The 555,293-nt window shown below is 40.4% G+C and overlaps 5 protein-coding genes across 10 annotated transcripts; 3 read left to right on the forward strand and 2 right to left on the reverse strand.

Annotated features, from left to right (window-relative positions):
• The first annotated feature begins 2,887 nt into the window (after positions 1–2,887).
• On the forward strand, positions 2,888–166,801 carry PIWIL1 (piwi like RNA-mediated gene silencing 1). 4 transcript variants are annotated; one of them, XM_067539750.1, is made up of 22 exons: positions 114,521–114,537; positions 115,912–116,001; positions 116,539–116,627; positions 117,681–117,822; positions 121,732–121,857; positions 124,827–125,041; positions 129,161–129,282; positions 130,051–130,131; positions 131,571–131,768; positions 132,868–132,979; positions 140,167–140,293; positions 142,345–142,462; positions 142,719–142,833; positions 150,636–150,823; positions 151,501–151,573; positions 152,003–152,203; positions 152,787–152,890; positions 155,162–155,232; positions 156,681–156,834; positions 159,137–159,262; positions 163,015–163,162; positions 165,213–166,801. In XM_067539750.1, the coding sequence occupies exons 3-22, from the start codon at positions 116,547–116,549 to the stop codon at positions 165,327–165,329; spliced, it is 2,619 nt and encodes an 872-aa protein (XP_067395851.1). In that variant the 5' UTR covers positions 114,521–114,537; positions 115,912–116,001; positions 116,539–116,546; the 3' UTR covers positions 165,330–166,801. The 4 variants fall into 4 exon arrangements, with proteins under 4 accessions (XP_067395852.1, XP_067395850.1, XP_067395853.1 ...); XM_067539751.1 differs by lacking the exons at positions 114,521–114,537; positions 115,912–116,001 and adding an exon at positions 2,888–2,928; XM_067539749.1 differs by lacking the exon at positions 115,912–116,001 and having other exon boundaries at positions 114,409–114,537.
• Positions 8,722–12,737, forward strand: FZD10 (frizzled class receptor 10). The gene has a single exon (XM_067539373.1). It carries the CDS (start codon positions 9,721–9,723, stop codon positions 11,476–11,478), a length of 1,758 nt encoding a protein of 585 aa, XP_067395474.1. The 5' UTR covers positions 8,722–9,720; the 3' UTR covers positions 11,479–12,737.
• Positions 166,802–167,531: 730 nt separating the features above from the next.
• On the reverse strand, positions 167,532–438,569 carry RIMBP2 (RIMS binding protein 2). 2 transcript variants are annotated; one of them, XM_067539754.1, is made up of 27 exons: positions 438,415–438,569; positions 434,971–435,105; positions 371,372–371,512; positions 278,577–278,666; positions 268,574–268,696; positions 250,206–250,310; positions 240,637–240,687; positions 238,063–238,083; positions 230,067–230,271; positions 222,726–222,877; positions 219,395–219,471; positions 214,622–214,731; positions 211,135–211,947; positions 200,281–200,432; positions 199,457–199,924; positions 196,178–196,327; positions 191,021–191,179; positions 187,607–188,332; positions 185,834–185,951; positions 182,049–182,201; positions 179,534–179,718; positions 177,420–177,588; positions 174,984–175,053; positions 173,554–173,653; positions 172,209–172,280; positions 171,374–171,508; positions 167,532–168,950 (listed from the first exon to the last, which is right to left on the reverse strand). In XM_067539754.1, the coding sequence occupies exons 1-27, from the start codon at positions 438,544–438,546 to the stop codon at positions 168,747–168,749; spliced, it is 5,016 nt and encodes a 1,671-aa protein (XP_067395855.1). In that variant the 5' UTR covers positions 438,547–438,569; the 3' UTR covers positions 167,532–168,746. The 2 variants fall into 2 exon arrangements, with proteins under 2 accessions (XP_067395855.1, XP_067395854.1); XM_067539753.1 differs by lacking the exon at positions 238,063–238,083.
• A 41,961-nt stretch (positions 438,570–480,530) lies between these two features.
• On the reverse strand, positions 480,531–516,216 carry STX2 (syntaxin 2). 2 transcript variants are annotated; one of them, XM_067539755.1, is made up of 11 exons: positions 516,029–516,216; positions 507,249–507,323; positions 503,690–503,789; positions 496,373–496,447; positions 495,286–495,359; positions 494,978–495,086; positions 492,828–492,901; positions 492,582–492,719; positions 490,766–490,876; positions 484,979–485,106; positions 480,531–483,090 (listed from the first exon to the last, which is right to left on the reverse strand). In XM_067539755.1, the coding sequence occupies exons 1-10, from the start codon at positions 516,056–516,058 to the stop codon at positions 485,023–485,025; spliced, it is 870 nt and encodes a 289-aa protein (XP_067395856.1). In that variant the 5' UTR covers positions 516,059–516,216; the 3' UTR covers positions 480,531–483,090; positions 484,979–485,022. The 2 variants fall into 2 exon arrangements, with proteins under 2 accessions (XP_067395856.1, XP_067395857.1); XM_067539756.1 differs by lacking the exon at positions 484,979–485,106.
• Positions 516,217–523,178: 6,962 nt separating this feature from the next.
• Positions 523,179–529,603, forward strand: RAN (RAN, member RAS oncogene family). The gene is made up of 7 exons (XM_067539757.1): positions 523,179–523,309; positions 524,091–524,133; positions 525,179–525,263; positions 525,350–525,475; positions 526,794–526,981; positions 527,745–527,915; positions 528,051–529,603. Exons 2-7 carry the CDS (start codon positions 524,098–524,100, stop codon positions 528,093–528,095), a joined length of 651 nt encoding a protein of 216 aa, XP_067395858.1. The 5' UTR covers positions 523,179–523,309; positions 524,091–524,097; the 3' UTR covers positions 528,096–529,603.
• The last annotated feature ends 25,690 nt before the right edge of the window (positions 529,604–555,293 follow it).

Below are 555,293 nucleotides of genomic sequence, written 5' to 3' on the forward strand. Positions count from 1 at the left end.
CATTAAATAAGTCATGATATGGCCTGAGTGTGAGCATTCACATCCAAAATGATCTGTGGATAGCCGAGTAGGCAAACGTTGAACTCCATAAGGGTCACAGCCATTGGCTTCTATTCCAAATAGGCAGGCTTCCCACCACTGGCAAGCCGTGACGTTTGAAAGCGCATTTCTCTTTGCAACGCTGTGCTTCACAATGACTGTATGTCAGCTGGTGTATTATGAAAACTCAGACACTAAATTAATGTGTGGTTACCTACCAAGATGTTCTCCCAGTTTTGACATCACCAATAGTGGATCCATTGTTGTAAGAACAGAGCAAGGTGGCCAATTCACACAGAGGCCATGCCCTACGTGCTGTCTGGACCTGCTTATGCAGGATTTACCTGAGCAGTATTGGTAAACATCTTCTGACAGAAAAAGTGAGTGTTATCTAGTGGGCAAAGCAGGAATGAAGGTAGGACTCCTGGATCCTGTTCCTGGCTCTGCCACTGAATCACTTTGTGACATGAGGCTAGTAAATTGTATCACAGTCTATCCTTGTTTATACTTGATGTAATGGAACTGCACTTACCTACAGTACCTCACAGGAGTGTGGTGAGCCTTAATTAATAAACGTTTGAAAGCACTAAATAACAAGTGTAAAGTATCCTGATCCGTTATCATGGGCACCTATTTAATTCACTTTAAAAAAGGTTTGTAAAAAGTGTACTGAACTTTATGAGAGAGGCAAAGTGGCAAATCATAACCAGAACCTTGTTTTCCATATGCTAAGAAGGCAAAAAAGCAACAAGAAGGTGTTTTTATATTAGTGGCCTATACCGCAGGGAAGAAAGAAGGTGTATTTGCCTAGTACAGATTTCTAAAGTGGTAGTGTTGGGGTTTTTTTTTGTTTTTTGTTTTTTTGTTTTTGTTTTTGTTTTTTTGTTATTGTTGTTGTTGGTTTTTTTTTTTTGAGGGATTTTTTTCATTGTGCCAGAGTTAAGACTTTCTGAAGATGCCATGTGAGAGACAAACAAAAACAATAAAACAGGTTGGTATTGGTGAAATAAACTTCTCTCACCAGTCCTCTGAGAAGCACATGGAAAACCTTTATTCAAAACTTTTGAAAAGGATGCTGCTGATGCTGCCACCTCTGCCTAAGCTGTGAAATACAATACAATATAACATATCTAATGTTTTTAAAAGTCTGTTGGTGGGGGGAAAACATCCAGATTCAGTACCTCAAAGATCTTCTATCTAGAACCCTTCCTTTCCTTAGTGAACATATAGGAATCCTGGCATCCACCACAGAAAGGCAAAGGAATTGGCCTAACCTTCCCTGGCTGGCATTGAGGGCTGTCAGAGGCATGACCAGGCCAAAGGGAGCATATCAGAATGCCACTGCACCTCAACTGTCATAACTTAGAGCACTCCTGAGGCTGCTTTAAGTTTCACTAGGGCTACACTGGTCCCAGAGTGGCCCCAGGCTACAAAGAGTGAAAAAGTTGTGTGTAAGCCATCTTCTATCCCCTTTCTTCCCACCTGAATGCTGTGTTGAGGATTTCAGCCTTGAAATTTGAGTATACAGATGAAAACTGGACCACGTAGGGTTTTTTTTGGGGGGGTGGCATGATAAAAGACTATATGACACGAATTATAAAATTATGCAAATAAAAAATGTCCTGGTTCCCAGTATATAGGCAGAGAAAAAGGTGGTAAGACAGTAGCATAAATCAGGGATGTTCAAAAGACTTTGGGGACCACATGGGAAGTTCTTGGCTTGACAGAAAAAGAATAAGAGAAAACTCTGGAAAAACAGCTTATGCACATTAATGAAATCACTACAGAAAATTACTCACTATGTGTATACTAGATAATATGTGAAAATTGAAAGGGATTTCTGATTAAATAGTTCCCGTGTGTGTGTGTGTGTGTGTGTGTGTGTGTCAAAACATAGCAGCAGAATAATACATATTCTTTGAAAAGACACGGCTGAGAAGAGTAGAACAGTCAGCGAGTTGCAGGAAGGCTTCTGCTGATGTAGTACACCATGAATGAAATTTGAACAGTTTATGAAATATGACAGAATCTCCTAATTGAGTTAGGGTTACAATTTCAAAGCACCTAAGTGACTTAAGATCCTAAGTTAGATTCGCAGAGACCTGGGGTTTTTTGGGGTTTTTTTGTGCCTTCCTCTGCAGCGTGGGGCACGGGTCACTTGCGGCTTTCAACTAGTGTAAACAGAGGATTCGCTGTAACTTGAAGTCTTTAAATCATGATTTGAGGACTTCAGTAACTCATCCAGTGGTGGGGGGTCTGTTACAGGTGTGGGTGGGTGAGGTGTCACGCTGGCTGGATAAGGGGCGATCAGGCTAGATGATCATGATGATCCCTTCTGTTCTTAAAGTCTATGAGTCTATGAAATAACTCCCTCTTCCTGGGCAATGATAACCCTAAGGCTATCCTACGGTTCAGAGGCCTTAAACCATGGGCTGGGTGCACAATCTGCATATGGCTGCTCCAACCTCTCTTAGCCAATTGGGGAGGGCCCCTTAAACACAGAGTGTATCGCTCATGGATTATTCTCACTACCATAACCAGAGTGACATTAAGGGGTCTTAGTTGAATGGAGAATGGACTCCCCAGGCTCCTGACTATGAGCCCTGTCCTTAGCAACACTGTTGTCCCTCCCCGCCTCGGAATACTGTGAGAAAGTCTGTCCATGCAGTATTTCTGGCTTGAGAAGAATAAGAAATCCTGGAAACCTCACAAGAAAGCCTCTCTCATGACATTTCCTTCTGAATTTTCATACACACAGGGCTTGGATAAGCTTCAGACGAACATCTGGACTTCTGTGTACTTATTCACCAGGACAAAAACCTCTCAGCCTTTGGGGGTGCACCCACCAGTAATACCTAGGAGTAATGGACTAGCCGTCACTGTCCTCTAGTAAGTATGATAGTATGGTGTAGCAGTAATAGTAATAATTGTATTTTGTATCATAACTCAGAACTTTATTTTGAAAAGTCCCTCCCTGCCCCAAAGATGCCAAGATGCTCAGGGCACTGGACAGGCAATTAAAAGTCAGTCAAAATACTAGAGAGAGAGCCAAAGAGAAAAACACAAGGCCAGCAGAAAGACTATGATGCTGCAAAATTCTATAACAGAGAGGGACAGGTTCCTCAAAGCCATTTTCTGGGTATGAAGGTCTCCAGCAAATCTAGAGGACCTAGAAGAGCCAAAATTTGAATTTTTCATGCTGTTGCAATCTCAGGTTAATGACATCTATGTTGTAGAGATATTAATACACATTTTGGCCTGCTAAAATCCTCTACCCCAGGTGTTCATAACCTAGGTCCTAATCCTGAAACATACAACTGTCATTGATTTCAGTGATGGCAGTAGTGCTCAGAAATGCTCAGGGTCCTGCCCTGAAGCTCAAAAGTAAAATTACTTTTAACAGCTCACCACGCACGAGATGTTTCTTACAAATATTCCAACCCCTTTTTTTTCTGCCATCTAGTCTGCTTCACAAATACAGTGTAAGAGGCAGTGAAGACTCCTTGCTACAGTACAGATGATTTTCTCAATCTCAGATAGTAAAATGGTAGTTAGTCTTGGGACAGATTCTCTGCCCCTTTCCTCTCCTTTTGCACTGCTCAGGTAACGCACAGGGAATGGAGATCACCCACAGACCCGTCTGGGGATGCTCCCCATGGAGGTATAGCTGCCTCCTATGCCTTCCTCCTTTCAATCCTTGGTGCAAGCAAAAAGAGTAGGCAGATCGTGGTGCACTTCAGTGATCCCCAGCCAGTAGATTGTTCCTTTGGGTATTTCTGACATCTGGCCCAGTGAGAGAGGGGTGTGTGTGTGTGAGCGAGAGAGAGAGAAGCCTTGAAGGCAGAGAATCAGGGAGTTGTAAACAGGTGCAGCAGAGAATCTAGCACCCTACGTGTAAAAATGATGGCTGAGGTATAGGGGGTGAGGGTTAGTGGAGGAGGGTAAAGGAGGGGAAATGGTTAGTCAATAAATAATTAGCCCTAACTACCAAAGGCAGTTCTTATTAGTTCTTTTTCCTTCACTACCATACATGTGACTGAGTCCATAAGTCACTATATAAAAAGTGCACACAAGAAGAAATGCAAATCAAATATCACTGCACCTGAGTTACAGTGATTTTTTTAAAAAATATGGTTCATGACAAACTAAATGGGACAGATTTGTGCTGCATGAAGAGTTTTGCCTTTTTATTTCATTACCATTTTTTTCTATGAATGAACTTTAAACACAGCTGAATATTGAAGAACCTAGTTTGTGTGTGTTTTACTGGGCCTGTCTCTGCTAGGCATAGATTTTGTTTGTGCTTTGGATAGGCATGTACTCATGTGGCCTATATTTTTAAACTGATAATATCCTTGTAATTTGAAAGTATTTGTATATAAAGATGGTATGTCCTTTTTCTGATTTGATTTGTTCCTAGGAGGCAGAGGAGAGGGGGTGGTAATACTGTATCTTTAAATTAGGAGTAGCTGAATAATGAATCTTGGGCAGTGAAAAGGCTAATGTGTTGTGGAAGAGAAGGAGTTTAATCTAATTTAGTTGGAGGGTGTCTGTCTGTGGTGTTGTTTTCTGGACTGTGGGAATAGAGGAGAGAAGCTGCCCCCGTGAATGGTTCCTCCTGAGCCAGAATCAGTGGGGAGTCCCTTAGATGCCACTGATCCGAAGCCAGGCCATGAAAAGGGGATTAAAGAAATGTTCTGATTTGCAATTCACACTAATGCACCCCGTCGAACCTTTGGTAATATTTCAAACCACATTTCAAGGGAAGTGCCCTTAAAATAGCTGGCTAAATTGTATTAGAGCAACACTATGCAACCCCTTCATCCATTTATGATGTGGGGTTTATTTTTTGTTTTTTAATCATTTAACTGGTGGATTGGTGGTGGTGGTGTTTTAATGTAATCAAAACTTTATTCTACATTTTCATGGATGCGTGTCCTACCAATAAGATATGTTTTGTTTATTTAAATATCATTTTAAAATAGCTAGAAAAAGTTTGGAATTAGGAAAAAAGAATAAATCAGTTTGGTTTGAAAAATAAACATGTGGTGCATTACATTTTATTTTCATATAATTCACCATTGTCATGATTAATATCTTGTGTTGAAATTAAATGGGGAAAATGGAATTGTAGTAATTATCAGCATTTCTTTTCGGTATGTGCTGTTTTTCTCTCAAAGCCACTATTTCCTTCAAGGATCACTTTTATTTTGTATTTGTTATAATTAGCTACCAGAATGAAAATGAGGGCAAATAACAGGCCTTCACTATGTATGGATACAGGATTTTAAAAAGTATCTTTCTTAATAGGAACATGGTTTGGGGAAGGGTTATTGGACAGGACTAATATTCAAACTGATCTTTATTTTAAAAAAAAAAAAGTCTCTCCTTAGTGCACAATTGACTAGAAATGTTTGATTAAACATGATTTACAGTTGTAACCACATAATTAAAGCAGTGCACTTTCTGTTATGACACACTATTGTTGTGATAGTAATTTAGAATGTTTTTCTAAAAATGTTTAATGTATTAATTAACTTGTAACTCTCCAACCCTATCATTTAATTTCTCTTTACTGTTGAAGTGACAGAGCATTTTATCTCAGAGGGATTATTTGGGTTTTCTTTAATCCCATTTAAGAAAACCTTGCCTAGCACTGTAATTTCCATTGACTATAACATGTATAGAACAGATGCAACTTTGATTTTTAACATTATCCGCATCAAAGTATTTTATTACACTTTCACTGCAATAAATTACACAGCATTAAACTTTGCCGTGCCAGTTTTTCTACCTTGTTTATGCTGTAGTACACCTACAAAATATTTAGTTATGGTTTAAATTATGACATGCTTCATTAAATATTGTTTTAAATTTTTTTGTGCATGGAATGGAACGGTAGCTAGACTTTGAAGTACATATGATTCTTCTGCATATTTTGGGGTCTGTGTAGATGATTATGGGGGAAATGCATCTTCCTTATGAGCTAGCACATTATTTAAAATCATGTTTAATTATAAAGTTTCATTAAAAACCTTTTGCTTAAAATTTTAGAAGCTTAATAAGATTTCCATTAATTTAAACATATCACTATTCCCACAACGGCCCAAATGCTTTCTTTTTCCTCTTTCATCCATGGTTAAATATGTAAATAAAATGTCTAAAGTCATTCTTCAAAGAAGACAAAAGAAAAAAGAGCTGAGGGAAAAGACAGCCATAAAATTCCTCCCAATTCTCCATAACATTTGCCAGAGGGGGGCCAACTCCTAGCCAGGGCCTAGCAGCAGGGGTGCCTGGCTGTTCCATAGAATCACACATCTCAAATCCCACACACAGGAGAAAAAAAAATAAAATAAAATATCTTTTCAGCTGGAGCCATCAAAAGCCTCTTTTCATTTATTAGTTACAGAGTTATCTTCCAGTTGCTGATTTCTCAGAGCCCTCATTTTTCTATAATAATGTTCTGTTTGTTAGTTTCTCTGACTCGGGCTGGTTGAATGGGGGCCACTTCTGGATAGCTTTCTTTCTTTTCTTTTTTTTTAAATATAAAAACAGAAATAAATGATCTGAAGAGAGTCGTATTAGCTAACATAATAGCTAGAAAAAACAAGCTGATTTAAAGTAGCACATAAAAGATCAATTAAGAGACATAACTCCTACAAAGGATGACTTTTTTTCTTTTTTACATTCCACATTTATATTTTCTTTTAGCCTCCAAGGAAATAAGAAAAGAAGTGGCTGTTATAAAGGGCTGTACAAAATAAGTAGACAAACTTTTTTTTGTTTTAATTTCTTTTTTCTGTATTATTTCAACATGGATTTTGATATACAATAAAGTACTTTGTAAAAAAAAAACCAAACCCACCCCCACAAAAAAAAAAAAAACCTAGTCAAGCTCAACAGAACAAACTGTATCAGAAATGTTCATCTCAAGTGTCATTTCAATTTCACTTTAGAAAAGGTAGCTTGTCCCTTCTGAATGCTTTCCCCTTCACTTCCCCACCACCCCCAACTGAGCTCTCCAGAAGAGGCTCTAGGGTGCATACAAATACTAAGAAAACAGCTTAGATTAATGAAGAATGGAAATGCTCCACCACACACACACACACACACTCAGAGCAAGAGCAATGTAACTAAATAAATAAGGCCCTTTTGTTTGTTTGACCGTAAAACTGCCTGCCTTCCCAACAATTCCCAAATGAATCTAGAAGTGACCAAAGGAAGGATCAACCTAAGATCAATAGTTTATCAGTCTGATCTCTTTCAGACAGAGATTCCTGGATCCACGGGAAAGCTATTAAAGGAAAATGGCCAATGATTTAAAATTCCTTGTTTATTATTATGTTATTTATTTATTTATTAAGGACCTTTTATTTCTAGGCAAACACTGTCAGCATCTTTAGGGGTTTCAGAAACAAACATTAGCCTTGGTTTGTTGCCCTTTCTTGGATCCATTACACCCTTATCACAATTGAGGAAGCCAACAGTTTCATTTCTAGAGGCTTGTGGGGTATTAACTCTGACCCTGCGGGATTTGTTAGTTTCCAGGAGAATCCGTGTTCATTCGATAAGAAGCAGGCACTAATGGAGAGAAACCCTGGATATGTGTGGGTGTGAATGAAGAGAGATTTTTTGTTCTTCATTAATATGTTTGGCTAAAATTGAGTTCAAAACAAAAATGTGAAGCTCATCTTTTAGGATTTGTTCATAATGGTCCCTTCTGGCCTTAAAAAAAAATCTGTGAATTATATCCTCTGATTCCACCTGTGTCTAGATCAGTTGAGAGGAGGAGAAGAGAGGCAAGGTTGAGGAGTATTATATGTATAAACTAACTAAGCTTTTTATTTTGGTGACTATTGTCTGTCTTCTTGTTTTACTGATGACATACTTTCGAGAAGATGGTTTATAAGAGCCCAATCCTTCAATTCTTATCCAAGGAAATCTACTAGAATCAATCTCAGTTTTGCCGGCATAAGCTCTGCAACTACTATTAGTATAAAATAACCAAAATGATCTAGCAGCTTTCATGTTAAAATAAAAGCAAACCAACAACTAAAAAAGCCCACTCATTTAAAAATTATCTGCCACCCTTTCTTCTCCAAAATCTCAGACTGTCTTGTCTGTATGGATTAAAATCACTTTTCCAAAGGTCTCTCTCTAGTCTTCTCTGATTTTCCTGTTTGGGGAATCTGCTAGTTTCACTTGATATGCATTCAGATACTGTGAGTTTAAAAAAAGAGACAGAATCTGCCTCTGTGTCAGCTGTCCTGACTCCGGTGTTCACTTTTAGGAATTCGACACAATCAAAGCAGAAATTTTGTAAACAGATGAGATTCCACTGCAATACAACCGGCTTTATGACTCTGTCAGCCAAGAGTTTATGGCACTTGCCATAAAATGCATCCTCCCCACATCCTCCCTTCTAAAGCATTCCCCCACCGCTCCTACCCCCCTTCACAAGAAAGAAAAAAAAGGCAAGGAGGCACCACCTCCAACCCCCTGTCTAGGGGAGGAGAAGTGTGAAGCATCTTTAAAACTCGGCTTCCCTGGCCTTTCTACCTGAGTTAGGACGGCGGGTTAGGTAGATGGTAGGGGTCTAAAGAGAGAGAGAAAAGATCTTGTTAAACTTTCAAGGGGGGGAGGGGAAGGGAGGAGAAGAAAGACAGAGAGTGAGAAACAAATGGGGCTTTTTTTTATCTGTGGTGATCAAGGAAAACCTGTAGGGGTCCTTAAGGAGGTTTCAAGGCGTTCCGAGTGATTGGAAAGTAATCACCGTGTCAGCTTCACCTTTCTCATGCAAAGTGGATGTCGTAGGCGAGGCGGATCCTGCATAGTTTTGTGGTTTTTTTAATCCTGGGACACAACCATCCCCTAAAAAACAGCTGCAACAGCCCCAGCGGCCCAGCCGGAGTGGCTGCTGCTGCTCTTGCAGGGAGAGAGACGAACCCGACCCCGTCCTGCCTCGCAAAGAAACAGCCCGTTGCAAAAACAGAAGCGGGGGGGGGGGGGGCAGGAAGGGTTTCAAATCCTCTCCGATGGCTTAGATATTTTCTCCTCCTTTCTCTTGCAATTGGATAACACCCCCTCCGCCCGCCACACACACACACACCCCTCTCGGGAGAGGAAGGTGTGGGACCCGTCCGAGGCAGCAGGACGAGCCCAGTGCCCAGAGCGACGGCCAGCCGCCGGCCCGGGCCATGGGGAAGCCGGAGTGAGCCGAGCGCTCGGAGTTAGCAACGCGCCCCGAGCCGGCGTCGCTCCGCCTGCGCCGGGGGAGAGAGACCGCGGAGCCCCCCGGGGAAAGAAAGTGTCCGGGACCCGCGCCGTAAGTTTGGTGCGTCGATGGCCGGCAGAGCTGGGCTCTTCCCTCCGCCTCCGCCACGGCGGCGTGTTCTCGGCCGGCGCCGCCGGGGCTGCAAAACGACCCGCCGGGACTTGTGCTGAGAGCCGCCGGGGGACGCCCGGGCTCAGGGCGATGGGCCCCGCCGACCTGCCTGCCGCCGCCGCGGGGGCCCGGCCCGCGCTGTGACAGCCCCTCGCCAAAGCCAGCCGGGGGCGATGCTCTGCGAGGAGGGCGCCGCGGGGCGGCTGAGTTGACTCCCCGCACCCCCGACGCGGTTCGGCCGCGGGTAGGACCGCCGCGCCCGGCGGCCGGGTGGGTGTCTCGTGGGGGCTGCGAACATGGGCCGAGCCGTCCGGAACTTGGCGGGAACTCTCCTGCTGCTCCTGCCTCTGATCTGCCTGTGCGCTGGGATCAGCTCCATAGACATCGAGCGCCCCGGCGACGGGAGGTGCCAGCCCATCGAGATCCCCATGTGCAAGGACATCGGCTACAACATGACCAGGATGCCCAACCTGATGGGGCACGAGAACCAGAGGGAAGCCGCCATCCAGCTGCACGAGTTTGCCCCCTTGGTGGAGTACGGCTGCCACAGCCACTTGAAATTCTTCCTCTGCTCCCTCTATGCCCCCATGTGCACGGAGCAGGTCTCCACCCCCATCCCGGCCTGCAGGGTTATGTGCGAGCAGGCCAGGCTGAAATGCTCTCCCATCATGGAACAATTCAATTTCAAGTGGCCGGACTCCTTAGACTGCAGCAAATTGCCCAACAAGAATGACCCTAATTACCTATGCATGGAAGTCCCTAACAACGGATCGGATGAGCCACCCAGAGGCTCCAGCATGTTGCCACCCATGTTTAGGCCACAGAGGCCGAGCAGCGCTCATGATTTGCAGCAGCACAAGGACAGCCTCAGTAGAGCCACCTGTGAAAATCCTGGCAAGTTCCACCATGTGGAAAAGAGTGCTTCCTGTGCCCCACTCTGCACGCCAGGGGTTGATGTTTACTGGAGCAAGGATGACAAACAGTTTGCTGTCATCTGGATTGCCATCTGGTCCATCTTGTGCTTCTTTTCCAGTGCTTTCACTGTCCTCACTTTTCTGATAGATCCTCAGCGTTTCAAATACCCTGAAAGGCCCATCATCTTCCTGTCGATGTGCTACTGTGTCTATTCGGTGGGGTATATTATTCGCCTCTTTTCAGGTGCTGAGAGCATTGCCTGTGACAGAGACAGTGGTCAACTTTACATTATCCAGGAAGGGTTGGAAAGCACTGGATGCACCATTGTGTTCCTGGTCCTGTATTATTTTGGTATGGCAAGCTCATTGTGGTGGGTAATTTTGACTTTAACTTGGTTTCTGGCTGCTGGGAAGAAATGGGGGCATGAAGCAATTGAAGCAAACAGCAGCTACTTTCATTTGGCAGCATGGGCCATTCCAGCTGTGAAGACCATAATGATCTTAGTTATGAGAAGGGTAGCTGGAGATGAGCTGACGGGATTGTGCTATGTTGGAAGCATGGATGTGAATGCCTTGACTGGGTTTGTACTCATTCCTTTAGCTTGTTATCTAATCATAGGCACTTCTTTTATTCTGTCTGGTTTTGTAGCTCTCTTCCATATCAGGAGGGTGATGAAAACAGGCGGAGAAAACACAGACAAGTTGGAGAAACTTATGGTCAGGATTGGTGTCTTCTCAGTCTTATATACAGTGCCTGCTACGTGTGTGATAGCTTGCTACTTTTATGAAAGACTTAACATGGATTACTGGAAAATTGTGGCAATGCAATATAAGTGCAAGATGAACAATCAGACTAAAAATTTGGACTGCATGATGAATAATTCCATTCCTGCAGTAGAAATTTTCATGGTGAAAATTTTTATGTTGTTGGTTGTGGGCATTACGAGTGGTATGTGGATTTGGACTTCAAAGACACTTCAGTCCTGGCAAAATGTTTGCAGTCGAAGATTAAAGAAGAGGAGTAGGAGAAAACCTGCAAGTGTTATTACAAACAGTGGAATCTACAAAAAAACTCAAAATCCACAGAAAATTCACCACGCAAAATATGAATCAGCATTACAGCCACCCACTTGTGTATGAAGAGGATGTATAGAAAACTGTATCTCAGTTTGTAGAGACTTATAAATGCTCACAGTAGCAGTCAGAAGTAAAAAATTTTAAAAGATGCTTTTTGTCAGAGAACAGTATAGCAGATCAAGGCAAAAATGTATGACACTGAAATTCAGGATCTGTTGATAAACTGAAGGTAAATGTACTTAGGGAAAGGTTTTCAGTGAAAGGAATATTGTCAGTTAAAGCAGCCTCTTTTGTTACTAATTTGTAGTAAGATATTTCATCCAGCCCTTTGATAAAAAAAAAATCCCCGATGTATAACCTTTATATGTAGCTGAGCTGGATTTCCTACAGATTTCTAAGTAACAAGGTATAATTAAGTTTTATGGAGCTATGATTTTTTTTTAAAGGAGCTTGACTGAAATTTGTCTTTTTGGGAAACTAACAATTCCATACAGGCCTACTCTCAGTAAGTGTACTATCTGTCAAAGCAAGTTCTGTACTAACTTAAGAAAAGAAAAATCCTTTATAATACTTCTTCAGCGTAGGGTCTGGAGTATCTAAAAATTGGTTCAACCTATAATGCTCACCAATATTCTTTCACTAAAAGAGAAACTTCCTGCATGAGACACAAACTTTGTGAATAAGAATAATGTGCAATACATTTTTTTCTTATCATGACATGAAAAGAGAAACAAGTATTTTGCTGTACATAAAGACAACAAAAGAAATCTCTTAACAAAAGAACTAAGGGGTCTAGTCCTCAGAAACCCTTTAGTGTTACATTTTGTGGCTTTTTAATGGAAATCAAGCCAATGTTATACACGTTTGGACTGATTTGTGGAGAAAAAAAAAAGTGTGTGTTGTGGGGGGGATCAATTCAAAGAGACCCAAAGGGCTTATTGACTCTTTCTATTGTTAAACAAATTCTCACCATGAATAGATCAAGAAGCACTAGATTCTGCAAAGGGAATCTTTGTATAGAGTGATGCTCTTTACTTGTGCTGGAGGGGCACAATTATTTGCTGTATATATTTGTAATATACAGTTATTTTTCATGCTCCACTATTTTACAAAAAATAAAATATGTACTTTAGTTTGATCATCTTGTTTGCTATAAACTTTCCATCATGTGCTTTGTAGTTAATACACTTTTTTTTTTCAATGATTTACTAAAGGCACATTTTGAATATAGCATAGGGTTTAATATGTTATACTTGACACGTAAGGACCGCAAGTATAATCAGATTGACCCGTAATGTGCAAAAGAAGATTTGCAAGTTGAAAATAAACACAGTTTTAAGTTGCATCTTTCTATGAATCTTTGCAGCTGAGAGAACTGAATGGGAAGAAGCTTTAAAATAGATATCCAGTGATGTAGTATAGTGCCATGTTTACTAAGCACAGAGATTACAATGGTCCTTGGTTAAAATCCCTTTAAAATCTGCATGTTAAAGAGAGCTGAATCACTTCAGCACTATTTCATATAATACAACCTGTACATTGCAAAGATTCTTTCCTGGTAATAGTGTGGAAAGGTAGTGCATTAATAACGCAAAGAGACTGGGAAAAGAACAGTAGGGGGAAACAGTTGGTGAACAATAAATACAGAGCTTATATAGCACTTTGGTGTAAACGGTGATGAAGTTACAGTTATAAATGCAAATACTAAAAGTATACAGTGGAGCTTGTGTGAACGTTAAGCCTTTTGTGGAGTTACCATCAGGCCACTACCTGGTGTGATATTAATTCAATGTACCTTCTTGTTGATGCTGCTACTGAGAGCTCTTTTATAAGGACATGTGTGTTATAAAGAAGAGGGAATATAATGGAGCATGGCAGAGCTGGGATCCCCACAATAGTTGCCCCATAATGGCTAGTAGCTTTATAACAAAGCTGTATAGTTAGCACTGTGACCCAGTTTTTAAGGATATATGTGAGGCTGCAGATAAGTTTTTCTAGTTTTTTTGTCTGTATAAAATGTTCCCAGCAAGGACTAGAAACTTGAGTTACAAAAATGATGTGTTGATTATTAAATATCTTAGTACCTAAAACGCACACAAAGCAGCTTGCAATATACAATCTCCCCATCTTTGTCAGTAAATATGCCTCCCCCCATCCCTTTGTGGTCTATGTGCCGCTGTTTGGAATGGAGCTTTGTAGATGTCTTGGAAGTTAATCCTGTCAGAGCACACCCTGGTGGAGCCAAACTAGGACATTACTCTAAACAAATTCTGTTCTGAAACTACTGAATTAATGCCTTCAGATCTGTGTGTATTCTAGTTACGATCTGTTACGTTAGATCCTTAGGGAGACAAGCTTCCTTAAATAAGAAGCTTCATAATGCAAATTAACATAAAAAGCCCACAAATACTAAGCATTGTGTAGATCACCTCTCCAGTACTGAATCTGCATTATAAAAATATTGTACCCTCTTTGGGATAAAGATTAGGAGTGGTTTTATAAGTGATAGACTCTAGAGAATGTTTTTAGACTGCAGTCTAAAGTACATGGGTGGCTAAGATCAACATCAAGCTTACTGGTTTTATGCAATATACGGCAAAGTTCACTGAGTGGTAACACTTAAAAAATAAATTGCTGCTAGTTTCTTTTCACAGTAAATTATAATTGTGGAACAGTAAACAGAATGACCTACCTTAAAAATGAAGAAGGAAGCAGGGATGGAATTCATAGATTCCAAAACGGAAGGGATCATTGTAATATCTAGTCTGACCTCCTGTATAACACAGGTCATAGAACTTCCCCAAAATAATTTCTAGAGCAGATCTTTTAGAAAAACACCCAATCTTGATTAAAAATTGAGTGATGGAGGATCCACCACTACCCTTAGTAAATTGTTCCAGTGGTTAATTACTCTCACGGTCAAAAATTTACACCTTATTTCCATTCAACTGCAAAAAAGAGTTTAATCAATTATCTTCAGTGTAGTTCCGTTAGTATTAACAAAGGTGGGACTACAAATTGTTCTTATAAAGATACCATATATGAATGCTTAGCTAGATGTGTCAATTGTATGCTTGCTAACACAGACAAGAAGTTGGGTATTAATCCCCAGCTTTACTGTTATTAAGTACGGATTTTTTTTTTTAAACTCTGGTATTGGTGAGCAAGCTGGATGTCTCAAACATATTGATGCTGATGGTATCTACTCAGACCTCAATGTTCTGCATATACCTGAACAGAATTATTGCCTTTTAGGGCATCTCAAGGATGAATTAGCTTCAACACTGCATCTTTCCCTGTCTTGCATCCACTAATAGTTCTATCAGGATAGTATTGACATTGCTACTAAAAGAAGGTGGAGAAGCCCATGTTAGACCTCTTATTGAAATGTGGGATAGCATTTATTAGAAAATGTTCACTTTTCAATAGGTTTCTGAACAATGCTAAGAATTGAATAGAGAATCCTTCTAGAAAGGATTTCATTTGCTACTAATTTTTAAGAGACATTTCTATTTAATCCTGTTAAATTTCTGTAAAAATCTTGGATTCATCCCGATTATAATCCATAGGATTTTTCCATAAGGAATTCCAGGTGTTTGCCCCACAGATGAATAATTTTTGTATTATAGTGCACTTCAACAAAATAAATATTCACCTCATTATAAACTCCAGGAGGAAGGGAAAAAAGTTCAGAACTTCCCCTCTGGAAAAGAGTTTTAATGTATTCCAGTCACATTTATTTTGGTAGTTTTTCTCAGACAAACATATCACAGAAGTCTTTACAACTGGCTAATCTATCCAGGCAATACAAATCAAGAACCAAATGTATCTCCCAAATACATGCATGCAAGTGCCATTGCCATCAATGGGAGTTGTGCATACACATCTGAAGGCAGAATCTGGCTCAAAGTATGTAGCTTATGGTACATCATTCAGGTAGTGTCTATATATGTGGTAGTACCAGGTGAAAGAAGGTCATATGGATCAAATTTAATTTAGCAAGGAGGGGAACCTGGGAGCCTGGTAGAGTAGGTTTTCATTGTTTTATTACAGAGAGAGTTAGGAGTTAGGGTGAAGGGTAAAAGATGAGATTTGGAAAGAATCATACCTTAAAACAACTCGGCCAAATTCCGCTTACACTGGTTTTGGTCTTACAACACACCACTACACCAGTGGTGTATCTGGAAACAGAATCCAGCCTAATAGATTCAAACTTCGGTTGAATATGTGGTACATTTGGACATATTCTAACTCCTAGAATACCAACCATCTCGACAACTGAAGAATACAACTAAGTTTAAATATAATGTTCAGAGCCCATATCAGATTTTTCCAGAAGTAGCATTTCAGCTGTATGTTATTATGAAGCCATTACTCACATAGGACTGTCATCCTATGTCTTCAAACTATATGAAAAGACCAGTATCAACAATGTCTGTAACACACACCCTTCATATCCTAAACTTAAAACCCATGGCTTCAAGGGTAGCACTGTAATGATGGGCTATTATGTGCTCAGGTGGTCTTTTGATGACAGGTGGTCTTCTATCACAGATGGTCTCACAGGGGGAACTTCAGTGCATTTTTGTTAAAAACATTTACATGTTTCTTGAAAAAAAAATCTGAAATGTTATCCTCGTACAATGTTTTTAAGTATTTTAGATAGAACGGCCAAGTTATTAACACTGACAGATGATAAATCAGGGGATGCTTTCCAAGGTGGGTGACGGTGATTATGTGGTCTTTGTGCTTGCTTTGATCAGAAGTGACAAGCCCGTAAGGTCTGTGGCACTCAGTCCCCCCTGAAGGGAGATCAGCACCTGTTTGCACTGGCTCTTCTACCTCCCACTGCCTTCCAGCACTATTTCATCTCTCTTAACACACTTGGAGGTGATTGGCTTTAAGGAAAGTCATTATTCATGTACAAAACACTGCTTTATTCAACTCACCCAAAACCATATTGCAGTGATGCTGTTTGTGCTGTTACAATTAAGGTGGTATCAACATTTCCATTGCAAAAGCTTTATTTTCCGCTTACTCCAGGCTAAAATGAGACCGGGTGCCAATCCAAGCGTGGCTTCATTTTTTTTCTCTACCTTGCGGTCCATTTGAAAAAAAAAAAAAAAAAAAGATACTGGCCTTCTGTAAAACCGGTTCATCTTTTTAGGAACTCTGTGTTCTTGGCTGTTTGTTAGTCTCTTATTTTACTAGTAGTTTTTAAGATGCAAATTTGGGCCTGCTTTTGAGTCCTAATGTATGTGTAGCTCCCACAGAAATGACTGTGAGCTTTATATCACAAACTGGAGGTTTAGGGCCCATTGCAGCAAAATACTTAAGCACAGACTTTATTTTAAGCATGTGTGCAAAAATCCTATTGGCTTCAAAAGGGTAACATATGTTTATTAAAGTTGAGCGTGTGCTTAAATGCTTTGCTGGTTCAAGGGCTTAAACCTTTTATACTATTTCAGAAAGGCTCAGTTGTCAGCTCCCATAAAAATATAGACAATTTACACACATGTTAACTATTAGGGAGAGATTTTCAAAAAGGCCCAATGAGTTTAGGGGTTACAAGTCACACTTTCATTGGGCTTGTGCTCCAATTGAAAATCTCCCCCCTATTGTTCTGTGGTGGCTGTTGAACTAAAATGAAATACTTGTGCTGTCCTAGGTCGCATTCTTTTCATGCATTCACTGTAGAGTGTGTTGTATACTTATGTAAAGGGCACTTGCTGCTGAGTTTGCAGACACAATTCCCAAGTGAATTAAACTCAACTGTTACTTTATGATAGTTAGAAGGTTACTTCTCGCAAGAAGCAAATGTTATTTAAACCCCATTATAATTAAGGAGGGCTAATCAGTTCAAATATAAAACAAAAAAAACCTGACCTGAACTTTTCCACATAACTCAAACTGAACTCAAGCTGACCATTTTATGAAGTTTATAAAACTTAGCATGACCTTTCCTTCATGTTATTTTACATCTTCATGTACCTCTGCTCCTCTGGAGTCCAGCAGAGTGGAACAGATGTGTCTACATATTGTACTGAAGCTAGCTTTGGCCCAATCAAAACCAAGAAGTTTCCAAGAAACGTTTGGGGCCTTATCTGAGGCAAACATCCAAACCTTTTGAACTTTACCCATCACTAATTATAACCCTCTTCTTTAACTCACAAACCATGATACTAAACAGGTTTTGGGGAGTGTTTTATAAAGAGGCAATCATAATCCTTGTAGTTCTTTGCCTTTTTAGACCATTGCAGAGAAACAAAAATACTCTGAGGAAATAAGTATAGATCAAATTTTGCTCTCCCCTCCTCTCCAGACCCATACACCTACTCACCTTGCACAAGGCCTGAAAAGCAGTGAACCTGCTGCAGTTCTACTGAATGAGGCGTAGGGGAAGAGAGGGAACATGGTGTTGCAAGTCATGCCAGAGACCTCATCGCCCTTTGCCTCTCCAGGGCAGAGCTTTGGGATAGCACTGCAGGTAGTGTAGAGGGTTGGGGGAGGGCATCTTTGCAGGTTCAAGTGAAACACTGCAAATGCTAGATTCCTCTGCGAGGTGCCAGGATCATGGGAGGAAAAAATGTAGGCATAGAAAGTGATGAAGATAAAGGTGCTCGGTGAACAAAATAGCAGGAAGGGAAGAAGAGAGGCATAGACAATCCTGAAGGAGCTGTCACTGCAAAGATCCAAGGACAAGATAGAGAATCACTAGTAAGGTTTTTTTTCTAGTGGAGTAGCAATATCTGGATCCCATGTCACTGCTCTGACCCGCCATAGAACCCAGTCTTCTACTGGTGCTGGAGATAAAACCCAAGAGTCTTGACTCCCTGCCCCCATTACTTTTACCATTGGATCCCATGCCTCTTCCAGAAATAACACTCAGGTCTCTAGGCCAAAGCTCCCACAAAATGACATTCTTTGTTTGTAAATAATACCTTTCTTCCTGAAGGATTCCAAAGTGTTTTCCAGATGTTACACAGCATAGCTGAAATGCAGCCACCTCAAGTGGAGGATGGTTATTTTACTTTATGCACCTTACACTGCATCTGTGGGGTGGTGAAATATTAGGCAGTCATGTTTGCTGTGTGCTGCTCTTTTTTTCTGGGGGTTCTTGAATCAAGATATGAGTTGAGGTCAGATGACTAAGATTAAAAACAAAGGTGTGTTTACAAAAACAACCCCTCAAACTCATGTATATTACCTTTGATGGCTCAGTCTAGCAGTAGCTTTGTTTTGTGGAAATAAGGAGCAAACATGTTGATGACACAAAGAGCATTATTCATTGCTTGATAAACTAAAATAGCCCACCTGCAATTTTGCAACAAATTACAATGTGACTGGGAGAGAAGATGGAAAATCAAGTTCAGAACTTCAGTTGTCACAAGGTTTTGTAATTTATTAACCATTCTGGGCAACAGGTTCTACTGAATGCTATAAATTAAACATACATGTTTTTTAGCCTGCATTGCTAGGACTTTGGATGTGTATTCCAAGCCCTCCGTTATTTTAAATTGCTGCTTGATCACAGTTTTGAAAACTGAAAATTACTCAGGGTTCTTGATCCAGTGGAACCGAAAATGGACTTTTCATGGCACTTATATAATATGCTCCATACTCCTTTCTGTAGCACCTAAGGTTGGTTCCATGTGGAATGCTGATACTTAATACCCTCCAAAGAAAGTATTTTTATGAGAAACATTTTGAGCCAAATCCTGCAATCTTTTTTTTTCAGACAGAACTTGTACTTAAGCTAATAAGGGACATATTCTGCCATCATTACTCATGTGGACTAGGATCACACTCTGCAAGTAGTCCTACTGAAAGCAGTGGGACTACTATACTCAAGGAGTAAGATACTTCTCTTGACTACTTGACTACAATGGGAGTCTGTGCCACTGTACCACTAGTAGATATAGGATTGGGTCTATTGTGGGCATGACTATCTTCTCTGGGAAGGAGGCATAGAAATCGTATCCAACAGTACTTTGGATTTCACTGACCAAAATGTTATGAGCATAAAATGTTGGAAAAGGATAAGCAAGTTTCTAAAAATCATTGTTAAAACTCAAGTTATTGTATTCATTGCAGAAACTCTACTGCTGTGCCTGTGCTGAGGGAAACTCTGGAGCAAATGGGTTGAGCATGGGCCGGAGGTCACACTTAGGCATGATTTCTCAGCCTGAGGTGGTTACAAATCCTAGGGAGGTCACAGACAGATTGGAGGATGGAGGGAGTCACAATAACTTTCCCTCTTTTATGAATAGATGGCAAGGGGAGTCCTGATATTTTTACTGTTGTAACATGAGGTCAGGGCATGGAAAAGGTTGAGAACCTCAGCCCTAGCAGATTCTGATGCAGGATCGGGACCTATGTGTGTAGCCTGGCTAAACCTTTCAACTTTCTCTTATATATGTTGTTTTTGTTGGTGGTAATGTACTTTTGTTTTGTTATACTGACACTGAAATAGCACATTTCATCTCTAGATCTCAAAACACTTTGCCAGGGTGGATAAGCTCATGTAGCACCATACAGTAACCTCATCTTACAGGTGACACAACTGAAGCATATTTACAATAAGTAGCAGAGTTAGGAACAGAATGCAGGTTTACAGACCTCCAGCCCTTTGCTTAGTCCAGTAGTTCCCTAATCCACAGTCAATGTCAATGTAAAGACTTCCATTGACTTCAGTGGGCGTTAGTTCAGGCCCCTAGACCACAGCTGACTTAATTAATGAAGGTGTGACTCTGTGATTTTATGTAGATTGCTAGGAATAAAGTTATCATCCCTCTTCTTGAATGAGGCAATCTCCATTGGACTGTATGTTTTTACCTCCTTCTTGTAGGTTAGTGTTAATGGCCACTCTTCAGCTGGGTGTTTACAATGTCAAAGAGCTTGTGTTTGAAATGCAGCCTTAATCAAAACTATCCATGTCTACAGCAGGACTCTGAATGCAGGAGACTTTAACATTCTGGTTCCTTGTTTGATGTTTTTGAGGGAACAGACAACTACAACTGCCATTTAAAAAAAAAAGTTAATTTAATTTACGTAACAAAAAGATCCTTGGACTTTGGAGCAAGGAGGTTCCTTTGAAATGCACACTTGTTTCTGTCACCTATAGGGAGAAAAAGGGTCATGCAGCTTGGAGATCAACCCCGCTCCGCAAAGGAAAAAAAACAAAATACATACACACATTCACAGGTACTTTAAAAAAAAATAGCTTCTGCAATTTCCTTACAAAACTATACTACTGTATTCTCTAATAAGGACCTGTTCCTGCAGCACTGAAATGAACAGGAGCTTTGCCATTAACTTAAATGGGTGTAGGATCAGGCCCTCATGGAACAGCAACTGTCTTTCTCAAAAGATGATGGGGTAAGTGCCAAAGCAGTTCAGGAACTATGTGTGGTGCTGCAACATCACAAGTGGCTAAAAACTCCAGTTCTCAAGCAACAGTCCTTGCCACAGAATCCAATAATGCAGGCGTAAAGGCATAAACTGCATCTTCGGAGCTTGCATTGTCAATGCTGAAAGTTTAAATCCTTCTTGGATCAGGCCCCAAATAATCCAAAAGGCTACAACTTGTAATAGGGTTAATAGGGTTAGGATAGGGATATGGTTAGGGTAGTAGCTAGAGTAACTACTATGAGTATTTGCCCCTAAATGGCAATTGGCTGACTGGCTGATTTTATCATGGTACCTGTTCAGATACATCTTATCAACAATGACTGTTTCGACCAAGGTGCATGGGAAAATATCCTCCTAACTCAACTTGTTAATAAGACTCTCAGTATGAAAATACCATAGGCAATAATTGTTAAGCCTACTGAGATAGTAAATGACAACGATTAAATCCTTGAAGTTCGTACTTTGTATGTGCAAATGATACATCTGGAAACTACCCAGTGGGATTTCACAGTAAGATTTTTCTTAGACACAGGATGCATCTCCTAAACTACCCCTTTCCTCACTCTGATTTTATGCAAAAGCACACTGAAAACAGCAAGAGCAAATTTTCAACTATTTGAGGGTTGTTTATGTTGGGGCCATGTGAAGAAGGGAATATTTTTACTACATAGCTGATTTTTATATTTCATATGGGATGAAAGACAATTATGTTCAATAGTGTGTCCCCAGTATATCTCAGACCTCACTGAGTTGCAGATGAAAATTAAATACAGTACTGGTGTACATTAATGGTGGGTAAAGATCAATCCCTTTAAAAATATTACAGTATTCTTCACTACAGAACACAACAATTTTACTTCTGGCTCAAATGTCCCTATACAGGGTCAGATTCTGTAAGGGGCTGAGGACCCACATTGGAGTTCAGTAGGTTTGAGTCTGTCTGTCTTAGATATCTATATGGCCCCTATTATCAGAGTATCTGAACACATCACAATCTTTAATGTATTTATCCTCACAACTCCCCTGTGAGTGCTATTAGCCCCATTTTACAAATGAGAAATTAAGGCATAGAGTGGCTCAGTGACTTGGCCAAGGTCACTGAGGAAATCTGTGGCACGTCTCCCAAGTCCTAGGCTAGTCTTTTCATCCACTAAACTCTACAATATTTATAGTCAGGCAAACCCTTGTTGACTTCACTGGAGTTTGAGCTAATTGAAGAATATATCATTTGGCCCATGGCATTTTGGGTCATTACTGTAGAACAGTGTAAGTTGTTCGTTCTCCTTTTAAAGAAGGCTTCTTTGGCCATGATCTTGGCAAAGTCTGTGGCTGCTATTGCATTGCATGCTAATGCCTTAGCATTGCATCCAGTGATTAGTGATGGAGTTGAGGAGTTGCGGTCATTGTGATGACAAAGCCAATCTTTCTGTCAATAGAGAATTTTGTCAGTGCAGAAAAAAGAAAAAAAAAAAAAGATGAGGGATGCCTTTATTTTTTTTCCTTTAAATAACTCCACCTATTAATTAAGCCACACGCCCTAAGTAAGAATCGTATGGACAAAAAAAGATTGGTCTCAATGATATAAAGAACTGCAAAAACCTGTATGTCTAATTATGCTCCAGCTCGGGTAGATAGCCTGTGAGGTGCACGCCCTCACCCTATGAAGAGGGAATCTAACGAGCTCTTTTGGACTCAGCTAGCACTAACCAGACATACTTGTAAGGCCTGCTCTGCCTGGAAGGAGGAAGTTTAATAAGGAAAAGCCTGACACAGGAAGGGGATATAACTAGAGGAAGACTGCTGTGCCTCAGAGACAGCTGGTTACAGGATTAGATCAGTAAAGAAAGAGACAGTTGCAGACCCTGACACTACCTGGACCAGATACAGAATGGGTGTTATGAGAAGTGGGGGTCTAAAAAGCCCACAGACAAGCCAGGCCTCAAAGGGTTGAGTGAGAGACTACCCAAGAGACTGAGTACCTTTCCCCCCCCACACACACACTTTTCTTTTCTTTACTTTGGCCTTCCCTGTCCTGGGGGAGAGGTAACAAACTGTTTTTGTTTGGAGAGACTGTAGCATACCCTGAGCAGGGAAAGGATTCTGTGGGTGTCAGAGAAAGGAAGCTCCCCAAACGTACCGATGGGGACTTCAGAAACCTGCTCACAGAAAAGAGCTCTCCTCAAGTTATCAGTGCCAGTGTTAGTCCAAGGGAAGAGTGTTCAAGGAATCTTGGACTCAGGCTGCAGTCTGATGGTGGTCCAAGCCTTCTTTGTAGGAGAAGACAACTCTAGAAGGTCGATTCACCTACAGTGTTTACATGGTGTGAAAACTTGTCCCAGCCAATGTTGACAATTGACTGTGAGGACACATACCAAGGTGATAATTGCAGCTCTAGCTGAGAAATTGGCCTACCCCATAATCATAGGCTGAGACTGGCCATTCTTTTGACAAGTCATTAAAGAACAGGCCTGCCAGCAAACAGGGACCCTGGTTGATAATTGCAGAATGACCCCCAGAGCCTGGTAAACCTCAGGGAATTGGAAGGCTCTGAGAGAACATCATAAGCAACATAATTGTCAGTCCCCACAGAGAAGGAAGAGAGGTAACCAAGCCAGACCTGGAAACTCTCCTACAGGGCAGGAGCTTTGTGTAAGAATAGGGGAGCAACCCAACACCAAGTCGTGCATATGACCAATTGGCCTCTGTAAATGGGGAAGTAATGCAGACTCAGTGGGTCAAACAGTATCCACACTTAGTGCTTGAGAAAGAGCACCTGTATGGAGTTGAAAGAGATCAACAAATCCGATAGTAAAAACACAGGTGCTGGTGCCATGCAAATATAGCCAGGCAGTATTAAAACTCATGGATGACATCCTGTGTGCTGGACACCTGGGAAGAGAAAAAACACTGTCACGCTTGCTAGCCTGATTCTGCCGGTCAGGCATGCATCAAGAGGTGTGAAAATACTGTTCCTCCTGCCTAGAGTGCCAGTTGTCCAACAGCAAAGGGACTCCCAAGGCCTCCGTGGTCCCTCTGCCCTTAATTGAGACACCCTTCAAACAGACATAGTCTGGCCCCTGGAAAGGACTGCATCTGGGCACAAGTACATCTTGTAATTGTCAGCTATGCAACCGGCTACCTGGAGACTGTTCTCCTTTGCTCAGTGACAGCTACAGATATAGCCCCAGAGCTCCTGATGCTCTTCTCACATGTGGGTTTTCCCCAGGAGATAGGAACAGTTTGAGGGACTAATTTTACCTCCCAGTTGATGTACAAGTTATGCACCCTCCTGAAGGTCAAGTCCCTGAAAACCCTGGTGTACCACCCACAAACGGCCTACTGGAACAAATTAATAAAACTCTGATGGGAATGTTGAGGACTTTGTTACTGTATTTTCCCCCTGCCCGGGGAGAACACAGTTAATCCAACACCACCTAGAGACTATCCTGGGCCAGCAGGTCAGCAAGAACGCCCAGCCCTTACTGTAGACGATATGGGACACAGCCCAAGAAGAAGTATGAACGTTGATGGAGATGGAGGTAATTAGGGAGTCCAAAAGTGAATGGAGAAGTCCCATAGTTCTTGTTCCCAAACCAGGTTCAGTTCTCAGAAAGGTAAACTCCATATCGAAATGTGAGGCCTATCTGACGCCAAGGATAGATGAGTTGTTAGAATGTCTGGGACTGGTGAAATAGCTGAAAACTATTGGTCTGACAAAGGGTTGCTGGCAAATCTTTTTATCCCTGTCATTGCAAGAGAAAAATGCTTTTTCAAGCCCCTTCAGGCATTTCCAATTTGAGACCATGCCATTTGGACTTCCTGGGACCGTGGTGACTTTCCAGAAATTTATGAATAAGAATCTCAATCCTCATCATCAGTATGCTACGCCATTCGTAGATGACATTGTTGTTTACAGCCCTATGTGGGGAGACCACTTGTAGTATGTAAGACCTGTGTTAAGGGCCCTTCAAGATGAAGGCCTCACAGCAATCCTGCAAAATGTAGACTAGCCACAACTGAAGTAACCTATTTGGGATACTGCATATGGGGTGGCCTTCTGAAACCAGTGATGGATAAGGTACAAGCCCTTATGTCACATGCCTAATTCCCCAGATGAAGAGGCAAATGAGGCATTTTCTAGGCCTGGCAGGATATTACCGGAGGTTTAGCCTCGGTTTCGCCTCAGTTGCATTCCCCCTTATAGACCTCATAAAAGGTAACAACTCAAAGAAGATCTGGTGGGATGGGAATTGCAAAGAAGCTTTTAACAATTATGCAGGACACTCGTGTTCTTCAGCCCCGATTTTTCCAGGGAATTTATATTACATACAAATAGCTCAGATGTCAGACTTGGGGCCATGCTCTCGCCGGACTTTGAGGGGAGGAACACCCGAACCTGTATTGGAGCAGGAAGCTATTCCTTGGAGAAAAGTGCCTCCTCATTTATTGAAAAGGATGCACTAGCTATTAAGTGGGCTGTGGATTCCCTCAGATATTAACCCTTCTCCCTATTCACAGATCATGCTCTTCTATGCTGGTTCCATATCACAAAAGACTCAAACCGTGTATAATGCGATGGTACCTCACACTACAGCCTGTATCTTCAGGGTGAAACATCAGGTGGGAAAGGATCATGCTAACGTTGATTTACTTTTTGTGAGAAGTCGGAGATGGTGGCAACCCACCCCAAGACCACCTTTTCAACTTGAGGGGTGGGGTATGTGAGGGAGTGCTCCCTCACCCTATTAAGGAGGCAGCTAACAAGCTCTTCAGCACTCAGCCTGCACTAACCAGACACACTTGTAAGGTCTGCTCTGCTTAGAGGGATGAATCTTAAAAACAGAAAGCCTCCCATAGGAAGGGGCAGTAACTACGGGAAGATTACTGTCCCTCAGAGACACCTGGTTACAGAGTTAAATCAGCAAAGAGGAAGAGAGTCATGGACTCTGCTGCCCCGGAGACTACCTGAACCAGGTTCGGAACAGGTGTTAGGAAAAGTGGAAGAATCTCAGGATGGGCTCTAACCCTGATCAGGACACTAAAAAGCCTACAGACAAGCCAGGCCCCAAAGGGGTGACTCAGAGACTGCCCAAGAGACTGAGTACCTTTTTTTCCCTTTTCTTTTCTTTACATTCATCCTCCCTGTCCTAGGGGAGAGGAAACAAATCTTTTTTTGTTTGGAGAGACTCTAGCATACCCTGAACAGGGAAAGGATTCTGTGAGTGTCAGAGAAGGGAAGCTCCCCAACCATTGTTCTGTTGGGGACTCAAGAGCCTCCCCCCGCTTCCCTCCTGCATCACATAGCGTAAGAAACATTCAAGGACACAGGAAGCATAGAATGGTGCCAATGGAATCCTAGGCATTAAAGTTAATTAAAAACAAACCATTTCTAATAACTGTACAGTGTTTGTCACCCTCGCCTGAAGCTGTGCCATCATCTCATTCCACACCCCACTCCTTTTCTTTCTGCTCCACCCAACCTTCCCTCCTCCTTCACTCACTCATGACTTTGTGCCATCTTTCCATGACGTCCAAAATAGCTTCCCACGTCATATGCCCTTTCCTCCCAAAAAACAACTGAAAATCAACCTATTTGGAGAGGTTTTTCAGAGAGGCCAGCTTCACAGTTGGTGTAAAACTCCATAGGTCCATCATGGAAACTACACTGACATATACAACAGTTCATAATGTCTGAATGCCATTTTGAGTCTCTTCCAGGTTCTTCTGAATCGTGCCTATAGTACTCGATTGTTTGGACTGTTAAGTTCTTCAGGATAGGGAGTCCTTGTATATTCTGCACTGTTCACCACTGGGTCTTTTATACATATAGCTCCAATAATGGACCAAAGTCTGCAGTCCTTAATCAAGCAATGATCCCACTGGAATCAGCAATTTAACAAGGACATTTTTAATTTATTAGCAGTTGCATTTTATGCATGAATGTGGAACCCATGCAGTAGTCTAGTCTGTGTGACACAGTGAAAGAAGCTTGATGAGCCAAAGGGAAAGCAACGGACACATATTACAGAATAGAGATGGATCTCAGCAGATTCCGATCCTGGTTTGGGTTCCAAATTCATCCTCCAAAGTGTGAAGAGATGGGGATCTGCATGTTGGGGTTTGTGCCTGTCTCAGCTGCAGAGGGTAGAATAGAGGTGTCTGGGTTATTAGAAGGGCATTCACAACTTCCTTGTATGAAGGCATGACTGGTTCATTTATCGTTTAGTCTTCCTGTATCTGTGCAATCAGCAGTTCTGCTCCAAAGTTCTACACATCTATCCTTTCCTCCCGCACTACATGGCATTGGGCTAGACTACTTCTTAGCCAATGAGCAGCTCAAGAGGAAGGAGACTGCCACAGAGAAAACAATGAGTTTCTGGTCACACTTTCTAATCAATGATGTATAACATCGAATGATCCTGCAGTCATTTGAGAGTTATTGGGCTAGATTTGCTCTCATTTACACCACTGTAAATCATGAGTAACTAAACAAACTGGAGGATTGGGCCAAAAGAAATCTAATGAGGTTCAACAAGGACAAGTGCAGAGTCCTCCACTTAGGAAGGAAGAATCCCATGCACAGCTTCAACCGAGTTATATAGATTTATTCCGATGCAGCTGAGGCTGGAAACTTTAAATGTACTGTCATGAACCGTTTCAGTGCTGGTTGGGATGATATTTTTTCCAGGGGTTGGACTAGATGACCTTTCCTTTTTCCTGGAAACTTTAAATGTACTGTCATGAACCGTTTCAGTGCTTTTTTTCCAATTTTTCTTGAAGTTCAGGTCAAATGCAGCCTCTCTTTTCCAGTGTCATCTTGCCTCTTACCCATCTGAGCAGGTGAGGTAAGAGAAGCAAATGGAGACAAGACATTTTCACCACTAAGGAAAAAAATGTTTTTCTCTAGGTTGAGAGCAAACAAGATTTAGTGGGTATAACCTGTCATTTTTAAAGGAGCAAAACTGAATGCTCTGGAAACACTAGTTGGTGATCCCCCTGGATCAGCTGACAAAAATTCACAGTTTTGCCACATGGTGGAATTCCTCTGATTTTTGCCTCAAAATTCACAAGTCCATCCCCTCTGAGATTTGCGAATATTCATGGCAGTATTTGTTTTTATGCATGACTAGTCCCAAGTGAAAATAGCTAGTTCAGCTCAATGTCCTAATAAGGAGACCATGTGACATGATAGTAAACTGATGACTCAACATACATTAGGATCCAGGAACCTCCAGGCTCCTTGTCCTTTGCTTTAATCGCTAGACTTCAATGCCTCTGCATGAAAATATAGGGCACAAATTTCAAAGAAGAATGCTACAGATGCTACCACAAAAATGAACATTTGGGTGCACAAATTAGCTAATTGCATGTGCAAGCAGGTAATGAAGCTGGTAATTGCCCCACTTACAAATCCAGATGCAAGGGTTTGTGGGTGCATCAGGAATGTTTGCATTTCTGTTCTCCTTTGAAAGTTTTGTACACAATGCACAGTTCCACTATCCTGAGTAGATTGTTGGACCCACTGAAAAATAGAGGGTCTTCTGTGAGATTTTTCTAGTTACTGCTGCATTTCTATAAGATCCCTTTTGACAAGGAATCATGCATTACAAAGCACATTTCCTTAATCTCCCAGCACCAGCACATACGGACATGACAGGGAATTCCACCTGACAGGGAATTTCTTTTCTTCATCTGTGTTAGTCCAAATAGTTCAGTGTGCCAAATTAATTTGTCCCAGACACTAAGAAGTTAAAAGTAAAGCCCCTTCCTTCCATCCTTCTTCATAATTAAAGCAAAGGGGGGAGAGGAGGAAACCCACTTGCTGCCTATCCCAAGAGTCCAAATAATTCACTGTTCTGCTGTTTATGATATTATTTAGAAAAAAAATGTCTTTGCAAGCAATTCATATTTTCTTGGGAGTTTTTTCACATAAAAACTCAGCTACAAAATAAATTCTAAACTAATGTAGAAAGTGTCCACATAAAGTTTGATGGTTTTCTTTCATAAAAATAAAGATGATACAGCTATAGCAAGAGGACAGATCTTCTGCAAGTGCAAATCAGCGCAACTGCATTGACTTCACTGGTTCTCTACCAATTGACACCGATCAAAGAGATGGCCCTAAACATTTAAATGAAGTTTAAAAGCAGGATACACACTAGTTCACTCGGAAAAGTGGCCCCCCTGCAAATGGCACAGTGGGTTTCCATATTTATTGGGTTTCTGTGATATCCGCAACAAATGTACTGTTCCGGCAACTAAAAGATTCTTTTGCTAACTGCCAACTGTCCAAACTCTACCTGAGCTGTAAGAATCCAGCTTCTTTCCAGCCTGTGCATCATCACCAATAATTAAAGCTCCGCAGGCCAGATTCTGCCCTCACTGACCACCTGTGGAGCCCCAGTGAGGTCAGTGGATTTGCACAGGTATAAACAATTCTGTTGATGATACAGAGAAGGAATGGAATACTGGTCTTATTCAGGCTTAACTATGGTGGCCAACAGAGATTGATAAACAAGGTATAAGAGAAATGTTTAGGGTGTTTTTTAAAACCTGGATTGATGATTTTTTTTTTTTTTTTTTGTGTTCTTGCAAAGGAAGCCTTCCTTCTGTACAAAGTAAAATCTCAGCCTGTCTTTCTGACATGTCAAGATGTCCAGACATCAACTTTAGCTGAATGTGGCCAGAACAGAGCTCCTTAATCTGTCCCCGCCAAACTTTGCTCCTCCCCTCCTTAGCCACCATGGACATCATCACCCTCCTCCCTAACATTCAGGCCTGTAATCTGGGCATTATCTTCCACTTAACCCTCTCTTTAAATCCTCACATCCAGGCCATGTCTAAATATTTCCACACCTTCTTGCATAACGTCTCTAAGATCCAGCCTTTCCCCTCTGTCCACACAGTTGAAACTCTTGTGCAGGCCCTCATCATCTCATGTTTCAAATCTCTTCCTCACCAGCCTTGATAAGTTCCATTTTATCCCATTCAAAATGTTGTTGCAAAGATCATTTTTCTGTTCCTCACTTTGACTATGTCACCCCTCTTTTTGTATCCATAGCCTCCCGCTTCTCCATCACATCAAACACAACCTACTTGCCCTCACTTGTGAGGTCTTTCACGGTCTATCCCTTCTCTATCATCTCTCATACACTCAGACTCCCAACTCTGTTCTACCAATGATGCCAGCCTTCATTACTCATTTGTTAAATTTTCAAACAAGCCCCTTCACATTTCCCTGCCGTGCCACTCTTTATGGGTTGAGCTGGCCATAAATATCTCCAAATCTACCCCATTGTCCTCCTTCAGATCACTCCATAAAACTTTCCTGTGCTGTGCTGTCTACAAATAATAGGCATTTGATAATGGTTAGGCATCGGATATGTTGTGACCACTGCCTACCATGCTGACCAGTTCCATCTCAGTGTTTCCATGTCCTCTGTCTCTCTGGTGTATCTTGCCTTATACTTCAATTGTAGGCTCTTGAGGGCAGGGGCCATTTCTTATGTATTTGTACAGTGCCTACCACAGTGGAGCCTCAGTGGAGCCCTGATCCATGACTGAGGCCTCTAGGCTTACTGCAATACAAATTATAAATAATTATAATTATTATGATAATTTTATGACAATTGTCATTGTGGTTGCTAAGCTGAATAAGCAAATCTCATGCTTCAGGACACCAGCTGATTGCCACATTAATTGAGAGAGAATTATTTCACTTGTGAGCAGCATTATACAACCAGCCAAGAGGATCCATTTTTTTTAACTTCCTCTGAAGCATTCAGAGTTTGTTTCGGAAACTAATCATGTTCCACCACAGTGGAAACAAGTCATCTGATGAAATTCACATTTAAGATGCAATTTTCAAAAGTGCATTCATTGGTCTAGCTGTGCTCTCATTGACGTCAATAGCAAAACAAAATTTAGAGCTGGGTGGAATTTTTCATACAAAACTTTTTCCAGCGAAAAATGCAGATTCGGCAACACCAACATGTTTCACAAATTCATGTTGTTTTTCCCAAATTGTTTTGACTAGGAAAAAAAGAAACTTTAAAAAAATCAAAGTACTGTTTTGACATTTTCAAAATGAAATGTTTTGATTTTTTGTCGAAACAACATTAATTTTTAAAAAATTAAAAACATTTAAAACTAGTTGAAACCAAAATGAAGCATTTTGATTGTCACAACAAAATAATTTGTTTGACCCCAATTTAATTTTTTTCAATGTTTACATTTATCAAAAATTTGAAAAATGTCATTTACAATTCAGTCTGAAATAATATAATATTTTTTTAACTTCCAGTGAACCAACAAATCTGTTATTTGCACAGCTCAACTCTCATTGACTTCAGTGGAAACAGAGTTAGACCAAAACTGAGGTTTATTGAAAATCCCACCCTCAATCACCCCTATTTTGTTCCCTTTGTGCCATACAGTGACAGTCCTACAGATAAGATTCCAATGTAAACTACTTAAATCTGAAAGATCCCATAGCCTGGCTTAAGTGTCTTGGCTTTTTGTTCCCTTTGTATTAAATGTTTGTTTTCTTTGCCTAACATTCATTAATTCCAAAGGAGGCTTTGATCTTTCTTTCACTAGGGTGTGGAGTTCGGCTCTTGTTAGCTACTACCAAAGTTGAACAGGTACCAAATTATTTTGATTACATGTTTTAATCTGTTTAACTGAAGCAAGACATCACTGTTTATTTATCTATATTTGTATTACTCTAGGCAGGTGCATCATACATTTGTGTGGAGAATACACAATGACTTAATGCACTTATTCAGAATTGGCTGTCTTTATGTGTTTTTCAAGCTATAAACTTCTTGCCAAGTACAGCGCATGCAGTTTCTTGAGGTGGGAGGTCAGATCTGCTGAGTAGAGAGTTTCATGATTAAGGGAGAACTATTACTTCATTACTGTGAGCATAAGGCAATTCTACAATATAATTAATGGGAGCTGAAAGGCAGGGATAGCTGTTTGCCAGAGGCTGGGAATGCCCAATGGGATGGATCACTTGATGATTACCTGTTCTATTCATTTCCTCTGAAACACCTGGCATTGGCCACTGTTGGAAGACAGGATACTGGGCTAGATGGACCATTGGTCTAACCCAGTATGGCCATTCTTATGTTCTTATTTCCTACATGAAGTCACATGTGGCCAGGGCTTGGTGCAAATTCTCTTAAAGAAGTCTGTTCTCACCTGCTCTAGAAAACATAAGTAATTGAGCCTTCCAATAAGCTCTTGAACTGATTTTTAGTTCACCTTGTTCCTTTGCACAGAGTTCATATGACTGATTCAACCAGGTGAGATTTATAGGTGACCTGCAAAGGAGAAATATGGCCTTCTGCTATTTTTTCCTGCTTTTGTGATGTGCAAAGAAAGTCTGGAAATGTTGTAAAGTGTTTATTTTTTTAGTGGGGGGGTTTTTTGGTTTTTTTTGGGGGGGGGGGTGTATTTTTATATTAGAAATGGAGGTCTTGTGGACATTTTATGGACAACCGAGAAACCAATAAGGTCATACAATTAGAAGTACTAAAGAAGTGAAAACTGAGCAACAGAGAGCGTTTTAAGTCAGACCGTTGTGTGTTTTTGTTAACATGTATTTAACAAACTTCTGGAAAATATTAGGGAGAAATGTTCTCTTTGTTAGTGATTTGATATTCCTTACCTGTTCATTGAAAGTCTTGAGAAAGCTCTCATTCCAGTTCTCTAGTCCTCTAAGCTATCCTCCAGAAAAGAAAGGAAAGGTAACATTTGAAAATTCTGATATTTCTAAAGTTAAAAAATAAATGGAATAAAAGTTGAGGGAAAAAGTACATCAAATCTTTCTGACCTCCTTTATGTATTACAAAGTGTGTAGAGGAGTGGATGATGCAAAAACCAATTTTTTTCCTTTGCAGGAAAAATTAATTAAACAGAACTACACTGATTTATAGCAATTGAGGATCTGGACCAACATTCTTTAACTATGTTGTAACCAGGCCAGAGGTAACCATGTTGTAATGCAGCCCTCTGATTCAGTTAAAGCTGTAGTGAAGACAGACTAAAACTAATGTCAGTTGGAGACTTGTGGTGCATTATGACATCCTATTACAGCAGGTTGACAAAATATCTAATAAAGGGTCATAGCCAGCAAGTAGATAAGGATTGCAGTTTTTGGGGCTGTGCAATCTTACCCCCATACCCAGTGTAAGAGCAACTTGTACTATTATTGCCCATGCTGTACCCGTTCCATGGGTAGAGGGAGGACTTCAGTCTCCTGGGCTATTGGGCTTGTAGGTTTCATAAGCACTAAACTGAAGTAAGGAAGGAGAATTTATTTGCAATAAGAGTCTCCCTCTCTTTATTCTCTCTGGGCCAGACTGTGATACTGTTACAATATGTAGTACCTTAGTCATTTATTTCAATGGGATACATCACGAAGTAAGGTACTACTCACCAGTGTGAGACTCTGGGGCATTGCAAAGGAAGTCTGAGGGCTAAATGGGTGTTATGCTATGTAGAGATCAAAAGAAGTGGCACACTAAAACAACTGACATCAGGATAGTGTGCTGGTAAGAGACAGTCCTCAATAAAAACCACGTTTGATCATTAGCATAGGCAACCTTTACTATTTCTCAACTAAACACTTTGTGTATCAAGGGGATGCTTTCCCTACTGTGATGCTGTGACATGATATATGGAAAAGGAACTTGATATGTTTGCCACTTTAGGAGGCCTAGACTTCATGCACTCGTTAGGAGGGGTTTTGTGTGCATATTTAGACACAGTAAAGGACCTCTTTGTACAGGAATAGCACCCATTTATTCTGTAACTTTTCTGTGCATGACTAGTAATGGCTTGAGAAATGTATTCAATCTGAACCACCACAGAAAAATACCTACGAGGCTATCACTCACATGACCCAGGATGAATTTAATCTAAGCCACAGGTTAGACCCTGCCAATGCTATGCATTCTAATTGTGTTTGTAACCTGGTCAGCCTTGTCTACCCTACAAAATATACCCATTGCTGAGAATGGCTGTCAGCTATGGGTGTAGCGGGTTGGGTGTAGCCAAGGGCAAACTGTGATCAGCGCCCCCAATTTTCAGCAACAGGTCTTTTTGTAATGCAGACAAAGCTTTAGGAAGACAGCTGGCTCTGAACATAGTATGTCCACACCCCACATGGTTAATACTGGGCTAGTAACTAACGTCAGTTAACAATGTACCGGTCCCTGCCAGAAGGCTGGCATCTCATTGTTTTCCAACGTTCAGCACATTGATTTCTGTTTTGTTTTGTTTTCTACTATGTGGACAGGGCACTGTAACCATGTCTGTGCAACTATTTGGCTGATCCTCCTTTCCCCAAGCTCTCTGAGCCACAGGACATCTTAGGGTGCATTGTCCCTCATGCTGCTCAAGCCATTCTGCATGCATGTTCTCCCGTGCTCTATCCCTTGCTGAGGCACTTTAGGATAACTGCCCAGACTTCCACACAAGGCACTGATGCAGATATGTTTATGAGGCAGCACGCTAGATATGAATGGACAAACATTTTGATAGCAGAAAATGGGACCATATAAATACCTAAGATAGACAGAAGAGCTGTTGTGTGGAAATAAACGGAACCATGCTACTTGTAATCAGGGCCAGATTTCCAGTTAGGCATAGTAGACATGTGCCTAGGGGCGCCAGCGTTCGAGGGGCACCCAAACAGTGGCAGATCACCGCACGGGCCAACAGGCCCATGCCCTGGGGTCCTGGCCAATTTGGGGGCACCACATGAGCACAGGAACTCTGGCTCCACCCCTTGCTCCTCCTCCTCTCTTATGGGGCTCCGTCATCCTGCTCCTCTTCTTCCCCCTAGCCAGCCAGGAAGCCAAAGCACAGTTCCTTCCACAGAACTGGCCCAGCAAGTCCCTTCGTGTCCCCTGTCATGCCCCTCCCCCCTGCAGGGAACAGCTGTAGGCCGGGGGTGGGGGGGGTGCTGAAGATGTTGTGCCTAGGGGCATGTAAAGTGCTAATTTGACCCTGCTTGCAATAGGTTACAAAATCATGGTTAAAGCTGGATAGGCCCATAAATTGAATACTAGCTCACTTTTTCTCATCCCTTTAGGGCTCAGGATGTGTGACACCCCTGGAGAAAAGTCAACACTAGATGAGGGGGAGTGGAATGATTATTTGTACCTAATAGACACTTTTCTTGAAATGTATTTTAGATCTACAACTAATTATTTTATTCCTTTAGCTGAATTCATGTGGTTTTTCACCCAAAAATGGTAATGGCAAAAATGGATTAATCTTTATATTTTTATGCTTCTTCTTTTTCTTTTCACTGTAGATACCCTTGGGAAAAAAGAAAAAGAAAAAAAAAAGATGTAAAGGATAATCCATTTTTTGCCTAATGTTATTTTAACTGCAGGAGCAAGAGAAAATTGAAAGAAAAAAAGGGGTGATAGTGTAATGTAAAGTCATTCCTATTTTTGTTGTATTTTATAGTATTCTGCAAATTCCAAGCTTTCCTTTAAACCAAGTATCTATTGCTGAAAAATACAGCTGCTACACTGTAAATATACCTACTGTCATGTTAATCTGGCCTTGTGGTAACTGCACCTCCAAGCAACGGAAGCAAAGCTGCAGAGATGGGAGCTCAGCTCTCCCCTAGCTCATTCACCTAAGTGAGATGTGAACTTCAAAGCCTCATTAGACCCATTTAAATGCTAACATGCTTAAGCATAGCCAATTTCTTCTGCTGCTTTTTTCCCCTATTATAAAAAGGGATATTAAATGCAAAAAACTGTTGATTCAACCGCAAGGCTGCACAGTTAAAATCACAAGTCAGAAAATCCTAGAGGTGAAGTAGGACAGAACCTGCAGTCTGTTAGGCTTTGTCTTCACCTAAAAAAAGTGTGTTTTTCTATTAAGATAGCTAAGGGTAAGTGCATGGCGAAACAGAGTGTTCTGGGCAGAACTGCCCATTTTGTGCAAGAAGAAAGTCAATAGGATTCATGCGCCTAACTTTTTTATTCTTTAGGTGCCTTTGAAAATCTTCCCCTTATAAGTGACTTGCCCAGAGTCACTTAGGAAGTCTGTGGCTGAGCCAGGAATTAAATCCAGGCCTCCTGAGTCCCAGTCCACAAGCAAGGGTTCTTTAGCCAGGAACTGGTGTATCATATTCTTGGATAATTTTTTGAAAATATCCCACAGCTGATGCAAGCTGCTCCATTCCAGAAGCAAGTGATGTGCTCTTCAGAGGTATTTTTATAGGCTCCAGGGGTAAAATGTGTCTGTACAGGATGATGCATATAGGGGTGACTCCACCAGAGATAAGCAGAGCATCCTGACCCTCCCTTGCATGGCAGGATTTTTACAAAGAGCCCCCAAGAGCCTTTGAAGCCATCCTGCAGCACCCAGCTCTTACGACACCAGAGATGATTAATAATTTGGTGTATTCATTGTTATGCAAGGGTGTTGTGTGTGCCACATAGAGACCTGCAGTGTCAGAGTTAGAATAAATGAAATCAGCCTGTATGGGATGATTAGCCTATACAATGCAAGTAACTCAAGAAGCTGAGATCATCTGTTCAAGACAGCCACTCTGTCTCATGCACAGTTACTTACACAGAGAAAAGGATCTTTAACTTAGCAAGTAACAAAGCTTATTATCACATCCTGCAATGCCTGTTCAGAATCCATAAGAACAGCCAAACTGGATCAACCGATGGTCTATCTAGCCCAGGATCCTGTCTTCCGACAGTGGCCAATGCTAGGTGCTTCAGAGGGAATGAACAGAACAGGCAATCATCAAGTGATCCATCACTTGTCATCCATTCCCAGTTTCTGTCAAACAGAGCAGGGGTTCTCAAACCTTTTTTGCTGGGAGCCCCTTTGAAAATATTTCATGCTGTGATGACCCCCTCCCCCTCCAAAATGATGACCCTTCCCACGCCATGCCACTCTTACCGGCATGCATGGGGAATCACAGTTTGTGACACCCTCCCATAACAAACTCACAACCCTCAGTTTGAGAACTCCTGCTTTAGAGCATGGTTTTGCATCTCTGGCCATCCTGGCTAATAGCATGGGCCTATCCTCCATGAATTTATCTAGTTGGTTTTTTAATTCTGTTGTAGTCTTGGCCTTCACAACATCCTCTGGCAAAGAGTTCCACAGGTTGACTGTGCATTGTGTGAAGAAATACTTCCTTTTGTTTGTTTTAAACCAGCTGCCTATTCATTTCATTTGGTGACCCCTAGTTCTTGTGTTATGAGAGGAGGATTGTATCTAAATATCTGAGACTTTAAGCTAGTTTGTTGGATGCTGTGGAAGCAGGATGAAAGAAGCCCTTTGATGATACAGCCATTTGATTGAGAAAGAAAGAAACAACAGCTCTTGATTCACTAGTAAGTTTACCAAAAAAGATTCCCTGTTCAGAGCCTGTACATACTGACTATTATTTTGCCATTCTCAGACCCTGCAGTGAATCCCTCCCCTTCACTCTAACTTGATGCATTGGGATGTTTAACTACAATGTTAAGTGATGTGTTAAAGAGTCACTGTACCATTGTTACTTTTTGCTACAGTGAGTAGCTGTGAACAATACAACAATAATTCAGAAGCAAGAGACTGAAGGAAATCAAGGGGTAGGGGAGGGGGTTGTGTAAGGGAAAGCATGGAAGGAACTGACCTTTGGAAGAACTAAAGAGGGAGTAGAGTCATTCTGACTCAAAACTGAAATGAATAAAAGGGCTCATAAACAGATTGGCATTCACCCAGGGATTAGAGGACAAAGCAGCCTTAAAAACGATGGCTTCACCCATCTCACCGTTGGTTGATATGGCCCATTTTTTATTAGTAGTATTATTTTAAATAATAATGTATTTATTTATTTGTATTGTGGTAATGCCTGGGAGCTCCAGTCAGGGCCCAGGCCCCATTGTGTTAGGCATTGTACAAACAGAACAAATAGACTGTCCCTCGCTTAAAGTGTTTGTCCTGACTAGTACAAAAGCACATAAACAAGAACCATTGTACTCCAAGAGACAGAGACAGCAGTAAGAGCAGGATAGGACAGGATCACTGCCACCTGAGATCTGCCTTCTGTAGCCCCACCCAAGAATCTAGTGAAACAGAGAATAGGGCTGCAGGGGAAAGAATGACTGGGAAAGACTTAGGGCATCACTGGAAATGCATCATTCTAAAATGTATCACATTTCTATGCCGGCAAAAGCCATAGTGTAGATACAGTTATACTGGCAAAAATGTCTCTCTGCTGGTATAGCTTAATTTGCTCAGGAAGTGGTAAAAATTATACTGGCAAAAGCACTTTCCCCTCTGGAATTATTTGTAAGTACTTCGCTATTTTTATCATACAGAATTTCTCTGGGGTTCACAAGCATTGGGAACTTTGGGATCCCAGCTAAACTTCCAGGTAGCACTCAAGGTTTTCCAGTCCTAACAAGTGGCCTGTAAGTATCTGGATGCTATCCCAGATAACCCTGAATATTGCATTTTAGCCTCAGCATTTTCTTGTGACAACTTCTCTGTGCAGAAGACAATCATGACAAGCATCAGTGCTGTAGTGCTCAGACTACCAGATATTCAGGCCCAGGTGGCTGCACTACTTCACAAGCTACACTAAGTATTCTTTGTATAGTGCAAATGGATGTAATGCAACTCTGCAAAATATAATGTTACTTCCTCTTACACTTTTCTGGCTTTACTTCCTCTATCTCCTTTCTAACTACTGCTTTATGTCCACTGTCATCTTCCTGTACAAATATTTTTCGTCACAAAACCAGTTGCACTATGCTTTGTATCCCACACAGGTGGCCTACACAGCACTAGCTGATCACATGATGCTGGCTCCTTGTTTCAATCTATATAGCTGCACTAAATGCAGTTAAAATCACATGAACTATTTATCTAATAATTAGGGGTGGGGAGGTGGTCCACACTATCATGAATGGGAAGACAGGACATGAAACAACTTCCTGTTAAAATGTAGTCCATGTAGGTTTGAAATCTCCTGGTACAGTTCCAGATCTCTCAAAACACTGGAAGGCCACTGCAGAGTTGCTAACACTGTTATTGTGCCAATTGCAAAAGGATGCCAATGAGAGTTATTTACTGTCACTTTCAATCCAAGCCAGCAGGCATAAGCTAATGAAGTAGCTCTGCTGAGATGACAGACTGCACAATAAAAGCCGTGGCTGAATCCAGCTTTTTGGTCTCCCATGTGTGCAAAGACAATGCTACGAACATAACATGGAATGCCCAGTTCATTCATTTGCTCACAATGCTTCTTCCTTCGGAGGTGAGGCACGGCTACTGCATGGATGTGGAGTTACTTATTCAGCTACAAAGAAAACTCTTTCTTCCTGTAGATTGTTCTCAAACTATTGTGGCTGCTACTGACACTGACCTACATATTGCTGGTTACTTGTCTTTCTAAGAGTGCTTGGAAAATGGGAAATCACAATCTGTTTTGTCAAGTCTATGAGATCTTACTGCTGCCATGCTTGTGCCTGTTGCATTTGCTAACCAAAACTAAGGAATATTATTTGGGGAGTGTAGATTAGAGAACTTAAAAAAACCCCTAAAAATATTTGCTCCAGTGGATGAATTCTGTATTACTAAATTTAATGATAAATACAAATTACCAAATTAAATGGGCCACAGGGAAAGTAAGGGTCAAACTGGGATTTCAACTACAATCTTGAAGAGTACAGTAGAAATATGGCATACCTTCTTTGACCCTTCCATGTCCAGGGTAGCCACCTGAAAATGCCAAGGTCAGGGCAGGCTGCAAAAGGAGAGCAGATTCTCCCAACACTGGTGGGTGACACTGAAGTCAGACTTCCCAACCAGCCACAAACTGTGCTTCTGATTCCACAAACTGGTTATCAAGAAGCCAGTACACAAATACCCACAGACCCCTTTACTACATTTCAGCCTCCGGCCCCCAATCAGCCACTAGGTCCAGTAAAGAGACCAGTTATTTAAACTCAATGCTCTTTACCAAAAAGGTTCCCTCTGACCCCAAAGGGTCAGCCACAGTACCAGATCAATATAAGTTTAGATCTTACCCAAAATACCATCCTGCCAGCCAGTCCTTTAGTAACTATAACTAAAGGTTTATTATAAAAAGAAAGGAACAAACAAAAGAGAAACATTAAAGGATTAAAGCAATCAGATACATGCAAATGATTTGAAAGTCTATATACATCAGGTTTCTAGGAGAATTGTGGAGTTAGCAGGCTTGTATAGTTCCTCTGGTATACATCCACTACCTGGATGGGTCTCAGTCCTTTGTTTCACAGCTTCAGGTGCAGATGACTTGATCCAGAGGTAGATAGGTGGCTGAAGCTGAACAGGATTGAAGACAAAATGGACCCTGAGCCCTTGCCTTTTATGTCCTCTGGCCCTTGCCATGCTGCTTGTGGGATTTCACAGGAACCAAAATGGAGTCCAGAGTCACATGAGTAAGTCCTGGTGACTCATCAGGTATATCCCTGGTTTCTTCCTCTGGGCCCCTTGCACCTGTGAATTTCTTAATGGGCCATTAAGCAGGCTTTTGTTCTGTAGCCATCCAGTCTGGGGTATGACCCAGACAGCACAATTTGAAATACAGATATCTCAAACATATCCATAACTTCCATTACACATATAACACCATAGGCGTGTGCATCACATTTCATTAGGATGTGCACCCTGGGAATTTTCCTTAGGGTGTGCACCCAGGGAATCTTTATCAGGGGTGTCAAACACAATTCCGCCGAGAAATGACGCGAGAGCGGAATCGCAGCTCCGTCCGCCGAAAGATCACGCGCACGCCACTCTTTCAGTGGCAGCTTTAAACACAGCGAGATGGCACTGTGGGCAACGTCAAAAAGGTTCGCAGGATGGATACAAAAGGTATGTATTATACCCCTACATTAGGGCACACCCCGTGCGCACGCCTATGTATAACACATGAACATAAATATTATCATTTTACTTAGCACATTATGGCCTTTCCATCAGTACCTGACATGGCATATCTCACATGAATCACTATGATTTTGACCTATTGATGTTAAATAATACAATAAATGCCCCCCTCCCTCCAATCCAGCCAGCGTGACACCTTCACTGAAGTCACTACGGATATACACTGGAATAACTGAGAGCAGATCGATCTTGGCCAAATAGCTATGACTTATGCTGAAGTCAGAGTTCTTCGTGTCCAGCTTGCTATGTCCCTCTTAAATCACAGAGTCCCAAATCCCATGATGTGCTTGATTCTTCTCTGACCCCCACTTTAAGTTTAGGTGCAAACTGGATTGGAAAACCTTTCAGGTTTTTATCTCTCTCATTCTGTCTCTTAGCCCTGATCCTGCAAACACTTAGGGACATGTTACATATTCAGCTTCTGAGTGATTTCCCCTCTGACTTCAAATGGGACTGTTTGCATATATAAAGTTAAGCTTGTGTGTATGCAGGACTGGAGCATTAGGCACTAAAATAAACCTTTCTTTCTATGCGCTAGGATTCTGTAATGGAAACTCTGGTAAGCTATCAGCTCGACTTGATCTGCTAAAACCAGTGGCAACATTTTTGCAGAGTCTTGGGTTTCAGCAGCAATTTCAGAGTGGCAAATAAGGGTCTCTTGTGTAGCAATATGGTACAAGAATTAGCTTGCCATATTATGGCAATTCTCTCCCTACCTGCTAGTTTGAATGTTTGCTTTGAGAGCAAATGAATCTTAATAAACAGTGACTTCTTTTAGTATATGCTGTTGAATGAATGAGGGGTGAAAATTCAGATGCAAAACATGGTGAAATATAAACTTTTCCCATTTTCATGTGCTGTTCTTCATGTTGTAAGTACAGGCTATATTCCCCCTTTATGTGCCATAATCAGTGGGCACATTGACACCATCTTTCCTCTCCGAATAATATGCATATGATAGCAGACCTAAAAAAAAATCCCCGCCGCCTCCAGATTCCCTTCTGTATTTCTAGCTGATGCAACACTCCAGAAAGATAATGAATTTAGCTCCTTGGGCCCTTCCTGATAATTTTTTAAAATGAGGTTACACCCAATGCGCGCTCTCTTCTGAGCAATTAACTTAACAGCAGGCGCAGTATTGCAAGTACCACCTACACCAGTTGCTGCAGGTTCTTGAATTTCAAAGGCTATATGACATGACTCTTCAACAACCAGCCTTGATCTTCAAGCTAAAACTCATTTTCCTTCTTGCAGTCTCCCACCAATCCTTTCTCAGGATCCTTTCTCAGCCCACTGGAGGTTTGTCCTTGGGTGCTGAAAATGTGCAAACACACCTGAAAGTAACCACTTTCCCCAGACCCTTTAGAAATAAATTCTTATAGATTCAAAGCAGGCAGGTGCCTTTTAAATTTTGTTCAGTTTCATTTTTTGTAAAGTTGCCCTTGATTTTGTGTGTCTGGTCCCAATTCCTCCCCAATTCCTGTTGTACCATCCCTGATTTTTATGTCAGTGCTGAATGAATCTGAGCATCAAAACATGGCAAAGTTGCTGGTTCAGCACACACAGCAGGGGAGGGGAGAAATGGGCTATGTCTAATCCTACCTTTGTAATTGCTGTCAGAATGCAACAATGCTGCCAGTTGGAACAATGGCAGATTTTGGTGCGGAAGATAATGACAGGTGCTCAGACTTTAAATGGGACAGTGTGTGTTTGAAAACAAACCCATTACCAAACCTGTTTAAGTTTTTTTTATTTAAATGTGCTTAGGACTCAATAACAACCTGCAAAGTATTGAGAACACTGTGAAAACTGGAGCAGAATCCAGAGCAATATCTGAGTATGAGATTGTGTTAAATGATATCTATATTCAGCTCTACTTAGAACAGAGTAGCTTTAAAGACCTCAGCTAGGTAGGTTGTTTTTTTTTTTTTTTTACTTCAGCCTAAGAAAATTTTGTGGGAGGAGTCACTTTGGAAAGGTGGGAAAGCCTTTACCCTCAGGTTGCCTCAGCAAGAAGCTCCTGCTGTGATACTTGAAAGCCCAATAGACATGTCTGAATTTATAATACACTCTTGAAGTATTCATTCATAATCCTGTAGGGATTTTGAAAGCCGCAAAGAGGATGTATTTCTTTTAACTGGCTACGGGGAAAATATGAGTTCCAGCTGTAATAAACAAATAGCCTATTTGAAGAGTTGGAAGAATTTGAGGAGTTGGAGCAAAGAACGGAGCACAGGGTACTTAGAAGAAGTGGCTCCCCTCGAATCACTTGTGTTTTCTGAAGTATCTGGTGCTGGCCACTGTCCAAAGACAGGATACTGGGCTAAATGGACAATTGGTCTGACCCAGTATGGACTTTCTTATGTTATGTTCTTACCAAACAGCTATTTCTCAGAACCTCCCTAACGGGGTCAAATCCTCAAATGGTATAAATTGGTGTTGCTCCATTCACTACACTCATTTACACCAACTGAGGATTTGGCCCAGATGGCTATAATACGTGACAAAGCAATGCTACAGCTTTAATAAACAAGGGCGGGGGAAAGGTAATTGTGATATTGGCTCTTGTTTGCACCTCCATCCTCGCTGAATAGTGCTGAGGGAAAGCAACCTTAGGAAAAGATTCATGGAGGAGAGAAGCAACCTTCCCTTTATGTAGCCACTTCCATCCTTTCTGCCACAAATCTTCATGGCTAGGTACAAGGAATATAGCTATGGCCAGGGAACAGAGTATAGGGAACAAGGCGATGGGAAGGAGACTTGGAACAGATGCTGTGAGCAGCATATTCCACCATTCATGTGGACAAAAGTCCACATAAAATTTTGGATAATTTAATGCTGCTGAAAACATAATTAACAACTCCTAATTGCTCTTGTCACAGTTAAGGGCAACTGTACCTGTATTTCCCCTCCATGGTCAACCAATGGCATCTATTCTAGACTCTCAGCTCCTCATTCGTCACCTTTCTTGGGTAGAGACCCCAGTGTCTCTCTCGTCCAGGGTTTTTCCAGGCTGCGCAGTTCCCTGCCTACACTGTGATATTCCCAGCAAGCCAGAGTGCCTCAAAAGGCCATCTGAGCTTTGCTTTCTCTCCAGAGGCTATGAGCAGTTGCAATTGCCAGAGGTCACAAGTTTTTGTTCAAGTATTGTCCATATGGGTGCTCCACTCTTGGTGTGCTTACACCCCTGCACCTTTGATTGGAGATTTCTCTGAGCAGTTTCTGTTTGGCCCACCCATGCATATTACTCAGTCTTGTTTTCCATGCTGTTGTTATACAGCATTGCATGAGCGAATCGCTCTTAGTTCCTTCTCAATCATGTTGGGCTGAGACAGAATATAGCTGTGGTCCACGTTGTTTTACCTCAACTGTGTCCTCATAGCTCTTTTAGTGGTTTGCTTATTATAATTGTTCTTAGTAGTAGTACTTAACACTTAGTAGTAGTTTTAGCTGTAGTAGTTAAAAAAAAATAATTTTTTTTTATTTTTTTGCTTTCTTATAGTACCATTTACGTAGTTTCTCCCCTCCTGGAGTTTTTACTTTATTGGGAGGGCATGTCATGTTCTCCCAGTTTCAAGCATTGCCTGTGGTTGATTCTCTACCACTGGCAATTTTTAAATCAAGATTGGAGGTTTTTCTAAAAGATCTGTTTTAGGAATTATTTCAGGGATGTTCTATGGCCTGTGTTATACAGGGGTCAGATTTGATGATCAAAATGGTCCCTTCTGGTCTTGGAATCTATGAATCCCGACCCACAATAATACATAAACTTTACATTTAGTACAATGGACTCTAAAGATACTTAATTCAAAAGGTTTTTCAAGGATATTGAAGGAAATTGCCATGTGTGTCACAGGTCTGTTAACTTCCCCTCCCATCCTGCTCTTCCTCTCCATCAAAGAGCTCATAGGTGAAATTAACCCTTCTGCAGCAAACTAGCAGAAATCCTGGCTTCAGTGAAAACAGGTCTACACTAGAAACACTACACTGGTGCAGCTGCATCAATGTAGCATGTCTGGTGAAGACGCTCTACGCCGACGGGAGAGCGCTCTCCCGTTGGCATAATTACTCCACCTCCACAAGAGGTGAAAGCTATGTCGGCAGGAGAGCATCTTCCCCAGACATAGCGCTGGTGTGGACAGCGCTTAGGTCGCTGTAACTTGCGTCACTCGGGGGGGGGGTGTCTTTTTCATACCCCTGAGCGATGTAAGTTAGATCATCTTAAGCGGTAGTGTAGACCTGCCCTGAGATTTAAATGGTGTGTAGGCCTTATTCTATCCCCTGTGCAGGCAGGTGAATGTCGCTGACAGAGCACAGGTGCTAGCCAGGAAATGCAGGCAGGATGACTGAAAGCTGGTTTTCCTGCCTATGCCGAAGTCTCCTCTATAACCCCTCCTTGTGGCTGGGAACCATGAATTCAGAATCAGGCTTTCCTATGGATGCCTGGCCTGTGTAGCTTTTTCTGGTCCCACTTTCTGCTCAGCCCACACTCCCACCAGTCCTGCAGTTGATGGAAGGGAAGGGGAATGAGAATGAAAACCCATCAGCTGTTCATCAAAACCTGTATTTCCCCCTTACTTCATTTACGAGGAGGGGACTATCTGACCCATTCATAGTTATTTGGATTTATGCCACATTTATACTATATTCAATAAATACAGGAGCCAGTCAAATATAAGTTCCTTCATATAGTCCCTCTTATTTACGTATCATAGATCACTTTGCTTACCACTGAATTGCATACACATCTTAGATGGAAAATAGCAGCTGTCTGACTATACACAACCACATTGTACAGCTGTTGAGGACAGAATGTGAAGGAAAATACTACATCTAATTGAAGCTGCAGGGAAATTTTAAGTAGGTACAATGTAATTATCCATTTTGGAATCTGACCAGGCCTCTGCTTTTATTAAAAGTGCCGTGGAATCCTTTAATGATCATAAGGAGTCAGGACTGAGTTGAACTTGCTGCATCACCAACTTCCTTGTAGCACTTGTGGTTCTCCCTAAAAGTCTGCCAATCCAGCATGGAGCCAGCTGAGATCTGTTCATCTTGTGAAATCACAGCCTGGGGTGGAATGGCTACAGATCAGACTATTTGCCCACACCAAAGGCCCTCTGCGAGATACACATCTAAAGTAAAATAATGGAGAGAGAATTAACCTATTTGTATTACCAATGGTTTTAATCTCCTGGAATTACCAATGGTTCCCCTGAAGAAGTGAACATCACTCAAGTGTCCCTGGGTGACTGTTTCCTTAATTATACATCAGCTGCAATCAGTGTGCTGGTAAAGACAAGATTCCCATTGCTGCATGGTAACTTTATATTTGATTAGCTTTAATGAATTATTTTGTATTGTAGAAACCAAATAAATTCTAGTCAGCAAAATAAATGTTACATTATGAACTGTGGGGAATCGGGGGTGGGGAATTGGTGAACTAAGCTAAGCAATAGGACTCATCAGCAGAGGACAAGGTTTGTTAATGTGAGGATAAATTAAAAACAAAACATCTCTTACCCCGCCCCCCCTTCTTCATCCCCAAACCCAGATACACAGCTGAACTGCATACTGCAGTGTGAGCACTTCAAATTCACCCAGGCAAATTCACTTTACCATCTGAACATCCCTCGCCCAGTCTTCTCTTACCTTATTTAGAAGCTAAGCAACAGCAGGATCTTATCTTAATAAATGGCTCTCCACTTCGTTGGGAAGCAGTACATTGGAAGCAGCATTTTCCATTGTAAACACATTAATTGGAGCCCATTCTCCTCACTTGCCATGTGCATAACTTATAATCCTAATGGGAGTTATGCAGGCATGTTAGGTTGCTGGAACCTTCCATTTTAGCCAGTGTGTGCTCAAATATGTACAAGGTACAGCTTTCATTTTAATCACATTTCAGTCTGCTCTGGGCAAATCTAGGGTTCTCTCACTGTTACTGTTTTAAGATAAGGGCCTGAATCAAAACCCTAGCTCTTGGGAAATTCAGGTCCAGATCCAAAACTTCACTGCTAGTTTCTACAATTATAACAGACTGAACAAAACCCTCAGAAGTTTGGTTGTGTGGATTTGCATCCCAACTTCACAGCTTATGAACATTCTTAATTACTTTCATATATTAAAATCAGAACTGTTGAATGAGAAGATTTAGGTTGTTATGAAATTATCTAAATGATAAAAAAAAATCATTCTTGCATATTTAAGATTCAAGCAGCCCTCTTTAGCCTGTGTCTTTCTGGGTCTGTATTTCGCATTTGGGTCTTTGGGAGTTTGAAAGGTAGGGGAGCATGAAAAATCAGGCCTGGAAAATACACTAGCACAAATTTTGCTCTCATTTACTTCCATTCAATCCCATTTGCTTCAGATTTTCCTCCCAAGTCCTACTGACGTACCTCCCTAGCCCTAGGCACCACTAATATTCTTTTTAAGCCCTATTTTCAGAATTTGGGTAAAGCATGGGCCTTTTTCAGGCTCTTTGCATATGATTTTCACTCTGAGAGCAGAATTTGACCCATTTTCTCAACTCCTTTGCAAATTAGTCCCTTCCCTGCCACTCCAGCCATTTAAACAACTCTCCTTGTCCCCAAAAGTCAGCAGTTAGCAATAAATATTTTCTGATCTGTGAATACCATCGATTTCTATGCATATTTCCTATAACACTCTCCAATCTCCAGGACGCCTGCATCCACATTCAGTTCCAGAAGCCTAAGTATGAAATCCTCCACAAAATGTATTGATTTGGCTGGTTTTTAGCAGAAGACTGTTCCTCCATACAGTGCCATAGATAAGTCAAAGGGTTTGTCTACATGAACATTTAGTTTATGGCAAGCTGGGGTGTGATTCTACACTGCGCTAGCCTGCCACGGACTAACTGTCATTGTTGACCCTGAAGACGTGCATTAACAGTTCATTAATGCTCTTTCATCTTATCCCATTTTGAAAGGGACCAATCCAAAGTGCGTTAATGAACTGTTAATGTGCATCAGCAGGTCTTCATGGATAGTTAGACATGCTAGGTAGATTCACACCCTCGCTTGCCATAAACTAATTTTGTAGACAAGCCCTAAGAAAGTTGCCTCAATCTTGACTTTTTGCCGGACTCCTGCCTCAGTCTGTATTGTTAAGGCTACTACTTGGGTCAATGCAATTGTGGCCTGGTCAGAAACCTGATTGTTCATTCGATAAAGCTTATGTCTGCAAATATTAAATTTGTTAGTCTTTAAAGTGCCACAGATCTCTTGTTGTTTTAGTGTAATCCTTGTCAGTAATGTTCTCTCCATGAGTTTATACAACATGCAAAGGAGTGATATATTCTCTGGTATGAGGAAGGATTACTGGTTGGCTTCCCAGGCTTGGCAGTGGCAATGACCATAGCTTTGCACCAATTCCTTGGGACAAGCCCTGAAGAATGGAGATTGGAGGACAGTCCTGCCAGCCATTTCCATCTATTGGCTTCAATGTTTTTAAGAAATTCTGGAAAGACATCATCAGGTTCTGCAGCTTTTCTGGCTTTCATGAATGAGAGAGCCTAATTTACCTCCTCAGCTGTGAAGGGCAGTGATGGTGGGGAGGTGGGTAGTGAGCAAACTACTGGTTGGAGATGGAGCTCTCTGCACACTTTGCACTTAGTAGACTTGTGCCGTGGTGCTTTTGAGTTCACGAGTAACATTCATTGTGATCACATCAGCTGAGACCTCAGGATTTTGACGTTTCACTGGGTTTGCAGCTCCAAGCTGATGTAACAATTGTCAAACTTTTGTGATTGGAGTGAATAAAGTCCAGAGCTTCACCGAGCTTAATCCATCTTTGATGGGGCACTAAATTCAGTGATTCTAGTAGGGATGTTGCAGTGCTTGGATTGCCAGAAATGTGGTAGTCCTTTAATAGCCTTTCTGTTTCTGGTTTCCAGCACAGGGTATATCTTTTTCAATAGCCACAAGAGATGTGGGAGGAGGGCTGCAGCTATTTTATTAAGCTGAGTGAAATAATTGATGTTTTTGGGCTTTGGTGAACTCACATCAATGGCAGCCTCAATTATTGAAGTGAATCCTGCCTAATTTGCCTTTTGAATGTTCCATCCCATCTTGACTGATGACGCGATTACTGGGAGTTCAGTTCCACTGTGGATTATCATCGATTAATGCTGATGGTGTGAGAAGTTGCCAAAAATAGTTCTGGAGGTGTTCTGATGGATTCCAAACTGGTCTTTGGTGAGGAAACAGCAAGCAGAAATAAGCATGAAGAGGTCAAAGAGCAGGACCGTAGTGGAAGAATGCTAAAGGAATTGGCAATTCAGTGTGATGGGCAGCAGAAAGGGGCAGAATTGCTGGGAATCAAGAGACCATGCCTGTTGTGCTTCTGTTGTAAGATAACTGTCACTTCTAATTAAGGAGAGTGGAATGTGGAGGCTTGGAATTCTATGTGAGGCAGTTAGAATTTGGCCGTTTAAATCGGACATTTATGGTTTTTTTGCTTAAACTCCTTTTGATTAAAGCAATGATTTTTGTTTAATATTTAATACATATTCAGAGACGCGATGCCCAGGCCAGGATTTTCCTAATACAGAAGCTTTCTGTGAAGCTGGTCTCAGAAAGTAGATTCTGGAAAGCTCATGCCCCAGCTGTATAACCTGACTGAGAGGACTAGCGAGTAGAGTGAGATGGGCCACTGATCATCAGAGAGGAACAGTCTGCTGACGAGGAAGATAGAGGGAAATATAGAATAGCTATAGCAGGAGTATGCTAAGGATGAAAACACATTATCTCCCTTTCACTCCTCTCTGCTACCTTGTTCCTTTCCCATCATCACCCAGGTCCACAAGCAAATTTCTAAAATGGCCACCACACAACATCTGTTTTCATCTGAAGTGGGGTTCATTTGGGGCTGGGAAGCCATGGCTCAATCGTCTCACAGAGTTTTGTGGTGGCCTTGTGTGGCAGTCGGAAGGCCTGCCAGCTGAGTTACAGTTCACTTTCCCCTGCTGTTCCTCAGTTCCCCCAGTTGGGCAGAGAAGGCAGGTGAAGGGTAGGAGAATCTGGGTCCACCCTCTCCACCAGGTCCCAGCCCAGGGCCCAAAGGAAAGGTGTGAGGAGAGTCTCAGATCCTCTACCTGGTACAACAGATCAACCTCCCCTGGGCCACTTCCTACCTCACCCTGTTCTCTCTTCAGTTTGTGGTGTGGTTGTGGTGCAGGGCTTCCTTCTTCAGCAGAGGATTTGTCCCACAGCCTCAATAATCCAAAAGTCAGTTGGGTCTTCCCACCTTGCTTTCCAGTGTCCAGTTGTTCCTCCTTATCAGGGAGAAAAAAGGTTAGGCCTTGGGCTTTTCAGTTGGGTCTTACCCCCAGTCCAGAGCCTTCCCCTTTAGATTCCTCTTTCCCAGAGGCTACAGCCTGACTTCCTGCCTGGAGCCAGTCTCTTTCACCTTTTCCACTTTCCTGTCTCCTTTTAAGCAGGCCCTCCATTTGGAGCAAGCTCTGCAGCTGCTGCAGGCCAGAGCTATCTCGGCCCAATACTGCTCCACAGCTCCGTTAGTCTTAGTGTGGGGTCTGTCAGCTCCATCACACCATCAGAAATGAATTTCGTTTTGTGTCAAAAGACTTTATTAAAAGGATGACCCCAGATTAATCTTCAAGTCTATCAATTACAACTTTCATAGTGTTTGTATTATAGAGGAAATTATTGAAGGCTGAAAATGAGTGACACAAAAAGGATGAGCATTTCAGTAGACAAAGATTTTCCTTTCTCTACTAAAATCCATGAGAGCTGGCATTGACTGATGAGAGTGCACTGATGCATAGATTCCAAGTCCAGAAGGGACATTGTGATCATCTAGTCTGACCACCTGTATAACAAAGGCATAGAACTTTCCCTGCAATGGCCACTCATGGCTACTCCAGGCCAGGGTGAGATTGGGCACTGGAACTGAGAGCTGGGAGTCTGTCTCTCCTGTGACTCTCAATGACTCCCCTGCTGGCACCCAGGCAACATGGAAGAGGAAGACACCTGACTCAAATACAGAGGGGACAAGAGCCAGACCTCGGACACTGAGGGATAGAGCATGGGCAGTAGACTGGGACAAAGAATCCAGAGGCAGAGGGACTGAGAGGTGGAGTCTGGGACTGGCTAGGTTCAGAGACTAGCTTTGGAAACTAATGGGGATTTTGACTGCACAAACAACTTTAATTCTGGCATTTCCTAACTTTTGAGTACTTGACTTTGCAACCTTACTAGTGTTTTTAATGCTTTTTTTTTTTTTTTTTTTGCATAGTGTATATATTAAAAAAATTAGAACTCAAATTACCACATCTCTGGACAGAGCTGTCCCTAGGGTAGGGCAAAATGGGGCAACCGCCCCAGGCCCCGTGCTTTGGGGGGCCCTCCACCGGAGCAGGAGAGAGGTGGGCAGCTGCAGCCCACCTCCAGGCTGTGAGCAGGGACCAAGCAGGAGCCGGGCGGGGTCCCACACAGTGTGATTTGCTCCGGACCCCGCACCCCCATAGGGACAGCCCTGTCTCTGGATAGTAGCATCCATGTAAGTGCCGTATAGAGAGGGCTCTGATGTTCATGGAAGCCCCCTGCTGGTGCAGTTACACTGTTGTTGAGGGCTGTTCTAATATGGGTAGATAATTTTTCTGTGTGGTTACACTCTAATGTGCGGGATTGTGGATGGAGTGTTGCTGGGTTCCTGTTGGACTGATTTTACATCTTGCATAGGCTATTGCCCAAGACTGGGATAGCCATAACAACAGCACACAACATTTTGTGTCCGCATTTCAGGGAAACTGTGTAACTGGTTTGAAATATGCTGATAATGGTCCTTGTTATGGGTTAGAAATCCACAGAAATTAGAAACTGAAAAGATCTCATAGGTCAACTAGTCTATCCCTTGGCTAGTACAGGATTCTTCTTTACAGAGTCTGGCAGCACTTAGGAAATGATGCAAAACCTTCTCTGATAAAGTTTTTCCTACTCTAACCAGAATGATGCTCCCAAAAACAATGACCCTGCCCTCCCTCAAATATAGAAATAAAATATTCCCCAAGCAGAGCTTTCTCTAGCTGGAAAAGGAAGAAGTGCCAGAGACTCCTGGAATTCCCCTAGGATAGGAGTTCTCAGTATTGAGGTCATGACCATGAAGGGTTGGGGGAGGCAAACAGATGTCAGGGGGCTATGACCACCCAGCCTTTTCCATACTGCTAAATGGGAAGGGGGTCCCAACTACATGGGAGAGAGGCCCAAGGGGGTTCATAGTACAGAACAGATTGAGAGCCCATTCACGAGGGACTTTGCTAATCTAATCAGCAAGGATGGTATACAGCTACTACGGAGCTGGGAGGCAGCACCAAACTTAAGACAGGCCGTGTGTTTTTCTACAGATTTTCCCAGTTCATTTTTGTCTTTGTGTTTATTTGGCAATGTCAGCTATTATTACAGCTTATCACCATTTCTAACATCTTTGAAAACCAGCCAAGACATCGCTGCTGCATGCCTTTTGACAGAGTTTTGGTTTGGGATTACTAGGTGCCTTGTTGCATTCTTAAAAAGAATAGCTTCTAAATTGTGTGTGTGTGTGTGACAGTCATAATGGGAATACATTGACAAAATGGGCATAGCACCTCAAGTGATGAAGTAGGTACAAGTGTAAATGTCTCTCTTTGCTGCTGTTTTACCAGCAGATTGGGATATACACTTTATGAGTAAAAGTCCATCATTATGGGGAACACAGTAGCAGGACTCATCTGGGATGAATGTAGTGAATCAGTGCACTGCTAAAGGCCTGTTTTGAAGATTTAAGTGAGACTTAAGTGTTGCAATAATGCTGTTATGGAAGGCCTATTTAGTGTCAGTTGGTCCTCAGCCTCTTCTGGTTTCCCCATGTTCTCTGTCAGATTAATGTTAGAGACAGGTTTCATGTAAAGACTTGTCTACTACCGTTTTTATACTGCTTTAACTGTATCAGTTTGAAACCAATAGTGGATGCAGTTATATCAGTATAAAGATGCTTCTATCAGTATAGTTTATTCCTATATGTAAAGATAAGCTATACCATTATAAGACAGCCTCATCCCAGTATAACTATGTCTATGCTAATGGATTGTATTGGTATAAATCTAGCAGTAAAAAAATCACATCCTATCCAAAATACATAAATCAGAACAAAAACTATGCGTAGATCTGGCTTTAGAGTTTTTCCAGGTGCTATAGTAATACAAACAAAATAATAATAGGCAGGAAAAGTGTGCCACAAAATGTTAATATCTCACTTGAGAAAAGGGCCGGACCACAGATGCTGACTGGTTTTGTGTCTTGACTCTTTCCTCCTCTCCCCCGCCATCTCATCCTGAACATGTAATTGGATAAAACTATGTACGTTCCCCACAGTAAGCTGTCAGGCACAACTAATGGGCCAGATTCTCAGCTGATGTAAATTGGCATAGTTCCACTGACTTTAATGGAAGTATGCTGATTTACAACAGCTGAGAATTGAGCGTGTTATATTTTATATTTTTGATTTATTCTCCTTCAGTAAAGGACTACATCTTTCCAATTTTACACAACTACTGTCTGGGCAATAAAGTAACCCTTGTTTATTGTGGCTGATTGAGTCCATCTGGGTTATTGTTCTATAGCATGAGGGGAAAAAAAAACATAAGAGAAGAAGATTTCTCCTTTGTTCAATGTTTTTCACTAAAGTCTTGTAGTAAAGTGAGAAGGTAATGTGCTTTATGGGCAGAACTCGTTGAAAAGGGGAGGATCCCTTTCTATGAAAATTTTCGAGGTTTTGAGAAAAAGTTTAATTCCGAAGAGGGACAAAACATCAAAACCCCCAAAATTTTCAGAGAAAGCCAAAAAGGAATTTCTCAGCTTCACATCAGTGAAACTGATAAAAGCATTTGCGTCTCCTCCGAACCCCAGCTCTTACAGCAGGAGAAGTGCTGCCTCTCCAGTGGAGCTGGGGAGGAGTCAGAATTCTACAAAAATTTCAGTGAATTTGCACTAGAGTCGACAAAACATTTAATTCTGCTGAATCAGTATTTTCAGAAGAAACTAAGTGTAGTTGGGAAATTTCTGATCAACTCTAATCATAGGCCATACCCACTGATAAAGGAGTGAACTATGGCTGTATATGCATAAATAGCTAGCTGATAGATAAGGTGCTAATAGGTGGTGCTCAAGAATATGTAACATAATTCCTGGGTTTTGTAGGAGCAAGAATACTAGGTTGTGCACGGCAAATGGCTTCCTTTGACAGCTCCTATGTCAGCTCTTAATAGCAGACTTTCAACCTGAGACTTAGGCTCTTTAGAAGGATTCCTCAGGCCCTCCAGGATGCTACCGGAATCTCAGCATGTCCTCAGCTATTCAGTGAGGGTAACTTTCACTGGAAAAAGAATCAAACCAACGATCCTATTCAGGCAGGCCTCAGAGAATGTGATTCTTGAATGTATGAGCTATGCCATTGTCTAAATTCATTTTAGATTAGGGGACAAGGGTCACATTATTCTCTCAGTTACACTGGTGCAAACTGCGAGTATCTCTGACAAAGTTGATGGTGTTACATAGGTGTGCATAGTAGCAGCAGAATTTGACTCTGTGTTTTGATTTGCCTAGTTCTTCCCCAACTATCTGCGAGGAACCTAGGTTTGGCTGCATATCAGCAGAGAGGAAAATCCCAGGTTGCAATTTCCTATTGCAGGCAGATATGTCCAGAGGGACAGCAATGCCTAATACTTATTCTTTTCACAGGTTGAATAACAGAATAATCTCTGCCTACGTGGGTGAGTTGCAAGACTTTTGCAGTTCCCTAGTGGTGATCAGGATTATTGTACCAGTCTTTCATTTTATCCATGCATTGGAGAAACAAAACCCAATTTCTGGTGAAGGGGAACCCAGGGCTTTGTTGAGGGGTGAATGGGAGTTTATAGCACTATTACTATTATCTGTGCAGGAGGATTTTAGCTACTGTAAGAGGATTGAGCCTGAGATACTCCTAGGTGTTTGGGGAAACGTACAGAAAGGTTTGCCCCATGCTAAGCGGGGACCTTTTATACTCTATGACTGTCAGATCTGAAGGAATGGAAACCACTGGATAGCTCTGTTGTAGCTAAGGTAATGATTCTTGTTGACTGTTTTCCTGTTGCTGGGGGAGATAGGAAGAGTCACACTGTGTCTGACATCTAAGGAGATTCCGCAAGTAATTTGCCTGAGTCAGCAGGCCCTTTGCTACTGCCTGCAGATAGAAGGAAGCAGCCAGAATTCTGCTATCTGCATCACGCCTCCAGAGGGGTGCCAGCATAATGTCTAGAAAGGGGAACGGGTTTTCATTCCATACTTTTATATATAAATAACCTATATATATTTGGCTTCTTTCTTTGGTGTTTTTCCTTCCTGATCTGTTCTTTACAACCCCCTCTTTCCTAACTGCAGGCTGTCACTTCTCTAAACTAATTTTCTCCCTAGCTGCTTTAAGTTAACACCTCTTTATTTCAGAAATTGGCTTTTTTAAAAAAGATTTATATTCCACTAATTGGCTTTTTCACACTCTGAACCTTTTTTGCTGCCTGTTGTATGCAACCCAAACCCTTTCACCACCTAATCCCCACTTTTCACACTCTGATTCCACTATTCTCTCCTTCCCTCCTTTTATTTCATCCCCAAATTAGTTTGTTCTGTTTTGCTACATCCCTGATGGCCTGATGCTAAAAATCACTTTCTCTGAGTTTCTATATCTGCCACTTGCAAAATAAGGCTCCAATCAGGTAAATATTGAGGCACATGCCTAGCTTTATGTCTGAAGTCACTGAGACTTGTAGCAGTATTGACAACTCTCACATTTTATGAGTCTCATGATATTTGGGTTTTTCTTAAAGCCCATCTCCTTGAGTCTATATGATAAGAGTTTCAGCTTTCACTTTAAAAAAAAATTTCAGTTTCTAGCCTTCGTGATTGTGGAACAGATGGAAAATATGAACTCAGGAATCCAGAGGCAAATAAAAACAACCCAACATTTATTATTTCTTAAAATCTCATTATTTTAAAGGCAATCTGATGAATTTATGGAGGCTGATTCATGAGTTCTGAAAAGTTGGGGCTGACAATAATGGTCTGAAAATTAAGCACATTTATAAATGTTTTCAGGAGCACAGGCTTAGTCATTATTCATTATTACTACTAAATTGCCCAAGGTTTTTGTTAACGCTAAACCTAAATGTCAGCAAGATGGGCTGCACGTAACTAACAGAACAATACTGCATGCAATGCATACCAAAGATTGAAAGGAAGAATAGCAGGGAGTCAAAGCTATGCTGCCCCAAAGATATTTTAGGAACATCTGATCCCTCCTGCAAGAAATATTTCTCTAAATATATGTATATAGAGTAAAATCTTTATATATATTCCAAAGCAAAACTTTAATGAACAGACTTTGATCTGCAAATGTAATTAGCATTAGAATTAGAGATGGAATGGAGATTTGTCTAAAAGCATTAATTCAAATCTCATGCCTGATTTTTCTTATCACCGCTGTAATTCTAACAGTGCCGGTGGCAGATTCAGAAATCAGAAGAAAGGGACAAGGAGAGTAGGTCTCCCACTGGCAAAAAATAAAAAATAAAAGAGGAGGTAAGGAGTGTGAAAAGGAATTAATCTATAATATCCCCGACCCAACTCTGTTTTTAAGGTATGAATTATTTATCTTTCAATCATCTCAAAATGCCAATAGAGCTGTATGCACCATTACTTTGATCTTACAGTGTTTCCTGGCATCAGAGTGTCTACAATAAGATTGCAGCTAAAACCTATAGGCTTCAGGTTTATTTAACTTTCAAAGCAGAGCGCATCTCAACTGCTGGTTGCAGTCCAGTAGTTTGGAGGTAGCCTACATTCCTATCACAGTGGACATGTGCACAGGGCCAAATTCCACTCTGAACAGTTATACCAGTCTAAGCTTTATTGAGTTACTCCAGATTTGCAGTGGCGTAACAGTGGGTAGAGTTTCGCCTGTGGTACACTGAACATGAACTGAAGCAGAAAGGTTAAAATGGTCGTCTTTGTAATGTGTGGTCCTTTGTATTAAGATAGCTAATCAGTGTTTGAAAGGATGTTTGAATTTAGGATTAACCTCTTTGCCTAGTCCCATGAGCATCAGAGCATACATCCATTCAGACAAAGCTTTTTGTTTAGTCAACAGTAATACCTTCTTGTGTCCTTTTCGAAGGGGAAGAGAAGGCAGCAACGTGCTTTAATTCACATATATCCATAGGTATATACACATAGGACCCTGAAGTCTATTCATGGACTCATTTTCCAAATGTGTTTGCTTCTCAGTAGTCACAGTAAAGCTGTAAAACCTTCCAAACTGGTCACTACATTCAATATAATAGTGTGTATTCGACTAAACTAAATGACTGTACTGTCTGCTGCCAGTCAAAGGTCAAAGCGGATATTCATAATTTATTATTCCAAACCCATTTCCAGCCTCTTCTCTTTCTAAACTGTCCATATACTCTCTTTAAAATAGATGTAAACACTTGATGTTTACCTACTCACTATGGGATATGTCCTTCCTTTGACCAGTGCATTAATAATTTTTTTTTTGGAGGGCGGGTTGAGGGGTGTTTGTTTTTTGTTGGTTTATTTTGCTTGATTGTATTACAGTTACAGCTTTCACCTTTTTTTTCATTTCCCAAGAAAGAAAATAACTTCAGTGGGAACAAAGGCTGAGAGGCTGAGCAAAAGGCAGCTGTAAGAGTCTTATCAAAGCCCCAACAGAGTGGGAATAATTATTCACACTCTGTTGGGGGTTCCAGCAAGACCATCTGAGGAAAAGGATCACTCAGTCTTTTCAACAAGAGAAATTAAAAGAAAACCACAAGAAATTCAGGGATTGAGGGGGGCTGAGGGAAAGATGTGAGAACTCCTCCCCCACTTTATACATTGTGTTTGCTGCCCACAACCTTCCTAAGAGCAGGTTGTGCCGGATAATAACAGCAATAGTCATGTCTTAACAGATTTCTAGTAATAACCTTCATGAAATAACAAATAAGAGAGTTGAAAACCTGACCTTTCCCATGAGTCAAACTGAACTGAGGTGTTCTGTTCCTCTCCCACTGCTGATCCAATTGCTCAGTCTGTGTATATGGGTAAAAACGTATCCAGAACTACATATGGGTTCAGCCTGGTCTTTCGATCCTCTGATTTAAACCGTGGTTAGTAATTGCCATCTAGAGAGCATTCAGCAGTGGCTCTTTAAAAAAAGCCAATTGATAACTAAATAAGTATTAGCAATTGTACATCCATAGCATTGCAGCAGCTAGGATACTTTCCATAGTAAATAAAAGGAGGTACAATCAATTTAAGGAACTCATATGGCCCCCTTTACCTTAATATTTGAAACCCTCACAATCTGTAATGTATTTGTTCTCAAAATCCCCCAGTGAGGTAGAGTAGTATTTTCTCCATCTATAGCTGGGTAACTGAGGCATAGAAAGACTAAGTCACTTGCCCAGAGTCACACAGGATGCCTGTGCCAGAGCAGGATTTGAATGCAGATCTGCCCAGTTTTTGGCTAGTGTCCTAATCACAGAACAATCTACCTTATTTATTTATCTTAGATAGAAACGCTTGAAAAATGTTCAAAATCTGACATGTTCCATGGAAATCTTGACCAAAGAAGAGAAAAATTTCGTGTTCTTTTTTGCAAATGTTTTGGTTTTTGACCAGCTGTAATCTGTGGTAGAACAAACACATTTATAAGAGCCTACTATGTGCTATCACCTGGATGCAAGCCTTGATGTATTGAAATGCTAGGCAAAGAATGTTTTGGCATTTCCCCTCCCAATTTACCTGTAATGCAGGTTCCCACTCCAAAGTGCAGTGTTGAAAAACCTACTGCTGAGATTCCACATTCCTTATCGGAGCTCCCTTAAATGTAGCATGGGAAGGGGTCACCTACACCCAAAGCTGGCTTCAGTTTAGCCGGTGTTGCTACAAAGACTGATTCAGAAATAGCAATCTCCAGGTTTGACTATTGAACTTGCACTCACTGGATGGAGCGTGCTGCCACATTTGTTCAAACAACTCACTATCACCTAGCTCAGCATATTATTCCATTCTATGCATGTTACGTTTAATAATTATTAATACAGAGTTTGTGAAGGTTGCTTTATCTTAGTGCATGATTTGTGTCAACATTGGCAGGTTTGAAATCTTCAGCTGGAGTGAAAGACCCTTGTTGGTCCCTGTTTGGGTGGGAATTGTTTTTACAAATATAGTTTTTCATTAGAGATAGGTCTGTATAATTGCTGAGATATCCTTAGCAAGTTCATTCACAGTTTCCTGTAAGGTTTTGAGGCTCACTCTTCAATTAGACCTGCCCATGAGGACCCTTCGAGGCCAGTGGGTCCAGCCATTAAATTGCTATATCCAAAGTTAAAGATGATCTTTCTGCTCTTTTGTATCTAAGCATTCTGCTTTATTAAAAAGCATCTTGCAAATCTCCAATAAGGCCACTATACATGTTTGCTGTGTATCGTGTTCTGTTGTATACTGGGCATTATTAAATTGACTGAGTGGATAAAGGCAAATACTAGGACATTATTTATTTAATATTAAATAAATAGTTAGAGTCCAATCCTGCAGCTTTCCAGGCTATGAAAGCCCCATGAGGGCACAGATAATGGCTATATTGTAGTCTGAGTTAGCTGGCCTATCCCAAGGGAAAGTTGGCCTGGCTCAGAAGGCCAAACAATAAAGGAAAGGTCTGCACGGGGTACTGAGAGAAATGAGAGTTCATGGACAAGACCTCTCTTCCTCCCACACTCGGTTATTTTCTATCCTGCCCCTGGCCTCCAACTCATCTCAGGACAATTCCTCCATCCATAGGGCTGGATGCCTTGTGATGCTCCAGATGAGCAGGCAGGAGACTCCAGATCGTGCCTCTCGTATGCGCAGGGATGAGTTGGAGCTTGTTTTTTCACCACCTTTCTCCAGAACACCAAGGGCAAGATTATCAGAGCCCTGAACTGTGCAAAGGAGAAGGGAGAGTAAGGCCCAACCTTACTTCCGGTTCAGGTTATGACTCTGGCTCTGAGGAGGAGAGCATGAGATATTTGTCTATATTCTCCACTGTGAGCAAGTAGGTGGAGAGGAGGAGGGAGGAGGAGCCTGTTCACCAGATGGAGTAGCTGGCCAGCTCTCTGACTCACCATTTTTTCTCTGATCAGATTCTGAAACAAGGCAGATTGTAAGGGTACAATATAGCCCTAAGAGACACAAGGGGCTGCATCTCCCCACTTCTGTTGTGGTATCCAGGGAGCTCTGTTCAACTAATTGCCCTTGAGGGACTGTGAGGGGTGAAATTCTCTGCTTTAGCTAACTTCAGAAACAGGAGGGTCCAGAATCTGTGGGCATGGTATCATTCCCATTAGAGTAACTGTCTCATATGGCATTGTGGGTAGGCAGTGCCTGTGACCCTACCCCAGGAATAAGAAATTGGGGTTTAGCTCCAGCATCCATAATCCAGCATTCTATGGCCACAGGAGATTGAGCATTCCTGTCTCTGACTAGGTGCAACCCTGACTACTGTAGAGACAGGGAAGGTCTGAGGAGGTAAATTTATTTGCCCAGATAGAGCACTAGCTCATGCTTATTTCAAATACAAATACAAAATGACCCCCACAGTCTGCGTATGAAGAAATGGCAACCAGACTACAAGGTGGCAAGTATACAGTAAGGAACAATTGTGAATTGGCTGAAGGGATGAATTCAATGATGCTAATAGGTCATCTACATCTCTACCATCTAAAGTCCCATGGACAAACCAGTAGTGTCTAGATGCCCCAGCAATGCTCGGGACCCCATTGTTCTAGGTTCTGTATAAATAAGGATAAGGGACAAGGAGAAGGACAGGAGGGGAAGCAGAGTCACGGAAAGAGGAAGCGAGTTGTTGGAAGTCAGTGGCTGAGTTGGAACTAGAACTGAGGTCCCTTGGGTCTGAAGTAGTGCCTTCTCCACTGGATGTGCTGAATCTGAGTGCTCAGTCTGGTTCGTCCATGTTAATAAAACAGTAAATCCCCAGCACAAAATTTCTTCAGCAAGGGTAACTGAACTATGTTATAAATGTGTTGGATAGCAAGGGAAAAGTTTTCTCTAGTGTCAGAACATTGTTGTTGTTGTTTAATAAAAAATACTTTCAAAAAGAAAAAGACAATTTTTTTTTCTTATTTTAAGGGGGAAAAAAGCAGCAGAGAGTTGCTATCCTAAGTCTATGGCCTTCAAAATCCAGCTCAGAGTACCCTATTCATTTATTTTCTTTCTTTCCCTGCATCAGTTTTTGAAAAATGCCCATCACAGTGCAGATCTATGGCTAAGTTATTCTTAGACCCACTTCAGAGGTGGAGAAATTACAAACAAATTTTTCCCCTTCTCCCCAGTAGCAGTGACTGGTGACCACATGGCAAAAGCCTGCTGATTTTTCCACCAAAGCGAACTAAAGCAGATAAGGTTTGTTTCTTTCTACTGACACAATGTAAGGATGTGCCACTGGTGGAACCCCTGTGCCACAGTTATTGTTAGCAGGTCAAAGCACTGAATATCAATAGACTAATTCCTTCACCCCTTGAACCCGATCTCTGACTGGAATGTAAACTTCTATTGCACAGCTTTCACCTTTGGCCCTCACCATCTTCATGGCTCTGCACTTCAAAGAATACTGTTCATGTAGAAAATGCCTTATTGAAGGAATGGTCATAGCTGCACAATTATTTCAAAAAACTCCCCATTGTATTTCAGCTGAGGACAGGAGAACTGGCTAAAGTCTGAATCACTTTCAAGATTCAGATCTAAATCCTAAGGTTTAGAAATATGAAAGTCAAAACTACAATAGTCCAAACTGATACAGCCTATTCTTTGCTCCTTGAAATACGGGAAATTAAAGAGCTGCTCTCAGTTTGACTACTCACCTTTCCATTTTTGAGGCACCCAACAAAGTTCTCTGTGCTAATGAATACATTTTTTGATTGTTGGATTACAGATTATTTTCTGTCATCTTCCAGTCCTTTAAACAATTGCTTCCTTTGAAATCCCTTATGCAAGAAACATATGACCTTACAACACTCTTATTTCTCTTTTGTATTTAACATCACAGTCCTCTATGTGGTTATATACAATATGGGGAGTGTTATAAGTCAGGGCTGTCAGGTGGTAGTTTAAAGCACAGGGTGCTCAATCATTGAAGTTATCACAAAAGACACAGGAGATACAAAAAGAGAGGAACAGGGGAAATGATTTAAAAGTAAACACTTTGTTTAAAGATCAGATATAATCAGAGGTAGTTTTAAAGGTCCATAAACAAGGAACATAGCTGAGTATATGGAGCATGAGGTATAAATTTGTGAGACCGCAGGTAATGAGATGGGTCATGGACTCAATCATTAAACCAATCTAAAATGAGAACTGATTTGGAGGGAAGCCAGTGTGTCCATATTTGGTTGGAATTTATGTTGACAACTATTCCCCGAGCTCTTCATGCTCCCCCAAATACTCTCTTGTTGGTCCCTTAATACTTTCCTGTCATGAATCTCCCAATACCCTCACTTGATCAGCCTGTCTTCTCCAGCATTCTGCTCTCCTCCTAAGTAGTATTCAGCTGCTTCTCTAGGAATTCAGGCCATGTCTACACTGACGGCGGCAAATTCGCCACCGCCAGATCGATCTTTCTGGATCGATTGAGCGGTCAGTGTAAATCTGCTCAATCGATCAGGAAGTCGACTGAGTAAAACCACCCCCTCAAGTAGCGTACTGCTGCGTCGACGGGAACACTGTTCCCGTCGGTGCAATGCAGTGTAGACAGCGTGCAGAAGGGAAGCAGAGCAGTCGAAGTGAGTTATGTAAGCTACCCTGCATAGTTTGTGTAACTCCCGTCGACTGCCGCCGAATCGCCAGGTGAGTGTGGACCAGACCAGGCACTTCCACTTTCAACTGTGCATGCATTCTGAAAGATGGTCTGAAGAGAGAAAATGGAGCCACTAATACTATTAAATACTTTACATTTCTGTAGCATCTTCAATCTGAGGATCACAAAGCACTTTACAAACACGAGTTAATTTGCCTTCCTAGCAACATGTGCAAAATGGGTAAGTATCACATGGGGGAAACTGAGGTACAGAGATATTCAATCCTCTGAGGTGTTGATAACCTGCTGCGACCTGCTGAATACTCTCAATTCCCAATGAAGGCACAGACCTGATTTACTACACTCAGTGGGGCATATCTTCACAGGTGGGAGTTTTGTGCAAGTCCTGGATGTAGGATTTTGCCTGATGCATGGAATTTAGGTTGGGATTTAAATACCCTGCTATCTGATTGCAAATCATGCATTGCTTGACAGAGCCCCATGGAAAAGCTTGCCCAACTCTGCCTGTTTCTAGCAGGTTTGTGCCAACATCTAGCTTCCACAAGTAAAAAATGCACAACAAATTCACCTAAAGAGAAAAACAAGGAGCACTTTGCAAAAACATTAGGGCACTCTGGGTAATGCCAGGTTTCCCAGGGAGGCACAAGAACCTTTAGCCATTCCCACAATACCCCAAAATTAGACATGCCCATCCCTGGGTACCAGGCAGCTCTGGATGCACCTGGCTCCATCCTTTGAAAATCATTTAGGAAACCAATTGAAAATTAGGCAGCAGATTAGGTGACAAAACTGCTTTGAAAATTCTGGCTGTAGCTTCTACAGCATTGCAAGGAAAAATATTTTGTTCCATTTAGTATTTGATCTTAAACAGACCTACAAGTTCATCTTAACTACTTACACATCCTGCAACACAAACAAGCAAACGACAAACTGTCCTTTTCTTTTCTTTTCTTTTCTTTTCTTTTCTTTTTTGGCACTGGTGAGCGTACTGAAGTACTGCTGCAGCTGGAGTACTGTGTCCAAGTCTGGGCATCACAATCTGATAACAGTCTTCCGATATGTTAAGGGCTGTTATGAAGAGGACAGTGATCAATTATTCTCCATATCCACCGACGGTAGGGCAAGAAGTAATGGACTTAATCTGCAGCAAGAAAGATTTAGCTTAGATATTAGGGGAAAAAATTTTAACTATGCAGGTAGTTAAAGTCTGGAATAGGCTTCCAAGGGAAGTCATAGAGTCCCCATCATTGGAAGCTTTTAAAAACAAGCTGGACAAACAGCTGTAAGGGATGGTCTAGGTTTACTTGGTCCTGCCACAGTGAAGGGGCTGGAATTGATGACTCCTTGAGGTCCCCTTCAACCCTATAGTTCTATGATTCTATGATAATTACAGAAGGACTTATCATAAAAAATGTGGAGTTAACTTTTGGGAAGTTCAGGTCCAGAACTGAACTTTTCAGATTAGACCCATCTCTGCTCATAATATATCCCCAATGCTACTGTGGTTCAGATCAGTCCACTGCACCTACGGGGGGGAGAAGAACTTCAGAATAAGTTATAATGGCTCAAGACATTTTCTTTCAGGTGTCATTTGAACAGTCTCCACCCTCATACACTGGGGAGTCAGTCCCCTTTACCTTACTGAGCTTTTTCAATTCCAATTCCTGTGCTGGCTGGGGTCAAATCTGCATTGTTTTTACATTTAGATATAAACCCTAATTTCACACTATTGCGTCAGTCACTGGTTTTTACTGTCACCTGAAGTGATTTCGTTTTTATTAACTTTGACAGTAGTTGTACTCCTGTTACTGGAATTGTTTCCTCACGCTTTATAGGTATTCAAGGTTTCATATCCCCATTACTCCTGCCTGCTGCTATAAACTGAGTTACAATAGCATCTTTCTGGAAAGTACTTGATACAGTCAGTTTTCTTTAAAGAATCATCAAAAATATTTTATTGACAGCTGTTAGAAAATTCAATAAAAACACTTTGATCATGATCCATTCACTGACTCCCCCCCAGACAAACTTTTATAAGGGATTTAGACTGGATTTGAAGCTTCTGTTTCAAAGCATAGCATCTTCTTCAAATTCCTACAGTGCGTATTGGCATCGGGATTGCTTTTGAGAGGGAGAATGTGGATGCACTGAAACTAAAGCTGAGCTCAAAGAGTTTGCCTGCCAGTAGAAAAACAGGAAAGTCCTTCATATCCTCTTCTGAATACACAAGCAGAACTTCCATTAATGCTATTTTGAAGTCAAGTATCAAGTGACTCACACAACATCACAGGACATAGAAAATGCAGATTTTGTCCTAGCAGGGCCAGACTTAAGCACAAACAAAACAAATGGTGACTTGCCGCCTCACTCTTTATCAGTCTCATTGTCACATCTCACAAGCTATGCCTGTTTCCTCTTGCAACTCTTGGACTACAACTCACCACCCCCAGCAGCCAGACTAGAAGGGAGACAAATGCAGAGCTTGATTTCCCCCTTTCAGAAGCTTGTGGCCCCACCCTCGCTGAATTCCCACAGAACGGGATGGGATAGGAGTGGATCCAAATTCACCTGTATGTTTTTATTCATAAATTGGGTGCAAATCAGAGAAGTACCTGTTTTTCTAGCTAAGGTTCAGGTGTTGTCAACGTCTCACAAGAACAGCTTGCCTCACAGGGATTGCACAGTACAGGATGGCAGAAATCTTACAAGATCAACAGTTGGCTAAAATCTCATGGAAACAGCTCAAGATAATTCAGGGCCGCCAGGGATGTGTGATGTTTTCAAAAGAGCAGTGGCACATGCTCAGCGTCCCAACCTGAGTCATCTTGACTTGCCATCTTAGGAGGATGGCTCGAGCCCCACACTCCCAGCACCTCTCTGCTCCATGATTCCCACTGATAGAGAGCCAGAGTTGGCGACACTTGCTCACAATAAGAAATACCTTATTCCTTTTTTCTGGTGGGAGTCCTTCTGCTGTTGGGTGTTACTCAACATGAGTAAGTGTGGCAGAATCTGAGTCTAAGAGCACTGTTCTTCTCCCCATAAACATTATAGAGATGAAAATATTTTCAGACTATCCTTCATCTCTTCCCAGTGCCACTATGACACTTCTTAGGGGTACCCAGGGCTCTGGGGCACCTTTCTACCACCTTAGTTCTTAGTAAGAGGAAGCCTTGTCTGTCCCTGCCATGGGTCAGGTCCCTGACTCCACCGGCCATGGGCAACACAAGTTCTCCCCTCTCATCCTACGCAGGTTCCACTGTCCCTCTGTAGGGTAGCAATAGGCACACTCCAACTCCTGCATGCTCTAAGTGTCCCCTTGGAGTGCCCAGCCCTAGTTCCACTGGACACTTGCCATATTCACAGATCCGCTGCTCCCAAAGAAGCAGTACTGCTCAGCTTGCCAGTTACACTCTGCTTAACACACAGCACTTAGATATGTTTATAGTGAAAACAAGCAAGAGTTTATTTAACAAAGAGATTCAAATGATAAATAGAAATATTGGGAAAAAATGGTTACATATCAAATAAAATCAAAAGACACATTCTAAAACCTAGACTGACTTAACTAAAGCTTATCCCATATCCTTCCAGTGTTTTTCATCCATGCCTGGCTGTGATCCTTTTTCCATGAGGCAAGACATGTTGTAAGATTGTCTCCCCAGTGAAGGTTGCAGGGGGGAATCTCTGACTCCCCAGATATACTATAAAAATCCGCTGTCTTTACTCATAAACAGGATCCCCTCCTGTTGTTTTATTTCTTCCGGTAAATTTCCTCTCTTGAAGATTTCACAATCTCTAGATTAGCATTTTGGCTCTGTATGCAAATAGACCTATATTGTGAAGCAGAACATATGCAATCACCAGACAAAAAGAGAAGTGTCTATTACCCCCTGCCTAGAAGGAACCAGTCTGAGGCATGTACCTGCCTTTACTCCAAGGCTGTGAGAACATAATTTCCAGTAGGGATACATAACTCCTTAAATATTATCTGTACATACATTTCAAAATGATTATGATGACCAGTGGGCTATTGGAGATCAGTAGAGACCTCATGTCACCTGTTGGTGAATTAATTATTATGCATATACCTGACCCAGGGGATCCCTGTAAAACTCTGTGCATCCTCAGTGCCCCCTGCCAATTGGCATCAACAAGTTCTGAGATCACATTCCCCCTCTTCTACTGATGCACTAGGTTGGCCACTAGCTAATCCGAATGCGTCAGCTTGGAACATTCTTGCCTGGACAGAGCATTTGCCACCACATTTTCTTTGCATTTAATATATAGTTTCCATAGCGTGCAGTCTGCATGCATAGCATTCTGGAGTTGGTACCTTTTGTTCCGTGTAGCCACACCAATGGAGAGTGATCAGCTAGGATCCAGAACTTCCTATTAAATAGGCAAGGCCTTAATTGCTTGACTGCTCACACAATTGCACAACATTCTCTTTCTACGACAGAGAAGTTCTGTTCAGTGGGGGTTAGTTTTTTTTTACTTAAGAAAGCAATAGGATGCTTTTTATTGCCTTTGCCTGCTTACATCAGTATTGCTCCCAGGCCTGTATCAGAAGCATCAGTGTACAGTTCATATCCCTTGTCAAAATCAGGACTGGCTAGAATAAGCTTTCCTAGGTCATGGCCATCTCCACTGTTCTCCTGAACTAACCCAGCTAAGCATTCTGTCCCATCAAGCTCACATTTGGCAGCCTGGGCAGGACCCACAGCATGAACACAAGGGACTGAATTCACCCCACCATAATTCCACTGGTTTTGTAACTCTTACCCCAATATCCCTTTGTAGGCAGATATTCTGCTTTATACTCCAATCTGAGAGGTCTCTCCCCTTTCAGTGGGGCCAGATTCTGCCCACTTTACTTACTGTGCAGTATCTCCCTCCTCTGGTTGATCCATTAAATCACCCCTTCATATTGTACCGGCCAACATAACTATGTGTCAAGTCTGGGACATAGGCAGGTGAGCCTTGTGATTAGCATGGGGGGCAGGATGGGACAGGTCTCCACACCAGCCAGGGTTCAGATCCTGAAGATCAGGAGCTGAAATCAGGAACCAAGAGTCAGATACCAGAGATCAGTGGAGGTTTGGAGTGTGATGACTCTACAGGAAACCTGTGGACCTGGGTTTGAGACCTGTGGATCATGACACTATGCCAGGGGAGATGAACTATGCCATGTATAGATGTGATGCAATGTACCTCTTCCCTCCATGCTCAGAAAAAGGGGGAAAATGGGAACTAGATTGTTGCAATCTGTCTAGTGTCCTTCTGTGATAGCACAACAATGCACGACCAATGGAAAAAGCCACAAGTGAGTCCATAATTAATTCTGTGGAAATATCTAGATACCAAGTGCACTGAACTAAATGCAAAGAATTTCCTCTAAACAGTTATTGGGTCAAATTCATCTCTGGTGTAATTAAATAGGCTTCAGGAAATGTCATTCAACTTGCTACGTAAGGGCAGATATAAGGCAAACAAAATGAAGCTTATATGCAATATTACATCCAATAAAACCACATTAAAAGAATATTAAGGTTGCAAAGTCAAGAAGAGTTAAGAAATTCCATAATTAAGGTTACCCTTCCTGGTGCTGCTAACACCCTGGGACTAACAGGGGCGTTATCTCCCCAGTGCCACCTATCCTGCTGCCTGGGGCTGGAGCACGCACAGTCATGCTGTAGTGATGATGTATGTGTGATCTAATCATATGTGAGATCTGTAAGTGATGAAGCTTGCTCAGTGCAGACAGAATCTTTGGAGAATTTAGCTGCCAAACTGAGCATGTGTGAACCAAGATTTTTTTGTTTTTTTTTGAGGATTATAAATTGGCCAAATTTGGCCAAATTTTCACTGGGATGGCAAAAGGCACATTCCTGACATGAGGTGCTCCCCTGCCAAATTTCAAGTCCTTGCTCCAAAGCTTGTAGCTTCTTAGGGAAATGGTTATAAGAATATTTTTAACATGGGGGGAAAACAATGTATTGTTTCTAACCTCATTGTTGGAAACGGCTGAACCATTTTAGCTGAAACTTTTAAAATATGTTGTGATTCTTCATCCCAGGGCTGAATCCATTACCACTCTTTGCAGCATGTGCATGGATAATAGACACAAACTGACACACAGCATGATCTCAAGGGTGCTTTGCCATCCCCACACATAGGAATGCAATGGTAACTTCCATTAGTGCCAAGCACAGTCACATGCATAATTCCCCCATTCACTGAGACAAGAAAATTACACAACCTGATATTCCCATTCAGCTGTTAAAGTTTTCCAGCTGTTAAACAATTCCCTGGATCCGAATCAAAGTCTATAGATGCTGTGGGGTAAAGACTCCAATGAACTAATAATGTAGTCAGGATGGAATTGCATTATTAAGAACATTCATGGTGGCTCCATGGATCTGCCTGGATGTGGGTCAGCTGACCTCAATGCAATCATATGCTCCATAGTTATGGCCTTATATCCTTAATAAGACTGTTTCTCCTAATGTTTTATTCTCTTTCTTTCTTTCATGCTTCATGATTTCCCCCATTAATTTATCATTAAAAACTAACCTTTTAAAGAGGTATTTCCATACTGATGTGCCTTGGAACATAGTCAGCTGTCCTGGCCCTCCCTGTGAATGTATATCTGTAAGGCAGCACCAAGCGTATGGCGAAATTATACAAGCAAAAAGATGTACTTGTTTTCATTTACATTTCCTTATGTAAATGTTTGTTGTGCATCTTTATCTGGAAGCCAAATGTCTGAATCTTTTACTAAGAAACTAGAAGAGTAATGTATTGCAGTTGTGTATTAAGATGTAATGGAAATAAGGTTTACAAAGAGGAATATGTGATTATCCCATTTTGGCTGATTCAGCAAAGCACTAAAGCATATGCTTAATTGTAGGCACATGCTAAATTCATTCCTATTAAAGTTAAGGACCTGGTTTAAGTCCTTTATTCAGTAGGGCAGATTGTGTGTATATAGGGTGAAATTCATCTCAGTGCAGAGTAGCCCAAAAGGCCACTAAGGTTTAAGTCCCAGATTTGTAAAGCTACTTAGGCATTGCTTCACTCAGCAGCACAACACCTAACTGATTTAAGAGTCTAAATCTGATTTTCAAAAAGGATGTAGGCACTTAGGAATCTAAATCCAATTTACAGATAGAATTTAGACACATAAGTGCCTAAAGCCCTTTTGAAAATGAAATTTAGATTCCTAAATCAGTTAGGCACAGAGATGTTGAGCACAGCAATGACTAAATAGCTTTACAAATCTGGGCCAAAGGGCTTAAATGGTGCGTCAGCCAGCTGCCATAGGGAAAATTTCACTGAGTGAAATTTCACCTGTAGAATGGGGATAGTAATGCTGATATACCTTCCATTGTGCCTGCAAGGAGGAATTGGGCCAGCTTCACTACTGGATCTTCAGTGGTGTAAAGTGGGATATGTCCTTGCACAGTACCACGGTGTCAGAAAGTCTGTTGGGGACAGGAGTCACAACAGTGCCAAATGGAGCCAACTTGTGATAGACTCAGGGAGGGAGCCAGCAAAAAGTGAGCATTGCTGGCTTGAAAGAGGCATTGTCATGATGGTAGGGAGATACAGCTATTCATTGCCTGCCCTAAACAGCCTCCCTGGCAGAGCTGTCATGGGGCTCTGTCATAGATTAAAGATGTCCCAATGCCTTCCCAACAGAAATCCAGAGGGTGGAATAACACTGCAATGGGGTGAATCCTCTATTGGAATTTGGGAAGAGAATGGAAGAGTCATTTACACCAAGACTGAATCAATCCAAATGTCTGAAAAGTGCTTTTACATAAAGTTTTTTCTTCAATCTTGGTATGTATTATTACAATCATTTTATGCAGAGGTTTTGTAGGATCAGCTACAGAAAATTCAGGCATCCCTAAATTCTGAGCAAGGTGGGAGAGAACAATATTTAGCACTTGCAGTAAGGCCTCCGATTGCATCCCCGTGCAAGATCTGTTGTACTATTGCCTAATTTAAAAATTCAAGTGATAGGAGCCACTTCCACTGCAGTCTCTTATCAGTGTTGCAGAAGCAATTGATTTCCCTCTATCAGTCCTTCCAGATGTTCATTCTGACAGAGGGGAACAACAATAACTGACATTTGGGCCATGGCTGCCTCAATAGTATCAGTCTTTTGTCAATATCTGTACATTCCAAATACCCTTACATTCTGCATAGGCTGCGGTAATAGTATACAGCACAGAGCTTGCTTAGGGCTCTGCAGGGTAATGGTACCTATTTCCAGAGGAATTTAGATCCGATTGATTGGTGTTTGTTTGTTTGGTACCTCAGATATTAAAAACAATGATATAGTGGAAAGAACATTTCTGAACTTTTAAACAGCAACTTTTAAAGGCAGAAGTCATGTGACGTCAACGGGAATTTTTTTCCTGCACTATTCTCTGGTTATTTAAATCTTTGTTTTTAAAGATTTACTCCTTTTAATATGGATTTAGCACAGGCAAAAGGTGACCGACTGACAGCCATGGCATCTGAGCTCCTTTATCCACGGAATAGTTACTGCTCAAGCATCAGCAGGACAAGATACCCCTGACTCTGTCCCAGCATTGTCCAACAGTCATGACCTAGATCTGTGGTTCTCAACCTTTTCTGGACTGGGACCTATGGGACACCCTCTCATGTAGCCAGGAACTAGCCAGGACCCGCCAAACACATTTCACAATTTGGGAAGGTCATGATGCCTTGATGCTCGTTTGTGACCCCCTGAGGGGTCATGACCCCCCGTTTGAGAACTTCTTACCTAGAGTAACCAGCTGTGATTCTACATCCCATTCCATTGAAACCTTAGCCTCTACTGAGACTAGCAACAAGGCTGCTATTGGTAACTGCAGGTTTTGTTATGTGGATACCTGTCCACAGTCAGCTGGACTGAAGCCACCGAAGACACCTCACATAGGCCACTTAAGAGCTGTCAGACAGTGATAACTTTGGTCACTATTAAAACCTGGTGAACAACTGACAGATTGTGACAGTTCCTGGAAATAAGGATAACGCTGCCCCCAAATGAAGACAATAATAAGCTCCTAAGAACAGGAATGGATTACAGGAGGAGGGGATGCTCTGCCTAGGGGAGTTGCCTGGTCTGGGCAGTTGAATGTTCACATATTTAACACATACAGACCATGCTCCTTGCCTATGTCATGCTCCCTTGTGTCCCTCTGCAGTGTAAATTGCAGAGGATCCATGGAGCAGCATGTCTTTGACTTTTCACAGGAGGTAGAACCCAGGTGGCCCATACGCAGCCTGCTCTGCCAGCCTTGAATGTGAGTTTGGCACCAGCACCAATGTGTAACATATATGGCCCTCTGTTGATTAAAACACTCTTTTTGAGTTTCTGTCTTTCTTGAATAATAATACATCTATTACATAACCTTCATTTATAACCTTAGATTGACGAAAAACAAACTAGCTTCTTTATTACATTTTTGCCTTATTAATATCTTCCTGGATACAATTTAACCCTGGCACCAGCCTGACTCTTTGTTTCTACCTTCTTTAATGAAAAGAGACGAGACAACAAAGACAACCAGATTAACACTTTAAAATAACATTTGTAACAATAACAGGGAAATATTCAGTCGCCAAGCCAAAAACATGGCAAGGTTGAATTCAGCACTCAGTGCTTTGTTACTAGTTAAAAAATATGATGAGCCTGATTCTTCTCTTATTTACATGGGGCTTGCACTACTGTCACTTCATTTGGGCATGATACTTACACAATAAATAAGTAACTTTACTGAGTTTAAAATGAATGTGAGAGCAGAATTGGAGTCACTGGACCAGATTGTTTCCCTGTGAACACAAAGCAGCTGAAATTTGGTGGACCTGGTGCCTGAGAGAACCCATGGGGGAACCCTCTGGTGGCCTAGACCTGTCAAAATTCCTTCTGTGGCACTTTGCCCCTGGTTTCCAAGATCATGGGGTGTGGCTGGGAGATAGGAGTCATGGCCAAGGGCATACCTACATACCAGTTACCAGAATGGCTCTTGGTGGCTGCTCTACTTTACACTTGGTCCTACGCGAGACCCAGAATTGAGAGGTGGGCATAAACATAGTTTAACATCACTCATGTCCACTTCCATCCTCGGAGGTGGCTGGATTTAACCCAAGATGAAGGGTTCTTGATTTAACTGGAGCTGCTCTTGATGTACAACAATGTAAGTAATACGAGAATCCTAATGAATACCTGAGCAAGATTACCGTGGCTAGTCCTGGTGATTCATAGCATGTGGCTACAAAAAATTCCCTCTGAACACCAGAATAGCAGGCCCTTGTCAAACCTGGACATAATCTAGAGGTCCTAGGTGAGATAAAGGCTAATGCTGAGCCCACCAATAGTATTCACACACTTGACTTCATAGGAAAGAATTTCATAATAAAATTAGATCCAGAAGAATTTGAGAGATTTTATTTAATATAAACAGCTCATCCATGTCTCAGATTATATGAATTTTCTTTACATTAAAAAAGAGGAATTTGACTAGACTTAATGTGTGTGTCATACACAGTCAAACAGGCTTTAATAATAAATGACAGATAGTTCACTCCTACCTGCACTTGATTCTGATTCAAGTAGCCCCCCTGCTGGTCCATGAAAAAATTGTTTTTATTTCTAAATTTTGCTGCTTTCCTTCAAACTGCAGTGTACAGTCTCCCCAAGACAGCATAATAGGACTAAATTGGAAACCTGCTATCAGTGAGGTGTAAATTGCACTGCTTTCGCCTGTACATTTGCTATTTTTTATTCTTTCTTTTTTAACGGCTTGTATAGGGTGGAAGCCTCTTATAAGAACACCAGCTGTATGAAGGGAGTGAGGCCACAAAAATAGCAGCGTGCATCATCCATGCACCCAAACAAAACAGATAGAGAAATATGCTGCAGTTTGCATATTAATTATCATTAAAAATAATCTACAATGCTGTTGCATCTTTCATCTGAAAATCAGAAAGTTCTTTATAAACATTAAATGACCCACACAACAGTCCACTGAGGTAAGAAAGGCATGCATGTGTCATGTCAACCACCTCCTTGGTGAAATCAGCAGCTGTTAAGGTCAGATCATGCAAGGTGCTCTGCACTTCATAGGACAGGACCGTAGGATAGGAAGTGAAGGAAAACATTGCATCTGGTTGAAAGTACCGGGGAAATTTAAGTGAGCAGAACCAATTCTTTTTGAGCTAGAATTTTGCGAGGTTACCAACACTAGCAACCTTATGGTATGGACCTTCATTTTGCATCTCATGCAGAAATCAGCAACCTAAACCATTGTAGAGCACTGGTTCAATGCTGATTTAGGAGGCATACTTCCTGAAGAACCTAGGTTGTCTTAAGGGTGTTCTTTGGTGGTCTTCCATCGAGGTAGTGACCTGACAGTGACCAGCTAGCAGGCTCACTACATAAAGTAGTAGGGCTGATTGGTTAATGCCCTTGTTGAAAGACAAGATATGGAAAATGGAGCAAGTGAGGTTTGTATTTTATTTTATTTTTGTATTTTGTCAGTTCACATTTTCCTACTGCAGTTTTGTGAATTTTGTGAATGAAATTTAAGGTTGTCTGTTTTGGTGTAAATTAAATGTGATGGGATCTTTAATGAAAAATTTTTATAGATTAGTGAAAATGGAAATTTTGTAATGGCTTACTGGCTATTTTTCTTGTGATATAGCAGTTTTATCTGGTTCTCCTCAAATGGGAGGAGTTTCTTTTTGTTTGAAAATGTATTAAATATAAACATTTTCTGTGCAATCAGAAGGTGGGAAAAAAAGCAAAGCATGAGCTGAAAATGAGAGCTTGAAAAGGGACTGTTCATCAGCTGTTCAAAAGCACCAGAGGAATAACCCCTCATTTGTATAGAGAAGCTATAAAGCAGCCAGGACTTGGCGCTGAAAAACACAACAGAGCTGAGGAACTGGAAGATTCTGGGCACAGAGAGGTAGGGACTGTAAACAGAATTGAAGAGACTCTTAAGAAGTTGGGAATTTGAAAAAACAAACCTTCATTCTGCATGAAATTGCTCCTGTATAGTCTCGGCTCAGGTAGGACTTTTTTTAAGGGTAAGGTTAATTGGACAAGCTGTTTTTGAATGCAGAGACTCTGATAAAATCTGATAAAATGCTCAATTCTTTAAAATGTTGTAATTTTTTTTCTTTTGTCTACTCACAATGCCAAAATGATGATGTACAAGCTCCAGATTTGCTTTCTACACTAATCTTCTGGGAGGACTAGCATGCAGAATTGGTTTTAGTAAATTGGAGTGTGGCAAGTGAAGGGAAGTTGAGCCCTTTATAATAATACTAGAACAAGGGAGCGTACAACGAGGAAAAAAGGCAAATTTAAAACTGATAAAATAAATACTTTTTCATACAATGATAAATACCCCATGGAACTCATTGCCACAAGGTATTATTGAGCCCAAGCTCTCAGGAAGATTTTAAAAGAATCAAATATGTATATGGATAATGAGAACATTCACAGCTACATTAGAGAAAATAAAATGAAAACTTTAAAAGGGATTTAAACCTCCTTGCTTCATGACATAAGCCAAATACTAATGGCCTGGGGTCAGAAAGAAACATCTTCTATGGGCAGTTTATTCCATAATTAGCCACTAGGTGGTTTCTTGTACCTTCTTCTGAAGCATCTGGTACTGACCTCTGTCAATGGCAGGTAAATGGACTAGATGGTCTGATGGCCCAATCCAGTATGGCAATTCTGATGTTCTTATATAAAATCTTGCAGTTCTTAGAGGATGAATCTCTAAGTGTGTTATAGCTTCCTTCAAAGGTCTGACAAATGCTGCAAGCTCTGCTCTAACTAATCTAAGCTATCATTTCAAAGAAAGTTTCTAGCCTTTTCACTGCAAAGATAGCTTTCATAATGAAAAACATCCACTAGACTTTTAAATTTGTCCTGGCGATTTTCTCTATATACCATTGTTTATTCAAGGTGACTTTTAGGGGAAAGGAAGGTTTCTTTTAAATAACATTAAAAAGCCACCCCCACCCCAATCTGTGTGTTAGTGTTGAGCTACATTTCAGATAAATAATCTGAATGAATCTGGCACTTTCGGATTTAGATTAGCATTTGCTAATAACAACAACACCTGGTTCTTATATAGCCCTTTCAGCAGTCGATCTCACAGTGCTTTACAAAGGAGGTCAGCATCATTATCCCTACTTCACAGATGAGGTAACAGAGAGGTGAAGTGATTCCCCAAAGGGCACCAGCAGGCCCATGGCCAAGCTGGGAATAGAAAGCAGGTCTCTGGAATTCCAATCCAGTACTCTATCCATGAGTGAGGCTATACTTCAAAACCATTGGGACCACTCCTTTGAGTGATTGCTTACCACTGCGAGTACCAGGTTCACAGCCTGGCCTCTAGGAAGCCTAAGATGGTGTAAATTAACCTCCTTCTGCTGCCCTCAGTGTATTCATTACATCACTGATTCCCTTAGACTTACTTCCCAGCATGAAGCTTACACCACCTTAAAGACTGCCTTTGAATTTAGCTCATTCTGTCAGTGGATGTGCTGGGAATAGATCTGGGTGGAAATCCTGGCCTCAGTGATGTCAATGGGAACTTTGCCATTGACTTCACTGGGGCAAGGATTTCACCCCACAAATCCCATATCCTAATACTCTATTCTACGTATGTCAGTATTTGTAGCGCGACTTCCACATATGGGCCAGATCCTCCACTGGTATAAGCCAGTGTATCTCCAATGGAACTAGACTGGTTTACACCAGCAGAGGATCTGTCCCATAATATTACACCTGAAAGTCATTTGGGTAGTGCAAAGTATTTTTACTTGCTTTTGTACTGTCAAAAAATTTTAAAACATCGCTAAAGCAGACAATGAAACGTCCTACATTGAAAAGCCTCATAATTTATTGCAGATCTATAGGAGAACATTTGTAGAACCCATTTAATTCATTTAATAGTAATGCAAACATTGATATAAATTAAGACTTCAGAATGCTCTCTCACATCTTCTCTCTCCCCATGAGAGGTGAATGAAAATGGTTTATTACTTGTGGATTATAATTGCTTAAAATAGGTTATGATGTAAAAAAAAATCTAATCCCTTCTACTAGGCAGGAGCTAAATTCTACAGACAGAGAAATTACATCAAACACTCGGGCGTTAAGGAAGAAACATGCTTCTTCTCCCTTTGGGAAAACTCTAAGAACGTCTTTTTAGAACCATCAAAATTCACAAGCTGTAATAAATTATTCTTTTTCATTACCCATTTATTAAGTAGGCTGTTTGGTATAACGGCAGAAAAATTCTGTTTAATTTTTACAGCATTACACTACTGTGATTTCTGATTTGACACAGACTAGAGTTATCAAGAGAAATGATGTTTTATTTTGTACATTGGGACCATCTTCTCACCAAATTCTGATGAAGACAACTTTTAAGCATGTTATATTGCCACTTGTCAGAATGGCTATTCATCATGGAAGCAGGCTGGCTCAATGCAATTGCTAACCTCAGGCTGGATCTTATGAAGAACTTTGATTACAAGTTTAGTTAACTTGTGCACACAGTATCAGTTGACACATTTCTGCAATCTGTTAACATAAACAGGGGGTGCTAAGCATTCTGATTTATATCACTCAACCTCCTATGGTCTTTACCTATTAGAGCACAGGTTGTGGAACATTTTATGATTAAAGGAATTCACCCCACTGCTTGCAGTAGTTTCAAAAAGGGACATAGTACATTCTGATATTATATTCACTCTTTTGTAATTACATGAAGAATGAAATAAATTAAAAGGATGACATAAAATGGGCTATTGTGTTGAACAGGAAAACAGAAGAAAATTCAACTGAAAAAGAAGTGAGTACAGCCACATCTTAAAAATATTGCTTCTTCAGCAGATCAGTTACAAGGGTCTCATTAACATTAAGTGGGTGTGAAAGATCAAATACAGCTTGTGAGACAGTGTATATTAGTGGATAAGGTCCCAGCCTGAGAATCAGAAGTGGAATCTATTCCTGGCTCAGACATCCACCTGCTGGGCGATCATGGATAAATCTATTATTTATGTTATGGCTTGCACCCAGAGGCGCCAGTCGGGATTGGGCTTCATTGCACTGGGTTCTGTACACAGAAGAAGATAGTCTCTACTATAAAGAGCTTAAAATGCAGGCCAAAATAAATCCACCTCTCTGCCTCAGTTTCCTTATGTGCAAAATGGGGATAAAAAGGATAACCCACCTTTGTGAAGAATTTTGTTTGAGATCTTCAGAAGAAAATACAATATAAGTTCTGAGTTTTGCATTTGGATGCTATGGGACTTGTGCTCCTAAGTTGCTTAGACACTTTTGAAAAATCCTACCCAGTGTTAATAAACCTGTTAATCTGTGACTTTGTACATGGGGGATTACAATGGATTTATTTACAGTGCTTCTGGGATGGGAGGAATCATCGTCCAGTCAGCATGGGCCATGTCTCATCCTGGCTTCCCATGCTCAGAAACCCAGCTCTGTTGAACATTTTTAAAAGTAAAGTTATTGGAATTCCATAAAGACACACTGAGCAGCCCCAGTAGAGACAACAGGCCAGATCCTCAGCTAATGTAATGGTGTTATGCCGATTTACAGTGGCTGATGATCCAACCCTGAGCCTCTCTGTGCACACCCTCTTCCTGTGTTTCACTGTCCCCTATACAGAGCTGTGTGTAAATCATCCACTGTAGCCCAAAAAAAATAACAGCAGAGGGAAAGAAAAATGACAAGCAGAGGCTGAAGCAAGACATGTTTTCAATGAGATTAAAAAAAAAGAAAAAAAGAGGAAGTTGGATAAGAAATAAAGCAGAAAGATAGAGGAAAAGCCACCTGGTCCACACACCCCCTGAACTGAAACAATAGGGTGACCAGATGTCCCGATTTTATAGGGACAGTCCCAATAGTCACAGCTTTTTCTTATATAGGCACCTATTACCACCCTCACCCAATCCTGATTTTTCACACTTGCAATCTGGTCATCCTATGCAACAACCATCCAGGAATCCCAGGTGCTTGTTAGCTTGGTCTGGGGGGAAGATGGTTATAAAACCCAGAGATACAATGCAGTCTTGCAACCCCTCCCCATGGGAACACTAACCCTAGCTCCAAGTCCCCTACCCATGAGAACCCTAACCCTAGAACAGGCACCCCATCCCCAGGTACATGCAGCCAGGAATCTCCCTCCAGGTCACTGGGGTAGACAGCAAGTGGGAGCCCCACAAGTCCCTCACTGTCAACCAGCATCAGGTCCAGAAACTCCTCAGGGCCATCAGCAGAGGGCAGCTCCTCCAGGTCCCAGGGGGGTCCTCTGGTACACCAGGCTCAGGCAGCTCCAGGGGGTCTCCAACATCAGGCAACTCCTCTAGGTCAGGGTCAGCCTCAGAGGGTCTGTCCCTCTCAATGGTCTCAGGTGGCTCTCCCCAGCTACTGGGGCTCAGCAGCCCTCTCCAGTCACCAGGGCTCAGCAACCCAGGCACACCTTGGAGGCTCCAAACAGCCACAGAGCCTGGATCAGGCCTAAGTCACCACCGCCACAAAAACACATCTACCTCCAGCAACACCTTCCCCTCAGTGAGCTGCTAGGCCAGCCTTTTGTATTTCCCTTTCCTTCCCTGGCTCTGCCCCGCTGCCTCCCGGGTATTTGGCCTGTAGGGCTTTGTTCTGCCTAGCAGGGGCATTGTGACTCTTCCTCGGGCCCAGAGTGCGCCGAAGGCCCCAGCACCTTCCCACAGGGAGCTCCCACTCTCCTGCGGGGACCAGACCCCCCTGCACCCTCCTCCTGCAGACGCTGCTGCGTGGGGCCCTTCTGGCCTGGGACCCTCCTGCCCTCCTGGAGCAAGTGGCTCCTTCACCATCTCTGCTGCAACCACCACCACCTGTGGCGGGGCCTTTCCTGGCCTGCTCCCACCGCAGCTGCTGCTGCTGTGAGTGCTCCTTTCCTGCTGCCGCCGCTGCCTCCCCCTTCACCCTAACTGCATGTGGGCACCCCGTCCTTTCCCTTCTCTGCCCCCCCTTCGCTGTAGCTGCCCCTGCCAACCGGCCCCCTCCTTCCCTTTGCTATCCCCCCTACCCCTCCTTGGTTTGTTTGTTTGTTTGTTTGCCTCGCCCTCCTTGCTTTGTCTTCCTGGTCAGTTTGTTTGCCCCACCCCAGCTCCTGTGTTAGTTTGTTCCCTGCCCTGTTCGGCCATGAAAGTTTGCCCCTGAGCCTTCCTACCCCGCTCCAGCCCCAAACCTACCCCCTCTTTCCCCTATCCCTTCCCTGATGCCCTGTCCCCCCCCCCTCCGGCCCCTGTGCTTCTTCCCCCCCGTCTTCATGGCCCCCCTTTAGTTGAAACCCCTCTTTTTAGTTGACCTCCCACCCACACACTACACCCCCCAACCCTAGCTCCAAGTCCCCTACCCATAGGATCCCTAACCCTAGCGTGAGAACCCCTACCCATAGCAACCCTAACCCCAGCTCCAAGTCCCCTGCCCATAGGAACCCTAACCCCAGCTCCGAGTCCCCTACCCTTAGGAATCCTAACCGAGGAGCTAGGGTAGGGTTCCCCGCCCTATGGTTAAGGTTCCTATGGGTAGGGGACTTTGAGCTAGGGTTATGGTTCCTATGGTTAGGGGTTCCTGTCCTTCGGTTAGTTTTCCTATAGGTAGGGGACTTGGAGCTAGGGCTAGGGTTCCTATCCGTACCCGCCCTGGGGTTAGGGCTCCTATGGGTAGGGGTCCCTGCCCTAGGGTTAGAGTTCTTATGGGTAGGGGACTCGGGGCTAGGGTTAGGGTTCCTATGGGTAGGGGACTCGGGGTTAGGGTTAGGGTTCCTATGGGTAGGATGCAAAGCTTCTTTCTTCAACTAGGAAGTGGATTACATTTTTTATAACTAATCCTCAGCTCTTTGACTGAAAAGATTTGAAACTCTCCCACTCCTCATTTTTTTTTCCTTTTGCTGTGTGCTTTAATAACATGATCCCACCTTCCCCCACCCACCTTACAGCACATGCCTGGATGCGTTTTTGAATTTACAATATGTAACTTCATTTGTGCCCTGTGTTGGTAGGATAGGATTCAAATTGGGGAAAAAAATACTGAGGACTTCACTGATCCATAAAATTGTTATAGGCAGCATTTCAGTTTCAACAAGTGCCAAAAAGTCTTTTTTTAGAAATATAAAAAATAAAACAGAAACAAGAATAACAAGGCTATTAATCTTTCATTAAGTTAAAGGGATGAAAAGGAATCGCTTCAAGTATCATTCTTTACTTGCACCACAAGATTGAATACCCCCTGCTAACTTCAAAGGCACTAAATGCAGTTGGTTAATATTATTGGCACAGAACCAGATTGTGGTTTACTTTAGTTTTTACATGTTTTTTTTAACAAAAGAAAATGTTAGGGGTTGCGCACTCATTGCTGAGTAACAGCTATTGAAAAGGGTGCCGTTTGTGCTGCTACCAGTAATATGTCCATTTTCAGACATGTAATAGCTGCTCAAAAATCACATCAGCCAATGCATGAAGGATAAAGTTTGTAATATTGCCCCTATTTGTTCTGTGGTTTCAAATCAGACATGAATCACTGGTTCTCTCTGTCTATCAGTGTGTCTGGACTTGCAATAGGCTTCAGTGAAATATGGACTGTATCCATCCCACAAGAAGTGATAGATACCCAGATAAGAAGTGCAGTCTCTCACCTGCTTCCCTGTGCAACTGCCATTACATTTCCACCCCCCTGCCAGCTCCTAGGTTTGCAATGTGTACATTGAAAACAAAGCTAATTGCTCCTGAGTGACATCATTTTGTGGTTATGGTTTTTTGTGCTGGGGTTTTAGTGCCAGCTGTTAAGCAGCTGATTGTGGTTGCTCCTGTCTAGGAAATGGTAGATAGCAAGAAGCAGGGAAAAAGAAGGCAGGAAGTGCACCTGACGGTTTGAGATGTGCTGATAGCGTGATATGTTTGATGGAGCTGAGTAGAGCAGGCCCACCTAAATCCATGTTATTTGGGTGTGTGAGGGGGGGAAAGTGTTTGATTGTTTTCAATGTGAGGGTGGGTCAAGTCTCCATTGCACACTCAGTCTTTGGCTTTCTGCTTAGCTCGACAACAAGGAAGTAAAGGCTTGATCCTGAGAGATGTTCAATACCTTTTGAGTGGTGATGAGCACTTAGACTCAATTGGCTGAATCGTGTGCAGGGGAGTAAGGAGACATGAGGAGTCCTTTTACTTCTCTATGCAGGCTACCTGCAGAGCAGCACCTAACAGACTACCACTCCCCTTCTTGTGCAGGTTAATGGGAGGGTGGAGATGGGGGCAGAACGTTGACTCCGCCCATCCATATGCCAGCTGGTATTGCTGAGCCAGTGTAGAGGGAAGCAAGAACAGAACTACTGCAGATTACTCCATGGAACAAGGGAGTAAGAAGGACTTTTGAATTACAATTCAGTCCCTGACCCTTATTCAGGACAGATTGCAAGGGGCCACCTTAGCCCACTGGGAGGTGAGAATGCTCAAGGCCTCTCAAGAGGTGTTAAGCACCTTGCAGGATAGGGCTCTTTTACTGCCAGTTGTGACACTGATTTTTATTATTTGGATGCCAGAATCTGGACTTCTGTTCAGCTGCACAAATATCTGGTTTATCTCCTGGGATGAGAAACAAAGCACTGGAGAACATGGAGTAGTGCATGACCGTTACATGGAAGTTTATTAACACACAGTATTTCTGAAAATGTGTCTGATGGTAAAGAGGGGAGTCTTAAAAATAGAAAAGGTATAAAGCAAGAGGACAGTTATCTCCCTCAAACTGGACTTTTTTTTTTTTTTTTAAATATCAGTCAAACCGAATCGGCTGTTTCCAAGACTGAAACTGGGGGGAAAATATGTTGTTTTGCCCATATTAAAATATTCTTGTAACCTTTTCTTTGAAAAGATCAAATGCCCCCATACTTGAGGGAAGTGACTTGAAATTTGGCACAGGGTGGCCTTTGTGTGAAGGGTGTTCTTTTTGCCATCCTTGCTACCCAAATTTGCCCACGTTAGCAGCGTCTGAATAATGGCAATTTGAATATGCTTAGTAGAGACTTCTTAAAAGTTAGCAACTAAAATTTCTGAAGACTCCATTCTGACTGAGCACCCTTGACCCTCTTGCAGCTCCTAATATGGACAAGACTGTGCACAGAACAACTGAGCATGCTCCATCCCCTCATCGTTCCTACGTGTGGCCTCACTGCACCTGTGTCATCTTCCAGGCTACAGCTACACTGACAAAGCCAGATACCCCTGTGATGCTTTGTCTGGGCTGGAGTGGAGCCACACACTGGAAATGAGAGCCAAGAGCCTGGCAATCCTGTGCTCTCAGGGACCACCCTGCTGGCACCCAGGAAGTGTGGAGGAGAAAACAACCTGACTCAAATTCAGAAGCTAGAGGAGTAGATTGAAACAAGGAGTCTAGTGAGACTGGGACAGGAGGGAGGAGAGAGAAAGTGGGACTGGGACTGACTGGACAAGGAGATTGGGGCAGGAAGCCAGGAGGAGGGAGGCTGGGACTGGTTGGGCAAGGAGACTGGAAACTTTTGAGGAAATGGGGGCTGGGACTGGCAGCCAGTTGGCTGAGATTGGACAAGGAGCAGGGGGGAATGGAGGTGACTGGGACTAGCTGGACAAGGACACTATGTCTAGGAACCAGTGCGACGGGAAATGAGGTGGGGGTGGGGAGACATATCTGACAGGAAGCTGGGCTGCAGTGGGGAACTTGAGACTGGGATTGGCTGGCCAAAGTGACTGGGACAAGGAGCCAATGAGGGGGTATGGAAGGATACTGAGTTCATATGAAGAGCCCAGGAAAGTAGATTAGGACTAGGAGCCAGGGCAGGGGAGAGACAGATAAGAGGAGGAGCCAGGAGAGAGGAATTTGACTGACTGGGCAAAGAGACTAGGACTGGCGGGGAGGGTAGAGGTGTTGCGGTGGAGATTGGGATTCAGACAATGAGTCTGGAGGGCAAGTCTAGGACTGGATGGGCAAAGAGACGGGGATTGGCATGAGAAACTTGAAGAATGGAGACTCTGACTGTGTAGGCAAGGAGTGGGACTGGGATGAGAAGTCAGGGGTGGGGAAGAAACAGGACTGGAACAGGTTGGAGGGGATGGGGCAGAAGGGGTCCAGGTTAGGGGTTAATGGGCAGAAATGTCTGTGCCTTCCAGAGCCTAGAATGGAGCCCAAGGTTCCTGAGTCTCACCATTCCTCCGTTGTCCAAATATCTGTGAAATCCACAGATAAAATGTGTGTCTCATGCCCCTCTAGTATTGGTCCACATAGAGCATAACCACCTACAAGTGCTGTCAGTCACTCCATTAGCTCAAGGGGCAGAGGTATGTGCAATGGATCTTAAGGTCCCAACCCTGCAGATGTACCAAATGATGCCACCTGTCCTGATGGAATTTCTGTTATTTTGGTTTGAACTTAGAAAATCTCACACACACACACAAAATTATTTGGGCTACAAAGTCAAGCACGCAAAAGTTAGGAAATACCAGACCTGAGGTTACCCGTGCAATCCTAACTTGGCCCTTTTGTGCATAGGCATTATGACCCAGTCTTTAATTACATGACCACAGACTATTTTTCCCACTGGCACTCTGGTTCATTCAGCGCACAACTCATTTACTAAAGAACTATTCAGTATCTTCATGGGCAATCTTAATTCTGGGCTTTCCTAATTTTTGAGTGCTTGACTTTGCAAAGCACTGAATAATAGTCTTTTAACATAATTTTTGTGTGTAATAAATAATATACAATAACAACAATAATCCAATCGGCAATTATTCCATGTAAACAGCTACAGTAATTGCACATCCTTGTATCAGCTCAGCCCTGGCACCACAAAAGGGATTCATTCCCAGGAAAGGGCAGTAGTATTTCTACCACAAATATCCCTCAGGGGTTTCACTGGGGGAGAACAGAGAGTAAAAATAGCAGTTAATATGTGGTGACATGGGTTTCATTAGGCGCTAGCAATGCAAGTACTTACCCAGGTTCCTAGTGGGCTTGTTCAAGTTCGCACCAAAGCTTGCGCCACTGTGTCTTCACAGCTACTTTTAGCCATGCTTGCTAGATTGAAGCTAGCCTGGGTATGTGTGCCCACGTTGCAGTTGCACTTCTGACATACCCTATATGGGCCTGACCCAAAGCCGTCTCAAGTCTTTCTTTTGAAATGGGCTTTGGATCAGGACCTTAGACATGAGTCACAGAGGTAAGCCTCAGGGAGGACCATATTTTACACCCCAATATAGTACAGTTTCATACTGCATCTTGCTGATTTGTTATTGTGTTTATGTTTCACTTTGTGAAATGTTTATCGTGAAGAGGAGATTTTTTTTAAGCTTGGCTAAGCAAAAAACCTTTTCAAGAGCGGGAACACATTTGAAACAGCTGTCTGTTAAATGTTACATTAATGATAAGAGGTTAAAAGACCTACTTAGGGGAGTGCAATCTTTTTCTTTTCACACTATCTTTGCTGGAGTTCCTTTTCCATTAGCAGTGAATGGGAGCTGTTTTCTTTTTCTTTCTTTTCTTCTTTTTTATCACTGACTTCAACTACAGGGTCAGCTTTGATTTGGATGAGTCAGAAACATATTTATCTCTGAAGTTCTCCCTCTGTGCCTGGGAATGATGTGTGTCTCTGTATCTCAGAAAAAAGAAACATGTTTTAAATAAAAATCAGTGCCAAAAAAAGAGTGGCAATAATAGCTTTTTGTTTGACCTGCTACATTATAACCCTGATTTATATGCCTACCAGTGCGGTATGATTTCAAGATACTGTTTTAATTCCTCCTTGACAATGTTTATACTTTGTTTATAGAAAGAGATCAGAAGTCCAGACTCTGGGATGAACTTTCCTAAACTCAAATGGTCGCTCCAGCAGGTAGACTTGACCTAGAGCTCACCCTGTGGAAGATCTGTTTTATTGTTGCAGGCATTCCATTAGTTGCAGGAAGCACTCAAGCCTTAATCTGGACCACTTGTCTGGTAATGAAAGGAAACAACCAATTCAGGGAGCAATCCTCTTGAGAAACCATACGCAGCCTTTATAAAGAGCTCAGCAGGCTTGCAAAGGCTGCAGGCTCTCTTGAAATCCTCAGTTTAGGATGGGCTCATGAGACTCAAGCTTCTGTTCTCAGTGTCCCAGAGGAAAAGCCAAGTGCCGTGCTCCCCACAAATGCCAGTGAGCATCAATACGTTTAGACATATGCTTTGCATGCCCAGGTCTGCACGTCCTTCACCTGTGTCCCTCTGCAAGGCAGGTGGACAGGGAGTTTTGGTTCTGAACTGTGTTTGGGATCATGGGATATTTTGGGTCTCACTCTATAACAGGCATCTGTGTTTCCAAGATCCCAAGTTATTTTGTTCCTTTGTAGCATGTGCCCCAGACCAGGAATACGTGCCACAGATTGAGATTCCATCAGTGCTGCAGTGTATCTGTGCTGAGGATAGTGTATGGTCTGTGCTTAGGAGCAACATCTGCTATTCTTGGCTGTAGTTCTTAGTGGGTAGCAGACATCCCGACAGGAGTCTTTGTAATATTCATGCTTCTCTGTCTCCCATTGCTGTGTCCAAGGTAACTGGATTGTATGTATACCTGATATTGCCTGTGCCAGGTGGTCTTACCTGGGGTCTTTCAAGGTGTATGGGGCAGCCTGACAAGGAACTAACAAAATACTGATTTTCACAGGAAGCTGTATGTGCCTCATCTTTCCCCAAGAACTAGGCTGCCCCATTTTTCTCAGCAGATAGATCAGATTATACCAGAAGTATATAGAATTAGATCTATTCATCTAATGCTGTAAAGATAGCTTCTTTTATACGACTAAACTGTCCTCCTAGAAAATGAATCTGTGGCGAGGTGTTAGGTTGCAGAAGGAAAAGGGACAAGTAACACATAAGTATGCAAACATGGATAGAAGCTATTTTAGATACAACCTTGGTTTTTTGCGCAAGTATAATGCTATGTAGCAGATCTTGCTTTACTAGATTGTCTATCTTAGGATAAAATGCACACTGCTTCTTGTGATAAACACTGAGTGTTTATTTAATACTTGTTACCTTGGAGATATGGATCTACTTTCTTCAATGATCGGATCTCATCTACCAGGAGGCTATATATTTGATTAGCAGTTTCATTTAAACCGACACTTCTTAATGATTCGGAGCCAAATTCAAAGCACATGAACACGTAATCCCAGAACTGAATTTCACCCAGTGTGTTAAATGTATTATACTACTACAATCTGTTTTATATAATCACCAAAAAGTTCTTGATGTGCTGTGGTGATCATTGAATTATTATTATTTCACCTAAAAAAAATGGAAAATATCTAGTAAAAAATATAAAAATATTACTAACAAACACTGATATTAAACTTCTAATCACAGTGCAATTTATGTCACAAAAGTTGTTCCTCTTGTTACCATTAAATGTTTCTTCAACTATTTTAATATGGATACTTATGCCTAACCTCTGAGGGCCTTAGCGGCATAAATTGTCAGCATTCCACTGAGTTCATTTGAGCTTTGACAGTTTACACTAGTCCAGGATCTGACTCAGAGGATCCAGTTCTGCCACCCTCACTCATTGAGAACTGTCTTACTAAAAAATAGTCCTATTATTGTCAGTGACTATTTGCAGACCCAGTCCTGCAATCCTGTCCCATGCAGGCAAACCCATGGGCTAATGAAGTCAATAGGGCTGAGTCAGTATAGGCATATACATCCTCCCATATAGAACAATTTGCGGGACTGGAACTTAAGGTGCTACTCTGCAGGAGTGAATGGGACAATGACAGCTCTTAGGTCCAAAAGCATTAACCATCCCCTGCATGGGTTAGTCCCACATAGTGACAGGAAACTACATAGCATGATAAAAAGGTTTTCAAAAGTAATGGTACTAATCTGATGCATATTTAACTTCACCCTGCGTTCACACTGCATGTTCAACTGCCTCCAATTCCACCTGTCTTTGGGCCTGGTTCTGCCACCCTTAGTGATTTCTCAAGCATAGAAAAAGCCATGGCATTTTGGCCTGACAGTTGCCACTACAATGTCCCAGTCAGTTGCAGAACCAGCAGTGATTTTGTCCTATGAAATCAATGTATCTCTGAGAAATGCAGTTCTTGAGGAACTCTGGCCGCAGTGTCATCCACTGTGCTACTTCACAGCACCCCTTTTCTCCTGGCTTTCTATGTTACCACACCTCCTGCAGGAACCCTATTGCCTTAGTGTGGCTGAGTGCTGATTTTCAAGCTAGCTATACTTGGGCGGGGTGAAGGGAAGCAAGGATTCTCTGAGCAGTGAGGGCACCAGCATAACAAAAAAAGATAGGTCAACATATTCTGGAAGTGTCTGTGGGACCTATGGGAGGGACAAGAACAGGGAAAGCCTCAGCCACTCCCTAGTCATGGAGCCTGAACCCCATAATGCATTCACAAAGGATTGTAGCTACAGAGCTGGTGTCCCCTTCATGTCACCCTCTCCTTGGATCTGTTTTTATTTGCATCCTCTCTAATTACAGGAGCAACTGGCCCTGAGCACAGATCATATGAATGTACAGTCTGAAGTTTCTTCACAGTTAGCTTTAGATGAGATTTAATGAATTAATGGGTTAAGGAAAGAGATGTAATGGAAATAATTTATCTTTTAATTCTGTCTTTAAAAAAGCCCCTCACACATCCTATTCTTATCAACCTGAAAAAACAAATGGAAAGTTAATGAAGCAAACCACTCAGTCTAACACAAAGATTACTAGACACCCTGGCAAAATGTCATACATAAATAAACAGGCTCTGTATTCCTCCTCTTGACAACGCTGCCCTCTCATGGCCCTGAGAACACACCCAGTGCAATGAATCATTCTTACTAACATTGAACGGAGTGAAAGTCTATGTGAAGAACTGAATGACAGAATTGTCAAATCATTTTTCTCTCATAACTTAGAGCACACACACCATGATGCATTCCTCAACTGTTATTAATTTAAAAGATTTAGGGCTGAAGAAAGGAGATGGTGGAAATCTCATGCTGGTCCATGTGGGTTAGCTTAGGTTGAGGGATCTGTCCTTTTATTCTGATTACAGTGATTCAAAGTATCTTGCTGGAGGACCCTCATTTGCTTTTTTCTCTCCAGTCTTTCTCTTTAATCTTAAACTGAAGAAGACCAAAATTTAATGTCCTGTGCAGTGGATTGTCAATAAAACATTAAAATAAAACTAACTCTGACCTTGAAATACAAATTTTCAGTAAAACATTAAAATAAATCTAATTCAGACCTCAAAACATAAATTAATTTTTTCATATACATGCAGGTAAATAATAAAATATTTTCTGCTTTGATATTCATACTAACCTATGTAAAAACAGGATCAATTGTATATCATGAATGTAGTCTTTGGAATAATGTTGAATTTCACAGAGAAGGGAGCATAAAGACTTTGGCTTTTTTCCATCTCAGAAATATATTTGTATTTGGCAAATTAAGAAGAGTTCCTTTGGGGCTCATTTTAGTAATGTGAGCCTCAGTTCTGCATTGTAATCCAGGCACCCACAAGAAGACCCATTGACTTCAAATTGTTAACATGTGTTCTGAAACTTGTTTTCAAGAATCAATGTGTTTTATTTGTGTTTTCTGTTTCCTGTTATTTCTTGGTCCTTTTGGGAGCTGTATAGTTCTTACTTAACATCTCTCTACTGGGAGAATATCCCACTGCTCAAAAAAAAGTCTACATTGAAAAGCTCTGTGTTCATTTAGGATCACAAGAAACACTAGACTGGATCAGACCAGTGGTACATATAGTATCTGTCTCTGAGTGACCAGTATCAGGTGCTTTAGATAAGGGTGAAAAGAATGTTACAATTGGAAATTATGGGATAATCTTCCCCCAGAAAAAGTTTCTTCCTAACCTTCATTAGTTAGACGTTGGCATATGCCTTCTAGAACTCTTGGAGGTTTTTTTAAATAGTTACTATTACATGTTCAGATATTCTTGTTATCCATATTAGTGTCTAATACTTTTTAGAATTCCACTAAGCTCTTGCTTTCAGTGATATATTGTAGCACTGAGTTCCACAGGCCCTCTGTGTGCTGTGTGAAATAGTTTTTTTCTTCTATCAGTTTTGAGTTTGCCACCATCCAATTTCATTACCAATGTTCAACATATTAAAAAGAGACATTTCCATTTAGACTAGGCAAAAAAAAAAAAAAAAAATCAAATATTTGCTCGTAACTTCTCACACAATAGAACATTACCTTTTTAAAACTTATTTTGGATTTTCATACTGATCAGAGATTGTTTAAACAACAACATCACTTATCTGATGTGGGGACAATATTTTAAAGATGCAATTTTCTGTGAAAGAAGCTAGTTAAACATGTAATTTTCTTCTGTCTTTGATGGATCACTTGCTCAGACATAATGAATTCCGCTGAATCTGATAACTTTATTTCTAATAAAGTAATCATAGTAAAGTAATGAGCTACTGTACCATGATTTTTGCTTTGTTTTACATTGCTCGCCTTATTCACATGAAAAAAGTCCTTGAGCTCTTGATTAGTCTTCCTGGCTTAAAGGACTTCTCTTTTTCCAGGTTGAAAGAAAAAAATTATTCAGATTCTTCACTTTTTATTCACCATTACTCAGAAATAATGAATACTGTCATTTCTTATAATGACCTGAAACATCAAAGTTAGGCCTCTAGTCACGATAAAAAGATATAGGTCCGGCTTTTTTATTGGGATAAAAACTTGTTAATAAATGTCAGCACAGTGGTTCAGGTACTTTAGCCTGTTAGACCTCCAACAGGAGATCCTTAGATTATAAGAAGAAGAGAAAGAAGAAAGAGAAACAGAGATTCATGGGAGAAAAGGGGGGGGGGGGAAATGTGATTTCAGATGCTGTGAAACAAAAGGAGAGGATGTTCCCATTTGTTCTCTCCCACCAAATTTGCCTCTGCCCAGTTCAAGGCTGGCACCACTGTTCAGATCAGACATTTATTAAAATGCAATAAAGTGGCAATGTTTCTGGAAGCCTCAGTGTTCATCTTGGGAAAGAAAGGAATGCTCTGAAGAATCATCACAAAGGGGCCTGATCCAAAGGCCTCTGAAGTCAATAGGAGTATTTCCACTGAATTCAAGAGACTTTTTATCAGGCCCTAATCGCATATTGTTGAAACAAATGCTGGAATAGCTTGTTGGCCAAGTGCAGGAGTGAAGGCCATCTACTATTGTTATTAACAGAATTTCATCATTAGTGGAACCAGAATATCTCACTGATGTGGTCGGGATAGCTCTCTGCCTGAAACCACCATACAATGAAAGACATTTCAAACTTGATACAGTTGAAAGATTTGGGATTGTTTTAAACTTAATCAAAAGGCTGACGCCCTTTGTATTAGCACTTTCAGAAAGATTTTTCTGCGGGACTGGTCTTTATTTCTGTTCATAAATATTTTAAAAGTATATGTGCTTTTCAAATGCTATTTCATGTCCCGTTCCTAGAGAATGACCTCTACTATTCTATGTTGGACTTGGATATTATTTTTACAAAAAAGAGATCTCTTTAATCAGCTTAAAAAACACTGCGAATGGAAACTGCTCTTATTTAAAAGTTTAACTTTACTTTCATCAATTTATAATCAGAGTCCTTCTGGTATGTTTGATTCCTGACAAACAAGGATAAAAGTCTTGTACCCCCATTGCTAATGAGATGATAAAACAGCAGGGATCAAGTTTTTAATTACTACAGGCTACACACTGGAGAGGTACCAATGATATTTTCTATTGCATGTCTAAGTTGTAACTTCAGGCTTATGACAGTCATGCTGTGTTCCTCTGCCTTTGATGATCACTCATCTTTGTCTCCTGAGAACATACAAAAATTTCTGAGCTCGGATCCTGGGGGGCTTGCAATTATTGCTGTAACCTGGCACAGGTTCCACTGTAGTACCATCATTGCTCCGTGAGGCTCCCATGTCTTAATGCCGCCCATTATACTGAAAGGAGAATAGGACATTCAAAACATCTATGAACTTTCCTACCCAGGCAATATGGGCTCTCAATCTAGCAGCATGGGATTTCCATTAATAATTAGATATTTAATTAAACTGAGAACCTTTTAGTATTAAATTTCCCATTTTCCCATTAGATACATAATCTATAATATACTTACATATAAAGAATGATGTCTGTGGACATGCAGACATATGCAGTTTTTGGCACTAAAAGATTCAGGACTTGAAAAGTTGACAATATGAGCATGTTGCGTTGAAAGGGTTGCTGTTCCCTGTACACATTTATATAGCTTGGGGAGAAGTATTTGTTTCTGTGAATAAAATGACGGTTGAAGTAAGAGATTGAAATTGGTTGTGCCAGTGATAAATATCTCTGTTATTAGGGACAGGTAGATTGAATAATTAACCCCATCGCCTCCTCACCCAAAATCACAAAACCACATTTGGCAAATTGAATATTTGTAGCCACTGTTCCTGCTATTTAAATATTTATTTGCCCTTTCACACACCATCCCAGGCTCTTACACAAGCGAGAAGATTTCTTTGGGACCCAGTGCAATACAGCTGATTGAAGCACCACCATCTGAGCTCACTAACACAGACAAGGCCTAAGTGAGGTGAGATTTCAATAAATGACATGGAAAGGTACCTGTGAGGTATCCAGGCAGCTGGGTCACTCTGTCTCCCACTATTAAAACTGTGTGAAGGGATGAAGGGGAAAGACTCTGTGGTGTTCCTACCAGTTTTCCATTTGGAGGCAGGGTTTGCCCCCCTGCTGGAGCAGGCTGTGAAGCCTGTGCACAAATCCTAAAGTCTCAAAAATCAGCAAGACGCGAGCGACATGAAGGCCCTTTGCCTCCGAATGCTGCTTTGTGACCCTGAAAGTCCTCCTTCAACCCAGGACACCACTGCCCGTAGTCCCCCATTCATGAGAAAAGTGATAAATCCCCAGACTGTTATTTTTTTCTGCTTAATCTCCACAGGGCCAGTGAGCGTGTGTGTATGCATACTCCATCCAAAATGGGACTGCCCATTCCTTGCCCCAGTCTACTCAGTACCTAGCTACTCTCTGCAGGTAGACCCTAACCCTGTAAAGATCCTTCTGTGAGGGAAAGGGATGATACCACAGAGATGGCTGATATGCCCTTTCCACATGAAAGAGATGAATCTGCATACCAGGGTCCTCTCTGTTTGTGGATCTGGAGGAGATGATCTGACTCTAAGAAAAGCTCTCTGTTTCCTTTGTCTGAACTTTAAGATGCACAATATTTTCTGATGGAGTGGTCCTAGCACAAAAAGCATTAACAAAGAAGGTGCCATTCAGAGAGATACAATCTCTCAATGTAGAGGCACAGTGAATGCTACATGAGAACAAACTTTAACTAATATATTCATTTCAGCAGGGTTTGTGTATTCTAATCTGACTTGGGTTCTCTAGAGATTTCATGGCAGATGAGCTCTAGAGAAATCAAGATACCAGCTGACCCACTTCTCTCAGCTTGAGGATAAAAAACAACTGCTTTAGTAGCCTCATCCAAATTGGCAGTAAATAATCATTCCTTAAAAAAAGAAAAAAAAATCAGGGGTAGTAACCCTAGATTCAAAAACTACTTCAAAAGTTTGGAAACTTCTGTTTAACAACCAAGCATGATTAATGCAGTTGGTTGTAGCATTTAATTACATTTTAAAAATAAATCATCATGGAAACTTCAAACTTGTTTTCTTTAACATTGATGTGACAGATCAAAAATGTGAAGATTACAACTACTGTATTAACTATAAACCTCATATAGTTTAAACACACCAATTTATTTTTACAAATGCAAAATGTCCAAGAAATAAACTATTACTCTATTGAGAATATCAATGCCACTTAAGAATTATATCACTTATATCAATTCATTCCAAGGCATAAACAGAATCAAAAGGCATTTAATATGCTACATAATAGAACATGAAATGAAATTGACCATAAAATGTGTAATCTAAACTGCAGAAATTATTCCAGTTTTAATGATCACTGAAATAATTTAAAAGATTTAGCAAAATATGCACATAGACAGAATAAATTATTCCAGGTATCAATTTATTATAGCATGAAAATACTGTATAGATTTGATAACATCAAGGACTGTAATAATTATAATTAGACTGTAACTAACATTTTTTAAATTTTTAATGTGTTGTCCTACCCACGGATTAACTAGTGCTGAGGCTGAAGAAGCCAAAAGAATCTGAAATTAAAAAGAATTCCAAAACCATTTTGAAATGCATGCAGAAAGAGCAAATTGTGCTGCAGTGTATTGGGCTTAGATCCAAATCCTGTTCCATTTACTCACTCAGTGAGAACACACATGGAAGTAAAGCAAACAAGATTGGGCCTTTATTACAGAATTGTTAAAGTTAACACTGTTAGCAAGCGCCCATGCAGTAGGAACTCAAGGCTATGCTTTATTAGAGAATTTTATATCAGTGTAACTACAATGATTTTATTTCATTATTGCAAACCTCTAACAGAGATACACTGCACCAATGTAAACTCCAGCATCTTACAGGGTTTGGTCACACTGATATAAATCCTACTTTGCGTTGGTTCAGCGCATCTACATCAGGTGTGTCAACCAATGTAATTACATTGCTATAGTTACACTGGTACAAATTTCTCTCATCTAGGCAGGGCCATAGATAAAATCTTAAGCCAAGCACAGATGATCATTTGGAGGACTCCTAGCACATTAGCAAACAAAGGACATGCATTCTCAATTATCGTGTCCAAATATATTGAAACATTGATAATTTATTAATTAAGGGATGGGTCCAATGCCAATTAAAGTTAATCACAGACCTTCCGTTGACATATCTGGGCATTGGATTGGCTCTCAGAGGAAACACATAACTCCAGTGGCCAGATTTTCAAAAGAGTTCAACATCCATCATGCACCTGTATGAAGTTTTACTCACTGGGAGCTGAACATCTTTGAAAATCTGGCCCTAACAGCAAAATTCTTACTTTTTTTATTTCTGTGACAGGACCGGTGCAGGAAAAATCCTTTGGCTGCAGTAAGACCAAATATAACCTAACCATCCCAGGCCGTGTACCTAGAGCCCAATCTTGCTTCCATTGAAGTCAATGGCAAAACTTCCACTGACTTCAGTCGGCCCCTTAAGGGCCCAATCCTGGAAGCCTGTACTCATACAAGCCCATGCGTATGCAGATAGTTCCATGGACTCATGAGGAAGAACTGCAAATCTAAGTAAGGGGTTGCAGGTACAGGCCATTTAGGATATGGTCTATTACCCACTGAAGGCACTGGGAGTTTCATTGATGAGGCTCTTGGGTAGTTAGCTCTTTGGGGCAGAGATCACATACTCTCTCACGTTTGATAAGTTTGTATGTTATTCAGATCACAATGTTATTCAAGTCACAGACAATGGAGATGAATGAGTGATATTTTAACTTGAAAGTGTCCCTTTTAAATTGAGGGGTTTGCTAGCATTTTGCAAAGGATGAATGTCTCACTTGCATGTGGTAATCTGCACAAAAAAAAAAAAAGTTGTGTTGCTTTCTTCCTGAGTGTTAGGAAGCCATAATATTTATGAGTCATGCACAGACAGATGACATCTGTCACAGCAGAGCCTCCTGCTGTGCCTGACTCCCTATAATAATTAGGTGTAGTTTTGTAGTTCTGTGGCAACAGACATGATTACGATTGTCAGCTGACATAACTAGTAATGAAAGGACCAGTCCTATATCCCTTGTATCTAGAAAACTTGCTCCAAAGTACATGAGGAATTTGCCTGCACAAGGACTGCAATATCAGGCTGAGTCTGTATGGGTCTGTGTAGAAATCTATAAAACTATGTTAATGCAACATTAAATGTACAAATTTCAACAGAAGAAAGTTCCGTTCATACAGAAGTTATGGGGGTCAGATCCTCCACCCTCATTTGGCTACCTTGCATTGTTCTGGTGGCACAAAGTATCCTTAAAACTAGCTTAATTGCCTATCTGTGAACTCCCCCCGCAAAGAGAATTCCCACTAGAGAATTATTTGAATAGGAAAATACCAGAGAGAAAGAAAGAAGGAAAACAAAACAATAACTACAAAAAGATATTTTCTGCTTTCTAAAAACTGGTTAATTATTTACCACTCATTTTGTTAAATAAAAAAGTTCTAGTGTTAGTTATATGCAAGGTACTTAACCCACTGAGACTGAGGTTTTTTAATTATTTGGGCCCAGGAGACAAATGTGTAACCATATGATTTTTTTCCCCCTGCTATGTTAAAAATGCATTTATATTTTTTCAAGCACACCCCGATTAAGGAGGGCACATCTGTTTTAAGTCCATTTTTATGAAAATTACTGAGCTTCCTCTGAAAGCTTATCTTTTAATTTCAAAATTCTTTGTAGCAATAACTTAGATAATAACCAACCATATTTCTGTCTTCTTAAAAAAAAAGAGAGAGAGAGAACCATTTTGAGCTTTGAACTCCCCCTCCCTCCCCTCTTCGCATCCCCTTTGAAAGAGCCCCCCTCATTTGCGTTTAAAATGGATGTTTCATACTGGTTGATTAGTGTTAGTATGGGATACCAGCCGCTCTGAGCCCAAGGCTCAGCTTGAGATCTGCAGATTATTCATCAACTTCCCCAGCAGGGGGGACCGTTTCTCACATTCACTGCACAGCAGCAAAGTGTTCAGCTTTGCTTTTTAAGATTTTTTTTCTCCCTTTTCACAAACTTTTTTTCCCTCTTCCCCTCAAATGGATTGTGTGAGTGTACATAACACTAGATCGCTTTTTAATACCAAGCCTCCCCCGCCCTGCAGCATTCTTGGTTTGAATAGCACATAATGGATGGGCCATATGCACTATATGTCTGCCTGGTTACAACTATTGTTTAAGGCTAAAGTTGTTTAGATACATAATCAGGATTTGGAGAGGCACTTGATTTTAACATTATATTATAATTATGTTACAGCATCTTCCTTTATTCTTAAAAAAACGCCACTCAGAGCTAAATATTACAAGTTAGAAAGATGTACAAGGTGAATCTTAGGCTGTCTGTACTAGGTTTATTTAGCTAATATCTCTGGCTGTTGCTACCACTGTTTTGAATACCATATATAACCCTGCTTGGAACAGGTCTATATGACACTGTGGTTAAAACACCACTGATCTTGTCTATATTAATATTTCCATCACTGATGGAGCTGAACCAGTGGTAGCAAGAATAAGAATGCAAGGCCCTTGGATACAGAGCTTCCAAGAACAATCTAAATAAACCCCTCTTTCGTACGTGTGTGTATATATATGAAAAATGTTACTTAATAAAAGTATTTTTTGTGCCCAATCTATCTGTACTTCTTTCAGTCAGAGCTCAGTCTGGAGGATCAGGCCTTTGTCATTATCGAACTATATATGTAAATATGTGTAATGTTCCATTATTATTTCCTTATGAGATTTACACATTTTCCTTGTTAGCATTTAATTCTCCTACACTTCCAGTTGCCAATAGAAATTCATTCTTCATTGTACATTATGACAAACCAAAACAAAATGACATCAAGAAAGCACATTGTGATCAAATGTGTTTATATAAGCAAAGGCAATGTTGAAAAAGGGTGCCTTACATTTGGATTGAAAGGTAGTAAACTTTGTAGTGGTTCTTAGAGCTTGCAGGTAATGTAATAACTTCTAGTAACCTAATTAAACTAGTAACAAAGGTGTTGGACTCCTGCAGTCAGGAGATGGGCATTTTCTGGCAGAAATGGAATATAAGGCAATGATGACAATGACTGGGGAGCTAGCAAGTCAAAGCATGCTGCCGGAAATGGCAAGAGATATTTGCAGATATTACTGCAGAGAGGGTCACAGATAAGACAGACTGCCTTGAAGGTTTCATGGAGGACCATAATATTCTACCAGGGTAATATCTGACTAATTTCTTATGGCCTCATCTTCGGTGTAAATTGGTGCAGCTCTATTTGCTTTCATGGAGTTATGCTGATTTACACCAACTGTGGATCTGGCCTGAATGGCCATACTACTACTGTTCTTTTGTAAGTAACTCTTCTAAAAGTTTCACCAGACATCTAGGTAAGACTCTGAATAACATGACTAATGGTTCAAATAGTTTATTTTCTCTGTTTCCTATGCTGCAGCTTAAAATAAGTATAACTTTTTTTTTAATCTAATCAAAATCAAATCAAATCTGATTTGAATGTTGAATCTCTGACTAGAGAAATTCTAACTTGTCACTGTTCTTGACATGTGTGTTACTTACCCACCCACAATTCCAGAAGTTAATAATGCAAAAAGGATTTTACAAGAGGGACTGCTGCTCAGGCAGAGAGGATGGTGGGTCTAAGAAAACCATCCCACACAGAAGTTGTCCTGGATCAGCCTAAAGGTACAATGAGGACATAGTCTAAGAAAGCATTTAGGTACAGCAAGTAATGGAAATTGTTGCTTCACTGTTTCATTAGGGAAGATTATAAGCTTCCGGGGGCAGGGACAGTGCTTTTGTTATGTGTTTGTACAGTGCCTAGCACAATGGAGACCTCGTCCATAAGTGGGGCTCCTAAGTGCTGCGATAGTATAAATAATAGTAAGTTTGGACTTCAAGATCTCTCTTGGTTTTCTCCCATCTGAATTATAGGTGTGCTCTTCTTTTCCCTTTATTTGACAGTTGCTTGCTCTGACACAAATAGCATGCATGATGCTTGGCTTTAGAAAGTCAATCCATTCTGATCCGTGGATTGTATGCCCTGTATTATATTGTGTGCGTTGTACAAAAGTACACTGAAGTAAGGCTGTTGGAGTGTTGTCTCCATAAGACTCTCAAAGTAAAGAGAGAGGTAATTTAGGAGGCTGTCACAGTGAGCAAAACTGCAAGTAGATAAATAAATACAAGCGTTTAAAAAGAAAAGGTCTTGGCAGGTTGGAAAATGGATGGAGAAACAGTCGGATGGAGGCTTTAATGGACATGCATTAATTCTAGAGATCTAGGCTGCAATCCCTGGGGCTAGTCAAGCTGTGCTCAGTTTTAACTGTACCTTCTCTTGATCCCAAGGACAGCCTGAGTCCAAACTAGCCTACAGTGTAAATTAGAGCAGCGTCAAGTCTACTCTAACTTTTATGTCAGCTTGTAACAGTCTATACTGGGGAAATCCTTAGCTATTCCATTAGGGCAGCTTTATAGCCCTTTTGCATTGTCAGACCAGTGCAATGAGTAATATCAGGACCAGAATCTGGTCCTACTGTTCCACAGTCTGTCTGAGTCAGATTTTGAACTCATGGACTTACTGCAAATTTGCACTGGTGTGACTGAGATCAAAACCTTTGCTACTGTGTTCCATCACTCCACTTGCCCATTCTGATCTTGTGGAAATGAAGCTATGAAGCAAGGGCATTTATAATATAATCTTTCAAACGATGATATTTTTCCCCTCCGCAGAGGCATAATAAATACTACTTTACCAAAACTGAATTCTTCAAAACAACTCTCTGTACATTTTCAAAAGAATTGGTGCAAAATGGTGATGAATTTGTTGAATATAGGTAATTCTATATTTTTAGCCTCATTTAAAGTAAAATGTGTGGGATTCATTTAAATTCAGCTGCAAAAATTTGTTTGAAAAAAGAATTAAAAGTACCACTTGGTCTCTACAGACTGCTCAAAATAAAGATAATAAATTAGCTGTTTATTGTTTTGCTTCAATTTACAACTGTGCTATAAATAGCTGACTAGAAAGACAAATAAGCTATTGTAACCCTTTGGGAGTTTATTAGGTCATTTGTGAGAGTGTTGAATAGAGTCATTTGTTGCCCTCAGGTGTCTGAGAGCCTCTTTACCCTTGGGAAAGGAATTTAACAAAGGAGTGTATTTCAAAGAAGGCACTCTGTGTTTTCCACCCTTTTTCTGAAGTGTTTTCAAACACGCTCCAAGATAAAAATTCTTAGAAGTGAGAAAAGGAGGTATATATCAGACAACCCCTGAAGCAGCTGACAATCCCAGGGAGCAGAAGATAGGGTCAAATTCTAGATGCTTGAATCCCAAATACATTTTCACCATAGGAGGCCCTGATTTATTTTTGCCCCACCCACTGGGTCCAAACTTTGAAATGCACAATACAAAAGCTTTGGACTAATGTCCTACTTGCATTTTTTATTCTGCTGAAATGTGATATGTTGTCTGCTTCCAAAAAACCAATGGGCAGGTTCTTTGTCGCAGAAGAATATTGCATCTGCCTTAATTTACATATCTTCTCATTTTAATTAAGGGTTAGCATTTGTTTAGGCTATAATAAACTGGGTTGTTAGGAGATATCAAGGCAGCTATTGTAAGGAATTTGTTAAACATAGATTTTTATTTTTGTTTAAAGCTAACTACAGCTGTAATTATATAGGCAGAGCTAAGAAACAACAATAGGCTACATCACTCCTCTGGCAGATAAAAGCATGAGAAGGGAGTGAAAAGGAGAAGGGGAGGGGACAAGAAAACATTGAAGTGATTCTTGCACTGTTCTGTCTTTCTTTTTTACTTGCCTGACAAAAAGGAGCAAATTTTAAGTAGGTCTCTATCTAAAATACATCAATTCATAGATTCCAAGGTGAGAAGGACCATTGTAATTGTATATCACAGGCCATAGAACTTCCCCAAAATAATACCTGCAGCAGGTCTTTTAGGGAAAATCATCCAATCTTTATTTCAAAATTGCCAGCGATGGAGAATCCAATACAAGTCTTGGTAAATTGTTCCACTGATGGCTTACCCTCGTTTTTTAAAAATGTATGCATTCTATTCAATTTGAATGTGGTGGTCTGAAGCTTAATTCATTAGTTCTGATTTATTAAGGTGCGTTGAGGTCCCATATGGAAGGAGCTGTGGAAGTTCAAAGTGTGGTGATGATGATGAAATAACAATGGAGCCAAATTGGTTAGAAAAGAATTGCAGCATGGTAGTCATAAATGTAACAGCAGTTGTTGGAGGCCTGCTGGTAAAACAAATATTTTACTCCTTGCTGACTATTGTCAACAGTTCCTGGAGAACTTTACTTACCCTAAGAAAAATCCTTACTTACCTTTCATCCTTTCTGATTTACATTTTGTTTAAAACATCTCTGATTTGCTGTGTCTATTGGTGAGCTTTCTCAGAAACAATAAAGATCACAGAGTAAGAGTAATGGAAAAACAACAATGTTGTGGGATGATGTCACAAGGACTGGCGTTATGACCAGTCTTGTTTACCATCTTCATTCTGGACAAGGAGGCAAACAGCATGTTAATGAGATTCACTGATTGTGGCTGGGAAGTTCTAGAGGACACAGAAATTAGAAACATGGGCAGAAAATAACAAGAGGAAATGAACCTTGCAAAAATGCATACTAATACAACTCAGTAAATATAATGCAAGACATAGATACTCAATGGGAGGGAGGAACCTGGAAACTAGTAACACCAGAAGGTTAATAGTTGAGAGTAAAATATTCAGCACAATGTGGCAGCAAAAGAGGTCCATTGAATTAGGACTGTTTGTACCTTCACATCATGGAACAGTTTGCAGATAGTCCCTGCCGTCTACTTACTTGGTGGATCTGTCCCTGAAATACTGCACTCATTTCTGGGAACCACATAACCAGGAAGATACAAACAAGCTGGACAGAATTCATTACAGGACAATACAAATAATTGCAAGGTAGGATGGATGGCTATTTTAGACCTGCAATATGTATATGAGTGTGAGAAAGAATGGTATGATGTGATACTATGGTTCACTCAGCATGAATACGTGTGGCCTCATTAATCATAAGTGGTAAAGTCATAAGTTAGTAATGTAGCTCATCCCAAATTAATTCTAATCCTTTGTGCTATACCACATCATTCGGCACAGTATATGTGCCACATATCATAAAGGAAAGTTATGCTAGAAAAGTTTTAGAGTGTTTGTATTAGGACTGTTTTTGTATCCCTTTATCTGTAAAGCCAGGTGGCTCAGTTACCATGAGTCCAGCTGTGCAGGGCTAACAAGAAACCATTAGAAACTTCTTAGAATGACCTAAAATACCTTTTCCATACCTAAATCATGTCACTTCTTTAAAAGTCTTTTAACTTGGGACCTTCCAGGACTGGGTACAAGTACTGGTTATCTCATTGGGAGTCTCAGAAATGTCTCCTTTTTGGTGACATAAAGCTCCTTTTCTTAGTCCAGAACTGCATATTGCCCAACACAGGCCTGGGACAAGTGTAATTTCTGTAAGGAGATTCCACATGCATAGGGAGGAAGCAATCTTGTAGTTGGTTCATTTAAAAAAATTCAGATGTTTGTGTTGTTGGAAGCAGCCTTGGGGTCAGGGGAGAAAGAATTAGTGGTCAGAGGCATGTGAGATGGCCAAAAGTGCATGATAAATTCATTGATCATGTGGCTCTGCAATTTTTCATGTGGACATCGACTCCACACATTTGATGTGTGTGAGCCTTCCTCACCTTGTGCTTCCTGAGTAAGGAGTGGACACAACTGCAGTCTCAGTGCTGACCTAGATGCAGAGCCTGCACCCTGCTAAGTGTCCCCAAAAGGGACAGAGCCTTGTCTCTACCTCGTACTTTCTGCTGGCCATCTGTGCACAAGAATATAGATTGCACCTACTTCAATGCCTCCCAGTGCTCCCCCTGGGGCATATGTGGCTCTGCTCCATCCCAGTGGAACCCCATGATCTGATGGGCAGGGAAGAGTTAACTGAATGTTTCAGGCTGGAAAAAAATCAATATAAAGTAAAACATTAAAAAAAACCCTCTTTCCATATTCTGGATGGGCTTTTGTTTTCCTAGAGAGAAGTCTGAATTAGAGGGCATTTTTGGCTTATATTTCTGGGAGATATTGCCTGTCTCTGTATATATAACACATAGGAAATAGCATAACACTGTCTGCGTTCTCACCATGTGCTAGCACGCAGGGATTTGTTCACTTCCCCCACCCTTCATAGCTTGCTCCAGAGATTCCCAAACAATCCCAGAACAATCCCAGTTACACTCACATACTTACCAATATGTTTACTGCATAATTGTTTCCTCATTAGAAAGTGATGCTGGAGGAAGTTTCTAGCTATGAGAGATATTAAAAGGGATATTGGGCTCCACATCTGAGGTTATATAAGCAGGAGGAGGTATTTAGCCTACTCCCCTATTGACCCTAGTGCACAATTGGCCAAACACCTGATGTAGGTGATTTACGTTATTATTTGTATTTGTAAAGGGCCAACAGGATCGTCAGAGTTTTACAGACACTCAGTTCCACACTAGAAGATACAGAAACAGACCATTTCCTGAGCCTGGTTACCAGATTAAATGGACTGTTTATGTATGGCAATTCCTATTGTCCTGTGCACCTACAGGGAATATCTACACTGCACTGGGGAGCAAGTCCCCAGCCAACGGGGTGAGAGTGGGAGTGGCTTGAGAGCCTGAGCAGCAACATCTGCAGAGCTATTTTTAGCACGCTAGAGGGAGCCTGTACCCAGGCTGAGAGGCTTGCTCCCAGATGCAGTGTAGACATACCTAGAGCCCTCTGTGGATACAAAATTTGTATCCCCATCTGATCCACAAAAATGATCCACGGATATCCACATTCGTGATATAAAGCAGGTATCTGTGGATTTGCAGAGCTCTAGATATACCCACAGCATATGTACTGTTGGTGGGTTAATCTGTCTTGGACTGGTCATGATGTCGTCAGTGAAATGAGTTTGGGGGTGAGCACCCACTTCTCATCAGAGAACAGATCACAGTTTCCCACTCTGTCCAGCTAATTGGCACCCTTGCTGATAATCCAAATAGAGAGATAAAAAACTGAGGAGACATGGAAATTGAACTAATGATGGTCCATCTAGGAAAGACTGGACATATGAAGTCACATCCTGAACTGAAATGGGCTCAGGATTTGGCCCATTGGTGTGGCAGTATAGTAAGTCTGCACTTTAGTTCCTCGTATTGTGGCCATTCTGTCTACAACTCTGTCAATCCAGCCTCTTTTAGAAATACTAAATTCACACAATGAACGATAAGATCTTTGTTAGAGATAAGAAAGAAGAACCATCCAGAAGTTAATTACATAGACACTTTAAACATTATGGTACTCATGTCCTTCTCTTTTCACTTACGGGCAAGTTAGACACAAATTTACTCTGGGTCTACACAAATAGTGTTCATGCACTTACAGTGTACATTATTTATATCAAAATGCAAAATCATGAACCTGAAGTTATGGAAAGTGTTATTCATGTTAAAGGAAAGAAACCCATATCATTTTTAGCATCTTGCCTTAATAACAATAATTGATATGGGATTGGTGGAACAAATGCACTAAAATGCAAACTAAGAGCCTGATCCTGCAAACACTTATGCACTTGAGTAGCTGCATCTGACCAGTCTCCATGAATTCAATGAGGGTAAGAATAAAGACTAAATCCTAGGGGTTAGATATTGAACTCAATGAGACAACTCAGATGAGTAGTGACTTACGTGCATGAGTGTTTGCAGGATCAGGCCTTAGGGGATAATCAGATTTCAGAATTACTTAAAAGAATCCTGAAAATTATTAATCATAGTTTTCAGACAATGTCAGTCATTCAGAGTTGCGACTGGTACTTTCAAAGTGCATCAACAACCAAATCAATGAAGTGGCACTTTTGTAAAATTCATCAAGCAAATCAGTGCTTGAGCCAACATAAGAAATGGTAAGATAATGAAGATATCCTAACCTCATAGCTCTTGTTCCCAGTCCTGTAATATTTTTGCTAAAGACACCCTTGCAACAGTGTACCTGAGGGTAAGATCTAGTGCTTAACATTTTATAATAAAACATTACAGAGATTTTTCTTACACTTATGTAACTCATGCACTGGCTGAATGTGTGGTGCACTTGTTTTTCATTAATTTTAAATGTAAGGAAAATATCTTGCCATGTTGACAAATGTTCCTTCTTTATATATAATATATAACACAAGAGATTGAGCTCTGTTAATTATACTATAATGTATTATATTATCATGATTGATTAATTTAAAACTAGAGATGTTAAAATAAGATTTATTATACACAAAAGATATAAAAGATTGAGTCTTGTGTATTTGGGTGTAAAAATAATTTAAATCATCAGCACAGTGCACAGGAGCAGTTAAAAAAAAAGTCTAACAGGATGCTAGATTATATTAGCGAAGGATGGAATACCAAATAAGAGATGATTAATTTAATCTGTAAGGCACTTGTTAGACTACATGAGGACTAATATGTGCAGTGCTAGTCAATACACCATCGAAAGAATCCTATCATGATGTGCAGTGAAGAGCAAAAAAACAATACTGGGTCTCCACAATCAAAAATAGGAGGGGAAAAAAAAGTCAAGAAAGCCTGGATTTATAAACAAAATGGATAAACACTGTCCAGGATCCTAAAATGTGGCTTAGTCATCACTGAAATACTACAGGATCCCTGTGGTTGGACCTTGATATCTGCATGGAATCCTATTGAGTTCAGTGGGGTTCTGTGCAGTCATAAGTGTCCACCCATGCAGATGCCTTTGAAAGATGGGGTCCATAGAATGTAAGTTCTTTGAAGCAGGGACTATAGATATAGGTTTGAACAGCACCTAGCACAGTATGGGCACCACTGTGCACATCAAATAATGAAAAAGACTAATGATAGGTTGAGGTTAGTTTAAGATAAATGTTAATTTAGTTTCTTTGAGAAACTGCTATAAATTCTTACCTAGTTACCTAATTAATTTTTATGACATTTTGAAGATTGTACAAGTACTGAAAAATATAGATGACATTTGCACTCCTGTGATTATCATAAATGAAAAAAACCCTTTTAAATATTGGGGAAAAAAGGAAAAACATTGCTGTATTTTTTGACAAGGTATTTGATTTTGTTTTGTTCTAACACTCATACTATCATTCTACTCTTGACTGTTCCCTTCTCTCCAGTATTTCTTCTACCCTATCAAAAAAATCCTTAAGGGTAAATGCAAATGATATCCTAATTCCTAATGCTTCTCAAACACAGTTAGGTTTCTTATTTGATAAGAGAATTCACAATCATTCAGTACTGCAAACTGTTGCCATTACTGGTAGACTGTTCCAAACTCTTTGTAACTGGGAGGTGAAAAGAGACATGTGATCTTGGTAATCGGGACTGGCTGGAGAACATAGAAGTAAGCCAGATCTGTGGAATTCTGATTTGGTCCTGGAAGAAAGAATTAATAATCATAATTTCATGTGGGACTCTTAAGCGAAGACAGCCTAAACTCCAAAACACTCAGAACAAGGCAGGAATTCATGTCCAATGATTAGAGCAGAAGACTGGATATGAAGACTCTTTTCTTGACTCTGCCATGAATTTGTTGTGTGACTGTGGGCTGGTCAGCCTTTTTTATAACTACCCCTAAAAGAAGTGTGACAAGCCTTAAATGATGTTTGTAAAACATATTGAGCTCCTTGTATGAAAGATGTTAAAGAAGTATATTTATAAAATAAGTAGTTTGAAACTAACAGGGACATCTTCTGTAATTTTACAGACAATATTATGTTTGTCTATATTTCTTATTGCTGCATTTTCTCCTTTGTTATGTAAAATATCATCAGTAAACACAAATCACCAAATGTGGCAATTAATCTTAATACCAGTTTAAAAAGAAACTATATAAGAAACTATATAAAAAGAAACTATATATAATTGTATGTTTCTTGGCTTACTTACATGGCTTATATGAAAAAGGCAAAAGAACTGTGGCTAAGTACTACCTTTTGTGGAAAGAGTGGTGCAAAATTTAAATGGCACCCACCTTGAGGAGGGCCACCAAATGCTGATTTTACATTTTTTCTGTTAACAGCCTGAAGAAAGCCATATTTATGCTACTTCATTTAGAAGAAATGAATTACTCAGGGAGTTGTGTGCAGCCATGACACGTCCACTGTATTTGTAGAAATGTGCAGCCTATGCACAGTTATGATCTTCCATTACTCCTTTTACAGCGGCCAGACCAGACCCTCTGTGTATTTTTAGAAAGCCAGAATAGCAGTGTCCTTCTATTTAATGTATCAGTTTATGACATCTGAGCTTGTATACTACATTTATCACCCCATTTCTTATATCTGAGCATGTTACATTCTACAACACTTGGTTTGTATGCTTGTTTTTTCCATTGACAGCATATACATAGGTAAACCAAAAGTTGACCCAACTTAATTCATTTGCTAGGGTAGCTTCACAGGTCCTGACTATGAGGCTGACAACTTCGATGGAAGTTCTGTGCACAGGGCAGTGGCAAGAGTGGGCCCCATATAAATATCTGTGACATCAATGCACAAATCCAGTACTTTGGTTACAAATAAATGCTGTACTGCAAGTCCACTCGTTCTCATGCATGACATTGATGGAGGTTTCAAAGAAAACATTTCAAAACCGATTTTGCATCTTAAGAAAACATACTTCAGCAATTACTATTTCCTTTACCATGTAACCAAATTCATTGTATAGTACAGCATTGAAGCTAAGATCTAAGGTTCAGATCAACTCTTTAATCCTGACTGTGGCTTTGGGTACTTCCTGATATTTATGAGAAATGCTCCAGGCTTGCAGCTGTGCTTTGAACAAAAAAACAATAACAACAAAAAAGAACTTACTTGACTGTGAGCAAAGTTTTGTAGTAATTTTTAAAAAGCTAAGCTAAGCTATGGCATTTTTAAATCCTGCACAGAATGGCATAACCCAATCTCTCTGTACAATGCAGGAATATTCAGGTCAATTGGAAGACTATTAGATGTAACCAAGTTGCCAAATGTGCAGCAATCAACCTTATCTAAACTCTAAAATACCAATTAGTTTCTCTCTTCTGAAATGCATCCAGTTTCTTCTTGGACTAATCTATTGTTTTCTGTGCCACATAGGTGCCAGAATAAAAAGACTGTTGAGATATAATTAGGGCTTTTGGTTTTTTGGGTTGATTAATTTCACTTTTCATGGTTTATTTTTAGCAATTTTGAGTTTCATGTTGACATCCAAAATGCAAGGTTTTTCAGGGCTTTCTCACTGTACATACTGTCATGAGTAATGCATATTTTATATATATATATATATTATATATATTACTCATTATAGCAGTACATTACATTACTGTAATGAGCAATCTCCTTGTAATGTTCACTTTCATGTTGTGCTGTTTCAAACAACACTATGTTAAATCGCACTAGAAATTTTTAGTGTGCACCAGCAGGGTCTACACAGACAATTAATGTGCAACATGCTAGTGCGCTTTAGAAATAACACTCCCATAGTCTACATTACTGCTCCATGTATACAAGCCCTTAGATACAAGTAACCATTTCTGGTGTTTACTGGATAAACACCAATTTTTTTTTTGTATGAGGGGTGTTTTATCTGTGTTTATCAGTTAAAACCAGAAATCAAAGGCCCTAGATATAACACATGCTGCTTTAAACACCCCAAAATTTTTGTTCTGTGTCTTTTTTCATTGCTAACAAAGATTGTGTAGATGAGAAAGGGCAAGAACACACTTTGGGGATTGCAAACCCATGCATATGCTGATTTTAAAATGTAACTGCACTACTAACTTCTGGAAGTTTTATTTCTGTCTTTTTAAAATGTGAGTGATTGAGGGAGAGCCTGTGTCAGTTCACTTTCCCCACTTCAGCCAGAATCAGGGCATAGGGAATAGGCCAACCAGTGCTGGTAGAAAGTTGGTTTGGGAATGGGCAAAAGTGATCAGAAAGGATTGGCAAGTAGTTATTGCATCAGAAGTGTAAGTGGAGATGTGGTGGTCCACACGTAGCATAGATCCCAGGTCATTATTTCAGAGGATCAGAGAGCACAGGGTCATTGTATTACAAGACTGGAGTGAGCAGTGATGATAGTGGGAAGGTGAGCTAGTAGACAGACAAAGTGCACCTGGAACACTAAAAGTGACCCAGTCCTGCTTCCACTGGAGTGATCCCAGAAAGAATTAGATATGTTTGACATTTAAGACTGTACAATTAAGAAGCAAGGCTGTTAATTCATGATTTATCTCAGACAATGAGAGTCATTTTTAAAGCCTGACCTTTCTCTTTTTCAAAAAGCTATAAAAGGAGGTGTAAAAACGCTGTAGGCCAGACTTTCAAAGGAACTCAGGACCAAATTTTCAAGCATGCAGCACCCACAACAGGAGCTGGAATTTCTAAAGTGTTCTCCATCCACCAGCTCCTTTTGTGACACTTACAGCCAGATTTTCCAAAGTGCTCAGGACCAACATGCCAAGCTCTTTTGAAAATCTGGCCCCGATTCTGGGTGGTGAGTTCTTTTGAAAATTGGGCCATATATATTTCTGCATCATTCCCAATGTACAATGCTTCTGACAAATGAGATTCCTTCTTTACTTGGATACATTGGGGTGTCTTCTTCTGGTGATAGAGTGCATGGCACCATTGAAGTTTGGACTTCAGAACTCTTGGTTGCCTTTAAAAAAATGTGAGGGTAAAATAGTCAGATTTTCACTCTTAGTTTCCAGTACACTTAAACAACATCATAAAGAGAGTGAAATGTGTGTTCATTGTATGCATTCATATCACATATTCATTTACCATTCTGTATCCCAAAGTGCTGCTACAACACAATTTAACAGCTGTCTGCTAGTGCAATTCCTGACTCCTGACTTCCCAGGCATCTTTTTCCTGTTTATACTTGTATATCAAATGGGCCTTTGGAAAATTCCCTGATTTTCTTTTGTTCTGTTTTCTTTGTTCTGTTTCCATGCAGTCTTTTCCCCTTTGGAGATGACATGTATGGGAAATGGCTTATTGTAGCAACAGGAGACAGAAGGCAAAAACAATTGCATCATGGAAAAAACAAACATCAAAGCAAAGTGCAAGCCAAGTAGCTGTGAAACAACTATTTCATATATGATATTTTGGTGTGCTTAAGTCCTGGAGTTGGACTTTTTGGCAACACACCAAAATTAGAATAGGAACCTCCCCAAAGCTGCCATTTTCAAAATGTCATTTTCCTCTTCATTTCTACTTAAAACCATACAGGACTGAACATTTGTAGCACGTGTTACAACTGGTACATTGCCATTCACACATTTCCTGTGACTGTTTTGTGGAAATTCAATATGTATACTTGTAGTTATAACTCCAGATGGACTTGAATCAGTAAAACATCAGCCATCTGAACAAGTCAGAAAGATTGTCAAAACCAAAGGTGCTAAGTCTTCCATGTCAATCTACTCAAGAGTAAGAAATAGGGAGGTGATTTGCTGATGCTTATTTATGTATTTATTTTAAAAGGACTGTGCTAGGAAAGCAACCCAATTGATTGAGTCAGCAACTTTTAACAATTTGCATCTAAAATTAATTAGGATCTGCAGTGAAATGTCGGGAATTTGGACTTTTTTAAAATTACAGTTAGTATGGCAAATCCTTCCTTTTATTTGTGCATTTTTAAAAATATATTTCCCCTCACTTGTTTGTTTACACTCAATTCATGTCACTGAAGTGTCTGTGAACAAATCTTTATTCTTTCTATTTATCTTTTAAACAGTGCTGATCTAAAATAATCTCCATGTCATGTTTCTGTAAATTTAACCCTCTGACTGTCTGGAGAGCTCTGCAGGTTGCTAAGTAATAAAATTTCCCACTGTGGGTAAAGAGCCTATGGCAAGCAGTAATCAATCAGTGCTCTTAAAAAGCAGTGAACATGCCTTGCATAAGTATATGTGCTGAGTTAAATATTTATCCAGATTTATATTTGATTAATAAAAACTACATGCTGACAGTATTAACTTTTTCTATGTAGTGATATTCCCTCTTAGCCTTGACATTTTAATTGCCTTCTTTTTTAATTTGTAAAAGAGAATTTGGTTTTCTAAATGGGCTGCTAATCTGTCTTCAATTATAAATATTCCAAAATTGAATTTGAGAAAAGTCACTGTCTAAACCAAGCAAATGGAGAAAATAATGAACATTATTTATGTCTTTGGTACAGTATGTATCCATTACAGTTTGGGATAAGAGATAGCAAAGGCCATTAGAAAAGGGGGCCCAACCCTGAAATCACTGAAGTCAACTGCAAAATTCTAAATGGGAGTAGAACCAGGGCCTTGCTCTGTTACAGTTTGAGGGATGATTTATTTAAGGCCTGATCCAATTGCCATCTGAGATTAGAGGAGATGTATAGGCCTCCAATTTCTATGCACAAGGAATAGAGAAAAGTTGCACACAATTATAGTTCCGCTGCAGGAGTGCTCAGATGTGCTGGAACTAGGGGTGCTGCTGCACTCCCTGGCTTGAAGTGGTTTCCAATATATGCAGGGTTTACAGTTTTGGTTCAATGATTCTAAGCACTCCCACTATACAAATTGTTCCAGGACCCTGGTGCTCACTTCCTAGTGATGAGATTTGTTCTTCTAATGGGTGCAATGTATCTACATCAGCGTGCATACTCTTGGGGTTTATGAGAGGCTGTGGATTGGCAACTGCATGGGGTTTGGTAAATAGAAAAGGGCGTTAACATGAATGAATTTCTGATCTACTAGAGATTGTATAGTATCTATATTAGTTCTTATTTAGAATTGTGTTAACATTTCATGAGGTTGTGGCCTGCTTTTCTTTCCAACAACTTCTGTATCTGTCCTCATTTGAGCATCCTTGTGGCAAGTAATATGAGTATACACAGTATTGTTAAGAGTGACTGACACGCTGTAGAAAAACAGAAGCTATTTACAAGCCAGGCAACCAGCTTAGCTTTTATACACAATGTTGCTATATTTATTTGGAACTCAGGATTAATGAAATGTTAATTTAAAGAGGATCTTATTTTCCAAGCTGTTAAAAGTCAAAAGCAATTTTCATGTAAGTATCAAATAGTTGTGATTTTAGGAAAACAACAATAGAAGAAGATGATGGTGAATGAGAGAATCACAATACAAATGCATGACTGTTTTTGAGGTATGATTATACAGTAACTGGACACTGGGAAGAGCACTTTCCAAGAAGACCATAGGAAATTGGATGTACAAATCCTGTTAACAATAATTCAAATTGTGTATCAAATTCCCTGCACACTGCTCTGAAAATACCACCCCCATTTCTGTAATGCCTACTTCTTGTTTATCTATATGCCTACTCTGCTCCCTCTTTACAGAATTAGTCATTCCAATAAGCGTCTGGATGATGTAAAATGAACATGAATTTGTGAGTATGTGTGTCCACCCTCACCAAATAAAGACATACTGGATTTCATACACTTGGTTTAGGAAATCTGTTTTCGTCTGATAATTACATGCCCACATTCATTCCTCAGAGCTACTATGTGGCATGTGGTAGCAAACAATTCTAGAGCAAAGAAGTTCAATCTGAATGTTCAAATTGGACTGTTTGATTAAATGAAATGTGCTCATTTACAGTCATGTTTAGATTTCGCTTTAGGGTAGTTATCCAGAGATTTATTTTTGTGATACAGATTGATGTACAATGCATATTAAGAGCCCTTTGGTCCTCTCATAGCTTGGATCTCTGACTCCCCATGCCAAAGGGATGGCGGGAGGGGATCAACCACCTCTTTGGCACTGTCTTCTACTTCCAATGGAGAGTTCTGTGCAGGGCTGGGATTATGTAAGTGCCGAAGGGTCACAGAGTGGGAGAAGGTGACACACATCATCTGTCCTAGGTTTGAAGATAAGGATGCCATTTCTTCAGCTCCTGTTACCTGAGCTTTGCTAGATGGCTTGAGATTGGGCCCATGCACAATCAGCCAGAATCTGTGCTACAGCTTTCATCTGTGTTTTTAAGGGCTTGCCTGCCTGGTGAAATTTACTGGTTTAATTATACCAGTATAATTCTTCTTTCAGATAATCGTATTGTGGAATAAAAGTGTCCACACAGGGAGTTATAATTACATAGGTATAATTATGCTAGTAAATTTCCCAGTGTAGACAATCTAAGCCACATCTGTGCCTCCCACATTTTCGGGCTGCTCTAATTTGTCAGCCTTGCCCAGCTCCTATGGTCTGCAGTGCACAGCCACCAAGAACACTGAGAGCACAGAGAACTCTGGCTACTCTCCCTTCCATGCCCAGCATGTCCCTTCACTGGGAATTGTAAGGTGTTCAGGGGCAGCTCCGGAGGGATTCCCCATACAGCTGTGCTAGCTTCTTGACTAGCAGCGTCTTCACTCCAGAATCTGCCTCAATGAGTGTAGAATATAATCCTAGTTTCAGTAGCATCTTTGTAGAGGTTAATGTTAATTATTAGATTTGAAGAATAGTTCTTTCACTGAAGTGGCCCCACAAGAGTTTATTTCTTGTTTCATTGCTCCACCTTCTGGTAGAATTATATAATGTTTATTTTCCAAAATACAGATGGCAGGGGCATCCATTCAACCCACAAACTCTCCTGTCTCTCACCTACATCCCTAAACCATAATATTTTACTTGGCTCTTCCATTGTTTATTGTGTCTGTCATTGTTTTTAGTATCATAGAAACCAATCCATTTATGAAGCCATACCATCTGTAAAATGAAAATGTAGGGAGGGAGAATAACCCAAACTATTTGTCTTTGTTTTCTTCTGAAAGATGTGCTCTCCGAGGAATTTTACCCTCTGATTTCAGCAAATGTCTTGCTACATTGCTCACAAAGATTAAACGTGTAGTTAAAAAGGCCACAGAACTGCTCAGTAGCATGCTTTTATGTTATGTTCATTTAGATGTTAAATGCCATCACCAATACCCAAATGTCACTTTCCACACAAGATAAAAGGCAGTGGAGAACAGGACCAGTGCATGTGTTAAGCTTTGATTTTAATGTGGGAAAATGGTGAAAAAGACGATACAACTCCACTGAAGTTTGCATTTATGCCTAGGGTAAATCTGGCCCAGTTAGTCCCCAGGCAGAAGAAATATCTGCCATGATGGCATTATTATTTGATATAATAGTAGCCATTCAATTAAGATTAATGCTGATTAATAATAAAGTGGATGATTTAATAATATCGAGTAAATAATTTGGTCAAATAATAACTCTGCATTGGGAGCTACACCCTACACAGGTCTTAAATCAACACGTGCTTCCTGCTCTTGGAGCCCAAGTCCAGCTCTTTCCCAGCTTCTATGAGCACCAGCCGAGCCGAACCGATGAGAAGCCTTCGGAACCCCTCGGGACTCTTCGCTCCCTCGCCAGCTCCATTCGGAAATCTTCGGCGACCCTCGAACTCTACCACTCCGTTTGGAAATTCTTCGGGCGCGTCCGCTAAGCCCGTTCGGAAATCTTCGGAAGCGCGGGGGACCCTTTCGGCTCTCCGGAGGGCGGGCACTCGCGGTGTCGCAGTCCAATCAGAGACGAGCCCGCCTTCCGCTCTCTTGCCGCCGGCCCAGCCACGCGCCGCACTGACTGTACGTACGAAGACGGGGTCGCCTCACGTTCTCTACGTGGTGTGCGCGTTCTCCCGGAAAACGAATCCCCAGGCTTCGCACCGTAGGGGTGCGTAGGGGCAGCGGAGGCGGATTCCGCTCGCCTTAAGGAAGCAGCGGGAGGCGGTGGCGCAGCCGGCGGAGTGATCCCTACCTGGCTTGCCCCAGTGAGGCGGCCTTGTTAACGGTTGGGTAGGGCCGTTGCTGCGTGAGAGCGGGAGTAGGCGAGGTGGTGAGCAGGTGCGAAGAGTCCTTCTCCCGTTGAGACCGAGGCGAGAGGGGTCCGGCGGGGGTTACCTGCCGCCTGCAGTCAACGGGTCTCCTCCCTGAGCCGGGGCTTACCTCCCTAGCACCGGAGGCGTGGAGGGTGGGGCTGGCTGGCTGAGGCCTCGGGCTGCGCCGCCCTCGGGGCGAGAAGAAGGTTGTAGGAAAGCGGGTCTGGCCGTGCCAGCAGCCGGGGGGGGGGCCGCGTTGTGGGGGTGGAGCACACAGGGAGGGAGCCTGGGGTAGGAAAGAGGGTCCTTAGAGCTGTGGGTGAGGGGAGGGAGAGCCCCTGGGACTGAGGAGGGGCAGTCCTGTGGGGAGGGACCTGTGAAGGCTGGGGAAGGTGGGCACTAGGGCTGGGGAGGGGGACTGGGGCTAGACCAGGGAACAGGCCCTGTGTGCTGCAGGGAAATGGGGGTGACAGGAAATGTCGATAAATTCTGTTCCGGGGGGGCGTTCTTCTGCAAGGTTGCATCTCCCCAGCTAATTCTGATATTTACCGGTTGGTGGGAGGCTGAGGGAGACTTCTAAGCTGAACAGACAGCTAATGTCTTGAAATATTAGTAGACTGTACTTAAAAAGTGCCTGCCTGCTGCCCTGAGAGAGACTCCTTAATACCCTGTGTTTTAATGTGGAGCATTGCAGCTGCACTTGCTCAGTTTAAAACGTGGATTTGTAGGCCATTTTTTATTGAGCCTGAAAATTATTTAAAAGTGATTTCTTAATAAGCAGTGACTTATAACTGAGTAAAGTATGTCTTTGGTGTCAAATACGCCACTACTTGTGTGAATTCTGGTACAGAGACTAAACACTTCTTAGTCTGCAGTTGCCACCAGACTAGTCCTTATTCTTGTCAACTGGAAATTTTCCTCTCCATCGCAGTTTACAAAACTGTAGCTCACATAAAGGGAACTAGGGTTGTTCAGTGTAACTTAGCGGTAGGTCACTCTTGATAATGAGCAGTTGGGTGTGTTTGAGAAACCGTTCAAAATTCTGTCCAATTTTCAGTCTATTCCTTATTGACCCTTGCCAACTTCAGTATTGCTCAAAAGTGCTTTGCTTAACATTTTTGCAAAGTTTTAAGACATTGTCTAACCACAGTTTTCATTATGTAGGGGGGGGAGTAGCTTTCAGAATCTGTCACCAGGGTTACCTATACCATAATTTTTTGCGCCCAAAAAAAATAAATTCCATTGCTACAGGCATGTGGATGACTGTCACTGTTTCAAGCCCCATGGTGCCTGTTTTCAGACACTTAAGCATGTGCATAACTTTACTCACAATTTAGTTGCAGTGACTTCAGTTTAACTAGTCATGTTACTAAAGTTACACATGTTTAAATGTTTCTAGGATTGCATCAGAATAGTACAATACAGTACTGAAATGCTGGCAGCTGCCATCACCTTAACTAAACTAGTGATCCTCTTGGTAGCAGCAGAGGTAAGAAATCTTAACCAAAAAAGTTGTGTAAACAGGACCCTAGAGTACAGTGGCAGGGCTAATCTACCTAGATCAGTGTTTCTCAATTAAATTTGGCCATGGAACCCTTTTGAACTCGATAAATAATTGCGGAACCCCCCAAACTCTTAACAGTATTTTTACAAATGGGGCCAAAAAAAAGTCGAAATAAGCAAATTATATACAAACAACTACGTCAGCGTTTCTCAATTAAATTTCCCCGCGGAACCCTTTAGGCTCCGCGGGGAAATTACACTCCTACTCGATACCCTCCGTCAAAAAATCCGGGACATCTTCCCTTTTTCAATGGCGCGGAGAACACCTGCTCTCGGCGGCGCGATGTCACTTTCTCATGGAACCCTAACAGTGTTCCGGTTCCGCAGAACACCAGTTGAGAAACACTGACCTAGATTAATCTTTCTATAATACTGAACAAGAGACAAAAAATCTCTGCTGAAAATTATACTGTGGTGAAAAAACAGATGATTGTGTCCTATAACTATAGCTGGTTTCTCTTAGAAAAGAAAATGACTGGAAGAGCTAGAGCCAGAGCCAGAGGAAGAGCCCGTGGTCAGCAAACTGCTATACCTCCTGGAGGAGCAGCTTCCGTGAGTGTCCATTTTTCAGGTCCAGCACAACTACACGCTGAAATACTAAAATTCAGGGTTGTCTACTTCCATGTAGTTGTATGTGTATCAAGGGCTTTGTTTCTTCAATCAGACCTCTTTTTGCCTCACATGACTGATAAGCAAATACACTGCCACAGTAAAGCTCGTGTATTCCTCTAAAGCTTTGTGAGTGTGGGTGTCATTAACTTGCTAATGATCTTTGTGCCTTCCTGAGAGATCAGCACTATATATAACACAGATACTGCCCCCTGAGGAGTTGCACTAAAATATATATACAGTGTTGTTTTAAAATTTGTTTGGTATAAGAAGCTTACTCTCTGTGAAGTCAGCCACCTTCTCCCCTGTAGTTTTCATGGTATTTTCTGCCTAGTATCTCGGGAGGACCCGAAGTTGCATTTCACGTTTCTCAGAATACAAAAATGGCAGGAGGAGCACTTTTGATTTGGTTTTTTTGTGTGTGTTTTTGTTTTTTGAGAGGATATGGTGGAGAGCAGCCTGAAACCAGCTTCAGTTAACTAGTGATAGTTAAATACAACAAATAGTCACACTGTTTTGGGTTTTTTTTCCAGTAGTGCTGGCTTCCAAACTAAACGAGTAATTTTACTGAATAACTTTGTGGCAATTTAGGTAATATGTCACTCTACATTCAGTTTTTTCTCTATTAAATAACTCATAGGAACTTTGACTGTGCAGCACTCCCTCTAATGACTTCATTTGGTAATTCATGTTTTTTGTAATATCAGTAAATGCTGTTCCTAAGGCTATGTTTTCACTACACTGCAGCTGTGCTGCTGTAAGGTCTCCCATGTAGCCACTCTGCTGACAGGAGAGCTCTCCCGCTGGCATAATTAAACAATACCCAACAAGCGGCAGTAGCTTTGTGAACGGGAGAGCATCTGCCTCGGACATAGTGCTGTTCACACCGGAAACTTACATGGGTGGTCGTCTTTCCCCCCCCTTCTACACCCCCCCCCCCCCAAAACCAACAAAAGTCCAAGTGTAGACAAAGCCTAAGTGTACTGGACTTTGCAGGGTCAGCAAACTTTCCAGGGTCAGCAGCCACCTAGTTATGTGCAACCTAGACCTCCGGAACCTCAACCACAGCCACCATCAGAAGGAGAATTTGTTGGCCGTGGACGACAAAGAGGAGCTCCTAGTGTTCCAAAATCACAAGGTGAGGCGGGGGGAAGTGAAACTTAATGCATACTACAACAAGTATTTAAAGACTTAATTATTTAACTAAGATCATTTAATATATATTGAAGATTGCATTTCTGATCTTTTTCTTCAAAGCCAGATTATTAACTAGTTAAATCTGAAGTACTGAAAATTTTTCTGATTCTGTCTCCTAATGGTAGATTATACCTCAAACAATCCAGCTTGAACTTTGATGAAGCCAGATAAAGAAAGCAAAGTTTACCATTGGCCCCTGCTTATTCTACAGCCAGGCTCTAGTTGTCCTTGCTTCCAGGGAATTAATGGAGTCCTGAGTGTATTTTTCACTTTTGGCAAATGGTGCAGATTGAAAGCTCTGTATAAGAAGCTATTTCTCAGAGGTTATAGTTTTCATTGACTTTGCCAGTTGAGGGTTGATGTTAAATGAACCATGAATGGAATTTCTTTTGATTAGGAAACTGGGAATTTATTTACATAACTTGTTTTACCTATTCAGTTTTTTTCTGTCCTGGATTATTAGTAAATACTTATATTAGGATAGTGCCAAGGGGTCCCGATGGGGTCCCATTGTGCTGGGTGCTGTAGAAACACAGAAAAGACAATATCTGCCCTAAAGATGGACACTTATCTAAGAATCCCTGCTCCTGAGATGCATGTGCTCACAGTGCTGCAAGTTCATAATCATCTGGAAAGCAGTGAGTATTGGGTCCACACATGGACCCCCTTATTGATTTGAACATTACGTGCAAGAGATCTAAAAAGCTAAAGTACCATGGATCTAGTGAAGTCTATATTGAGAGAAGCTATAGGCCTTGTCTCTGTTTTTGCACTGAAGTTTTTGGATTGTATCCAAATTGTGCTTCATTTCCCTCTTTTTCTTCCTCAGTAGTTCTTGTTTTTGGAGGTTGAGATAATCAGTATCTCCTGGTATTGGAGAAGTTGATTCCCCTTCAGTGAGAACTTCTCCATGAAGCCTCTTCAGCACCTTACTTTTCCTATAGGTCCACTGTTGGACTGAGGTTCACTTACTCAGCAGATTGGTCTAACAAATCTTTAAGGCATAACCTTCAGTAAGTAGTAATCAGTTACACTCAGTGGGAAACTCATCAGGATGAGCTCATCACAGTCACCTCCTGCGTTGGACAGTAGAGTTTCAGCTTCCCTTTATACACTTAGTTGTAACTTTTTATTATATTTTCTTATTAATATATGTTAGTCTCTCTTTTCCATGCAAACTTTCCTCCCTTATCAGTACAGGTTTATTGTTATTTCAAACCAGTGTCTTCTAGCTCTTGGCTACTTTCTTTTATTTTCTTCACCAGCATGATTGCTCTGCATCGTTGTAATACACATGCAGCACTAAATGTGATTAATTTGCAATTTCTTACAGGCGCAGTTCTACTTTTGCTTACGCTATTAAATGTTATCAGAATAGATTGTTAAAATGTATAGCTGGCTGCTTATTAGGCCTCAATATACCTTTGCTCCCAACATCCGTCTTATTCTTGTGAGCCCTGGGTAGTCTGGCACTAGTGGTCATTATGGTTTAGAGGAAGAGTCAGATATGTCTGGAGACTTTGCAAATTCTCATCACCAATAGACCTATTCATCTTCAGTGAGAGTGTTTTCTCTGCTTGTATACATTTGAAAGGTGATCTGATGAATCCTTTTGAAGAAGGGTGATTAAAAAAGAGAGCATACAGGAGGAAGCAGAAACTGCTCTCTTTTCTTCATTTGATAACTTCTTGGAAGCAAGATCGCTTGAGGTGTATTTCTAAATATATGAATAATGAGCTCTTTATTTAATCCCTCTGCCTATTCCATAATTTAGAAGCGGATCTAAAGAAGTATGTGGTCCTTTCCATTAATGAAGGCCTGATTCAATCAGCTTTTGATCTCAGATGTTTTCCTGCATTTATCTATCTTGGGTGGGCTCTACTGAACTCGTGGGCTTTACTGGGTTCTTCAGGATTAGGTATAAGTATTCTTTATACCAACCTTGCAAAGGCCTGCAAGAAGCTCTTTACTGATCAGGAAGAAAGTTATGCTTGTTAGCAGCATTACAGCTTAAATTTGTCATGTATCCAGCTGTACTGGTGAGATGACTTTCTTGTGTAAGGCTGGTTTATCATGTTAAATTATGAGAAGTCATACTGTGTGTCGGGGGAGGAGGGAAATGCAAAACTCACATTGTAAATCAGAGGTCCTCAAACTGTGGAGTGTGCCTCCCTGGGTGGGGCTTGGAGGAACGTTGGGGGGGATGCAGCAGGGCCCCAGCCAGCCCCTACAGGGGCGTGGGGAGGGAGTACCACCCAGCCCTGTTCTGCCCAGAGCTCTGATCCTGCATGTGCGCCGCCACTCCCCCCCCCCCCCCCCCCCCCCCCCCCCACCCCCGGGACCTCCTGGCCATGGCTCCTGATCTGCCCCAGATGCCCAGCTACGGCTGCTTGGCCCCCCACTGAAGCCCCAGGTCTGGCTCGGCGCTGGCCTCAGTCCACAGCCCTGGCCCTCCACCCGCAGCCTGGCCAGTCTGCAGCCCTGTGGCCACTGGGATTCTCCAGCAGCCCTGGTCCCTACCCCGCTCCCAGCCTCAGCCCCCGACTGCTCCCAGTCCCAGCTGGGGGGACCACGGACAGGACTAAGCGGGGTGCAATGTAAAAAGTTTGGGGACCACTGTTTTAAATCCAAATCAGTGTTATAGTAACTTAATTAAAATGTCTTAAAACAATTTCATAACTAATAACATAGATGTTTAAAACCAGATTATCCTCCTGTATTCTACTAGGCTAGGTATACATAGATCCAAATTAGTATTTTTTAAAAAAAGCATAGTATGTTTTCCATGCTTCGTAGCCTGTTCAGTAATAGGCTGGTTGGGATGAAAAAGACCATAATAGTTTGTAAATCCAATAATATTTTTATCACACAAATCATGGTGTTGACAAACATTTAGTCCTACAAGCCAGTTTGATACTACAAGCCGGTTTGATATCACTGCTCAAGAAGGTTGGTGCTCTTCAGGTTCCTTATATGCTCCTCCCCGGTAGATCTTAAGACATACTAGAACTACACAAAGCAGGCTTGTTTTGCTGCAACAGAAAGAAGAAAGTGACAATACATAACCTCCATAGAGATACTGCATATGGACCTGGAAGTATAGCCAATCTAATTGGATTAGAGCCTTGAGCCTTCAGGAAATTACTCTTATAGGAACTGCTTTCTCTTGTGGCATAGAATGGATTTACCTCAGTTCAGGGGGACCAAGACACCTGCAATAGAATCTGACTAGCAACTCTTAAATCTTGGAAAAGTAATAGTATAGTTCCAATCTACACTGCCATACTTCAGCTAAGGAGTTTTGAGTGTATAGTACATGAGTAGACCTGCAGACAACATAATTTGAAAACTCAAAGTTACAAGTAATTTTTTTCCTTAAGTATTTTGTTGAAATGCAATAGGTTAGAGGAAAAATGTCTGAAAACCTAGGTCCAAATTTTGCTTACTTCACAATTTAAGTTTAAATAAATAATACTAAATCCCAAAATGAAATAAGATGTTGAAAATTAGGATTTAAAGTTTATCTCCTTGATGCTGTTTAAACTCTCTCAGTTCAATAACTGTCTCAGTCTAACCCTTAGGCCCTGTAGCACTTTTAGAGTTGTAAAATATATCCCAAATACCTACAGATGTTTTTGTAATGACAGTCTTTTGAGAGTTGAAGCAGCCTTGAGGTGCCTTCAAATTGATTATGCTAGAGCAACTGTTTTGGCATCTTCTGTTAGGGTGTCCGTTCTTAGCATCATCAGCATTCCTTTGTTCGTATTTGACATTGTAATGGTTTAATAAATTAATACAAATCATGATAAAATTAACCCATTTCTCTTCCCCTCCCCCTCAAAAATTCTAGAACTTGAGATTTCAGTTGGTTTTAAGGAACTGTCATTAGGAGAGAGGGGTGGACGTCGCCGAGATTTCCATGACCTTGGGATAAATACTCGAGAGACCATAGAACATGTTAAAGACTCAAAAACAGGTAAATTACAATTTATATTATGGTTTCAAATATAAAATTTGCTCATAGAAATATAGTGTAACTATTTGCCATTGGTTTTATCTCCACAGTTGTTAAACTAGGATTATTTATATTTCAGTAGCACTTACAAGGCCAAATCAGGGACCTGGACTTCATTGTGTTAGGAACGCTGTAAAAGACAGGGGAGAGGTATAGTAGAAAAGACTAACCTTACTTAAATTTAAAACCCTTTGGAGCATTTCAGGAGGAATGTGACAATTTCATTAGAGGCTGCCTCTGTTGGTTCTATTACATATTTTGTTGCACATTTATTGAGGGTCTCTTTTAGCTAAAAACATGACAGCCATTTATTGAAATTAAATCACCCAGATTTGCTTGCTCAGTTTTTTTCTCTTGGTCCTCTACAATATGTAGTTTCAAAGGGGATATCTAAAATGTGCTTCTCTCCTATGGTAACTTCTACAAACTTCTCCAGATTATTAAACTTCAGTTCCATGCAAGGGGTCATTTTTAGCATTCCTAACTGCTACTAGTTAATGGGAAAATTTAGGTGCATGTTAACATGATATTTTAACAAATCTAATTGCCTAGACTTCATTCTAATATTCAGTTTTGTCTTATATGGACTGTAATGTTTAAATTTACAGTGCTCAAAAGAGGGCAGCTGACTCAATGCCAGAGCAGCTAGCTGTGGAGAGGGAGGGGGCAGTGGCTACCTTCCTCACAGTGCCTTGCCCATGAGGCCAGGTGAGGAGGCATGGGATGGGGGGGGGACGACAGACAGAGCGGGCACACAGGGCTGTTGGGAGGACTCATAGACTGGCATTCAGATGGGCTAGTCGGGGACAGACTCGGACAGGGGCACAGGAGCTAGTGGGGTGACAGCATTGAGCCAGGAGCTGAATGGGAATGGGGGTGCAGGGACAAATTGGGATGGGAAGGATGCAGGGCCATGTTAGGACGGGCGGCTGAGTGGAGGTGCAGGGCTGCATGGATGAGCGGGGCAGATGTGCGTGACTGAATGGGAGAGGCTAGCGGTCAGCCAGGGTTTGCATGGGGGAGGCTCCCCAACTCTCAGCACTCCCTCTCCTTCCCCAAAATACTGTTCCATACTCTCCCACCCACACCCAACAGTCTCCTAGATTCACTCCCAGGCTCCTTACCAGCAATTACTTCCCTCTCCCCCAGATCCTCCAATAACTCTGGCTTCCTCAAGCCTTTGCACTGCTTCTGAGGGGGTTGCAGGAAATGCATTTCTGTACTGTAGTTTAAATGAATTATTACTTAAAGTTCTATATTAGATTCTGTACCTAGCAAATTATTTGTCAAAAATCATCATGAATTTTTGTTGTTGTCTGTGTTACAGACATATTTGCTGACAGGTATTTTGAAATAAATTACTAAAAGAATTGAAACTGGTATGATTATGTTGTTTTGACAAAATACGCAGAATTTTGCAGCATTTTAAAATGTTGTGAGCAGAATTTTTATTTATTTTGGCACAGAATTCCCCCTACTCTAAATTTCTTCTGTAAGGAGGCTTAGACAGGCATCTCTCTACTTTGGTGTGTAGGTGATGACTTTTGTTGTAGCTTAAAAGGGTTGATAGGTGTTCATAGACCTCAAATCCTTTTACTTAAAAAAAATTCTTGACTGAAACCTCAGACTTTTGGAGCTTGACTATAGTACTCAAATTCATTTTTCATTTCTCTTCATGTTTCAGTTGACAGATTTTCACATAAAATGGTAACGGAAGAGTCCTATTTTCCCCCAGCCTGTAGACATTCTGTGTCCTTCATTGAATCCTCACAGAACACTGAAAACCTGGTTCTACACATTACAGTTTGTAAGAAATTCATGCTACAGATGTACACATTAAGAGCCCCGAACAAGTCACCAACATTCAGTGAAATATAGTCAAACACAAACTTAAATTGAAAACTCTTCTGATTGAAAACCGGAGTAGTCTGCTTTCTCCCTACAGAAGAGGAATTCTTTGTGAAAGAGCCATCAAAAACTGTTAATTGGGTGGCTTGAGAAGGGTAAATTGCCACAGTCATCGAAACCTTAGTTTCAAAGCATAATTTGGTTAGAGGATACACAACAGTTCTGTCCTAGCAAACAAAGCAGGCTGGATAGGAGAGAGAGTTTCTGTTAGCTATGTATTGCTTTTTGCTTGCCTCTCTTCTTTCATGGTAACATCAGGCACTTGCAGGCTGCACTTGTGGTCCAAATTTCCTCCTAAAAGCTGATTCTTAGAGAGGTTTACACTAGTGGCAGAAGCTTAACTGCTAATGGTGGTCTTGTCTTGAGTATGTTGCGGGTTTTCCTCTTAGGCACTAGAGGAGCATAAAATAAATGGTATAGAAGGTAAAATGGGCTTGCCTTTTTAATAAGTCTGAGGGGGAAACTCAGTGAAATTGAAATGCAGCAACTTTAACTGATGAAAGAAAATGTTCCTTAAAGTGCATAACTAATTTGTGGTACTTACTGCCATGTTGTATTGAGTCAGAGCTTCGTAAGTGCAAAAATAACTTGGCATCTTGAGGGGATGAAAATATGCACAGTTACACTAATAAACACTTGTGCTTTGTGGAATAAGCCAGTAACTTCTTGGGGTAAGGAAGAAATGTTCACTATGGATAAGCTATAATTGTTTACAGGGGTAACATCTTCCTCTGAAGCACCTACTGTCAGTGACAGAATACTTGACTGAATGCTGTTGTCATTTTATATGGCACTTCTCCACTAGGTGATGGGAGGATAGAATCTCTGAAAACTTGTCATTGGAATTCACCTGCTGGATGTATCTGAAAGAGGATTTGCATGACTTCCATAGATGGCAGTGTTGAAACAATTGCAGAAAAAGCTTGATCAATTTTGGGGTTCATAGTTCACTACTTAAAAGTTGTTGAAATGCTGTAAATTGGAAACATTTAGTTTTAAAACTAGCTTTTTTTTCATTTTAGGTACTTCAGGTACTATCATAAGATTAAGTACAAACCATTTTCGGTTGACATCTCGTCCACGATGGGCTTTATATCAATACCATATTGACTATAATCCTCAAATGGAAGCCCGGCGTCTTCGCTCAGCTTTACTCTTTCAGCATGAAGAACTAATTGGAAGGACTCATGCATTTGATGGAACAATATTATTCTTACCTAAAAAACTAGAGAATAAGGTGCGTGTATGAAATAGTGCTAGATTCTGCTTGAGTTTAATTCTTGTGTAGTACTTTCATTCTGTTTGCCGTGAAACTGGCTGAAGTATGAGTAGGATTGCTATAAAATATGCAGCTTTTAATTGGATTGAGTTTCCAAGAGTTATTGTTTGACTTGCAGTATGGGAACTTGATCATCTTATAAAACTCAAATCACAGTATCCCACACCCAAATTCTGTAGGCCCAAATAATCCTGTATTTCTGCATGGAGATATTGGAGTTGAGATAAAACTCTTCTACCAACCAGCAAAGCCTTTTAAAAGTTTGAAGTTATTGGACAAAAAGAGCATCTTGAAGTCTTATGACTGCTCTGGTGCCTGTCCAGCCTACAAGCTTCTGGTCGTGAGCAAAAACTTACCTACACTCAACACCAAGCTACCTTCTTTGAAGCCCTCTAAGTACTGCCACCTCTTGGGTCAGTGGTATGGCCATGATGACCACAATTCTGTCCAGTCTGGCAGAGAGAGTAATCTCAGCTTTACTGTCACTGACTGGCCTGATGCCCACAGAACTGGTACCAGCTGCCTTTGACTACTTGTTTGGCTTTGTCCCTGTCATTATTGATGTTTTCTCTGAGTACTGTCAATGCCACAGGCACTTATGGCAGTTAGACTTGACATCCTACCTCCCTGACTCTTAATGGCTTTTTTTTCAGTTTGGTGGATGGTAGTCAAGTGTACTGTTAGAGACTTTGATACATGAGCCACCCAGTATGGGAGAAATCTTCTGGTACCACCCTGCCTTCACCAGAAGACTATTCTTTTTCATCTTCTGAGTCTGCTAGGAGCAGGGAGGGATTTCCATTACCATCCTTGGGCTATAGACATTCATCTCCAATAACTCTTTCCAGGGTGGTGTTCTAAAACTGCAGGCGTAGATCTCATTCTACGGATACTCTTCCATGGAGTCCACCCTGCTGGGCTCCAGTGCCATATGCCTGCCTAACTACCCTTGACTTTATTGGGCACCCTTGGGCATTTCCTATCCTTCCAGAACAACCTCAGCAACGCAGTTGAGACCTTAATTGTCTGAATCTCAGCCTTCAAACCACTACTCAGCTACCTTCATAGCTTCCAGTTTCCAAGTGCAGCCTGAGGTGGAGCTAGAAGATGAAATGCAACTTCATTTATCATCCTCCTCATTGGATGAGGTAGTTGCTGCTGATCCTATTCCATCTCCATCTGAGGTCTACAAAGCATTCCAGGACTTAATGAGGACAGTAGCTACAACATTAGAGCTATCTCTGGTGGTCATTCAGGAGAACATTCTTAGAGTCCTAGACACCTTGCACTCTGCTGTCCCTGGTCAAGTAGTGCTCCCTATATATGAGGGGCTATTGGATCCCACCAGCGTGCTATGGCAAACCCTTCCTCTATAACACCCATCTAAACAAGGCTGACTGTTGTTATTAGGTTCTGACACAAGAATTCATATAGCTCTCTCTATGCTGGAGTCCCTGGTATTAATGGCATCCAGTAAGTGGACAAGACAAGGTGAGCAAAAATCTACTTCCAAGGATAAAGGACAAAAAACATGAACTTGCTTGGGAGAAAGTTACTTGACTGTGAGTTTGCATATGAAGATTACCAGTTATCAGGTGATTGTTGCCAAATATAATTTTATTAAGTGGAGCCCTCTCTCAATTTATTGAAACTCCCAGAGGAGCTAACAGAAGAACTCAAGTCTGTTGTGGCCAAGGGCCAGCTTGTCTACATAACATCTCTTCAATCAGCTTTTGATGGACTGGAAGGTAGCATGAAGGCAGAAGGTAGCATGGTCTGTGGTCGCAACTATTGTAACAAGAAGGTCCTTGTGGTTGAACACTTTGGGCAGCATCCCTAAGGAAGTGGAGACAACTGTTGAGGGACTTTCCTTTTGAGGGAGACAGCCTTCTTAGTGATAAGACAGGCCAGGCTTTTCATACCCTTAAGGAGTCTTCTGCAACACTACTGTGTTTGGGGGTGTATGTACTTTCACTCAAAAGGAGGCAGTATAGGCCTCAACTTTATTACCAGCCACCCTCTGATGCACCACAGCAGCCTGAACAGGAGAGGAAGGGGCATAAGTTCCCAAGGCGCATAGGTATTTATCTGTTACTGCCTCAGCAATCTGTCACCAACAGCTATCATCTAAACAGCAGATTTGACTGCTGGAGCAGAGTTCCAGATGTTCAAAACCTTCCCACTCAGTCTTCTCCTGTTTGGGAAGCAGTTGAACCATTTCTGTCTGAAATATCACCTCAGATAGCTCTGATCTAGACATGGAATTGGGATAGACCACCCAATTCCAATCTCTGCCCTTCCCAATCCCTATTCAGGGACCTCACTCACCAGATTAAATTATTTCAAGAAGTGCAGGCTCTTCTCGATCTTGGTGCTATACAGGCACCCCACCCAACACTAAGGAAAAGGGGTTTTAATCTTGCAACTTTCTTATCTTCAAAAAGTAAGGTTTAAAGCCCATCCTAGATCACAGAGACCTGAACTTCTTCATCAAAAAAGATAAAAGTTCAGGATGGTGTCTCTGGCCTGCATCATTCCTTCCCTCATCTTGAACGACAGGCACGCTGCTGTCGATCTGCAGGATGCTTCTTTTCATGTGGCCATTCTCTCTTGCCACAGAAAATTCCTTAGCTTCATAGTGGGTGAAATCATCATTATCTATATACACTTTTACCATTTGACCCATCATTAGCACCTCAAGTTTTCATAAAGTGCATGACAGTTACCAGCAGCTTATTTAAGGCGTGTGAGCATCCAGGAATTCCCTTATCTGGATGACTGGTTAATCCATGGCCGCTTCTGTCAGCAAATTACAAGGAACCCTTGTCAGATCCAGTGTCTTTTCAATCACTTGGATCTGAAAATAAAAAGGGTCAAATCCATATTGACACCAGTGCAGAGAATTGAATTCATTAGATCTTTTCTCAACTTGATAACTACAAGCACTTATTTTCCTCTGGAGAGATTTCATTTTTTCCTCTCTGTATGCTAGTCTCCAGTTTAATCTGTCAACAGTGAGAACTTCACCTTACTCAGTTACATGAGACATCCTATACAGATGTGACTCAGTGACTGACTATACCCACAGTGTATGCAGAGCTGGTTGAAGTTTATATATTGTCCAAATAGATGTTCACATACTGGCACAAGTCTTATCATTAAACTGGTGGATGAGTCTGGAAAATATCTGCAAATGGGAGGATACCCTTTTCACCACCTCTGTCTTTAAAGACATTTGTGGCAGACACTTCCAGCACAGGTTGGGGAGCACACCTAGGCTGAATGTGGACTTCTCAGTAACTTACTTGTTAGAGACCTCTGTAGAGCAGCAAACATGGTAATTTTTTCATACAATCATGAAACATTACACTATTATTCAAGTTTCTAGAGCAGATGCCAGATTCTATTCAAACCTTGTTCAAGTAACCTCAGAGTACCCACCTCCACTTGAACAGCTGCTTGGCAATTTAAAGTGGAATATGTGTGTTGCGCACATACATATTCCACAAGCTGCTTCTGTCCCCATTACTGAGAGTCCAGTTACATCAGGATTCTAGGGCTAAGGAATAGATATAGGGTTGGGGCATCCTTGCCCTTTTATGTCCTCAGTTGGAGGCATGAGGACATGAACGCCCCCAACAGTACTGGCTTGAGTGTGCACACATGAAAAGGAAATATATATGCGCAAAACACATCTCTTAGTACTGCAGTTACTGTACAAGTAAGTAACTGTTCACCTATAGCATCCTCTGAGTGAAGAGAAGAAAGTCCTACTTTAAGTCTGAAGCAAGATGTATGGGAAAGAGTAGAATCAGATGGGTGGAAGGAAGCATAACAGGATGGGTGTTCTGACATGTCAAGGTGTAGTCATGGCAGACTTACTACTCCTGGCTTTACTCTAAGGGTTTAGCGTTAGTCTGATGATTGTATTACTAGGTTGATATTTACAAAGCAGTCCTAGGGGATTAAGCATTAAAATTAATGAGATAGATCCAAATTTTTCTAGACTGCTTTGAAAAATTCAGTCATAGCTTAATGTTTACATAACTCAACTTTAATAAAAGCTCCCTTTCTCAGGTTACTGAAGTGTTCAGTGAGACCCGAAATGGAGAGAATGTGATGATTACTATCACATTGACCAATGAGCTGCCACCTACTTCACCTACATGCCTACAGTTTTACAACATAATTTTTAGAAGGTTAGATTTTTACTTTACAATTCTTATCTTTCTTACAGAAAGCTACTTGAAAAGTTTGGCTTTGATCTTTAGGAATAAGATGACTTAACTGCTAGTCTCATGGCAAATATATATATATATATATATATATATATATATATATATTTTTTTTTTTTTTTTTTTTTCCCCTAATCTATGGTGGCCGAAGGAAAATGCTCGCCAACTATCCAGTATGGATGCTAATCATAGCCAGCTACAGTTTGACAGCAATTAGATATGTTGAAATAGGCTGTTTCCTTATTCAAAAACAAGTAGCTTCAGATGTTAACAGAGTCCTGGGTGAGAACCTTGTAAACAGTCTCTGTTCTACTTGTGGCATTAGCTTATTTTTAAAAGCATGGGCGGCAGCGCAGGATCCCTGAAACTGGTCTGTTTCTGTTTGTGACATGGCCTTTCTGCTCATTTTGCTGCTTTGGACTTCTTACCATCATCTGAAGGGGGATTTGCTGAGGCCACTGTCAGGAGGCATGTGACTCCGTCCACGATAGGGGGACTTGTTCGTCATTGGTTTTAGTATAACTGAAAGATTAAGTAATACCCAAACAGATTCTAAGCATTTATTTAAAGTTCACGTTGAAACCAAACTACACCATCGTCTTCATTCTAGCTTAATATAGCAAAAGCAAGACATGTAGCCCTAAATGTAGGCCTACAGTATTTTGGATGTTTTGATAAATTAAATATTGTTACAATTTGCCGGTTACTCATTCTTTTCCAACTTCTTTTTAGGCTTTTGAAAATAATGAACTTGCAGCAAATTGGACGTAATTATTACAATCCAAATGACCCAATCAGCATCCCCAATCACAGGTTGGAAAATTGGACTTCAAGTCTTGCAAGGCAGAAATGACCTTTTGATGTGATTTCAGTGATCTAGCATGTATTAAAATGAATTTTACAGTTTATATAATTTGTGTTGCGGAATCTCGTGCTTAACTTTCAGTTCCTTCTAAATATGGGGTTACTGTAAAATCTGAGTTAATATCAATCCATCCTTGTGTGTACATCTTAAGCAGCTGAGTAAAACACAAAATCTCTTATCCATATGTTTCTAAGGCTTATTTTCAACTGAAATGGAGCCATTTTGAGTATTTTCTTAAATCTTTTGCTGCCTATATAGCAGATTGTAATGTTCTAAAATAAGCAAATAGTGTTTTGTATATCTATGTATAAAATGGTGATATTTAAAGCATTTATTTCAGGTTACTTTCATTAAGTGAGTTTGTAGTCTTATGTTAGATCTTGAGGTGTTCCTTTCAGCTCAGCTTTTATTGCTGCATCACCAAAGTAGTAATCTTGCATTTTAAATAGATCAAAGATATCTACATAAAAATACTCTCTAAAGATGAACAAGGTACTAAAAGACTAAGGAAACTGAAGTTTTTGTGGCTTCATGATTTTCCAGATGCTGGGGGAGACGTTAAAGAAGAATATTTAAATAAAGGATAGAGGTATTTTAGAGGACTACTTATGTTAAAGCTAGCCTTTATTAAATTCCTTAGTTGATCATTTAAAGTGAATTCTAAATCTCTCCACCATTTACTTTTCCACCAGAGAATGAATTAGCTTTGGTAGGTTTGTCTTGTAATATTACACTGCAATATTGAGTTGCAGATGCCATAGGGCAGTATTTAAATTAAAACAAATGGCTGTAGCAGGTTCGCACCAGTCCCCCTGCTGCTCAGGTCCTCTACCCTATAAACCACGTGCAGATCACAGCTTCATGCTCCCACTAGTGCTCTTTATTCACAGGCTTTTTCCCACTACCAACTATTTACAAATACAGTCCAGGCTCAGGGGCCACACAATCTCAGCCCCTCACTCAGGGCAGCTCCCCTCCAACTGAGGCTTCTCTCTCCCTCCTACGCTGACCACTCGCCCCTTTTTTCCTCCTAGTGTTGTGAGTCTCTGGTGAGCCCCCTGAGCTCCTTCCTGTGTGCCTTTATAGGGCCTTTCTAATGAGCCTCACAGCTGTTCCTTGTTAGCCCAGTCCCTGCAGGCTCACTCAGCTGGCTCCATTCCCCCTTTGATTAGGGCTCCAGTGGTGGAGGGCTGGCTTAACCTTCAGTTCTAAGCCAGCACCCTGTCACACAGGCTTTTTGAAATTTTTTAACTTTAATTTGAGGTTTTATAAAACTGTAATAAAGGTAAACTTGATTATCATGAAAATATATAGAACAAATTGGTGACACTCTTGGCTATATGAAAAGTAAATTTTTATTATAAAATATTCTGTTCTTTTCCAACAGGTTGATGGTTTGGCCAGGCTTCACTACTTCTATTCTACAGTATGAGACAAACATCATGTTGTGTACAGATGTGAGCCATAAAGTTCTCCGCAGTGAAACTGTGTTAGATTTTATGTGCAACCTGTATAAGCAGGTTGAAGAACAAAGATTTAAAGAAATCTGTGCTAAGGAACTGATAGGGCTAATTGTTCTTACAAAGTACGGTGATATTGATTATTTTTTAAAAATATATAGTACTAAACTGTGACCATTAATACTGTTTTGTAGCTGAAGTGTAGATTATTTTGAAGATCTTTAGGTGCCTAAAGATTCAGATAAATGCCTAGTGGAATTTTCAGGAACCCAACTTGCTTGTGTGCTTTTGAAATTCCTCTAGGCACTTTTCTGCATGTTTAGATGTCTAAATACCTGGTATTTTAGAAGTTGTTAGCTTGTGAAAACAGGAGGTCTTCTAATGAAAATCTCAAAATAATCTTAACTATCACAGGTGCAATGTGTGTCTATTTACAGTGGAAATCTTGCTATGGTCTTAGGGCCAGATGTTTCAAACAGCTCGGTTAACACTTCATATTTTAAGGATGTCTTTTCTCTTTGCAGTTAAAATAAATTGTAAGCATTTAGCAAAATTTCTAGGCTTACCCTTAGCATTGATTTTACTGATACTGCAAAAGATCTAATTCCATTAGTGTAGCTGATAGCTAGATAATGTTTTTACACGTAAAAATCATGTAATGTAAATACTCTTTAAATGTTCAACCCATCCATACCAACTTAAGCTGGTTTTAGGCCTTAGTGCCCAAGATGAGACCTGGTATCATCATGGTAGATGCAGCCTCCCAAAGGTTGAGCCTACTTTTCTTTCCTCGTCTTCTTTTCAGAGACTCTTCTGGGATGTTACGTATTTTTCAGGGAACAAGTGGCTATCAGAAGGGATGAAGCTAAAACGCTCTAGTTCCTTCCTCAAATTAATGGCTAAACCAAGTTGATAGTATATGCTGATAAACACAAAAATTGACTGGCTATAGACCAATCTGCTTCCATATATAATTAAAATCAATTTTCTATATATTCTAATATAACAAACTGCATTTGAAACTAACAGGTATCTATTGTAATCTGAACATGGAAGCAATAAAGTAACAAAATTTCTATTAATGTTTTAGATTATCTGATATTTTTCTGTAACTTTCTGCATTTCTCAGTCCTCCCTGGCCTGTTTGCATGCCTCCGTGAATAAGCTATTACCATCTACATGTAAGACAAGATCAAAAGAATTTTTAAAAATCCTTTTATTCAGGTATAACAACAAAACATACAGAGTTGATGATATTGACTGGGATGCCAATCCAAAATGCACCTTTAAGAAAGCAGATGGTTCTGAAATCAGCTTTGTAGACTACTACAAAATGGTATGAAATGCTAATTAAACATGTAATTTTCATTCTCCTTACTAGATTCTTTTGGACTTCAGAGCATCATCTGTGGATAGCTATAACTAATTCATTAGCTCTATCAGAAGGCTATGCATGGTATCTTTTATTACTTTCAGGTGTTAGTTGTTTACATAACCATACTTCAAAGTGATTTCTAGTCGTACATATTTTTAGTAATGTCTTGAGTCATATGCCTGGGATTGTCAACATATTTAGTGGATTTTTTTTAACCTTTCTCTAAGATTACTAAAGGGGACACATGAACTTGATTTTTTTAAGTAGTAATTTCAAAAAATTCTAGCTCACCTACATTTTAAATAGCATGTTGTGAAATGTTTTAAAAATCCTCTTAAAGGGGTTTAAAGGTTTTTTCCTGCTCCGTAGCTCATTAACGTCTTTTTTTTCAGCAAGACTAACTTGATGCTACACAGGAATAAAGTGAAACTGATCAGACATGCACAAAGTAAACCAACTTGAGTGGTGTTTGCTATAGTATAGTGTGTGTGTGTGTGTGTGTGTGTGTGTGTGTGTGTGTGTGTGTGTGTAATCAGAGGTAATATTTTCAACTAATGGATACAAAATTTTCAGATGAGATTTGGGGGGTTTTAAGTTAATTCTTCCCCTTTAAACAATATTAGTACATTCAAACAACCTAATTTCATGATTGTCCACATATATTCCACTCCTGATGCCCATGTGCATGAGATTGGATTTTTTTTTTTTTTTAATAGTAGTATCAGTATCTGTATATGCCCTGTTCCACCCAAGGGCAGAGCAGGCCCAGCTGTACCTCAGTTCCTTGTTAACACCTGTGGGAGCAAGACTAAACCTCTGCAGCATCTACTTCTCTGTACACTGTGCGAGGTCTAATTCTATCTAGTTGTTGTAGTTATTTTATGTCCATTAAGTAACCCTCCCCAATTTGTGCAAAGTTATTTCCACACCAGAGCTGCTCTGGGGTGGCAGAATTCAAGTCTCCAGGATTTATATTGTATCTCCTCCATTGAGGCAGCTTCGTCCTATCAGTGATGGACACTTCCTAAGTGCCTCTTACTCAGTGAAATACATACTCCAGATAAGTGATCAGTATGTTCCTTTAGACAAAGAACAGCATAAAGCAAAGGAATTTAGTCTTAAATTACTCTTAGAATGCTCCACAAGGGCCTCTTCTGAATCTGAGGAAAAGAAGACTGCCAGACTGGATCAGACTATTTCTGTGAGTTCTCTGATAAGCTGTGGGTTTACCCTGTGCTCCACAGTGCTCATTTCCTGAAGAAAGCTGCACGCTTTGACTACTGAGTCTGGGTAGAGGAGGATTCAGGAAGAATATCTATCTTCAAAGGAAAGTGGTAGGAAAGAGCACTGCTCTCAAGGTGACAGCAGACACAGATTTCCTTTTCCAGAGCTGGGTGAATCAAAGCAGAAATCCCACCATGTATCTTCTCCACCCCATGCTCCTTAGCCAGGAGACAGTTCAAGACAGATTGGATCCTGTTGATGCTTCTGCATCAGCTGGTCACTGAACAAGCATGGCACTGTCTGAGGAGCATATCTGTTCCTCTTTTAGTACTGACGCATTGGTATGTGGCATTCAAGCAGTGTAGTATCTGATGAAGTGGAGATTCTTCTGGCACCAAGCTTCTTGGTAGTGAAGAGATGTATGATCCCAAGAGACTTCTCTCCCTCTTAGATGCAGGCAGGAATGAGGCCAGAAGCTTCTTGTGTCCTTGGTACTGATGGGGGACATCTGAGAGCTTCCAAGAACAACTGAAAGAGTTGTTCCACCTGTGGAAGAGAGACTTTTCTTCATCTGAACAAAGCAGGGAAACTCACCATGCTGTTTGGCAGCGACTCCAGGGGACATGCCTCTAAATGAAGGAATTGGGAATCTTGAAGCAAACATCCTTACTAGTTCCCTCCTCCATGGTCTGCATCCCATATTCATGTAACATGCTATCATGGACATTTTGGGCTTCCTGTGATGTGCAGCTCTGCATAAAGACTTCTTCCATTGTTCCTGTCTCTAAAGTGAGATCTTTATCTTCTCTCAGATCATCTCAAGAGGGTCAGCTGGTGCAACACGTCTTACAGCAAAAGGAGCAAGACATTGAGCAGGAATGTCTGCAAAAAACCAGGATCAACCCAATAACAGTATCCTCCTCCTTTGCCTGATGAAGCTGTTGCTCCAATTCAACTATACTGCATTTTCCAAGAGCTATTGTGACAGTGGCCAGTACCCTGGAAATCCCAGTAGAGATTGACTTCCTGTACTAAATTTTAGACATTCTAAATTGCTCAATTCTGCATTCCTCTGTTAAAAGACCTTTGGTGCGTGCAGTGCTTTGAGAGGTCTAAGCAGCAGGGACCATCCAGAAGGTCACAGGGTAAGGACCTGAAGAAGCTTGACCTCTTTGGTTGAAAGGTGTGTTGTTTTAACAGCTTGCAGATGCATATATTGAACTACTTAGTGTTCCTGGGTAAATACGACTTTCTAAACTGGGAAAAGGCATCATAGTTTTTAGAAAAGTCATGAAGGAGTTCACATAGGAGCTAAATTTTTTAGAATAGTGGGACAACAAGTGACTCATACCTCCTTCAGACTGCCCTGGGATACCTTAGAGACAGCAGTGTGTTCCATGGCAACCTCAGTTGCAGTGCGCAGCCTTTGGGGATACTGAAAGAGGTCCAAATGACCGTTTATGACCTCCTCTTTGAAGGCTGGGTTTTGCTCAGCACCCACCTACTAAGCCCTGCCCCTGTTGAAAGACTTGAGCCACTAAAGTTCTTTAAGGATATATACTCCAATCCCGAAGAGAAGGCTCAAATGTTTTTAGGAAGCAGAAGCCTTCTGTGTCCAGCAAAGATCGTCAGAGTCTCCGAGGAAGAGACACCGGTTCCAGAGGAGGAGATCAACTGCCCCTCCTCTTCTGCCACACACTGTCAACCTCACTTTAGCAGGTTTAATGCCACAGTCAAGAGCTATCTAGAAGTGCTGGATCCTCCCCTGCATTTAGGACTAAATCAAGAAATGCCTCTCCCTGGGAGTCTCTCTAGGACTAGCTGCTGCAAGAAGCAGTTATTTATGGTGTCTAGAAATTTTATCTCTGCATCTCATCTTGAGGTTATATGTTCCCAGTTGACATGGGGATAGTTGAAGTCCCCCATTGTTGTTGGGTTTTCTGTTTTTGTAGCCTCTCAAATGTCGTGATTCATTTCATGTTCACCATTGCCATCCTGGTCATGTGGTCAGTAGTATATCCATACAAATTGGATGCAACTGTTTGATTCATTTCAGATTTTTAGCGTTTGACACTCTACTTTCTTTCACATATAGTGCCCCTCCCCCACCAGTGTGACTTACTGTCATTCCTATATGTTTTGTATGCTGGTATTACTGCGTCCTGTTGATTATCATCGTTCCAAGTTTCTGTGATGCCTGTTTTATCAATATCCTCATTTAATACCAGGCACTCAGGTTCACCCATCTTAGTATTTAGACTTCTAGCATTTCTGTACAAGTACTTATAAAATTTGTCATTATTTAGTTGTCTGCCTTCGAGAGATGTAATTGAATGGGACTTTTCCATTTGACTGTTTCTCTTCATTTCCTATCTGTACTTTATCAAATTCTGTTCTTTTGTCTTAACTAAGATATAGCGTATTCCCTCTAATAAATCCTCCCATTAGGGATGTGTCTATCAGAACCACATCTCTTTCCACACCTGTTGACTTTCCCTGAGCCCTTAGTTTAAAAACTTCTCTACAACCCTTTTAATTTTACATGCTAGCAATCTGGTTTGATTTAGGTGGAGCCTTCCCAAAATGTTCCCCATTTCCTAATAAACCTAAATCCCTCTTCCCGACACCATCGTCTCATCCATGCCTTGAGAACCTGCAGTTCTATCTAACTGGCCCTGAATGTGGAACTGGGTGCATTTCAGAGAATGCTGCCATGAAGGTCTTGCACTTTAATCTCTTATCCAGCTGCCTAAATTGGCTTCAAGGACATTTCTTCTACCTTTTCCTATGTCAAGAGTACCTACCTGTTCGATGAGCATTGGCTCCTCTCCAGCACTGCATGTAAGTCTGTCTAGGTGTCTCAAGAGGTCAATAGTCTTTGCACCCACAGGCAGTTCAGCATGTGATTCTCTTGGTCATTACAAACCCAACATCTGGATGTCTAATAATCTAATCACCCCTTACCATTACCCATCTCTTCCTAGTAAGAGGGTCCTCTCCCCCAGAGTGGTATCCTCAGTGCAAGAGAGGATACTATGACATCTGAAAGGAGGGTCCCAACTATGGGATCGTGTCTGTCTGCTCAGCTTCATGTTCTCCTTCCCTGAAACTTTCATCCTTCTCAAGCATAGAGGCTGTCAGATGGTGGGTGGGACCGCTCTACTGTGTCCTGGAAAGTCTAATCTATGTACCTCTCTCTCCCTTAGCTCCAGCCACTTTGGTCTCATGAGCCTGTACTCTGTCTCTGAGGGCCATGCAATGAATACACACATGCCACCTGCCCCCAAGACAGGTAATCATGCATGCTTCATTCAGTGAAATGGATAGCCCCCTCTCAGTTGCTGGATTTCTGCGTGCATATTTTTAGTTGCTGGGGTTTTTTGTTTATCAGTATTGAATTTCATCTGTGAAACCTACTCGGACCTCAATGACTGGCTAATTCAGGGACACTCATCTCAACAAATGAACAGTTCTATCCAAATAAATGCTGCGCTGGATTTCAAAGTATAGAGTTCATAGGAGCAGCATTAGATTTCACAGCAGTGAGAGTTTACCTACCACAGGACAGGTTCCACACTATAGTGAACCACATCATATCTAGGTTCCCCCCAAGACATCAGTCAGCATTCCTCAGGCTCCTGGGACACACAGCCTCGTGCACCTATATGACACATTTGGCCAGACTTAACTGCCCTTGCGTGGAAGATAGGGTGAACACCATGTAGAATTGGTCACTTCTCACCAGAAGCCCTCTTGTTTAAACTAATGGAAGGACTGTCTTCATGTATGCAGCGGAGTATATTTTTCAGCACCTCTGCCTGCCAAGAAGTTGATGACAGAAGCCTGTACTCTTGGATGGGGGAGCTTATTTCAACCAGCTTTGGAGACAAGGCTTCTAGTTCTTCCAGGAAGCACATTTTCACATAAATGTCCTGGAGTTCAGCCATTTGCCTAGCATGCATGATGTCCTATTTATAATTCAAGGATCCATAGTCCAGCTAATGACCAACGACACTATAGCAGTGTAACATAACTGATAGGGAAAGGCATGATTATCTCCACTCTGCCAGGAAGCAGTCAGTGTCTGGGACGAATGCCTTTACCATCACATCATGCCAGTGGATCTCTGTCTTTAAGGCTTGCAAAGCACCAGTGTATCAGCTCAGCAGACAATATTTGAACACTTGTGAGTGGTCTGGCAGGGAGTTAGTTCTGCGAAGCATCTTTTGCAAGTTGGGATGCCCAAAAATAGACCTCCTTGTCACAGATCAGAACAAGTGCCAGGTGTTCTGCTCTGGAGGGAGATCAAATCTAGGCTGTCTGTAAGACACCTTCCTCCTCCCGTGGACGCCAAGACACTCATACTTATCCACTTGTTCCACTAACAACAAGGATCCTGAAGAAATCCAGACAGCAATACAGCTTTAATGATTAGTCCCAGTGTGGCCTAAGCCATTCTAGTATTTGATTTGGATGAATATATCAGCACTGTCTCTGATCACACACTTCCAGTTCAGCCCACTGTGATTATTCAGAATAAGGGCCAGAGCCTACATCCAGACCCAGCTAATGATCACAGACAGAACATCCTCCACTGAAGTCCAGAAAACTTTTTTTTTTTTTAGCTAAAAGGACTTCATTAGAGTTACTTTTGCACCAAAATGGAAGAGGTTTTCTGTTTTGAGCAAAACCACTACTAAAATATTTACTTCCCTTAGAAAACTCCCTAGAGTAATATTGAGTGCTTGTTAGCCCTAAAACATTTTGGAATCTTCATCCGCTCCATAAGAACCCATTTAACAGCACTTTCTGATCATCACCCTTCTATTAAAGGCCACACAATTTTCTTACACCCAGCAGTTGCTAGGTTCCTCAGGGGCCTCATGCATATCTTTCCTCCAAACAGAGACTGTACCCTCCTAGGATCTGTCATATTAACAAGCTTGGTATAGGGCTCCTCTTCATACCTCTAGCAAATCTGCTTTCTTTCTATGAAGATTACCTTTCTAGTGGCTGTAACTTCTTCTCAACTAATAGGAAAGAGCCAAGCGCTCAGGGCAAGTCCACCACATTTTACCCTTCCGAAAGAGTTCCTGTCAGTCTGTTACCAGTAGTATTGATATTTGAGTAGAATGATACTTTTGCCTATTCTAGTGTGGGATGACTCTAGGGTTTTTAGGGTTCAAAATGCATTATGCAATTCAGTTAGCTTGTCTGTTACTCTGACGTTCTGCCTTTTTCCTGATATTGCTTTCTGATTTAAACAGACAGGTGGAGACATTTGATATTGAGGTAGCTTAAGACCAGTTTCTCCAGGAATACAAGAGGATTCAGGGAATAGAAAGGATGTTTGCTTACTGTAGAGATGAACAGCACTTGCAGAATGCAAAGAGAGGTCACAGAGTAACCTTGATCTTTATTGGGGCCTTTGGGTGCTGCCTCACCAGTAAGGCAGTATTGTTCTCCGGTCGTACAAGCTAGAGAAGGGAAGAATAGTGGTATGCTGGGGCTAATACATTAATATTATGTCAGCATGAACCTTAGTATGTTTTTGGTTATTGATGACTTTTATTTTACTGGGTACCCATCTTGAGCACAGACAGCTTCTTGCTGTCTTCATGGCTGCTTGAATGGGCACAGATCTGGGAAAGGTGCTCAGTCCATGCATTTGATACATAGTCAGTACACAGAGTAATGTGTTTCCAGATGTGGCTTGTGAATATGTGAATTACACAGTTGACTCTGTCGATAACTTTATGGAGAACGCTTTAGATAGACCTGAATATCTGGAGTGTTTTGAAATTTAAGATGCTGGTATTTCTGCTTGTTAATGGCTGAATATTTCACAAAAAGTGTTATGTTCATTAGTCTCTTACAAACAGTGGATGTCTATGACTAATGTGTACTATGTAATTTCTATGCAGCAATATAACCAAGAAATCACTGACTTGAACCAACCAGTTTTGGTCAGTCAGCCTAAGAGGAAGAGAGGGCCAGGAGGGGTCTTGCCAGGGCCTGCAGTACTCATTCCTGAGCTGTGCTACCTCACAGGTATTCTATTAATAGCTTCTTCATACAGAAGTGCCCACCATGTGAATTAAATTATATTGAATTTATTAAAATATATCTTTCTCCTGAGACCGTGATAGGATTGATGACCACTTTTTGACAAATTAACCAGGAATATTCACTGGTATAAACATAAATTTGGAAATGAAACCTGTAAATGTACTAACTAGAAGTTTATGTATATTAAAATTTAGTTATTTTCCATTGTTGAATGCAGTGTTGTTGCTGTGTCCTCGGCTATCGGAGAGACAGGGTGAATGAGGTAATATCTTTTATTGGGCCAACTTCTGTTGGTGAGAGACAAGCTTTGAAGCTTACACATATTGGCAGAAGAGCTCTGTAAGCTCAAAAGCTTCTCTGTCACTAGCAGAAGTTGACCCAATAAAAGATATTACCTCACTTACCTTGTCTCTCTAAAATTTAGCTAAACATTTACAATAGTGTCATTCCTTAACTCCACAAAATTTGAACATGCCCCTCTATAGTTGACTTTTCTCCTTTAAAAACATGTTCCCCTTCTTTCAGTAATTCTAGTCTTTCCAAGTGATAACTGGACAGAAGAGGAATACATTAAGCACAGTTATGATCATAAGTGACTCTGTAAACTAACATCACCTTGTTTGATAAATCTGGCTTGTGTATTCAAATCATGTTTGCTTTGTGTCACTACTGCTTTGTTTTTTACTTACCTCTTGTTCGCACTGCAGACATCTGTTATGTGTGATTTAAATACTATTCACACTTGCACATCAACATTATTTAAATTTCTGTTTTATATTCGTGATATTGAAGCCAGAAAGAACACCACTTCTTTCAGGTACCAATTTGAGTAGTGGCAGTTTAAAAGAAATATTGTTTACTTCTTAATTTCCTATGCAAGTAAATGAAGGTAGTGACTTCTCCAGTGCAATCTTACAAGAATAGGAATACAAGATTTCCTACATACATTAAAAAAAAGTTAGATTTGTGGTTTAGGTGACCTAGTGCAGGAGTTCTCAACCTTTTTCTTTCTGTGGCAACCCGACCCAACATGCTAGAAAAACTCCAGGGCCCAGCAGAGGGTGGGAGCTCTGGGCTTTTAGCCCTGAAGTGTGTGGGGCCCATAGGTATAGTTTGACTTCTCTTTTCGGGGGAACAGGGCCTGGCAGGGCTTGGGCCAGCTCTGCACAGCAGGGCCCAGGGAGGAAATGACTCAGCAGGCCACCCAGGGTTGGGAGGGGGGCCACAACCAAAAATTATGACTCCAAAGGGCGGGGGCTCAGCTCCAAAATTATGAAAACCACTCTGTATAGGAAAACGGCGGTATCTCAGGGCTGTGTGCAGAGCAAGCCCCCCCAACCCCATTGCTACCTTTCCCACTCACCCCATTGCTGCTCCCCAAGGGCTTTGCCTGCCCCAGTGCCAGGTCCTGGTGCCTGAGCAGCACTTACTGGCTGTGCGCTAAGGAGCAGCTTCAACCCCAAGCAGCAGGAGGAGGAGATGGAGGAGTGCCATGGCTGCCTGCTCCATGGCCCCAGCCAGAGCAGCAGCTGCCCCACACTGCCCAGCTCCAGCTTCGGCCTTTGACCTGGCCATGGGGTAGGGCCTCTGGGAGGTGGGGAAAGAGAGGAGTAGGTGGGGGATGTGGAGCTGGCACGCTCTGGTTAAGACAGTGCAGTTTGGAGGAACAACACCCCCGTGCCCACTCCAACCAAGGGCTCAGGGCTCATGGACCCCCTGAAACTGGCCTGCGGGGCTGCAGAGACCCATGGTTGAGAACTGCTTGCCTAGTGCAGTCTTTTATGTGTTGATGTGAACCTTGGCCTGAAACGTGTCTGGAGCCAAATGATGGTGACAGGTAACACTAAAAAATTAATATACTCGCCATGCTTTTTCATATGTGGTCGCCACTAAATGTACACCATATCTGCAGTCTTCACGAAGACTGAAGTAATAGCTGTTCCCTTGTTATGTATTCCATTGACTCTTCTGTGGCTATATGTTCAAAATAAACTCAAGACCAACCTTTAGTAAAAGGATTTTGCTAATTTTAGGGTTAACTGATAAGATGCGTAGTGATTTTAATGTGATGAAAGACTTGGCTGTTCATACAAGACTGACACCTGAGCAAAGACAGCGTGAAGTTGGAAGACTCATTGAGTACATTCACAGGTAAGTTACTTCAAAACCTCTGGTTCTTTGGGAAGAAGGGTTTTGTTTTGATTAAAGTTAATTTCTTTTTGGTAATAACTAGGTGGACTTTTTTAAAGCTCCTGTCAACTTTTACTGGAGAAAATTGTTACTTTAACTCTTTGCTGGAAAAACCTTTCCCTTTAGGTACAAAATACATCATGTTTTAGCCAGAAATCCTGACTCACTAGGTGCTAAGTGATTAATGGCTTTATAATTTGTTTTTAAATTTAAACAGGGATGACAATGTTCAGAAGGAACTTCGTGACTGGGGTTTGAGTTTTGATTCCAATTTACTATCCTTTACAGGAAGAGTTGTTCAAGCAGAAAAGATCCATCAAGCAGGAAAAGTGGTAAATAAGTAATTTTAATAAATTAAAGCATCTTTGAACAAAACAGATTCTTTTTAAAGGGGGTACATAATGTCAACTCAGTTTTTTTAAACAAACTTAAACAATTTCAGTTTTCTTAGTGAACAGCTTCTAAATAGTAGTGCCGGAATATTTTTAAGTTCTACTAAAAACTTCTTTAGGGTTTTTCTGCTCCCCAGTTATGTAAAAGAGTCTCGATAGCAAGGGAGAAGTTGACTAAAGTGTTTTCAAATGCACATCGTAAACAGGGAAAAATAACTTCTTTACTAATCATCTCATGTTAAAACTAATAGGAAAACTGTCAGTTCCCTGTTCTCTGGCTTCCCTGTTCCCTCTGTCTGGCTTGGTCAGCGATGTGCAGGCCCCATTCCAGCCAAGTCAATACCAAGGTCTGGGGGGAAGCCTTCAGGATCAGAATGCCTCTCTGGCAGGGTGAGGGGGCCACAGATGCCAGCAGAGGAGGAACTAACGGTGGTATTTCCAACATGCAGTTTTCTTCCCAATGCAGGTTTTTCCTTGTAGAATACTTCCAACTAAGGAAAGGGGGGAAAACCAAACACACAACCCTACCTGTCTGCTGGTGAACTCAGATGGGTAGCTTAGTCTCCCAGCTGCCTATGTTTCACCAGCTATCTTCATCTACTTCCGCAATCACACACTTCACCATTAGCACAGGCACTGTTAATACATTCAATAGAAAACTGTAGACTGTGTGTGTGCATAGATTGTCTTTGAAGAAGCATCTTTTTTAACACCTCAATTCTGTTAGCGGTTTGAGGACTAAGTATATGATAGTCCTGAGAGTTTTTAAACTAGAAAATAGACCAAAATGAGTATCTCAAGAAATCCATTTGAAGTTCTGTTTTTGGAACTCAAGTAGTTGAATCAGAATTCTGTTAATCAGTTTGCACACTGGGGTATCATTCCTTCATACCATCAGTGGAAACAAGAGCACTTGAGTTCTGTATTTATTGGGGTTATTCCCGTTAGTGCAGCAGTTGCATTTTGCACAAGAACAAAAATCATATCTGGGAAACACCCCTTTATGAGGACAGCTATGTCTTCTCTGTCCAGAGCTCCCAGGCAGTTACAGTTCTTCAAGTGCTTGCTCATGTCAATTCCATGATAGGTATGTGCATGCCCATATGCACAGCTACCAGAAATTTTTGCCTTAACAGTATCCATAGGAATGGCTCTAGCACCCTCTGGAACCATGCGCTCATGCTGGTATATGAGGCACCACTGGCCTTGTGCCCTCTGTTCCTTCTTCCTGCCCATGACGGTTACTGGAATGTCTTTTCTCTCTTGCAGTTGGAAGTGCTTCATAGTTGCTATCATAGTTGTTGTAAAATAGTTAATTTTTTCTTGTATATAGTTAGAAATTAGATGTTATTAGTCCAGCTAAGCATGTCTAATTCCCCGGGTTTCAAACCGTGTTCTACGTGCCACAATCCCTTCTCGCTCAATGGTGCCCATGATAGTTGTTTAAATGCTTAGGGGAGAAGCACAGAAGGGTTAAGTGCAGGATCTGGAAGGACTTTAGGCCACAAACCAAGAAGGACAGGGACATTTGTCTGAAAGCCCTGTTGATGGAGGTGGCACTGAAAGCAGCCTCAGAACCACCCCGCTCTGACTTGGTACTGAGTACGTTAGTATCTGTGCAGAGCACACCACCGGCACTGGGCCATTTTGCTCGCACTGAAGAAGTGGCAGAAGAAGCAGTGCTCAGACAGAGGCCATTCTGCCATATCCAAAACACATAAGAAGGAGGACCCCTGTTGGACCAGTTGCCAATGTCAGGGTGGGAGAAGCCAGTTTCTTTGCCTGGGCTCCGAGCCTGGTGATGAAACCACCTCCGACTCCTGGGAATGGAAGGGGGCCCCTGCAGATAGTTGTACCGTCAACGTTGGAGGTCTTTCAGACAGCCAGGGACCTTATGGCCCTGCTATTGCCTCCTATTCCTTGAGACCATCCCCTGGCATCATAATTGGCGAAGGCACTGACATTCAGGGGAAAACCTGCGATGGGACCACGAGAATGGACTCTTGACTGGTGCTGCTCCACAGAATCCCGGCGCTGATCTAAAACACTTCGGCCCTGGTCACCAGCTTGGAGAAGGACCCCACGTTTACAGCACTGGTCCCTGATACTCTCAGTCTCTAGTGCCAAGGCACTCATCTCCAACAGGGCACTTCCGATCCTGATTGCCCCGATACCAATCTTCATTCTCTCAGTACCAATCGCCAACAATGTGGTATTGAGCACAGTTCCCCTGGCACCGATCTCCAGCACCCTGTTCCCTAACACCATGCCATTCGCCGCACTATTGTCGCTCCCCACCAGAGCTGCACCGCTCCTGGAAAGTCTGGTGTCGATCTTCCCCGTTCAGCACCGCATTGCAGCCAGGTGAAAGCACCATAGGCTCCACCTTGGTCCCTGAGGGAAGATCCATCCTATTCGGAAGGGAAATCTAGTCCCCAGCCCTGTCAGCACCAACCCTCAGGACACAAGTTTTTGCTGCAGGTCCCACAATTGCAGGTTGGCCCCATGGTCAATGATTGGTCCAGTGGCCATACTGGAACCCCGTGGGAGATCCCCATGGCACCAGGCCTCTACTCGTACAGTCATCCAAGGAAGCAGTCCGTGGCACCAGTGGCCCCAGTGGAGGATCAAGACATGGCTTCTGACCCCAGCACCGAATCACAGGACCCAGCAGCAGTAGCAGCCCCCCGGTAAGAGGAGGAAATGATTCCCCTTCCCCTGGCACTAACATCCCAGGATGAGGTGGTCGCTGGCGTGGGCCCCCCAATCTTTTCGGATGACTTTCAGGCTCACCAGGGACTCCTTGAAAGCGTTGCCTTCAGTTTAGGAGCTCAAAGATAACCTCTTTGTGCTAGCTGCTGCACTGCTGGCTCGAGTTGCATTACCAGTGCACGAAGGGATGTTTAAAGTGGTCAAAGCTCTGTGGAAGGCTCCATCTTCCCTGCCATCAACATCAAAGAGGGCCGAAAAGAAATATTACATCCTGGCCAAGGGATTCAAGTACCTCCCCTCGCACCCACCCCTGGGATTCCTAGAGGTGGCAGCCATGAACGAGTGAGAGGCAGGTTAGGCAAGCTCGACCCCAAAGAATAAGAACTCGAAGAAGCTGGGTCTGTTTGGAAGAAAAATTTATTCCTCAGCCAGTCTTCAGTTTATAATCTCCATTCAGCAAGTGTTGCTAGGGAGATATAATTATAATATCTGGGTCTCTTTGACAAAGTTTAAGGATTTATTGCCACATGAATTCCAGACAGGAGGTTGCCTCTATCCTAGAGGAAGGCAAGGTGCAGACAGAGTTAGATGCAGCAGATCCGATGGCCTCTGCGGTGTCCATGTGCAGATGTTCCTGACTGCAATCTTCGGGGTTGTCCCAGGAGTTTCAGCAATTGATTCAAGACCTTCCTTTTGAGAATAGTTCCTTTTTTCAGAACAAACTGACGCTAGCCTCCAAGGCCTTAAAGATTCTAGGGCCACCTTGCACTCCCTAGGCCTATACCCGCCTCAGGCCTCTAGGTGACAACACATCTTCAAGAATAACAGTTAAAAAAGGCCAGTAGCAGTTTTATACTTGCATTAAACTATTTGATTTTTAGCCCATGTATTATTCTCCTATATAATTTCAGTAGCTATTGAGTTCCTTCCCATGCTAACCTTTTCTCTTTGATCCTGTTAAAGAAAAACATAGTGAGAAATTCAATGAAGCTGAAGAGCACTGGTTTGTGTTAATCATACATACCACTTTTCTGTACTCCCCCACTCAAAATTAAAAAATGCTTTTGACTGGCTTAAGTAAATTGCCTCAGTGTAGAAGAATTTGGAGATATGGTACATGTTGATAAACTGATCTATAACTTTAGCAGCTCTTCTTGGTATTCTTACATAATAAAGATCTTTTAAAGTATACCAGGAGACATTTTCTGATGATTTCTGATGTGGAACTTTAATTTCTTCTTTGAATGCTTGTGTGTGTACATATTTCACTTCAGGTGTATGCATGCCCAGTGCACTAAAGCCAGAGACTTTTGGTCAGTACCAGTTGAAGGCAAAAAGGCCAAGGCTGCCCTGACCCCTTTTCAGTTCCTTTTCCACTGCCCATGGCTCTGAGTTGGAACAGTCTGATGCCTGGAGCTCACTCTTTCTATTATGCATCAGCACCCTTCTTATGTAAACAGTTGACAGTATTAGCTTGTGTAATTAGTGTTTTTGCTCCCTGAAGGGACAATTCATATTTGTTTTGCTCCTTGGTTGGTACTCGATTACTGGCATATAATTATGCATATGTCCCCGGGTTTTAAAACTGGCCTTCCTATGAGGCAGTTATGCTCATCAGTGCTGGGCATATTAGCTGTGAAGAGCATGTAAGGGACAGATTCAGTATTTGCATGTCCTGTATCAGAAAGACAAAAAAATCGAAGGAGGCACATCTGAGACAGTTGACAGTTGAGCAAGGAGAATACTCCAGAAATGCTCTGACTGCTAAATCTTCATCTGAGTCCTTTCTCAGGAGAAGTAAACCCCTTAAAAAGCCTAGAGAGAAGACACCATTCTCCATCTCGGGGGCTTTCTTCTAAGGCAGCCAACACTTCCAGTATCTGGAGATGAGAGGGGCTCCAAGACACAAGAATGCTGTCTTCAAGCTTATACAGAGACTACAGCTGCCATATTGTGTCTGGAAAAGGCTCACATAAGCTGTCCTGTGCATCATCCTAAGGCAGAGAGCTCTGGAGCACTGCTCCCGGTACCGTTCTGAGTCAACACACTTAACACTGGTACCGAGCCCCTGAGTACCATCCAGGCCAGTTGTCTGCTCCATCTACTTTGGTGCTGATGGCCTCTGCACCGGTGCCATGACTTCATCTTGTGAAGTGCCATTGACATCAGGAGATTCTACCAGGAGACACCTGCTGGTACTGCACCACTGCCAGAGGATTATTCATTCTTCCCTAAGTCATGAAGCAGCAGTTAGGGCTTCTCCATCCAGGTCTCAGAGATTTAGATTTTTGGTGCCTCCTACTCCTGGATGGCATCCCTCAGTGGGACCTGTTCACCATTCTCACTGGTCCATGGCTCAGGACATATCTCCTTGAGTTCCCTTACACTGACCCCTGCTCTTTATGGTTGCCCTGCCCTCAGCCTTACTGGGACAGCCTTACATGGGACATTCTCGAGGCCACCAGATTGGTTCAGCCTCTCACTCCAGGCCCAGGTTTGACACCACTACTGTCCATGAAAGATATTTTAGATTCTTATCCTGTGACCAACCTGGGTCAATTGGATGAGACACACCCAAAAGGAGGTGCAATAAGGTGCCTCCATACTGTCATCTTCCTCACCAAATGAGATGGTGGTACCCATCTCGGATGATGAGGCCTTTCAAGACCTTGTGCAAGGGTCACTTCATCACTTGACATACCAGCAAAGGTGGTCTAAGAGAATCTCTACTGATATATTCTGGAGAAAGTTGTGCCTGGATGGATTCCTTTATCTACTAATGATGCTTTATTGGACCCTGCCAAAATCCTTTGACACTCTAGCTTTTTAACACTTACCTCAAAGAGTGGATCGCTGCTACCAGGCACACTCACAGTATTTTGAACAGTTCTTCTTTGATTCTCTGTGCCAGTTTTCCTGGTTGTGGCTGCAGCAAGCAGAGGTAGAGGCAGTATAGATCTACCCCTAAAGATCATTCATTTGCAGAATGAATGGGGGGAGAAATTTCTCTTCCCAAAGATTTTCTAAGTGGATTTTGGGATGTATCCTGTTAAAAGTTGACTGTTCTCCTCTGCTGTAAAGATATAAGAGCTCTCGCTGTTAGCACCCATGCTGCCTCTGTAGCCTTCTTCAAGGTGTTCTTCATAGAAATTTGTAAAACGGTTATATGGCTGCAGTCCATGCTCTTTACAAGCGGTCCATGCTCTTTACGAGACATTATTTCTTAGTTCAGGCTTCCACAGCTGATGCATCTTTTGGCACAGCAGTATTCCTATCAATAGTACTGAAGATGTGCTTGCACCCTCCTCTTCAGAGACTACTACTGCTTGTCAGTTACCTAGAGATCATCACTGGAAGAAGGAATGAAGTTACTCAACTTCTATAGTAAGTGGAGTCCTTCAGGATGTGTTGTCTCTACCTGCCCTGCTTCCCCTCTGCATTGGATCCTTCAAGTGTGATTTGTGGTAGAAAAGGAACTAGAGAGGCAGTTGGCCTGCTCTACCTTTTATACCCTCTGTGGGGAGCACAAGGTGGACAAAGGCGTAGGCACAGCCTAACAGTCACTGCTAGCAAAAATGTTTGAGTCTCAGGCACATAGAGCACATACACACACTCCACAGTGAAATAGAGAGAGTCATCACTCTAGGGACTGTACTTACTGTAAAAAGTAAATAACTTCCATTTCTTAGTTATGTCATGTGCACATATATTCCATGACCCACTGTCCTTTTTTCACTACTTCAGAGTCTATCACCATGATTCTGCCTCACTTTTTTGTTCTCTGGAGGCATAAGGACACTCACCATATGTGCCCCTGCAATGGGGTACTACTGACCAAAAGTCTGTGGCTCCAGTGCACTGGTGTGTGCACACCAAATAGATATCTGCACAACACATCTCAAAGAATCACAGTTGGTGTTACAGGTAGGTGATGTTTCTTTTTTAGTAAATTTATTGTTAAGCACAAAACAGAATTCTCTGAAATAATTGACTTTTACGACAGAATGCAATTATGTCCTTAACTGTAATCTAATGCTAAAGTTAATACCTCATAAACACTGGATCTAAGTCCTTCAACCAAAATATGTACCTTTCCAGAAATAAGAATCTTGCAGAAACTCAAGAATTTTTTGAAAAACAGAAGTATTGAAAGATGCATGCAATGACTAGATAAATGTAGTTTCTTTTTTAAGCTGAAGAAAATAACACGTATAAGCCAAAATCAATAAAATTCTTCAAATTAAGTTCTGTAGCTAAAGTTGGTACTGCAAGTAGAGCTGGTTGGAAAACTGTCAAAACCAATTTTTGTTGGGAAAAGTTTGACAAAACTGAACATTTATGTGCAATTGATATAATTTTGCCTAATATTCCCATGGAAAAACATTAAAAACAAGTTTTTTAGAAAATTTGGTACTGTTTTGAATTTTTGTTTTTCCATTATTCTTTTTTGATGTTATAAAAACATAAAGGGCCATATTGGTTCAGACAGACTGTGTTCATCTAGCCCAGTATCCTGTCTTTGGACAGGAGCCAGTGCCAGAAACTTCAAAGGGAATGAAGAGAATGGTAGTGCATGTTATCACTACTACTGACATGTCATAATGACATAGTAGTTGATTTTTTTTATTTCAGTTGTTACTAAATACTGATTGAAACACCTTTGAAACTCTTTGATCTAGAAAGGATGTTTCAATCAATACTAAGTATCAGCTGTCTCTAATGTTAAAAATAAAACAAATAGAATATTTTGTCACATTATGCCCTACTACTTACTGATGTAATGAATTTATATATACTAAAATGTAAAGTAAAATGAAATTCAAAACAAAATTTCAGAATTCCAAAATGAGAAATTTCTGAAACTGAATTTTACATTCTGTTTCAAAGGACATTTTTGTAAATTCTCAGGCTTGATCAGCTGGAGCTGCAAGGGCAGATGATGCTGTGTTCTGGAGTATATAAGGATGTAGATTTTTTGCAAGTTAATTATGCTCCAGCAGGAACTTAATTTAATCCTTTCTCATTTCCAGTTTGACTACAATCCTCAATTTGCAGACTGGTCGAAAGAAACTAGGGGAGCTCCCTTAATTAGTGCAAAGCCATTGGACAACTGGCTTTTAATATACACACGGCGCAATTATGATGCTGCCAATGCATTAATTCAAAATCTATTTAAAGTCACACCAGCCATGGGCATCCAAATGAATAAGGCAATCATGTAAGTACTGTAAAAATTGATAAATAATTTGCTCAGAAACAGTTCTTTGAATTTTTCAATAATTTGTTAAATGAGGAAGGAGTTGTAATGTAATTATATATTTCTATTAAGCTGTATTTTAATTTTATATATCTATTTATCCAAAGGGCTCTCAAAATTTCAGATGGTTAATTACTTAGTAAAAGGATTAGGTTTTGGAGCTAATGTTCCAGTCCAAGGAATATTTGACTAGGGATTAGAGAGGGTGCTGCTGATAGAAAGGGCTCTGCTGGATTTCAAAAGTTTATCTAGCATAAAGCATGGAGCTACTTTTAATGTAAACAAGAGTAGTAGTAGCACAGATTCTAGTGTATTGTTATCCTTTCCAGAGTCCATTTAAAAGTATGACCAAAAGTCTCTCTTAGTCAAGCTCTCATGACTATTTTTAAACTTGATTTTCCTTCATTCTTACTAGAAACTCTAGTTTGGGGATGTTTCCTTTTAATGTTTCTGAAGCGGTAGTGTGAAAACTTTAGTACAGTGTGAATAGAGTAACTTTTCTAACAACTGTAAATTTAAGCTACCTTGTACTTAATTTCTGTTGATGCATGGGTATCTTAGTTATTTCTGCTTCATCAGCCACTATAACTTTAGGTACAGCCACTTTTAGTTTCTTGTGTTTTTTTTCCCCTTTTTAGGATTGAAGTAGATGATAGAACAGAAGCTTATTTGAGGGTCTTGCAACAAAAGGTTACCTCTGACACACAGATAGTATGTATGCTGATTCCATAATTTCAAAGCATATTAATCTCTGCTTTTGGCTATGTATTGCATTAATATCCTAATAATGAAATTAGCTTTGTGGATTCACACTTACGGAGTTAAGTGCTTAAACTCTCTAGTGTCAAATGATACTTTGACCAGACATGTAGGAAATTCTGTATTTAGTCTAGCTTCAGTGCTTAAATATAGAATTGTTGAGCACTCACCATCCCTGAAAATCAGTTTTAGGCACCATACCTTAAGCACCCAAACTGTCTAAATACTTCACAGAAAACACTTCGGATTTTTTTGTTGTGATGGAAAGCTTGCTGGAAAGGGGACCAGAGCAATGTATTGTATAACAGATGTTTCAAACAAATAGTAAATTTGATTCTGCTGTAGTTTGGTTTTCTAAAACTTTTCATTTTAATTTTTCAGGTAGTTTGTGTTCTGTCCAGTAATCGTAAGGACAAGTATGATGCTATCAAGAAATACTTATGTACTGATTGTCCAACTCCAAGCCAGTGTGTGATAGCTCGCACCCTAAGCAAGCCACAAACAGTAATGGCTATAGCGACAAAAATTGCGTTACAAATGAACTGCAAGATGGGTGGAGAGCTCTGGAGTGTTGAAATCCCAGTAAGTAGCTGGTTTTGTTTCAATAACATTGTATCGCTTGAGTCTTTCTGATCACATTTTAAGAAATCATTAGAAGACTTTATCTTGTTTGGTACAACTTTTAAACATTAAAGAAATGTTCAGAAAGGCACTAGATGGCTGATTACTGCATCCAACTTTCAGTTGGTTACCAGCAGGGTATCCTATCCAAAATAACTTGCTTCCAAAAAGAAAATGCCAACATGGATCAGCTTACTTCATAGGATACCTGAAGAAATAAGTAGTTGATAACGTTATTCAGGAAAATAAAGTGTACAGATAATAGTGTTCTGAACTTTTGAGGAAGCAGTTGGAGATGGATAGTTCAGTCATAAAATGTAGGCTTCTGACTGTCGGCACAGGTACTTTCAGTTAGCATTCCATAAATTAAAGGTCAATTTTTAAAATAAACATTCGGTATCCTGGATAGTGAAAAAGCCATGATTATTTTTGAAGCTTTTGGTGTTTTCAGTCTATACTACTTTAGTACAAGTATGATAAACGTTGGTTTGCTTTTGGCATGTTTTTGCACTTCTTTAATATACTCTGCACTATTTTCTTTAAGTTGAAACAAGTTATGATTGTGGGAATTGACTGTTATCATGACACTACAGCTGGGCGCCGATCAATTGCAGGATTTGTTGCTAGCCTGAATCAGGGAATGACACGGTAAGACTTCTTGGCATTCAGTATAAAATGAAAGAACTTGACAGATCTATATTCTTAAAAAAGCCTAATGTAATGAGCATCCATTTAAAAAAATCCTTGTCTACATTGGTTTAACTTCATACTATACATGTTAGTGAACACTGTGTAGGCAAAAGCTCCTAATTAGCTGACTATTAAGTAGCTGTACATTATTTTCCAGACTTTTCAGGAATAAGATGATAAGCTGACTGACCAGTAGAAAGAGTTTCTTAATTCTCAGGTGCACTGCTTTGTAAATATTATTTTTAAAAAAGCATGCAACACTGCTTTGAGTTGAGGGACATATATGCTGTGTGCTAGATGCCTTACTGCATTTTATTCTAAGTTCAAATAACTTTTCTGTGGTAGAATTTACTATCTGATTTATTTGGTTGCATGATGGGTAAATTGACAAATCTTTGTTTGCATTCAACATAATGAGGATGAAAGATGACAACTTTTGTAGATGGGAAATGGAAAGACAGTCCTCCATTTGAGAATCTCTTCAGATTTCCACTTTTGTTGGGGTAAAATAAGGCTTAGGCGCTGGTGCTGTGAACTCCAGAAGCACTTAAAAGCAGTGTATGTTGGGCTTGCATGTATGTCTGTCCTCTTGTGAATCCTGATGTTCAATGCAAGGCTGTAAAAAGGTCTATCTGCCAATGCCATCTTATCTTAATGTCTGCCCTTATCCATTCTCATCAAAGCCAGGGTTCCATAAGGAATCCATAATTCGCTATATAAATTGGTCTGTGACTCAACCAAAGAAGTCCTTTTTTTTTTTATTCTGACGCATCTGGGTATCCTCTATGATCCAGTCAATCTGTGGTCTTCTTTGAGAGTCAGAAAGGTGAAGCCGGATAGCCCATTCATTCTCATATCTCTGACCTTAGTACAACAAACCAATAGACTACAGAATACTCTATTATTTTTCTCCAAGAGCTGGTAGCTTCTAATCAGTTTCCTCACAGTGGGGCTCTCCAGAGACTGTTCATGACATAGAAAGGAAGGCTTGTCTGTAACTGACAGTCTCAAATTGTTTTACTTCTGCAGATCTACAATTTACAGTTCTCTTTCCTGCTTCTCAGGTAGTTGTTAGCTATTTTGAATATCTAACTGAGGGAGACTGGGCTGTGGTCTCTTTTTATGTAGCCTCACACTCAGTTTGGATTTATAAGAGGAAGTGTAAGTTGGCCCAAGACACATGTCTGCTCCAACTGTCTTTTGTGGAGACAATGTACATGTATGGTATCAAACTCAAGTTGGTGGGATTATTCATTTTTTTCCTGATGACCAGAGATCCCAATTTTCTGTGATTAAAAAAACCCAAAGTTCTCCAATAAAAAAACCCCATCCAAATCCACATTTTCCCACAATTAAAATGCAACGCTGAACTTTAGTTTCCCTAGCCACAATATATATTGGTATCAGTTGAACACAGTGTTTTATTGATATATTTACAATTTTTAAGGTTCAAAGCCTATTAGTGCCATCAACATTATAATAAAATTAATATAATGATCCAGTCGAGGTGCTTTTTTTTTTTTTTAATGTTATCTATGGCCAAGCTGTTTCAGCCTCTTGTTTTCATTTCTTTTCATTGTTTGTTTAGCACATTCCTTGTGGTCTCTAATTGTCTTCCTTCAAATGTAATCTACAGACTTGCTGCATACAGTACAGAACAGCACATTGCCATCAATATGAAATTTGTCCTTGCCAAACTCAGTGACACAGTCTTTGGGGTGATTTTTAAAGTTTTCAGCATCTTTTCATAACTTAATTACTCACAACTGCAAGTTGAAGTGAAATTTGAGATGAATTAAAACACGAAGCCCCATGCACTGTTGGGTAACGGCTATATGTCGGAAGCTGTTTATTGGAGTATGTTTAGTTATGTACATTTAAAGCACATTCAAAAATCAAGCACGAGGGGGAGGGTTGTGCACGTTGGAAAAAGTGACACTGGTACTTTCAGTAAAATTTAGTTACTACTCAATGTTTTTATTTTTTCAAAAAGCTTTTAAAAAAAAAAAAAAAAAAGAAAAACCTAAAGGGAACCCCCTCATCCCCCTAAAAAATTCTGTGTTTTTTCCATGGCAAATGGATTTCTAGGATCCTTGCTGATGACTGTGACATATAGGACATATTTGCCAAAATTAACTGTTTGGACCTGTCAACCTTACTTGCTTTAGAAACTAATAGGTTACTTTGATGCTTTTCTTGATTTTCCCCCCCCCTCCTCCCCCCAAACAGCTGGTTCTCTCGCTGTGTCTTCCAAGATCGTGGACAAGAACTTGTGGATGGACTTAAGGTCTGTTTGCAAGGTAAAGTTTTCTTCCTTCAACAGATTAAGGCCTTTTGGGTTGCAGGTCCTTCTCAGAACAGGCTTCTGTGTTACATTGAGGAAAACATCAAATTACACTTGAGTAAAATTACATTAGAAGTTTAGATATGATTACCACTGACAATTACCAAGTTGTTTTTATATAGCTTCTTCTTTCACTAATTTGCATGGTCCTAATTGATACGTTAATTGTTGTATGCAGTATTGTAGTATGTTGGTCCCAGGATATCAGAAAGAGAGAAAATGGAGTATCTTTTATTGGACCAATTTCTGTTGATGAAGAGACAAGTTTATACACAGCTATTCTTCAGAGAAGAAGTTGATCCAATAAAACAAATTACCTCACCCACCTTACCTCAAATAAAATTAAACATATTTAAAATCAGGTTTATCAAAAACGTATTTTAAATATGTTTAATTTTATTTGAGGTAAACAGGTTTCTAATGCATTTTCCAAGCACATCACTGTTAAAGATATCTTGCAGTAAGATGACTCAGGGAAGGAGGGGGAGTAACATAAAGATAAGACACTTAACAAAAGATGATTTTTGGGAGTCTGATAATAGGCTGAGTTTGTTTGAATAATATTGCAAAATATCTTTTGTCCCCACAGTTTTTTTCAGATTGAGTATTACAAACGGCAAGGCCAACCACAATGGACTCTAGTTACTAAGAAGCTTTTCTGATATTTTACTGTGAATTTGACTGTGATTGGAATTTGAAGTGATTTGGGAGTTCAGGAATGAAAATTAACATAGTGTGATTTAATTATATAGAAATCTGGCTAATCAGTTAAGGATAGCTTGAATGTGTTTAATTCTGATAATTTCAATAAATTTAGTACTAATATGATCTTAGTCCACAGGTAAACAATGTTTTTGTGTGGGTGAGTGGGTGATTAACATCCATCCACTAGTCTGTTCATGCTTTTCAGACAATTGAAAAAACTTCCAGTTGCTGCCAACCTGGTCTGGAATCAACAGCAACTTAAAGTATATCTGTACTACAAGTGACACAAGGGCACATCTGTATTCTATTCTACAGCAGCATAGCTGCAGTGCACTTGCTAGAGCAACAGTAGGGGTTTTTCTGTTGTAGTAAATCCACCCCCTTAAGAGGCAGTAGCTAGGATGACGGAAGAATTCTTTCATCAACCAAATTGTCTACACTGGGGCTTATATCCGTTTACTTATGTTTCTCGGGGGAGTGAATTTTTCACATCCCTCAGCAACATAGCTAGGTTGACCTAAGTTTTAGGTGTAGACCAGGTCTTAGAAGTGAAAAGCTTCATAATTTATTGCCATAGACTCATAGACTATAAGGTCAGAAGGGACCATTATGATTGTGTAATATAGATCCATTCTGAATTTTAACTCCTGAAAGACCGTCCCATTATGGTTGCATAACTTGAATTTGCTTTTCTTAAAGCTGCTTTAAGAGCCTGGTTCAGCTGCAATAACCATATGCCTTCTCGCATTGTCGTGTATCGTGATGGTGTAGGAGATGGTCAGCTAAAAACCTTGGTTAAGTATGAAGTACCCCAGTTTTTGGATTGCTTGAAATCTGTTGGTAAAGACTACAAGTAAGTCTTTTACGGTGTATGCAGTGATGCCATGAAAGGCTGTAGTAATGTAAAAGTGTGCATTGTCATGCTTCAGAAAAGCAATAAGGTTGCTAAAAGATTGCATATGTCTCCTTTACACTAGTAGGCACTTGTATCAGAGAATCCAGTAAGTGACTTGCCCAAACAGCTTCATTCCTGCTTTTTCAGGGAAGATAAAGCTATTGCAAAGAAACTAAATTAATTCTTTGCATCAGTCTACTCTTTATGGCTGACGATATGAAGGAAATTCACAAACCATAGCCATTCTATTTAGGTGATGAATCTGAGGTGACATTAGAGGAGGTTTTGGAACAAATTTATAAACTAAACAGAATAAATCACTAGGACCAGATGGTATTCACTCAAATGGATGATATTCAATCACTGAAGGAACTCAAATATGAAAATGTAGAACTACTAACTGGTATATAACCATCATTTAAATAAGCTTCTGTACCAGATGACTGGAGAATAGCTAATATGACACTAGTTTTTAAAAAAGCTCCAGATGCAATTACAGGCCAATAAGCCTCCTTCAGTACCAGGCAAATTAGTTGAAACTATATTAAAGAACAGAATTATCAGACACGTAGATGAACGTGATTTGTTGGGGAAAAGTCCACATGATTTTTGTCTCACCAATCTACTAGAATTCTTTGAGGGGGGTCAACAAGCATATGGATAAGGGTGATCCAGTGGATATAGTGTACTTAGTTTTTCAGAAAGCCTTTGAAAGCCTTTCCCTCACCAAAGGCTCTTAAGGAAACTAAGCTGTCATGGGATAAGAGGGAAGGTCCTCTCCTGGATCAGTAACTAAGATAATTTATTCCTACCCTCTATTTCCTATCAGTTTTCAGAATGGAGAGAGGTAAATAGTAGTTCCCCCCAGGTGTCTGTACTGTTGAACATATTCATAAATGATCTGGAAAAAGGGATAAACCATGATGTGGCAAAATTTGCAGCTGATACGAAACTACTTAGGATAGTTAAGTCCAAAGTCCAACTCTTCCAACTGCGAAGAGTTACAAAGGATTCCCACAAAACTGGGTGACGGGGAACAAAATGGCAAATGAAATTCAATGTTAATAAATGCAGAGTAATGCACATTGGAAAATATCATCCCAACTATACATATAAAATGATGTGGTCTATATTAGCTGTTACCACTCAAGTAACTCTTGGGAGTCATTGTGGATAGTTCTCTGAAAACATCCACTCAATGTGCAGCAGCTGTCAAAAAAGCGAACAATGTTGGAAATCATTAGACAAGGAATAAATAATAAAATGGAAAATATCATATTGCCTCTTTATAAATCCATGGTATATCTACATCTTGAATACGGCATGTAGATCTGGTCGCCCCATCTCAAAAAAGATATATTGGAAATGGAAAAGGGGCAATAAAATTATTAGGGGTATGGAACAGCTTCTATATGAGGAGAGACTAATAAGACTGAGACATTTCAGCTTAGAAAAGAAACGACAGGGGGGGGGGGGAGAATATGATGGAGGTCTATATAATCATGACTGATGTGGAGAAAGTAAATAAGGAAGTGTTATTTACACTGTCTCATAATACAAGGACTAAGGATCACCAAATGAAATGAATGGACAGCAGGTTTAAAATGAACAAAAGGAAGTATTTCTTCGCACAACGCATAGTCAACCTGTGGAATTCTTTGCCAATGGGATGTTATGAAGGGGAAGACTGTAACAGGATTCAAAAAAGAACTAGATAAGGCATTGGCCACAGTCGCAAGACAGGATACTGGGCTAGATGGACCATTGGTCTGAGCCAGTATGATTGTTCTCATTGAGTTTTTATTATACTGGGTATTTTTTTTTTTTTTTACAGTGGTGATGGAAATACTTATTTTTCTCCCAATTTAGCATCTGGCAATATTTTTTTCTGCATATGTTTTTAGTGTATGCTAATAGATGTGTCCTATGTTGAGTACACCTAAAATAAGGGAGAGAAGAAACCTTATATAATATAAATATTGTTGTAGGGAAAACTTTCTACTATGGTCACAGGTGTTTGCGACTATGCAAGTGCAAAGGTTAATTATGTACAATGGCAGTGAGTTATGCTGAAATACCTGAATAGAAGTAATATATTAAGTGAAAATTGAAATACTAAAACCTGCATATTATAGTTTATTTAGAAGTCTGGTTTTTAATGGGTCAGTGATGATGTAGTTCCCAAAATGTACTTTAAAGAACTTAGGGGAAAATCCTCCAAACTGAAGTTTCAGAAAATTGCTCATATAATCTTTTCTAGCCCAAGACTTACAGTAATAGTGGTGAAGAAACGAGTGAATGCCAGGTTCTTTGCACAGGCTGGTGGAAGACTTCAGAATCCACCCCCTGGTACAGTTATTGATGTAGAGGTTACCCGACCAGAATGGTAAGTAATACTTTTAGGAATATAATAGCCCTTTGATGGTGGGAATCTCTCTTGTTTTGACTTGCATCCTGTTCCAGAAATGGAATCTGATGCTCATTCAAAAGAAATGAGTTGGCAAAATTGGATGTGCTTTTTACATACTTATGCTGTTGTCCCACTTCAAATTTGGTATCAAAATTATAAATTAGTAGGTGAAGGAAATGGAGAAGTTGTTGTCATTTAAATTTTAGCAAAAAACTTCCATAATGCAGTGCCTCATGAAATCCTCTGTGGGAGACAATTCCATTTGGCTTAGATTTGACCACTGCGAAATGTCTGGAATTGTTTCAAGGACTATAAACCAAGAATACTGATGAACTGTGGTTGATCAAGTTGGAGGTGCTGAAGGATTAGTCAGTTGTGCTATTAAGCAACATCTTCAATCTGGAATTGAGAGAGAAAAAGATGTAAATGAAGCTGGCTGCAAAAAACTGTGGAAGTGTTCAGAACACCAGTTAGCGCACAACTACCAAAGGCCCTATGGAAGTAAAAGGCAAATTGCCTAGACAAGTACAAGAATACAGTAGGAGAAAAATCATGACTTGACAGGAGGATAGAACTAGGTGATCTGATGTTTTTCATCTTGTAACTTCTATGACTAGTTGAAGTTAGCTTCATATAAACTTGCATTTTGCTAGAAAGTTTTACCATTTGCTTACCATGCTTTTCTTATATCATCTTAAAGATTGCAGCTACAATATGAGTAGTTTTCACATACTTTAGAACCTCTTTTGCTGTTTTATAGATTTTTGAGTGTATTCCACTTCATAAAATCATTAAGAAGCAGGTTTAGGCCATGAGAAACACCTCCTACTGCAGTAATAGGTGGATATTTATTAGGATGTCCCATGCTGCTTTCATGTTGTTGGCATTGTCAGTCAGAGCAAATTACTTCCCAACTTCCAAATTTCTCTAGTACGTCACATATTTCACTACTAATATACTCTTTGTGATAAGACAGATGCATCACTCCTTACTTTAAAGGACTCAAGTCACGTTGCGCTCACTAGGAATCTATACTCAACACAGAAAAGAAAATTCAATACAGCCATCCCATAAACCCCATTTGTCCCAGTTCCTTCCATCCCAGTGAATACTCTGAACCACAACATAAGAGACCAGGACCTAAAAACGAAGACAGTCCACCCCCCAACATCACAGCCCTCAGCCTCAAAACACCAGTTTTGATGCCTTGGTCGAGTCCTTGCGTGACCACTCCCTCCCAACAACAGCTGCAGCATACAGGCCTCATACATCCTTTTGGATGCTGCCTTGCTCTTTTCAAACAAAACTGGGAAAAAGTAACTTCAGACAGATGGGTCTTGGAGATCAATTCCAAGGCTGACTCTACTCCCTTCAACTCCCCCTCTCCCTAAGACCTTTCTCATGAGAGACTTATGTCAGGAAATAGATCACCTATTAAGCCTAAGGGCTATAGAATCAGTTCCTGATCAAATCAAGGGAAAGGAGGATGGAGACGCATTCTCTATTTAAGAGTACTGAACACACAAAAAAGTGCAAAAATTCAGGATGCTTATGTTGGCAGCAATTATTCCATCTGTAGACCAGGGAGATAGGCATCTTGTAAGTCAAGGGCTGAGAACACAATTTCCACAGGAGATTCCTCAGATTCACCTTTGGTCAGGACCATTACCAATACAGAGCGCTTCCATTTGGACTATGGTCTTCATCCAGAGTATTTCCCAAAGTTCTGTCTGTGGTAGCAGCTCATCTATGCAAATTGGAAATCATGATTTACCTGTATCTGCATGATTGCCTTATCAAGGCTTGTTCGTTTCACGATGCCCTTAGAGCCACTCAAAAGACTATGGAGGCATTCGAGTGGCTAGGCCTGCAACTGAATATCCAGAAATTGACCTTGATCTCAGTACAGCACTGGAATTTATAGGGGCTTATCTCGAGACGGTGAAAGCCAGAACCTTCCTCCCTCTACACAGATTCAACACCCTGACTGCCTTAATAGAAACCGCTCAGGTCAGCCCCCAAACGTCAACCAGAAATTACCTGCAACTGCTCAGGCACACAGTGGCATGTATGTTCATGATAACTTGCACAAGATTACACGTGTGCCTGCAAGTACGGCTCAGCTCTGTGTACATGTCTAACAGATAGTTTAAACAAGTCGTTCTCAGTGCTCTCCATGGTCAAAACCTCCCTCAAATGGTAGAAAGACCCATGGGATGCTTGTGCAGGTATTCCATTTACACAGCCTCCCCCAACATTGATACTGACAACAGATGCATCCCTAGTGGGCTGGGGGGCTCACCTGGGCAATCACAAGATTCAGGGCAAATGGTCTCTTCCAGGAGATTAATTTTGTAACTCAGGATAGTCAGGAATGAATGCTTGCATACATTTCCTACTGTTGATCAAAGACACACACATGCAACGACAGATAACATGGTGAGCATGTTTTACATAAACCACCAAGGGATTGTGGTAGCAATAAAATTATGGAATTGGTGCATTCACCACAACATTCACATATCAGTAGCTTACCTACCAGGAGCACAAGAATATAACAGCGGATTCTCTGTCGCACATTCTTCTGGATCATGAATGGGAAAAGAACCCAACAGTGCTCCACAACACCTTCTGTCACTGGGGAACCCCAACAGTAGATCTGTTTACTACTTACGGCAACAAGAAATGCATCCAATACTGTTCCAAAGCTGGGCTGAGGACACAGTCTTGGGGTGTGCTTTCCTCTTTCAATAGAGCACAGAGCTCCTATATGCCTTCCTTCCATTTCCACTCATGGCGAAGGTCCCTCTCAAAATAGAGAGCAAAAATCATATTGGTAGCTTCCACATGGCCAAGACAAATATGGTACCTGTACCTGACACAGCACAGTGCTCACCTCTTACTCTTCAGCCCCTTCGTCACCTTCTCTCTTAGGACAACAGGAGATCCATCATCCCAACTTACAGGTTCTCCAATTCAAGGTGTGGCTCCTCAATGGTTCCAACGCATAGAGAATTCCTGCTCTGAGAAGGTGAAAGCAGTACTATTACATAGAAAACCAATGACTCATCCCAGTTACACTCAGAGTAGCACTTATAACTTAGTCCTGGGCTGGAGTGTGCCCAGTATTTCTTCTGAGATTTCAGCTGTTAAACTTTGTCTCTGTCTCTATTCAGAAACTGCAATTTTTCAGACTTTGTCCAAATTTTGAGCATATTCTCCCATGGATGGCAAAAGGCATATCCTGACACAAAGGCCACCACCTGCCAAATTTCAAGTCCCTGCTCCAGAGCATGGGGTTGCTACAGTAGTACAAAGAAAAGGTCTCAAGAATTGAATATGGTCAAAACAACGTGTTTTTCCCTAAACCCATTCTTGGAAGCAGCTGACCCATTTTGGCTGAAATTTTTCAAATAGCATGAGGCATGTAAAACTTCAGCCTAGCAGTTGAAGTTTTACAAAGTTATAAGCAACTGAAAAGAGTCTTGTACTGGGAAGTGTTGGGCAACCGTAATAGACTGTCAGCCCAGCTTATAACGTATACAAAACTTGCCTTCTTTTTTTCACTTTCTTGTTGTGTTTATCATGATGTGGGTTCTACAAAGGCAAATTTAGTTTTTGTTTTTTAAAAAATGTGTGGTAAATTGATTTAAAGGCAAACTTTGTATTTTATGTGAAGGGCTTGGATTTGAATACAACTTTGGTTTGAATTTTTTCTTCAATTACAGGTATGATTTTTTTATTGTGAGTCAAGCTGTGAGAAGTGGTAGTGTTTCACCAACCCACTACAATGTAATCTATGACAGCAGTGCACTGAAACCAGATTATATGCAACGTTTAACTTACAAGCTCTGCCACATGTACTATAACTGGCCAGTAAGTACCTGCTTCTTCAGTGCATAAGTGTAAAACAAAAAAAATTGCTACTTTTTCCCCACTCAAGGGTGATATTCTGAGTATGTCATGTGAATAGCCCTCGTTGTGGGTTTAAGGATGCAAATCTTTTATTTGGAGGGGGAGCTATGAATAAAAACCTGTGTTCTGAATATGCATAGGAGTTTTTGCTTCCAGAGCAATGGCCTGGGCATCATTTAGCCTTAAGCTTAAAGAATTTATGCACCCATAAAGATTTAAAGTGATTTAAGTTACCTTGCTCAGCTGCTGCCTCTAGCCTAAATGTTCTAGTCCTTACATTCTGTACATGATCCTGTAGTGTCTCATTGGAAAATACCATTTAACTCTGTGTCCCAGAGAACGTAAGTAATACTGGATCATTCTTACTAATCTGTAGAATGTCAGACTCTGAGGAGAAGGGGTGCTGGGAAGGGGCAGTGGTTAGCACTCTTATCTCCTACTGGGATTGCCTTAGAACCTCTTCCCTTTTGCCTTGATGGAAGAAGGCCCACTCCAGAGAACTTATTAGACATGTCGGTATAGTATTAATAAATACTATACTTGATCTTCCATGACACATTCAGGCACTAGTGCAGGACTTACAAAATCATACCTGTTCCTCCAGCAGTGTGCATGTGTTTCCTTTTTCATAGAACAAGCTTTGAAACACAAAGGGAAACTAAGTGAAAGAAAAATCTAAGTAATTTAAGGCTGTACAGTTAAAACCAAATGGGATCTGCAGAAATTAAGGTTCCAATGATATGCAAACTCAGCCATAGTAGAATTAGTTTTCTTTTGTTAACTTGCACTTAACATGCATCAATTTATAATCGGAAATGTGACTCAGGGTTCTCCTCTGTTTTCGGACAGCTGATGGGTTTTTACTTCCCATCCTTAAACTTCCAAGCTTTCTTTTTTCAAAGCTCTCATTTTAGACATACTGCCCCTAAATGGGGGGCCTGTTTTCTCTGTTCCATAGTCTGAACTTTTAATAAAAAGTTTCACTGCATCTTTTTGCAGTTAAAATAGCATTCAGTTGCCATATCCCCAGCTTTTTGTTAACTAGGGAAATTTCCACAGCAACTCCTGAGTCTGACCTGGATGGAGCAGGATGTCCATTTCCAAGAAACTAAGGGTTTCTGGCTTACCATACTTCTTTCAGTTGGCTGAAGCCATGTACTACACTAACTTAATCACAGATGGGCAAGACTCCTCTCTACTGTGAAGTTCCACTTTACACTTTGGGTATTTCCACTATCTGAGCTGAGAAGGCTGAGGTCTTCACAGTAGAAATCTGAAAGGCAACTTACATGGACCTTGCTTAATTCTTTAGTCATCTGCTATCAGTGGCTATGGGTATCCTAGAAAAGCTGCTTATTTGATAAGTCTGCCATTTCTTATGGGTCTGCTCACTGCCTTCATTCTCTGGAAACTTAAGCAGGATGGGTGATGGAATGGCAAGGGGAAATTACATTCTGATAATTCAGCTTGTTGAAGTTTGTCCCCCTCTATCTTGCATCCTTCCTTCCTTCTTGTATTATGAGTGAGAGTTATTGGTTTTAAAGCAAACAAGGGCTGGTGGATTGGGGTCTTAAACAGGGTAGGAGGAGGACTCAACAAACAATCTACTGATGAGTAATTTTTCTTCCAGCTGTAACAGCACTTTACAGTGCATTATGTAACTAATTTAAAATACACAGAATGTACAAGAATCTAGGAACATTAAATGTATGCAGTTTCTGACTTTGACTTCACATGTACAACCTCAGTATTGAATTAATATTACTTGAATTTGTGTGTGTGGCAGGCAGTCTGAAACAAGCATTTGTGTGGATATTTTTACATATGCAAAATGTATTTAACACTATATGTGTACACAATTTTAAATGTCTTATACAATATATTTGACATAAAGGGAAAAACAAATGACATACAAATACACACTTTGAATTTCAAATTTTTGTTAGTGTTCAGCTTTTACTGAATGTGCTATTTGTTAAATGGCTTTCTTCTTCTTCTTCTTCTTCTTTAGGGTGTTATCAGAGTGCCTGCTCCTTGCCAGTATGCCCATAAACTGGCTTTTCTTGTAGGTCAGAGCATTCACAGAGAACCAAATCTGTCACTCTCAGACCGTTTATACTACCTCTGAGCTACAGAAGTGGATACAGTGAAGTTTGTGGGACTTTCTATGGTACCAGTTTTTCTTCTTCTTACAGAAGTTGTAGTTTACTGCAAATAACTTTTTTATGCAAAAATAGTAAATGTGCATGGGGTAATGCATAATTTTGCACAAGGATAGAATTTAGTTTTTTCTCCAGTGAAAACAGCAATTAATTACAGCATAAAAGGCAATTCTAAGCAAGTTCAACTACCTGTGAAACTGACACAGCTAAGTTAATAACTTTGTACAGCCTATTGCTGATTTAAAAGCATTTTTCATGTGTTGGTATTTTTTTAAAAAAGGAGTACTACGGACATCAGTTATTCTTGGGAGAATCTGTGCTATGCATGGTACTTCATGATTTGAACACTTATGTTTAAACAGACTTCTTTGGTGTCTGTACTAAATGTTGACTTCTTAAAGCTAGACATGGCTATCATCAACTAGTTTTACTGACTACACTGAAAAAGGGCAAGCTATTGAATTATTTTGCATGCCAGCTGTCTCCTAAAAAAGGATAGGTATCGTGCATAGTATTCTTAGTTAATCAACACTTCTTTGTGATGTTACTTCCAGAAACTGTAAGCATGATAAAATATCACTGTACTGGTCACTCTGATTTTCATCTTGCATATGCCAAAAAAGTTAAAAATATTTAAAAACTGCCCCATAGTAGTTTCATGCCAGTCTTAGCATGTGGAAAAGGTAGGCTTAACCAGTTACACACAGTCTTCAAACAGAAGTTCACCAATAGACAATGAAAATAATCAAGTCATTGTTTAGTCAGCCAGTAGAAGTTGGAAATGGAAAATACATATCTGAAATAGACAGGATGACCGCCGGGAGCAGAATTGTTTCCCATTTGTTGGTACAGTCTACTCTTAAGTTGCATTGGTGGGACTTCCACCAGTTCCTTTGCGGAGTCTATTCAGCAGCCTAATTCTACTTAATAATATCAATGTTTTCCATCGGCATAGAGACAAAATCTTCATGAAGATGTAGATGAGGGCCTTGAGTGTTCCGTGATATTCAGCCCAGTTATCCCTTTCTTAATTTAATCTCACTACTCTTGGTTACTCCTTTATGTGATCCCAAATAACTTCTAACTATTGCTAAAATAACTTCTGTATTAATTTCATTTTCTGGTGCTCATTGATTAGCACTCAGTGTTGTAATATTTGGGTTGCTGTACTATTACAATATGGAAATGTGTAAATTAAAGACATTTCAGGTATTTTCATCACTAGTTTAAAATTTAAACTAGGTTGTATAAATCCTGATGTGAAGTAAAGTACTGTAGCTTAGAAACACAATTATCGTCCGTATTTTCAGGATTCTTTCAGGTACTTCTGTGTACTTTTATATAAAAAAGCATCACCAAGTGAAATTATACTAGTTTACATAGATGTCTTTTGATTTAGACAGTTTTATTATAAAGGTACAGTTTGTTTAAATATAAGCTCATTGTAGTAATTAGAACTAAAGTTCTTGATAAATTTCAATAAAGTTCTATGTTTAAAACATTGCATTTGTTTGCTCATATATATACATATATATGAACTCACGGTAGATGATGCTACAGGGCAGTTTCTTCACACAGGAGTGCGCCTAATAGGTTGGCTTCTTGTACAGTTTAAACTATATAAACTCACCTCTCACTTAGCTGTTTTTTTTTTTTTTAATCACTTCATTTTTGGACAGGGAGTTAGGGATAACTTAAATAGCTTGGTTTTATTGTGGTTAGCACAGGGCAAAAAGCTGCTACATGCAGTTTGGCTGCACTTCATCTGATTATAGTGAATTATCTCCTGCTGGTTCCCCACTTCTCTAGGTGGTCACTCTGTAGGTTCTGCTTTCAATTTAGAATCTTGTAGGCTTAGGACCTCCTATCTGGAAGCAGCTAGTTAAAGAAGTTCTTTATCTGAAAATTATTCTCTGAAGCTGCATTGCTGTACACTTGTCTAATGCCTTCCTTATAATGTTGGAAGACAGCAGCAATCTTTCATTTCATGTTCTTTTAAAAAAAAAAAAAAAAAGGGGGGGGGGGAGGAGAAGGCTAGCACAATGACTATTAGAAGTAACAAACATACAGAACACACTGCATTCTACAAAATATCAAATTTATTTATATAAAATATATTACACATGAACTGTACACATGCACACGCCCACACAATACTTTACCACAAATTTAGGCCAGTAATTCTTTAATTTCATAAATCTAGCACACAGTAGTATCTTACAATAATTTACAGTTCTTTGACGACACAATGGGGAAAGCTTTGATCATTTATAAACCTTCCATAAATTACAAAAGAAAGGCAGTTTGAAAAGTATGTATAAACAGTAAAAACAATTTACAAATGGACAAGAATTACAAAATAGTAACTGCCAATGTCTGCCAGCAACTTGTAAGATTATTTTAATCAAGAAGCCAATTTTAGAATTAGTGTTTTGAAATGTTTGTACTCTGTTGGTAGAGCCTTTTAATTGGCTACAGCTTGTGGCTATAACATACCTCTTTCTTTTATTGCTGTGCCTAGTACATGCATTTCTGACAATAACATGAGAAATTATTTTTTAACTTAAAATTGTACTTCCACAAGAGAGAACAGTTGGGGAGCAAAGATGATTATTTTCTGGCCATTTAGAATATTGAAACTTTTACACTAGTGCCAGGAGCTATAAAACAAGATTTTGAATGATTAAACAGTGTGTGCATTCTCAGGATAGTTTAGGCGGTACCTCACGTTAGCATACTGAATGTTTGCTAAAGGAACTCATACAAATGTTTAAAAATGCATCCTGCGCAACATTTTCAGCCTCCCAAGAATTATATCAGCCATTAAATGGAGTCAGTAACACATTACTTGATCTTAAACTACCATGTCTCAGTGAGGTTGAAAAGACATTTGAATAAACAGTACACGCTGTATATTTAGACAGTACAAATCATTGTGCATTAATAAGGCAAAACATCAAGGCTGAGTAAACTAGGAGTTTCAAGACCATTTTTGTTTTAAGATAAGTTTGAGCACTTTTGAAGAGGGGTCAAATAAGATTTTCTGCTTCTTCCAAACAAAGTTAAAGGAGAAGAAATGCAGAGATTTATCCAATAGTTAGAGGTGTGGAGCTGCCTTCAAATAAAAAGATGATATCCTTCTATTCTTAATTCCCAAAAATCTTTTTTGAAGAAAAACAGATAGTGACAACACTGACCAACAAATCCACTTCTTTTTTGCTTGCTGTTTTGATCACATAAGTCACATGATCCTCTGATGTCAGAAAGGGTTAAAATGCAAAGGTTCTGTAAAGATGTACTTTATAGTCATGAAAGCCCTAGTTTGAAGTTTTTTTAAAAAAACATAAATTGGAAGCTTTACAAGTTGTCCAGAAGTAAATGAATCATTTCACTGCACCCAGTTTTTTCAGCAGTTTCTTGCCTTTGGAAAGCAGCCCCTTTTTCTTTTTCGAGGACATTTCCCTGCCTCTCCCGGGACTACCAGAACCCATAGATGACGTACCCATAGATGACGTAGGTGACCCAGAATGGAGATGGACTGTGGGGGATGGTGCTCTCCTTGATGTACCTGTATTCTCAGGAGGAACCTATTAGGTATATTATTATAGTTTATTGAATGTTTGAAAGCTCTCATCATCAAGAAAGTTGGCAACATAATTTTTGTCCCATTACCCACTTAAAAAAAAAAAAAAAAAAAAAAGGGCTGGCTCAATACTTCTCTCAATCGTTTTAAGTATGCCATAGGAAAATACAGAAAATACATAAATACAGTTTCCCACAGATAAAATTGTCTGCAAAGGTATAGACAGCAGAAAATACACACTTCAATGGATCCTCAAGTTGGTTACATTTTTTAACAGAGCTGGAGACACTTATTTTGCCATTGTTTTGGCAAAAATCACAAGTTTTGTACTTCAGCACTCAAAAGTGCACAAATGAAGAGTCATTTGTAGCTATGGAATTATATTTATAAACTTACAGTAAAATGGATTCAGTACTATAGATAAGTCTATATACATCAAACAGTTTCCAGAAGGAATTACTGTATGTGCAAACGGTATATGATTATCACTTAAAATTTTGGATGTTCTTTGAACACCTTTTCTTATAGCAGGGTAGCATACTGTATATACGTATTTGAAAAGATGGCACACTGGTTGAAAGAAAGAAAAAGGAAAAAAGCTAAAATGAACCTTAATTGCAATCAAAGAAAGCTTAAAGACCCTAATTGCTTGGTGTGTGCTGCAGCTACATGATTGCCAGGTGAAGATAAACACTTGTCCAATACTTAGAATCTAGTAGAATGACAGCATTCCTAATATTTTAAACAGCTATTTTAATCATCAAAAAGCACTTGAATGAAAATGCAACAACTATTTATACTCATCCTATTGCAACTACTGTGCCCTGCTGACAAAATATGGTATTGTATGTTGTAAGATGATACTGTGTAATATAAACCATGCCTCAGGGATCCCTATTATCTTTAATTCCAGTGAAGACAACATTAATACATTAGCAGTTTGCTGTCTTATTGTGCAACAGTGAATTAAGCAAAGGGACTTCAAGCCTACTTTGATTTTAAATCAAGGTCTAATTCTAATGAAAAACAACTTGGTAAAGCACCCCAACGTACACCTGAAGATACCATATATTTAGTCTAATGCATTCATTAGGTGAGCTGCATGTTTCATATTGACACTTTTTAATGCATTGGTAAACCAGACCTCTGCTAAAGTTTCATAAGCATTTGCTCTGACAGTCCTAGTAAACTGTAACATATGAGGGAGTGTGTGTGTTTGATTTCAGAATTACTGACTGGATATTGTCATAGGCAAACAGGTATAATTGATCATGGAAAACAGAATTTAAGGCAGAAAGTTTAAGCAGATATTTGTGGTTGAGTTTCAGAACCAAGTATATACCCTCGTAAACTTCTGTACTTATCTGTTTGCAATTCACTTGCTTATTTGTTTAGGGTGGGGTTTGTGCTATTTTTTCCTGTATGTAGGAGGTTTGAGTTTGTATATTTCAGGTTGGCTAACAATGCAGTATGCAGCTTTTGTCTGTAGCGCAATTAGACACTGAACACTTCTTTTGATGTAAACAGAAACATTTAGCTCATAGAGAAATATGTTCCAAATGCCTGACCTTCATAAAGTTTAACCCTAATTAGATGGGAGAAAAAACCCTTAATGGCCGGGTCAAAGGATTTCTTTGTCTCATGCAAACACTGACTTACAAGTACATACAGTTAATGTCTGTATCCTGTTACTTTTGGGCCAATGATTTTGGAGACATATTTCTTTTTTTTTCCACAGTTAAGTTTCATGACTGTTGCATTAGATATTGTCAGGTGGCTTTAATTGATATCTTTATTGGTATCTTCAGTTGTTCACTTACGTGAAGGCTACATTGCCTTATTAAGGTGTGAAATGAACACTCTTCTTCTGTTTCCAAGCAGATGAGCAAAAAAATAAAAATATATATAAAATATATAATATATAAAAATATTGCAGTGATGAAACAAAACAAAAATGAAGTACTCTAAACATGAATAATCTTTTATAAAATGGAAGGTTTGGGCAGTTAACTATTGTTAGTAGGACTAAAATATTAAAAGGGTTAAACATGTATTATTAATCAGCTATCTTTACGTTTTATATTTCAGGGAGTGGTTGTCCCACTCCTTCCCCATCCCCAGCTACTTGTCCTCTTCTAATCTAGGTAATGTGTATATGTATAATTTAAGTCTGAGAAAGTTAGAATTTTCACTAGAAAAGGCTGATAAAGTTAAACAATTTTATTTAATTCACTAGAATCTTTAAAATTTAGGTTCATAATTATAAATGCTCATGACACATTAGTGTGAAAGATCAGTGCAATCTTAAGCAGACTCTCAAAAATACCTAAAATGGGTAAGTGGATTTTAAAATGTCAGAAATAATATTCAAATTAAATGAGATGGAAAATTTGGGGAAAAAACCCTATTTTTAATGTAGTTGCTTACCCTTTTTGCTTTTGTACGCAGTGGTGTATCTTGAACATATCGTGATGGTGCATCAGAAAGATAGACTTCTACATCATCAGGCACTTCTTCAAGAAAGTTTGAAGGAACCAGTCCCTTCTGTCCATTAAGTTCACCCTGCAGTAGGGTAAACAATTGCCCTTACAATTATTTACAAATATGAATGACTGTAAACATGCAACATTCCTATGAGATAGGGAAATACTCTATTTCATTGTAGGAGAAACTGAGTGGCAAGGAGTAAATGACTTGCCTAAGATCACACAGAAACTGTGACAGAGCTGAGCACAGAATATAGATTTCCTGGATCCAGTCCTGTGATTTTGCTGCACAATTATCTATCATGCAAAAAAAAAAAAAAGCTAAAGGGAAGATAAGATCAGCACAAAGTGTTCTTTAATTTCAGCTGCAGTTTCAGCGTTACTTCAGCTGCAATAATTGCAATTTGGTTAGCTATTTGGGCATATATTCACATTGCCATGCTTCTTACATGCAGTTCAGAATACACATATTGCAGCTAAAGTCACTTGCCAGTAGGCAAATGTTCTTGTAACTTGTAGAAATGTTTGAACACAGCTACAGATGCAGGATGTACATTGTCACTTTTTGTACCAAAATATTAAGGTATAGCACTATTAGTGGCAAGATAAATAGACTCCCTGGTATAGTAAATATTCAACATGAAATAATAACCTGAATGAAATCCTCCCAGATCATATTTTAATAGCTCGTTCTGCTAACAACTTCTCCAATTAGTGTTTGAGAGACTGGGGAGCTGTTTGATGCAGTTTAAAAGACCAAATAAAAACAAACTTACATAGTAAAATCCATCTTCATCAATGTCACCGAAGACTGTGATAATGTCTCCTGTACAAAAGGTAAGTTCAGCCTGTAGAAGAAGGAAGGTGTCTGGTCACGTTTTGTTACTGTGCAACTGTTAACATTTTCTGCCATATGCTCCACACTAATGACACACCAGCTTCATAATATTTTCCAACCATATTAGTAGACAATTGGATGAATCTGCATGTTGAATTAGGGAGCAAAATATTCTTCAGAACAAACAGAACTTTATTTTTAATTATCACATGCTGGGCATTGGCTTGACACAGTTAACTTCAAATCCCTGGGCTCAGCTCCTCCTAATCTGTGTGGGAAGGAAGGGAATCCTGGGAGGAAATCATAGTAAGGGATTGCCTTATGGAGTCAAAGGGTGGGATATGACCTTCTCTGCTATTGTGATGGGCATACATGGTAGTGGGCCTGTGCTCACGGACAATAAACCTGTGCGAGCGCCTTCGCCACTGAACAGAGTGCAGTCTGGCTGGGTAGTAATATCAAGGTCTGCTGGGCCAGCTATCTGTGCAGAGCTGGTACAGCACATGGAGAAAACACAGACATGTCAATTACCATCATAAAAGTGACTGCATTGTCTGCTTTTTTTGTTGCTGATGGGAAAAATGTATGAGGGTAACAGGAGATCCATAATGAAGATTTGGGAAATGGTCCATAATTGCTTAAGATACCATTAAAAGGGCATGGTATAGACGGATTACATACACTTGGCTTCGTGGCCATGTATTATCACTAAGGGAGAAAATGGGATATTTTATGAATGCATCTGTGGGTTTTTTGTGTTATCACATTTCAAAATCAATTCCTATGCTTCAGGCTACCTGCTTATTAGTGAGAGGTGACATTTTTTTTAAATTAATCAAATTCTCTTAAGGAAAGATGTTAGGTGTGTTTGGGATTAAATATTCTTTCCCTTTTCACTTTGAAAAATGTTTATTCCTATAATTTCTAATAAAATTAAATAATTTACCATTTTTTTTTAGTAGGCCTTGATTTTACATCCATGATTTTAGTGTATCCGCAAGTCTATAATGCATTCAGCAGAGCAGTGCTGAATACTGAAAGATGCTCATGAGCTTGTGTTTGAACCAAACCCATGAATTCACTTCCACAGTATTCACAAACCTTTACTTGTCTGTTTGGAAAGAACATTTTACCACATTTTTGTAATCAACATTTTTTCTTGATGAAAGTACAGTATTGTCAAGTTAACACACCTATAGAATAGCTCCAACAATCCTGTTTTATTTGATATGTTATGGATATATAAATGACAAACAAAAATTGTATTTTGTTTAAATCAATACCTCTACATCAACGTTAGGAGAACTTTCTCGTGGATCATAATCGTATAGTGCCACCATCCTCCGTGTTGACACAGAATGCTGTCTGCCACTCCGTCTGTTCCTTTCTGGTCCAACCATAAGGAGAGAAAGGGGAGGAAAGCTATCAAAGTTATTTTGAAGAAAAAAAAATCCTCAGGGTGCAATTTTTTCCTCTTGTTAGTGTGTAGTAACCAACTCAGACTATTTCTCTAGCAAGCCAGCCAGCCAGAAGACCAAAGAGATATACCAACTATAGTCGTGGATTCCTGATGCAAGTTGGACATGGACAACTCTTTAATTCTTAACAGCTGGGTTGAGCATACTGTTTCTAAATAATCTCCACAATATGTATATTAAAAGCTATTTATGACTCTTAGAAGAATCATCAAGTGCTACTACCCAGACTTTTGGATGTTCAGGAGTCTATCCTGTTTCATTTTAGTCAGACTCACTTTTACTCTCGGGTCATTTTTTTCCTGTATAAAGCCACCAGTTTTGTGCCTGCTGTTACTCTTCCCCTTCTTGGCAGGGTAGTGGGACAAGAAATAGGAATGTTCTCAATTGCTCCAAGACAAGTGATTTATCAATTCTTTCAATGACTCTGAATGTTTCCATTAGCCTTGTGGTTACAGAAACATATTTTCAAGTATTCCATTAGTTTACAGCTTTCTTTAGCAGGAGACAGAAGGAAGGAGGTGAAACTTACAGCTTCCAGAAATTAGATGAAATGTTTATTGATTGACAATCATTTACAGGGAAGTCTGTGATGGGCTTAATTTTAAAAGTGAATGAGAGCAGCATGATTCTTGCAGATGATGCCACAGCAAGAGAAACATGTTTGTTAGTTTTACTTACAACAGGCGATGAGGGGAGTTCTGCTGAGCTAGTGAAGAGCATTATGAAGTGCAATAAAGGAAAACTCAGGTTAGGAGCAGCCTTAGGCCTCTAACTCTACTGTGCTAGGAACATTTGAGGCTGGGGGGGTTAGGTAGGAGGAGGAGACTGTCTTCAGTGGGGAAGTATGCAGCATGCACTTTGGCTTTCACACCATCTAATAGCTGAGAATGAAGCATTCAGTCAGAGGGGATTACAGCACCCACCCAGTCACTGGGAATGTGAGCAATCTTAGCTGCCGATGCAAGGGATTTGTAGAGAGTGCAAGAAGTCCAAAGTGAAGGGATGGATTATTACAGATTTGGAACCCAATTTCCCTGTGGCTTAGCCCAAATCATATCCTGAGTGACTGCCTTGAAGAAGTAATGGGTCACTTTGACATATGACTGCTGAGACAAGGGAACGCCAGTGCTAGGGGCCACTTTGCTTCTAAAGGATCAAAGGCATAAAAAGTAAATCTAGACAGCTCAAAGCAATTCAGCTAATTTACAGCTTGAATCAAGTTATTGTTGCTTAGCACAGACCTCTTAGACTTTCTGGATCTGCGGTGTACAGAGCGTGTGCTCTCTTTGAAACGGTCACAGTTGACTTCAGGAAAGGAATGCATACAAATAAAAGAAGAGGAAAAGATATGAAGCTGTTCAAAGTTCTTCATTTTTAAGGATTTAATGTGGGCAAAGGATTAAGCAAAATTAGTCATATCGGAACACAGGATGTTAAGTGCTTGATTTAACATTCAGACTAAAGCGCGTGTGATAACAGCATAAGACAGATGGGAGATTCAGGGCCTGATCCTGCTAGCAGGGCCACATGGGAACCTGTGTGACAGGAGCGGTCTGAAAACGTGGATTTGTTTGCACATTCAGGCACTTAATTTGTGTTTAATTGAAAATTAAGCCAAACACTCCGTATTCTCTGAACTGCAGAGTGCTATGTACATTCCCTTTAAAGTGGGGCTAGAAAATTGTATTCAGATTTAGAAGAGAAGCCACTTGCTTGTAAAGGTGAACTGTGGAGGGGGGTGGGGGTTACTAGCAGTTACACCTCTCCAGAAGATTCCAGACTCAGCAAAGTATGCGTACAAATAGAGTGGCATTTTAATACGAGTGCTTTCCCCCTCCTGGAAAAATCTGAGATGCAGACTTCGGCAGAGAAATGAAGTGGGTGGCATCACCAGTGTAACATGTAACAGAAAAAAGCCAGTGGTGTTTGCAGAAATAGCTCGCAGGATCAGATCCTTAGAATGGCCACAAGCTGGGGGCCTAAAGTTAGGCTCTTAAATTGTATTTAGACACCTAAATAAATAATCTCATCAAAGATTTTCAGCATTCACTACTCTCACTGACTTAGATAGGAGCTGAGAGCGCTCAGCACTTTTGAAAGTCAGGCCACTATGGATTTGGGGTAAGATTTCGGAAGTGACTCGGTGTGTGTCTGTACAACAAAGACAGCAAGGCTCAGAACCTGGATCAAGTGACACTCTGGCCTATTGATAGCAGTGTAAAATGTTCCCCTCAAGCTGGAGCCCATGCACCACCTTCATTGGGGTTTCAAAGGTCAGGATGCAGCCCAAGTGAGAACATCTAACCTGTTCTTTTTAGCTCCATAGCATGAGTCCAAGGCTCAGGCTCTGAGACTCGTTACTGCATTTGTGTTTTTTGGGTTTCGTTTTTTTTTGCAGTGTAAACAAACCCTAAGAAGCTAAGGGCTTGTCTATGCTTAAAACACGCAGCTGAAGTCCTGTAGCGCTTAAGCGAAGATACTGCTTACGCCAATGGCACGGCTTCCTCCCATCAGTGTAGGTACTCCACTTCCCGGCTAGGCAGTAGCTAGGTTGACACAAGAATTCTGTCAACCTAGTGCTGTCTACACTGGGGATTAGGTCGCTTTAACTGTGTCGCTCAAGGCTGTGGATTTATACACCCCTAAGTGACAGTTATACCAACCTAATTTTCTGGTATTTAGGAGCCTATGTCCCAGTCAATGACTCCTAATTCACTTGAGCACTTTTAAAAATTTCACGTAGGTACCTCTAGCCATTCCATGGTTCTGTCACTCCCTTTGCTTTGGCAGACAAATGGGGAACTACTGAGCTGACAATTCTCAGGATCTTAAAGAGCCTATAATTGTTTCACTTTATGAAAATTACTTTAAAAAAAAAAAACAACCAATGGTAAGACACTATTTTCACTTTGTAATCTTGCAAAACAATTTTGAAGTGGTTTTGTTTGTTTTTGTTTTAATGCAGCCACCTTTACAGTTCACTTTTAAACAAGATTGAACCAATGCTAGCAGTTTACGGGCTTTGTTTTATTGTTCCATTGACATATTTAAAATTTGTTGATGGCTTCCCCTCTCAAAATATATTTGTATACAGCTATATGTCTCTGTACAACATTGAACCACTGATTTAGGAGGTAACTGGTTCAAAACAGAGGAAAAGTTGGTTTGTGATATCAATATCTTTTAAACTTTTTTGAAGCTTCAGTGTTAACCTGAATAACATGACACATAACCCTTTGCCACCATCCCTTTAAATTTATGGTAAAGTAGGTTAAAGTAGAAGAGTAAAAAGAACAACATACAAGTGATTCTTTTTATGCTTTCCAGCTGTGAGCATAATAACATTTATCAAGCACCTCAGCACTGCATACTCCAAAGCCAAGGGATCTTGTTCTGTGTCTAGAAATCTTTCAGAAAATCAGTCTTTTTTTAAAAAAAATTGTGCACTACCGAAATGCAGGTCCTCATGTGTGGCATCAATAGTGAAATGCTTAAATATTTGGAATTAAAAAAAAAAAAACCAATCAAGATACTGACACAGAATGTATCCCATAGTGTAGTAGACTGCTGTAAAATTTAGATGCATGTGCCATATAATCAAAAAAAGCCAAAGCGAACACAGCCACGTTAATAGCACCAAATCACTATTTTGTGTACATGTGTTTTCCTACCTATTTTTTCTACAGGTGTATTCAAAGGAAGAAACCCTTGTTTCAGAAGCTGATCCATCATCTCTTCATCATCTGCTTGGATTTCAGAAACCATATTACATGGAATGAGGCCAAGTCTTGTACAAGTTTCCCCCCGGTAGAATCCATCAGCATCTTTATCACCATAAACCTGAATATTCAAGGCATAAAAAATTGATAAATCAATGCTGTTTAGGATTTATTACACATGCAGAATCGTCCCAGAAGGATTACAGGGCGTCTATGGATTTGAGTTTTTCAGCTACTCTGGTTTATTTTGGTTTTTGTTTTTTTATAAAGAGCACTAGGTTTTTTTAGATATGTCTGAATTGTGACACCAGACACCAATCAGCTGTTTTGTTAGCTATGACATAAACATAAGTGAAAAATACCATTAAAAGCTTTTCCCCTCCAAAATAGGATTTAAGCACATGCTTGAGCTGCTTCATAAAATGCCCTCTTGAAGATACTTATTAATCAAACCTTACAGTTTTATTTTAAACAGTTATTCTCCTATGCATTTAGTAAAACATGCATTTTATTTTCAAGAGTGTAATTCATGTGTTTTGTATCTGCTAAACAAACATATAGGGCCTGATCCACCCATTGTTACAGTGTTTACAATTAGGGTGTCAATTAGCTTCCATTAGAAGGTGAGTCAATGTCCTTCTTGTCAAGCAGTAGATATTGTGGGTGTGCAAGGAATGCAACATCACGCCTTAAGAGGGCCCCAGACCACTGGCAATCCAGGGCTCATATAGACTAGTGATGTGGTGAAGATACACATAAGCCAATCGAGGACAATGCTCACAAAAGTTGAGCTGAAAGAAAAGAAGAGGGTGACTTTCTGCGCATGTTCCCATGATATCCAGCTGAGTAAGCTGTTTGGGGATGAGTTAAACTAAATATCTTTTAAACAGTATGTTTAACCCGACACTAGCAGGAGACAGACTCCATCAGAGAACAAATATTTCCACCTTTGCTTTTTATGTTATGCATTTGTTTAGATAAATCACTTAGGCTAATACCTTGAACTTGATTCTTTTCAAAAGATTGGGGACATTCTTCAGAAGAGCCTAATGCCCAGCTCCTCAAAGGCGAGAGGGGTTCAGAGCTCGGCTGCAGCCTGAGCCCAAATGTCAGCACTGCTATTAAACAGCCCTGTGAGCCCATGTCCGCTGGCACAGGCCAGCTGTGGATGTCCAGTTGCAGCATAGACATGTCCTGAGACAAGTTTCTGCCAGTCAGCATTCACAAAGCCACCGGAGGCCTCCACTGAAGTTCCGAAGGCCCCAAATTGGGGTTCTCGAACTAGGGAGGTGAATGCCTACTTTCCCTGTGGGACCTGAGCTGGAGGCATGCTTTGAGCACCTGTTTCTCTCAGCCCCCCTCAGCAGGAGAGCAAGATGCAGGCTCCCAGTACCTGTGGGGGCACCACAGCACTTGAACAAAAGAAGCGGGGGGGCACAGGGAAACATAGGGCAAACATGAGGAGGAGGCACATTGTTTCAGCTGTTAGGGCACGGGCTACTTAGGCACTGACCTGGCTTCACCTTCTAACTCCAGGAGAGATCCCATGTGGAGAGAAGTGCCTGTCTCTTGCTCATCAGCCAGGCGTACCAGGTCAGCTGCTTTAGGTGCCTATGCCCCAACCCTCCTGGACATTTTGCTCTTGGCTAATACAGGTGGCTCCCCGGTCAGCTTGCTGGTTTCTGAGGATCCCTTTCTTAGGTGCCTAACGCTCCCGTGCACTATCGGGGAAGCCTAACTCAGAGCTGATTATTCCAGCTGGTAGGTATTGCAATGCTGAGCAGAGCACTGCCTAAGCATCTTTGATGACCTAGGTTTAAGTAATTTAGGCACCTGAATGCCATGAAAAATGTATAGGCTGTAGTCATAGAGGTGCTTTTGAAAACTTTACCCACTAGCTCCTTGTTTACGCCATCAGTACTAGACTCCACCCAGTGATATGTAAACACGCGTGGCTCTAAGTAAAAGGTCTTGGCATTGATTCTACAAACTGCTCTGTGTGAATGGATCCATGAGGACCAGTTGACAAGATCATGTCTTTGGTTTGCTTTGTTTTTAGATCCTACCTTAATGATCTGTCCTTCTTTAAATGGTAGCTCTTCTTCTGCAGCATCAGGGTTGGGGGACATTGTCAGTGGATCATAGTCAAAGAGGGCAACAAATATTCGAGTAGAAATATCTTCTGTGCCAGGATCGGTTTCTGATTCTTCATAAATGTCTGGAGAAAGGTGGTCCCGACTGCAGTATCCATCTGTGAAAAGGGAGCAAAAATTCAGCAATGCAAGTCAGAATAATTTTTCAACTTGTTCAATTTAGGTCTGAAATTTGTTCCTATATTGCTGTTTGTAATTGGACTAGGTAACCCTGCTCCAGCAGGGTCTACAGAGGCCAGTTAGCGCACAGCACATTAGTGTGCAGTAGATTTATACCCCTCTACTGTGGACTAGTGCACTGTGTAGACAAGGTTTGTGGTTGCACTGGTCAGAAGACCTGCACTAGGCACATTAGTGTTTAAACAAAGTTATTGCTAGTGTGGTACTAACCCTCCTGTGGATGGGACTAAGGTTAAACCAATACTACAAAAATAACAAGATAAAATATGTCTTTGAGCCAGCTTTGTGCTCAGTTTTTTTTCTTGCCTGCAATTGTGTTAAAAACCAATCTAGACTTGTTAGCTATGGTCGTAATCAAGACCTTAAAGAAGTGACAGTACCTTTGTCCACTGCATAATAAAAACCAGGTCCCTTCAAAATATGTCAAGTAGGGCAAACATGAACCACTTAAATCACAGTTGAAAATCTTGGCCCACCACACATTTAACTTTAAGCATGTACTTAAGTCCCATTGACTACAACAGGAGTCAACCTCTTGCCTAAATGTTTTACGGACTCAAGGCCATAGCTATAGCTCATGGTCTTTCAGATCTTTCACTATTATAAAACAAGTCTTTAGCAAGAATGTTGAGCTGTTAAATATATATATATATATATATATATATATATGTATGTATTCCCAATATTTCTGATTTAATAATAATCTTTATTATGACATAATAAAGATTAAATATTTATTGAAATAATTTAAATATTTTATTTAGGATTTAGTGTAGAATTTTTTTTAAAAGATGCCCCTCCCCTCTTTACTTCCTTCTAATGCCAGCTTGCTTCATTAAACAATGTTTTTGTATTTAAAAAAAAAGTCAGTTAAGTGTCAAAGCTTCAAGGAACGGCTACTGAAACTTGCGTCCAGAGCACTAGAAAGAGGGTAGATAAGGAAATGCAGGCCAGCCAAAGGGTGGGAAGAAAGCCCAGCCAGGAAGCTTTACACAGACACAAAGCACAGCAGAGCAGTGGGACAAGGACAGGACATGGGACAAAAGGCAATGGGGAGTTTCTCCCAGTTGCAATCATGTTTTATTCCCACTGTCACGTGTACTAAATGCAAAACAGGTTTTTTTTTTCAGTGTATTGAGCATTCTAGTTTTTAAAGTGAAATAGGTCAAATTATGCCCTCCCTGACTGACAGCCAACTCCAGCTGAAGTCACAAGCATGTTTGTTACAAGCATGAGCTGTGCACAGAATTCATCAAAACAGTTCTGAATTGGGATGGTAATGATTCAGGATGGTCACATCTGCATCAGGCAATCAGAATAGACATCTTGTTATCGGCCCAGTTATTTATATTCTGCTTAGAGGCACACACATGGAGTAAGTGCCTGCATCTACTTGAAGAACACTTTTTTATTATTGATTTGTTTAAACATTTTGGCTTCTTTTTTGCTTCATTTGAGAGAGAATCACAAAACAATGCTTTTCCCAGCTTCATACCTGGCCTAAGCCACTTTTATGTGGGAACTGTTAAGTATTTTAACTCACTATGTAATGAGCTATGAAAGGCTGAGAGTTGTGTGCAGTTATGCAATGGCTTCTTATGTTGATGAAGCAGCAAACACGATCAATAGTGAGTGGGAGACCATTACTACTTTACCTACTTCAATTAGAACTTGTAGTTATTATGGTGCTCATACTTTTAATTTTTTCCTTCACTGAGGGCCTGATCCAAAGCCCAGTGAAGTCAATGGAAAGGCACCCATTGACTTCAGATCACCCCTATGCCAAACCCATAAATTAGGAGTGATGCTTGAGTAGTGCTTCTTCCTTGGGAAGGTTTGGTGAGTCCATTTTGGCTCTGTCTAGTCCTATATTTATGAATCAAGTGAAAATATGGTCTTTTGATCGATGAGTGTTCAAAGGTGTATACATTAGATGTTAACTGATGTTAAACAGCCACAAAGAAGTAAAGGAGGACCTTCACAGAGGTTCATGCAATGCAGTGTGCTTTGACTTGTTTCAGTATGGAAAGCTGGTTGCATGACAGTTATCAGTGAATGACTAAGGGCTCTTCCTCCCTTACGGCTGAGCTAAGCTGCACAAACTTACCTGGAAGCAGGGCAGACAGGACGTAAGAGTTAGCGCCCCTTGCATTCTGCATTGCATGCAATGTTGTCATACAGAAATGGCACTCATTAACACCCAGCTCTAAATGCGTCTGTCAGAAAGGAGGAAGAAGGTTCGGCATACCGTATCTATAGTCAGAGGCCATGGTACGCTGCTGAGGCCATTTCTTGTGTCCACCAATGCTGCGATAATAAGCTTCTTCTTTTACAGGTGAAATATTTCCCTCACTACCTGACCGAGACCGACCGCCTTCACTGTTACTGTCCATTGTAATTTCTATGGAGAAAAAGGGAACCATCTATTAAACATACTTTATAGTCTTCTCTGTGGAGGCTCCTGAGGGCAGGCTTTGCCTACCTTGTTTTCTGACTCAGTTATAGCAGGATGGCTAACCACCTGCAGCACAATGTGAGTCAGTTTTACTGACTGATTCACTCTCCAGTGATTCTTCTACAGCAGAGGCACACAGAAAGGGGGTGTTTCCTTTTTAAAGGGTCTTGTCTTCTTGCTTTTTAAAACTCGCATGAATTTCTGGAGGGTAAACGCAGACTGTGAGCTCTGTGGGGCAGGAAACTATATTTTTGTTCTGTGTTTGTACAGCGCCTAGCACAATGGGCTCTTGGTTCACGACTGCGGCTCCTAGGCACTATGATAATACCAAAAATAAACAGCAACAATAAACTTTGCTATCCGATGTCCCACTTCTGCAAGGTCAAGGGAAAAATGTAAAATACATTTTATCTTTGGAAATAGATTATCTAAAAATAGAATTAAACTGAAATTTTTTTGTTTGCAGGGAGATATTAATGCAAATATATTTGTAGTCTAACAGAGAAACAATCTAAAATGAGTTTAAATTGGGGGGTGAGGGGTTTGGCTAAAGAGGTGTCCCAGGAAATATTTATCCTAGAAGTACCACAATTTTGGAGTTAATTTATCACTTTTATGGACTTCCTCTCAGTTTATATCATACAGGCAAATTACCTTGATATCTGGAAACTCCAGCTATCGCCATAATATTTTAACTGTGTTTGATTGACTTGAAGCTAATCTTCAAGGAGAGAACAACCTATGAACATCAAACCCTTATGAAAAAATATTGACCTAAGAATAACAGTAACATTTTAGTGATGCTGAGCAAATATGCAGTGCCCAATACATTTCTATAAGAGAATAAACCATGACTCTGTAAGTACACCCATATTGATAAATGTAGGAAGCCACATATTCTTTGGACTTTAATGGAACAAAGTCTCCACTAACTGCAGTTAGTGGGAGTTTTGCTCGAAGAAAAACGTTAGAATTTGGAGCAATTTTTTTTAAAAGAACCCTCTTTTTATGATGACAGAGCCATAATATGTGTTTTCTTCAGTCCTCACTCAGGTAAAACTCCCTTGAAAGTCACTAGGCGCTTTGCCTGAGTGAAGACAGGGTGATCAAGTCTGTACAATGATCCGTTACAGGATTTGATTGGACACATTGGTTTTATTCAATCTATTTATCTGCTCTGCTGATCTATGCCCCATCCTCTGGTTTTCTGTTGCAAGCCTTCAGATGATGACTCTTTTGTGGTTTTACCCAATATGTGTCTTGACTGACCTGCATTATTGATGTGGATAATTATTACACGTTTATCACCAATTACATATTTAATAACTAACTAATCGGTTATGTTGATTTTATTAAATGCCCTGCTGCAGGAAGAGAGCCATGTGTACTGCATGCTTGATTGATAACACTCAGCTTCACATTAGTTCTATTTCTATGAACACTATTGGAAACTGTTCTCTTTGTTTAAATACTGCAATACAATCAAAGAAGTCAGCAGTTCAGAATCCTTGACCATAATCACATTAGAAATGATATTTGATGGAGCCTATCATCAATTTCACAGAGGACCAGAGAGTAATTCTTTCATTAGATGCTGAAAATACTGCCACTGTGGGTATGTCTTATCAGTGTTAGGCAATATTGTAATTTAGTCCTAATGCGACTTCCCCAGAAAAGCATTCATAGAGCATACTTATTGCAAAACACACTAATGCATTCTTTAACTCACATTAAAGAAGTAGATTAGAGCCTTACATTTTATTCTCTGTTTAATTATCAATTTGAATGTGCAGTGATTATAAAAAAAAAATGAATTCCTTTTTATCTACTGCCTAAAATGCTGCTCTTTAGCTACTGAACAGTGAAGTCATTATTTTATAGTTCCTTGGGTTCAGCCTTGTTTAGAGAAAGCCAAGCCTGCTGCATTTGATCAGGTGCCCCCTCCATCCACATCTTTCCATTAAAATCAGAGTTAAAGAAAATCCAAAGGATTAATTTAACCAAATTTATTTCAAACCCCAACTCCAACTATTTATTGTTAAATTATTTTAACAGGTGATAAAAAAGAAAATCTTAGATGCACAACATATTTTAAGTATTCCATAATATCGCCCCTCCCCCCAAAAATATTTACTCTTGAAAAATAAAACTACTAAAAAGAAAAGGGCAACACTAATTTAACAAACACCAGCCTATACTGAGAATGTTTATCAGCTGAGAACTATCTGGGTCAACTAATAGTCACCGGTTGGTATTTGCATATGCACTCTCTGGGCCTGATTCTCCCTTTACATCTTTTTTTTTTAAACACCACTGTAATTCGATTGAGTGAAGTTGCTCCTGAGTTATGCCAGTGTAAGTGGGAGGAGAATCATACTCTCTAAATACATGCAGTGAAGGCACTAAGAATACTTCTATGTATTACAGTTGTATTATTTTTAAATCCACAGTTTTCATAAATCATTATTAAGTGTCCCTAAAATCCAATTGGTTTTCCCCCTGAGAACAAAAACTTGCTAACCTTATAAATCTGTAGATGGTGCTGTACACCACAGAAGGGTTTCTGTTTAAATTTCCTACATGGTTAGTTTGTTGTGTATCCATGGAAGGAATTGAGAGAAAACATTTCATGTTTAACAATTTAAAAAATCTTGTTGCATTATAGCAAGTATCACTATGAGGTTGCTCGCTGCGTGGCAAGTTTCTCATTCACAGATAAAGCTTCAGGACAGAACTGCTTAATGTTGCTTTAGGTTCTCTGGATTGCTGCGTACACTGTTCCTAAGGTATCATCTAATATAATAAACACATGAAGATTTTATTTATGTACACAGTCTACAGTTCTCTATTTGCACTCCTGTGTTTCTTGCATTTCTGTGTGACTGTTTCCTAGTTGTTTGTGTGGTGTGCAAGTTTTGGTGAAAGTGTTTTTCTGCTTGGTGTCTCGATTCCATTATCTTGTCTGCAGTACTTTTTGGAATTTCTTGCAGATGGCAATATATATATTTTAGGTCATGATTTAACCAGAACAGAGATGGCTTGGTGGCTTGGTTAGAAAAAGCAAGTCTAGTGGACATACTTCAGTCTGTCTTACTCATTTAATTTAATAACCTCAGTTTCTCTTGCTGAATTCCAAAAAGTAGTTAAGAGAATGGAAGGTGAAGGCAAGTTGATGGTAGGTGAATGGAATGATGGATGGATGGATAGATGAGTGGGTGAGTGCACTTATTTTAGGTATCATATTAATAGCATGTCCACACCTTAATTTGTTTTAAAGAATGAACTGTCTACTGTAGGTTTTAAATTGTACTTATCAACCAAAGCATACATCTTGATCCCAAGCCCATTGGAGTCAATGAAGAAACTCCCATTGACTTCAGTGGGTTTTGGTTCAGACCCTTAATGAATCTCCAATACACGCATACTTAACCTAAGACAGAGTTGGTTTTAATCTTAGTTCATCTTATCTAAAGGATTTAGAGTTATTGTGGTGGAAGGGTTTTGTTTTTTGTTTGTTTTATCAATCCCCCAGCTCTGCGGCTGTAACGAATAGAAATGCACCGATCAGGTCAACTAACCAATGGAAGGGACCAACATTGGTCGAGACCTTTGTGACACTGCACTGGCATGAGACAACCTTCGACCCGTGTGCTCCACCCTGTCAGGTCGTCCAGTGGATGATGGATTCCCTAAAAGCTAAAAAACAAAAACAAGAGGTTTGCAAATTACACAGCTGGGTTCATTAAAAGAGCATGTCAGTAATGTCAAGCACTTTCAGAAGCATAAGCTCTAAAGGCAACTAAACGTAGTTTTTAACTGAAAGGTTAGCTGAAAAGTTATACTGATGCCTCCTAAACCTGCAAAAGAAAAATGGTTCCCTGAAAAATGGCATACACGTCGTAAACAGCAGTCACACATTAGAACAAAAAAGAAAATAATTTTGGAAACATTCTTTTGCCTTTGTCGTTGCTGCTACCTTGGCTTAAAGCACTTTTTACTCTTCCTGAAGAGGACTCAGATCACTCACATTAAAGCTGTGAAGATAGTAGATGACTGGTCAAGTAAACACATTTAGGTTTTTTTGCTAGATTGTTTTGCACAGTTTGCAGCACATTAATTACCCAGTATATGTCCTTCTCCTCTTGGTGTCTTTGAGAACACTGTTCCTCTCAAAAGGCCTTTTGTGGTTACGGGCTTTTTAAAAGTCATTAAAACTTGCAGAAGAGATTCAGGCAAATTTCACCTCACGCCATAGCTGGCCCTCTTTCTGTTCGCTAATTTGCAATAAATGTTATTATTTTAATGCTTTCCAGGATATGTTTTTCAACAACTGAGATTAAATGCAGCCTTGGCACCAATTTTAATAGGAGAATTTTTAAATGATCAGCTCAGATAAACAGCTGGGCTAGATGTGCAGCAGCAGCAGCTATCTACTCTTACATAAGACATTAGATTGGAGACTTCTAGATATTGGACGGTTACAGATTGAGAGGGTAAAAAACTGGTTTGGCTCTCTTTGGGATGCAAGTTCATAGAGTCTCCCTTGTGGGCCAATGTACAGAAATGGAACTAGACAGGATCACAGAGGCACCCTTGTAGATTAAGATGTGGAATGTCATTGGCTTGTCCCTCCAGAATAAGCTGTTTGCCTGCAATCTCATTAGGAGATGCAGTCTGCAACTTCAAAGGCAAGAAGAGAGGGTCTAAAAAAGAGGGCAAAGAGGTGACAGTGCAGAAAGAAGGTGGAGAATGGAAACATGATGAATCCTGTGACTCCAAGAAGCTTCGTCACTGTCACTGCGGGAGATATTTGTTGGTACTTGCCCAGAGAGAAGGACTGAAGATGAAGAGCAATTCCCGAAAATCTGAGAGTGAGGAGAGCAAAAACAATATGAGCAAATGGAATCTTTAAAACTAGAAATGGTGAAATGCTTTCTCTTTTCCAGTTACAAATAAAACCTAGCTTTACTTTTTAAAGCAACATTCCGACAGGCACTTTAAAAATAAAAACAAACTTTTGAAAAATTACAGTTCAGCTAACCCTTAATCAAAATTTAGATTCAGTTGTCCTTTAACAAAAGCAGCCATTATTGTAATTTGTTCTGTGGGAAAATCATTGTTGTAAAGCAAATTAAACTGATTTCAGCATGATACAAAAGAAGCTCGTGAAGCAAAATGCAGATTACTAAATCAAAAATCATGGGGGGAAGGAAATAAAACAACCACCAGTAGATGTGTCCCAAAGATGGACTTTAAGAAAAAAATGAAAAGAAGTGGGATGAGGGAGAGAAAAGAAAGACAACAGACTGATTTGACAGGCAGATGTTAGAAGGAAGTTTTATTTCACACACCAGAGAGTCTTCTGCATCTCTGTGGGATGACTCTGCAAGTGGAACAGCTGCCCTAGAGTCATTCACTTGTAAGTTGATCTTCCAGATTCGCTGAATATCTTGGTTAGTCAAATGATCGGTTCTGTTACATTTTTGAGTCTCGCATTTTCTCTCACAACTGGGCTTGGCCTCCTCCCTTCTGGGCTCTATAAAGGAAGGACTAAGGTCGCCAAAGTCTTCTTCAATGCTGCTTTGCCTGATTAAAGTTTTCCTGCGAGCAAGCAACGGCCTGGCGCTTTTTCTGCATGAACTATATGTCTCTGCACAACAGCTAGGCGCAACATTGGCAGAAATCAAATCATAAGCATTTCTGAAATTAAAACGAGATTCTTCTTCCTCACTTCCACAGTCTAGTCCACTGTCGGGGCTTCTCACTAAGGATCTACTGTATTTGGATCCTTTGTCTTCTGAAGCAAAATCCTCCATGCCTGAAATTCTGTGCTTGCCTTGGTACCAGATGTGCTGTTTGTCTTGATTGTAGGAGCTAGGTGGTCTAGTGGGTCTAGCTACCATGGGTTTCATTTTATAGGACACACCTAACCCCTGCTTGTGCAATAGCTCAGAATATTCAACATCCTCTTCGGCTACTTCTGGGATACTGAAAAGCTTTTTACTGTGGTGTATCTGCTGTGAAAAGTCAGGTTGTTCCAAGAAAGCAGCTTCAGTGGTCCTATTCTTAGAGCATTCCTTAACAATATGTGATGTTAAAAAACAGGTGGGGAACAAACAGTGCGTGATAAAAATAAAATGGGAGGGAAAAGGGGGAGGAGGAAAGAAAAATAAAGACAGAATTAGTTTTAGAGCAATGGCAAACGTAAGGCATGCAGTTTATTCAGTGAGGGGAATGTCATGCTCTGAATAGAAATCTGTGAAAATAAAGATATGATTAAGAAGTTGCTTGGTGTCAGATATAACATGGGAGGTCAGTACAAACACAGCTGATATTGTGATGCTTTAACAAGAATAAACCCATGCATTCAAAACAAAGCAATAAAAGCTGCATACAAGTTCAGCCGTGGTGAGAGTGGAGGTGAAGTTAGAATATGACACTAGTGCTTAGTGTTCTTTGTGCTCTATGCCAAGCTGGGATTGGTTTCTTCTGCGGACCGTATCTCGGAAAGCTTTCTACAGCAGAGTTTTCTTTCTTGCTTTGCACCTGTTAAAGCATCCTAGGTGATTAACAAGAAACACCACAATGCCATCCTGCCTCAGGACAGCAAACTCAGGGCTGGTATGTAGTCATACATGGCTCCCTGAATATGTCGAAACAGGAGCTCTTGTGGTCTCTACAAACTCATACAAATTGCACCCTCTTTAAGCTTGGCTCCCACAAAAGACCCTGAGAACTGGGGGCTACTCGCAGCCATTGGGTCCACACTGAACCTGTCATCCTAAATCTGCTTAAAAAAATCCTTACCTGACAAGCAAGCAACCTGTTAGTTGACCCAAATAAAAGTCTCTGCACATACCAGATATAAGTAAGAACCACAATGGACTGGATAAAATCAGGTTGTGAACAGCTTCGATAAATGAGATAGACAAATGTTATATTAGACTTACAGAAACTGGAGAATAGTGTAATTGAAAGATTCTATGAAAATGCGTCTCTCTGGAACTATCCACATTAATGAGGCAATAGGTATTGGCTTTGGTCTATGGAGACCTTAGCTATTTGGGTCATGGAGACTAGCTTTCTCTGTGCTTTACCCCAGTGACGGCAATCAGCTGGGACTCCTGAGCAGACAGTGCCTGGATTCAGACATGTGGGTAGTGAGGGCAAGATCTTCTGAAGTGACTTTGGAATCCTCCTTCCCCTTTGGTCTAACAGAGCCTGAGTTTGCTGACATTCTGGGGACGCTACAAAGCCAGTTGCTCAGGCTGTCTCTGAACAGACAGATTTTGCTTTTATTTTTCTTCAAAGGTTAGGGAGTATTTAAAGAGTTCATTTTAGACACTATCTGTGTGAATTATTTTTGAATGCCTTTTTTGTCTATCGTGTTCCCAAAGCTTTTTTGAAAAGGTGCAATAAATATGGGGAAAAATATCAATAAATATGCATTTGGGTTAGTTCTGATCTGACTCCAAACATCCTCAAGTTTCACGGATGCTCAGAACTGAAATTCGAGTTTGGGTCTCCCTCTAGATTACACGTCAGCCTTTATTTTGGAGGGCAGCTGAAGGGAACAATAACCTCACAGTAAAGTGAGTCCTGTATATTCCCACTGACTCTAAGGGAGCTACGGTAATTTACCCCAACTGAGGATCTGGCCCCATGTTCAGAGTTGGGCTGACAGCATGGCTAATGCTGATGTAAAAAGTAGTAGTAAATATGCTTCTAATTCAGAAATGTCTAGGGATAATTGAGTGTTTGCCTAGTGGCTGGCAGAGCCATTTCATTTTGAAGCTTTTACAAGGATACGAAACAGAAGAATGAAAGATTTCTTTCTGAAAATGTACTTGACAGTATCTCTTTATAGGTGGCATAAAAATCACACTTCTGTGTTTAAAATATATCGAAGCAGTTATAGCAATGGTTACAACAGCCTTCCGTATTTACATGGCATAAGGGCATAGCATGTTCTTTAGTAACATGGCATTTTGGTTGTGGGAAGAACCACCTGTAGGTTTCTGTATAATTTCTGTCATATACCTTGTTAAGAAAAAAGCATTTTAACATGGTAATGGCATACACAGAAGAGGCAGTTCTATATGTCATATTACGGAAAATAGAAATTTGATGTTGAGAAAGTTTAATGTTTGCAGTGTGTATTCTAATTGGATGAATAACATCATCTTTTAGGATGACTCCTCCCATGCAGTGTTTAGGACATCATTCCTGACATATCTTCGCCATTGTCTCCTCTGCCACCAGAAGCTCTTTAATGATTGTAACACTAAGATTAATGAATACGGGCTTTATCCATGCTACTGGGAATACATATTGCACTGAATAGAACTCCCCAAATCCTTTATTAGCATGCACTAGAGGAATCTCCTGGGGGGTAGTTCCCAAAACCTGGTCAGTAATAGGGAGAGGATATTTAAATTCATACACGTGCACGCATCAGAAAACCTCTAGTGATCTGGGTGCACGTCCAATATACTGCAGCACCGCAGCAGGGAAAGGCCCCCAAGTGTGTAGCAAAACATAACTGCGAATAGCCTAAGGACAGTCTTGAGCTAATATAAGAGAACTGAGTACTAAGTGGACTTCACAGGGGGACTTTACATTATGAACCGCATTCATCCCAGTTCTAGTCTATAGGCCACTGAACTGTAGAGTCCATAGCACAATAACAAAACGATAACGCGTGGAGGGAAGAATTTGGCAGACCCTTCTCTGAAGTTTAAGCCCTCCTCTTCAGTCACTCTTACCTTGAGTGTGTTGTGTGATGTTACACTGACTCGTCTTCTTCCTCCATCCTCCAGCTGCATCTCTGAGTACAGCTCCTCCTCATCTTCCTCCATGATATCGGACAAGTCGGAGCCCCGACTGCTCTCCGTGTGGTATTCCTCACCGTGGCCGTAGTGCGTCTATTGGATGGGATAGAAAAGAAAGGCTGACAAGCTTGAAAATCTGAAGTCACAGTGCCGCCACAAATGGGGAGCAAGGCAGCTTGAATATTGCAATAATACCGTATGTAATCCACACTAACAGGGTGCAACTCTCTGTACCCCTCATGTGCCTAGATAATATAGAGAGGTTCATTAGCTCGTTCACACTACGTTCCAGAAATCCTGAATGCTGTCCCTACAGATGACCCAAGCAGGGGCATCATTACACTTGCACTTCCAGTGCACCACAAACCTCATGACACACCAATTAAAAAAGCCCCCTTGATTTACAGAGGCCCTACGTGTGTTAGGGGACTTGCTGACCAACTGGTGAAGGGTCTAAGTGAGATAGCTAAGTCCATTCACACATCAGCTACTCTTCGTTGCCGTATCTGACGGTTGTTATATCTAACAGTAAACCCGGCGTGACTCTTCAAGAGCACCTTTTAGTTCTCACATAATGCTTCTATATTATACATTTGCACTAGCTGATGAGGGTCAATGATTTCATTCTATTCAGGCACACAGGGAGCAGAACTGATAGAATTTTAACGTCTTTTTAGAGTTAGTTCCAATACATTAAGGTGTCTATGTTTTAAACTAGTTGGAATGGAAGGAAGATGTGAGCTATTTTATTGAATTGCTGGTTGTAAATTTAACTGTCTTTGGTAAATTCTTTTGTTTTGTTAGTGTCACGATTTATATCCACGGTACAGATAACAAACCAAATATTACTGTGATTATACATCTACAGGTGCATTCTTAAAATGAGGCATCTAGTTTTCCGTACAAAAATCACACTGGTGCTTCAAATCTGTAAGCAGTTTCATATGCCTGTGCAAACGATAAAGTCAAAAAATTATGGGCCCAAAAATCTGTCATGTGCACTGCATAAAAACTAAAAATCAGTGTAGCTGATAACACGTTTTCCTACTCTGTGGTGTAATCTTCCCGTTCTCAAAATAGGAACAGCAAAAAAGTACAGAGCTTTATATACTGTTTGAGTCTGAAGCATAGCAATTCAGGATAGGGATAGGCCCAAACAGAAATTCCAGGTCTGCATGTATTGGAAATTTGAAAAGTTTGGCTCCGGATCTGGATTTCACGGGCCAGATCGTCATTTGGTGTATTCCAGTGTACACGGATTTACAGGAGACAAGGATCTAGCACCGCATCTCTATCATGGGGCAGACCAGAGGCTAGGATCCAAACACCCTTTCCTCTAGATACGTTCAGATTCAAATGTAAACTACATAGCTCAGCCCCATCTTTAGTGTCAAGGAAGCAGCACTACGTGCTGTAGAGACAAATCCCAGGAGTAAACTTATTTGCAGCAGAAAATGAATTTTTGAAGAATAAGTCACTGAAATACTAGAATGTCAAGAAGCAGAAGTTACTCTATTTCCCCAGAAGAAATACTACAGAAGAAACAATTTTTGTAGACCAGAATCAGTTCCTATAGTTCCATAAAGTATTGACATCAATAAACTGCTCTAAACTTCCAGAAATGAAATGAAATGAAATATGTGCATTAAGCAATTACCCCGAAGTGAAAATGTGTTCACTCTCCAAATATTACAGCAGACTTCCACTCTCTTGATCTCTAGAAGATGGTTCTGGAGATCTCAGTAAGTATCTCTACAATGTACCTCAGCTGTATGAGATGTTCATTAATGCTAAGATCCTTCTTTCATTACTTATGGGAGCCGGCTTGGTCCAGCAGATCAGGCACTGGACGGGGAGGCAGAAGACCATGGTTCTGCTGCTGACTACTGTATGACTTTGGGCAAGTCATTTCCCCTCTCTGAGCCTCCATGTCCCCTATTGTAAAATGCAGATAATGATACTTACTTTCCATTGTAAAATACATAGAGGTCATTGTATTGTTATTATTATTGAGGATTGTGGGGGCTAGCCCTTTCTGAACATTTTGCTGCTATGAAAGGGAATGAAACCAAACCCACGAAAGTTTTCAATTTTCCGCAGATGCATTACATGAGGGGTGATTTTCAGAATAAAAGCCGTTGCAGAAATTAATGCCTTCCGTTAGTTTATGAAATGAGAGCGTCCCAGAATTTGTTCTGGTGCTCTCACTTTCCCCCATGCCGTTCCATTTCAGTGAGCCAAACCCTGTTCTCAGTTACACCCCAGACAATCGAAGTGGCCGCACTGGTGTTTGTGATATCTTGCAGATTATCAAAGGTTGTTATTGCCAGAGAAGAGCTGCACAGCTACATAGCAGGAACCTTTTAAATTATCTCCAGTGCTTATCTGCTGCGGATTTAAGAACAGAGATGTCTGTTAAATACCCAATTATTTAATGAAAACCTTCTAATTGAGGTGTTAGAATTTGTTAAGACATTTAATGCAATTAGCTCAAATTTATATAAGCAATAATTGTACAATTACATTCTGTGTTAGTAATAGATTAGTTCCTTACAAAGTATTGAAGCATCTAAGGGGCATGTAACAAGATATTGCAGATGAAACAATTTTCCCTCAACAGACTTTTTAAAAATCATTGTGTTTTGGGCCCCCATCCTGCAAACACATATGCGCATCCTTAACTTCAAGGCAGTGAGTAGTCTCAGTGAAGTCAAGGTTAAGCCTTAAATATTTTGATTTCAATGGTAGTTAGCCATTAAAAATCTCAACTGCCAAAGTCACATAGGAAGTCTGTGGTAGGTCCAGTGACTGTACTGATTTTGAAGGGATGTGATCTATATAATCACAAATGGAATTTTTTTAAATCCATATATTATGTTACACAATGACAGAAATATAGAATGCAGCAATCATCTCCATTAGTAGCATCGTCTAATGTCAACCGAACACCACTGCAGAACAACAGCCTTTTTACAGCTTTTGTATTTGTGGCCTGCTTTGATTTCTTTCTTTACATCTACTTCATGCAGGAGATACAGAGTGAAACTACGCCAAAAACTTTTAATTAGGCATAAATACACAGTGTGGCATCAACTTCAGAAAACCAATGGGCACGCACAGACTAAAGCCACAATATAATAAGCTAACAAACTATTGATTTCTTCGTAATGAAATAAACTATCAGATTCTTTCAAAACTGCATTTGAACACAATCACACCTAAAATATTTTTTAAAAAACACCTCCTATTTAACTTTCCAGTTAGGTCTGGATGTAGTAGAATTTTCACTAAGGAAGCAAAAAGGACAGTGATTTTTGCATTCATGAAGGGGGATCCCAGACATGTTGGCTGGAGGTGCTGAGAGACAGCTTTAGGTGACAGAAACTACTTTAGACTATTAGTCAGTTAAAGTTAAGTTTAGACTCTAGGAAACGTGTTATACTTTTTGTTTTATATGTAACCATTTCTGTTCCCATTGTTAACTCTACTCACTATCTCTAAAATCTTTGATAATAAACTTATGATTGTTTTCACTATAAATATATCTCAGTGCTGTGATGTTATATCACAGTTGAATCAAACAAGCTCGTGTGTGCACTGGTCTTTTGGGGACCGCTCACCTGGTAATTTCTTTGAGTGTCCAGTGGCTAAAGACGGGACACTGCAGGGGAATACTTCAAAGAGAACTGGTGTGCACCTATTGCTAACCCACAAGGCACATAAAAGCCTGAGGAGATTGTTTGGGTGATGTCAGGGTGCTGACACCCAGTTAAGCACAAACAAGTGTCTCTCTCTTGCTAAGGCAGGGGATTACAAGGAGATTCACAATCCTGGGTATCCTGAGAAAGTGTCACAGTGGGTTAATGCACTTGGAAAGTGTTCTGTCTCTAGAACACAGTAAAACAAGACAGGGGTTTCCAACTGGGCTCACAAAAATGGAGACACCCAAAATCTATCTTAGTTATCTATATGGCTCCTATTATTGTAGTATCTGACCACCTTACAATCTTTAATGTCGTCCCAACACCCTTGTGAGACAGGACAGTATCCCAATTTTACAGTTGGGGAAACCTAGGCAGAAATATCCTGAATGACATGCCCAAGATAACACAGGAAGTCTGTAGAGGGGCTGGGAACTGAACATAGCTTTCCTAAATGCCAGGTTAGCACCTAAACAATGGACCAGACTTCCTCATAAAATAGTAGCCGCTTTAGAAAATCTTGGCCTAGCTGTACACAACATGATTTTAAATTGTATTCGATCTATTGGTTTAACCAACCTGGTGCACCATTAAGCTGCACCTGAAACCCCTCATTTGCTGCACAAGCCTGGTAATTGCACATGCGAATCAGTGTGTTTTGAACACACAATTCCTGCGTCTGCAGACTCGGCTGCAGCTTGCACATGAGTCTGCAAAGAGTGTGAAAAGTCTGTAGGCACAACCTGAATGCAGGAATTCTACAAATCTGAACCACGTTTCTACACCTGGAACCAAAAACCCACGTCAAACATCTTTGAGGGTATTTGAAATTAAATTGTCCTGTAGTGTTTTCACTAGGTGAGGCTGAAGACTGGGTTTTGGAAATTCTTCAGACAGCATCTCTCTCTTCTCTGCAGCATGGTCATACAGTGCTAGTTCCTTGCTTGTAAGGATGGCATTTCACAGGTTTTAAATGACATAGAAAATGCCAAGCCTTTTGTCTTATAGCACATTAATATATGTAAAAATAAAGCATAATGCAGAGAAAGCCCAGAGCCAAAAATGTCTGCACTCACCTTATTTTTCAGTAAGAAAGGTTGTTGCTAGTTGTAACAATCATAGATTCAATTCATATATCAGCCTTTATAATGAGCAAAGGGCCAGACAGTTGAAAGGACTTTCAGCTTCTAGGAGGCAGTAAAATGAACAGTAGTAGAACAGCCTGTTCATCTAACTCCCTAGGAGTCTGGCTGCTTAGCCATATAGCTTATTAGTTTGACAGTCAGCAGAATGATAGTGCTGTGGTTAATATGCTGAGCATTATAAAGTATTTTCAATACATTGCAGACCTGCATCTTCCTTATTACCATAACAAGGCCATGTTAGTTACCTGCTTTCCAAGCTCTGAGCCTTTTAGGAAATCGTCGACTGACGCCCCTCTCCTTTTAATGCTGGGAGAATCGTAGCCGTCTTCCTCCTCATCGGAGTTTGCATAATGCGCCATGTTACTCCTTTCGCTAAACACACTCCTCCTTTCCATCTGGCAAAACATCAACATAGTAAAGAAAAGCAAGCACCCTCCTGCATCTCCACAGTTTCCAGTAAGGCAAGGAAGAGAGGCTAATGAGTCCAGGTCTGCTGCCTCTATGACTCATCAGAAACATAACATTTAAATATGCTCATGGCTTAAGCCAAAATGATAAATTTCCGGTTCCTTTAACTCATAGCCCTTTAGCAGGTATCACTCACGGGCAGCCACATGTGCCCCCTCGTGCTAGATTCCCATCCCGTTTCACAAGGTAAGTGAGCATACACTAGGTGGGTACTTGGATAAGTGACCTCTAAACAACATCTAGATGTCACAGGAAATGGGTTGGGGAATGTGGTAGGTAGAGCTCTTCCCGTGAGTCAATACTGAAAAAAATGTCTCAACATGATGCTGAAGGCAGCATGCTTTCCGAGAAGACATGAAAGCAGAGTCCCTCCCCAAAAGATGCTAAATTTAATTGTGACCATTACTAGTCAGTGGCTCGACTTGTGTGTGTTAGGATTAAGTGGAGAACAATCTCTCCTTTTGCATGCGTCTCTTTCCTGAGAAGCACAGAACTTTGTGCCCTTGAGCCATTCACCTTCAGGTGAGAACAGAGGATATTTTTTGTATTTTCCATTAAGTCCTTTCTTTCAGTGTCTCTCCCAGGGGATTCCACAGGTGTCACTTTGGCAGAAGCTGCCTAGGCAATGCACAGATGGTGAAATTCACCCCTATGCAGAGGGCCAGCACGTCTGTGCACCGCTGAAACCTCACTTAAGTTTTCTTACTGTGAAGGTGTAAGCACTTGTGCTGTTCCTGTGCACCAAGGTGAACATGAATCTAATTAAACATGTTTTGGAGTGGATAGCAGTGACTACAAAAAGAGAAAAACATTCCTCAGCCCCCTTCCCTTAAACTGCTGTCATTCTTGATTTTCTCAGCATGCTGTTCTCTTGCTAATTGCCTTTGCTTCCTCTATTACATTCATTCCACTAGCCATCAAAATAGGTCCACGTGTGCTCCCCTAATTCATATCTTTGTACCCAGGCTGTCAGACCCTTCTTGCTGCTTTGCCTTTTAGAGAAGGACCAGCTGTAATGCAGCTGGCAGCCAAACTTGCTTGTCCTTATATAACTAGGTTTGCTGGTTTTGTTTTCCTTTTTTCCCCCCTTTAAGAATTCAGATTTAGGACAGAATCTCATTCTCGTGAGCTGAGCTCAGCTGTCAATCAGATAAGGTTTGTGCATTTTTGTTTTGACAAGCAAACCAAGAAAAAGGAATCTAATCAACGTGTATTGGTGCAGGTGGCTTTTCTCACATTGCATTAATTTTATAGCATTTAAAGGTCTCTTTTGTTGCATGAGGTATCCAGAGAACATACCATCAAGGGGTTTTTGCAGTGATGTGTATAGCATGTCAAAGACGACAAATTAAAATATTTGGTGTTAATATGAACCAATGGGCCTCACGCCTCAATCCTGCAAACAAACGCTTAACTTTGCTCCATTGAAGTCAATAGAACTTTACTCTGGTGGGTAAAGTTATGCCCAAGCACAAGTATTTGCAGAATCAGAGCCTTAGTTTGCTAATAACTTACTTTAATCAGTTCACTGGGAATTTCAAGCAAGGATTTTAACAGTAAAATAAATTAATTAAATCAGAGTATCAGCTGACATTTTAAAAACTGTGATCTTGAGAAATCACCCCATGGAGGAAATACTTCGATGTTTTCAAGAATGTTTTTGGTGGGTTTATTTTTGAGACTGTCTAGTTCATCTGCATGGGGCAATGTACTGCGGCTTCCAGGCAGATTAATCCGAGGAGCCAGGTGAAAGCAACAGCTACCGGGTGCCAGCGTCATCTCACGCTGCAGGAGTTTGCTTGTTATGGTTCATTGGTCATTGAGATGAACACATTGATTCAGCCCTTTCTGGGGTTAGATGTCTACGTCAGAGATGCTACTGCATCAGGACCAAATCCTGCCCACAGAAGTAACAGCCGCCTCAGGAGATCCACATTAGAGGAGACAGGTCAGTGAAAGAAATCTGCTAGCCTTTGGGGTTACAGAGCTTCAGCTGGTATCTAATGCAATGACTCATCCCTTCACACTGACAGGAACACAGTGTTCTGCACTACCTATTCACCTCTGGTGTCGTTTGAAGCATCAGTGATGATGTAACAAACCCCACATGCGTGGGTGTTACACTTCTAGCAACGGAACGTGGGCTATGAGACATCACCGCTCTCTACTCACCCGCTGAGACGCTGCATTCAACCAGACTGCTCTTGATGTCTGCTCCTGGAGCTTAAGTCTTTGGAACTGATTTTCAGTTAGACTCAGGCCCACTGTAATTCCAGCCAGCACAATGATTTCAGTGAAGAAAGGGCCTGCACCTCTGCAACCTGCTTTCTCTGCGGAGTTGCTAGAACTCTGCATTAGAGAACTCCAGGGGCCTAGTGTATAATAGCTCTTTGTTTCGTCAAATTTTCGTTGATATTTTTCCTGTTACAGATCAGATGGCTCTGTTCCCAAACCTTGAGGCTAAAGGCTTAATATTTTGTTATTGACTGTTCTAGCTGAGCTAAGGCACCCAAGTGACAAGGTGCAGGGAGCCAGTACAAATGTTTAACCTAAATGGCCATGAATCAGATTTTTAAAAATATATTTCAATTTTTAAGAATCTTTGGGGTTATCAGCAAGAGATCAAAGGACAGCGTGTTACAATATCTCTGTGCTTTATGGTAAGAGTAACCCTTCAAACATCTGGGAGTAGATTCTGGTCCCACTTTATATTAGTGTTGAATTTACAAATGGTTTATAAAAGGTTTAATCAATCACGGAAGCTTTAGATTTCATAGATTTCATCCATATACGATTCCATGTACTCGCAGTTATAAGCACATCAGTAAAAAGTGTTACAGATGTTATAAGACAACCTACAGACCTGATGGACTCTATTACAATTGAATAACTACTTATTAAAACTCGTATTAATCCGTTATTAACCCTATATAAAGTATTTATAAATGGAACCTTCATATAAAGAGTGACCATTTTTAAAACCCTTTTTCCCCTCCCTAAATGATGTGCAACCATGCCACTAGACATGACAGTATGTAAGAAAGAGCTTGCCTTACCCTGCTGCTCTCTGCAACCCGCTGGGCAGCTTCTCGCGCCATGGCTTTAGCAACAGTATTCGGGATAGGTGTGCCTTGCGGCTGGGGGAGTATTCGATTCGGCGAGGGAGACCTCCTTCCATGAAGTGGGCTGGGAAAGTTGGGGGCAGGAGGCTCCAGTGTGTGTCCATGAATGGGGGATGCTGAACGAGTCTGCTCCCAGGACTCATCCATTTTTAAACGCGGACCTAAATGTTCATCTTTGGTATCTGGGGCCCCGGCACTTGCTAATGGCTTAGATTTGGGAGCAGTCCTAGGGTGAGGGATTGGAGGCACCAGTAGGTCAGGTGGAATGGCAGCAATGGAAGAGTCCACAGATTCCCCTTGTGCAGAAAGTGTTCTCACGGTAACTTCCTTAGCTTCTAAATTTCGTATTCTCATCAGCTCCACGCAGGTGTTCTCTGCTGTTGGAAAGATCACTTCTGCCACCTGAATACATAAACAAGCAACTTAAAAGTGTGAACAAACATGTCCTCCCACTGCCACCGTGAAAGGATTCAGAAGCTCTTGCAAAGTGTTTGTAAAAAAGTCTGCAATGATGAGCACTGCAGGTCTGTATCCATTAGCACCAATCAGCGGTAACACTTCAGCAAGGCTTGTCTGAACAGCTCTGTTTGCCTGATGAGGACCTCCATAGCCAATTTACAAACCAGGCAAATAAAGTGACAAAATAGCTGCAAAGAAACCCAGAAAAACGAGGCAAACCTTGAACTGGTGCCTTTACCTGTTAATCTAGGTGGCCATCTACAGCTGCCGATCACTGTAACAAGCAAAAGCAAGCTTACCCTTTGACCTTTTGCATAAACACCATAGCCTGTAACATTTGCTCCGTTGGAGGTCCCTGTTGATGTAAGAGTTGGTGGTTTCCAGGACACCTGTACAGTAGCTGGTGTGGACCCAGCCTGTACGGTAATATCTTGAGGTGGAGCTGGAGGCCCTAGGAGAACAAAAGGCTTCTTTACCATTCAATTCTTTTAGGGTTCAAGCTTTAAACTAGACAGACCACTGCAATGTCTGCTGTGATTCTTTAGGATTGTGAAGCTTTTATCACCTTGTCTGCATATGGGGCAGATACTGTTTCATACATAACAGGGCTAATTGTCGTCACACGCTGAACTGTGGGAAAAGTCAGATCCAGAGCTAAACTTTGCACTTGATTCACTTAGCCAGACATGCTTTTCTTGGTTCTTTTGATAATTGTTTGAAAAATACATGGATCAAATCCATCACTTTTCATTTGGATCTCTGGATCTCAAAGCACTTGACCAAAGGAGCCCCATTTTACAGAAGGGAAAACTGAAACACTGAGATGTGATGTGACTTCCCCAGACCCCAGTTATGGGGCCAAGAACTGAACCTAGGGGCTGCTGACTCTCAGCCTAGTGATCTAGCTACCAGACCCTGCCGCCTCTCACTCTAGGTTATTTTAATCACAAAATTGAAAGAGAAAGTCATTGTTTCGCATCCTATACTTACCTTAGCTTTTGTATAAGTGCTTCAATGCCTATGAATATGGGGAGAGGTGAATATAAAGTGCAGGGGGAGAATTGTCAAGGAGAGGCATGAGTGGGTATGAAAACCTGTTATGACTGGCTACAGACTACCTTGCCCCATGCCTCTGAGACACAACCACGTGCTGGGAGCTCATTTTGAAATTTCAAAGCACCAGCAGTAGAAGCTGCAATCAGCCACACTTGAGTAGGAGGAGGTAGTGTTAGAAAATGAACCAGCCTTTCTGCAGATCAGAATTTTCTTGAGATATTTGCTAAATACAATAAAATTACAGCTAAAAAGACCAACTTTTCAGCAGTGCTCTGAAACTATGGGGCTGATACAGCTGTTCTCTCAGCCCACCCCCACCTTACCCTTTGCAGTGTCAGCAGTAAACTGGTGTTAGTAATTTGCACTGGTGTTTGTGGTACATTGCAACATACCATGTGTTCTCTGTCAGATACATCTGGAAGGCTGCTGCAAGGAAGGGCTGGGTTAGTGCCTACATTAGACACCATTTTACTGCAAATATTACTGATTTCCTTTCAGCTTAGTGGGAGGGCTGTGAGGGAGGACAGGAAAATATTGCATAGAAGCACTATGTACCATAGCAGAGCGTTTCTTGCTGAGAAAATACATCATAGGGGTCGTTTACATGCAGAAATCCCTAGAGTAATACACATTACAGAAGACAGCTGCATTTTTAAAGTAGTATACATGCTACTTACTGTCATTTTTATTATGCAGAAAATAATTTTTAATAGTCCCCACAGTTTTGGACACAATCATGATTTTATCTGTAGAGAAAACTATAACAACGGCGAATGCAGAAGTCTAGAATAAAGCTTGTGTCAAGAGAGACACAGAATGCCATTCAAATCCATGGATATGGTGCTATGGCTTTCAATAGGACCACAGCTGGAGAGAGACTGTAGCTGCCCCTTGTGGAAGGCTGTGTATTGGAGAAGTCAGAGGGATGGGCAGAGGATGAAAGGGGCAGGCTCATTCCTGTTTGCTTTCCTTGAGTGCATGGGAAACACTCTCAGCACCCAAGAGGAGGTATTACTGGGTAGGGCATGGCCCCGACATCCACCATGCTGAGTAATAAATGTGGCATGATGCATACTGAGTCTTTTCTCCCTGTTTTTCGTTACTAAGGTGGTTTTGTGACTACAAGGGGCTTTCTTGCAGTGCTTCTAGAAGCAAAGTCAAGTGCAAGCCAACCTTCCCGTTAGCAGGAAACCACGGCTCACGAGAGGCGAGAGGAATTTTAAAGCTGAAAGGTACAGTGGCTGTTTCAGCTTCTGCAGTGTGAGTCAATTCCTTCCGGCTCAGACAGCAAGGCAAAGAGAACGGGCTAGTTTTCATGTCAGTCCATCACAACTCAAAGAACAGCTTGAGACTTGTACTCATTAATAGCAAAGTCTCTCTCTCCATGCAGGCATCAGCCAGTCACGAAACCTGAGTTTTAAATGACCACTTTGTAAAGGCCTTTGTCTTCCTTTTCATTAGCTAGTGTATATCAATTGTGAGTGTAATATACTAATTGCTGTGTTTGCCAAAGGCTGAGGAATATGTGGTCATTTATAATGACAATGTCATCTCAGCTAAGTATATTTACAGGCCCTGATACAAATGACACAGAATGTACACATCCAGGACCTGCTTTGAAGAGGTGCTGTCCATTTATAACTCACGAAGCATGTGCCTACGGCTGTGTCTACACTACGAAGTGTGCTAGTCTGACGTTCCATCAGCCTACAGAAGTCAGCAGCTGTATGTTGGCTGAGCCCGTGCACTCGGCTCCTTGCATTGCTGCTGCGCAGTACCTCACCACAACTGGTTGCGCCAGCAGATGTGGTGCATCACGGGTAGGTATCTTAGTCTGGCGCAATGCCTTGCAGGAGATTTTTTTGCAGTGCTTTGTAGGATACCAGCCATTCACCCAGGGATTTCTGGGAACTAGGGGTCAAGTTCCTGCAATGCCACTTTCTCCAGCCCATCATTTCTGTAAATTTCTCACAACTTCATGCACTGCCTTTTAAGACCAGCTAGCTCTCTGGCAGAAACCTGGACTCTGCACAGTTTAGTGCAATTCTCATGTCTGTTGCTAACACAGGAAACATGATTCCCCTATAGCTGCAGAACTTCAGTAACGACCACTACAATTGGTGGTCTGGTGATGAAGATGAGATGCCAGAGGACAGGGAATGGATGATGGAGACAGCGAATAAAAGAATCGTGTTGCTGGAGGCATTCACAGTCCAAATCCAGTTGGCGGACAGGTGTTTCTGGGCCCAAGAAATGAGCACTGAGTGATGGGCTCACATGGTAATGCAGATTTGGGATGATGAGCAGAGACTGCAGGACTTTCAGATACGAAAGGCCAAATTCCGGGAGCCTTGCGCTGTGCTTGCTCCAGCCCTCCAGCACAGGGACACCAGAAAGAGAGCTGCATTGACAGTGGAAAATCAAGTGGTGTTCATGCTGGATTGCTATTGGTCAATGGGAAATCAGTTTGAAAATCCACACTGGGAGCAGTTGTCATCCAAATGTGCAAGGCAAGTAAGCATCTTCTGGTGCACACAAGTGTGACGCTTGACAATCTGCAGGAAATAGCAAATGGGAATTTGAAGCAGTGGGGTTCCTGACTGTAGTGGGACGATAGCCAGGATGCATATCCCTATTTTTGCACCAACCCACCTTGCCAGCAAGTGCATAAACCAAAAGGGATATTTTTCCATGGTTATGCAAGTGCTAGTGGATCACCAGTGATGCTTCACTGATATTAATGTGAGTTGGTCAAGGGACATGCAGTAACTTGCTGAATAAGCATCTCGGTTTGTCTCTGATTTAAAACTATTGCATGATTCTTGCAGTTTTCTTTCATTACGGTATATGCTATAGGTTTACCTTCTTGTCAGAATAGAAAAAAATCAATTAAATCAATACTTATTCAAGGTCTTTGCAAAAGGAGAAGGTGAAAAGCACAGAAAACAAAATATCCTTCATTCCCATAGTGGATATTTCTCCCTACTTTAAGGTAGCAAGTGGCTGGCTTATGCTGCATCATGTGTGTTTATGTACAAATCCTCACTGTCCATATAAATGTATAATTCCTTTTAAAATCTAGCTAAGTCCTCGGTCTCAGTGTTAGCTTGTATCAGTGAGTTCCATCAAGCTTATTATGTGTTGTGTATAAAAAAAATAATAATCCGAAAGCAACACCATTTCCTTTCATTAGTTTTAAATAACCTTTCAGTTTCATGGGCTACCTCCTTGCCTAGTATTAAAAGAAAATGTTGATAGCAATGCCCAGTTTACCTCCTCCATATCAATCATTTTGGATACCTCTCTCATGTCACCTGTCTCCTCTCTAGATTAAACAGTCCCAATCCTTGCACTCTCTTCTCAAATGGACATCTTTCCAAATCTCCAAGTGTTTTTCACTGTCCATCTCTGGACATCTTCCGTTTCTGATACATCTTTAAGCTACATCATGGATATTTCCTTGGTCTCATCTCCCTCTCTCCCAGTCCCTCCAATCTTATTCAGAATTTTGTTCTTCCCTATTAACTAAATGGCAACTTTCTTTAGCTAGTAATTGAATTACACAATAATACCTGCTAAACGTGATGAAAATAGAGTGGGAAATTGTGTTATTTTTTAAAACCAATGAACTGGCTCCTGAAGTTTTGATCAAAAGTAAATGGAGAATCAAAGTAAAAAGGGTGACTGATTTAAGCACAAGATGATGTGTGCAACTTCTGCCTATCTGGGAGCTTGTCAATCCAAAACTGTTCAGGTAGTGTTCTGATAAAAACAATTGTTAATTAGGCTTCGCCTGTCACACAGTTATTAAAATAGATATACTGTGTTGTAATATCTTCAGAAGCTGGTTTCTTGGGTTTTTAAACTGTACCTAATTTTATGTGAATGACTTATTGCACTAATAACATATTCATTGCTAAAATTAAGGGAGGTTTTCCCTGGAAACATTTGTTATCGAGCAGTTCCATTATCAGCAGTCAAAGCACAGTGACAATTCATTTTAAGGGACAATGATGAACCTTCTAGGCCTTCTTCTATTTATTTTAATTTAACATCAGTACTTTCAAATAGCTGAATGCAGTAAAGAAAGGCACTAGGGTGTGAGAGGAGAAGATACAATGGAATGATATAAAAATACACAAATATTTGGGAGTGGGTATTTTCTGATCAGGACATACTAAGGGAAAGGTTAAAGCTGCAGATTGTAACTTTTTAAACTTAACACTGAGGAGGGGTGCTATCTGCAGTCTCATCTCCAACTCTCACAAACCAGGCACTGAAGTAGATCCAGAGCAGGAATTACAGGGCTCTAATCATATAACCCATAACTCTGGGTAGATTCTCCTGAGCCTATCCCAATGATTGAGGTTAATTTTCTGAATCTTCCCTCCCTTTGCCACACTAGGGGGACAGACGGTACCAAAGAGGGACCTTGGTCTGTGAAGATTTCAGGTCTCTTCTTCTCTCACAGGCCCATGGTCCATCGACAGAATTCCAGGTGTCTTTTAGTTCTGGGAACTGGCCTTTTGGCCTTTCAACCACACTGGACACTGGCTACAAATTGGGATGAACTAAACATTAATACAGATTACAAATTCCTAAATCCTACTCCAGTTTAACCTAACTGTACCCACTGGACGCTGAAAGATGAAAAAACCCACCAAACCTCTGCAATTTGGCTCCATGGGCAAAACTCCTTCTTGAACCCAAAATAGGTGATTGTCCAAGACCAGACATCCTAAAAACTACAATGACAGGGAGGGAAGGTGGGGCAGGCAGCTAAAATGGAGCAAGAGACTCCAAAAGATCCAGCAAAGGTTTAAATTAAAGAGCGGGGGGAGCAAGAGGCCAATCAGTGTTTAAATTTTAGCTCATGCTTAAGTGGACCAAGCACTAACGACCAACCAACCCAGCCATTGAAGACCATTTAAAAAGCTGTTGATCAGATAAAAAGTGTGTGTGTTTTCACGTATTAATCATGCAAAGCATCATATTCTGTGATTCAAATATAAGGACTTTTTGTGCTGTGACTAGAATCAACAAGGGGTAACCTCTCTTTGTCCTGTATTTCTAAGACAGCTGTCCTCTACTGCTCTGAAACATGGGTGGTCACCTTGTTCAACTTCCTAAGAATTCACAGGACATCCTTTTTTTCCCCCCCCTTTTTTAATACTAGTGGCTTTTCCTGGAGAGGGTACACACACCCGATCAGGGCAGGGGAGTATGAAGCTTTCCAACCTTCAAAGAAAGTAACCCCATCTGTTCACCAGTAGGCGTCTTTGAAGCCCTTTGGAAAATGCCAGCACGAAAGTTAACAGCTGCCTGTGGCCATTTATGCTGTGCTTCGCTCTGGACTGTTTACTAAAACTGACATTCGCTATGGCAACCACTGAACCACATGACACCTACTCACCCATATGCATCTCTCCTCAAAGCAGCACAATAACAATGTGGCTTTCAGACAAACTATCTTTATTACTTTCTCAGCATCTTTTAAAATAATCTTTGAAAAGTTTCTTAACACGATAGATCAGAAGGTTGTGGTTTAGATGGGAGAACAGTCCCGGGTCACAGAATAAATCAGTACATATAAAATGGTAAAAACAGCGCTGTTGAGACATCTGACTTTCTTTCCATCCATGTTCTTTTTCTCCTCCTTTTACTTGTGGTTTGGAAGCAGGACCCAGCTCACTGCTGGTAATACCTGAAGGAGAAAAACATGGAACATGCTATCATTTAAACTTCTATGTCTGCTCCTTATTTCATAGACATCTCCCCCTTTGTTTCAATAGCTGTAATGTTGAAATTCATGAACCAAACTATTAGCTGTTCATTGTGGACAATTTTACTTCCCCATAAAACAATCAGAAACTGACATGGATTTGCAACAATGCCCCTAGTTGGGTCATCTGCTGCAACTGACCCTGGGACATCTGAATCTCAAAGCATGAGTTTTTGCTGCCTGAAACCACTATCCATGATCTAGCCACTAGGGGGAGACAAAGAACCACACTGGCTTAGAGCAGGTACTATCATCCACACTGAGTGCAGTGAATATTTGGTGAGCATTTTCACCAGAGTCGGCTCCCAGGTGCGGAAGGGTTGGTAAATACTGATGAGGCCTCCTAGTCGCTAACTGCCCTTATCCTGTTCCCATTAAATGACTTTAACTGACACCAAGCAGGATCAGGCCCAGTGAGCTAAAAGCCATAAAATTTCAGAGTCTTTGGGGGCTTTTTAAAGCAAAACTGGACTTTGCAATGAAATGTGCAAACCTTCCATTCTGACGTTTTCCAGTTTAGCTGCACATTCCTCACAGCCACACACATTTTCCACACAGCCCTAAGTGTCACAGGCCGAATTTCTTCCCCTCGCTGCTCTCCTTGGTTGTTGAAAATACCATCGTCATAGGCACCATAACAGCATGCTCCCTTGGCTAGCTTTGTATAACGTGGGACTGGGAAGTTCTCTCGAAGCGGGTTGGTGGGTCTCTTCAATGTACACAGTCCTCCTTCTGGCTGTGTTTTGTGGGTGACAAACGCGCTGCTGCAGCGCTTCCGTGTAGGCAGAACGGGCGGGGTTCTCCTGTCGCTGTGGTTAATCCACTTCTCCTAGAGTCGGTAGCTAGCTCAACAGAAGAATTCTTCTGTCAACCTAGCACTGTCTACAGCCGGGATTAGGTCAGTATAGCTACATCTCTCCGAGATGCGGGTTTTTCACACCCCGGGGAGCTGTTGCTATGCTGATGTATGTTTCCAGTGTAGATCAGACCTCAGGCAAATTCCTACACTTCAACAGAAATTTGCCTTCGTAAGATAGAGTAAAATCCAAGGAAGGTCCTCAGGATTTGGACCTATACTATTAAGGAACACTTTCTGCTGTCTACGTTTAACATATTAAATACAGATAATGCTGAGGGAGTGACTTGAACTCACAGAGCAAAACAATTCAGAGTTGAACCTGAAACTATTTCTCCACTCATAGGGCTTACAGTGCACCACATACAGAAGTAGTATTTTCCCCTTGGGAGTGTATGTCTGTGTTATTCCCAGTATTGTCAATGGAATTTATGCACATGTTCAGAGAAGGGTCAGATGATGCCACGCACTTAACATCTCTGTGTGAAAACACACACACACCGAGTACATATCTCAGTGTGTGAGTGTGAGTGTGCGCGTGCCAGGGCTGAAGCTGCTTAGGGAAGAGAATCACAGAGCCATACCTGTCTCCCTGATGGACTGTGTCCCTCTCCTGTGCCAAGCTTCCTCCCTCTCCCATGCAAGAGAGAATCTGGCCTATATTTGAAACTCTGATCCTGAAGGCCTCGCCCATATTCTAGTCAACCAGAATGGGGCCAAGGCACCCAGATGTGCTGATCCAGAGCATCGCCTGGGCAGCCTCTGCTGGCTCCTGCAGAGCAGAAGTTCCCCAGCTTTTTTTGCTGCAACCTCCTTTTCCATGGCGGAGTCACATAATAAACCCACCTGGGGCACAAAGTGACTCAACAAGGAGAGCTGACAGCGCACACGCAGGGCGGTGGCAGGACCCAGCTACCTCCACCCCTGGAGAAGCCCATGGCAGAGCGGCATGGAACGGCCTGGGACTGGACACTGCACCCTCTGTTCCCCCTGCCCAAAGCCATTCATTCCCACAGGCTCTGGAGGGTTTAAATTACACAGGGCTGCAGCCGGGCGGGTGTCTGGGCCAGGGTAGGGCTGCAGCAGAGAGAGCCAGTAGGGAGTCCCCAGTGATCAGGAAAGGAAAGAGGTAAAGAGCAGCTGGGCAAGACTGAGTTGTCTCCCCCACTGAGCACTGGGGACTCTGTTCACATTCTCTGCTGCCCTGCCCTGCCCTGCCAGAATAGCCCCTGGGGACTCTCTGCACCGAAGGGTCAGAGATGAATCAAGCCCAGTGTTTGCTTTTAGAAGAGTGACCAAAGAGTCCAAACTACCTTTTATTTCACTCTTTATGGCTACCAAAATGATTTAAAGCTGCATTTCTTACAACAAAATTCATGCCTGGGCTGAGAACATTTTTGCAAAGTTATAAACCAATGCACTTTCAAAACAGTTGAGTCACAATCCTATTAGTTCACTACCAGGCACTGCTATTATCAGGCATGTCTCTAATACATAAACTGCCCGAACGAGGGCAGAGACCAGAACCGACTCCAGTTACTTTGCTGAAATCGTATCACAACAGGCAGCAAATCAAGTCATAGCACAGTACACACCACAGGATTGAAATTTTACTCACCATGAGCCACATGTCGGCCATCTCTCCTATGAACTGCATCTAACGCTGTCAGTCCTCTGAAAGTCTGAGTCTCTCCTTGTCCTTGGGTAAAGTGGGTCCTTCTAGTAGGTAGATGAATGAAGGAAAAGTATCTGCACTGCAGTGCAGATGGATTGTTGCCATACATCCTTTTCAGTGGTTTTCCTCACAAGGGAGGTGTTTGAACTCTTCAGACATTGTTGACGATGATCTCTGGATCATGCCGCTGCTCACATCACACATACCATAAATGCTGTGACCGTCCTTTTTGTGATACACAATTTCAGCTTCATTTTTGAAACATTTCTTGGTCTATTTTAATTGCTGGGGCAAATTTGATAACATCGGCCAAACACTGGAAATCAAACGCAACATGGACTAAAACAACCAATTACACCTGGCTTTTTAAAGTATGCCAGATGGATTATCTTTCAAAATACAAGTTGTGGAGTCAGGAGAGTTGGGTTCTACTCCTTGTGCTTCTGCTGACTAGCTGCATGATCTTGGAAAACAGTCTCTCAGTGTTTATATGCTTCAGTTTTCCCAATCAGAAAATGGGAATAAAGACACTGACCCACCTTTGCAAAGTACTTTCAGGTCTACGGCTGAAAAACACTACAGGAATATGAAGTGTATAACAAAGAAAATTGAAAGAAAGGTAACTAGTCACATTTCTATAAGTAGATCAATTAGAAACTGAGGGATAAAGCTCTGAACATGCAGCAGCATACGGGAACACAGTACTTATGGGTTCAATGATGATGATGATGATAAGCGTGTCTGTTTCTAATTTATGATCTGGCAAGGGCATCTTCTCTAGACAGAGGAGCGGACAATGCTGTAATAGCTGGATAGGGATGAACTATAGATGCCCTAAAAGGATTTTTCCATCTCTAATTTTTAGGCTTCTATAAAATAAAACATTGTCTATTACATTTTAATACTGTGGGCCCTTAGACCTTAATTATTGGGACCACTAACTTGAGCAAGTGTTACTTCATATAAGGGTTGCAGAATCAGGCCTTGGGGTTAGGAAAATGTTGATGGAAAAGACTCCTGTAATTCTAATATCACAAGTATTTTTCAATTACAAAGAGATCTGTACCAATCTGAAACACAGCTGTAGGTGCAAGAAACAGTTCAAATGCTATTATCCATTTTTTAAAAATGATGATCTCTTTATTATCAGTTAGTATTTACTTCTCCAATTTCTCACAGAAGACACGGCACAAATAACTGCAGGATTATGCAACTTGGCATACTCCAATTATGCTAATTTACCACCCTTGGCAGCAAAGTATTTTTAGTACCACAAAAGAAATCTCATTAGAAAGGTGATTATCACACTGTGAGACGCCAAGGTTCAGGGACTTTGTTGCAAGCCACTCAGCTCTTGTATGTTACTTAACATGTGCAAAATGTATTTACTTAATAATGTCTGGGTTCCATTTTCTAAAATCAAATATTAGTTAAAACCTATTAAAGTCAATGGTGTCTGACCAACTTTAGATCATTATTTACAGAAATCTCGACTTTCCAGTGGGTTGAGATTGAGAAATACGTGATGGTACAGTGTTCTAAAAACGAGGGCAAACTATGGCCTTATTGCTGCAACTGAATCTACACGTGCAGCTCCAGAGGCAGGATCCTACACTTGTAATTACACAACATTGAGAAGGAATGCTTAACGTTACTATTTTTGTGCATGATGCTGATTCAAAACTTAGACACTACAGGAGTTTTATTTTGCCTAGTCTTGGTGCACAAAGCATTTCTAGAGCATTTGTATTGCAAAGTTAAGGGACAGGAAAAAAATATCAAACCTGCTGGCAATGTAGAAAATTCCACAAAGGCTTCCTTTTTTTCCCGCTGCTCCAGAGGAAGCTGCCAGGGCATCTGATGGGGCTTTGCCATGACCTTCACCTTGTAGGCCATGTTGGGCTTCAAATTAAAAAACTGGTACTTGTAGCTAGCAGCCTTGACAATGTCGAACTCTTCTTCATTCAGAAAGATCACGTGACTGTAGTTACTATTGGTAGGAAGCCAGGACAGCTCAGCGGAAATCTGGGTTATGTTGTCCACCTTCAGATGAGAGGGGGCTACAATTACATCCTTCCCAACCAACAAAGTGCACAGCAGCTCATCTGAGTTACCCCTGCTTGTAATGCTCTGAATTGATATTCTGTATGTACAAGTAGCAATGTTAAGTTTTTCTATAAGAGCTTTAGTTCTGCTTCCCAAGGACAAATTCATCCGTATTTCTTTGTCAACCAGGACATTGTAGCTGTTAATGGTTCCCCATCCAGGTGGCACTACTGGTGGCTCCCAGCCCACAATAACACTTTTGGCTAGTTGTTTAATAAGGGTGATTTTTCTAGGATAAGGCACAATGTCTTCTCCAATTTCATCAATGTTCACATCAAGAGTCCCCGTGCCATTGTTGATTACACCGGACTCTATGTGACTCGGTGGATTGATCTCCAGAAGACTATCTCCTTCCAAAGCAAGACCCGAATGGTTGATAAAATTCTGATCCTGCTCACTGCCTACGGTGCTCGACAAACGGGATTCATTATCTTGAACGAAATCCACAAAATTTGAGGGGACCAGTCCTCTTTGTCCATCTAGAAGTTCACCTGGTGAGAAAGAACAACTCAAATATCATTTACAAAAGAAGACTCCTCTCACACTCCACTCCAGCTGAGCTGTTTTCTAAATGACTCTTTCCTCTGCTAGTGTGGGGTTGAAGAATTACATTAAATAATATGAAATAGATCAGTTCCATTAGGTGAAGATGAATTAAATCAAACTTATGCTAGATTAAAATCCTATTTAAAGTATAATAAGCCATATTTTGCATTGATGTCATTGTAAAAGGTTTCAAGGGACTGAGAGGTCCCTGGTGAACAACGGGTTAACTGTAGCTCAGATGTCCTCCTCCCCTGGCAGAGGGGCTCGGAAAAAGCATCTTAAGAGGCTCCTTGGGAAAGTCTGCTTCCTCAGATAGAGATCAAAGGATTAGGTTGAACTCCAAAGTTGGGGAGTTTGCTATTTATGCTTTTGTTTAATGCTTTGCTCATTTACTTTGCTCTCTTGTTACAGACATTTTTCTTTAAGGAAAAGATCTGTAACTGTTTTGTTGTGCTGAGTTAGTGATACAGTTGACAGATCCAAGTTGTTATAAAACTCTACAGAACACTGCTAATATCCACTCACCAAATACACACAGCCTGGAATCTGTACAGGAAAGCAGGAAGCCTCTCTCCACCTCTCAGCAAAGATTCAATAGCAGTGTCCTTCATATTACAAAGGCTCCATTACTGTTACACAATTAAACCATATGCTAATCACTTCCACTGAAGTTCATGAGAATCTCAGGCATACAACACAAGCCAGGATTCAAGCAACACAAACAGAATTATTTTCTCTCATATTGTGAATTTGCTTTGAATTTATTATTATGTGTATTTCAGTAGCACTGTGAGGTCTCAGCTGAAATCAGGGCCATGGGGCTCTAGGCATTGTAGAATTACACAATAAGAGATGGTCCTTGGCAAAAGAACCAACTGTCCAAATAGACAAGACAGACTAGGGAGGTATTATTATCATCCCTATTTTACAGGTGAGTAACTATGGCACGGAGAGACTAAGTGACATGCCTTGAGTTACTCAGGGAGTCTGTGGCAAAGCCAGAAATTGAGTCTTGAGTCCTAGTCCAGTGCCTTGACCACAAGACAAAGAATTAATTTCCTGATTGCATGTGGAGTCATATTTGTATAGAAGCATGTCTCAGTGACTGCTAACTGGATTCCATTAGTGAAATACCGCACCTGGCCAGTTTTTCTGAGCACAAAATGTGCATTAGATAAAGTCTATTGTCTATTAATCTTGGCCGCTGAGTGAACTATTTTGTCACTAACTAATATTGCGTTATTTGAGGTACAAATAAAGTTGATACATTTAGACAATGAAATTATTTATCAACTGGTTCATCATTGTTAATGTTCACCAAACATATGCCCAGCCTCAGATGTAGGTACTAGGGAAGCAGGTTAAGAAGTGGGTTAACATGTGTTATCAACATATGTTGTCAACATGACCAAGGCCCCAGTTCTTCAGAGCACTTAATCATGTATGCAACTTTCCTCAGATGCAGTCCCTCTGCAGTCAATGGGTATGTCCACACTGCAGTGTAAGCTCAGGGTTGGAACTAAGGCTCCTCCTTTCTGTCTACACACAAATCACATTAACTCAGGGCTCACACTCAGGATCCCACAGGGGTGGCAGGTCTGAGACTGAGTCAAGCCAGGACCCAGGGTTCAAACCCTATTGCTTTGCAGCATAGATGCAGCCCCACTGGACTTGTGCTCTGGAAGTCAGGCAAAAGTATCCCATAGGCTGGCTGACTTTGTCCTCTGGACAGCCAAGTTTGGTGGACGGTCAGGTTTTCCCACCACAAACAAAGGGTTAGAGCAGCCACATTTTGGGATGGTGCTAGGAAGAGATGTGGGTCATTGGACTCGGGCCTGTAAGTGTAAATGCTGGAGCCCCAGGTTGGGACCCAGGATTCAACCATTCCTAATCTGGAGTTACAAATAGGTGTAGATGTTCAAGCCATAGGTTAACAAACCCTGGGTCTACTAACCTGAGTTCTACTAACCCTGGACTTACACTGCAGTGTAGACATGCCCAATGAGGCTACTTATCTGAGTCAAGTTATGCACGCCCTGAAGAGCGCTGCAAGACTGGGCCACAAGAACCTTTACTGCTTAAACTGTAAATTCAGAAAAGCCCATTGAGAGCTAATCGTATTTGATATCTGACACACCACAAGACTACATCAGCTTAAAGCAAAGAGCAGCCATCTGTTGAGAAGATAAGATAAGAGGGGAGCAACTTAAGAATGAAAGGGATTGAAAAGTAAATAATATTCATGGCATCGTTAAGCTGCTTGTATCAAACCTCTACTCACCACCTAGTTCCAATATGACTTTGTATTAGCGTCTAGCAAGAGGAAATTCTGCATAGATTAGAGGAATCAAATATTCACAGTTTTGAGGCAAAAACTGAAATCTCAGTAACTTTTCTTGTCAGCACAAATCTTGCCAAATGGGAAACACTGATGGTTTAGGGAGTCTTATAAATTAGCTATGTCTAGAAAGAGTGGCTTTGCTGGTGCAGTAATTTTCTTAATTAAAGGATGATGATAGGGGGACTTTATCAATTGATTTTGGTCATAGATAACTTGGTTTGGGAGTTAAATTGGTTCAAATCAACATAAACTAATAATAAGATATAAATAAACAAAACCTTCATAGAAGCCATCTTCATCCATGTCTCCATATACATAGAGGTATTTTCCTGCTGTAAGGGGGAGCTCTGCTTCTGGATTTTCATTTGGTCCATCAAACGGGTTGTAACTGCAGTGAAGCACAGATGGAAACTTGGTTTAGACAATGAGTGTTTTTAGTGAGTTACAACCCACAATCCTCTGAATAATCATCATCAAGCAGAGTGTAGTTCTAAAGGCTGCACATGAGAGTAGCATTAGCGTCCCATCTTCTTCCCCCGCCTTTTGAAATATATATTTTGGCAGGGAGCCTAAGGGAATGGAGTCATCTTTATATTATATTATTGTTATTATCTGTATTATTATAGCAGCGAGGAGCTTTAGCCATAGAGCAGGACCTCACTATGTTAGTGTTGTACACAGAACAAAAAGAGGGTCCCTATCCAATAGTGGGAACATAAGAATGGCCATACTGGGTCAGACCAATGGTCCATCTCGGTCAGCATCTTGTCTTCTGACAGAACAGGACAATTATCCAGTGCTTCATCCCGTCGTCCAATCCCAGCATCTGGCAGTCAGAGGCTGAGGGACATGCAAAGCAATGGGGGTCCACTGATGGACCTCTTCTGCAAGAATTTATCTAACTCTTTTTTGAACCCAGTTATACATTTGGCCCTCACAACATCCCCTAACAACATGTTCTACAGGTTGACTGTGTGTTGTGTGTAAAAGTACTACCTCTGGTTTGTTTTAAACCTGCTGCCTATTAATTTCATCAGGTGACCCCTGGTTCTTTGTAACTCTTTGCTGGTTGCTTTGTACTTAACCACCTTGAGTAATTCTGTATCGTGTGCAAACTTTGCCACCTCTCTGTTCACTCTCTTTTTCCAGATAACTTACCTAACCAACCCGCGTAGGGACTGCTGGGATCGATGCAGCGGGATCAATTGAACAGGCTGTGGAGACCTGCTCAGTTGATTCCCACAAAAGGAATAAGGCAGTATCGACCAGAAGGCATCTCCTGTTGGTGCAGCGCAGTGGAGACGCCTCGGTACAGCTACATAAGTAAGTCAACGGGAGATACGCAAGCTATATTATGTAGCTTGCGTATCTCCCGTCGACGGCCACGTAGACCAGGCCTTAGGCTCCTTTGAATATCTCAGCCTATGTCTTTACGATTTTTAAAACAACAACAAAAACCTTACATTGGACTTTTCCTGTGTCATCTCTATCAGCATCTGCTAATGTTAATGAGTTACCCTTCTTCATAAAGCAATCTATTACAGCAAAGTCTGACTCACACTCAGAGATAAGCTTTTAAAAGGCATCAAGCATTTATCAGATATTTGCATTGGATTATGACTTAGCAAGTCCTGCTGAATAGCCATGACTAGATAATCATGCCTGTAATAATTCCTTGAAATTCCTGTGCTCCTAGTAGGCCAGTGAACAGTTTATACTTTTGCACCCAACAGAATTTCAAGACTAAGGGAACATTAAGTGCCCAAGACAAAGCCTATTGAAGTCAACAGATAACAGTCACAGTCAGTGGGGGCTTTGCATTAGGTCTTAAACCCACCCTTGTATGCATCTGTGTGTATAAATAAAACAACAATCCCCCTTTGATAGCCCCCCTTCTAGCCCTGCCCTATTTTTGCCACAGGGGTAGCTGAGCTAACTCCCTGAAGATACCATGAATTTCTGTGTGTGCAGCACTAGCACTACCAAGTCCTAAATAGCCATCGATTTGTTAGGGTAGCCTAATTGCTCCTGGAGAAAACAAGATGGTGCTGAGAAACGAAGCTTTTCAGGAGAGCTGTACGCAGTACCACCAGAGCACAGCATAAATTCATGTTCAACTGAGGACTATAACCAGCATATTGGAGGATAGGATTTTATAATTCCTCTCCCTCCAAGTTGCAGAACATGACAACAAGAAAGGAAACACACAAAGCTTCTTGTTCACTGTTTCAAAGTGCTACCTTCCCACTGCATTGCCATAAACAGCTTATTAACATTCATGGCAGCCTGACGGTGGAACGATTGCCCAGACAGTCTTAAGGGAAGAAGGTAAAAATTGAAATCTGTTTAAAACAAGTTCAAGTGAAAAAACCAGAGTAGCAGCCTCGATGCTGAAGGCTGTAGCCTCAGCCACACAGTGATCCTCAGCCTGCAAAAGCTCAATGTGCGTGTTTTCTTCCAACGGGCAATTGCTCTCTGACATAAACCAAGAGTCAGTCTGAATCGAACAAACTGTTCTGGTGTGTGTGTGTGTGCGTGCGTGCGTTGCTCTCTGTTTTGCACATACACTCACAGTTACTTTACGCAATTTATTGGTTTTTTTTACACAACCTCTCGGGCCAAGAATTATATTTAATGACTCTCACCTCATTAATGGTCAATGAAAACTATGACCAACTATGGTGCTACTGTGACTGGTTTTTAAGCCAATATAAATGTACAAGATTTCATCTCTTCTCCACCCCAACAAGTCCCTCTGATTTTGTAGCCAACATTGCCAAAGCAATGGAAACATTGCCTGCACTTTGCTCACAGGAAAATGGCATAGGCTATAAAAACAGCACATTTCCATGGTCGCCACACAGACTCCTGGCTCTTGAAATGAGGACATTTTGATGTGCTTATAGCAAAACACACAGACACGAGTTTACTTGCTGACTGAAATTGCAGGGGAAGCATACACTGATTATACTTTTGCAGCTGTTGAGTTATTAAGTTTTGTCTTGTTTAAGTCCACAGGTGTGTTAATTGCCTTGAAATATTCTCCCTGCACTATAAATAAGCTGGCGTGCATCATTTAATGGATCAGTTTTTGAAAAATAGAATAATATTTGATCTATAATAAAAACGTCATCAATGACAAAGCAACTAATAGGTGTAGAAAGTTGTATAATAATACTACTCCACACCTGAGTGGAAATTATCCCCTGTGCAGACAGGCTCACTAAAAAGGACTGTGGAACTAAGAAATGCGTAGGCCACAGGCTGGACTTCCACACCTTTTACCTGTGGATCTGGAAAGCATTTCACCTGCATTGATGGAGGAGTCCTCTCAACCTCTCCCTGATGAGGTAAGCAAGTATTATCATTCCTCTTTAAACATATATGGAAAGTGAGGGCCAGTGGGGTTCTGGGGTCTGCCTAAAGCACACAGTGAGTAGGTGTCAGAACCAGGATCAGGATCTAGGTCTCCTGACTCCTAATTCCTCTGCTCTCACCACAACACCATGCTGCCTCTCCAGCTCTTGGAGAGGTTTGTTTTTGCCATTTACAACAAATAATGTTTTTGGGTTTGTTCTTTCTTTTTAAAAAAAAAATTGTCTGTATTGAAAATAAATGTTCTGGATATTTTGAACATACCATGTTAGACTTGCTCTGACAATAAAAGCCAATGGAAAGTGCATTATTTTCAATCTAGCATGAATGGAAAGTGCACTGTTGCCTACAATAATAGATTTGGGTTTGTTTCTTTTTTTAAAGACACATCTATTCTTTTTCTACCGGTTCTTGAAATGTAGCAGATATCTACAGCCATTTAAAGTTGATATTTAAGGCATTTAACTGATCAATGAATCATCTTTTAGTTTCATGCTGGTTTATTTAGGAACGCTCTTCAGTTGGGTGAGCTTTATGGCGCTTGTTGCAGAAATAAAATCATGTTTCTCTCGAGAAAATGAGTTTAATTTGAGCTCAGGAAGGGCTCTGCCTTAATCTGGGCTCTGCGCTGTTGTCTCCAAACTCTGCAGTGCATTGAATATTATACTGCCACGGAACTGGGGCTGGCATGAATCCTCTCTTTATTAGCCAGCTTTGTACTAGGGACATTTAAGACTTATATTTAGCATTAAAACACTTCGATTACCGAGATTTGCAGAGTCAGGGAGTACCAGCAGGCTCAACACACCCAGATCAGTCAAAAGACAAGCCATGTTTTCACAAGAGCTCCCTTGCCACCTAGATAATGCATTTCTAGTACAGGTGCCCTGCTGGCACTGAAGAGTCCAGGTGTACACTAGTCTATACTCTAATTTGCGGTCACTGCTCCTTTCAGGAAGGAAGGAAGCTGAAGCGGAGAAAGCACTTATACAAGATTAGACTCATGTCTCTACTGAAAGCCTTTCTGTAATGGTCGGTCACACAGCCTGGATTAATTTAGAACGTTATAATTTATATTCTGGGACTACCCAGGGAAAACCTATCAACTTTGCTGATTTGGACCTATTTATAGACTGAGAAAGACATTGATTAGCAGGATCCGTTCTGACAAATGTTGCTGCTCTTCCTTGACGAGGCCAGCTGTTCAGAGAATGACTTGGGCACAAGCCCTGCCCCCATCTGTCTGCAGCATGTACAAATCAAAAGGCAATGAAAAAAAGTGCATGATTCTATTTTGCAACGGGGTTGGGGGCAGGATGCGGAAAGCCTGCACTTTCTGTGAACCACACAGCTGTGCTTTGTATTTGCATCGGGGAACTCCATCCACTGTGGTCATGAAGATAGTTGGGGATGAATGGGGGAGGGGCTTTTGTGGATGCAAATCCACAGCCAAAGCCATTTGCATGGAGGGTGGGGCACAACATCTGTCAAGGCTGTGGAAGTGGCTCCATAGCTGAGGATACAGGGTGGGTGGTGGTGGCTAGGATTCCCTCCGTTTCCCTGACAGAACTCCACTGTGAAAAGCCTCTTTACTTAGGGTGGAGTATGAACAGGACTGGGGTCGGGACATTAGTTACTTCTGCAAAAAAAATGACCCCCCCAGCTCTTTTTGTTACCTATAACGGGCAATGCAAAGATGGACTTTCCCAGAGTATCTTTGCTTTGAGGTATTGGAATTCCGTTCATTATCCATCTGTAAAAAATAAAAACAATAGGATTTCATACTGTTGCACCCATTGTTATTCCGATGGGATATATAAACTAGTCTGAGTACATGCAACACATACAAAACTCTCCATAGGATGAAACAAAGTCAGATATAGGCTTTTGGCAATTCATTTTTATTTAGAAATATGTATACTAATAATTAATAGTAACTTATCCGAAGTGTGCTATTTTAATTAAAATTTTAGCAAGTTAGTCCTAAGGTGACTTATTGTAAATGATTTACCTAGTGCTGTGTACCGTTAAAATGTCAACATTTACATAGTTAGCCCATAAAGGTATCCGATAGTTAGAATAGGAAATAACTGTAGTACCTTAGATACCATTGACTTGTAACTGTAAGCAAATGTTGATTTTTTTAAAATTATTTCCAGTGTTTGCTAAAAAAACATATTTAGAAATGCAAAGAATCACACCAATATAACTCTCCTAAGCCAGTCCCCATCCGCTGAATTCCATCCTCTCCACTAACCCAGTGAAACTTCTGAATTCACCCTAATGCTTAATTCAGCACAATATAGCAAAGCCCTAATTTTGACTCCACCATGAGTTAATGAGTAGAAAATCTAGTGATTAAACTGTGTTGCTGAGTCAACATAAACAGGGCCCAGGTATTCTGGATCTGCATCAGATACGTTCTTGAAATTCAGTGTACTGAAATAATAAAAGCTCTGTCTCTCCTGCTTTATGCTGCACAAAATTTGTAAAGGAGGGATACATTTCTCACTGCCCTGTGTTTTATGATTTGCTAGACAGCTGTAAGAGAACTGAGATAGCAACTTCTCTCTAAAACAGAAGTACCAAGTTAGGCTGTGTTGTCCTGCAGGGAAGCTTTCATAGGGCTGGATGGTAACCCTATAATCCAGGAGACAGGCAGGCACCAGACTGTGAGTTGGAGTCAAAATCTAGTTCCTAGCTCCAGTTATGAACAATGTCCTCCAGCAAAAAAACTGGGGCAAGTAACTTTCCTCTCTGCGCTGTTTCTGGTGCATGGGCCAGTGTCCTGAGTGGGTAGAACCAAGACTCCGGACACTCCCTATTCTTGCCTGCCTACGCTCTGCCCACCATATGGAAATGGGAGTAGCAGTTGGCAATGCTGATGTGGGTAGCCTGTACTGTGGTGTAGGGAGGCTCCTTATGTCCCCTGACTCCCTGCAGGGATGTGTGCAGCTGGGCTCACAACTGAGCCCATAACGATTACCCTAGGAGCAAAGCCAGTATTCTTACTAACAATCATGGAAGTTGCATGTATGTCTTTGTGGAATGGACTATGCTGTCCATCCTTTTGATGTCAGAAATTACAATGGCAAGTACCACCCTCAGATTTTATATGTGAAAGGCTGATTTCCTAAAGGTGTAATTTATATACTTTTCTCCTTGATACTGGATATGGTACCTTGGTGGGTAACTAAATTTGTGTGTGTATGTGAGAGGTACTTAGGTACCACATAATTACACTTCGGAAGGCAAACAATGAACAATTCAGTTAAAACCGGCTTGACGGTCTCAGTGAGAGACAATTGAAAAATAATAGAAGGGAATTAAATTTGACATGCACTTGTTCTGCTCTGAGCTGTTAGTTCTGCTTCCTTAACTTTTGTTGCTATGCTGCCTTTTCTGGCTTCACTGCTCTTGATGCAGCCTATTCAACAAGCAGTGGATGCTCATACCTCCCAATAACGTTACTAAGAGTTTATCTGTGTGTGTTTGTCAACAGACCCCTAGATGTGACAACTGAATACATTTCATGGAAGATAGTAGGAATCTAATCCTTTTGTAGAATATCCCATATTACACTTTGATTTTAAGTGACGTCCACAAGCATTCCTGGGGTTCAGCAGCAATCCCTATGATTTAGCCACAGCAGCCGAACCCAATTTCAGTCTATTTACTTTTAAATTGTTTGACAAAGGGAAAAATCAGGACTGTATCCATTAAAATAACAGTCCAACCTCAACGTTTTACTGTTCTGTGTGCCCTGAACAGTTTTACAGAATTTAATGGAAAATAATAATAGCCTTTTTGTAGATTTTTTAAAAACTCTTCCCAGATATGTTTTTAATAGATAATGAGATCTCACTGATAGAATTCTATAGGCTAGTTAAGGACCCATAGAGAGAATCTTATTCTCTATTATATTTGATTGGGATTTAAGAGTATTTTTATAGAACCCTATAACATTTCTACAAGAGGCTATTGGGTTTCATCCTGATTCACGTCTATAGGGGTTTTGTATGTGGATAATTGAAACTGGGCATATGATGAGATGAAGGAAAAGGAGTCATAATCAAGTGCACTGAAGAACTTCAACAGTGTTTCATTGATTTCATGTTAGTCCTGAGATATGCAAAGATTAGCAATAATAAAATATTGTGAAGATCTCTGCTGAATTTTCCCAAAAATGCAAATAAATGCAGCTTTGGTAGGAAGCTGGATGGCTGAAGGGATTGGTGTTTGGATCCTCCCGGTTACAGGCTCAGATCCTGAATGGTACCCTAGAAACTGGTCCAGGTGGTGATATCACTCCAGTTATAATGAGTAGATTTCCACATCATGAAAACCAAGCAAAGAACAGGACAAAGAGAACGATCCACTTCTCACACCTAGAACAGAGCTGAGGCACACACTGGCAGGGCATTGGGTGGAATAGTGCTCTTACAGATATGTTATTTATCCTGTGAATAGAGGACTTGTATCAATCCAGTACGGCTAATGGGCATGAAAAAAACTGACTAAAATATGATACATTTCACAAGGACTAAATACAAGCAAAGGACAAGAATGCAGTCATTCAGCAAAGAAAGATAAAAAATGATTTTCACCTTGCATATATATGAGGCTCAATACAGAATAGTAGTCTATCTTAAAACACTGCATAAACCATGCTGCCAAGGGGCGGGATTTGTAAAGACACCTAAGGGGTTTAGGTACCCAATACTCCCATTGAATAAATGGGATCTGGGCATCTAACTTATTTAGGCTCCTTTTAATGTCCCAGCTCAGGTTTCCTAGGTGGGATTTTTCAAAAGCACCTATGTGATTTAGAAGCACAATAATCCCATTATTTGTGCTCCCAAATTACGTGGGTGCTTTTGAAAATCCCACCCTTGACTCTTCAGAAGTGCAGTTAAACTCCAAGGTGCAGCACACCTGTCCCGTTGAAGAAGGAAGGCTCTGGCCTATCAAACACTTTGCCAATGTCATACATTTAAAAAGACTCACATCTGAATCAAATCTGCATCTTGGGCTGCCAGATCTTGACCTGGATAAAAAAGTAGGTTTGACGGACAATTGTTCTGGTTTGTCACCGGATATCTGCAGGGGTCGTATAAACTCCGAAATCACACAACGACTTCCAGAGGGGCTTTCATTACCTACCCGTAAACAAAAACACAACAATTAGTACGAAGTGGCAACCTGGCTGGCAGTCACAGCAGAGGCACCACATGCTGAATGGGTCATAGGGTGTGAATGACCATTTGATCCCTATTAATGGTGCCCCCCCAGAGAGAGGCTGATGAAGGCTGCCATGGAGGAAACATCCACTGCCACTTCCCATTCTGTACCTGTTGTGGGGATTAAAAGTTCCCCAAAAAGTCCCCTAATGGACAATGATATGGAACATGAAGACATTTAAATTTAAAGATCAGAGTTAAGGATCAGAGTTATGAATCAAATCACAATCTTTACCAACTAGCTGGAAAAGAGAAAAGATTACTATATGAGATGACTAGTAGTTTGACACACATGCTGAGATTATGTTTCATGTTGGCATGGAAAAAAAAAACCAAGTCTGCTTGTAAATACTGTCTATTTATTGGTAATAACAACCAATATTTATCTTAGCACTTACATTAAAAAGTTTTAACTAATTAAGCCTCAATATCCTGTAGGGAGATAGGTAAGCACTGCTGGACCTAAGCCTTATTTACAATAAGGTACTTTCAGAACACTGTGGCAGTACAAAGGGCTTTCACCTAAGTGAAAACGTATACCCAATTTAAAATCTTTTCACTGCCAGAGAAGTGGAAATAAGAACCAAGTCCTACTATCTCCATTCTGCAAATCAGTAACAATAACGGTTAAGTATCTTCCCCAATGCTACATAGTATATCGGTGGCAGAGCAGAGATTAGAATTGTGGTTTCTTGCTCCACAACCCATCTTCTAAGTCACAAACACAATCACTAAAGTTTCTAAAAAATGCAGGAGACACATGAAGGAAAAAAAAAAAAATTCTGGAGACACTTTGAACATTTTTTTCTGATTATAAAAATGATGCCAATAAAAGATAAAATACACCATGCAGTTAAAGGAGTAAGAGACCCGATCCTGCAAGATGCTAAACAGCCTGAACTCCTCGTGACGATAGCCAACATTTAAAGTATTAGTATTCCCAGGGTCAAGCCCAAAGGCTGAGTGAAATACGGTTTTAAAACATGCGCTACACGGGCCCCAGGGCTGCCAGGGGGGATTGATAGAAGTGGAATCTAAAATGCTACACTATGTTTGCCTTGACTTGTAATATTATTCCTCTGGAACCACAAGTAAGAAAGCAGGAAATAGCACGCTGGGCCTAATTATATCTGAAGCAGCAGCAGCAGCTGTAGCAAAGCCACAGCATACAATTTGGGGCACTGCTGACATAATCAGATTTCTGAGCCTTCCTCTCCTCTCTTTTTAATACAACTAGTCCATGCTCTAATTTTCAAGTCCTGGTGACATGTGAGGTCAGCAGCTCCTCTCCAACTGCATGGCGTTTTGTTCTTGAAGTGAATGCTTCACCCTGTTACGTGCCACCGAGAATCATCCACTCTACCACAGAGGAGGATGAGCTCCAAAAACACATTGTCTGAAGATTTTTTGGTATGTTCCTTAGCCCAGCTGGATTTATTCTCTCTGCATCACTTTAATTTTACAGCAGGGCAGCGTGAGCAGATTGACTTCGGGGAAACATACAAGACTCTGTATGAAAGATTTATTACAACTCGCTCTGCTTGAAGCAATCTCCATACTAGCAAGGGGCACACATTTGTTATTCTTGGAATTTCTCGCATACGTTTAATAGAATAATGATCCCTTTTCAGAAACCTGCAGCTAATTTGGCTCCTTCCGTGCACTGTTAATATGTTTGCCACACCAGATTTATCAGTCTAGTGTTTACAAATAATTGCTCCAACTGCTACAATATATTAAAGGGAAACGATTTCTGAGGCTCATGTCTATTGGATTTCCTGGGTTTTAATATATCCACTGCAATGTGAGTTCTTCCTAGGCACCAGACTTGGGGTTAGTGGAAAGTTCCTTGGACATGCAACCCCTTGCTGTGCACCCCACAAGAACCATCCCAAATTGAGGTGTTATTAAAGGAGGTGTTGAAACAACTTGATAAATTAAACGGTAATAAGTCACCAGGACCAGATGGTATCCATCCGAGAGTTCTGAAGAAATTCAAATGTGAAATTGCAGAACTTATAACTGTGGTATGTAACCTGTCATTTAAATCGGCTTCTGTACCAGATGATGGGAAGATAGCTAGTGTGATGCCAATTTTTAAAAAAGGATCCAGAGGTGATCCCGGCAATTACAGGCCGGTAAGCCTAACTTCAGTACCAGGCAATTTGGTTGAAACTATAGTAAAGAACAGAATTATGAGACACATAGATCAATACAATTTATTGGGGAAGAGTCAACATGGTTTTGTAAAGGGAAATCATGCCTCATCTATCTATAAGCAGTGCCCCCACATTGGGGGGAAAAAGGGTACTCTTTACCGGGGCTGGAGGCCCTTGGGAGCCCGGCCCAGGCTGCAACCCCCATGGGTATGTGTGTGGGAGGGGGCCCATGTTACAAGTTTGTAGTGGGCCCAAAAAAATTATGCTTGGGCCCCCTCTGTGAGAATTCTTTGGGGGAATGTGTCAACAAGCATGTGGACAAAGGTGATCCAGTGGACATAGTGTACTTAGATTTTCAGAAAGCCTTTGACAAGGTCCCTCTCCAAAGGCTCTTAAGCAAAGTAAGCAGTCATGGGATAAGAGGGATCCTCTCATGGATCAGTAACCGGTTAAAAGATAGGAAACAAAAGACAGAAATAAATGGTCAGTTTTCAGAATGGAAAGAGGTAAATAGTGGTATCCCCAGGGGTCTGTACTGGACCAGTACTGTTCAACATATTCATAAATGATCTGGAAAAAGGGGTAAACAGTGAGGTGGCAAATTGTGCAGATGATACAAAACTACTCAAGACAGTTAAGTCCAAAGCAGACTGAGAAGAGTTACAAAGGGATCTCACAAAACTGGATGACTGAGCAAGAAAAGGGCAGATGAAGTTCAATGTTGATAAATGCAAAGTAATGCACATTGGAAAACAACTATACATATAAAATGATGGGGTCTAAATTAGCTGTAACCACTCAAGAAAGAGACCTTAGAGTCACTGTGGATAGTTTTCTGAAAACATCCACTCAATGTGCAGTGGCAGTCAAAAAAAGATAACAGAATTTGGGAATCATTAGGAAAGGGATAGATAATAAGACAGAAAATATCATATTGTCTCTTTATAAATTCATGGTATGCCCACATCTTGAATATGGCAGGCAGATCTGGTCTTCCCATCTCAAAAAAGATATACTGGAGTTGGAAAAAGTATAGAAAAGGGCAACTAAAATGATTGGGGTGTGGAAAAGTTTCCAGAGAAGGAGAGATGAATAAAACTGGGATTTTGCAGCTTGGAAAAGAGATGACTAAGGGGGGATATGATAGAGGTCTATAAAAATCATGACTGATGTGGAGAAAGTAAATAAGGAAGTGTTATTTACTCCTTCTCATAACACAAGAACTAGGGGTCACCAAATGAAATTAATAGGCAGCAGGTTTAAAATGAACAAAAGGAAGTATATCTTCACTCAACACACAGTCAACCTGTGGAACTCGTTACCAGAGGATGTTGTGAAGGCCAAGATTATAACAAGGTTTAAAAAATAACTAGATACATTCATGGAGGATAGCTATGTCCATTAAATGGCTATTAGCCAGGATAGGCTGGGATTGATGTTTGCCAGAGGCTAGGAATGGCTGACGGGATGGATCACTTGATGATTACCTGTTCTATTCATTCCTTCTGAAGCACCTGGCACTGACCACTGTCTGAAGACAGAATACCAGGCTAGACGGACCATTGGTCTGACTCAGTATAGGTGTTCTTATGTCAGTAGACTTGCAAGTGTAATATTGATATGATAGTATGAAATGCATTGTGCCAAAACACAGGTAATAAGGATACCAAGGAACATCATTATTTTGATCGTATTAACTTTGGAGTGAATAAGGGCCCCAACTTCCTGATAATCTGGCTGTAGGTTATTTAACTCATCAGCTGAATCTCCCCTCTCCCCACATCAGATGGAACCTCAAGGGTTTATGATCAGTGTTTGCTCCCTTTGCACCACTTGACAGGCACGAAAGGAGGGGAGTGGAATTTCACTCAGAACATCAAGCCCTGTCTCTTAAGCTTGATTTGTCTTGCCAACTGTGCTTCTTTTTTTGTTGGATAAAAGAACCTGAATGCATGTATCAACTGCCAAAATACACAGACCTTCTCACCAAGAGCTCTGGTATAGGCTGTTTGTAACTAAGGTATTATGAGTCTAGCCCTACACCCATTTAAGTCGATGGGACTTTAGCTTTGACATCAGTAGGAGTGAAACTGGACCCATAATACCTCAGTTACTAAACACTAAACTAAACTTTCCTGCTGCTGGAAGCCTCATATACATAAGGCACATTACATTTTGTCACGGCTGGCAACCGACCAATGGAGGAAGTTTCAAGAATGGTCTTCCAAGGAAAAAAACAAAGAAAAGCTACAGAGTTCTTAATTTAAAGGTCTGAGGACACAATTAAACTGATCATATTTAAAGTGGCTGATCATGAACCAGTTACACCCTCCATTCTGCTCACATTACTATTGATTGATCAATTATGAACTATTCTGTGTGTCCGGGAAAGAACATTAAAACACCCTGGTACTTGGTCTTGTTTCTGACATTTGCTCTGTTTTGAAAGCTGTCCTCATGTCCGCTCCTATCCAGGAAACAATAAAAAAATTCTGCCCCTAATTCTGACAGCTTGATGAGACAGCACTATGATTATGAGGAGAGGCTGAAGGAACGAGGCTTGTTCAGTCTACAGAAGAGAAGAATGAGGGGGGTTTGATAGCAGCCTTTAACAACCTGAAAGGAGGTTCCAGGGAGGATGGAGCTAGGCTGTTCTCAGTGGTGGCAGATGACAGAACAAGGAGCAACGGTCTCAAGTTGCAGGGTGGGACATTAGGAAAAAGTTTTTCACTAGGAGGGTGGTGAAGCACTGGAATGGGTTACCTAGGGAGGTGGTGGAATCTCCATCTTTAGAGATTTTTAAACTGCGGCTTGACAAAACACTCACTGGGATTATTTAGCTGAGGTTAGTCCTGCTCTGAGCAGGGGGTTGGACTAGATGACCTCCTGAGATCCCTTCCAACTCTATGATTCTGTGATTCTATGAACTGGCTCATTTCAACAATTAAAAATGATGTCTGCTTGCTTGAATATTATGGACCAAATTGATATCAACACAACTTATTGATAGCAATGGATATATTCCAGGTGTGAGTACTGGGTCAAATTTAAGACTTACTATTGCTCACTTGAGTAAACCCATATTTGAATAGGTGTGAGTAAACGTTTTGCAGGATTAGACCTCTAATGACTGGAAAGAGAACCATGCTATATTTTCAAAGCTTTTATTTGAAGACGCATTGTTCTTAACCATTCAATTAGTGATCAGCAAACATCAAGAAGTTGAGAGAGTTTGACTTAGTTAGGCCCCCAAAAGTTTAGTTGCTTATTGGAACATTTGGGGCCTATTTAAACAGATTTTAGAGATTTAAACTGAACCTTGCATATCTACCTAAGGGGATTCTGATAACTAATTAAATCCCTTTAAAATTAATTTTCCTTTGAAAATCCCACCATTATAGTTACTATTTGACATCAAAAGCCTGATCCTGCAATCTTTATTATGAAAAAGATCCCATTGACTTCCCATTGATACCATGCAATGGTATTCTGAATTTTCCTTCTAATTCACCGTTTGGTAGGAATGCTCTAGACATACATAAGCCTATAAACCATTATGCACCACAATGAGTGATATCGCAAACACATCTCCTTTGTGTTAAAGAAAAATGACAATGTCCCACAGTCTCTAAAGAAACCACTGAAGTGAACTGAAAGAAGAAAGTCTTCTTGTTCCATTTGATTTGGCTTCACATCAAGTTTGTCAGCCTTCAATGAAAATAGCTGCTCATCTGCAGTGGTAGGGAAATGATTCGTGAAGCACTTTTCCTGGAGATAAAAAATGGGTTTTCCCTCCTCAGCCCTTCTTAGAAACTCAGGAAGATGAAATACAAAACCCAAATCTATTTTACTTTTCCAGCTTCTCAACATATTTATTATAAAGCAATTGTTCAGGAATCCTCAAAGCCCAATAAAGCCATGAAAAATTATCTCACAGCAATGCTGCAGCTGGGAGCCTCTATTGCAATGTTAGTATCTCATAGTGACGCTTGACAAACATTTACAATTTGGGGTGTTAATCGGTCCCCAAATGTCAGTTCACCAATTGTCCAGAATTCATTTTCTTTTCAACTGGTTTATCTTCTTGCATCATGGAAAATTCCTCCACTGACAGATCCTTTTTTCCTATAATGTATGTAGTTTTGCTTGTGACAAAATCCACAAAACTCAGTCAGGAGATGCTTGGGGCCAGATCTTCGGCTGGTGTAAACTGGTGTAGTTCCGCTGACTTCAATGAAGCTAAATCGATTTACAGCAGCTGATGATCTGGCCTGTTAACTTAATTGCAGCCTAGCCTTCAAAAAAAAAAAGTACAAAATAAGGGATAGGAAGAAAGCGAATCCATGACAGAGAACAAATGTCACTGATTATGCATTATGTTTAATTATGTATTATTTGCATTGCCACAGCACCTAGAGGCCCCATCCGAAGACCAAGGTTCTGTTGTGCTAGACACTGTATACATAATTACCACACTCTTCAGCACTGACAGTCAGGCAGCTGGGTGAAATTTACATTCTGGATCCCTTCCAAATATCCTCAGATAACCTCATGACCAATGATACTGCCTCAATCTTTGAAAATTGTTGATGCATGAGCAGCAGTAAGCAAACTCAGCTAATTAGAAGTGGTAAAAACTCAACATGCCTCTTTCAGAAACCACAATGATGGGAAAAGAGTAAAATGGGGACAATGATATGGACCTCCCTTATGAAACATTTTGAGATGTACTGAAGAATAAGGAATGATTGTTTGGCCAAATTTTTACTCCAATGAAGCCAGAGAGCTACTCAGAAATTGTCCCAGGGTAACCGAGCTGAATCATGTCCAAATTTGGTTCTCACACACATACAAGCAAATCCCATTTTCACCAATGGGATTTGTTCATATGAGGGTTAAATTTGACCCTAATTCAGTAAATTCCTTCAAATAAAAGTGCCAGTTCTTACCTTTACCTATGGAGGTGGCTATTCCATTCATTAACTGGGACAGGGTTTTACTAGGGGAGCCAGGGACATCTGAGGATGCCACCGAGTTACTGCTCAAGAGATCAATCTTTCCAGCTTGCTGCCGAAACTTCTCCAGTTCCTTGGAGAGGAGGTTAAACTGTTCACTCTGTGTCCGACATTTCTCCTCTAGCTCTCGTACTTTGGCCTGCACAACCAAAACATAAGAGATGCATCTGAATGGGATCACGGAGAGATGTGGTAAAATCAGACCTTCAGAGAGTATCAATAAGCAGGGATGGGCAAACTAGTTTGGATCTGTAAGGAAATCCTTTATCCCGCCTTTTCCTCCCCTGAAACATTTTTCGAGTCAAATCCTTTGGGAGTCTACAATATTCAGATAAATATTATTTTCACCACCAATTTCCAACCAAGAGAAAACTTGTTCTCACAGTGTTTCCAGCTAGGACCAGGAGTGGCACAGCTAGAAAGTTTGCAAGAGAAAGCTGACTCTTATTAAACTTTTCAGCCCAAATGTCACCGATTTAGAAAAGCAGCACAGCTCCTCAATGCTTCTCCAAACCAATCCCAAATCCTGGATCTCTTGTTGAGGTTTGCCCATTCCTAGTCATTAAGTTGCAGCTTCCTTAATTGCTATGCTAATGTTTATAGAAAAGCAGCAATGGCTCATGCAGAACATTGGCCTTGCTGTTGGCTGAATTCTATTTCAAAATTAATGTACACAACTAGATGTGTCAAACTGTCCAGAAGTAATCCAGACACCAGCCAACAGGGTATTACTCATTAGCTTGAAAGTAACACAAACATTCTGAGGCATCAGGTGTGACACAGCAGAAATTATGTGGAAATTCTGTAACAATCTGATGCATTATTTCACAATCTGATGTGTTATCATGTACCAATATTCTTTTCATCCCATTTCCCCCTTCCCCTCTAAAGCTCTAGTAAAACAGCCATGTTAACGAGTGTAAACGGGATATGAATTAGATCCATTTTTCCCCCATTCAATTGTTGCTACTGGAACTTTTTTATTTTTTTTAAGAGCAGAATTTTCCATGTGATGCATGAGGAAGATAGTTGAATGGCTACAAGTTTCTGCATAAAAACCATAGCTGCCTTACATCCATATGCCTCACTATGGGCACCAAACAATTATATGACTCATGGCAAAGCTAACGATGGAATTCATTCCAGTGCCCTATTGATGATGAGCCTCAGTAATTTAAAGTGCTCAGTAGTTTCCCCCACACACCCTAGAAGAAAACATGCATTAAAATGTCCCAGTTTCCTGGTATAGAATGGAATATTATTTTCTCATTAATAAAATATTTCTAAAAATACAAGCAATTCTGAACGTATAATTAATGTCTTCAAATTCATAAAATGCAAATTGGTTTAATCTTGCTAAGGAAATATGAAAGCATTTGGCTGATGTGAGTACCCCTAAATGGAGTAAGAGAGAATAATTTGAAAAGACAAGAGACAGTGTGAAGAGTTCTAAACAAAGTCGTTCTCATTCTTTATTCTTGCACTGTTGGCTTAGACTACCCACACATGAGCCTTTTCTATTTGTCCCTTTGCTGCTTATTAGCAATTAGTTGAAAACTGGCAATAGGGTTCCTGCATGCAATTTAAAAAGAAAATTAGCTGGGCAACATCAGTAAAAGGATTTCGGTTTCTAGAATTCCCATCTTTCCAATGGAGCACTTTAGGACCAGTTATCAACTCTGTGTGCAAGAAATACCCTGAAGCTTTCCAGAGCCAGTCCCTGAAAAGTCATGAGATTTCAAAATAAACAAATACAAATTGGGTTCTTTTTATTTGCCTTTTGGGTTTTGAGGCATTAGCGTTCATATTTTCAACTTTTTCTTGGCAACCTGGAGGGCTAGAAGCTTTTTATTTTTAAAATGAAAGATGAGATTCTGATACAATCACAGAGCTGATGCTTTAAGGGGAAAAAGTAACATGAAACTTGCAATAAAACTGAGAGCTGGTTGTTTTCTAATGCTAAACAATTGATTGCTTGACTGTAAATAGCTAAAGATGAAACTCAAATCTGTGCAGGGGCTCAGCCCAAGGCCTATACACCACTTAAGTCCCATTTAAGACCTATTATGAGGATTTTAGGGAGATTTCAGTGCTGCGCAGACTTTATGCTGACCTTCTACAGAGGGGTGAACTTCACCCTGCCAAAATGATGTCTACAGAAATCAAAACAGACCTTCAGAAAATTACACAAGTAAATCTGGTTGAACAGTGATAATCTCTGACTCATTACTTAAACACAGCTAAATAATTGATTCACTCTTTTCATGTCACCATCTTTAATATTAGATGTCATATTTTAAACGACTTAATTTATGAGCAGATTTATGTAAAAATGACTGTTCATGGCAAATACCAAAAATGGCTTTAAATAACACACTGGTAATCTGCTAACAAATGCGAATGTAGACATTCTAACATAAAATACTCTTGTAAATACTTGATGTTCTTTGCTGGTTTCTGATGTATATTGAAAAGCTTTGTAGATTTCATTTACAATTATCTGATTTTAAGTTAATGCTCTTGTCCTTCTAAAGCTAAATAAAATGGGTCAGAAGAGGCTGCTAAATGGCAAAGGTCACTGAGTTCTTACTGAAATTAAAGGATCAGCCACAGTTGTTTGAAAAGATATCTGGGAAAATCTACAAGTCAGGAATGTTTCTGGGCGTATGAAACAAATACTGTGACAAAATAGTACCAAAAAGCTACACAGAAATATTTAAATTATTATAAGTATGCCCGTTGGTAACAGAAACCACAGACAATTTCTTCAGAGAAGTAAACATGCCAACCTCCCTGTAAAAAATGTTACAGTCTGCTGCCAAAAACCACAATCAGCATATACTCTGCCCAACTACAACCCTGCTGCTCCCTTCCCATTTCCAACTCATTGAGAAATATTAGCAACCACATTCCAACATCACATGGCATCTGCCAACATCCTGGATGCTTCCCAATTGTACTTCACATGGCCACACAACAAAGCATGGAGACAGCCCTGGTGGCACTAAAAGAGGACATTCTTATGGCCAAGGAAGGAGCCCCCATCTAGAAGCTCATACGACTTGACCTCTAAGTAACTTATAATGCAGTCACTCACATCTTTATGTTGACCTGTCTCCATGACAAGGCTGGAATAGAAGGCCTAGCATTGGTACAGTTTCAGTCATTCCTCTCCAACGAGGCTCAAAGTGTGGTAATAGGCAAGAGCTCCACTTCCTCAATTGCCCTCGCTTATAGAGACCTTTTGGAAGCTACTTTGCCACTGTCCTCTTCAATATCAAAATGAGACTCCCTGGAAGAGGTGGTGAGACACCATAGACTGAGCTGCCAACAATACATTGATAACACCCAACTGCAATCAACACCATCATGAGGATGTCACCACGCCTAGAAGAGAGCAGCTCCTGGCTGAAGAGTAGTTGGCTCAGACACAATCTGGGCAAAACTGAAGAAACACTTTGAAGAACTAGCCAGGGTCACTATGTCCTTTGTCTCCTATTTTTCAAATTGGTGAGAACCCTCAGGATCCTATTCCAAACAATACATAGCTTAGAAGACCAGCTGAGAAAAATGTCTTGCTAAGAAACTTCACCTCTCACTGCCAGAAGGGGACTGTGACTCACTGTCTTTGGATCTAAAGGTAGCATCAACATCGAGGTTCCAGCTTGTGCAGAACGTGCTTCTCCCCTTATCCCTATGCACTGATGCTTCCACTCACTCCTAATCTGCTGCTGTTGATAGTTCAAGGCTTTTGTCCTGATCATCAGAGCCATCAACAGGTCAGGACTCAGCTACATCAATGACTACGTTTCATCCACCATTCACCAAGATAGCTGTGCTCCTCTGGGACGATACAGTTCACAACACCATGAGGGAGCCACAGACAAATAGCTCTACAATGACAGTGACTGGCTGTAGAATGAACTTCCATAGACCAGAGTCAGAGTGCACCGCAACACACTCTTTTTTGACAAAACTTTCCCATCACAACAAAATTAGCAGGCGAAGGGGAGAAGGAAAGAAGCAAAAGCAGAAACTTCTGAACCAGAGAAGGGAGAAAAGCTAAAGTCCCTTGAAATCCTTTAGGGACCATGCTACGAAGACCTAATTTATCTGTGAAGTGATTGGCAACATAAAAAACCCTAATAAAAGCTCTAGATTGATCAATTAGCCATATTCCATATTGATAAATCACTGTTTACACTGTTTTTTATCTTCTATTAAATAAGAGCCATCTGCAGGATCATAAACTTCTGGAGTCTCTGCTCTGAAATCCTACAGCAAGTGGGGGTAGTATGGTATGTTACAATAAGAGGATATTGAGTTCTTTATATAGCACGTTTCATCTTTAAAGAGGTTTACATTTGACAAAGTTGTCAGGGAAAGAGATCACAGCAGCAGAGATTTGTCAGTAAGGAAACGGGGATTAATAATATGAAGAAATAAAAATCCAGTGATGTGATTTCTGAGAGTTCTTTCAACCCTTACCTTGGTTTTCATAGTACATATTTACGATTTGGAAGATTTCTAATATGCATTGTTTGTTTAGTGCCAAATTCTCTCTTTAAATGAATAATTGGAATGATTTATATCACCTTCCATGTTCAAGATGTGATCCACTGTAATTGTGTCTCTCCTTCAAAAATGTAGGGTTCAAAAGCCAGATTTTCAAAAAGTGCTTAGGACTCAACAGCTTCCATTTTGGCACCTAAACGAAGTAGCCACATTTTCAAAACTGTTCATTACTTTTGACAACCAAGGGGGCTGCTGGGTCCTGAGCACTTTTGAAAATCTGGCCACTTAATTTAGGTATCTAAACTGGAACTGAACTCTTGAAAATCCAGTTTCAGATCTTGAAAACAAGGCAGAGTTTGATCAAAAGCGGGCAGTTTACAACAAGCTTTGATGATCTCTCAGCTGCCCTCTGAAACAGGTGGCTCTCGAATTCATTTCCCAAGCATAAATGCAGATGAGTTTATGTATCAAAGACAGGAAAGGTGTGTCAGGGATCTACTTGGCTACAAGACTTTTGCCCCACTTTCTGCTGTATTGGAGAATCAGATGGAAAAATGACTCAGTACTCATTTTTCAAGTACTCAGACATTAGGTGCATTTCTGACATAACCTGGAAGACTTTGGATTCATAAATCAAGGAGGAAAGCACCCTGATTCACATGTACATATTGATTTTATTTTTCCATCAACAATGCCAATTATATAAATAATCCTTGTATAGTATAACTAGTGATTAATAAGCCACAAAAATTGAGGTTGAGTTAAACTTCAAAAAATGCAGATCTCCAATAAACTGTGAACATCAAAAACAAAGGATTATGATTCCACTGGAGGATAAAACAGAAGCCGGAGTGTGATGGAGCAAACTCATAACATGTATGCTGAGTTACCAATAGCAGCAAGGGAAATATAGGAAATCACAAGAAAAGTAAATTGCTTTTTGTACAAATCATAAAGTATTCTGATTTCAAGTTTGCTTTAATGTGAAAATTTATGTTTAAAGATATTCATATGGTATATGGCAAAAAATCCCTTCCATCAGCTTCAACATTAGTTTTGTATATTCTGCTCTAGTTCTCTGATGGCTTAAAGAAACCGATCAGGCGTAGACAGTTACACAGTGTCACACCACTGACAGTTTTTGGGAAATATAGAATGCACATTTTACACTTCAGATATAGTCTTATCTTGATGCATTAGAATTTACACACATGGGATAGCATTCATCCTGCATAGAGGACATGCATAAGCACTAAGCTGGCCCTTGGCATGGAGGTGAATTTCATCCATAGGCTTGATTCATCTCTCATTGAAGTGAATAAGAATCTTTCCATTGACTTCAATGGGGACTTGGTTCACCACCTCTAGCATAGCAATGTATGAAGTTACTTCTGCAGTTCAGTTTACAAATCTACATTACAAGAAAACTCCACATACATTGCTCAGCCCAGAAAATGTGAAATAATAAAAGGGGCAGGAGCCCAAATGTAAAGCCAGTGTCCTATCAGGTTCAACAAACAGAAAATCTCAAATTAAATCAAATGTTTAATTAAAAATTGTTGACAGTAAAGTCTGTGCTTGCTAAATCATTGTGTAAGTGGGATGGAGATTACAGAGCTAGACATACTGTAGAGAAGCACTGGAGGTAAAATGCTCACCTTGCTGAATGGGGTGTGTAAATTGTGGGTCTGGGAGCACCAGGGACACATGTGCCAGCCTTCCATACCTGGAAAATTTGGCTCTCAGGCCCTGAGCCTGTCCTGCCTGCTCCTGCTGCTACTGGATAGCTGGGGTTAGGACAGGCCAACTGATTGGCTCCTACCTGCAAAGGCTGGATCATTTTGGTTTTGTTCCAGCCCCAACCTTTTCCACCTTCATCAAGTATGCTGGATCTCCTCTCATGCCGGGGGCTATGCAGATCATTAAATTTTGTTTGGAGGCTGGAAGGGATTTTCCCCACATGGTAAAACAGGCAAATGGCTGGGTGGGTTTTTTCATCTTCCCTCCAGCATCCCAGTGGCCCAGTTTTGGTATTTATAACATTACATTTGTTGCAACTTTGGCAGATTCCAGGGGTTGGTGGGTTTAAAAAAAAGTCTGATGTGAGGTCCTTGTAATCCAATGGGCTTACTGGGCATGGATCCTGAACACAACATGGTGTGGTGAGGGTATACCCTGCCACGTCTTGCACGGCAAGGGATTTCCCACTTCGCACCTCTCCATTTCTGGTGAGGAGGAAGGGAAGGAGTTGGGACTCTGGCTTCCTGCCAGGATTCCTGGGCAAGCTGGGATATGTAGAGGGGCACTGCCCTTATACTCCACCCTCAGGTTTGTAGAGAATGGGGTCATTTGTGCCTACTTGAATTCCACACTGGAACAATCTTGCTGGATAGCTCAATCAGTGATTCCTCATTGGTTAATAGCTTAATAAAGTTGCTGCCTCCACATTTAACCACATGCTGATGGGCGTCTCACTGTTTCTGTCTCCACATCAAAGTATCCCAGTGCAGATAAGCAGCACAGGACCTAAGCATCACTTGTGAATTTCACACTCCATTGCCTAGCGCTATCAATCCAGCTCAGATATTAGTCCCAGGTTTCCCTAAATTAGAGACCACTTATTGTGCCATACTGTACAGTGGTTTTGTGAGAAAGCCATTTTCCACTGCAGCCTGGGTTGAATCTATTTCACTTCTGACTTTCAAAACTTCTTATATAAACATTATTTATAATGAACAGCATTGCTTCTAAAGTCTAAAATGGTTTCTAAAATCTAGAATGAAGCGGAATTCTTCTATTAGAAGGTAGCTACTGTTTGCACAAGTCACACATAAGACTAGATGAGCAACTTTCCAGGTGGACAGTTTGAATTCAGGCTAATTATGAAATCACATCCTCTACTACCAGGATATCATTTTGTAGTTTTTACCTTTTCATGTAGCAGCAGTGCCTTTTAGGGAGTGGCTGAATAATTTAGCCACAGGTGAACACATTCTTAAAAGTACTGCATTGTAAAATACAGTCCTTTATTAACTAAAAATAAAGTCCTTTACATTAACAAAGAAGGCAATCTGAATTCAGACACAATCCACGCAGTGTGACAGTCACACCTTTGCATAAAACACCGAACCATTCTTACTAAGCATACTCATAAGAACATCACTTCAAGTTTGGTATCTGAGCTGACATAAACTAATCATGCCACCATGTTCAAAGGCTAACTTCTTGCAGAAAGAGCTGCTGGCTTTAGTCATTTGACTTGCTTCCTCCTTGGTTGTAACAACAGCAATGCCAAGCATGCTTGCATAACAATGGTTCTATCATGTATTCCATGCAAGGAAAGGCAGGACTATCACATACATTTTGAATGGAAGGGTGTAAGGATGGGGAAGGGGGAATTTATGCCCTAAAATACCTGCATGCTGTCCAAGGTGTTCTGGGTGAAGTGCAAAGCAATAAATTCCAAACAAGACACAGTAAACAAAGAGATGTGAAATAAAGAAAGAAATAAAATACACTTTTGAACACTTTTTTTACATTTCAGAACAAAATATATTGAATCAGGTACCACATGTAAAAACATGCATTAATGTAAGTCACACTGTAATTCATTTCAGAAATCAATACTGCTGTTGATCTTGAATCTCAAAAGGCAGGTTAAATAAACGCAATGGTAAAATGAATAGTGAAATATAAAACAAAAGGCCAAGAAACTTTGTTTGATGGGGTTATGCAAATCAGAGGTAGCAGACAAATCAGGTAAACAGGAATTTTGATTGGCTTCCAAGGCATATATATCATCACTTGTCTGCTTTATTTCCATTTATTTCCCCTTGTATGACACTTTCCAGAAGGTACTCAATTATTTTTTTTTTAAATTAATTTTAATTTATATGATGATAGTGCAAGTATATGAGCAAAGCTTTTCCTGTGGAGAAATACACATTTTTAAAGGAAATAGTACATAAATAAAGTAACTAAACAGAACCTTCTTTAAATGATCACTATACCAAAAAGTTCTGTCTTCCATCAACACATGAGGAGGTGAGTGCATGGATGGAAGATTGGGCTGCACAGAAGAAAGGGAGGACAAAAACATATCTTTTTTCCAAAACACAGTGCCAAGACATTCTTTTCTAAATAGCTGCAGCCATTTATTTACTCAGGCTATTTATGGGTATCATACATTTCTGATGAGTTTATATATTATTAAGTGGTTATTAATTCATAGTGACTTGTGTGATATTTGTCTCCGGTAGAAAGGAACAGTTTGTTACTCATCACTGACAACCTATTATGTATGAAATAGAAATGAAGAACAATAAAAAGAAATCTGGCTGTACTAAGAGTGTCATTTTGCTATTTCACATATATTATCTTATATATGTTACCCATTCAAGTGCTACAAATAACACAATAGGAAGCTAAAACCAGACTATGTAGTGACCAGTACTGAAAATAACTTAGAGGTATTGCTTGTCACAGGGACTTATTCATAGTACCCATGCACATTTAATAATATAGATCTTCACAATCTTTTCAGCTACTATGGGCCAGAACCTGTGAGGTGCTGAGCACCTTTGACTGCTAGGGAAGTCAATGAGAGTTGAGGGCACCTGTCACCTTGCAGGAGATATTCCATGCTTCCAAACATCAACCATTGGCTTCAATGATCTTTTAATCACACTCTGGCAGATACATTTCTACTAGCACTGGGTGGGAAACAGTTTTCCCATCCTGGGAAATTTTTTGAGATTAAAAAAGTTTCTCTCATTCTGAATCAGGATGAAATGTCAAAATTTTGAAAATTTTTACAAACCAACAATCCAAACATTTTTTTTAGTTCAGGTCAATTGAAATGTTTCGATTGGATTTTGATTTTTTTTGGTCAGATTTTATTATTTACAGATTTATTTATTATTTATTACACTATAATTAGCTTATATTTCAAAATAAAAAAATTGTTTAGAACAGAGAAAACAGAATTTTAAATCTGAACAATTTCAAAACTCTTTTTCCCCAAAACCTTTTTCAAAACTAGAAGTTTGTCAAAATTGATCCTTTCCTGCAAACAGTTTCAGTTTCAACAAACTGGCATTTTCTGAAGAAAAAATGTTTTGTTGAAAAATTCTCGACCAGCTCTAATTTCTGCTGTCTTGGGTTGTCACTGGCCTTGGACCAATATAACATTATGGGCCACCTTACATGTCAAATTAACCAGGCTGGGAGGTAAAAAAGTTAGCACAGCAGATGAATATATGTGGACTAATGACCAGTTTGAAGAAACAGAAGGTCTGAGGTACAACCCAACGTTCACAAGCCCAGTCAGCGATTAATGCCCAGGAAATGCCCTGTGCAAGGTCATAATTGCTATAAGTTGTTAATGAGACAAATATGGATTTTTTTTAAATTTTCCCTTTTCCTCTATTCTCCTCCTCTTGAATGGTAGGCAGAATTTTAAGGGATTTATGGTGAAATGTGTAAAAAGCTTGATTTTAAGTAAAAACAAAAGAAATTTAAAACATATATTTCTGTATTATTTTCTCCTGATAGATGAATAGAAGGAATTCTAATGGACACATGTTGCTTATGCAATCTCACCTTTACCATTAACTGTTATGATCTCAAAACTGACCTCTGACTCTATTGCAATGGAATCATGGAAAATAAACAATAAAACTTATATAATAGCACTTCTCATTCATAGATCCCAAAGCAGTATACAAGGAAAGGTATCATTATCTCCATTTTATGGATGCAGAAACTCAGGCGCAGAGACGTGAAGTTATGGGTTGTAAGAGAACACAGGGTTCCTGGACTCCCGATTCAGTGCCTTAGCCATTGGATCATAACTGCATCCTCTAGAGCATAAATGACTTAAAAATTAAGAGGAATATTTACTCATGAATTAAGCGATCATGGTCTTAAACAACTACAATGAGAAAGGAACTGGTATAACGGCAACAAGAATCAAGGATGGCTTTCTTACCTCTAGCAGTTGAACTGCACCTTCATGTTCTTTCTTGGCTTCAACCTGAGCCTTTTTTACAATTAAAAGAGGAAGAAACCAGGTTACTCAGTCATACCACCTTCAGTCTGCACTAGAATAACACATAACTACAGGTTTGCCTGAACATGATACTTTTAAATTATACTTTTTATAGTCTTATATTCAGATAAAATACAATTAAATCAAGTTTAATGCCAACGAACACAGAACAATGAGAAATGTACAGTAATCAGAGTCAGCACTATATGAATCTATGAACTGTTAACGCAACAAAATGCCACTGATGGATCTAAACCAAAGTCCATTGAAGTTTATGCTAGATCCAGCAAAATGCTGTAGACACTGGCCCCACACTAACAATGTGCAGCTTATCTTTAAGCATAAGTAGTCTCATTGAAGTCAAATAAAACGAGTCACAAAATGCTGCAATGCAACCAGACACATTGTGTCAATGTTACTGAGAGTGCAACATTTAGGGTTCACTTCAAATATGTCTTGATTGGATTATGATTCAGACCTGAAAGAGAATGAGAGCTGTTTTGTTATGCGATAACCACACACCTTTAGGCTGCAGGGTTTTTTTTAAAGTTGTTTTTAAATGTATTTTTGCTACATAGTAGATCGCTTTCCCTTTTGTTTTGCAAAGTGCAATTTAATAGATAAATTCTTAAAATCCTAGTTTGGTGGCTCTCACCCTTTTCCATTCCAGGACCATTTTTTCCTTACTGAGATCCCTAAGACATTCCTGTACTATCCAGATGGGACCTTCCATCCATACAGCAACGTGAGAAGGATAAAGCTATTGTTAACAGTTCCAAACTTTGCAAACGATGTCTGTCAATATAGCATCCCTCACAGAAGTTGGTTTTAGCTTCTCCACCAGCAAATTCAGCTCTAATTCATCTTCTATTGTGCCACGTTAGAGGCCAGTTTAATAAAAATTTATCTTAAAACTATGTTGAGGAAGTCTGTAAAGCTGCAGAGGGGCTGAAAAACAACCATGTGCAAGCTTTGAAGTGGAAACCAGTTTTCTGGTAACAGAATCTGTTCCTGCATCAAAGGAATAATTTAGGGAAAATACTGCTTGCCTCACTAAGGTAAGTAGTCCCATTAAAGTCAATGGAAATACCAGTATGAGGAAGACAAGACAAGCCCATAATAAACTGACATCTGTGTCCCCAAGTATATCTGCATGTCTGTTATAGGTAGCTACACATTGATGGCACCTGCAAAACTGTAGATGTAAACAGGAATGTGGGCTTAAGAATGATCTGAAAGGTCAAACCTAAACATGCAGGGCCTGATTTTGGGAAAGAACTGCAGCTTTGGTTCCCTTATTCTTTATCTGTTATCTCTGAGAGAGAAATATAGGGGTCTATTGCAGTTTCCGAAGCCAAACTAAAACTCATTTTTAAAGCCCTATTACAGCTCATGTTCATTTCTGTCTCTCTTCAAAAATTGGATAAATCTGCTAATTTATAGTGATGTGACTGGCAGCAGGGATACATGGGGAAATGAAGTAAATTAACTGTTCTTAAATCAACTTTATGGTTTCACTGAAACTCTCATTTAATAAAGATTCTTTTTAAGGTAACAGTTCAGAAACAAATATGGCTGGTCACCTGCTACATCACTTCTGGGTAGGGTAACCTTTAAAATCGAGGATTTTAATTTTGGATTAGGTGAGAATGAGGAGTGCGGCTTTACAGAAATACTGAAAAATTTTGTCATTGCTTAAATAAACTAAGAGAAGGACCCCGAGATGCTACATGACAGGCCTCTTCAAAAATTCAAGTACAAAACAAAATGGCTGATTGTCTCTAGCTATATATTAATTAAAAATAGCATTAATACATTAATGTTTCAAAATGATGTATGAAATTTAGTTTTAATTATTAAATCAGGTTTATAAAATGTTAATCTTAATGATCAAATGAAAAATGTTGTCTAAATCAGCTAATTAAACTAAAGCTATTTTCAGCTGATTATTTAAAAAAAAAAAAAACCCTGATAAATGGCCATTAAAATCAGCCAAGTTAAGTGACAAAAAATTGTTTCCAGCAATACATTTTGTGCTAAAGGAGTTAAATGGAACAGAATTTTGCCACAGCGAGGAAGGAGATGGGAAATTATGTGCAACGACATTCAACTCAAAAGTTTAAAAACTGGCAATAGTTAAAATTTGCTTTAATGGGGTTGTTTGCTGATTGGAAAAACAGTGTTACCTGCCGATGAAAAAATGTTCAATTTCATTGTAATAAGATACGGACATTTAATTAGTGCAATGGACTGGAAGAAATATTTAAGACTAAGGCCTGAAGGAAATGATGACTAAAAAGCTGAGGAAAGTTTCTGCCATCAGCAATTCAAAGAGAATATGCATAAAACGTATTTAGTCTTAAAGCTCAAATCCAGTAACAACAACAGTTAGGACCCAATTCAGCAAAGCATTCAAGCACTTTGGGATCTTAGTACATGTACAATGCATTGCATTTATAAAGGCCTATTCAATTATTAGCTAATTAATCCTTCCCTGACCAATTAGCTGTCTGCAGGCCACTAGCAAGTGCTTCATAAACCAGAGGTGGCCCATGAATCCAATTGGGAGCTGCTGTTTAGGCTATAGTTTAGTTAAATTTAAAAAAATAAACATATTAATTGCAAATGGGGCAGGTAGGTTTCACAAATGGACAGCACAGAAGATTACACATAAGTAAAATCTCAATGCCCATGAGAATATGGTGAAATTCAGTTAAAGCATCGGTTTTAGTATTTCATGACTGGGGTCCCAGTTTATATCAAATTACTGCCTGAATTTCACATATTTAATCAATAGGTTTAAAAACTCTCAGTGCATTTGGACAAGCCTAAATTGTGTTTCTGGGTCCTTATAAACTAGGTCGCTACAACTATCATTGTACAGTGAAATGGTGCAATTTTAGGAAACATATAGTGAAAACTCTATCCTGGGTTTACAACAAATTGAATGAACTATACAGGGATTTGGGGTTTGGTTTTTGTTTTTTTTAGGGGTGGGGGTGCAGCTAGTGTTATGGTTACTTAAGCTCTTCCTATATTTGGAAAGTTTACCCAAGCTAACATTAGTCATGATCTTAAAAAAATAAAAACGTTCAACTGGGATAACTTCCCAAATGCAGGAGAGGCTAAATCATATGTGAAGGTTATATTTCACAGTGTAAAATACATAAATATATGTTGACTGATCCCTCTGAGTCGATACTTGAATTGACACCGTTTTTAAAGCAGTAGGGGGTGCTCTGATGCAAGATGTGTGTTTTTCAGATGGTCGTATGGCCATTAAAGATCCCAGGACATTAGTGTCCTGTCCAAATTGCAATTTTATAGGCTGTCTACCTAATCAATGCCTGCATTTTCATTTGTACTTCTTGTCTTAAACTGTTGTGGAGTATTCCTGCACACTGTTAAATGAATGCTGTGTACCACATCAGAGCCGGCTGTATTTCATTTCAGTAGTGGGTAAAATGTTATCAGTCTCTCTCTTTCCTGTGTGCCAGGGCGTTTTTGAGGATTAATTAACATTTGTAAAGTGTTTTATGCTCCTCAGTTAAAAGGTGCTAGAGTGTGATCCTTTGTATGAGAGGTATGCCTGAGCCTGGGCTTCCGGTAAGGTCAACAGAGAGAAAAAGGTGAGAGAGAAGGGAGTCAAGAGAAGATACTGTGGAATGAGGATCGATTCCCTCAAATAATACATAGGTGTTTTTCACTGTACAGAAGTGAGAGACCGAGAGAGAAGTCTAGCACAGAATTATTTTGAGTTTTATCCTGCCAATCACAAATTCAGTTATCTGAGTCTAGTCAGGGAGAGCCACAGGCTTTTAAGAAACCTCAAAGGAATCTGTAGCAGTCAGTAATTTCCTGCTAACCTCATTTGATCTCCCTTTCAGTTTTCATTGTGAACTTTAATGAAGTTTGCTCCAGATTTGTGAATCCATCAAAACTTTTTGTTAACCATTATGTTGGGCAGGCAAAACGCACCAGTGTACCACACTGGCTATATTAGGTCCCTACAATCCTTACTCCCACACACACACACCAATGTAAACAATCCTTATTAGGACAACGATTTCCTATACACATTCCAGTATAATAGGCCAAAACGTCCACTGATGTATATCAGTCCAACTGCACTACCTTCACTGAATCTGACCCATTGTCTACAAAGGTCTGAACCAATTCTCATTAACGTCAGTGGAGAGACTCCTCCTGCACTGCACTGGAGTTGGATCAGACGCCAAAGGCACTGTAGAAGACATATTACCAAACTGCACGTTAATCTGTTGCACAATCACAACATCTCCTTTGGCACTGATGAATAGAGTCATATTTCTTCTTGTTCTATAATAGTAAGTCTTCTTGCTAGCATCTGATTCCTAGAGTGTTAGCAAACATATTATGACAGGTAACAGAAACCTGTGCATTATCAATCATCACAAGTTTAATAAATCTATTCAGAACACAAGCTCTTGATAAATGATTAGGAAAACTGCATCAATAGTTAACTCCCACTTCCATTGCACAGGCTCAAAATAAAATTTGCTGGTGAAGCACTGTCTTATCTGATTCTGTATCATCATACAGTCTGGATTAACAATATTATGTTCCTCGTTTTAGAGATCAAAGGACTGGACAAACACAGCCTACTGGGGAGAAAAACATGAATGTACATATAGAAAGAATAATTACTTATTATTCTATCCAAATGGTACAGCAAAGGCACCAGAAAGCAGCAGTTATTTAATTGTGGTTTAATGGGGCCTATTACCTACCTCATCACATTAATGCTGGTGACATGTACATTCCAAATCCTTCACACCACCACATTACTGCCCAGGCATGCGGGTCATATTTTACTATGCCTATCTAAAAAGCAATTAGATATACCCAACAAAAACGAGGCAAGGTGAACCTAATGAAAGTCTATCAGGCAACTGGAGAGGTTAGCCCAGGTTTTGAACATGAGCCAGTGCAAAATCTTCGAAAAGCCAATCTGTGCAGCCCTAATGTTACTAATACATTTAGATGCCTTTTCTCACACTGTCTTTTAATGCATGGAACATCCTCCCAGTTCTGGTCAATCTATTTAAGTACTTCTGTGGCCCCCACTAACATATAGCTCAGCACTCACAATCTATTAAGGTATTTATTTTCACAATACTCCTGTGAGATATTAGCTCCATTTTAGAGACTGGAAACTGATGCACAGAATATCAGATTCTGAAAGGTATTTAGATCCCTAAAGATACAGATAGACTCCTAATGAGACCTTCAAGAGCACCAAAACTGGTCAGGCACTTAACTCCCATTGCAATTAATAGTCACTAACCTGCTTAGGCACTTTTGAAAATCTCACTGGGCACCTAAATACCTTTGAAAACCTGGCCCAGAGGGTCTAAATGACCTGCCCAAGGTCCCAAAGGATATCTGTGGGGCAGCAGGGAATTGACTCCAGATCTACTGAGTCTCAGACTAGCACCTGAATCACTGGACCTCCTGATATTTCTGGTTTACCAAACCAGCCTCCCTCACTTCTGCATCTCTGTAGAATATTCACTTTAGTATTATAATTATTTGTATTACAGAAGAAGATAGAAGCCTCAACCGAAATCGGGTCCCCATGTGCTAGGTTCTGTACATATACATAGCAAATATCCCCACCCGAAACAGAAAAGCTATCCATCCCCTTTGGATTTCATTCTTTTTGAGAGGTGTACCATGCACAAATTTTCCCCCACGTGTGATGACTGTGAATGAACATGTTAAGTTGTCAGGAACCTGTGTGATGAAAGACAGTGGAAGAGACACACTATGAACCTCTATTAGATTGTGAAGGAGAGTGTATGGGTCAAATTGAAGCCAGTATGATCAATGTGCCAACTACTGAAGACCAAGAGGGGATAGCAGTGGAGGTCTGTTACAGACCACCATAGCAGATGACAGGATGCATTACTCCTTAAACACTTGTCTATAATATGTGAAGGGGAAACAGAGTTGTTTTGGGGGACTTCAATTTGGGAGACATTTGCTAGAATCTCAGGAAGCAAGAAGTAAATCACCATTAAAGTTTCTAAAAATTATAGATATTAATTCTCTAACAAAAAAGCATTGCAGCCAACCAGAAGTAACTATTTTGAACCTCATTATGATGGCTAAAGATGAATTACACTGGACTGGAAATTGGTGGTTGCCTAAGGACCAGTGATCATGACATGATTACATTCAATATGGGCAAACAGGATAGTCTCAACCAGTTACATGTATATTTGGTGCTTCAAAAGGGCTAATTTCCCAAAACTGAGGAAAATCATGAGAAAAATTGATTGGGATGAAATGTTTAGACAGAAAAATTTGAAAGAAAATTAGAAGTTCTTTAAGAAAAATATATTAACTGGGAAAAAACAAACAATTCTATAGCCAAGAAAGAGGACAATTTGGCTAAAACCCATCCTGTTTCAGTGATGAAGAGAAGGCAGAATTAGAAATAAAAAAGCAATATATAAAAAATGGAAAAAGGAGTTAGAAGTTCAGGAACCTGATAAGGGAAGCTAAGGACAGCAAGGAAAATTCCATGGTTGGCAGAATTAATGACAACAACAAGGTATTTTTTAAGTATATTAGGAACAAAAGAAATCCTAGCAATGGTAAAGACTCATTACTACATGGAGATGATAGAATTGTTAATAATAATGCAGTAAAGGTCCGTAAAAGAAGTATTCACTAAATATTTCTGTTGGATTGGGAAAAAAGAAGGATTTTATCATATGAGGACAATGAGATACTTTTCAGTCATTAGTAATATTAGTAATTAGTAATATTAGTAATATTAGCCAAGTCTGCAAGGGATAAACATTTTTAAATCAGCAGGCCTGGGCAACATGCACCCAAGAGTCCTAAAAGAGTTGAATGAGGAGGTCTCTAGCCCACTGATGTTAATTTTTTTTTTTAAATCTTCAAATACCAAGGAAATTCCAGAAGACTGAAAGAGAGCTAATGTTGTGCCAATCCTCAAAAAGGGCAACCGGGATGACCCAGGTAACTATAGCAGTTAGCATGACATTGCTCATGGGCAAAATAATGGAAAAGTTGATATAGGATTCAATTGATAAAGAATTAAAGGATAGGAATATAATCAACGCCAGCCAACCTGGATTTATGGAAAATAGGTGTTGTCAAACAAACCGGATTTCATTCTTTGATGAGATGACAAGTTTGGTTGATACAGTTAACTGCATAAATATAATATACTTAGACTTTTGTAAGGATTTTGACTTAGCACCGCATCACATTCTGATTTAAAAATGGCACTATACAATATAATACAGCACATGTTAAATGGACTAAGAGTTGGCTAACTCAGTGTTTCTCAACCTTTTAAGTAGCAAGTACCCCCTGACTTCTGAAAATTTTAATAAGTACCCAACACTCAATTTTCCACAGGATTTTATATTTACAGACTAATGGGAGCCATATGTTGGAAGAAGGGCTGAGTATATAAGGCCGTGATATGACCTCAGATCTAGTGTGGGTAGGGTTACCACCTTTACAGTAGGGGTGCGCAACTCAAGTGTGTACCTGGGCTAGAGGTGATATTGGCCAAAGCTAGGAGGCTTTGAGAGGCATGCCAATGCTGGGGAATATAAAGCGCCATGCCAAATTTTATGCCATAGATTTGAGAGGAGAAAGGGGTGAGAGAGAGACAGGAAAAGAGGGTAACTGGTGAAATCCGGGGCTGTCATAGTTGTCAATTTGACTGCTCAGCTACAGCAGTAAAATTGACAAGTTTTCTGGGCACTGGGCTTTGAGCCAGGGAGGGAGGCTGCCACCTGGGCAAGTTGTAGGTGGCTGCTGTCTGGCGACTGCCACCCACTCCGAGCTGGGGCAGAGGAGGTTTCCGCACCGGCTGGGACCCAGGGGTGTGGGCAGGCGGCTGCTGCCTGTCTTCAAGCCGGGGCACTGGGACGGTCCCTCGGCTCGGAGCCGGGGTGCAGGTGGCTGCCACCCAGCTGCGAGGCCAGCTCGCGAGACACAGGAGTCTGCCACCAGGCTCCCACCTGGGATCTGGGACCCGGCAGGAAGTGGGGGGCTGCTGCCCACCTCCCCCAGAAGCTAGTGGCTGCCACCCGTCTCCCAGCTGGGAGCTGTGACAGGGCAGAAAGCAGGCGGCTGCAGCCTGGCTTCCTGGGACTGTGGCAGCTGCCACATGCCTCCCATCCGGGAGCTGGGACTGGGTGGGAAGTGGACTGCTGCTGCCCGGCTTCCTCAGAAGTTGACAGCTGCCGCACTACTCCCCTTCACCGTGTACCCCCTGCCTGTGTCTCACCTACTCCCAGGGGTACGCGTACCACAGGTTGAGAAACTATGGGCTAACTGACAGATCTCAAAAACAGCTGTCAGTGGAGAATCATCATGAAAAGGGGGTGTTTGTGGTGGAGTTTCACAGGGATAGGTACCACTCTCAGTGCTATTCAACATTTTGCAGAAAGTCCAGAGGAGAGCAACACAAATGATTAAAGTTCTAGAAAACAAAATCTATGAGGAAAGATTGAAAAACTGGGTTTGTTTAGTCTGGAGAAGAGAAGGCTATGGGGGGACATGATAATAGTCTTCAAGTACATAAAAGGTTGTTATAAATAGGAGGGTGATAAGTTGTTCTCCTTACCATAGAGGACAAGACAAATAATGGGCTTAAATTACAGCTAATTACAGAGATTTAGGTCAGACATTAGGAAAAAACTTCCAAAATGTCAGGATAGTTAAGCCACAGAACAAATTACCTAGAGAGGTTGTGGAATCTCCTTCATTGGAGGTTTTTAAGAACTTCCTTCAAGCCTTAAACTATATGAATCTATGAATACAGGCAAGTTTGGCAGAATTTCATTTAAAAAAAATAATTTTAACAGATATAAATTTTAAGCATTTTTTCAGGTTTATTTATTTAAATTTTCACACCTCCACAAAATTATGGGCTTTAAGATTTTTTAGTTTTATTGATTTAAATCTTTCAGATGTGAGAAATTATGGAGGGGTCCAACAATAATTATTTATGTTGAGATTCAAAAATGTAAAGCTTTATAACCACTAAAATGCAAATTGTCAACATCACATCACAATATACAAAATAAATATCCATAAATCAAACTCTAAGTAGTTCTCAATAAGAATTTCTCTTACTTTGCTTATCCGTAAATTTTGATTATCATCAATTGAAATATTTTTTCGTCAGTTTGGGCATGTACAGTAAAACAGATTTTTACCAATGTTATAAGATAAATATCTAATCCTTCCACACCTAAATATAGCTATTTGAATCAAAGATTGAGACACACATGCACTACTTCTTCATGAAAAGTCAGTCTAAACATTTTAGAAAAAGAGGAGACTGAGCTTTGGAAAGTAGATGCCCGTTAGAGAGACTCAGATTAAACACAGCTGGACTCAGATCCATTTCTTTACCCATGCCCATTCACTGCAATTTGCCATTTTGCTTGGTTTTCATTTTCTTCACTTACCTTCTGCAGGAGTTCAATTTCCTGCTGTTTTGCATTGAGGACAGCCAAGGCTTGCTCATGCTCCAATTCCAGCTGTTGCCGCCGTTCAGCAGCCTCTCGCATATGCTGTTTCAGGGGAAAGAAAACCAACTTGTTAGAAGATTTAAATGTATCTTTCTGAAATTAAATATGCTACCATTTTAAAGCATGATGCTGATCTGAATATAAAATCTCTCTTTAGTATCCAGATGTGCAAACCAGATAGAATTTTTATTCAATCAGGCCCTAGGGGCATATTTCCACTGCAGTGCATGGTTAGTTTGATATGAATCTCCATTAGTGGATAGCAATACATAGCCTATGGCACACAGTTGAGCAGTTCAGATTCCATCCAGTAGAGTGCAGTGTTACCATATACCCTGGACACCTCATCAGAGCATTGCAAACTATACCACATTAAATAGTTTCATCTCAGGAAAATTTTAGCTTGACAAATTCCCTAACTGAGCCTTTATTTGGAATCTTGTTTTTTCATTTGCTTCATGCACATCCATCACAAAGAAATATCCTAACCTTGATGCTCTATCTGCCTACTATTTATAACAACACATACAGAGAAAAAATAAGATAGATGGATTTGGATAAAATTGACTACACAGTACTGAAAAATATAATTTTTAAAAAAGAAAACCTTCAATTAATGACCTAAGCTAATATGACGCAAGGACTCTTCAGAAGAGCACAAACAGACCAATGCCAAGACACCCTTTGTAGATACTAATCTTTTTCATTAAAGGATAACAGAGCTCAGTTTCATTATTATACTTTCAAAACACCTTGTGCAATAAATGAAAATAAAAAAAGATCTCTTCCTAGATCCTGATCTCTTCCCTGCTGAAGCCAATATTACAGATTGAGTGCACAAGCACAATATGTTACTTGTGGCAGTGATGGTTACTATGTGAAAACCATAGCAGATAACTGCGCTGGAGGGCAGAAATGATACTGGCTTGCCATTGACTATAATGGGGTCAGAATTTCTCTCACTATGTATATGAGAAAGGTCTTACCCACATGGGTCTATTTGTCACTAACGAGTTATCATTCTGGGTTACGTGTGATTAATAACTAAGAGGGACAGTATAAAAAGGCTGGCTTGTGTGTATTTGCTAAGAAGACAGCAACGTCTTCAATATTATATCGGGCTTCCCTTTGGTGGCTGATTTTTTTAATATTTACTTTTTATTGATGAGTTAGTGAAAAACCACAGTCCAAGATCTTCAAAACTAACTGTTGATTTTGGGTTTCTGAATCATTGAATGGGTGCCCAATCTGAGCCGCCTTAAGAAGGCCTGGTTTTCAGAGAACGAGAGCTCATCACCTGCTGAAAATCAGGCCCTTTTCAGGCATCTCAGCTTGGGTGATGTCAAAAATCAAGGCACCCAAAAATCACTAGTCATTCTTTAAAATATTGTTTATGTTGTATAACTTTCAATCTTTCAAACTTTCCCCCAAGGCTAATATATCCACCAAAGCTGTTCGCGTGGGTTTAAATCTCCCCCACCAGCCCCAGCATAGGGGACTGACTGTTCTGTTAATTTAAGAGTTCCACAGGGCTCATCAGAAAAGTACAGCACATTGGGAAGATGTGAGCAACTTTTTGTTGTGCTCTGCAGCACTAGTTCTTCTACTTGTACTTTCCTGCTGACACTTGCAAGGAAATAAAGGAATGATTCAAAGTGGAGCACAGCTCTAGTAAATACAAGCAAGAGGATTTAATATACTTTTTTGTTACGTAGCATGCATGACTAGGGAACAAGAATGCAGCCCCCCCATTCCTCAAAAAAAAAAAAAAGACATGATGGGATTAGGCATTTGAATGAATTTAAGCAAAGTTAAACGGTTATTTGAAAAATCAAAGTTGATAAAAATACATCATCATTTGTGGGGTAAGAATTGAGAACAAAAGGAACTAAGGGACAAGGGCTGAAAGTGGTAGACCAGCATTTAAACAGAAACTGATTAGAATCGTTCCTTGAGTAAGTGATAAGCAGCTGCTGAACAACTTCTAACAGTGACAGGCATTAAATAAAAACCTTGTTAGAGGTTAAAAAGCCCACATTTTGTGAAAATAAAATCTTTCCTGTAGACTGGACATGGGCAGGTTGTTTACATGGTCTGTTCAGATGCCACTGCTGGTAGAGTAACATGAAGGAGGTGGAAGGTGTATGTGCAAATCATGGGTTCACACACATAAATTTGGTTTTCAGGTGGCACCAGGCTTTTCTAACCTTCTGCAACAGTGTTTGCAATCTATTTGCAAGCGAATGGATGCCACTAAACTCTAGTGTCTAAAAATATTTCACTCTGAGAAAACTCTACAGCACACGTAAGTTAATTTTACTTTGGAGACACTAATTTTGTTAAATAGCCAACACAAGGGGACAGTCCAAGAATATCTTACTAATAGCAGACACAATGCCCAGAATATTGTCAGTGGAAGAGAAATGTCAGCATTCCGGCTGTATCTCTTTAAAGAAATGGTATTATTGAACCATCAGTCACACGGGCCCATGAACAGGCACATCACAGAAAGCCAACGGCACCGTCTCTGCCTTCAAGAGAAGTCTGATTTCATCCCATAATTTTGCAGTTCAGTGGAGCCTATTCTAAACTCTACTTAAGGTTTTGTGTAGTCTCTGTTGAGGATTTAGCATCTTGACTGCAGAGTTTATAACCAGGGCTGCAGGCTTTAGATTCTCATGTGTTTTACAAAGTTACCCCAATAAATTCACAGGAAATACCTACTTTGCTCAGCATTTGACTATGACCAAAGATTGCAGGCCTGATTCTTGTCTCTGGTATAACTCCATCGACTTAATAGAGTTATTCCTGATTTACACTAGAATCAGGCTCTGTGTCTTGTATCCATGTGCTTTCAACAGCTCTCATGTAGAAGTCTACAGGATTCAGACACTGCTGGTGCTTCCTTAAATTTCTTTTAAGGCAACTCAGGGGCAGAATGTGCACAGTATAATGATGACAACCTCACTCAAATAATCTGCAAAGCCAGTAAGTCTCACAAAAAATCCAATAACTTCACTCCACTCCTCAAAGATTTAATAGCAGATTTGCTGTAGCACAGTCTGATGTTATTAAGACTACACCATTTTTACAAAACCTATTACAGTACATTTACTAGTATGCTATGAAGAATTATAAATAATTAATATTTAAATCTGTTACAATGAATGGACAAAGTACATGTGATAATGCAGGATCCTTATTCTTTGAGGTTTTTTCTTTTCTTTTGTCAGTTTGCTTAATCACAACATTTGGTAATCTGCATTTCATAGAGTCATCAATTTCAGGGAACATTAGATCATCTAGTCTGGCCTTAGTGCACCTCAAAGTCATTTTAGTGCAAGTCTACAACATTGCACTATAATTGCTGAAATGCTGCTTTACAATCTAACCTAGTAGGGGCAGCAAAGGAGGTGAAGGAGGAGATAGCATTAAGTTTTCGGAGAAAAAAAAAGCATATAATTTCTCTTTCCTTGGTCTAAACAAAACCCTTTATTTCCAAAGTTTCATCCTTATGAGACAAGGATCAACCACTTTTAATTTTAATTCCCATTCTAGGGCTTTAAAGGCAGGTGAAACAGAAAGGTTTTACACGGGCTTTTGCAACTAACTGGTGACTTCAGGATGGAATTCTGTGTCTATCACATTGGCAGAGCTGTATGAAGGTGGCCGCATTCCACTAGTCCACGCTATGGTTGGCCTTAGCTAGTGCTAGCATGCTAGAACTTCACTAAACATGAAAATTCATTCCCCCCCACTTTTTCTCCTCTTCTTAAAAAGAATTAATATTTAGTTCCGATGCATGGAGTCATTCAGATATCATGAAGAAAATATACATTTAGAAGAGCACACAGAAAACCTTGGGAAGACCTCACATTTAAAAACACTAGGGAAGGCCACTTCCTCCTGCAGGAAAAAATGTGGAAAGAAACCTCAAGGCAGAGTGTGGGGGAGTGGCGGACCTTGTAGAGTTTCTCCCAGATCAGAGGCAGGATCCTGCTGTGAAATAGGCAGTGGGTTTGCAGAAGCCTCTGTGTTGCACCTTCGCCCTATGCAGCTGTACTCCAGCTCCCTATCGGCTTCTTCTACCAGGAGCTGCCTTTGGAAGCTCCCTGAAAGGATGCAGATGGGCTTTGCTCAGGGGAGGCGCTGGCTGTGTCAGCTTTTGTGAGCACCTCAAAACAAACGCGCCACAGGGGAAGAGGTTTTGCAGAGGAAGCCGACATTATGTACAACTGCAAGAAAACTGGTCGAAAACCTTACCCTGAGAGCAGAACTATTTTTGAAGTCCTGATATTTATAACTGGCTGTCGACATTAACACTGACTCAACTGACTTTCAAATATCAGAGCTTTGTTTCTGAAAGATAGAATGTGACACTGAATGTGGTGCAAATTGAATTCACACCAGAACATAATGATCAAAGGGCTTGTCATCTGTTCTTGCAGACACTGTCCTGTCACAGGGGAGTGAAGGAAAAAGTTGGCCTACTGTACGTCAGAATAAAGAACTACTTTCTGTGAGGGACTACCTACATTTAACTTTTCAAAGAGTTAACTAATTCAGCACGTTCTGGTACTTACTCATCAGCTGACTTAACATATCTTGACATGATAGAAGGAATAACTAAATTTCTTTCTCAAAAAACCAGACTTAATATTCTTCAAACCTTTTCAAAGATAGGAAAGCAGCTGGCCATTTTTAAACTAAATATTTTCAAGGTAATATTAGAATTATATAATACATAGTTAATTCCATCCAAACAAGCATTAGGTCAAGAAGCATGCAAAGGTAGTTGTTATTTGCATTGTAGTAGGGTCTAGGAGCCCAGTAATGGATCAGGACCCCACTGTGCTAGGTTCTGTTCAGACAGAATCAAAAGATGGTCCCTCCCCCAAACAACTTACAACCAAAGTATAAGACGTAAGAGACAACAGGCAGATGGGAAGCACAAAGAAACAGGGAGATGATATTGATCAGCATGATAGGCAGTGGTCTCAGCACACTACCTGCCTTCCCACTCTAAATTTTTTGTAGGAATCCCAGCACAGGAGGATTTTAAGAAGGGACTTGAAAGTGAATAATGAGCTAGCTTTGTGGATGTTTACAGAGAGCTTCTCCCAAGCCGTTCACTGTAGAAGTTGACCTAGATCTGTAAAACTGGGCTAGAAATTCATGTCCAAAACAACTTTCTTGTGCTACATTCCTGATTCTATTGTAAAATGGCACTGCACAGGTGCCATGACACCTAATCCCTTAGAAATATGACCCTATTTGATAATATGGTTTGGATATGACTACATCATTTATCATATACACTACTCACGTAGCATATGATAATGGCCCTCCTAAAACAGAAATAATAAGACAGTTAAATACAGTCAGAAAAAACATATATATTGGGAACTGTAAAGCTGTCCCACCCATTGCTAGTGGCTAAATATGTAATTAAAACAAGCACCTGTAATTCTTTTAAACTAAGAGGAGTTTTTATTATGTAAGCTATTCAAACCACCACCTCTCTTTAAACATACCCTATGTGTGTAGAGCTGTCTGGATAGCAAAGCCTCTGGAGCAGTAAACTGCCTCTACCTCCCCAGAGAGCATCTGCAGAGTTTTATCAGGGATTTTCTTTCAGTACCTAGCAAATGAGTTGAAAAAGTTTAATTAAACCAGAAAACTACAGCTCAGGGTGTTTCGTTCCTAGCAAACACTGCAGAGAATTGATGTGCAATATCATGAATGCGTGAGGTGAGGGAAAAGCAAACATGATGAGAGAAGCGTTCTGGGAGAAAGAGGAACCTTTAGTTCCAAAACGCAATATTTTCTAATGCATTTCCCCAGTCACAGGTCAACAGAGAGCATCTGCAACCTAAAGAGGATAATGACAGGACTACTATATATGTAGGCTTGGAAAGATTAGATTTCTATCAGTAAATATCTGTAAATGTTTATTGCACTGTACACACACAAACAGACAAGAATATTTCCATCAATAATAATCAAAATTTACAAATACTCCAAGTAAGGAAAATGCTGCTTGAGAACTTATTAAGAGTTTGATTGAAGGAAATTTACTTTGTATACTTTGACGTGATGTTGACAATTTGTCTTTTAACTGTTTTAAAGCTTGAATGTTTTGAATCTCAATGTTTACTGTCATTAAATAAATATTGTGTTATCCTCCCTCCATTTCTTGCAACTGTGAAACTGGGTAAACATAGGAAAAATGCTTAAAATAAACATAGATATTATCCATCAAATTTATGGGAAAAAAAAATACTGCCAAACACAGACAAAACAAGTCCACCTGCACTCGGCTTCCATTGTACCAGGCCTGCATCATCATGTTATCACTGACCCTTACCTCCCACCCATGACCAGTCATTTTATTATCACCTAAACTTGCCCTTTCCTCGCTATCCTCAGGGCTAAAGCCCTTGTCAAAGCCTTGAATATTCGGCCTCCTTAGCCACCCTAATTTTTGCCTCTGACTCTTCCAAGCCAAAAATGTCACAGCTGATGTCATACCCCTCTCCCATCACTTCAACATCACCCTCGCTGGGAGTCCCACCCTCATTTCTAAACTGCAAAGGGACCACAGAACTCATGTGGAATGGCTTCCAACATAAGTGTGCTCTGCGTACATTTTGCTAAACTAATCTAGTCCAGTAAGAGATATTCCCCAGGATGCGACTGGGCAGAGAGACTGAGTAAACAAGTTTTAGGAGCTGGAAATTACCTGGGCCACAGTAGCATCACAGCTCTGATTCTGAGCATTACTTCACTGATTGCGATCTCAGCCTGCAGCACTAACTAGGGATAGGTTCACTTAAAGGTACTAGTGTGAGCCTTTGCTTTCTCTTGTGACAGTCCCCAATCTCCCTCCTGCCTTCATGTGCTACTCAGAGCTGCTGGTTTGCTGCAAACTATGACCTGTAGGCTGAACTCCATCGCAGGGGACAGAGAGGGGGCAACTTCAGAAATCTGTTGGCTATAATGCAGAGAGGCGGGATGCAGTGAAATCAGCCCCTTCCATGTCTGTCCAGTCAAGGCCAGGATTTAGGGAGAACATGTGTCATGACACTAGGAAATAGTGTTTCACCAGTCTGGAAGTTAGAAAGCCAGGGCGAACTACAGGGTCTTGTACCAATAGTGGGGTAGTATCATAAATACGTAATGTGGCGGATGCATGGCTCATTGCAGTACCACTTATTACCACTGGGGGGACTCCTTGTGGCTATGGAGCCGCTCTAGCCTGAGTCCCTACAGGCTGCAGTGTAACTGGCTACTAGAAGTACCCTGGCCTCCCCAGCACCTAGACTGCAGGCCGCAGAGGGAGGAGTCACAGAGCAGGGAATCGAGGATTCTGTGGGGCTAGCCCCCAGAGGCACAGCACAAGGCTCTTGCAGCCCCTGCCCAGGAATCTCTGCAGCAATTGGGCTACAAGCGGTAGAGGGTTGTGGCACAGAGCAGGGAATAGAAGCTTCTGCAGAACTAGACATCTTTCCTCATAGAAACATATTTGTGAAGGAAAAATCTGACCTAGAACATCCCGAACATTGCCTTTTCTCTGGCTTTCGAGGCTTGAGAGGAGCCAAAGCCTTTATACTACGTAGTAAAACCAGAGTCGGTGGCTTATGGGACACAAAGATACTTTAGGATCTTTAAACGACTGAAAAGACTAATTATCTTCAACAAGCTAAACCTCCTCTTTATTCAATTACTTCCTCTTTCTCCTTAGATAAAAAAGCATTGTTTGCTTATGCATTACAAAACAATCTTGTAATGACATGTTTGTGTACTGAGACAATGCAGCTACATGATAGACGGGACGGGAATAGTTCCCAAAGATGAACATATTGAAAAACCCTTGTATTACAAAGCAAGGAGCAAACTCTGCACCTCTTTCACTCAGACCCATCTGCATCAACTGAACATTGTTTCAGAAGCATTCCCTAGAAACTGGGAATCATATGAATGACGTAAAATGAAACGTGCAAAAGGCCACCCCTAACAGACAAACTCCCATCTTAAAAGATCACCTCAAGTATCCCCCAATGTACTAAGTACACGATACTCGGGACTGTTCCTTTAAGGGCTGAGCATGCCAAGCAGTGAGTCTGGGCAGGGCACTGTGAAGCACCTGTTGTGCAAAGCCAGTTGGAACTTGCACAGAATAAGGCAAGTACCTGAAACACTGAGTGATCGCTGACCACCACCAGCACCACTCTGTTCTAAGCTTAGTAGAAGACCCATCTCTTTAAGTGAACAATTTCAGTGGCTGTTTAAAACAGGCTACAAAAACAGAAAGCAGGAGTTCTTAGCTTCCTTTTTAGCTAGTGCACTTAACTTGCTGAGTCATCCCATCTTCACCTGTCTCCCAGCATAGTTTTGATGTCATTCCACAATCATTGCTCAAAAAGGAAAGGAAGAAAAAAAAAAAGGGGGGGGAAGGCTTTTGGGCTTGAAGCAAAGAGACTAAAATGTTCTCTTAATCCACTCGGGCTTGATCCCACCAGGTCATGATTGAGGTGAGCTAAGAAGGAGCAATCTGGCAAAAGTACTTTCTCTTTAACAATAGCCCAGAAGAGAAAAAGAGAGAGATTTGCTTTTGGTGAAGACTCAACAACTCTTTATCTCATCCCTTAGAAAACGAGCCTCAGGAAATCTCAAAAAAAAACCTACGAAGCAGACTATAAAAAGTGACATCAAGATTTAAGGTCAGGTACATGAGGCCAGTTCATCACTCCACTGGCCACCAGCTCACAGAGTTTGCCTCTCACAAAGACAAGGCATTGTAAAATAAATAAATAAATCCATAAATCTGAATAAGAGCCAGTTATAAACTGAAACCTTAGGAGGTTTTTATCCTGAAGCTAAGGAGCCACTGTGAGCCATTATCTGTTTTTAATAACTTTAGATTGGCTTAGCATCCTTACAGAGAGTCTAGTAAAATATGACACGTTTTGATGACATCTCATGACTTTACCGGAGCCAGACATGAAGGAAAAAAGTAACTGAAAAATAGAGATAAACACTGCAGATTTGAAGGGAGACTTTAAAATAACTGATTGACTTGGTGAAAGAAAACTGCTTCAAAAAAGGAGCCACAGTGGCTTACCCACCAAGATATGGCAGGAATAGTCATGCCAAAAGAAGTTAATGGCCAATTATCCTGTCTCCAACAAAAGATTATGCCAGAAATTTCAGAGGAAGGAATAAAATGCCAGACACAATAGGGTGTGATTATGTAATACTACAGTGTGAGAGAAATATCCTCCTCACTCCAACCAATAAGCAGTTTATGACCTGTATATCAAGCCTTTTAATTTTGTTCTAATTAATACAACTCTGAATGCTCTTCTTAGTCACATATATATTTAACCCTACTTTAATTTTAGTACATTATTTGTCTCTGCAATATTTTGCAACAGTGAGTACCAGAAGTTGACTGTATGTTGCATAAAAAAGTATTTCCTTAGAATTCCCAAATCAATATCCTCAACCACTCAAATATTCAGCTCACCCCCTTTCCCCAAACGCCTGTAAAAATGATGAGCTTTGCAGCGTGCCTGATCTGAAGGCTAAGAGACCAAGCACAGGGAATCCGTTTCCCAAGCCAAAGGGCTCTCATGCTGAACACCCTGTCCACCACCTTTTCCCATTTCAACTAAGGAAGATCCATCTTGAGCACCAATGCTGAGTGCAACTGCGACAGTAAGGAGCCAGCTGTGCATACAGAGGTCCAGTATGCAGCACATCTCCTTCAGTGTTTATTGCATAAGAGGCAAGCTGCTGCATGTTGCACTAGCTGGAGCAACTGTATGACCTTTGCTTTCATCCCTATGTAGAGTATATGGTCAAGTTTTCTTTTGACAGACCCTGTGACTCCTTTATGTTGTCTTCCCACTTCCATATCAACATCCCTGCTTGGGTAACAAAAAGAGGGCATCTTTATAACTGTGCTCAGAGAAGACTGAATATGACCCTCTAGTTTCTTTTCTTGGAAACCACAGACTAAATGCATGTTTGCGACCATTCAAAAGACAGATGAAAAAAGGGTTGGGGGAGACAGAACAACTGGGGCTGTAGCTCGGGTAGTGAACGAAGAAGGAGAAGTGGGAGAAGTCACAGAGGAGAGATTTCAGAGGCACAGTTTTGTTGGTTATAACATCTTCAGCAAATGAAGCATTACAAATTACTTTTACTTTAAAATGTCAGCCTGCAGTATGCCAGACTTCTTCCTTAATATGAGGCTTTGGGGAATTCAGCTGTGAGAAAGTGTTTCATTTATTGAGGAATACTTGAGATTGGAAAAGCCATAAACTGGAGGGAAACCGTGTGGTTTACTTAATTTAGTCCCCAGTTTTTCACCTCTGGAATAAACCCAGAGAAGAATAAATACTGCATTATTTTGATTAGATGGTTGTAATAAGTCCAAAATATATTATTTTAGCCATAACATCTGACACAGAGGGCAAGACCGGTAGTTACAGGTTTGTCTGAGAGTTAGAGAGTTCAAGGCAGAGCTGAGCCCTAGCAGATCTAAATGCACCTTAGCGCTCTTGACTCAAGGACTCATGGAAATAGATTTTAAAAGCTAAAATCCGTTAAAGACAAAATGGGAATTTAGGGAGCTCAGCATCTCATAGGATTGGCCCCTAAAACTGCCCTGTTGAAAGATGTTATATCAACACACTGAAGATATCTATTGACAACCAGGTGGAGGATGCGGAACAGTAGAAAAAGCTTCCTCACACTGCCCTGCCAATGAACCTCAGCTCTGATCTGGAGTGTCCACCCTTAGAAGTAAGAAATGGTCACTCTCTTGGCTCATTCCTTCTTTAGCTTTCCTGGTAAACTGCCAGCAAAGCGACTAATCAATGCCAATCATGGTCGTGGCAACTGAGACACGGAAAACTGTTACAGTAGAACAAATAGACTATCATTACAGTAGAAATGTAATCAATAAACAAGTCTGGGGAACATGCTTTAAGTTTAGAGATGGAGTAAGTTACAATTACCCTCAGAAAGGTCACTTTCATGAAAATTAACAGGGTAACAAATGGGTCTGGAGATGTCAGTGCACTGAAAAATTAAAAAGCACGCCTGAGGCTTGGAAGCTGTAGCAATTCAAGGCCCATCAAGGGAGTGTGTACAACAGGAATGTGTGTGCACAAACATCTTTGTACATTGGATATTCACAGTAAACAAACACACTTGTATACTTCTAAAATTGGGCCCCTAGTGTGTAGATAAAGTGTGTTTTAAATGCCTTCAGGGAAGGCGTGGAGGTGGGGGAAAGCGCAGTATGTTGCTTCTCACAACTTATACAAACCTTGGCAAGTCATGCAAACTGTTGAGTTTTGAAATGAGCTCTGCATGTATGTGGGAGAAAGAGACAGAAAGTGAGAAACAAGCCCTATTAGCCTGTTTTTGGAACCTTTTCTGCCTGCATATTACTGGAAGATTCTTTATCTGAGGACTCTTGCTCTCAGAGACCCTTCTTTCTCTCTCTCCCCCAACAGTAAGAGCATTATTAGCTTTGCATTTTTACTACAGCTGCTCAGAAGTTGTTTCACAGAAAGTTTTCTCATTAAAAATAAAGGGGTTTCTCTGAAAACAATTTTTTTTCAGGAAAAAACAGCTTTGGATGAAAATATTCACCAACTGCAAACTATTAGTTTCAAAATGAAAACATTTCTGTTTTTAGTTGCCAAAAACTGAAAATTGATGATTTTTTATGAAAAAAAAAAATTTTTCTCCCAAAGGGGAAAAAATCATCTTCCAACCAGCTCTAACATTTACCATTTTTCACATCATTTGAGAGGCACAAGTACTTGTCTCTTTTTTCAATGCTCTCTATCTGGATCATATTGCTAAAACATCGCACATTCAGGCTGCAAACTATGGCCCAATCCTGCAAATTGGTCTGCACGGGCACTGGCCTCTGCTTGTGCAAGGCAGCTTGCAGGATCACTCCCTCCTATCATTATCTTTAGCCTCACTGGAAGTAGAAGATGGATGACAAAGAGCCCAACCATGCTGCATTCTTTACTACTGAACTTAACGTGAGTCAAGTCCTTACTGAATTAGGAGTACCGGATCAGCCCCTCAGTGTGCAAACATAAGTGTTAATGGGAATAAATAAATTAAACCAGGGTCCTAGCTCACCCTCCTCTACCTTCTTTCTGCAAACCTGAAGTAAGTAATTACCTCTGAACTTTCAAATGTGACCCCCGTGGGTAAGAGAGTCATCTAGTGGATAAGGCATGAAAGAGTTAGAAGACCTAGGTGCTAACCCCAACTCTCATTATTTACCCTTTGTGATATTAAGCAAATCACTTCACCATTCTCTTTCCTCTCCCATCCCTTGTCTGTCTTGGCAATGAGTCCTCAAAATCAGGCTTGCTGTGTATGACTATGAGCTCATATGTGAAATTTCTGACAGCCAAATTCTAGCTGCCCTGTGCTGATGCTAGTACTGTTGAGACAAGACTAATCAGATAAATTATCGAGATGGATCTGAATGGCAAAATTCATAAGAGAATCTGAACTTCCCCAAAGTTCAGGGCTGTTTGGATATAATGATTCGGTTCAGCTGGCCATGAAATTCAGATTCAGATCCAAACAACAAAATTCAAGGGTGGTTTTGGTTCAAATCTCACTTTATTGTATTAAGGCTGTAGTACTTTTAAATACAACTTCACTGGATACTGTCATCACAGAAATCCTCTTTACTTGTTAAAATCCCAATTTCTAGCATCTCAGTAGCACACATTTATCAGAACTGCTGATTACTAGCAAAAAGGAGATACGGTTCCACACAATGTTTTCCTCCTTCGGGGAGAGGCTATAGCACAACAAGATGTTGCTGCATTGCTGCAATCCAGCCCATTTTAAGGAAAACATCTAAACAGATGGGTTGCTCTGAAGATCAGAGAAAGGGAGTTTTAAATTTCACAAATATTCATTTATTTCACCTATATTTCCAATAGTTTCAGAAGAGAACATAAAATGCATTCCGTTACCTATAGCAGCAAATCCACCAGGGTCACACTCCCTTTTGTCTAATACAAAAGCATGAGGGAAAAAAGCACTGGTACCATTCAAAATGTTCATTTAGTAAAAACTAAGACAACTGCACTTTCAAACACAGACCCTGCGTCAGGTTCTGCTCTACAACAGTATAAATCTGGAATAATTCAAGTCAAGTCAATGTTCGCTAAATTCCAGATCCAAGCAGGGTCGAGTTGCATATTCTTCAAATTACCTTCTTGAATTGTGCATATGTTCTTTACTCTTTTTTTGCAATAATAATAATAATAATACTAAATAAAGTCCTCTGCTTGTGCAGCCATCTGCATAGCAGAGTTTCAAATGACATATATATATATATATGCACATATATATATATATAGGTCTAGTTGACGAAATATATACCGGACAAGAAGACAGGTTTTACTGCGCATATCAAAGTCTAACAGTGTAAGAGCCCAGCCAATAACCATTCTTATTTTGACACTAAATTTGATTAAATGCAAATATTACTGTCAATTCACAGCAGTGTATTTTTCAGCAGTCTCATGAGCCATGAATTTACAGTTAATTTCCTTTTTGCTTTTTTTCCTCTCTGCTACATGCCCCTTGAGTCAGTGAAGCTCTGCATCTCTCTAGTTTGTGTCCCAGATTCATTATATGGGGATCCTGGTCAGTAAGTCCTTTGTGAAATGAACTTTGGTTTTTTTGTCACGGTCCCTGGCAAGTACTAGAGCACGGACCAGAGTGGCGTAACACATCATTCAGCAATGTTTGTGGAGCTGTCAATTTTTTATTCCCCAGATGCCCAGGAAGGAAATAACACAGAAAGCAAATTAGCTTGTAGTCCTAAAGACGGTGTCCCTTCTTACTCGTAGGGAAGGTCATGCTGGTCTCAGGCAGGCAGCAGTACATCAGACCTCCACTCAAGTATGCAGTTTAATTTTCTTTTTCCATTACATGAATTTTTTATTTGCACCATAATTTTCTATTTGTTCTATTGGTGCAGACTGTCCACTGGCAGCTAGAACACTACTAGTGTCCTTCACAGCAATATTCAGAGTAGTTAAGACCCAGGGCCTTACAGCTCAGGCCTCCTGAAGCTTGCTGGGGCAGTTAGGTTTATGCAGCAGACAGCTGGATTCTGACATTCCCACAGTTCTCTGGTGGTTCAGTCAGAGGGATGTAACTTGTATCCATTATTGATTCCCTTCTGTTAAATTGAAAGCCTTTTCTTCATCTCTCGGTCAACATTAAATAAAAGCTATGGAGAGGTGTTTCAGAAGGGAGAGTTCATGAATCTCTAGCAACACAGAGAGACTTCTCCATGTTAATGATCGGGAGCAGCAGGCACCCACTTTCTTCATCACATGTATCTCCAAAGACCCAATCAGCTTCCACTGCAGCCAATGGCAAAACTCCCATTGAGTTCAGTAGGAGCACGAATCAAGCACTGAGTCTTTGCCAAACCCATTTCTAAATACATGACTGGCAGCTAAGACTAGAGCTGAATAACTGATTGTTTGGTTCAGTGGCTGAACCAAAAAATCCAAAACATAATTTGGTTTGTTTCAAACCAAAAGTGAATTTTTTCCAGTTTCTCTCAACAAAACACACAACCTCCCAAAATTTTGTTCAGGTCAAACAAAACATTTTAAAAACGTCATTTTAAAGAGACGTCTTTTTTCAAAAATGGCAATCTGATGTAACACTGTCCAAACAGTTTGTTTCAACATTTTAGTGGGTTTTTTGCCGAAACTATTAGCCAAATCTGACCAGAATTTGTGAATAGTTTCAATACATCAAAAAAATATTGCCCAGTTCTATCTATGACAAATATCAGCTCAAGTTTGCCAGCATTATTAATATAACATTCCTTGCAGAAAGATCTTGTTTGCAACCCTGAGTTCACTGAAGAACTCAGTCCATCTATTTTCATTTTAGTCCACATATTCGCCTCTTCTCAATGCACCTTTCCTTCCTCTATTTCATCTCTTGTTTGCTCACTGCTTCAGTGGTTTGAAAAGGGAAAACTTTAGGTTTTTCACCTTGTCAAAACAAGCCGCAACCTGACACCCTGTCAGCAAAAGCTCAATGCTGGATCATCATTCCATTCGAACTGTCTGAACACATCCTTAATCTTTCCAGACTGTGACAGTATGTCTGACGCACAGGCTGTGTTTACAATGTGTTTTCTCTTAAAAATTACGACTGTTGCACTATCAGCAATTAGGATTGTAAAAAGAAGTTTAATAAAGGATCTGTTTAAACGCTCTAAAAACAGAACGGTTAAACGCATGGGGAGAGGGGAGCCATGCTGGGCTCGGCTCCTCGCTGCCAAGCGAAAGCTGCCTAACTGCGGCTCCCCCACTGCGCATGCAGAGCCATAGTTGGGCAGCTCTCGCTCAAGGCAGAGTGGTGTACAGTGGGTCTCCAGCACCCCCGCGCAGGGCAGGATGGATCCCCGCTCCGACCAGATGGCAGCGTCCCCCGGCTGCCCCAGGAAGGGGGGGAATCTGTACCTGCAGGGGGGGAGGACACGCCACGTTCCTCCTCCTGCGTCCCGGGGACTTTCTGGCGCTCATGGCAGCAGCGGAGCCTGGCTCTGGCTGGGCTCCACCCCCCGCCCCCACACTTACCTGCCATGCAGAGCCTCTCCCCTCAGAGTCTCCTGCGCTCCTGCCCCCTGCGTGTCATGGACAGCCCTGCTGGCACCCCCCCAGGCTAGCGCCCAGGGGCCTCCCCCCCCCAGCATGCCACTGGCTCGCCAGGAGCTGAGCCAAGCCCAACTGCGGCTCTCGCGCCTCCTCCCTCCCCCACTCTGCACATACGGGAGAAGCTGCGCTGCGCTCCGCGTCTGCCCACGAGCAAGAGCTGCCCCGTTGTTCTCACTGGTGGGGAGCCGAGCCCAGCTGCCGCTTCCTTCCCCCCCCCCCAGTTTAAACGGTTATGAGCTGTTTAAAACGTTTAGATAGTGGATTACCGTTTAAACGTGTAGGCTTTTACCTCCCTACCAGCAATGCGTTTCCACCATTGGTAGAAACAGTGGTAGCTCTATGGTATCTATAATCTGTGTTTTTATTCCTGTGTCACGGGACCCTTTTTAGAGCACCTCTCGATTACGTAGTAAAAATCATGGGAAAGCCTTTTGTACACCAGAGCTGCACACTTCCTACCACTGGGGCGGCAGCAGCAGCGTCTATTCAAAACGCTGTTTCTGAGACCATTTTCCTGGCTCATCGCTCCAACTGCAACTTTGCATCACTCTACTGGGACCACGTCATCCCTCCCCAGCTCCCTCTTCTCCACCACATCAGACACAAGGCCCTTGACTTTAAGGGCCCTGTAAGGCCCTTCACCATTTAGTCCCACCCTGCCTATCAGACCTGTGGCTCATCTTGCTGCTGGGCCTCACCTTTGCTCTGCAAATGATGGTCCGCCTGCCTGACCACTTCTCATTCAAACACATCCATGCTTTCCCTCATGCTGCCCATCTTTGCATTGGAAAAGCTCCCTGGCAAAACCCCTGAAGCTGCCACTTCCCTGGCAAAATCCCTCCTCAAAAGCTAACTCTGCTGTGATGCCTACACATTGCTGCTAGTTGGCTTTGACTGGGCAAGTGATGAGCTGTGGCTTCTCTTTTCCCACTCAACTCTGTTTTACCATTCAATGTTACCTCATCGTCTCAGCTCCTCTCCACTCAGTAAAGCTCAGTAAAGTCAAAGCTGTGGTTATTTATTTTAAGACCTCTGGTTTGTCTAATTCTTGAGGAAAAACTAGGAGCTCTTACATCTTCAGTACATCAGTAATTCACGTTGTTTTATGCAAATGCAAATTACAAAGCTGTCAGGTGTGAACATTATAAGAATAGAGCAAAGGATGTATAAAGATTCAAAACTCAATTTACAGTTAAACACTGATAGCCAGATTCTGACAACATACACAAATAAGGGTATCACAATTTGGTCCTAAAGTTGTATCATATAATTTGATCCCATTAAAAGACATATAAAAATAAAACACATATGGACAACATTAAACAGAATTCTGCCTTTTGTGAATAGGAATATACATGCTTTAAAACTTCAGTGTGATAGGATGCAAGTATTGACAAATCCTGACATTGCAGAAATGGACTATGTTACCTGTGTTTCTACAGTATGTAGGAACTAGTGGAAAATGAAACCATTTGTTGATTGAATTATTTAATGGCAGCAATGCTACACATACCGTTATACAATAACCATCCAAAGAGAAGCGTGATAGTGCCCTTAACACACTATAAAATCCCTGAGTGAAAGGATTAAATGTGTGATTAAAAATAAAGAGAATTCGTTAAAGTTAAAAAGGAAGTGCCAAACTGATGACTCTGCAAATTGAAAACCTGTGTGTCTCTACAAAACAGCTGAAGCATGGACAGCAGTGGCATAAGCTTCTTCTGGAACGATTCAGCCTCAGTCTGGAGGGATCACATCTGAGATGAGAGGATACATTAGTCTCCGTGGCTCTCTCAGTTCTTGATTAGATTTCCAACAGTCATGGAATTGGTTCCAGATGTGCTAGTAGGCTTTTTCTGGTGTGCTGTGGACACCTGTCCCTAAGGACCTGTACGAGCACCCACTAGCTCAGTTCACAAGGTTAGAAACAGCATTCAGTTGGCAATGACTTTTTATCACTACCAACGTGGACAAGATTTGATCCCATGACATTCTGTATGCCACTGCCATCCCTTAAAGTGAAGCATTTCAAATCTTCACCAACATAGCTGATTTTAATCCTTTCTTCTTCATAGAAACTTGATTCCCATTCAACAACTATGTGCTCAAATCACTCAAACAGCCATTTATAAAATCTTAAGAGCAGATATAATTTATTTTATATCCTCTCCCTTTTAGTATGGTGACTCTCTCACAGTGGTATCTTCATTATTTATTTCGTTTTATTCCAAGACCATTGGGGTAAAAAACCAGTAATGAAAATCATCTTTATCTAATGGTCAGGAAGGCCCCTATTCAGCAAAGCACTTAAGAACATGACTTATCCCATGTCTACTGTACAAAGCACAACTTCACAAAGCACAACTAATGTAACTTCAAGCACATGCTTAAGTGTTTTGCTGAATTGGGATGCTATACATGCAACAGAATCAACAGAGAAAGTGGATTTTTTTCTAGCGTTCTATTACAGCCTCTCGCATTTGAAATGAAGAACATAGGCAATGTTATTAGACACTGGGTTATCAGACTTCATTGTATTAGCCATACCTTTAGGACCTGCTCTAAGTTCTCCAGCTTGGCTTGGAGCTGGTGTTTCTCCTTCACAGCCAAATCTCGTTCTTTGGTCACTATGGTGAGGGTTTCTCTAAGCTGAACATAGTCTGATTTCACCTAAAAACATAAAAAAAGTAAAATAAAATAAAAAGGAAGAGTGAGAGATAAAGTACTCTCTATGAAGGCAGTTTACCAAGAGAAAAAGCACGTCTGACACGAACACCATTCGCTTGTGCAATTCTGCCCAAGGCCATCAGATGGAGACATGAAAAAAATGTAAAGCAGAAAATAAGAGATAAGAAACAAAAACTGAAATTAGGTAGGGGATTTAACATGAGTGGAAAAAAGGAACAGTACAAGAAGGAAATGGTGTGAGTACATCGTGTGTGCAAATACACACACACACAATTCTCATTTGGTAGAAACTACAAACAATCTGAAAATCAAAATTTAACTGGGCATATGTTAAAAAACTAAAAGGAAAAGGCTAATATATATACCAGGACATGCAAAACATAGATAAATGTAACTCAGATCAAGTAGTTTTGTTGCGCCACCCTCCACCCTCATCTTTTTGTCTGTATGTTGTTTATGTCACACAGAGATGCAGAGAGATGTGTTAATGTAGATTTCTGCTACAGTGTCAATCCAGGTAGGTGCAGGGGGCTGCTTTAGACAGTGCACCTGCTTGCAGGGTCAGAACCTCAACTGTAAGCTCTGAGGCTCCGGTCTTACAAACATCAGCGCATGTGAGTAACTTTGTTAATGCAGATATTTCCATAGGCTTTAATAAGGTCACTCGTCTGAGCAGTGATACACACACATGCTTGAGTGTCTGCAGTAGCAAGGCTTGTGTTTGTAAAGTTTGTAAAGTGCCATATGATTCTTCCGCCTCTTTTCCTCATCTGAAATTGCAGAGATATGAGTATAAACAGATCACACGTGTAACCATTTCTGATTTAGTCTTTTGACTTCATCATTAAGCCAGCCTATTCTAAACTAATAATAAGCATGAGCAACAGAGCAGAGTTAAAATTTACAATGAAATTATTTTCCATTCTGAAGGAAAAGACATGTTCACATTCAGCAAAAATTGTGTTTTCCCTTAAAATCTTTGCAGTTGTCCTCCTTCCAAATGAGACTGTCATAAGGTTAAGTTACTCAGCAAATATGGCTTAACTTCATATTTACTTTACCCCGAGTTAGTGTAACCATTTCAGTACAAGTAACTTGGTACAAAATCAATGATTTTGGGAACTGTCAAGTTTTTACATAATATGGAGGCTATGTAATATGTATTACACATATCCATTGTATATATAGTAAATAAAATACTCCATCAATATTCCATAGCCCAGTCATGGACCAGTTCTCTTCTTGACCTTTTATGCCATATACTAAGCTAGTGTAAACTGGTTTCAGTGGAATATACAATGCGAGAATCTAGCCCTCTACTTCTCAACATTTTATAGATTTAAGCACAAACTATGAGTCCAGCAATATAACAATTGCAGAGCATAGCACGTCAGGAATTGACATCTTCAGAAAATAATACCACAACAAAAATTGACAATTCAAATCCACTAATAATAAAAACATAAAGAAAATACGTAGCATCCACATAAATTTGACAAACACAAATCCTCACAATGCTGCTCGCAGGTGCATAACCAAAACAAAGGGCCGTATCATTTTAAACTTAATAATGGTCTGGACAGCATCTGTTTTCTTTGGCCAACTGACAATCAGAAACTGAACAATAAAAGCAGGATTACTGGATGCAGGGTTGGAGTAAAGGAAGGACAGGCAGTGCAATAATTATAAGAAAAATATTGTTATGCTCTGATCTTGGGTCAGAGTTAGTCTCTCCTTGCCAACGCAGCTATAGAGGGGACAAGCTCTCTTTCTATTTGATTAGAAAAGCCACATTTTTTAAAATTTAAAGACATTAAACAACCTCCTACACTGATGTCCGTTCAGAGAAACCCTGGGAAATCACATTTGGGAGGCTGGCTTCACCTTTACAATTTGCCCTCTGGCTCTAATTTGTTAACTTGTGATTTTCACAATGGTTTAAATTGAATCTAAACTGTTCAATGTAACCCTGCTATTTGTCTTTGCAGAGTGCAGTAGACTGGAAAAGAGAAGGAACAAATCTTGTTTTCCATAAGAACTAATGCAATTATCATCAACCTCAGGAATTTTTTCCCCTCTGTAGATATTTTATTTCTCCTTTCCATTCAAAACCATTTACAATAAGAGAGATATTAATTTAAATAATGGATTTCCAGAAGCTATTAACTTTCCACATACTTGGTATTGTCTTTCGCTGCTCAAATCACTTGATATTGCTGAAAAATGATGTGGTGGAAAAGGGAGGTGATGAGACATAGCCATGCACTGCAAGCATGTTATTGTCTGTGATTCTCAGATAATTTACTAAAGATGGAAGAACCACAAAGCTTTTGAGCACGCTCCAAGAGGGGGTGTACAGTTCAGCATGAAAAAAGTAATAATTTAATTGTGATAACTGAAAATACTGGACTGGAACCAGGACCATACCAAGGTCATTACATGAGGTACCCAATTCTGTCATCTAAAAATACATGGCAGATAAAGAAGAGTTTAAAAAAACAAACAAACAAAAAATTGTAGATTATCTAGGGATGAGAAAGGTAGAGAGAGAGATATTAGGGGAGGACTGAAGGAGAAAGGATGGATGGATGGATAGATGGACACCTAAGGGGTTGGGAGATGGGGGAAAGGTTAAAGAGTATACAGGAATGTGAGTCCTCGAAGAGAGATTGAAGAGAGAGTGTCCTGGGATGGGAAGAGAGCTATTAAGTGTGGAGCTGCAGAGAAGACAGATCATGATAAATGGTGTCAGAGGAGGGAGAGAAGATTTTGTAAGGATGTCTTTAGTGGGAAGGAAGTCAGGGGAGACCGAAGGAAGAAAAAGACTTGGGACAGGTTGTCTGAACATAGGTAGACCTGACGTAAAGTAAAAAAAAGGGGGTGGGGGATTGCATAGGAACTGGGAGATATGGTATAGGGGAAAGGAAATGGGAGAAGCAGGGGAAGAGAACTGGGAAAAGAAAGCAGAAGTGGAAATACAACAACAAAAGGTAGGGGCAGAACAGAGAAATGAAAGGAATGGCATGGATGTAAAAGGTAAAGAATGAAAGCAAAAGAACAGTCAGAGAAGGAAATAAATGGAAAAAGGAAAAGAAAATCACAAGGAAACACGCATTTCTTTAGGGCTATGAAATTTTATTTTGATTTTATTCATGCTGCTATATGTTTTCAGTTGCAATCCATATGGAATGACAAGGACAGGAAAGGTGATGCTCTGGGGAAGGCACAGGTAAAGGTCTGGCTCTGGGTTACAAAAGTAACTTGCCGGCAACTGTGCATGCTAATTATAGCTGGGAAGAGATATTGGGAGGGCGTGGGAAATGTGGTTGTATGTACTGTAGGGAGATAGGACCACAAGAAGTCAGGAGTGTGGTGACAATGCTTCACCATACATGCATGAAACACGCTGCAACTCTCTTAGTGTTGTATCACAACTAGGTTTGGAAGCATTACTGAGGGCACCCTAAATCTTAAGATTGGTTTCCTAACGGACGAGAACATCTGCCTAGTGACACACAGAAAGTAACAGCAGTACCTTTATAAAACAAATTAAAATAACAGTAAACTAGGCTTTGTGTCTTGATCTTGTGACGGCATCTTCTAGTGGCTGCTCCACAGAGAGGATAAGGAAAACGCAATTTTAGGGCCGATTTATTTTGGTTTTAAGAGTTGGGGCTTGTCTACAGGGGGAAATAACCAGGAATGGCTATTGCAGAATAGATATTTCATGAGTCCCCAAGTGGACACTCTTGTTCCGCACTAAAAGTGCCTTTGTGCAGTTAAGCGTAATCCACTGTGGAAGTGGATTAAGCTGCGAGTGTGAAACAGCTATTGCCCTTTAAATTCACATGCTAATTTATTTTGCAAAAGCTTCCCTCTGACAGGCTTTTATATATTCATAAATTGATCATTTTCCTTAATAATAAACCTTATTCTACAGTGTAGCTGACAAACATCAGCCTATTAGATTTTAATAAGGGATTAGATGGTAATATGGTACATCCATTTACCAATGCATTTCCAATTTTCTTGTCTACTATTAATAACTATCTGAATTTTAAAAACATTTTTTGAAGTGTTGATGAGCATTGCACTTTTCTGCTGTGGAGATTTTTTTTCACATGGGAAATAAGGGACCACAGGACCAGACAGTGCATCCCAGAGTTCATCTGACAATATAACTTGGGAAGATTTGTATTTGGGATGAGTGGAATCTGCAGATGTTTATGTACCTGTCAGAGAGAGAATATTCATCTAAGGATTTCAAAACACTTTTAAAAATACTTTAAGCTTAATGATTATCCAAATGGTCTTAATAATGTGTAGCTAAACCTCCCTCCATCAGAGGTTCATGTTTAATGAACAAAGATCTCTGCATATTTACACTCTGTACCTTTGGAAGAAAGGGAGAAAACAAGTCTCCATAAATAAAAATAATATTTTGTACTTCTACAGCACATTCTGACCAGGACTTTCTCCTCCTGAGGATTTTGCATTAATTCACCCAGACAACTGTGATATGATTTCTTATATATTCAGCACAGCAGCAGAGTGTTCAAGGAGTCTATCACTCACTTATTTTTGTTTATACAAAATATGCACTAAAAGTGAGTTTAATGATCTCTCCAACAAGCTGTGTGTTTAGGAACATATGGGATATGCATGAAATTGAATTACAGATTGAGCACATCTATCAAAGCCCCCAGTGGCAAAGACAGTTGACCTAGATAGATCCATAGTAAACAGTCATGATTTCATGAGAGAAACACTGGAAACATTTTGCTCTGTGATGACTCTGCGTTAAATGCATACTAATCAGTATGTCATCCACATAGGTGGTAAAATATGGAATGAAAAGCTATTAAACACTTCTGTCACTTGAGTCAATTATGAAACCTAGAATATTAATGAAGCATCTTCAGTTTTTTGTAATATTTAAATCCAAAGACTATGGAGTTACTAGAAAAATATAGCGGCTTACTCCATTGGTAAGGAGCTTATTTAGCCAAGGAGTGAAAGAACATTTCTCGCTGTGCCAAATACAGTTTACTTACACTTACAATGCTCTCTGTACCTCTGCAGTTTATTCTGCCGTAGGCAGACTATAACTGCTGAGATCAGACTAATGTATCTGTAACAAAGATAAGCACCCCAAAACTCTTTGCTTTAATCCTGGATTTTAGTGAACCAGCCAACTTCTCATAATCATGTTTCTGAGCAAATGTCATCCCATAAAACTAAAAGGAAGAGTTTATATTTCAGTTCATAACTGTTTGCACAATGGATAGGTTGGAAATATTTTGAACATACAATGTACACAATACCCATCTTTATATATGTATATTAGCAAGCAACCAAATCAGAGCCTCATGTTCGAACACCATTACATAAACTGCACACACTTTAAGTGTGCAAAACCTACATATATGCACAGTGAAGGAACTTCTCCTCCATGCAGAGGGCCAGCACAAGAGCTATGCACAATTTAAATACCAATGAAAGACTTATCTTGGGGACTTAAGTGTTGTATAGTCTCTATGCTACCTTTTGCAGAGGAATGAATTTCACCCTTTTTTGGCTGTGCACAAAACAGTTAATGGTTCCTCTACCAGTCTGGCCTGTTTTCACACTCAACTGCCCTTGTTGTAAGCATATATCCTTATGTGTGTGCATAGAATGGCTGGTGCAATTTAGGAGCCTGTCTTTAACATTAAGTCTTAACACAGTAAAAAAAAAAAAAACAAAAAAACAAAAAAACTGCAAAGAGAAATGAAAATGGTTCTTACTGTGATTATAACAAGTATTCTTTCTCTTTAAGGGCTGATCTACAATAGTGTTAGAACTCTTCCCTATCTTTAATATGTAGCCGTTGAATAGAGGTTTACACATTTTCAAAAATACTGGACTAACTAATCCATGCTCATGAATCCCTCTGGCTATTATCAGTGAAAATGAGGCACAGAGGATTACATGATTTGCCTAATGCCACACAACAAATCTAAGGATAGAATTCAGAGTTCCTAGTTCCCAGCCCTGTGCTTAGACCACTACCCATCTCTGCCTCATGGCTAGTTTTTCTGTCTAACATTTTATTTTTCATCACACTTTAAATGTTTCTATTTCGTATTTTTTCCTAAAAATACTTCCTTACACTATACCCTCCAATTAATTATTTTTGTCCTATCAATGTGAGAAGGGCTTCTGGGAGCCTAGAAAAATATTCCACACAGAATATTAAGTATTTTTGTATCTGAATACCAATTATCTTCATGCAGACTTTGGAGGAGAAGCAGAGCAAAAACACCTCCGTGCATTTGTAATTAAGAATCCTGATAATGGATTTCACTCTCTTAATCACAGCTATCGGTGAACGGATTGCCAAGCCTGACTCAAAAGGCAGAGCAAGAACTTGTACTAGGAAAATGGCTCCATGCATGCTGAAAGCTTTCCCTAATATTTCCATAATATTGTCCACACTACCACACACGCTCAAATAAATTGTCATAGCTCCATCGACTTAAATATAAGGGTAGACCCTCAGCTGGTATAAACTGTATAGCTCCAGTGTCTTCAGCACAGGGCTCCTCGGTTGGTGTAAATTGTCATGCAAGTCAATGGAGCTATGACAATTTAACCAGCTGAGGATCTACCCCTATGCTTAAATCAATGGAGCTTTGACAACATACAGCAGAAGAGGATCTGCCCCTTAGCGCCACAACAGCACTTTGATGAGGGGTCTAAGTCCTGGCCTATGATGTTACAGCTCTTTTCCTGGCAGTCAGTGCAAGTATTTTAAGGGCCTGCTCCTGCTCCCATTGAAATCAATGGGAAGTTTTGCAGGACTGGGCTCAAAAGACTTTAAAAAGCCCTGGGTGTATCTGAGACCTTTTCCATGAATCTCCTGGATGGGTATTTGTGCTTGGCCACCACCCATGGTTTAAAGAAGCTCATCACAGGTGCTTTAGTCTGCAGGCAATTGTGCCTCTGCTGTGTAAGGGCCTAAAGTGCCTAGAACCCCCAATAATCCATCTATCCTCACTTTAAAAGCAGCTTAGAACTGTTTTATCCTGAGGAATTTGTTCTCTTTTAGTTTGACTGCTGTTGCCCTAATATTATCTATTCTTTCTATCACATTTCTGTTTTCCCTCAGACAGCCACTTCGTACGCAATTGGCTTTATTTTTAAAAAAAAGGTCTTAGAGGACGAATTATCTTTGAATTAACCTTTTTTTTTTAAATGGGTGGAATTCAGATGGTCATATCTTTGGCGGAGGGACCATTTATTGTTCTTTGTTTATACAGTTCCTTAGCACAATGGGGCCCTGGTCCAGGACTGGGGCTCCAAAACACTATAATACAAGTAGTGCTATACTACTACTGGTTAGTTTTAACCTATAAAGCCCTAAATGGTGTGGGTTAACTGAGATGTAGTTTCTCTCTGTCTGATATACTGTCACAATCCAGATGAGCAGAAGCAGTGGAACAGGAGCCCCTTTAATCACTATAAGATGGCGTTGCTTGTGGGACATTCCTGGTGAAGGTCTCTCATGGGTGGCCAGAGCCCATATTTGTTAACCTTCAGGCATGCAGCAAAGCTCATCTTTTCTTCTTCTTTGTTAACAATGCTGAGGTAGATATATTTATGGGAAGTCCTTTGTTTATATTCACACTGTGATACTGAATTTATGGGATAGGTATCCAGAGCACTGCGTGAGCTCTAGTGAGCCGTATTTTATGCATCTTAATAAATAAATAAATAAATAAATATGTCAATAAAAATTGATGAAATCTGACCCCACTGAAGTCAACAGCAGTTTTGCCATCAACTTTAATGTGGCCTGGATTTCACCCTCTGTATTTTAAATTTGTTTTTGCAAGGTTGTTCAGTACCTTGGGCAGAGAGAGGTGCTTTATAGGTACAATTTTATTATTATGATTACTACTATTACTATTAATACTACTACAATAAAGATAATTAGGGCTAACATTCTTCAACAGCTTCTTTAGCCCTTTCTGATTTAGCTAGTGAAGGGTACACTTAGCGTGCTCTGCAAACAAAAGTAGTGGAAAAAGGATGATGTTGGAGCTAAGCTAGAAAGGCATTTAGAAGAAAAACATCATGAGAGAGAAACACTAGACAGATGGGGTGGATAGATCTAAATGAGCCATATGGCCTCTTTCCATCCCAAAATATTATTATGCTACTGATTTATATAGGAACCACTTTGATTCCTCTCCAATCTGCTCTGAAGAGCAGAAAATTTCAGTTCTGGTTAGCGACCATGTGCTATGTATGAAGTTGTACAGTGCATACATAACCACCCTCTATTCACAACTGTACACCTTTACCAAGCAGGCCAGGCTGGCTCAGGGATTAAACAGCACAAGTCTTAGCTCAGAATTTCAGTCCTCAGCCTACATATTTGAAACACTGGTATCATAATTTGCAATTGCCATTGACATGTTTTGCAAGGCTTTAGCCACAGCATTTCAAAGGGGCCTAAATGAGCTAGGCATCCAACTTCCATTGATCCTTGAAGTGTTGCTTCAGTCTTGGATATGAGTTGGCTGCATGACTAGCCCTTTAAAGCCAATGTGGGACCCCAATCTAGAGTAATATTTTTTGGCTCAGTCTAACCTTGTTTAGGGACTAAATTGTAAGTATCCCTTGTGCAGTACACGAAGTGCCTCTTTCCCCACCTTATGTGCTTCATGCAGGGTCACTTGCAATCGTAGCCCCTGCACTCAGGGAAATTCAGGATCTGTTCCCTTGGTGTCCCTCCCTGGGAGAGAAGGCACTTTGCCCCAAATCAGGTGGGGCTGTAGCTCTGCCTCACAGAACAGGCCAGGTACAGCAGCCAACAGCGAGAACTATCCTGAAGGACGATGCAGCCTTCCCTGTTTTTTCTGCACACCGAGCTAGTCAAGGTAGAATAGTGCCTTGTCTGGGCAGAATACCTCCTTGCACGGCTTCTGGGGCAGTGCAGCACAACACTACCCCCAATGTGGCCAGGTGGCTACATGATACAGTTTGGCCCTCAAAAGCCAAAGCTAATCACTAGTGGAAAAGGTTCAATTTATAATTGTTGTGTTCTCAGATCCTTCTCTGGATGAGGCTTCTAGCAAGACTGAGTGCAGAACTTCAGGAGAAGGTCCCGAAAGAACCGTGCCTCAGGAACCACCATCTCTTCCTGAGTTCCTAGGCGGACAGAGGTAGAGCACAAGTTGCACCAATCATAGCTCACAGCTTTGCATCCTCCCCAGCAATTTCGGGCTGAGGGGTTCATGGACTCCCCCAAACACACTGTCCACTAGGCAGGCACAAGATGGAGGAGAATTAGGTCCCAGAGAGTCAAAACTAGAAATGGTTAAAACACTTTTTCACAAAACTGAAATTTATTGATATTATTGTCAGTTTTTGTTGAAATTTGTAATTAAAAAATAAGAAAAATTGACAAAAATCAGGGGGGAAATAATTTTTGTCAACCATTTTCATGGGAGGAGGGAGGGAAATTCCTGACAAGCTTTAGTGAAAACCACAGTAAACACTGACTTTCACCAAAACCTCATAGGACTTTAGACTACAAAGAAAAGATGCTTGAGTGACAAAGCTCATCTCACCAGCATCTGTCTGTGTGCCTTAATTATTCATTTTCTGCTGAGGAGTAACATTTGTTCACAAAAAAATACACTGTTCATGAATTCAAATGTGGTTTTAAAACAAAACGTTTTAATGTTCTCAGTGAGTTCCTAGCAGAGAAGCAGAGTGACTGTCCTGTCTGCTTTTAGTAGCTCAGCACTTTGGTGTCAATGATAAATGGAAGTGAGAATTCTATTATAATCTCTTCATGCTAAGATGTTACCTGGTCATATTGCAGTGCCTTATGTGACAGACAAGCATATTGAAGGCTCAAGCGATTCTTCTCTTGCACAGCATCCTTCAGTTCATTTTCCTGGAACAGAAGAAAAAATGGTATGTTATAGGCCACTCATCCGCATTAGTCTACATCCTATTAAATTGCATCTTAAGTAATCAATGGGTGCGCTTTATTGAACATTAACACACCCCTGTGTGTGCAGTCAGGCACAAAGCCGAAGGTCCTGAAGGTGCAAAACCTGCAGGGCTACTGTGGACTACAAATGACTGTTAATGCATTTTTCAATAGAGGATTTGGAGTTGGTAAATTGGGTGAATCTGATTAAAGACATACAGATGAAGGAACCTGACTCGACTCTGCAGACCAGATGATTGTAATGCATAACTCCCCATGGAGTTAATGAAGAGTCCTACCCTTGCAGCAGCATGACTTGAAGATGGCAAGATTCTTGCCCTAGCTTTTCCTGATGAACGAGAAGGGAAGAGAAACCAGCAGGACCCTCAAAGTTAGAAGCTCACAATACACCACAGCTACAACAATAGTCAACAGCTACTGAGGGGCAGATCTCTCCATTTTCTAGTATCCACATACAGCACCTGGATACCACAGTAATAGGCACTACAGACATAACAGAAAGATAATATAGCCCCAGGTGTCAAAGTGTCACCTACAGCTGTAGCTAAATATACCACCAGGAATATGGCACTATGAGGAGCATGAAATAAAGAAGAGTTAACAAACCACTGAAGATTAGTTGGTTAAAGTTCAGTCTTTGGAAACAAATGAAGCTATTTCCGGCGACGTACCTGAGAATGTATGTAAATCCTAACTCAGGCAGTGCCCTCTGCCTGTTCTGAACATATCTGTTTCTCTTTTGTGGTTCAAGAATGGTGACTGTATGAAATCAAATTCTCTGAGCCATCGCAAGGAAAATGACTGCTGAAAGCATTTTGGCAAGAAGTGAGACTTGACTAAAAGGGCTGGGGGGGGAAGCAGTTATACTGGCTAAGCTGTGAATTTTTCAGTATCATGGATTTTAGATTTCTTGTTCTATTAATAAAACTAGATTAAAGTACAACATATTCAGTCAGTTCATTTAAATATTTTTTCATTTATAAAGTTAAGTGAGCTGACGTTAGCCCCTGATGAAAGTTGCAGTCTGCGGGCCAGCTTTAGGATTTTTGCTCAGCTAGCTCAACTGGAACTGTCCCACCCACTACAATACCAACAGAAAATTCAGCTCAAGTTTGACAAAAGAAACACTAAAGTTTGTACAGGACTCTTGCTGTTTTTACTAAGGTTTGTAAAGTTCTCAACAGCTCCACTGGCCCCCAACCATGGTTCTTTCCAATTCCACTGGTGTGCGTGGCAGACAGAGCTTTTCTCACTCTGCTTAGGTCTCAGGCAAAGCAGCTGGAATAGAACGGCTCAAACGTTTTCACCAATACATTGTTTTGTGAAAATCTCTTTAAAAAAAAAAAAAAAAAAGCAAACATTTTGTGAAAAATTCTTCCCATTAACAAAAATTTCCAATTTTGCAAACTTTTCATAAGATTTTTAACCAAAATTTCAAACAAAATCATTTTCAAAATCACTATCAATTCTTTTATTTACCAAAAAGAGTCTTTTCAATAAGATGTGCTTTTCCGTAATTTCCATTTCCATTTCCATTTTTTTCCCATATGTTAATCAAAAATTTTCTTTAAACAAAATTCCTTATCCACATTTTTTGTTTACCAAAAACCAGGTTTTGAGTAAGAATGTGGTTTTCAGTGAACAAAAAATGTTGACAACAATTTAGTTAAAAATGACAGTTAAAATAATTGCAAAATATTTCACAAAAAAATGGAAAATGGCATCCATTTTGAATTCTGTTAAATGGAAACAACTTTGAAATGTCAATTTTTTTATTTTTTTTAAAAAAACAACTCCGCTCTTCATCCCACACTCCTCCCTGCTTTACAACCAGCTCAAAGTTGCACACTTGAGGGCGACGGGGACTAAAAGAAGCCTAACTGACTTCTACACTGTGTGAAAAAGCCTACTTTTGTTGAGCTTCCTTGTGCACAGATGCAGCCCACAAACACAGCAAACTTCGAACACAAGGCTGAATTTGAAAGGGGTTGAAATTCAATGTAATTATTTAATACAGCTAATTTTTTTACATATTAAAATACCATCCTGACTCTCTCATCCCAGCACAATTATAAGATGTCTTCCCCTGTCTTTTTTTGAAGCTCTCCTCTGGCTGTTAAATATCGACTGCTACTATATTGAGCATAAAAAGAGAAAGGCTGCAGTTGCAGAATATTCAGTTTCCTAGGTGCAGATGCATCATCTCACACATAAAAAGCTCATTAATTATAATTTCTCAAATTTTGTTAAATCTGTTGATCAGGATGCAATTAAAAGTGGCAGTCATGCTCTGTGGGTTGCTAGACAGTTCTGTGGGGCAAAACAAGGAGAATTTCATAGCTTGTGTTTCATTTTAAAAGCTGTGAACTGAGTCAATAAATATTTTTAGGATATGAGCAAACTGCACAAAAATAGAACAAACACTTGGATATACAAGTAAATCTTTTACATTATTAAGTATTAAAAGTCATTTGTACAAATCCATAAATTTGCACTGTATTTTACAAACAGGGAGTAAGACTTGTAACCTGCTCTGTACATTTTATAGGCCACCAAAGACGGATGGAGTTTTGCCACTGACTTCAGTGGATTTGGAACAATTTAACAGCAACTGATAATCTAGCCCAATGAGTGAAGGATCTGGCTCTAAGACAGCCATGGCAAAATATGAAGTAAAGGAAAACAGTTCAATGGAGGGAGAGGGTAACATGCCTTACACCACATAGCCTGTGTCATGAGCAGAATTGGATCGCAATATAGATTCAAAAGGGTGAAATCCTGGCTCCAGTGAAATCAGTGGAACTTTTGCAATTGACTTCAATGGGGTCAGGATTTCGTCCGAAGGATTAAGGCCTGAAGGAACTGGTAGTCTGACATCGAAATGCATATATTACCAAAAACATCTTATGTGGCTCAGATAAAATCATGGTCCAAATTCAATATTGATTTAAGATTGCTACGATCTAGCATGATCTCTTGCATAACACAGGCCAAAAAACCTCACCCAATTATTTTGGCATTGAGCCAATAACTTCTGTTTGAGCGATATCATATCTTTTAAAAACTTAAGTGGAGAATCCAATCCGTCACATCCTTAGGCAAGTTGCCCCAATGGTTAATTGACTTCACGGCTAATATTTGCACCTAATTTCTAGTCCGAATCTAGTCTAGTTTCAGCTGCCATTCATTGGATCTTGTTACACATTTTTCTGCTAGACTGTAGGGCCATCTAATTACGAGAAATCTCGTCCCCCGGTAGGTACTTGTAGAATGTGATCAAGTCACCCTTAACCTTCTCTTGCATAAACTAAATGAAGATTTGTAGTTTGAAATAGTACACGTCTTTGTCATACATATTTCATAACAATCATGGCACTTGGATGAACTATGAACAAATTAATTGTGTAGTGTAACACCGGCTACTGCAAATAACACTGCAGCAGACACTTAATCTAGTCTTTAAAATTATTAGTAGGAGGAACTCAGGCAGAAGTAAAAAAACCAAAAAGAATGCAAAAACTAGGCCAGCATGCTTCAGACTGTTTTAATTCTCCAGAAAGGAAACTGGTTTATGAGACAGAAAGAAGAGCAACTGGGCTGGCCCTTAATTCTACCTGAAGGGAGATATATTTTATCATGTTATTTACAAGGATGAACTAAAATAGAACTGTAACCCTCTCGGTTTCACTGGACCTTAGTTATAAGCCTGTTTGTTTGCACTTACATTTGTTGTTCACTGTGGCTGTCATTTCTTTCCCTGCTTTGTTTTATGGAATATTCTGCCTCATGACATTTGCCAAAGTAAATAACCACTCCTGCTCCCCATCACAAATAAAACTTTAGGGATCAAGAATTATCTATGACAGTAGCATCCGCAGGCAGAATTTTAGCCTGAACATCATATAGAAAAAAAACAAAAAACAGGACTGGTCGACACTTAAGTTATGTTGACATCGCTAAGCCCACACCCTTGACCAACGCAGCTATTCTGACCTAACCCCCAATGTAGACATGCAGCTACTGTTGTTCAGGGAGGTGGTTTGCCTTCATCAGTAGAAAAACCCCATCATTGGTTTAGGCTGCATTTACATTATGGGATGCCAGCATAACTATGACAACCTAGCTCCACAGTGTAGACATACCCACAGTCACAATAGTCAAGAAACCCAGATGCTCATGTCTTTTCCTGTAGTTTCTACAGTGATGTGATAATTTATTTATAAACTTTCTGATTGTGCTCATTCCAGTAGTATTGGTGCACCACACATACATTGACAGATGGTTTCTTACCATACCTTTATTTTCTCTCTTTCAGAGATGCAGAACAAAGGCACAAAGAGATTAAATGACATATCCAAGATCACATAGGAAAACAGTGGCAAAGCCAGGAATTAAACTTCTGAGATCTGGTCTACACTTACAATTTAGGTCAAGATAGTTGCAGTGCTCTGGGATGTGAAAAATACATACTCCTAAGTGCAGTAACTTTGCCAACCTAACCCCTGGTGTAGATCCAGGTAGATCAATGGAAGAATGCTTTCGTTGATCCATCTACTGTTGCTTGAGTAGGTGGTGTTCTGACAGCGATGGAAAAACCCCTTCTGTCACTGTAGGCTGCATCTATGCTACCATGTTATGCTGCCGTCGTAATGTCAATGTGGCCTGAGTTTCAGCCAAGTGATTTGACCATAAGATCATGTTTTCTTTTACGGATAGTGTGACATACGGTTACTGTCAACTGAGAAATGTGCATACAAACCAGATTCAATTTTTGTTGTTGCTTTGTCACCTCGTTTTTTCAGAGAAAGTTTGTTCACCACCCATGTTATCCTACTTTATCCAGTCCCAAGTATTCAGATTACCACCCCTGCTCTTGGGATATTGTTCCATAATCTAATCTATATGTTCCAATTCCTAATTTCATCCTAACTCTCCTAGCTGAAATCCTTATGTACTGCCATACTGCAAACCATTATCTTTATCTGCATTATCTGCAAGCCCATCAACCCAAACCACACAAAACAAGCAAATAACCAACCAAATCATTCAAAACTCCATCTGTACATCACTCATCAGTTCCCCACCAAATGCCTCCTCACTCTCACTCAGAACCTACACCTTCATGCTGGGAAACGAACACTCAGCCTTAACTCTGACCATATTTATTAGTTACGTGGTACGACCATGTATTTTGAGGATTAATATAGCACTGCTATGGCTTTTATAAATTACTCTGTACATAGCTCTATTCTTTGATTTGTACTGATGTGTATTAAGTAAGTGAGGTGTGTGTGTCAGATAAGAAATGATGGATGACAGACAGGTTTTCCTACATTCGTTAGAAATAGTTTTATTAATTTCTGTTGGTAGCACCCAATGTAAGTAAATGCACAATCAATTTGTTAGTTATTGTTCCAAAGCTGGTGGTAATTTTTATATAGAATTTCAGAACTGCATTCTGGATACAATCAATCAATCAATCAATCAATATCTATATCTATCTATCTATATCTATCTCCATATACATACACACACACAGATGGATATACACTCACACATGCATGTTGTGTGTGTGCATAAGCATGCACAAGCTGATGTTTTGTATTAATTTTAGAGTTAAGGTTGTGGGTGGTAGAAGAAGTAGCTGAAGTTGAGAAGAGGTACTCAGGAAAAGAATGCAGAGGTTTTCTGGGGGGAGTTTCCCTATTTTTAAAAAGTGTAAGTATGCATCGGTGCTGATAGTTATTCACAGTGCTAGCTATCAACATGGATATGCATTTTCAAACATACGTCCCCTTCAGAGCCCTGATGTGTCCTATGCCATCCCCACCCACACTTCTTTGTCTTCTTGCACTCCTCCCACTGCTCATCCCTCCTGCATCCCATTCCTTCTATGCCCCAATCTTCTCCATGCTTCCTCCATGCACAGCTATCTTCCTCTCTGTCTCCCTAGTTGACTGAACAGAGCACAGACCCTCATACTGAAAACCTACATTCATTACTTTTTTTAAAAAGTGCTTTGCTATCTCTGGATGGAAGGCAACATGGAAATTCAAACTATTACTATCACATGTACCCTTATTATTATGTTTACCCTTAAATTCCTTAACAGGATTTTTGCAACTTGTGAGATGGGCTTGGAACTTGGGACAAAAGTTTGAGCCTGAAATGTGTTGGTTTTGGGGAAACCCTCCCATCCAACAACATAAAACAAGCTGCCGAACCTGAGTTTTTGCACTCTGAGCTGCATTAACTTCAATTTTTTTCATTTCAAAATATTTATTTTAATGTTTTTGTGTCTCTGCTATGGTCAGATTATTGACCTTGTAGGCTGAGACACCGATGTTGCATAAGGGTACAGGCAAGTATTTGGATGAAGTACACATCTCACTTTCAAATCTCTCTAGTATGCTCTTGTGGGCAGTCATTATGAAACTTCCACAGCCTAGGTAAGTTTGGTGTGCTGGGAGTACAAAGATGAAGAACAGTTTCATTCAACACAGTCTACCAACAATCAAATCAATGCCGGCATTGAGAGTTCTGCCCATTCAAGAACCTGATGTACCAACAACCGTGATGATTTTTCCCATGCTAAGCTCACTCTGTGCCAGTACACAGTGCCTCTAGGCCTGTTTTACCTTTTTTCAGACTGACCCTTCCTTAATGGGTAACTAACAGGTACAGACAACCATTTACACATAGGGAACAGGGATTGAAACAACTACAAATGTCCATAGCATATGCAGAAAAACATTTGTATTTCTCCTGTGTGCTGTGTCTGGTACCAGAAAACATAACTAAAGAAGAGAGAGCATGTAACTAACACGGCTATGATTCCAGTCATTCTCTACCATGACAATGGGGCTATGTCTACAGTCTAGCTCTTACAAATGCTAATTCCAAACAAAGCTCCCTCCCTTTACAGCCTCCTGTTGAGGGGGAAGGAGGTCAGGAAATGCATGAGGTCACCATCACAAATGACAGACAAGCTCGCAACAGGTCAGATATGTCCTCCTCCCCTCTACCTTGTCACTCAGCATCAGGGTCGTCTGTTACCTACAGCCCTACCCTCACTTGTACCAAGTAATTTTGCCAAAAAACTAAAGGAAACATGCAGAGAGAGACTGATCTCAGTGTTGGGCTTGAAGAAGATACGTGCGGTTAGTTTAGAAGCTTGCATAAATTGGATTTAGGGTTTTTTTTCACTGCTTGCCAAACTGACAGCTATCCAATTCAATTAAAAATGGAAACATGTTTAAAATCGTTACCATCACACCCCTTCCTGGGTTTCCCTTTTATACAAATAGCTTTGGGCTCCTTTAAAAAAAATTTAAGCTAGGGAATTCCCCCTCCAGCCCATTTATTCATAGCGCATATCAGTTCTGATAATTTAATTAATATAGCCACATACTACTACAGAGTCAAATGAGGTCTAATGTTTAACCTATTCCAATCAATCAATCTCCCCAAGTTGTTGACGAAGACGAGTAGGCTGAAGATTAAGAACTCATCAAGCCACTACTCCAAGACACTGTACATAAACATATGACAACGAGAACACTGATTAAATGTTACCAGACTAAAGCATAAGTAAAAAGAAAGCAGTATTTCATGTTCCCAAGGCAGCTTCTCATCAGCCTCCAGAGTCTTGACAATGGGTTTAAATTATTAGCTAAGCAGCCTGTCACCCCCTTTCTAATGGTGTCTTTAAGGAAATATTCATTTTAAAAACTAAGGGCTTGAAGCAGCTTCCATTATTACTCTGATAATAGGGAATGTGCATCCAACATTTTTGCAAACAGGGAGATGAACACTGGAAATTAAAGATAAGAGAACAAATGACAGAAGCTCAATTTAGAAATATCCCCTCATGGAAATGAAAGCATTTGCTGTGACAATGATGAACAGATTAGTATAAGCTAGATGCAAAAAGAAAAACTAAAAAAAAAAAAAAAATTCTAATAAATGTAGATACAACTCTATAGAACTTAGATTTTACCAGCTTAATACAAGAATTCTTTCCTTGTTTAAAAGAGAGAAGCACAAGTCATGTTTATGTGTATTACGTGTGTGCGTGTCTGATACAACTGCACACGCCAGCGCCACATACGGAACCTTCTGCAAAACAAACACACCTGAAAACACACCTCTAAAATGTAACACATGGTACAAAGTTCTTAAAAGCAAAGGTATTTCCAGCTGAATGCAAGCAACATTCTAGGAGTTCCCAGACATTCCATTTCTAAAACAAACACATTTTATAGGTGACCCTTTCTGAAACAGTACAGTAAATCTGGTCGAAAAGTTAGTGCCCCCCTCCTCCCCGCTCGCCCTCAGCTCTTCCCAGCATTGTTCCATTTTTAATAGGAACCCAGGGCACCGCATAGCTTAAACATATATATTCAGTAGCACCCTGCACAAAACGTATGCCCACTAGTGAACATACATCTATACAAAATTAAAACAAAAAAAGGCATTACCTTATATATTAGTTGCATCTTTTAAGCATAGAAACGAAAACAAAATGTGTGTTCAGGAAATACAGCAAAACTAGAAATTCTTCCACGGATATGAGAAGGACTGACTATGAAAATTCACAGTAGGAGGATGACTTCTGTAGATTTAATACAGTCTGACACTACTGTCTGGGTAACAAGGTTCTACATTGCCTTGAGTAAGGCATCTGTTGCCTTGTGTGCTAGTTTGCTCATCCATCAATTACTTTTATTTTTAAAAAAACCTATGGTGTACACTACTTTTTGTTTACTTGGGGCTTTTTATTTTCCTTAAGATAACATGGTGTTTTCAGGTGTCCTAGATTAGCTGTATTGGAACACTCTCTGATTATAATTCTATACAACGTATTGTCAGAGGGTAAACGACTAGAATTACTCCAAGATTATAATAATGTGAAATTGTTTGAGATACAGATGTTCAAAGGAAAAAACCCTCTGACCTTTTCTCATGTGTTCTTGCCCTGCTAACGACTCACTCTAAAGTCAGATAGAGCATTGGCTACTTTTTTTTAAGGCCTGATTTTGCAATGTTTGCTCATCTGGAGTAATATATACTGGAATTACTTGTTCAAAGTACTATTCAATGTGGACAGCGAATACAGAACATGGCCCAGAAGCAACAAGTGTTCCATAGTGGTTACCATCAAAACCTTTACAATTTTTCCTTTGGAAGTAATTAACACTGAGATGATTTAGAAAATAAAGGAAAATAAGTGTTGTCTGTTTAAGGAAATTGATTGGCAGAGAGGAACAGTTATTGCAAATACAAACTAAATCAGAAAATATGAGGCAGCATACATAGAATGTTCAGCAAAACTGTACTGGAAGCGAGCAAGGGGGAAAGGTGAAATAGAGATGAGAAATGTATAGGTTTGCAATGTTAAGTTATTATTAATAAATGCTCTCTCTGATGCATTGATTCACGATCTATTGTGAGAGGCAGAGTTTTGTAACCATGCCAGTGCGATAAAGGTGTGATCCAGGAGAGTCCTAGATGTCTTTTGAAGTCAATGAGAGTTAAGGGGACACACTTAGGATTGGATTGCAAGGTTGAGAAGATGAACTTTGAGATATAGAGCCATCAGGCTGAAATAAACCCCCTAATATTAACAAAAGAATAGATAGAATTTAACATTTATCTTTACTCATAAACAGGCAAGGCTCCAGAAAGCACTAGAGCCACCCCTACAGGTACCACTAGGGGAAAAATCTCTAGCAACTGCTAACGCAGCATACACACACCTGACATGGAAAGGACATGAGCAAGCACTCAAAGAAGAACATACAAAGTGCATAGCCTTAAACAAATTAAGTTGTGTTTCCCTCAGGACAACAAATGGAACAAAGCCTCCAGGTCTAATTACACAAAATTCCTGCATTGTGGCATGAAGAAAATAAAACAATGTAAAATTATCATTTGACAACTTCAGCTCTCTTCTGCCTGTTAATGTTGGAAGTTAATTTCACTATGGAACACCAAATGCAGACAAGGGAAAATCAGTTTGATTACTAGATAGGCCTACTCCAAAACTTCAGATCTGAACACTGTCAAATTTTGGGGAAGGCTAGTTCTGAACCCTAACTTTGCATTTTGGGCCAATCTGTAATTTGAAATTATATTATCTGATTAAATGCCCACTACTAAATAAGAATCAGCTGACTTAGTTAAAATAAAATAAGATTCAACCCAAAATTTGGCCCACAATTCAAACTAAATCTGGTCCTTCCAAGAGGAATGTAAAAAATTGTTCAGTAATATTATTATTTGTCTTGGTATCATCAGGAATGTCAAATGCTGCCCTTGGTTCATTCCAAACTAGAATGAAACCAGGAAGCCCATTCACACAAGAGCTGAAGATCCATCTTCTACCATAAGGTGCTTGGATAGCCTTCCACACTTCTGCATGAAACACACCAAACCTCCAAACGGTCTAAAATTCTGCTGTCACTACTGTTATCAAGAGGTACTCGAGGACTTATGAACAAGATGTACAAGTGATGATACAAGAGCCATCTTGCTGGCACAAGAAAATGATAGGTAAGGGTGGACAGCAGCACATTGCCGTGGGGCATCCATTGCTGCTCCTTCATAAAGGAGCAGTACAAACACCCGGCTAATACATCCTTCCAGCTAGCTGAAGGCTTAGACTCCGTCCACATGCAGCTGAGGTACACCAGCCAACATGGTAGCTGGCCCTATCAACTAGTACCCTTGACAACTATGATGGAATACAGAAGGCAGAAATATGTCCATAAACAAAGTGGGTGAAATCCTGGCTCTTTTCAAATCATTGGGAATTTTGCCATTGACATCAATGGGGCCAAAATTTCACCCACTGTGTTTAAGTCCCACACACAGTTATCCATGTGTTGTTTAAAAACTATTAAATGCCAATGCAAAGTAGCAAAATTACAGCCACTTGTTTTAAGTTTTTTTAGGATTTAAACATGATACTGAGTCTTTGAATGATAAGTGTGAAATGTATATCAACCGTTAAAGGAGGAAAGTACATTCTGACATTTAAAGGCCTTAGTATTAAAGCAAAGAGGAGGTAACCCTGTGCTCAGAATGCTAATGCACAGGCTCTGACACTCTCATGACACACAGGTTTTATTTAGAAACATTTGCATTTTAAATAAGGCCTTTCTACAATTAGACTTTCTTCCGATGTAAAAAAAGGAAAATGTCCATGCAAATTATACTGTGTCCTAATAAAAGAAAACTCATACAGTTTCTACCCTCTCCTTATTAGCAAGCTAATCTTGTAGGAAATACTGTATAAACATAGCATGTCTCAAAATGCACCGACTAGGAACATAGGAACTGAAGTACTAGATCAGACATGTAGCCCCTCTCGTATTTTGGCCATCATCAATGGTCAGGACCAGAAAAAACAAAGAAAGATGACTGATTTCTGATGACATTTGAGAACTTCAGTTTATGCATATGGGTATGCCCTGAGACACCAAAACACAGGAACACACTTAAGTATGTGTTTAACTCTAGGTTTATTAGTAGTCCCATTGAAGGGACTACTCACATGCTTAAATTTAAAACTAAGCACATGCTATGGTGACATTATCAGGGGATAACATTATCAGGGTTTCTGCTGGGGGAGAAGGGAGTTCCTACACATACTGCGTCCAAGACAGGAGAACATCTGTTACATACAACTTGGTTTCACCAACTGAATGGAAACTGAACGTTTAACAATGCTGCAGAGACTTTCTTGGTAGAGTGTAAAGAAAGGCAGCCTTCCCTCACTGAATCCAACGTGGCCCCGAAGGACAACTTTAACAACAAAAATTCCGTTCCTGACTGTCATGGGTTTCACTAGGGCACCTCCCTCCTTGTGGCTCATCTGGGGATAAGCTCAGCACTGGCTTGATCCTTCCTCTTGCGGTTTCTCACCCTCTTGTCCCAATCTCTCACTGGGTGGATTCTCTCACAAGCTCCAAGCTATAGTGCTTCGTCTTTGGCTTGGCCCTCTGGCCAGGTCACTATAGTTTCCCCCCTTTCAGAGTATCAGAGTCTCTCTACTCAAACCGCCTCAGGCATCTTCAAAGTCCACTGCCCTGTCCATGCTACTATCCCAGTGGCTGGTAGGGGAATCCAGGCCCACCCTCTACACTAGGTTCCAGCCTAGGGACCCTACAGTTGGCAGCTAAAGTCCATGCAGTCTCACTCTTGCTGCTGTTTTCTCTAGGCTTCTTCCTACTCCTTTCTCTCAACCCTGAGAATGACTGCCGACCCTCTCTCCCCGCAATGCCCTTTCTACTCTCCTCTCCCTTGCTGTATACAAGACCACCCTCTTCCTGCCCAGCTGAGCTTCAGGTTCAATTAAGGCTGTATAGCCAGCCTACAACTCACCCAGATGCAGTCCATCCTGTCACATAGTTCTTTTTGAGCCATTTTAACCCCTTCAGGGGAGGTGTGGAGTGAACACCCCGTCACACTAACCTAACATACCAAGCACTACTTTTCTTTAGCAAAGAGAAAGTATCTCTCTTTAAAAAACAGCTACAACAAAATAAATAAAAACTCCACTAAAGAAATTAGACTAATAAGTTTTAGAGCCTGAATGAGTTTGTTGCAAGACAAGGTTTTACATTCAATAACCATAAGAAAGGAAGAATGTTCCAATATTTAAGGAATTAGCATAAGACTTGGAAGACCTGGGTTCAAGTTCCTAATCTGCCACAGACTTCCTGTGTGACCTCAGGCAAGTCAGATAACCTCCTTGGATCCCATCTGTAAAAAGAAGATAATAGCACTTGTACTATCTCACAGGAGCATTGTGAGGATAAATACATTAAAGATCGTTTGATACTCAGTAACAGGGGCATGTAAATACATTAAATAAGATACAAGAGGAAACAATAATATTCTATCATTTATCTCTCCCTTTTCATCTTCAGAGAACTAGCCAAACATTAACTAGTCATCCTTAATTCTGTGAGGCAGGTCTTCCTACTGCATTTTACTAACAAAGAAAGAAGCCCAGGGCCTGTTTTACACTAGCTGGTGTAACTTCAGTGAAGTTGCACCTGATGCACAGCAGCGTATGAAAGGCAGGTCCAGGTCTTGCAGTTCTTACTCAGACATCAATGGAAGCATTGCCTAAGGAAGTACTGAAGGAATTTGGTCCAGGGAATTTAGAAATGGCCTGCCTGGCTATTTAAGTGATACCTGAAGGGACCTAAGTGTACCGCTTAAACTCCATCCTTAGCTAAGCAGGATCTGGGAACAAAAAGGAAGCAGCACACTGAGAAGCAGGAGAGGTAGAAGCTGTTTTTTCCCTTCCATCATTCCACTTTTTTTCTCCTCTTGTCATTTACAAGGCCATCTCTCTTCATCTGTCCCTTCCCTGGGTCTCATTTTCCCTCTGCCCTTCAATCCTCACATCCTTTCCCTGAATTGTGTTTGTCTATGTTCTTTCAACCCCTCTCTCTCTCCCTTCTCAAACTCCAAAATTCCACTCATTCAGGTAGGGGCAGCTAGTTCCTGCTTCTTCGCCAGTCAGCCCTGAACTGAGCCAGGCTCTCTCTTTTTCTCCACCCTCCAGGCCTGGTTGCAGGTACAGGGGAGCAGGGGTAGTGGGGCCCAAAGGCTCTCTTCAACCCCTGCCGTACTGGCGAGGAGTTACGCCACTTCATCACAATATCTTTTATCAGTATGCATTGCTGTGGGCGATAAGGATGCTGGGGGATTCCATAAAAAGTTTGCAGGCTCTAAGATTGCTTCATTTATAAGGAGAGCCACCCTCCCTGGAGCTGAGGGCTGAAGAATATCCACTAACTTATGGGTATTCTCCTGAACAAACTCAGCCTGAATACTCAAGGTCAAAGCCATTCATCTGAGCAGATCTTGATATGATTTAAAATCCTCAGGCACCAAAGATGAAGAATCTGGCACCCTAATGTCATATGGTGAGGAGGAAGAAGAGAGGAGTGGAACCAAAGACGTCTCCGGTGGCAACACATGCAACTAAAACAAGGGTTCAGGTTGCACCAACTCAGAGGGAGCCATCTCAGTCTGTGACTGCACAGGCAGCTCAGGAGGACAGACTCTCGGGAAAATTGGTGACCTCGAGCAGGGCTGAGCCAAAGATCGGGACCTTGTCAAATGAGGAATCTCCCAGGGATTCAAAGGAAGCCACTGCGGATAGGGATATGGCACTGGTGGCTAGTCAGAGTCAGGCCCAAAGATTTTATCCCTACTGCAGAACTGGTGCTGATGCCGGTACCAATGATGATTACCAGGAGATACTGATGACCTTTGAGAGCTGTACCGGGAAAGCAAAGGAGAGAGAGATGTCTCTGAACTCGATCCTGAAGACCTTTCCAAGTAGATTGTTTGTAATGGAGGAGCCATGCCAGGCACAGCCGGTAAACGTCCAACATCATCCAAAGCCCAATACACAAGCCATTTCGTACAGACAACAGTAGCTGACCCTTTAAGTACTGACAGAGTCACCATACTCACACTTGGCACCGAAGCAAACATTGGCATCAAAGGTGAAACTGTACTGGACCTGCTGATACAGACTGCACCACAATCATTGCTGGTACCTCAGACAGTATCTGCAGCTACCAAGAAGGAAGCTGACTGCAACTCCGCCCTTTGGGTACGAGGCTGTGTGGACACCAGTGCCAACAGTAACAAAAAGCCTCAATCAGTCCTTGCAGTGCCAAGGACACCAAAGAGGAAGCCATCCCCAAGTAAGAGGAGAATCAGGAACAGAAAGGCACAGTAAGTCTACTGCCGCCTGATACACTGCTAGTGTGGAAACTGTTGGCACTAAGTGATGTGCCCAAGGATATGAAAGGAGTCCTGGTCAGAAGCCAAGGTTAGACTCAAAATTCATGGGGTCCCAGTCTTGAGCTCTAAGCACTTCCTTATGTCCCTTTCTCTCATCACAAACCTTTTTAAATGAACACAGTAATAATAGCTATTAGCCACTGAAATGTCTGATAGATCCCAAACTATTTGCCTACATCTTCTAGTAGGTATCTTGGCATATTACTATTATATATGCTGAATATTCACGTGACGCTTTACAAACAGAGTGGAACACAACCCTGTCCCCAGAGAACTTATAAGGTCAGACATCAGAAGGGGAAGTCTCCATAATAAGCCTTAATGGCTTCTTTTTGCTGGGGAAACAAACACTATTTGAACGTAAGCTTCCTCAATGAACAGTGAGCTTTTGAAGTTTCAGAAACGCCCCTGGGCACTTCCCCGTCTCAGGAGGGTATCTAGCATGGAAACAGCCTTAAAAGCTGCATTTTAAGCTACAAAAAATCTTACTACATAGCACCAACAGTTAACCCTCAAGATCACCCACTCCTCAAAACTCCCTCCTCTCTCACCAGCTTCTGTCCTTTCCCGTCTTCACAACATAGCCAAATTTTAGGAAATCAGTTCTTCTCACCTATGTAGCTGTTACTCCCCAAACAACAGATTTAAAATAGGTTGCCGCGACAGCTGTTTAGAAAGTGTAGTAAAGTGTCCTCCTGGGCAACTCCAGAAGACGCTGAGTGGTGCAGGACTAGACAGCCCTGAGGTAGGGACTAGTGTGATGGAGATCAGATCTTACCACAGTGTGGGTGCTGGTGTCCTCAAAAGCAGGGCAAGGTTACTTCTGCACTGGACCACTGGTGGACACACCGGTGGCTGGACACCAGAACCTAATACGTCAGCTGGCTTTTGTAAAAATTCTATCTCGGCTAGTTTCGGGGTGTCCAGGCAACTGAGACAACCAGACCATCGGCAACATTTTCCGGTTGAAAAATCTGTGTTGTGCCTCTAGGAGTCCCGGAATCTCAACATTCCCTCTGCTCCCAGCATGCATCCTATGCCAGCTCTTGTGAGCAGGTCCTCTGGAGGTAGCCTTACAGCTGCCTTCACAGTGCCTGTGCTCTGGGAATCCTCCCTTCCCCTTCTTCATGCTTTGGCCCTTTTACGTGTTGCAAAGGGGCCAGAGCCAGGGGGTGAGGCATTCACTGTCAGAATGTCTGGACTCACCCACAGATTCGGAAACTCCCCCAATTTTAAAATCACCCATAAGCGCATTTTTCCAATTCCTCCTTGCCCACTATAGTGGCTACCATTGAAAAGTGCCCATCACATCGCTCTGTGTTTCTCTCACAGTCCCGGCCTTTTTGTAGTCCTTTTTGTCACGTCTGACCTTTTTGTGATCTCCTTGAAGACACTCCACTTAGGTCTCAGTCCTCTGTCCACCCACCATTCTCAGGGCGGGATTCTGCAATCCTCTCCCTCCAGCCTAAGGATTTAGGCTGCAGACTTCTGCAATTCATTGTGATCACCTTAGCGGGACTGACTTTAGTTCAGCATCTACAGTTCTGTTCTCTTAGTGTATTTCTCTGCTGCAATGTAAGCACAGGGTTAGTAGGACTCGAGTCTGGGCAGGCCCACAAGCGCAGACTGGTGGGATCACATCATCATGCAGACGTGGGATAACCAGCAGTGGGGTCCAGAACTTTTGCATGAAGAAAGCTGCATTTCTGGAGTTCTGTAAGCAGTTTGCCCTGAAGCAGAAAGACACACGCATGAGTGCAGCCCTTGCCAGTCCAGAAGTAGGTTGCTATAACTACCTGGAAGTTGGCTATCCCAGACAGTCACATATCCATTGCCAATCAGTTTCGTGTTGGAAAGTCGACTGTGGGTAAAGTGGTGGCAGAGGTTCCTGAGGCAATTTGCTGGTGTGCATGATCATTCCTGGTACTCTTACTAAAGTCCACTGCTTTGCTGGTCTCCAACCAGAGATCTATCAAAATTTGGCTATGCTTCCATGACCCTGAAGCTGCACACTTTGCAAAAGACTCCTTTTGTTCAGTCTCCAGTGCAAACATAGAAGGGGTCTCTGAAGGTGTGTTTGCAGCTCATTGTTCAGTAGACAATGGAAGCTTTAAAAAATAAATGCTGACTCACCAAGCTGCTGCACTCCACCAAGGGGGGTTGCTTTCATTTCCCTGGAGTTGATTGGAGAGTCTTGGGATACAGAGGACAAAGGAAATTGATCCATGGGATTATTGGATATTTTTGGTGGACTTCCAGGACCAAAGCCGGGAGGTTGGGGGGCTGCATCTACACTGAAAAGCAATAGGGCTCAAACCCCAGGTCCTGGCTTGACTTGGGCTTGACCCCTCCACTCCTTCAGGGTCCTTGGACTGAGAGAGGTGTGTGTGTAGACCGAAGGGGGGTTTGGGCTGAAGCCTGTATCCATAAGTGCTGGAACTAGGAATGTGGGGAGTGCTGCCACCGCACTCCCTGGCTTGAAGTGGTTTCCTTCATATTCAGGGTTTACAGTTTGGTCCAATGGCTCTCAGCAACCCCACTATACAAATAGTTCTAGCACAACTGCCTACACCTGAGCCTGGGTTTAGACTGCACTACAGTATAGCACTGACCAGTTGCCTTAGGGTTCACCAGTGATGAGCCAGCCTTTATAAAGCAGAGTACTATTTATTCAGAACAAAAGCTTAGCAGAGAAAATGTATCACAGAAGCAATGAACCAATATATTACAGGTCTTAGCTTACCAGGCAGTTACCCATCTTTCACATAGAGACCTCGATAGGATTAAAGTACTTCAGGGCCCTTCTGCAGGGTCTGCCTCTCTTGGTCACGGTTTCACGTGAGTTCTTGGATGACATCTGACAAAGTAACTTCATTCCCTGAGTCAGAGTGGTCACTTTATACACTTTTCAGGTCTTTGTTCATCAGGCCTCTTAAATCAAGTCAAATCAGTCTATGCAATTTCCCCTAGGAATGAGACTTCTCCAGATTTATTTCCTGCCTAAGGATTTGCATTAATTACCCTCCAGTGATTTTAGTGTCTACAGCAGCGGTTCTCAAGTACCACCGGTGGCACTTCGAAGAAGGCTGGGTGGTACGCGAGCCATACCGCGCCGCTGAATCCACCGCCGAAAGTCCCCCCCCTTTTTTTCCCGAGTGGTACTCGGGGGAAAAAAAGGTTGAGAACCGCTGGTCTACAGGAAACATTTCAATTTCCGCATCAAGCCAGAATCTCTAGCTAGCCCATAAAGCTAGAGAACAATTATAAAGTTGACACAAATTCCATGTGTTTATAGCAGCTCTCACAGCCTCATTTTCCTTACTTACAAAATGGGGATATTGATATCTGCTCACCTCTATAAAGTATTTTACAATCTTCAGATAAAAAGTGCTATAGAAGGTCTAGATCTTATTATATCAACTACATGGCCCTATTCTTCATAAAAATATAGACACTCTTGAAATTCTGTTGCTGGAGTTTGTAATGAATTATTGACCGTGCAATGTAGCTACTGTTTTATACTTTTTTTCATTATTTGGTTGTATGTATGTTATGGCCAAGGTAGACAGATATAAATTAAAGAGTACAACAAAATATGGACAGGTTTATTCATTCCCAATCCCAGTGTTACATAATATTTGCTGTTCAGTGTTTATATGATACTGTTTTGTTTTTCTCACCTTGAGCTCTGAAGTATTCCAAGTATTCAACACACAGAAATTATTTTCTAAAACACAAAGAGTAAATTTCTCTGCATACCCCTAGCTCCCAACACACACACACACACACACAGACAGAATGACTGGAGACTATGACAGACAGTAGGTGGTAATATTTAGTTTTTTGTTAATTTCCATAGAATGAACCCTGCAGCCAAACACACTAGCTGCCTAACCTTAAGCCTTCACTATCATTTTTTCTAAAGCTTCCCGGCAGTTGAAATGAATGTTTATCACTAGATATCTGTTTAATCCCTTGATGATAGTAATACATATAATGCTCTTGTGGAAAAGCAGTATACAAATGCATTTTTTATAATAGAGGAACAATCTCAAGGCAACCTAAGGCCTGCCAATTTCTCTGAATTATGGAAAAAAAAAACCCAACAATCAGTTTCTCCTCAGTAATGAGTCATTTATGTATGTTAATACCATAATGCTCTTATCCTAATGCATAAGGCTGTTCTACTAACTAAAATTATGCAATACTGATGGTGCTTTCAACAAAGGCCTTGTGAAAATTAATCTTAATGGACTACAGCCTTGATTCTTCTCTAGGACAGGTTTTATACCAATGTAACTCCATTGGCTTCACTGGAATCTCTCCTGATTTAGCTCCTACCACTTGAGCTAATGGAGTAACTGAAGGCAGCTGCCACTAGTTATCAATGGGGTCACCCACTAAAGGGTGGCAGGCAGGCAGTCAGTCACACACATCATGCCAATTCATAGTGAATTACACGCAAGTCAAAAGAGAGGCACTTCCAGCACTTGTGCCCTACTGACCACAATATTTCTGGCAAAGTGGGGAAACTTAAAGCTTACTGTAAAAGCTTACTGTACTCTGCCATTGGCCATGGGGCCAAAGAGGTTACAATGTTCTGGCTCTCCAACAGAGATGGATCACGTCTTCCTTAGTTACGGATAAGGGCCCTACTACTGCTGTCAGTTAAGTGAGAACTTTAGGTCAAGAAAAAGCTTTTGTGGAGCCAAAGAGCCTACATTCTGTCCCTGGTGCCACATCTGAGCAATTTACTTGTTGGATTTGTTACAGGATGAACACACTTCGTTTGACCTTATAGAAATTCAATGAGACTAATACAGAAACTGAACTAACATAGAAGTATAGTCCAAATCAGCACCAGACAGATTACCTTTCCACAAAACTGCATTTAAGGAGAGTCAACCTGTATTTTTCAAATTAAAAACATCATGAAAACATACTCTGTGTAGTACTTTGGTTTGAAGTATTAATATCTCCAAGGCTGCTAGGGATTCTTGAAAAAAAAGCATTATATTTTCATTTTAAGGATGAACTTTGTGTAATGGGAAAAGGTAACTTTCCCGAAGCCACTAATCAAATTGCCAGAGCAGTGAAACTAATTGCTATATTTTAAAGCAACCACAACTTCAAGGGCCCCTGTGTGCACTGGAGAAATTTCTTTGTATCAAAACTGAAAACAATCTGAAACGAAATCCACCATTTTTATGTCTCTCAGTGGAAACCTGCTCTCTCTGAACAAAGAACATCAGCATTATTAAACAATGGCTGGAACTCATCTGGGGAAATTTAAAAGACAAGCAAGTCTAATGCGGACCAGCAGGGACAACTGCATAAATTAGAAGCAATTTCTAGTATAACAAAGTCATATTTCCACTTTTAGACAGCTCAATCTATCATTCACACAATGGACACCAGAAATCTGGGGGACAACTAAGGATAATCCCTTAGCATCTAGGGAGTTGCAGTGCCGATCAAAATGGGTTTATTGGTGAGTTTTTACCATGATTGCAATGGGAGCTGCTGGGTGCGGAGCTCTTTTGAAAATCTGGCCCTTATCCTGCAAACACTCAGACATATGAATAACTTCTCTCATGTGAGTAGTGCCCACTGCAATCAATGCAAAAGATATGTTTATGAAAATGTTGATGTCCACAGAACTACCAATATGGGAGAATTATTCATGTGCCTAAATGGTTCCAAAGCCAGGCCCTAAAATATAGAAAAAGAGTATAAATATTCCATTCATAAGGAGCAGTATGGAAAAATGCACAGAGCTGGGAGTGGGATTAAGTCATTAACAAAGCTTCAAGGCTGGCACCAATGGCAAACCCAGGAGTTATTCATCTAGTTCTGCAAGATGAGCCAATAAAGGAAAAAATATTAATAAAATAGTCAATTTGAAAAAAAACTGCAAAATTCAAGAACATTATTTACTGGGTATTACTCAACCAGCTCTAATCAAAATTAATCAGAGTCCAAAAGGGTTAGTTCTAGCATCAGTCTGCTTTCAGAGTAGTAGAGAACAAGCAAGTCACCTATTCTCAGAAATAATCCGCATTCAGAGTATGACATTATAAAAATAATTATCATCATCTTTCTGTTCTAAACGATACACTTTTGTTCCCAACACAAGGTCGGCACACTTAAAAGCAGCCTCTCCTTTATAACCTAGCCATGGTAAAACAACAGCCTTTCTGCTGCACACTAAGCTTATTTGGACTTCAAGGCTTTTCCAATGTAGGGAACATAACCAAGGCTGACATGTTTCTGAAGATTCATATATTCAGAGTGAGAGGAAACTCAGCATATCTATGTAGCAAATTTCACAAGTTTCCAACCAGATTTTGAAACACTGAAGACATTCCAAACTTCTTTATTGAAGTTTGGTCTCTGCATAATTTGGTTAAACCTATAATAATGCCACAGTTAGGCTTGCTTAATAATGCATGTAACTAATCTGTTCTTATTGCAACTAAGCTTTACACAGTCACAAGAAGAAAAACAGGTAAAATGTAACTATTCCCGAACTCTCTTAAAGGATTTGGCAAAACTTTACATCAGATGCCTCCGGCTTAGACTAATAGCTGCTGAGATTGTATCAGACCTGGCTCGATTTTAAAACCCCAAGACATAATTTAATAACAAAAGCCAACAAACATCCCTATCCTGGAGACAATGTAACCTTAGGTAAGATTAGCTGGCTTCCTGCTGGAGTAGAGGAAATTTATCGCTCCATGTCAAAGTCCAGAATAATTCGGCATGGAAGATCTTTCAGTACAGGGCTGCACCATTACCTCTTTGTCCCCTCTCGAGAGGTTCACCATTGTAAAGGGGAAACTTCAAGCAAAGCAGTAATATAAGCACCTTAAAGACTGCTCCTAACCTAAGAACGGAACAGTGACTAAGGGTATGTCTACACTGCAAAGAAAAACCCACAGCTTGAGTCTCAGAGCCCAGGTCAGATGACTCAGGCTTGTGGGGCTTGGGCTGCGGGGCTAAAAATAGCAGCATAGTTGCTCAGCCTGAAGCCCAGGCTCTGCAACCCAGCAAGGGTGGATGGTCTCAGAGACTAATGTCTACACGGCTTTTTTAGCACCACAGACTGAGCACTGCAAGCACAAGTTAATTGACCCCAGCTCTGAGACTCAGCACCACAAGTTTTTAAGGCTGTGAATTCAGGAAGGCACTTCAGCACAAGCTTAAGTACTTTCCTGAACAGGAAATGCTATCCTGAGTGGAGGCTTGAAGCTTTTTTTCTGTGGTGTGTGATAGGAAAGGAATTTCCTTAGGGTTTCTCAAAAAATATGAACTTGGTTTTGTAGTCAGGAAACTTTTATTCTCAAACCAGCTGGATAATATCCCAGACTGGTCTTTTACTTGTTGGGGAAATTAAAGATATTTGTAATGCAGATTTAAAAAGAATAGGAGCATCATTCTGTTTGCTAGTGAACAAGTGTTCATGTTAAAAAACATCACATTCCCCACAGTATTGCAATGGACATTCACACTGGCAGCCTCAATGAAGGGACAAGAATAGAATAGTCTATGGAGACTCAACTACCCTCTCACTCCTAATGGAGGCTCATTTAGGACTGAGGCACATTGGTGGAAATGCCTGCATTGCCACTGTTCACGCTGAGATTTTTCTATAAATAGAAGCTTCAGCTTCTGAACAGTCAATTTGTCACTTGTCCTCAATACTAGTTCACTAAAAGAAAGAATCCGCAAGCAAGCCAGTGTTATGGCTTTTTGCAAACTGGACAGACAAATTAAGCTTGATGACACTTCTGTTGTTCTGATACTAATATGCCAAGTAAAATGTTATTTCAGTACATGTCACAACTTGCATTTTTCTATTTGAGAGCAATTTACATGCCTGAAACATAACATGTATTTGGTACGTTTAAATGTAGATTAAAATACAGTGGAAAAATATTTGCTTTGCTTGTTTGGACTTCAGTATGATATGAGTTATTAGCATGTGTCTTCATATGCATTGCTTTGTTAACTCAGGCAGGCTCTCTCAGATAGGAGAATCCTGTGAGTGAGCTCTGTGTGATTTACTTTCACTGAGTGCGGTTGCCGGCTCTTGCAATCTGTCACAGTTTCAGATGTGTATGCATGACATCCCACTGATCTATAAATACATGGCACTTATGAGAATTCCATTTCTAAGAAAACTGAAGGCTGATCAAAAGGAAGTCTCCTAGGACAACCTTTGCAATTAAATATGTGCATTTAAACTCCATAAACACACACTTAATTCCACTATACGGTAGAGAACAATTCTGCATTAGCAAGGAGATGGACGAGACCATCTAACAGGTCTTTTCCCTTTCTAAATTCTATACATTTGGAATCTGTCTGTGAAAAAGAAATCCTAAAGTTTTAAATTACAGTAGAAGGAGGTCCAGTGGAACACAGTCTTGACTGTTTAACCTTCTGGCTGTAATACATTTCTGCCCTGCAGGGTGAGTTCAGTGAATGATTCCCTCTCCTTGAAGGAGAGGAAGACTTTTAAAAGGCCAGCACTCTATGAATATTCTGAATAATTAAACTACCAGAAATGAGGTGGTGATTTCAAAGGCATAAGAGGATGAGAAGTCGCTGAGCAGTGACTTGCATGGCCGGTTTGTTTCACCTGGCTTGGGAAGAGAAGTGGGGTGACCATACTTCCCGTTTTGGCCAGGACAGTCCATTTTTTAAGACCTGTCCCTGACATTCCGATTTTTTTTTTGTGTGGCAAAACTGGGCATTTGTCCCATTTGCTCTTGCCAACTGATGGGGGTGCGGAGCAACATTCAGGGGGGCGGGCAGTGACGTTTGGAGAGTGGGGGCCGGGCTGATGTGTCTCCATTATGCACCGCCCCTCCAATCAGAGAACAATGGGGTGTCACATGCTCACGCTGCAGCCCAATCAGAGGGCAGTACAGTCAGCGCCTTAATTCAAACTCTTCTCTGACCAGACCATGCAGCAGCGAATCATGGGCCCCGAGCTCTACTGGGCAATCCAGCCGGTAAGTGCCCGACCGGATCCTGCAGCATCCGCTTGTGCTGAGGCACCGAGAGTGGCACGGCCTCCACGAGTGATCCCCAGACCCCTCATCCCCGGCCTCGTATCCTCCCCACCCACTGTCCTTCGGGGCCAGTCCCCCTTCCTGCCTTCTTTCCCTACCCAGTCTGCCTTCAGTTGCCCACTTCTGCCACCTCCCATCGGGGCGCCATTTATGGAGGGCAGTGGGGGACAACTCCCCCCCCCAACTTTCCAGCAGCCAGGAGCGACCTGTCTCCCATTGCTCACTCCTCTCCCCTCTCCTGCCAGGAGTTTCCCCTTCATACCAAAATATTAAATGGCAGCCCTGCGTGCCTGCCTTGCCCCATCTCCCCAGGGCTGCTCTCTGGAATCTCCTTGGTCCTTCCGGCTTCCTGGAGCCTCCTTCCTGCCTCTCTGCTATTCCAGTCCCCAAAGGGGCATCACACTGCTAACAGGATCACAGTCCAATAACGTCATCTCCTGGCTTCGAGCCTAAAAGTATTCACACTCGCACCCTACTTTGCTGCCCAGATCCTAGCCCATACCCATTCCTCTTCCACCCTTCCCCTCTCTCTGCTACTTGGCTCAACTGGGGGAACAGAGGAACATTCATGGAGACACAGAGGATGAACAGTGATGCTAGGTGGCTCGGGCCAGCCCCATGCGTCCTGTTTTCAGTTTAGGGAAATATGGTCACCCTAAAGAGAAGTCAGGGGGATGGAGCTGCAGGCTCATGTGCTGGCTGTGAGAATTTGAAGTGCTGCTGCTGCTGGGTAGGAGCTGATTGACCTGCATTTTGGAGTGTTTGTATCTGTAAACAATTGGCGGAGCATTCAGAGCTTGTGACTAGGTCCTTATTATTTATTCTAAACCCAAAGGAAAGAGAAAGAGAATCCCTGCAATATACTATAAAATAACAAAAACCAAATAACATTGACACGATCTGCAACAGCCAGGTGCAAGGTTGCAATGAGAGCAACACACCTGACTGTTTCAGAAGCTATGTCAATTACTAAACTGCCCAGGTCTCCTGCTAAAACAAAAGTGCACTTAAATGCCACTCTGTCACCAGGGTATCAGCTTACTGCTGATAACGTACACACAGCCAACCATACAGTAGGAATAAATTCCCACTCCTCCTGCAACTAAATCGCTGCTAACCTGTTATGAGAGGCATTATGCCAATGGTGTTTTCCCTTGGGTGGTATTAGAATGTTAACTGATTTAATTTGTGGGCTGAGAGGAAGCAATATTCTTTGAGGGGGGTTTTCTTTCGATTATCTTTACACACATACTCCTGACCTAAATAAATGATTCATTGTACTGGAGAGATAGAAGGCCTATTTCTGTTTTCACTCACACTGGTGTAATTACACTACATTCAATGGAGTTACTCCTGATTTACACTGGTGGGAGTAAGAGCAAAGCCTCTTGAATTATCCACCAGTGAGGTGGAAATGAATCAGTAAACAAGTTGTTATGCCCTTGTTTCTTACAGGCAAGAAGAAATTCAATTAGGTGCTTGTAACAGACTGGCAGTGGTTGCCTGTGTCACTCCTACTCTCTTAGCAAATGTTGATCCAGCTGGGAAAGAGTGAAATGGGTTTGCCTGACTCAATGGTAAACCTGGCTCACTGCTCCACAGCAATATGAAGGAGGTGTGAGCAGCTTTCTGGGGGAGGAAGGGGAGGGAGAGAAAGGACGGATGGAAGGAAGAGTGAGCTATGGTCAGACATGTCCTGAGGATATGAAACTGGGGTGTAGCAAAACCTGGGGAAAAGCCAGAGGTTAGAGCAACGCAATCATGGGATGAAGGAGGCAGGTGCTTAAATTGAGTTTTCATGCACTGTTGGTTTCGGAAGTATCTTTTTGTTAATAAGCAAGTCTCCAGCAGGTGTAACACTTCATTATTATTGTTAAGCGTACTGTAGCAATGTGCAATTCTGTTCAGAGTGAGAAGGGTATCCTCCTGCTGTACACTGTTCCAGAGCCCCGGTAGCCAGTCCAGGCGGCAAATAGAAGGATCTACACTTTAACTGAACGTATATAAAACAAAGTAATACATTCTGCGCCTTATTTCACAGATGCAATGTGGACATGTGGTTCAATGGACAATGCGCAGAAAAACAAAAACAAACAAAAGAGTACAGCACAAATATCCCCTTGCCTTAAACCTCACACTGAAAATAGGAGATATACGCGATAATCTTCTGAAAAAATCTGGGTAACATTTTCAAAAGTGCCCATTTTAGGAAACTAAGTCCCATTTTCAAGTGATGTAAGTGCCAAAGGGTATGTCTATACTGCAATAAAAACATGCATGGCTGACTCATGTCAGCTGACTCAGACTTGCGGGGGTCAGGCTGCGGCCTATAAAACTGCAGTAGAGATGTTTGGGCTTGGGCTGGAGTCCAGGCTCGGAGACCCTTCGCCACACTGGGAGTTTATAGACAGTGGATATAGTTACATAAGGCTAGTGGAGATGTGTTAGTTAAACCATCTACAACAAGCAGAGCCAAGTTCCTGAACTGGGGAGAAAAAGAATGATGATAAATTAACATAAAATGAAAGAAAAACATGTGTATCCTCCCATCCTCCACCCACGCACCTTTTCTCCAACCAGCAACGGTGAGGTGTGTGGGTCTGGCAAATCCACTACCAGCAGGAGTACTGGAAGTATTGGAGTTTGAGTCAAAATACAATAGTGTGTAAAGTTCTTTAAACTAGTAAAGTGCATTAAAAACAAATCTGTACATAAACTTTCTATATAACACTTAATCTTGGTTGCAGTTATGGATGAAGTCGAGCCAAAACCATAGGTTTTGACACCCTCACAAACCCTGAACAATTGATTTACACCAATACATATTGCCCAATGTTTGCAAAAGGTTTTAAAATATTTAAAAGTCAATGTAAACATGAAACGTTTGCTAATGTGACGTGAGTTATAAAATTTGAATTAAACAATATTTGCAAATGCATTTAGATTAACCCAGTGGTGCTTTGTTTTTCAATATGTATTGACTAGTTTAACCACCTTTCTCCGTTGCTCTCCAGTCCCATTTTCCTTGCTTTAATAATCTGTGTTTGACATACAGTATCTCACCAACTCAGTACAAGATAAGAATCATCTCAACTTAAGGACACGATGTCTTTGGTCGAGGCAGTGTTGGCTCTTTCATAGCACTTTTCATCCATAGAGCTCAGAGTGCTTTACAAAAGAAGGTAAGTATCAGCTGTATTTTTACAAAGGAGTGAACCCTGGCATCCGACATTACCCAGCATGTAAGCTGCAGAGCCGGGAAGCCAATCCAGTTCTTACACTCAATGCCCTAGCCACTGGAATATAAGGTGCTGTAGGATGATAATATAGGTAGCTACCATTATAACTGGGTATTCTTCCACAAAAATAAAGTCCTTCTTTCCAAGAACTATTAGTTAGTTTAATCTAAAAATAAACCTGTCACAGTTAGAAAGAATTGTCTAAAATACAACTTGTATGTCCCAGCATACAAAATATTAACTCTTATTAAAACAAATATTAGCAATACAAACATGTAGTGCCAGGGGTACACTAATTTATTTTGTGTATGCAAACTTGACTTCATCAGTGTTCAGGAAATAGACTCAATCTTGCTGGATCAATTAAGTACAAAGCAGAAAATGTAACTGAAGTCTGTCATTTTTTATTTGCCAACCATTTCCTAGACGCTTACATAGCTGGCTTCTTTAAAAATCTAGCATGCCATTTTTTTTCTAGATCACTTTACACAATTCTCTAATGCTCAAATTAGGCCATTCAAGAATAATTTCATATATATATATATATATTCAAATGTACAAAAATAGAACAATTTTGAAGAAGTTAAGATAATAAAATGATTATCACGAATTGTATTAGATGTGGTGAAAGGAAGGATTGTCTTGAAGTTATGGCAGATGAAAGAGACAGGAATATGTGGGTTCTTTTCCAGTCTCTTCCTTTGTAATCAGAAGCATCTCCTTTAGCCTTACTATATCCTAATTCCCCCTATTGTAAAGAGTATGGTGACATTTTACCATACTTCAGAGGGAAGATGTGAAGCTAAATTTATTATTAATTGTGGAGATCATCAGACCCTTTCACTGCTGATCTCATCCATTGCTTTTTCAGATGTGCCACTGCCCTTTTAATCCAAGCTTTCAAAAAAAAAAAAAAACCATCTTCAGTCAAACAAGATAGGCAAGAGAAGTGTGAATTTGTAAGCTCTTTGGGGCAGGGACCATCTTTTTGTTCAGCACCTAGCACAATGGGGTGCTGGTCCATGACGGGAGACCAGGACTCCTTGCCTCTATTGTGTTCACAAAATAAAATCATCATAATAATAGTAAAGCCTATCTGGGACAATATAAATGCTGAATCTTATTAGTCAATAGGAATTTTACCACCGATTCAATGGGAGCAGAGTTGGGGTTGTGCTGTCCGCTTATGAAAACCTCAAATGCACAGACCCTTTTTTCCCCCCAGGTGGGGTTGGAGGGGAGAATTAAATGCAACCAACTGTATTATTGTAATGTTAAACTCAAATATTTAAATACAAAGTGAGGAAATACCAAAAATTAGAGATGTCATGGCAATATTAATTCATCTGTGCAACAAGCCCCTGCAACATTAATTCACACTCTGCAACAAGCCCCTACAAGTCATCAGCTGGCCTCAGCACCACACAAAACTCCATTAGCTAAAGAACAGTATAAGGCTGTTATCCTCTACTGGACCAGGCACTAGAGGGAGATGAGAAATCACTTTTGCCCCTATGTTACTATTGCACATAATATATTGTGGAGATCTGGTTGTATCCCCTAGATCAGTGGTTTTCAAATTTTGTAGGGTGTGTACCCCTTTCCAAATAACAGTCTACCATGTATCCCATCTGAGATAGGGTCATAATATATCTATGTAATGTATGTAATATATGTATGTATGTATATGTATATATGTATGTAATATTTATGTAATATATATATGTAATATATCAGTAGGCAGCAAAAATATTTGGACAAAAGAATATAACTACTGTGGATAGCAAAACAAATTAATTGCACAGTATATTTAACATCCACAGGCCTGGTCCTGCAATGGGCTGAGTACCATCAACTCAACTTGACATCCGTGAATGCAGAAGGTATTGATAAATGACTATAATAAATCCTCAATATCAGCAAGCTCCACCAGCCCCCTGATTTAGCCAGGCATTTAAATTCTGCTGGTATTTAAAAAAAAGAGGCATTTAAGTCAATGTAAAGAAAAAGGCCAAGATTTTCAAAAGTGACATGATTTTAGGGGCCTCAATTTTGGGGTGTCCCACTTGAAACACCTTAACGAAGCCTGGTTTATGAGCAAATGTCCCTCTGAAAATTAGGCACCTTTAAGGTTTCTCAAGCCCGGTAGCCAAAATCAATAGTCACCTTTGAAAATCTTAATCAATGCTCCCAATTTTATTTGCTGTTACAACATTATTTGTTCATTTGAGGTTGTCCTGAAAATATCTGGAAAGTTCTCCCCTCCTCATCACTGTCTGCCAATTAATCTGAGTTTCAAAAAAAAAAAAATATTCAATAGGTCTGGTCATTTTTTACATCAAAATTTACTCCCAGGCTAAGAATCTGCATGTTGAATTTCTATCAGAGTTAAACTAAAAAAGACAAACACACCCTGAAACACAAGTAATAGAAATGCTCTCTCCAAGTGATTGAGTCAGTGACAAATCCAAAAATAAAAGCCTGAACTTCTGAGTTCAAGTCCTGTGATTCTATAACCATGTTCCCCTTTTAGATTTTTCAAATCTAGGTGCCAATGTGATTAACCAAAAGCACCATTCGGGCATCTTATAATCCATCAGTGTCTGAAAATTGGATTTACACTATTGTTATCTCTGAAGTACACACCTGAATTTCCACCTAGAGTTTTGACAATTAATTAAGGAGGAATTCACCACCATCCTTCTTCACTTGTCTTTATCTCACTAAAAGGAAAGTGGACAAAATATGTCAACCCAGCATACTTAAAGAAAATTGTTCTGATGACCACATAGAGACTGATAAGAACAAGTGTGGAAATGAAGGGGACTATAAAATTACCTACTGTAGCATTAAGGATTCTTTTCTCCTACCAACAGGATATACAGATCATTGGTTGATTCCAGTGTGACCTTGGAGTTCTCTCAATAGAATACTTTATAAGGTCTCCTCAATACAGCGCACCCTAGTATTCTACCCACAGATCAGTTGTGGACATTGTCATATAGGACTACATTATAGCCAGCTCCTATCAACCTTAATTAAATAGTTAATTTCAAGTACATCTACTCCTTATTCTATAACACAGATAATTAAAATGAAACTACACGAATCAGGTTTCATAAATATTTCTCAACAAGCTTGCTTTATTGTAATGCACAAGGAGGAGAGAATAGCACACATGAAAATCAGTGGTTGTCATGGTAACTACATGGCTCAGCAGGTGAAAAAATTCAGTCCTGTGGCACTTATAAAGGAAGGATGAAACACAATGAATTCATGTATAATGTCAAGAAAAGCTTGCACGCTAAACATTTTTTGATTTTTTAAAACTATTTTAGAACAGCAAATGTTAGAAATGTGAACTTCAGTGTCACGTCAGTAATTAGTGAATTATCCCTTATGAGTATTATACTGGACAGAGGTTGACATTGAAACACTGCACAATGATTCAAACCTCTACATTAAAACAAATACCATGTGTAGAATTTGAAATTAAGCTGTTAATTAGCCAAACTAAAATGTGATGGAGCACCATATTTATGGAATTTCTTTTGCAAACCATCTGTATATTTTTCTGAACCTCCGTCAGACCTTCTTTAATTAAGATTTGTTAGAGACAAGTGCTCTCCTAAAACATTAAATATTAATTTATTGCTACCAATACAAACACAGCCTTTCTATCCCCTCTCCAATCAGTGCATGCATGAAATTATATCATGCAGCTTGCCCTTTACTTAAATAGCTCTTAATGATGAGAAATTGCCATGGCTAATATTTTATTAATCAAAGTTTTAAAAACATTGTCAATATTAAAACACACAACTTTAGAATATGAAATTCTGTAAGGAATTTCTAATACCTTAGGTTATTTAAACACTAAAAATAAGCATTAAGTCCTGGAAGTTTGTTTAATCTCACTTTCATTATCCATTTAGTATTTTAACCATGCATAATTGCTTGATTGTGTGCTTGCATGTTTGCAGTGTAAAATATACAGACATATATACATGCTTACTACATGTGGACAGATATAAGGAGAACTAGAGTAATGTGATAAAAAAGTTTTATCAGGATGAGTTTGGAAGGAACACCTTTACTGCAAAGCAGAGAGTTATGTAGTTGTCCCAAGGAAGTGCCAATAAACACTTTATATGGCAATGCAGCATACATAATGGCGTCTTACAATTACAGAAAACGCTTACAGATGTTTTAGAAGGTTTTAAATATTCTATCATCACCTTTTTTGTATCCTTCCACCTATATAACTTTAGTTACCCTGAATCCAACTGCACAGGCTTCAGAGAAAGAGAAAAGTGATAACTAAATAACTATTAGAAACCACTAAAAATGACCTATCATACCTTTTTCCACATGAAGTGTCATGATTTTATTATATTATATTGTGTTCATGCCTAGGAGCACCACTCATGGACCAGGATCCCCTTGGTGTTAAGCACTGTACAAACAGAACAAAAAGATGTTCTCTGCTCTAAAGAGTTGACATTCTAAATGTAAGACTTGAGACAAGCGGCGGACAGAGACTAACAGACAAGGAGTACAAGGAAACAATTAGGTAATTTTACAGGTTCAATATCTGGGGACCTTCCTAGATAAAAAGTAAGTACCACTCAAAGTAATTTCTGGGGATCGGGGGGTAGAATTCCACACGTGAGGAAAAGAAGAAAATATTGATCTGGCTGTTTGGCTTTATAATTGTTTTTAATGGTGTCTCTTTGAAGCTGCTCAGGGGTGTGGAATGTCAGAAGTAACCCTTTATTAGAAGAATAAGTGGACAGGTGAGGCTGACAAATGAAATTTATCATATTGACATTACCTCCACATATGTGTCCTGTGTATATATCACTCATACATACACACACACACATACACACAAAGCACCGTCAGTGGCATGTGAAACAAGACTAGGCCATATTAAAGTGTGAAATATTTTATGTAGCACTTTTCAGCTGAGAATCTCAATGTGTCATAGGATAAACCTTTGAGGTATATATACCTGTTTTACAAAAGGGGAAACTGAGGCACACAGCTGTTATAGAATTTCCAAAATAGGCTTTTTTTTTTTTTTTTTTTTTTTTGGTGTCTCAAGTCACTCCTCTGAAAACAGAGGGATTCAGAAGCAATGAAAATGAAATTTTGATTTACAACATTTGTCTGATGTTGTGAAGCAAGTTAATAGCATTGGCAGAGCCAGAAATTCAAACCAAGAGCCCTGATTTCTGTAAACAACATTTCAATCCACAGAAGTGGGAGCCTGGGAATAACAACATTTTTAGGACGTCTTTCATCTTTAATTCTACTATCTGAAATCTGTTCCAGTCCCTCTGTGCTCTGTGAAGACAGCTTTCCATGCATTTGAGGGACAGCACAACACAGAAACCGTTTAATTTTATCTCACAGAAAAGGCAACAGAAATCTGAACAAAGATGTTCAGGATATTCCTGTTATTTGTGGAATGTATATATTAAATTAAGACTGTAAAGCAGTCCTTTGCATATAGTCACTTCCACATATGTGCCATGTGTATTTATCATACATACATGAAACCAAATGAAAAGTAAATCATTATGATTCCAAACCTGCAAATTTGAGCCCATGTAGGGAACTAATTGTTTAAGAGCTGTTGAGCACTAGAACAGTTTGTTCAGAATCCACAGGTTTTTTTCCTCCTCCACCAAACCCCAACACTAATCCCAATAGATCCCTGTTTCCTATCAACAGGTAAGGGAATCACCAGCTACAAATATATTATGAAGTTGCAATCAGAATGGTCTCTTCACAGTTTTCCTTATATTCCCAATTAGTTTCCAGATCCCTAACAAACATGTTATTGGTTGCTTCAATTAATCACAAATTCACTTCAACAAGACTAATTAGTTGTATTTCCCCTTCATTCTTAAACTGCTAATTATTTCATTCACTCAGACATATGCAATAACAATAACATGCATTTTATTCCAACTTACTCAGAAAGTAGTGCCATACACATGCAGTTGCATCCACCTTCCCTCCTCAGTGATACAGGCAACAAAAAGGAGTGAGAGTTTCACTCTGCTCACACATGCTGTATTGCAGCATGCTGACCAATTAAAATTAATCTTCCTTACAAGCTGGTGCTGACCTTCTAGTCAGTGACTGCCTGCAAACAGAACATCACTCCCCTAAGGGCTATACAAGAGGAGGGCCTGAGTGTGCCCCACAACTTCCTAGTCAATGTGCTGAGATGAAGCAAAAGCCCATCATCAAAAAAGGTAATGCTGTAAAGCATCATTAAGTTTATTTACATAAGGAGGGCTGTCAAGCCATACACAAACTTCCTGCTTCTCTGTAAGTCATCCAGTGAAGTCTTTAATTATTTGGAACGTGAATAAATATTTACATTTTTGTTTGTCCTTTAAAAGTTGACTGTTAAGGGCAAGAAGGATGGGTGGGAGGGGAACCTAAGTCCTGATTCAGCCACTGGTGTCCTTGGGGAGCTACCCCAAATGCTGTACTGACCCCTAAATGGAAATGAGGACGTGCAGGGGTTTACATTAATTGAGCTAATCGAAGTTTATCCTTGTAAGAGGGGTAAAATAATGATGTGTCTTCGTCAGCACTACGTCAGTTACACCAGTTGCTGAACTGGGGATATTCAAGAGTATAAAACATGCTCACACAAAGAACACAAGTCTTGGTGTAAATGCATAGAACAGTCTGATTGTGATTCATAAATGTTAAGACCAGGAAGGATCATCATCATAATTTAATCCAGTGCTTCTTTCAAACAATTTTTACCTTGAATAAGGGGATCACCAACCTGAAAAGGATAAGTGAGAAAGAGTGAATCTAGTCTGACCTACTGCATAACACAGGTCAAAGAACCTTACCTAATAATTTCTGTACCAAGTACATAGCTTCTGTTTGTGCTATAGGATATATTTTTAAAAGACAGGCAGCTTTACTTTAGAGAATGGGAGTAATGGAGGACTCACCATGGTAGCCTTATTCTCTCCCGCACAGTGGTTTAAACTCAAATTTTCTTGGTGCTTACGGATCTAATCCTGTTCCCAATGAAATCAATTGGAGCTTTGTCATTGACCTCAATGGGAAGATGACCAGGCTCTAAATTAGAAGATTTGCTTTCTGACATTAAAAGACTGTGGGAAATGAGCCATGAGAAATAGAAAGATGATTTTTTTTACAAACTGGATTAATAGAATGTTACAAACTGATATAGAGTTGTGGGCAAATATATCCAAAGCCATCAGGCATAAAGCGCATAAACGGCACTTGGATGAGATGTGAAAAAGCATGGATTTCAGATTTTAATAATTCAACAGATTTGGAGAGGATGGATATAATTATTAATTCATAAAGTAACTTCCATGATGGGATTTTTAGGGGATACAGAGTCTCTCCCCTTTAGCACACCAATTCAAATCTGTCTCAGATTGATAATGAACTAATGTCATCACCATCCAATATTTGGATTGTGTCATATGTTGAACAGGTTTGGAGGTCCCAGTCTGGTTCCCAGGGGACAGTAATTCACACCATAGTTTACATGTTTACTGGCAGCATTAACAGAGAGGTAAAGGATTGGATACACAGGGAGATTGAACTACCTTCTCTCACTCCTACATGTGGTGCGTCAGGGCTTAGGCAGAATACTGTGAAGGAGCTTCCATCGCTACTCATCCTATACCTGAGCTATGTAAACAGAGGAGTCCATCTCCAGGTTTGTCAGTCCAGCACCATTCACAAGCAATACATTCATTCCCTTCTGGAGTAAATTGGCATATCTTCATGGCCCTTACGAAAGCTACTGCAAATTTCTTTAGCAAAGGATTTGGCCAGTAATTTTCTTTCTTATTTTAATCCATTGGATAATTTAGTATTTTTTCTTTAGCTTCCTAAACATTTCTGTTATTGTGCCTCTCCGTAGATATAAATCTATGGTCTGAAAGGTTTTTTAATTGACTGAAGATAAATCTCAGCTAAAGTGGCACTTGCGTTTCTAATGCAATGAACATAAACATATTTTGGACAGAGCATTCATCCCTTCTAAGGAAATCCTAGAACATGGTGGGAGTATGTCCAGGATGGCGGTTACTGGACTCTAGTACTTTGTTTTACCAAAATGGGGCTTTGAAAGTTTCTCATGCTGAATTAAAGATCAGAAAGAAAATAATTAATTCTGAAGTTAATTCTATTTCACTTGGTCTTTACAGATTATCTAGCATTTTATTTATTCGATAATGCAACATAAATTGTCAAGTTGGCTACAAATTTTAGGTCTTGATGAAGTTTTCTAAAAATTTGCTCTGACTTAATTTTAAGAACAGAAATAAAATGGGAAATGAAAATCCTCACAGCAGAGACTGGCAGGTTTTAACTGTTTAAAATATTCACCAACCCAGAACAATTTAGGATTTAGAAATAGATCCTATCTTTGTAGACATTACACATATTTTGTTTCTACAGCTACCTATCCTCCCATGAATGTAACAAAGAAACACAGGCTTGCATAAGCTAATGGATATAACTCTTGTCTACCCCACTTCTGTGATTCCCTTTCTTTCATAAATCACAATATTTTAATGGCAACGTTCTCATTTCTGCACTGAAGTCAGAATTAGTTATGGGTGCCTATAAGACTACTATCTACACATGTTGGCCTAGATGAGAAACTGAGTTTGAAAGCTTATCAGAACAAGTTCTCTTATGAGATTTTCTGTACCAGGTTTGGCCACCAAAGATGGATCTGAGCTCTGAAGTTGAGCTCAGGATGTGAACTTCTCTATAGTTTGGGAGGGCTCCGATCTGGGATTTTTATTTAATCCATTATCAAAATTTAAAAAAAGTCGGAAGGCTCCTGTCTGAAATGAGATCTGAGCTCCCTCAAATTTCGGGGTCATTTGATCCAGAGTCTTATGTGTGCACCCAAATGATGACAGATGATTAGTATATCTTTGAACCTAATTCTGAGAAAAACCAACAGATCCCCAATGCAGCAAGGAATATGCAGAAACAATATAATTTAATTTCTTTCCTATACATGACTATTTAAAGATACTACCAGGATCAGCTGAAATCAGCTTATGCATTACCCTTTCAATTTATCTGCTGCACTGGATTTAATTAGTCAGTTTAGTTATTAACACAAACAAAACTAGCCCTCCATTTTCCCCACCTTGACAATAAATGGTAGTAATTGTGAGGGATGAATTTTAAATGATACTACATAGGGCTATCAAATGGCAAAGGATGATGGATTGTTATCCCTATGCTCTCCTTTTGGTCAGAAATTATCTTATGTCCCCAACCCAAACAAAACATTCAACAGCCTTGTTTATTTTATCCAAGAAATGGCAACAGCAAGGGAAACCAGTAACTACAAGAAAATAAAGGAAGGTTAATGCAAACTCCTATTCCTTCTGCTCATGACAAAAAATTTCAGGAAAAGGGATGAAGCAAAAAGAGTATTGGGCATGGAGGGAGAGAGACTGAGCTGATTCTGGATGCAGTGAGCCGGAACTTCAGATGATGAACTATTGTGGGACCAGTGCAGTCAATGGACATGCATCAATTAACTCAAGTTGAGGATCTTGCCCAATAGTTCCAGTTATATTAACAATATAATTGAATGATTTACTGTTTTAGCAAGAATATTTAAAACAGTTTTATATATACACAAAAGTAAATATATAGTATGTCTTCAGTAAACAATGCACAATCTCTCATTTATACATGATTACATGTGTTCTGTGTACATATGACATTACTGAACTGAAAAATACAAGTACAGAAAATTTACTCTGGGAAGTGGATTTAGCAAGCTAATCATCAGAAGACTATGAATACCCCCCACCAGGTTTAGGGTTGCAAAGATTAAAGATTATATCATGTGAGGAAACCTCCAGGAATACATCCAATCAAAATTGGCAACCCTACCCCACATGTCCACTTTTGTATTATTATTACTTAATAACTTCTAATTACATTGCTATCACTTAGGGAACAGATGATGAAACTGGAGGAAAAAAGAAGAGTGTGTGTATGTGAAAACTGTGAAATATCAGTACAATTGATTCAGCCCAATAAGCAATAATAGTAAACCCGAGATTTTTAGCAAACAGATACAGACATCTGCTAAAGGCCAAAGTTGCATAATAGGTTGCAATCATATGATGTCTCCCTTTTGAATATGCACAAAAACAGGGTTTCTGGGAAGCAATTTACAGTACCACACCAAGACCCTGATCAAATCCTACTCAACAGTCATTGAATAGACTCCCAGTGACATCACTGAGCTTTGGTTGAGGCCCTAGAGTATTGTATGTTAGTAACATAATACATTTGTATAGCAGTGTAGATGAGTAAATCGTTTGCAACAGTTTACTTAATAAATTTCACTTTTCTGTTTCTGAACTATTCATGGGGAGACTACAAAATGTTCAAGTCTATCTGTTTGAAATTATTTGTATACTTTTCCAGTGAATAAATCCGGGACCGAGAACTGCCTGCAAAAATTTAATTTTTGATATCCACAATTTGAAAGCCTCTCTCTATTGGTTTGTTGCATAAGTCACATGACATTGTTTCTGTTTTCTGATCGAGTGACTTATGCAACACAGTGAAAATTCAAATGAAAAATTCACAATTTGTGCTGCAGTGGTTAGTCACATAAACCACGTGATACTGTTTTTGTTCCCTGACTGGATGATCTATGTAACTAACCAACGAAGTGTGAACTAATAACATAACACACCATTTGAAACTCAATTTTAATGAACACTTCACAATTTTTTTGCTCCAATTAGGCTCAAGCACTTGACTGTTTGATGCACTGTAAACCTGAAAGGATGGCAAATATAGTCAAATAAAAATCTACTTTCAAATTTGAACAAATATTCATGAGTAATTCTTGGGCTTCTACTTTTTGCCTACCTTATAAACACTTTGAGACAGGGACTGAGTCTTCCTTAATGTGTGAACAACATAGCACATACTGGACTCTACCATAATACAAATAACTGATGAAGATTATTGGCATTACAAAATATGTTTACTAGATAATGGACGGGAAATTAAGGTAATTTTAGGAAAAATGTCATTTTCACTATTTTCTTTCAAGTATTATATAATTTTTTTCTTCTGTGTTTCTCAGATATTATCCTAAATCTATAAAAAAAAATATATTTTACATTTGAATGGCTACACATTACCCCACATTATGAGAAATTCCACTTATTAGAGTCTTCAGTTTACCTTTAACTCCCACACACCTGGTATGATACTGGGTCAAATCTTGACCCCATTGAAGTCAGAGTTTTGCCACTGTCTTAAATGAGGCTGGGATTTCAATTATTGTGTATCATTGTAAAGTACAAACTGAAAAAACACTCAATCTAGACACTGAGGTAATAGTAAAACCTATCTGTTTAAGAAACCAGTTTCACATCATTTCAAGCTGCTGCTGCTTCTATTTATAGGTTCTTCTAATTTGGGATTTTGGTTACACAATTCAAAGGTCATATCTGAATCATAACAATATGAGGTATACTCTACTTTAAATATACTGGACATATGAAGTATACCTATCTTCATGGACAAGTGCACACTGAGAGAAAGCTCTAGTCTATACAACATGATGTACGAAAATATACCATCAAACTCAAATCATTTTCAAAGCTTTTTGTCTCTAGCGGCCAATCAATGTAGCCTTTCAAAACCAATTAAAAGTTTAGTTTCATGGATCTTTGTGTCCATGCAAATGAGAACAATACCTAGCAAATAAGCCTTCCTTATCCTTGTTCTATGGTAAATTGCTTAAACATTGCAGATCTGAGGTGAAATCTCTCATTACATCAAAACTGGAGTTAAATTCTATGAGTACCACTGAATTCTCTTATACTGCTATAGGGCAAGAATGCAAAATGAAGGGTGATTCCTAAAAACTGAATAAAGATCCAGAAGATTGTACATTTTCTAGCACACCTCAAAGTGAACTTTATCTCCCTGACTGCTTTCCCCGTCTAGTCTCTAATGAGAGGTGACACCTGAATGAGAAAAAAATAAATCCCCCCCCCCCCCCCTTTTGCTACAAATTAGAGGTATGGCAGATCCCAGTGCTCCAGTGGCAATCAAAATGTCTGTCAACCTAATAGGCACGTTTACACATACAGTATGAATATTTCTCCTCAATTTCCTAATGCAGAATGTACGGATCCAGAGCTGCTATTTAAAGTCTTTCCAGCTCCTGCAGCACTGAACCAGCTTCCATCTTTGATATAAATGTTTTGACAAGAATGTACTTTTATGAGAGCAGTTTCTTAGAGCCTCACTGTAAATGATATCTGTGTGTGCGTGAATGCTACTTCTCTGTGAGCTATGGTTTCTGGGTGAATATACATTTTAAAATGGAAGATGCATGACCACGGCAAAGCAAATGTAAATATTTGAAATGTGCTGGGGTTACTGTATGTGTTAGATTAGATGAAAAGGAATATCTGAATACACTGCTTTGCTTTCTACATGGCAAGGTTCATATCTAGCTTTGGTTTTCCAAATCAAGGCTCCCCCTCTGCAACTGACCTCATGTAAGTGAACGGCGCTGGGGCCTTAATCTATGAAAATGAACAAATAGAGGGCTTGGGTTTATTTTCTTTAATTTGCCCACAGGCAGCATGTTTCACTCCTAACAGAGACCAATCCAGCTGACACAGGACTCTCCAAACTGTAAGCATTTTGAAAGCAGATAAGCCACAATTTATTTCTGCAGAAGCTAGGAGGAAAATGAAGAATTGCCCTTATAGTTATCTTCTCCTGACTTTCTGCAAAGCAATTTAAAGGTACAAGCCAAATGGGCTTTATATGTCCACTGGCAAAAGTAGCAGTGATAGAGATGATTTCTGAATAGCAGGTATTGGAGGTGGGGAGGGGAGAAACAAAGGAAAAAAGTGTCACATATATGAAAATTTAAAGAAGCAGAAATAGGGCTTCTGTAAGAAAATGCCCACCTCCAGTTTATTTGTTAAGGACTAATTAAAAATCATTGCTGTAATATAGGTAATAGATAAGGTCCAATAGCCTGATCTTAAAAGCATTACGTGCCCATATTTCCTGTTGAAGTCTGATTATGGTATGAATGCAGGATTGGTCCCACATCAGGGATGGTATATCCTTTTATAGCAAATGCAGAGTTTGGAAATTGTACGTTATCTATTTCAAATATGCGTTCTTCCTCTAAATCAGCATTCACCTTCTCCATTTTTCCCTCACTCCCAACACACTTTAAGTGGTACTCTACTGTGGTTCTATTTTGTAAATAACCCCAGTTCCTAGCAAATCAATATAAAAGTGCATTATATAGAAAACTTACTACAGACCCTCTTCTCCTCTCCCCCTTACTTAATCTTATTATTTTTATCCCCCAATTTGTGCTACATTTAGTGGAGAAAATTATTTTATTTGAGTGATTTCTGCTGGGGCTGCTGATTGTAATCTAAAGGATTTTTCTTCTTGGCTGTCTTTGGATAATTCTTAGAAAGGAGCTTTAATTATGGAATAAATTACAGAAGAAAAAGAGAGAGGATTTAAGCAAAAAGCAATTTCCTGTCATCAATTTCCCTTGTTATTTAAAGTATTGGTAAGTATTGGATTTTTTTTTTAATTTCTTTTTCCACTATCAATTTAATAATTATATTTTCAGAGTAACGTTTTATTTAAAATATATGGTGAAAAGTTAACAGCTAAGGTGGAAACACGTTGGAAACTTCAAGAGCAAAGTTCATTTCCCCAATCCATATGGCAAATTTTGATTCCATTCTTCCACATATGAAAGGTAAATTAATGTATAATTTTAATGATTTCTTACATGTAAATCATTTATAGGTTGGACATGAAAATTCACTGCTGACTGCAATTTGATATACAACGGGTCAGATTTCTGTAAACTTTGCAAACTCTTCTGTACAGGCTCTCTAGGTAAAGACAATCTTGATTTTGCTGTTGTGACTGTCCGTAGAAAATAATGATTTGCACTGAACAACCTGCAGTCATGCCTTCCTTCTGCAGAATCTCCACCCTACTTAGTATTTTCCTTTTCTTCCTCTTAATATGTCCATCCAACAGACTCAGCACTTTTGAATGGCTTTTTAGCTGGGCTATAGCACTGCACATGTAAAAGTTTGTTCCTTGGAGCCTAGAAGATATGAAGTGGACAGTGGGACTTATCAAATAGACAACTAGATACATTGGGCTGGTAAAGATGTTGGGGAAAGAGAAGTGGAAGAGGGTTCAGCTATCATTCACTATATACATTTAAATGGACACTTTGGCCAGTTTTGCTGCTATAGTGCTCATACTACCCTTGTGAGGTAGGCAAATATTATTATGCCCATTATTAAGGCCCAGTAAGGTTAAGGCTGCTGTTTTGTTTTGTTTTCCAAAGAGCCTAAAGGACTTAAGTACTCAAGTCCCATTGAATTTCAAGGAGATCTGAGCACTTCACTCCTTCAGGCTGTTTTGAAAATCCCAGCGTACGTGAATAGCTCAGCCCAGGAGTCCTGATTAGAATTCACATACTCCACTCAGCAGACCTCACTCAGAGACATAAATAGTCATCTCCAAAACTTTGTTGTTGGGTTTTTATTGTTTTGTTTTGGCTGCCTGCAAGTTTGTCTGCTATACTGCACGTAAGTTTATTTTAGAAGCTCTCTGCAGAGCCAACTGCAATTAATGAATGAAGAGATATCATAGCTCTTTGCTTTATTACTCACTATACCTCCTGCTGGGCAGAATAAGCTGGGTTTCCTACGACACTTCCCTGTGACGGTGTTCTAAAGCCCAGTGGCACATACACGCATTTGACATCATTGAGATCTTTCTGTTGCTTTCTTTTTTGGGGTCCTATACATGTGTGATCAAGTTCAATATAACCACTTTAATGTGATTTGACATCTTGTAGGTTATGTGCATTGACAAACCCACCATTGACTGAAGCAGGACTTAGTTCGTCTGAGGGAAAGATTATCACAAAGGCACCACATTTTGGGATTCTGCTCTTTTGCTAAGATGACCACTACTTAAAGAGAGGCTAATAGCAGCATACCTCTTACTAAGCAAAGGAGGTTAGAACAAGCTTTTTAAATGAATCTGAGAGCTGGTACACCCCTCATTACCATTTGCAAAAGAACCAGAACCACATCAGTACAAATGCAATCCCTTCTACTTCCCAGCCAGGCAGTTTTGAGCCTAACGTTGCTTGGTACAGCTTTTCAACCATCCCTTCTAAATAGAAGTTATTCCATGTATTTGGCCTTCAGTTATCCTATTAAATTTTGCTTCACATATTTTTTGGGAAGGGAACAGTCAAGCTAATTATTCACTCTCCTTGGGACAGATGTACCCAAAGAATGGTAGCATCATTGGTATTTGTAGCAATAGTGGTTAAAAGCCAACTGGTGAGATGGGAAAATAAAAGACAGGTATAGTTAAGAGCTTAATGGATTTGCATGAGATGAGGAGAAAGTTCTCAGATCCTACACAACCCCATGTACAAAACTCTCCCCTAGCATCAATGCACTCAACTGCAGAAACACACCAAGTCAGAAACTTTATATGATCAGAACAAACTCACAAGGGTCAAGGACACTGTTTCTACTTTATCACCAATACTTGCATAGAAATTTTCATTTTCAAATGCACTTTACACATATTTCTGACAACTAACTACTAGCAATCTATTTAGGTATTTATATGGTCCCAATCACCATAATGTCTGATCACTGGTTTCTACTAATTGTAGGTCTGGAAAGGTGTGTTTCTCAAATCCCTTAAAATATATAGTGTTTTTCATCTAGAAGGTGTATTGCAAATATCAGTACCTAACATTCCTGTGAGGTAGATAAAAATTATCCCCATTTTACATATGGGGAAACTGAAAAAGAAGCAAAAACAACGAGAGTCCTGTAGCACCTTAAAGACTAACAAATTTAGTGTTACAGGATTCTCGTTGTTTTTGCTGTATACAGACTAACAGCGCTACCCCTCTGAAAAAGACAGGTTCAAGGACACACTGTGAGTGTGTGTCAGCACTGGGATTAGAACCCAGGAGCTCCGAGCTCCCAGATCTGTTCTCAAACCAACAGAGCTTTCTGTCTCTCTTTCAACAGATCAACAGGTAACATTTTTCACTGTTTGCATTGCTAATTTAAAAAAAAAATCAAAATTATTGGGGACTAGAAGGGAATCAAGAAGACCTATATTTTTTCATGCTGTCTGTCAATGTCTTTCACTCATTTGAAATAGATATAGATGGAATGCTCTGTTCACACTTTTTACTGGAAACAATGTCCCTCTAGCTAGTTGTACTTAAAAGGTAATCTAAAAGACATTTTCGCACCTTTGTAAAGCACTTTGAGATCCTGGTTTGAAACAAATTAAGAGTAAAAAATTATTATTGTTACTGCAGGAAGATGTCAAGAACATCACCTTCTGCTTTCTTTGAAATGTCTCAGTATGAAATTGGGGGTGTTTTAAACTCCACACTTCAGATCCTTTGAAGTATGACTGGAGATTATCTGCTTAATCCATTCCTTTCACTCAGGCATTTTAGATTTCATATAGCTATGCAAAACTTTGTGCTATTTAATAGACTTGTGCAGCTGTCTGCAGAACACATGAAGTCAGGGAGAGAGTAAATATGTATTCCAGAGAATAATAAATAAGCATATTAAAACTGAGATAAGAGGGAAATTCTGAGGTAAGACTCTCACTGCTTCTGTAATTCGCTGATCAGTACATGTTGCCTTTCTCTCTCAGTTGCCAGTGCACAGCAGATAGGAGCTCTTTAGCTCAAGAGACTTACGCATTCAGCTCTGCAGGTTCCTGCTTCAATCCCTGCCAAGAATGGCGGTTGCCATGAAAGTAGGGGGTCCGCTGAGATTCGAGCTGCTGTGGGCCTCAGACGTTCATGACAAGCTTCTTCTGTCCAAGAGGAAGTACAGTATGTAACTCATTAGTCAGTGTGTGTTGTGTTGCTTTCTGTCCCTGATCCATGGAGGGTGCAAGTCTGTTACAGCATCTGCCCTTTCCAATCATGCATTCAGCTCTAGAAGAGATCTCTAATTCAAACCCAGGTGTTTGCTAGGATGATGGCCCTCACACTCCCTTAAAGAAGCACCATCAATTAAAAAAAATATCACACTTCTGTGTTTTTTGTTCTGTAAAACCTAAGTGGAACTGGACAGAAAAAATTCAACATAACCATTTTTCATCACAGAATGCAGTTCAGTTAAATTTGAACCACTTTGCAAAATCATATTGATTTGCCAAATTTTCATTTTGGAGAAAAACTAGAAAAAACTTCTGATAATGTCAAAATACCATGTTTACAAAAAGATGTTGGTATTATGTTATAATTATTTTTTAAAAGGCAAAATTGAAATGAAACAATTTTGTCTAAACAAACATTTCAATTGACGCAAAATGAAATATTTTTCAGAATTATTTGTCATGGAGAATTTTGCGATATTCAGCTTTTGTTCCTAATTGGAATGTGAAATGGAATTTCCATCCTCCACGTATCTCTATTCCTAAACTTAGTAAAAGAAAACAGCAGAAAAAAAATTTGATTTTTTTTCCTCTTCACCTTATGTATTTGACAGCACTTTGTATACATCCAGGATCAAGGATTCCCCCTCTTGTTTGCATGAGACTTCCATAAAGCAACAAGGGACAGAAACATTTTACAAAAAATACCTGAAACTCCTTTTCACCTTTATTTAAATGGACTAGATTTGAAGAAGACCAATGTTTTTAATTCATTCTGTCAACTAACTAATGCAAACTGAACTCCAGGGTAAGAACATCTATTTTTCTCAAGGCTCATGAACTACCTGGAGTGAAGATTGCTCAAAAGTTATACTTTCCTGAAGATCAGAGATGGGAAATTGCACATTTCCCCAGCTACAGGAGCACCACAGCAAATCTGCAAATTCCTATGACTTTTTATTAGTTAGAGGGAGAAACTTAACTCAAAATTTCTTTTGGGTTTTTCCCTCCCACCAATCTATGTCAAACAATGCTATTTCAACAGTTTTTTGCATGTAAAAAGGAAAGAACTCAACTAGCTCAGATGCCAAATATTATTTGTCTATGCTGCTATAATCTGATAGGGAATAGTTTCTAAATTTAGGAAGTAATTGTTCTGGAGTCCAGTGAAACTTGCATTAAGTAGTGTCTCCTCTAGGCAAGTCCTCCTTTTCAACAACCACTTCAAGTTAGTCCAGACTTAAGCTAAGTCAAGTTAAAACTTTGAAAATGAAGCTGTACCAGGCAACAGAATTTTGCTGGTTGCTTCAGTATTTGTTTATTATTATAATACAATCAAAATAATAATTCTTACACTTCCTTAGCATCTTTCAAAAAAGAGACTCTCAAAGTGCTATGCAAACTGTAGGTTAGCCGTACAATCCCAATGGAAGGCAGGTATCATTATATCTGTTTCACAGATAGAGAAGCTGAGGCACGGATGTTTAGAGCAACATTTTCCACTAATTTTGGATACATGACTTGAGACATCTATTCCCTAATTGTAAGTGTTGCTAAGTAGCTCCCATTGAACTCACCTTGCTCCATTGGTGTGGGAAACCATTGAGCGTGTTGTGTTGAAGTTTTTTGGATTACAAACTGTACCTTTTCCTCCATGATTGTCTATAAATTGCATCACCTTCACAAGAAAGCCAGGGAAACCTGCAAGTCTACAGTCCAATCCTGCTCCAATGAACTCAGTGGAAACACTCTATATATCAAGCCTGTAATTATCTAAACATAGTCACAGACCAAATTGGCAGCACTGATGCTGTTGTTCAGAATTGTCATAACATTAGGTTTGTGTTTCAGATAATACAGCATATCAGTTATGCAGGTGTACCCACTATATATATTCAATCTTAAATCAGAAGCATAAATAACATGTACCAAAGATTAGCTTCAGGGGAATGACAAACGTATCAAAAATCTATATTTTCCTTTTTATTTTGAGATTGTTTTCATTTAAATATGTTGCCATAAAACTATGACAATCCTATGCAAAGAGGTCAAGCATTAATTTTTCCCTTGGATAGAATTTCACAGTTAATCATGACCAACATAAACAAGGAAATTACTAAAATGAGAAAAAGCCATAAACAGATTAAATAAAACCCACTATAAACAGTAGATTGTTTCTTGTTAGTGAGCTCAGCAGATGTTATGAATAAATGCAAGAAGATACATTTCACAAAATGAGAATGGACAAAGCTCTCTCTCTTAACCTGCTTGTAGAACATTGCTCTCTTCATTAACACCACAGAAAGACATGCAGAATTGACTCCAGATCATCTGACAACTCATTCACTCTCAATTATCCAAGTTATCTGAGTGGGGAAAAGGATCTGTCAAAGCAAAATAGGCTTTAAACATCATGCCACTAAAATGACTGACAACTGATAATCTTTTCCCCAGCACTTGCTATCTTTCTGAGTTTAAAATGCATAATATCCATTGAATATAAAAAGTCAGCTCTCCCCTTCCCTCTCTATTTTTTAATATTTATTAATATCATCAGGTCGGGAATCAGCATATATCAGTAACCCATGGCCGCTTAATCATCTTGTGCCTACCAAGAGTTTAGGATGATAAGTAAAGAAACTGTTCACCTGCCAAATTCATGTCCAGGGCTGAGATATGGTGGTTTGCTTTGAGATATGAAAAGCCTATGAATCAAGACATACTTGAACTGCTCATTAATGGGGAAACTGTTGTTGTTTCTGGTTTTTTTAAAGCTGTTCTGCTGCCAGACTTCTATACTGGGACCAGCCAAAGACCACTCAGTTGGCATTGTCTGCACTGAGACAAAAGTAGTACAAGGGATTTTTGAAGGTGCTGGATGTGCTAGGAAGTTTCAGGACTTTACCTAGATCCTAAGTGCATGGCAGGGGGCCTCTAACCAGACCAATTAATCCAAATGCCCCTCAAATGAAGTTGAACTCTGATCTGATTCAGAATCCAGACTTTGCAAGCCAATTTAATCATGAAGGGAGAGGGGCTGGGGGAGGTAAGGAAATAGTCATAAAGCATTAAATGTCACCCCACTCATGGATGCATACACACACACACACACACACATGAGATCTGGCCCTTGCTGGCCAATAGTTTAATTCTAATGGCATGGAAAACCTAGTCTTCTCAAACATTACAGCATCATGCCAGTGTATGAGAGCCCATAAGTGAAAGTAACTAGAAACTGACTATAAACAACAGTAAAACTGATCATTCTTTTCTCCTGGAATTCTTTTCACATATCACCAAACCTGGATGATCGGAATTAACAGTAAACATAGTTCTGATTTTTAAAATACCTTCCGTTTAAAAATCTACGGTGATGTTAGTATCAACAGTTAAGGAGATTAGTCAAATGATAAATAGGATATTTAGACACTACTAGCATGCCTCCAACTTGCAAATGAAATCCTAACAAGGTCCAGCACCTTTCCAAAGCTTTATACTTCCTGAAAACATGGTTGTGTCATTTTCTGAAAAATTTCAAAGGTAAATAAAATGGCCACGCTCTCAGTAATGAAAAGGATTTACCCTATGTATAGACATAAAGTGTAGGTGGAATTAACTTTATTAGCCTATGATATGTGGAGGACTGCACTGTTGGGTAATATTGCCATCTAGTGGTTGGCTCAGAGGGAAGATAAGTGCCTTACTACAACCACACTCATGTAAATAACCTGTCCCTTAGCTCAAATGGTAGAGGCCTATTCTTTTTAGAACTGAAGGAGTACGATGATAGTTCTAGCCTCCATAGTGGATCTATACTATGAGTTATAGAATGAATTGTGTCTGATGTTTACAGCACAGGGATTCTGTATTGTACAAATTTCTCTCTTTTGACCCACAGAAAGTAGATGGATGTTTCATAAGTGCACTTCAGTTTTTGCCTTAAACCATGAACTTCTAGAAAGACCAACTGCCAGCAGCATACAGACAGCAAGCTGATGGTTCTAGTGGGACTGACAATAACATGAAATATGAAGAGGTTGCTTTTGTAATGACAGTATTGCTGCTTGTTATATATAAAATGGAATGAAATCTGTGAAGTGTGAATGGGAAATAGCCGAACATGTGTTAGACACTGATCAGTGCTGACTAAGATTCTGTGTGTGTGACTGAAGCTAGGCATACTGACAATAACACTGTGGAAAAGGCATGTTTACTAAAGTCAACCGAAGTTTGGACTCTGACACAAAGCGTGGATTCTATCTGTTACTCTAAAAGGTAGCAGGAGTAGGTTTCTGCAAAGCCATATTCTGGGTATGGTGTACCTCAAGAGATATTTCATCCTGTGATCACCACTAACAAAAGTGGAGAGATGTTGGATGGAAGAAAAACAAATAAGGCATTTCTGATACACTGGGAGTACTCTGCATTCTTTTAAGAGGAGGGTTGAGAGTGTGAAACACATCTGAGGAATAATCAGTGAACTGTGATCAGTGTGAAGAAGTTTGCTCCAGAAGAATCAGGGTAGCTATGAAAAGACAATGTGCGCAATGAGTTGGGAACAGGGAAGGAAAAGAAAGTGAGTGTGTGAATTAATATGCATATGTTCTATTCTTCAACACAAATTCAGTCCTGCCTCTGCTTTTGCAAGCACAAATTGCACCCACAAATCAGTTAGTTCATCTACTATTTGCATCCACAATTCATCTGTAGGGAAGCTGGATTTTATCAAATTTAGCCTTTAACGAGCACTCATTGCTGCTGGAGAGCAGGATCTAGTGGACTGAGCATAGGGGTAAGAGCCATAAATTCCTGAGTTCTAATCCACAAACTCCCTCTCTCTCTCACCGTCAGGCAGACAGTTAACTAAGTTTACGTTGTGCTTTTCCCAAGTATCATTGTGGGATCGTTAATAATCATCTGGCAAACCTGTAAAGTCTCCATTGAAAGATGGAATCTTCCATTGCAGTTCAACTCTCAGCAAGAATGCTGGCACCCATTTTAAACAGATATGTTAAATATCTAGCCCTGTTTCTCAATTAGAGACCTTAAGCATTTGTCCTGAAACCCAACAGTGAAATAGCAGAGTCTATTTCCTTTTTGATTTTGGTACCAAAACAATGTATTGAATGAGCTTGGGGAAGTAATATCATATCTGTGTTTCCCTTTCTACCCTGTCTGTCTTGACTATTTACTTTGTTAGCTCTGTGGGCCCAGAATTGTCTCACTAGGCATTTGTACAATTCCTAGCAGAACAGGGTCTCCATCTCATTTGGGACCTCCAGGCACTACCATTACAGCACCACAGTAAGTTGGTAACGTAGCTGAGAAAAGAAGCCAGTTCTCCTGATTGCAAGCCCAAGCTCTATTCAGTAAGCCACAATTCCTCTTAAAACAGGACTCTATTACAACTGAAATCTCCTGGGCAGCTTTAATTTACACACTGTCAAAATCTATGGGGTTTCCTGAAGTAATTATTCCATTAATGAGCCAGAGCAAGTACTTACCATAGCAACCTTGCCCAGTTGGACAGATGCATTCATTTATACAGATACACAAACATTTGCACCTACATGCCTCATGGACTAGAGGAATTATGAAGTGCTGCTTCTTGCAAATCAGATATTCAGTTTCTTTTGTCCCATATGCTCTCTGTCATGAATCTGCACCCCAGATCAATTGGCAACTATTATACATCTTTATTGACATTTCCTCACCATGTGCGAGAGCTTCTGAAACCATGAATGGCCCCATCAGTTTTGTCTGAAAACAGCTGCTACAAAATTAGATCACACATCAGTGTTTTCTACAGCAATGGCAACTATTTCACTGTTTCCTAAAGCAATTGCAGCCGCTATGTCTCGAGAAGTGCTACAGTGCAGAAATGACAGCTTCTCAGCCTCTTTTAGAGAACAATGATCTTCCCTCCCTAAACTCAGTACTCTTTAATCACTGATTAGGGTGAGTTCAGAAGAGTGGGAAAGCATAAGAGCCATACAGGGATTTTCTTATTCTTTTTGATGAGCATTACATAAATTTATAGTTGTGTCTACCATATGTAATGATAGGCAGAACAGATAGGCACAGAATGGCTTCTCTTTTCAACTGGAAATTCTTCCAGTGTGAACTAAACAGAAAATGATTTCTAAAAATAAACTAGTTTCATTTGGTGACAGTTTTTTTCATTATTCTTCTTTTGCTATTGTTGCAATCTATGAAGGCTCATTTCTTTTCACAAACCCCTGCATGTGGTCTAGCTCAACCCAGAAAGCGTTTTTTTTCATCCTGCTTTAAAGCCAGAAGAGGGATTTTCAGTGTGGGATACATTGATGTCTCTTGAATCAATCCCACCGAAACTTCTAGTGCTCTGTTCTAAAGGAAAGATCCAGAAGTAGGGCTGTGGGGCAGGAAAATTGGAAGGGCAAACAATATAGCCCTGATTTGCCAGTGGAAATACCCCGCTGCCTATTTCTTCTGCACAGACTCCCTGAGTAGTAATTTGAAAAATCAATACTCTCATTTCCTGCCATAGCGTCAGTAGTAACATTAAAATACAATCTGGTTATCCAGTGTAATCACAACCAAACACAATTACCCATTTCAAGCAGAAAAATAACAGAAGCCCCAAGAAAATGCAATTAAATTCCAGTGTTTTTTTTTCTTATGTCCCTGTGCAACCAAAATAGTCAGAGGCAAATACATTATCTTCCATAATTGAAATCTACCCAGTTTTCCCTCACAGCTTAAACAAGACATAGAAACTCACTGTCAGATCAAACAATGAGCATTTCACATCAGCACCTAATGCAAATGTGTTTGGTGGTATGCATCATGTCTTGATTCTATTCTATATAGGTTCTTATACCACGCTTATCGGTCTAGTGTCTGAGTGCCTTTCAGTAGTGCATTAAGCCATGTGACTAACACCTGTCATGTGTTTATTCTCTCATCCTCCCCCCAGGGAAAGGTGTGCATGCTGTGGAGTGTCTTGTTTTGGTAGGGTGGGGGTTATATTAGTTTTTTGTGAATAGGGAGGTTGTGCGTGCTTAAGTTTGGCTTTTTGCTTGTTTTGGGGTTTTGTTAACATACATGTTGCTATGTATTTATAGAGACCAAGAGTGGGAGGCAGTATCTTTTACTGGACCATCTTCTGTTGGTGAAAAAGACCAACTTTTGAGCTTACATAGAGTTCTTCTTCGGGTTCTGCTCTGTAAACTTGAAAGCTTGTCTCTTTCACCAACAAACTTTGGTCCCATTAAAGATATCACATCACCAACCTTGTCTCTCTAATATCCTGGGCCTAAGATGCCTACAACAATACTGCAAACACCTATGTATTTATTTAGAGGAGGCAAGGTCTAAGAAAAGTGTTTTGCATGTGGAGTGGACAGTGGTGAGGTTTGTGATGGCCTTTAGGTTCTGGAAAAGTTCATTCTATAGTCATGGGCTGGGCTGGGCTGGGCTGGGCCCCCCCCCCCCCCCCCCCCCCCCCCCCCCCCCCCCCCCAAATAAGCTCTGTTTCCCATCCAGATGAGCTTTACCTCAATTGTAGAGTTCCATTTTGCCAGAGGAGCAAATTTGTCAACAACATTGTGTCCAAATGTCAACCATGGTCTTCATCTCGGACCTCTGTTAAATCATTTGTAAGCACTTACAGGATATTAGGGTGATATGTATTAGCCAACATGGATCTGTCAAGAACAAATCATGCCAAACCAACCTAATTTCCTTCTTTGACAGAGCTACTGGCTGGAGAATAGGCAGGGAAAGCAGTAGATGTGATATATCTTGATTGTAGTAACGCTTTTGACACACTCCCACATGATATTCTTATTAACAAACTAGGGAAATGTGGTGTAGATGAAATAACTATAAAATGGGTGCCTACCTGATTGAAAACTAAACTCAGTGAGTAGTTCTCAATGGTTTACTGTCTAAGTGGGAGGACATATCTAGTGTGGTCTGTCAGGGGACCGTCTTCTGTCTGGTACTACTCAACATTTTAAATAATGACTTGTATAAAGGAGTGGAGAGTATGATTAGAAGGTCTCTGGATGACACCAAGCTGGGAGGGGTTGCATGCACTTTGGAGGACAGGATTAGAATTCAAAACAATCTTGACAAATTGGAGAACTGGTCTAAAATAAACAAGATTAAATTCAATAAAGTCAAGTGCAAATTACTAAAATTTGGAAGGAAAAGAGTCAAATGCACAGATACAAAATGGGGAGTAACTGACTAGGTACTGTGGAAAAGGGTGATAGTGGATCCCAAATTAAATCTGAGCCAACAACATGATGCAGTTGTGAAAAAGGCTAATACTCATGCTGGGGTTTAGAGTGTTGTGTGTAAGACACAGGAGATAATTGTCCCATTCTAGTCGGCACTGGTGAGGCCTCAGCTGGAGTATTGTGTCCCATCTTTAAGAAAGATGGGAACAAATTGGAGAGACGCCCAAGGAGAGCAACAGAAGTGATAAAAGGTTTAGAAAACATGACCTATGAGGAAAGATTCAAAGAATTTAGCATATTAAGTCTAGAGAAGAGAAGACTGATGAGAGGAACAGTCTTCAAATATGTAGAAATTTGTTATGAAGAGGATGGAGATTAACTGTTCTCCATGTACACTGAAGGTAGGACAAAAAGTAATTGGTTAATCTGCAGCAAAGGAGATTTAGGTTTGATATTAGGAAAAACTTTCTAACTCTATGAATAGTTAAGTACCGGAATAGGTCATCAAGGGAGGTTATGGAATCTCTGTCACTGGAGGTTTTTAAGAACAGGTTAACAAACATGTGTCAAGGGTTGTCTAGCTATGCTTGGTCCTGCCTCAGTGCAGCAGGATGAACTGGATGACCTCTTGTCCAGCCCTACATTCCTATGAAGGCCTTTGTCATCTGCTGGTTAAAATTTTGGATCAAGTATTAACTGGGATATGGGCTTAATGTATGGCTATTATTTCTATTATAATAGCACCCAGATGCCCCATTTGAGACTGGGGCCTTCTTGTGCAAGGTGCTATACAAACACATACAAGGAGAGAGTCCTGCTCTGAAGATATTACAATCTAAACAGACTAGGCAGACAATGAGTGCGAGAGGAAAAGGAGGCACAGAAAGATGAAGTGACTTGCCCAAGATCATTAAGCAAGTTAGAGGCAGAGTGAGGAATAGAACCCAAAACTCCTGAATCCCAGTCTAATGCCCCATCTACTTGACGATATTATCTCCCAAATTTCTGCTTTTGCCTTTGCCTTTTTGCCTGAAAAGTAAGCCAGCAAACCTGTTCACAGAATATACCGATAACTGTTACTCCAATTCATCTGGCATCAACCCCAGAACTACTTGAAAGGAAACTGATTATATACTTTATAAATTCTACATTTAAATTGAAGCAGCTATGGTAAATCTAAGGCAAAAAATGTACTATTCCTTTTAAATCCTACTTACTTTCAGTTGACCTTCTCTCGCATAAAAAACCCAAAAACCTATTGCTTGGCTGGATGTAAGCGAAGGTTAATTTACTTCACCAACATGGGCTAGCATCTGGAAAATTTTTGCTTCATTTTTTGTTTGTTTAAACTACTTTGTTAGGATTTGAAGCTTGGGACTCTTACATTATAACACTGACTAGCAGTTTGGATTTCTCATGTTTACAAATCCATCTTTATTATATATTTACATTAAATACAATTATTTTCTTCTATTGTATCTAGCAAGTTCCAAAAGCAGATTTTTAGGAGAAAACTTGAAAAATAATACCTTTTCATTCCTCAGCTGAGATAATAGATTTTGGATTATAAAATGCGGGTCCCCAATTCATCTCCAATGATTAATTACTTTTTTTTTTAAATCCAGGAGTAGAGTGAGGATTTTAAATCAATGCAAATAATGAAAAAGAAGCTATGCAATTAAAAAAAAAAGTTATGTGAGGGCTTTTCCATGTAGGAAAAAACACAATGCTCTGTTGTCTGCTCATTAAATTCAACAAGAGAAACATAGTGAGAACAGTCCTCAAAGAATGGAAAAAATAATAATCTGAAATGAGTACAAGTAGTAATCTATAGCAAAGTCTTGGGAAGTTCCATATATCTTGTCACTGCTATATCATTCAAAGAATTTTATTTTCATTTTATTAAAAGTAAGCAGTTGGAATGATATAAGCTAATAATTAAGGCAAGCATATGGTCTTTATATCACTGAACTTCCAAAACTATAAAGTTGGTTATAAAAGTTCCTGGTCCATATATTTAAACAAATGAATCTGCAATGACTCACTGTTGCAGCATATTAATGGAGGTGTAGCTCAAAAAATTAACTAGTTGGCAAGACTTTCAGATAGAAATTAGGTGAACTTGGTTCCCCTGAATGCAAGAGGCTTGATTATATTCCAATAGTAATGCTCTCGCATTATGTCGACAATTGGTTTTATGCAGGAGCTGACAAATTTCTGGTCACCCATCATCAATATCTCAAAGGATCCAGAGCTACTAGTACTGTGTTTCCTGTGACACAGAATCCAGTTGGTAGCTAATAAAGGGCTTGTGATGTAAACAATCTGTCACAAAGAGGAAATTACCAAAGAAAATGCCAAAGAAGGCAAATGTTATTTAGAGAAATATATTAGGTTTAGTGGAACATATAGAGAAAAGATCTAAAAAAGGCTTTGATTGAACAGTCAGATTTTCTGCCTAGATTATCCACTAATAAATAATCGAATAATCTTTAATAATGTGTAGTGCTTTTTTCTGCCCCTTAGACTTTGCTGCAGAATTTTATTTTTGTGTGTCTGATTTTCTTTGCTACAGTTACCGCATCAGTGGAATTTAGAAAGTATAATTCTTTATTCCCTTTAACGTGAAAGACTTATTTACAGTCTTTTAACAATCTTAGTTCAGCTAAGATACACTTTAGAAAATATTACGTGAGCAGAAATCTAGAAGATACTATTGGAGTCTAAAAGAAAATAAGCAGAAAAAGTTCTGAGTCTTAGACAAAGGAGATCAGTTAGCACAAGTGAAAATCCAATAAGATAAAGGCACAAAACTTATCTCATTCATTCAGCAGAATACATTAATAACAAAAAATGTATAATATTAAATGTTATAATAATGTCTGTCAATCTTAGAGGTGATATGTAAAAGAAAAAGGTCTTAAAGGATTTTGGTTTTGGGAGGGTAGGGGATAGATTTGATTTTTAAAGGTTTTTTTCCTCACATGGATTTTTAACATTAGGAATTCATATTTTGTCTGCAAGGGAAGACTATATTAACTGAAGAAATAGTGAAATAATATCACAAGTCAAGAAACGGAATGCTGAGCAATTGGAAGGGGAAGGCGTTAGATTTAGAATACTTAAAATTTTTTGTTTCCCATTTATTGTAGCTAAGACTTCTTTAACGGCAGGGGCTCACGACTCTTTTGGAGAAAGGGTGTCTTTGTTAAAAATGAACCCCTCCTTCAATCAAAAGGTAACTGTGCAGAGACCTCAAGGAACACCAGAACATAGTAGGACTAACGTGGGCGGCCATTGTTATTTAATGAAGTCATACAGGTGCAAGGACACCATTATCCACAAAAGACTGAGGAATACACAAAGGAAAAGGCCCTAACTTTCAAAGGTGCTATGGACCTGCAGCTCTCTGGGACTTCATTAGGCAGCATGATATTCAGTATCTCTGAACATCAGGCCCTAAGAGCTCATATTAGACATGATACAGAACCAGTACTGATGCAGACAGTAGTGACGTGCTGTGGCTTCCAGAAGATGAGCACTTCTCTTCTCCTTTGTCTCTTCTAATCAAGAGCTTGGTATCATTTTGACCAGCCTAGTGTGACCTGCAGGGAAGTGCAAGTTTCCTAGCTTCTCACTGATGTCTCCACATCCCTCATGATAATATCCTTGGTAGACAGAATTGACATTTGACTTCATGTATGTTTTGCACAATCTGCATGTATCTAAACTCCACTGAGTTTTGTGTTAGAGCTCCTTACTATGGCTTTAGGTGCCTTTAACAGCTTCTCTTGCACCAAATTTTTCACCCCTACCCTTCTAGGCAGTAACCCCTCCTTCAATGTTTAATGTGGCAGAATTTTCAAACTTATGCCCCAAATTTAAAATGTTCAATATCTTGTTTGGGCACTCAGGCACCAAAAACCTACACGTAGCCTAATTTACACCCCAGATCAAATGTTGGGCCCTCACTGTGCACCTCTTCATGCCATGCAAGCATTGCTGCCTTGCAACTATGGGAAATAAGGCTAAGTTGTAACTAGGCTGCAGAGGAATGGAAGGAGATAGGAAAAAGAGAGCACAAAAAGCCTCCCCCCTTCTCCATGTTCAAGGTGCAGGGCTAATCAAAAGTCTAGTCCTTTTCCTTCAAGAGCCCAGAGCTGGTGGGGCAATACTAGCTTCCCCAGAGCAGTGCTAAATGCACATTGCACAGTTTCAAATGGTTCAAAGTAGCTGTGATCCTGGAGAAAAGCTGCCTGAGTCACACACAATTTATCTGGCAGCTCCAGCTGGAATAGTACACCTCCTCACCAACCCCCAGCATGTTCACCAGCTGCAATCTGGCCCTTAGTAAGAATTCTTAGTGTTTTCCCCAAGTACAGTTTTCTACCATACTAACTGTAGTTTTACTTTTCCACAAGGGTGAATATTTTCCAGTCACACTTGAGTGGTTGTCTTGTTTTTAGTATAATTGTATGGTAATGTGGTCCAATTTTCTTTTATTTTCTTTTATTTTTTTTTGGTTACATGGAGGGGTGGAGATTTGCTTCATTTTACAGATCAGGACGCAGCCCTCTTTCAATTACATGATTTTTGGACTGTGAAACATTGAGATATCTTGCAATGGTTGCGTATGTGTGTGCCTCCACTCACCTGTCAGTCCAATTCACCTTGTGTGACAGGGAGTTTCACTCACATGACCCAGTGCAGAAAGCAAAGCAGGCGACACTAAAAAACATTCTGATATAGAAGCAGTCTCAAAAAGAATCCCATAATAATTTTCTGTAACAGTGGTGTTTTGAAAGGAGATTTTTCTCCATTATCAGCAAAGCAGACACACAGTTCAGAAGAGAAACTGCAGTGCACAGGAAAATAACTGCATCAAAAGTCAGGCGTTTCATTCAGTTAATTGTTGTGTTCTGTTCTCCATTACACTCTGCAGCTGGCAACTGTTTCATCCTGGACATAAAAGTAGACAGAATTTACCAATAGGCAAACATTGCGAGGGCATGAAGAAAGTAGGGAACAGTTCTGATTAGATCTCCATCATGTTCATTTGTCCAGCTTAGACCTGAAAGATGACAATTCTCTTTCTCTCGCTCTCTCTTTTGTAAGCCTAAAGTTTTATCATATTACAAAATAACTACATTGTCAAATGAATGTGACTGGCTTAGTAAGGATTGTACATGTGGTTAGGAGTAAATCAAGGACTAAAATAGTTTGGAAAGAATTGTTCCTTCCTTCCAGAAACTGTGGTTCTTCAAGATGTGTTCTCCAAAAGGATTCCACTCTTGGTGCACCTATACCCCACGCGTGCAAGATCAGATTCTTTTGTCCAGCAGTGTCCACTGGGGCCAGCCTGTGCCCTAGATGCTCTCATGCCCCACCCCACTTAAAAGCATAAAGAGCAGCCCATCACAACCATCCCTCAATTCCTTCACCAATACAGAACTCCAGAGAATGAGGACTCTGTAATAGCGGGGAAGAAGGGTGTGTCATACAATCCATATGCACAACACATCTCGAAGAACTACAGTTACTGTAAGTAAAGTAAGTAACCTTTTTTTTTTCTCAAGAGGTTGTCAACACAGATTCCATGATTGGTGCGAACGAGCAGCTTTCTGTTTGCTTGGAGGTGGGTAGTAGGTGTGCTACCTAAACAATGATTGTAGGACAGACCTACCAGAACGGTCTGGAGTCTCTACCACAGACTAGTATCTTACGTATGTGTAGACCAAGCTCCATGTGGCAGCTTTACAGATTTCCAGAACAGGGACATTCTTCAAGCAGGCAGCAGAACCTACCTGAGCTGTAGGGGAATGAGCTTGAACATGGCTATGTAGATCTAGCCTGTCTAACTCATAAAATATCTTTATATAGTTGGAGACCCTCTTAGTACTTGACCCATTCACCATCACTGTAAAAGCCACAGTCTAAGTGGATTTCTGAATGGTTTTGTCCTGTTAATGTAAAATGACAATGCCCTTCCTGCATCACGTTTAGCTTCCCCCAAGGTTAAGTGAGACTTTGAAAAGAATACCAATAAATAAATCACAGATAATTCTGGAACAACCTTGGGCAAGAACTCGATATGACGCCTGACAGAGACCCTTGTCCTTATGAAACACTATATTAGAGGGACCTGCCATAAGGGTCTGAATCTCCCCTACTTTTGAAGTGGTTATGATGGTAACTAAAAGGGCAGTCTTCATAGAAATGTGCTGCAGAGAACAGGGCTAAGGGTTCAAAGGGAAGACCCATCAACCCCGAAAATATTATACTGAGGCCCCAAGAGAAAAGGGGCTCCAAAATTGGAGGAAAAACATAAAGACGACCCTTAAGGAACCTTGCCACTGTAGAGAGAAAATACAGCGTGGCCCTGAATAGGAGGTGATGTGCAAATATTGCTGCTATAAAAACCCATATTATTTCAGGGCTATTAGATAGTCCAATATTTCTGAAATGGGTGTTAAGGAAGACAGCTGAGATGCCCAAAGAGAAAACTTCTTCCCCTTGGCTTTATAAATCAGTCTAGTTGAAGTTTTACTGCTTTGGAGCAGAATATTCCAAACATCACCTGAACAGTTTCTTTCAGTGGATGTTATCTCGCTGGCATCCAGGCTGTTGGATGCAACAATGCTGGGTTTGAGCACAGGATCTGACTGTTGTTCTGTAAGATTATGTCAAGTAAAGCAGGTGAGATGACAGGGGGCTGCATTATGAGATTCATCAAGTCAGAATATCAAAACTGCCTGGCCCCATGCTGGATCTATCATAAGACCACATCTTGTCTTAGTTTCCTCAGAATCCTTGGTATCATGGGGATCAATGTAAAGGCATTTATCAATCCCAGCAGATCAGAAAGGTATCTTTTAGGGACACTGGGCTGGAATTCTGCCTGAACCAAGATATCTGACACTCAAGAAGTGTCTGATTTAGTCACTAATACTGCCATTTAATGTGGGAAATGCTAACAAAAGTTATTGCTCTGCACCCGATACAGTGACAAAATTCCTGCTTGCAACTCTAAAGAGGCTATTACACAGCGACATGAAGCCACACACAAGAGAGAAACACATGATCCATGCATCGGGTCAACTCCCAAAGAGACCCAGTTTATTTCTGTCTTACAGAAACCTAACTTTGTCTCATTCTTATTATAATCATTCATTTACATCAGGAATCTGAAATTATAGAAAATGATATTAGCATTAAAGAATACAAAATTCATACTTTTTAAAGCTGTTTTTCAATTCTTGACCTAAATTTAGACTGACAGGTTGGGAGGTGTGCTCAAAACTGAAGTCAGAGTGTCTGGGGCACATTTACATTATAGGAAATATGGGATTAAAGTGCCTGTCAAAATCGGTAGGTGATAGTCCAGACTGCCATCCTGCTCAGCTCCTCCGAATCAAGTACCATTAGGAAACAGGCAACAGTGAGTGAGAAAGAGCATACTGCAATCAACCTGCCGATAACATCTCTGGACGCATCTGGAACATGGCTTACTTCCAAGTTTCTCAGCCCCAGATTGACTATAACAGACAATGATGCCAAAACAGACAGTACAGGTGGTAGGAAACAATCCCAAAAACTATTTTAACAGGAAACATTAAAATTGATACCACATCATCAAGTATTCCATATCAGTCTGTATGCATTTAGTACATAAATTGCAGGTATGTTTAAAATTAGTTGTATGCTAAATGTCTTCTTGGCCTTTCTATTTGGGGCACTTCACGCTTATAAGTACAGCTAGCACATTTAAAAATATATATATCTTTATTTGCAGATCACCTTTAACATAACTGAAATGATTTTTTATGACTATTGTATGAACAAATTTACTCCCGGGCAGAGACTTTGTAGAACATGCTTCAGCCCAGAGCAAATTTCAGATATAAACACATTAAAATAGGAGTTTATAATGAATTGCTGACAGACCTTTAATCGTAAAAACAAATTCACGGTTCACAGCATGACTATGGTAAACAGAAAAGATCTTTGGTGAGGAGGACATTACTCAAAATATAGGATTTAAAGCAAGGCTCACAAAAGCATTATGAAGGTTATAAAGTTATTAACTTTTCCAGTGTCTCTTGGTTTTCTATAAAGGAGTAATCTATCCTGGAAAGAATGCTAACAGGCAATATATACTATAGGGAAGTCATGGAATATAATACACAGTAAACTGCAAGTTCTACTAATGACTTTACTGGATGTTGTTTTTGTGTATTATCACAATCACACAATGGAAGGGGATTTAAAATTACCATGTGATACAAGGAGGAGAAGGATTACAGTTAGCGGGACATAAGAGAACAATCTCAGAAATGATTTTGGTCATATCAAAGCTGAGACGAGAAGGAGAAATCTGAGGTGAACTGGAATAAACTACTACAAGCTCGCTGGCACTGACTTTTGAGGATTCTTTGCAGCATCACTAAGTCAAATGTAACACCCATAAGAGCTTCCCAAAAATCCTCCAGTAACTGAGTCCATCCAATGAGAGTGATTTTCTGCAAGGCAGAGTGGACCAGCTGGAACAGACTCCCTTGTTACTGAATTCAGCCAACAACATATGGCTCCGGCAGAATTTTTTCCCTGCCTATCTAAAGCTAAAGGGGAAAGTTATGTTTCAATTGACATGTATAATTACAAGTGAGCTAAAATTAGGGTGACCTGATAGCAAGTGTAACTAACCAGGACAGGAGGTGGGGGTGGGGGGTAACAGGCGCCTGAATAAGAAAAAGCCCCCAATATCGGGACTGTCCCTGTAAAATCAGGACATCTGGTCAACCTAGCTAAAATATATAGTTATGAAGTACTCTGTAGATACATGTTAAAAATTTCAAAAGTACCTAAGTGATTAGGAGCCTAAGTCCCATTTTAAAAAGCAACTTAGGCACTGAGGAGCACTGACTTTCAATGAGACTTAGGCTCCCAGGTGCCTAAGTCACTTTTGAAAATGGGAATGAGGATACTAAGTCAATTAGGTGCTTTAAAATGTTTTATCCACTCTGTGTCTCACATCATTAATAAACCTTTTTCTCCTAAGGGCATTCATTTTTGCATTCATCTTATCCCTGTTTTCCTCTGAGGACTCACTCTTAACCTGGTGCTAAGCACCTTCAACTCCCATTGAAGTCAACAGCTGGTGAGGGTGCTCAGCACCTTTCAGGACTGAGATCTAAGGCCTCATTTTAGCAGCGTTCTTAAGCAGAGACTTTAAGATGAGAAAGGACCATTATGATCATCTAGTCTGACTTCCTACACAACACAAACTATAGAACCTCACCCACCCACTTCTGTAATAGATCCCTAACCTATGACTGAGTTACTGAAGTCCTCAAATCATGGTTTAAAGACTTCAAGGTATAGAGAATCCACCAGCAAGTGACCTGTGCCCCATGCTGCAGAGGAAGGCGAAAATGCATGTGAGCAGTTCTTTTAACTTCAAGGGGACTACTCATAATTAGGGAGAAATTTTGGCCCTACTGAAGTCAATGGGAATTTTGCCATTGACTTCAGTGGAGCCAAGATTTCATACTTAAAGCTAGGCAGTATAAAAGTGCCTTATATGCTGCTATTAAAATGCAACTGTAATGGGATCGTCAACCACCTCTCACGAGTGTCCCCTTCTGGTAGGGTGTGAGTCTGAAGTTTCTCAGTTCTTGAAAGGGGTTGGCACCTGCCTCTCGCAAGCACCCCTCCCAGTCGATGGTTTCTTCCATGGGTCTTCAGTGACTCAGCCCTCCAGCCGAGTTTCACACACTGTCTGACTTGGAACAACAAACCCCTTTTGGGGTATACAGCCTTTACCTTCTCCTGGCCCTGGTATAGGGCCATACCCCCCAGGACTTCCTCCCGAGACACACTGTCTTCGATAACAGTCCAACAGGGCCCATCACGTTACCCTCAGTTGGTGTGTCCTTTTCAGCAGCCCTCCTTGGGTTCAGTTACCCAGTCCAATAGGGCCCATCACTGTAGCTGGCTTGGTCTGGCTAGGTTCTGGGCTCAGGCTTTGGTCACACTGAGCTGTCCTTGGTCCTACTGCTCTTTCAGCCAGCCAGGAATCCAGTTCTCTCTCTTGCAAGCTCCAGGCAGCAACTGACTGACACACTAGTTCTGCTGCTCCTTTTTATATGGCCATCCTGGCCCCTGATTGGCCACTCCAGTAGCCCCTCTGATTGGCTGCTTCCCCTGCAGCCACTCTAGGCCTCTTGGAATACTTCCTCTCTGCTCTCCTCTGGGATGGGGTGTGGCAGGACTCTATGGCCTCCAGAAGGGGGCCTCTGAACCTAGTCCACCGCATCACAGCAACCTGGTAGCTTCTCTCCAGTTTTCACAATGGAGAGAAGTAATAGCGAGGTTCACCAAGTTTCTGTATTGGGATCAGTGCTGTTCAATATTTTCAAAAATGATCTGGAAAAAACTGGAAACAGTGAGGTGGCAAAGCTTGCAGATGACACAAAATTACTCGGGATAGTTAAGTTCAAACCTGACTGCGAAGAGTTACAAAGGGATCTCACAAAACTGGGTGAAATTCAATGTTGATAAATGCAAAGTAATGCACATTGCAAAACATAATCCCAACTATATATACAAAAATGGGGTCTAAATTAGCTCTTCCGACTCAAGAAAGAGAGCTTGGAGTCACTGTGGATAGTTCTCTGAAAACATCTGCTCAGTGTGCAGTGGCAGTCAAAAAATCTAACAGCTAATGGCCAAGATGGTCCAGGACACAACCCAATACTCTGAATGCCCCTAAATCTCTCACTGTCAGAAGCTGACATTGGACAACAGGAGATGGATCACTCGATAAATTGCCCTGGTCTGTTCATTCTATTTAAAGGATATGTCAGCAGCCATGGTTGGAAGACAGGATACTGGGTTAGATGGTCCATTGGTTTGACCCCGTATTGCCATGGTCTGACCCCGTATTGCCATTCTAATTTTCCTATGTTCCACTGGATGACATCAGAGGGAACCTATAGTTCTATAGATCATATGTGGTCTGGTCCTCACATGCTTCTCAAAATCTTGTTATCCTGTGGTTACTAGAATCTGACTCCAGAACTGTTTGGAATGTTTTTGTTCAAAGTGTAGTTGTAATCAGTGTTTGTTATAGCCATATTGTTACATGCTTGTGTAACCCATATGTGAGTGAATGTTACAGGTCTTCCTCTGTTCCTGATCCACAGAGGACAGGAGTCTGTTAGGGCCTCAGATAGGGACTTTGCCTCTTTAGCTCATTCTTTTAACTCTGGAGGTCCCCGGTTTGGCACCTAATATGCCGGCCAGGACAGTAGCCATCACAATTGCATTCATACTGTGCTGTGCATATTCAATAAAATGTGAGATTTGTATTAATAGAGAAATTCCTTCTTCATATGAGACCCAGACACTGTTATCTCAAATGTAGCCTAATATTCAGATTTTTAAATACAAGCTTTTTTATAATACCTAAGAACACAAAAATATGCTCCTGTGAATTTAAAAAAAACCAACAAAAAACAATGGAAACCGTTCTTTCCAACAGATAAATATTCCCCTCAAGCATTGCACTTCAAATAAAGCAGCACTGACAACTTGAAAGGAAGGAGGACTATAAACTCAGACTAACTTCATTGATTCTGAATTGTCCAAGCACAGAAAACCACAAAAGTAAACTGAGCATACTGTAAATACGTAGTAATATTAATAATTATTTGTGTTGTGGTAGCATCTAGGAGTCACTCATAGACCAGGACTCCATTGTACTAGGCACAAAAAAATTCTAATTCTAATAAGTATTTAAGAAATAAATCTGATTTTTGGAATTCTGTTTTAATAATCTAACCTATTTTTAGTATAATAATAAAGACATTTATTTACAATGTCTGTTTTTTATATTATATTATTATAAAAGAAATAGCAGTATCCCTTCCAGCCATCCATCACATCAGTGGGAGACAATGATTTTAGAAATTTCCAATTCATACTCTTACTAACTATGACTTTTTGAGCAGCAGCAGCAGCTTTGTAACTTTATCTGGTCCCAAAAATTCACTCCTATAATTAGGTTGGACTAACTGACGTGGAAATGGAATTACCTGCAGATCCCCTAGGCTTGCAAAAAGCTTTACTTATAATAACCTTCTTGTGTGCCAAAAGAAGGCCTAACCAGTCAACCAGTCTATAAAAATTACATGACTTTTAACACACTTTTTAAATTGCCTTTAATTATTAACATTTACAATTCCTCTCAAAATGACAAAGTGCCTTGGCTGGAAAAATATTTAAATTTTTAATAACACTGGAGAAAGCACAGAAGCAAATCTCACACCATGTATTTTAAACACATACAATATTCCTAGGCTTGGGAAATCTTAATTTATTTGTTTAATAATTTTGATGGATAATATTGATGTTTATTTTTAAGCATTTTTTTAGACTTTTAAAGATTATGCATTTTAAGCATTTTTTCAGTTTTTATCCATTTACATTTTCACAGTTGTGTGAATTTGGGGAGGAGTCAGACAATTGTTTAATGACAATAAATGCTGAGATTTAAAAAAAGTTAAAGCTTCATAAAGGTTAAAACACAAATTGTCAACCTCACATGTCGAGATATACAAAGTAAATACTCTGACATCAAAAAAATTCTCAAGCAGCATTTTTCTTACTTTGCCCATCTGTAAATGTCAATTATGGAAATATGTCAATGATGGAAATAGTATGTGTGGTGGAATCAAAGTTTACTGACATTTACCAATACAAATCTAATCCCTTCAAACTTATCCGTGGTATGGATGTGAAAGTACTGAAATAACATGATCATGTTGGACAGCAGGTATAAAAGAGGCAAAGTTCAAAAGGTTCAAAAAATGGGGCTTATGCAAAAATTATTGGTGCCTCCTAACACAATGGCAATTGTCTCCCTCCATTCAACAGACCCTAAATGCTTCTCCTGTTATTTGCACTAGCTCCAGGAATTCTGTCATTTAACCAAAGGGTGAGGCTATCACAGTAATTCAATGGCATAATGGGGATGTTAATTATCTGAACAAATCATAGCCTTGAACACTGCTATGTTCAGATGTTTTTAAATATTTAAATGTATACACATGGTAAAAAAAATTGCACCTATCCTTTTGCTGTAGGCACCCTTGACAAATGAAAAATAAATCAGAAATAATAACTTAAGTGAAGCAGTACAAGCTATCGAATATAACCATCAGTAAACCAGGCTGCTTGAAAATAGAAACCCCTTTCTCCTCAAACTATTCTTCACCTTTACAATTTCCCTCCCAACTTTCAAATACCTGGGAGAAAAAAATGAGCTTTGCAATTTGCACTGAAGATGATCAAATATGATATCTGTTATGGTTCTGGGGTGAACTGCACTCATGATGCCTCTCTCAGGGTATGTCTACACTGCAGATTGAAGTCAATTTACTTTCAATCGACTTTCACCCACCAAATTTTAGAAGTCGCAGGAGCATGATCACATCACACTCCTTGCACTGCGCTCTTGCGTCCCCACTCGCCACACTTGGGTCGACATTCAAAGCAGTGCACCGTGGGTAACTATCCCACAGTGCAATTAGCTACAGAGGCTTTTGGGAAGCTTGTCATCCTCCCATGATGCAACATGCTCCCTCCCCCTCCTTTCTTGTTCCAAACAAACTGCAAACGCTTTTTCGCGCCGTTTTTCTATGTCGTGCACATACTGTTGCTGAGAGACATGGAGCCTGCTCAGCTCTGCACTATTATTGTGAGCGTCACAAATACCTCATGGCTTATCCTGCAGTATTTTCAAAGGCAAGAGAGGAGATGCAGCTCAGAAAATAGCGATGTTACTGAAGTTGCCCTGTTACAAGCCATAGAGCAGAACAATTCCCATTTGCTGCAGGCTGTCATGCATCATCTTCAGTCCATGGAGTGCCGGTTCTGATCCTGGGAAACAAGCACAGATTGGTGGGATTGCATCATTATGAAGGTGTGGGATGACAAGCAGTGGCTGCAGAACTTTTGTATGCAAAAGGCCACTTCCTTTGAACTTTGCGCGGAGCTGTCCCCAGCCCTGAGGCGTGTGAATACTCACTTGAGACCAGCTCTGACAGTGGAGAAGCAAGTGGCCATCACGCTGTGGAAGCTGGCAACCCCAGACTGCTATGGTCAGTTGGGTATCAATTCGGAGTCGATATCCACTGTTGGAGCTGCTGTGATTCAAGTGTGCAGGGCCATCAGTAGGCTCCTGCTAAGAAGCGTAGTGACTTTGGAAACGTGCAGGACATAGTGGACGGGTTTGCAGCAATGGGGTTCCCAAACTGGGAAGGGGAGAGCAATAGATGGCATGCATATCCCTCTCCTAGCACCTGACCACCTTGCCACAGAGTACATAAACCGGAAAGATACTTCTCAATGGTGTTCCAGGCCCTTGTGGATCACAAGGAACGTTTCACCAACATCAATATGGGGTGGTCTGGAAAGGTGCATGACGTGTGCATCTTTAGGAACTCGGGTCTGTTCAATAAGATGCAGGCGGGCACTTTCCTCCCTGACCAAAAAATAAACATTTGGGGAGGTGGAAATGCCAACAGTGATCCTGGGGGATCCTGCCTACCCCTTACTTCCTTGGCTAATGAAGCCCTACACCAGGCACCTGGACAGCGAGAAGGAGCACTTCAATAAATAACAGGCTTAGCAAGTGCAGAATGGTGGTCGAATGTGCATTTGGCCACTTAAAAGCCAGATAGAGATGTCTGCTTCCTAGGCTTGACATCAGTGAAAAGAACATCCCATCACTTATATCTGCATGCTGTGTGTTCCATAATTTATGTGAAACAAAGGGGGAAAAGTTCCCCCAGGCTTGGGCCGTGGAGGCTGATAGGCTGGGTGCAAATTTTGAGCAGCCAGATTTCAGCACTACGCTCAGAGCCAACCGTGGAGCGCTTTGCCTTCGGTAAGCATTGAAAAACTGATTTTGCAATGAACTGAAGTAATGTATGTCTGTGCTGTGCCTTTATTTCCCATCCCCCACCCTCGCGCTAGAGGCTCCCTCCCCTTCACTCCCCACCCAAACTATGAATGAATAAAGATAGATGTGTTTTAATGCTACAAAGTTTTATTTGTGACCCGTTTTAATGGGGGGAAAGGAGGATAACTTAACATTGTAAAGTGTCACTGTGCAAGCAACTGTGGTTGCGTGCAGTTCTTAAAGGGGCCGTCACGTCCTTGTGTTCGCCTCCACCGGTGTGGCGTGCAGCACGCAACTGCACCCTGCTCAGTCTCCTCCTAGACAGCTTGGGGTAGGGGGCTGATAACAAAGCAGTAGGCGGAGGAGCATTTTGGAGGGTCTGCAGAGGGAGTTTGTCCTGCCGCTGTTCTTCCTGGAGCTCTACCAGACACCTCAGCATGTCGGACTGATCCCTCATAATACACAACACCTCCTGTTGCATATCACACTCCTGCTCCTGTGAAGATCTTCTGTGTTCCATGTCCACGTCTAGTTTTTTAAACAAGGACATCCTCCAGGCTCTGAGCTCTGTGTCAGCAGCCGCGTAAGCATTCATTAGTTCGCTGAACATGTCATCCTGCATTTTTTTCCCCCGCTTCCTAATCTGGGAAAGTCTTTCAGCTGGAGTTTGGCAAGGGGGGACTAAGGCCGAGGTGTCTACTGTAAGATAAGCGAAGCACAAAGTCGCCATTGTTAGCTGACCCAAAGTAGTAAAGGAAATGTTACAATGTAAAAAGTACTCCCTTTCGTGTTCACAAGTCTAAGCCAGACCCGCGTTCCATTCTGTACATCTCAGAAGGGTCAGACTAGCGTTACAGACATGGTAAGCAAGGGACCCTTGCATCCGTTATAGAGAGGCTTCATAAGCACTAAAATCCACAATACACGTGAGCAAGGAGAGGGATCACCGGGCTCCCCTGTAACATTCCAAGGACCGGTTTGTGAGGAGATGCGCAGAACAGATTAGAGGACACTGCGAGTGAATTGTAGCGGCAGAAAACATAGGGCAACCAGTGTCCCAACCCATAACGCACATTGCAACAGTACTAGGACTAGGAATCGTTTTACAGAAGCGCCCAGGGACCCCATCCACGGCAGAGGAATAAAACAGAGTGACTGTATTGGTCGGGTACTTTAAACTTGTGCCTTCTTCCCTAGGTGACCATGTGTGATATCAGTCTCCTGAAGGTAACGCAGATGGAAAGGGAAGATTTGCTGCAAGCATCAGGGTACAGGCCTGGCCCTCATGCTGCTATGCTGTGTTCCACGATGAGGCCTGCTCATTTAATAGCAGAGTGGCAGGGAAAAGTATCCTACCGTGGTGGAAGAAATAAGGCTGCCCTCCCCAGAAACCTTCTGCAAAGGTGAACAGATTACCTACATGAAAGTTTCCTTGAGATATCCACAGAGGATTCTCGGAGCATACCTCTGCATATAAATAGTCTGTTCCAGGAGTAACCCTCCACTGAAGTTTGCCACCACCCAGTAAGACCCTCCCCTCAAAAACACAAACTCCTTTTAAGAGGCTGGACTGGAAACATAACCACAAAAAAAAGATTTGCCACACACACTCACCAGATGTGCCATCCCCTGCATCTTGATCAGCCCCGCTGTCTTGTGGGTGGCTGGACTGCTCTGGGGTAACGAACAGGTCCTGGCTCTCAGGGAGAATGGATACCCCGCTCTCCTGAACCCTGCTCTCCTTGTCCTCATCCTCCTCCGCCAGAGAGTCCTCCTCATTAGTCCTGGACTGGGATTTTTCGGAGGTATCAATGCTGCGTGATGGCACAGTGGTGGGGTCAACACCGAGAACTGCATGCAGCTCCTTGTAAAAGTGGCATGTTTTGGGCGAGGAGCCACAACAGCTGTTAGCTTCCCTATTTTTCTGATAAGCTCTTTGATCTTAATACGGCACTGCTGTGCGTCCCTGTTGTGCCCCTTCTCCAACATGCCGCCAGATATCTTCTCGTAGATATCTAAATTTCTTTTGCTGGCTTGGAGTTGAGCCAGAACAGACTCTTCACCCCACTGACTGATGAGATCTAAGACCTCTGGTTGACTCCAAGCTGGAGCACGTTTGAGCCGTGCAGTTGCCACGAGCAGTTCAGGTACAACGCTCTCTCCACACTGTCTAAATCGGAAATGGAAATTCAAAATTTCCTGGGGCATGAGGGGAGGAGCTATTTCCTCTTTACGTGGCCATGTTACAGCAGAGCGTGAATGTCCAGAATGGGTCACAACGGGGCATTATAGGATACCTCCCAGCGGCCAATGGCGTTGATTTACGTTGCGCTCTGGTTACACTGATGCAAAATTGATCCATGGAATTCGATTTCAGCGCTACGCCACTTGCAGAGGTGGTTTTATTAGGTCGACTTTTACCGCGCTTTAAATCAACGGAATTTATGTGCCAGTGGAGACGCATACTTTATGGGGTCAACGTAAGCAGTGTTATGTCGACCTCCATTGCCAGTGTAGACCAGGCCTCATTCTCTCTGTGGGCACTTTCAAGTGACAGGTCTCTTCCTGCACTTTTCCCAAAGTGAAGCCCCGCAATTCTTCCTACTTCAGACGGATCATTAGGCTACAGCACTCTGTTTATCAAATATATTTCCTGAGAAGGTCCAGTTGGGTTTGCGTCCAGCTATAGGATTCTCTCTGGGCGCTTGTGATCAGTATAAATTTACAGTAACTCAGAACAGCTTTCTTCAAAAGCAAGTATGGTTTACTTGTTCATAGAAATTTAACACACAGAGAGAAACAAGTTAAAACAAAAGCCTATACATATTTAATCTTACCTAAACCTTATCCTTTCCTTGCAAGTATAAATAGGTGCCGCTTAACACAGATATCCCTACCTCTGGGATGGGAGGGACAAACTATTCTACTGCAGCCTCTGCCTCTATTAGTGTCTCTCCATCAGTCCTCCCCCATGAGCAGTTCTGACAACTTACCCCCCTCGCTTTCCCAAAAAGTCCTTTTAAACATTTAGTTTCCTTTTGATCTCTCAGCTCTAAGCCTTGGCAAAACAACTGTGTAACTTGGGTTGGAGCCTGGAAGTCACCTCCTCAAAGCTAGCAGCTCGGCTATTGTCTTTCGAGTATTTGCTGGGCTGTTACTTATCTAAGCTATTGTGCTGCTTTCCTGTTTGTTTCCCAGTCGCTCACTATTAAACTGAACCAATATATTCATACATTGCATTTTCATGCAAGGTCGCTTATTCATAAAATTATTACAGCTCACCCTTCGTTCTTCACAATGTCCTAATCCATTTCCATCCTATATGGGCTCTGATTCCGAGAAGCACTGCTATTCAGGGTATGTGCAGAAGCACTTTCCTCATATCAGGGCCACAGCACAGGCTCAGCATGGGACTGGTGCATCTCCTGATTTTAACCTAGATATTGTTATAGCTGTTTTTCTCAGGATGATTTTTGAAAGGCTGCTGAAATTAACCAAATGTTGTTGCCATCAGACTTCTACCAACCCCAGATGGGCTTATTGTTTCAGATAAAGTAAATGGCCACACGCACTGCCAAAGCTCCCAAACACCCACGCTCAAAGACTCTGCAGGATCTGGAACATTAACCAAAGTACAGTTAATGAGCCAGAATGTTGCTAATAGTTCCTTGGCTGCTAAACCTAGTGGCACCAGGCAAATATCCAGGAAAACAATACCTGAATACTGAATCCCAATGTGAGAAAGCCAGTGAAGCTGTTGGAACATCACCGTGGACTCACTGCTCATGTCTAGCATACTATTAAAAACCTCTGAAAATTGTTACGCAAAAACCAAGAAATTAAGAAGCCCCATACCTAGTGTTATACAACAAGAGAGGGATGAAATAGCTTTAGAAAAATACCAGTATGTGTCGGTATATCAATCATCCCCCAAACTGAATTCACTCATGCCCAAACTTTATTCAGGTTTGGATAGACCCCTCCATCCACTCCTGCCCCTGCTTTCAGGCCCCCAACTCCTTCCCCTTGATCATCTTACCACCCTTGCTCCCTGCACTATCCCCCTTCAAGATGAGAGGCCTAAAATATGACAAGCCTCTAAGAGTACGTGGTACGTCAGCTGATGTTGTGCATACATCTCAGAGTCTGGGAAGAGAATAGTTTTGCCCTAGTGCTAGCACAAGACCCAGTGCACTTCTGACACCTCTTTTGGATAACACCTGCACACAACCCTCAAATCTATCAAATACAAACTACTGCATGACAGATATGCAGAATGTGTATATACATCATAGCTGACGAACCTACGAAACACACTATACTCGTCAGCTGTAGTAACAAAGGTGGGCCAAGAAGGGATTACATTATTGGAGAAAAGAAAAGAAAACACATCTAGGAAATATTTTCTTCTTTCCACTGCTCTCCTATCATTCGCTTTCTGGATTTCTCTTGCTGATCTTCATTTTTCTCCTACCATTAATTTTCCCATTAACCTCATATTGAATTATTCCCACTGTTTCTAAGCCTGAGAGGAGAATGGGGAAAAAAAACTCTTACCAATATATTTTGCCAGCCTCAACGGCCTCTTATCCAAACCTTACTCTGTAGCCTCACTTTACATTTGAGAGTCAAACAGGAGCAGATCATATTAAACCAAACCAAATCACAGGTATTAATTAATGGAACCCAGTTGTCTGTGCTCCTGCAAGCAACAGAATGGATAAGAGCATATTTAGTTACCCATTTTCCACTCTTTTTCTAGCCACTGGCATCCTGTCAAAAATGTCCCTATGTACATCAGGTAGGGTACTCAGATTAACAATTAGCTTATCGTGAGAGATGGCCTGCAGTTTGATTTCTTAATCAAGTTTGCTATGAAATTGGTGCAGAGCTCTGAAGAATAATTCTGCTGCAGAGCCTAGAGCATTTTAAGATAGGGTTTCAGAGATTCATAATATAATTATCTTCCAGCAAATCCAGAATCTCTCTCTCCAAAGGTACAGTCAGCAATCACCTCCAGCAAGCCCCGTTCATATGTTACAAAGCTATAGCTTTTGAACTGGTATATATAAAATTCAATACATGTTATTTTGTTTATTTCTATCCTTTTATCTCTTAAATAAAGACATCACATAGAACATTCAAAGGCATATAAATTAAAATTAATAGGTACAGCCCACCAGGCGACATCATTATCTCCTAGTTTCTTTTCAAACCATCCTAGGAACACAGAAGAAAGAATGGTTTCACAGAAAAGGCAAACATCTAAAAATGGTAGATGCAACACATGAGAGCATCTTCCACCTTCCATTCAGAATTTTCTCCACTCTGAGTGGTTGGATTACAAAATCCGAGTTCTGGGGCAATGAACACAAGCTGAAGATGCAAGGAAGAGATTAGGGATGGGAGAATCAGTCCATTAGAATGAAATTAATACTGAACTGAATTTTTCTTCAAACTGAACAGAACTTTGAGGTTTAAAAGATCCTGGGTATCTCTGACATAAAATAAAACCCAGGTAATCAGTGCTTTCTAACAGCAGCCTGCACTGGAAGGAATGAAAGCCTGTCTTCCCATGACAGGAAGCAGGAGTACTGTGCCAGAAATCTTGTAAGAAAGTTGTTCTAGTGAGTTTCCAGGTCCCACTTTTGAAGATCTCAAAGGCTCCAACAGTTCTGATAAATTTGCCTTCTAAATAAAAATGAGCACCTAACATTTGGGTGCCTAGAAAAACTGAACTCTCCAAAGCTCTTGCAAATTCAACAATCACTCGTCAAAATGTTCGAGTAAAAACTCCCCATAGTGCTGGAACATCATATTATCCAAGACTCTGCTTACCTGTGTTACTTCCTTTTCTCTTCTATGTCTCATCAGTCATCCTACTGATGTCTCCCATACAGCCAGACACCCAAATCTACAGAACATCTTAACACAGTGCTACAAGCATAGTGACATGCTTCTAGTTGCCTAGCTGGGGATTTCATTTTTAATTCAAAATCTCTCTTCCCTTAGGTAGTCTTAAAATGGAAGAGCCCCTAATCAGAACACAAACCTTGCGAAATGTGTTTTCATTCTGGAGTGCTACATACAATACACCTGAGAAAACATTTTACCAATATCCCAGATGATGCTTTCAGAGATTATCTGAAAAACTTGGACACAGGGGAATTAGACTTTACTCTGTTAAATTAAGGGTAAATTACCATAGACAAATTTATTTTCCCCCGTGTTTCATCCATGTTACAGTCCTTCTACAATTGCATAAAGCATCCAATGAAGCCATGAACTTCAACACTTAAACCAATAATGGTATTCACATTTCATTTTTCCTCTTCCTTATTAAGAGGAAAGATGGTCTTCAGGTTACAGGCACAGGGTAGGGGCCAGGATTCTAATGCTAGAATGATAGCCTTTGAATAAGTCATTTAACCCTTTAAGAGGGAATGTAAATGCAAATGATTTATTATTCTCATATTACTGAGCAAGAGGAAAAAGCTGATTAATTGTGCTGGTGAATTAAAGCACTCGTAACAATGAGTGAAATCCACCTCTCTGCAGACTCGCTCTATTTTGCACACTTAAGTGGGGTATGGGCCTTGTGCTGGCTCTTAACTCAGAGGTGAATTTCACGCATTGTTGTTATCACGTAAGTTTAAAACAATAGCAATTCTTGGAAATGCTCAGGTGTATTGAATGTACTCTCTCAGCAGAACTGAAGCATGAACCAATGCTGGAAATATACAGGACTGTATTACGCTCTGCTCTTGCACAACTCAACATTTATCTGAATTCAGTTTTGTCAGTTCCTTGTACAAGATCGTGTGTGTGTGTGTGTGTTGTTTAGGCACTAGGCTTTTGCAGACTTTAGTGTTTACCCTTAATTAGCATTAAACAGCAGAAACAGCATCTCTATTTTGGGAAAATTTATAACTCTATTCAGAGCAGGCAGGATATTTAATCCTAAAATATCTGCTGAGATTACTAAAAGGGAATGAGGCTATTTTCCAGGGCTAAAAGAAATTATTTCTCTCTTTAGGACAAGGCAATATATAAACTCACACACCCTTCACCCCATTCTGAAAAAAAAAAAAACCCAACCCACTTGATTACCATATAAGTGTTAATAGACATGATTTTTTACTGTGGGATTTGAGTGCATCTCTCAAAAAGTATTGTCCTACAGATCAATCAACATGTGGCTGAGTGGACTGGGGTGAAGAATCAGATGTCACATATAGGCATGAATATATGTTGACCTCAGACATGGATTGCCAGCAAGGTATGGACCTTGGACCTTTAAACACAAACCTCTACCAGTTAAGCTAAAGGAGCAACTCTACTAGCTGGCAGCAATAGTAGGCTGTTATTATCTGCGTTAACCTGCCGATACAATCAGTGGAACAAACACCATGAAAAAGTGTTCCAGATGAAGAAGAGAGCTAAATGCTTCACACAAGAACAGGCCCTCCCATTTCGCTTCCTTTAGCAGTCAATCCTGCTTAACCCTTTTTGTGTTGATTTTGGCTAGTTCTTAACAAAAATGATACCTTTCAGATCGACAATATCTAAAGAACACACTGATTATTTAAATAGTAACAGCAGTGCTGTGGCATCACGTTTTATAATTAATCACTTGTATGAAATGTGTGTGAAAATACTAGAGACTGGCCAAAAGAAAAGCACATGTATGGTATCCACAAAGAAGAAAAAAAAACAAAAAACCTTTAGACTAGGTAAACACACCTTATCCCTCCTAATGAGCCTCTGCTGTAGCAAGCATGTATTTTATGGTCAGGTTCAAGTTCTATATATAAATGGCGAGTAAACCCGCTAATAAGTATGTCCAGAGTACTGTACCATGGATTCAGATACCCAGAAAATTCTCATTAACTGTTTGACAAAGTTAATCCTAAAAGGAGACAGATATGTGCAAATAGCTGTATATGTCAGAACTTTAATTAAGAAGAGACTAATTAGGTTTATGTTTAATATACTGAGACTTAATTCTGCAGACTCCCATCCACTCAAATGACTAACTGCTATTTCCTAAATATTTGAGTATCTCATTAGATTTCTGATGCATCATTTTCCTAAGAAATGTATAGCTCCCTGATATTCCATGCCACTATTTCGCTTAGTTATTCACTATTTTTTGTTCTTCGTACCAAGAGCTTCTTTACATGGATAAAAAATACCACATTCCTACAGTCCGCAGTCTTTAAAGGCACCTATCCAAGTCATGCTTTTGCTTCCATTTGCTTAGTAAATACAGTAACAAAATGAAAGTCTATGCATCACCTCACAAACAGAACAGAAAGAAGCCAGAAGAGTTCACATTAACTCATCCACTGTTGGTACAGCCTTGATACTACTTTACATAACACATGGACATCAGGAGGCAAATGGTAGATTCAACATGGAAAATTCAGAAGGCAGAAACCTCGTACGGTATATTTATAACACTAGACTCTACCTTCCTTTTCCAGTTATCTCCATACAAAATAGGTATTCTGAGAGTATTTGCATCGTGTTTTCAGGAATCTAAAAGCCTCCAAACAGGTCCAACTGCATTTGAAAGTCAGCATGGATTCCTCAGCAACGGATGAAGGTTAAGGTTCTAGCTTATAATAGGCAAAGGACAGGGAATATAGTTAAAGATGTTCAGACAAAAGACCTTCCTGAACCGAACTTTTCTGCCATTTCAGAAAAAAAATGGATAGCTACTCTATCCACTCCCCATTCACTGTCTTACTTTCTTGGCAGACTCCAGTATTTCCAGGTTCTGACAGGACTGAAAGAAATTTCACAGACAATTGCTCTTTTGAGAGTTCTAACGTAGTACTTCAGATTGAAAAGATTCAGATAAGCATCTGAACAATCTTTTGATGTTTGTCTCTAAAGGGAAAGAGTTATTGTAATTTAGTTCTAGGGCTGTGTGAAATTTTTAAAGTGATTTTTAAAAACCCCCTCAAAATTTGAGGCATTCCACATTTTGGCTGGATTTTTTGCAGGTGGCCCAATCTAAAACCTGCAAAATTTGTCTTATTACAAGAAAAAAGGGCAAATTCAAAACTGATAAAAGAAGAAACTATTTCACACAATGTGCAGCTGGACTGTGAAACTTACTGAGACAGGACATACAATTAAGTCCAAGCGCAATACAAGATTCAAAGTAAGATTGGACATTTTATATGGAAAACAAGACAATTCAGAATTATAATAGTAAATAAGCAAGTGCTTTGGAAGAAATATAAAAATTCAAGTTTCAGGGCATAAGCCAACTTCTAACTTTTTGAAACTTTCCCTGGGAACTGGAAATCCCATAATTGCCTAATGCCAAGTTTCTTTCCCTGAAGCATTTGGTACTGGTCAATGTTGGAGATAGTATACTGGACTAGATGGACATCAGTTGTGATCCAGCATGGCTATTCTCATGATCCTATTTTCAAGTAAAAACCTCAGGGGGCTTGCAGCTTGTAAAATATAATACTTTCCCTTGTCTTACATAGGGTTGACAATACACTTTTCAAGCATAAATAATTCATATTGCAATGGAAATGTTGTATCATTGGAACAGCATCAAGTCTATTTCTAATTAACAGTTAATTGTATTTTTATGGTGAATGAATTAAAATATATGAACAATTATAAGAATATTAGGATGGGATTTTTAAAGGAGCCTAAGGGAGTTAGGAGCCCAAATTCCATTGAAATTAATCACTCAGACTCCATTAAAAACCTTAGCCTTTGTCTACAATTGTGCTTATTTTTCTGCCAGCTAAACCAGTATAGCTAATAGAATTTGTTTCAAGTGTTTATGTCAGTCTTCCTCCATTCGAAGATACTGCTGTCATTTTTGTTTCCTGGTGCTTCAATTGTTGGAATAAACTGCAGATATTATTGTTAACTGCAGCTGTGTATAACACTCAAATGTTGAATTTACTGCTATAGTTGGGAACAATGAAAAAGGCTATTACTTTCTTGATATAGTGCACCTTATTTCTGACAGTACTATTTTCCTTTTATGACTATATTCCATACTGTATTTATCATGTTACAGAAAGGCACACACAGAGATTCAAATCCTCCTTGCCAAACCGAAACAAGTAGTCCCACTGAAGATTTTGGGATTATGCAGGGTTTTGCCCTATATAAGCAGAAGGTTTTTGAAATGTGTTGCTAATTATTTATATGCCTCATTATATCCTTGCTGAGCTGAGCACGACTCACCTCACTTGTCCACCCACTGCCTATCAGGTAAAGAAATTGGATCACTCACACATTTCTGAAGCTATGAATTTAAACCCTCCATACAATACTAAAATGTAACCAGTGCAGCAGTTTGGGATGACTGTATCATGAAGAACAGAGAATGTATCTCACAAACTAGTCTTTAAAGACCAATTCCACAGAAATTGTATTGTTGTCCATGACAACACAGAAGATCTCAAGAATACATATGAAACAAAACTGAAATGAAAGAATATTTTATCCTATTTAATCAAGCAAAGAGATTAAGAAAAAAGCAGATATTTTATGGAGCATTCTGTGTGAGACTAAGAGAAAGTAAGAATGATGAACTCATTCGTCATTTGACATTTGAGGAACAATATTTTTTTGCTTTAGGATAGAAGGAAAATGTGATTATTATTATGGTAACAGGTGAGTATTTCAAACAGGGCTCGTAAATAGGTGTTAAATAGGACTAGATGAGACAAAACTACCAACTCTCACTTATGTTTAAGAGTTTGTCTATATTTAAAAGTTGTACTACATACCAGTATCCCCACCTTCTACTGTGGATGCAGGTATAAAGGTGCTTTATATCACTCTAGCTATTCCCATATGAAAAAGTGAATAACTTCACATCACCTTTAAACCAGTACAACTCCCACCTACACTAGGGCTTTTACCAATAAAACTGTCAGTAAAAAAACAAAAGCAAACAAACAAAAATCCACTAACTAAAATAGTTATACCAGTAAAATTTTAAATCGTAGACCAGAAATTAACACTCTGTTTAGACAACAGAAATAGTTCCACTATTTTTACTTCCATTTTCTTGTGTCTCTGGTCTTCGTAGGTTGGACTGGAAACAGAAATACTATAACCCGAGGCGAAAAAGCTGTATTTCTATCCTGACAACAATAAATATCAGGAAGAACAATCAGTTTTGGAACAGAGTCAGTGCTTAAACAAAACTAAATTATGTGTCTGAACTAATTTTGACCTGGTTTTCACTGCTCCACCATTTTCATAAATTTCAGATGCAATTCAAGAAGTTTTAATAGAATGTTTTCCGTTTAAACATTCATACCTAATAGATGCCTATTGTTTACAGATAGTATTAAGAACACAAGAAAGGCCATGCTGGGTTAGACCAATGGTCCATCTAGGCCAGTATCAAAGGGAATTAGAAGCACAGGGCAATTATGAAGTGATCCATCCCCTGTTATCCAGTCCCAGCATCTGGCAATCAGAGGGACACCCAGAGCATGGGATTGCATCCTTGACCATCTTGGCTAAAAGCCATGATGGACCTATCCCCCAGGAATTTATCTAATTCTTTTTTGAACCCCATTATAATTTTTGCCTTTACCACATCCCCTGGCAATGAGTTCTCAGGTTGACTGTATGTTGTGTGAAAAAGGACGTCCTTATTTTTTTTTAAACCTGCTGCCTATTAATTTCATTGGGTGACCCATGGTTGATGTGTTATGTAAAGGGTAAATAACACTTCCTTATTCACTTTCTCCACACCATTCATGATTTTACAGACCTCTATCATATCCCCCCTTAGCTGTCTCTTTTCCAAGCTCAACAATCCTAAATATCCTCACATGGAAAATGTTCCATACCTTTAATCATTGTCGTTGCCCTTCTCTGTACCTTTTCCATTTATATCTTTTTTGAGATGGGATGACCAGAACTGCACTTAGCATTTAAGGCATACCATGGATTTATACAGTGGCACTGTGATATTTATTGTCTTATTATCTACCACTTTCATAATGGTTTCTAACATTCTGTTAGCTTTTTTGACTGCTGCTGCACATTGAGTGGATGTTTTCAGGGACCTATCCACAATGACTCCAAGTTCTCTTTCTTGGCTGGTGACAGCTAATTTAGACCCCATTATTTTGTATGTATAGTTGGGATTAATGTTTCCAAAGTGCATTGCTTTGTGTTTATCACCATTTTATTTCATCTGCCATTTTGTTGCCCAGTCACCCAGTTTTGTGAGAAACCTTTGTAATTCTTTGCAGTCAGCTTTAGACTTAACTATCTTGAGTAATTCGGTATCATCTGCAAGCTTTAAGCTTTGCTATTATCACGGTTCACTCCTCTTTTCAGATCATGTATGAATATGTTGAGTAGCACTGGACCCAGTACAGATCCCTTACTGATCAATGACAGGACCTTCCCATTTATCCTATGACTGCTCACTTTGCTTAAGAGCCTTGTCAAAGGCTTTCTGAAAGTCCAAGTACACTATATCCACTGGATCACCCTTGTCCACGTTTGTTGACCCCTCAAAGAATTCTAACAGATTAGTGAGAGACACAATTTTCCTTTCCAAAAGCCATCTTGACTTTTCCCTCAACAACTCATGTTCATCTACATATCTGATAATTCTGTTCTTTACTGTAGTTTCAACCAATTTGCCTGTTATTCAAGTTAGGCTTACTGACTTGTAATTGCCAGGATTGCCTGTGGAGCCTTTTTAAAAATTTGGCATCATATTAGCTATCCTCCAGTCATCTAGTACACTGGCTGATTTAAGCAATGGGTTATATATCACAGTTAGTAGTTCTGAAATTTCACATTTGAGTTTCTTCAGAACTCTTAGGTAAATACCATCTGGTCCTGGTGACTTATTACTGTTTAATTTATCAATTTGTTCCAAAATCTCCTCTACTGTCACCACAATCTGGGACAGTTAATTTGTCACCAAAGAAGAATGGCACAGGTGTGGAAATCTCCCTCATATCCTCTGCATTTAAGACCATAGCAAAGAATTCATTTAGCTTCTTTGCAATGGCCTTGTCTTCCTTGAATGCTTCTTTAGCACCTCAATTGTCCCATGGCCCCCCTTATTGTTTGGCAGGCTTTCTGCTTCTGATGGACATAAGATTTTTTTGGTGTTAGTTTTTGTGTCTTTTGCTAGCTGCTCTTCATATTATTTTTTGGCCTGCCTAATCATACTTTTATACTTTCTTTGCCAGAGTTTATACTCCTTTCTAGTTTCCTCAGTAGAGTTTTACTTCCAATTTTTAAAAGCTGTCTTTTTGTCTCTAACTGTCTCTTTTAACTCTGGGATTTATCCATGGTGACATTTTTTTAGTCCTCTTATTATTTTTTTTAATTTGGGGTATATATTTAATTTGATCCTCGATTATGGTGGTTTTAAAAAAAGGTTCCATACAGCTTGCAGGCATTTCACTGTTGTGACTGTTCCTTTTAATTTCCATTTAACTAGCTTCCACATTTTTGTGTGGTTCCCCTTTCTGAAGTTAAATGTTATTGTGGCAGGCTTCTTGTTCAGTTTTAATCATTAGAAAGCATTTTATATTTGTTTCTCTTGTAACTATTTCTGACTTTAATACTTATACTAACTTAAAACCTGTCTTTGGAATTAAATAAACTTGTTTTATTTTTAATCTAAACCAATCCAATGCTGTGTTTGAACTGAACTGTTTGGGAACTCCAGTTAATGTAACTAACTGTTGAATATTGACTTTTTAGGGGAGCAAGAAATTTCACATTGCTCTGATTGTTCCAGAACAGAGCTGGACATTTTGGAACACATGTTTTGGGGAAAATTCAGGGCTGGGAAGAGTCTGGAGTCACCTTACCAGTTGTTATCCAAGGCTAATGGAGACCAGTGGATGTCTGTGCTATTGCAGACAGGTTCTTGGATCCAAAGCATTGGACCAGGGCAGCTCCGTATATAAGCAAAGTGCATGCTTGGTGCTGACTGAGTATGCCAGGCAGAGAGCTACAGGGGCAAAGTTTTTAAGGCACTTAAGGGTTACAGGGTAAGAGGTGACAATTTTTCATTGGTCTGGACTGCCCCCTGAATGTAACAACCACCTAAAGAGCCTATCCTGCTGTCACAGGCTTTGGGGTGGCAATCCAGAACAAGAAGGGATTGTGTCACCACCTGTCCTGGACAGTTCAGAGAAATAATAAGGCTTGTTTGTTCATTTAAAGAGACTAAAGTACATCACAGCCTATTAACTTAATTTAGGTAAAAACACCCTTGCCTGCAAAATACAGCAGTGGTTGGTTTATAGTAAAAATAAAACAAATTTATTAAAACAGGATATAGACAAAGTGATGCCAAGTAAAAGGAATAAAATTAGAAACAGTTACAAGCAAATCAAATGGAAAATACAAATCTAAAAGTCTAAAACTTCATCTAGGTTTAGGTTTTGTTCAAGATGGTTTCTCTCACAAATCATCCATGGCTGATTTTTCCTCAGTCCTGTTCACCAACTCTCCCTGACATGTCTGGTTTAAACACACTTTAGTCATAATTCCAGCACATATCCGGAACTCTTAATACACACCACCTACATATATCACAGAAAAATATTAATGATCAGTGAATTACTAGTTTTCAAATGATACCTCACACAGCATATTTTAAACAAAGATTGCTACAATGGTGTTTAGGGTGTGAACACGGGTGCTTAGGGGCATACTTGCAAACACCTCTTACTATTAAAGTGCTTACTATCAGTGCAGTTGATTGTGACACCAATGGGACTAGCCATAACAGTAAGCACTACACATGGTGATGAGTAGTGACGTCAACGGGACTCCATACAGATGCAAGGGTTTACCTACACAATCTTCAGTGCAGGATTGGAGCCATATAAACTCTTCAGGGCACAGACCATGTATTTTGTCTATAAAACACTTTGCACATTTGGGCTCTATATTAATAAAAATACTACAATGTGTAAGTGTAGATATGGACACAGATACAGACAGTATGCAGCTAATGCTAAAGATAAAGTTTATAAGTTGCTGTTCTAACCTAATTTCAAATTACCACCATGTTCTCCCCTTCTATTATCTCAGTTTTTCCTGGTGCTTTTTGATGAAAGAAGAGAGCTCTGTATTTTTTTGGTGGTCAATCAATTCCCCCCCTTCTGCCTTCAATCTCTGATGCATACTACTTGGCCTCTGGCTCATCTCGAATGTACTAACATCCATATTCAGGTAATCATTTAATTGTGAACATCTTTCCTCCAGTCCTGCTGGCTTTTGAGCTATGAGCAGTTTACATCATCCTTCTGGATTTTTCAGCTGATATTTCTGACCCTTTTTTGGGGTGGGAGGAAGGGGGAAAGGGGAATGATAAAAAGCAAATCTAGCTTTGATGGTCTTCCTTGCTGCAGCTCTAATCATTAGTGCTTTGTGTCTCCAGGAGAGACAGGAAAAAGCTTGCTCTGCCTATGACCCGCTTTACATTTATTTCTTTTCAGAAAACAGTTCAATTCTTTGTACATGCAAAGCTTCATCTTTTTTGCCCTCCTCACACTACTAACCCCACTGACTTCAGTGGAACCACTGGGACAAACAAAGCAGCCAGAATTTGGCCCATAAGAAGCCTGGAAGGCAGAGAAAGAACTGCATGGCTGAAGCATTTGGAAATGGAATATAGAACATTTTGCCTTTAGGTCACCATTTTTTATCCAACTCACTTGATTAGTGACCATACCTGTAATGTGTGAAATGTGCTAGTGGGCTCAGACCAGTTCCTAGCAAACAACTGTCCATATTGCAAAATCCAACAACAAAACTGGCACTAAATGGCAGACTCAGCAGGGAGACCAAGAATACCCTAGGCCTGGAGGCTGAACTGCCAGTCTTAGAGGTGGTCTCTTCTGGTGAGGGTTTTGAAGCACATTGGCAGTTCATGAGGGTTTTGAGGCATATTGGCAGTTCATTATAGGGGAGATTGCACTCTGTTGGGTCTGTTCTTTGGATAAACAGAGGACTTCAGTTACCTCCGAAGGCCATCCTCACAAACCATCAGATGACGACATAAATGAAAACTCAAACCACCATCCCAAATGACTATTAGTTTCCTAAATGTACTTGTGAATTCATTCAGAAATTGAGATTGGCTCAAGCCAAAAGCTCAGATTTTGCCAATACGTTGCCTGCCGATCTCAAAGCTACTTTTGACTTCAGGGATACCAAGATTCGGCTGCCAGGCTTTAGACAAGAGAGGGACACGAAGAAACACTTAATTTTTGCCACCCCTTTTTTGTGGAAGTCACTGGGCAGGTAACTTGCAAATGAAGCTACTTAAAAAATAAATCCTGCAATGTGTTCAATTTCTCGAGAACAAAGGCTAATTAAATTATATAATAATTTAACCTGATTCTCTCTGTGGCTGGGACTGTATCAGCTTTAACTTGATTACACAAGACATAAATGTAATTATGGGAAGAGGCATGAGTGTGGGTTACATAAGCACAATGAATGGTTCTATAAGTAAAAAATTTTAGTCTCATCATGTATTATAGCAAAATAGCTTAATAAACCACAATACCATGTCAATTCTTACTCTGAAGTGGCTAAATGTATGTTTAGACTTCAGCTTTCTCATTCTCAGTCAAGTGATTGAAAGCTTTAAAAAAAAAAAAAAAAAAAAAAAATCTCTGATCTGAAAGGTACTATACCAAGGGAGGTGAGGTATTATCTTTTACTGGACCTGCTCAATCAATCCGGAAGTTGACTTGTTAAAACCACAAGATAGTGGTTTAATTCAAAAGATTAATTTAATTAATTTAATTTAGATTAATTTAATTAATTTAATTCTAAAACCACAAGATAGTGGTTTAATTCAAAAGATTCACTTATTGTTAGATTATCTTTTACTTTTGTGTTGGTAAAAATGAATGATCATTTTTCTAATATTGCTCAAAATACTCTGCTTTGTTATTAGCTGGAGCAAAAATACTGGAGGCTGGAGGGAAAAGGGCAAATGACATAGTACTCCTACACTGGCCAGATGATTGACTAAACTTTGGGGAGCTTTAGCCATAGAAAAAATGGCTAGCCTGAAGAATAAATTGATATATAAGCTAAATATCTGGATATTTAGCTACCCTTTTTCATTAATACTAAAAAAAGTAAAATAGGCTGGGAGATGGACCCTTCTAATCAGATTGCTCTTCTTACTGAAACTGTACTTTATTTATGTATGTGAACTTTTAATAAGCTTTCACTGTAATGATGATGTAACCTTCCCTTTACATTGGCATATAGGCTGATCCTGGATCATTCAATTCAATGGGAGTTTTTTCTATTGACTTGAATGGGAGCAGGAGCAAGACTATAACTATTATAACTGATAGCAATTCATATTCTTATGGCCCCAAAAATATATTATAGAGAGATGATGTTCTATAAAAGTTTTACTGGCATGAGTTTGGGAACGGCACATAGTCTACAGGTGAGCTATATAGGTCATTCCAAACTCAGGCCAATAAAACCTTTATACAAAATCATCATACCACAAACACAGCCAATCCCACTCCCCCCCACCACACACACTATGCTAAAAAAACATTATTAAGGTTGCAAAGCCAAGCATTAAATCAGAACTAAGGTTGTCCATGAAAACTTAAATTTGGTCCCCTTGTGCATACGTATTATGATACATACTTCAATTACATGGTTGCATACTATTTTTTCCACAGGTTCCATGCCTCACTCAGTGCACAGGATGGATCTACTCTGGGGGTGAATGAGGGTGGCCAATAGTATCCATTTCGTTTGTTGCAGAAGTTAGAAAATGTAGTGAATGAGGCAGCGGATTGCAGGAAGAGAATGGACAGTCCCAGGTTTCTATGTCCGATTTCAGTGCCTTGTCCATTCTAACCCCACCCACCTGGCTCCTTTTCCTAGTATCTTTTTCCAATCTTCCCTTGACTTCTTATGCTATCTCAGTTGTCCCTCATCCAATGACGTGTTGGCCAATTGGGAGTGAAACTGAAATGGTTACCATAACTATCTACTGTGTAGAACAGCATGGCAACTCACCAGTACACATTACGGGTGTCAGCGTGGAAGGTGTCTCATGAAGAATTTAGCTAGCCTTTCTTGTGCAATTATTAATTGTTGGTTAAGAGACTGTTTATGAGAATTATTATTTCAATTACTGTGGCACCTAGAGTCCCAGACAGCACTCAGGGCCCCAGTGTGCAAGGTGCTGCTCATGCTTCTCATGAGACAGTCCATGCCCCAAAGAGCTTACAATCTAAAGACACAAGGCAAAGGGTAGGATAAAGTTGCAGATAAGGAACTGAAGCACAGAGATATTAGTCCTGTCCAGAGTGAAACTGGGAGTTTGTGTCAGAGGCAGGAAATCTGGATTCAGCTCCTGTATCCTGGTCCAGAAGATCCCCTCTTCTCTCAACCTTCGTGCTTTCATCAATGTAGCAGTACTATATTTGAGCTGAAGTGGATTTCAAAATGGAGGAGAAGGAAAAGAGAAGACAACTGGAGGTAAAGAAACACAGAGGCGTATCGGAGCTCAGCCACAACACCAGTCAGCTGTTTCTGCAACACTTTGCTCTGTCCTCATTTATGGGTCTTATAACATTAAGATCCTGAAAACTCACAGTGAATAACACCCAACCCAGGAAACCCCCTCCATCCGTCCATCCCCAAATCTTAAAGAAAAATAGCAAATAAGGGCCTAATCCTGCTCACTTTATTCAAGTGAGTGGTCCCACCAGCATCACATGAGTAAGACTAACAGGATTTGGCCATTAATTCTACAGGGAGTAATATTCTTGGTTGAAATCACTAGTTACTAATGGCCTATCTGTCATAGGCAGCTCAGTTTTTAAAACTGGGTTCCGTTAATATGGATTTCTTCCACTCTGTTACATTAGATGGAGCATCACATGTTACTCTGAATTATTTGCAAAATTTTTTGGAATCAGAAATATATTAACCAGGCCATCAAATGACTTAGAAAGATAGGGTGCCCGTTTGTTCCATGACAGTAAAGAAAAAAGAGGGGCAGGAAAGAGGATGTTTATATTAGGAAAAGTGTTTCTAGGTCAACCATCTTTTTAAAACCCCCAAACACAGAAATAACTACGTTTTATGGGATGGAGAAAAGGTCAGCCTGCTTTCAAGCCAATTAGTTCAATACGATGACTCACTGTATTTTTCCTTATACCAGATATTTCTGAATGGCTTCAGGTTTTAAATACCTTTTTATAACCTTACCTCAGTCACATTCTCCTTGAATTTTGGGAGAGGGAAACATGCTTTGCTTCCCTGCCCCAAACTAAGTACAGTTCTACTTACGAAGGAATTTTCTCTTGAAGACTTGTAGATAGGAAAGTTCTTTATCCTACCAGTGCTATGTTAATCTAGTCAAGTCAGATTTCCGCGTTTTCAAAGAATTATTATTTCCAGGGCAACGAAATCAGAAATGAAAGGTTATGCAAGTAAATTCATTTGTGGAAACGAAGAATAAAATGACAGCATTGCCAAGGGAAATAAGGCTGTCAAAAGTCCATATGCTATTCACACAGACACGCAAAAATGACAAAGGTAAATGCATATATGGCCAGCCATTACATTACATAGGTGTGTATCAAAAGCTACTCTAATCCATAGACATTGTTTCCTTCCTGAAAAGAAATACTTAAGTGCTGCAGGGGGAAAGGAGGGGAGAACTTCTATCCAAAATGAAATATTAAATGTCACTTCTGAAGCCTGCTTTCTTTGAGCTAATTCATTAACATTCAGCCCCATAATTGGCTGTTCTAAATCAGAAGTGTCTCTGAATAGTAAACCAAATTCTCAGTATTCATATTTTTTTTTAAATTATGTTTACATTTTTCTTTCAGCTGAGCTTTTGCCTAACATGCTGAACATCAAGCATTGCCCTCCTTGCAAAAATTAAAACAAAGGAAATGCTTGGAATGCATAATGCATATTGTTTTTTCCTTCTGTGTAACGACAGGAAGACTTAAAACAAAGAACAGTGTGTATTGGAGAGAATACTATGGATTGGGAAAGACGAAAGCAATTATAATTTTTGATATATAAACATAACCAGGCAAACTAATGCTGCTTGCCTAGCTCTTCCGACACATTGTTGCTACAAGTGAAAATGGCCTTATACCTGCATTAATGTCCTTTTAACAGCCTCAATTCCAAACTTAGAGCACTTTAATTTACAATCAGGGAGCTACAAGTCATTTACTAGCAGCTGCAGCCAGTGGCAAATGTTACTGTTGCTTAGTAACTAACAGGTAACTAGTGCAAGCCCCAGATATATTTATGTACATAACAAGCTAATGATAGAAGATGAAGGGTATGTATGTTTGTGGAAACAGATTCCATCTAGTTGTTTGTTAAGACACTGTGGGATTTTTCTTGCAGTGAAACAATTGTTTAAATAAAAGGTACCAGAAAACAGAATTGAGCTAATGTCTTCTGACCTTCAGTACACATGATTAAATTTACCATCACTGATGTAGCTTTTGCAGTTCATTAAAAAACGAATGGGTGTGAAAATTACGTTATCCCCAAGGAGCTGTACAGAAGAAAAATGATTTAACTTGTTAGGGAATCATAACATTTGGATTGAGATATCCATCTTTATATATATTTATTTCAATATGATTTAAGCGAATTTACTACTATGAGAGGCCAGACTGACAACCCAGCAAACAACAGTTTAAATTTTCTTCACTCCCCCACAAATATTCCTAACCTCTGCCCTAAGCTGACTATCTTTAGGAGTAAAACAGGTCATTCAGTCTTCACATATGTTCGTTCCTTGGCTTCTTGGCTGAGACGTCAAACACTGCTGTCAATTAGCACTAACTCTGAAGGAGAGCTTTATGAAATCGACTCCTGTCTAACCTGTGCTGGATTGGAACTAGCAACATACAAATAATAAACACGATGCTCCATTACCAACCCCGTGAGCCATCCAGTCACTATAGGTTCTGATGCTTCTTCTATAAAAATGCACACTCTGGGCACAATTCCTTGACCAACTGAAATTAATGACAGTTTTGACATTGATTTCAATGCATCAGAATCTGGCCCCACATGTTAGCTATGATAAGTCTACTAAAAATGATCTATGTTCTCAAATGCGTTCTATTAAACAGAACTCACATACCCAGAGTTAAAATAACACAGACTGAGTTTTCACCTTAATGGGAACATTTTTCATCAAACCTGAATATTCAGTTCACATCACAACTGTATAATTATTCTTTTCATAGAGATGTAAAGCAGGCATTAATAGTAGTTCAAAACATCACATTTATAAACTTTTCTCCTGTCATATTAAACATAAATACTTCCGATGGAATAAAGCTCAAATCCTTCAAGTGGATAAATTCCCCCACCAAAATTAGAATCTTAAAAAACAGGCTTAAAAAAAAAAATCAGGCTTTTAAGCAAAGTGCCAAGAATTATGCCTTCACTTGCTGTTCGGTGAGTCACAGTGTCAGGGGAATAAGAACACCAGGCTAAAAAAAGGTCTCATTTATTCTTATCCAAAGAGGGGTTTATTTTTAGGAATTTTCTTTCAAATTAGTTAGTTAATGATTGCAAAGTGCTTTGAAGATCAAAAGCTGTGTAAGTGCTGAGTATTATCCAGAAACCATAAAATGCATACCAAATAACTAACCAACATATCACAGCACCAACAATCACAATATCTTACAGTTCAACAGCAGCTTTCAATACCAAAGGATCTGAAAGGGCTTACACTGCAAACAGATCTACATATGTGGATCTTTAGCCCTTCACAGTGTCCCATTTGCTTAAGCAGAACTCTTGCTGGACTAATATTTCAAACATGCAGTTCTGTTTGCAGGACTGGATCTTGAATAAACATAGGAATCACTTCAACTAACCACTAGTGAAAATGCAGCTAACTATGGTGTGGAATACAAAATTGTTTAACTGGTGTGCACCACCACTACATAGCAGTTCTCTTTAAACTCCTGAAAATTTAACAGAAAATAACTTCTATAGGGTACATATCTATATCTATCTACCTAGCCTATAGTATTTGAGAAAGACTTCCACAAAATCACTTAAAAATATATATATAGAAGGGTACTATTTGTTAAGAAATTCTAAAAGAGGTTTAAAGTAATTTCTATTGAACCCTATTAATTCCTGTAGGACATTACTGGTTGAATCTCTCTCAAATCGTATAGGACCTTCTCAGAGGATAGGACAGGAAAGGAAGACTCCTATAGCCTATTTAAACATATGGGGAAAATTTAGCCAGATAGTTGGACAGGACACAAGGGGTTAATATCCTCACTCTTGGGGGAAAAAAAATTACTGGATTGTGCTTGACCATCAGTGCCCAGGAACTGCATCATGCCTCATTCAAAAGACAGTACTTCCTACCCTGAACTATGTAAGTTTCTCTTTCAAGGAAGAGACTCTCTAATGTTTGTACATTACTTAAATGTATATTTATCCTGTTCTTTTAAGGCCTGAAATTGACTCACTCAAGTACAAACAAGGAAGGTAAAGTATTTACATATCTTCAGGCATAGTAATAAACATGACATATGAGCAAAGAATTACACATATGGCCCTCTTCTTCCGGACAGATGGACACAAGCCAAGCATAACTTATTCACCATTGTAAGATACTCAAAGAAGCATCACCACAGTCCACATTTGTCAGCCTACCAATTTGTTCAATATACCAAATACAAGGACCTAACAGAGGACTAATAAAATTATCTTTATCACTGGCAAGCAGGAGAGCTCAAAATGATGGATGCCAAAGTTAGGACTTTATGAGATCAAGTGAGCACATCCAGTTTTGTAAATGAAATTTAAAATGTGCAATTGATTTAGTACTGGAGACTAATGACATCTCAGTTCATTTGAAATTAATATATCTCTATAAAATGGCATTAAGTTGAGACACTAAGTCCTGCGGTACAGATCTAAATTAAGGATCAGGAACCAATTTTACCAGGTTCCAGATTACTTTGAACACAGATAATGTAACCGGCCTAAACTACTACATTCTTAAAGTTGTACTTCTGAATACATAACCTTTGAGACTTCTGGGCTAGATCAAGAAAGGCCCAAGGACAGAACTCAAGTCCAAGTCAAGCTCGAATCAGAATATGGACCCAATCCTGCAAGATGATAAGAGAGGGGCTAAGCATCTTCAACTTCCCTTTGTGTCAACATGAACTATGAAATAGTTTAAATATCTTTAATCAAGGAGTAACCCCCCTATGGTAACTTTTAAGTAGGTACATATGCCAGCATTGTTCAGTGTGTACAGTATATGTAAATACACTAAAGGCCATCTCCATTCACTAACATTTTAATGTAAGTGTATTCTTTAAAGTGTCTCTGGGAAGTTTAGAGTACAACTTGGCTCAGCTTTTAGTGAAAGATAAACCTCCACTTGATGATAGATTTTTGCAGGTCCCTTAGATGGTCAGTTAACAAAGTTTCAGTGTTCCTTTACATTAATCAATTATTTAGAAAAGGGCAAAACCTCATTATAACCATACGTTAAAGGCAGCATCAAGAGAAAAGAGAGACCACAAAACAGATCCAAACTTAGACATAACTTTTGTTACAGAATAGGACACCAATGAATCTAATTGGTCACTATTTGTTTTCTGTGCAGCAGAAAACAGAAAAATGATATAAAACTCATCCAGGCATCTTGCAATGAGACTGTTTTATACGCACGCGCACACACGCACGCAGTCATTTTATTAAAAGGCATTTCTTAGCACCATTCAGATAATATACACCAGACTCACAACAGAAGAAACTAAATTTAAATTACTAGCTGTTGCTGGTCAGGAAGGCTCACGATTTAGAAAGGCGGGCAGGAAAACAGGTGCATAATTGCAATTAACACTCCATGACTACAGTGATGGCCCTCAAAAGCTTATCTTGGGCAAAACTGACAAATATAAGGTAGCTCCAGATTTTCAGAACCAACTTGTATTTCCCTATATACATGCCTATAGGAAATACCATAAATACAGCTGAAAGTGAGGTTATTTAATTGCAAATACTTATTTAAGCTCCCAACCTACAGTATGGCCAGGCCAATGGAAGGGTAGGATCCTGGGCCTTAATTATTTCAGGCAATTGGCAAGTTTTTAAAGGCCACCACTGTGCACGATAAGTCCGATTCCCTATGCACAGCTGCATTCTTTGCTGAAAATTGACTCTGCAAAATTTAAGATAAGTCAACTAGTTCAATTTGGTTTTGGGCTGCAATAGGATTTTTCTATTTAAGGGTATTTCTCCTCTCAAATACCAAGCCAAAAATGTGTTTACCACATTTTATAGCACAAGCAGAAATCACTTCCAGTGCAGTGAAAAGCAAAAGTTGATACATAGCTATTACTTATATACATCAAATTTCAATGCTGCATTTGCGGATCTGAACAGTCAACTTTAAAAAGAAGTCAGCAAATTTTGATTTTAGAGCAATTTGTTGAATTAATCATTTATTTGCTTTCAAACTAACTTGAAAACCAGTCACTCTAACTGCTTCTGGAAGAATTCAGAGTATTTCCAACCCCACCAGATTTCCTAGGAATGATAAGACACCACTCTTCAGACCTCTTTTTAAAAAAGTCTTTGGGAACAGTTCTCTTTTCCTAGAGCTATTATGTTCTGAAAACCTCTTCTAAAATAGTCTACTGATGGCACATTTTGTAATCTGAAGAGAGAGAGAATGCCATACAAATATATAAATCCAATAACCAGAAAATCCCACTGACATCTATGGGCCAGGTCCTCAGCTGGTATAAATCAGCAGAGCTTGGACCTATGCTGAACTACAGCCGCTGAGGTTCTGGCCCTATGATTCTATGCCCAAGACAATGCACCACAACTTTGTTTATCAACGGTAAAGTCTCCTTCCATATATGCATATGGTCCACGTGTTTACTGCTACTATCTTTTTCAGATATTACTACTGTATTACAGTTTTGTAATACTCTATTTGTATCATGAGTTTTAAAATACTCTTTTGAATATTTAAAAACATTTAAAAAAAGAGTAACAGGAGTAATAAAGCAGGCTGAGTTTAGTTCACTGCAACCTTTGGAATTCAACAATCTCTGGATTGCAAAACCACATGTCTCCAAATTCACCATTCAGCTAAAGAAATTAAAAAAAGAAACAACCAGGGAGGACTTACTAAAAATCTCCAGTGATGATTCTCTTGACTTAGTGTTGTGACATTAGACTGAAAAACCTGGGTTCTCTCTTCTAAAAACTGGATCCGATCTAATGTTTTCTGTGGCACTGCAGGTTGCGAATATGGTAGATCATTTCTAAACTGTTGGGAAACAAAAACACAAAAACAGGTAATGCCTTAAATTTGCTTAAACCACATTGGTAATCACTTAGCAGCATGCATCTTTTCTACAATATAATGTAACTTAAGTGGTGATTAATACAAATATCCTACACATTAAAAAACAAATTAAACTAATAACTCTCGAACAATCCTCTGAAGAATACCTCATAATTTATAACAGTGGAGATGTGAGAATAAAATGTGTATTGGTTTCATGCACCACTTCAACTCAGTTTCCCCCTTTCCTGTAAAAACTATTTTACCAAAGGCCGTTGTTTAGTTCTTACACCACATGCTGCTATTCACAATTGAAACTTTGCTGCCCTCAGCATAGACATACCCTGAGTTATTCCACTGACTTCAGCTAGAGTTGCATCAGGCCCTAAGTTAGGTTAAGAGGGAGGATGGGGTCAGGGGGAGAAGAGCCCCGAATTACAAAAGCTACAGAGAAATCCTTAAACCAGGTGATAGAGTGAAAGAGATTTGAATGCAAGGATAGGATGGCAACATAAATTTAATATGCATGGGAAAGAAATCCAAATATCAGAAGGGCAAATTCCCCTCTAAGACCTCAGTTTGGCAAGGTACTTAAACATATGTATAACTTTAAGATTGGCAGTAGTCCCATTGGCTGAATCAGGACCTCAGCCAGTAGATTCATATGCCTATTCACAAGCCACGCCTAATGAGTTAAAACAAGTGTAACACATTACCAGTCATGTACTGCAATTGTATACCAGTGAGTGTCTATAGTGAAATACTAGGTATATATTTTAATTAACGGAGTAGATCGCAACTGTAGAAATAATGTGATTTAGTGGGTTTTAGTTTGTCACTGTTATGGATTAAACACAACATATAAAAAAGTATACAGAGCCACGCATGTGTCACTACATCTGAGTGTTATTTTTTGTCATGAACCCAGACTGTAAGTTTTCTGGAGCAAAGACTATCTTCTATACTACATTTGTACAGGGTCTAGCACAAAGGAGCCCTGGTTCTAGACTGGGGTCCCTAAGCAGTATTGTAATATAAAAAATACATACACACATTTAAAAATAGACTTTCAATATTAAATTAATCCCCATTTATCTTGAATAAGCACTACTCTTGTAACAGTAAACTAATTACCTTCTTCTCAGGGAAGTTACGGTTTTAAATAATTCACAGATCTCCATTCACTGAATCCATTTTTGTCACATTAATCTTTCCACAACTAAATAAAAAGCCTTACTAATCTGAATACCTGAACAGGTTGGATGACCTTTTCATCTCTGGCATTTCAGTAAACTTTACGATGGTGCACACTGTCAACTGGAAACATACCAAAGGCTTATTAAATTACTTTTTCATCAGTTATGAGACTCTATAAGCTGAGACCAATATTAGACATGATCTTATCCTACTGAAGTAATTGGATGTTTTTAAATTGATTTTCACAGGAACAAGAGCCCACCCTATGTCTTATCAGCTTTTAAACTGAAGATTTGAATGACAAACTCGCCACCAGCCCCTCCAATGGCAGTTTCCAGGCCAATTTAAGGTGGATTTTAGAGCAATTTGAAAAATTAGCTTTAAAACAGAAACAGTGTGTCAGCCTTACCTATGGTGTGTCTGAGCAACACCCCACAATTGCACGTCACATTCCAAAATTAAGAAATATATAGCATACGTTTGCTGATGAAACATGTCATACATTTATGTGATCACGTAATGTTATTTTAAATTGCTCGTGTCATAAGATTGCAAAAAAGGACTGATTCATTCTCAGTAGTCATTTTTACCCCAAATCATCCTAAGTACCTGCCCCACCTACCATCTCCGGTATCAGCTCCTGCCTCCTCTCTGCCAACAGTGCCAGCTTGCACCACCCTTTTGATACATTTTTAAATAGACACCTTCACACTTTCTCCCAGGCTTCCCCTTTTGCTTGAGAGGAGCTCCCCATCGAGGTAGCTTTGCAGATGTTGTTACTTTTCCACCACTCTAGTCCACCATAATACCGACACAAAACTTGACGATAGTTAAGCAGCTAGCGTCCTTTCTTGCTGACCAGTATTGTCCCACTGTTTCCTTGTACTCCCCATCTGTTTGTTGTACATATCTGTTGTCTTATGCGACACTGTAAGCCCCTTGGGGCAGGTGCTGTCTTTGTTATGTGTCTGAAGCGTAACAAGGTCCTGGTCTATGACTGAGGTCCACAGGTACTACTGCAGTACACATAATAGATGATGATGACAACAATATTATTAAACAGCACAAAATAGTTGATATCTGGAAGGTAGCATTATTTGCTTCAATTTCTGATAAGTGTAAGTGCCTTTGAGGCATCTTTTTCACCAAAGCTGAATTTTGTAGCTATCCCCTTTTGTCACCCAAAACCTGCAGAGCACATGAACAACCCGTTACCTGCAAAGTGGTCAGCATAAGGGGCTATTATACACCCGATCACTGAGACAACAGCAACAGGCATTCTTAATACCACATAATGTAGCTCTGAAAGGAATCAAACAAACAAAAGAATCACACAAGGCATCAGTGGCAAAAAAACAATTATAATAAATACAGAAGCTTGGGAACGTATGGGGGTTTATTATGAGCACAGAAGAATATATACAACTGATCCACATACATACATCCATTCATCAGCCATGGACAGTCTGCTTGCTGGTGCCTTTAAACATCTGTATTCACACGTGTGATACCTTTTTCGGTGCCAACTCAATTTTGATGACACTGCCCATGTTGGATTTTTGGGACGCCACTAATAATACTGGAAAGTGGCCCTGCACAGCCTTCAATTTCTACGTTAGGCCTGGAAGCGTAAGGCAGTTTATTTATTCATGGGTTTCCGAAGCTGCACTAGTGGCTCCTTTGTGTCAACTGAATAGGACAGTAACTATGACTGCAAGACTGAAAGGTGATTTAACCATACTGGGCACTACCAAATTGTGCTATAAATATCCCTCCACTCATTAGATTACCATAGCATAGCTGGAACCTCAGCATCTAAACTAACTATTTATTGTTGTCTATATGCTTATACTTAAGACACAATCCTGCAAAGACTTACACATTTCCTTAATGTTGTGCTGTGAATAGATCCACTGACTTCATTGGAATGTCTCAGTGTGTCATGTTAAGAGGTGCACAAGTCTTAGCAGGATTGGGGCTTTAATGGTAAATTCCGGTTCAGCGACTGTCTTTTTGTTATACATTTGTACAATGCCTACTATAATGGGGCTCAGGCCTTTGTGTGCAACTTTAATACAACACTAAACAACAATACCATTGGTGTGCATGGCATTTTGCAGACATAAGCCCTGAGCCTGCAAGTTCACAGGCACCCCTGGAGTCTGACAATGCATAGGACCAAGGGAGCAGAGCTACTTAAAGTGAATTAAAAACAACTCCTTCAAATAAAAAACTATAAAACAAAAACAAGTCCTAGATATGTCTTGCCTTGTGTAAACAACCTCTCTATCCATAGTTTAGGCAGGACTGGTTTATTCCCCATCTCTGAATTGCACTGCTTGAGGCACACTTCCTTGAAGGCTTGTCTCTCTCCCCAGCAGAAATTGGTCCAATAAAATAAATTACCTCGCCCACCTTTTGTCTTTTTGTGACTCTTCTGAGTCTATCTGCTTTTTTCGCTGACACACTGAGCAGTCTCTCTTAGATCACCCAAAGACACCCTCCCTTTTCTAGGATCTTTGAAGTTTTAGTTCTTCTTTGATTCCAGGTTTAGCCTTGGGAATAGTAAAGCATCCTAGCCTGACTGGAAACAAACTAGGTAATTTCTCTGCTTAGCTGATGCCTGTATTATAGCTGATGGTGCATATTTGATAGCGTGACACACTAATTAATGAGCTTAGTCTAATCAATGGGGTCTTGAGCAGTGTAAGATGCATATTTCTGGGGTGCAAGGTTGGAACTGGGGAGAGCATTCATGCAGCTCAGCTGGGAGTGCCTCTGCAGGCTGACGGCTGTCTGAGAGCAAAGCCTGGAGGGGCTGCTTGTCATTAGCATAGCAGAGTAGAAGACAGCCTGGGCAGGAGAGTTAAAGTGGGTGCAGGGGTTGCACAGTCCAGACTGCACCCCAAGGGATGTCACAGCATCTAAGTTTTGAGAAAAAACATTTTGGCTGAAACCATATAGCAAATTAGTGTCAAATTTGTGACTAGTTTCAGGGACTGAAACTCCATGTTTTGGCAAATAACCTATTCATCCAAAAAATGTCACAGTTGGTGATTCTATTAGATAACAAGTTACCTCACCTACTGAAATCTGCAAGGTACTGACGCCAATGGGAGGAAAGGCACATAGTATCCCACAGGATCAGGATAAGACTAAATACTAGAGAATCCTTAAGATGCTCTCTCTCTCTCTCTCTCTCTCTCATATACGTCTCCTTTTGTCCTGGCTTTTTTAAAATGCAAAATGACACTGAAAACTAAAGAAACATTTCATGCAGACTATGACTTTTTATTTTTTATTTATTTATTTATGAGCAGCTAAGCCCCTTCTGCTTGCTGAGGTATAAATACTCAAAGGAAGATCTAGCAATTTTGAAGACAAAACAATATAGCTACAAAAGCAAATCACACTAATAATATTGGTCAGCGCTATGATATAGTGCTTTAGAAATTAATGGGAAGGATATTGTCATCTTGTGGCATATATTACAGCCGGTAACAGTGCATTAAGCATAATTCAGTGAGGTTACTGTTCCTACATTGCAAATGACAAATGCACTTTGGTTGAAGAATCAGTAGCCAGTTTACAAGATAGAGAATGACATTCAACGCAGTAGGCAAAATGTTAGCAATTATGTAAGGTATCAATATGTTGGGGAGTTCTGAAATATTGTATCTGCATTATAAGACGTTTCAATTAATTTCCCTTCACAAATCACATTTCTACCCTTTGTAGATCTCATTTGAATTATTTTTTCACTCTTCAATTGAAATTATTATCCCTGATGTGCCTTCGTTTTTAACACTTGCCGTTTCTTGTGCCTCAAGTGAAATATTTTTTTCTTTTGCAACAATAATATTCCTGGTACACTGATCTCTATGGAATACAGATATATTTACACACACGCTCTCCTTCCCCGCCCCCAACAGGACTCAGTGGTGAAAGACATTTAGTATTGCCCATGGACCCTGGGGTGGATATATCTAAATGCCAGACAGTAGTGTCACAGGGTGGCTGGCCCTTTAAAGGAAGTTGGGCCCAGCCTCACCTGTGACGGATCAGCTACATCCCAGTTGAGACTGGTCAGATAGGCATCAGGTGATTATAAAGACGAGCAAATGACTCAGATGGGAAAAGAGCTGCCTGGAGCAGGCAGGCTCTGGTAGAAAGCCCCTGGGTTAAGTGGGGAGAGCTACCAGCAGCAGGATGGCTTCTGTGGGGGGCCCTGCAGCACCAAGACTTCAGGCAAGTGCCCTGTAGAGAGGAAATTGTAGGGAATAGATAAGCCCCTGCAAAAGACCCCAGGTTAGGGGGAAGGGACAATTGATGTGCAGTATTAGTTCTATGTGGAAGCAATAAAGTTGAGGCTCTGAGAAAAGGGCCTGAACCACATCCTGAAGGGATAGGCCAGCAGTGTACATCTGGATAATAAACACACTGGAACCTCAGATCTAGATCCAAAACTTTGTGGCTTATGCCTATTTTTAATATTTCTCTATATCACATGAATGCCGTGGGTACTCTGGGGTAGCTATTCATCTGTGTTTTATAGGCCCTCCTAGATGGGAACAGACTGTAAAGCCACACACAAATTACTATTATACAGGGAAGGACCACATACTGGAAAGCACCTGATCCACGTATACATAAGAAATATTTTGTACAAGATTAATAGATAAATCCAGAAGGGACCACTATGATCATTTAGTCTAACCGCCTATATAACACAGGCCATTGAAATTCCCTGAATTAATTCCTGTTTGAACTACAGCATATCTTCTTGAAAGACATCCATTCTTGATTTTAAAATGGCTTGTGATGGAAAATCCACCATAACCTTTAGTAAGCTGTGCCAGTGGTGAGCATTTTGGGAGTGCCGGGGGATTCATGTATACATTAGAAAGAATATTAAGTAGTTAAACTTCTACACTGGCTGAGTGTTAAGGTCTATTTACACTGAACTTTTCTTGGGTTTCTTGCCATTGTATTTTATTTTTGAGTCCTACAGCCTGGTGATGCGTTATTACAGCCACACTTCTCTTTAAGGAAGGGTATATTCTGAGCTGAGAAGGTTTAGACCTAGATCCAAATTTCCCTCTATCCAGTTTTGTGGGTCCTTTGCCCAAAGAATGGAGGAATGATTCAGGGAATATACTGCAATGTATGCCAGCATGAGAAGCCTCCTGCACACCCTGAACATTCACTAATAGAACAAATTCACCACAGGCTGCAATGGATTCTAGAACTCTGGCAAATTATAAAATCAAGACTGGATATTTTTCTAAGATATGCTCTAGTATAAACAGGAATTACTTCTCACAGCACTCTGAATGCCAAACGATCCCAACATATGGGCAAACTATACATGGGGATCACCTCACCTAAGACCAAAATGCAGCCATCACTAGTGTGAAAAACAACAGTTCTTGAATATTGCATAGAAATACTATGCAGCAGTTTAAAGGTGAAAACAGAACCTGAAGAGGGAATTTAGTTAGAATGGATCAAGTTCTGCAATTTTTACTGAGTTCAATGGGAAGTTTTATTTAAGGATTGCAGAATTCAGCCCAGGAAAAATAACCAGAAATTAATAGTGGGGTGAACATCCCACTCCTGTGGAAAATGGGATAGGATGTTTAATGACCACAAATAACCAGGATTGAGTTATTGTACCTCCTCCAAAAGATGTCAACTTCAGCAGCACAGTGCCCCTGAAAACTAAGATGGGGCACAAACACAGAGGGAAGTATGCCATTTTCTGACGCATCAAGACCACTCTCTGCAGCTCCTAGGTGTTCTTCTGATGTTTCCCATACAGTCACTGACCCAAACCTGACCTTGTTTAGCTTATCAGATCTGACAGGATCACAGCACAGGGTGGTTTGTTTGCAGGCAATCCCCTTTACAAATGAGACGCATAACACATACAAGACCACTCTTATCCTTCACATGTTGCGAAAGAGAAAGCCATTTCATGTGAGTAACTTCCTTTTTCATTCTGTATGTCATGCAAGAATCACTGTGATGTTATTTACAACTCTGCATAGCCATAAAATCTTGGCAGCTATACTGGCTAATTTCCAGAGTCACTGACCCAGGAGAATGACTGAGGTCAGCCTGTAGAGTTTTTATGTTGGGGGAAACAATTTGTCTGAAACTAGAACTTAAGGAAGGATGTAAGGTAGTGCAAAACTACATGCTCCTAAAAAATAAGTAGTAGCTATTAAAACAACTACTGTCAAAGACTAATCACTTTTCAAAGGGCTCCTCCTCCTAGCATTGATCTTGACAATGTTAGTCACTGTCCTGCATTGGTCTTTTGATTTTGTCTTTTTAAATAGGAAGAAATTCAGTGTTATTCCATAGAACCATGGGCGGTGTGCGCAACCCCCTTCCGCATGAGGCCTCTTCTCCGCTTCCTGACCCTTCTGCTGCCCTCCCCCGCTCCCACCAGGCAGCCCGCTGGCGCAGCCCCAGCCCTCCTGCCAGTGCCTGGAGCAACCCTGGCCACCCAGAGAAGCTCTGAGCCCCACTGTGGGCCACAAACGGCGAGCAGCAGGGATGGGGTGGACTGGAGAAGGGAAGAGATGGCTCAGCCTCCCCTGGCCTATTATACCTGCTGCCCATGCAGAGAACTCACCTTGCAAAGAAAGGTGATATTTTAAAGTTCCTCACTAAAATTCCACAATGGGTATTACTTGGACGCTGATTAATTTCCTGTAGAAGCAGCTAGACCAGCTAGAGATTGATGAGCCTGCTACAGCCTTGGCTAAAAGAGATGCTTCTTTTAGCTCATGGAATAGAAGCTCATGCATTAAGCTTCAGAGGTCCCAGGTTTAATCCCCACCACCAACGACTGAGGTCTGTTGGCGTTTCACTTACAAATAGCTGCAGTTACCCAACAGCTCTGTTTCACTGTAAATGTGGGACGTTTCACATTAAATATACGATCATTTCCAATTTGTTTACAATTACCATCTTGCCAGTTGACATTGGAAAATCTTTTGACATTATTATCTTTTAGTATTTGTTAAGTACCCACAGTATGATTGGTAGCATGTAAGACACAGGATGAAAACAGTGTCTGCCCAAATAGTTCCCCCCTCATGGCACAGGCTGATAGCAGGGTTAGTACCCAAAACTTTAGCAACACAGCACATGCCACTATCATCTGAGCTAAAGTAGCAATTCCAGTAGCTAGTAGCAGTAGTTGGCCATTATCTTCTAGTCCACCAGCCATTAGAGTATGTGATACATAGTGAGCACATTCCAATATAAAAGAAAGAAATTAGAAGAATGGAATACACTGGAAAGCCAAGAGGTTGGACTGTGTATCATATTTGGGTCGCTTCAAGTGGATATCCTGCAAAAAGTGAAGAGATGGTGATCTAGTGAATCAGAATTGATTGGGAGGACACTGCACAAACATGGGAGGTACTGGTAAAAATGTTGTGCAGTCTTTCTAACTACTTTCTTTGGGTGAAATATTTGCAATTTGTGAGTTTGAGAAGTGGCAGCATCAATAATCCGATTCAATATGAAAACTGCCAGGGATTGTGCAAACTGCCCCAGTGAGAGCTTTGGAGGAAAGGGGGAGGGGAAAGTATTTTTCACTCAATTTTAATGTCAGTGTTGAAAGGATTGATTTTTTTTACCGTAAAGGATGAAACTCATCATCTATATTTTCTCACTCCTAGATTTTTTCCCCCAGCAGTTTTTATTCAGCTTGAACTAGAAACTCAACTACAAGCTACAGACTCATTTTAAAGTGAAAATAGTTGCTTACAAAAGGTGCCAAATGGACAGTCCTGGAAACAGTCCACAGAACAATACAGCACAGGTAGTGGCGGTGCAAGCTCCCACCAGTTTATCTCAGCACTGAGTCCATTTGTAAGGATGGAACAGTAGCTTAATTTCCTGGCTCATTCAACCTGCTGAGCTGGCCAACAATGTTGTGAATTGGTGTCATTGGAGTTTGTGATGTGGATTCTTGTCCACTAGAAACTGATTTCAGAATAGCAAACTCATTTCAAATAGGCCAATGGTGGTAATTTTTGGTCCCTGTGGCATTACAAGGCACAATCTGAACTGCTGAACAGCTGTGTCCCCTCAATTCCCCACACTGGGTGCTTTTTATACTGCTTCGCTGTGAGAGCAACCACTCCTGGTCTGCCCACACACAGCCTCCAGCATGTTAATCAATCCCCAGCTATCTTGTAGGAGTACTATGGCTAGCCATTCTTGAGTATCACCGCAGAGCAACAATCAGCAAACTCCCAGTCCCAGACTTTCCCCCAGAAATGTGTCTTGTATTGCCACCTCCCTCCTGGACAACACAAGCTCCTATAAACTCTGTAATTTTATTAATAGAAAATGATATGCACAAATCTTGTTATCCCAAATGAAGTTTCCCAAACCGCACATTGGTTTAGATTAGGCAATAAAAGTTAAAATCTATCTTTTCAAAGTTAATGAAGTGATTACAAGTAATGAGGCATAAACATTAGAATTGGTTACAAAGAAATAAAAAGCAAAACACAACTAATACCGAACTTAACCAGTTAAATTAATTCAAAGCAAAGGTTTATCTCACCACATGCTGCAACAGTCTTACTAACTGCAAACCTTTAAGCCAGGACCCCTCCTCCAGTTCAGTGTTAATTTCCTTGTCTTTCAGGTGTTATAGATGCCATAGGTAGAGAGAAAGGGAAGAGTATTTTGGGGTGTCTGTTCCCCTTTCTTATAGTTCTCTTTTTCTTTGAAAATCACCTCCAGCTGGGGTTCAGGAGCCAGCAAGTTTGCAAAAATCGGAACCTCTAGCTGTTTCTTTGCCAAAATGTAGATTTCTTGCTTACATCCTTTTTCCTGCCACAGAATGGCCACTTAACCAGGTGATAGTCCATTTGATTTTGTTGACACCTGGCTGAGGGGTCAGTGTGCCTTTTGTCTCTGAGCAACTTGTTTGTGCCTGCTTTTCTAAACTTGGAATATGTCTCAGCAACGTCATACAGTAGAATTTATAACTTTACATACAATGTTGTCACATATTTTACCAGGACAATAATGATCAGCAAATTATGAGTTTTCAAATGATACCTCTCAAGGCATAGTTTGTACAACATCTATCATAGTCTTGTAAAAAAAGGGTGAACATAGGGTTACAGACCATCATAGTCACTACTGAAAGCCCGGGTTCAACCAGCAACCTTGAGGAAAAAGGTGGGGTATCTCATTACCAGCCTACTGCGTTAGTGAGTGTCTTACCAATTTAATACACAGACTCTCTAGTACGACTTAGCTTGCTACATTCACTAGGATAGTCAGCTAGTTCTCTGTAAACTTCACTTCCCTCAAAGCGCAATATAGCTGTTACTTGAACACACTGCTATGGCCCTGATCCTGCAGAGACTTACAAACATGCTTAACTTTATGCACTAGTAATTCCACTGACTCCAAATATTTTAAAATCACATGACTAAAATTAAGCAACTGCTTTAATTTGCAGGATCACAGCCTAACTTTATTTTTCTTTCTCTGTACAATAGGGCACATGGAGCCACTTAAATAGTATATGGCATGTAATCAAAGAGCTTTTTAAAGTAGTAAGTGATCCACAATTTTATTCTATTATTTGCTCTTTGAAAGTCATAAAACAAAATAATTAGCTAAATTATGCCATCTGATCCTTAACCCAAGGGAAAAGCCTTTTAGTGGCTGGAGAGTTAATTATTTCTTACAGATGATTTACTAAACACCATTAAGACGTAAGCTACACAGACTCATTTTCAAATATTAGTTCCAGTGTAACTTCCTCCCCCAGTTTAATTGTAACTCTTCATTAATTCTCTTCTTTAATGAACTTCATAGGCTATTGCCATTCATTTGCAGCTGTAAATAAACAGTGGAAATATAAAACAAGACAACATAGAGCAATGATCAGCTCTGTCAGGCCTGGATGAGACACTTGCATGATACTAACCTTGGCTCCAACAGCTGCAACTATTCTTCACTTTCACTTGCTCCAAATACCCCCACAACACATATAGAGAGAGAAGCTTTGGCAGGTAGGGTGTTTTGGGGGAGAGGGGTGTGCGGAAAGATACACAATCAAAATCTATTATTTCATTTTACACAAATTCTAAAGTTCAGAGTTTGAACAAATGTACCCAAATCATCTTCTCTGAAGCCAGGACACAATTTTCTAGTTACACTGACAGCTAAAAGTAAATCACAGGCTCTTCTCCCATGGATTATAAAAGGACACACTGGGACTTTTTACCTAGATAGCAGACAATTGTTATTTGTCTAAACATCGTGTCCTGACACACATTATGTTTAAGATACAATTGAATATTTATGATTGCAGTGTTGTTGTAGCTGTTTTACTTGGAGGATATCAGAGACAAGGCAAGTGAGGTAATATCTAACAGCCAACTTCACCCTGAATGGTCCCTTTGAATATGTGTTAACTATTTATGCTAAACAATCTGTTCCACCTTGTATTTAGCTGTAACACTGAGTACCTTTCCCCAACCTGAAGAAGAGCTCTGTGTAGCTTGAAAGGTTGTCTCTTTCACCAGCAGAAGTTGGTCCAATAAAATATACTACCTCACCCAACTTTCTCTCTAACTGAATATTAGTCAATCAGTGTCAATGGCTTCAGACATAATCCATTTCAAGAAGCTAACCATTTAAGACAAATCTATATCTTCGGGAGGTGGGGCATGTTAATAAACAATGTCATCCAAAACCAAAAACATCAAAATACAAAAAACATCAAAATACAAATGCACAGAACAGTTTATTATATATATGTATTTAATCATACCGGGCAGTTACAACAGGGAAGGATTTGCCATGTGGTGATTAAGAAAGAAAAGGATGCGGTTTGGTAATGAACATATCTGAAGAACTGTCTGCAGAGACACTAGACTGTCTATTCTTTAGCAAAACCAAATTATATACAAATTTGCTTCAATGTATTTTATTGGGGGCAAACTATCTCTAATATTTCCACCCAGTGTTGCCATTCTTAGCCTTAAACCTGCATAGTTTGAAAAGCTATATTTTCAGAATGGTTCCAAAAACAGTGTCTGAATTTGCACACTAGTGATTGTGAATCTTCAGCTTCATGATTTACCACAAATATAAACCATTTTTGGCTTTTTCTAAAACAAACTGCTTTTCAATTTATGGGATGTTAGTCATGAAATTAATATGCTGCTTTATTTGAACGCTGACCTTTTTATCCATTCATAATAGGAGTGGTCAGAGTCCTTCAAACTGGTTTCAACCCATCCACCCACTATCAGAGCTGATCATAAAGATAAATATACATATAAGCAAACAGTTTGCTGTTACCAAGAAAAAAAAAATCTATGTATACATTTAGCACAGAGGAATAGCTAAAAAGAGGAAGATAAATTGAATTTGCAAGTGAGTCATTTGTTTTTCAATGTCCTTAATTAAATGTAGTACTTTACTGTCTAATCTCCAAGATACCATTTAAAAATCTGTTTGTGTGCTTGCCACAAAAATCGATAGCAGCCTCCAGCAAAATTATAATATTCATACACATTGTTCCTAATCTGAATAAGGAAAGATTATGGATCTAATTGAGGAAAGTGAGACATCTCAAGATGTGGCATTGTAAGGCAGTGTGTGTCTAATAGATATAATTGGGGAGCAATTCTGCAAAGTGCTGAGTGTCCTCAAGGCCCATAAGGACTTGTGGATTCTCAGCAGCATCACAAGAGGATCTCAGCCCCTTTTGGGATTGGGCACATACTTCTAAAAATAGCATGGAATTATTTATTCTCTGCTTCTAGTGATTGTTACATGTAATATGAAATCTCCATCAACAACATCAAAAACTGTTGCCTAAATAAATCCTCCCTTCACTGAGAAACACACACCTAAATCCTCTGTATATACAAGATCTTGCTTCATACTGTGTCATAACTAGAAGCATTACAGATACCTAGTCTCCTGGGCATTAGTACTCAACCAGAGTGAAACTCACACTGAATGCCAATCAAGGCTCTGGAAGGTTTAGATTTTTCCCCCCACCCAACAATCTTTTTTAAAAGCAGGAGGGGAAATCCACATGTATTTGCCAAAGGAGTTCTTTAAATCATAAAAGCAAAAGATTAATCAGTGGCACAGTGCTGGAGTGACATGAAGCAATTCCATTCCTGCCCTGCAAAGCCTCGATAGGTATATGGCATATTAACAGCATGCTTTCTCTCACGTCAAGGATCATTATTTCTCTTTGATGCATTTAAAAGAGTAGGCAGTGCACATGCAAAAAACATGTGATGACCTGTGGCAGAAACTGATTACATTGTAAAAAGGTACCACGTTGATATATAAATGTGAATATGAGTAGGTATTGAAGCTGTCTTCTCAAAGAGGGCAAATTAAATAACATTTCTGGAGAATATAAAAAGTTTTGCTGGAAGCAAGGAAAATAAAGTTTAAAAAATAAATATTTTGTCTTCTCTGCATCACATTAATCTTGGACAAAGGGCATCAAATAAGTAGGTCTAGCCATTTGATATCTGGATTTGATATCTGATGCTAGCATTTGGGTAGTACTTAAAGTCCTTCTAATAATGTAAATGGCCTAGAGGCAGGGGGGAAAAATATATATATATATTATAAATATGTACATATACAAAGGTTATCATTTACTGTGCACAGACGTCTGAGAGGTTCCTTGACACTTATGGTGAGTTGAAGAGGTGCTTTATCACACCTTAAAGTGAAGGCTGGGGTCACTGAAACCACCCTTTTTTTTTTTTTTTTTTTTTTTTTGATTATCCATTGGAAAACTGAAATGAAATTTCATTTTGGGTTGATCCCAAATGAAATGTTGCAGTTTATTGAACCAACTGAAAAGTTCAGTTTTGAGTCAGCCCAACTCTGATCTGTGTCTGCTTGAGCTGTTATGGGGCCTTCTGGGAGTTGCAGGCTGGGTATCTCATGCCCTTCCCCACATTCTTCTCTGTGGGCTGGACTCCCTGGTTGTACTACATACCCATAATGCACCACAGTAGTCATGTGACCATGGTACATCATGGGGGAGACAGTCTAGCTTGGGAACTTGGCCCCTAAAGAAGAATGGGAGCATGACACATTCTAACTGCAACTCCCAGAAGGCACCATGGTAGTGCAGAGGGACCACAGGTTAAGGTCAAACCAAGCCAGAATGAAATATTTTGATTTGGTTCAAGAAACCAAAATGAAATATTTAAATGCAAGAACGTTGAAATGTTTCAAATCTAAATTTTACTGAATTTTCTATTTCATATAAAAATTCAATATTTTAACTTTATGTCCCAATTTGGGACAAAAACAAATGTTGAAATATTGGAATTTTTCACCGGTGATTCCAATTTTCAACCAGCTGTAATATTATATACATACATAAGATCCCATTTATAAATATCTTCCTATCTCCTAAAAGAATCCCACAGAACTGAGTACTAATAAATCTGTGCTTGGAATGATTCTGCATCTCTTTTGGGAGAACTACTATTGCTTTCTTCAGTCAACATCAGACCGTGAGAGAGACAGAGCATGAGAGCTGAATAAGAATGCCATAGAAAAAATACATCAGAGGGATAAAACAATGCTATCGTCTGCTTTTCAAATTGTATTGACCAAATCGTCAACCTCACAAGAGATTTTTTTCTGCCATATATTTTCCACTGTAAAGATGAAGGGCAGGTTTGCCTGTATCACAAACCACAGCACCAATGGGAGTTTTTAAATAGTCTGAATAAATTATCTCTGTTCAAGCCACTAGTTACCACTTCTGTATAAAAAAATACTTGGTGTTTTACCAGCTAGTGAGGACCACTGGGAACTTTAATGCCATGAAACAACAAAAAGGTGTTGAAAATTGTGAATAGTCACATCAAATAGACAAGTACACTGAACCTGCTGTGACCAAGAGTAGGGCATTTTCAGGGGGATAGTATGCCCAAAAAAGGGTACAAAGCTTATTCTTCTGTGCATTACCATGCCATTATATGTGCTAGAGAGCAACTCTGGGTCCTCATCACAGAATCCTCAACATCTACAATTTATTAAAATAATGAGAGTGAATTTAGTGCTGGTGAAGGGTGCTTGACTGACAGCGCTGGGCAGAAGTTCTCAATTTATCCACACGAGAGGTACAGCAACTGGTAGTGGGACAACACAGCATCCTCCTACCATTTCCCACTAATATGATTCAACTATGAGGTAGGACGGTTGCTCTCCTTGACCCATTCAAACTTGGCCTCTTTGGTCAGGGTAACAGTAAATCATGCAGATTCCATCAATGTTCTACTGGTGACTAGTTTCGGTGCACTTAGTATTTTTTGTGGCCTCATCACTCCTAAATCGTAACCACAGTCCATCCAATAAAAGTATCCTATTAATGACAAATTAACCTCTCTAGAAACAGTGAACATTTGTCTATAAAGCTGCAAGGAATTTTCTGTGAATGTTTGCTGCTGTGTTCATACCCCCCCTTGTGCTGGATTTTCAGTTCTCCTAGCAAACGAGTTTACCAGCAGGAACTTTAACTGACACACCAAATTTTAAGTTAATACTGCAGCATATTCCTGAAGACCAAATTTTGAATTTGTAACCAAATTGCACTAGAAACCTGATTTTAAAGGTTACGCTCATTCAACCAAATAATATGACCTAAGTGTTCCTATCAGAGCAGCTCAAATCCCAAATATCAAATAACCACAGCAAACTATTTGTGAACCAGCTGACCACCAAGATTATTATGAATTATTTTGATTGTTAGCACCTGAAGGCTCCAGTAAGGAATCAGTCTAGGGGCGCTGAATCCACATAATAAAAGTTCTAGCCTCAAACTGCTATTGTTCAATGAAGAATTTTGAATAAAAAATAAATCTGAGAACGTGGCATATATTTGAGAATGTGAAAGAACAGGAAAAAGGCAAAAATTATTATTTTATTATTAGTTACAAATTATTTGCCTCTCTCTAGTATTTATTATGCACCCAATAACTGTGGAATCTAGGAGCTAACACCAGGAATCATCATAATGCTCACTACCGATACATCAAACCTGAAACCAATTAACGAAGTAAGCAGCACCGAGGTTGCCCTCATCCTCTCTCCTGCTGATTTCCTACTGAGTTTAGCAAAGGGTATTTAACACTAATGAAGTACAATGCTGTGGTTCATGTTGTGCAGAGGATTCATCAAATCCCCAGCAAGCTAATTAAAAATAACTTAGCTGAGACCCCAACCCTACTGATACGTATGTTCTGGAGATGAGGTTTGCTCTGAGCATAGGACTGAAAGACAGGAACACATGGTTCTGAAACAGACTCTCTCTCTGGCTCTAGGCAAGTCACTTAGCGTATGTCTACCCTGCAAAAAAGCCCAGCAGCAGCAGCGAATCTCAGAGCCCGGAGTCAACTGCCTTGGGATCATGGGCTCGCAGTATGAGGCTAAAAATAGCAGTATAGACACTCCCGCTCAGGCTGGAGCCCAGCCTCTGAGACCCACCTCACTTCTCAGCCTGAGCAGGAACATTTAGACTGCTATTTTTTTAGCCCTGTAGTGAGAGCCCTGCGAGCTCAAGTCACTTGACCCACGCTCTGAGACTTGCTGTCATAGGTTTGGTTTATTTGGTTTCCTTTGCAGTGCAGAAATACCCTGTACAATGTGTTGCCTAAGTGACATCCATGCAGTTAGACTCCTTGACATGCTTCATTGAAATCAATGTGCTTCTGGTTCAGACACAAGGCTCTGCCCATGTTATTCAGCTGCTGGATCAGCCTCAAACTCCATTTCCCTATCTGTAAACATGGAATAATATTATAGCAGGCACGGGTAGTGCCACCTATAGTTAAGTTTGCCTAACATTTTCCATTATAAGACTGTTTTCAGTTGCTTAGAACTCTGCCAAACTTTAACTCTTCAGGCCGAAATTTTCCATGGTGGATGTCTGCCTCAGACGAAATGTTTCAAGAAAATTTTAACTAAAAGTGTGTAACTGTTTCTAAGAATGAGTTTAGGAAAAAATGCATTGTTTTGACTATATAGAAGAGTCCTTACAACTGTTTCATTGAGAAGCTCTAACATCTCCTTGTTTTGGAGCAAGGACTTGAAATGTGGGAAGAGGGGAAGGGTTGTGCTGATGACAAGAATGCGCCTTTTGCTGTCCCTATGAAAAGCTGTCAATAGAAGGCACAAATACCATACATCTGTAAATGTAAAACCATGTTTTACAAACAGGCATGTTAATTGGCACTAATTCTATGAAGACAGCTCCCAATGTTACCACAATTTAGCCCCCAATTCAGCAAGTATTTAAGCACATGCTTAACTTTAAGCATATACTTAAGTTTTGTTGACTTCAAAGGAACATGCTTCTGTGCTTTGGGGAACAGAGATGGATTCAAGTATATACTTAAATGCTTTACTGAATTGGGGTTGCTGTACCTCTGGAACCCTACTGAAGTCAATGGGAGTCTGTAAATGCAGAGCATCTTACAGGATCAGGAGACCTTACTTATACAAAAGCTACCATTTCCCATTAAAAGCCCCACTTTTTCTAAGGGTTTATAATTGTGACCATTTCAAATCAAATTGTGATTGAAACATGGTTAAGAAGCTGACATTCTGGTTGCAAGATTTTGTTTTTCAAATGATTTAGACTAGATTCCTTTGAAGCAGGTCTTTGTTTTGGGAGACACCTAGAACATGAAAAAAATATAAAACAACAATAGTGGTTTAAATAAGTTAAGAATTTTGATGGCTCCTTATTTATACACTGAAAACCAGCTCAGATTCTGATCACCATTAAACCCTCTGCTTCTTCGCATGGGCTGATGGACGGAAGAAGGCCAAATGGCTTGCCAATGGTGGCTTGCCAAGGATCACACTGTGGATCGCTGGCTCAGCTGAGGTTAAATATGTCTCATTTACAGAGCACACAAAAACTATGGAGCTTATTTTTGAGCCTGCTGGCCTGATTGCCAGACATGATGTCACTGAGAAAAGCTCAGAAAGGGGACCTGCAGGGGCTCAGCACCTCTGGAAAAAAAAATCAGGACATGTTCATTGTAACACAAAGGAGTTGGCCATATATATCCATTCAATTAATTGTCACACTCCTTTCTGACCTCAGCTGGAGACCGACTGCCATGAACCTGTGGCTAGAAATAATTACTAAAACAAATTTTGCTATATTCAGTATTTTTTCTTGAAAAATACATCTCTGAATAGAGCAAAAATGCACCTTCCACAAATATTTCCAGATCTGAAGTATCCTACAACCTAATTATGATTTTCATTTAAGAAAAACAGCTCATGCTCTCGCTCTCTCTCCTTCTCTGTCACACACACGCATGCACGCACAAGATGTAATTTTAGGTACAGTCACAGTGTTGCTGGGAAAACTGGGTGGACAGAAGCAGGTGAAATTAATAGGAAATTTTAGTGACCATAAACCTTAGAGGTTGACAGTGCTGGTTAGAGGAAGGCACAAAATACAAAGTAAGCAGTGCACCTCCTTCTTAGCCTTCAGTATCCTCGTTATTCCTGTGCTTGAGCTCTCTTCATTAGAGACCCGAATCATACTTGGAATGTGTGTAATTTTGAGGTAGGGCTGCAAGGTGGATGAATAACAGTCACAACAGAAATGACGACTAAACCATTGACCCCAGGCTTCCAAAGAAGAAAGGCCACTGACAGATCTATGTGTCTTCTAAATTTGCACTGAGATTACAGAGCATTTGAAGGCTCAGTCTGAGTTCTACCTTGCCAAATCTAGTGCCTCAATTAAGAGCTCATTAAGGACCCAGCTGAGGCAGCAATACACTGACTTGCACTGGGGATACTGCAGAGGCACAGTATCTCCTGAATCTCTTACGGACACAAAGCTGCATCATCCATCAGTATAGTGCATTGTGCATTCTTACCTGTGTCTGGCCAGCAGACATGACAGGTGTAGGTAGCGAGGGGGGGCAAGGCCTTCTTTCCCTTTTGTGCACATGCGAAGACCAGGCCCTAATAAAAGACTGGCATGTAAACCATGTCCAGATTGACATTTTCCTTAGTCTCACACTGCCAATAGCACTGGTGGAGCTGCAATGCAGCAATCCTAGAGTAATGCAGACACCGGCTGTTTACCACCAGCCTCTTTCTAGATCTGCTCTGAGCACTGACAGATGACAGGGCAGGACAAGCATCAGCAGCCAGTCTACACTAGTGATCCCAGCACTGGCAGAGCTGCATTAGCAATAGTGCAAGTGAGAGAAAAATAGAAGAACAAATACAAGGGTAGAGACTGAGAGAAAGCAAGGCATTCAACAAATCACTTGTGTATGTCAGTACATTTAAGGGTGCGAGTGGTCCCACTGACTTCAGTGGCATGACACTTATGCTTAAAGTTACACACGTTTCAGTGCTTTGCAGCATCAGGGAATAAGGGGTTGATTCTCCGTTTCCTTGCACCTTGGGTTATCAATTATACCTGTGCAATGTGGGCTTAATACAGGAGTATTTTGATCTGGCATCATTTGACGCTAGTGGGACTTAAGCACGTGCTTAAGTGCTTTCCATACTCAGGGCCTTATGATGATATGGGCCATAAGGCAAAACTGAGTATCCAAGTTCACAAATTAGGCAAAATACCACTGCAAGTGCTGTAAGAACGTCAAAGAAAACTTTAAACAACAATTTATCTTCTTGTTATTTTCAAAGATGCTGTTACAATGTCAATAACAGTGTTTCATTTACTTGTGATAACATTTTAATGAGGCTGAAGGCTGCACATCTTTTCTACTCTCCCATTCATGTGTAAATTTCTCTCATGGGTTTTTCTTTTTACAACTTATATTCTTTGCTATTTGAAAAACCTAATGAACGTGAATGTAACAACTAAACACTGCAGAGGAAGGAATAATTGCCATTTTGGCAACCACTGAAGAATTGGATTTTCTTTAGTTTGCCTTAATTTCTTTACTAATAGTTCTATCACTGGTGAAGAAAATGAAGTGAATTAATATGACGAAAAAGAATTAAATAAAACTAAAGCTCTAACATAAGCCATCAAATAAAGGGAATTGAAAATAATGAATACATTGGAGATGGTCATACAAGCACTCCTGTTTGCTCTTATCCATTTCTAAAAGCATAAGAGAGCGCCTGATTGAATTAAAAGAAACTTAAAATGCAGAGAAGGAAATTATATTGTTACGGTAACAGCTCAAATGGGAGTCATGTATCTGAATAAGAATAGCATTGATACTCACTTGAAAGCTAGGACGACAAAAATGTATAACACTATCAGCTCTTATACATTAGGACATAGTTAAAGACATGCTGGAGCCAAGAACAGATTTTCTTTTGTAGGTATAGTATACTGTACCACAATTAAAAGACGTTATGATTATTAGGATTTATCATGCATATTAAAGTAAAACTTAGAAGCCAGGGCTCCATTGCGCTAGGCACTGTACAGACATATAACCGGACGGTCCCTGTCCTGAAGGCCTTACAAGGTGGATAAAACAGAGGGAGCATAAGGAAAAAATGAAAAGCATCAATCACAGCAAATCAGCTATTTAGTCACTGTTGAGTGTTTTGAAAGCAGCACAGCAGACAAAAGTTTTAGAGAGGGATTTGAAGGGAGAAAGTGAGGCAAGATACTAGATGACCACTCTTCTTTTCTGATCTCATCATTCCTATAATTAAAACCTTTGGGTTCTTCTTAACTCATTCATGTTGTGTTAAGCTTATGGTCACCCAGAACTGCAATAAACCTCCTTGCAGCTATGACCTATATATGGCCATTTGTGTAAGTGCAACACAAAAGTGGTGTTAGGTCAAATCTTTTTACATCACTCTGAGGTGCAGCGTCCATACAAAAGGAATGACCCACAGTAGAAGAATGAACATTGTGCTATTAGGAGAGTAAAACAAAAAGTATGTTTACCTCATATATTATTTTGAATGCGAGAGAGATGGTAGTGTGGAAAGCACGCACACATCCACCTACTTTCAGAGAAGTGCAATTTAATAAATGCCATATAACTGAAAGAACTGTTGACGCTAAAAAACCCTCAATGACAACCGGCAAATGGTTCACTGTTCTGGAATAGCTCATAGTTAGGCATGACAAACTCGGTACACCAAACACATGGTTTTCATAGTATTTGACCAAAAAGGGTCATGTGAGATGTCTAATGGAAGCTTACTGTATATTGATCCTCGTAATTGTTGTGTGATGTGTGTACAGGTGATATTTAAGTAGTTCTATGTGTGTACTGAAAATATGTTGTAGAATCTATGTCCCAGGCAGGGTTAGCAAGTTGGTTTGGCTAAAAAAGGGATGTGGAATCACCTGCCTCAGTTCACATGTAAATCAAGCATTGTAAAACCCAACAAAAGGAGGCACCACTTACACGTGAAAGTCAAGAGGAAAAATAGGTCAGTAGGTGGATGTGAAACAAACAGGAGTATGGGGAGACACCTTGAAGCCAGCATCCCAGGAAGGAAGCCACGTGGAGTCATTGTGACTCTTGGGACAAAAACAATGGACTTTAGGGTACAAGAGGAAGGCACAAGGACCCCACTTTTATCCTGCACTTGAGGGAATAACCAGACAGTGTGGTTATACCCCTGAAAACAGGATCTCAACCAATCTCAGTTGAAACACTGCAAGACAGGACTTAGGTGAGAAATTGTGTTAGACAAGGTTAACTCTGAGTCTAGTAAAAGCATGTTATATTTTTGTTTTATGTGCAATCAGCTGTTTTTATTATCCTTGTTCACTATCCCTTAACTCTTTACTTTTATTAATAAACTTATATTTGTTTTCACTATAAATAGATTACAGCGCTGTGTTGTTATCTTGGAGCTGACATCCAGTTGAATCAAAGAAGCTTCTGTGTCTGTGTCCCTCTTCTCCCCCTTGGGAGTAGCGAACCTGGTAATTACTGTCAGTGTCCAGTGACCGCACTGAATACTACAGGGGAACGCTTTCGGAGTGGCTCAGGGATTGAAGTCCACCTGTTGTTAACCTGCAAAGCAAAGTAGGGGATGGCAGAGCCTCAGGAGAATGCTTGAGTGGATGGCAGTGTCAAGGTGCAGAGATCCAAGATTCCCTCATACTGGGGAAAGGAGAGGGACCAAGTATCTCACAGTCCTGGGCAGCCCAAGAAAGCACCGCAGACCCCTTTCTCTCAAACAAAACAAAGTGCCCAAAGTTTAAATCTCAAGGTCTGTGCTTCCACTACTCCAGGGCCAGCTGGTGTGGAGGTGGGGGGCTCTCATACCCAATGCAGTCTCAGCGGATGGGGGGAAGGAGGGTTGGAGGAATAGAGTTGTTGGGGCAGCCCCCAGCCTCTGCCTCTCCTGAAACTCTCTGGCATCTCCTCTTGGATATCTTGTCATCTTAAACTGCGCACAGCCAACACCAAACTCTTTGTCTCTCCCTTCCCTCCTTTCCTATCCCTGTTGACAACACCACTACGTACGCCCCGCCCCACTCAGGTCTGCAACCTGGGGGTAAATTCTGGTTCTTCCATCTTCCTTGCCCCACACATCCAGGCCACTTTTAAATCCTGCCCCTTCTTCCTCTTCAACATCTCCAAGACTGTCTTTTTCTCTGCTGCCGCTTAGCCAAATTTCACATTCTGGCCCTCTTTCTATCCCACCCTTGATTGCTGCAACATGCACTTCTCTGGCCCCCCAAACACACACATTCTGCCATCGCTCAGCCCCCCACAACACATTCAGACTACTATGCACTTTATCTGTTGGTTTGATCACGTAACTCTCCTCTATGAATCCCTTTGTTGGCTTCTCATCTGATAGATCAAATTTAAGCTTCTTGTCACCACTTTCAAAACTTTATATCTCCTTGCCCCTCCCTTCTTATCCTCCCTCAAGTTTCATGTTGTTCCATACTTCCACCCGTCTGCAACCCTGTCCTCCTGTTTGTCAGATTCTCACACCATTACCTCCTTGCCCACTTCCATGAAGAGCTCATCCACTAACACCCAGCCATGTCCATATCAAGTCCCTCTTAAAGACCTATTCCTGCCATGCTGCCTATGTTGAATCAAGTCAACTTGCATATAAACTACCAACTGCTACAGAAGGCTACTGCAAATTACGAGCATTTGAGCCTAAATGCAAAGAAAATTCAGATAACGTGACTGTAGCACTGTAGGGTCAATAAGGTAAGTGACATTATAGGGGAAGCAGGAACCAAACAAAACCTCTCAAATACATGCATCACTATTGTGGGCATGGTACAGTTTCGGCTGAAGATGTGTACCTTTAAAAAAAAAAAAGTCGGGTTGTCAACTTTGATTGGATGTATTCCTGGAAATTCCATCACGACATAATCTTTAATTAAAGATTATTTTTTAATTCCTGGGGACTCCAGAACAATCTTGGAGGGTTGGCAACCCCGATGAGGAAGCAAGGGCTGGGGTAGGTTTTTGAAAGAAGCAGAAAAATAGAATAGGCTTTGGGGATAATACATTTTTCCTTATTCTGGACAAATTCTTTTTCCTGTTTTTTTTTGCCAGTTATTTGACAATAACTAATTCTAGTTCTGTCATCATCCTTTTTAAATAAAAAAACTTCAGCCTTGCACTTAAATTCTCTCTCTCACTCTCTGATGTCTGCTCTTTAAGTATACATGACTGATAAACGTTATAGTAATAAAACCCCAAATCTTCTGAACCAGTATTTCCCTTTATAAATAATTAGAAACAAATACAACTAAAACAGCATTACCCACAAACCTCAATTCAAAAAACACAGACAACACACACATTTCCTCTTACGAACAAAAAAAAAAAGACCAAGAGAATCGTATTTCACTGAGCAAATTAACGAAAAGTTCAAAAAGCTTGATCCTTGCCAGTGGTGTACTCGGTCTGAAAACTGAACTGCCACTTAAATATTTATAGGGGAATGCTGTTACTGCTGGTTGAAAGCTGTTATGGCAAGGCAATCATTTATGAAATGGAAGATATGTTGAAGATTTGGGGTGGGGGGATGGGGAGGAAAGAGGGAAGATATGTTTGTTTGACACTGTGGGCTTTTTCCTAGGCAGGACACATAGCAAGGAGGCCCCAGGTATCGAACAGGGAGCATCTGTCACATGTGGGTACTTAGGCTTAGCAACTGCAGTGTCACATAACCATAGCATGACCAGTAAAGAGCAGACAGCCACCTCCATGACTGCAACATCATAATGGCAACAAGCCGGGGTGCTCTATACTGCTCTTCCTCCTAAGGTGCACCAGGCAAAAAAGTAACTTCTCATACACATCCTGCCAAGTACAGTTGCATATTGTGATGACGTACACCACAGAAATGCCTATAAATAATAACGTACAATATAGCAGTGCTAAAATACAAAAGAGCGTCAGCTGCACTGTTATAACCATCTTCAGTCAGTAACTGACTGGTGGATCCACTCCTTCCTTCATTTACAGCTTCATTAACCTGTGTAAATGAGCTGGAATGAACAGATAGAAATACTACACATAAATGCTAGGTCAAAATAGTAAGTCTGGCAAACATATTCCAGGAGCACTACACATTGCTGGCAAAACGTGTGTAAAAAGATTAGGCAAAGTGATTGCTACAAGTAGCCCTGGCTTCTGCAGCTATCTGGGATATAGTCTTCTTCTCTCCAGGTAGTGTACACCCTGTAGTTTAAAGCATCACCACGTGTACCATGTTTCAGGGGAGACAGAGTACAAACATCTAACAATACTGATCCATTACAATGTATTTAAAAATATGACAGGGGGCTACAAAATCTGTTTTAATATTATATAATTTGGACCTTTTTCTAATATTTCTCTCTCACACACACACACACACACACACACACACACACACTCCCCTTCTTTCTGTAGCTACATGTACACATACTTCCTCTCCACTCCAATTATCAGAAGTGACCCACTGCTTTGGGGTGCCTCAATTATGAGGCATCTAATTTGACACACCTTTATGGGGGCTGGTTTTCAGACCATGCTGAGCTCCTGCCCTTGGCAATTCAAGCTTCTGTAAGATGTCTCATGTAGGGCACACGAAATCACCAGACGCTTTTGACAATGCAGGATATATAAATACTCTCTCACAGGTGGGAGTGGGGCTGAGCAGAGGTTCTCAGAACCATTTTGCCGGCACAGGACAAGATCACTCAGAAAAGCCTGGGGACAGAATGTTCTGCAGCAGCTTTTAAAGTTTTCCATTAAACCTTTTGCAGAAAGGTGTAAACGCACTCCTCCCCACCCCAGCATCCGCTTGTCTAGAACTAAAAAGTGAATTTATTATGGTATTTTTTCCTATAATAACTGAAGGTGACAAATTAATTATCACCTTCCATGTAAGGGAAGAAAACGTGTTAATATTATAGAATGCTTTTTACTGGATTGTTCTAATTCAGTACTGGAAGCTGCCAGTAGATGGCGCCATGTTTTGTTTCTGTAAATTTATTTAGTGAAGGACCATCTGGGAGGAAAAAAAAGAAAGGGAAGTTAGAGAATGAACGCTTTTGAGACCAATAGGCAGCTACACTTGCCTAACAGAACTCTCTCATAATCACTGCATCTATTAACAGAGACTGCTTCACAGATGACCTTCATCTTCAAGTAGTCTAGGTAGTCTTATTGTCTTACCATTCATGCAATGCCTGCATTCACATCCTCAATCTCCCTCCCTCCAATATACACCACTTTTCATCACTTTAAAAAACAAAACAAAAAACCAAATACATACTCCATCCTTAAGTATGAAACAGTTTGATGGATGTTAGGATGTTCTAGTTTTCTAGCAGATGATTCTATTTGACACTTCGTGTACCCAAGTGAGAATTCCTAGAAGAACTAAAGTCACCTCTGTTTGATTTAAGTGAATTACATTCGTTCTGACACAGATGTTAAGAAACAACTTTACAACAACTCAGATGTTTGAAAATAGGGATGTGTGCTTGGAGGGGGGGAAGCAACATTTAAAGCCATGGGTTTTTTTTGTCACCATACACACACTAAAGATAATTCAAACCTATACTATGGTATGATGACTCCAGACTCCCAAGTATGCTGCAGGTGTCCTTTAGCCTGGACTTAAGAAAAGAAACAAGCATATTTGATCCTGTATAAAAAAAACGTTCATATAGGCAGCATATTAGTGCTATTGCTAGCTATTTCTGTCCACCATCTCAAATAATTCATGCAGATTCAAAGAGAACACTATGCCAAATTTTAAAAGAACGTATCAAAATTGCTGCTTGCATAATTCCTTGTTGATTTTTTTTAAATAAATGACTGCACAAAACATGTTTATTGACTACATTAGCAGACATTTCAAAATATTCCACTGACAACAGCTTGTGGAGCTGCAGAGATTTTTCTACCAGCATTCGGCACAAATTTCAAACCAGAGGCTACAATGGTGGCACCAACAAGAACCTGATTTAAGAGCAAAATATGGTTCATCAGTGGAACAGTACAATTCAATTTTGTATAATAGACTATTCAAAGGAAAGTGTGTGTCATGGAATTTACAAATTCACTCATTCTAGAGTGCTTTAACCAAGAGGCCTCCAAGCATTGCTCAGAAATAAGCTAAATATGGAACATTTTAAAGAGCTGCAAGCCCCCATAAGAAATTAAAGTCCTTGATTCAGCATAAAGACCCTTAAACCATTTAACCACCTGCAAGCTCACAAACCAATGACAAAAATAAATCCCATTAAGCACAAACATCTTGATCTTGAGCCATGAAAAGAACTTAGAGAAGTAATTGAAGCAAACTATTTTTTCAATGAATTCAGCCTCTTTTTCTGCTTGCAAATTATCTGTGAACAAACTTTTCTTAAGAAAATTATTTGCTATTAAAAGTTATTTGGTGAATGATTTACGCAGATATATTTAGGCCTGTTGATCAGTCACAGGCCATTTGCCATGACTACTGCTTTGAATATTCGCTATTCCATCTTGTGCAATGGAACATTCAAGTCACTTCGCAGTGTTTCTGCTCCCTGATTTTTGCATGCTTCTCAAGTCCAAAATGTCACTACACTTCAAGCCTAAATACTCATGCAACAACATATTCAGAAAGGCTTTGCAGGACCTTCTCTTTCCACAAGCATTCCTATGTTTGCTTATAGGATTATTGACAACAAATGAAAAGGGTCATGGACACTGTCCAGGCAAATTCAGTTTATTCAAAGAATAATTGTGAATACTATTTTGAGGAACATGGTGGTAGAGGAAGGGTCAGTACAGAATTTCACGCAGGTCTATTCAGAACAATATCACTAATGGACTGTCTTTTATTGGGCCAGATCCATCTCCCAATGGGAGCTTCGACATGGACTTTAACAGAATAAGGATTGGGTTTAACACGGAGAGCAATCCCATAATGCTGCACTTAATGGAGAAAAACTCAGCATTTTGGATTGTACTGGAAGACAGTCAGCCCGTCTCCTCTGAAGCAATCACACTTGTGAAGGTTAATATATGTGCATCATCCAGCTGAGGGATTGACTCAGAATACAACTATTCAGCCCACAGCTCTGTCCACACCTGGCATAGCTCTTATTATTTTATATGGGATAGCAAGATAGAGCGGCACACGTTTCCCTTTCTAGGGCCTAATGGATTGAGGAAATTAATAAATCTAATTGAGGCAAAATGCCAGGCAGAAAGCCACCCACAGAAAGCCAGGCACTGCTGCTTCAAAAATACATCCTAAAGATCAGAATCTGGGTTCCAGAGCAACAAAAATCCCAAACCTAGTTTGTATATTCAAATGCTGGCATAGATGCTAAAGCATAAAGATTAGAGAGGATCAATGAGGAAAGAACCACCAGCCAGAAAGCAGTATGCTGAAAAACATAGCGTTTATAGCATAAAACTAAAATATAGTTAGTTACAATGAAACTGTCATAATTATACATACTCTGACCCAAAGCTGTAACTTACTAAGTTGTGCTACAGAAAATTTCCCCTAGCCCCCACTGTACTATAACAAAACTTCTAAAATGGTTTGCCCTTCCAGTGTTTTCGCGGGACAGAATGTCACTGCAGCACAAGCAGCACAGCCACTTACGCATTCAAGGGGACTTAAAGAACAGGAGAAGTCTGAGGTTAAATTTCAGATCCAGATCAATCTGTAAGCTCTCCCACAGTTTGGAGGGAGGAGCGGTTGAAAACTGGGGTTTCAGCTTAGGTCCAACTCCAACTTTAATGCAAAAGATAGTCTTTATCACTGATGTGTACGTCAACCCCTTTGCCGGTGATCTGTACTGGCACTAGTCAGCTTTTGCCAGCAACACGCTGGAGCTGCCACTACTTAAACCCAAGAACTGGCCTAAATGAGTTGTGAGAGTCTTCTGCAATTCCTGCTGCACAGGAATGAATAGAAAGTGTATAATCTAACAAAGGAACTGGACAGCAGAGCTTTGACACCAAATGTCACATGGCCAACATGACAAGTGCCCAAGGGCAGAATCCAATTTGCATTTATATCTACATAGGTTATCAAAAATAAATATACAACATCATCTGTTTTTTTGCATTTTTGCCTTAATAAATGTGTAGAAATTTAGCTTTCACTGCATTCATTAGTTAATCTGCTTTGTCTTCACCCTACATTTATAAATACCAGGCAGGCAAAGACTGCAGTCCATATTTTAAAACTCCTTGAGATACACTTTGAACATGCACATCGTAACAGTCCTGCACTGCTGAGTTTTCAGGAAGATCCTCCATAAGATCCATTTTTTTTTTTTTTAAACTTGCTCTTTTACCGCCATGCCTGTAGTGAACTGGCTCCTGTCTCACCACTGCCCTCTACTGAATGGAATCAAAACTGCTCAACGGAGCAGCTAACGGAGATCATCTCTTTAGCTTAAGACTGTGCTTTTTGTTTTTGACAGAGGTGGTTTTGAGTTCTGAGGCCAAGAGATGCAGAAAAGTGTCAGCCAAGAAGTGTTAGAGTGGCCATAGATTTGCCGCAGGATGTAACCTGGATTTTGAAAGATGCTGAGCACCTGCAGATCCCATTGACTACAGCTGAAATTCAGTGGGCTCTCAGCACCTCTGAAAATCAGAAAAGAAAGTGATATGCAGAAAAATAAGCTTGAGAAGCGACCCCTGAAGGCTCATCCTCTAGGTCAGCTGCAGAAAGGATGCAACTTTTGCTGCCTTTGCATCCTACCATGGCTCAGACTGATAGTGACAGAAGGTAAAGGAGGAAGTATAATTTTGTGGTTAAGGCACAGGGCTAGGATTCAGAAGACCCAGATTCACTTCCTGGATCTTCCAAACTGCCTGTGTGACCTTGGCCAAGTCACTTACTCTTGGTGATTCAATTCTCAATTTTCTCTGTAAAACAAGGATAACAGCACTTCCTGACCTCACAGCGTTGTTAAAAGGCTCAAATGTATTCATTGATTGTGAGCTGCTTACACACTATGGTGATGATGGATCATATAAGCATCTCAATAGACAGAAGAATCCATGCAGGAAAAAGAATGTTTCAGAGAGCTGATTTCGAACTTCAGGACAAACCTGAAGCAACCTGTCCATATCTGCCCAAACCACTATTGTGGGGACAGAACATCACCCATTTCTAGCAAAAATTACTGGGTCTCAATGTCAACGATCTGTCTGTTCATATATGCTCCCAACCTTCACTATACTGAACTATTCCCATTACAACAGGAAATATAGAAGAGGTATTACTGAAAAGGCTAAATCCTCTTTAAAGGGCTTGTTTTGATTTCTGTTTTAGTTTTTGGATAAAGACTGCACCAGTTGTTAAAGGAAAGATCTCTGTCATTAAGACTGTATTAACCAGTTCAAAAATTAGCGCTCACACACTGTTTGCAAAGAAGGAAAAGAGTGTCATTCAAGGAAAGAAACAACATCAGTCTAGAAGATTACCTTCTTTGATCACCAGAGTAATTCCTTCTAAATGAACCACTGTAGCAAAAAATAGCTAAATGTTTTGACCTAAAATCCTTGGCATATTCTTTAAAAATAGAAAAAAATATACCCCAACAAAGCATTAATGGAGTGGCAGCATGTCTAGTGGCCATGGCACTGGACTAGAAGTCGGGAGACCTGGGTTCTATTCCTGGTTCAGCCACTGCTCTGCTGTGTGACTTTAAGCAAGTCACTTCACCTTTCTCTTGCTTCTGTTTCCCTCTCTGACCCTTTGTCTTGTTTGTTTAGATATTATGTTTTTTGGAGCAGGGACTATCTTACTATATGTTTGTGTCTAGCAAAATGGGGCTGTGATCTCAGTTGTGGTTTCTGGGCACTACTGTAATACAACTGATATATAAATAATGAAAATTAGAATAGCCGTTTCTGCTTTGTTGGTTCAAATATTAGAGATCCCCAACCCAAAGAATCATCCTTTCTTGATGAATAGGTATATTATCTGAAACAAAGGGGCTCCCAATCATGATGGAGACTACTACTTGCCAGCATAATGCAGATAAATAGTGTTTAAAAAAAAAAGTAATAATTTGTGCAAATTCACATAAGTCTGTGGCAAAGCCAGCCTGATTCCTAACCTCTACTTTAGTCACCAAACCATACACCAAATAAAACAACATACTGATTGCCTCGTACCACATAACTGTTATAAGGACAGGTTTTTCAGTGCTCTGAATTTATAGTCTGCATTTCTTTTCTGTCATTCTTTCCCCACTTACTGCAGTTGGCAGTGTGGTCACTTTGCTATATATTCTCCCTTAAAGATTCCAGTTTTATATCAGGTTGGAAAAATAGTTGTTTCTTACAGTTTATGCCAATAAGCAGAGTTTTATGTTTGATTATATGTACATTTGAAAGCTGAAATTTTCTTCCAGCATATTGTTCCACTCCGTAATCCATCTCTCCAATACTTTACTGACCACATTTTCAAACAGTTCAGGACGCTGCGTTCATGTTGGGTGCTGATCTCTTTTGAAAAATATGGCCTTTGTGTAGGTGCCGCACTGGGAGCTGAGCTGTTTTGAAAATCTGGTCCTGACGGTGGCTATTGAGCTCTTGGAAATCTGGGCCTGAACTCCTCTGAAAATCAACCACATGTACGTATTTACTGACCAGCTCTTTCCAGCACACATCATTCCAGCATTCATTAATTGTACCATAGCTATCACAAAGAACAGCTAACAAACACTGCCAAGTTGACTTCTTGTTATTGCTTCCTGGGCCTCCATATTTTTCAAGACCAGGAATTGTGCAGCCTGTCTTTCTGAGGGTTTAAGTAGCAAGTGACCTCCTTAAATACACCACCTTTTTCCGCTAAGAGTGCTGACACATTAAACAAAGTTGCCATCCCCTTGGGTATCTTAGTCCTCAGTAATTACTTATGCACAATTCTCAGCATGTACTCCAACAGCCTCTCCTGTCAGCAGGCGTAGCATCTCTTAAATGAATCACTGTCAGCTTGTGCTTTATGTCTTTGCAGCCCTCACTTTTTAAAGCGAAGTGTTTCTCAGGTAAATAGATATCCTTTGACCTTCTGAACATTGACATCTGGATTCCACCATCTAATTGATAGCTCTTTGCAGAGGTATCAGCAATTGCAGCTACAATGAGCCAGGACAAGCACATCCACAAATGCCTCCATAACCACCAGCATCATCTTCCTACACTCCACTAAGGACTGCATGTTCATTGCATTAAACTGGCAATATTGTTGAGGCTGCTGTAGAAGTTCTTTATGTGAGTCTCAGTTGGCTGACCACCACAGAAAATTAAATTGTTTTATCATCACAACTCAGAACATCTTCAGTCCCCCTTGTTTTCTTAATGGGCCTTGCCATAGCTTGTGCTACATGGACCATAAAGTAGCAATTTTTCACAAAGGCTTGTAGGCTGTAACGTTTTGGGTTATTTGCCTGATTAAAAACATGAAATATAATGATTTAGGTTAAACAAAGCATTTACCTATCAACAGAAACTCACCACTACTCTAAGAATTCACAAGTAAAGCTTCTTCCAAAACTTTCATGATAGACAGACCCAAAGCTCATTGCTACTTTGCCATGTAGACATGAAGTCTTGATGGAGACAAACTGTGCATTACAGCACTACATCATAAAAGTAGTTCTGACTACATGCCTCAAGGAGAAGAATATGACAAAACAGATCAATAGCATACTGTGGCTAGAGCAGGATATGTGATCTTTGGGGAAAAATGCCTATCTGAAGTGAGGTCGATTCTTACCTTTCTTGGGAAATAATGTTTTAAAAAAAATACAAATGTGAACAGATAAATGTAATCGCTATGACGACGGATTGTATTTCTTTCAGGAAGACTGAACTATCAAATAATTGACCTAATTTATCCAATTAAGAAATGGTAATTTATTACAGGGGTAGTCTACTGTTCCATTATATTCTTCATTCAAGCACAGCCATCCTTTGTGCATGGAGAGAGCTAGTACAAGAGATCACTCTTGGGGTAAATGTGCCCATAAGGATCTATCCTCTCAAAGCATATGGAATCTTTGCACTTAACTCTCATTAACTCTTGTCTGAGTAAGCCTCCTTTTGCATAAAACAAAAAACAAAAAAAAAAGAGTATATTCACTTATATGGAAACATTGCATACAGCCTTGAATGCGACCGTGTCATTTGTTTTGTAATCTTCCCAAAAGACATTGCTTCAATGTGAAAATTTGTGTCATCTTTTTCTGTAATATCTATATATTTATATTGCTCCTTTTATCCCAAAGGATCCTAGAGCACTTCAGGACTATAATTTGTAATCTGTGATCCTGCAATCAGATCCATGTGGGCACAGAACTGCAGGGATCCTTGACGAAGTCAATGATGCGCTGAATGGATGCAGGTGTACATGTGCGTACATTTGAATACAGGATCAGGGCCGACGTATTTAGGCCCTGATTCAGCAAAGCAGTCACATCTCGATTTAGCAAGGTGCTTAAACAGATGCGCAAGTTCCACTGACTTTATTGCTATACGGATTTTTTGGTAATGTCCCAAATATTACTTATCCTTCCTATTCAGTGTTAATTTTCATTCAACCATTTTGAAGGGAGAATTCTATACAGAAAAGGCCAGATTCTCCTTTCACTTGCACCCATGAAACTGATGTTATTCTCAATGGCATCATTGCTGATTTACACCAGTGAAAGTAAAAGGAGATTCAGGCTTCTGTAAGTGCTAAGTATTATCAACATCAAATGTAAATCCTTTATAAATGGATTTGGAGTGGCTTCTTTATAATAAAATGAAAGTCAGGAAAATGTCATCTTGTTTTTGATAAGGGGAATTAGACAAGAGGATACCAACCTGCAAGACCCAGCTCTAAAAAGAACTCTGAAAGTCACACAGTAACTGAAAGGCATCTGGTACTCTGTCAATCGACAAATCATCTGCATTTGACCACCTCATTTTGGCAATAACTAATAGATCTTAATTTTCAATCACTGGACAGCTGCAACCTTGAAGAACACCTTGAAGGTGTACTGTAAAAGTCTAGGATTTGTCTTCTCTCCCCCACATTCAGTATCTCCAAAGGGTTACATATGTCAGCCAAAAGTACTAGAGTTACATTGTTTAATCCTGTTTGAAAGCCTGACATTGGGGGTTGGGTTGACAATTATAATTCTTTCTGTTGCTGAGTTTCAATGCAATAGTCTGCCAAAAAGGCGGCCTGACCCTGCAGAGAAAAGAGTGGTTTTATTTATTTGGGTTCTTTTATTAAAATGTAAATCCTTGGCATAAGCATTGTTGGATCCATGCCTGTATATGGAGCCAAAACGTTGGACAAAGAGACTAGCGCTACGAAAGACTCAACAGAGCACTGCAGACTTCCTCCCTGCATTCCAACACTGCAGTCTACTGCTTTCACTCGACAGGTGGAAAATCTGTCCTTTTGGCTTGCTGCTAACGGACTATTCAAAATGGATTTTCAGCCTGTGGAGTAAAATGTGTGAATACTTCACACCATAGTATCACCTAGAGATAGGTCAACTACCCCATCCAGATCTGTGCTACCACTTCACATGCCAAGCAGCGTCTGGCACTCTAGGTGGCAAGCATCTTACAAGAGAGACATGGAAATTATACATGTGAAATTGCCAGTGCTCATCATAATCAAAGATTAAAACAAAATTGTATCCAAGAGGGAAAGGAAAAATCTCTTACGGATAGTACGTCTACATTATAGTGCTGATTGGTTTTTTAGGGATGACAATAAAAAGCTTCTGATGCTTCAGAACAAGATTAAATTACCCAGGCTGCACCTATGAAACAGCTCTGGGGGAAGTCTGCACCTTGAAGTCCGAAAGCTGTGGGTGTCATTGCCCATCTCTAACCAAGTTTATAATAAGGGTTAAATGACTATATTTAAGTGGAGATCCTCTCTCTTCCATTAAGGACATGGGCCCTGACTCAGCAAAGCACTTGCTTAAACACGTTACAGTCCCATGCCTGTTGAATGGGGCCCTTATTTTCCTCAGCTATCTTTTGGGCAATCTGTAAGCTTCACCATTATTATTATTTATATTATAGTAGGGCCCACGTGCCTTAGCCATCGATCAGAGCCAGGGCCAGGGCCAGGTTAGGTGTTGCACTACTGAGTAGAGCACGCTTACTCCGACAGCTCACTGGTGTTTATTTTTCGATTCATGGATCTCCTAACCCCCTGTCCACACCAGGGCTCGTACCTATGTTTGAAACCAGTTTAACCAGGAGTTGGTTTGGTTTTTTTGTCTCCTCTGAAGAATAATGGGGCCCAAAACTGGACACAGTATTCTAAATGCGGCCTCACCAATGCCGAATAGAGGGGAATAATCACTTCCCGTGACCTGCTGGCAATGCCCCTCCTAATGCAGCCCAATATTCCATTAGCCTTCTTGACAACCAGGGCACACTGCTGACTCTGCTTTTTATCCACCGTTACCCCATCGGTCCCAGTCTATAGCTGTGCATGGAATTTCTTCCTTCCTAAGTAGGAGGACTCTGCACTTGTCCTGCCTTTTGGAATCCTCAGTTTGTTTAGTCACTCTGTATCCTATCCCCACCTTGCATAACCCTCACTTCCCTTGCTGGGGGCAGCTAATATTATTCCATCATCTCATCTTTAGAGTTACCTTCATGAGACAGGAGGCACTAGTTCTGTGTTTATTTTGGTTTTCCCTATTAATTTATGATGATTAGTTGAAGGGCCTTCTTTTTTCCAAGTTCCCATTTCCAGCCTTCATCTTTAAAGGGGGTAAAAGAGTATTATTATTATATGGTGCATTCCTATCTTCCTCTTTGATCTGGCTAATGAGAATGAGCTGTTTTCTAGCCTTGTTCCAGTTTTCTGCTCCTAATACATTTTAGCATTATAGCTGCTTTGAAGATTTCTTGCCTTTTATAGACCCTTGTGCTTAACACTAGACTCTAGTTCTTTCTGCTGTTCCCATTTCTTCATTGTTACCAATACCACAACTCATACAATTTTTCTGTATATGGTATTCCAGCTCAAATCACTTTCTTCTATGATTCTGCGTTGTTCCATAACTTACTTATATACTAGCCATTCATCTTTTACATATACTAGCCATTCATCTCTCACATATGGCTCAAAGCAGTCAACGTAAATAATTGCCAATTCTTAGTTTAAGTTCCAGGTTGGAATCAGAAGCATTATTTCACAAGTGCTAATAAAGACTGAACAAGAATTTCTCAGTCACATCACACAGGACAATAGTTCAGTTGGTAAGGTCAGTGGATAAATAGATCTGGCAACACCCTTGTACGACAGGCCAGAGAAGCTGAAGTCATACTGACCAGCACCCTTAGGATATGTCTACACTGCAATGTAAGCCCAGGGTTTGAATTCAGGCTCATATTTAACTCTCTTCCATCTACACACAAATGATGCTAACCCTTGGGCCCCAAGACCTCACAGGAGTCAAGCCAAGACCCAGTGTTCAAGCTCTATTGCTTCACAGTGTAGACACAGCCCCACTGGACTCGCGTCCTGGGAAAAGTATCCCACAATCCCAAAGGCTAACTTTCTTCGTCCCCTGGACAATCAAGTTTTCCCACACTGCACCATGAACAAAGGGCTAGAGCAGCCACATTTTGGGAGGGTGCTAGGAAGTCTGGCACATGGATGTTTGGACTATGATCCACATAATACAGAGTAAACACTGGAGCCTCAAATTGGGACCCAGCGTTCAACAATTCCAAACCTAGGGTTACGAATTACTGTACACACAAACCCTTTGTTCAAAAAAACCAGGGTCTGCTAACTCGAGTGCCACTAACCCAGGGGCATACATTGCAGTGTACACATATCCTTAAGATCTTGAAGTCCATCTATCTTCCGGTATAACCAGGCTTTGCAGAGCCTGCTCAAGACAAAAACAAACTTTACACAATAACAAAAACCATCCTGTGGACTATTCCCCAGCTCATCTCTAGTTCAGTTAGGTTATATACAGTGTGTACCTTGCTGCATAGGGAGACAATTGTGTTTACAAAACCACATTTTGTAATAAAGCCCTTGTTTGGACAGGACCCTCGTGTAGTTAATGAAATCCCCCCTCACACATACACACACTGCTTGTGAACCATGTTGTCTGCTGCTAAACCACTCTATACGCATGCTGATGCTATACACAAGATACGAGGCAATGGGATAATTAAAGCTTTAGTGTCTGCTAGGTTTGACTCCACAGAGCTCAGCCCTACGCAAGGTTTTGAAGGAGTGGGAGGGAATTAGTTCGTTATCCTTATTTTACAGATAGGAAAACTGAGACACAGGGCGGTGCAGTGACTTGTCCAAAGTCACTTGTCAGCTCTGCCACTGCATTACTGACAAGAGAATCTGAGGATGGAGGAGAGAAATAATACCATTTACTGGTGATGTTTGTTCCCCATTTGACAGCTAATCATCATTTTCCTTCTCTAACATATATTATAAAGAAAAATCATACAGTTCATGCAATCCCTGATATATTATTAGGCAAGTCTATTTCATTTCCAGATCACTGGCTTTTGGACAGGGCTATGAACCTGTCAGCAATTGTTTGAACATGAATAATAACAGCTGCAGAACTTTTTTTAAATAAAAGAAAGAAAGAAAGGCACTGAAGACCAGGAAAAAAAGTATAAAATGGTTGTTGCCTTTTGCATTACCAGAGGTTTTAATTCCACATATTGGGCAAGAGTGAGCCAGAAAACTGCTTTGCTGCTTAGCATCTCCAACCTAGGGCAAGAGAGCAATCCAACTGAGTGGATATGAACCTGTTCTATAGGCATCCCTTCCTCCCAGTGCAGCAGATTGGTGCATATTTCATCCCACTGCTTCATGAAAATGAGTTCATGCCAAGGCTGGAATGCGTAAATAAAAAGCAACCTCTTTGCAAGTTCTGCCTGGATGTCATCTCTGCAGGGTTAAGCACAGCACAGTGGAGGGAATGCTAAAGAGGCTCCGGAAGGCAAAGGTTAATGTTGCTGCTATACTCAGTGATTAGGGTCACCACCAAGATTATTCCAGCAATTTGTATACTATCTGCAACTCTAGTGACTGCATTACTAAAGCTTCCTATGCAGGTAATTGGTAACTGAAGTAGACTCTGGCCCATGTTGCAAGGGTGATATTTTCACAGATTTTTTTTCTTCTAAATCCTAAAGAAAAAAGGCAAATCCCATGCAAACTAATTTGGGAAGAACCTTTCTTTAGAAATTCATACTGACCTCTTGGATCTGCTCTCACAAAAAAAACATTTGTAGCTCTGTGTTTGATACAAAAAAAATGCACTCAGACACATCATCTGGGATGGATACGTAGCTGCTCTTCCAATTAGTTGATGATCTCACACAGATGGGTTTGGGCACTTTTATTCCAAGTCAAAATGTAAAAAATTGGTGGGTAAACAATAGCCATTAATAAAATGCAGCTTAAGAAAAAGCAGAGAAGAGCTCCTAACACCTCTGGGTTAATTTTATACAGTTACTGCTCTTTGAGCTTGTGGTTATGCTGGCAGAGGTTAAAAAAACTGACAGTATATTGCAGTGAAGTCAAAACAAGTGAAGTCACAAAAAAAAAAAAAAAAAAAAAATCAACTAGGGATTTGGCTTGAAGTGGCCAAGGCTTCACAATTTGCAGAGAGAATAACTGTGTCTTGCCCACCAGTGGGGAGGAGGTTAGGACATCAGCGTGCAACTGTGTATCTATATACTGAAGAACATACATAAGGATCCCCATATCATAGCTCGTCAGCAGGGATTAAATCCAGAACCGTCAACACTAAAACGTTTTACTGTTGTGTTAAAGGGAGAAAGGCTGCCTGGACAAGCCACTAGAGGGGGACATAATGCACAGTTTCTTGAAGCATGTGACAGCTGAATGACTACAGATCCCCATACAGGCCCCAGTAAGCAATAACCCATCACCACAGGTCCTAGAAATCAGAATCTTCACCACTCGAAGCACCTGCCCCTACCTCTCAAACTATGGGAATTGCTCCTTAGCTGTGAGATAGTAGTAGAGTGCATAGTCATTGAGATCAGACAAGAACACTGGATGTGATCTCAATTAGTTCCTGAGGCCTTGTCCTAGAAAACTCCAGACAAATGGACAAACACTACTAAATTCAGAGCAGCTGCATAACTAATAAATCTCTATAGGCAATCAGATTGAGTCTCAAGTACCAAGCAACATTTTACAAGGTGGCATATTACTGAATGAAGGTGGGAAGGAACAGAAGCCTCCTATGTAACAACATATATAACTAAAAATACTTGAATAGCAGACAATGGAATTTGCTAGCAGCAGCACATGAGCACAACTGTAAGTAAAGTATTTATTCAATTACATCCAAAATGCACTCTCATCAACAATCGGTGTACCAAAGGGAGCAAAAACTAATGGTTGCAAAACTCCAGCCGCAAATGCACAAACATCAGTTTGTTTTCCCCACAACTGAGACCATTGTGTTCTGTGTTAGAGCCCAGTTTTGACTGCCCCAAGAGCCACTCTCAGTTCTCTTATGCCCAGGGTGGATTTAACAAGCCACACTTGCCACAAAGAGTCAGCAGCCAGCATCTTCCTGCAGGTATTCACCATATCTTGCTAAAAGGGTAGGTCAACAAAATGACCCTGCTTCTCTGTCACACTGACAGAGGATTCCACATTCTACCACCCCTGCAGTGGATATTGTACATCAGTGTTTCTCAACCTTTTAAGTAGCAAGTACCCCCTAACTTCTGAAAATTTTAATAAGTACCCAACACTCAGTTTTCCACGGGATTTTATATTTACAGACTAATGGGAGCCATACGTTGGAAGAAGGGCTGAGTATATAAGGCTGTGATATGACAGATGTCAGATCTAGTGTGGGTAGGGTTACCACCTTTACACCAGGGGCGCACAACTCAAATATGTACCTGGGCTAGAGGTGATGTTGGCCAAAGCTAGGAGGCTTTGAGCGGAATGCCAATGCTGGGGAATATACAGCACCACGCCAAATTTTTTGCCCTAGATTTGAGAGGAGAAAGGGGTGAGAGAGAGACAGGGAAGGAGGGCGAGAGACAGACAAGAAAAGAGGGTAACTGGTGGAATCCGGGGCTGTCATAGTTGTCAATTTCACGGCTCAGTAGAGCTGTGAAATTGACAAGTTTTCTGGGCACTGGGCTTTGAGCCAGGGAGGGAGGCTGCCACCTGGCTGCCAGCCCAGAAGGTGGGCAACTGCACCCAATCTGAGTTGGGGCAGAGGAGGCTTCCGCACCGGCTGGACGTGGGCAGGTGGCTGCTGACCATTTTCAAGCCAGGGCGCTGGAGGCTGTCCCTCGGCTTGGAGCTGGGGCACAGGTGGCTGCCACCCAGCTGCAAGCCCAGCTCAGGAGATGCAGGAGGCTGCCACTGGGCTCCCACCTTGGAGCTGGGACCCGGCGGGCAGCGGGGGGGCTGCTGCCTGCCTTTCCCAGAAGTTGGCAGCTGCCACCCGCCTCCCCTTCACTCTGGTTTTCCCCAGGTATCCCCTGCCTGTGTCTCACATACCCCCAGGGGTATGCGTACCACAGATTGAGAAACTATGCTGTACATTATTATTTTGTTTTCTCTATTTATTTCTCAGCAACACGAGTAGAAAAGTGTAAGCTAGCAAATTTTCACATATACAGGGAATTTGTGTTCTTCCAACTATTTCTCAGTTTGTCTAGTGAGTGGAAAAAGGGACTGGGAGAGTCAAGAATCCTGTGTTCCATTATTAGCTCTGCAATTGACTCACTGTGTGACCTTGGGCAAGTCACTTTTCTTCTTTATGTAAACTGAGGATAACAATCTCACTTACTACACAGGAGCATTTGGAGCCTCAATTTATTAACATTTGCAAAATGCATTGAAATCCCAGGATGAAAAGACAAGACGTGCTTAGTACTATCACATTATATCAGATTTTATGGATCCAGGCTAATGGATTTAACATTTCTTAACCACTAAGAAACCCTTCCATGTACAAGTCAAACTGCTGTCACGCTGCTGAACTAGCCTCATGAAGAAACAAACAAAAATCTCACTGCATGTATCCAGTAAGTCACAAAGCACAGCTATAAACGCTATAGCCTCCAAGCCCCCTTTCACCTCACTGAGATGATAGCTTCAAAGCTGAGCTGGAATCATTCAAATGCTAACATGATCAAGCAAGGCTGCCAAGGAAACAAATGTGCAGCTAGAGTCAAAACAACTTTACAAGTGTGGGGGGGAAATAATGATCAGGCATGTTCTCTCTGATTATTTCCAGCTTGGGTTCTCCCCCTGACTCACCCAGTCCTCCCCACGCAGAGCAGTCCTGCCACACTGCCCACGCTGGAAGGAGATTAAGAAAGCAACATTCAGTGTTTAGCAAGCAAGGTAACAAAGAGGACACCAAAGAAAATGCAAAGTGGTAGCAAAGAAGGCTTTTGCTCATCACTTGCTAAATTGGAAAACCCTACCCCACATCATATGCTTAATTTTTTATTAGTATGGCCTTATCTTCCCATCTTTATGGAAACAAATCTGAATATCTACCGATAATCTGCTCCATTCAGAGCAGGTGCAGAAAGCCTGTCCCTCTAGATTGCTTTCAGCTGTGTGCTTGCTGCCCTGCCCCTGTGATTAGCTGTCCTTAGGCTGCTGTGGCCTGAGTATTGGGAAACTGAGCATTGTTAGGAGAAGGCTACTTTCTCCTGGGTCTTTACTAAATGGTATTGCTAGGAGGAAGGATGGGGAGAGAGGAAAATGGCAGTTAGTTGTGTGTTTTCTTTTTCAGCAGCTTCTGGTGATAAGCTTGGAAGTGTGAATTCAATTTTCCCTTTACAGCTGGTTAGAGCAATGTTGGCAGGATGTGCTAGGCCTTTAATCTCTTCTCTAGTGTTGGTAAAGAAAGAGCCTTTTGTGCCATGGGTTTCTTCACCTACAGTAGAGGGGAAATGTGGTTTGTGTTCTAGATGGGTTCAGATTGGTTCCAGAAGATGGCAAAACAACCACATTCCCACCTAGATACAGACTCTATCCCCTCTTGCATAAATATTCCAAAGGGGCCACTATTCTCATTATCTGTCCTGCTCCCTACAGATGTGTGGGACCATCTTTTTGAGACCGTCCTTGGTGTATTAAGTTGTTTCAATGAGATGAAAGCTGAAGCTGCATGTTTCTACCTTCCTCCCCCAATCCAAGTGACAGGTTGGCCACAATGTGGTCAGAAATTTTTAGTCTCACTTGTAACCATGAGAAACTGAAAGGACAGATACACTCATCAAATTTATCTCGTTAGCAAGAAGTTGCTTGCATGTTAATCACAGGATGTAGGTGAAATCACTCTCTGTTAGGGGCATGAACTCTATTGCTTTCATTGCTTGACTGCAGGAAACCAAAGACAGGTGAGCCGAAGGTGTGTAAGCCCAAATAAACAGCTTTGTGTGTATTTGCTGTAGGGAGTCCTGCTAGTTAGTTAGTTTTCACTGCCTTTGGTACAGAGATTGCAGATATGTGTGTTCTGGATGCACTGGAACAGATATCATGCTTAAAATTGTCCTCCTGTGCTGCTAGCAAGTTCTACTGTCTGCTATTTGACCATTCATTCACAGAGTTGTTCTGTTCGCTTGCGTTATTGCTCATTTCAATAATACATGTTCCCCTCCGGGTTTGCCATTAAGGCAGTATATTCCCCTAAACTCCCTTCCCCATCTCCACTATTGACTTTCATTTGGAATGGAGTTTAAATAGCTTATAAGGTATTCTGGGGACAACATGAATAACAACATCACACTTAGTCCCTTAAGAACAGCAGCTTGAAATAAGAAGGTGTTTTTCTAAGGAATACATTCAGGGAAAACGCAATAATTGACACAATAATGGATCAGCAGAGCTGCCCACTGATCTGTATAGTTTATGCTGCTGACAATTAACGGAAACCCAGTGTTTCCGGAAAAGGGAGATCAATTAACTTTTAGCTGGCAATTTAGTCTGCATTTTAAATTGCTCAATGACCTGCACAGAATGAATAACAGAAAGGGAGTATGGATGACAGAGTCGGGAGGACAAGAGAAGAAGGTTTCCTAGTGGTCAGGGAACTAACTTGGGACTTCAGAGAACTGGGTTCAATTAATTCCCTGCTCTGCAACAGACTCTCTGAACCTGAAGCAAGTCACTTAGTTTCTCTGTGCTTTAGTCCCCCATCTGTAAAATGGGGATATTAGCACTTCCCAGGAGTACTGTGAGGATACATTAAATATTCTGAAGTGTTCATATACTGTAGTAATGAGGGCTGTAAAAAAGCTTTGTCTACCTAGATGTTACCAACAAATCATAAGAAATGTATACATTATTTTTAGCAGTTACTGGGGACTTGTAAGATTGATAATCTTTTGTCGTTCAGGGTCAGATTCAGCTTTACTGGACCAGAGCCTAAATCCAGGAGAGACCTGTAGGGACTAGATGTTATTTAACATCTGAAAGCTGACTAGTGGCCTCAGTAGACAGATGTCCACATCACACAACCGCCAGTTTGGAGACCTTACAGGCAGCCTCAACAAGAGGCCTAGTCTCGTTTGGCCTGGATATGGACTCACCCCTACAAAGGTCTCTTCACATCAATCAATGTACACTGGTCAAGTGGGATTGAAGGGAAGCTCGCATTGCTGCCCCCTGCGCTGTACTTGTTCTGTTGGTAAACATAGGACTCCAGTGTCCAGGACACTCAATTTTATTGAGACACATTCACACAAAACCCTACAGCACTTGAAAAATATTTGTCTTTCAAATGTTTTAACAGGACATATAAATTTTGCTTCACTTGTTATTATTAATTATGGTAATGCTGTGATCTCATTTCTCACATCTTTTTTTTCCCTGTTGCATGAGCATGGTAATTTCCAGAGGCTACGCGATACAGAATGGGATGCTGTAATAATTCCTCTGAATTATTTATCTAATGCTTGTATTAGTTATATAATAGCAGCCTTTTATCAATCCAATAATGATTGACAGGGATAGTTAAATGTTCCTTTGAGACACTTTATAGAGCCTCAGTGAATAAGATCTGTGAGGGCCATGAGAATACGGAGCTGCTGCCTGCCCTCCCCCATTAACTTTATTAAGGTCCTCCTTATAAGGACAGCTTATAAGAAATGCCGCTCACTCCCACCAGTGGTTCCCAACCTTTTTGGCTCGAGGGCCACAAATATTTTTACAATCCTTAAGCGCCACCAGTCTATCAGCTCATAAAAAATGTATTGATGTATACACCATTAAGGACTACAAATCACTACATATTTAAAGAAAACATTTTGATGCTACTGTGCTCATTTTTACATTCACTATTTTACACCTACCAATTACTCACAGTATGTCACACACACTCACAGACACCACACTAGGGTAAATGAGTGACTGTCACTACATACTGAAGCACATGGCCTGGCAGCTAAGTCATGGTGGCTGGCCTGCTAAGCCCCCCTATTCCCTTCCCTGAAGCCAGACGGAAGGAGTTCAGCGAGGAGGCTGCCTCCTTGCTGATCTCCCAACCCCCTGACTGCAGCAGAGAAACCGCACATGTCCTGTAGCCCCATGCACTCCACCTGTGTACAAAGGCAGTGCCTCCCTTCTGCAGCCAGGGGGACGGGAGATCAGTGCTCCCCTCCCTCTGACTCCAGCAGGGATCCAGCACCTAGGGACCCAGGCAGAGGGTTTTGCCGTGCTTCCTGCTGGAGCCAGGGGAAGGGAGTGCCGATCTCCTGTCCTCTTGGGTGCAGAAAGAAGCCTGCACCAGTTTTGTAGCCCCACAGTAACACACTCTGCCTTGGTTCTTAGGCAGCAGTTCCCTTCTGCAGCCAACAGGAGGGGAGCAGCAGGCCACTTTGAAAGACCCTGTGGGCCACTTCTGGCCCCCAGGCCACAGTTTGGGAACCACTGTCTTAGGCTCTTCTCCCATGCTACTGCCAAGCACCATTGACTGACTTCCTTTCATCTGATGTTGGCTGGCCATATTATTTATATATATATATATATATACACACACACACACACATACATACACACACACACGGACAGCTAGTCAACCAATCAGAAGACTAGGTTTCAGGTGCACATGCTGGAAGAGTTCTATCATTTGAAAAGGATAGATTCAGTTGAGCCATTATGTAGGAGAATGGACTCTATGAGCCTCTTGAGATCCTTTCTAGCCCCAAAGATATTATGATAAATTAAGGCTACAAAACATTTCTGGTTACATGAACCACCAGGATCTTTCATAGTATTGTTGCCTTTGTGGTACATTATACCTCCGATTTAACCCATACCAATAACTATAATTTTGATGAATATTGCAGATAAGTAAATGACATTTCAATATCACCAATATCTAGGTTTTTCTTAATATTTCAACATTCAATATTTATTCAATATTCAATATAATGAATATTCAATATAATATTCAGTATTTCAATAATTCAATATTACCAACATCTAGATTTTTCTTAAAGCCATGAAGGATATAGCGACACTGTCCCATCAGACCCTATCACAAACATCAGATTGCTTTATCCTCAGGAGGGACTCCCTTGAAGTCAGTAACAATCCTGCAGAATGCTGAACAATCCTTAATCCTGAATTTTAATTGTTTGGGGGTGGCAAGAGGGAAATAGTCCAGAAAAGAACAAATGCATAGATAAAATCAAATTCTAGCATGTGGCAGAGCATGAAAGGAGGACCAATGCCAAAGAATTCAGGATGATACCATCATTTACCAGCTGTTTGACTGACAGTATTTTCACATTCGGTATGAAATTGACTTATTTAATATAGATGTGTTATACTTGTTTAAAATAAACATGACAGTCCAAACACAAAAACTCACTCATACATAGGTTGGGACAGGTGCTGCCTTTTATACTGTATTTACCTTTAGGATTTTTCACTCCCCTTTCTTTCCCGCTCCTTTTTGAACAGTATTTGGTTTTCATTCTGCCTTCTCTCTCAAACACACATTTTTCCATTGTATTTTGTTCTCTTGCACACCTCTTGGCTTCTCCGCTGCCTCCAATCTCCCCTAAGCAGACAGCAAATCCAACAACATATGAATCAAACTTTTGAGCCTGACAATATAAAGGGATTCAAAATTAGACAAAATAAGCTTGTCTGTGTCCAGAAGGAAGGACCAGAGCTGCAGGACATGGCTTAGACTAGTTCTGCAAGAGGCCTTTTACAAAAGGTCTTCCCCTTTTCATAATGAAATGTATGTAACATGAATATGCTTCCATCCAAATGCTGTGGGGCACTTAACCTCTCAGGAACCATGGCTGCTCTCGGTGAGGGAAGAGTGAAATTTGTCAGATACTTTTAAATTCTCTGAAGAAACCACTGCCAATGCCTCCTGCCCCAAGACCATAGTAATGCTGCTTGTAATACTGACCTACCATCCTTATCCTTGGAGATAAGTAGCTTGAAAAAATTAGTCTGATTTTGGTTCAATAATGCTGAAAATCTTAACTCCTTTAAAAAAATAAAATAAAAGCAGCATGCCCAACTCACGTCAGTAATGACCAAATATTGTGATCATCTACACACTGGAGTTATAATGAAATGAGGCATAGAATTGCCATACTGGATCAGGCCCAAGGTTCAGGTAGTGCAGTATCTGATCTCTGACAGTGGACAATACCAGGTGCTTAAGAACCTCAAAGTAAGCAGATGTGGAATAATCTGCACCCCATATAGAGACAAGAATGAGACCTAATAGAGACTAGCTTAAGCCTTGAAGCACAAGGTTTAATCTCCCTTCCAAATCAGGCAGTGGTTTTAGTTTTGTTTTCTGTGGACATATTGCAGTACCTGGGGTTCAGCTGTGTGAGGGCCAAATTCACTGCAAGTGTAATATCAATTAAAACTGATGTGAGTCCTCCATATTGAAATCATCATCTTCATGCCAGTGATGAATCTGACTCAAGATCTGTTTAGTTGAGGGGTATTAAATAAAGTACATTGCTGAATTTTCTGTACTACACTTTCAACTTGTGAGATGGGGGGGGGGGGGGTGGGGGTGTGTGTGTGTGTGTAAAAAAACCACACACGTTCTACCTTTAAGGGTCAGGCAGTCTGACTTAGCTACACAAGCTGGGGAGTTGGGATAGGGGAGAGGTGAGAGAATCAGAAGTCTCAGGTATCTGCTAATTTGTTTTCTTTTCATGGTTCAAGATTGAGGTTATTTATAAACAGCTGGAAAAAATGAGAGTAAGGGTTTGAAAGAAAAAAAATGGGCTGAGTGTGGAAGGATTGTTTTTATTTTGTTAAGACAAAAAATATTCTGAAAACCCTGACGGAAACTTCTGCCAACCAAATGGACAAGAGGAAACTCAAAGCAGAGAGTCAAAAGCTTATTTTAATTAATGAGTTTACCAGTTTTTATATACTGAAGTATTATCCCTGTTTTACAGATGAGGGCGCTGAGGCCCGTAAGTGCAGCGATTTGGCCAGGCTCCCACAGGAAATATGTGAAAGTGTTGGGAAGCTAACCAAGATTTCCTGAGTCCTACACCAGTGTCTTCATTTCAAGACCAGCTTTTCTTTCTCTCCATAGCTGGATTTTTCAGGAGAAATTCTTCCCTATCCCTAAACCCTTAAAACTACTGATCCAAGGCATCAAACACAACTTAGAGTGTAGTATGGCTGTCTACACAGGTAAAGTTCAGCAGAGAAGCAGTGATGCCAACTATTGTAATTTTATGACAAGTCTCACCATATATGGTGTTTTTCTTATAGCCCCAGCTTCCCGAGTCATGTGATTAGGTGAGAATTTCACCTTTTTTGGTAAGTGTCTAGCCCCAATGGTTATGCAGAAAAGCCTGAAACCCTGAATTCTAAAGGCTCAAAAACCAGAAGGCAAATAAGATTCCAAAACATTTATTATTTTTTTGAATCTCAGGATGTGAGAGGGTCTGGCTCATGATTTTTGAACACTTGGAGTAGGTGAGAGTGGAGAAGCAGGATATCGAGGGAACATAGGTGAGCATAAGACTGTGATCTGAAGAGGTATAGTGAAAAGCCCTACCGGAGCAGTTGATATACCACAACCATTGCCTATCAATATTCATTTGTTGTTTTGTGCTTCCCCATCTGTTGTCTCATACATTGAGTGAAAAGTTCTCAGGGCAGACACTCTCTTTTACATTTGTCTAGTGCAAGGGTTCTCAAACTTTTTTTTGCTGGGACCCCCTCTGAAAATATTTCAGGCTATGATGACCCCCACAACAAAAGTGGTGATCCCTCTCCATGCCATGTTATCCTTAGCAGCATGCATGGGGACTTATAGCTCGCAACCCCCCTCCACCCCCATAATAACCTCACGACCCCCTGAAGGGTCATGACCCCCAGTTTGAGAACCCCTGGTATAGTGCCTACTACAATGGGTTTGGGCCCTCCAAAGCTCTTAATCACAATAGAGTAAGCTCACCTTGCTGCATTCAACATCTATTTAGAAGCTTTGCTTGGAAAGAGACCAAAACAGTAAATGTTTGAAACCTTCAGTCTTATTTTGAGAAGCACATACTTCCTTACTGTGTCAAAGTTTGCCGTTGTGTTTACTGTAACATATGGGGATTTATTTATCATATACAAACGCTATGTTTGCTCTTCGGTGTTTACAGCTCTCTGCTCAGAACAGGTTTGCATGATGCAGCAGTAAATACACCTGAGCCCTGTATACTCATCTAATAGCTTACACCATTGGTGGCAGCAGTACAGCTACGCCATTGCTGAAAAATGGGGTCTAAAATTCTTAGGGCACATTGACACAGCAGCTGGGAAGTGTAATTCCCAGCTCAGGCAGACAAACATGGGCAAGCTCTGCTCCAGCTAGCATACTAAAATATGCTATGGTGGCATAGAGGGCAGCTTGGGCTAGCCTCCTAGCTACACCGATCTAGGATCTTGGATAGGGTTGTACTTGGACCCCTAGCCTGAGCTGCTGACCAGGCCGGCGTGGTTGCACTGCTATTTTGACACACTAGTTCAAACAGAGTTAGCTTGTGTACGTCTACCCACGCTGAGCATTAGACCTCCCATCTGCAGTGTAACATAGCCTTAATGCACGTGAGACTCATGCTAGCTGTGTACAGTGGTGGCTTCTAGTATTACGAAGTATTTTTTTACCAAGTCAGCCTATATAGCCATGAGAAACACAGGGCATATGCCCCTACAACTGACCGCTCATTACATTATAGAGCAGAAAGAGGTTCTTCCTCACACCGACAGGTATGTTTATCCTGGAATTAAAAACCCACAGCTGGCCTGTGTCAGCTGACTTGGGCTCACTGAGTTTAGGCAAAGAGGCTGGTTGTCAAGAAGGCTAATGGCATATTGGGCTGCATTAGGAGGGGCATTGCCAGCAGGTCACGGGAAGTGATTATTCCCCTCTATTCGGCATTGGTGAGGCCGCATTTAGAATATTGTGTCCAGTTTTGGGCCCCCCACTACAAAAAGGATGTGGACAAGTTGGAGAGAGTGCAGCGGAGGGCAACAAAAATGATTAGGGGGCTGGAGCACAGGACTTATGAGGAGAGGCTGAGGGAACTGGGCTTGTTTAGTCTGCAAAAGAGAAGAGTGAGGGGGATTTGATAGCGGCCTTTAACTACCTGAAAGGGGGTTCCATGGAGGATGGGGCTAGGCTGTTCTCGGTGGTGGCAGGTGACAGAACAAGGAGCAACGGTCTCAAGTTGCAGGGCGGGAGGTCTAGGTTGGACATTAGGAAAAAGTTTTTTACTAGGAGGGTGGTGAAGCACTGGAATAGGTTACCTAGGGAGGTGGTGGAATCTCCATCCTTAGAGGTTTTTAAGATGAGGGTTGACAAAGCCCTGGCTGGGGTGATATAGCTGAGGTTAGTCCTGCTTTGAGCAGGGGGTTGGACTAGATGACCTCCTGAGGTCCCTTCCAACTCTAATCTTCTATGATTCTATGATTCTAATTGCAGTGTAGACATTCCAGCTTGGGCTGGAGCCTGAGCTCTGGGACTTCCCCCTTGCAGTGTCTCAGAGCTCAGACTCCAGGCCAAGTCCGAATATTTACACTGCTGTTAAACACCCCCTTAGCCCGAGCCATGCAAGCCTGAGTCAGCTGGAACAGGCCAACCACGGGCGTCTAATTACAATACAGACATACCTTAAGTCTGTTCCTGTTTGAGTGTCACAGTGTGACTCAAATGACTAAAATAAATTAGCCCATTTAAAGGTTCATTCCAGATTTTTAAGGGGAAATAAAAACCTTTGAAACATGGCTACTTTTATAATAATTTAGGCAAAGCACTAGCCCAGTCACAATTTCCATTCATGTAAACCAAATTAAAAACAAAAAACATTTTTGCTAAGATATTTTACCAATTTGATATATAATTGCCTTCAAACTGAGGTGGTTATTCTCTTGTTAAAATTCACGGTAGATACAAAAGTATAATACCCTCCACATAACTGAATCGAAACTGATGGCAGCCTTTAGCCAAAACATGTGACAATTCAATAACCTTTCTTCAGCTTTATTCATAAAGAGCCAGTGTTACAAAGATTGCTCACTAACATCAGAGTCAGTCTTTGGTGCCCTGCAAAATGGTGAAATTTGCTTTTGTTCCTGGCTCAGGAACATGGGAACAGCCCACATCTTAAAATTATATTTTATAGGCTGGAATTTTCAAAATACCTTAAGGAAATTAGAATTTTAATGCGCTTTGAGTATTTATCATGCCAGGAGCACAGAACATATGTAGGGTGGCAGAGGGTATATGGCTATGGGTCATTGTTAAATCAAGGACATACAGAAATATATGGGTCAACACCCAACTCCCATGTCACTCTCAGAAGCAATGGACCTGAAGAATGACCTTTGTGGGAGTTTCCCAAGGAATCCAGAAGCCGGGCTGAAAACTTTTGCCCTTCATTTCCCCATGAGTGTTTTCTCTGGAGAGAAATCGGAGATAAAAAGTTGGGATCCAGGTTTTGAACCAGCCAAAGCTCAGGGGGTCTGGATTAGGGGATATTAGTTCTGGCCCATCTCCGTTTATTGGTCTGTCAGATGCCTGCCTACATGATGTGCTCTGGCAGAATGTGACCCATACAGATGAGGGCTGGGGACTTGGTCCATATTCCATCCCTTTCTTCTTCATGTTATTTAACAATTCAAAAAACCTTTCAAACGGGCCTTCCAGGGGTGGTTTTCCCCCCACAGAGAGACTTTTCCTGCAAATTCAAAATAAGCATAATTTTTATCCCTGTGTGTTTTGAAGTAAGATCGTTCCTTAACTGGTTCTTTTAGCCCTTATCACCACATACAGCTTTTCTCCCTCCCCACGTCTCTTTTCTGATTAAACTCTTTGAAGAAAATTTCCAAATCTAACATGCCAGACAGAAATTATTTACAAATCTTGTATCAATGGGCTATATAAATAACAGTCATGGGTGCCTAAAAAAAAATATGAAGTAGATAGTGTGGCATTCTTTTAGATTTCACATACCTTTGGCTGCATTTACTGAAATTAAATGCATGCTTTCAAAAAAAGGTTAAAAATTACACAACATGAAGTTGATTTCTAATGATCAGCATCAAGTATCAAAGTGAAAGCTAGCAAAGCTCACGTTTTCTTCCAATACCTTTCTCTGCATACATACAACCTTCCATACAATAAGACTCTTCAAAAGAGTTGCTTTACTCTGGCTCATACCCTTCCACAGGACAGTATCATCTCTTAGAAACACATCTCTCTCTTTAAAAAGGATCACTGGTAAGGCTGATGTCCTTAAAAATGGCCCTACCATCATTCTTAGGCACAGAGCCTCAATGGGTTGTCAAGTGTCATAGCTCCACTGTTGTTAACAGAGCTGTAACAAGTTGCATCAGCTGACGATCTGCCCTTTACTTTTTTTTTGCATAGTTCCAAGTGTGCGCTAGGCATTCTATAGGCTGGGGTCCTACATTGACGTTTTCATCTTCAACGTTTGTTCCCCGTTAAATAACCCTTGATGGAATCCTTAAGGAAAGGCCTCCCCAAAGACTCACCTCTGCCATCCTGTCTCCAGAACACTGCCCGTTGAAAACAGTTAGGCAGGTAGCAAGCTTGGATTACAGCTGGCAGTGCAACTACCACTAGTTTTACTTGGTCTCCCTATCCTCCCCATCCCAACACACACAATTTGTTTGTTTCAGCCACCTGTGGCATCTTGACCTAAACCAGGTCTGCAAGTTTTCCAGGGGAACTTTTATACTACATGCTTGTATCAACATATTAGCCCACTGGGGCCTGGATCTCTAATTGGGTCCTCTAAGCACCATTATAATACTAATAATTATTTAGCATGATATATTTAGTCTAACAGCCTCATTGACAGGATCTCTAATGCACAAAATCGTTACCTCCTTAGAATAGCCTTATAGATGTCTCGTTCACATAACCGACCACAATCTTTCCATTTTTCATTTACTCAATGAGATTAAGTTAAATCTTGGCGCACTTACATTCTCAAGAATGTGGGCCAAATCTGTGCTTAAAAGGGATTTAGAATATTCAAACACAGCCTTAGTACCCCAATAGATATTAAAAATTATAACAATTAATAATATTTAGTACTTTTCATCAACAGATCTCAAAGAACTTTACACAGGTGGCTGAGTGTTATTTACATTACAGCACACATATACAATGAGCCAGATTCATCCCTGGAATAACCTCAGTGAAGTCAACGAAACTAAATCACAGGCAAATTTAGCCCAATATATCTACAATTATGTACATTATCTGGATTATCTAGAAACAGTTGTCCGTGTTCTAATGGTGGGTGTTTATCTCCTGCCCATAGTATAAATGGACACAGACACAAAAAGCCTATAATCGCAGTGATATATAGTAGTAATGATAAATTTTAAAAGATACTAATAGTCCAGGATGTGGAAATTATGTTGAAAGCATATGGGCAAGAAGGGATTTTTTTTTTTTTAAAGTATAACAAACCAAAAAAAGATGAGGAGACAGACACAGAGGTATGATGTGACTTGCCCAAGGTCATAGAGCAAGTCAACGGCAGGGATAAGAATGGAGTGGGACTCAGGAGACCTGGCGTCTAATGCCCTATCCACCAAATCATGCAAGTTTGGAAGTCTTTTGAAGCATGGACCTGATTTGCGTATCTACGAAATGCCTACTACATTTTTGGGCAGTCTGTAAATAACATTAATAGTAACAAAAAGTAATTATTGTATACATTTAAAGCCAAAGGACAAAATGCTGGTTTATGGAAGGAAGGAGGACTTATTTTTATGGGTCTGACAACATGTCATTTAAAAGAAAAATACTTCTTTTGTGAAATCGCACCCTAACGAACTACCAGGCATTAAAATTTGATCATATCTACTTAGCATTTTTTTTAAATTTCTCCTTTGATTCATGTTTTCATTTTGCATCATGCATAAACAGCCCAATTAGGATGTGTTTTTCAGGGGTTATTTTAGATCAAAGAGGTTAATTTAAATCCATAGTGAACAATGCAATTAGGAATTTAACAAATGCCTCGGGAGGAGGAGGAGGGGGTTCCAACGTATTACCTCTGCTGGATTGTTACCTGGCATATCAGGGCAATAAAGATAGATAATATCTGTTACTAAAGTATATCTAACCACCCCCCCCCCCCCCCCACACACACACACACACACACACTCTGCGGAAAAGATAGATGCTGAAGACTATAAAGCATTACAGGGAAATAAGACAATTGGCCTGATAATTGAGGGCACAAGTCTTTTGCCAGAACAAACAAAGATTCCTACAGTTGTTTTACATAAAAACTACTCAGACTGTGAGCTTCAGACGGAGCCCTATGTCGTGCCCAGTATGACACAAGCACATTTTTCCAAACTACTTATGGGTTATGTAATAGAGATCTGCAGAGCATTAGCAGTCACATGACATGGCCCACTAAGATTTCAAACTGCCACCTACAAAATGTAATTAGCAGGCAGTAAACAAGGGATGGGGGAGAAAAATACTCATAGACTCAAGAGAAGAACCTTCTTCACATTATGAACAATATACATGATTCCTTTGGGGGGGAGGGGATGGTGGGGTGTTTTGTTGTTGGTTTCTTTTTGGGTTTTTTGACATTTAGATAAAACTACGACTGTCATAGAAACAGGGAAATGCAGTGAGCAAGGGACAGGCTCAAGTATCTGTTGCTTGTTACAAGAACTGTGGGCCTCCTCCAACTGCCTGCCCCAACCCTCAGCTCCATTTGTCTTCCGTGGGAATCAAAGACACTTGCCCATCCAAAGAGGCACTTAGAATTCGGTCCTATGGATCAGCATCTCAACTAGTATAAATCAACCTAGCTTTACTGAAGTCCTTGTTGGTTTACAGCAGCTGAGGATCTGTCCCTTATTCATTCATTCTTAAAGAGCAATGCAACAAACCAGAGATATAATTATCTCTGGAACAGGGCAACAAAAAAGCACCAGGATTTTCTAAAAGGGTGTAGCCAAGACAGGTTTCCGCAGAACAGAGATAAGCTGTATTCAAACTGAGTGGGGACTGAGGGGCTGGGCAAAATATCCCACTTCTGATGGATTTCATCCTTCCCTCTGGATTCTGCTAAACCCTCTTTCAGCAGGTTTAATTTTAGCCCAGGCCCATAGGGGCCCTTTTTGCCTCTCGTATTTGCTAGATTTTTTTTTTTTTAATTCTTAATGGGGAATATATCTGAACCTGCCTAGAAAAGCTCCATACCCCTCTGCAGCAAATCAGTCAGGGCCTGATCCTGGAAGGGATGCAGAATGCCTATCATCCCATTGTGGTCAACACCCTTCCTGAGTCAGGCCCTCATCTGAACACTGGAGAGATTACAAAAAAATCTGCAATCAGCTCTTTACTAAAGAAGATAGCGTCTTATTGCGGCTAGACGAAATAGAGGAAAGGAGACCATGCCCTAGTGTTATGCTCAAAGCGCCCTCCTTTGGTATGTTCAGAGCCAGGTGCACATGGCTGCTGATTAATAATAAGCATTAACTATTTTCCATAGTAATGCCACATTTATCATCTTTAATAGCTCCCAGTGTTATACTTTTTCTACAACATAATGTAGGTGAGGTGAAACATTATTACAGTTAAAAGAATCGATTCATACCCCTTCTCCCTACATGCTGGCTTTAGCAACGTAAATGTTTTCTACCAAATCCCCATTGCCACAATAACCAGAGGAACACACACTTCACTGTACATTGAATACACCTGTGCTCACAATGAGGAAAAGAAAAGACGTTTAATAAATTGCATCTGGTATTCCAAAAGCTCATCTGAATTCAAATACTACTGGCACTTAGAGAAATATTTGTCTAAGGATTAATAAACTGAAGCCAAATACTAAATGGTATTGGGCATTGCTAATTCTCACTTCATAAGTAGCACCTAGAAGTCTCAATCAGAAACTGGGTTCCTTGTACAAGATATGATATATATAGAGAGAGAGAAAGAGAGAGTCCCTGCTGTGAAGAACTTACTGTTGAGACAGACAAGACACGAGAGAAAGGAAGTATTTATTATTAACCTCATTTTACAGATGGGGAACTAGTCACAGAGAAATTACAGAGAGGCCCACACAGTCTGGCCATGGAGAGGTGGGAATTGATCCCAAATTTCCCGACTCCCCATCCAATGGTGCAGCCACATGCCCACCCTTCCAATTAGAGTCAGAGCTGCAGATGCTTATCACCTTTCAGCAGTTAGCTGGTCTTGAATTCAACAAATTGCTCATTCTGTTTTCCATTAAAAAATGTCGACATTTACTGGCTTCAAACTTACACTTCACAGAACGTACCCCAACTGATAACTTCACCTCAGTATTTAATAAAGGATTTTTAGGATTTGTTTATAGTTATTGAAAAAGAAACAAAAGATGGGGTTATTTACACTGACTATATTCAAAGTTCAGTGCCTATCAGCTGCCCTATGGGATACTTCACTGTTCTACCAGGGCAATTACAGCATTCCCTGTGTCTTTCTCTATGCAACTGAGCCCAATAGAACAAGCTCTAGCTTTTCACTGGTGAATACATAGTGGTTTCATGGTGTGCTGTTTGCAAAGAGCACTATTTTTTCAGCACTGTGGCTGCATCCCAATTTTCTATTTTGTGTTCCAGGCATATTCATTTTTTTAAATATATTTATAATAGAAATATAAGCAAATGAGTTTTGTTTATGCAAGCAACGATCTCAGCAATACTGGCATTGGGTAGAATTAATAACCAGTCAGATAACAACCTCTAGCATCTTAAGAAATAGCAGCATCAGCTGCGCTAGACTCTCTCCATAGTGTTTCTTAAAGCCATCTTAAGTACATTTTAGCCACCTCAATACAGCGCAAGGAAAGCTGTACACTGTGATAGAGAAGTTCACCATCAAAATGCCATTCCTATCAGACAACTCACCGGACGTAACAAACTCATCAAAAGGCAAAAGGGGAAATAAAATATAGAAGTGTTTGTACAAAACCCGGCTCTAGGCTAAAGCTTCTTCTAAATACTAAAATGTAAACGAGACAGAAAAATCCTGTTCAGCAGGCACATCAATAAATCAGACAATAGCTTCTTGGATCTCAGAACTCTTGAGTGGCTCCACTATGAATTCACAGCATAGCTCTACTTCCATTATAGTGCTGTATGGAAACACTGATCAGGCTATCAAAGGACATTGCATCATAATTTAATTATGGAGTGGGTAGGAGAGGTTAGTGTATGACCAAAATTTGCCACTTGCTTTGGGGGTAAAGTTAAGTGTGTGTTTTTAAATTATTTAATTTTCTAATGGCAACCAGGTGATATGATGATAAGCACTCATTAAAATCCTCATAATAAAAGCATAATTGTGTATAATTATAATATAACTCATGCTCTTTAAAATACAGGAAGAATTAGCATACCAGATCAAACCAATGATCGTTCCAGAGCAGAATCCTGTCTTTGGCAATATCTAATCCAGAAGCGCTAAAATCTCCCATAGTGGGCAATTGTGAGAATGCAAGTCCATTATTACAAAGACATACTATAATAAACATAAAATCGTTTGCATGTTTTTGTATATAAATACAACATCAGTGTTGTATTTGTGTAGATATGTATATAAAATATAGACGTGTTTGTGCATTATACACATACATAGATTACACAATAAAATATTGAGTATCTAAAATATTGTGTATTCATGTAATACACACACACACACACACACACACACAGAAGTGTATATTTTATATACATACCCAAACATCTATACATACACGTTTATGTACTATTACCTTACCAAGTGTTGTGAACCATATATAGCAACACTTAAGGTTTGTGCATCTATGCGGTAATTATCTCTGTTTATCAGTTAATAAAGATATCAAATATCAGCTGCTCTTTTAACATTTGGGTTGAAGTGCTGGATCCTTTACTGACCCACATTGTTATTGCTCATCTTCTCAGGTTTTTAAAGACCATGTGTCACCCTAAAGCTGAAATTTGCCAATATTAGTCTTTAAAAAACACAGAGGCACCGAATTTACAAAACAGATGGTCCATGTACGTACTAGTATGCCATTCCGTGACATGCAAAGTTAACCTGCACTTTTGTGCGTGTAGCCTTTACCACAGTCACAATGTGTAAACACAACATAACATGCTAGGTAGTAAGTAAAGCAACCTAGCACCAATTCAGTTGTCTAGCAAGCAGCAAGTGAGGGTGCCCTCCAGTCTGCAGAGAGTATGGCCACTTCACTAGTTCCATCTGACGTAGGAGTTTTTGGTTTGTTTTAATGTTGTGTCATGTCAAGTGCATTGTTGAGGATAGCTGTATCTCTTCATTGACAAGAGCAGCCAGCAGTAATTTATAAACAAACTCCAAGGCACTTGAAACTGCAAAATTTTTGGATAATATGTCTTTAAGCAAATAAACCCCAGTTGACATCGGCAAGAGTTGCTTCGAAGTGCTTTCCCCTCTCAAACTATGTGTACCATAAAGACCCATTTTAATAATAATGAAATGCCTTCCAGTCATACAAACTGAAATACAGAGTGACTACAGTGACTCTCACAGCATACAGTTCACTTCCACATTTATTTTTTTTCCATTAATTTTAAGCAGTTCCCTTTCATTTCCATTCTGCTGCTTGCTCTACCCCTCAGTATTTCATGCTGTTTTCTTAAGGTGGCTTGTACCTTGCTCTCTGTTACTCCTTATTTATATTTTGATGGTGGCAGCCTTAATTTTCCCTCCTTCTCTGTATCCACCTGGTGCAATTACTAAAACATTAACATGAATGACTGCATTTTTATGCAGTGTTTCAAAATATTACAGGCCACTTTAGGGTCCTGTCCCTATTATTGCCACATGCAGAACCAATCCACACAAATAAATTATTCTGCAGAGCCATACACACACACACACACACTTCTCTGCTTCCTCGTCCGCACTGGACACAAAGCATGGACGGACAGTGCTTATCATTAAAGGGTAACAAAAAGGCATTTGCTTTAAAACTTTGAGTGCACTTAAATCTACCACAATTAAAATATTATTAAGACCATGCACAATTGTAACACTGATGAACACATCACTTTTGGAAAGGAATATCTTTTTTGCCCTAGCCTAGACATGACAGGAAATAACCATAACTTTAAATAGAGGTCAGCAATAGAAAAACTGCAGTATCCCTTGTATACTATAATTCCCAAGTAACACTGACTAATGAATATCTGCTATATATGGTAGCTGGTTTACCAGTATCTGCACATGCAAGATATAGTAAAATTTAATTTGTATTCTGTATAGACATACACAGTACCTACATAAACACGAATATTATATGTAATACACACATATAGGTCTAGTATATACATCTCTCCTTCCCTCCCTTTGGAACCAGGGCTCTTTTCACAAACAACCTAGTCCAATTTGGAACACAAGGTTTGCAAATTGCATTTAAGATAAAGAAGCTTTTCCACCAGTTTGTGTCACTCACAAATTGATACCAGGGGAATGCCGCAGATAATTTCATTAACAATCTCGCCGAGGGAAAAAAGCAGTCACACGGACGACTTTGCTATGACACTACAACATTCATCGGCGAAGCCTTCGGACACTGTGCGTCTGCACAGAGCTGGGGGGAGGGAGAAGAAAACCGCTAGCCAGTATGGTGACTGACTTTGCCCACAGAAGCTTACACGGGGAAGAAACAGGGCACCATTAAACCTCTGCCAATCCGCCTCTGATTTTACAGGGAGAACCATTCAACTGCCTAGAAAAACGACACAAGATTAAACATCAAGAGGGAGGCTGGAATCAGCCAGCCAGGGTTTAATCCCCTCTCTACCCACCGCTCACGCACAACGGCATCGCAGCTCATCATTGCAAGCAGCACCTGAAGAACAAACCCCCGCCCGTGAAGGGCATCGTCGCCAGCGGACAGCAGAATAATAAAGTTTGCACCGGCCTGTGCCCACTCCAGCTCCTGCTGCAGCGCGGACAGCGCCGGGGGAGTCTCCTCCACCCGCACCGCTTTGGGGGGGGGGCCCATACAGCAGCTGCAGAGCGAGCTGTGGTTGGACGGGGGGGGTTAGATCTCAGCCGCCTACCTGGGAATCAAGGGCTCCCGACGTGCAGCAGCAGCAGCAGCATGGCCGGGAGCGAGCGAGCTGCCTGCAGTCTGCGGGGTCAGATTACAGCCGGCGGGGGGGCGGCGGCGGCAGCATCGGTACACTGGCGCTGCTGCTGCTGCTGCTGCTGCTGAAGCTAGGAATGATTCATGAGCTGCCTGCAGGGAGGCAGGGGGAAGGAGCGAGCATCATCGGCCGTGCAGCCGCTGCCGGAGCCTATGAAACGGCGGGGCTCAGCCAGCCACGCACGCCAAGATGGCTTTCCCCCCCCCCGCCGCCCGCCCTGTCGTGCAGGGCTCGCCCCGCCGGCGCTGGCGGCCTGGCTTGGAGCGCGGCGGGGGACCCTGGCGAGAGGGGGCCGCTCTCGGGCTCAGCGGCCGGCCCGGCCCGGCTCGGCTCGAGCGCGCAGGGCGGGGGATGTCAGGGCATGTCACCTCCCGGGAATGCCACCGCAGGGTCTCCCCGGGTCAGCCGTCGCCTACTGGGACGCACCCGGGAGCTGTACTTCTCCTCCCCGCCCTGCCCAGTGGAAGGTCTTCGGCACTCAGCTACCGCAGGACAATCCCTGGACATCTCACTGCCGGGATCAACCCCCCACCGCGCCCTCGTGTTCTTGTAAAGCCCCCCCCAAGACACCTGCAAAAGTTCAGCCTCTAACTATGCAGCCAGCAGCTGCCTAGCAACCGGAGGGGACATGCTGAAGGGAAGGGGGAGGAAGAATTAAAACAAAATAAAAATCTTCCTCCAGGGAAGAAAAAGGCCCTTCAGCCCTCGTGTAAAGGCACCAATCTCCTGATCTGCATGATCCCAGGGTTTGGGGAATGCCCTGTCTCCTATAATGTACCTTCAATTTTAAGATGTGTCATTTAAAGTTAATTGCCTGTGTGGCTCATGAAGGAATGTTGAGTGGCGATCTGTATTTCCATGCAACCCTTGAAAGGGTGCAAAGAAGTAACCCATTCCCAAGATGCTTAGAATCGTTTTATTGAACCCCCCTAAAGCAGCTACAGCAAGATACATCTCCATTTAATACTCTTGCCCAGTTATCCCAAACAATAAATGTGCACATGATCGAAAGAGGCCGGGTACATTTACAGCCCTTTTCAGGAATGGTTCTTTCCTTCCCACCCCATTGTACAAATGAGCAAACTGAGGCAGAATTTTCAGAAGGGCTCAGCATTTTCCAGAGAAGCTCAGCTCCTATTTAGGAACCTGAGTAAGTGGCCAGATTTTCAAGAGAATTCATTTTTGAGTTCATGTTGGGTGCTCCAGCTCTGTTGAAAATAGTATCTACCACACTGGATCAGACCAGGGGTCCATCTAGCCCAGTATTCTGTTTCCATCAATAACCAGTACCAGATGCTTTAGAGGAAGGTGTAAGACTCCTGCAGCAAGCATCTGTGGGATAATCTGTTCCTCACATTAGGTGTGATCCCGATTTCTAAAAGCTAGATCGGTTTAAATCCTGAAGCATAAGGTTTAATAGCCCTTCCAACATTTTTGTTAGCATTAACTATTATAACTGGATATTTTTTCTATGCACATAAGCATCAAATCTTTTAAAATCTCGCTAAATTCTTAGGCTCACCAGCTTCCTGTGGCAATGAGTTCCACAGTCTCACAAATGTTGTGTGAAAAAAGTATTTCCTTTTATTAGTTTTGAATTGAATAGAAATTCTGGTGCAAAGTGTCACAGTAAGAACTACTGGTTGCTGAGCATTTTTGAAAATCCCCCATTATGGGTAATGAGCACCTGAAAGTCTCATCCTGAGAGATTAAGGCCAAAGTTTTCAAGAGTGCCTTATTTTGTGGGTGCCCATCTTGACACATCTTAAAGAGGCCTGCTTTTCAGAAAGCACCAAGTCTCTGCCCTCTGAAAATCAGGCCAATGTAAGGCATGTAAAGTTAGTCCCCCAAAATCCCTAGTCACTTTTGAAAATCTTGGCCTAACTGATTAGCCAAGGCCACCCAGCAAGTTAGCAGGAGGAGAATGAGATTTAAAAAAAAAAAAAAAAAGGCCCTATATGTTCCTATCCTTGAACCACATACCCACTCCCTACAGGCCAGGCGGATTAGATTGAGGCTCTGAGCACATTACAAGTACAGCCATGCTTTTGTAACCAATGCCATGCTTCTGACCTGGTAACACTAACAATCACCTGTTGAGTTGTGTCCACACAGCAGATTTTCTCTCCCTATGCAACCATGTTTTAGAGAGCCTGGAGGACAAACATGCAGAATCAGCAGCATGGTAGGCAGTGCTTTCTGGGATGTTCTACCATATAGAGAACTGGAAGGAAGGAGGACTGGCCAACCCAGTTACACTAACAGAGTTAGTGGGTCCAATCTATATTACTATTTTTTTTTAAAGTAAAGTATGCTGAGACAGCTACAGGAAGACAACTGAGGCCACTGGCATAATAATTGCCAGGGTTAATTACAGATTACCAGCCATGGTAAATCATGCTTAGAGCCAACCATATTATAAACTCAGTTGTAGTGTAGACAGACCTAAGCTCTTCTTTGCCTGAGTTTTGCTCAGCCTGGAATTTGTCAGGGAGCTGGCTCCAGCTCCCCAGTTTTAAAGCCAGCCACACACCCTATGCAATTTAGAGATGCAGCCATGCAGCATTAAGTTATACCACCAGTGGAGGGTTCTTAGTGGAATCTGCAGCAAAGGACGACTGCTATGGGATAGTGGAGTTCAGCCTTTCCCTGCTCCATGTGCTAGGAGAGGGTGGGGGGCAGAGGCACAAAGACTGACTGCAGCACAGACACACTTAGCAGGGATTTGCCCTATGATGGGTGAATTCTCTGCTGGGCATTTGCCAGTAGATTATGGCCCCTTTATGCCCCACCTGAATGGCGCTAAGAGTCCTTAAATGGGCTTGAAAATCTGGTCCAATGGCTCTGAATTTGGCCTGGAAGTGGCTGTTATGGGCTCTCTTCTCTCTCATTTTTTTTCTTGTAAGAAATTTTGAAAGATCTTGGTTTTTGTTCTGCATCGAAATGAAAACAGTTTTTAAAACCACAACATTTGTCACGAAGGTACATTCTTGTTCTCTGGCCAGCACTAGCAATCATGTGTCATTCTCTTTGTTCCCATCTCCCATTTCAGTTTAGAGATGGGCTCAACCTGCAGAAGTTCAGATCTGGATGCTAAGTTAAACAAAGTTGAAGGGTGTATGGCTCTAGGGATTAAGAGCAATAACAGTCTGCTGTGATGTTTGAATCTAAATCTGAATATCCATATTTGAAGGTGTCTGTATTTTAACTTTTGGATTGAATTAATCTCTGGTTCTTAGCTGCATGAGAAACAACGTAATTTTTAAGTACCTAATGATATGAACAAAGCTCGTCTGTAGTGCAAAAACAGGAGCCCATTTTCAAAACAGTTAGCAAGACTGTGCTGATGGCAAGATTTCAAAAACATATCCTTTGTGACCAGTAACCATGTAAGACCTAAACCAAAGTCATAAAAACTTAATACATTCAACCTGTTGCTCCCTGGCAGATAAGCACCCACAAGGTAAGTTATTGCTACTATCATTTGGAACGATAAGATATTAAAACATCACTAACATAAATAATTTACTGTTTATCTAGTACTAGACATGGTGAGCTCTGCCATATGTCAAGTGAGCATCAGATGCTAAGTATCTCTGTTTTCATTTAAAGTTTTATAGTTGTCTTTAGGGAAGGTAAAATTAACTCAAACCATCTCTTATGCAGTATAACTCTGAAAAATGCCATTTAAATGCTTAACCTTCATTCATCTTCACAGCCATTTCTAAAAGAACTGCATGTTCTTTCTATCCTCCAGGAAATTATGTGCAACTGATTCTTCTTTCATCCCTGTGTAAATCAGAAGTAACTCTATTGACTTCAAAGGAGTTACAATGATGTCAGAGGAGAATAAGCTGCTTCCATTTTGATTCCTCTTTGCACAGCAAAATAAATCTGAGGGGGAAAAAATCAAAAAACAAAACAAAAAAACCCCCCCCAACAATAATGAAGGAACTCACCTTGCCAGCTGACAAAATGCACGTAGGCCCTCCTGTTGAGATGAAGGACAGCTGCCTCTGAAGCCACAATAGCTCCTTCTGAGACTGTTTCAATAGCTCCTCCATATCACTTGGCTTCTGACCCATCAGCCCTTCCTGTATGACAAAAATGTTCTTCAATAGCTGTTTTTAATGCACAATGATGGGAATGTACAATTTGTCATCACTGGATTCCTAAGTAAACAATAACATCTGCCAGAGTAAAGTATCCATATTTATGCATTTGAAATATCAAAGGTCAGTAAACCAAGAGGAAAAAAATGTTCTTTCTGCTTACATACACACATCCACACCTGAGTTAATTTTTATATTGTAGGCAGTTTTGTACCTGTATAGCATCCACATAAGATACAAAGATTGTGCAATAAAAAGAATTCAGAAAGCACAGAAGATTGAAATTTCTGTCCTTAATTTAGTAATTGTCCGTATCACAAACTTTTGCCATCTAAAAAGTTGATACATTGCTTATGGCATAAGAAACTGAAAATCCTTATGTTCTTCTAATGCACTAGCCTATTCTACTTAAATGATGGTGATGCAATTGCTGGAGTTAAGGAGTATGATTCCTCTACATGAAAGCACATCATTCAAGGCTGTGAAAGCTTTGATAAAACTGTGGTCCAGTGTAATAATGCAAAACAAGGCAGAAGGCTAGGATGGAAAATTTAGAGAGAAAACAAGATGGCTGACTTAGCAACCTTTCATCAATGTTCTGCACCTAGAGTGAGATGTCTCCTTAACACAATGCATTTTGGGCATATTGGCATTAGCGATTTTACAGCAGTTTAAAAAATGCTGGTAGAGGAGGATAGAAACTTTAGTTCCATATGTATTATCTGGAGGTTCCCCCTCCCATGTTTGTTATGAGAGCAATAATTTAAAATTATAGAGACGCCAGTCAGACTATTAATCCAGAATACATCCATTAGTGAAGTCTGAGCCAATCCAGGGCCAATCCATAGCACAGTGAATTCAAACCCAAATTAACTTCTAACCTTGATTTAGCATGCAAATTATTTATTGCTAATGGACTCCTGTCTTTTGCTGCACATGCCTTAGAACCGTAGACTTAACGGCTGTATTATAACTCATTCTCTATTCAGTGACCAAATAGTATCTGGACTTCCTCAAAGTTTTGAAATACTCTAATTTGGCTCAGACTGTCACCTCCAACAAATGAGGGCTCTTAACTGACAGATGTGAGGATAATAATAAGTGTTGCATAATAAGGGCATTAAAAAATACTGTGGACAGAATATAGACATTTCTCCCTCTCTAGAAGTGGCAGTGCATTTGCTTTAGTCCTTCTAGAGACTCCAGCCAGTAGAAACAGAAGCAGCCCAAGCAGGGACTGCTGCAGTGAGGAGGGGGTAAAATAGGGCCCAGCCAGAGCTCCCTCTTCCCCAACACCTCCCTGGACCCAGAACTATGTAGAGAAGCCCCTCACTACTCTCAGAGCACCAGGACCCTGGCAGCACCAGGCTGTGGGGGACAAAGAACAGCCAGTCGGAGACTCCAGCCAGTAGGAAGAGGAGCAGCTAAAGCAGGGACCCCTAGCAGAACTGTAGAAGGTTTTCCGGCGTTTTCTGCCCTATGCTGATTGGCTGGCTCTAACCCTCCCCCCACCCCTCAGTCGCTTTACCTCAGCTTCACTCTGCACCTACCCCATCCTGCTCAGGCCCCTTCCCACCCCACCTTGCTGATTCCCTCCTAAGTCAACACACCAAAAATGTTGTGGAACCAACATGCCACCATCATCTGCATGTGTTAAACCCCTCTCATGTTCCCTCTGCTTATGTTAAACCCTTCTTCCCCCACTCTATGCCCGTCTTGTCTATTTAGATGGCATTGTCTCATTATTTCCTTGTACTCTCCCGTCTGTCTATATCCATCTGTTGTCTCTTATCTCATACATAGGTTGTAAGCCCCTGGGGCAGGCACTGTACAGACACAGAACAAAAGGACAACACCTAGCACAATGGGGTCCCAGTTCAGAACTAGGACCCCTCTGTGCTACCGTATTACAAACAAACAAACAACAGCCTTGCAAAATTTTACCTGTCCTCTCACATGACGGAATAATATTTTATTTGGGGCAAGTAAAATCTTAAGCATTTGCATTATAATCAGTATTTTGGAGATTGTGTGCCTGAGGCAGTAAATTATAGTAGTAATTTTGTAAGGCAGACTTTGACAGCTATTACACTCCAGTCTTACCGTCAACTTTCTTCCTGAACATTAATACACAAAGTGGTATGCAGTTTCTCTTGAACTGGGGAGTTGTGTAACAGTATTTGCTGGTGTGATGTGTATACAGGGAAAAGAATGATAGGATTACACTGGAACAGCAAGTGCTGTACTGGCACAAAACAATACAGTCCCTATCCCCTGCAATTTACAATTTTAGACTGACAGAGAACAGAAATATTGGATACGTGCATTGAATGTCGGACCTTTGAGTGGTGCAGGTTTTATTTTTCAGGTATATTATTCTTGGTCCTCCCACCTCTACACTGTACTCAGGACTTGTTTGTTACCCACTTCTGCAAAATCTAACGCTATTCTCCCCAAGAGCCCTTCTCCATTCCCCAAGTTTTGTCCCTTCACTACAGTGTGAAGTCTTCAATCACTGTGCTATCTGACTATATTGGATTGTAAACCCCTCAAGCACATTTATGGTCTTATTTAGCTGTAAAGTACCAAGCCTGCATATGGTGCTAAATAATACATGGTAATAAAACTGTGCATCCTGGCAGTCCATAAGATATGAAGTGAGCCAGCTTGTCCAGCAACGAACCCCACCTCCCAACTTTCAGCCAGCATGTTTTGCTTCCCCAAGGTGTCGTTCTTGAAGTGCAAGGTGCAGTTTTGATAAGAAACTAAAATGAAATGAAATTTAAAAGTTTTTGGGTAAACACTTTCCTCTGTCTGCCTGACTGAGTCTTCAGTCCCAGGCCACGATCTCATGCACGGAGCACTAGACGGGCAGTCAGGAGACCTGGTTTCAATAACCAGCTCTACCACTGACCTGCTTTGTGGGCTAGTCACTTCACTTTTCTATGTCTTCTTTTCCCCTGGCCTTAACTGTCCTGTTTATTTAGATTGTAAGATCTTTGGGGCAGAGTCTGTTTATCACTATGCATTTGTATAGCACCTAGCACAATGGGGCCTCTACACATTACTGTATTATAAACAACTTTCTAAGCTGAAAGCTAACTCCCTGCCTATTATTAATAAGATGGGGCCTGTGCACTCTCATATGACTTAGCATGATTAAGCATCAAAATAAGACAAAATATATTTAACTCTGAGCAAAAATTAACAGAATACATTCTTCCTGCTTCATTTTAGTGTCACTGTGAACAAGACCTTTTCAGTTCACAACAGAGATAGATTTATATTTACCCTCAGGCACCCTAGTCGGTTTTTCAGCTCTTCGCACTCCACTTGCAGTAGTTTGATCTCCAGATCTTTGATACCATGAGACTGATGGTTAGTATTTGGTTTTTGCAGGGTCTTCACATTCATTGAGTGCATTTTATGCTTTAATGGAAACCTTTTGGTAGTAGTTCTTGTGGTGGTGGCAGTGGTGGTGATGGATGATGAAGAAGAAGCTGAAGGACTTCTGTCCTGGTAAAAAGGAAGAGACACTGCATGTCACAACTATGCCAGTTCGCACGCTTTTTGCTGTAGGTGTGTCTGGGAAGAGAGTGTGGTTTGATTTCATTAACAGTGGGAAAAGCATATTTTATTCCTCTCTCCATTAACTTCGAGGGCCGTTGGATCAAAACCATATTAAGCAAATACCTGGATTTTTAAAAATTATTTTAAAATAATTAAATCATATTTTTAAAATTAATACATTTTAAAAAATTATTCACAAGCCCCCTCGCTCCCCCTCAAAAAACCAAACCTTTCGTTTAACATTAGCTAAGGTTTCTCTCATCAGTAAACTAAACCATAAAAAAAAAATCAGGACATACACAGATAAGTAAAATAAGCAATAAAGTCAAGTGCACTCAAGCTAGAAAGTGCCAGAAAGAATGTTGCCTGTGGAACCTTGATCCGGACCCCTTGTGTATGTACATTATGATACAGCCTTTTATATGCAGAAGTGATTACCAGTGAAAAGTTTGGTGTAAGTTATTTACCTAGTGTCACGCTGGCTAGATGGGGGGGAGAGGGGGCATTAATTATGTTGTTTAACATCAATATGTCAAAATCATAGTAATTCATGTGAGATATGCCATGTCAGGTACTGTTAGAAAGGCTATAATGTGCTAAGTAAGATGATAATGTTTATGTTCATGTGTTATATGTGTAATGGAAGTTATGGATACGTTTGATATATCTGTATTTCAAATTGTGCTGTGTCTGGGCAACACCCCAGACAGGATGGCTGAAGCACTAGCCTGCTTAATGGCCCATTAAGAAATTCACAGGTAAAAGGGGCGCAGGGGGAGAAGCCAGGGATATACCTGATGAGTCACCAGGACTTACTCAGGTGACTCTGGACTCCATTTTGGTTCCTGTAAAATTCCACAAGCAGCATGGCAATGACCAAAAGACATAAAAGGCAGCTGCCCGAGATCCATTTTGTCTTTAGTCTGTCTTCTGTCTTCACCTACCTCTGGATCAACTCATCTGCAACTCAACTGAACTTAAGCTGTGAAACAAAGGACTGAGACCCATCCAGGTACTGGATGTATACCAGAGGGACTATACAAGCCTGCTAAATCCACAATTCTCCTAGAAACCTGATGTATATGGACTTTCAAATCATTTGTATGTATCTGATTGCTTTAATCCTTTAACACTTCTCTTATTGTTTGTTCCTTTCTTTTTATAATAAACCTTTAGTTTTAGTTACTAAAGGATTGGCTGGCAGCGTGGTATTTTGGGTAAGATCCAAACATATTGATCTGGTACTGTGGCTGACTCTCTGGGGTCAGGAGAAACCTTTTTGGTAAAGAGCATAGAGTTTTAAATAACTGGTCTCTTTACTGGACCTAGTGGCTGATTGGGAACCGGAGACTGAAATGCAATGATTGGGGGCTGTGTATATTTTTATTTTGGCTTCTTGATAACCAGTGTGGGGAATCAGAAGCACTGTTTGTGGCTGGTTGGGAAGTCTGACATCAGTGTCACCCACCAGTGCTGGGAGAATCAGCTCTCCTTTTACAGCCTGCCCTAACCTTGGCATTTTCAGGTGGCTTCCCTGGGCATGGACAGGTCACACCTAGCATCACATAGGAATTTGGTGGCAGAAGCAAGGATAATATCTAAGTCTCCAGGGTGGCATTCAGCTGCCCTAACCATAAGGCCATCCTTTCTTTTCCTGTAATCACTGCACACCTTCCAACTCTCAACAAATATGACAGGGGTTCTACAGTTAACAGACTCCACTACACAACCCTGATTCATCCCCAGAGCAGATCCGTCCCAGGCACTGAATGAAGCAGGGATCCTGTGTACAGAACAAATACTGGATTCTGTAATTAATGGCTGTATCATAATGTATATACATGAGGGGCCGGATTAAGATTCCACCGTCTTTTAATTCTTAACTGTGTATTTTCTATCTTTTCGTGGTTTAGTTTATTGATGAGAGCAAGCTTAACTAATGTTAAATGAAATTTGTGAATTTCCTTAGTGTTTTAATAGAAGGAAAACCTTTCATATATGTGCTATTTACATAATAAAGCACTTCCACATTTGTTATCATCATTGTATATTTTATTGCCACTGTTACCTTTGTGAAGCTTCATATTTCACTGCTCAGTGCCATGTTGATTAATACACTGAAACTAATTAAACTATTAAAAAACACCATCCTTTTTAATGCAACTTCAGTTTTATTGCAACTTCTAAAACTGACATTTTTTAAAACTGTAGCAGAAAAATGAGTAGGGACTTATATCTATAATTCAACCCCGACCTCTTTTTAAAAAAAGATAAATATTCAGAAAGTAGTAGCCCACAGTTTATATAAAAAGCATATTAACATTATACACAAAAAACTGTAATTTTGTATCTTATTTTCATTACTCCTTTTTTGAGAAAAGTAACAAACAATTACTCTTTGAAAAGAAAGAGTACAAACCCAAAGGAGTACAGCAGGAGCTCATCAAAACCCAGTCTGCTTTCATTACAGTTCCTCTTGGGACCTGTCTTTGTAATAATATTCTCGTCCTCTGAGGTTAGTCAAAGGCTGTCATGGCCATGACAATCAGCGCTATAGTGACTCTCCCCAAATATGTAAATAAAGTGGAGGGATTGAGTGATGAGTGACCTATTACCTCTGGTGTCGCAATGTTACAGCTCTGGGAGCACTGAACAGAACATTGTGAACCTCTTGTGGAGGTGGAATAATTATGCCAACAGGAGAGAGCTCTCCCATCAGCATAGATTGTCTTCACCAGATGCAATGCAGCTGCGCCAATGTAGTGCTTCTAGTGTAGATTAGCCCTGGGATTAGGAGATATTGGGATGGGCAACAATGTGTATAGTGGGGGAGGCAAATGGAGGCCAGGAGGGGAAGGAGACAGACAGATCAGACAAGGAACCTGTGAGGAAATTAAGAATTCTCTTTGCACAGTAGGCTTTCAACAGCATGCAGTAAAGGCATGGGGCCACACATTGAATAATGAGGATAGAACAAAATACTGAATTGCTGCTAATTCAGTGAACATTGTTCATCTTGCGCACTGAATGAGGCACAAGTCCTGTGGAGAAAATAGTATGTGATCATTTAATTAAAGATTATTATAACATGCTGCACAAGGTTGCACAGACATCCTTAATTCTGACATTTACTAACTGTTGAGTGCTTGACTTTGCAACCTTAATGTTCTTTTAAACATAATTCGGGCTGGTCTACACTTACCTGGAGATTCGGCGGCAGTTGACAGGAGTTATGCAAACTATGCAGAGTAGCTTGCGTAATTCACGTCGACTGCTGTGCTTCCCTTCTGCACGCTGCATCGACGCAGCACTATGCTACTTGAGGGGGTGGATTAACAGCGTCGACTTCCTGATGGATTGAGCGGGTCTACACTGACCGCTCAATCGATCCAGAAAGATCGATCTGGCGGTGGCAAATTTGCCGCCGTCAGTATAGACTCAGCCTTCGTGTGTAACATGTATCTATAAGGAGAACATTTAAAGCACAATCCTGTTCCCATTGAAAACAAAAAAATGGTGAAGTGATGTGATTTTTTTAAACCCTATTTTTTATTCAGGATCCTGTTAAGAAGGCTGTACATACATCATAAGAGAGAGAGAGGATTTTGCATAACCTTATTTGTATTTGCAGCACTGAGAATAATCCGGGTTTTTGTGTGGCGGTGATTTGTGGGTGTTATATATCACTTAGCCACAACATTAAATTCCCTTAAAAAACCAGTAGGGTAACATTTATTTCTGGGATATAGAGGTTCCCTATGTTTTAAACCCAACTAATTCCAATAGTTGCATTATTTGTTAGTGTCTATAATCTTTTTACAGCTGTTCATGACATTTAACTTAGCCTGTCCCAGAGTAGCAGCCTGATCTTGCAACCTCTACTGATGTGAGTGAATTCATTTAAAAAAACAAAACTATGTCAGAAATGCATTTGCATCTTCTGTCTTCATTCACTCAAGATTGTCATTGAAACGAATGGGAACTTTGACCAGGCAAGGTGTGCAGGATTTGTATCTGTGACTTTATATAAGAGACGATCCTGGTGAAAGAGTATTCTCTCCAGAAACCTGGCTTGCTGCTGCTAGGATTACCGCAGCACAAACTGTTATGAAGTACTCTGCACCTGCACACCAAGGCTGGAGTCACTGAAACAGGAATACAAATGAGAGCACTAGCATTGAGTGGATTAAGTACTTTGTTCCAGCGCTTCCTGTCATCATTTTCAGCTCTCTACTCTGAAAGTGCAACCTGCAAACTGAAGCTCCAATCTTGCGGTTGGATCCACAGAGGTGCACAGAGATTTGTCATCATCAAACTCCAGATGCTGAAGGCACCTTAAGACACATCCTGGTCTAGGTGGTCTATAAAGAAATATTTTTGGATAAATGATTAAAAGGAAAATAAGTTTCGCTTCCTCCATATTGTCTCGCAAGTCCAGTTTTGGGTTAGAGTGGGATTTTCAGAATTGCTGTATTAGTCTTTCTCTCCTCTTATTGAGGCAATTGGAATTTTGCCATTAATTTTAATGGCAGCAAAATTAAGCTAAACCTAAGCACTTCCGAAAATCCCAGCCTTGGAATTTGTCAAAAGAATGGGGAAAAAATTTGCAAATGTGTGGGAGCAAATTATGCCAATTCAATTGGCTCCTCTTCTTGGAGTCTCGTTATCTGTTATTCATGAATATTGAAACAACAACAGCCTGCATTCCCAAAGCTATTTATAATTCCCAGGAGTATCCCAAATGCATACCAGAAGTGCATTATTAATTATTCTCTTGTGTTTCACTCATCCAGTCAGGGAGCAGAAGACAATACCACATGACCAGTTACAAGGTACAAATGATGGCTGAACCCAGAAGAGATTAAAAGAAAAGAAAAATGCCTGCATTTGTAGAATTTGATTCATTCAATGAATTTCACCAGCCCCAATGATTATTACAGATATAAATCAATTTACCATATGATGGCACCATAGTGCTGCTACTGGTTGACTGTTTCTGTTCTTCCATAGTCCAACACCTGCAGCATTGCAATTACCCACTTGGCTGATGCGTTCAGATATGCAACTCAGCATGGAGCCATACACCAGATAGGTCACTTCTCACATGCCATCATTCCAATGGAACACTGTTGTGTTCTGCCACAGCACAAACAGTTAAACATCAATGACTGAGGTTCTAGGGTAGAAGCTGTTGTATCCCTGCCTTGCGGTTAGAGTGCTGATAAATTGTGATAAGGGCTTTACCGTAGTACTCCTTTGGTCCAGATTCTGCCACCTTTACTCCTTGCTGGTCCTGGTGGTCTCAAAGAGATTACCTTTGGCATAAGGTAAGGCTAAGTTTAAGTAAAGATACTGGAATCTGGCCCACGGTTAGAGGCTGATTTGGCAGAGAAGCATTCTTTGCCACTCGATATGCTAAGGTGCGGTGCTTGGTCTCCCATTTACCCCAAGACCCATTTACACTGCTCTAGCAAAGTGGTGCTAAAGGTGTCTTATTGTAATTAAAAATCAGACCTCTGGGTTGTAGGCAACCAGAATTTTCTGAGGGTCCAGAAAAACCCTGTAGTACATCATATGTCAAGACCTATTTGTGTAGAGCCTGCGCCACATCTACTGTAAGTATTCATTAGTCTACCAGAGACCCTGTTCTACTATGATCCTCACAGAAGAAGTATTTATGTAAGGAGCAGCACTCCTGGAACCCAGCATGATGTTAACATAGAGCTCCGTCCACTAATGTGCCTGTCAGCCCTTCCCTCTCACCAACCAAAAATAAATAAATGCCAAGACTCTGAAGAGAAAATATGAACTCGCAAAGTCATGTGGTAAATGAAGGTGATTCTTTCATCCTTAGTGTAGGAAAGAATGAGAGAGTCACCTTCATTTACCAAATGATTTTCTCACAATTATTACACTTAAATCTGGAATAGTTTAAGGTTATTTAGAGATACCTAAAATTCTGCAAACATGGTTGGCATTGTACATATCAAGTAGTTCCATATTCCAAAATCTGCTTTTCATCTCTCACCCCTTCACTTATTGTAGCATGAAAGGAATTTTCTTAGCCACCTTTTGCATATTCCATCATAACAGGGCCTTATACTATCAGTGTGAGCAAAACATTTCATCCCACAAAGAGATCTTCACTGAAAGCAACTGCAGCAGCGTCCTCTAGTGCTCAGTTCAATTGTATGCACTCAGCAACTAAATAGCCCAGCAAAACACAACATGGGATCAAGAAAGGCAAAGTCCACAAGTATAATCAGTCAGTCAGAAACAGCTGAGCAGTGCAGTTAAAAAGGAAAAAAGACATTAAATCTTTCACCTTTTTCAGCTCAAGAACTGCTCGGGACTAAATGTCATGGAGACTGAACTTTCATTTACCCCTTGAGAAAAGTTTCCTTTCAGACCAGGGTAAGCATGAGGAGGGCTCAGACTGAAGGGGACAATTGGTATTTGGATTTACAGGCAAAACTCGTTGCTTTTAATTTTAAAGAATAATTTACACACCCCTTTGTTACCCTTGCTGCCATTCTCACTTTGTACCCAACCAATGAGTGTGCAGGCTTTATTGCCTGGGGTTCTACTGGCTGTTAACAGATCCTGGACATATGAAGAAGCATCATTCCCCTAACCTGGGGTAAGTATTTCTGTGAACAGCCTGTACATTCAGTTCAATAAAGCGCAATCAGAATCCATGTGAGTGGAGGAACAAGCAGCTACATAATCTGCATGTCTGCACAAAACCAAGTTAGTACCCATATCCCAGCAACTGCCACAAGCAGTGCAGCTGCTCCAGCAGTGGCCATGGAATAAGCACTATTTACCTGCTTGTCATGAAAACCTGCTCGCTGAAATTTTTGTGACATGGTGACAAAAACACCTGAGTTCTGGTTTACCATAGTAGCTTAGCACCAGGGAACAGAAAATATTGTATTGCCTCTTTATAAATCCATGGTACGCCCACATCTTGAATACAGAGGACAGATCTGGTCGCCCCATCTCAAAGAAAGATATATTGGAATTGGAAAAGGTACAGAAAAGGACAATAAAAATGATTAGGGGTTCAGAAAAGCTTCCGTATGAGGAGAGATTAACAAGACTGGGACTTTTCAGCTTGGAAAAGAGATGACTAAAGGGGGGATATGATAGAGGTCTATAAATCATGACTGGTGTGGAGAAAGTAAATAAAGACGTGTTATTTACTCCTTCTCATAACACAAGAACTAGGGGTGACCAAATGAAATTAATAGGCAGCAAGTTGACAATGAACAAAATAAAGTATTTCTTCACACAACACACAGTCAACCTGTGGAACTCCTTGCCAGAGGATGTTGTGAAGAGCTGGCACCTGGCCTACCAGTGTCACAGCAATTCTTGCCTTGCAACTGTGGCATTATGATGTTCCACAATATTTTCCTGAGAACAAGTCTTCTCCTTTGCTTTTCTCTAGTCAGAAAAGGCTGGGGTTACAAAGGTGCTAAAACTGTTAGGTGATGAAAAGAGTTTGCACACAAAATAGAATACTACTCCTGTGGATTTAGAATACATCAGCCAATGCCTCTGATTAATCTCCATTTGGGAAGAAGAGATGAGAGATATGATTTCCGATGTTTGTACTGCTGCTTGGAAGCTATACATTTATCACAGATTCCTGGAAATAGGGCAGACCTTTCCCGATACACTGGGTGCGAAACTCCTCCATTATCAAAAAAGGACATTAAATCGGATCTCATTCGATGCTAATGGCAACATTATCCTCTTTATCACTACTATTCTAATCAATTTCTGTACAGGTAGTAGGAAAAGTGAATCATCTTTTCCTGAAATCCAGGACAAAAGTGATGATGAAATTCTTTCATTTTCTTCTGCCCACTCCTAACGGCAAAAGTCAATATCCATATCTTCTTTGATTATCATTTTCTGAGAAAGATGATCCAGCATCTTTGGAAGATGATTCTGAAGCAATACTAACAAAGAAATAGTAACTTTGGGTAACTTGCTTACTATTTTCTCTCTTTCTAATTTAGCTTTCCTTTTTGTTGTTCTGTTTGGAAACTGTAGACCGGACATCCCGTTGAAGCAAGGTTAAAACAATACTAAGGAAGTACTGTGCAGTGCTGTCATTAGTGGCCTTTATACCTCTTTTATGCATGCCCCTTTCTCCCTCTCCAATACCCTGGGAATTCCATGGAGTCCCAATCTAATAAAACCTCCTTGTGGTTCATCAAAGCAGAGCTTTCCCTCTGATGAACCGAGAAAATCCATCATACACAGAGGCTGTCTCAGCTGTGGAATTCAAAGCTAGAACTCCGCCTGTGAGTTTTTCCCTCTCTCTGGTGCTGGCTGCCAACTTCCTAACTGCAAACTCAACACATGAAACTTTCAGAACTGGCACGTAAACATCCCAAATGAACACAAGACAGTTGGAAGAGCACTACTCACAATATCATAGAGAAGCATTTGGATTAAGACAAAAATCCTTATTTCCAAAATCATCATCTACAGATGAAGAGGAAATATCCCCTAGTGGGCACTGTTTGCTGGCTTGCACTTGTATAAGATGCAAATAAGAGAATGGAGAACAGATATAGACAAGCCATACACACTGCTTCCCAACTGTCCCTCATTAGGACATAGCTCACCCCTTTAAGAAGCAAAGGGGCTCATAATCAAAAGCCAGGAGTCAGTCTATATTAATCCTTCCATTCCCAAAAGTTTGTTGTAATTTGTAATCTGTATGGATCAAGTGGCTGGCATATAGAAACTCCAGTGCCTGCCAATGCATACTGCACATGGCAGAAAGTATGCCACAGAAGACTGCTTCTTCAGTTATAGTTTTCTATCTAGGATGAATTATTTGAGTCTATTTTTTAAGGAAGTCCCAGAGGACAAGAGATAATTTACAATTAAGACTAGTCACAATCATAATAGGATTCATATTATACTTACATAATAAAACCAAAAAATTGTTACACCATCTAAAATTTTTATACACGCAGGGGACAAGTTTTGTCTTCAGTTATTCCTGCAAAATCCGCTTTGGCTTCAACGGGTTTTATCCATTATGCTGATATCTAGAAAGAGCAATATCACTGATAGAACACTATTACATTAAAAGTACAAACTATTGTAATAGAACATGAAACATTAAGAATCCTGGATGTTACAGTATGGTGGTGGAAACTATATTTTATTTTATAGATTAAATAGAAAACATTAATATGAAAATATTCCATTTAATAAGGAATAACAGAATAAAAAATACAACAGGTTGAGTTAATGTTGCAGTAGAAAACTTAACTTTTAGAATGTCCTAAGCAGAATACTTGATTTACAAAGTTTTACATTATACGAAACAATTAACCTTTGCAAAATTTTAGCCTTAAAGGATTTTTTTTTCAGAAGTAATAAGCAACTGAAAACTAGAGACTATAACCAAACCATTTAGGACCCTCGCTATAGGAAGCGCAGATAGTCAAACATATTCACGAACCTCCACAGAGCTACCATTTTCAAAGGAGATACTTCAGTGTCAGGCTGTGAATCTCGACTTTATGATTTCTTATGAGATTTCCTGTATTCTCTGGAACTGGCTGGGCTAGAAATGCCAAAAATACAGTCATGTCTATTGGTATTTTGGTACTGCTCTTTCTGGTCCTCTCCAGAATCAGAGAGGTATGAAAATGAATGGGTGATCAAAGCCTGAACCTGGGCCTCAGTTTTGCAAATGGTCTCTGTAATAGACTGAACCAAAATCCCAGAACTTTGGGGGTTTTGAAATCCACATTAGAATTTGGTGGCTTGGACGTAGCTCCAATATTGAAATGCCTTTGGCAGCTCCTCTAAGGGAAAAGGAAGACTAGCCAGAATTCTAGAAGCAACAGGCCATCAATTATGAAAAGCTAATTTCCTTCACACTAACTAACCTGAAAACGGACATAATCAAAAGACTTATATAAAATAACTTTGGCCGCCCCAAGTAAGTGAATCCTGTCTACAGAATTGCATATTTTGACAGCAACCTGCAACCAGGGCTGGTCAGAAAACAAGAATTCTGTTTTGTAAAAAAATAAAGTGTCTAGGTTTTGACATTTATCATTTCACATTGGGACATGGCTGAGCCATTTAAAAAATGTTCAGGTCTCACTTTCTCCTGTTGGAGCGCTTCCATGTTATATACATAATTGAATATTATTGGATGGGAAAAAGAGAAGAGACACTGGTTCTACAGCCCAGTGGTTATAGTACTCACCTGGGATGTGGGCGCACACTCAGCTGACATGTATGAGACCAAGGTTCAAGGGGCTTGAACGTGGATTTGCACATCTCAGCTGAGTGGCCTGATTATTGGCTATTCAGGGATGGGTCTCTCTCTCTTTTTTTCAACTGCCGGCCTGGATTTGAGAAACTATCCAGTCTACAAAAGTTTAGCTTGGACAAATTGGCATTTTACAACAAAAATGTTTGGTCAAAAAATATTCTGCCCATTCTTTACTTGCAACACTGCTGTTGCAGTCAGATGCTAAGTTTCAAAATCGGGTTATTCAGAATATTACCATATCAGTTCTTCCCACCTCAGTTACAGGAGGATCTAGCCATCTAACCACCACAGGATGCATGGAAGCTTTTCTGAAATTAACATCCATCATTCTCATCCATTTAAACAGTAGAATAAGAAACATGGCACAACAAACTATTCCTTCAGTGACAGACTGGAAGTAATCATCCAGTGAGATAGATGAGAGGTCTGTGAACTGAATATGTTTGAATTGACATAGTAGAAGGGCCTGCTTCTGAAGCCAGAAAGGTCTCCAATTTGAATGCTGGTGACACCACTGCTTGGTGTTGGAATATTAACAGATTCTTACAAATGGACCCTGACATTGACCTTGAATGAGTAATTCAGATGTTACTCTCTGGCAAATGCAATTTCCAATCTCTGAAACAGTTCATTTTGCCATGAATGAATGGAGTTAGGAAAATTGAATCAAACTGTGATGTGTTACATCTGCTAAATCTGTACATGAATATTTAACAGCCGAGTTCCTATTAAGCATTAAAACACTGAGTAAATGGCAGTGTAAAAAAGGGTAAGTGTTGCCAAACACTTGAATATGTATTGATTTTTAAGTGAATTTTTAGTGTTTGTGAAAGGTGCTAGATTGAAAGCCCTGGGCAATGAAAACCTCTGTCCACAGAAGAGACACAGCATTGCCTTGACAATGTGCCTCAGTGTTATTTTGGAAGAACCACACATCAGTGAGTAAAAGCTGAGTTCTGTCTCTATAACCCAGGCTGGTACATTCCATTCTCCCCACACCCACGCCAACCCAAGCCAGATTCAACACCTTTTTGGACGAGAATGGCAACTCCTTTTTGCCCTGGCCCAAGCATCCAAGCCCATATTCCAATCCTGATTCAGCCTCTTGTGAGGTCAGAGCTCAGATTCCTTTTCTGAGGGGCCTAACGCCTAGCAACCCCAATTTAACTCTCAGATTCATATACCATAAAGCCAAAAAAGGGATCATTATGTTCCTCTAGCCTGACTGTAAGAAGCTGGCCTGTCTCCCAGATGCAAAGTCTTTCAAGCCCCTTCCTTTACAGCACAGTTTTATTCTTCCAACACAGAACTCACAACCAAAGCAGACTGCAGGGCCCCATAGGCCGTTCCTCTTCCCCCCACTCCAGGGCCTGCCTCAGCTAAGCTTCTTCCAGCAGTGCTCTCTCCAGCTGAGCACTCCCAGCCCTTTGTAGGGACCACCTCTCCCCTTTCCGACTGGGTCTGATAACTGTGCAGACTGACTGGCCTCAGGCCCACTGGCCTTTACGGGGCAGACCACCCTGTTACCCTGGCCTCCTGCAGACAGACAGCTGCAGCCCCCGCCCCCAATTCCAGCAGTATGAAATATATTTCACAGGTTTATTTGGCAAAAAAACAGAAAGAAGTATCCCCAAGGGAAACAGGCCAGCCAAATATTGTAGCTGATCCCCACTGCCTGACATCAACGTGAATGTTCAGGAGGCCCACTCCACAAACCAGCAGTAGGGCTCTGAAGTGAAAAATGATCCTGCCCACCAGGGTGGAAGAATGAGCTAACTGGAGAAGCTGCCCTCTCCACCCTCACAAAGCTCTGGTTGTCTAGAAAGCTGGCAGGAATTCCAATCCTGGCTTCCTGCTGCCAACGCTCCTGAGATTGGAGAAGGGACCGTGCAGACTGCTGGAACAGGATGAGAGGCCCAGGGAACGGCCTGAAAGCTACATGGCCCCTGAGAGCTACATGGGAGACTCATCCAGAATCCAGAAGAGAGGAGTCCCCTGATCAGTGACTGAGGAACTGATCCTGGGGGGGCACTGGGGCTGTGTGTTTGCTAATAAAAGGGTCTGCTGCTGACAAAGCTTAATGTTTGCTGTGGACAGTGATGTCGGAGTGATGTTTGGGTAAATTCTTGCCTCCTCCCATGCTGTAACAAGGTCTCCACCCCAAGACGAGAGGTAGGAGTTTGGAACTGACCGCCACAGAGGGGTGCTTCTATGTATAGGCTCTTTATAGAAATTTGGCGTTCTGTGCACCACAGACTCAGAGGAAAGCACTACAGAGCTCCAAACACTGGGCCCTACAGACTCATGCCCTTCATGGGTTCCCATTAAACACACATATACCTGAAAACAGCAGAGGATTATTTTCTAGGGCTGGCAGAAAAGAAAGGCTGCAGATTCCTGAGGCACAGTAGCTTTAAGGGTTATAATTAACTCAGTCTCTAGGGCAGCCCATTAGAGGGGTACAAGGGTGATCATGCTCCATGGAGCTCTTCCAGCCTAGTTCAGAGGATATCCCATCTAGTCCCTCTCTTAAAGGGCAATTAAATGCAAGTTGGTATGCTACGGGGCCCAGTCTGCTACCACTGTGATGTCCTTGGGACCCCTCTGTAACGTCTACCAATTGCCCACACGTGGTTGTGTTGCTTCTGCTACTCCCCAGTCAGCAGCAACCTGCTCCCCCCACTTGCTTCCCAATTTCTCAGCTAGTCTCTTGGTCCCAGCTCTCTGGCTGCCAGGCATCCTGGCTGGCCCTCTGCAGCCTGCCCTTAGCCCACTGCTCACCTTCAACTCAACCCGCTGGTTCCCCTCTAGTGCCAAATCCCCACTGCCCTCTGGAGAGAACCCCTTCTCATATTTTCTAGGAGCCTGTGACCCAAGAACTCCTCAGTACCAGCTGGCAACAGGATTACCGGCATGTCCTGATTCTGCCTCATCACAGAACATCATGGGAGGTCTTAAACGAAAGTCACGATGGTATTAAGCTCCTTGTGATATGGATCTGGATGTACAGTTACTGTGTAAGGAGTTATGTATGTACACTGAAAACATGTTCTTAGAATCTGTATCAAGGTGTGAGTCACCAGCAGAGATGAAAAAACAGGTTTACTGTCAGACAAGAGACGTTAATTCACCTGTCTCTCTGTGGGGATGTGGATTAAGCGTCGTATACTAACCCAATAGATGCCCAAAGTCAAAATGTTACCAAAGAGATGTGAGGTCAGAAGGGAAGCCGCACGCAGGGAAAACAAGCCATCGCAGGTTATCCTGTCTCTGTGCAGACAATGAACGTGGGGGATATAAACGTATTCTTGTTTTCGCTATAAATAGATGGCAGTGCTGTGGGGATACGTAAAGTGCTGGCCCTGAGCTGAGTCGGACACGCCAGTGTGTATACTGTTCCTTCGGGGACAGCCGAGCGGGGATTTCCGTGAGCAGCCGGTATCAGGCGCTGAATATCATTGGGGAACACTTCACAGCGACTTGGGGACTGGAGTGCACCGATTGTTAATCTGCAAAGCAAAGTGAGGGCTAGTGTAGCCCAGAGGAGAGTGCGTGAGTGGCTACTAAACTGACACCCCAGCCAAGCACAAGCAAGACTCCGTCGTCACATTGGAGGCCAGGGGTAACAAGATGACTCATAGCCCTGGGTACCCTGAGAACTGACAGAGCCCTCTATTGGTTAGATGCTGAACTGCAGCCCAGGCCATCCCAGAATGACCTGTGACCTGACGCTTCGGCGCCTAATAATGGACCATCCGCTTCATTAGCTTTGTTTACAGCATAATCACTGAAACACAGATCTAGTTAGGCTCCAAACTGAGGGCCTTGTATGCATGGTGTTCCTTTTCAAACAGGACTACATTAATGTGAATTAGATACCTTTTAGATAAACCCTTCGTTACCTAGTCCAGTTAAGTCTTACTTAACTTAAGGAACACCTTGCCTATCAGAAAGCTGTTTTGCTCACCCACTTACTACCAGGCTATTTGTGTATTCCAGCCCCTCTCTGGAAGTTTGTGCTGGGTGTGTCTGAGCAAGGTACATTTCTCTCTCCAGTTTATATTTTCTTTCCATTTATGTGATAATGAAATTTTTACCCAATATTTTGACTCAATCCACAGCACACCAATTCAGCTTTTGCTAGTGCACATCTTAGATTGTAATCTTCTCAGGGCAGGAACCATCATTTTATTCTGTGCTTGTACAGCCCCTAGCACAATGGAGAGGTCCCTACTGGTTTGCTGCTGGGGCTGCTGGGTTTTACCATAATACAAACAAACAACTAAGTTTAACATTTCAAACAACAGGTTTTCCTGTTATGTTGCTTTAAGTGAGTTCTTGATTCCTTTACCTGTTTCATTGTTTAAAAGCATTCAGATCTGTATTTAATAAAAGGTTTGCTTGCCAAATTTTGCTGGTTACATTTGACTCTCAGATATTTGCATAAAAACCCATTATCACGTTTTCCTTTTGAAATATAGTGCATCATCACTAGGCAGATAGAATACAGCCTGTTTCCTGAGAGACAAGGTGGGTGACATAATATCTTGTACTGGACCAACTTCTGCTTTTGAGCTTACACTGAGCTCTTCTTGAAGTCTGGGTTAACCATTCACAGCATAACTAGAGTGAGTTAAATAACTTGTACTATGCTAGAAGAGTTACAATTTTAATCAGTCAGGCAAGGCACGAGATGGCAGTCTCAGCACATGAGGTGCTACTGGCAATATGAACACCAGTTTATTAGGAACTGGAGTGGAATCACCAAACGAATTTCAAACAGCCTGTGGACTTCTAGTCACTGCTTTCTTAATCTGGATTTGAACTAGTGACTTAGATAATAGGATTGGGAACATTTCACCTCTACCTCCCAGTCTTCTAAATATTGCAATAATCCAGTCCACTTGATCCTGCAAACACTTATTTCAATAGAAGTACTCATGCACATGCTTAACTTTGCTACAGTAAGTGTTCACAGGACTAGAGCCTAATACAATGATGATCTGGTTGATAAACCTTCCAACTCATATTTATGAGTATGATTTTCACCTCATGCACCCACAGAGCTAATATATAACTATTATGTGATTTAATCATAAAACCAGAAAACTCTAAAGCCCCATACAAATCAGAGAAGCCCAGGAAATTTGAGCTTCTCTCTCTCAACACCATTTCATGCTCATTTTTTAAAGCACTGCCAGATGTGTTTAATATTGAGAAGTTAAGGAGAAACAGTCAAACAGTTTAAGCCTCAAAATTTAAGTTTTGCAACATTTCTCATGTATATTATGAAAAATGTTATATATTTAAAACACTCCTCTGCAGTGCTAAAAACATAGCATAGTGCAACAGAAACAGGAAGATTTCAGGAACAGAGCATAAACCAAAGATGTAACCATCCGGAGCTAAGTGCAAAGAGTAAGAAGAATAAAATGGTGAAAAATAATTTACTCATTTATATGGATGATGATGACGAACTCAGATTTATGATACTAATGATTAAAAAGATAACCAAGAGTGTTAGAAGGGATAGAAACCTTCATGTTTCAGAGCATAAGACAACCTGTAATTAATAAGGGTCAGGAAGAAAATTTCCCAGTGGACAGTTTATCTCACATTTGTCTACTGCAGGGTTTTGTGCACCTGCCACTGAAAAATAAAATACTGCCCACTGTCAGACAATGTACTGGGCTAGGCATACAAGAAAAAGTGTTTTTGATGGCAATTCTTTAAAGTAGTGTTATAAACCAGCTGTGAGAACTTAGAGCATGTGACTTAACTATAAACTTTACCTTACTCTTCTGGACAGACATAGAGGCACTTATCTTCTCTGAGGTCCTGGCCTCAGGTCAGCGGTTTGGAGGCTTCACTGAGGTTTCTTTTGCTTCCCTGCTGTCTGTTTTGGACTGTGGGGAATAAATCATTGATATACCATTAGGATGTTTCCAGTTAGGAGCACCCAATGCTGGTGTGAACACAATTTGTCATTGCATGGGAAATCCAAAGTTTTGGGGAGTGGCCTTGAAGACGAAAAGGGCTGATAGCACATATTACTCCTGAGGGAATTCTGCACCAAAAAATTAAAAACTCTACGCCTAAAAATTCTGCAAAATTCGGCATGATTTATTTTTCAAAATAACAGTGTAATCACACCATTTTCAATTATTTTGGTCATTTATTTCAGAATACCTGTGGTAACAATACAGCCAACAAAAAAGATTCAGGAAATGGTTTTTGACAAATAAATTCCTTGCTAGGCCTATTCGCACATCTACATGGCTCCGCATAGCAGATGGCAATGCTAGTATTTCCATGTGTGTCACGCACAGAAGACTTTAAGGGTATGTTGGAGCTCTAGAAACCTCCCACCCTGCAGGGTCGTAGAGCTCGGGCTCCAGCCCCAGGCCGGAAGTCTACACAGCAGGGGCCAGCTGTAGGGTTGTTTTTTTTTGAGGTGTACACATGCCCTTAAGGGCAGCAGCATACCTTAGGAGTGAAGTATCCCCGTTGAATCTAAGGCTTTGCCAGATGGGGGCCTTACTGAATGGCCTGGCTAAGTAGCTCTCAGCCTGCCACTGTACAGGCACTGGAATTGTTGCAGACGATCGATTAAAAGGGCAATGGGAGTGGAGGCTCCAGCATGGCAGTGGGAGCGCAGGCCGTTGGCTGCACAGATGAGGGGGATCACCCTGCAGCCCTCCCCTCCCCAACACCAGGACAAGCACTCAGCGGTGAGCCTGCACCTGACCCTGACCCAGAACCACCCTGGGGCCCTGCCCCTCTGCGCTGGGCGCGCCGCAATAGCAAGGAAGAGAGACAGAGTCTTGCACGCACACCCATCCCTGCCCTCCGATCCAGGTGTGGGGCAAGCAGGCTCAGCCTGGCAGGGTCCAAGGGAGGAGGGGCTTAGTGTCGGTGGGAGGGGAGGGGATCCAGGTGTGGGGTGAGAATTCTGTCTGGAGCAATCTGAGTGCGGGCAACTCGGGGTGGGGGAAGGATCTGAATGCACAGGGGCTCACTGGGGGGGGGGGGAGGTTCTGAGTGCAGGGGGAATGGGGCTGTGGGGGTCAAAATGAAGGTGATTGGGGCTGAACGGGTGAGGTGTCTGAGTGCTGGGGGAGTGGGGCTCAGTGGTGTGAGGGTCTGGGTGCAGCTGGTTGGGGCTCAGTGGGGTGCGGGTTCAAGGGGGGGCTCAGCTGGGGGTAGTCTGGGTGTGGAGTCCAGATGCAGGGGGGTAGGGCTCTGCAAGGGAGGGGGGAGGTGTTCAGATGCAGGGGGTGGGGCTCGGTGGAGGGTCTGGATTGTCATGGGTTGGGCAGATGGGGTGGCAGCTCCCCATTCAGGGACCCCTCCCCCTATGGCTGAGGAACGATGGAGACAAGAAGCGGGGAGAGGGGCAGAGCTTCCTGCAGCTGGGGAAGGGTCCCAAGAGTGGCCTGTGCTGGGGAAGAGGAAGTCTCATCCCCTCCCGCGGCCACAGCCCAGGCAGGACTAGCAGCTGGAGGCTAGTGCACAGTGGGAGCCAGCCCTGCCCCTCGCTGGCTCTGAGCACACCGCGGGGGACAGAGCCTCGCACGCACTCCCACACCCCAGAACAGGGACGTGGCCACTGGCATGCAATGCTGTGTTCACTGGCCATGTCCTCCGCTGTCCCTGCCTGATAGGCAAGGCAGTCCTTTCTCTTTCCCCCTTTTATCCTGGTGTGAGGGGAGGTGAGCAGCACCCCTCCAGCTCAGAGGACAACCATGTATGAAATGACACAGAGGCCCGGCCATGGATAAGCACACAGAGCTCCCTTCTCAGCAGGCTGAGAGCAGCCTGGTCATATCTAAAAGCTTGTGCTGGCCTGGGAATGTCCAACAGCACAGGGGCCCCAGGCTCCTGCCACCCCCTACAAGACCTTTCTACTCTCTTGCCCCATTGGCCTCTTCTTGGTGCGGAAGGGAAACTGGTGCTTGCTTATCCCTTTTAAAGCAGGTTTAAATAGGCACCTTGCATAATGGAGTTCCCAGCTCTCCCCCCTTTGCATGCTGCCTGACAGTCCCAGCAAGCAGCTGTTCCTTGTCTTTACCTAACACTTAATCGTGGAGAACCAAGAAGGCTGCCGAAGAGCGAACAGAAGGGACTGACAGCACCATCTCCCCAGCCTTCGAATCAGGAGGGGCTCCATGATATAGGCTGAGGCTATTTGGTCACCATGACCCAGTACTTGATACAATTTAAAGAAGATGTTGATTGAATATTGCAGCTGAATTGATCTTTATTCTTTGAACTCAGCAATAGCAAATGAGAGGGCCTATTCAGAAGAGGGACTTCTGCAGGCTATTCTACCTTTTGTTTGCCCCCATGATGACAAAAATAACCCATTAAAATAAGATGGCAGCAGGGGAAAAAAAAAGCAGTAAAGCAAACTGGAGGGAGACAATAGGGGGGTGAGTGAACTAGCTTGAATTAAATAAGAATCCTCCTGAATTTGAAGAAAACCTTTCCGAGCAGATATTCTCCAACTCTTCTCTGTGGACCACTGGTGCTCCTTGGAGTTGCTTTTGCTACAAAGACCAGCTGTCAGTCTTCTAGCAGTGATGTTTCCTGCTAGTTGTACCCCAATCTGGGATGCTTTGGGGGTGGGTTCCAGAGGCTTTTATAATCAATTAAACTAGAAAGGGAGAAAATGCACCTCTCTACACCCTGTGCGTCTGCTTATGTTTTCATCTGATGTAACTTAGTGTGAATCCACCAGATTTGTAGGGGACTTTAAAACAGGAGAACAGAACCAAAGTGCAAAGTGACCTAAAAAGATTAGAACAACAGGGGAGCTGCAGGCAATGAGAAGAGATTCATTGTTAATAAATTTAAAGAATGCATGCAAAGCATTTGATATGTATTAGTCAGTAGTATTTTTCTACAGGCATGTTAGCTAGTAATTTGCTTTAACATATGGCAGGATAGCCCTCAGTTTACATACAGTATCTATCTCACTTCAAGCATGAAAATCCATTATTTGATATCATATAATTGAATCTGGATAATAAAATCAGATACCAACAGAAATAAGATAGGGATGGGCTCTTGTTGAATGCGCATAAGCACTTCAGCAAGATCCCATATCTATCTTACTTCTTCCTATTATATACATAAAATGAACAAGAGATGCAATTACCGGCCTTTCCACATTATTCTTAGATACAAATTGGTAGCAGGTATTTTTCGATTAATTTTTCAAAACATTTTCAGAGGGAGGAAATCTCAGTAATTTACACCCAGCCATAAATAAATCAAAGTACTGAATCTATTTTGTTTAGTAGTAAATATTATTAGCATATATATTATACACCCACATAGAATGCACTGTATAAATGTGTAATTAGCTACATGAGCAAGAAAGATGCATTATATCTTACTGCCAACATTTGGCATAATACAAGCCACCTGATCCAAAACACCTTTGAACTCTGGAAAAAAAGTTTAGCTCCAAGATCCAAAATTTGTAACGTGGGCCCATCTGTACCTACTACAAAAGTTTAAAACAACCTTAAAGATCTATCTTTAATAATCAATGGTTTCCAAATCTTCCTAATCAATGGTTTTATGCAAATTATCATTTGAGGCACTGAAAATGGGCATTATTTCAGCAAAATGCACCTTATGAAAGGAAGAATTTGGTTTGCTGATGAAGGTTCAGTGCATGCAGGGACCCAAATACCCTCTCACATCTTTTTGATCCTATCCATTACTGGGTCCTTTTCATGTTGAACTATGGAGTGAATTAACATGTGGTCTAGTGGATCAGTCATCAGACTGAAAATCAGAAGAACTGACTCCTGTTCCTAGCTCTTCCACTTCTTGCTGAATACCTTGGACAAGTCACGCTTTAATCCCTCTGTGCTTGCATTTCCCCATCTGTAAAGGGGAGGGATAATTATATACTCTCTTCATGGTAAAGAATTTTAACATCCCCAAATAAAAAGCATTGCAAGTATTTTGAGTTACTTAAACTCAGAACTTTTGGTCAACTTCCAAAGGTTTTATACCACCTTATTTCCTAAAATTGCAATCTGATTTTCTCCTCATCTTTATGTTGATTTTAACAAGAACTAGATTGTAAAACTAGTCTAACACACATACGTATTAATTTTGACAATCACAATTCTACAATGGCTCAGCTCAGTTTTTTGTTTATATCCCTTGTAAAGGTTAATATTTCAATTGAACTGTGTTGTAACACTATATAAAGCAATATGCAGCACAGTAATTACAGTTTAAATATGACAGACAACAACTGACTGGTTCTTCTTTCACCTCTTAAAGATAATTTACAAAAATGTAATTAGTCATGTCAGATTTTTTTACCCTTCTTAGAGCAAAAGGCTAGAGAGGTTTGAGAGAGCATTCATTTGCATCTGTGTAGGACAGAAAGCATTCTGAGCTCTTGAACGGAAAAATCCACAGAAGCAGTAGGGTTAACAAGGCTACGTGAGTCATTCTAAGTGGCAATGGCTCGCCTAAAGCTTAGCAACCGACTTTATTTACCTGACTTGGGAACAAATGCAGAGAGCAAATAAGTAATATAAAAATCAACTCTTCTGCATTGTCCCTTTATGACCCCAGGGAAAGCTAAGCAGCCATTGAGCCTGTACTGTTCTGGGCCATACTTTCCAAGCCTGTTTGAGATTACAGTAATTTCCATTATTACCCAGGAACATTAAAAATTGTAATTAAATATAAATTCTAAGTCTTGCTGCTCAGTCAGTCGTTTTCTATCTTTTTATCTATTTCCTTGAAGGTATGCTCTGGCTAATTTACAGCTAATGGATGTACTTGCCTCATAGCACTAGGAAAATCATCGTGGAAGACATTCTGTAGGATCTGACAAGTAGCATCAGGGTTAGGTGAATAAATGTAACCGGCTGTCAGACTTTGGGACCTGTTCAGACGTGCAGAGCCATTTTGGTGACTCATCCTGGCAGACAGACTAGGTGGGTCTCCAACTCCAAAATAAGTCAGGATCGCAGGCTGAGGCCAAGATTTTCAAACCTGGGTGACCTACAGTTAAGCTCCCAGTAAATAAGTAGCGTCGTTTTCAGGAACGCTGCCTACCAAGTATTTTCCACTGATTATTTTAAGAGCTCTTGTTAAAATCAAGCCACTTATTTTGGCACCTAAATATGGTCCAGGGAATCTAACTTTAAGCTTCCACTTTTTAAAATCTTGGCCTGAGTACCCATAAGGGAGGGAGAGATATTGGGAGGGACAGGAAGCCTGAGAAAGGAAACAAAACCCTGTGTGTTTTTAAGTAGAATCCTAATTTATGACATTTAAAGGCAAACCACAGAGAGGGGTGAGTGTTGGGCCAGCACCATCGTCAGTGGGTACCTTTTTAGTGCATGGAATATGGCATGGAGCAACCATGAACAACAATGCAGATGCAGCAGTTTTACACTGACAACAACATCCACTAGCCAGGGACTCTATCCACAGACCATATCTGAAGCTAGCAGGGGGCAGCTAGCACTTACCTGGTTATCTAAGGTCACCCAAGGTCCAGGACATCCCTGCTTTATGGCACGTAGAGCCTTGTGACTGCAATAACAACAGTATTAACTGCAATGCCCCCCCTTTTAAAAATTAAAAACAAGGGAGCTATGAACATATTATTTATTTAGGAGCCTACATGAATAGCTGAGTTCCTGGTTGCCTTCAACATGTCCTCTGCCCTCCTACAGTCCACTCAAAGTTACTAGGCAGACTTTGAAGTGGATTCTGTTATTCACTGAACTGGAGACCATACATTACGCACTTACTGGTTTAACCTCCTCCTGCTGTTTGCTTGAGGATTTTTCCACTTTTGGAACTGACTGAGAGACCTTGGGGGATTCAAGGACAGCGGGGCCATGATCCAGATCGTGGTTGATACTCTTCCTCTGTAATAAAGACAGTACTGATGTCACCATGGGAGCATTTAAACTTCTATCAAGAGAAGCCAAATTCTGTCTCACAGGACTTCCTTTTCCCAGGGAAGGGTGTCCATTTGGAAGTAAAGGTGTGAACGAGAGACTGCCTCACAGAAATAGCTTGGGACTCTCCAAATGACTAGAGTTTCATCGTTACCATTCCTCAGAAATACATGATTGAAGTACATTATTTTGATATTTATTATTTCCCTGTTTACATGCCCTTATCCTCTCTCCCCAAACAGTTACACTGCTTGCCTTTTCTTTAACTTAGGTCTTTGCCCTGGGGGGGACCTCACTGACATTCCCTTCAAGTAAGCTGTACTTCTCCATATAATAGAAGTGGGAAGGGTTTGCAATAGGTGGATGCATTTCCTATTGAGTCACAACAGTCATACGCCATCCTATAAGATTTGTTACCCTTTCCTTTTAAGCAAGTCTACTGTAGATGAAGACGTATGGCCAGGGTGATGCAGTCTGCACAGTGGAAATTTTCCTGCTGTAGAAGTCATTCTGCCTCATAAGCCATTGGAAGACCGGGTCTGGCAGTCTTCAAGTCACATCGCATTTAATCAGACATCCTCAATTATTTGAAAGATGGTGGAAGGCGGGACAGGTAACAGTGGAATGGCAGATTACAAGAGACTAAATCCCTGGGGAACAGCTCTGTGCCTCCCTCCCAGCTTTGGAGAGCAGCGAACATATTGTCAGTGCTCAACAGATACTCTAGCTAATGGAACAACTAAAATGTCTATTACAATAGCTTTCCCGGCTCCCCAAGAATACATTGATTGTGCTTCGCGCTTTATAAAAATTGTGTATAGAAACCATAAAGCAAGGAAGGGCAAAATCAGGGCTGCACTGAACCTATCCTATGGACAGTTCTCTGGGCCAGGGATCAGCAGCAGAGCTGGATGGAAAAAGGCTTTCCCCCATCACATGAGAATTTGAGATTTTGGAAATTTTTCCCATCACGAACTGGGATGAATAGTTGAAATCTCAAAATTTTTTCCACAAACTGATGATCCCAAAAAAGAGAGAGTCAGATCAGGTCCAGAGAAGTATTTCCTTCTGATGAATTTCAAAACATTTCATTTTGATTTTGACCATTTTATTTATTTTTACTATAAATTAAATTTCAAAACAAGTCCTTCTGAACAAAAAAAAAAAAAAAGGAACTTTTCATTTAAAAAATGTAGAAGCAGGACATGTTGACAATTTCTGAACTTTGTTCCCCCCCCCCCCCCCCCCCCCCCCCTTTTTTTTTTTTTTTAAACAAGAAATTCATTTGCTTGGATCTTTTCCTGCAAAAAGTTTCATTTTGACAAAATCAGCATTGTCTGATGAAGAAACTTTTACAGAAAAATTCCTAACCAGCAGAGCACATTGCCTCACTTATGGCCACCAGCACAATCGGACCCAGTACATGCCCTGTTCTGGGGGGCAGGCTCGATGAGAATGGTGAACAGCTGGCTATACATAAGCCTCCTCAATGAACCCCATGTCAGCCACCTTCTGGCCTCTTTGCACCTTCCCAGGAGGCTGAGAATCTGAACCATACCTCCTCCTAATGTACCCATCACAGCATACGAAGAGTAAAAAGAACAAGTAGGATATGCTGTTTTGTTTGGTGTTACATTAATGTTCATATAAATCAACTGTTTCCCTTCTGTTGGGGGTGAGGGGAAGGTGTCTGAGAACAATTAATATCTACCTTAGGTACTTATCTGTCCCCTTTACCATATTGTCTGAGTGCCTCACAGTCTTTAATATATCCTTTCAGCACCCCTGTGAGGCAGGGCAGTGCTATTATCCTTATTTTACAGATGGAGACCTGAGGCACAAGAGAGACTAAGAGACTTGCCCAAGGTCACGCACTATCTGTGGCAGAGTAGAGAATTGAACCCAGGTCTCCTGCATCCCTGGCTAGAGTCTGAATCACTGGTGCATACTTCCTCCCTGGAAGTTCCTTGTGAAATGAAACACCTAGCAGTGCAGGACAGGTGTCCAGTTTTCCAGGCTGCAGGGCATTTGCCATTTTAAGAAGGTTTCACTTATTTCCAGGTTGATCAGACTCACACAGTGTGTTGGCTCATTACACACAGACAGGCTGCTGACTTCATTCTGACACCAAACAACATTTAAAATACCCTGATTGTCAGAGTGACAGCCTAGCACGTGGGGTGGGCACGCCTCCTGCTGCTAGCTTCCTAGGCCAGCCGTGACACCACAACTCCACATGGGAGCAGGAGAGAGAAGCACAGAACACATCCATCCGCCCTCTACAAACACCTCCGGTCTAAAAATATCAGCTTCCAGAAGAGAAAAAGATGCTCAGGGAAGCGTCACTTTGAGAGGAGGAGACGGGTGCAAAAACAGGTTACCAGCTTGCAGTAGTTTAGGAATGACCACTCTCTGTAACATCATAGCCTTCAGACACTCATTCCACAAAGGGATAAGGCATCTGAAGACAGCAGTCCTAAGCTTCAATTCATTCTATCCAATGCAAGACTGGTCATCAGTAAAACCAGCATAACCCAGCCCGTGATCTCAGGTTAAACACATGCCCTTGCGTACACCTCCCCCTAGACTGATACAGCTTCCTCCAGCCATCTGGTCAGTCAGTACAGGGGAAACCTGGAGGAGGGAAAGGAAGAATAGTGACCCGCACTTTTCACAGCTGACCTCAGATGGAGGAAGGCTCCTAGGTAAAGGGTCAGTTTTCTCTAGGTGCACCCACAAGGTATGCAAATCCCCAGGTGGATTTACCATGGGCAACCTAGAGAGAGACAGCCTTCTCCACAGTCCTGCTCCCAGATCCAATGGAGCTGCTCTGCCAGGGGCCCACAAATCTGCAAGAGTTCATAGAGCCTGAGACCACATTAATTCTCTTTGCAATCTCCATAGGGCAGGAAGGGGTGGAGACATGATATGCTAAGGGGGGTCCCCGATGCCTTCCCTGTTCCCCCACCCCCAGCACATCTCAAACTGCACAGAAAGCCCCTTTTCAGGGTTAGCACAGTTAAGCACTTCATCTATGGAGTAATGCTCTCTGTACAAATCTTGGGGCGGAGGGGGGCACAAACTGGGCTTATACAAACTCAGAGAGACCCAGATTGGAGGGCTGTGCTGGAGAGGAATCCTAGCACCCCCCACCCATCCTGTGTGGAGGCTGTCCCTTCCAACTCTATGATTCTAAGAGGAGCTCCCTCTATGAAGTGCCACTCCACGTGTGTGTCGGGTGCGGGTGTGTGTGAGACCTGGGCTCACACAAATACAAGCTCACAAAGACCTTGTAACAATGAATCATCGCCTCCCAAGTACTTCCTCATTGCCTGGGGTGACTGCAGCACCCTGGTCTCCTGCGGGGCTCCTCAAAAACTCCACCTAGTCCAGTTCATTTAAAATGCTCCCGTTGGAGGGGGGATGCAATTATTTAGTCTATTCTCACATTGGTCCCCCTGCAGGCCCCAGCCCTTCCCCTTAGTCAAGGGAGCCCACAGCCCTCCTTCTTGGAGTCCTATGGTACTTCACACCATCTGCACCCAGCTGGCCCCTTCAACCATTGGTTCCATGGTTCAAATAATTCTCTCTTTGAATCAGGAGCCCCCAGCCCTCCTTCCCAGCGCAGAGTTATAATTCAAACAAGTCATTTACTCCCTATAGATATTTCCTCAGGCCAGCTGCAGCTTCCCAAGGCCTCTGTCCTATTCAAGTGTCTTACTTTCCCTCAGGCCTCTCCTTTATATCCCTAGGCCTGGCCTGAAATATAACTCTCTTCTCCCATGAAGAAATATATTTTGCTGCTTGGGGAGGGGAGCTGATCTTGTCACAGATCCCCTTAAAAGTGGCACTGGGCCAGCGCCTGGAGAAAGACCCAGAGAGACCCCAACTGCAGTCTTCTCAGAGATGTTACTCTGATTCCTGTGGCTTTAACAGGGCTCAGACCTCCCTCTCCAGGCTGCTTTGTTTTGCTCAGATTGTTCCTTCTGGCACATTTTGGGTACTAGACTGATCCTTTAATTCCCACATTTGATGGTTTCCAATGGGTAGGCCCTTTACTCAATGAAGGGAGGGAAACAACAACAGAAAATGGGGAAATGGCAGAAGTTCTAAATGACTTTTCTGTTTCAGTTTTCACCAAAAAGTTTAGGAGCCCTTGGACATCTAACTTAATGAATACCAGTGAAAAAGAGGTAGGATCAGAGGCTAAACTAGGGAAAGAATAAATGAAAAATTACTTAGATAAGTCTGATGTTTTCAAGTCATCAGGGCCTGATGAAATACATCCTAGAGTACTCAAGGAGCTGACGGAGGAGATATCTAAGCCATTAGCACTTATCGTTGAAAAGTCATGGAAGACGGGTGAGATTGTCTGATTTATTAATTTTAGTACAGATAAAAATTGCTGGATTGGCAGCCCTGGAGAATGAAGTCATCTGTTTATCCACGGAGAATGTACAGCATAGGCAGCGTAGGCCTGTGAGAAGTGAAGTGAATTTAGTCTCAATGCCTATTCAGTCCTGTGCTCTTGTCTAAGACTGTGAACCTGGGTTCCAGCAGATACCATTAATAGATGTAGGGAACATGTCTATTTCTAACTAATAACTAGCTCAGCTCATGTCATTTCAGCTACCAAAATGGCCATCAGATCACAAGAGCAATTTTTGTTACTGCTGGTCTGAAAGACTTTGTATCCCATTGAAGAAGGGACAAACTGGCAAGCATCCCTTCTGAATTCCTTCTTTCCACAGATGCTTCAAGTGCATAGACAGCTGCAAAAGGATAGCAAAACACAGAGCAACCTTGTCTTCAATGGCAATAGCAATAAGAAAAAATGGGTAAATATACACTTTTTATTGTACATCTTAGCCAAAGATGGCAGTGTTAAGATGTATCACAACTTCATGAGTTTTTTTGCTTGGGCAAGGCCAACTGTGATTTGTATAATGTACAGGAACACTAACATATGCAGTATCACTTTTGTTTTGCTATTAATTCTGATTTATTCTGTCCTCCATGTCGATTTAGACTGTAAACAGTTACGGTCTTTTAGGTAAGAACTGCATTTGTACAATACCTAACAGTAAGGGCCTGATCCTAACTGAGACTTCAAATCACTAGTATGATACAAATAAAATACTGAAAGCAGGCAGAGACTTTTCACACCAACAAGGCAAGTATACTGAAGTTAGTCCTCAATATGCAGAAGTCAAACTGAATTTGGACTAGAAGTGGGTCCAACTTTCAGATCAGATCTCAAATCGCAGCAAAGTTTTGGGCCAGCTCAATGTTGGATTTACACTATTAAAACTAAAGATATTAATGAAGCATAGTAAGTACAAACTCTCAGAATATTTAAGACAAATCATGACTGTTCAGTTTCTGAAGTGCCTGAGCCATGTTTTATGGTTGCCCTTTTCTTTTCAAATTTGAAAGCTATGGCATCTCTATTTCTTCTCTGTTCAATTGTTCTAACTGGATTTTATTTTGTGTAGTTAAATAAAATGTGCTTTTTCAGCTTTGAAACTGGGTTTAAGTAAACAGTGCCCGTAACTTACCTTTCTGATCTGTCCTGAGCTGCAGGCACACTGACCCATTTAGAGACCAAAAAGCCAAGAGCAGTTTCCACAGGAAATCCACATCTGCATGGAGCATCAAGTTTCACTTACATCCATCCAGGGAGGGTTCAAGAATCACAAATGCAACAGACAGCGCCTCATCAATTAAAACACTTTACCTTAGGGAGCTGGCAGCTGCCTTTCACTTCAGCGGCAGTCAGTATAATAAAACCAGACTTTGCTTTACAAAAAAAAGACTCTTTTTTACTATTCTGATGGTTTTAAAATCAATCAATCAAAAACTGCCTGACAATAGAATTATCATCCCACCAAAGGAGTTTTGGCACTTTAATGTCAGAACAAACCCAACAGCAATTTGCAGCGTTAATGTTGATTTGAAAAAACAATTTTAATAGACAGAAGTGCCACAGCGTCTTCCACAGCAAAAATGTTTCCATAAACTCTTGCAGTGCAGCGTAGCATCAGTGCTTGACTTCTAAAGGAAAAGCATCCTCAAAATATAAGCAAACTGTTCTGTCACCAAGCCATCCGACCAGACATGCACAATTCTGATCTTTGTGCTTAGCCAAACAGTTAAAATCCACAGTGAGGAAAATTATTTGTGCAGCCATCGGTCACAGAAGAGGTAGAGGAGTTCCATTTAAGCTTCCTGCGTCAGGTGAAGATCGAGACAAAATACAAAATGTGGCTGGCTCCTACTAAGCAAACGCAGAGCTTTCTGCGTAATGCATTCTCAGTTGTCCATGTGGGATTGAAAAGCTGATGTCTGGAGGATACAAATTAAAGACTCCTTCTGAAGATACAAACCTGCTAATGCCCAAAGCACTGTGTCATTTAATGTGGGTGTAAACACACTTAAGGGACATCCATCTGTAGTCAATAGCCATTATATCATGCTTTCTGTCTGAAAGGCAGAAGATGCACTGATTCCACACAGAAAATGTAAAATAGTCAAAAACATTCCTCATGAATGTGTAGAGATGAAAGACGCTGTTACTGTTGTTGAAGGAATTGTGCTCTGTGGCACGGTAGGTAATGCAAAAGTCTTTCACCTTAGGAGACCTGGGTGTACGTCTCCTTTGCATTCAGGGCCTGATCCAAGTCCCTTTGAAGCCAATGGGAATATTTCTATTTATGTCAGTGGGAGCTGAACTGGATCCTTAATGCTCACTTCAGATCTCCCCGGCCTGAGTAGTACTTCCCTCACCAGCCAAGGAGAAGCAGCAGCCCTGAGGAAAGAGTGCTGCCCCAAGTCAAGGAGCATGAGAGGAGAGTCCTGCCCCTGCTTTTTTCCAGAGGGAGCTGCACATCAAAAGCACTTTCTTACTTCAGCCTCTTTTAGCCTGTATAATATTTGAACCAGGTCATTGGTGCCTGTCCAGATTTTTCAGGCTCACTTAATAGCACATTCTCAATAGCTACTTGTGCTACGTCTTCATTACTTCTTAAATGGAACATTTTAATATTTGGTTTCTTGTTAAGGAATTCAGTAGCTCTCACTCATTTTAGCATCAGTCTTTAGGGCTACTTTGTGGGTAGAGAGAGTGTCCTGCTGGAAGAGCGTTCAGAACTACTTTGTGCTGTTTCTCCATTTTCATAGGGCTTTCACTAATACACTAGAATGGCTTTACATTGCGTAAGAGGTCTTCCCACATCTATATTCAACCATTTTCCAATTCCCATTTTAGGTCCACTCCATTACAGATTCTCCATTCTGGACAATTTGCTTCAGACAATACATTGTAGGAAAGACTTTAGTGCCTCCCTAAGAAAGAAGATTGAGATTGTTTTTAGTAATTTCTAAACACCAAAGAGCCATGACCACAGCTGGTGTAAGTCAGCAGAGTTTCGCAGAAGTCAATGATGCTATGCTTAGTTGTACCAGGTGAGCATCTTGCCCAGAACACAATTCCCTAGGATTTAGGACTATCTAATACTTTGCAAAAACACTACTAATGACATGCCTGAGAAATGCTGTACGCTTTAATGACTAATTTTAAAACATTTATTGAAAATACCAATGAGTAAAATAGATTAATCATGTCTCAATTTTTGTTTACATTCACCACTTTTTTTTTTTTTTTTTTTTTTTTAAACACAATCTTACTAAAAGAGAAACATGAAAACTTGGCAAAGGTTTTGTTTTTTAAACCTAATTTTGGAACCAAACTTTCTCCTGACCATAACATTTTAGAAGAGAAAAGAATAAGTTATCAAGGGAAGTGCTGACACAAATGTTACTAGATTGATGCAAATGCACCAGTAATATAGTGCTTCTATAAAACCACACAGTATTTAACATTCTGTTTTATTTCACCCATAATACACTTGCTCCAAATTACACTAAAGACAGCTAAAGACGAGTATGTGCATTGTGAATAGGAGGTGTCATGCTGCAGAGTCCACATCTCCAACGGACTACTTAAGTGAGTAAGGTTCTCTCAAATGAGTAAGGTTGTGCAGGATCAGGCCTTATATTTGTATCATGAGATTTTCTACAAAAAAGACATCTTTGATATATTTTTTCTAAGCAAAGTGAATATAAACCAAATTGTATAGCAGCACCCTGATTTATTGACAAGATGGCTGTTCCAAAGAGGCATAATTAGAGAGCCTAATTATCTTCTAAATACTCATTGTAAATAATGCTTCAGATAATTACTTCATTAGGTTTCAAAACACTGACCTTTATTTTCCTTGAAGCTTCTACCTACGTCTAATATGAATGATTTGCAAAAAGAGAAAGTCAGAAGCACAGTATGAATACATCTTTTCTCACTCATTACTTGAATCTTTGCTCTTTGATAATTTATTCTTGGTTTTCACTCTCCCTCTCTCTAAGTGCTGTGTGTTTAGTTGAATGGTGGTCCTGAGTTGAATCCTACAAGTTGGTGTATACTATATTCTTGTGGGAATAGCGGATCTAACGGCTGTGTGAGTGTTCAGTGGAAGGAGCTGAGCACTCCAGCAGGACTCTTGAAGGACTCAGGGATTGATGTGTGCCCTTCGCTAACCTGCTGAAAGAGTGAGGCATGGAAGGCAGCATTTGGGTTGCCAGAGGCTGGTGGTTTTAGGAAGCTAATCCACAGCAGGCACAGACAAGGTTTCCCCATGCTAAGGGCAGAAGGGGGTGAGATACCTCAACCTTGGGTAGTGCTGGGAAGCGTCACTCCCCATAAAGAAACTATAAAACAAATTAGCAACTGAATAAAGTATTGATAAAAATGGAACATAATAAAGACCTCTGAGTCTCATCTATCGGAGCAATTTTTTGACAGTGGGAATAAACATCAAGTTATATTAGTCAAGCTAAGCAATGAAGTAAACATCCACGGACTACATTTCTCAGAGCACTTCGAAGATGCTGTCAAACTATTTATCTTGGAAACTATCCATAACTGAATTTTAAATGCCACCAGAAGAGGCCTCCATAGTCCTACATGGTAGTGTCCTTTTACCACACTGCAATGTTGTTTTTTAAAAAAAGTGATTCTTAGGCCAAATTCTGCCCTTGGATTTCCCATGATCTTCTGCCAAAAGATTTCATTAAGAGCTACAGCTACATCTGAGGACAACATTTAGTTCTAAATATTTTGGGATTAACAATCTAGATAATTTTTTAACAAACTGAGATCATCATTCATGCCTTGAGTCAACATTCCATCCTGCCTGACTAAACAAAGGGCAGCCGGCAAGACCCCTGTGCCCTTCAAGGTTGCCATGACCTTCTTTTCTATATACACAACAAGACAAGGACAGCGTAAGAGAACCCTGAATATATTGACCTAACCAGAAGGAAAACATCAGGCCAAGCAGAGAAAATAACTTTGGGGAAAATCATCATTCCTTGAAACAAGGTGTATGGACAAGGCTTTTCTGTTTAACAAGGGAAAAGTAGAAAAACTCTTACTCAATCAGTGCTCCCAACAATGGAAACAAGTGGCAAGTGTTTTTACCACTGTGTCATGGCAAAATTTTCCTTCTGTGAGTAATCAAATTCTCATCCACCAGTATGGCTACAAGAAAATTTGATGATTCCCATATTTGTAATATTTCATTCCATCATACAGTAACATGTCACTCCTTTTCCAGTCTTGCCTTTCATGATAAATCTGTTTGAAAAAACCTATGGTACAGTCCCTCAGAAACATTTTTAAAATCCTTTCAAGAAACTGACATAAAAAACATGACCTCATATAGATGAGAAAGAGAAATGCTAATGCAGTTCTGATCACAGAAATACAGAAAAAGTGTCACACTTCTTAGATCCTGATTTTAAAGACAATAAAAAGAACATCGTCCAATTTGTACGCAATCTAAGTCAGAGCAATTTATTCCACTGTGCAGTTGCTAGGACCAGGTTTACAATTAAACAGCTGCTACTGCAGTGAGTAATAAGTTGGACAAGATGCCCTACTGGAATGGACTTTGCAAAGTTATTTTTAAATGTATTTTACAGCAACATGTAAGTCTCAAAACAATTGTGTTTTAAAGCTTTATCTGTAAAAAGCGGCATTCAGGTGTTTCCTGCCACTGTGATTTCATTTGAGGGATTACTGAAATCCTATACTTAAAACACCTACAACTGAATATAATATTTACAAACATTTCCAGATTTTCAGGTTTCAGGACTGTCATTCTTTTTTTTTTTTTTTAATCCACAGAAATGGTACAGCATGGACATCAGCAGAGAAAACTTCTTCATGCTACCCCGACAATATGTAGCGCTCCTAAAAAGGGCCCATTGCCATTAGCTTCTTCCCTGCCAAGATGTGAAGTGGGGGCCAGAGCAATTTTGATGGCAGCTCTTTTGGTGGTGATGTAATCTTTCCGCTAAGCATTGAACTACCAGCCTATTTTTAAGACCCCACGATAAATAGGTTTTTGATAAAGTTACTCAGAAGGGACCACTAAGCAAACTAAGTAGTTATGGGGCAAAAGATAAGGTTACATCATGGATTAGAAACTGGTCCAGGCCAGAAACAGAAAAAGCAATCAATTTTCTACCCAGTAAATGGTTAACAGTGAAGAGACCCAACGTTTGTGTTAGAAGTGTTGTTTTATATATAAATCAATGAAAAGTTGAAAAGGGAAAGCAGTGAGGGGGCAACATCTTCAGCTGACAAAATTACTGAGGTTAGTCAACACTATATAGGGAAGACTGAGGACAGGAATCTAACAAATCTAGGTGAATGGGCAGCAGACTGGTAGATAAACTACATTGCTGATAAATACAACAGAAATAATTTGAATTGCACATACATATTGCTGAGTTCTAAATTAACTGTAGCCACTCAGGAAAAGACCTGGACATCATTGTGGATGGATTCACGTGCCCAGATAAGTAAAAAAACCACAGACACAATGTCAGTGTGCATAAAGAATGGGACAGAACAAACTGAAAATACTATGCCATATATCAATCATTTTTTTATGTTCAAGATATAAAAACTCTTCAGGGCAAAAGCTAATCACTGACTGAAGAGGGTGAGAAAGAAATTTGTCCCACGGACCAGTTTCCAAAGCTCCAGTGTAATCAGTAAACATTCAGATTGTACACACTCTGGGCGGTTCTTGCTTTTCCCTCTGATAATTCTGTACTGGCCAATGATGGAAACAGGATTCTGGCCTAGGTGGACCAGTGGTCTAATCCAGCACAGCACCATTTGACACTACAGTGGGTTACTATGAAAACAATTTTTCATCTTTACATAGATGTATCTGAGATTCTACACTAAATTCCCTTAGAATGCACAGTGAGGCAAGTGTTGGTAAACGTGGATCCCCGGTAATTTCCACTTCCTTTTCTCCACTAGTTTATTATACTATTGACCACCTAATACATTGCTGTGCTACTTTAGTATTCAGTGTGCATAGATCAATTTTGTGAACTGAGTAGTTACTATTAAGCAATATTTTAATGGATTATGGTTTAAAACTAAATTTCAAATGATCTTTCAGTTAGCCCAAGACATGTAATTGATTCCTAGCTTTCCACTGGCTTCCTGGTTGGTGAAATAAAATTACTTTTACAGAAATAATATCTTTTCAGTTGTGTCTTCATGTCACACTTGCAGCTCACTACTTGACGACCAAGACTAAGTGGATTGGGATAATTAATAATTCCGTGTTTCTTTTGCTTCAAGCTAATCACAGAGAAAACTTGAGTGCTCCGCTCTAACTGTGGGGCCTCGGTTTAGGATTGCAGCAACAAAAGAAACCTAAATCTGACTAATCCTTACAGCCAGTTCAACAAAGAGTAGTGAGGGACAGTTTGACATTAAATCAGCAATTTCTACTCTATCTGAATTCTTGGTTGCATCAATGTGGTTCTGCCCTTCATTTTGAAGTGTGTGATGCATAATTCCTCTGAATATCATCAGTGAACACTGTGAATATCACATAAGCTCTAAGAGTTAATATTATATGGAATAAACCCATAAAACCTGGTAAATCCTGACAAAGCTCAAAATACAATGCCTAGGCATTGTCAACCCATAGGATTACCTATGTGATCTTTCGAGCATTTTGCTATAGGTGGTCAACCTTAGACATCTTTCTTAAAATGAATGAACCAGGTCTAGGGCTAAATTTCATTGCTTTTGTTGGTTTAAACCACTCCCTTTCTTTTTGGTCTTTGCCATGCAAACTCTCGTAGGGACTTACTCTTCATTCTCAAAATTCCGTGCAGTTTAGGGAGTGGGACTCTTTTACAGACGCCTAAAGCAGCAGCCTGCATGGAGATCAAAGGTCCCATGACATTTTTTGTAAACAGAGAGGGCTTGTGGTCTTAGGCAAAACACACTTCCCTTTCCTCTTACCACTACAGTTCTACAACAGCTGTCCACCTGAGTGCTTCTTCTCACCATAGAAATAGGAATATTGTAGTGATGAGGCACTTCAGAAGTGTGAAGCTCTGAGACCCTTCAGGATGAAAGGAACTAGATGAATATAAAATGTAGGCCTAGCATGATCCATCATGTCTGTGATGCATGCCAGACCACCTATTGGTCACTCCAGCACTCCAAATGCAGCAACAGTGCATAGTTCTTCAGGCAGTTTCCATATACATCAGATGTAACCCTCAAAGCAATACCCCCAGTTCACCGGAAGTCAGACGAACTAGATGGAAATCCTACTTCTGTCAGGGCAGATCAAAGGCAGTTGGGAGAATGTTGATTTTTCTTTGAGCACAACAGATTTTGAGAGTAAAATATGGGAAACTAGGCAGATTTTGCAAAGTCAATAGGGCTTAACTAAATAATTCTTATGCCCAAAGACTCATAGGTCATGGGATTCAAGTATCTTGCCTAGACTCATCCTCTGGTTCAAATCCTGATAGATAATGTAGGTGCTCTTTACTGTCATGCCATCACAGAAATCTACACCTTTGCCTCCTCCCCTCCCCTCCAAATGGAAGAAACAGGTAAAGGGTTATGAACTTTTCAAGACTATGCAGCTCACATGCTGCCAGGGCTGGTGAGATACATGGAACCACAATCTACCTTGAGTGTGAAAGCTACACTTAAGCCATATCTTACTCCATATTCTGAACATATGCCAGAACAGGAATGAGGAAAATAGAAGGTCCCAGGCAAGAAACATTTAAGAGGTGTCATTGACCCAGTCAGGATCAGGAGATTAAATCAAGAAAAACAAAACATCTACAAGGCTGAGCCAATCACTTCCCCACTTTTTTAAAAACTTTGGATTAAATTAAAATAAAACAGGCTCTTATAATACTTAATTATATGTTATGAGAAGAGAGGGATCATGACAAGGAGCCACTACAATGGCAAGTCAGACTGCCAAATATTTCAGTATTCCTTCCCCATGCACATCAGCTAAGTAATTCATTATTCTCCAGAAATTCTCAGAATTCTTCAATGGGGTTGCAAGGCTCTAGCTGTTAACAGTACCAGGCCCCCGGGATCTGTACATGTATTACATGTTTCTTTCTGCCAGGTGAAATAACCAGCAACATATAAGTGCTTACTTTTTAAAACCTTTTCAGAAACACTGTTAAGATAAATACACTAAGGACTGTGAGGGGTTCAGATACTAGGATAATGGGGTGTCACACTTGGACACAATTACAAGTGAAGTAGAATGGTGCCCTTGACTTCCAGAGCTGAAATACCTTTACTTTGATTGTGTAATATCTTACTTCGCAAGCCCATTCACTTTATAGGGTAAAGTATTCTTCAGCATGAGTAAGGATATTGCAGTCTGGCCCACAAATACTGAGCTGGAGCTTAAATAGACGATTTGTTTGTCTAATATGCTCCAAAGTTACACTTCGCCATCTTCTAAAAAAACATCAAAATAGGACTTTTAAAAGCTATCTGTAAGTTATTTTTCATGGCAGCTTAAATTTCTAGCCTGGAATTTGCCCATTAGAATAACCACCTTAAATTTTTAGCTGGCAAAAATCTAGCAAGACAACTGGCAAGGCAGCTGGTTCTTTTTAGGTCCAGATTCTGATCTCAGAGGTTTTAGAGAAGTATGACATCACTGAACTCAATGGACATTCTGATCTCATGCTAGTGTAACTTTATTGATGCAGTATCAATCAATATAATATTCAGTGATTACAGTCTAAACCTGAGAGAGAACAGAATAAGGCCTTTGATCTAATCAGCCTTACACTTACATTTGAGAGTTATAGAAAAGTTCAAGACTTCATGTTTCAGAATAAAACCCCATCCCTCAACGGATTACATAATTTCATCATTGAAGCTTTTAATCCATGCATTGATATTTACCATGGCTCATGTTAAACAAATCAGAAAAAAAATCAGGGACAAATTGACATAATTTTTGCATGTGCATCAGTTCTTCTAAATCCCGCCATCTACCCTCTCTCAGTGTACTACTCCAAAGACTTGACTCCCCATAACAGAACCCCATAGACTTGCAAACACTGTTACATCATATTCCAAACAAGCTGAAAAGAAAAAGCTCTCCCCTTTAGTTTAGCTGGAAATCTATTTTATAAGTGTACCAATCCCAAGTGAGGACTTTTGTAGTTTTCCTTAAAACTACAAAAAGCCATCCGTTTGTATATACTCTACGGCAGTACCACACAAACATACAGCTGGAGTAACCTTGACAAGTGTCTGTTTAAACTGACTGCACATTTATTGTAAGATTGCATAAAAGGACTGCAATGATGCTGTTACATAAGGTTGTGAATCTGTAGAGTCAATATTCAGGCTGATGGATATTCTAACTAATTAACTACACTGCACTCTTTGTACTGGTTTGAAGCCTGGCAGCTCTCTGTTTAGATTTGTTTTCCCTTAAGTGACAGTAGCTCCCAGGTGGTGACGATCAAACATTGCCTTGTCCTTCATCTTCTGACAAAACTGTATAGAAAAAAAAATCAACTCTACAATTCATGTGTAAGTGATGAAAGATTTTCTTCCTAACCCACAATGAAAATAGTCTGAAATACATTTAGCTATTTGTAACTGCCAGTAGTTTACCCATTCAGCAGACAGAATTCCCCTTATTCTCAGTGAATGAAATTAATCTGAACATGGCATCTCAAGGCAGTATGAAATACACTGAATATAGTAAGTACATGTCACAATTTTTTGCCAATGCTTACCATTTCCATTCTTTTTTCTTTTGGAAAAAGTATTTATCCAAGAAGCACTTTTGTTCTTGCACACCTGAGATTTTATTGTAAATTCCTTAGATTATCTGATCTTCATCCCAGAATGCTGTTTGTAAAGACTTTGCTGTTTGCAGAGTCAGACTCTGCATGTTTGATGGTGTTAACCAAAATAGAGTCTGTGACTGGTACTATGTAATTGAAGAGCCAATCACTGTACATGACAAAAAAAAACTTGACTTGCTTCACAGGTGCAAAGACTGACCCACTGACCGGAGCATAAGGAAGAGTGCCACGATTATTTTTAGAAAGGCATATGAGTCACAAGAACGCATCAGAGTACATTTAATATTAGTTAACTGTACTCTGAAGAACTTCCAAAGTTAATGTACCTCAATTCCCATTTTTGTGCCTGTTTGTCAAAGAAGCAATATCAATGATGGCAGTGTAAGAATGATAATTAATTTCAAGTGGGAAACAAACCTGCTTTCTCTACACATCCCCATTCAGCCACTCTACCTTCACTACTTTCTGTATTTCCCCTTTATTTTATTGTGCTTACATCCCTGAAAACACTGCAGTGCGGTACTAAAGGGATTCTGCATTGGAAAAGGTGCTGCCCTTAGATGAAACATATAATGGTTGCTGATATCCATCCAGGAGGAAGGTAAGCCCCATTCCAAATGTGTTTCTGTTGGAGTGTAATATACTGTGTACAGGTACCTCATGTATTTTTCCTAAAAACAAAAACTCTGGCATAAGCCTTATGTTCTGGCTAACGTTCTCTCTCACAAGTTAGCCAGGTTCAAACATCTCATGCTGTGAGCACATTTGAAATCTCACAAGCCTTTCTGGGATTGGGCTAAAGCTCTTAAAAGGGTCCTCATCCAATCCTGAGGCACACATTGGAAAGAATTCTGGGATAATGGTAATGTCCCAAACAAACACCTGATTGTTGACCCTACAAAAGAACTTCTAAGCTTCAACCTACCTTGGAAATAACGATCTGCATTGAACCATTTTAGAACATTGCACAGCAGGTGCTGTCATCTCTTGTAAGACAATACACAATGTGACTGTGGATGCCAGTTGCAAATTATGGACCATACTGTAAATAGTGCCAGCTTCAATCATTTGCAGGTGGCATCTCACTTACATCAAGCCACTCTGGAAGCTACCACTGGCTCACTAATCTGGACTTGGTTATTTGAATGCTGCTAGTCACCTCTCTTGCCATATGAAAGTAGTAAAGCACATCACTACTGGATATTCTAGTACAGATGTTGCAAAATCAGAATTCAAATTCAAGTACAACCTAACACTTAGAAATGCATACTCACTTGAATAACCTTATTCTAATTGACTTCCTTGGAACTATACACCCGAGTAAAGTTCCTCAGGTGCATGTTTGCAAGACTGTGCATTTAAATACCTTGAGAATGAAAGTGGCTACACATTCTTTATTCCCACAAAGCAAAAAAGGCAATATGAAAAAATAAAGTTGCTGACTGGAAACTTAAAAATAACGCCTAGAGATTTGGCTGTTCAAATTTCGTAACATATGGCACAAAGTGAAGCAAAGAAAGACTATTCATGTTGATTTTTAAAGCACCAATAGTTCAAGTATTTTCTCTAGTCCCATTTGCTTTAATTTCTTGTAGTCTTCCACAGGTGCACTACAATGAGGCGCACCACAGAAATGCCTCTACGAATAACAACCAACCTGAACATCATATTTGGTAGTGCGGACCTTTTGAAGAATAAAAGCAAACACCATTCCCAAGCTCTGACATTTCTGATAGTCATTAAACCCCTTTACATGGGGGAACAGTTTAGCTTAACTAAATGCTAAGTTGAACACTACTCCGTTTATACAATATTTCTGATGCCAAAGAGAAATAGCCTTAATTTAGGCACAAGACTGTCCTGTTATCTTGTATTTTCATCTTGAGAGTGATTCATGATAAACTGTATTTTAGTGCACCTCAGCACCACAAATTGACAATAAAGGCAGCACTCTTTGAAGTGCTCAGATTAAAGAGGATCTCCCCCACCAAGTGCACACAGTGGCTTCTTTGACAGTGTTCTGTAGCTGGCATAAATGAGACCTAGTAAAGCAGAAATTTAGCCCTTTTGGCTGAGGAAAGAAGAAAGCTTTCTTTTTAAAGTAAATTAATTGCTTTCTCCTACCAGTAAGAAAAACGTCTATGTATAACACTGTTAATGTCTGGTTTGAAAGTTACCACTAGTGGGCAGAAACAGCCTACTTTTAGCCACCAGCATTTTATTCTGATGCCAGGCAATTTCTGCATTCACACAGTAATAAATTCTTATCATGATTCAACTCCATTAATTGTATTACACACCAAACAGATTAAACTAACATTATTAAAAGTTGCAAAGTCAAGCATTCAAAAGTTAGGAAAAGCCAGAATTAAGGTTGTCTGTGTCACCTTAATTTAACCTCCTTGCATATATGCATTATTATTAACGCAGTCTTTAATTACCTGCTCACATACTATTTTTTTCCATAAGGCCTCTGCCTCATTCTAGTGTTCACTTAATGAGAAGTGATTCAATAATGTTTTATCTTCATTGTTCAATGGCTGGCCACAGGCCCCATTTACGGTATGCTATTCGAATTCTACTCTAAAAATACAGTTTATTTATTAATTTCCTCATATGCTTTTGTATGGCACTTAGAAATATCTGAGTGGTTCACAAATATCAATCTTCCCAGGAATCCTGTAAGATGAAAAGGTACCCATAATTAGTGCATATTTAGACATTAATCTCTGTACCCCAGCTCCCTGTCTGTCAGCCTACTGAAATTGATCCTCTGAAGAACTTCACATAAGAGAAATATTTCAAGCCACAGTGTTTGTGGCTCTCTCTATAGGGAATTTAGTGCCAACAAGAGCTGCCAGTTTAACAGCCCTAACTAATAGGGTGACTTAGGGCCAGACTGTCTGCTGGAAATCCCATGGATGTCAATGTGACATTTTCATGGACTAAACATTGTTCAATCAGATTAAATGCATCAGAATCTGACCTTAGTGATGTCAAATAAGGAGGGCTATCTGGAAGCTGAGCTACAGATTTCAGCAAGGCTGAAACAGTCATTCATCTAAGGTACATCAAGTACCTGACCCATGACTAGGACTCCAAGATGGTATGATAATACAAATAAGTAACTAAATACCATGAAGCTAATAGTAGTCTTTCATCTAAGAGCAGAAGATGCTGTCTGCTGTGCATAAATATTAAAGATACTATAGCTCTACAAAAAGTCTGAAGGAACTTTCATGTTGTGGTGCTTGGCCAAAATTCCCAAATGACAGCTCTGGGCTACTGAGAGCCCAGTTTATCATTCTGCAGTACTATTATCAGTCATCCTATGCATTTACATTCATTTATCCAAAAGAAAGGTACAAGGAGAATCTGTAGCAATATAGACTTCCATACCATGAGCCATCACTTTGCCTCAACTCTGACCTAGATGCATAAAGCCTCTAACATTGTCTTTATGTCCCTCCCACCCATGTAACTCAGACTAATCTAAAAGTGTGCCAATTGTGTTTTGTTCCTTTTTTAATGTGGATACTTGCCCATTAAGAACTGGATGAGATGAACAACCAATTTCATGTAAGCCCCTGAATAGCCCTTAGATGGTAACACCTTCTGGTCTCTGCTGATTTCAGTTTATAGAATTGTATCTCTCCAACTATGTACAGCCTGATTTCTAAAAGTGTAAATAAAATCAAAGACAAAATCACCTATAAAGTCCTCCTATTCCACCAAGAGTGAACCTTTACTGCCTCAACCCAAATGAGAGACTTTGAAGTAGATGGCTGACATGTAATCTAAATTTAAACCTGCTGTGTAGAGATGAAAGATTCTATAGTATAATAACAGGCCAATACCAAACTGCAAAGGCATTCAAGAACTGCCCTCCTTCCTGTGAGTTAGTAGGAGTTTCTAGCTTCAGTTTACAGTAAACATTATGAGGAATTTGAGAAAAACTAAGAACCTAAATCTGCAAACACGAGTGCCATTACTAAAGTGAGTAGTGCCACTGAACTGAAAACTTTTGTTTGATAAAAATCTTTTCTAGCTTTTAAAAAATGTTAATGGGATTATTTCCTCTTCTAAAATTATTCATATGTATAAGCATTTGAAGTATTACCTCAGGGAATTTTTGTAAGGAAGTTCTTGATGCGATGGCTTACTCTCACACATTCCTATATACCAGTTATAGGGACTGTGGAAATGCTTTGATGCCACCCACATTTAAGTATACCTAGTAGACTGTGTAAACATTTCCAATAAACTCACCAACATAAAAATAGTCACAAGTGAAATGCTTGCATAGATAAATTTATTAGCAAATGGGAAATTAGGATATTTTCCATATTTCTTACTAGAAACCAGTTCTTTGCTCCTGAAGTGACAAGGAATAGGCACATGCACCTGTGTGGAATTTTAAATATACTTGTTTTTTCTTTTTCCGTTTTTTTTGTTTTTTTTTTTTAAAACAAAAGTCTGGGGCAGGTATATGAGCAGAAAGTATAAAGTAGTGATGACCTTTTCAATTTAAATTCTGAATGGAGAATCTCTTGCAAATGAGCAGACAAATATAGGAAAAGTTACACACTTTTTTTGGAGTTGATTTAGATAATCCACTTTTATCAACAAGCACTATCTGATATTTTTCTGAAATAGAATAATCTGTACTTTTCTATAAATAGTTTTCTTTTCTGTTATTTAGTAATAAAACTTATCAAATAAAAATACATTTTACTTAAAAACTGAGCATTTCAAGTCAACCAACTGTTTCAGTACTTTGCACAAACACTTTCATAGTCCCAGATGGCTATCCAAACTTAAGGAAAGGTAAAGAAATTTCTTCATTAATGAAAATGAAGATTTCAACAAAATTTCTTAACAACTCATTTGTAAAAGTCCATGAATAATCTTTTACACCTGTTTTTAGGACAAACTACTGAATCAGTGTCTTATTTAGCAATCCCAAACACAATGCAATTAAATAAGCCTATTTGTTCCTATCTGCTCTCCCCATTGCAAAATACTACCAGAAGAGAATTTCAAATATATTTGGACAGCATCAAACAGGAATATCCTTCAACAGATGACACTCTTTGTAAAACTTGCTAAACATTAGGAAGCATTTCAATGATGGACTTTTTTTTTTAATTATATTTTTAGTGTGTAACTTACTTCAGACATTTTTAACAAGAATATATTTTAATGTGTAATGAGTCAGTAAACTGCAGTGCTAAAAATTTGTAATATTTAACATTATCTAAAGCAAAATGATATTTGTAACCATCTTAAAACAGAAAAATGAAGAGTTTTAGGGCATGTTTTAAGAAAGCACTCTTTCTTCTTTTTCTATTTCACTTTAAGTGTAAAAATATCTACATATCTACATGAACATACTTAAATGAGAAAATACGATACAAATTATAAATATTTTACACAAAAACAATAAAAAAACAAAAATAACCTATAACATTAAATTCAGCTATTTTGGTTAAGTTTGAAATGTTTAAAACTTTACAAGCAGCTATCATAACAGATGTATATTACTATTTCTAAACCCTTCATACTTGTTACATAAATTCACAGAAGTAAATTTCATAACAAATTAGTATATTATTAGCAAATCCAAACATAATACAACTAAATAAGTCCATTTGCTCCTATCTTTTCTCACCGTCACTTGCAAACATCTGAAAATTAAATCTTGATTTTTGCTCTTTAAGGAAAAAGATGAAATGTGGCTTATGTCAATCTGGCCAAAGTTGTAAGGCTAATTGCTCTGTCAGTTTTAGTTTCATGTGCACAACAAATTTTATATTGGAATACCTCCTGAAAAGTTCAAATATTAATCTGTGCATCATTATTGCATTTTTATAGCAGGAAAATATTGCAGCCACTGTCTTGATTATATAGATTAGACACACATTTTCAGCAATTAAGCACAATAAATCTGATAAAGAAAACAGAAAAACTTTACAATAGAATAACGAGTGTTTTTTTAAAAATCTAAGAATTCTAACATAATGCAACAAGCAGAAATGGGCTTAAGTGCAATCTTCTAAATAATCTTTACTTGTAGGGCTTTTAAAAACAGTTTAATTTTTATAGTCACTATAGAAGGCACTTTTCTATTTGGTTGCTTCATAAACTTTCTGGAAGCTGGATTTCCCCCTTGAATTAAAAACACAATTCTATAATATCTTTAAGCACAAATTGATTTTTAAAATAAAATGAGGCAGCAGTAGTTGCAGAGGGAAATTTTTTTCCCATAAAAACTGGATAGAGCAAGATGACTAACCAGTTAATATTTTATTTAAAATTATGGCTACACCTCCTAAAAAACAGTGCTAAAAACAACAGTTATTTTGCTAACAAGAAGAGAACACAAATGTGGTACTAAAATTCTTAATTAGAATTGTATTAGCAATTATGCCAAATAGCCAGAACTCCCTAATTAAATTCTGTGTTTATAACACTGAAATATCAAAAAATGGAATTCCCAAATCACTTTAGTTCAAAACCATTAAAAACAGGCTTCACACTGACAGAGCTATGTGTTTTCTGATGAAAATCCAATCAATTTCCCATATACATTCTGATTTGCAGATAAACATTAGATGCCGTTGTGTTTTCAACTTTCAATCACTAAGATAGGTCAGCACTGAACATCATGTGTAACACGGTGTAAGGCATCTTTTACAAAAAAAGGTAGGGTATTTGGTTTCACTGCAGATGCAATTTGGAGTCTCTGAAGATTCATAAACTCTTGGAATGTGCTTGCTATGATAATGTAGCTGCTAGGATAATTCCAAGGATCACAAGCAAGACAGTTACACAAATAATTATGAATGTCATTTTCTGCAAAAAAAAGAAAAATCTAGATTAATGTATCATATCAGATTTTAAATCTATTTTTAAACAGTACATGCACATTCTATAACTGTAGCAAATAGTATATATGGATAGAAAATGTTAACGTGGTTCAAATTTTTTAAAAAGCACCAAAATACAATGACATGCTTACTGCCAGTATTTCTCTTCCAAATTGTACATGTAACTGAAGTCAGTTCAAATGGTCTTAATTTGACTTTTAATTATTTGCCTAACACCCATGAAATTAAACACATAGAATACTCAAGTTAAAATCTATAAAAAGCAGTTGGTAAGTTACTGTTTGCAATATATGGAAGCTGAGAGTTGGTAAAGCATGTTTATGTCTGCAGTTGTAACTGGAGATTTGTAAAGCTGCTTTTGTTCTCCTTTATTTGGCTATTTGTGGTTCATTCTAATTAAGAAGACATACTGAGCTGACTAGAATGTAGTAAGAAAGTCAGTACAACTACTACATATTTAATAGCTCTCAAGTAATTATTACAGGAACAAAATGGGTTCAACATTTGGACTAGATGCGCCACATAAGCTAATGCAAGGTTAAGTGCTCCTGATTCTACTGTTTAATATGCAAATGACAGGATATACTAAGTTATAAACTGAGAAACTATTGTATTAGTAACAACAAAAACACATTCCATGTTAAAAAAGTGTTAGTTTAAATAACTGTATTCCTGATGAACTGTTTGAAAAAGAATGCTGCTCCTAATTATTTAAATATTTTCCTGTTTTAAAGATATAGAAGTAGCCATGGGATGTTGTGTAGGCCAAAAGTACAACAGGGTTCACAAAAGAATAGATAAATTAATGAAGGATAGGTTGATCAATGGCTATTAGCTAAGATGGTCAGGGACAGAACCCCATGCTATATCTGTCTCAATCTTCAACTGCCAGAAGCCAGGCCTGGACAAGAGATGGATCAGTCAATTGCCCTGTCCTGTGCATTCTGTCTGAAGCATCTGGCAATGGCTTCTGTCAGAAGAGAGGATACCGAACCAGATGGATTATTGGTTTGACTCAATATGACCTTTCTTTTAGTATACAGAATATCTAAGAATATAAGTACAAAAGAGTTTCCCTTTCAAGTTCTGAATCATTGACCTTTTCATCCTTGCAGATCATCAGTATAGTTTGTGACTGAATAAGATGTTGCTACATTGATGACAATAACTTGCTCAGCTAATATTGCAAAAGACTGAGAAGTCTCAAAAACACTTAAACATGCATTGACATTTTAGAGTTAGTATCTTTTGCAGATTCCCACTTTTAAATATTGCCATCTCATAAGAGAGCTGATTAGAAAGCATATCTGATTAAACAAATCTGGTTTCTAACTGGGAAATCTTAAAACACTTGTGTTGCAAAACACTCTCTGGCTTCAAAGTGGCATATGCAACTTGGGTCTCTCTTGAAAGCTCATTATAACTGTAAACGCACTATGTGATAAAAGTTAAACTCCAAGTGAAAATTATTTATCTCATTGGGCAGATTCTCAGTTGGTGTATGCTGTCCATGTAAGAGTTAACAGGCTTATAACAATTTATAACTGTCCCACTGATTTTTAAACGCTCAAAGATTTTACATAATGGGATCGAAACCTGTAAATTACTTAAATTACCACTAGATCTTAGTTTTCATAATTCAAAATATATCTACTTGTGAACATACATTAGGGCTTTCACAGCAAGTAGAGACTGACAAGATCTACTAATTCATCAAGTCCATCCCCCCTGCCTGGTCATTACAATATTACTTTATGTATGTATTAAGGGTTGGCATAAGATAGCTTGTTTGCTCGGTGAGTTGTCAAAGCTAAAGAACAATAATAAAGCAAATTAGTAGATTAATTACTTACTGCCGCATTGGCAGAGAGACATGCATGCTGAAATTATCCAAGCATCATCGAATACCAACTGACAAACCAACAATTAGAGCAATTATGGCAACCAACACCAGCGATATAATGGCAATTATCCACTTTTTCTGTCAAAGAAAAGCAAGGTGATTAGTTTCAGAATATAGCGTTAAATAAGACCTAGATTTATTCTTGATCTTTAGAAAAGAAATTCAACCTTTTTAGTACTGCCTTAATTTTTGAAGCCTGAAATGGTCCTGACTAACATCTTTGACTGTCACTTGGTTTCTTAAAAGGATCTCTAATCTAGGGAGGCTAGTGCTTATTGCAAATGTCATAGTTATTAGTTTTTTGGTCAACATTTACAAGGAAACATTTGGGCCCACATATCTGATATCTATCTCATTTTAAATGTATTAACAGTTCCCAATCCTGAAAAAAATTATGTTTTATGTAGCGGATACTGGGCCACAGAACATGCACACCTCAAATAGACTGTGCATAATCTGCTCTTGGAACAGAAAACTATTTATCTATAACTAATCTAAATACAATTCCATATAGTCTCTATCTAGAATATGGTCTTTCCATACGACTTACCTGCTCTGAAGTTACTTAATATGCCAGGAACATACAGCAAAATCTTGCTTTAGTCTCCCTTCCCTCCACCCTCTCCCACATTGTAGTGCGTAATTCACAAAAATCCATTGCAGTTTTAAAAGAACATTAATGTAATGGCACAACAACAGATGCTAGACTGCAAAACCATCAGTGTTCAGAGTTCAAGAAGCAATTGTTTTAGTAGATTACTGACTTCATAATGGCTCATTTTGGGGGCTTAAGGGAAGAAGCATATTCAAACACTGAAATATTGTCAACGTCAATGCAAGTGAATTAAATGCTGCTTTTAAAAATAAACCTTCCAATGACATATCATTTTGTTCCTTTGAACCACGTATGATGCCCATCAAATTATGATGATTCATACATTTATAGAAGTGCCTGTCAATGAGAATATATGGCCAGTGGATCTTTGAAATTAATGTGATATGAATGGAATTACCAGTTTTGCTGAAACAGATTTACCACGTTAGCAGAAAAACCAAATTAATTTTAAATATCTATTATAACCACATGTCCAGATAGAACCTCTGTAATTGAAAGACTTAAGTCTTTATAAATATATTTAGCTCCTGAATAATTTTGTGCCACAGAAGTTACTTACCTGTGACACATTTAAAACATTTCTTTTGGGTGTACAGTTTCTATAGAGTCAGAAATAATTTTCTTTAATGGAAAAAGTCAATAATCTTTACTGTATGTGAATCATCATCTATTCCCCTCACACAAGTGTCTATTCTTTAGAAGTAATATTCAAATTCATATTAAAGAGTATACAGAACAAATGTAGATAGCTATATCCTGTAATAATGAATGGAGTGTATTACAGATGGAAAGAGGAGATTTGCTAAAGAAATGGATTTCACTTTTTAAGGACGTGGAGATCATGGATAATTTGAATATAAATTTTCCAACCCAATTCAATTATTTTGACCCATACAAGAAATAATGCTTAGCTTTTTAGAGTTACTGTGTATGTTCACAGGCTTAAAGTGTAGAAATACAACTAAAAAAAGTTATTTACCATTTCTTAATTGTTGTTCTTTGAGATGTGCTGCATATGTCCATTACTGCATGGAATGTGCATGCCCCATGCACCCAGTGCTGGAGGGTTTGCCTAGATATATCAGCAAGGGCAGCCACATCCATACCTGAACTGTTCGTGCTCCTAAGTGAGAGGTATAAAAGGAGGAGCTGCTTCTGTGCCTCCACCTCAGTTCCTTCACAGTAGAATCCAATAGTAGACTTCAATGCACTGGGAAAGGAGAGTGCATCGTGTAATAGACATATGTAACATCTCGAAGAACAACAGTTATGAAAAGGTAAATAACCCTTTATAACTCAAGTGTTTGCCCATTACACTGTAGGTGACTCAAGCTATTATCTGAGGTGGTGGGGCTCAGAATCTTATCAGAAGAGGGACTGCAGAACCACTTTTCCTACATTTGCATCCTTGCTTGAAGCAGAAGACAGTGCATAATGTCCGGTGAATGTGCAAATGAAAGACAATGCCTCTGTCCTGCTGTGATGTCCATAATCAGGACTGCTGAGACGGAATGCACTCTGGTCAAGTGAGCTGTCAACTTTTCAGGAGATGCTACCCCTTTCGATGGTGTAACACTGAAATGCAGATCGTGATCCATTCGGAGAGTCTCTATAGATCAGCCAATCATACATGCTTGCATAGGAAAAAAGAACTGAGAAGAAACCCAAAAGGGCTTTGTCCTGTCCAGGTAAAAAGTCAAAGCTCGATGAACATTGGTGGTGTGTAGTCTTCATTTGCCTTCATTTGTGTGAGTATTATCATTTCTTAAGTACTTCAAGATGTGCTGCATATGTCTTCCCAATTTGGAAGAAAACTGGCAGATATACATAGACTGATTCAGGTGAAAAAAAAAATCACCACTACTTTGTAAATAAACATTGCTGAACCTTGTCTTTGTAGAAAACTGTATAGGACTGATCAGTCATATACGGTCATATATCAGTCATATATCAGTGGCCAGTGCATTCTGTTCCTCCACCCTCCTAGTTGAGATAAATGACCACTAAGAAAGCTACCTTTGGTGAAAGGGGCATAATGTGAAATGTTCACCAGGAGGGTCCATAAGAGCAGACAACACTTAATTCAAATCTCAAGATAGGTGGCTGTGATAGGGTGAGTAAACCCAGTCTTACCATCAATTCAAGGATGAAATGCTGAGATAGCTGCGAGATGCACCCTAATGAAGTGAGGGCTAGGTCTGACTCCCTGAGATGTGAGGGGGAGTCTAGAATCGATTGAATCACTGTCTGAGTAGGTGACGTACTATGGGAGGCTGCCTGATGGAGAACTACTTCCACTTACTCAGGTAAGCTGCTCTTGTGGAAGGTTTCCTGCTGTTAAGGAGAACAATCTGGACTACCACTGAGCAATAAGCATCTTGTGCAATTCATCACTAGTGAACCATGCCATGAGGTGCAGCACTTGAGGATTTGGTGGAGCACCAAATCACAGTTCTGTGTGACAAGCTCTCTGGTTAGTGGTAATGGGAAAGGTTGTCTGAGGATGGGTTGTGTAAGTTGGAATACCATTGTTGCCTCAGACAGACTGTAGCTGTGAGGATCATCCTGCCATGACCTTCAGGATGACCCTGAGAAGAAGAGGCATCGATGGATACACATACAGCAGGTCCTAGTCCCATGAAAACAGAAAATGTTGGATATCAATTCTGGGCTCTGAATAACCCTGAAATAGAATAGAATCAGGGCCATTTTATGTTTTGCCAAGTTGCAAACTGATCGGCAAATGGAAACCCTTCTATGCAGAACACTGAAAATAGAACAGCTGTGTTGAGAGACCATTTGTGATCTAAGTTGAAGGATCTGCTCAGATGATCTGCCAAGCCATTTTGAACCTCTGTCAGGTGACATGCCCTGAGAGTGACTGAGTTCTGTAAGCAGAAATTCCATAGCTTGACTGCCTCTTGGCACAGGCAGTCTGACCTAGTGCCCCCCATTTGTTCATATAAAATGCCACTGTGGTGCTGTTGGTGAGCACCTGAAAAGTCTTGCCTTGAATGTGAAGCAGGAAACACTGATGCACATGGAATATTACTTGCAACTTAAGGATGATATAGTCCACAAACCCAGATCCTGAAGATCACCCAGATTTGCTCCCCACTCCATGGCTGAAGTTTCCATTACCAAAGTCATGGAAGGAAAACAGTGGAGAGAGGGGGACTCCCTTGCACATATTGTCTTGGCTCATCCACCAGCTCAGAGACAATACTATCCTGTCCAGAATTCATAATGGCTTGTCTAGATAACTTTGAGTGTGATAGACTGATCAGACCCTTGTTCGCAATGCTCTGAGATACAGCCTAGGGTCTGAAGAAATTTCTCACAGTGGTCTATGGATGATCCTTGAGGGGGGACACAGAAGTCCTGCAGAGTCTGAAATCTGGAAAGAGGCAGAAATACTCAGGCTGAAGTAGAGTCCAGAACCACTCCTATGAACTCTATTCTTTGCAGAGGCAATAACATTGACATCTATTTGCTTAGTTTCAGGCCCAGAGTGTTAAATAGAGTTTGATGGACCACAGCCTGCACCTGGTGTATGGAGCAATCCCAAACCAGCCAGTCATTCAGGTAAGCATAAACATGGACGTGTCTCTGGTGGAAGTAGGCCGCCACCACTGCCATGACAGACTGAATGGTGAATTGATAATGATCATCCCCTGCCAAAAACCTCAGAACTTCCTATGGCTAGGATGGTTCACCTCATAGAAGTAGGCATCTTGTAAATCAAAGGCAGCATATCCACTCTCCCTGATTTAGAAAACATCACACAGAACTTTATATTCTTGATGTATTTGTTGAGGTTCCAAAGGTCTAGGATGGGCCTTAGACCTCCTCTAGCCTTGGGTATTAGAAAATATTGAAGGGGAACCTCTTCTATGGCTTCCAAAAGAACTTCTTGCCTTAGTACAGACTCATGAGAGAGGGTCCCTGAAGAGAGACTGGAGGGGTGGGGTGGATAGAAAGAAAATTCAGGGTATAATTAGGTTGACCAGATCAAATATGGACAGTCCCAATATTCGGGGCTTTTCTTACATAGGGGCCTATTACCCCCCACCCAGTCTCGATTTTTCACACTTGTTATCCGGTCACTCTAGGTATTATCCTGATTCCATCATGCTTCACACATACTTGTGCAAGATAATGGATTGTCAAGCATGTAGGAAATGGAATATTCTGTTGGGGAAGGGGAAGGATCAGTGAGCTCCAGGTCTGGTAATTTGCTGTCCTTGATATAAGAATCAAACCAATTTCTTTGAGGCCTGGGGATGGCTAGATGAAGAGACCAGGGAAGTTGAGGGCAGCCGCCTTCTTCTCTGTGACCTTCTTTGGCTTCCCTTAGACTAGTCAGCCTGATGGAAGGATGGAAGGAATAATATGGTTGTCTATGCTGATATTGAGGATATTCTGTCCTCTTTGCAGATGAACTGTAGAGACCCAAGGACCTCAAAACTGTTCTCAAGTCATTGAGTATGTGCAATGTTTCATTTGTTTTAGATGAGAACAAGGCACATTCCTTGAAGGGAAGATCTTCAACTGCTGCACCTCTACAGGGATCCCCAAGGACTGCAACCAGGAGCAACAACACATAGTGAGTGCCATCACGATAGTCCTAGCTGCAGAATCTACCACACTCAAAGAGGCCTGAAGAGCTGATCGAGAGACAAGGAAGCCCTCAGCAACAATGGATTGAAGAACCCTGTTCTCTCAAACCCTCTACCAGATTATTGGCAAACAGAGATTGCCTGCCAGCTAGACTAGTCATAACTCACCAACAGTGCATACTTATTGGCAAGACAGAACTGTAAACTTGCCATAGAACACAAATGCTCTGATCACTGACATGGATGATAAAGAGGAACTGAGGGAGGGGTGGCTCCATCCTTTGTACCTCTTGCTTTGGAGCAGAAGGAAGTTGGGAATGGGTTGCTAGGGAAAACTCTCCAGCACTGGTGCATGGGACACGCACACATCTACAGTGGAATGGACACATGCAAGTACTCAAAGAACAAAGTTACAGCATATGAAATTAACTACAATAAAAACTACCTTTATATTATGCCAGATTAATTCAGTTGTTAACAAAAATAGGGAAAAAAACCTTACCCTTCGTGCTTTACTTTGATATTTAACTGCCTTTTTTGTCTCCTCTTTAGCATGTTCTATATAATCTGATGCATTCATCACATTCTTTTCTATGTTGTTGATCATTTCACCCTTAAAATAAATAAATATTTTTTTTTAAACCAATACTGGAATTTTCTGGAGTCCTGTTTAATGAACCTAAGTAAACAACATATTATCAAAATGATTTTAAACATGGAAAAGAATTATGTATTAATGGGTTTTTATTTTTGCATCCACATGTGATGGCAAAAAGGATGGGAAACAAGGTCTCTTAGGAAAAATATTTTAACCTAAAAACAAAAAATACTGGTAAGAAAAGGCAGGGACAAAACACTGATCATTTAAAGCATATTCCTAAAAGAAAGGTATGCTTTAATAGCTATTCTAGAACTGGCATACTAAAGAGTTCAAAAGTGTCTGAAGAAGTACATGGAAACAGCAAAGATGCTACCTTTTGACAGACGGCTAGTGGTACCTACATACACGCACCCAAAATTATTCACAGGTTTTAAGGAGGAAGATTCCTCCAAAGCAACTACTTAGAATGCCAGTACATAATGAATTTTAGCTCAATTATGATGAATGAACTTTGGGAATGAAATGTAAGATCAGGAAAATATTACAGTAGATCTGTTACCTGTATTTCTGTCCATCAGAAGACATAATCAGCAGCAGTGAATAGCAAAGCATTAAAAATGATGCACAAATAACTCTTGTTCATTTCTGTACAAGTTTAGAACATGCCAGTAGTTTTCACACTTGTTCATTTTGGATCAAGGCAACATATTAAATCTATAGAATGTAAAATCCTCAAAAAAAAGGGATATGCTAAATATAAGCTGATTATTCATACTACCACCCACTGAATTATTTCACAGTGGATCTAACAGTTTACTTTCACTGTAAAAAAAAAAAAAAGTCAGTGAATCCTAAGAAAGTAGTTTATATAGGTCAAACTGAATATAATTTTTCATTTTTTAAAATAAATACTGCAAATAGAGTTAATTGTTTTTAACCTTAAGTATCTTTTCTTCCCACCTCCTTATCAAGATAACATGTATGAAATTGAGCGATGGGGACACCAGCTATCACCCCACCACTTATGGACTTGACTGCCATTAACATTAATGGAAATTATACCTCCATAAGTTTGGATATGTAGCATGCCAACTTTCTTTCTGTACCACTGCCAAGACACTTCTCGCCCAACATTTAAACTCCCATCACCACCATTTTAGTCTTCTGCCATAGCTAACAAATTCTATTGGTTGGTTTTCAAGATATTAACTGCCCTTATGGCTTAACTAGTCCAAATTTATACTTGCTCTATGGCCTAAATCTAGATTTGAATTTAGGTCAGCGTATTCACCCACATTATCTAGCCCTGATCAAGAAATTATACTATAAGCACTAAAAAAATAATTTTACACTTGTACTTAAATATATACTGCAAAAAGCTCATCCTTTAACATCTGACACATTTTTGCATATCTTATGGACCACAGTGGCAGTTATTCATTATCCCTAGCAGATGTGATCAGACATGGAGCTCAGACTAGATGATGCCTTCTTGCCTTTTTAAAAAAACAATTCTGATGTGTAATCTTTAGTACTTTCTGCCTTTAGTTTTACAGGGTTGTAATTACAGCATTTAAACAAAAGATGGTACCTATAAAATTGTTGCAATTATCAAGATTGCTTGATATTTTAGTGTAGGTCACTAGTCCTGTACAGTTTTCACAGAATAGGCAAAGCACTTCAGTTACTAAAACAGTATTTGAATTGGTTCAGTTACCTGAGTCTCAACAAACATAGCCATGTCCATAAACATGTCATGTAGTTCCCGTATACTGGATTCCAGTTTCATAATATCTTTGTGTCGTGACTCAATTTCATTCAGAGCTTGTCTAGTAATTTGGGAGTCCGATATAATCTTTGGAGAAGGAAAATAGGAAATAAACTAATAAGTATGTGTTTGAGAGATTCCTGAATAGAAGAAAGAAAACATGCAACAGCAATAAAGTGGGCTGTGATTACGTACGTCAGAAGTAAAAATAGAAGGATTTCCACTTTCTAACATTTCCTCCAGTTCCTCATCAGTGGTGGTTTTTCCAGCTAGGAAGAAAATATATTTTAGGGCTATAAAGTAATAGTACTTTATCTATTCAACATGAAGCTATTTTAGTATATTTAGAAGCCTGACAATTCATCATGAACAATAGCCACATAAAGCACAAAAATAACAAAATTTGTTAAATAAGGATTAACTAGTTGACCCTCACAAACCCAAGTATTCATATTTATGTTTATGGAGAAGTTAAGTTACCACCTCAGGAAGAATGTCAGAAATCCAGGATTAGGATTCAGGAGTTGATGGCTCGCAACCCTGTATTCAGATCTCTGAAAAATTTTCCACTCCACAAAAAGTAACATTTTTTTTTTTTTTTTTAGTAACAATTAGCTTCTGGATCCTATGCCAGTGGGGGTCTCTTTCTTCGCCATTAAGCACAGCATGAGAGATTCTTGTAGCATGAAAATATCTGCAGCTGTGGTAACAGGATAAAAAACTGGCAAAAAACCCACCTCCTCAAGGTGAGGATTCTAGACTGTTGCATGGTCAAAATAGCACCATTTTTTAAGAAAGCAATTTTTCATAATATTGTATTCCCCTACTGTGGTACCTCTACAAGGCTAAGACTGGGAGCCAAGAAACATGAGGTTTTTAAAGACAGTTTTCTATAGAAATTTGTCCTGTGCAATCAAACTGTTACTCCTGCAGCTGTTTCCGATGAGATTAAAGGGGTGGAGGAGAATATAGGACCAGCCTGTGAAATGCAGAACTGGAACAGAGGATCCCAAGACAACCTTGCTTAGCTGGTGCTCAAACAAGGCCTACTTTTAATTTGGCATCATTTGGTTATATTTACCTACTCTGGTTATTTAAGTAAAAAGTTTCTCAGACTGTAAATGTTAAAAGTAAACATATAAATAAAAGCAAAGGATAAACTTAAAGGATATTTATTTGGTTTAAAAACTATCAATTGTCACCATCTTCATTTCTATTACTACACAAGTTATATCACATTTTAGCCATGATTGTCATTTGTTGGCTGGTTCATCCTTTAATTATTTCTTCATTCATCACTTAAACCAAATATTTTACTTGAAGTTTATATGTATGAAACATTGAGTGGAGAGCAACAAGTTATAATGAAGTAATTCACTAGTGGCAGCCTGTTGACAACTCATTAAAAAAAAAAAAAAAAAAAAAAAAGATTTAGGATACTGCAGCAACCAAATGACAATCATTTTCAATTCTGTGTAGTATGGATTCAAATGTTTCACAGATTCAGTGCAGGATGAAGTAGTCATTTATGATTGTTCAATACAAGAGGCAGGATGAAGTGTAACAAAAGCTGTTTGTGGTAGTAAGAACAGATCATGAAAGGAAGTGAAGTGCTGTTTAGAACATGAATTCAACAGGCAGAAGAGACTCCTGTTTTTTAAAAGAGCTATATATTATCAGATTTAATGGAAGCAGAATTTCACATAACACAAAGATACAATGACTGATCCATGAACCTTTGGTCATCTACAAATATCTGGTTGGTCATGTGATTCTGGCTTCTTCTGCCTCCCTCCAGAGTCCACACAAGTTGTGATGGATCAGAATTTTCTGATCCCATTCTTGGATTTGGCTTTAGTTACAAAAGGAACTCAAAATAGAACTCCACAAAGTCCTACCCAAGCCTTGTTTTGTGGCTTGGCTTCTCCTAAACTCCTCTGTAAGGGCTGCTCAGCTACTCAACAGGTGCTCTCCAGAAAGCCAGTGAGTCCGTCCATATCAGAGGATATTAGACAGTTACAATTTAACCAGCTATTTATATTATGCATAACATAAAACAAACAAATAGAAGCTTATTTGTGTTCATTATCTAAAGAGTTAAGTTCCAAAGAAAAAGACTTAGAGAAGCATGCAGGACTACACTGCCATTTTATTGGAATAAACCTTGTCTGGAAGTATAAACAAAGGATTGAAATAGAGGAAAATAAAACTAGAAGACTGCTGTTATTATTTCAATCCTGTATAAACCAAGGAAGTGACAAAAAGTGTCAATAAAAAAAACCCAAAAAGACCATTAAAAAAATTAATTCAGCCATCTACATCAGGAGAAAATTCAGGTCACTTACTTATTTCTAACTGTCGTTGTATCCGTCCTTTGCTGCGTTCTCGAAACAGGGTCTGGGTCTCATTGTATTCTGTCATGACCTCCACAAACTTCCGGGACAATACTGAGTGCTAGTTTTGAGGAATAAAAATATACTACATCATTTTATAACAAAACACAATTGCAAAAAAAAAAAAGTTTAACATAGTATGTAGGTTCCAGCAAAGTCCAACCATTCCCCCTCCTCATGCCACAATGTGTGTGTGTATTTTGGAGCTTAGTTGATTGTTAAAATCCTCAGATTTCCCCATGTGTACTTGATGATCATACCTGTGTTTTTCGTATCCTGAGGTCAATTGATGTTCGATTAACATTCCCATCCTGAGCAAAACTTTGTTCAATAGCTAGGAAGAATATAAAAATTCATTCTGTAAGGTGTTAAGAATGCAACATACAGTAAAAATTTTGATAATGTAACAAAAAATTACTATTTTATAAATCATTTTATATAGTTTTCCTGTTCCCCACCTCAAAAAGATAGTTTCTCTTTAAAAACAGTTTCACCACATAATAAAAACTAAACATATTAATGACATAGAATGCAAGGTTAAGAATATAACTGTTTAAACAGCCACATTAAAAACAAGTTTGTAAAAGTATCTGTTTATTGATGAGTGAGTATTATGTCATCTTTTGTGCTTGAAAAGGGTTGAACAAATTAGGGTTGCCACTAAAATCTAAATAATAATAAATGTTATTTGCTGGACATAGGAATTTTATTAAATATTATCCATAAATCTAGAAATCTGATTACTGAAGAAAAGATGGACCTGAATGTAATCTAGTAGCATTAGAAATAAACATTGTTATGTTTGAGTTGACATATGTTGAACAATTAAGACCCCTAAATTCTTAATTAGCTGCCTAAATAAGTGGCCTGATTTTCACAAGTACTGAGAAGCAGAAATATGAATTTTGCGAGAGATCCTCAGTTGGAGTAATTCAGCATAGTTCCATGCCAGTTTGCACCATCTGAGGATATGGCCCCCTATTTTAAAACTGTTGATTAAAAATGTTTGCTGTCTCTAATGTATTTAATCTACAATTCTTTCCTTTCAACTGCTAAAGGGGTATGGCTGGATAATTTTTGATATAATAAGTTAAACTTATTTTAATGATCAGAGTTCCAACATTACATGTTCCAAGATTTTCTGTAGTAATTTATTACATTTTCTTAAAGTTTGGGACATCCCACTATGATACAGGCTCTGAAAACCAAATTTGTATATACACACATACTGACTCTATTACATTGAGGGGCAAATTCCAAAGTTCTGAGACTATTAGAGCACTCCTAATATCACAGATACATATAAGGCTCTATATAATATTTAAATCAGGGTTTTTTTGCACTTACCCTTTAACTTAGCTCGTATTTTATTAGCAATTTTCTTGATTTCCTTGTTCAAGTCCTCGAGTTCTTCCTTTGTTCCTTTTTTAAAGGAATGTGAAATTAACTTTTAGAATCATTAGTGATCTATTCTAAGCCATGCTGATAGGTAAGTATACATTTTGGAAGATATCCAAATGATCTTTTTTAGAACCTTAGAACCTAAAATTGACTACAAGCCTTCTAAAGGACGGAAACTGTACAGATGGAATATTGTTGGAGGGGATAGGCAGCCTGAACCTTTAAATTAACTGGCTTACTTGTAGTGGATTATATTAAAATTTTATTCTATACTTAGGGTGTTATTTGTGATGTATTTTAAGTTATGTTGAGGGCATCCAAAATATATTAAGACATTCCCCTTTCAGCATTTCTATGCATCTAAATATGTTGATTAACTCCAGGATCATTGTCAAGTGACCAGGAGGAGATCCAATTACCTGGATCAAGTTAGTGAGAAAGCATGATGAGTGAATTCCTTAAAAATCGTATCATTTTAAAAGAACATGAAACCTCAGTCATCTGCCCCCATGCCAAACGCCTAGTCCTGTGCATAAAGCAATGGACAGGGAGATGAGAGACCTAGGTTCTATGCTGACTTTGCCGCTCATCTGCTACGTGAACAGGGGCAATTCACTCCCCCCCGCTCCTTTTGGCTTTGTTTTCCTGGCTGTAAAATGGGGGGATAATACTTGTTTTCCGTGAAGTTATTGAGAGCTGCAAGTAATAAGCTCTATTATTATATAATTAATGCAGAGTTCATCACTATTGTATCTTAGCTTCCTTCCACCACTGATATCAATTTGATCATGTTTACATAATGCTGACATTCAGTCCTATTTTCCTGTTTAACATTCAATTAGATATACAAGAGGGCAGTAGAGTAATTTTTTTGCCTCTAATAGAAGAAAACTTCAGAGATTAAAGCTTCATAGCCTCTGAAAGAAAAATAATATCGGATAAACGTGGCTTCTCCAGAAGTGTTTGGATACTCAGCATCAAAACAAAGAAAGACGACTCTCACTTGATCATATTTCTAGAAAAATACCATCTGACACTTTAGAATTAGATGCAAGAGAAGATTTTAGTTTTTATTAACAACTATTACTGTGGTCTACAATAGAGGAAATCTGAAAAGGGAGGCATCATGATCTTTGTTGCATTTATGGAAAAATCTTGTCTCAGTCATAAAGTCAATGAGAAACAAAAGCTTAAACTATAGATAGCTCTCTGCCATATTTCTTCCTGAATGCTTTTACAATCATCTGAGGAAACGTTAATGAATTTACAAAAACAATGATTTCGCAGAAAATGTTTGAGCTGTTATGTCAGATTGCTGATACGATCACGTTGTGGATAGGGCTGAGTGAATAATGGATTTTTTGGCTCAAGGTACTAAACCAAAAAATTTGGAAAAATTGCAGTTCGATCTGAACTGACATACCCAAGCCCCTCACCCCAAAAGTTTTTGAACCAAAAATTAAAGCTATTTACACTCAATTCAAAAAATTCTCCTTCAAACTTTTTGTTTCAAATTGGCCACTTCAGGTGATTTTCACCTTTGTAGGCCTTTTTTTTTTTTTTAAATTGACATTTGGTCAATTCGAAATGAAACATTTTGAAATTAAAGGTTTTGATTCTTGATGAAAAATTCAGTCAAAACCTTTTGCTGAATTCGACAAATAGGTTTCAGAATCCAAAAATTGTTGGGTTTTTTTTTGGCCAAAAGACATAAGAACACAAGAACATCCAAGACTGGGACAGACCAATAGTCCACCTAGCCCCGAATCTTTTCTTCCGACAGTGGTCAATGCCAGTTGCTTCAGAGGGAATGAACAGAACAGGCAATCCATCCCGTCATCCACTCCCAGCTTCTGGCAGTCATAGACTAAGGACACCCAGAGCATGAAGTTGCATCCTTTAACATTTTGCCTAAAAGCCACTGATAGACCTATTCTCCATCTTTTTTCAAACCTAGTTATACTTCTGAACTTCACTTGGCAAGAAATTCCACAGGTTGACTATGTGCTGTGTGAAGAAGTATTTCCTTATGTACTTCCTAATACTTTCATTGGGTGATCTTGTGTAATGTAAAGGGGTAAACAACATTTTCTTATTCACTTTCTCCACACCATTGATGATTTTATAGACCTCTATCACATCCCCCCCTTAGTTGTCTTTTTCCAAGATGAAAAGGCCTGGTCTTCTTAATCTCTCCTCATATAGAAGATATTCCCTACCTTTAATTTTTGTTGCCCTTCTCTGTACTTTTTCCATTCCTAATATATTTTTTGAGATGGGGTGACTAGAACCGCATGCAAGATTTAAGACGCGGCATACCGTATCTTATTATCTATTCCTTTCCTAAATTGTTTGTAACTTTGTTAGCTTTTTTGACTGCTGGGGCAAAACATTGAGCAGATGTTTTCAGAGAACTATCCACAATCATTTGAAGATCTCTTTTTTGAGTGCTAGCAGCTAATTTGAGATCCCATCATTTTGTATGTGTAGTTGGGATGTTTTCTAATGTGCATTATTGTTCATTTATCAACATTAAATTTTACCTGCTATTTTGTTGCCCAGTCACCCAGTTGTGTGAGATCCCTTCGTAACTCTTTAGTCTCATTTGGACTTACCTATCTTGAATAATTTTGCAAATTTTGCCATCTTGCTGTTTACCCCCTTTTTCCAGATCTTTTATGAGTATTTTGAACAGCACTGGTCACAGAACAGATCCCTGAGGTACATCACTATTCACCTCTCTCCACTGTGAAAACTGACCATCTATTCCTACCCTTTCTTTCCTGTCTTTTAATCAGTTACTGATCCAGGAGAGGACTTTCTCTCTTATCCCATGACTGCTTACTTTGCTAGAGAGCGTTTCGTGAAGGACCTTTGTCAAAGGCTTTCTGAAAGCCCAAGTACAAAGCCACTGGATCACCCAGTTCACATATTTGTTGACCCCCTCAAAGACAACTAATAGATTGGTGAGGAGTGATTTCCCTCTACAAAAGCAGTACTGACTCTTCCCCCAACAAATTGTGTTCATCTATGTGTCTGATAGTTTCAATCAATTTGCCTGTTACTGAAGTTAGGTTTACCAGCCTGTAATTGCCAGGATCACCTCTTGCACCTTTTTAAAAAATTGCTGGTCACATTAGCTATCCTCCAGTCATCTGGCACTGTGGCTGATTTAAGCAATGGGCTACATATCACAGTTAGTAGTTCTGAAATTTCACATTTGAGTTTCTTCAGAACTCTTGGTTGAATACCATCTGGTCCTACTGAATTATTATTGTTTAATTTATCAATTTGTTCTAAAACCTCCTCTACTGACACCTCAATCTGGGACAGTTTCTCAGATATGTCACCTAAAAATAATGGCTCAGGTGTGGGAATCTCCCTCACATTCTCTGCAGTGAAGATCAATGCAAAGAACTAATTTAGATTCTCCACAATGGCCTTGTCTTCCTTGAATGCTCCTTTAGCTTCTCAATCAGCCAGTGGCCACATTGATTATTTTGAGGCTTCCTGTTTCTAATGTATTTAAAAAATGTGTTACTGTTAGTTTTTGAGTCTTTTGCTAGTTGCTCTTCAAATTCTTTTTTGGCCTGCCTAATTATACCATTAGTTAAAAACAATTCGCCAAGCTCTAGACGTGGATGATCTTGAAAATGAGGAACTAGAAGATAAAGGAATCTTACCAAACGAAGTCTTTAGAAAGATGTAACTGGCACGGCATAATTGCCATTGTTGTATAACATTTATATTTCCCTCAGACGCTGCCATGGGAGGGGGTGTATTGGAAAGTTATATTGTATAAAGGTGTTTTTTTTTTAAAAAACAAGCAAACAAACAGAGTGTTTGGAGAAGACTTAGTAAAAACAAATCAGAAGCGAACACAAGGAATTCCCCAATCTCATGAGTTTTATACCAGGTGCACATGTAACTTAATTTTCTCTGTATTAATTGTAAGTGAAGGGACAACAATTTTTGTATATATTCCCAAAACAGAAGGCAGAACTTATTTGTGATTTTATAGTACCCTGTGTGAATCTTCATTTGAATTCAAAGTAAAACTATTTCTTGCATAGTTCTAACACAAATTTAACAAAACAAGGACAGAAAGTAAACATACAAATTACCAGAATTAGTATGATGTTGTTCACCATTATCAAATTTTCAAATAATCAACCTAGCTACTGGTCTTTCACTGTGTCATTTAATTTGATAAGTTTTTGTTCAACCACTGAAAATTGTAATTTCTATAAAAGCATATAAAGTTGGCCATAAACAAATCTCTCTTCTGGAGAACTAGGTTCAAGGCTGATGAGACAGTAATTAAATGTTTCAAGTAGAAATTTCTGAAAATTTTCAGTAACATTTTTTTTTAAAAATGTATGATCCTAAATTAACACCACCACATATGCAGAGCTAAAAATTAAAACCCATATGACAAACTCTCCTCTTAAGATAAAAACCAGCTATTTACAGACATGTATGTTAAATACCACCATGTACTAAGTCCTCACAGACTCGAGTTTTTCCATTCTTCTTTCCGTCCTCCCTGCTCTCATCTTACATTTGAAACTTAAACTCATGTCTTTCAAACAGAAACAAAACAGAAGTGATATAAAAACCCTAGCCTCACAGCAAACTATTGTGTGTTTTTTGGAATCTACCTCATTGAAGCTATACAGCTTTTTCCACATACTTCCTTCCGTTAGTCTCCCATTTCCTCCAGGCATAATACATAGCTTTTCTGAATTTTACCACCATCACGAATGAACTGAAACACACTTTTCACACACCAGCTTCATCACAACAGGCCAGTATCAATGAACTGTTACTCTGTCACAAACTTGTGGCTATTATAAAATCCAGTTTTATTTTTTAACTTAAAATGCTTTTTCCATCTTCTATAGATGCAATGTTTTTGGAACAAAATTAATGGTCCCCAAGACTACTTTCCTTAATGACTTCCAGGTACTAACTCTCTTCAGTGCAAGATCACCATCATAGAGAAACAGCCACCTCCACCCAGCAGCTGCAACCCTGAAGTAGCCAATTTGTAACTATTTGTTGCATCTCCTCCAGTAATAGTAACCAGTTATATTCCCCCCCAAATTTGCTGCTTTCTTCTTGTTGTCATCATCTACCTGCTATGGGACTGATTCATGACTGCATTACTCCATTTTTATGGCAACGTAACTTCACTAAAATTAGTGAAGTTACACTATATTAAAACAAGAGTAATGCAGAAATGAATCAAGCCCTAAAATCTGCATCTACAATGAAAATTTGAGGGAAGTTTTGTATCATTGCTTCAGCACTGGTGAAAATTAACTGGTGCTGATAGCCACCAGTTTGCACAAAAAAATCAAAAGGAAACACAAACCCTTTGCGAATCTGTACATACACAGTAAGCTGATATAGGCAGACAGAGAAAGGCAGCAATTCAAATTTAGTTCATTAAGATTACTTTAAAAAAATAAAGGATTTACTTTTTGGTCCAAATATAAAATTCAACAACTGAAAATGTATTGATTTTTTAATCAAGAGAAAATGTCACGTTTTCCCCCCTTATAAATAGTGCATTCTAAACTCGTCTTTCACTGATTCATTGTTTTTCCCTTAATCACATCACTGTACCAGGCACTGCCCATTTTTCACTGGAGAATACTGTGTATACAGTCTAATAAGGACGGATTTAGCTAAACTTCTACAGTGAATCTAGGCATAGACAACTATAATAAGCTTATGAATAATACCATTATAGACATTAAAGGGTGAGATTTTCAAAGGGGCCTAAATTACTTGGGAACACAAGACCCACTGAAAATTAGCAGCGCATGTACTCCTAAGTCACTTAGGCACTTTGGAACATTCTACTCGATGCTGAACTTGCAAAAAAGGTGAAAAGTTAAAGTTCTTTTTTTTAAATCTGAAATGCATACAAGTGATATTTTGAGCAACTGTATAAGATAATGTACTAATGTAATGGGATAAGGATGTAATGATTTTTAGTAAGTATGAATGAAGAATGAATGCACTTGGAGTCAGTAGAGATAAAACGGCAAGGAACTAATTGCTGAGGTAATGGTTCTCAGCCTTCAAGGACAGAAGGAAGAGAAGATGCTTTTGTTTAAAGAATTTTTACAACCCAGATGGCCAAAGATCAAGATAACCCCAGAAAACAGGGGAGTTAACATCCAAGGACAAAACCAAGGCAAAGTGTGAAACAGGAATGAAAGAATAATGGGAATGCTGTCACACTTGTGATATCAAACGTAATTGACGATTACATCAAACAAGGAGACTGACATGACAAAATCCATAAACCTGAATGGGGAAGGATAAAAATGGAGAGAAGAAACCTGGACTTTGGGCTCATTCTGCAAACCCCAAGGAGCATCGTGTCACGACCGACAGAGCCCGGCTCCACCCTCGTGTCTGAATCACCTGGCCAGTGACTCAGCTCAGGCAAAAAGGGACTGGTAATTATATCCCTCCTGCAGAAGTGTGTGTGTGTGTGAGAGAGTGAGAATGTGTTTTAGGCAATTGCTTTTTAAAGTTTTTCTTTTTTGTATTCATAATAAACGCGGCATATTGCCTTATCCCCCGAATAAGATCCTGCTGTTTATTTTATAACAGCTGCATCAAGGTTCATCGCAAGGAGCATGGGTACTGCAGGGGCTTCCTGCTTCTGCCCTTCACTCAACTTCAAGGCCCCCCCCCCCCCCGCCCTTAGCTTTTTTTTGTTTTGTCAATTTCAGTTACAGTGGAAGGGGGGAGCCTGGAGCAGAGTCAGTCCTGCAGGGAGCTGATAATCGCGGGGGTGGGAGGGAAGCACGGTGGGCGCGTGATGATGTAGCTGCATGCAGAGCTGAGAGCCCAGGTGGAAGTGCTCCTGATGAGGACATGCACAACCAACAGAGGAGGATTGTGTGGACATGCCTGACATAGGTGGACTTAAGTTTGTAGTGTAGACATGACCTTACTGTTTTTAGAAATTGATTAGGTTAAGTTTTAGACTGGCTTATGGGAGTATTATGGAAACAATGTTTTGAAGACATTCCCTCTTTTAAGTGGGATCTTAAAGCTGAAATGGGCAATTTATTTTATATCTGAGATGTAAAAAAATGTACCACATTCCATAAATTCTGCAACATTCACCTCCTACTTAAAAGTTCTATTCTCATATATGACTACATACCCATTAAGAGTATTCATTCAGGACAACTATCCATACATATTAAATATCCAAAAAAGTAAAAGACTTACTGCCTTCAGGATTTGGTGCAGACAAGATAATGCTATGTTTCTTCTTAACTTCTTCCACATTTTGTGCTATTTTAGTTATATTGTTTCTGAGTTCCTCAACCTACAGGGAAAGAAGGACGTGACCATGAAGATGCTAGAAAAAAATTTGTTACCAACATATTAGGAAGAAGAAATGCATCTTTGATTTTAAGAATCTCAGGAGTGAAAGGATAACTAGACAAGATGGTGCTGAGCAGAGGGGGACTGATGACCTGATCTGTGGTTGCTCCAGTGCTCTGGAGAACGACCTTTTGGCGGCAGCAATCGTGATGCCAACAAGCCCCGATGCCAACTGTGAACTGGAACGCCCGAAGCAGCGCCTGGGCACTGATGACTTATGGTATTGCTTCCCCCTCAGTGCCGGGTCTGCCTCCGGCAACTGGGTTCTGCACCACGCTGGTGCAGGTGAACTCCTCTGTACCAAGGACCTTCTGGTGAGCGGCCTCTTGCAGGCAACCCAGACAGGTCCTGCCTCCTGGAACAAGCTTCGCCCAGTGCCGGGGACCATGGTGGGGTGACCTTGCTCCGTGCCCCGCCAATGCAGGGTGCTCTGGCAATCATGACCCGGAGTGACTTCTTGGGGAGTGGCATTGTGTTGATCCTTCCACTCGGGGCAACCAGGCTGCTGGAGATTGTGCCCCAGGCTCCAGGGATCGCCTAAGCCAACCAGGGGGTCCCAACACAGGCTTCCCCTGCGACACCGGCACCTTCTCTCTGGGCGGAGGCCAGGGCAGGAACAACACCAACAAGGTTCGTGCTGCATGAAATGCCTCCAGCATTGACAGTGCCGGCAGGTGCAGAGATGCCCTCCCATGCCCAGGAGTCAGGTGGCTGTCTGGTTGGAGACATAGGCTCCAGCAGTGGTGAGCAAGTCTCCACTGTCTGACCTTGGTGCAGCACTATGCTCGACCCCGCTTTCTTGGATGGTGCAGGGAGTGGCCCGCTCTGTGCACTGATTTTGTTGCTTCTTCCTTGACGGAGAGGAAGACATCTGATACTGAGGTAGGGCCAGTGCCAATGGCGCACTGTGCACGGATGCCACGCTCGGTACCGAGGTAGAGTGGGTTGGTTTGGAGGCCGGTTGGAGTGCTGCCTCCATTAGTAAGGCTTTTAAGTGGATCTCTCTGTCTTTTTGGGTTTGAGGTCTGAAAGCCTTACAAATCTTGCATTTGTCCTTATGATGAGTTTCCCCCAGGCACTTTAGGCAACTATCATGGGGGTCGCTCAATGGAAAGGCCTTCCCACAGGAGGCACAAGGTTTGAAGCCCAGTGACCAGGGCATGCCCCGCTTCCGGCAAAGTCCCAGCCAGGACTATCCTATTAACTACCACTATTAACACCTCTTAAGGACTAATCTACCTAACTAAGACAAACAACAAATGATTAAGGAGAACAAAAGGGATTGAGAAAACACTTGCGATGTAAGTGGTAGCAGTTCCAGCAACCGTCACAGGTGGAAAGAAGAAACTGAGTGTGCATAGGGCCGACAGAGCCTCATATATTGCAGAATGTGCATGGGGCACCAGAGCTGGTCCTAAGGGTATTGCTAAAGGGAAAAAAGTTCCAGTAACCATGCACGGAGACGTGCACACACCTACAATGGAATGGACATGAGCAAGCACTCGAAGAAGTATACTTTTTAAAAAAAAAGTTATTTTGAAGTAACATCTCCCCGGAGAAGAAATCCTTTCATTAAAAATATAATAGGGCTCCTAATTTATATATGTAACTCAGAAAATGAAACAAACAGGCTTCTGATTTTTTTTTAAACTTAAATTTCATGAAGATGGATACAAATTTCCAAACCAAAGGCAAGATACAAAGTTGGAGTTGTGATGCTGTCTAAAGGGGAAGGTTACCACCTACACTAATATAGTAACCTCTTTTACAAAGCTGATAATTCATGTACAAAGCATGCTTTATCATTGTCATACTTTATATGCCTTTGTCATTGTGTATGCCTTTATCGTTGGAAAAGTTGTAATCCTGAGTATTATCATCTGGTTATAATATATAATCAACATTGTGTGTACAATTATGAGAATTGCTATATGTTTGTAACTCAAACATGTTGCGAGTCTGAGAAACACCCACAGGTTAGCTCTTCAGGAATAACAAGGGAACTGTAGACAAGAGCCCCCACGTGTCATACCCAAAGACACCTCAAACGGTATGTATGCAGAATGTGCAAGCAAAAATTTGCTATTCACACGAAGAACTGATGATAAAACACGTATGCCATGAAACTGCTTGACCCATTACATAGCAAGGATTTTTCCAGTAAAAAGGGTCAGGATATAAAAAGGGAGAACAAAGGCTCCTGGCCATTTCTTTCCTACCCCATATCTCTGGACTGAGGAAATTCTGACGGGAAATTTTGAACAAAAAGGACTGAGGTCCCCAAAACCTATTTGGGCAACCCAGAGAGATTTATTAAAAATACTAGTAGATTTAACATCCTTGCTATCATTTTGGAATGCATACTTGGATCAAATTATACTTTTTTATATTTGTTTTAACATTTTAGTAACTCATTTCTTTTTCTTAGTTAATAAATCTTGAATTAGTTTTACTATAGGATTGGCTACAGCATTGTCTTTGATGTAAGGTCCTGAGCATCCATTGACCTGGGTAAGCAGTTGGCACTCTGGGGCTGGAAGAACTTAATGTGTGATGATTTTTGGTTTTAATAATCAGTTATCACAGAAGTCCAGTTTGTATGGGTGGTAATAGACACTGCAGGGGACTGTCTGTGGCTCCATGTTAAACTAGTATAACAATCCAGGAGCACACATTTCTTGCTGGTTTGGTTAAATCTAATTATAGAATGTATCACCAGTGTGGGGATGTCTGCCCAGTTTTTTTGACAGTCTGGCCTGAGATTAGCCCTCTCAGCTGTGATCCATATCAGGCACAGTGACAGAAGTATATAGATTTATAAACACAGATACACTAGGTTTCCATTGTGTGTCATTACTTGCAAAATTCTAAATAACCAGGCCATTTTAACTTAGTTTATTTGACCTTATTGATAAAACTAAGAAAGCAAAACTGTAATTTAAAAAAAGAGAATCCAAGTGAAAGATATCAAGATGACTGTTTTTGGAATGTCCAACATCTTAAGTACTGAAAAATTGATTGTTTTCTATTGAAAACTTTTAGCAATCATACTCACAAGCTGAGACCCTATTCAAAGAATTAAAGAACATCTATAAAGCTCTAGAGTAGAGAAGGCAGCAAACACACTGATACAACTACCAGGTAAAATACTGAGACCACCACCATTATTTCTGTTTGTGTTTCAACGTGAGTATTTTTCTAGACATATCTGAACTGACAAAGCAGGATGATATAACAAAAAGTCTTAGTTCATTTAGGATCATAAAGAAACAGTAATAATTTACAGAACATGATATTAATTTTTTTTTTTAAAGTTGATTAATAAATACACAAATCAAGAGTTAAGGGGAAAACCATTACCAAAACTGTTACACATACTCTACCCCTCGTTTCTTTTTACCTGCTGGAAGAAATCATCCATAAAATGATCTTTTTCAACAACAATAGTTGTCTCTCCATCTTCATTTTTTTTACACTGTAAAATCAGAAAAAAAAAGTTATGTAATATGAGCACGTCTATGAAATGAAGCACAGGAATGTGTTCTGAAGTGGAAAGGCAACTAATTACTTCTAGCTAAATAGGCATAGCAAGAAAGCTATGACTAAATACTACCACTTTACCATCTTTCCATTTACACTTTCAATTCTAAGTTTTCCCCCTTGCTGTCAACATCTATGAACGCTCACAAAAAAAGATTTTTTTTTCCAGCCAAAAATTCAGCACCATAAACCAATGTTTTCTCTGCCATACTTATGATTCATGGGTAAATAGTAATGCAACAGCTTTTGCAGCACAGACACATAGGGGAAATAGTTATACATCAAAAAGCTCTCTCATATAGTCGTAAGAATTACAGTTCAATATCTTTTCCCAATGAAACAATTCTTAGTTTACTGGTTAAAATAATATTTTTTTTAAAAATCAAATATTTGATTTTATTTTCTAGTAATATTTTTCTTTTTTTCCCCCCTTTCTCACGGGAAAAAATTCCAAAAAGTTAAAAGTCAATAGAAAAATGTTACTATGGCCCCAATCCTGCTAACATTTACATACATGCTTACCTTTACTGTTTTCACTGAGACTATCCACAGTAGTAGTTTAGCATATGCATAAATGCTTGCAGGATTTGGGCCAAAGTTTATCAGTTGATTTCTTAAAATATTACACTTTATATATGTATGATACAGGCTGGCTAAGTGACAGCTAACCGGTGATGGGGAAAAATGACAACTCCTCAGATATTATATTTGAAAGTTACAAACACCCATGAAATGTAGATACAGTAGTACAATGTATTAAAATTAAGAGTAATAAGATGAAATCAAGAAGAGTAAAGTTTAATAAGAAAAAAATCCTAATGATAATTATAAAACTATGGAAGAGTCTCCCATGGGAATTAGCAAAATCATGACTTCTTGAGACATTTATAAATAGACAAAGCAAAGCACCAGAAGATGTATTATAGGGATCCATTATACACTTCAGGACAATAAATTTGACAATCTGCTAGGCTTCTTCCATGTTGTTATGTATTTATTTGTAGTACCACCCCTTAGGTGTTAAGTACTTTTCAAACACTTAAGAGGACAGTTTCTGCTACAAAGGGGTTCATAATCTCAAGGTAAACAAGCAGACAGCTTGTGGAGGGGGGGGGGGGAGGAATCACATCTGATCACTTCAAAATTTCAAAAGCTAGAATGTTTTCCCTTTCCACAAAATACCTCAGACCAAAAAGAAATCCACACCAGATTTTTACAGACTTTACAGTTAAAACCAAAACAAAACCACACACTAAAAGTTGCAGTTTCTGTACAGTAGTCCAGCTGTACCAAAAGGAGGACAGAAGGCACTAAATCCATATCAAATCAGGCCACAACTTTATTATTAAATGTCTGGAACTACCTGGCAAATAAAAGAGTACAGTGCAGACAACTCCATGTTCATTCAAATAACTATAGGGGGCTTCCACCAGTGCCCCTTCATTTTCCATCCAGGTCCCCCACCCAACCTATGGCTTGGACTTTACCATCCATCTCCTCTTGTAGGAGGCTTAAGGTAAGCTACAAGAATGGGAGACTGGCTCTCTGTCATACCAATCATTGGAGCCCTGAACCTGTCTCCCGTTCCGTTCCTTTAACAGCTGGTCTTTTTTAAGTCTTTACCAGGCCATTTATCTGGTCACTGGATGCCTTCCCTATGGAGTACCTGCACTGGACATCTGCCCCACACTTACAAAGTAAGTTGCAACATATAGCCTAACCCCTTTTCCTCCTTTCCATAATAGGTCTTCCCTGACACCCGCTATGGTGAAGGTGAAAAAATGCCTCCACCTAAGCCAATATGGTGGTGAGGGAAAAATTCCTTCCCAGGCCCCCTAAAAAGGATCAACTAGAGCAATCCCCAAAGTAGGTCTTAACCCAACCAGATATTCATACCTTGAGGGGAGGGAGGGTGGGTGCTGTCTTGCCTGCTGTGTGGACAGAGGACTTCTAGTGCTCTGGCTTGCACCTTTTAAAGCCTTCCGCCCATATGTTCCCAGGAAATCAGTGTCACCAACCTCCACCCATCTTTATGCAGCAGTTCCTGACCTCCTTCCCCACACCCAATGCTACTTTCCTTTGGCAAGCCCAGACAACACCTCCCTCCCCTGTGTCAGGTGTAGTGTGATCATTTACAAAGATACTAATGGACTTTGACGTAATTGTTTAAGATATTTTCACCCCAGAAGCCAATTCACATCAGGTGGGATAACATCCCATTTCATTAATTTGATTGGGATATGTTCACTTCATTAATTTGATTCGGATATGTTCACTGTGCCCATCGAAGGCTAATGGAGTATTACAACATTTTCCATAAAAACAATTTTAATATTACAACAGTGTCCAATGAGGCCTACCTCCACTGATAACAAGATCTATTATATCGTTCTAACACTGCTATCACCTACATTAAATGATAAATATCTAATTTAACATAAGAGCTAAAATATCAATAGTGTCACAAACATTAAAGGAGAGTTAATATTTGTATTTCTACTATGTGGTTCTTTCTCCCAAGAAAGCCCAATGCCTATGCTAGCGTCATAAGCAATCCTATTTCCATGTTCAAGGGAAGCTATCGTGTCCGAATTAAAATGAGAAGAAACTTACAGTTTTTATTATCCTCCCTCCACAAAAGAGGCCTGTCTACAACTCTGTCTCAGGGAGAAAACCATATTATGATGAAGGCATTACTTCTATCTTAAGTTAAGATTGAGTCTCATTTTGCCCTTGAAGCAAGGATTCCACCCGTTATGTATGAAAAACAACATATTTTCTTCAAATTTACTCAGTATAAAATGACTTTTTTGAGAATGTATAACTAAGCCTGTTAACTAGATGATCCAGTTTTAACTCAAACTAAATTTAGCATCTGTCAGGCTTTAGCATCTGAAAGATCTTAATAACAAAACACAGAATCTTTAAACTTTCCATTTAATTAAGTTTCACTGAAATCTTGTGCAAAGGCTATAGCTGAAGTTAAACTAGCTTAATTGCAACCTAACAACAGTTGTGTTATAGCAAAGCAACAGAATGGCTGAAGTTAAGGTTATATGATTATGTAATCTACAGACAGCTTCCTCTACAGCTAATTTTCACACTTCTATTCTATTAATGACTGAGTGTTAGAAAGGAGACTGGACACATTTGTGAAGAGTTTTCAAAGATATTACTTGATCCAACTGTCACTGTTGCTTAAAGGATCTGTGGCTGCATGGCTATCTTAGGCATCAATACTTCAAAGACTCCCAATGTCACTTCTATCTTGGCTCAACTGTGCCCAAGACAGCATTACCAGTGGCAATGAGACAAGATTGCAGGAAGAGTCCTTATGGCAAAGGCTTTGGAACTCAGGGAACTGGCCACTCCCCATGCTTGGTTTCACATAGCACTGATGTCACTAATACAATTCTTTAAACCAAGACAACTGAAAGTTAAGACCCAGAATCACAAGTAGATTTACAGCTGCTTTTGCATTTAGATAGTAGTTGCTTAATTGGCCAGTGTACTGTAGCGTACAGGATGAATATGTTCTTAAATGTGTTTTTATTTTAACTTCTGAAGGTTGATGTCACCTATATTCCAATCATTAGAAATAATAAGTGGAAGCATTCTATTTGGGTATTTTGGTCTGTATTCATGTATAAAATTGTTTCATGTTTTTAAAAACAAAACAAAAACATAATCACAAAGGAAACGCCAGTATTCTAGAAGAGGCAGGAATCACTCCTAAACTTCTTCTCACTTGTGAACTAAATTTTATTGGGAAAAAGTGTTACATCACTTATTGTTTTTAGTATTTACAAGAAGCATCATGCACAAGATAATTTGAGTTACTCCCATCCCTGTGCTGTTCATTCACTTCAACTATTGCAAGTTACTATCTTCTCATTAATAGTCTCTGGGGAAATTTTGGCAGTATGCCAAGATAATAAGTGAACATGATCATTCCAGAGAGCCAGGCCTACACTACTGCCAAAGAAACACTGCAATAGCAACAGCACATGCAACAGCATCACCTGGGAGCTGCTGGAACAAATAAAAGCTGGGGAAGGCAGAAGGAAAAAAAGAGACAAACCAGGTTTCCTCACTGTCAGGCATAAGGCCACAGTCTCGCATTCTCCCTGACCACTGGTGGCACCATATGGGCCAAGAGCTACCAGTTCTATTATGTATACAATTAAAAAAAAATTCCCTTTAAAAAGCATGGGAAAGCTACATTAAAAAAAAACCTTACATTAAAAAGAATGTTATTTAGGTTACAAAAATCCAATGCTAAAAAGATAGAAAGTGCTAATTTGTGATTGCCCATGCAACCTTAATCAACAACCTTATGCGCATAACAGGATAATCATTACATGAACACAAACTATTTTTATCATAATACCTCCTGCCTTTCTCAGTAAATAGGATGAGGACACAAGGGGGCAGAAATGAGGTTGCAGAGGCAACCATAAATCTGACATTTCCTATCTTTCAAGTGCCTGACTTTGCAACCTAAATAAACTTCCTGCTAACATATGTAACTTTTTCTATATGTAATTACTTACATATTATATGAAGTAGTCCAATTTAACGTAAGACTATAAAATATACACTTATTTAATATTAACACTTGATTTCAACTCCAGGATTTCATTAATTATTGTTCAAAAGTGCATGTGAAATTGACATTAAAGCATTTTTTTCCACTACCTTATATGAAAACACTGAGAGTCAGATTCTCCAAAGAGCACTGATCCAGATGTCAATCAACATGCATAGATTGGAAAGGCCTTAAAATATGTGATTTAAAGTGTACACAGAGACCTATTTACAGTGACTCTTTTGAATACAAGACTTGCCAATTTATAGACAATGTAATAGATGAAATTAAAACATACAGATGAACCTAATAGTTAATGTTTGTAAACACTCATCTCTACAGAAACTCAATTTTTTTTAAAACAAAGGAGCTAAATAAATTGAATTCAAAGAAAGCCACCCAACTATTTCTTTAACAAAACGAGTCCTGTCCATAAATTGAATATTTTTTGCATTTTCTTTCTACTGTTGCAATTCTATCAATTACCGCAGTATTAAAGGGATTTGTGGATAATTTCCCCCCCGCCTAATATACTCCCACACAGATTCTTCCAATAATTAGTTAAATTAACATGAAGTAATTTATGTTAAGATGAACTATTAAGAAACTATCAATATCTTTAATTCTGTTCACCAAGTTACAATCACTTTATATTTTAAAAATAAAGCACAATAACTAAATAGAAAGGTCTTTTCCAAAGGTATCAGTTACACTGATAAGGAAAAAGACACAGGATATGTTTATGCAGATGGAAGGATGCATTTAACATGATGCAAACAAAGCTCTAAGCAGACATGACAGATAATAGGATGGTATGTTTTACACCAAATTGAAAAAAAACCAAACAAAACCCAACTAAACACACAAAGAAGGTTTATATAAACTTTCCTTAGAGTGACTTTTTTAAATAGAAAGAAAAAGGTTTGCACATTTTATTGAACAGATTATTAAACGCTTATTGGATTTTAAACTTTTATATTGCATGTGTATGCTGAGCTTGTTATTTGAATACAGACTATAAAAAAACAAGATTTCTAAAATATATTACTATTCCTTTGGTAGGGCAGGGACAAGGAATTCAAGCCTGAGTTGCAACAGAGCTAAAGATATTTAATACAAAGCTCTGGACTTCAGCTCGAGTCCAGGTCCATTCCTTCCTGGGATGCAAGAGAGATCATTTTTGACATACCTTGTTTTAACAGTCCACAGAGCAGACATTACAAAACTGCCAAGAATAAATTGTAAATATCTATACAAGAGAAATAAGACATAACCCCCCACAAAAATAATAAATGCATCCAGGCCTGTTTTCCTCTGACAGGGCATATGTGACTAATATTCCTCAACACAATGAGGGAAAACTACATATATGTACATTTGTTATCTGAATGTTACAGTTCCTCTTTTCACATTTGTTTCTCTTTATGACCTATTTTAGTGAGTGTCCCCATCCTATCCAAAACTTGTATGATAATTATATTTGTCAAGAGACCAGAATTACAAATAGTGAAATATGTTAATTTGATACGGTTGACAAGTACTATCTGTTTTAAAAAAACACCACCCACAGAAATAACTTTTGCTCTCAACAGAACATTTGCTCTCAACAACATTTAGAGAGCAACCAAAAATCTGGAGTCCTAAATTTAATTAAAGAAAATTTAAGTTAGAAACTTTTCCAAGGAGACTGAAGCACTTTCACTAAATATATTGATGTAGACTGGAATGAACATCATAATATATAACATTTGTGCAGCATATTAAGCACATTGGGGAAGGGGGAGGCAGTGGGAGAGAGTTTATAAATAAGTGAATTATCAATTTAGCGTAAAATAGCATTACTACATTAGGGCAAGAAGTTAAACTAAGTGATTTCCTGAAGGTTTCCCAGGTTTGGCAGGTTACTGTTTAAAATCTACAGAATATAATTCCATTACTCTTCAGTTAAAATATGTGTTAAATCAAAATGCAATGAAGCTACTATACCAAAACAAAGACAGGTTTAAAAAAGTAGATAACATTCATATAGCGCACATGATTTCTCCAGATGTTATGTTTGTTTAAAAAAAAAAAAAAAAAAAAACATTTTGTGTTTGAAAAAACAGAAGTTCACTCTGACAAAAACATTGCTGTAGTGATGGAAAGTTTTTGCTAATATTCATAAGTTTCTTCATTTGTGAAACTACATATAGGGAATTTTTTGGGGGTTGGCAGGGTGATGACTTAGCTGTCCAAGTTCTCTCTGAAAGTTAATTTAGCCTACATGATCTCATACAGTATGTGTTCTGTTTTAAATGTGTCCCAGAAGTAAAGCTACACATTTCTAAATGATAACATTTGAGTTTTGATGGTTTATTCTCTTCTGAGTAAAATAAGTGTTGAAACATTAAAAAAATGTAAGCAGTTAATCCATAACAAGCACTTCAGGGTTTTAAAATTAATTTTACAGACTGTACTTTAGTTATACTAATGTAAGCATTTTGTTACTACACATATTGTTTGCTCTAAAGTCATAACTTCACAAGCATCCATACCTGTTTCATGTGTATTATCGGTCTTAAGCATTTCTAGATGCTAACCTACAAACTACTACGAATGGACAGCATTTTAAAAAATTAATGTCAAAATTAACTCTGTCCTTAATTAACACAACATTGCTGCTTCTCCTCCCATTCATAGTCAGGCTGAACTTTGAATATGCTTGGTATCACAGATCTAATTCAAATTGCTGCTGCTGCTCCTCCCCCCTTTTAAAACATGTGCACTATATTAAAATTTGACACTCACCCATACAATCTGTAGGACAGAGGTTTAGAGGTTAAAAAAAAGAGAGAAAGAGAAAAAGAAAGAGACAGTGGAGGAAGAAGAAAACTGCCTGAAAGAAATTACACTTTTCATTAGGACAATAACAACCCTGATACACAGTCTTTTCTCATTAAGGATACTGTAATCATCCAGCAGCTTTCCAAATGGCCTTCCACCCCTACAGAGAGTAGAGGAAAGAGACTATTCATTCTATTTTCAAGCACAACTTTAACACTTGAGTTTTTTGTACTCCATAATACATTATTTTAAGGCAACTGGTCGCAGTCCTGCAAGTAGCTTTCATAGGTGGACTCCTGAACACACCCAGAGCCCCTAATCTATTACAGAGACTTCATCTGATGTGCACTCTTCATTTTTTCCCCTTTGGAATAAAATCAAATATTCTCTTATTTTGCTCAAGCCATATCCTGCTGAAGTCAAACAAAAGGCACTCTCCCCTCTCCCCAAACTCCACCCTTTCTTCTTTTCAGGGTGAGAATAAGAGGAAGGAAAAGAATACACAAACATATTCAATTAACATTTTGTAAATATATACAAAACATACAGTTGACTTAGACATGTTATATCTTAATGAGAACTTTAGAAAAAGACAAAGCCCTTCATTTCATCCTTGCATCGAATTATCTACAGTGAGACAGTAAAATACATGAAAAAACTATGACCCCCCTCCTATGTCTCTCAAACATTAACATTTGGGCGCAGAGGGGGGGGGGGTGGGGGGGATCCTTCATCCTCCACACAAATCAGGAATTTGAAGTTTGTACGAGGAGCTCAAAAAGCTTTTGAAACGTCTCCCCACTTCTCGGGAATGGGCACTGCTACTCCCAGAGACAGGAGCTGGAAACGAGCCTGGGGCAGCACCGAGATCTCACTGCCTCCAGGGACGTGTCTGAGGCGTTGTCTAAGCAGATCGTAGCAGATGAATGCTCCCAGATCTGACCGTTAGCTGAGGATACAAATAATGAGCCACGAGCCCTCCCCACTGAGCCCCGGCCACCCCACCCCACCCCGCCTCGCCGCTTCTGTCCCCTCCTGACCCCGTTCCACCCTGCCAGCTCGAACCCACCAGCCTGACCCGACCCGGGCCCGACCCGCACCCCTGTCCCTCACTATCCTTCCACCCCCGGCCTGCCTGACCCGTACCCCTCCCCCATCACCCCTGTGGCCCTCAGTCTGACCCGCACCTCCCCCATCGTGCTCCCCACCCCCTGAGGCAGCCCCCTCACCGCTGTCAGGTCCGCCAGCCGATCCCTCATCCCCACAGCAGCTCGGTGCCTCGCTCGCTTTCTCTCCCCCGGGGCGCTTCAGACTGCTCCTCGCTCGCCGCTGCGGAACGCCTGGGCCCGGACCGCGGCCACCGCCTCCTCCCTCTTCGGCGGGGCTCAGCGGACGAGCCGCGCCACCTCCCCTCACCCTCTCCGCTGCACTGACCCCCCCCCTGTGCCCGCTGCCAAGGTAACCACCGCAGTCAGAGCCCGCTCTGCGCATGCTCCGCGCTTCTCACTCCACCGCAGCTGTGGGGGGAAGAACCAGGAGGACCCCCCTGTGAGGAGGGACATGTAGATATGGGGGCGGGGCTATGCAAATAACAGCTTCCCCAGCTCACCGGTGGACAGCGGCAGTGTCAAGTGAATGAAACAGGACTGGTGGGTCCTAGTCCCAGCTTCGGCCCTGAATTTCTTTGGGTTTGAGGACTGTGCCTCCCTGAAGTCAATGGGGGCAGAATAAGGGACTTTGAGAGCTTGGGCTTGTAACGTCACCTGTTTGCACCTCAGTTTCTCCATTCAGAAAACAAGAAAACCACCAATAATACTGACCATCTCCCAGGCTGGTAGGCGGCTAAGCTTTCAGCTCCATGGAGGGAAGCAAATGCAAAGCAGAATAATTGAATAGTGTGTTTTAATTTTAAAAGTGTATACAGGCACTCTAAACATCAAAATAATGGGAGGGGGCGGGAGAAGGGCACATAAAGCTCCTTCTTCTTATTCTTTCTTATGGCTGGTATAGCAGCAACTACAAATTCACCTGAAATTGATTGAGCACTATGGCTACATGAAGAATGGCAGAATGTATTGCAGTGATGCTGCCTTCATATTTATAAATGGGGCAGTAGATGGTGATATGTTTGATGGTCTCTCGTGGGGAGCCATACTTGCATGTGGGGAGTCCACATCAACCATGGCTGATTCAGATTCAGATTCAGTTCAGAGGTGACCAAGATGTCCATGGGAAGTCAAACCTTGGTCTCTTCTGAGTGTGATCCGGCACACGGTGCCTATTTTTAAAGTCTTTTTTAACCCAATCTGTTTTCCAAACCTCCTTCTGATCATAGCCTGGTTGCATGAGGCTAAGCAAAAATTCCCAGAAAGGCTTGTGAGACTTAAGGCATTGGAGGGGAGAGGGTGTTGTCAAGGTCTTGGTGGAGGAAGACGTATGTTTTCCTGGATTTGCTGAGCTTCATGGAATGTCGCAGAAGTTCAGCATATCAACAGGGGAGCAATGTTAGAATAGGTAGCCATGGTTTTGGAGTTGACTTAAGGGTTCCAGTGATGCACTGCATCATCGTATTCAGCTAGGTGTCAACAAGTTGTGTGTGGCTGCATCTGCTCCTTACCGCGGCACAATATTCACCTACTGAATATACAAGTGCCATTGCAGATGTTCACAACACTGATGCTGATTTACCCTAGGTTGTACTTGCTAGTTTCCTAATTATGTTGGGTCTCATTTTTGTCTTTGCATCTACTTTCTCAAGGTGGTCATGGAAGATAACGGTGTGGTCAAGTTGTACTCCAAGATATGATGGAGTATAATCATGTTGCACATTTTTACCACAGAAAGCTGCTTTCAGTGTGTTTCTGGCACTCCTATTATCAAGGTGAAATGTGCTTACTATTGTTTTTCCAGGGTTTGGTTTGAGCCTCCATTTCCAGAAGCATGGTTCCATAATTCAGAGGGTCTCAGTTAATGCTTTCTCGGTGTCATGGAAGTTTGGTGCTTGGATTGTCATGGCAAGATCATCTGCACATCCAAATTTTCGTGATTGTGTTGGAGACATGTCCCTTACATAAATATTGAAAAGGGTTGGCACGAGTACAGAGCCTTGTAGCCCATTGACATAAGGGAATGGGGTGCACACAGAGTCCCTCATATGTGGTGATGGGAGGCACGGGAGGCACATAAAGTCCCTGAGAAGAGGTGGGAAAAATGAATGGGGGACAATTGGATGGAGAGAGGAGGCATGTGGCAGAGGGAGGAGTGAGATACAGATCCCCAGGGATGAGGGATGTCATGGAGGGAGTTGCAGGGAGTCCCTGAAATAAAGGGGAATTTAAGGGTCACACCCAGGAAGTATGGGGAACGGAGGAATGGAAGGAGCCCCTAATGGCTATGAGGTGCTTGGCCTACTGAAGCTGTGTGTGATGCCCAAGTGATATTTAAGATGGTGAAGGTTGCACTAATAATATGTAGCTATGCAAACTGTTCAGCGTGGCCACTCAGGAACTTACAGTAATTTTCCGGGAAGGCACTGAGGATTAGAGTTAAAGAAGGATCTCTGTCTGCTACATCAGTAATATCAGAACTCAATATAGTTGAACAGTTGTGAGTTCCTCCAGTAGAGGGCAGTGGTACAACCACACAACAGCCAGTATATTGCAATGCCTACCAGGGAACTGGGAGCTATACTAACTACATCCCCTCCACAGATAGTGGTATGTGTATGGTTGATTTTATGGCAGTAGCTGAGATTGATAAAACAGAACAGATTAGAGAAAATTTAGTTTGTGTGTTTACAATGTACAGTTAACAGCTCTTTGTATTTAGACAGATCCACTGTCTATTTCATGGCAAATTCCATCACTGTTATGGAAGGAGCTTACTGCATATTCTTCCCCATGGTCCACAAGGCTCTACAATTCAAATAAAGAGAGCAAAGGTAGGTGTGTTCTGAGAGAAAAGGCAACGGAGTAGCTCCAAGCATACTTGCTGTTCTTGCTCTTTGGAGTAGCAAATGACTTATACCTGCTTTCCCCACTTTGTGTAAGCTGTTAATGAGTGTGCCATCCATAGGCAGTCTATTCCAATCCAAACGAATATGCAGAATTACCATAATTAATAACAAAATGTTTCGGAAGGATATCAAACCTCATGCCTGAGAGTTCAAGCCCATCTTTGTCAGACACCAGGGGCTAGATCCACCAAGAGGACTGACAGCTTGTCTACACAGGGGTTTAAACCATATTAAGTCAAATTCTGTAAGTTTGGTCTATTGTTTGCATGCATGCAATCGTGCACTGCTTTGCGAGTGGCCATTACAAACCTGTTTACCTGTATGCCCTCCACTGTTATGGTATCATGATGACCAGCTGTTCCCATCTCATTTAAAAACTGCATAGCTCTCAGTCCATTCTTCCATATTAATAGCTGGATGTACAGCTGCACATTTTCAGGCCTAGACTCAAAGTAAAAGTAACAGGCATCCCTAACAGTATTGCCTTGGCTATTTCCATTTTCTATTGGACATCTTGCTGGCTGCTCAAACTGCTGAGCAAATCTCTGCACCTCAGCTTCCCACCCATCGTTAAGGCTTTCACCATTTCTCTCACAAATATTGTGCAAAATACAACTTGCAACTATAATCTTAAGCAGTTTTTTCAGTTGCCAACCTATTCTAACTTTAGGCATGTTTTTTCAGTTACCAACCTATTCCACAGTCTGTGCCACCTTCCTTTTAAATGGCCAAATGCACACTCCAGTACCATTCTGCAACTATGACACAGGAGTTAAACAGTTCCGTTCTTCTGTCCATGTGGCCTTTGAATAGGTTCATTAACCAAGGAGGCAGAGGTTAAGATGGGTCTCCCAGGATAACTGGAGCAATCTCTTCACCATTAATGTCCATAGCAATCCTGGGAGTAAACAGTTCTTTCTCCATTAAGGTAAATGGAGCTAAATTCCAAAAGATCCTAGCATCACAGACCCTTTCAGACCACCCTGCTTTTACGTCTATATAACTTTTTTTTGACTCTTAGTTCTGATTCATAACTTCTAAGTCTGAGCTCTAGTCTCTGAAGGTATGTTTACACAGCAAAATAAAACCTCTGGCTAGCCCATGCCAGATGATTCAGGCTTGCAGGACTCGGGCTAGAGCCTGAGTTCTAGGACCCTCCTACCTCAGTGTCCTAGAACCCAATCTTCAGCCCAAGCCCAGGCATCTACACAATGATAAAATCTTGCAGCCCAAGCCGGTTGGTGGGGCCAGCCATGATGTCTAGTTGCTGTGTAGACACCTGATGCCTCATATCCTGGTTGACGACGATGTGAACTGAAAGAAGATACAGCTGTCCTGTGTGCATGCTATTACTGCTGGTTATGTACTGCCAGTTCAATAAAATGTCAAGTGAATCCAGTTTAAACCCCACCACCCTGATGTTAAGCCCTTAGATTCAGTTTTGCAACATCTAACTTGTAGGTGCCTTGCTATCTGATGGACTGCACAGTGCTGAATTAGGCACCTAGCCTCTCTATACAATGTAAGGGGAAAGTTAGGTGACTAAGAATGGGATTTACAAAACCCAGCAAGCTTAGCTAGTAGGAAATTCTGAGGAAAGGGGTATGGTGTAAGAACTACCCTTCAAAGGGAGTCAGGTACCTAAAGTCGGGGCTGGCAGGAGGTGACTCCATCTGCTTAAGATTCACAGGCATGAACTCTTTCTTGGATTTTTAGAGAACTTAGCCAACTCAGTCCTTCCATCTCATTCTTTTGTGTGGTTTCCCCCCACCTCAACCAGTGGTTATCACATTCACCAGGATGTGGGTTTCAATCCCCCCCATCCCACACACACCTAATTCACTGGGCCAGAAAGAGAATGACTGTATAGCCTCATGAATAGAGTACTCACCTGGGAGACTCAGCTTCCCAGCCCAGCTCCACTGAATATTTAAATATTGTACACAAAATGGAACAGAAGAGAGTGAAAATAATCTAACCCAGTTTACCTTAGAGCGTGGTGGTTAGGGCACTCTGATAGGAAACCTGGGTTTGAATCCCTGCTCTAAACCAGAAAGATTGGGGATTCAAAGCTGGGTCTCCCACATCCCAGAGGAGTGCTTTACAAATTAGGCCCTGGTGTGTAAGGGAGGGTTTGGCACCATGATGTTCTCAGCTCAGGTGGCATCTGACACTTATTGGATCAGGCCCCACAGGTGAGATAGATGGGAGAACACTTAGTTTGAGGATCTTGCTATGTCTTAGGCACTGGTCTGCTCAGCAATGTCAGGATTTAGGCAGCTCCGCCCATGCCCACCAAAAAATTGTAGGCATCTTTCTGACTCAGAAATTTAGCCACTTATTTTGGGACTAAATCTCTTTGTGGATCTAATGTGCGGGCAGATTATCCTACCTTCTGCAGTGTCCTCCTATCATCCTCTGAATCATCTAGAATTGGCCACTGTCAGTCAACATACTGGCCTAGATAGACATTAGGTCTGAAGCAGTATGGCACTATGTTCCCATTTATAGACAAAGGGGCTTCCTTTTCCAAATCCATGCTACTGCATTCCCCCTACCATAATCTATGCTGAGATTCCCAGCTCACATAGACGCATCCGCAATAACTCAACTTGAGGTAGGTTGTTAACAATAGCCTAGTGTAGCTGGGTTAGCACCAGACTATATTCTTGTTAAAAGCTGTTATAATGCTCATGCAATGTACTTATGTACTTCTGTTATTAAATAGCAATACTTAACTCCTGTAGGCATGCTTATTTACAAGGAAGAAAGATGTGACAAATAACCATTTAGTATAGGGGAGGAGTGCTTTATAAAGAATGCTGCTGTATTGAAAAGAATTTATGGTGAAAAAAGCTATGAATACTGGATGTGGAAAACACTAAAAAAAATTTCCTCCTAGCCCTCTAAAAGCAATGAGAAAAACTACTGAAGGAAAAAACCCTGTAATTCCTTACCAAAGGAAAACATCAATAACACTTTGCATTTATAATAAAATCTTAAATACATGCAAATGGTAATTTAAGAGTACAAGGCTTTTAAACTCAGTAAACACTGCATGAAAATTATCCACATAGAAAACCAACAATAAATAATAGATTGTTTAATAGCACAAATGCTCTGAACCACTTAATAAATTATAGAAATGCTAAAGTGGAGCTAGCTCTGAGGTAAGAGTTTGTCAACTATCGCAAAGCACAGGGCAAGGAGAATACATTTTGGCCAAAGACTTGGAGGAAAACCAATAAACTTAAAGTTGCTGTTGGATCTTTGACCATCTGCCCTTGATGGCTATAATCTCACAGAAAACCCCTTAAACTGCATGGAAGCTGGTTTATGACTAGTAGAACTGATTTTGCTAAGCTTTGAATGGGGGAGTCTAGCTATTTCAAATCTGATGCTTAGATCACTACATTAAACAATGTATGCTTTATTTACACATAGGCTGTGGAAAGCAGAGCATGGAAAAGAACAATAAACTGTGAAGATAACAAAAAAAGCGTGTGGAATCTGAAGTTGTTGTTCCCAATTAAGTCCTCTTACAGCTACTAATTAGAGCCGAAACTCACCCCTCCCACCCACACTGAGGTGGAGATCGGAGCTACTGAATCCTACTGCAGGTGAGAGACGCTCTTCTACTCCCCGGTTCTAGTGCTGGCCCCAGTAAGACTACAGGGAAGATACACTTCAACCAGCAGCCGGTTTTATACTGTGCCGCATTCGCGGTCTGCAGCAGGACAGAGAAAGACTCGGAGTTCCGCCTTAGCAAAGGCCTTAGAGGGGCGCCAAGGAGCTGCAGCCTCGTTGTTCTGCTGCTGCAGTAACTGTATCAAAACCCCCGTGCGCGATCAGAGCGTCCCAGCAAGTCCCCGCGTCTCACCACCGCCGGGAGCAACGAGCAGCACACGCGGCCGCGCTGGAGGCAGCCAGGTGTCCGCGACTGACCCCCTCCCCTCCTTGCACCTGCAGCGTCTCCGGCTTTAGCCCCTAACCCCTTTAGCTGACGTGGGGCTGCCACAGCCAGGGCGCACGTGCACCGCCCGGCTTGGTGGGCAGGGAGGGAGAGGAGACGCGAGAAAGCCTGGCCCGTCCCGCCACAACTCTAGGCCCGGAACGAAAGCTCTACGTCACACGCCGTGGGCGGAGGGGGATGAAGCGCGAGCGCCACGGTTTCCGCGCCCTAAACCCGGAAGCGTAGTTAATTCCACCGCCGCGTGCGTGCGTGCGCGCGCAGCTGCAGCAGTGCAACCAACCGGCTTGCGCACGCGCTGCAGTCTGACGGTTAGAAAAACGTCTACGGAAGCGGCGCGCGCGCGCTCTCGCTGACTGAGGGAGCTCGCGCTCTCCGCCTTCCCCCCCCTCCCATCACGTGACGCTCGACCACTCCCTCCTCTCCCTGTGTCCGCGCGGCGTCGCACTCCGGGTATTTGAACCGCGCTTCCGCCATCTTTCCAGCGCCTAGTCACTGAGAGGAGACACACCGAGAGACGACTCGGTAAGGTAACGGGGCTGGGCCCCCTCCGGCTTTCCCGTATGGAGCTAGGGAAGTGGGATGGCTTTAGGACGGGAGAGAAGACTGGGGGGGGGATGGTGGTCGCTGCCCGGGAACGGGGCTGGGGGCCGCTCCTGTCTCCTTTCTTTCGCGATGGAGCTTCTGGGCCTCTTTGCCAGATAAGGAGCGGGAGAGGCCCCGCTAGAGAAGCCGAGTGGAGCCGCTGCTTGGTGCGGCCTGGGTGCCCGCAGAGGGGGGAGGGGAAGTGGCGCGCGCGGGCGGCTGGTGGCGCGGGGAGGCCGCGAGGCCCGTTGGAGGGTGGGGGTGGCCGGGCCCCTCGGGATTCTCGGGCCGGCGCTTGGTGGCCTCTCCTCGGAGGCGGGATGTTGGCTCGTGGAAGGAGGGAATTGGGGAGGGCACCCCCCCCAGGGGCGAGTCCAAAACCGGCTTCCCCTGGGGGCGCCCTGCTGGCCCCGTGGCTCGGTTCTCCCGTGTCGGGCCTGGCGAGACGGGTTCAGGTGGCTCCCTCCATAGGGCGGGTGGGGGAATGCGGCCGCCATTACAGCTCATTCTCCCGCCCCATGTGGAGCGGCGCTTCCTGTCCCGATGAATGGGGCCTGGACCACGCGGGGAGTTGGCGGGATGGGAGGAGCCCGGGCCTCTGAGCCGGAGGCGGCTGGTGACCGGATCGCGGCGGTCGACCCCCCCCCCCCCTCCCCCGCTGGCGGCTCACTGAGTTGTCTGGCCTGCTGCTGAGCTCTCATGCTGTCATTTCCCCCCGCAGACCCAGCATGGCCGCCCAAGGAGAGCCCCAAGTGCAGTTTAAGGTAAGGAGCTGTGGTTGAGCGGGGGGATCTTACTCACTGTAGGAGCAACACACATGACTCCCGGCCGGCAGTAGCGCCGCGGCAAGTTTGGCTCTGAGGTTTTGGCCCTACTTACTGTTGTGCAGTTAAGTTTTCTCGGCCCAGTGTATAGAAAGTTGGAGTGAATGTCTCTTATGCCGCGCATGGTAGCTGCTATTCCTAACTCTTAATTCGACTTCTTAACTCGTGGTGATGCACAACATGTAGTCTAGTCAGATTATGAATTAAAAGTACTTTCAGATTCTCCCTCTCCCTGGTTCCTTTGTCACTTTTGCTATGAGGTAGTCTCCTGATTTACCGTTTCCTGTATTGTGTGGAAATGCGAACTGGCAGGGGAACTCATTTTAGGTAGTGTGCTGTTGAGTGCACGGTGTTAAAACACTTTATCTGACTCCTTGCCTATAGTAAAGTTGGGTGCGACAAATTATTTATTACCTAATGTCCCATTAACCACTGGAAGGTAAATAGTCTTTTCTAACTCAAATGCAGTTGTCTTGAATCTTTCTTGGTTTGGACAATGAAAGTTAACTTCATACTGTGGCTGTCATGCACTAGTCCAGTGCTGTAGTGGTTAAATTACAAACACTGTAGGAGGGTCTTGTTAAGTGATTCAATGTGTTTGAAAAATTGAAATGGTTCTTTGAAACATTCCAAAAGGATGTTCCTTAAGAATTGCCACTTTCAGGCCAAATCTAGAATGTTTAAATCTGGATTTAGTAATCTAACTGGTAGAACTAAATTTAATATTTTTCTTTTAATCAAAGACTGTATGTGTTGTTGCATAAGGCAATTTGAAACTGGTAACTTCAAAGTATGAAATGTAGTAAGTTGGGTATTAGGACTGCAAGATGCTCTAGGTATTTATATATAATTTCCCTGAAGAGAGCAATTTTTAGGATTAGTGTTTTAGTTAAAACAGCCTAAAATCAGTTAATAGGTGACAGCAGTTTTATAAAGAAACTTTAAAATGTGTTGGCCTGATTTGTTTTCTGAAATTTTTCAACAGCTTGTCTTGGTTGGAGATGGTGGTACTGGTAAAACAACATTTGTAAAACGTCATTTGACTGGTGAATTTGAAAAGAAGTATGTAGGTATGTTTAATCACTTACTTGCAGAATCCTAGTACTAGTTTAAAATGTTACATAAACAGTTACTAAATTAAATGTTTTAATTGCAGCTACACTGGGTGTTGAAGTCCATCCTCTGGTGTTCCACACTAACAGAGGCCCTATTAAATTTAATGTATGGGACACAGCTGGTCAGGAGAAATTTGGTGGTCTGCGAGATGGTTACTATATCCAGGGTAAGTGTAAATATTCTTTTGTTTTAAGGTAAAATCTCTGATTTTACAGATGGTTCAGAAGGATGACATAGTTGTACTAAAAAAAGAGGATACACAGAATCATAGACGATTAGGGTTGGAAAGGACTTCAGGAGGTCATCTAGTTCAACTCCCTGCTCAAAGCAGGACCAACCCTGACTAAGTAATCCCAGCCAGGGCTTTGTCAAACCAGGCCTTAAAACCTCTAAGGATGGAGATTCCACCACCTCCCCAGGTAACCCATTCCAGTGCTTCACTACCCTCCCTAGTGAAAAAGTTTTTTTTCCTAATATCCAACCTAGGATACCGCCCTAAGCAAACTATACCCAATAAATGGAGTATGGCTTATGAACTTTTGGTCTGATTTAAACAGCTGAAGTTCCTTCCACTCTAGTTGGAAAACAAATGTGCCTTTTTAAAGTCCATATCAGCATGAGGGAAGTAGTCCCACTTTTCTCTATATTGTGTTTTCTAATAATTAAATGGCATAACTCATCAAGAAATCACTTACTTAGTATATCAGTGAGGGTGCAAACTCACTTGCCAGGTTTAAATTGTCTCATCAGAGAGATTCAGAAACTGCATTAAACAGAAGTATTTCTCTTTTCTTTTCTTTTTTTTTAAATTCTACTAAGGTAGCTAGGTTTTTCTTAAGTATTTTACTCAGTTGAGTGTCTTTAATAATTCTTTGCAGATCATCTCTAAAGAGTTCATGTCGTCTTTTGCTTGCCTTTAGAAATATGAGGAACAAAGTCTGGCCTCTGTATTCTTTGAAAAGCTCCTTGGACTAGGGTAGGAGACAAGGTCATCCTGAGATGTACTGTAAGCTCTCAATTAGCTGAAGGCCTGGATAGGTTGTCAGACTAGTTTACAACTATTTGAATTATGTTTTTGATAACTATTTGAGCAAATCCAAATATTTGAGTCCTTATGGTGCCTCTGTATGCCTGCTCCATGTAATACCATGGCCTTCACTGGGCCTACTTTAATGAATATAATTACTGGGTGCCTTAGTATTTGTAAGATTGGGCCCTAAGATGTGAGCAGGCAAATTATCCTGGGATGGCCTCAGGGACTCCTGTGTTCTTTTTGTTTGTTGAGCAGATGGTATACTGGCAGAACTGTTAGGTGGAAAAGAGTGTGTGACATCTATATTAAGGATAGAGTGGACTGAGGGTTGTGGTGCTTACATGCATGGGAGGTTCTCCTGCATTTTCCACCCAGGACACTGGATGGATGCCTCCAGCACTAGTATAAATTTCAAGAAATAATTTAAGCTTTTGTATTATTTATCTTTCAGCTCAGTGTGCCATCATAATGTTTGATGTAACATCAAGAGTTACATACAAGAATGTACCTAACTGGCATAGAGATCTGGTACGAGTATGTGAAAACATACCTATAGTGTTGTGTGGCAACAAAGTGGATATTAAGGACAGAAAAGTCAAGGCAAAGTCAATCGTCTTCCACAGGAAGAAGAATCTTCAGGTATGATGGCTATCTGTTCACAGGAAACTTATGTTTTGCTTTTGGGCTATTGACCTAAACAGAAATATTGCAGTCCTTTTATTCTGAAAGTGAAAAGCAACGCTGAGCACTTGTGCATTTCTCATCACCAATGATAGTTAACTATAAATGCAGTAAAACAAAATCACTACTTTCCTTAACAGATTTGAGGATCTTAATCAACAGTTGACATAAATAAGAAATTAAAGGTGCCATATTCCTTTCATTAGGACTAATGCTGACTTCTGCCAGAGATGCAGGATGCTGAATTCCGTCTTGATACAAAGCTCTTCATCATTTAAAGTAACTGATAAGAGTAAAAAGGGTAGCCCTAATGTTCATTAGAATTTGATGCTTGATCAAAATTCTGAGCACATGGGCCACCTGTGAACCAGTTCAGAGTGGAGCTCTTCACAAAGTCTTGTGCCCTTAAGAAAGATAGAACAGAATTTTACTGGAATAAAAATCAAAATTTAGGTCCAGAAATCTGTTGCCTTTGCAGACATCTGAAATGTCTTAACTTGCTTTTAGCAATGGTAGTGTTCAGTGGCCTGTATCTACTGTGTGCCAGACCATTTTAGTTTGGCAGAAATGACTGGGAATAAAGCAGATGAAGACCTTGCAGTTGAAACCCTAGCCAGAGCCAAACTTAGCAGTATAACAAGGTCCAGTTGTTTCCAACAGTAGGTGTGTTACACAAACCTACTTCAATAGAGGGTGTGTGTAACTGTTGTTTCTTTTGCAGTACTATGATATCTCAGCTAAGAGTAACTACAACTTTGAGAAGCCCTTTCTTTGGCTTGCCAGAAAGCTAATTGGAGATCCCAACTTGGAGTTTGTTGCCATGCCTGCACTTGCACCACCAGAGGTTGTTATGGACCCAGCATTGGCAGCACAGTATGAGCAAGACTTACAGGTAACTCCACTTACAAACTGGTACAGAGTTACAAATGTTTGTCCACTTCTTTAGCATTGATGCCCAAGAAATCAACTGCTATGAGGAGTTCAAGCTCTAGAAATAGTTGATAAATACAATTTTTACTTGTTTCAGATTGCTTCGACCACTGCCCTGCCAGATGAAGATGACGACCTGTAAGGGATGAAGCTGGAGCCCAGCGTCAGAAGTCTAGTTTTATAGGCAACTGTCCTGTGATGTCAGTGGTGCAGCGTGTTTGCCACTTTATTATCTAGCTGAGCAGAACATGTGCTTAATCTTTGGGATGCTGAGAGATGAATGGGCTTCGGAGTGAATGTGGCAGTTTAAAAAAAATATTCCTTCATATTTTGGACCTGCATATTTAGCTGTTTTTTGGACTGCAATTATTTCCCCTTGAGTTTCAAATCTAACTAAGACGGCTGCAGTCACATCACAATATTCAGTGGTAAATCTTGTTTGTTACTGTCATTCCCATTCCTTTTTTGTTTAGATCATAATAAAGTTGTATTTCAAATATCTAAACAAGTGAACTTTCATGCATTGTTAGGAATAATTTAATATAGTATTCTGTTTTAATTTGATTTTCACACTTGGAATAGATATGTAATATTTAGTAAATTAAAAAGTAATCTGGTAACCTCTTAAAGGCTTCTTGAAGCCTATGTGATTTAAACACTGACTTTAAGGGAAGCCTGAAGTGTAACTTAGCTAGGGAAAATGAGCAGTGAACATCCAAGGGCTTGTCTACAGGTTGGGGTAATGCATGCTAGGGGGTGTGATTTACTAAAACAAATGGTCTGTGTGGACCATACTGGGGCCCACTAAAAGTTCCTTAGTACGTATTTAGGTGGAAACATACCAGGGAATTTTCAGTGTACACCAGCACCGTCTACACAAGCCAACTACTGCATGTGTTAGTAGGCTTTAAAATCACCCCTTATGCACATTACCCCTACCATTTACACAGTCCCTGAAGGATAGGCAAGTGTTTCAATCCATTTACAAGTGTAAAATGCAGGTCTAAACCTGTTCCTAACGGCTGCATTTGAAATACAGATACAGCTTGCAGGGATTCTTATTCTAGGAATATAGTACCAAGCTCAACCTCCATTCTGCCTTTTTAAAACCAATCTTCAGTTCTGGTTTGCAGTTGTCTAACCTTTTTAAAATGAAAATTGAAGTTCAGAGGGCTTCATACTATAGCAGCCAAAAACTACAGTCAGCAGTAGGCCTGTTTATATTAAGTGATGTGCAAATTATAGCAGAGCTGGTATTCTGGTGTAGTTAAGGTTGAGCATTCCTCAATGCATACAGTGAAATGTGCTCTTTGTTGAGCAGTGTAACTCTTTACTGGAAAGTGAGTTACAATTAGTTAAAACTTGAGTCCAATTCCATGCTTGACTGAACTACGTAAATTTTTACCATAACTACATGTTACCATCTAAATTTGAAACTCCAGCTTATTGCAGCACAGATGATGGAAAATGTCATCTTTAACACTAAATATATCTGGCAGAAACTACTTGTTGGATAATATTAGTATAATTGCTGGTTAATACACCAAAATGGGAATTAAAGGGTAGTAATTTTCAGTAGTGTTCAATTAAGTACATGAATCCTTCAGTTTTGTATTTTTGGTTTCTTAATAAAGTGAAACATTTCATTTATTCATCAACTTGCATGTTTATGTACATTAGTTTTTAAACTTGGATAATACCACCCCCTTAAAGCAGTTTATTACCATCAATAAGTGACTTATCATAGTCTTAACTAGTTTAGCAATCTGCAGTTCATTGTCAGACTTCCTTCCAAACATTTTAGATATGATTAGTCAGATTAATTGTCTAGATTCACTTTATTGGGAAATGAACTCGTTTCCAAACAGTTATAGCTTAATGGGAGGAGCTGAACGGGGCCATAATAGGCAGGATACATAGCAGCCTTTTCATTCTGCATTTGATCTAATCTGTGGTTGAGTTCTCTTCTCAAGCTTCAGCTGGTCCAAGGGGTGAATATAGCTGAACTGCTTGATGATAACCATAACGTAATAAAATTTAACATGGCTGTGTGGAAGGAAACACCACAGCAGACCACCACTAGCATTTAATTTCAGAAAGGGGAAGTATAAAAAAATGTGGAAATTAAACAGAAATTAAAAGGTAAGGTGCTAAACGTGAAATCCCTGCAAGCTGCACGGAAACTTTTTTTAAAGACATCATAACAGAGGTTCAATTAAATGTATACCCTAAATTCAAAAGACAGGACCTTAGAAGTGCCACTATGGCTAAACAACAAAGTAAAAGAAACAGGTAAAAAGGCATCCTTTACAAAGTAGAAGTTAAATTGAAAATAGTGAAAGCAAACTGGCAAGTGAAGTGTAAAAATATAATTAGGAAGGCTCAAAAGAATTTGAAGAGCAGCTAGCCAAAGACTCAAAGTAATTTTTTAAGTACATCAAAAGCAAGGAAGCTTGCTAAACAACTAATGAGGCCACTAGATCAAGATGCTAATAGAGCACTCAAGGAAGATAAGGCTATTGTAGAGAAACTAAATGAATTCTTTGCATCAATTTTCATGGCTGAGAATGAGTGAGATTCCCATTGGTGAGTCATTCTTTTTAGGTGACACATCTGAGGAATGGCCCCAGATTGAGGTGTCGTGAGAGGAGGTTTTGGAACAAACTGAAAAACTAATAAATCACCAGGACCTGATGGAAGATACCTTAAGGAATTCAAATGTGAAACTGCATAACTACTAATGGTGGTATATAACCTATCATTTAAATCAGCTTCTGTACTAGATGACTGGAAGATTGCTAATGTGATGCCAATTTTTAAAAAACTCTAGAGGTGAGGCTGGTAAGCCTAACTTCAGTACCACGCAAATTGGTTGAAACTAGTAAAGGACAGAATTCAGACACCTAGATGAACAAAAATTGTTGGGGAAGAGTCAACGTGGTTTTTATAAAGGGAATCATGCCTCAGTAATCTAGAATTCTTTAAGGGGGTCAACAAGCATGTGGACAAGGGTGATCCAGTGGATATAGTGTACTTATATTTTCAGCAAGTCTTTGACAAGGTCCCTCACCAAAGCTGTTATGGGATAAGAGGGAAGATCCTTTCTTGGATCAGTAACTGGTTAAAAGATAGGGGAAAAAAGGGTAGGAATAAATTGTCAGTTTTCAGAAAAGAGGTAAATGGTGTCCTCCAGGGACCAGGACTGTTCAACATATTCATGCATGATCTGGAAAAAGGGGTAAGCAGTGAAATGGCAAAATTTGCAGATGATACAAAAAAGATAATTTAGTCTAAAGCAGACTGCAAAGAGTTACAAAGGGATCTCAGAAAACTGGATCACTAGGCAACAAAATGGCAGATGAAATTCAAGGTTGATAAATGCAACGTAATGCACATTGGAAAACATAATTCCAACAATACATATAAAATAGCTGTAACTGCTCAAGAAAGAGATCTTGGAGTCATTGTGGATAGTCCTCTGAAAACATCTACTCAATGTGCACCGGCAGTTCAAAAAGCTTACAATGTTGGGAATCATTAGGAAAGGGATAGATAAGATAGAAAATATTGTATTGCCTCTATAAATATATGGTCTGCTCACATCCTGAATACTATGTGCAGATGGTTGCCCCAATCTCAAAAAAGATACATTGGAATTGGAAAAGGTACAGAAAAGGGTGACAAAAATGATTAGGGGTATGGAAAAGTTTCCATTTGAGGAGAAATTAATAAGACTGGGACTTTTTATCTTGGAAAAGAGATGACTCGGGGTATGATAGAGGTCTATAAAATCATTACTGGTGTGGAGAAAAATAAGGAAGTGTTATTTACTCATAACACAAAAACGGGGTCACCAAATGAAATTAATAGGTGGCAGGTTTAAAATGAACAAAAGGAAGTATTTTTTCACACAATGCACAATCAACCTATGGCACTCCTTGCCAGAAGATGTTACGAAGATTTAACGGGGTTAAAAAAAGAACTGGATAAGTTCATGGAGGATGGGCCCATCGATGGCTATTAGCCAGGATAGGCAGGGATTGCTGTTTGACAGAGGCTGGGAATGGCCCATGGGATGGATCACTTGATGATTATCTGTTCTATTGATTTCCTCTGAAGCACTTGGTATTGGCCACTGTCAGAAGACAGGATACTGGGCTAGATGGACCATTGATCTGATCCAGTATGGCAGTTCTTATGGACTGGTCTTTTGACTAGCACAGGTCGCTTGGGCCAAACATCCCCTGAATATAGGCTTGTTTCATATATTCTACCACTAATGTTCAGGGTATTTCTACACTGAGATGTGAATGTAGTCACAGCAGCATGAGTAGTGAGATGGGCTAGCTACATGGAATATATGCCTGTGACACCCTACCCATGTGCTTCAGACAGCTAGCCCCTTGCACTGCTGTGGCTACACTGCATTTAGCATGCTAGTTTAATCAGAGCTAGTATTTTTAAACAATCGTGTATTTACTATATTAGGTTCTACAACACAGATTTTGCTTCTAAAGTTCACTGGTTCCTTTCTGGAAATAGATTAATTTCAGACTTGTTCATCTTGTTCAAAATCAGTACATACAACTAGTTTTATGTACTTGTTGGTTTGCAAGTTGGCCCTGGCTGCCTGCCCTCCTTCCCACCCAGAAAAGGTCTCTTGTCACCACGTTTACCCCTTCTTCAATTGCTTTAGCAGGAGAATCGTAGTATTTATGACATTTTTTGTTTTGAACATGTGCCTTCTGCAAAGTAGTGGAGTATGGCTACATTATAGTTTTAGCAGATGTCTACATACTTTAAATGTGGGACATCCAAAGTGCAAATACAACTTCATGAAACTGGAATTTTAGAAAAATCACTTATGCTGGATCTTTCAGTTGGTGGTGTTTGACCTCTAATGACCTTCCCATTTCCCCCCTCAAATCTATCAGTCTTCCTGGATCTTTCTGCTGCAATATCATTTGGCATAGTAGAGTGGGCTGAAATCTTCTTTGCAGTCTCATTGCAGGTTTTTCAGATGACTGGAGGAGGGTGCTGTAAAATAACAAAGTTATTCCATGTTTATGGGGCTGTGACATGATTGTCCACAGCATTTCCAAGCTTTGTGAGATTGGGGACCTAACGTGATGCTGTGAATTGTCAGTGAGGCCAATATCACACGTCATCTTAGGGGTACCTGCACAATTACAACTTTTGTCAGATTTTTTTTATATACAGTATTGTTATTTGTAAGAAATAGGATATTCAGCAGGTCTAGTTTTTGCTGATGTTTTAGGACTAGTTTGTATTAGAGGCCTACTGTCTTGCTAAATTTAAGATCATGTTGAAATTTTTAACAGCTTTATAATGATGACAATGTATATGCTGTTAAAAGGGATAAACTGAGTAAAATTTTAGAGCTGCCCATTGATAACTTTATCGGAATGTATGCAAACATATAAAAGAAAATTAGGTAGAACACTTACCTGATAATTCCAGATAATCTGCATATTCATGTCTGTTCTTGTGCATTTAAATTCATTTTAATAGTAAGCTCATCTCAGCCTTAACTACAATGGTGCTACCACCCCATAATATTCTATTCTGCCTGTATATAGCATCTTTTGTCCTAAAAGATCCCAAAGTGATAAAATATTGCAGGGATCATTTTGTTCTATTTATTTTCTTTGATTTCCCCCCCTCAAATGGTCAGGAAAATAAAACTTTCCTTAAACTGTACATATACCTCCACCTAGTGGTATGCATTAGAATACAATACTTCACTTATTCCAAATGAACGCACTAATAGGTTAGAGCCAAACTTTGCACTTTTTGTTATCCCACATGTATATGGCTGCTGAATTTTCATATTAATTTGGGACACAAGCGGGGCTACTTCATTTGCTGTCCTTGCTTTTCACATGATTAACTTGGCAGGTCTGCCTATCTATGAGATTTCTAGCTTTTGACATTTTGTAACCTGTATTTTTAAAAACTTCTGTATTTTTCTTTTAGCTTTCAAATACGGAATGGGATATTGGCAAATATATTAAGCCTGGTAATATGCTGAAGCTCTAGTGTTTCAGATGCTAACCCTAATGAACATTATTGACAACGAATTTATGGAAAACAGAACATATGTGGAAATGGGGCAAAGATACTGTACAAGATTTTTCCATTAAATTTGCTAATGATATTGGGCCATGTCCTGGGCTATGCTAAGCAACCATTTTACCACTACAACTGGCCAAGGACACTGAAAACTACCCTTACTGGACAGTTTAAAATTTCCACAGGAAATTCCACTGAATGCTTTGTATGGTATTTTCACCCATTTTTTGGCCAAAACATGTATTTTGAAGCACCGCCCTTTGATCTTTTGTTACTAAAATGGGAGGTGGAAGGGCAGAATTTGAACAGCTTTATAAAAATACACATGCTTAAATGAAAGCTGTATTTTGTACATTCACATGTGTAGCAAGGCGCTGTGGCCTTCCTCAGAGCCTGGGCCCGAGGAAGGGTCAACTGAGGAAGAGTCATGACGCCCCTGCTGGGCAGAACAAGGCCCTGCAGGCCAAATACCCCGGGAGCAAAGGGGCAGAGCTAGGACAGGAAGGGGAAGCTTAAAAGGTCAGCCTAGCAGATTTGCTGGAGACAGATGTGTCTTCCCTGAGGCTGTGGTCTGGGCCTGACCCAGGTCCCATGGCAGTGTGGAGCGGTGCGGAGCAAACACGCCACCAACCGTATCCTCCAAGGCCTGCCTGGGCCGCTGGGCCCTGGTGACTGGAGAGGGCCGCCGCGTCCCAGTAACTGGGAAGAGCTACCTGAGTCCACTGACTGGGAGAAACCCCCAGAGGCCAGCCCTGACCTAGAGGAGCTGCCTGATGCAAGGGACTCACTGGAGCTGCCTGAGCCCGGTGTACCGAAGGACCCCCTGTGACCTGGAGGAGCTGCAAGTCTTCTGGACCTGCTGCCAGCTGACGGTGAGGGACTCGTGGGGCTCCCGCTCGCTGTCTACCCAGCGACTTGGAGGAAGACCCCTGGCTGTAGGATCCGGGTACAGGGTGGGAGGAAGTACCCCAGGGACAGCCAACTATAGTTCGGCTGAGTCTGCAGTCGAACCAGTCAGCGTGTTGTGGCTGGAGCCCTGCTGACTCAGTGGCCAACCACTTAGCCACTGCTAGGGCCCTGGGCTGGGACGCAGTGGAGTCATGTGGGCCTATGTTTTAACCAAGTTTTAACAGCCCCACCTGTTGGAAGGCTGGGGGCTATAGGCTACTTTGCCTGCCCTTATGGTGCAGGTAGTCCAGTGTGGAGCCACTTGGCACACGCCTTCCTCCACCGCCTCCAAGGGTTCCAATATGACCGGCAGCTCTTTTTTCTCCATCTGAGAGGTCTTTCACGAGACCTCTCCGAGCTGCCGGTCTTCTCCTCTGGACCTGGAGGCTGGTCTCGGCCTCCAGGCCCCTTGCGGTCACCGAGGGGGAGGATCTCCTCACGGAGCCCCTGCTACACAACCCCCAGCTCCGTGTGCAGGTAGCGGAGACCCCCTCAGTGTGACGGAGGTTGGTCCTGGCAGAAGTCACCAAGATCGGAGATCTCCTGGACTATGACTGGGGGGACTGGGTGGACCCCCAGGTGCTGGCTCGGCGCATGGTGCTCTCCACCCTTCGAACCCCCCCGGCACGTACTCCAGGAGGTGAGGGCAGCCTTGCCCCCCGTTGCTAGGGCTTACCTTGAGCAGGTCTTGTGAGAGGGTGCTCCCCGCCCCCCCCCCCTCAGTCCCGGCCCTCCAGTGCTTTCTATTGGGCCCCAGCCCTGCGAGCCCCCCCGGCCTCCCTCTCCCCACTCATCGAGCCGGCTGCACGACCTGCAGCCAGTCCTCTTTCAAACCGCACCAAGGGATCATCTCTACACGCTCGTGCTGCACACCCTTCACTTCCTCGCTTTCATGTCCCACCCTGACACCGAGTGGCGGGACCTGTTGCCACCTGCGGAGGGCGAGGACCCCTAGTGGGCCAGTTTCTATTCCACCCTGACCCCACGGCCCACCGGGGACATCAGTTGGCAGCTCCTTCATGGAGCCGTGAGCATGGGAGTGTACTTGGCACAGTTCACTCTTCATCCCAACACCTGCCCCTATTGTGGCATGAGGGAGACCTTGGCGCACATCTACCTCGAGTGTGCCAGGTGGCAGCCCCTGTTCCGGCTCCTCCAGAACCTCCTGCTGAGGTTTTGGTGGCACTTCTCCCCACACCTGTTCATCTACGCACACCCCATCCGTGGCCCCACAAAGTCATGGGACCTCCTCGTCAACCTTCTCCTGGCCCTGGCCAAAATGGCCATCTACAAGACCAGGGAGAGAAGGTTGGCGGTGGGGGCGCTCTGTGACTGTGGGGCCTACTTCTGTTCCCTTGTGCACTCACGCATCCGGGCAGAATTCCTCTGGCTCCCTTGACACCTTCCGGGATCAGTGGGTGCTATCTGGGGTTCTCTGCTTGGTGTTCCATTCTTGTTTTCTTCGTTTGACCCTGTGACCCCTATGACCCTTCCTGGTTTTTTCATTAGTTGTCCCCCCATATTCAGTTGTATCCTGGGCTCAGTGACTCCTCCCCTTAGGCTGGGGGAAGGGTCTTTAGAAGCCCACCCACTCCCTGGTTTACAAATAGACCTGCCTGAGGGCCAGGGGGATGCAGAGTCCTTACCAGACCTGCCCTGCCCTGCCTGAGGGCCAGGGGGCTACAGACTCATAATCTGTGAGCTTATTCCTGTAGACCAAGGCACTGTGGCCTTCCTTGGAGCCTGCGCCCGAGGAACGGTTGTGATGCCCTGGCTGGACTGTGCCACCAGCCTACAACATGCTTTGGGCTTGCTTCTTTTCTAACTTTAGTGTAACTTCATTGACAAACAGTGGAGGTATTCCTCTTTATGTTAATGGAACAAAATTGAGCCAAAGTAATTTTTTGATGTGTAAACTTAAAATTGCATTTAAGTCAGTTTCTCTTTCCTGCCTTGTGTCGATAATTTAGTATGGAGAAATTATATGGGATTATATATAGTGGGTACCTGCACAATTCCAACTTTTGTCAGTAAGATTTTTTCATATACGTTGTGATTTGTAAGAAGTAGGATTAGTTTTTGCTGATGTTTCATGCTCAACAGGATAACAAGCCTTGTGGATAGGGGGTATTAGTAAATGTGGTATATCTTGACTTTAGTAAGGCTTTTGATACTGTCTCACATGACCTCTTCATAGACAAACTAGGGAAGTATGGCCTACAATGGAGCTGCTATAAGGTGGGTGCATAACTGGTTGGAAAACTGTCCCCAGAGAGTAGTTATCAGTGGTTCACGGTCAAGCTGGAAGGGTATATCAAGAGGGGTCCTGCAGAGATCGATTCTGAGTCCAGTTCTGTTCAATCTCTTCATAAATGATTTAGATAATGGCAGAGAGAATACACTTAGTGGACAATAGTGTGACGTGCTTCGGAGCTGTGACGTGCTTTGGAGCATAGGATTAAAATTCAAAAATGATCTGGACAAACTGGAGAAATGGTCTGAAGTAAACAGAAAGAAATTCAATAAGGAAAAATGCAAAGTACTCCATTTAGGAAGGAACAATCAGTTGCACCCAAAAAAATGGGAAATGACTGCTTAGGAAGGAGTACTGTGGAAAGGGATCTGGGGGTTATAGTGGATCATGAGCTAAATATGAGTCAACAGTGTAACACTGTTGCAAAAAAAAGTGAACATCATTCTGGGATGTATTAGCAGGAGTGTGGTAAGCAAGACACAAAGAAGTAATTCTTCCAATCTACTCCCTTTGATAAGGCTTCAACTGGAGTATTATGTCCAGCTCTGGGCGCTACATTTCAGGAAGATGTAGGCAAATTGGAGAAGGTCCAGAGGAGAGTAACAAAAATAATTAAAGGTCTAGAGCACATGAGCTATAAGAAAAGACTGAAAAAATTAGGTTTGTTTAGTCTGGAGGAAAGAAGACTGAGGATTTGGGGGGGAACATGACAGTTCTCAAGTACATAAAAGATTGTTAAAAGGAGGAGGGTGAAAAATTGTTTTCCTTAACCTCTGAGGCTAGGACAAGAAACAATGGGCGTAAGTTGCAGCAAGGGAGGTTTAGGTTGGCCATTAGGAAAAACTTCTTCACTGTGGGGGTAATTAAGAACTGGAACAAATTGCCTTAGGAGTTTGTGGAATCCTTGTCATTGGAGATTTTTACGAACAGGTTAGACAAACAATTGTCAGGAATGGTCTAGTTATTACTTAGTCCTGCCTTGAGTACAGGGGACTGGACTAGATGACATACTGAGGTCTCTTCCAGTCCTATATGTCTATGATTCTATTATTAGTGTTTTCTTGTACATTAAGCTGTTTAGCCATTTAACAGCTTGCCAATGGAAACTAACTAGCCCTGGCTTCTTTCTTTTTGCTGCCAGTTGATTGATTAGGGCATGATGGGCTGGATCATGAAAAACCAGCCTACACAGTGGGGTTTGGTGCAACTTGTTTCACAAATGATAGATCTTGCAGAAGGTTAAATCCTGGGCTGCTTCTTGGGTTTGGCTTTCCCAGGTCAACCACGTGTAGTAGTTTACAGTTCTATTATATTTAATTGAATCTAAAAATTGTTTGTTCTGAAGAACATTAAGTTGCAGCAGATTTTCCTGCCAAAATGTGGTATATTTGAACATCTAAAAATAGGAAATTGATCTTGCAATGCACATGGTAGAAACTGCAGGAGGTTTTTTATTATGCAGTCAGCCAACGAAACATGAATCAAGTTGGGAGAAATTGATGGGAACATAGGAATTGTTATATAAGATCAGCCTAGTGTTTGAGTAGTCCAGTATTTTATCTCTGACAGTTTGGTGCAAAGTTTGGCTCTAACTGATTAGTGCATTCATTTCCAGGTTCTACCACTAGAAAGTTTTCTGCACAATGGGAATTCTCTTCTATCTGTCAGCAGCTGGTTAAGGCCAATTTGTACTGCTTATCTGGTGCAAAGGAGCCTTAATGGACCAGGTAAAGGGTATATATGAATTACATAAAAAAGAAAAGGAAAACAAATTATTATATTTTTAACAAGAGATCACTAATGAAAGAATACAGAGAATAATAGCATATCTTAACAGTGTTTAAACATAAAAACATACAGAAAAATTATAGAAAGAGTTATTCAAGAGAAGTGACTTTGTTCCTTCTATACTTTTTAGCCAATATAGTAAACATATACAGTGGGGGAAAATAATTCAGTTTATTATTGTCTACAGCTCTATCACACTGTAATGTGATTCTGTCTGATCTCACAAGCTGAGCAGGGTCAGGAGTGGATGAAGGAGAGATCTCCAACAAAACTCGCTAGATGCTGGAAGTAACGTCAGTGGATTAGTAAGGTTGGTAAGATACTTTTATGTCAGTACTGGTCCATTGGCTCATTATGGAGCTGGGGTCACTATTCTTCTGAAGGTGCTATCTTTTGGATGAGGCATAAAAGTCCAGATCACATGTAGACATTAAAGTTCCCATGGCATTTATCAGGAGTAGGCACATTAATTATCATCTTAACCAAATTCCAATTTGGGTCAATACATTCTGCCTACCTAAAATTGTGCCAGTATTTTCAAGAGTATTCTTTATGTCCTGCCCTAAAACGTTAGGTAGTATTAGTATGCACTGCTAAAAAGCTATATTTCAGTGTTGAGCAAAGCACTTATTCATAATTAGTAAGGTGTTTTGAATCCTTTGGGATAACAAGAAATATATAAATATAGATTGTGATGATGATAGCAGCTTTATTGTCATCAGCATTAAATGCCAAGGCAATTAGTACTATAGAAATACCTAAGATTGGTAATTGTTGATAAATACATTCTTCAAAAATCAACTGCTTGTCTGAAAGATGGAGAAGGTGTGTAGCCAAAGATAATAGCAAACCACAAATAAGTGTTGCCAACTCTAGTGATTTTTATCATGAGTCTTGGAATATTTGGTGTTTTTCTTTAAGCCCCAGCTCTTGGAACCCTGTGATTATCTGGGAATCTCAGCTTTTTAACTTCTGTGGTTGGCAATAATGCACAAATATAATAAACAGAAATGTCAGGGTTCCTGAGCGCAATAAATCTGCTTTGCTTGCATATATATTAATATTATTCTCAACTCTTTCTGGCACAGACAAAGAATACAGGTAGCTAGAGTGAAGATTTGATTAGTATTCAGGAATAATTGTTTCCTGTTAGAGAAGGAGAAGATTGTAGACATGAAGCTCTTGGGATTCATGAGTTTTAAAGGGCATTCTCATTGAAGAAAATAGCTTTTAGAAGAAAACTTTAAAGATGTGCCTCTCTTCCTCCATAATCTAGATGGTGAGAATACTACTCATAATCCTTCAGTGCTATAGGGCTCTTCCTGTTATAACGCTTATTCTGATTCCTTTGCTCAATGTTGTGAGCAAAGGTAAGAGAACAAGGGATCTGGCTTAAGCACAAGCCAACCAAGCAGCCAAATGGCATGATGTCCCTTGCAAGTTCTACAGTTCATGAACTAGCCCTCTCATGTTTCTCTCTCCATTTTATCTTACTGCTCTAGCTCTGTATTTGCCAGCTGTTTCCAACAGCTTCTCTCCCCCTTTAGAATACTAATAATTTCAACAAAAGTGAGAAGTAACTCTCTGGCAATTTCCTCATTTGGCCGTGTAGGACCCCATAAGTAATAAGGCTAGAGAGAAGCAATATTTCTCTTTTAGAGTGAAAGTAAAGAAGGAAGAGAATTTGATGGAAGTTTTTTATTGAATGGTGATGCGTGAACCAGAAGATCACAGCCTGAGTTTCTGATATCAGGTTGGATATGCAGAACTGGCATTTTGAAAAAAACCCAACTTGCTAAATTTGTCCATTTACAGGTGAAAAAATGTGACAATAAACAAGAAGCCTCCAATTCAATTTTTATGGGTGCTTTTCAGAGGTCATCTATCCTTTAAGCTTCTTGAACTATTATTTTGCTTCCATATTTGGGCCTCAAGATTCAGAGGTACCTTAGGTCAAAATTTTTAAAAGTGGCTGCCAAGTTTGGGTGTCTAAATTGAGGTCTGCCTGATCTTCATACCAGCAACTCTAATTGAAATCATTCAGACCTGTAGGTGTTTAGTGCTTCTGAACATCAGCCCACAGGGCTACATCTACAAAGGGGCTTAGGCAATGTAAGGCCTTTTAGGTATCTTGCTACTGAGAGGGCTCCACAGGCTACCCTACGCTCCCTCTACACTGCATGGGGAGAGATAGGTGCCTGAGAAAGGGATCCACAAAAGCCAGCACACTGAGTAGGAAGCTACCTAAGTTGGACAGTAGAAAATGCTGAGGAGAGGCAAATGCTAAGCTCTATGCCTCTCATTGAAGTAGCTGCCTGACTATGAGAATTCCAAGCAGAAGGACTTTCTTCCTTCTCTAATCTTGAGCAAAGTGATTACTTGCCCAGGCTGTGGGATACGCAGGTTCAATTCTCTTCTCTGCCTGATGTGGAGAAATAATTTGAACTCGGGTCTCTTGTCTCTTAGAAAAATTCTCCAACTAAAGGGCTAGGCGATACTCCAGTGTAACGGGGCTTCGCTTCTCCTCCCTGTTTTGTGTGGGTTTAAACATGCTTTCAGAATACCTATCAAATGTGGCACCGTAGGCGAGATCGGCAGTGGAACGCATGAGGCTGAGGGTTAGGCATAAGATAGGTACCCAAGCACCTAGACTGAGGTAGCTGTATGCATGCTTCCTGGCAGAAATGTAGGTGTATAGAGGACTTTCATGGTGGAAATTTAGTCACCTACAGGGTAAGGCAACAGCTGAGCAGGGGGGTTTGAGGATCTCCATGTCACCTGATATTGGACTCAGGCACCTAAATGCCATTGTAGACACCTGAGTCCTTTTGTGGATCTAGTTCAATGTATCTCAGGTGGAACAACCAAAAATTAATCTGGGGCATCTAGAATCTGTGTTTAGGTCTTTCTACCCTACACATGGCTTGGAAGAGAGGGGCAACTCCAGACCTGTATTCTCCCTCTTCCTCTCATGAAAGTTAAGCTAATAAAAAACAATGAATGCTACTGTGGCACCACTTTTAACCACATGGTGGGGCATGACATCCACGCAACTGCTGTAGATGAGTTGATCTGATCAAATGAAATTAAATGGTCAAGTGCCTTCCAGGGTTGCACAAACAACATATATTCTGGAGTTAAAAGTGATATGGATGCTTTTAGATTTATTAACAATAGCAAATGACTGCAATACACTTTCACGAGTTATTCATAGAAAAGAGCAGTTCCAGATGTGTTAGCTGCCAGGACCAGAGAGGTGCAGTAGCAGCTGTTACTTGATTTGGGAATTAAAATAGGCTGAAGACCATATCATATTCTTTGTTCAATATTTCTATTCTTTGTAAAATAAACTAAATATAATTGTCTTTTCCTAGTTATTTATTCATCTTAAATTAAATCCACCAAGACTGCAAAATAGAACAACTTAGTGAATTATTATTTTGCCATCCCAGTGCTGCTGACAAAGCATGGCTGAGTTAATGGCATCTTACACTTGGTCATGTTTTCCTATCAATTTGCAAACATAGGGTAAAAAAATGTAGATCATTAAATGGAACCAGTCAATATCTTGATAACTGATATTGAATTCAAATAAATGTGATGAGCTAATAAATCCACTAATCAAAGAACCTGCTGATACACTAATCTTGGTGCATACAAGAATTATCCACTAGGTACTAATCAAGTTTAATTCAATACAATTTCATATAATATCAGTTAGGGCTTAATCTTGCAGTCAAGACTCAGCACAGGTGGAAATGACCTGCACTGAACCAATTGCAGGATTGAGGCCTTAAATATTCACTATTATCTCTCCCTTTCTTAAAAGATTTATGCAAAGGAGAGAAGCTACATTTTAAGAGATTTGAAATAAAATAGGGGGAAGTCACCCCTACACAGTGTCCACTTACTCCAGTGATGTTGGGGCAAAGTAGCAGAAAGGGGCCCTGCTCAGAGAATATCTCAAGCACAATTGGCATTTCAGGCTAGGTGTGGAACTGGCCACATGCTGCACCTGCAGAAGACTCTCGTGCAGAGAATTTACTGGGGGTGGGAGAAGGTGTGGCTGAGGTGTTTCCCAGTTGCAATGAGGCCCATAGAGGCCATGGTAGCCAGAGTGCAAATTAGGGAAGCTCTAGTGAGCATGGGGGTCTAACCACTACCCAGTATTCCCAGGATCTGATTAAGGACCTTTCTATCTCTGGTCCAGGCCAAGTTCAGCCCAGAGAGTCAGTAAGGCAGAGAGACCCAGGAAGAGTGTTTGCTTTTGCAGAGGCCATGGAAGAGGCATCTCTGGCATTAACAGGGATGAGATTATGAGAAGGGGCATAGAGAAACACAGCTTGGTTTATAAAAAGGGCATCAATTTCAAAAGTCCTGGACAAATATGAAAAGAAGTAAATTAGGAGCACAGGGCAAAATATCCTTTTATCCTCTAACTTGTGGCTGTCACCCAGCTGGTAATGATTAACACAACACTCAATGGCAAAACAAATTAGCAACAATTACGCTTAATAAGAACCTAATATTAGATATCAAAACAAATTGAAGGAAGAGTGATGAGAAGGAAAAACTGCACAGATTAGAGGAGTAGGTGAAATATCCTGGGGAGGGAGGCAGAACCCTGTCCTAGCAGACTGATACCATCAAGCATTATTTCTATAAACTGTGGCTATATAACAACCCTTAAAGGATGAATAATGTTATTACTGTAGGCATGAAATATGTTACACATAGTTCTGTGCTACAGTTCAAGCTTTCATTCATCCTATGTCTGTTTTGTTATTTGCTGTTAGTTCTGTGGGTTGATTTGTTTTCTAAGAGTTCAGTGATGCATGTTATTGTGTGGAGAGGTACTGATGATGGCATCCATCACAAATCTGTTTGAGATTGGGTGTGAATAATACCCTTCAATTAACAGAACTGTCAGGATGAGTTAATGAGAAGCCCCCCCCCAACCTATGACAAAAGGGGGTTATGAACCCACTCATGAGTTTGGACTGAGGGAGCTTTCGCTGAAGGGGTGTATGTATGTGCGTGCGTGCGTGCGCGCGCAAGAAAGCCAAGCAGTACCCTATGACTGGAAAAAGAGAGAGCTTTCGGGTCTGCTGTTGGCTAAAGAGGCTTGAGGCTGTAAGATTGTATCAAAGAAAATACCTCCGTATCACCAATTTTTCCTCCTCACTGGAACATTCCTAGAGCCCTGAACTTTGACTAGCTACTCAGGTCAAAAAGGGGCTACAATATGCTGAGGCTGTAAACTTGTTATGGTAAAGACTGGTGTAAAGTGCCTCATATGAGAGAGACCTGATCCACGATTGGTGCTTGTAGGTACTGCTGTTGTATAACTCATTTTAAAAATATATATTTTAATGTAAATGCACTATATCAGCTTTGTAAAATTGTTAATGGAAGTTCATCAGCCCAGGTATAAAACATATGATCCGCTGTAGGGGAAGGTAATCTCATTCAATTGGGTTGAATGGTATTTTTTAAAAGTGTTTTATATTTTAATTAGCTATTGTTCTGTAATGGAGTGATTGCTTACTGGGTGGTTAACATGCTTTAATAATGTAGAGGAATTTTTGTGCCCCCTAACACTGGGCTAGATCCTACTTTTAGATACACAGTGTGTTTGCTACGTATCTACAGAAGCCTAATAAATTAAGTCTGCAAAATCGTTCCCACAGGTACCAGTTTATGGCTGTAATATTTCATAGACTGAAGCAAGGGATAAATGGCTACAGAGGTAAAAAGGGTATTAAGTCAGACCACTAGGTATGCTCTGAAATGCCCTGTTTTCTTGTTCCTGGTCTAAGTTTCTAGCTCCCTGTCCCAGCAGGGGCTGGGAATGCTGCAGAGGCAGTAAGACAGATAAATCCTAGAGGGTAAAAAGGAATAGCTAATCTCTTTGAAAAGCTGAAAATTTCTGGTTAATTATGGAGAGGCTTTGATCAGCTTGGAAGGAGGACCCATCAATCTTCTTCAGCTGCAAAGCGATGACTGCTAGTGACACAAAGTTTCTATAGAATGGGGGATTTTAAAGTAAGAAAAACAGGAGCTGTCCTGAGTTTGAAGGAGCCCTTCTGGAGGGGATGTTTTTGTATCTGTATATTTGTCTAATCTTTGGTCTTACTTTAAAGTGTAAACTTCCCAGGATAAATGGGCTTAGAAACACCAATACACCTGTTCAAGGAATGAATGCTCTGTTATGGCTCATTGGCCATTTTAATAAACTTCCTAAGCTCAGTGGAAGGCCAGAAATGGCTAGCGTGGGCTGATAGTGATAAAAAGTCACAAGTTTTGAGGAAGTGATTTTCTTTTGGTTTATTTTTCTGCAGAGCACAGAGAGGACAGTGACAAGAAATGTGAAAAATCAATAACTTAAACTGAGTCTCCAAACGAGCAAAATTCCTTAGAGCAGCGTTTTCAGTAGCAGATGAACTGGCTGAATGTAGTAAATACATCACTATTGTAGTAAATACAATACATCACTATTGTCACTCATGTCACTTACTTTAAGATCTATGCAGAACAGATGGGAGACTGACTTTTAAAGTCTCCTCTCAAAATTAGTAACTAGAACTGGCCAAAAATGGTGAGCATTTTCTGTGGAAGAAATGAAAATTAAAAGAAAAATGGCAGTTTCTTTCAAAGGCTTCCAAATCTGTTGGGTTTTTGGTTGTTGTTTTTTTTTAAAAAACACCCCCCCAAAAAACCCCTGTTTTTTTCCAGTTTTCTGTTGAAAAAAATTAAAAATTTGAACAAAATGATTTTTATGAAAAAGGCCACTTTAAATTAAAAAAAAAAAAATCAGATGAAAAATTTTGACCAATTCCATTAATAACATTGGCCATGGCCACATTAGAAGAGTGAATCATTTTTAATGAACCAGTTTAAGTGCATCCACACTGTACAAGTTTAGTGCTTTGCCTCAACAATTTCAAGTGTAATTCCTTCTGGGTACCTAGCTCAGTGCATTTTTGGGAGATTTCACAAAGATAATAATGTTCTATGGGGCAGCAGCAGGAGGAGTGATTGACCCATTTCAGTTTGGTTTTACCCATACTGGAACAAAAGTGGTATGGGCTGAACTGGTTAACTGTTAACTTGTTGTTAAATCTGTTGAGAGATTTAGATCAGTTGTAAGCTATTTTCATCCACACACAGAAGCCCTCCAGAGTATTTTACAAATATCCTATTATTATTATTTATTATGTGAGTTCAGTGCCTAAATACCTTTGAGGATTCTGGCCTTATTGTTTTCAGGAACAAGAGACACGCAACGCTTACACAAAACAGGCTATTATAATAAACATGGTATTTTAAAAAGTTTATATGATTAAAACTCAAATTATTTGCCAAAAGCCACCGCCTAGATTAGTTGCCTATTATTTTCTGGCATTTACTTATGAACTTCAGATTTTCTTAATTTGAAAAATATTCTACCATGATGAAGTTTTGCCTTTGGAATTTGTGCCAGTATCTCTGGGGTTGGGGTTTTTTTGTTTTTTTTTTTCCAATCTTAACTCTTCTGCTGCACTTCTGAGTGAAAACAACCCCATGAAAATCTCATTTAGCTGCTCTGTAAATTAAATTTACCACTCAGTCTAACACAAATGGAGTATAAACCCAGAAGCCAATCTACAAATTCTTTTGCAACAAGAGCATCTGAACCTGTTAGATATGTAAACATTTAAAAAAATCTATTTGTTCCATGAGAAAAGATTCTTCCCTTTTCTGAACTCCATTTTATTTGTAGATCTCTAAGTAGTTATTGAAAAACATCAAGTAGATAGCTGACCTAAACAATGGCATAGTGGCTGCCAAATCCAACCTCTTGGTAGGATATGAATAGCTTTCAAACTTGAAATGTAATCAAATGATGAATTAGAAAGGAGAGAAGAATTTGAGCAGCAGAGTTTAGATCCAGATTTTTAACCCCACAAAGTTTGGGGATATTCAGATCTGAAATGTTGGTTTACTCCTTATAGCTAGGTGGGGCCAAGTGTGAAATTCAGGTTCTGGTTCATATTTTTTCCTCACACAAAGAACATGCATATTGAAACCCAGTGTTTTGGTTTGGGCTCATCACCATTTTCTGTTGGAAATCCCAATAAATCTGTACACATGCCTGGAAAAAATACTTAGATGTGAAAGCTGTACTGCCAGTTCCAAGCATTCAAAACTCATGCCCGCAAAGAATCATGAGACTGGCTTTAAAAAAAAAAAAAGGATTCTTTAAAATATATATATATTTGGGGCTTTCTATTTGCCTTCTGGCTTTGTGTCTTTGGGGCAGGGGGGTTACATTTTTCAAACCTTTCTCTGCAACCAAGAGAGCTGGATCCTTTCATTTTTTTAAAAAGGTAAGTTGAGATTCTCAAATCATAACATGACTCCAAGAGTCAAGGTTTTAAGAAAAATAGCAATCATCATGAGGTTTGCGATAAAAATCATGAGTGTAAGCAATGCTGTGATGAGCCTGAATCAACAGTTTAAGAGGAGTTTAAGGGATTTCTGATCCCTCTATTACTTTGTATGACGATGTCCTGTGTCATCATTACCACCCAGGTCTCCCAAGATATTCTTGTCCAATTTTTGTCTTGTTATGCTGAAGTGCTCCCAGCTGAGAGCCATATCTTGGTTTTTGTCTCATACTGCACTGAGCACCCTTTCACTGCTTAACAGATAATAAACTGGAGGGCGCTTTGTATGAGATGCTTGTATGATGCTTCATAAACCTGTAAGTAATTCGAGCCCTGACCGTGTAATGAGCTTTGCATAGATGGAGCCCCTATTGGAATCAATGGGGTTCAGCAGAGAGAGAGGTCCATCTGCTTGGAGAAGCTAGCTTTGACTCATTGTTGTGCCTACAGTATTGAAGATAATTGCATAGGCTGAAAAATGTATCAAGAGTTTCCTATTGGTAATCACACTGACCAATGCAAGGTTTTTGCACAAGGCCTCATGTAGCACTTAAGCCCAGTTTAAATCTCTACTTGCAATTGTGTGGGACCTCATGTGAGCCTTTTGTTGCCCTCTAATAATTAATAAAAGCCTGTCAGATAAATGCTTTCTTTTCTCCCCAAACTGTGGGGAGTCTCCCTCAAAATCACACAGACCCCAGGATGAGGAGTATTCAGTCATGGACTCATGACAGGTTTAAGGTCCAGTAGCTCACAACTCTTCAGAACTAAAACTTCAAAAAACCAAAACCATATATCATTAGAAAACCTGGAGTCACCTATTTGTAGTGGTAGAAGGCTTTTGTTTTAGCCCTGGTAGATAAACAGCTGCTATCTCTCACAAAAAATCATGACATTAGTTTGTATGAAAAAGCTATTAAAGGATCACTTTTAGAGGTTTCTCATATGAATTATTTTTTTTATTTCTAAGACCCTTATAATTGGATTATTGATACTAAAGTGGCATGGATCTCTAGTAGAGAGAGTGAGAACATCAGGAAACAATTAAAAAACATTGCTAAAATATGTGGGATATATGGGCCAGATTTTTAAAGGTATTTAGGTCCCTAACAATGCACATAAAGGGATTTTCAGAAGTGCTATTTGCATCTTTAGGCACCTACATACCTTTAATGTTCTGGCCCATAGAGAAGACATGATTTTGGGCTGAGGAGTAAAGATTTCACTGGCAACCATCCCACAGTCACTTTGTGCCCCACTCATACAATAGCATGTTTTCTCTCTCTAACACACAGTATAAATTTGGCAGACATTAACAGTTTGTAAAACTAGTACAAAATCATTGTGTAATACTTTTCCAAATGGCCCCAAAGTCAGCAGTGGATTTAGCTGCTCTGTATTCATTCTCTTTTGTGTATATTACTCATAATGCCGTGAGGTTGTTTTTGTTTGCTTTGGTTTTAATCTTTTTGGCCATTTCTCTCTTGGCCGTCCAAATCAATTACATTTTGGTATTCATTCTGATTTGATAAAGTCACTTTCAGATGACTCTTTAACCTATTGTCTACTGAAGAGAAATGGAAATTCTGACTTGAAATATTTAGTGCTTCTCCTTTTCTAAAGTTAGTGTCACATGGTGATAAGAAAAGCAGTGAGGAGGAAGAATATGTAAAGTACATGAATTACCTTGTTAAAAAGGATCATTATCCCAAGATAAATTCAGTGCTACTAATACTTTGTACTGTGTGATAACATGGGTGAGGGCAGGAAATGGCAGGGTCTCACAGAAGGTGCAAAATTGATTAATGTCATCCTTGCTTCAAGACATTAAAACAATGTACAATTTTGTGCATTTCATTACATATTTGAAAATGGTCCTGTTTTCCTGGGATCTTTGCCAAGTTACTTGAGCTATTCACTTGGAAATTGATCTCTCTTTGTGGTGAATATTTCTTTATTATTTGTTCAACACCTATCACAATGTGGGTCCTGTCCATGACTGAGCTCCTAAGTGCTACAGCAATATACACAGAACAAAAATTCAATCCCTGCTTCAAAGAGCTTTCAATCTATCAGTCAAATTCTGATAGAAAAAATATCCCATTCAAAAGCCAAAATGTGAAACTCAAGTTCTTAATTTTTGCATGAAACTTTAAATACAAAATAGGTCTTTTATTGAATTTTGCAGAACAAATATGTCCTATTCTAGGACAAGGACTCTTTTAAAGCTTGACTTAAGCTGAATTTCAATAATTACAATCCTCTGGTTATTGTCCTCCTTGCTTTCAGGATTGTTGCCTCTTCCTTTCTCACATGGGCATGTTTTAGCATTTTGTTATTCTGTATCAGAACCTTAGTGGTATCCCTGCTGTCCATCTTTTCTCTTTGCCTTTCTCTAATGCAAAGACTCTTTCACATGTAACTTAATTGCAAATTGTATTGTTGCCTTGAATGCAAACTGAAACAACCAATGCCACTGGTTTATTCTTGCCATCCTTACTTGGCCAAAACTTGGGAAAGGACTAAAGGATAAGGCCCTAAAAGTTTAATTGTTTCAGTGCTACTTAATATTCCAAGAATTTGCGGCAAAATGCACTTCTACCGCTGTCTTATCTACAGGTTCCCAAGGACAATTAGTACTTAAAAGAATACTGCTGTGTTCTGAGCAGTATAGGGGTTGCAGCAAATTCTTGTAAAGAAGGGGTTATTGCTATGCTACAAGATGCTGATACAGCTGCAACGAGAAATACTAACACAGAGTTTTTTTTTTTTAAACAAAAAATCCCCAGTTATGTCTCTTCATTTGACTTTGAATGCACAGTCCCATGCTATGAAACCAATAGGGGGCTCAGTATGTTTTGAATTCAAATAAAGCGTATCATTTACTTGATTTTTCTCCGGTAGTTAAACACAGCCCTGCTGTGCATTATGTAAAGGATATTAAACAAAGAGGGTGTAGTAGTTGGATGCTTAAGAAGAAAGGCTAAGTATTTCTTTCTAGCATCCAAGAAGTATTATAATCTATTACAACAGCTATCTGTCCATTTTTGCACAGGCAAAATAGAGCCAACTTAAATGTAATATTGACAGCCTTAAGAGTTCAAAATTGGGAGTCAGGAGTCCCAAACTATCATGGGATTGTCTTAATAATCATGAGATTTTTACAAAATAATTGTGGGGGTTTCTTAGTTTCTCTTAATTTTTGGAGAGTTTCAGACTTTTCTCCATAAGCATGAGAGCTAGAAACCCAGGTTTTATTGCAAGTCTCTTGATATTTTGGTGGTTTTCTTATAGCCTCAGCTCCTGGAATCCTGGGATTCCGGGCCAAATTCTTGTGCATCTGTGTGCTTGTGCATGGACCATCTTCTTTTCCCTCACTCCTGCACCAGAGAATGCTAAGATCATGACAGAGTTAGTCCCTGCTGGTATCCCTATGGGTATTAAATGTCTGAACAGAGGCAGGGTGACAGCATGACCATGGATCTACCCCTGCCCCTGCATCAGTCCACATGGAAGGAGGGGGAAGCTGCAGACCACTTAAGAGTGATGCAGCCGGCATGTCAATGGGAGAGCTGAGTAGCTCAGATTTCCTTTTAGGGACCCTGTGTGCAGAGTGCTCCCTCTCTATCCCATTCCTTATATAATTGTGTGTACGCTAGAAGATTGTGCGGTATAACTATATTGATTACAAAAAAAATCACACTGCTAACTAAAATAGTTCAACCAGTTCAAAAACTGTGTGTGGAGCAGGCTTTAAACGATGCACGGGTCTTGTGCTGACCATCTGCACAGGTATGAATTTCAACCAGTTACACCCAATGTAAAACTGGAGTAATTCCAATTAAGTCAATAGTTAACTCTGCATTTACACAGCTACAAGTGAGAGCAGAATTTGCCCCCATGTACCCCTTACCCCCACAACTGAAATTAAATAAACAACTTCATGTTACTACTTTTGAGACTTAGAGGCAAGTCGGGAAATTTAACATTTAAAGCTATAACTTGTGTCAATTGTGAGTGTGTTTTAGAAATATTTTCCTACTATTATTGGTTGTGACTATTTGATATTAATCTATTATATATTTAGAAATAGTCTCACTAGAAGATCATTCAACTGGAATTTTTAGTGGAGTATTGGTATGGATGGGATTTTAGGTAGGTTTGAGATTAAATCCAGCAGGTAGGAAGTACAGAGACTTTGTTTAACTGCTCTCTTCTATAATGTTTGTTAAATATGTCAATGCCACTTATGTACTGAGATCTCCTGGACAGCTTAACAAAGGGGAGGGGAGGAGTAATTTCAATAAAAGCATTAGAAAATTGTATTACAAATTCTCTGTCTTCTACAGGGTAAAATAAATTGTGTAAAAGATGCCTCTCTTTGCTTCCACTTACACACTGAGGGAATTTTAACTTCAGGATATATTTCTTTTCCTGGTGTGTCTCTATCTGCTACAAAAATGAGCTAATTTTCTTGCTTCTTAATATCATCACACTGAATGAGCCTGCTGTGAACAAGGAGAGCTGAAACTGAAATTAAGTTTAATTGCCTTAGCTCACCATCTTTGTGTTTAATTTTAAAAACTGACATACATTCTAGTACATTATAAGCCTTGCAGAATTGTTATGAAAATGTTCCAGTTCAGGCACAAAATCTACTTGCCAACCCCATGACATGATGACTGATTGTAATGAAAAAAATATTTTACTTTAAAATTTTTAAAATATTACTTCCTCAGGGCATATAGAATTTTGCAAGGCTGGGTGAAATTCTCTGATCTTTTATATGGACAGAGTAATCAGGCATTATGTACTCTGTGGGGAATTAAATCCACCCACTCAGCTACAGGGAGTAGCAGCACCTGCCACTAGGTGCATTGGCTCAGATCCAATGGCCCTTCACTGCGTGATTTCCACCCAGCATTCCCCAGTATACTAGCATAGCCAAAGCTGGCATGGATTCTACCAGTCTGGCATACAGAGAGTGTAGAGCCCCTGCTCAGCTGCTCCAACCACCTTGTCCCTTAAGGGGGTACCACAGGAGTTATATGATGTAGTTGACTCTTCACCAATGGATGAATTTCATGCGTTATTTGCATTTAGGCTAGTGGAGTGAATAATGATGCAATGGATTTAGCTACTTTTTTTGCTCAAATTGTTTGCAAGTGTTCTACAAATTTATTTGATGTTCAAAATTACCATCCAAGTACTTTCGGTGAATTGTGTTTGGCCTGAAAGTTGTTCAAGACCAGCTCATTGTGATTATTTGCCTTTTGAAATTCAGGTTAGATTGGTTACTTTTGATTAGACACACCTGATGCCTGGTATTGCTTAAGTTCCCTGGCTGGATTAGTGTAACTCTTCCAATCAGGTTTCCAGAGTACCACATGTCCAAGTTTAAAATGTGTTTTTTGCAAATATTCTCTATCTGTTTACAACTTGCTGTTTCCACACAAATTCCTGCTTTGATTTCCTGCAGATTTTTTTTTCTGTACCAACATCTACTTTCCCTTAATAGGCCTCTTTGTAAATATTATAAATTCCTCTCTTTTTACATTTTAGCTCTTCTCATGATTTTCAGCTGCAGTGTTTTATAATTTCCAGGAATGGTGTTACTTATCAGCCAACGGTTTTGGGATTCTGGGTCAGATGCAAACCTCAGCATTCCTCCTAGGTAATAAAGAACTTCTGGCTGTTTATAACAGGTGGGGAACAGGGCTGGAAGAAGGATGGCAAGATTCAAGAGGGGAGGAGACCTGGGTCTGACCAGAGTAGAGCCAACTGGGGGATGGACTTTCAGTTCTGCGACACCCCCCCCCCCCAATTTAATTTTTTTGCACATTTTTTGGTCACAAATTAAGATGAAAGGCCAAAAACTTGAATTTTTGACAGAACAAATTCTGCAGGATTCCGTTTTGGAAAGGCTGAAATGTTCCTGCAGTGCAAATGTATTTGGATGTGGCAGTCTACCAGGTGTGCTGCTGGGGAGCCTGGAAGTCCAGGGAATTAGGCGAGTGAGCTGGCAGCAAAGCAGACAGCTGACTGGCTGGCCTAGTTTCCATCAAAGCTTTTAATGAAAATTGACACGTTCCTGAAGAATGTTTTAATTTTGTTGAATCCGCATTTTCAAATGGTAAACTGTTCTGTCAGAAAAATTGCAACCAGTTCCAAACTAGAGGCTAGGAGGGGAAGAGTAGGGTGAAGCCAAGCGCCAGAGCTGGGAGAGTCAAGGAGGGTTCAGGGTATGGAGGGGGTGGGCCCAAGGAAAGGCATCAAAGATTAGATGTGGCTGGTACAAGGACTTTGAAGAAGTAGGGCCAAGTGCCAGAAGGGGAGGAGTATTGGGAGGGGTGTTTTTCTGCTCTACCATTATATGCTGTGGGTTTGTCAGGGAAAGAGGAGGAAAGGGTGAAGGAGAGAGAAGTTCGGGGGGGAGAAAAGTGCAAAATGAAATTGTTCATCTTTTCATTGAAAAAATCACAATTAAAAAAAATGTCTATGGAAATTTGTTTTTGAAACAAGACCATTTTTGTCCAAAAAAGTGTAAAATGAAAAATTCTGACCAGTTCAGTTCTAGTTAGCAATGTAATGTTAAATATAAAATGACTGATAGTGCATATACACTGGGGATTAGAGTAGTGGTTCCCAACCTTTGAACACTAGGTAAAACATCCACCCCCCCCCACCAGCCATAAACACATATAACGATAATAACAACGCTAACTACATTAATAATAATAATAAATGACTCTTACCTGACTAAGAAGCTAAGCCTTCCTTGGCACAGCCACCACCTCACACACTGTGTAGCCCTGCCTCTTTCTGTCCCTCATGGACTGAGGGTAATGGAGGCGGTGGGGGCTGACAAGCTGGCCGGGGCTGCGCCAGGCCCCTCCTGTTACAGGGCTGCTCCCCACTGGTGTGGGGCTGGGAGGGACTGCTCCTCTGGTCCAGTCAGCGCGGAGCTCAGGGCTGCTGTGCCCAGCTGGTACAAGGCTAAGGGGGCTAAATGACCTCCAATATTACTGAAGCCTCATGGACCCCCTGTAATTTTGGCATCCCCCCCAAAGGGGTCACTTACACCAGGTTGGGAACCATTGGGTTACAGTAAAACTAAGAGGCTCCGATAAAGGACTACTCAAGAAACCTATTCAGTACAATATAATGTAGTCTATCAAAACTGAGGTTAAGGTCTTGTGGCTAATATGTAAAACCTGGCGTTAAAAGATTTGGGTTCCGTTTCCACGTCTTCCATAACCTTCCTGTGTGATGTTGAGCAAATCAGTTAGATTTAGTGCCTTAATTTCCCTGATTATACAGAGGGATAATAAAACTCTACAGCTCTCAGGAGTACTGTGAGGCTAAACAACCTTACAAATATTAACGAGTTTAGTTCCTGAGAAACAAAAGCGCTGGAAAAATGCTAAGCGTTATAACAAATGGTTTGTTGATTATCTCAGAAAACTAGTGCCCCAAACCTATTTTATGGTTTTTAAGAATTTGAAATATTAATATGTATACTGGCTTTGCTCTTTCTTTCAATGTGCAAACTTGCAAGAAACAATTTTGACAGTGGTTTCTTTAATCTGTTTTCTGAACTACATTGACTTATTTCCACATGTTTTTAGGAGGCTGGTGTTAGGACCCAGAAAGGAGACAGCAGTAATGTGATATAAATAGAGTACCAGAATGGGACAAAGTTTGAGAAGAAAGCATGACATCATTCAGACTTTCTCTCCACCCAAAGAGATCTTAGATGGAGGTGCAAACGTGAGCCAGACAAGGAAGAAGTTAGCAACTCATTTCAACTCAATTCCTAAGGAAATAG

This window comes from Emydura macquarii, unplaced genomic scaffold (assembly GCF_026122565.2).
Source record: "Emydura macquarii macquarii isolate MOO-44397 ecotype Brisbane River unplaced genomic scaffold, CSIRO-AGI_Emac_v2 contig_554, whole genome shotgun sequence".
Classification (NCBI taxonomy): Eukaryota; Metazoa; Chordata; order Testudines; family Chelidae; genus Emydura; species Emydura macquarii.

Excerpts from the sequence above, each read along its gene's own strand:
- RAN (XM_067539757.1), top strand. The coding sequence starts at position 524,098 with ATGGCCGCCCAAGGAGAGCCCCAAGTGCAGTTTAAG. Across the intron at positions 524,134-525,178 it reads AGCCCCAAGTGCAGTTTAAG|CTTGTCTTGGTTGGAGATGG; the intron begins GTAAGGAGCTGT and ends ATTTTTCAACAG. Across the intron at positions 525,476-526,793 it reads AGATGGTTACTATATCCAGG|CTCAGTGTGCCATCATAATG; the intron begins GTAAGTGTAAAT and ends TTTATCTTTCAG.
- STX2 (XM_067539755.1), bottom strand. The coding sequence starts at position 516,058 with ATGAGGGATCGGCTGGCGGACCTGACAGCG. Across the intron at positions 496,448-503,689 it reads TGCACCAAATCCTGAAGGCA|GAACAAAGGAAGAACTCGAG; the intron begins GTAAGTCTTTTA and ends CCTTTAAAAAAG. Across the intron at positions 492,902-494,977 it reads ACAACGACAGTTAGAAATAA|CTGGAAAAACCACCACTGAT; the intron begins GTAAGTGACCTG and ends TTTTCTTCCTAG.
- FZD10 (XM_067539373.1), top strand. The coding sequence starts at position 9,721 with ATGGGCCGAGCCGTCCGGAACTTGGCGGGAACTCTCCTGCTGCTCCTG.
- RIMBP2 (XM_067539754.1), bottom strand. The coding sequence starts at position 438,546 with ATGCACTCAATGAATGTGAAGACCCTGCAAAAACCAAATACTAACCAT. Across the intron at positions 177,589-179,533 it reads AAGAAGGACAGATCATTAAG|GTTTATGGTGATAAAGATGC; the intron begins GTAGGATCTAAA and ends TTGAATATTCAG. Across the intron at positions 168,951-171,373 it reads TGCGTACAAAAGCAAAAAGG|GTTCCTCCTGAGAATACAGG; the intron begins GTAAGCAACTAC and ends TATACCTAATAG.
- PIWIL1 (XM_067539751.1), top strand. The coding sequence starts at position 116,547 with ATGACTGGAAGAGCTAGAGCCAGAGCCAGAGGAAGAGCCCGTGGTCAG. Across the intron at positions 129,283-130,050 it reads TACAACATAATTTTTAGAAG|GCTTTTGAAAATAATGAACT; the intron begins GTTAGATTTTTA and ends ACTTCTTTTTAG. Across the intron at positions 142,834-150,635 it reads TCCATCAAGCAGGAAAAGTG|TTTGACTACAATCCTCAATT; the intron begins GTAAATAAGTAA and ends TCTCATTTCCAG.